Source organism: Mesoplodon bidens (genome assembly GCF_964165515.1).
Source record: "Mesoplodon bidens genome assembly, chromosome: 14".
Lineage (NCBI taxonomy): Eukaryota > Metazoa > Chordata > Mammalia > Artiodactyla > Ziphiidae > Mesoplodon > Mesoplodon bidens.
In genome coordinates this window covers 9425553-9994445 of record NC_138170.1, presented here as the reverse complement: position 1 = coordinate 9994445, position 568893 = coordinate 9425553, and the positions used below count along the sequence as shown (strand labels likewise).

Below are 568893 nucleotides of genomic sequence, written 5' to 3'. Positions count from 1 at the left end.
ATAATAACAACGGCTGCCATTTGGGGAGCACATATAATGTACCAGACTCTGAGACGTTTCCCTAACTACGTCATCTCTTTAACCTTCACAGGAAACCTCAGGGGTACCATCATCTTACCATTATCACACCCATTTTACAGATGGGGAAAGGGGGTGTCCTTGCCCACAGTCACAGAGCTGCAAAGTGCTGAGCCAGGCTCCCACCCAAGCCTGCCTGGCTCTAGGGACCTCTAAGCCGCTATCTCCTCTGGCTGCATCTTTCTGCCAGCGAAGGGGCCTGGGCTGTGCCCTGTGGTTCATGGATCCCAGGATTCTGAACGCAGCTTTGTGGGTCTTGGATGGGGTAGGAGGAAAGTTCAGTATCCCCACCCCCACAACCCCTGCAGACACCTCCCGGGGCCCACGTCCAGGAGTCTCGGTTTTAGGCGACACATCAGTGCTGCCTGTTCAAAGCAGAGCAGGGGGAAAGGCGTGGAGCCCTTAAAACAGTACAAACGTGTCCCTCGCAGCCGCGCCTGATTCTCCCGGAGCCCGGGCGCTCACAGACAGAAGTTGTGTACGCAGGATTTTAGTATTTCCTCTCCGGCTCCAGCCCCAATTTGAGGGCCTGTAAAAGCTTGAATGGCGTCCAGTGCGGCGTGGTTTGCCTAAGCTCGGCTCCCGGCACGGAGTCAGAGCAGCCCACACAGGGATGGGGCGCCCGCAGGAGGCCCTGGGGGGCAGAGGGCGCCCATGCCCACGCCCGGGCCGCCTAGCCTACCCCCAGCAACCCCTCACCCCCAGCCTGGGGCACTGATGGGGGGAGGCGAGGGCCGGACCGCGTGACCCCGTGCTCCCCCCTGGCCTGGAGGAAGAAAGGGTGAGCTGGGAACCTCTTTCACTTCATAGGAGGTGGCGGGGGGCTCCCCCGTGACTGGGGGGACTGGTCCAGCCTGCACCGCGGGAGGTGGGAGGCTTGTCCAGTCCCCGCTTTTAAACCTGCCCCCGGCATCTCTGCCACTGTCTGAAATCACTCAGTCTCCTTCCCTAACTGGCTGTGCGAGACTACACAGCTCATTCGCCCTCTCCGGGCCTCAATTCCCTCACCTGTACAAAGGGGCTGATGCGGCTCTATCTCAGGCCGCAGCCCCAGCCCCAGCTCCAGCATCTTGGGGTCCGAGGAGCCTGTGAGCCGTCTGCGCTGTAGACAAGGTGCTCTCTGAGGCAGGGAGGACTGGCCCCCTCCTGCGGGGGCTGTGACCCCGCACAGCCAGGCAATAAGGGGAAGAATGTGTCTCAGGACCAGGAAGGGACACCCCCGGACCCCCATGCTCGGGGGACTGGTCACAGGCCTTCCAGGGGTCACTCACACCCTGAGCACAGCAACCTTTGTGGACACAGCCCAGGTCGCCTAGGTCTCCACGCATGGAGGTGTTCAGCCTGCCCTCCACAATCACTGCTCTGCAATTCCCTCGTGTGCATTTGTCTTTGAGGCTCTTAACCAGGGACTTTTGCAGAGGAAAGTTTTTCATTTTAATGAGGCCCAGTTTCTCCATTTTTCCTTTTGTGGATGAGGCCTGGGTTTAGATCTCAAAGATTTTTCTCCTATGCTTTTTCAAGTTTTATAGTTTTGTGTTGAAGCCCATTTACGGCTACAATCCATTTTGAGTTGATTTTTGTCTAAGGCATGGGGTTAAGCTGAGGTTCATTCCTTTGTCTGTGGATAACCAATGGCTAAAGGGATTATGAGAGCCGTTTTGACCATACCCAGTTTCTGCCTTAGAGTGCCACTTTTAGATAAAGTAAAGGAAGCCTGGAGAAACTAGACGACTTTCCCCAAATTACTATGTTCATCACGAGTGCTGCTTTCCCACTCTCACTTTTCCGGGCACATGGTGGGAATCACTCCTCGGGCGTCCCTCTATGGTTGGGTGGGTCCTCGCCAGTGAGTTGTGAGTAGAAATTACATGAGTCTCTCCCAAATCAGAGCATTTAAATGCCATTTCAAGACCCTCCAGATCTTTCCTTTCCCTTTGTCCCGGCAACCAGCAAGTTCAAAATGGTGACCCTCCATTAGCCTGCATTCCAGAGGGTGGAGAAAGGGAACAGAGCCCGCAGCGGACTCATGATGGACATTTAGAATGAACAAGATATGAACTTTGGGTTTAAACCATTACACTTTTCAGGCCATTTGTTACCGCAGCATGACTCAGCCTCTCCTGACTGATACAGCCACCAAGTTGGACTGAGGGCCCCTCACTCCCCTCACTATGGACTTGCCAGGAGAGGAGACCAACCATAGAGTTATATGGACAATACAGCCCCTACAGCGTATTGCTGCTAGTGCTTTCTGCTACTAGGACACCAGGCTCCAAGCAGCAGCTGTCCCCAGGCCCCTTGCACCCACTCACTCAGCTCAGAAAAGGCCCACAGGGAATTCAGCAATGGTGCTGTAGCACCAATCACTACCCCAGACACAGGGGCTGGATCTACTTCTAGTGGCCCCTGTAAGGGTGTGTAGGGATAAACTGCGACCCACTGAGGTGAGTGTCTGGAATGGACACTCCTGTGGGGAGACACAGTGGGTTTCACAGCATTAAGTCCAGAAGCTTCTGCTTTCCTGATAAAAGGGGATGGATTCAGCTGGCGTGGCTCCTTTCTTTTCATCTTTTTGTCTCTGTTTTCTTTTGAATGTGGGCATGATACCTGGAGTTGTACCAACCATCGAAGACCATGAAGAAAAGGCCAAAGAAACCCTCCTACACTGTTGGTGGGAATGTAAATTGGTGCAACCACTATGGAGAACAGTATGTAGTCTGTCATACAGAGTGAAGTACGTCAGAAAGAGAAAAACAAATACCATATGCTAACACATATATATGGAATATAAATTTTTTTAAAATGTTTCTGAAGAACCTAGGGGCTGGACAGGAATAAAGACGCAGACGTAGAGAATGGACTTGAGGACACGGGGAGGGGGAAGTGTAAGCTGGGACGAAGTGAGAGAGTGGCATGGACATATATACACTACCAAATGTAAAATAGGTAGCTAGTGGGAAGCAGCTGCATAGCACAGGGAGATCAGCTCGGTGCTTTGTGTCCACCTAGAAGGGTGAGATAGGGAGGGTAGGAGGGAGACACAAGAGGGAGGGGATACGGGGATATATGTATATGTAGAGCTGATTCACTTTGTTATAAAGCAGAAACTAACACACCATTGTAAAGCAATTATACTCCAATAAAGATGTTAAAAATAAATAAATAAAATAATAGAACTACCATATGATCCAACAATCCTACTCCTGGGCATATATCCAGAAAAGATGAAAACTCTAACTTGAAAAGATACATGTACCCCAATGTTCATAGCAGCGCTATTTACAATAGCCAAGACATGGAAGCAACCCAAGTGTCCATCAACCAATGAATGGATAAAGAAGATGGGGCATATACATGCAGTGGAGTATTACTCAGCCATAAAAAAGAATGAAATATTGCCATTTACAGCAATATGGATGGACCTAGAGATTATCATACTAAGTGAAGTAAGTCAGACAGAGACAAGTACCACATGATATCACGTATATGTGAAATCTAAAAAAAACGATACAGATGAACTTATTTACAAAACAGAAACAGATTCACAGGTGTAGAAAAGAAACTTATGGCTACCAAAGGGGAAAGGGGGCAGGGAGTGATAAACTGAGAATTTGGAATTAACAGATACACTCTGATGTACATAAAATAGATAAACAACAAGGACCTGCTCTATAGCACAGGGAACTACATTCCGTATCTTGTAATAGCCTATAAAGGAAAACAATCTGAAATATATATATATATATATATATGTATATTTAAGTGAATCACTTTGCTGTACACCTGAAGCATTGTAAATCAACTATACTTCAGTTAAATAAATAAACAAGAAAAGGCCAAAGGAAATCTCGGAGTCGTTGAGCTACAACAACAATGTTGATAACGGCCTCCTCTTGATTTCTTGTTAGGAGAAAAAGACTCCCCTGTGTGTTTAAACTTCTACAACCAGGCTTCCTGCTACTTGCAGCCAAATACTTTCCTCACTGGTACAGTTCCTAGCAGGGGGGTTGGAAGAAAGGACTTTTTCTGGTCATCAACACCTGTGCTTCTCCTCTTTCCTCACCCGGGGTTGTATGGCCCCAGATCCATCCTGTCCCCAGAAGCTGTCCCTGATCCATTCTGACCGCAGCCGGAAGTAAGATTTAAGAGCCCCACGTCCGGGCTCTGCAGCGGGAGCTTTTTGCACCGTTCGCATCAACTCCAGAGTTATCTCCCCAAAACACAAACCTGAACATGGCACTGCTCTGCCCCCAGATCCTACCACCTTCTCTCGGACCCTAAGACTGACATTCAGGTTCCCTTCCCAGGCCCTCAAGGCCCTTCCCACCCCGGATTCAGCTTACCTTTGCAGCTTTAAATCCCTGCCTCCTCACCAGGCACCATCCCCTTCCTGAGCCACCACCTGTGTCACCCCACATCCACCGTGGGTGGATGTGCTGTGACCCTCCTTGGCATTCTTTGTCCACACCTTTATTATAGCAAGTGCACTTCACCTTGTAATTACTTGTTTGCAAATCTTTCCTTCCAGAGGTCGTCCGCTCTGGGGACAAGGGTCAATCCTTATTCTATTTGTACGTGCTTTAGCTTCCAGAATGGCTAGTACTCAAAACACAGCCTGTTGAATAAATAAACCAGTGCTTTGGTTATACTTTGGATGTTAACTGTGAGCTTTCTCTTTGGGTCCTATATGGAGCCACTCTTCAGGTAACCTGTGAATTCCCCATTATAAGGAAAGGACCTGCTTAGTTTCCTATTAAGCAATATTTATTGAGCACCTACCATGTGCTTGTATCAGTTAGTTATTAGCACGATCATGCTGTATACCAAACACCCACAAATCCCTGAGGCATATAATCATAAGCCCTTATTTGCCACTTGTTTTTGTGTTGGCTGGGGGTATCTAAAGTTGCTATTACAAACCCCATTTTTCAGATGAGGAGACCAGAGGTGTAGAGAGGTAAAGTAACAGTCTAAGTTTGCACAGTTGATAAGCAACAGAGCCAGAAGGAAAACCTCGGGAGCCTGGCTCACATCTGGATTCTTAACCATTACGTTGCACTGCCTCTCTGCTATAGACTGAATGCTTGTACCCCTCCCTCCCCAAATTTAATTGTTGAAACCTAATCCCCAGTGTGATGGTATTTGGAGGTGGGGGCTTTGGGAGGTGATTAGGTCATGAGAGTGGGGCTCTCGTGAATGGGATTAGTGTCCTTATAAAAGAGGCCCAGAGAGCTCCTTAGTCCCTTCTGCCATGTGAGAACACAGGGAAAAGACGGACATCCATGAACCAGTAAGCCGGCTCTCACCAGACAGTGAATCTGCTGGTTTCTTGATCTTGAAAGTCTCAGCTTCTAGAACTGTGAGAAATACATTTCTGTTGTTTGTAATCTACCCAGTTTGTGGTATCTTGTTGTAGCAGCCCCAACAGACTAAGACGCTCTCCATCTTTGAAAGCATCCCACCTCTATGCATAAACAGTTTGCTCATTTTAAAAATCACTACCTAAGGACTTCCCTGGTGGCACAGTGGTTAAGAATCCGCCTGCCAGTGCAGGGGACACAGGTTCGATTCCTGGTCTGGGAAGATCCCACATACCGTGGAGCAACTAAGTCCATGCACCACAACTACTGAGCCTGCGTGCTGCAGCTACTGAAGCCTGTGAGCCTAGAGCCCGTGCTCCACAACAAGAGAAGCCACCGAAATGAGAAGCCCAAGCACCGCAACGAAGAGTAGCCCCTGCTTGCCGCAACTAGAGAAAAGCCCGCGTGTAGCAAAAACAAAACAAAACAAAAAAAACACAACCTAATATTTCAGTGAAAGGATGGCAATATATCATAAGTACTTAGTCAGTCCCTACTGATGCGCATTTAAATTGTTTCCAAACTTTTGCTGTTACAAACAACGCTACATGAATAATTTGTGCCCAAGTCACTCAGCATTGGTGAAGTGTATCTGCAGGGAAAATTCCTAGATGTGGAATTGCTGAGCCAAAATTATGTGCCTTTATAATTTTGAATGATATCACTTAATTGCCTGCCAGCAGTCTATGGACTGTCAATTTCCCCACACCCTTTCCCACATGGTGTGTTAGCAAGCCTTTTGATCTTTAATAGCACGATGAATGAAAAATACTATCTCAGTGTTGTTTTAATTTCCATGGTTTTCATTATGAGTAAGGTTGAAAAAATTATAATGTTACCTCATGAGGTTATTGTGAAGATGAAGTGAATTAAGACAATTAATAGGTATCAAGTTCTTAGGATAGTACCCAGTACACGGTAAGCACTTAATAAACGTTCATCACTATTAATATTATATACTGCGGGGGTGAGGAGAAGGGCGAGACACAGAGCAGTACGTATAATATGCTGTTATTTGTGAAAAAAAGTATATTATTTGTGAAAAAAGAATATATATGCATATATATACATGCACACACATTCACACATATATATGTATGTGTATATATCTATATATGTACTTGCAGGTATATATAACTTTTCTCAGAAAAGATATACAAAAGTAGAGAATGGACTTCAGGATACGGGAAGGGGGAAGGGTAAACTGGGACGAAGTGAGGGATTGGCATGGACATATATACACTACCAAATGTAAAATAGATAGCTAGTGGGAAGCAGCTGCATAGCACAGGGAGATCAGCTAGGTGCTCTGGGACCACCTAGAGGGGTGGGATAGGGAGGGTGGGAGGGAGACGCAAGACGGAGGGGATATGGGGATATATGTATATGTATAGCTGATTCACTTTGTTATACAGCAGAAACTAACACACCATTGGAAAGCAATTATACTCCAATAAAGATGTAAAAAAAAATGTAGTAAATATTGATGCCTCTAATAGAGGAACTGGGTGTTGGCGACAGCAGTGAGAAGAGATTCTTTCCTGCATTCTCTTTGTATCGCATAATATTTGAACCATGTGCATGAAACATTTATTCTCAGAAAACGCTGCCGTTGCTGGCACTTCCTGTAGGAAGGCTGCACACGTAAGGAGAAGGCTCCCAACCCCTTAGCTTTAGCCGTAAGTCCCCAGGTGATACAACGCATTTTGCCACCTTCCCACCCTTGCCTCTTGAGGGCGCCAGACTCAGCCCTAATTGTAGCTCCAAAGAAGGCTGGCTTTGCCACAAGCTGAGGGATGGGAAGAGCTGTTCATTCTTCCCCATGTGTCCATGCTCTCCAAACCCCATCATTCCATCCAACCCCCTCAAGGCAGCAGGAAGAAGCACGATGCAAGAAGGGAGCCTGAAGCATTTGCTGCCTTCAAGACGCCTGACGAAGTAATAGAAGAATTCCTCAACTTCGGTGCCCTCATCCAGTCTCAGTGATGCCACTGACCTCCTGGGCAGGCAAGAGCCATCACCTCCCTAGGCCTGAGTTTCCTCAGAGTGAAAAAGGGTTACTGACACCCAGCCTACATCATGGACTTTAGGTTAAATCAAACAAGCAATGTGAAGCCACACTGAAAAACCAAAGCATGATGTTAGGCAGGCTTACAGAACCTGGGAGGGGAGTGTAACAGTGAGTGTCCCCCATCTGTCACCAAAGAGAGAGGCCACTCCACAGGGCATCTTTTCCCAAAACAGACTCCAGCCTCAGAGCCCTCTTCTCATCCAAGAGAACAGAATGAAACACCTTGCCCAGACGCTGTCAGAGGTCAGATGCCATGTCAAGGATAAAGAGAACAAGGATGTAGGAAAGAGAAAAGTTGATTCCAGGTTTAATAAATGTCTGCGGGAATTTGGCAGAATGTATTGGAAACATCAATCCTTGATGAAAATCTGTTGATTAAAAACAATCCTCAGCCATAAGAAGGAATGAAACTCCGATACATGCTACAACATAAATGAACCTTGAAGACATTAGGCTAAGTGAAATAAGCCAGACACGAAGGATAAATAATGTCTGATCCCACATATATAAGGAATCTAGAATAGGCAAAGTCATGGAGACAGGCAGTAGAATAGAGTTACCTGGGGCTGGGGAAGGGGGAAATTGGGAGTTACTGTTCATGGGTTCTGAGTTTCCATTTGCGGTGATAAAAAAAATTCTGGAGATGGATGGTGGTGATGGTACACTGTGAATGTATTTAATGCTACTGAATTGTATGCTTAGAAATCGTTAAAATGGTAAATTTTTGCTAATCCACAAATAAATAATCTCCCTCCAAAAAGAGGGACAAAAATCCCTTAATGCTCAAAGTGAACTTTGTGCCATCATCTTAGCAGGTAATAAGACTAATTTGAAAATAAGGGCCCAGAAACAAGACAACACCCGGTCCCAAGACCAGCAGTGTCAGGCTGGCATGAAATGAAGGGTGTGGAGGGTGTGGACGGTGGAAGGGGGCAGCGGGGCTTCACAGGAGAGGAGCCCACCCTGTCCAAGCCGGTGTCATCCCCCCGCCACACTCCTCAGGGTTCCTTCTGGTCATTAGTGAGGAGCCTCTGGGCAGTGACACCAGAATGCACTGTGGAGTATTTCTAGTCACATAGATTTGAGTCTGTGTTTGTATAAGCCGTGTCGTAAAATGCATTCTCATGTCACAACGTGAGGTCATTCACACTAAAACGAATCCTTTTGTTGAATTCGTATCGTCCTGAGTTTAAACAAAAGGAAGGACCCTTCAGCTGATGCCCTGGATCAGGGGAACCTTACCAAGCTATAAAAATTCAGACTCTGCTGTTCTGAGTGGGGAAATCAGGAACGCCCCAGGCCCAACCCTCTTAATAGAATTCTGTCCAAGTGAGGCTTGGTTCATGGGTCATGTGTGACCCATGACTGTCATCAGGGAGAAACGACATTCTTAAACAGCCTATGAGAAGATGGAAGGCACCCACCTCAGCTCTGCTGCTATCTCTGTTCCTGAGGCGGGCAGAGACCGAAGAGAAGGTAGGTTGGGGCGTGGAGGCAGCTCAGGGGGAAGAGAAGAGGAGTCCAAGACCACCCAAGTGGGTCTCTGAGGCTGGGGAGGGGGGTCGCTCCGGTTTGCTGAGCTAGCTCTCTGTGCAGGCAGGGGGAGTGACCATCACGCTGGGGCTTCTTGCCCCTGGGGAAAGCCGAACCACCTATAGCACCCACCAGCCTCGCCTGCCAAGATCTGACTGACCCCTTCAGGGCATGGCCACCCAGGGGTCTTATCAAGGAGAGAAGCACATGTCAAGCTACTAAGCAAAAGCTCACTTTGCAGAGAGTCTTCGTTAGGATAAAATTTGGCTGCTGTGACCGAGATCCAAAGCTTCCCAGATTGTATTCCCACTCTGGCACACAGGGAAAATGACAACAATTATATAGCTCCACTGACCCAGGGATGGCTCTAGGCAATCAGTAGCTTCACACACCTGTAACCCACACACCAGGGAAGCCCAACATTGGTGGGGAAGCTCTGACCTTATTAATACAGATGTTTACTTCCCTGTCAGATAGAAGAGTGAGTCATTATGGTGATTTTGCTCTATGAAGCTATCAAGGGCCCACACCCTGTCTATGTTGTTGCTCCTCCATCCTTAGCATGTTGCCCTCATCTGAAAGATCCAGGATGGCACACCCACACCCACCTTCCATACAGAGAGAGGGCGAAGGGGAAACAAAGGCCCACCCATCCTCTTAAGAGCATGTGTTATCTGTGGCCGCATAACAAATTACCCCAGAACTTAGTTACTTCAAGCAATATACATTTATTATCTCAGTTTCAGCAAGTCGGGAGTTCAGAAGTTGCAGTCAAGATGTCAGCAGGACTGTGATCATCTGAATGCCAGCTAGACTGAGGCTTGAGGATTTGCTTCCAAAATGTCTCCGTCATGTGGCTGTTGGCAAGAAGCCTCAGGTCCTTGCCACGTGGGCCACTCCACAGGGGCTTCTTGATTGTCCTCATGACATGGCAATTGGCTTCCCCATCGTGCTTATTACAAGAGAAAGCAAGGAGGAAGCCAACTGCATCCTTGCCCTAACCTTGCACATCACACACAATGACTTCTGCCATATTCTGTCCATTAGAAGCAAGTCACTAATTCAAAAAGATACCTGCACCCCAATGTTCATAGCAGCATTATTTACAATTGCCAAGGAAGCAACTGGAAGCAACCAATTGTCTTTGGAAGCAACCCAAGTGTCCATCAACAGATGAGTGGGTAAAGAAGATGTGACGTACATATACAGTGAAATACCACTCAGCCATAAAAAAGAACAAAATATTGCCATTTGCATGCAGCAACATGGATGGACTTGGAGGGCATGATGCTAATGTGGCATAAGTCAGATATAGGAAGACATAAATATTGCATGACATCACTTATATGTGGAATCTAAAAAATACAACAAACTAGTGAGTATAACAAAAAAGCAGACTCAAAGATATAGAGAATAAACTAGTGGTTACCAGTGGGGAGAGGGGTGGGGGAGGGGCAATATGGGGTGGGAGAAAATAGGGTTATTATGGGATTATATGAAATCAAGTGTGTGAAACTTTTGAAAATTGTAAAGCACTATAGAATTTAAAGAATCTTTCATTCAATTTAAAAAATTCAGGAAAAAAAAAGCAAGTCACTAAGCACAGCATAAACCTAAGCAGAGGGGAATTAGATTTCACCTTAATGAAAGGAGTGTCAAAGAATTTATGAACATGTGTAAAACCACCACAGGACACATCCAAAAAATTGTACATATTCCTCTTCTGCTCACCCCGCATTGGCTAGAACTCAGTCACATGACCAAACACAGTCCAGGAGGAGCTGGGATGTATTGTCTTTGTGGTAGCGGCTGGACACCCAGTGGGTGGTCTGTTACTATGGGAGGGAAATGGAGCATGAGTAAAGTTTCTGCCTCCAAACCAGCAAAAATGCAGATATGCCAGGTGAAAAAAGGACCCTGTGGAATATCATTTACATTCTAGGCAAGGGAAACCATGTTTCTCATCATTGGCATCCTTGAAAATGCTCGTGACATATGGACGAGTGAAAAACGCAGGTTGAGTAACAGCATGATGCCATTTAAGACAATTGATATACGCAGATCTCAATGGGTGCGGAGGCTGCGAGGTGACTGGAAGGATGTTTGCCAGCACAATAATTGTGCTTATCTCCAGGTGGCTGAATTACTGGCAGTTTTTTCATACATTTCTGTCATTTTTCTATATCATTTACTACTTTTCCCCCAAATAGAAAAAGACATAAACGATATTTCTTCCTATCCTTTCTAATCAACCTACCTCCCCAAGCTGGTCTAAAAAGACTGTCGGTGAGGAATTCCTGGGTGTCCTGCCATGAGTCTTGCCGGAGAATCTGTCATTTCAGAGGCAAGCCAAGCACAGGGCAGCAGGAGGGGAAGGGCCAGGGGTCTGGTTAGACAGTGAGATGTGCCAGTGGACATAGTACCAGGGCACGAAATCACAGCTGAGCCCATGAGATCAGTGGTGGGAGGCATGCCGTGAGAACAAAAGTCAGAACAGGGAGTCAGAGCAAAAGTGGGAGCAGCCAAGGTGTGGTGCCCGAGGGGGTGTGCCAGGGTCTGGGCAAAGTCACAGTCTAAGCATCCAGGCTGAAGACAGTGTTCCCAGTTCCAATGAGCCCTAGGGAACAAGAGGAAAAGAGATTTCAGAAACCGATGCTTGGTATTAGTGATGAGAGCCAATGCAGGTTGAAAAGACCCCTGGAACCTCAGCCAGGGCACTTCTGGGGAGATGCAGCTAACTGGCAGCCCCAATGCAACCAGGAGGCTGCCGGGGAGAGGCCTCTGTGGGGCTGGTGCTGAGCGCACTGCCTCCCGCCTGGGCAAGGATGGGTGGATGGGTTTAATCTTGCCTGCCAGCTCTGATCTATGACTAGTAGCTCCCTGTACTCCTGGGTTGGGAAAGGTTCTAAGGGTGAGTCTGGGCTTAGGAGGAACCACTGAAGTGATTGATCGGTGATGTCTGCCAAGGCCCAGAGGAGAGAGTAGGCCAGGTGCCATGATTCCAACAGCTTATCCTTCTCCGCTGGGGATTCAGCACCACGCCCTCTTCCCCCGCTTGCCTGTCTCCCATAGTAGGGAAAAATTATCCATAATCCCCCCCTTTTCACTTTGGCTGATTCACTGCTAGAGTTTCTATATACAGAGAGCCTTTTTATGTAGCTGTCATCAAAAAGTACATCCTAATTATAAATGTTTTTTCCACTTGGCAATACAACACAAAGATTTTCCTATGACTTTTTTTAATATCTTTTTTTTTAAACTAACACAAGTACATTGTAGAAGAGACAAAGAACCAACAAGAAAAAAACCTTAAAACATCTTTAATTCCAAAATGCACAGGGGGTCCCAGAGCATGACAGGAAGTGGCAAACCAGGAAGATGTTCACTCTAGACCAATCACTCCAGAATCTCCATAAGTATCAGAATTGTACGGGATTTTCTTTTAAGAAATCAGGATTCCTTCTACAAACTCATGAGAAAACGTAAACCTCTCCCCCCAACAGCAACAACAAAAAAGGGGAGCAAAGACTATAAAAGAGACAATTCGTAGAAATAAAAATTCATGACGTCAATAAATAAGAAGCACGTTCTTCCCTAATCAGTCAGGAAAATGAAAATTAAACAATGAGATGGGGCTCCCCTGGTGGCGCAGTGGTTGAGAGTCCGCCTGCCGATGCAGGGGACACGGGTTCGTGCCCCAGTCCGGGAGGATCCCACATGCCGCAGAGCGGCTGGGCCCGTGAGCCATGGACGCTGAGCCTGCGCGTCCAGAGCCCGTGCTCCGCAACGGGAGAGGCCACAACAGTGAGAGGCCCGCGTACAGCAAAGAAAAAAAAAAAAAAGCAATGAGATGCCTTCCCCCTCCTCCAGCACGCTGACATCACACATTCAAGAGCGAGAACATCCAGCACAAGCAGGGCAATGGGCATGAATTGCTACAGCCTCTTGGGAAAGTAATCTAGAGTTGATTATGAAAATTAAAAATAAATCTATATGTACATGTTTTAGAACAACCTCACTTCCAGGATCTCCTCTACAGAAGTCAAAATCCCAGAACATGAAGATACATGTACTAGGACATCTACTGAAACACCCACCTATTTGTTCAACAAACATTTGTTGATTAACTACCATGTACCAGGCACTAGGAATACAATGAATAAAACAAACACACATCCCCGATCCCGTGGAGCTTATCTTGCAGAGGGAGGAATCAACTTAAAAACCAGATACATTTAAAAGACATAGCATGGAGAAAAATACAACAGGGAAGAAAGACGGAGAGAATGCTAGGGGAAGTGGAGTATGCGGGGTGGGGGCGGGGAAGAGGGTTGCACTCTGAAACAGAGTGATCACGAAAGGCCTCACTGAGAAGGTGGCATCTGATCAAAGAACTGAGGAAGGGGAGGGAACAAGTCATGGGGACATTCAGGACTGGAGCATTCCAGGTGGGGGAACGGCCGATGCAAAGGCCAAGGGGCAGACTGGGTCTGGTGTGTCCAAGAACCAGATAGAGGTACAGGTGGTACAGGCTTTGGAGGCCACTGCAAGGACTTGGTTTTACTCTGAGAGGGATCTAGCCGTCTCTAGGATGCAGATAGGAATTTGGAAGTCAGCAGCCTACAAAGGGCATGCAGCCCTGAGGGAGAGAGGAGGGGGAGATTGTGGGAACTGAGGACCGGGCCGCAGGGCATCCCAACAAGCAAAGGAGGCTGAGGACGAGCAACCAGAGAGGTAGGGAGCAGCCCAGGGAGACTGGGCTCCATTTCAGGGAGGGCAGATGGGCTGCGTCCAATGCGCTGGCTGACAGGTCAAGTCTGATGAGGACTAAGGACCAACATCCTGAAGGAGACGGGCTGGTCCAGCCCTGACGGAGGACTTCAGTCACTGAGGGTGGGCCCTTGTACAAGCCCCCCAGGAAGGGAAGGGCAAAGAACAGTGAGAGCAGAGGGGATCAGAAGGCAGCAGCTGAGCAGCCTGATGAGGGGCTGCGGGGGCAGCTGGCCGGCTCCAGAGAACAATGGAGTGCCCTGTGTCCTTGAGCTCCGAGAAGGGCGCCTCTCACCCAGGGCCGGGAGGAAAGCGGATCCCCGCGTTAATTAAGTCCCATCAACAGCAGGTCGGTGCTTGCCAAGCTGCAGGGCGGGGCCTGATCCAGGTCCTGCCTCTAAGGAAGCATCCAGGCCGCCAGGACAGGCACTGGCTCCTCGGAAAAGTGCTCATGCCTGGAGGAGGAAATGAGTCCCTGACCGAGAGCCCGGCCAGAGGAAGGCCACAGCCCTGGGAGGAGCCCGGGTGCCTGGGGAGAGGCCAGGCCAGCGGAGGCCAGTCCTGAGTGAGAAAAGCAGATGGAATGAAATGCCTCTTCCTTCCTGCTGTGGGTGATGCCTGGTGGGGCAGGGCAGGCTGAAAAGGGTGAATTTAAAATAGAAATGAGACAGATTTTTAACTCAGCCTGGTGCCGAGTGATATTTTCTGGAGAGAGAGAACCATATCGCTGGAAGAGGCTTCAGTCGTCATGTCCTCAAACCACATATTTTACAAATGGAGAAACTGAGGCTCGGAGAGGGGAGGCATTTGCCCTGGGTCACACAGCCAGTGAGCAGCAGGGCTGAGAACCAGCATCAGGGCCCCTGGCACCTGTGACAAACTGCAGGCCAGGGGGTGCCTGGGAAATGTGGCTGCCACCTGAATCCATGCACTGAGGAAAGGAGCCTGGGGAGGGGAAAGCAGGAGACATCAGAAGCCAATGGGCAGAGGAGGGAGCAGGGAGCAGGGAGCGGGCTCTGTGAGCGGGGAAGACCCTGGGAACAGCCTGGCCCAGGCGGGAGAGGGGGCTAGAGACCTGTGAGAAGGTGGGTCTCAGTGGGCTCAGGACCTAGAGGGAGGGGCACACAGGCCCTGGGAGGGACGAACACCCTGCACCTCGGCCTGTGGGCACGTCCATTTCACTTCAATCCTCTGAATACCTTCAGGCTGGAGAAGCTCAAGTACTCCCGGGGCTCCACTCCCTGTGTGTTCCGTCTGGCGTCCGCTCCTTATTTATTTCATGCTGAGGACACTCATCCTGTTTAAGACTTTCTCCCTTGCCTGAATCTCTGCTGGGCTCTGCAGGACAACCTGGGCTGAAGAGGGATGGGCAGGACCCTCTGGGCTCACCCTGAAGCCCCTCACCAGGGCAAGGAAACCCCAGGAGCCCTCCCAGCCCAGGCCAGCAGTGCTGTACGTCGAGGCCACAGGGCCTAGGACTGTCCTGCAATGTGTAGACGGACAGACCTACTCTCTTTCCTCCAGGAGCCCACAACCAAGCCAGAAACATAGATGGAGAGGCAAGCAACAGTGCCAGAAGGGGGAAAAGTGGGTGTCCTGAGAGGCCCGAGGCCTGTGGGGTTTGGACGAAGGTTACAGGACCTTTCGTTGAGGCGGCAGGTGTGGAGTCTGGGGGTCTGGGGAGGTGAGCTGTACCCGGAGGAGAAGGACGACCACGTGTTTATTTGTGATTTCTCTGAAGATGCTCTGTTGGTGTTTGTTGAACAACTCTGGAAGGTATCTGCTCCTTCAAATAATTCTCTGGTTCAAAAGGTAATCCCTCAGGAGAAATACAGCTGTTCTAGCAAGACGGAGGAAGAACCTCAGGCTCCGGGTGGTGGGAGAGCCCATGTGGGGAGCTGTAATCTGAGCCTTGAACTCAGGAATGCAGGCAGGACAAGGCAGTGTGGAACCCAGGATGGAAATCAGCTGCGAGGGACCTTGGAGGTCACAGAGCCACTGTCTACTTGTCTACTCAAGACGGTCACATGGGGAGTTGAAGGTCTGGACCCCAGGTTCCCAGAGGACCGCGCGTTCTCCCCCAGTCACAAGGGGCTTGGCTCCGGGTGTTTCCTCCCTTGCGTTTCCCAGATCCCTGAGCTTGGGAGAAGAATGCACAGCAGAAGGCCCTCTGGAGCGGGGTGAGCCCAGAGGGCAGGCACTTTGCCCCAGCAGGTCTGCCCGTGGGAAGTGCTGACTCCCAGTGCCCGTGGGAAGGGCCGGGAGGGGCAGTGGTTCAGAATAGTCTGTCCAGCTCCCTGAGGAGCAGGACAGGGTGCACCTGTGAGGCTGCCAGAAGGGGGCTGGGGCCTCCCTCGGGCTTGGCTCTGGTCCAGTCCTGTCATCAGAGCCAAGGGAGGCCGCCCTGACAGATGTCACCAGCACGGAGCTGTCAGTCATCCCAGCAGGTCTCCTCAGCACAGCCACCATCCTGTGAGGGTTGGAGGACAGGGCTCTTCCTGGCTTTCCCCCAGAGCGGATCACGGATCACCCCTCCCGGGTCCTTCCCAGACAGCTTCACCTCTTGGGGCTTTAGCCTCTGCCTTCAGTTTCGAGACTGAGCCGATCAGAGCGCCTCTGGCAGTGCCTGGGGCAGCCACGTGGGTAAGGAAATCCTGGCCTATCCAAAATCCCCATTAACCAGCAGTCCCCAAACTGTGTTCCATGGACCTCCCCACATGGTGTCCAGCGAGAGATTGGGGCATGAAACAAAGAATAAATGCCCTGCATCAACAGATGAATGGGTAAACCAAACGTAGCGCACACATACAACGGAACATTATTCAGCCATGAAAAAAGAATGAAGTTCTGATACACGCTTCAGCATGGATAGACCTTGAAAATCTTAGGCTTAGTGAAATAAGCCAGACACAGAAGGACAAATATCGTATGATTCCACTTATATGAGGTACTAAGAATAGGCAAATTCATAGAGACGGAAAGCAGAATTGAGTTTACCAGGGGTGTAGTGGGAGAGGTGGGAAAGGGGGAGTTATTGTTGAATGGGTACAGAGTTTTTGTTGGGGATGATGAAACAGTTTGGGATATAGATAGTGGTGATGGTTACACAACATTGTGACTATATTTAATGCCACAGAATTGTGTACTTAAATGATTTAAATGATAAATATTATGTTATACATTTTACCACGATAAAAAAATTTTTTTAAAGAGTAAGTGCTCAAACAACTTTGGGAGACACTGTGTCCTCAAATTTAAATGGAGGGTCAGTACAGGGGTAGGGGATTAAATTTTTTTTTAGTAAAAAATTTTTTGAATTTAAAAATTTTTATTAAATAATTTTTAATTAAATATATATTTTTTAAATGTTGTTATGGGATTATATGAAATCATGTGTGTAAAACCTTTGAAAATTGTAAAGCACTATAGAATTTAAAGACTCTTTCACTCAATAAAAAATAAATTTAAATGGGTTTTCCTTGTGCAGGACTTTTCAGAGCCTTTATGAAGGAGAAATATTAGCTATGGTTCCCGGTGGAGAGGATCACTGAACACTTTGTTCTTAGAAAGCCTATTCATCTTTTTTTTTTTTTTTTTTTTTTTTTTTTGCAGTATGTGAGCCTCTCACTGTTGTGGCCTCTCCCGTTGCGGAGCACAGGCTCCGGATGCGCAGGCCCAACGGCCATGGCTCACGGGCCCAGCCGCTCCGCGGCATGAGGGATCTTCCCGGACCGGGGCACGAACCCGTGTCGCCTGCATCGGCAGGCGGATTCTCAACCACTGCGTCACCAGGGAAGCCCATCTTTTTTTTTTTTAATTTATTTTTGGCTGCGTTGGGTCTTCGTTGCTGTGTGTGGGCTTTCTCTAGTTGCGGCGAGCGGGGGCTACTCTTTGTTGCGGTGCATGGGCTTCTCATTGTGGTGCCTTCTCTTGTTGCAGAGCACGGGCTCTAGGATCACGGGCTTCAGTAGTTGCAGCACGTGGGCTCAGGAGTTGTTGCGCACGGGCTTAGTTGCTCCGCGGCATGTGGGATCTTCCCGGACCAGGGATGGAACCCATGTCCCCTGCATTGGTAGATGGGTTCTTAACCCCTGCCCCACCAGGGAAGTCCCCTATTAATCTTAAAGCTGCCCCCGAAGTTACAACATTTGACTTCCTAGGTTGCCTGTCACACCTGAAGGAGGCACTAAAATCTTTGTCAAACCCTTTGTCCTGATTTTTATTTAGAAAATAAAGCATAGCATAGCTATCCCAAAGCGTACCCGAAGCTTGATTTTTTTGTTCTATTTTCTTCTCCAAAAATAGAAATTTATTTCCTGGGACTTGGAAGGGTTTTGAGTTCTTTATTAAAAAAAAAAAAAAGTGTGTGAGTTGCATGCATATGTGTGCCTGCAAGAGGAAAATGCTCTAGAAACTTCTGGTTGTGGGGATGGAAATGAAATCCCGGAGGAGGAACGCATGTTGTCTGTGGGCCAGATGGCTTTGAATGTGGTTTGGGGTATGGGCTTGGCATGGGGCTAAGGTCAGGGCCCTGCTTGCCTCTTGGGGGAGGGGGGCAGGCTCTGTCCTGTCCCGTCCTCCCCATGGTATCACCAGTCAGCTGCCCTTGGTTATAGGAGAGCCTGGGGAAAGGAATGTGCATCTCTCCAGGTCACGCATCTCTCCTCCCAGAGGCAAGACCCTGGATGCCTGCTCAGCTGAGTGTGGGTGAGAGGCCTGGCCAGCTGTCATATGTGCTTGTGACCTTTCCACTGGGCATCATATTTTATAGTCTCCTGTGTTCAGGCTGGGATTTGGTGGTGACCTGGGGTTGGGTAGGGAGATGTTAAATTGAAGAAAAAAGACTGGATTCAAGCCCCAGCTGTGGGACAACTCCGGTGAGTCACAGCCCAGAAATGTAGTGTCAGAGAGTGAAGCCAGAGGGGAAAATATTTATAACTGCCGGAAACATGATGAACCTGTCAAAAATACATGAAATCAGCTAAATAAATTGGGAAGAAAAAGGCAAGGTCTTCTTTGGTTTTCTGTGAGTGTAAACATCTTAAAAAATCATCAGGAAGGAGAAAAATAATTCCTCTCTACACAACTGCCTTGTGTGAGTGATGTTTTGGGGAAATCAAGGGAAAGTGGCTGTGTTCCCTTGAACTAAAGCAGAGTAAAGAGAAGGGATCAGCCATAGGAGGCGAATGAGAGAGAGATAATTAGATCAAAGCAGAGATAACCATGGGGATGTAAGCCCCTCAAGAATCCTCAGAGATCTGGGGCAATGCTGGCTTCTCAATGAAGGTGGGGCGGCGAAGTGATGTTCTGATTAATATATATGAACAGGAAAGACGAGTCCTTAGGATAGGAGGACATGCACCCAGGCCATTGCTGTTGGGTTAAGCAGGGCTTCTCTGCCTGTCCAGGTTCTGGGATTGAGAAACCTAGATTTCCCCTAGGGAACCAGGGGTCTGGGTGGATGCAATACAGAGGAAAGTTAGATTAAACAGGAACTGTTTCCATTGCAGTAAACATAAGGGTCCAGAAAGAATCTTGTTTTGTGGGCAGCCAGAGGAAAGGGAACTGAGACATGAGTAAGAAAGAAGGGCTGTTAACACCTGGGGATAGGATTCAGCCAGCATCCTTAGATGCCCAAACTGGGGGTCACTGAGTCTGGGGAGGCATTGGAGTCACTGGAGGAGGGGATGTGACCATCCGTGACAGGTCCTATAGGTAGCTAAGGAGACTGGACTTTGCCTGGAGACGGTGGGCCCAGGGCAGGAACTTCAGGAACCACCTCCATCAGCAGGAGGGAGGGGCAGCAGGGGACAGATCAGAAAGCGGGAGGCCAGCCAGGAGGTGGCCGCATAGCCCCATGGGCATAAGGAAGGTGACCTCCTAACATATCCTCAGTCACATCAACCTGATGGTGCCCCAGGAGGCTGGTCTGAGGGTGTCCCCACCTACCACTTACTCCAGGATGGCCCTGAGACCAAGATGGCCAAGAGAGCACATCTCTTCAATGGATTAATAGTGACTGCCTGAAGCACTGTCCTGAACTCAGGCAGCTTCAGGGACCAGGGAGAAAAAGAGCCACCATTGATTAGAGATGTCTGAGGAGGGGCATGAGGGTGGGGCAGCGTTCATTCATTCATCCACACACCTTCACTAAATGTTTATTCAGCACCTACTGCATGCCAGGTGCAGGTGCTATGAAGCTCTCCTCTTTGCAGGAGCACAGTTCTCAAAGGCTCAGCCACAGAAAGAGCAAAAAGCCCCAAGCCTGGGCTCCACTCTGCTCTGGACATTCTCCCTTTGAGCCTCTTTGAAGCCTTGGCAAAGGCCTGTGTTCGAGTCTCTCAGGGTCTTGAATAAATTAGCTGCTTGGTAGTTATTTGCGGAAGGAAGAAAATACATGCGTGACTTACCATATTTTTCATTTTTATCCATTCATTCAACAAAGAAACCAATATATACATTTTGCAAGGCCTTTTCAAGGATTTGGAGATGTATTTGATCTAATCTTTGCCCTCTAGGAATTCATAGCGCCATCTGGAGATTAGACACATGCCCGCATAGCCGTAACACAAAGTCATTATTTATAAATCCAAGTTCCTTGGAGTGCCTGGCTTCAGGGAGGCAGACATAGCTTGTCTGGGGTCCAGGGGACCAGAGGGGACCCGTGGGAAGGTGAGGACCCTGGGGCAAAGGGCGAAGCCAGCCGCCCCCTCGTCTCCACCCCTCGCCTGGGCAGGGTCTCCTCCATGCCTCCCTGTCCTCCTGGAGCCTGGAAACAGAAAGCAGCTGTGCAGGTGGCAGAGAGACAGAGGGAGAATGGCAACACAAATCCGCTTGGAGATGGCTGAGTCTGGCTTTGAGAAGGCCAGGCTATTTGTCAGCCGGGCTGCTGGCAACAGTCCCTTTTAGCCCAGGAAGCAGCGTGGAAGGTGGGAGGCAATTGCAACCCCTGCTCCAGCCCCCTAGCAGGACTGCCCTGGCTGCCTTACAGTACGACTCAGCCTAATTAAGCGGTACCCAGGTCTCTGCCCTGTATCCCGGGCACAAAGGAGCCCTGTCTGCACCTCAGTTCCCTACACGGTCCCTGCTCACGGCTCTGCTACGCAGTTCCCAGCCCCTGAGACCTGCTGGCTCCTGCTTCTCTCACTGGCTTGGAAGAAAGGGGAGATGGGCGGGAGGGATCAGGAAAAGAAATAGGACAGCACAGGACAAGGTGAGGTGGAGGGGGGCGGGGGAAGGAGGAGGTCCAGGACAGCGCGGTGGGCCACGGGGCCGGAAGGACAGTGTGGGGACACAGAATCCACCGGGGCCCTGGCCACGCTGTGAGACGAAAAAGGGGCCCAGGGACGCGTGGAAGGCCCTTCCCAGAATTTACACCTCTCTTCTGGCATTGTCCGAGGCCGGAACCAGGAAGCAGCGGGCGGCCTGTGTGCATGGAGTTTTTGAAGTCTTGGAAGGCTCAGCCTTGAGCTGGGGAGATCTCCGACTCGCAGAGCCTTTCTTTGTGGTTTTGTCCTTTGGAGAGCAGGAAGCAAGCATGCTGCAGGAACCAGGCATGCACCACAGGTGCAGACACGTGTGTACACATGTGGCCTCCAACATGGACACCCTCCCTCTGTGGCTGGTGGCTGATGAGCCATCCCCGGCATGTGGAGCCAGGACCCAGAGCAAACAACGGAGCACAGAGGGTGTGTGTGCAAACAAATCTGCAGGGGCCCTGTGACCACACCCTCGGCTGGACCAGGACAGGCGCTGTCAAGGCCCCATGAGGGTGGCTCTTCATAACTTTTATTTTGGTGAGGGCCTTCTTGCATGGTTGCTTACACAAACTGTTGAGAAGGCTGACGATGAAATCTGAATCCATGTGAAATGGATTTCCCTTCCCTGGGAATGTACACAGTGGGTATCTGGGTGTGCATATGCACACAAGAAGGAGTGTGTGTGTGTACATGTGTGCACAAGAACACAAGCTGCTGTATTGGGAGAGAAGCTGGACAAGGAAAGAAAAGCCTGGACTTTCAATCCCTCATATACACACATACCTGTGTGCGTACATTCATGCTGTCGTCTGACGGTATCACAATTATTAGCTTGTCTATTTGTATACGCGCGCGCGCGCACACACACACACACACACACACACACACATCCCTGTACGTTTTTGGCACAGTCTGTATCCCATATCAGTGATTCTAAGTCACTTTTTTGTCAGAGATCTCAGCCCACTTCAACCAGTAGCTCTCAACCTTGCCTGCACATTGGAATCACTTGGGGAGCTTTTAAAAATCCCAAATGCCCAGACCACACTCCAGACCAACATAGCAGAATTTCTAGAGATGGAACTTTGGTATTAATACTTTATGTCGGTATTTTTAAATCTCCTCAGGTGATTCCAATGCCTTTCGAGGGCTGAATACTTCTCTGCATAGGAAGTCCTTCTTCCTTTCTTCTGCTCAGAAAACTTCTATTCAACCTTCACGACCCACCTCACATAGCTCCTTTCTAGGAAAGCCCTTCATGATACCTCCCCAGGGAGAGTTACCTTTTTCTTTCCCGAAACTTCCAACAACACCTTAGTCATCCAACTGTATCACAGTTATTTGCTTGTCTATCTGTCCGTCCCACCTTCTGTTCAGAACTCTGAGCTCCGTGAAGACGCTGAGTGAGATCCATCTCTCTATTCCTGATACCCAGCTTAGAGTCTGCTATGCAGCTGGTGATCAATAGATGCTTCAGAACGGAAGGGAAGTACATAAAGAAGGCCATGAGCAGGAGAGGGGTGGGGGGTAGAGACCATCATGGTTTCTGGGTAGAAAGGCCACGGGTCTGCTCCCTTGTCAGCAGGATGGGGGTATCTCCCCAAACCGTAAGTAACAGGGTCCTCTTAGGTCAACAAGTATGATGCAGGTTGGTCCACATTTCCTGCTTCCCTTGGAAATGCCACCAGTGTGACTCAGAGGCTCAGAGGGACACCAGAGTGAGTCTGTCATCTGTGCCTAGAGGCCTGGGGTGACTGACCACCTCCCCCCCACCCCGCCCCACTCCAAGCCCACTCTGCGCCCACTCTGCATGGCCTGTTTCCAGGGCGCTGTTGCTCTGAGGAGCTCCATGAGCAGCCTGTGGCCCCTGCCTCTGCCCCAGGTCCAGGGCCAGCCCACATAGCTCGGTCCTTGGCCAGAGTCGTGTCTGGGAAACACCGGTGCCAGAAGAGGTGCAGACACTGCAGCCCCAGCCCAGGAGCCCGGGAGTAGACAAGAGAGGGTGACACTGGCCGGAACCATGGGACAGGTGTGTAGTCTGCAAGGGCACAGCCTCCTTCCCTCATCACCTCCCCTCTCCTTGGGCAGCCCTGCCCCTCCTACACAGCCCTCTGCCCTGACAGTCCTTTCCTTGTTCTTCTCTTATTAACCCTCCCCCATCCCCACTGAACCATTATGGCCCCGTCTTAGGCCAAGGCCACACAAAGACTCCGGGCACGAGCTGGCCTACGGGGCTGGAGAGGCGCTAAGAGCACAGCCAGTGGAGTGAGGCCGCCCTGATGTGAGAACTGTTTCCGTCACTGCCTGGCCCTGTCTCCTCCCCTCCTCAGGGTCCTCATCTGTACAATGGGATTAAAAATTCAGTCCCCACCTTATAAACTCACAGTATGGAGTAAATGAGGCACGAAGCCGAGAACGCTCCTCACATGTTCCTGACCTGGCCTCCCGGTCACTAGTCCAGGCCGAGGCCATGGCGAGGGCCCCACCCCCTTACACGCACACACACACACACACACACACTGCTCACTTCCTGAAGGGTTCTCAACCTCTCCCTCCCCTCACAACCCTCTCCAACTGACCGGCCAAAGTCCTGGTCACCCCCAGAGTCCATCAACACAAGCAAGTGTTTTCTTTACATGTTGGGGCTTTTACTTCAATTTGAAGCAGATGGTTGAGCACAGATGTGAACAGCTTTGGCCTTGTGAGCACAAGGAAGGAACGGGCCTTGACTTTGAACATGCCCACCTCCCCACATACTGGCCCATTCCCCTGGTCCCTTCCTCCCCTCTGCCCCCCCTGCACAACCATCACAGCCCGCCGGCCCCCAGGCAGGGCGCCATCTTGTGTGCCCAGTCAGGAGGGCGGGCCCCTGGCAAGGAGTGGCTGGCTGGACCGGCTGGGGGTCACCTTGGGGCAAGTCCCTGGGGTGAGATGTGGGTGGTCAATATTGCCCCCCACCCTCCCATTCACTTCTCATGATGCTTAGGGCCCAAGAAGGAGCCTGGGCCCAGGGAACGTGGGAAAATCAGGGTCAGAGGCCTGGGCAGCCAACGGGAAGGTGAGGCGGGCCGGGATCTCAGGTCTCACTCCCCACAGGCGCCCCCAGCCTCCCTATCACAGCCGCCCTATCACAGATAAGCCAGAAGGCTTATCTGCGTCCAGCCAGCTCGGGGCCCAGCTGTAGAAAGGGAGTTCCGGGTCAGAGGGTCAAGCGCTTCCAACAGTCACCAAACGTCCATCTTTTCCACGAGCTCCTAGCGGAACTGCTGACTCGTCTTTGGCGTGAGATGGGACCTGGGCAACGGGAGGAGTAAACATCACAGAGCAACAGTGTGGCTTTTCACTAGGGGGTCTTCTCACCCCATTTTGTTCAGTGTCTCTGTCGAATCTTTGGCAATGAATTTCTGCAGCCAGACGGTGGGCCTCAGGCCCGGGCAAGGGGAAGGCTTTGCTCTCCCCGTCCCACCAGGCAGAGAGCAAAGTGCAAAGTCACTGTGGAGTGGTTGCGGGGGTGGGGGGCAGAGGGCGAGGTGGGGGAGAGGGCGAGAGGGGGGCAGGCAAGCTCCTGTCCTGAGAGGTGGTGGTCTGAGCATCCGGTGGCAACTTAGAGAGGACGACAAGGCTGGACTTGGCGAGCTCACCTTCTCCTCAAGCTGGACTGGAAAGAGGGCCCACAGCAGCGTCCTTGGACAAGCCCATGGCCGGTCACTCCTGAAAGAAACAACCAATGGGAGGACAGGGATACATTAGGAGGCTGGGATTAACATATACACACGACTCTATCTAAAATAGATAATCAACAAGGACCTACTGTAGAGCACGGGGAACTCTACTCAATACTCTGTCATAACCTATACGGGAAAAGAATCTGAAAAAGAATAGATATCTGTATAGATATATTATATATAGATATAAAACTGAATCACTTTGCTTTATACGTGAAACTAACACAACAATGTAAATCAAACATACTCCCATATAAAAAAATAAACTAGGGCTTCCCTGGTGGCGCAGTGGTGGAGAGTCCGCCTGCCGATGCAGGGGACGCGGGTTCGTGCCCCGGTCCGGGAAGATCCCACATGCCACGGAGCGGCTGGGCCCGTGAGCCATGGCCGCTGAGCCTGCGCGTCCGGAGCCTGTGCTCCGCAACGGGAGAGGCCACAACAGTGAGAGGCCCGCATACCACAAAAAAAAAAAAGGACAGTGTCCTCAGCTGTAGCAGAAATGAAGTCTGACCTGGAAATGCTAACACAGAAAACAGATGAGCACGGTTCTAGTCTATTTGGATCGGGAGAGTACAGGGGACACAGAGAGAGGGGAGCCCAGAGTCTACAGTGTTCCTTCCAACGTGGAGCCTGGGATGCTGTGAGAACCCAGGTGTTCTGGGGCAAATTGGGAAAGCCCTAGGCTGGACTGTCTTTCAGCTCCTTGCAGTCCTGACCTTCGGAAACTTCACTCTGGCAGCTGAACTTGGTGTTGCTCATGAGAAAACTGACCAGAGGGCGTGATTTGCTACAGGAAGGGACCGGAGATGCGAAAAGGTCCTGGGGCTGCCGGGGCTTTAGCTTTGGGGGAGGTCAGAGCTGGTGGGGAGGCTCTTCAGGGGCTCCCAGTCCACCCAGAACACGCAGGAGAATAACAGCCATCCATTAACTGGGCACAGCACAGCCCTAATACCGCAGTTCCAAATCCTTCTCTCCTGTTTCCTGCAACAACCCTGAACAAACAGCTAAGCACTTAGTTTTGAAGCAAAACATCTGTCAGGCACCTCTGACATGCCAGGGAGCTTCTCACGTCCCCAGCTCAGAGGTAAGTGCGACGAGTTGGCAGCGGCACGATTTGAATCCAGATCGGCAGTGTTTATTCTACCACAAAGAGCCTGCTCCTGCTGAAAGGGAGGCTCGGGGAGCCGGGCTGCAGCCAAACCACGAGGCTGGAGGGGCTGCTAACCACAGGCCCTGGTGAGCCTCAGGCCTGGGCGGCACTGGGCAGGCAGCCAAGGTGCGAGGCCGGGGCAAGGCTGGAAGTGGGGTCCAGGGAGGGCGAGGGAGCCCAGCCAGGAGGAGGGAGTGTCCTCCAGCTAACAGAGGCTAAGAAGGGGAAAAGGAAAAGTGAGAGGAGGTAACATCTTGATGTGGTGAATCCAGGCTCACATTCTCTGAGCCCATGGTGCGTGGCTGGCCCCAGCAGGAATCTGCTTTTTGTTACCGAGTCTGAGGAGGAGGATTAAGAAGCGGAAAGGAAACCCGTGGGGATGGCACTGGGTCTGTGGTCCACGGGGTGATTTACAGCCGCGTCATCCCGGCGCTGGCTGCCTGGGCGGGCCCTGCCGAGGACTGGCCCGGAGTTCCTCCCTTGTTCAGTCTGCCTGCGGTCAGGGAAGGCACGGAAGGCTGGGGCAGCTGAAGCCATCCCACTGGCTGCCCTGTAAAGGCGGCCGCCTGGCCGGGCCCAGCCCCAAGCCCTCAGTCGGCTCTCAGACTCCACTGAAGCCATGGCTGCCACCCAAGAGCGAGGGAGACAGGGGTTCCTCTCGCCAAGGCTGACCTGCAGTTCTCAACCCCACCCTTTCCCTAACGTCTACACTGGACCTGTGTTCCCACCACCCACCTTGGTCCAGGAATGCCAGCACATGCATCATCCGTCCAAGGAAGCCTTATGTCAACTGGAGCGTGACGGGAAGAACACTGGGAGGCCTTAGGTGCCACGATCTTTTTTGCAATTAATCAACTGTGTGACCTTGGGGAACTGACTCTCCCTCTCTGTGCTTTAACTCCTGCACCTGTACGGCAAGTACATGTACATGGATTAGCACTGCCCAAAGGGTGCTCTTCAGAATACTAGCCAGGTGAGGTATATCCCATGAGTTTGGGAAACATCACAGACCTTGGCCCTACTTTGGAAAGTCACTGTGTATATGAACATATTAAAGTCTCTGGAAAGTCCTACAGTAAAGAAATTCGTGTGGCTTTACTTACCCAGTGTTTTCCCAACCCATTAGACTGTGTGACTGCAACTGCATTGTGAGCAGTAGAAATTCACTCTGCTCTTCCCGTTATTTCAGGCTGCACAAGGGCATTTCAGAGGGGCCGGGGGAAAGTCTCAGGAAAGTCTGTGAACCTCAGTAGGGGCAATGGGCCCAATCTCTCAGGATCCCAACCCCAGTGAAGGCAGTCAGTTGGTCCAGCCTCAGTCAGGTTTCTTCCCCTAGACCAATCTGGTGTGGCTGAGAGACAGGAGACAAACCTACCTATGCCATCCCTTCAGAAGAGGTGGGGTATGTGTGTGTGTGTGTGTGCACGCGTGTATGTAGGTGTAGGTGTGGACGTGTATGTGTGTGCACGCACACATGCAAGCATAACTGCAAATACAGGGGAGAGGGGTGGACATACTCCCCACTGTGACAAGCACACCACAGACCCCCTTCTCATGTAACTCTTGGCAACATCCTGCTTGGGTCCATGTGAGAAGCACAGCTTGAAAGGGCCTCTTGCGTCCCCTCTGGCTCTGGCCTTTTGTGGGTGGTGTTCCCACTGCGGCCAAGGCTCTGATTATGGCTGGGTAAGGCTCTCACCGTCCTGAGGAGCCCCCTGCAGCATGACCCCTCCACACAAAAGATGCCCTTTAAACCCAGGTCTTGCTGCTCACTAATGTAAACTTTAAAAATGACTAGACAAGACGTCTCCCAGGTCCCTTTCAGCAGGTCTGAGGTGCTGAGTCCGACTGAAGTGATTTGGTCAGGGTGACACAGTGTCTGGGTTGATCACATTCAGAAATCATCTTTTTTTCTTTTTTGGCCACAGCATGGCATTCAGGATCTTAGTTCCCCAACCAGGGATCAAACCGCGCCCTCGGCAGTGAAAGTGCAGTCCTAACCACTGGACCGCCAGGGAATTCCCAGGAATCATCTTTTTTTTTTTTTTTGCGGTACGCAGGCCTCTCACTGTTGTGGCCTCTCCCGTTGCGGAGCACAGGCTCCAGACGCGCAGGCTCAGCGGCCATGGCTCACAGGCCCAGCCGCTCCGTGGCATGCGGGATCTTCCTGGACCGGGGCACGAACCCGTGTCCCCTGCATCAGCAGGAGGACCCTCAACCACCGCGCCATCTGGGAAGCCCCAGAAATCATCTTTTTATCTGCTCACTCATTTGTGGTCAGAATGCCAGCTCCACAATGGCAGGGACATGGTCGTTTTGTTCGCTGCTATAGCCCCAGAGCGTAGAACAGTCTGGACACACAGTAGCATCTCAATAAGTATTTGTTATTTGTTGGACGTGTGAATAAATATTTCCAGTTACCAGGCATTTTATTTACTGTAGCATTTAAGTACCACCAGATATGTTTCCTATTTCAAATGTAACACTGAGCATTTTTGTTAACTGTGCCTATGCTTTAGGGGAACTTTTGGTAATTGTTGTGAACCCAGGAACAATGTTGTATCTTTCTGCTTTTGTTCACTTCCAGTTTTTAAATTTCTAATTATACCTCCTCTGCTTACTAAGTTTGTCCCTGGCTTTAAGTGGATTGGTTTCCTCTCGTCATCACTTCTGTGCGCTGCAGGGTAATTTTATCACTTTGGGGGCATTTAAAAAAAGCGATTATTTCTGCCTATAAGTTATTTTACCTTTTAAGTTCATTTTCAGTCACTTCACCTATTTAACTTTTTTTTTTTTTTTTTTGGTGGTACGCGGGCCTCTCACTGTTGTGGCCTCTCCCGTTGCAGAGCACAGGCTCCGGACGCGCAGGCTCAGCGGCCATGGCTCACGGGCCCAGCCACTCCGCGGCATGTGGGATCTTCCCGGACCGGGGCATGAACCCATGCCCCCTGCATCGGCAGGTGGACTCTCAACCACTGCGCCACCAGGGAAGCCCTATTTAACCATTTTTGACTGTTTTCAAATCATACATCTTTCTGTATTTAAGCAATCTGTATACAGCCTTCTATGTGTAGAAAAAGACATCAAATGGGATTGAAATCCTGAGTTTTTTGTTTTTTATGGTTTGTCCTAAAAGGAGCAGTCAGATTGAAATGTTACTTTAAAACTAAACTATAAAAGACAAGCAGTGAGGGCATGGGAGAAGTCTTTTTCAAGACCCACACTATCAGGCATTATTCTACCTTTCACTTTTACGTACACCAATATATGGGCTAGAAAGAGTTTGGTTCTAAATGCTGACCACTAGGGTTCATCTTGGCCCCAAAGTCAGCGGGACTCTGGGGCCCTGGGTAGGCTGGTTGATCTCTCAAAGCCTCAGTTTACTCATCTTTAAAATGAGCACAGGGGAGGGATAAACTGTGAGATCGGGATTGACATATACACCTATTATATATAAAATAGGTAACTAATAAGGACCTACTGTATAGCACAGGGAACCCTACTCAATCCTCTGTAATGACCTATATGAGAAAAGAATCTGAAAAAAAGCGGCTATATGTATATGTATAACTGATTCACTTTTCCGTACACCTGAAACTAACACAACATTGCGAATCAATTATACTCCAGTAAAAATTAAAAAAATAAAATTAAAAATATAAAATGAGCACAGTAATAGTATCCACTTTCTAGCTCAGTTGCAAAGAATCAATGGGACAAGAGAGCCACATTCCCAGCAGGGCCTGGTACACAGTGTAAGCATCAGCGCCCATTCCTGCAAAGAGCTGGGTCCTTGGTGTGATTCACTGGTGTTTGAAAACATAAAATGGCATCATAGGCTGAAAAGTCTCAAAAGAAGTAACCAGAAATAGTCATATGGAACCAACTGTCATCTTGGCCAATCGGCTTTAGACGAATTCTTTTTTAAAAATAAGCACAACTTTTAAATTACTTAAGTCACATCCATGACGAATGAATAACCAAAGTGTGGTATATTCATACAATGGAATATTATTCAGCCATAAAAAGGAATGAAGTTCTGACACATGACAGAACTTGGATGAACCTTGAAAACAGTGAAAGGAGCCAGACACAAAAGCCCACGTATTACATGATTCCATTCACATGAAATGTCCAGAACAGGGAAATCCACAGATTAGTGGTTGCCTAGGGCTGGGAGGGAGAAGGAGACTGCTAAAGCATATGGGGTTTCTTTGGGGGTTGATGAAAATGCTCTAAAACTGGCTGGGGTGATGGCCACATTTTAGTGAAAAAACTAAAAAAATCATTGAATTGTACACTTTAAGTGGGTAAACTGTAATCTCAATAAAAACGTTAAAGTTTTTGGGGCTTCCCTGGTGGCGCAATGGTTAAGAATCCGCCTGCCAACGCAGGGGACTGGGGTTCGAGCCCTAGTCCGGGAAGATCCCACATGTGGCGGAGCAACTAAGCCCGTGCACCACGCTACTGACCCTGTGTGCCACAACTACTGAAGCCCGCGCACCTAGAGCCCGTGCTCCACAACAAGAGAAGCCACCGCAATGAGAAGCCCGCGCACCGCAACGAAGAGTCGTCCCCACTCGCCACAACTAGAGAAAGCCCGCGCACAGCAACGAAGACCCAATGCAGCCATAAATAAATAAATAAATTTACAATAAAAAAACTGTTAAAATTTTTGTAAACGCATAAGTAGTATTTGTTAATTATAGAAAAGTCAGAAAAAACACAGAAGAGTGAACAGAAGAAAACCATTTAAATCACCTCCATCTCCCTGATGAGAGAAACCATGATAGTGCTGGGTGATTGCTGTTCCACATACTTTTCCTTTTTTTTTTCCTAGTTGATATACAATGCTGTGTTGGTTTCAACTGTAGAGCAAAGTGATTCCATTATATATATATACATATATATGTACATATATATATTCTTTTTAGATTCTTTTCGATTATAGGTTATTAGAAGACATTGAATATAGTTCCCTGTGCTATATACAGTAGGTCCTCACTGTTTATCTCTTTTATATATAGTAGTGCATATCTGTTAATTCCAAACTCCTAATTTATCCCTTCCCACCCTTTTCCCCTTCAGTAACCATAAGTTTGTTTTCTATGCCTTTGAGTCTGTTTTTGTTGTGTAAATAAATTCGTTTGTATCATTTTTAAGATTCTACCAATAAGTGATATCATATGGTATTTGTCTTTCTCTGTCTGACTTGCTTCACTTAGTATGATCATCTCTAGGTCCATCCATCCACATCCTTTTCCTATGCGTAGGCAGACCTTTGTTGGATTTCATGGGAGTGAAATCAGCTTGTGCAAACTGCACGGCAAGCTGATGTTTGTGTTTTCTCCAACACTCCAGCCCATACATCTTTGCATCTGGCAGATCTGCTTCCACATCTCCGAGGGCCAGGCTCTGCTGAGGTTATTCTGGGCACAAGCATAGGCCTGGGCTTCTGGCCTCCAAACTTCCCAGGGAACTGGAAGCAGGTATGGACCAGCCCACCCCCAGCGCCTCCCGCCTCGCCTGGCCTGGGCGCCACGGGTGACAGGCAGGAAATTTATGAGCAGTTGGAGCTGGCTGCTCTTTGCTGAGGGCGGGAACATAAGTGTGAATCAACGACCACACTGTGTCCAGGCTGGGAGGGCTCTCAAGGTGCCAGGATCTAAGAGTTGCAAAGTTATAGCCAGAGCCCCTTGTGAGCCAGGAGAATACGCCTGGGGACCATGAACTGGGGGAAACATTCATTTGGTCATCAAAGATTTATTGAGTTCCTCCTTTCAGCTCTGTGACAGGCATCAGGGTTAGAGGCCCTGCCCTGCAGCAGCTTACAGTCTAACCCCAGGGCAAAGCAGAAACCACCAAAATGCTATCCTGGTAAATGCCGTCGAGCCACCTCTTCCCCCTGCCCACCCCGTGTCCTTCCAGGCCACCCATCAGAGAAGTGAATACGATTGCCAGGGGCTCCCGGCTACAGGGTGCAGATTGCTTCCTGTGATGCTAGGAGGACGTCCTGCCCTGCCGGCCCAGGTCAGGAGCAATGGTGGCTCCAGCAGTCTAAAGCGCTCGCTGACTGAGGCCAACATTTATGTTCAGACCTCAGGGTCAGTCAAGGACATGCAGAAGAACTTTCCTACTGTAGGAAACAACCACTGAGTAACACTGGGGACCTCTCCTGTGCTAAGATGCTGGAGCTGGAGCTGGGACCCAGGCACCCGGGCCAGCACTAAGAGAGCACCGTCCAGTCCCGGGCGTCCCCCGTGTTCCAGTACAGCCTTGCTCGGAGTTACTTCCGCCCACGGGAACGGAGGCTCCAGGAGGGCAGGGTTCTGCTGGCTGTGTCCCTGCTGTGTCCCCAGTCCAGGACAATGGGGGCTCCAGTCCAGCTGCCTGCCCCGAGACCCACCTCACTGCAGTCTGGGGAAATGTGTTTCCCCTCTGAAGCCTCCAAGCACTTCATACCGACTCCTCCTATACCCCTCTGTGCTCGAGTTAGGGTTGGTGCAACTGCCGTCACCCACTTGCTCACCCCACACAGCTCCACCACGAGCTCCTGAGAGAGGGGGCCAGGTCATCCTCGGCTCCCTGTCCCCCCAGGCCTGGGGACAGAAGTCAGTGAATTGGCTGAGGGCAGCCTCGTCCGGAGCCCAACACACTCCTTTGCATGTGCGGTTGTACAGTCCTTGGGAGGTGCTGTCGCTGCTTCCATTTTGCAGATGGGGAAATGGAGGCCCTAGGTCACATGCTAGGATGCAGCAGAGCAAGGCAGACCCCCCAGTCCCTAGAGGATTCGGCTTCTTCACTGGCAATCGGCACTAGAAAGTCCTCAAGCCGTCCCCCCAGCTGCCACCTCTCTTGGTGCTAAGAACATCTCAGCCTTCATCCCCTGGGGCCTAAGGGAAGGTGGGAGGCCCCGTGCTCGCAGAGCCGGGCCAGAGCTCAGAGGGAGAACCCGCGCCTGCAGGGGACGGGCAGGGAGACCCCAGGCGCCGCCGGGCCGACCCTCCTCGGGCTGCAGGCGGACAATCTCTGCTTCTCTCTCCGTGCTCCAGCCGCGTCTCTGTGCCAGCTCCCTCTTGGCCCCCCCTCTGCTTCTCTCTCCACGTCTGTCAGCCTATCTGCCTTTCTTGGTCCCCACCTCACCCCACCCACAGTACAGGGCACGGCAAGGGCCGAGCTGGCCTGGGTGAGGCCTGAGGCCCAGCTGCTGCAGCTTCCCATCTGGCTGCTGTTGTCCAGCCAGTTCCACTTCTCTGCACGCTGCCCGTCCAGACCCCAGAAGCTCAAGGAGCTCCTGCCCTCGCCCCATAGCCAGAGAAGGCACCCGGGCCGGAGGGCAGCCGACAGCTGGGCAGACAGGTGGCCCAGCCAGGTGAGGAAGGCCCTGCTCCCTGGAAGGGTCCCTCGGGCCCCGACTCATGACCCTCACACACGCGCCCCCCCCCCGCCAACACTACACATATACACACACCCCCAACCACAGTGTCGGGGGTCCCCGGGGCCCCCATCGTGCTTCTGCATATCTCTGTGCCTCCCCTCTCCCCAATCCTTTTTTTTTTAAATTTAATTTATTTTGGCTGCCTCGGGTCTTAGTTGTGGCACACAGGATCTTCGCTGCAGCATGCGGGAACTTCAGTTGCAGCATGCGAACTCTTAGTTGTGGCCCGTGGGATCTAGCTCCCTGACCAGGGATCGAACCTAGGCCCCCTGCATTGGGAGCGCAGAGCCTTAGCCACTGGACCACCAGGGAAGTCCCGCCCCTCCCCTCCCCAATCCTTATAGCAAAGCGACAGTAGGAGTGATGGGGCACCAGCCAGACAAGCCAATTCATGCTAAGGTGCTGGCCCACAAGCCTTTGCAAAGCCCACAGCATGTCTTCAGGAGACCCCCAGGAAGAGTCTAGCTGTGGATATTTCAGGATCAGTGGGGGCAATAATGGGGTGGCTGGGAGAGGCCACGAGGCCCCTGGACAGCCCAAAAAACCAAATGATTTCTGAAAAAAGTGTGCAAACCCCTCCTCTGGCCCCTCCCATCGTCCCTAAGCCCCTCATAGCTAGATTCTGGAGCTACCGTGGGATTCGGGAAAGGGTAGGACATCTCTGGTCAGGGCTCTTTACTCACCACCACCCTGACCGTCAGTGACACCACAAAAGTACTGGGAAGAGAAACGGATCTTTCACCCACACACACACTTAAGCGCATGTACATACACTCCCTGACGTACAGCACCCTCACTGACGCAGTGCGGCGTAGTGGTTAAATATGCCGGCTATGGCATCAGACAGCCTCTGGTGAATCCTGACTTCCCCATTCCACCAGCCGTGGGACTCTGATCAGTTACTTAACCTCTCTGTGCTCGGTTTCTCCACCTATAAAATGGCAATAGTAGTCTACTGTCTGAGGTTGAAGAGAAGATTAAAGATCACAAAGGCTGAGAAGCCAAGCACTCAGGGTTAGGCAGCCACGTGTCAGTACACACACGTGTGTATGTATGTGTGTGGGGGGGTCTCCCCCCCATTTGCACGTCAGCTCATCAAGGCAGGAACTGTGTCTCCTCATCAGGTGGCCGGGGCCCCACTGGGGACACGGCAGAGAGGAGCTAGCTGCCCATGAGATGATGTGGAAGACAGCTAGAAACGCCTCACTTGCTTGGGCTTTCACGCTTCCATTCATTCGGCAAACATGTACTGAGTGTTCAGACTGTGCCTGGCTCCATTCGGAGCATGGGGGGGCCCCCCGCAGTGAGCAAACTAGACGAGGACCCCGACCCCCCCCAGCGCTGCCCCCGCAGAAGAACGAGCCCCTGAGCAGGAGCGAGTTTCCCTAGAGAAAGGAAGCCGTGTGTTTTCTGTGCCCAAACAGCTTGGACAGGTCCCAGTTCCCAATAATTGATGCACTTCCCTGCATTCTCCGTCAGACGCTACTGGATGTACTTCAGCTTCCTCTTGACAACTCAAGGTCAAGCCCGGGAACGTCAGTCTACAGAAGACTCCCCAGGTCCTTGAGGCTTCTGGGGCCCTTTACCCCGACACTAAATGGCTCCAAGCCTCTTGGCTCTTCTGAGCCCCTGGTGTTGCTTTTCCTGTTCTCTGTTTCTTCCCACGCCAGCAGGCCACTGGCTGTGATTCTGGGGGCTGTCACTGCACCTGCTCCACGAGCTGGTCTCCTGGTGGTTTCTGCTCAGCTGCTCTGACCTGAGCCTGCAGGGAGTCAGGCTTGTAAGAACTGTGCGCAGAGCTGAGCACAGTGGGCTCCGAAGAAGGTCCTGCAGGGCTCTCCTGTGAGCTTTCCTGCCTGGCCTTTGTGTCGTTCAGCCTGAGTTCCAAAGGGTGGGGCCTTTGTTTTGTTCTCCAAAGTGACCCAGCACCTAAAACAATGCCTGGCACATAGTAAACACTCAAAACTGTTTATTCTTAAATAAATGTACAGCGTCCTTCAAGCTTAATTCATCTTTTTCTGCTTCTGTTGAATAAATGAAGCACCACTGCGTGTATACGTGGAGGGGGTGGGTGCCCAAGTGGATCCTGACCCCTGGGGGAGAGGGGAAGTTCTGAAACCCTTGAAGACCTCCGGGCACCTCCCCAGTGCCAGACACTCAGTCCACCATGGGGGAGGCCCTCCATCTGATCCTGGCAGACAGTGCCTACGGATGCCCCAACAAACCTGCACGCACACACACACACACACACACACACACACAGAGCAGAAGGACAGACTCGGTGTGTGCTGCCTGGCAACAGAGTCAAGTCCACCCAGTCTAAGTCCCTGGGTGGGGAGGGGACACTCGAGGTCCCTCTGCCAACCTTCCGGATGGACAGCAGTGTCCTCCAGGAGCCCCGGTGACTGCGTAGTGCATCCAGTTGATGTGGCCCTTTCATGGCCATCATTTCCTTGAACCCTCCTCACCCACGGACATTTCTATCCATGTCTCATGAGGAAAGCGAAGCCTGGAGAAGGCAAGTGCCCGAGCTGACAGAGCTCATGAGTGGCTGCGCTGAGACAGACCCGCGTCACTGCTAGACCCCCTCACCTCGGGAGAACAGAGAGCAGTGATGGTCTAGATTCAGGAGCACTTGTTTCACGGGGCTGGATGAGCCTAGGTCCTGCCTGGCGCCACCCAGCTGTGTGGCACTGAGTGACTTCACCCCCCTGGGTCCCAGCCTCCTCATCTAGCTCCCATGGTTAGTGATGTGGATCTCAGGAGGTCACTGCAAAACTCAGGAGGATAAGAGGCATGAGCAGGCTCTGCAAACTGAAAAGCACTGTGCAGAGGGGCCAGGTCACCAGGGGCCTGGCCTAGTCACCGAGGGTCTCTGAACCCCAGTGCTGTGAACTGAAAACAGGGTTACTGGCCCTCACTTTGCAGGGCTGGGGGGAGGAGTCGGTAAGCTCGCAGAGGTGGGGTTCTGACACTGTGGTTGAGGTTATGACATTGGTCAGCCCCGCTGGGAAGAAAACCACTCGGTCAAAAATCAGGCTCAACTTTCCAGGGATGAGCCACGTGGCTGTTTACCCTGCTGTCCTCCCGGATGAGAGGCCCCAATGTCCTCCTCAGTTTCAGGGAGAGCATCCCTTCTTCCAGGGCAGGTAGGGGATGTCTGGACAGGACTGACTGAACTGGTGAGGAGAAACGCTCTTCCCGGCATGGCCCTGCCCTGCCTTGGATGTAGCGTGTGGATGAAGTGCTCGGTGCTGTGGCAGCCACTGTGCAGTCATGAGGTAAAGACCAAGAAAGAAGCCCGAAGCTTTAGCATCACCAGAGCCTTGGAGCCAGGGAACAGTCTCCTCACTTCACCTTTCCTAACTGTAAGAAACAGGAGCCCTGTTAGTTTAAGCTGCTGCTAGAGGGGTTTCTGTGATCTGGAATGCAAAGCTTTCTGCACTGATTCAAGGCAACAAAAGCCCAAACGCCCAAACTCCCCAAACAGGAGCCTGGGGGAGCCCCGGGGCACTTCCCTGTCTGTGTCCTAAAGCCCCTAGTTCACTCTTCCCTAGAGTCTTTGCCTTCAGCTCAGGAATATTCAGCCCCAGCGTGCGTGGATTTTCGTGGAAGGAATGCTGTGCACTGTTTGGCAGCTTCCTCTGTGCCAGGAGCTGGGACACAAAGATGAAAGGGCTGACAGTCTAGCTAGAGAGGTGTACTGAACACACACTGTGTGATATAATGTAATGTAGTATAGAGTTTTAATATCACATAATTTATCAGGTAACATATCACCTAAAAATATAATATAATGACATAAAATGAGCTCTAAGATCTCACATAATAGAGTATCACATACTATATCATGACTTCATACTGTATCATAGGATGCTCTCCTGAATTAGACTCCACACACCCCTATGGTAAGGGCAGGGAGGTGGCCATGCTATGGGGCCCTGAGGTGGAGGCTGGGGTAGGGGTCAGGGAGGGCTTCCAGGAGGAGCTAAGCCTTCCAGAATGAGCAGGACTTAGCCAGACAGACAGGGTACAAGGGCATTCCAGGCAGAAGGGACGGCATGAGCACAGAGGCCAAAAATAGCCCCTCTGGGCGAGGAGTTCCGCGTTGATGGAGTGTAAACTGGGACACCGGGAGTGACCGGCTGGAGCCAGGTCACTTGCGGGGAGGGGCAGGTGCCCTGTCAGGGAGTCTGGCCTCTACCCTTGGCCTGTGGAGAGCCCCTGAGGGGTCCTGAGCAGGGGGAGTGAGGCAGTCAGACCTGGCTTTCAGCAGAGCTGCTGGGAGGGGCTCAGGTGGGTATGAACTGAGCCAGGGAGCAGCTGCGCGGCAGGGCCAGGCCCCAGGTGGCCGTGAAGTCTGGGCAGAGAACTAAGCACCGTGAAGGCAGCAAAGGCTCCCTGCTTCACCCTCTAGAAACATTTATACTAGGAGGTCAAGAAGGCAGGGATTTACACCTTCCCCTAGAACCAGCCTCCGGTCTGCAGGGGCAGGTAGAAAAAGACGACCAGGGCCTGCTGGTGCCCCCTGTGCCAGGCGATCCACTGTGCCAGGGGCAGGGCCTCAAGGCTGGGCAGTGGGCAGGACAGGCCTGGTCACTCCAGTGGGAGGGCAGCCCTGCCCTCCATTCTCCTCCCACTGCTCCTCTGGAAGCCCCAGGGCTGGAAAGCAAGTTCTGGTCACTGGTCGGACCGCACATCATCACCAGGGGCCTGGGGCCAGAGGCCACTCCTCCTTCCCCAGGCCCTCCTCACCTTTGGCTCCACGGGGACCAACTTCTCAGGCAGGAGACACGGGAGGGAGGACAGGGTTCACAAAACAGCGTCACATCCTTTGAGCCACTGACCCCTGGATAGGTGGGCAGTCAGGCTGGCGTCTCCCGGATACGACACTTGAGCAAGGCCACCCAGTTACGCAGCCCCCTGGGCAGAGACGAGAGCAGCTTCAGAGTCCAGACTGGGTAGCTGCCCACCAAGGCCTTAGCAGGGAGGGGGGATCTCGGCCCATGCCCAGCCCTGCAGACGGGGAGATTAATGGCCCTGAAATTGTGATAAACTTATATATATTTTGTCCTGCCAGAGCTGCCACCTCTCCAACCGAAAGTGGGAAGAGAGGAGAAAGGAGTGAAGTATGGCCCCTGAGTGAAGCGCAGATGAAACGCCCTCCAAAGCCCGAGCCTCCGCTTGTGAGGACCGGCCACCCGTAGCGATGTGGACGACAGGCTTTTTCCACTGCTGGGGTGAGGGGGAGCCGAGCTTCTGGGTCTCACGGGACAGCGTTGGGGCAGGCAGTGAAAAAGCGGTGCCGGAACTGAGAAAGGAAAGGGGAAGCCCCCAGTCCCCTGCTCCTGCCCCGTGACTCCCCCATGAGGTCACGCCCATCTGACACCTGGGAGGTGTCCCTCTCCCCACCTCCACCTGGCAGCCCTGGGCCTGACTCTCAGCTCCCCCTCAGGGGTCCAGGAGCGGGTGAGGAAGGTGGCCAGGCCTCGCCCTCCCCTCCCCACCGCCGCCAATGCTGGCCTCCCAGCTGCCAGCCCTGCCCCAGCACACCCCAAGGGCCCCACTCAGGCCACCCGGTGACTGCTCCCAGGAGGTGCCCAGATTCCAGGCAGACATCTCCCAGAAGTTTCTGGCGGTGGCGGCGGTTCTTAAAAAAGGCTTCCTGTCATACTGCAATCAGCTGAGGCGCCAAGCGCTGAGCGTCTCATTAATGCCACTGCTGTCCCAGAGCGTCTCCGCGTTGCCTTCTGATGTGTTGACGGCAGTCTCTGCACCCTCTCTGCCCCCGACCCTTCCTCGGGTTGACGACTTTCTGCTGCCCTGCCCACACTGTGCCCTCCCGGGCACCTTCTTTCTGCCCCGTCTCCTCCAGCCCGGGTTTTATGAAAAGAGTCACTTCTAACCATCTCCCATTTGAAGAGCTTTGAGAAGGAAAAACAGTTTGACAGCGTCCAGGATACCTAATTAGGTGGCCTTCAGGCACCTTAGAGGAGGAAGAAAAGTCACAACTGGTGCAAGAAAGGGAAGAAACACCATTAAAAGAAAACAAGGGGAAACCAAATAAAGAGCAGAGATAAAGAGCCGGGAGAAAACAGCGGCGCCGGAGAAACACGGATTCCAGCCGCCAACTTTTACGGCGTCCAGCCCTGTTATTCATAAGCGGGTTTCCTCTCTCACAAAGGACCTTTTGCACGGTTTTCCCTGCTGCCTTCAAACCAGCTGCTTGTGCTGTTGTATCCTGAGAGATGATGAGGCTCTGAAAGGGTTTTTTGGGAACAGATGGCCAGGGGAGAGCTGGGGAATGTGCCAGCAGAGCGCTGGGCGGGCTGCCAGGGCCTGCGGTGACTGAGTGCTTGGGCTTCCAGCTCGCGTGCTTTCCCTGCCCTCTGCCCTCCGTGGCGCCAGCAGGCCTTCCCAGCGAGCGCTCGGAACATCTGGAGTCTGGGGCTGCCAGGAGGGGGGGCCGCGGCGGCCGGGCGGGGGACCCTCTGTTCCAGCGGAGCTCCCAGGGCCTCGCCACCAGGCCCGCCTTGTGGAACAGCTAATCAAAACCACAGCGCCCGAATGGGAACCAGGCGCGCTCCCAGCTGCAGCCAGAGGCCGCCAGGGCGACTTAACCCCGTGTCAGGCCTCGCTGGCGGCGGCACTGGGGGCGGGGGGCTGCTGACACCCCCCCACCACCGGCCCGGCCCACCCCTTGCCACCCCCAGCGGTCTGTGGGCTCCCCGCGGCTCAATGGAGCCTGCAAGCGCCGCAGCCCGGCTGCTTACATAAGAGCTGCTGCTCCTGACAAGGCCCTGCGCCCGCATTTGCTGGGGGTCCCCGGGCGCAGGCCACCCTGCTGGGCGGTATGTGAGCTCCAGGGCCCGGGCGCAGCTGAAGAGCTCGGAGTTTGGAAGCGAAGAGACACGTGCTCAAAGCAGCTCCACCACTGCCTTGCTGCATGGCCTTGGGCAAGCTACCGCCCTCCTCTTGGCCTCAGTTTCCCCTCCGTGCAATGGGGAAGTGGCGCTAACTTGTGGGGTTAGCGTAAAGGGTAGAGATAAAGTATGGGAGGTGCTCGGCACGCAGTGGGCACTCCCCACTCGGTCAGCGCGATTGTTGGTGAGAGTCTGTTTATTAGCATTATTACCATGTACAGCCACACGTTATGCATGTTCTTTGGTATGAATCTGTGAACTTTGAAAGCCCAGGGATTTCTGGGCTGGCTAGGTGCTTGCCCCCCTTTGATGCAGGGCCAGGGGGTTTGCCCCGAATGCTGGACAAACAGGAGTCTCCCATTCAGAATTATTTGCCCTTATCTGCCTTTTGTCTGGTCATTCATCCACTCCAGGCACTGCCCTTTCCTGAGATGATCCTTCCTGGGATCCCATATGAAGTTGTTACCTTGCGGCTGTAAATTCATGAGATTTCCCTTCTGGCACTGAGAAAAGGCCAGCCCTTTCTCCTACTGGATCTCCTTTAATCCTTCCAGCAAGGTGGCGAGGAAGGTTTATAAGCTCACACTTTACACACGAGAGAACAGGGGATCAGAGAAGTTAGGTAACACACCCGAGGTCACATGAGTAGGAAGTACCAGTGCCATGATTCGAACCCAGGTCTCCAGCGCCAAAGCCTACCCTTCCCCTACTTCATGGTCTCGCCAAGGGTCTCCCTGTTGTATGTGCCTTAAAGTTAAACGACAGCACCAGAGAGAACTGAAAGGAACTGTATGTAGGGTTCTCTCAACTCAACACCCACCTATAGCATCCTGGACCACCGAGCCTCTGAAGGGGTTTCTAGCAGGACACCCTGGCTCGAAGAGGTGCCCTGGAGGTTAGGGCATCAGCGGGGACTTTTCACGTCTCTGACTTTCTGAGCATGAGAGGTCGGTTCTTTCTCACTGTCCGAGACCCCAAGTTTTCATTCATACACAGCATGGTGGGGAGAAGGGTGGGGTCTGTGAGTGCGTGTCAGGGGTGAGAGGAGGAGGAGGAGGTGAAGACAGTGTGAAAGGAGAGGGGAAAGCAGCGCCCCAGTGTCTCCCCCACCTCGGGACCACCCGGGGGACAGCAGAGGGCCAAGTTCTGCGTTCCAAGGAAGCCAGCTCCAAGCTAACCTGGGGGGCTCCCCAGTCCACGACCCCTCCATCCCAGTCCCTGCCAGCCGTGTGGACTAACGGTGTCAACTGAGAGAGGAGAAACGGCAGCTGAGAGAACACTCCGTGTTAGAACAAACAGCTGGCGACAAACGTCTATGTAATCGGAATGCCAGAAAAAATAAATTGCATCCATTTTTATGACGAGAAGGGAATCTGATGGTGGTTTCCCACCCACCCCCCTGCTTTCCCAGCATAGACGGACTCCATGGGCTTTGAAAGCACATGGTATTTAACTCAGTAACATGGCTTGGAGGATGTGGAAACAGGACCTCCTCTCACCACCCCATTTCCATGCGGGGGGCAGGACAGGGAAGTGGTAGGAGGCCCGGGCACCTCTCCTACTGGCCAGTTCCTCGGGCCTCTGAGCCTCAGATTCATTGTTCCTGGGACAACATCAGGATCCACCTTGAAGGGGTGGTGGGAGGAGTCAACGGGGTGATATGTCAGAAGTACTAAGCACCCAGCACCACGCCTGGCGTGGGATCCAGGCTCTAAGAACGTCAGGTAGTATCAGTATTCTCCCGGTGCACTGCACTGGGGTCCCAACAGTCTCTGTGAGCACCTTTCAGATCTGTGTGAAATGCCCGTGATGGGCAGAGGGGATGGGAGAGTAAAACCCTTGTCATTTAGACAGAAAAAGGAGCTGAGGTGACCTCCGTTCGGAAAGTCTGACCAGAAGGGGCCTTAGAAATCACTTCCGGGGTCCACTCACCTTACAGAAGTGGAGACCAAAGCCCCAGTGGGGGTGACTGTGTACGTGGCAGGTGGGGACAGAGACAGGACGGTGTCCCTCAACGGGGACTCTGGGGACGCAGGAGACCCTGCCCACGAGGGGCTGGATCCAGCCAGAGCAGGTGCTGGAGACGCTGCCTCACATACTCTGGGGCTCCGGAACAGACCACAGAAAGAGCAGGTGCCACCAGGTCCTGTCCGAGGCCTGGTTTCAGCCACCCAGACAGAACCCTCTCGGCTCCCACTGACCCCGCAACCCAAAACCAATGTGCTACCTCAGCTGGCCCCCAGCACCAAAAATACAGAAGTCTGCACCCAAGATGCTCTTCCCAACAGGAGTCCGGCTACCCTCGAACCTGCCATCGCCACGAAAAGCCTCCCCTACCCAGAAAGCAGCAGGAAGAGAGAAGACGCGGTCGACCTATGCCAGCCGCGGTGCCTCCTCTGGCACTGGACCACCCACAGGGTGAGAAGCAGCCTCTGGCCTTGCAGAGCCAGCCTTCCCTGCCCAGTTGGCACACGCGGCTACAGTCACAGCCCCGGGGTCACCAATCGGTGCCCAGGTGTCTGGTAGGGCCCTTAGCTCAGGGCACCATAATGCACTTATCTCTCTCCACCACCGCCCCGCCAACCGGGGGCCTGTGAGAAACCTGGGGGCAGGAACTTACTGGCCATTTATCGCCAGGGCTTAAGCTATGCCATCAGCGGTAGTAGCTGCTGCCGCTGTTATTATTATTGTTAATTATTCTTCACTGGAAGGCAGTGCCCTAGACTGTGGGAAACTGGTCCTCTCCTATCGCACAGGCCCGGCAATGCCCCCCCTGCCCAGGTGTGGAACGGCTCTGCTGCTCTTCCTTCTCTCCGCCTCAGAAGCTCCCAGGAGTTGCTGCTTTAAAAACAGGAGCTGCGGAAACATGGCCCAGAGCCAGGTGCTTAATGTGCATTATCTCGGGCTGCAGCCGGAGCTCGAGCTGAGATCTGCAGAGCCCTTCCACTCCTCCCACCTGTCTCTCTGCTTGGCAGCCTCCGACGGGCCTCTCTGCACAACCAGGGCTTCCAAACGGACCCTGGATCCTCAAGATCACTTCCTGTGAGGCCCAGATATAGAGGACTCACCCCTCAAGGGATATGGGTCCCCACCCCCAGCAAGGAAGGGCTGAGATGGGCAAAAGGATGTGCCTGGGGCCTAGAGGGTAAGTAAGGATCACTTTAAATCCCATTCTTAACACAGGTCTGGAGGGACAAGGCAGCTCATCAGTGGACACTGAGTACAATCTGTCAAGGCGGCGTTCTGGAAAAGGGTCGCCCAGCCTCTGGGGCACATGAACTGTGAGAGAGCCACGCTCTGTGGGACGGCTCAGATCGCCATCAGTGGCGTTGGTCATGATCACTTATGGAGGACTTCCTTTCAGCTGGTCACTGACATCAGCATATTTTCTAGTTTCTTCCTTTCTTAATCCTTCATTAGAAATGTAAGCCTGGCTCACTCCCATCCCCAAACCCTCAGGCTGCCCTGAATGGCTGCAGGGGAGGGGCAATAGGGCCTTGATTTGAGCCTCACACCCACCTGCCCTGTCTACAGGGACTAGGGAGGGTCAGGCCCGCGCCATCGCAAATACCCATCACAGTGCCCACGTGCTGAGGATGGGATTCCCCAACACGGAGCTCACTGCCGGTGCTCGATAAACACTGAATGAATGAATGCATGAACAAATGAAGGAATGCGTCTCCAGGGACACCAGCTCCCTTGGTTCTGGTTAACAAAATGATGGCCTATCCCAGGCCCTCAGGGCCACTGGGCGGGTCACTGAAGGCCATCCCCGAGGGCACCCTGAAACTCACCTACCTGCATGGTGACAGATGCAGGAAGGCACACACACCAGGAGTGGGGTGCTGCTGTGACCTGCCCATCTACCAGGGCAGTTACAGGGCCCAAAAGGCCTCCGATGTCCCAGCAGCCCCAAGACCCTGTCCCATCCCTCCCTCTAAGTCCTCTGGGCAATGGTGGTTGTCCAGGCATGGTCCTCGGGAGATGGCAGCCTCAGGACGGCCCGCTCGGCAGGAGGGGCTGCAGGATGCAAGGGGCCCCTCGCCCTTCGGAGGCGAGGCAGGACCTCGGCTTGTGGAGTCAGACTAGAAAGGGCCTTGGGAATCTCTGATGCGTCCACCATCCCCGTTTATTGAGGGGAAAACCGAGGCAAGAAGAGGTCAAAAATGGGTCCAGGGGCTTCCCTGGTGGCGCAGTCGTTGGGAGTCCGCCTGCCAATGCAGGGGACACGGGTTCGTGCCCCGGTCCGGGAAGATCCCACATGCTGCAGAGCGGCTGGGCCTGTGCATCCGGAGCCTGTGCTCCACAACGGGAGAGGCTGCAACCGTGAGAGGCCCGCGTACCGCAAAAAAAAAAAGAAGAAAAAAAAGAAATGGGTCCAAAATGATACAGCTAGTAGGTGGTGAGCCAGGCCTTGAACTCAGGGCTCTTTGATGCTCTTACCCACAATCTAACACCTCAGTCTCCCAATCTGGACAATGGGGAGGCTGGACCAGAGAGTCTCTAAGGTGTCTTAGATTTGATGTGATCTCAGGGGAAGCCAAACGCTCGTCTCTGCTGGGCATCGTCACCCCACCACCCCCCTTCTTCCGTCACCTCCCAAGCATCTAGTTTCCTCCCCAGCCCAGGGCACTTGCTCCAATCAAAGAACAGGGAAGGAGGGGGGCCCAGCACTCTGGCCTTTGGTGGCTGACGGGAGGACTTGGGGAGGGGGCGATGGGGGCAGAGATGGGGGAAATGGCGCCTGCCCACCCTGCCCATCCACACCTCCGGCCGACCACCGCCGAATGCCAGGGGAAGTTCACCGGGAGTTTACAGCCTCCTTTGTCACAGAGCGCTGCATGGAGCCATCAATCAGGCCCTTAATTTACCCGCGTCACTCTCCAGAGGAAAGCCGCCCTGCGAGCAGCCAGTGGCGCTTCCTCTCTCACCCACTTGATGAAGATTTCATCTAATTGGTCCACATTAAATCACTCCCAGGGTCTCAACGTGCCATCACCGCAGCAGCGGCAGTGGCTGGCGGTGGGGACAGGCCGGGGGCCCTCCCTGCTGGGGGCAGGAGAGTCCACAGAGGGCCTCCCTGGCTGGAAGCCTCTAGAAGGGGCCCCTGGGAAACCTGGAGAACCCAGAGAGGGGCCTCCTTGAAAAGGGGGGCCGGGGGAGGAATGTCAGGGATGCGGGGAGGGGCCGGCCAGGAAGGAAGGAGGAGGTGATAGGAAGGAATGAAAGGAGGAAGCCAGAGTCACTGAGCTCCCCCCCAACCCCGCTCCCCACCCCTGGATGCCCAGGGGAGTCAGGCATCTCTAACCACCTCTACCCTCTTCATGGATGCACACGGGGTCCCACCCTCTGTCTCTCTCCCTCTGGCCTCGTGGGCACAGAGATCCAGAGGGTTGCCACAAGCCGTGCTCTGCACAGCCTGGCAATGACCCCCAAGTGGAAATGCTGGAAGCCTAGGCCATCTGGGAAGCATAGCTGTGCCCGACACCTTTCCTCCTGCCCATATTTCTCCACACACATCAGGCTTTGTACAGGCTGCTCCCTTTGCCTCAGATATTGTTCCTGCTTCATCTGCCCGGTGACCTCCTGGGTGTCCAGCTCAAACACCTGTTACACAAAGATGACCTTTCAAACTCCCTTGGGCAGGAGAGGTCCCTTCTCTGCCTGGCCTTCCCCTACCCCAGCACAGGCCTCCGGGGCCACTTTTACTACCCTCTTCTGCCCTTATCCACAGGCAAGAGGGTCTCTGAGCATCCTGTGAGCTGCAGGGGTGCTGCGACCATATGTTTATCCTTTTTATACCCCAGCCCGGCAAGCGTGGCACATGGCTGGGGCTCAGTAAATCTCTTCAGAATGAATGAATGAATGAATGAGTATCACGTGCCTTAATGCGTGGCCTCAGGTAACCCACAGGCCAAGTCACATTACCAAAACACACCGAAGGGCTCTCTTGGGCTGTTACCAGTTCAGGAGATCTCACCCTGATATGACATCAATCAGGGCTCGCATGGGGGATTCATCCTAAGAGCGTGTAAGGCCAGAAAGAGCTTCAGAGATGAGCTGTCCTCCTCATTGAAGTGATGGACAAACGCAGGCCCAGGGTGACTGTCCCAGGTACCCAGCAGCCCCATTACCAGGAGTCGAGTCACACACAATCCCAGGGGCCTGAGGAGCCCTGAAGCTGGCGCGAACCCCAGCAAAGCTCCTAAAGGCCGAGCTCACCGGTCCCTCTGGAAGCCTGGGGGAGTGAGGGGCTCCCCAAGTTCCTGTCCCCACCTCTCTGTCTTCCCAGGAGGCTGCTGCCTGCGTGGCTGGCACGTACCTTGCGTTTCTTGGCACGGCCCTCGGCCTGCAGGGTGCGGGTGCAGCGCTGCACACACTCGGAGAAGCTGAGGTTGCTATGGTCGGCGCTGTAGTCGAGGTCGGCCAGCCGCGCCAGGGACAGGATGTAGTTACAGGCGATCCTCAGGATGGCCAGCTTGGACAGCTTCTGCCCATATGAGTAACATGGCACCTGGAGGGTGAGAAGGCGTCAGGAGGGGCTGCCAGGGTCTCTGCTGAGAACGGCCCGGGGGCACCTCAGCCAGGCAGGTGTAGGGCCCCTCACACTGACATCTGCACCGCCAGACAGGGGACTGCGGGGCGGCAGAGGTGGCCCATCTAATCCCTCAACCCGGATTTTATTCCCTGTTCTAAGCACCCGCTGTTTCCACACTCACAACCTTGGGAGGCATCCACATTCCCATGTCACAGGGGAAGAAACCGAGACTTAGCTCTTGCCCGAACGTCGGTGAGCACGAAGCACAGTAAGTTCCCCCAGGACAGAGCTCCACCCACCTCCCTCCCTGAGAAGGAATGTCTCAGAGAGAACCGATGTTTTTTAGCTCTGAGGGTCTATTTATGCATTCAGTGGCACTTGTCTTGCTGGGCACTTGGGGTCCAACAACAAATAATAACTCGGGCCTGCCATCAGAGAAGTTACACTCAAGACAGATGTTATAACGTCAGAGCAGAGTTAGGTGCCCGGGACTGTGGGAACAGACCAGAAGCAAAGTGGCAGTGCTCTGCTGGGGGGCCCACACATGATTGGCTTTCTTTTGCTTTTCTCTTTTTCTTTCTGCCCTCTGGACCTGGGGCGCTGCTGGGCATTGCAACAGGACAGCCCCAGCCAGACTTGACAGCCTTGACATTCATCACCAACTAGACACTCACTGATGACACAGGAATTTGTATGGGTGAAGCAATGGCATCTCTAACGTTGTCCACCAGTGCTCCTGCTGCTTGAGCAAAAGCTACAAAGACTGCAGCAGAGTGCTGTGTCGTAACACGGAGACCTCGCCACAAAGTCCACCTGACAGGTGCTAACCAACAGAGCTGCTCTGATGCGTCATTCACCTAAACGGCCCAGACGTGCACTGCAACCAAGGCTGCGGTATCCTCCTCTCTATGGCTCTCCAGGATCTACGTGCAGCATCCATCCCCGCCACGGCTACCTGGTACTAACCCTCAGCCCACAGAGAGTGGGGCGCCTTGCAGGGACCACTCAACAAGTATGCCGGGCACTGTTCTGGACCAGTGGTTCTCAACCAGGGACAATGTTGTCCCTAAGGGGCAGCTGGCCATGTCTGCAGACATTCTTGACGGTCACCACTGGGGAGCAGGTGGGGGGGGGGGCTACTGGCCAGTAGTGGGCAGAGGCCAGGGATGCTGCTAAACGTCCTACAATGCTCAGGATCCTACGATGCCTCCACCACAAAGAATGACCCAGCCCAAAACGTCAGCAGCGCTGTGGTCGAGAAAGCATAATCAAGAGAGCCGCTTCAGGGGCTTCCCTGGTGGCGCAGTGGTTGAGAGTCCGCCTGCCGATGCAGGGGACACGGGTTCGTGCCCCGGTCCGGGAAGATCCCACATGCCGTGGAGTGGCTGGGCCCGTGAGCCATGGCCGCTGAGCCTGCGTGTCTGGAGCCCGTGCTCTGCAACGGGAGAGGCCACAACAGTTGAGAGGCCCGTGTATCGTGTATCGCAAAAAAAAAAACACCAAAAAACAGAGCCGCTTCAGATGAGGACCCTAAACGCGTCGACATCTTGATCTCACGTTAAAGCTCACCTCGTCCAGGAGCTTCCCCTGACCTCCCACCCAGCCCAACCCCGGGGACTAGGGCTGCCTCCCCTTGATGGTGCTCTAATAGCCCGCCATCTGTCCTTAACTCTTGATTACCGTGACTCATTTAATGGTCAGTCTCTGTGTGAGCTGTCAGGGGAAGGCCTCTGTATGCAGAGCCTAGCCCAGGTCCTGCCCATCACCGGCCTCCAAAGGGTTTGTTGACTGAGGGAATGAATGAACAGATGAATGCTCTCCCTCCATATCTATCAGGTGACTCCAGAAGGTTTAGAACTGGGTTCAAAAACCGTCCTCTCTCTCTCTCTCTCTCTTTTTTTTTTTTTTGGCCACACCGCTCAGCTTGTAGGATCTTAGTTCCCGGACCTGAGATTGAACCCACGCCCCCTATAGTGGAAGCGTGGAGTCCTAAGCACTGGACCGCCAGGGAATTCCCAAAATTCTCTGAGGATAAAGATTTAGTTATTTGGTGCAGGGGTGAAGCTCGTACACCTTTGGGTCACCTGGGCTAACTCCTGGCTCTAGCTACAAACCCTGGGCAAGAGACAACAACCGTTCTGAGCCTTGGTGTCTTTGTCATATTGCTAACAGGACTGACCACACAGCGTGGTAAGGACTAAAGGAGATGGCATATGCGCTGCACACAGTAAGGCCTGATACAAGTCAGTGACATTAGTACGGTGGGTGTTGCAGAGGGTCTCTAAAGAGGGGCTCCAGAGAGGGTGAGAAGCAGGAGATCTGGAGCCAGGACATAGTGCCTGCTCATGCCCCACCCCGTGGGGGTCCTGAGACCATAGGCCCGAGGTGAGGTTTGCCTTCACCTCTCAAAATCCTCCAGCAGCCAAGGAGGTGCCCTTCACCAGGCCAGGAAACGCAGGGAGGGGCAGGGAGGTGACACAGGGACCACCAACTCCTGTGCATTCCCCTTCCCCTCCCAGCCCTGGCCACAGCTCCAAACCCATCTGAGAAAAGCCTGAGGAACAATGCACTTTGCCTGTTCTCATCCGGAGTCCAGTGAATCCTGCTTTATCAGCCTGAACAAATGAACAAGGTCTGTGGCACAGAAAGGTTCCCTGGGGCAGGGGCATGGGTCTCAGGAACCATCCTAGCACCTCTGCCTCCCCTGCACCCAGGGAGGGAGTGCCTGCCTGGTGGAGGCTCTGGACACTGGGCACAGCTCTGTGACACAGGGCCGAGTGTGTTGCTACCCAGAGGCCATGCTGGGAGTTACCCAGCTCTTTGAGCCCTGGGCCCTGAGCAGCTGGGCTTCCCTGCCAGCGGGGAGCAGGGATCTTGGAAGGGATCTGCACATGGGGATCCAGGGTCATTGCGGGACCACAGAGCAACAGATGAGGTCAAGGCCGACCTAGGGGCTCCCGTGCCAAGTTCTGAGCCAGTTTTGCCCCAGATTTGTCACTCTGTCCCACTGCTTGTGTCCAAGTCCAGGTCTAACAAGAAAACCACCTATTGAGGGGGCTTCCCTGGTGGCGCAGTGGTTAAGAATCCACCTGCCAATGCAGGGGACACGGGTTTGAGCCCTGGTCCGGGAAGATCCCACTTGCCGCGGAGCAACTAAGCCCGTGCGCCACAGCTACTGAAGCCTGCACGCCTGGAGCCCATGCTCCACAGCGGGAGAAGCCGCCGCAATGAGAGGCCCCCGCTCGCCGCAACTAGAGAAAGCCCTACGTCGCGCTGCAACGAAGACCCAACGCAGCCAAAAATAAATAAATAAATAAAATAAATTGAGAAGCAACTGTGAAGTTTAAAAAAAAAAAAATCTATTGAGCTCTGGTTGTTTACCTGGCACCGTGGTCACTATTTACAGGTAGTTTCAGCCCACTGAAACTTTCCCCCAAATAAAGATTGTTACCCCATCTGCACATGAGGAAACAGAGAGGTGACATATTGGGCCCCGGGTCACTCAGCTAAGACCCGGTTGGAGCCAGAAGCTCGTGTGTTTATCGCCCAAGGAAGGCGGGCTCTGCAAACTCCCACCACCAGCGGTGGGGATCCTGGTGCCCACGGCCCAGGATGCAGCAGCTGGGCCCCCGAAAGCCCAGCTCAGAGGCACCCTGGCCTAAGAGGATCTGATTCTAGGAGGTCAAGGTAAGGCAGAAAGAGCTGGTCTGAATCCCAAACAGCGGGGTGACTTTGGACAGGCAGCTTCACCTCTCTGAGCCTCAGTTTTCTTATCTGGAGAGTGGGAATAATGCCTGGGTACCCTGGATGACTGCTGGAACCAGGTCACCCCCTTGCTGTTTCTTGTGATCTACTAAGGCCAGGCAGAGGGCTGGGTGTTGTGAATATAATTCATCTTTAAACAGCGCCATGAGGTAGAAATGACGATTTCCACTTTACAGAGAAGCATTTGATGCCCAGGGAGTGTAAGAACTTCCTGTATCTCTCAGCTGATGAAAGATGAGCTGGGTTTTGAACTCACACCTTAGCTGGGCTCTTTCCAATCCGCCAGAAGCAACGGCTTGGGGGTATGGATGAGCATCTATAGCCTATGGTGGGGAGGTGGGCAGCCCACCCTTCTGAGCAGGGGATGGAGAGTTCTGGACTCCATGGGACCCCAGCCTTGGTGCATTACCTGTCTGAGCATCCACAGCGAGGCCCAGAGCCCAGCCATCCCAACACCTGCCGGAGACCACACAGCAGTCATCTGCTCAGCCTGGGCAGAGGACAGAAGCCACAGGAGGCAGCAGGGCCGCTCGGCTCCAGCTCCTGACAGGCAGCCACACTTCCTGTAAAGTAAAAGCACCTGCCTCACGCTCGCCCCACAAGAATTGTTACGCTTCAAAGAAGCAGGTGCAGTATGGGGATGTTTCACCAGGTCCCACGTGCCCCTAAAAGATTCCATCCCACCTACCCCAAGCTGGACCCTCTCCTGGCTCCAGCAAGCGGGAAAAAGCAGGAAGGGCACCGGCCTGGGATTCTGAGGACCTACCTCTACTCCGGGCCATCCACGTGACCTTAGGTCCACAACCTTAGGGGACCTCAGTTTCCTCACCAATAAAATGGGCATCAGAATACCTGCTACCTCAGAATGGAACCGCCATGGGCAGATATAAGGAGGCGCTACAGAGAAGCAAAGCCAGGAACCAACCAGCCAGTGCAGGGGAGGCCTGGAAGCCCTCCACCCTCTTGCCTCTGTGCCAACTCCTACCCACCCTTCAGACCCAGCCCAAGACGCCCACCGGGACTCCTGGACCCACAGAGCTCCAACATCACTGCATCCCCGGCACACAGCCCAGCACCTGATCCCATTTGAAATTTTTCTCCAATCGGCTCGTGTCAGTGAGCGTTGGCTCCCTGGGGTGAAGCCACTCTACACAGAGCTGGTTCAAGGTCCTTGTCAAGTTCTATTTAAACAAAATCCCAACCTGCTACACAGCAACGAGGCTGGACCCTGAGAACCTGGGTCTGAGTAGTTAAGAGCCGTGGCCCAGGGCCAGACAGGACAAATCCTGGTCCCTCACTCCCCCTCTGTAAGCATCCCCATCTGTGAAATGGGAAGGCAGCACGACAACAGGGCCAGGTAAGGCACTTCACCCCGTGCAGTGAGGCTCAACAAGCTGCTGTCCTGGTGACTGTGGATGCGAGGGGGCAGGAGAGAGGCCTCTGTCACCCCTCTCCCATCTGGATGCAAGCAGGTCCGTCCCCCATTCCCTGAGGAGGGGGGTACAGGGTGCAGTGGGGCCATGGGCCCCTGGCATCCTATGGGGTCTGAGATTGAGGGAGGTGCTGGGCTGGGGGTGCCATCCTCATGCCCCCTCCTGGGCCATCCTGAGTTCACTTGTTGAGGATTCCCTGGGACACTCCAGGCGCAGCAGGGGAGGGGGCCACTGGTTTGAACACATCAGCAGGTCCTGAGGGCTCCTCCTTGCTGCCCCAGGCCTCTGCCTGGCTAGGCTGCCATTCCTCCATCAATGCTGAGGGGCTTTATGCTTCCCGGGGAGAGAGTAAATCTGCACAAATCTGCACACACACCCGATGCCCCGAGGGTGAGCACAGCCTGTGAACCAGAAGGTTCTGCGGGGGAGGCCGAGGCCCACAGCTCTGGCCCCTCCCCTCACCCGCCCAGCAAGGCCAGGCTTTCCCTTGGACCCTCTCCCACCCGGCCCGGAGCAGCCCTGCACATGGGCCAGGCCCAGCTATGCACACATGGCCTTCACGTGAGGCGGCGGGGAGGGCCCCGAGCAGCTGGGCTGGTGGCATGTGCTGCGGCCGGACCATCTGCCCCGCATACACACCCCCAGGCCCCGCTGCCGGGGGTCTCCCTCTCCCCCACCTGCACTTCTCATGGCCAAGCGGCCCCCCACCCCATTCCCTTCCTGGTTGAGAGCGTGATGGGTTGGACAACACAGAAGACTGTCTGGCTTCCCCCTGCTGGGGATGGACAGCTCCGGGGTGGTCACCAGGCTGAAGAACGGGGCCGTCAGGAGCCCGGGCCCTGGAGCGACTCGCTGACTCCGATTCGAATCCAGGCTCTGCAATGCCAGCGGCACACAGCCACGCAGGCACCGGGAGGGAGGGCGCCGGCACCCTGAAGCCTACTGAATGGCAGGCCGGGGAGGCATGCAGGGCAAAACCCAGGAGGCCTCATGCGGTGGCCAAAGGCTGCGAGACCTCCACCAACTTACAGAAGTTCCCTGAACCTCGGCCTCACCGTCCGTGAAACAGGGGTGGGAATGAGGGCGGGGGGATGGGGGTGGGAACAATACCTACTTCACTAAATGAACTAATACGCATAACACGCTTAGCACACGACCCAGTACAAAGGAAGCATCTGATAAATGGCAGTTTCTATGATTATTATTAAAATGACTACAGAATTCTTATTTCTACATCTGTCGAGGCCTTTGCCCAGCACTGAGGCCGTTGCAGACGTTCGAGAAACGTCCATTCCTCCTACGGCCCCCATTCCTTTCTTCATTCGCTCTCTGCAGAGAAGCGCTGTATGAGGTAAGCATTGTCACCATTTTCCAACTTTAGCAACTGAGGCTCAGAGAGGGAAAGTGACTTGTCCACGGTCACACAGAACGCATACGGCAGAGGTATAACTCAAACTCCGGCCTCCGGACTCCCCGCCCAGTGCTCTTTTCACCGTACCAGGAAGCTGCTCAGAGAAATGAAGCCCCAGACCAGAGCCACAATCCCAGAACTGACCTCGGTGCTGCAACAGCCATGGCCTCATTTCAGGAGAAACCATCCTTTTTCCTCACCCTCCTCTCCCAGGGACCATTTCAGACAGTCAAGCCTAAGCCTAGATCCAGAGTCACAGCCTGCCTGGATAGGGGCACACACACACAGACGCACACGAGTGTGTGTGTGTATTCACGTGCGCACTGTCTACAGGTGGGATACTGAGGTCCAGAGGAGGAAGAAGCGCCTCTGAGACACAGGACTTTCCCCATCGGATGGGGGCTGTGATGTGGACATGGTGAGTGTGCCCTAGCGATATTTCCTTCCCTCGCAGACAATAGACCGGTGCCCACCAGCAGCCTTTTTGGGGAAAGGACAGATGGACTGGGCAAGGGGGGCAACAAACCAGAGCAGGCGCTTCTGATCACACATTTGTGTGTGCTCTTGGCCACGAGTACTGATCGTGTGTACAGGTACAGCTGTGTGTACCTGTGTGTGTGTGTGTGCGTGTGCGCGCGCTTTCTCCCTGAATTTGTCCCTCTTATATAGAACTTCCGCACAAGAAGGACAGAAGTGAAAGGAAACCACGATTATCAATCTCATCTCAAAGAGTCAGCCATGTGTACACCCACCTTCCGACTTAACAACACTGCAAGTGCAGGGCCCACAGCGCTGATACAGCTGACATTGTGAGAAGCATTTGGCCAGGCGGGCATTCCAGAAACTTCTGTCACCTTCCCTAACCCACTAGGTGATCTTGGAAGCGTTTCCTTCCTTCTTTCTCCAGGCCCCAGTTTTCCATTCCATTAAATGGAAAGCTAATTCAACCGACAGGGATGTTAAGATCAAATAAGATGGAATTTGTTACTGAAAGAAGTTAAAGCCACTGGACAAATGAGATGTAGTTGAACACACAGAGACCGTGAATACTTTCTCGGAACTGAAAGAGGCAGCTGGAGGAGTAAAAAGGACACTGAACTGTCAGTTAAAGGACCGAGGTGCCAGCCCTGACCTTCCTCTCACCAGCTGTGATGCTCTGGGCACGTGGCCTCCCCAGTCTGAGAGGGGTTGCCCTAGCTGCAAGGTGAGCAGGTGGACAGTCATCTCTCTGCCATCTCATCCTTCCAGCCTGGGCGGTAGGTAGCAGGATGCCCTCCAGGCTGCCACCCTCTGACACAGAGCCATTGCCTGAGGGTGAAACTGAATTCTCCACTGGGCCCACTGCCCAAGGTCCCAACTGTCTATGACAGTTATCTGACTCCTCCATTCCACTCCACCTCACTGACCAATCATCTTACTCGAGCCCAAATGTGACACTTTGGCTCAAAAGTCATAGAAACTCTTTTCCCCAGGAGTTTAATTCCCTTCCCATGGATGGACCCAGGCACCTTCCCTGCCCCACCCACAGGAGGAAGAGGAGAGAGTGTGATCCAAAAAGAAGATCATGTTTTCTGAAATCCTTTGTTGTTGGCTAAAGCCCAGAGAGGGTGAGTAACTTTCCTGAAGTCACACAGTAAGTCAGCTGCAGAGCAAGCAAAAATCCTGACCATTCAAACCAGTCACATCCACCCCCCCAACCCTTCCCCATGCCCTGTGTGGGGTGGGGGCAGGGGGCACTTACCACACTCCTCTTAGATCTCCGCTCTGTGAAAATGAGCAGCCTAGAATCCCGGGGCAGTCTCAATCTTGTCTAAGTGGAATTGTAAGACTGCCACTCCCCACTATGGGTAATTCTTGGACAAATATTCTTTCCCATCGGCCCCAGAAGACAGTGTCTGGTGAGGACAGCCCCCACCTGTCCCAAACTAAGAAGCCCCTAACCCACCCCAGAACTAGGTTCTGAAGATTCCCCGAACCAATCAGTCCCCTCAGCAGACCTGCCTGCTTCAACATGCGGCGGGTGGCGGTGGGCAGCAGTGGAGGGGATCTCCTGGGAAGGCCCTCTCCAGCCAATTCCTGAGGCCGCCCCTGCAGAGGGGACTCAGGCTTGTACCCTGGGTCCTGAAGGACACCAGGAGCGAGGGGTGCAGAGCGCAGAAGCAACCTGAGTTCAGGGGCATCCCTGCTGGGAGGTGGAGGCTGAGGAGGGGCTGACAGGTTCCCGCGGAATGCGGGACCCTTATGTTCTGGCAAAACCAGGACCACCCCTCCGCAGCATTCCGGGCCTCCAAGACCACGCCAAACTGCCGGAAGGGTAAGGGTCTTCCCCCTTTCCCCGCCGGAGACAGATTCCCACATTGCCCCTCTCCACTCCCCACCGCGCCCAAGGGACCCCGGGAGACAAATATTCGCTGCCATAAACGTGAACTATGAGGGGTGAAGTCAGACGCGCAGACAGGGTCACCCCAGGGGGGATGGGGGTGGCTGTAACCAGGGCGTGCCCGAGCCAGAGGTCTCGAACCCTCACCCCCACTTTGCAGACTAAGAGCCGTACCAACGCTGTGGCAAAGGTCACTGCCCCAGGAGGACCCAAAGCTGTCTGGGCCCTGGGGCCGACCGGGCGGGGACAACTTGCCGCATACCCACGCCCTCATCCTCCCTAAAGTCCCCCAGCCACTCACCCACCCACTCCCGCAGTCACACCCGGGCGCAGTGAGGGTGTGTGGCTGGGAGCCGGTACCTGCTTCCTGAGCGCCTCGAAGGCTGCGCTGATGGTGTGCACCCTCGTCCGCTCCCTGGCGTTCGCCAGGAGCCTCCGGGTCTGCTGCAGGGCTTTGATCTCGGAGGAGGCGGCTGTAGCTTCGCCCGGCCGTTTCCTAGGCGACGCGGAGGAATCCGGGTGGTTATTGTAAATTACGTGTGAAATTGACGAGTAAGAACTTTCCCCAGGGCGCGTGGTGGGGGCCGGGCGCACTGAGGGCTCCGGGGGAGCAGGGGCCGCCGACGGCGTGGGGCGTGCTGGCGGTGCGCACAGCAAGATGCGGGGACGTAGGCCGGGCTCCCGGAAAGGCTGTGCCTCGGGACCCCCAGGTACCTGGCCCTGGGGCGCTGGAGGCGGCGGCGGTGGCGGCGGCGTGGGGAGTCCCGGCCCCACTGCGCCCAGGGCGAAGCCGCGTTTCCGCGCGTCCAAGACCTCCGGAGCCCGGGCGCCCCCGCGCTCCCCGGCCGTGTCCGCGCCCCCACCTGAGGGAACGGCCGGCGCCACCCGGGCTGGCACCGGGGCCGGGACCGGCTGCAGCCGCTGGGTCCTGTCCCGCAGCCCGTCGGTGGCGGCGGCGCCGTGCTCGGGCGCTTCCAAGTCCAATCGGAAAGTTTTATAGCCGTTCGCGCGCCGCGCCGGCTCCTTGCCTTTCCTCTTGAGCTTCTTGAGGCCGTTCAGCTCCTTCACGCACACGGTCTTCCACGGCCCGTCCTCGAGAACCGGGATGTGCTTCATGGCGCGGGCAGCGCGCAAGGCAGGGGCGTGGGGCTGCCCGGGAAGCGCGCCCGCCGCGCTCGCTCTACACGCTGCGCGCCGGCTCTGCCCGGGCGGCCGCGGCGCTCAGCGCCTCGGAGTCTCCAGCTCTCCCCCTGCTCGTTCCCTCCCTCCCTCCCTCCCTTTCTCCCCCTCGTCCGGGGCAGCTGCGCCGCCGGCTCCGCGAAGCCGCCGGGCTGTCCGTTCCCGGAGCGCTCAGAGTGTCATCTGAAGTCGCTGCCGCCGTGCCAGCATTTCTGGAGAACGCCCGCTGCGCTCCATCTGTGTTTGTTTAGCCTCAGTTTACACAGAAGCCCAATTCGCGAGATCAGTCAGCGCCGCCGCCCGGAGAGGAGGCAGCTCCCGCCGCAGCCTCCCCAGCCCCGGCCGCTCGAGCCGCGAGCGCCTTTAAAGAAACAGGAAGCATTTTTCAAAACAGCTGGGCTGCCGGCCGCCTCCTTTGTCCGCGTCCTCTCCACCTCCCCCCACCCCCATCCCTTCTGCCCAGAACCTGGTCCTCTGACTCTCCCTCCCCGCCCCCTCCTCAAGTCCGGGGCGCTTCTCTTTCCCCAGAGGACAGTCCGCTCCCGAGCACGTGCCTTCTGGGCCCTTCGGCCCTTCCCCACATCACAGCCGGGCCTTGTCTCCCTGGCCTTGCTGACCTCTCGGTGACGCAGCGTCGCCTTCCGCACCCAGCACCTCCGCGTCCAGCCCTCCACCCCAGCTTGCCAATCGAGAAAGAAACAGAATGGCGACTTCTCCTGGGGGGCGGGTGTGGGGGGTAGGTCGACGAGGGAAGGGAAAGGCTCTGGGGTTGCCCGAGACCCCCACTCCCCCTGCACCGCAGCCCCATCCGCTCGGGTCACTTGCTGGAGCAAAGAGACCAGGAGCAGGAGGGCTAAGCGCCAGGCAAACTGAGGCTCTGAAAAGGAACGGGCTTTCCCATGGTCACGCAGCGAGTTAAAGAGGCCGAGCAGCGTGGAAGCTTTGGGTTTAGACGCGGCATCTGGGAGAATCTCAAGTCACCTCACCGCAGGTTGCCCGCTACGTTGCTGTGGGGAATTCAGCCCCAGGCACGTAGCGGGTACCAGTCAAATGGAAGCTTTGGTTATTCTTATCATTAATAACAGAGGCAAAATAGCTTCTAGAGGCAGACTTCCTGGGTTCCAGTGCCAGCTCTTTCACAGACTGAGTGTCGTTGGGCGAGTCACGGAACCTCTCTGTGCCTCCCTTGCCTCGTCTATAGAATGGAAGTAACAATTGTACCTTCTTCCCGAGGTGCTGTGAAGACTAATTGAGCATATATGTGCAAAGCGTTCAGAGCTGCCTGGCACAAAGTGAGAGCTTTGCAGGTGCCCACTGTTATTGGCAGGGGACAGAGGTCGACTGCGCAGACCTTCGGTCCCAGTGCCATCCCACTGGAGATTCTGGGGGAAAATAAAGGGCAAACTCGTGGGCCCTCACCTGAGCGCACCTCCCGGAGGCTGCCCTGAGGACCAGCACACGGTCCTTCACTCTTCGCAGGTCCTTTCTCTGCGGTAGTAAGTTCCTCCTTGGTGGTGGTTGCTTTAAGCAGTTTGAGAGAAGATGGACCCTTGACCCTGGCCTTGGGCTCTGACCTCTGCAGCCACTGGAATCTTTGTCTTTCTGGTTTCAGTCCTTCACTCCCATCCCCAGACCCACCATACCCGGTGGGGTTGTTCTTGTGAAAATGCAGGGTGTATCAGAGTGCCTTCTCTCCTCTAGGGGAGAATGCCCTGGAGGTGGGAGGAGGCAGATGACATGGTGACCTGTGCCATACAGTGTCCTGTGAGGTAGGATGGGGGTCCAGGCAGAAGGTTCAGGGGCAAGAGCATAGATTGGACTTGGCTTTTCAACTCTCAAGCTCCATGACCCTGAGCAAGACAGTTCATCCCACTGGGGTTCTGAATCTGTCCTTGAGGATGATATTTCTGTCCAGCCAACCTCTCAAGATAGTTGGGGAAATAAAAAGAGATCACAGATGTAAAAGGGCTTTGACATAAGACTTCAAACATCCCTTCACACGTCGACATTCACACAGGGACACACGCAGAGGCATGCAGTTTTCTGACTATGGTAAATGCAAAACCTCATTTTTTCCACCGGGATGGGTCCCGGCATCATAAAATGTGTGCTTCCTGAGGTACCCCCTTCCCTGGGCACCCAGCATCTTCCCATACCTTATCTCTCTCCTGAAGACCAAGGGTAAGCCCCAGAGAGGAGTCCCCATTCTCCTTCTGTTTCCCCCACCAGCCCGGGACCCTCTGAAGAGAACACTCTTCTCACTCTTTGATGCCTGGCTCCAGTCTCCCCTCCTCCTGTAAGCCTTGGCTGGTCAGCCTCCTGTCACTCTTGCTGGCCTCTGCATGTGGTCACTCACAAGAATTGTTGCAACTTGTCCTCCACTGAGGTCCTGCCTGAACCCCTGGGTTTGTGAGCTCCCGAAAAGCCACTGTTTCCTTCCTCCCTGTCTTCCAGCAAACTTTTGCTGAAGGCTTCATGCCCTTGACATTCTCCAGATCCCAAGCAGAAGCTGAGACCCCAGCCTACCCACTCCTCAAGCACCCAGCCAGTTGGTGGCAGAGGTGGGGGGAAAGCCAAGACCCCCTCTCCAGAGCTGCTGAGGTCCTCTCTGAGCCTCAGTTTCCCCCTCTGTAAAATGGAGATCGTAATATTGTCTTACTGGGCTGGCAGGAGGATTAAGTGAGGCTGCAAGTACAGCACTGAGCCTGGTACGTAAGTGGAATGACGGTGGCCTTATGCCTCCTGGGTTAGCACAGCTGCCCAGGCGCCTTGCATCCCAGCTTTTCCCCCCAGGCTCGGGGTGCACTTGCAGGCTGGGGTGTCCGTGGCTAGTTAGGGCGTGCAGAAGTCTCTTGGCAGGACTGAAAATTGTCCCTCAAGAGGCCAGGCTGTGCTCCAGGAAAATCACGTGTCTTGGTTGAATAGCGAAGGCTCCACTCATGCTGATCCTGAGCCTGTCACCAACTCTTCCAAAACAGAGGAGAAGGTCACTGAGATCCCAAGGGGTGGGAGGAAGAGAAGGGAGTGGATAGGAGTGGCCATCTGCACTGGGTGGAGGGAGAAGGAGACTCAGACCCAGCCAGTCTCCCAGGACACGCTCCTTCCCCTTCGCCATGCTGCCTCTCCCGCTGGTCAAGTTGCGGGGCCCAGGGGTTGGCATCAGGCTAGCCTGGTGCTTTGCCACTTACCAGCTGTGTGGCCTTGAGCAGCCCCTTCACCTCTCTGAGCTGCAGTTTGTTATCTGGGCGTTATCTCCTTAGTCATAAGATGGAATGCCATGTACTGGAACAGGAGGGCCCAAGTGATGTGAACGGTCCCTGTTATTGTGATTCTCAGCCCACCAGGTGGCAGACCTTCGAAGTCCAGGCTAACTGCCCAAGGTCCCCCAGCCTAAGGGCAAACCAGCCACCCAGGGCTCCCTTCCCTCAGCCTCCTGGAGAAGTGGAGGGAGACCAGCTTGCCAGCACCCCCTGGTGGTATGACACTGTCTGGACTACACACAACATAGCCGTCTCCCCACAAGGATTTAGAGCCAGGAGTGGTAGCCCTGCAATGACAGCAATTTGGATTTTGTGAATTCATAGAATTTCCAGGATAAAAGGCTCTCCAGGCTGCCGGTGGTCTCACCCCCTGTTTGGAATAGGGCAACACGGACATCCAAAGAAAACCTATGCCCTACATTAAAAACATCCCCCACGGGGCTTCCCTGGTGGCACAGTGGTTGAGAGTCCGCCTGCCGATGCAGGGGATGCGGGTTCGTGCCCCGGTCCGGGAAGATCCCACATGCCGCGGAGTGGCTGGGCCCGTGAGCCATGGCCACTGAGTCTGCGCGTCCGGAGCCTGTGCTCTGCAACGGGAGAGGCCACAACAGTGAGAGGCCTGCCTACCGCAAAAAAAAAAAAAAAAAAAAAAAAAAATCCCCCACTGAATCAAGTGTTTGACGTTACTCTGGGCTAGCATGATCGTGCCACTGGGAGGTTCCATATCCCCTGTATGGCCGGTCCAGGGAATAGGAATGAAACTAGAAAGGGAAGTGAAGGCAAGAGCTTAGGGCTTAGGCCACTGGGAACAAATGTTAGAAAGCCAGGCAGCAGAACTCACCACCACACAGGGAGTGACTACAGGCTCTATTTCACTAAATCCTTATAACAACCCAGGGAAGTAAACCCATTCTACAGATAAGGAAACTGAGGCTCCTAGACCAAAAAACAAAACAAACCATAAACTTGCCAATGGAAAGGAAATAACAGAAGTAGGATTTGAACCCAGGCCAATGGACCCAAAAACTTAAGCTTTGAACCACTGTGTTTTGCTGCCTCCTGAGACCTCAGTGAGAAGCACCTGGGGAGGTGAGCCACTGGGCCACCTTCTCTGGAAGACTGGCTGTCCCTGCATGTGCCACCAGCCTGGGCGAGCTTCTTGCTCTCCTCTTCTCAAGGGAAGCCACTGTCCTCCTTTGGACCAGCTCAGTGACCCTCCAGCTCCTTCCAGGTCAGGGTCAGATGGCAGGGGCAGTGCCTCTGGACATTTGATGGTCTCAGGCATATGGATCCCAGGTCTTATCCAGGTACCTAGCATTGCTGGGTGGAACCTGCCCAGCAATTCCTTAATGCATATGCACCACCCATGGGTGAGGACAGGATAGCTCTGCAGGGTGACATCTCAAGATTGCCATCTTCTTGGCCAAATGGGACGGAACCTTGGATACTTCCTACATGGAACACTACATTCCTGAATCCGGAGTTCCTATTTCTGGCTGTCTAGATTGTTCCAAAGTGGGTGTGTCATCCATTCGAGAAAGGGAGGAAGAACAGAAATTAGACTGCCAGAAGGCAACAGAACGCAAGTGATCAGTGCCTTCCAGAGTTGTGCTCATAGCCACCCTGGATAGGACCACCCAAGGGAGTGGGCAGAAAGTAGAATGCAGTCAGCCTGGTGGCCCCCAAGCTTCCTCCCTACCTTTCAGTCGCAGAGTCTGCACTGCCACCATTAACCAGCAGGATGCTGGGTCCAGAAGACAGAAACGAGACATCCAGGCAGAAAGCTGTCCCAGACTCACTCTCCAGTCTTCCTTCCTACCTCTCCCTATCCAAGTGACCATCCCCGCTGTGGGAAATTCAGAGAGTCTTTGGGGCTGGGAAAGGGGCTGGATAAGGAAGGCCCTCAGCAGCCCCCCTCTGGGGCTCCCTCTCTGGGATGGGCCAGGGTGCACCTTCTCAGCCCTGAGCACGTGCTCTGTGGTTAATGGAGCAGTTTCCCCTGCACAGGCAGAGCCCGTGGGGTGCACTTAGTCCTGGCTCCTGTGGTCAGGGAGGAAACAGGAGGATTGGCTCAGGAGAGGAGGGGTTCAACAAGCCCCAGAAGGAGGCTGGCACAACAGGCTGGCAGGTGCCAGGTTCCCACACAGTTGGCCAGATGTCCTTTGAAACCCAGGACACATCATGTCATTCCTCCGCTCAAAACCTCTCCGTGACTTCCTATTTTTCTCAGATGTGTTAGGTGCTGCCAGCAATCCTCTCCCCCCGCAAGCTTGGAGACAGGGGTCTGTTCCTCCACCCCGGGAACCCGCACTGCCTTGGCTAACGGAGGCCTGAGGCAGTGGAAGTGACACCGTGCCTTTAAGGGCACTGGCTGTTTCAGCTTCCTGCCAGTGGGAGCCCTGAGACACTGTGTGAGCAGTCCAGGTTACTCTGCTGGAGAGAGAGGCCTCGTGGGGAGCACCGTGGTGCCTGACCTGTGAGTGAGGAAGGCACCTGGACACCTGGCCCAGGGGAGCCTTCAGACGCCTCCAGCCCCAACCTCTATCTGGCTACAGTCACACGGGAAAACCTAAGCGAGGACCGCCCCGCTGAGCCCGGTCAACCCCCAGAACCATGGGAATGAATCCTGAATTGTTGTGTTAAGCCACTACATTTTGGCGTGGTTTGGTATGCAAGCAATAGAGGACTGGAACATTCGAGCAGGAGCCACGGTTGGCGTCTGGTCCATCCCCTCGGTCCTCCCCCCCCCCACCCGCCCCATCCCTCTGCTCTCACCGCACTGGGCTTCTTGCTACTCCTTGAACTTACCCAGCAAGCTCCCTCCCGCCTCAGGGTCTTTGCACTGGCTGTTCCTCCAGCCTGGAATGCCAGGTAGCCCAGGTAGACTCGTGGCTTCCTCCCTCACCCCCTTCTGGTGTTTCTATGTCACCTTCTCAGTGAGGTTGTCCCTGGGCACCCCCTATACCCTCCTCTTCAATATCTCTCCCTCTTCCCTGCTTTAATTTTTCAAGTACTTACCATTATCTGACATATTATCTGTAGGTGTATAACTGGGTTTTTTGTTTATTTGTCTCCCCCACTAGAATGTCAGCTCCATGAGGGCAGGGGTTTTTACCTGCCTTGTTCACCGCTCTATCCCAGGATCTAGAACAATCTTGGCATACACTAGGCACTCAATAAATATTTACTGAATGAATGAAGGCTCACTGCTCAGTTTGGACCAGGTCTTACTCAGCTAGTCAACCAGCTGCTTTAACAGAAGAAACCAGTGGATCCAGAGTTGATCATGTCCCAGGGACAGCTGCTCTGACCACCGGGAACTGGTGGTTCGTCCAATTCACTCTCTTTTCTCTGGTTTCGTGTCTCCTGGCCTGATAAACAAAGTGGGGGACCATGGGTGCAAATCAACAGTCATTCATTCACTTGACAAACCTTGGGCCGAGCCAGGCCTCACGATGGGACTGGGTCACAGAGATGAGGTGTGTGCCATCAGGAGCTCAAGTGATTCCCATCTCCAACCTGGTCCACCTGTGACAATTCAACACACATTTGTAGACACCTACTGAGGCTGTCTACACCTACAGCACAAAGACAGCTACTGAGGGATACAGCAGTGAACAGAGCAAAAACCCCTGCCTCACGGAGCTAACATCTGGGGACAGGGCACGAGGTATCCACCTCAAGGCATTCCAGGTCCAGTAGAGAAATAATACAAATCTGTTAAGTAGGCGTAAACACAGCACGAAGTGATCCACTCTGTAAGGAAAGCTGTGGGAATTCCGAGCACGGCAGAACTGCTCTGGAAGACTTCCCGAAAGAAGAGGCATTTGAACCAGGCTGGAAGGTCAATGAGATCTTGCCGGGCAGACCACTTGCCTGACAAATGCCCATGGCTCACTCCCTTACCTCCACCCAGCCTCCTGCTATGTCACCTCCTCGTTAAGGCCTCCCCTCACTACCCACTTACAACTGGAACGACCACCAGCCCTTTTCTCCTTGTCACACACTTACGCATCACGTTTATGGTCTGCGTTGCCACCCAAAGGAGATAGAAAGTGGCAGGAAGGAGCGGCGCCTGCTTCCTTACGCAGCCTAGAGAAGGTTTGTCCCAGTGGCTGGTAACATGGCAGGGGAGAGAGGGGATGGTCACGTGGCACCGCCCTGACTGTCGGGGATTCGCTAAGAAGTGAGGGGATATCTAAGCCTCAAGGAGACTTCCTCAAGAAAGCAACACAGCAAGCCAGGCTGTGCTGGGCGAGCACACCCCCAGGAGGACACGAGGGCTGCCCGAAGCAGCTGAGTCTCCAGGCTCTCTGCTTCCTCTGACCAGCATCTGACCTGGCCCTGCCCTCTCTGGTCCTCCTCCCTCCCCGACACCTCGCTGCCCCCCAGATTCCTTCATTCCCACGGCCTCTGATGGGGAAAGTCCAGAGTCTTCTGCGGCTTCTTCTCTGTTCCTCCTCTATGCGCTATGGGCTCTGTTTCAGCAAAACGACATTATGCATCATAACTCCGTGTTGGTAATGTGAATTTTATCACCTTTGTAGTTTTGTTTATTAATTTATTAACTTATTTCCATTTATGGTTACATAAGAATTAAAAGCATAAGTGTATAACTATGTCTTAGGGCTCTGTGACAGTGTGTCACCTTTCGAGACAGGAGCACACATTACCCAGGTTCAAGAAATTCTGGGCATGGGGCTTCCCTGGTGGTGCAGTGGTTGAGAGTCCGCCTGCCGATGCAGGGGACACGGGTTCGTGCCCCGGTCCGGGAAGATCCCACATGCCGCGGAGCGCCTGGGCCCGTGAGCCATGGCCGCTGAGCCTGCGCGTCCGGAGCCTGTGCTCCGCAACGGGAGAGGCCACAGCAGTGAGAGGCCTGCCTACCGCAAAAAAAAAAAAAAAGAAAAGAAATTCTGGGCAGGACATTATCAGAGTTGTTCTGCAGCTTTGACTTTCTGGTCTGGGAGTCGAAAGATACATTCTCTTCCCAGGACCAACTACGTACCCTTCCCTTGGGCACCTGCTTCCCCTGTCCCCTGCCCCCTGCAAGCCTCACTTTCTTTTCTTTTCTTTTTTGGCCACGCAGCGTGGCATGTGGGATCCTAGTTCCTGACCAGGGATCGAAACTGCGCCCCCTGCATTGGAAGCGCGGAGTCTTAACCACTAGACCACCAGGGAAGTCCCAAGCCTCGGTTTCTTCATCTATAAAATGGGAATAGTGAGAAGGTGATGGCACCTACCTACCCCGAGATCTTCCCATCCCCAGCATCTTAGCATTTGTCTTAAGCCTCTTCCAAACCCAGAGCACAATGGGGGAAAATGAAACATTCACTCGCTAGAGAGAAAACTCTCCTGCAGGCCTAACCCCCATTGCAGGCAAGAGAAGCGCTGTCACGAAGCCATCAATCCCACTGGAACACTGAAGCTGGATCAGCCAGGGGTCGGGCGGGGAGCGAGCCAGAGGCCCATTAGTGCTTTCCTCATCAGGACCTAGTTGTCAACAGCCTAACAAGACCTGGCTTAAGCCAGTGATCTCCCGGGAGCTGTTACCAGTCCTCAGGGGCGTGCTCTGTGGCTAGATGTGAAACCAGTGTATGATAAGTTCTTCTTCTTCTTCTTCTTCTTTTTTAGGAAAACAACATTAAATTCCCCAAGGAGCACATTCCTTCATTGTGAAGTATTCCCTACCCATCTCCCCCATTCCCTCAGAAAAGAAAGGAAACCAAAAAGGCTTGGCTACTTCTTCTGTACAGGCTCCTTCAAAAACTATTTTTACAGCTCTCTAGAAAAGTCCCCTCTGATGGCGGCAGCCGGAGCACATGAGGGGGCAGGATGGAGCTGACGCAATGCACATTTATTAGCAGCGTGGAAAATTAAAAAGGTACTGGCTCGTCCACGGCCCAGCTCAAGGGCAGCCCCACAGACCTGGGAAGCCCCAGTGACAGCTGTTGATCTGGTGGTCTCCAGGCTGAGTCCTCAGACGCCTAATCAGTTGCAATCCTAGATGGGCACAGCTGGAGGGAGGCTTGGAGACCATCTAGTGCCCGGAGGCCAAATACTTTTTTTTTCTCTCTCCTTTTTTAAAAAATTTTAGTTTCTTTTTATACAGCAGGTTCTTATTAGTTATCTATTTTATACATATTAGTGTATATAGGTCAATCCCAATCTCCCAAAGGACAAATGCTTTTTATCATGCATGCCAAATCTAATTGATTGGCAGGGGCTGCTTGAAGCCCTGTGTTGAAAAGGATTCTGAGGCTGGATCTGGGTCCCATGGGAATGAGTGCTGTAATTGATTAGCAATGTCTGCCATGGATGAAAGAGGAAGAGGGCAGTATTCGTGCCAGGTGTTGACCGCTCCTGGTCTAGTCCAGCCTTCCCATTTTATTGATGGGGGAGACTGAGTCCCAAAGCCCATTGTTTGTAAGGTCTTCCCCAGCCTTCTTGCGGGCTGGCTGTTGTTGGTAAGTGGCAGGGAGCCTAAATATCTCTGAGGTCCAAAGATGTCAGATCCAAAGACTGTCTCTGAAAAACCAAAACAATGATTGGGTTTGGTTAATACAGTCCTGTTTCCTGGAAATAACTGGTAAAATCAGTCATCTCATGGGATTAAGTCAGTTCAACCAATGAAGATGATCTGGCAGGCCCAGGTGACCCCGACACCAGTGTTTACCTAACACTAATGGTTAGATGGTCAAAAAGAATCAATGGGTGAGACTCACCAACTATTTGGCCTCAGGACAATAAAATCCCCAAATGGCCAGTGGAGTCGCTCTAATCAAATGGACAAGTATCCATCTGGTCCCTCCCCGATGAGCTTGGGTCTAACCATCCTGTCCATTACTTCACTCCCTCGCCCCTATCTTCTCCTCCCTGCCAAGCCTGGCTTATTTCCTTCTCCTCTCCCAAGTCTGGGAGAGACCCTGCAATAGACTCTGCTTTCTCTGACCAAGAATCCTTCTGAAGTGGGTCAGACACCCACCCTCCCACCAAAACCTGTATATCAACTCTGCATCTTAGATTCTCTCCTCCCGTCTATGACAGCTCAGGGAACATACAAACCACCCCTCAGGGGACAGACTAGCTTGACTTCACTGAGAAGTACTGGTACCCCTGGGTCCCCCGACTCCAGCTCTTGGGTCATGCTCGTTGCCCTGGATAAAACCATTCTCTCTGGTCCACCTGGGTTTCATGCACTACTCAGAGTAGCAGATAACTTCTGAAGACCCCTGAAGGGGGCAGTCCCACGGTGAACATTTGGGGTGGGAAAGAACTTGGCGTGTGACGGGGGGATGCTGAGGAGTGCGGGAGGGGACACAGGTCATTGATAAGGTGAGCCAGGCTGTTGGAGAGGCCTGGCTTGCTAGGCACCCTGGCGGGACTGCCAGCCGTCACCTCCTGGGAATGGTGAGACAAAGCAAGTTCCTCTTGGATCTCCCAGCGCTTGTCACACTGCCCTCTGGAAAGTCTACCTTGGCATCTTAGATGCCCAACTCAAATTGAACAGTTCTTTTTCCAGGGACAAAAAAATAGAAAAACAAAAACAGGCCCTTACTCAGAGAACTTGGCTAAGTGGGAAAAGACCCTCAGCGGTGGGGAAAAGTCATGCTTTCACGTAGGACAGCTCTGAGCTGACCCCGCCTGACCATGTACAAGCTAGGAGCTTGGCCAAGTTCCCTAATTGCTCTGGGCCTCAGTTTCCTCCTTTGCAATGTCAGATAGAAAGATCCATGACCCTCATGGGTTGTTGGGAGGATAAGGGATCGTCATTGTAAAGGGCTCGGCACAGGCTTGGCCCGTGGAGCTACTAACGGTCTCCTGAGCACCTCTCCTTCCCTTTCAACACAACACATACGGCCCCTGACTTTCCATGGTTCAACTTAAGATTTGTCGATTTTATGACGGTGCGAAAGTGATACACATTCAGTAGAAACTGTTCTTGGAATTTTGCATTTTGTGCTTTTCCTGTACACGCGGTACATACTCTCTTGAGACGCTGGGCAGCCGCAGCCGCAGCTCCCAGCCAGCCCCGCGATCACACCAACGCACAACCATTCTGTACCCAGACAACTTCTGTTTTTCACTTTCAGTCCAGGATTCCATACATTACATAAGATAGACAATACTCTATTATAAAATAGGTTTTGTGTTTGCCAGAATAGGTTTGTGTAGGCTAATGGAGTGTGCTCAGCACGTTTAAGGTAGGCTAGGCTAGGCTGTGAAGTTTAGTAGGTTGGCTGTATTAAATGCATTTTCGACTTAACAGCACTTTCAGCTTCTGATGGGTGTATTAGGACGTAACCCCATTGTAAGCAGAGGAAGAGCTGTACTTCTTGCTTCAGGGCTGGGACTCTACCACACCTCCTCCAGGAAGCCTACCCTGAACACCCTCAGCCATTCATGCAGCCTGCTCGGGGGAACTTCCAGGCTGGCCTGACTGTGTCCTGTCCTGGGAGCCTTGTTTCTCCAAAGAGCCTACGGGTCACCGGGGGCCAGGGTGGTCTGCACCGCCCCTTGCTCCTGAGAGCCCCCAGCTTTAGGCAGAGAACACAATGGGTGCTGGATAAAGTAGCCACACAGATCCTGGCATCCTCTTCCCTCCCCCCACCCACCTAATCTCGCTGGTTCCCCTGATTTTCCAAACCTCTGTCTAGTTTCTTCCTAATGATTCTGTCTCCACGTCTCCAGGGCTCTGTTTGCATGAGGAAAAGAAGTCTACACACACACACAGAGCTCAGAAAGCATTCAGTTGCTCCCGGGCGGGCTGCCAGCGATTGAGTGACCTGCAGCTTCCCCCCCAAATCACATTCCACTGGCACGGATCTTGCCCCGCCTGACGCCAGCCTCCGAACTCGCCCCCAGAGCAAACATTTCCAGTTGGCAGCCCGGCCTTGTTTTTCTGAGGCCCTGATTCAGGCTCCCTTGTAGAAAACAGAAAACAAAATGCAAGGGACCAAAAAGGAATTCAAATCAAATGTGAACGGAGGGGGGGTGAGGTGGGGAAGCATTTGCTCCAAGGCACAGGGAAGAATAGGAGCTTGGGGATGTGCAAAGATTTTCTAAGAAGCAAACGCACATGCTCACAAGCCCTCCTTCCCTGCTGGCTTGGAGGCTGGTATCAATTCATTCAGGCCATTGCCTCCTGCTAAAAGACTTACTCTGTTCTCATTCACAGCTGCGCCGGGAGGACGGGGGTGGGGGACGGGAGGCTGCGGATCTGAAAGGAGAGGGTGGTCTGTGTTACAGGACTGGTGTTTGTTCTAAAGGGGAAATTAAAGGAAGAAAAATAAACACGGCCAGCCGGATTTTCACGCCAGCGCGTGTGGCGTCAGGGCGAGGAGGGGTGCGTGTGTGCATGTGCTGGCGTGTTTGCCTTCTCCAAATAAGAGCCGCTCAGTGGAAAGATGTCATAACCCAGGCTCGGGTGCTGGGGGACAGGCCAGCCAGGGAGGGCTGAGGCTGGCGCCCAAGTTTACCCTTGGGGTCAGGCAAAGGCCAGGTGTCAGGATGGGGGCGCTCAGCCAGGACCCATTCGTCAGGGCTGGGCGTGTGGGGACCAGACTTGGAAGGTCAGCCCCAAACTGGGCACTCGGTCCCTGGGGAAGAGGTGGGCTGAGGAGCGTAACTAGGGAGGGATGGACTCGGGCCTGGAATCCGGGTGCTCATCTCAGTGGGAGAGGACCACGAAGCAGGCAGGGAGGGATGGGAGAGGCCCAAGGGACAGGAAGGGGCTAGGTGGGGTGGTAGGGTAGGAAAGGGGATGGTGAGGATGCTTAGCGGACTCCAGAGTGAGCGTAGCCTGGCCACGATCTGGCTCAGCCACAGAGCCAGTGAGCAGGGCTGCAAACAACCCCCTGCCCAGGGACAAGGGTCCCGTGAGGGAACTGGGGAGGAAAGAGGCATCCCAGGCCTGAGGGCGTCTCAGGGCCTGGGCTGGGATATAGGCTCCCGGGTCCGGCAGAGCCCGAGAAGTGTGGTCGAGAGCCAGGGGCCCTGAGTGAGCGGGCTGTCCCATGGGACGCTGTGAGAGGCGGTGAGGGCTGGCGGCTCAGAGCTCACGCTGGGACCCATGGGGCTGTGTCCCTGCTCCATAGTGCCAGCTTTCCCACACGGGGAAGGGCCTGGCTTCTTAAAGGCTTCACCTGGCAGTAACGAAGAGGTCCCAGGGTGAGGGGCCCCGTGAAGTTTGCAGAGGCTGTAAGTGCTCAGCTGTGACACTCCAGGGCTGCCGGAGCAGGAAGTCACACAGCCAGTAGGAGAGACCCAGGAACCGTGGTCCCGTGTCCCCCAGAAAATGTAGCAGGACAACCGTGTTTGAATCCCCTGGGGTGCAGAATAAATGTACATCTCTGACATTCTTTCCACCTGCTGGACCAGACCTCATCTGACTGGGCTACCGAGGAGCTGCACTCCGGAAGGCCAGCCCAGGGGGTTCTCCTGCCCTCCACGATGGTTCCAAGATCTTTCCCCTCCAGCCCTTCTTCTCTGGCTGTACCCCTACCTGCTCAGACTCCAGGAACCATAGGACTCACCACTTTTCCTCTATCACAATCTGTGAGGAAAGTAGTTAACAAACCTTTCCCAAGGTTACTCTGACTCCGATTCAGGACATTTGTAACCTCAAAGAAATGAGTCTCTAATGGTGGAAATTCAGGCCTGGAAAAAGCCAGAGGCAGGTTTGGAGAGTACATGGGAAGCCTTTCAACTAATCCTTAACTTCACTGTATCATTGGGATGCCCCACAGGTAGCTTTTTGAAAACTTTTTTCCCTTTATTTATCACTTCTCAGAAGAGTGAGTTAGTTTTCTCTAAGCAGCCTCCAAATGTTTTTTTATTATCATCATATTTTAATTCACGGACTTTAAAAAATATTTGACGTGGGACTTCCCTGGTGGCGCAGTGGTTGAGAGTCCACCTGCCAATGCAGGGGACACGGGTTCGTGCCCTGGTCCGGGAAGGTCCCACGTACCGCGGAGCGGCTGGGCCCGTGAGCCATGGCCGCTGAGCCTGCGTGTCTGGAGCCTGTGCTCCGCGACGGGAGAGGCCACAACAGTGAGAGGCCCGCGTACCGCAAAAAAAAAAAAAAAAAAAAATATATATATATATATATATATATATATATATATATATATAGTTGATGTGTTTCAATTCATTGCAGGGTTTTCGTTTGTTCAGTTTTGTATTTGATGCTCAAATGATCCCATTTTACCCAGGAGGAGATCCTTCAGTCTGGCATCTGAGTCCTTTTGACACGACCTCAGTGGTGTTTGACAGCTGTCTTACCTTCTAATAAAAGATGCTCTGGGCTTATCTTATATAATTGTTGCTCTGGACCTGGAAACAGCCCATTCTCCAAGAAGTCCTGGTTCCTTTCAGTGAGAAAAGATGCTTAGAGACCACAATTTGGTCACTATATGTGCTCAATCAAAAACAGCTTATTCTCTTTCAATCTCTCAATCTTCTCCAAGTGGGACTTGAGTCTGGGCCCAAGGGCATCTGAAGGATACCACACCCTGCCCCATTAAGTATGTCTTTCCTCCTTGGAGGTAAGCTCTCTACCCACCTGAGGCAGCTTCCCCCTCCCCTTATCTTCTCCTCAAAGATTAACCTTGGTCCCCCAGGCTGGCCCATCAGCCCCAAAGCCCACCTCACCATCTTTCTTGGACATATACTATAATGTGAGGAGCATAGATACGAAAATCAGACCTCAAGGGAGTTGCCACAGTTTCTATGCCATAGTTCCTTCATCTGCAAAGTGAGGTCAAAAAGTATTTTAAATGAGAGAATTCAGGCAAAGTTCTTGGCGCAGTGCTTGGCACATAGTAAGAACTAGAAAACTTCATAGATATGGCATTCCCTGCCAGGGGAGCCTACGAAGTCTTCATGTGCAAGTAGAGTTTCTCCGAAGCCTTCTCTGACATTCCCGAGGCAGGAGGGCCTGTAGATCCCCACCTTGTTATAAAACAGAGACACAAAGATGGTTTGTACTGGTTTTAGGCTTTCTTTCTTTGGCTGCACCTCACTGCTTGTAGGATTTTAGTTCCCTGACCAGGGATCGAACCGGGGCCCTCGGCAATGAGAGTGCGGAGTCCTAACCACTGGACTGCCAGAGAGTTCCCAACGTTTTGCTTTTGAGGAAGGGAGTCCCCAAGTGGGAGAGGAGCATTCAAAGGAAATACGAAGTCCCAGGAGGGAGATCTTAATTTGCAAGAAACAAACAAATGTACGTGTGGAGGATGATGGGCATTGCAAGGCACGTGTGGGACAAAAAGGGCGATGGGGATGTTATGTGAATACAATCCACAGTATGGCAGGGCCTCGTGAAATCTGGACCTGTGGGATCTGAGGCTGCTCTAGGGACCAGCTCCCCTCTCTGTGGACATCAATAAGGCTGGTCACAAATACTCAAAATTTTCCTCTTTCCATGCATACAGTAGCATCACATGACTCTTCTACCTTTAAAATTAGGCACAGCCATGAGATTTGCTTTAGCCAATGAATTGTAAGCAGAAGGGGCATGTGTCACCTCTGGACAGAAGCCTTAAGAGCTGACATGTCATTGGCTGAATTTCCTTCCCCCACCTCTGCAATCGTGGAAACCCGGGTCAAAGTGGAGCCTCTGTTGGCCTGAGTTCTCACACAACGACAGTGAGCAGAGCCTTCCCTGCTCACCGGTGATGGACAAGTCGTGTATGGTCAGGAAAAAACTCTTGTTGGGTTAAGCCACTGAGATTTGGGGGATGTTTGTTCCCACGGCAGCATCTAGCCTATCCTGACTAACTGTTCTCCATCTCTTTCTCTGTAGCTCACTCCCTCTGTCAGGGAGTCGGTTATTCCTTCCATGGACTCTAGGATAATTCTTCTCTCCTTGTAGCCTCACCTGCCCCTCATTTCTGCTCCCTGCATAACTTTTACTAGCTTAACGTTCTCCCATGGCCCTGTCTCTGCTCCGTGGCCCTGCCTGGAACCACTTCCTTCTTCAAGACATCTCAGTTCAGAGAGACAAAGAAAGACTCTGATTGCCCCAGCTCGCCTCCTCATGCCAGGCCACACGTGGGTTGTTGCCCAGTGTCTAGACTGGCTCTGTGGGCTAGATACCAATTCCTGGTCCAAATAACTGTGGAGGAAGGAGACAAGTGGGGTAGGCGGTACCACATGATACAAATCATAGCACCTACCTGAGGATTCGGGTGGGACATGACTATCTGGATGAGACTAGGAGAGGGCAGGCACCAGATGGGGGGCAGGGGAGGGAGGAGAAAGGAGGAGTATTTGCTTTTTAGCATTAAATCATGTTAACCCTCCATCTACAAGATACTCAACATCTGGCTGAAACAAGAACATTCGACGGAACATCTGGATACTTACTCTGCACAGTGTGAAACAGCTGGATCCTTGGCAGCATCTGTGTGAGTAACCAATGTGGGGTCTTCTCTGTGTGTTTAACATCACATTTGGGCTTTCCTTTGCCTGTAACAGAAAACCAGACTCAAACTGGTTTAAATGTTTTAAAGGGAAATTCTTAGCTCAGTGGGCTGAAAAGTTCTGAAAGGAGGCTGGCTTTAGGTAGGTGTTAATCTAGCAGCTGAACAATATTACCAAGGACCCAGTTTCTTGTATCCTGCTAACAGCTTTATCCCCAAACTGACTCCCCTCAGAGGTCCCAAAAAAGCTACCAGAAGTCCCATGATTACATTTACCTTATTCAGTCACAAGAGTGGAATCACATCTGACCCAGCATCCCTAGCAAAAGGCTTGACATCTACTCTGATTGGACAGGAGGGGGTCACATGCTACAACTGATCCTGTCACCTTGACCTAAGGGTACTGGAATGTGCTGACAGGCTTAGTCACATGCTCCACCCTTGGACCCTGAGAAGGAACCAGCTTCTTCAGAACCCCAGGACACCCAAGTACAAGCTGGAGAATGTTGGGAAGGGGAAAGGGGCATGGAGGTTTACATACTGCTAGACACAAGGTTGGGACTAAGGTGAGGCCAGTGAGGAAGCCAGGGCACAGAGTCTAAGGAGGCACTCATTTTCACGGTTGGGTACCTCACTTGCTTTGCCCTAGTGCCAGCTCTGGCTGCACAACGAATTACCCCAAAGCTTGGTGGCTTCAAACAATAAACATTTATTATCTCATGGTTTCTGTGGGAAAGTCAGGAGTTTGAGAGTGGCTTAGCTGGAGGGCTCTGGTTTGGGGTTTCTCAAACCCCAAAGTTTGAGAAGATGTTGGCCGGGACTGCAGTCATCTGAAGACTTGACTGGGACTGGAAGATCCACTTCCAGCATGGCTCCCTCACATGGTTGTTGGTAGAAGGTCTCAGTTCCTCCCCACATGGACTTCTTTGTAGGGCTGCTGGAGTGCTCTCATGGCATTATGGCTGGCCTCCCCAGGGCAAGTGATCCAAGAGAGAACAAAGCACAACCTCCACTGCCTTTTATATCTAGTCTCGCAATTCACACACCATCACTTTTGCCATTTTCTGTTCATTAGAAATGAGTCACCAGGTCCAGCCCCTGCTCAAGGGGAGGGGAATATGATGCCACTTTTTGAAGGAAAGATTGTCAAAGAATTTGTAGACATATTTAAAGACACCATGTGAGGCAATAAGATGACTGGGTCACTAAAGATACCCTGAATTATTGCTCCCTTACTTCACATTATCTAAGGCCGAGATGACACATGCTTTATCTCCTGTTTCAACTTTGATTGACAATGACTGTCAAAGAAAGAGAGCTATAAGTGATTAGTAATGTCTGCCCTAAGCCTAACCAAGAGCCATGGCTCCCTAAAACATGGTGCCCTATTTCTTTGACAACAGAACTTGTCTGTTGAGAATCCAGGTGCAGTGTACTCAGAGAAGGTGGGCCCCAGATGATGAATCATGATTGGCCTAAACCAACCATCCCATGGGAAAGGGTAATCCCATTCCCCCTTGCCAGTATTTGATTGGGGGACAGAGATGTAAACCAGTCTGGCCAAAAGAAGGGGAATTCTGATGGAGAGGTTCTGGGAAATGTTATCCTTTCAGATACAATGACACTGGTGAGGAAAATACTTCCTTTGAAAGCAATTTTAGGAGGACATAATGCTTGGAAGTCCAGCTGCCATCTTACAACCAAACAGAAAAGCTATGAGAATTTCTGGGAAATGGAATCAGAGCCCAGACATCACAGAGCTCTTGAATTAACCGATCCTGGAGCTACCCTCCTCTGGACTTCTTGTTTTGGGGAGATAATAAGTGCTCTTATTGAATATTTTGGTTGAGTTTACTGTTACTTGTGATCCAGAGCAATCTAGTTGATAATGTGAGATGGTCCCATGTTTTATGTACCTTCACGTACCTTGAGGAAAACTGGACAAGTGCCTTCCTTACATCCTGAAAGAGTCTGACTCAGTATGACTTATCACATCCTTCCTCATGACTGCCAGGTACACTCCAGAGCCTCTTCTTGGCTAAGTGGGAAAGCAAAACCCTACACTTCATTTTCTTTCCTTTTATTAGATGCAGACCTTCCGCAGAGACCTCACTGAAGTAGCCCCAGCCCACTTCAGGTCTGGGCCCCAAAAACAGGTTCATCAGTCTTTGAGAAGGGGAAGGGCTCCTAGCCCCCAAGGAACTTGCCTATGACAAACCCCTAGACCTGGCCACCCTGGGGTGGAGCCAGGTGTGCTGGGAGGTCAGGTTTAGCCACGAGCACAAGCTGTTCCAAAGGGTTTTACCCTCCTTCCCCTCCTCTTTATTTTCCTGCCCCTGTATCCCCAGTTTCCTTCTTTCTCATTCCTTCTACTCTGGAGACGTGGATGCTCAGAACAAAGACGACGATTCCCGGCTTCTCTTTCAGCTAGATGTAGCTCTGGCGACTACATTCTGGCCAGTGAGCTGTCAGGGGAAGCGACGTGTGCAAAGCCCACTTGGGTCCCTAAAGCGAGGGGCGTGCCCTTCCCCCACCCCTTCCTCCATGCTGCAGCTTGGAATTGTTAGGAATGGTGGAAAAAGGACGCAAGCCAAGGGCTTCCCTGGTGGCTCAGTGGTTGAGAGTCCGCCTGCCGATGCAGGGGACGCAGGTTCGTGCCCCGGTCCGGGAAGATCCCACATGCCGCAGAGCAGCTGGGCCCGTGAGCCATGGCCGCTGAGCTTGTGCGTCCAGAGCCTGTGCTCCGCAATGGGAGAGGCCACAACAGTGAGAGGCCCGCGTACCGCAAAAAAAAAAAAAAAAAAAAAAAGAACGCAAGCCTTGGTTTTCACTCTAGCCCTGGACTACCTACCTACAGCTGTATGTAAGAAAAACTGCCATCTTGGTTAAGCTTCTGTTACTGTAGCCCTTCCTCGCCCTCTCCTCCCTCTCTGTGTCTTCTCTCCTCTCACATCTTTCTCTTCCTTCTCCCTTTCCCTCCTGATCTTCAGATCCCCTCACCTTCCCTTCCTCTCTTCTCTCCAACCCACTGGCCCCTTCCAAACAGCAGGCGGCAGGAGCAGGTGGCCAAGGGCCCAGATGGCTCTCTTGCTCCCCAGTGCCTGTGAACCCGGTCCTGTCCTGAGGGTCCTGACCAGCTGGGGGTTTGTTCCAGCCCCGAGGTGTCTCCCACTGTGTCCGGCTCTGTGCTCAACCTGGCCTGCTCCCGGGAGGGGCAGAGACAACCAGGGCACCAGCCCCAGGCAGCCCATCCTGTGGCCCAATGCCCAGTGCCCAGTTCCAGTCTCATGATTCCACGGTGACCGCTGTGATGCCTAGGACTGGACGCTTGCCTGGGCTGTAGACCATCTGGCTGTGCCCTCTGGCTTCCCCAGAAGGGAAGGCTCTTGATGTTGGGGAAGCCAAAGCCAGCCTGAGCTGGGGGGCTGATTGCTTCTAACTCCTATTCTCCAGCCCCAGGTCTGAACTCTGCACAAGTGGGTGATGGTGGCAGGAGAAGGGGGGTAACAAGGGCGCTCTCTCCCCAAGGGCACCCCCAAACCACCAGGACCTCCGCCTCCTAGTCCTGCCTTCTGAGCTCCAGTGCCAGCCTCCTGTCCCCGCTCAGCCCTCACAGGCAACAGATGGTGCCTTGAAGACAAGCCCTGGGTCCGGGCCGGGCGCGGATGTCAGCTGTGGCAGGGCTCCCCTTTCACCCTCCGGCAGGCGGCTGGGGCAACCCCCGCTCTTCACCTGGCTCAGCCCGGCTTAGCAGAGCTAGCAGGGCTGAGGCCAAAGAAGCCACATGCAGAGCGTTAGTGGCCCTTTGGGAGTGGAGGCCTGGGCTGCGGGAGGAGAGGTGGCCGAGGCCCCAGGTGGGTAGGAGGGCAGAGAGCAGCCAAAACGAGCCTCGCCCACAGCCGGGGATGTGAGTGCGGGGCCTCCGCTGGGCTCAGGTCACAGGAAGCGGAGGAAGGGCTTCCGTTTGCCTCTGGGCTGCTCCTGGCGATGGTCTGGACACCCAGAAGGCCCCTCCCTGTGCCACCCCTTGGTTCCAGATCCCCACCCGCCAAGCCAAGCTCCTTGATCTGAGCCAGCCCTGGACAAGGGGCAAGGTTGGCAATGACTTCACCTGGCCGCTCCCAGATCGGTTACCGTCAGCGCAATGTCCTGACGGCGTGATGTCACGTCAGGATTCTCGAAACACTTTCCATCTGGAGTCAACACCATCCTCGCAGCTGCTCTGAGGGCCGCACCCCACTGCCAGCCACGGGATGGAATCAAGTGTCCTGGTGGAAGCCAAGCTTAGGGCAGGCTTAGGGAGAACAAAGTCAAGGCGGGAGCTGCTGAGGGAACAGGGAGGCCCTTGTGGGGCTCAAGTGCAGAAGCTCTGAGCCCACGGGGAGCAGGGAGAGGCCCACAGAGGTCACAGCTGGGCCGAGAGCCCTGAGGCAGGGGCTCAAGGGGGACATCAGGGACCAAAGAAAGTTAAGTGAATGTAAATGGAGCCTCTCTCTCTGGCTCTGGCTCTCTGTCTCTCCGTCTCTCACAGACACACACCATCCTCTCTGCTTCATACCCCCAAGCCTCTGAGCTTTGTGCACGTTGTTCTCTTGCCAAGAGCGCCCTCCCTCCACCTGGCGAATTTCTTTCCTCCTTCAGAGCGCAGCTCACATGTCACCTCGTCAGGGACGCATCTCCGCACACTGACCCCCTCTGCCCCCCATCACCCGGCAGGTTCGAGACCCCTCCTCTGAGCTCCTCAGACACACTGAGCTCACCGGGCAGGGCTGGCAGATGGGTTCACAGCCTATCTGCCCACTTCCTCCTCTGACGAGGGGCACCCCGAGGGCACGTCGAGGCAGCCTGGTGGAGCTCAGGCGTGACTTGGGCCTCCATAGACACGCGGTCACCAGGGCCTGCCCTTGGAGGGCTTATGGACAGGCATGAGGACACGCTGGTGAGTCACTCGATTGCCCCATGCTGAGCACACAGCTGGGGCTCAAACAAAGAGTTACCGACTGAATGCATTTACATAGGCCTTTGTCCTACACCCACCCACAACTCACAGGTCTCTCCCTTTCCCTTCAGTGTCTTGGAGTTATTTGGGGATTGGCCTTCAGTGTGGGGAAAAGATGCCGCAAAAGCAGTCCAGTTTTGTTGGGACAAACAAACGAAGTCAAAGCTGCCCAGGTGTTTCCCACACCACAGAAGCCCCGAGGAGAAGAGGGAGGCCTGGGGGCCGAACACCAGAGAACCTCGTGGAAGGCCCGTTCGCCACTCACTAGCCACATGGGGCTAAGCCTCAGTCAGAGCCTCAGTTTCCTCCTTGGTCCAATGAGAATATCTGTGGTAATAATATTCCCAGTGTTGTTAAAAGAAACTAATGAGGGAACGTGTGACCAAAAAATGTAACACATTAATGTCACAAACTTTCATTCAGCCCCAGCTCCCACTTTTTTTTTTAATTAATTAATTTATTTATTTATATGCCTACAGGATCTTAGTTCCCTAACCAGGGATTGAACCCACGCCCCCAGCAGTGGAAGCACAGAGTCTTAACCACTGGACTCCCAGGGAAGTTCCCAACTCTCACTTCTTTAATTTCTAGTTCTAGAAAACCGGTGGAGTAGGAATCCATTAATGCCCTAGAGAAGACAACACAGGGAATTTCCTGGCAGTTTAGTGGTTAGGACTCCATGCTTTCACTGCCGAGGGCCCGGGTTCAATCCCTAGTCAGGGAACTAAGATCCTACAAGCTGAGTGGCCAAAAAAAAAAAAAAAAAAAAAAGAGAGAGAGAGAGAGACTATATAAAGGTAGAAAGACTGATCCATATTAATTATTAAATATTACTAAATATTTATTGATGAGATTATACTTTAGAACGAATTCTCACTCCAAAAGTCTAAAATTTTAAATGTATTAAGGGTGACCCTTATTTAACCAGAATGGCTTGGTTAACTGAACTCCAGCCCCTGGGCTGGTCCAAGCTCTTCTGCCATCCCTGGGGATGAAGGACTGTCGCTGCCATTGTAAACAAAGGGTGGCAGGAGAGGCTGGGTCTCTTCCCAGCTGGCTTTGCGGGGTCCTGGAGCCCAGTGACCTTGACCACGGACCCTATAACCACCTCCCAACTACCCTCCTCCACCCTCCCCCACCAGCTTCCTGAGCCCGGGTTAGGTCTGCTTCAACTGTCCCAACTCACACCCTCATGCAGGACTTAATAGATGCAAACTTTATGATTTCTACAACACTTGACATTCTCATCGCATCTAATATTTTTCAACCTGGGACCCCTTACCCTTCTGGACCAGCATTCTCAGCCTCTTTCTCTGCTTCTACTCACGGGAAAGATGACTCCTACAGACGGACACACTCCCTTGGGTTACCTCTGAGCTAAATCCCTAAGATATAATTCCACCCCTCTTTCTCCCACTTTGTGCTGACGCCGTATCTCACGTGTATATGTATTATTGCAGTTTACACAGTGTACCTTGGTTATTTATTTCTGTGACAGTGTCCCCTGGGGGTAAGACCTGTTTGATGGGGTGTTTTTAAAATCCCAGCACCCAGCCCAGCATCACACATGCTGTCTGCAGGAAGTGTGTGTCCCTGAAGCCTTCTCCTCACCGGCCAAGATAGAACCTGTTTGAGGAAGATGGAAAAAGTGCTCTGTGAGCAGGATTGTGAAATGACAGGGATGACGTGAGGGGCTTTCGAAACCCTGGGAAGGAGCACCCACGTGAACTACAGCCCCTGGCTATTCTTGGCCACAGGCAGTTCAGGTTTTGAGTCAGGACAGCTGCCCAGAGCCTGCAGTCAACCGGGGACATGGCCGTCCTGGCCCGTGCAGGCCTCTGCTGCCCTCTGGTGGCCCCCAGGGCCTCAGCTGAGCAGGGTCTCCAAGGCCTCCAGCTTCTGCTCTCTGGGAGACTTCTCAACCCCAATGGAGAAGACGGAGATGTTTCACTGGACCCCCCCCACTTCACAGCTGTCTGGGAAATGCCTCTTTGCAACATGGTACCAGGCACAGCGAAGAATAGAGCCTTAGGTGTTTTTCAACTCAGAGCTTTGCAGTTTAACTCATGGTGTGATCTTCAGTGGCCTCCTTCACCTATCGGGGGCAGTTTTCTCATCTGTAAAATGGGAATGATAATACAGATCCTACCTTATGTGGGTTTTGTGCAGAGTAAAGAAAATAATCCATGAAAACCGTTTAGCACAGTACCTGGCACACAGTAAAGACCCACGGCAGTAACTATTGCTATTATTATAACAGAGAACCTTGGTGGTGCTCTTGTCTCATTTCTCTACTCTCTCTGTCTTCCCCTTTCTCCATGAGACCTTCTCTCCAGTAGTCTGTCTCCCCCAGCCCGCCTCCTGCCTGCTACCATCTCCCAGTGCTGGCAAAGAATCTGCAGCCAAGGAAATAATTAGGATGCCCATGGTGGCCTAGACATCTGCAAGAACAAAATATGATGACAAGTGAAATGCACCAGGCCTGGCTCAGGGACTCCTGGCTTGGCTGGAGAAACTGAACAGAACTGCCACGCTCCCCCCAGCCCACCCAGGTCCGCCTACTCAGGGAAATAGGGCCAGGTGCCAGTGTTTTGTGCCTTGGATGGTCTGGAAGCCCCAAACCTGGCCAATCTGGGGAGGTGGGGGTGAGGTGCTCGGTGGAAGGAGAATGAAGTCAATTTAGGAAAAGATGAATTTTTCTGCACCACCTCCTCCACTGTTTTCCCTGTTCTTTGTACTTTTCCTCATTAAAAAATTTTAACTTATTGGGCTTCCCTGGTGGGGCAGTGGTTAAGAATCCACCTGCCAGTGAAGGGGACGCGGGTTCGAGCCCTGGTCCAGGAAATCCCACATGCTGCGGAGCAACTAAGCCCGTGAGCCACAACTACTGAACCTGCGTTCTAGAGCCCGTGAGCCACAACTACTGAAGCCTGCACGCCTAGAGCCTGTGCTCTGCAACAAGAGAAGCCACCGCAATGAGAAGCCCGCGCACTGCAACGAAGAGTAGCCCCGCTCACCACAACTAGAGAAAGCCCACGTGCAGCAACAAAGACCCAACGCAGCCAAAGATAAATAAATAAAATAAATAAATTTATTTTAAAACATTTTAATGTACTGCAATAATGCCATTAAACATGTTATTGTAGAAATTTTGGAATATACAGGAAAGTATTGAGAAGAAAATCAAAAGCACCTATAATACATTCACATATTCGGCGGATATTTGTAAGAAGCGACAAGATCCTGGGAATGGAAAGGTGAATAAGAGACCGCGTCTCAACCCTCCCAGAAATCACGCTTAGGTAAGGCAATCCCATCATCCTGAGACAACCAACTACAGTAAGTCCCCTACATATGAACGAGTTCCGTTCCAAGTGCACATTCGTAAGTCCAACAAAGTTAGCCTAGGTACCCAATTAACACAATCGGCTATATAGTACTGTACTGTAATAGGTTTATAATACTTTTCACACAAATAATACATTTTTAAAAACCCACAAAAAATAAAGAAAACATTTAAAATCTTACAGTACCTTGAAAAGTACGGTAGTACAGTACAACAGCTGGCATACATACAGGGCTGGCATTGAGTGAACAGGCAAGAGAAGTTACTGACTGGAGGAGGGAGAGGAGGTGGGAGATGGTAGAGCTGAAGGATCATCAGCAAGAGGAGACGGAGGGCAAGCTGCAATGTCACTCACGCCTGACGTGATTGGACAGGCGAACACACATTCGCGTCTTTGAAAGTTCACAACTTGAAGGTTCGTATGTAGGGGACTTACTGTACTTATAATAGTCTGATGTGCTTCCTCAAGTCTTTTTCCTAAATATATGTAAATATATATCTAGTTATTTTAAACAACACAGAGATCATACTGTCTATATCTATACATACTATCTATCAAAAAAGTTCTGGCATGAATTAATAGCTGTGTAGTCCAATGTGTAAGTGTAATATAATCTAACCAATCTCAGTTTGTCAGTTATTAGCTCCTTTCCAATTTTTTTTTGTGGCAATTCTAAATAACACTATGTGAAAAGTTGTTTTAGTTAATTCTTCTGACCTGCTCTATTTCTCTAGGGTATTTTCGTAGGAAAGGAATCATTGGATCAAATGGAATAAATGTTAGAAACAAAAAAAACAAAGAAACACTGAATTGGTTGTAAAGTAATATGTGCATTTTGAAAAATAATTGACTAAATACAGAAAAATACAAAGAAGAAAATAATGCTCACCTGTAATTCCATACCTGCAGGTAATCTCTGCTAATATTCTTGAGACGTATTCTTCCAGATTTGTAACTGTATATAAAGGTTTTTAAATCCAGTCTGACAGAATTCATCTGGTAGCTAGAGTAGTACATTTTTCTATGCACATATACATAATATTTTTTCCAGAATAGAATTTTACTGTAAATATTTTGATTCTGTACTGTAATCTTTCGGTGATATATTATGAGTTACTTTCCATTTGCATAAATACGTTTCTACCACATTATTTTTAACCGCTGCATGGTCGTATACTATGATTTATTATAGTTGTATACTATGATTTATTAAATTAGTCCTCTATTTTTAGACATCTAGGTTATATAAATTTTCTGCTATTAGAAAACATGTGATAAATACTCTTACCTGTGCATTTTCATGTGTTTTTAAGATTTTAAAAGACTACTTGTCCCTATAGTTCTCTAGTTATCTGTTTCAAGGGAAAAAAACATACCTACTGACTATTCCATGTGGATATTATATTTTTTGAAGTTTTCCTCTATTTCCTGCATTGACTTTATTTCCCTTTGTAAGCCTGTTCTGCTTTTGTTTGCCTTGCTGTTTCTTTCTTATTCATACAGAGCATTTCCTCAATCATTAGCTGATCTTTGGCTGTTCATGTGTAAAAGGGTGATAGTAAAAAGCTGATTGGGGCTTCCCTGGTGGCGCAGTGGTTGGGAGTCCGCCTACCGAGGCAGGGGACACGGGTTCGTGCCCCGGTCCGGGAAGATCCCACATGCCGCGGAGCGGCTGGGCCCGTGAGCCATGGCCGCTGAGCCTGCGCGTCCGGAGCCTGTGCTCCGCAACGGGAGAGGCCACAGCAGTGAGAGGCCCGCGTACCGCCAAAAAAAAAAAAAAGCTGATTGGAAGCTTCCAGGTTAAGAGACCAGGTTGAGCACACACACACAATATTCCTCCTGAACCCCACCACCGTTATAGTAAAGAGATTAAAGGGGGCGGGAGAGAGAGACATCAAAAAGCATAGAAAACAGGAGACAGGACCATGGCAGCCAAACTTTGGAAGCTGGAAAACAGATGGGTAAGGAGGGATTGATCGAACAGAGCACAGGAGGAGCTGATGCCAGAGGTGGGGAAAGCTAGGAACCACTGCATCTCTGCTATGAGATTTTCAAGAGACCAGGAGATGGCAGCCCCCAGAAACTCTCGGATGGAGGGCTCAGGGGCCTGAACTGAGGAGGATAAGGGGGAAACTGTGTGAGAGGCAGCTGCTCCTTCCTTCCCTGCCCTGCAACACTGGGCAGCTCCTTTCCCTACCCGTTCAAGCCCGAAAGTGTCTTCTCTGGAAACGGGGATACTGAGGGTCTCAGGCCAGACAGAGGTCACTGGCACAGGCGAGGATGTGAGCTGCAGGAGAGAAAAAAGTGGGTTTGCTGTGTGCTGAAAGCTGAGGCCCCTTGGCTCTCCTTCCCCACCGGCCCCGAGAACAGCCCAGCTAGACCTTTACCTCCAGGCGGGAGATTTGAGAAAACTTCTCCAGGGAATCTGAGATCCCACAAGGAAAGACCTAAAGCCCTTCTCACACACACACACACACACACACACACACACACACACACACAGAACAGTAAACAGCCCAGGAACAGACAGTATATGTGTGTGTCAAGAGAGGACTATTACTAATGTTAATATAGTAACATCTTTGGAGAGATGAGAAAAGGTACTGTATCCATCAAATATTCTATCAATAGGAATAGGATGCTTTTTTTTTTCAAAGTGCATTAAGAGAATTTTAAAAAGCTTTTAAAGGTGAAAATTGATAGCAGCATTGAAAAACTCAACAGAAAGAAAAAAACTGAGGAAATTTCCCAGAAGTAGAACAAAAAGAGAAAATTGGAGAACCCAGAACAGGAAGTCCAACATCCAAATCACTCTGAGTTCCAGAAGGAGAGATCAGGAAAAAACAAAAGGAAGGAACCAATAAAGAAACAAATTAAGAAAATTACTCAGAACTAAAGGATGTACATTTCCAGATTGAAAGGGCTGGTATATACCCAGACAAACAGATTAAAATGGACCTACACCAAAGTATACTGTTGGGACACTTGAGAGTATGGGGGAATGAGAGGAGATCTGACAAGAGTCAGAGAGAAAAAACAAAACGTGTGAAAAAGGATCAGAACCAGAATGGCTTCTGACTGCTTCATAGCTACCTTAAAAGCAAGAATGCATTGAAGCAATTTTACAAGGAAAATTATTTCCAATCTAGATATTTAAACCTCGAAAAAATCTCAGTGAAGTAGGGAGAGGAAAAAAGACATTTTCAGACATGCAAAGTCCCAAAAAATTTACCTAGAATACGGCCTTTCTCCAAAAGCTACTGGAGGATATGCTGGACCACAGCAAGGAAGTCCAGAAGGAAGGAGGCAGGAAACCAGGAAACAAGGCAGGAAGAGGAAGGCATCCAGGATGACTAGAAGGGAGAGCGGGGAGGGAGCTGGGCACTTGATGTGGAGGGTGATGGGCACCAACGGGCACAGTGAAGGCTGCCATCCCCAAGGTGCCCGCTTCCTTACACCATCTGAGGACAGAAATATGCCCAGGGCGTCTGGCCCAGGCTCCGCTGCTCATCTGGACTTGGCTGATGAAGAAAGGTCCTGTTCTCCACTCCAGGAGGGAGGTTCAGCTTCGCCACACACGTGTTCTGCTCTGACCTGCTCCTGAGAGCGGGGGATGTGAGCGGCTGTCCTCTGACCGCATCTCGGCTGGAGATCCAGCCTGGTCCACACGAAGGCCCAGCCAAATCCCCCGCTCTGTGGTGGCCCTGATCTTTCAAGGTCCACTCGTGACCTCACCCAGTGACTTCTGCAAAGGGTCTCTGGGAAACTCCCAGGGAGGCTGAAGACAGACTTTGTTCAGCTTCTCCTCTCCTAGGAGCTTGTGTCCAATGGTGCAAACTGCCCTTTCCTCACACAGAGAGCTTTGAGCTTGTCACTCTGCGATTCATAACTAAATAATACTCTGCTTAGATAGGAAGAGATTTACTGGGGGTAAAACTATAGAGAAAGCAAGAGGATGATCAAGACAAAGGTCCAGATAGTGTTACAGGGTGAGGGGATGGGATGCCACACCAAGGGGACCAGGGGTCTCTCAGGTACCGGGTAATGTTCTATCCTTCTACCTGCTGCTGGGTCCCTGGTGGACTGGTGGTGCATCTTATTGTCACTCTTTTTTTTTTTTTTTTTTTTTGGGCTGAGCGGCTTGCGGAATCTCAGTTCCCCAACCAGAAATTGAACCCAGGCCATGGCAGTGAGAGCCTGGAATCCTAACCACAAGGCCACCAGGGAACTCTTGAAACTGTACCTATACATTTTATGCTCTCCTCTGTGTATATGACATGTCACAATTTTACCAATTTAAAGCCGGCTGGAAGCTCTGTGTAGGGCAGCAGAGCTTGTAGACTCCACATTTCATTCCAGGGTTATTCAGCAGGACTCAGGCACTTCCTTCATTAATTTAATCGTCCCGTTTTCAAGTTCCTGCCTCGCCCCTGCCTCTGCTGTGCCCGGTGTCCTCAAGTCCAGTATGCCTTGGCTCAGTTTCTCCAGAGAAGAAATGCCTTGCCTTCTGCTGGCGTCAGTACAGGGGTCTGCAGGATCAAATACAGACTTTTAGCCAATCCACTTGTATTCAGCCCTACCCCTGACCCAACCCTACTTTTCACATTTAGAAAACCCAGGGCCCCTGATCCCTGAACTAGTCAGCAGCTCTATGGAGTGAACCAGCTTGCTTTTTTTTTTTAATTGACGTATAATTGACATATAATAATGTGTAAGTTTAAGGTGCACAAACGTTAAGGTGATACACCTATATTGCAATATGGTTACCTCCTGCGGTGTTAGCTAACACCTCTAGTACCTTACAAAAGTATATTTCTTTTCTGTGGTGGAAACAACTATGATCTAGTGTCCTAGCAACTCTGAAGTTTATAATACAGTGTTGTTGACTCTAATCACTATTCTGTGCAATAGAATTCATCTGTTCTTCCTCTGAAGGCAGTTGGGTGTTTGCACTCCCCCATCACCGAGTTTTGTTTCATCCGTCAACACCGCATCTTCTGAACCTGTTGACATCTCTCACCTATGTTGTCTTTGCCTGTCTTCTCTTTGGCCGGCTGCTCAGCCTTCCCCAACCTCATGGCAACAGAGTTCCCAGGCTCATCCCCGCACTCTCCTATTTGTCTAGAACTGTTCCCGAGGTAAGCCCGTCTCTCCCAAGGTATTCATCTGTCCCCGTGGGCACCTGATACAAGCTGAGTCCATCAGATTCTCCTTCCAAGAATTTGGAATACTGACCTGAGTGGCAAAGACTGGGGCTCCTTGGAAGTAACTGTATTTTAGCAGCTCTCTAGAGCAAGCAGTGATACCCAAAGTATTGTCTCAGGCCAGAGGAGGTCTGTCCATTGTTCTCAGGCCTCAACAAGGTAAGCACAGACATTGAGTAAGCATTGAAAAACTTTTATGGCAATTTAACAAAGTAACTTCATGTTTGTTAAACCCAAGAATTTAAAACAGGGTTAGGGGGCTTCCCCGGTGGTGCAGTGGTTGAGAGTCCGCCTGCCGATGCAGGGGACACAGGTTCGTGTCCCGGTCCGGGAGGATCCCACATGCCGCGGGGCAGCTGGGCCTATGAGTTATGGCCGCTGGGCCTGCGCGTACGGAGCCTGTGCTCCGCAAGCGGAGAGGCCACAACAGTGAGAGGCCCACGTATAGCAAAAAATAAATTAAAAGATAAAAAGGGGTTAGTATTATGTATATCTTTGAAATTTTCATTTTTCTAGTCATTTGCTTTTATTGCGTTTTCAAAAGCATTGGAATGTAATGTTTGGAATTTTGAAAAACCTGATCCTTCAACCACAGAGAGTTTGAGCAACTCTTTTCTAAAAGGAAAGTTTGCAAACCCATTGCTGGCCGTCCTGGATCTGGCTTTATCTGGCCCTGCCTGAGGTCAAGTGCTCCAGCTCTGCCCAGAAGCCGTGAACCACTCCCAGTCTTACCAGTAAATTACCTATCAACTTAAGCTAACCAGAGGCAATTCTGATATTTGCTGCAAAAAGAGATTGTAATTAGTACAATCATTATCCCACTCTGCAGATATGAAAAACAAGGCTCAGAGATGTTAAATAACTCACCCACAGGCCCCAAACTAGTAGCTAGCAGGAGCTAGGATTCCAACTGAAGTCAGCCTGCTTCCAAGACTCAGCTTTTCCACTGCTGCCCTGAAACTTTGAAAGAGCCACACGGAGTCAGATACCTTTGGTATTGGTGAGAGATGGGGAAGCAGGAGTCCTATATATCATTGGTGAAAATGTCGGCTGGTTAAAAGATAAAAAATTTTGGAAGGGAATCCTGACAACCCCTATGAGAATTTTAAATGCCCATACTCTTTAATTTTTGAAGGAATTTATCCTACATACATACTTGCACATGTGTGCAAAGGCGCCCGATCTAGGATAATCATTACAGGTTTGTTTTTCTAGCACAAAATTGGAAACAATCAATTTAATAGAGAACCAGTTAAAATAAATTATTGTACATTCATACAATAAAGTAATGCGGCCATTAAATACAATAAGGCAACTATATTTGTACTGAGATCGAACAATCACCAAGCAATATTAAGTAGAAACAAACAAGTACTATACAGAACAGTATATATAGAATACACTCATTTTGTTAAAAAAAAATAGAGAGAGAGAGAGGCAGGGGACATATACATGTTCCCACATGCACTAAAAATTTCTGAAATGATACATAAGGAACTGGTAATAAGTTTTGACTTTGGGAAGGTGACCCAGGAGACTGGGTTTGGGGTGGGACTGAGACTTACATTTCCACATACATCCTTCTCTACCTTTAAAATTTTTTAAAACTAAATTCTTTGAGCTGTTAGCTCTGTGACTTGGGTTCATTCCAGGGGTCCCTGTCTCTGGGAGCAGTGGCCAGGATATACTTCACTCCCCGTTGAGTTGGCACCTTCTGGGGTCAGGACATCTGCTCCCTGGGTTGGCCCAGGGCTCTCAGGTACCCCAAGCTCTGAAAGGGCAACGGCCTATCTGGACAGGCAATGGTTCTGCGTGGGAGTGCAGGGTGGCCTGAGACAAAATGCTTTCGGCAATTCTTTCCCCTGGCAGCTCTTTCCCCTGGTTTTTATGTAAATGGTAAGGCAAACATCAACTTAGACGTGGAACATTTGGATACAACATGATTTAGGGAGCAGCTATTATTTTTACCACCCATATCAATTCATCCTTCTGGAATTTGTACGTTAACTTCCCTCTGGGATCAACCTCCTCTCCCATGGAATTTCTGGGGTCATGGACCCCACCCTTAAGCAGGGAATGAGCAGCACAGCCCAAGCTGGGACAGTCAGAGCCCTGAATTCCCCGGCTCTGGGATTAGTTCAGGCAAAAAAAGAAACATGACCCAATGCAAGCAGTGGTGATCCTCCCGAGATTCCTGGGCAAGAAACACACACTCTTCCTACCTGCACCAAGGAAGCAGGGCTCAAGCTGAGGCTGCCATCTTGCCCTCCTGGGCCCAAAACTTGTTTCAGGGCTTCCCTGGTGGTGCAGTGGTTTAGAGTCTGCCTGCCGATGCAGGGGACACGGGTTCGTGCCCCGGTCCGGGAAGATCCCGCATGCCACGGAGCGGCTGGGCCCGTGAGCCATGGCCGCTGAGCCTGCGTGTCCGGAGCCTGTGCTCCTCAACGGGAGAGGACACGACAGTGAGAGGCCCGCGTGCCGCAAAAAAAAAAACAAACAAAAAACAAACAAACTTGTTTCACACCCAGTGTACTCCTTAGCAAACGGGACCACCAACCACGCAGATGCTTAAACCATGAACCTGGGAATCATCTAACCTCGTCCCTCAGCTCCACAATGCTCTACACAGAACTCATCAGTAAGACCTGTTACTTTTACTTCCAAAACATATCTTGAATTTATTCACCTTCTCCATCTTCACTCTCATGGCCTGTGATGGTCATCAGTGTGGTCCAGCTTTTCTCCTCCTGGGGATATGGGAGGATGGCACTTTCCCACCCCATTTGAAGTTGGCCATGCCTGTATGACTTACTTAGCCAATAACATGGAAAGGATGTCACTTCTGGTGGGGAATTTTAAGAGCCAGTACACTTCCTTCCTCCTGCCATGGGGATTGTGGAAATTGTGTAGAGATGGGGACCCTGTCAACCTGAGGCCCTGAGTCATAAATACGAGCAGAGCCCATCTGCTGACTCGCAAAAAAACTGGAAATAAATATTTGTTCTGTTAAGCCATTGAGGTTAGGATCTGTTTGTTACTGCAGTGCAACCTAGCCCATCCTGTCTGATGTACTATCTCGTCCAAGTCGCCCAAACTCCTGCCGTAGCCTCCTACTCTACCCTTCTCTCCTTCCACACAGCAGAGTAACCTCTTTACGACTTAAGTCAGATCCCATCACACCTTCCTTAAAACCTTTTGGCAGCTTCCCATTGTACTTGGAAGAAAATCCGCACTCCTTCCTACAGCCACAGGATTTGATCCCTGCCTGTCTCTCTGACCCGGTCTCCCACCCTGTCTTCCTCATTCATTACATCCAGTCCCCCTCGACTCCTTGCTGTCTCTAAGGCAGGGAGCCCTATCCTGCCCCAGAGCTTTCACAGATTGCCGTTCCCTCTGCCTGGAATCCTTTCCCACACTATTCACATAGCTGACTCCTTCTCATCCTTCAAGCCTCAGCTTAAATGACACATCCTCAGGGAGGCTTCTACCCTGTTTGTTCATTTCCTTGTTAGCTTTTACCAAAAGTTGGAATTACATTTGTTTTTCACATGTATTTACTTGTTTATTCACTAAGTTGTAAGCTCTGTGGGGGCCGTGTTAGCTCTCAATACATATTTGTTGAGCAGAGGAATGAGTGAGAAGGAATTGCAAAGGCTAATGCATACGCCAATCTAAGGCTGTGGTGGTCGTGGAGCTAGTAAATACCAGGCTGACCAATTCAGCCTGCCCTACAGGGTGGCTTCTTTCAGGTGACAGGGGCCAAACCTCGCAAGTTCTTCTATTCCCCTCAGGAGCTAAAGTGCCTCTGAGATACGGGGGCTTCTTCAGAGGGCCCAGCTTGGGCTCTGTCTTCCCTGTCAGCTATAACAGCTCACCCAGTGACAGCCCAGCCGGGAGCAGGTCCAGCTGGGGCTGAGGAGCGGGCAGCCAGTCCCAGCAGGGAAGCAGCCAGCTGCTGCCATCACAGACAGCATTGGCCTGGCCAGCTCTCTAGAAATTGCCAAGGTCAAGGTCGGGTGCTTCCATCCCCTAGAGATGGAGAAATCTGGGGACAGGTCAGTCCAGTCCAGTATTTCCTTCCACCCCACTACTGGGATCACTGACCCTGGTCTGGAGCTCCCCGATTTCCAGCCACCCAACCCATAGGCCCCTCCATGCATCACTGCTTTCAAAGGACCCTCAGGCCTCCAAACCCCTCTCCTCCCAACACACTTCTGAGTTGGACTGGGCGGGCCGTATCCTGTGTCAAAGACAAGGACACTGTGGCTCAGGAGGTCAAGGGTCTCTTCCCACTCAGCATGTGAGTTGACCAATGAACTGGATGCCAACGTAGAGCCCCATCCCAGAGTCAGTGCCTTATCCCAGTGGAACCTTCCTCACGAGCGACATGCTTGGCAGGGTCCATAGCCTCTGCCCTGGCATTGATCACATCTAAGTGTCACTTGCTCTCGGGGACCCTTTGCCCTGTGAACTCTGACCTCGTTCCCTGGTGTTGGGAGCAATTTAGCCTCTTCAGTTGCTGCCTCGGCTGATTTCCCTGGAACCCAGCTCTTCCCTGCCTGAATCCATGGTGGTCATTTTCACGTCGGGCCTTGGATACGCTCCCTGCTGGTCCAGCTCACTCACCAGACCTCACAGATGGCCTGACCAAGCAAACCACTGTCCTCACACCCACAGAACACCCCTCATCCTCCAACAAGGAAGGCTGAGGCCCTGGGGGGTCCAGCCACAATCTTCATCAGCCACTTGTGGCAAGCAGGGCTCCAGATTCCCTTCTCTTAGAGGTTCCCACAGGCCTGGGAGGAAGGAACGGGGAGGTACCGCAGGGAGACCAGAAGGCTGGTCTGGAGCAGATGCAGGCAGGGGAGACCAGAAGGCTGGTCTGGAGCAGATACAGGCAGGGAGACCAGAAGGCTGGTCTGGAGCAGATGCAGGCAGGGGAGCTGCCCGAGGAGCCTGGGCAAGGCCGGGGACGGGGGAGGGTGGGGAGGAGCCCACAGAGGGGCTGGCTCTTCCCTTTGAATAGGGCAGGACAAGGTGGGCACCTGGGAGAGTTCTGCTAATCAGATTACAGCAGGCAGAGGAGACTCAGGAAGTAGGAGAGAATGAAAGCTTGGATTTTTTTTTTTTTTTTTTTTGCGAAATACAACATTTGTTTTTAAAGGACATTCAATAGGTCCAAGTGAAAGCTGGCAGAATGTCCTTTGGAACCTGAACAACCTGTACCTGTGAGCACACCAGGGTACCCTGTGCAGAGGCCCAGCAAGTGCACTGCACAACCCTAGGGCCCCCTTCACATGGCACGGATGATGAACCTGAATACTTACTACAGTCCTCTGGCAGGTGGCAGGCAGGTGTCTTAAGGAAGGAAAGAAGGCGGTCTTTTCTGATCCTCTAGGGCTAGTGGCAGGGCTTCAAGTAAGTACTTCCAGGAGGCTTGAAATGAACTTCTCCTCTTCAGAAGTTAAAATCTCTCTAGTGTAAACATGCCTACTCTACTCATTTGCATGACAGCCCTTTCTTCCTGGAGTATGCAAAGGTGGCAATTAATTAGCATCCATTCTTAATTACAGAGGCCCAAATTCAGGAAGACAGATTTTTTCTTACATGCTTTGAGGTCGTGGGGGTCGAGTAGGGAGCGTATTCAACAACTTTGTGCCGTCAATAGCTCCAGTAATTCCTAGGCCTTATTTTAGGCAATACTTGAATTTGGGAATTATATGACAATTCACAGTTTGCATGCCTTCACATGGAGAGTGTTCACAAACTTTTCTGGAGTTGTTTTCCTAATTTATTTGTGTATTTATTTATTTTTGGCTGCCTTGGGTCTTCGTTGCTGCGTGCGCCTTTCTCTAGTTGTGTCAAGCGGGGGTTCCTGTTCGTTGCGGTGCGCAGGCTTCTCATTGCAGTGGCTTCTCTTGTTGCGGAGCACGGGCTCTAGAGCGCAGGCTCAGTAGTTGTGGTGCACGGGCATAATTGCTCCACGGCATGTGGCATCTTCCCGGACCAGGGCTCGAACTTGTGTCCCCTGCATTGGCAGGCGGATTCTTAACCACTTCTCCACTGGGGAAGTCCCTGGAGTTATTTTCTTCACTGGCTGCCCTCAGGAATCTTTATTCCCGATGTCCACACATTCTAAACCAGCATCCCTATTTCTCCAATTTAATGGAGCATTGACTACTCAGACCCAATTCACATTTAACACCACAGGTCATTAACAGACACGCTCTAAAAAGAGTGTTCTCAGAGTCATGAATACACTTGTGTGCTCTGAGAATCACCAAAAGAAGACCTAGCAGGCAATGTTTCCCCAACAAAGATAAGGGTCTCCAATGACCTGAAGAGATGCTTTCCGCATAGACCAGACATCAAAGCATTAAATGAAGGCATGACCAAGGAAGAATTGTGGGCAGAGGCCAGTTGTCTACAGGCTGTCACCGGGGAGCCCTGTGTCACCAACCACAGTGACCATCCACTTATTTCCTGAGCAACAGTTTCTGATCGACATGAAGACCTCTCTCTGGATATTTCATGAAGATAACATTTGGCAAGTAACTAGCAAATAGGATTGTTTGCTTTCTTTATACTATGTAAGAGGGAACATCCCCCCGGTGACCCAGCCCTCAGTGGCAGCTCCCCAAGGGCTTGTCCATTGGGAAGTCCAATGTTGACCCCAATGTGTCACCTCACCACCTGGGCTGGAAGCTGGTTCCCACAGTCCCCTTCCTCATGTGCTTCCAGGTTAGACTTTGTCAATGAGGGAATCTTGCCCTGGACTTAGAATGCAGGACTGAAGCAGAAGCCATTTTTCTCAGAGGCTTGGTCAGATGCAAGTGCATCACAGAACTTCAGGAGCTCCCACTTCCTGCCACTTTCTCCCCTCACACTCCAGGGCTGCAAGCTGAGGTCCCCAAGACGCAGAACGGCTTCTGTTTTCCCAATGGCCTGACTGATGCCATGGCCCTCAAGATCTCTCTGCTCTCTGGCTCAACGATCAGCTTCACGCAGGCCCTCTGCTGACTCCCTTCCCACCCCTGCTCAGCACTGACCCACGCAGAGAGCTCGGAGTCCTTCCTCAAGTTCCCAGGGCCTCTGTGTGTGCAGCGAGCCTCACAGGACGCTTAGAGTTTACTTCACATCAGCACCAATGGTATGATGAAATGTCAGACACCATGATTCTTATAAGTTGCTCCATCTCTTTTTTCCACCCCTATGCAGTTTCAGGCCTGCTTCGTGAGCACTGTTAAAACAGAAGTCACCAACTCTAGGTTGTAAGCTTCAACAGACTGAAGAGCTGCCAGACACCTTGAAGCTTCCACCTTTCCTTTCTCCAACCTCTATCAATAGAAAGGATGAGTATACAGCGTGATTTTCCCGCCGCCCCAGCCTCATCCTCCCTTAGAAGGAAAATGTTGCTATACTTCCTATTCCTTTCATTCATTTTCTCCTACTGCACTAGAGTTCGTCCTCAAAATTGGATATTACTGACTCTGAAAGATTATATTTTAGGTTGGTGTGTGTATTTGCTATAATTGCTGTGTAACAAATTACCCCCAAACTTAGCTGCTTAAAACTTTTATTATCTCACCGTTTCTGTGGGTCAGGAGTTAGGAGTGGCTTAGTTGGATGGTTCTGCCTCATGGATTCCCAGGAGGTGGCAGATAAAATGTCAGTCAGGACCCCAGTCACCTGAGAGCTTGCCTGGAGCCAGAGGGTCTGCTTCCAAGATGGCACCCGCACAAAGCTGTTGGCAGGAGGCTTCAGATCTTCAACATATAGCCTTTTCATAAGGCTGCTTGAGTGTCTTCATGGGCATGTCAGCTAACTTTCCCCAGAGCGAGTGATCCAAGAGATAGAGCTTTCACGATCTAGTCTCAAAAGTCACTAACCATCAGTTCCTCCATATTCTGTTCATTCGAAATGAGTTACTAAGTCAGCCCACACTCAAAGGGAAGGGAATTAAGCTTCACTTTTTTTTTTAACATCTTTATTGGAGTATAATTGCTTCACAATGGTGTGCTGGTTTCTGCTTTATAACAAAGTGAATCAGTTCTACATATACATATGTTCCCATATCTCCTCCCTCTTGCGTCTCCCTCCCTCCCACCCTCCCTATCCCACCCCTCTAGGTGGTCACAAAGCACCAAGCTGATCTCTCTGTGCTATGCAGCTTCCTCCCACTAGCTATCTATTTTACATTTGGTAGCGTATATATGTCTAAGCTTCACTTTTTAAAGAGCAGAATTTCAAGGAATTTGTGGGCATATCTTAAAACCACCAAAGTGTGAAAAGAATACAAGCATAAGGCGTTAAAATACCTATGTTCTAATTTTATATCTAAATGCTAAAGGACTTGGACACGTCCCTTCATCTCTCTAGATCTAGTTCCCCAAAATGAGAAGACTGACTTCAATGACCACTAAGGTTTTGTCTCCGGTTAGTCCGTGACTCAGTGCTCCAGCGCTCAAGACCCTAGGCCTTGAACCCAGACCTCAGGCAACCTCCTCCTCCCCTGCCCCGCCTCTCTCTTGCTGCAAGCTCTTGGCCCCAGGTGGAGCCTCCACTCATCGGCACCCAGTCCGAGTTCATCAGCATTTCTGGGTGGTACCCAGGCATCAGTAGGTTTCACGGCTCCCCAGTGGTTCCAGCGTGCCGCCATGATTACGGAGCACCCCTCTAGCTCTCAGTGGGAACCCCTACATAGGTATCTTTTCAACAAATCAAATAACATTGCATGTGACAAATCACTGATTTGTCTTTTTCCTTTGGTGTACATGTACTTTGAGAGATCTTACACTGCCCAGAGTACAGGTATTCAATGTGCGGTTAATTACTCTTGGGGTCTGATTTTTCTAAGAGAACATTTTACTCCATGTTACCTCAGAGAGCTACTTACAAAAGTTGAGAAAATTAAAGAAGTTTTGTTCAGGGCCAGGATAGAACTTCTTATAGAAGTTTTCCCTGCTCAGGGTTTCTCATCGTGGTACTGCTTCTGTGGGAAAATTGATCCAATTTTTATCTTTTTGACTTACACCACCTTTTCCTAGAATATAAACTGCTATAAGTTTAAACAATGCCTGCCTTTTTTTTTTTTTTTTTTTTTTTTTTTTTTTTTTGCTTGTGTATGTGCACGTGTGAGAAAAGTCAACATTCTCCAAGACGGCAGAGCCCGGCGCTGGGCTTTTCTGACCCTGAATTAGTATCTTTCCCACGTGTACTCCACCTCAGTTAGTCACTGGGCCAGCTTGCCCAGGCCTGAGGGGTTCCTTGGGATGCAGGACTTTCAGTGTGAAAACTGAGAAAGTTCCAGAAAACTAAGACAGTCAGCCCCCCTACAAGTGTTGGGGTCTTTAAGCACTGTCTCTATCTTTCAATCGTTCTAGAAGCTTCTCACGGACAGGATGTTTTACAGCCTCCTGAGCGTGGTGAATGCCCGCTGACTGCCTGAACACCTAGTGGAGAAGGAATCAGAGCTGCCTTGTTAAGTGGCAGGGCAGGGGCAGGGGCTTCGCTCACAGAAACAGGGGTATCCATAGCACCCCTCTGCACCATGAGGCTCTTAGATGTCAGCTGGTAGAGCCCAAGGCCTAGGAAATGGAGCGAGCTGACTTCTATCAGCCATCTCCAAATACCTGGGTGCCTATCATGGAGGAAAGGAGCGTGACCTGTTGTCTGTCCGAGACCACTGAATGACACCCCTGGGTGCACGTGGGAAACACAGAGGGGACTCAGCAACCTGCCTCCCAGAGATTCTGATTGCCTTGGTCTGGGGTGGGACCCAGATTTGCACACACATGTACGTTTCTTGACCTTTCCCCTTTCTGGGCAGGAAATGTCTCCCCTGGCTATAAAACAATTTGTGTCTTCTAAACTTCTCTACTTCCCTCTCTGAGGTTACCTTGAGCAAACATGACCTCGATAAATCAGACCCTTCTGCTGTATCAGTGGCAATCAGGTTATAGATTCTCTTCCTAGGAGGTTCTAACACAACAAGTTCAAACCACTCTTAATATCCTGAGATAAAAAACCATAATGGAAAAGAATATTTGCACTAAAAGAACGTCTCTATGCGTATAACTGAGTCACTGTGCTGTACAGCAGAGATGGGCTCAGCGCTGTACATCAACTCCCCTTCAATTAAACAAAATATATTTTTTAAAAAGTTCACACCACTCTTCACCATCTGTGAACACATTGTCCGGGTCACGGATGTGGAAGCGTGTCCTGGATTCCGCTGCCCTCCCGGCTCTCTCCTAGGCTTCTCCTCACCTGGAGCCCCAGCGTCAAGAGGTTTTCTTGGCCCCCGGCCTCCTGGTCCCATTCCCCCCCTTGTTTCTGTCATTTCAGGGATGCAAGAATTTCCCCCACACACACCTAAGCCCAAGTGGAGGCTCCCGCGCTATCCTTGTGGACGTGCCTCACCTGGCAAGCCCATTAGACGGCGGTGAATCCTGGCCAGACTGGGCCGATCACTCACTCTCTCTCTCTCTCTCTCTCTCTCTCTCTCTCTCTCTCTCTCTCGCTCTCACATCTAGGGCTCAGCCCTAGGGCCTCTGGTCAGATGTCTCTGGAAGGTTACAAATCTCAAGACCTGTGGTTACCATGTAGGGAAAGACCATTTGAGGCCACGAGCAACAATGGTCCAACTGGGAGACCAAGTCTGCGGATGAATAACCAAGACAGGTGACCAGGCAGCCCGGGTGCAGGGGGCTGAGACAGTGACTTAGCGCCCACTCTGTTCCACAAGGTTCCCGGTGCCTGTTCTCATCCTCCCGCTACCCTCAGGTCCTGCGGGATCCTTGCCCTAACCTCCTCTTTAGCTGAGCCAGCTTCACAGATGTCTGTCGCTTGCCACCCCACAACCCCTGGGAGAGTCACCGACGTCCACTGCCCCCCACAGGTCCCTTCTTGGAACATAAATCTGGGCCTTTCCTGCTCCAACAAGATCCCCTGAGCCCGTTATTTTCTGGCTCGCTTTCAACTCCGAAGAGGGCCTGCACCCCGTTCCCCGTGGGTCTGCTCCCCGGGAGTTAGAGGAGAGGCGGCCTCCTAGCTGTGGCTTCTGCACAGCCCCGGGGTCCTCGCCCACATCTCCGCTTCCTGGAGCTCAGGCCTCGCCCCCCTCATCCTCCTCCCCCAGAGACATTTTAGAGCACATTTCGGTGGAACACTTGAAAAGAGTAAACAGTGGTTTCCGCGCATTCCTGTCAGGCTTTGTTTCTCCAGACTGAAGAGTCTTGAATCCAAGGGCTGCCCACTCCCCACGCAGCATTCCCTGACTCTGGCCTGAACCTTTGCAGGTGGGCTGAGGACTGCTCAGGTCGCCCATTATTAGGCTTTCAGCGCCCACGTCCATCGTCCCCTCTCAAACCCTCTCTGGCCCTGGAGTGAGAATCCAAGTCCAGCAACAGGGAAGGGCACTCAGCACTCAGGCCCGGGCAGCCCTGACCACTGCACCGCCCTGCCTTGTCCTGGCCGCAGCCCCAGATGGCCCCCCTGGACCTCATCCTCAGCAATGCCTCGGCTTTGTCCCAACCCTGTTAGGGCCCAGGGACCTGGCTTCTCCTCTTCTGGGATGTGGTGTGGGCCTCAGGGGAGACGGAGAACAATGCTGGGCCCTTATCAACAGCTAATCCCATCCTGGCTGGCTCCTGGACTTCCCTTCTCAGAAATGCCAACTCTTATTTTAACACATGGCGTGTTCCCTTCTGAGTCACCTCAGCCCTAATTGTGTGCGGCCAGAGCAGTGACAGTCCCTCCCTAACGCACACCTCGGCCAAGCTCTTCTGCTAGAGCGCAGGGCAAACACCTTCGAGTCCGTCCGGAACGGGCCTGGCTTCCTTCTGCTGTCACGAGCTCCTGGCGCCACACAATGCAGGAGCTGGAAGAGACCCTAGAAATCACCAGATCCCACCCCCTCATTTACAGCTAAGTTAACCAAAGCCCAGAGAGGGCAGGACTCTACTCAAGGTCACACAGCAAGGTCAGGATTCCTGGTCCAGACCCTTGCTTTCTATGTATGTTACTTCTCAGAGGACATGACGTGGGGAGAGAAAAACTGGGGGGAGTTTGTGGCTGTTCAGGTTTGTTCCTATTTAGGTTTCCATCCTGCACTTGCCCAGAAGGGGTGCTTGTCCCACCTCAGGGGTCAGCACTGGGGCTTCACTCAGCAGCAGGAAGTCTCAGGCACCCCAAGTATCAGAAAGGACTTTGACAAGAAGGGGGCGTATCAGGAACCCCCATGAATCAGAACGTCCAAGCATCCTGACTGTGGTACTTAACAGGAGAAAGTGCTAAGTGGCCGGGTAAACGGCTAATAATACAAGAGTTGGTGTCATGGGGAAGTCCACGCACCAGCCCTTGGCAGGAACATCCACAGCCCTGGCAAATGAGAGCAGGTCCAGGACGACCTCCCAGAGGCCCTGCCGGTGCTTTACCATCACTGATCCCGTTCTGTTCTGAGACTCAGTGAGAAGGAGTTCTATCAAAGCCAAAAGGGGTTGGGGGTTAACGCCCAGTTACCTTGCATTCAGCCCTGCACCCCCTTTTAACGCATCAGCATGTGGGCTCTGGAGGCGCTCTGCCTGGGTTCAGATCCTGGATCCACCAGCGACTAGCTGTGCATGAAAGAGAAAAGGACCCTGGTCAAGTCTGTCACCCTCTCCCTAAAGTGTGTATAGTAATAGACCCTTCCTCCCAGGGTAGGTTTAAGCATTAAAGCATTTGGATCACTGCCTGGCATGTGATCGCTTAGCTATCATCATCATTATTATTATTTTAAGCCTCAGCAGATATGATCTCTTTGCTTTAGCCCCCTTACGTGTGTCACCCAAGGGCCAGTATTGTGAAAGCAAGAAATGTAAGTCCTGGGAGATCTCTCTGGCGGTCCTATGGGTAAGACTCCACGATTCCACCGCAGACGGCATGGGTTCGATCCCTGCTTGGGCTACTAAGATCCTGCTGCGTGCAGCTCTGGGGATGTCTGTGAAACATAGGAACATAAACCAGAAGCTCTAGTCAGAACATTCCAAAACTGGAATAGAGGATTTGGTCAGTCTGATGTGTGTTCTACAATTCAGCTAAAACCTCTAAGGAACATATACGTGTGTCTTGCTCAATATGTGCCCCTAGACTTCCCTTCTTTCTACTTCTGTGTTGTGATAAACGTAGAGGTTTTTCTCTGACAGGTGAAAAGGCCGAAGACCAAAGAGTTTGGGCTCTGGCCTGGGGGAGGTTTCAAATTTTGGATAATCAGCAACCTGACACATTTTGCAATACCCTTTTTTTTTAAACTGCAGTATAGTTGATTTACAATGTTGTGTTAATTTCTGCTTGTCAGAAAGGTGATTCAGTTATACACATATATACATTTTTTAATATTCTTTTCCATTATGGTTTATCACAGGACAGTGAATATAGTTCCCTGTGCTGTAGAGTAGGACCTTGCTGTTTATCCATTCTATCTATAATAGTTTGTGTAATGCCTTTCTAAAAGCATTTTTTACCTATGTATATTTCATTACAAACTTGTTTTTAATTTTTTTATTTTTCATTCTGAAATAATTTTAGACGTAAGAAACATTGCAAAAACAGTAGAAAAAAATTTCTGAGTCCGCTTCACCTAGCTTTCCCAAATGGTAACATCTTCTATAACCTCAGCATAATTATCAAGACCAGGATATGAACACTGATACGACACTACTAACTTATCTCCAGACGTTATTCCAACTTTGTCAATTGCCCCACTGGGATTCTGCCCAGGATCCAATACAGCCTCACACACAGCAGTGAGTGGTCATGTCCCCTCCATCTCCTCCAGTCGGGAACAGTTCCCTCAAGCTTTGTCTTTCCTGAGCATAACACTTTGGAAGAGCAGTGGCCAGTTGTTTTGTAGAATGTTCCTCACTCTGGGCGTGCCAGGTGCTTTCCCATGATTAGACTGAGGTTCCGCATTTTGGGCACAAACACCACAGAGGAGATGTTGTGTCCTTCTCAGCACATCACACCAGGAGCCACGTGAAGCTGATACGTCTCATTCCTGCTAATAGGAACTTTCACCCCTTGGATATGGTGGTGCCTATCAGATTTATCCACTGGAAATTTCCTCTCTTTCCCTTTGTAATTTATAAGTATTTTGTGGGGACATATCTTGAGACTATGAATGTAAGTCTGGTTTCTCATCATAATTTCCCCCACTAATTTTAACATTCATCGATGATTCTTTGTTATTTTTAGTTTTTAATTTTTTATTGAAGTATAGTTGATTTACAATGTTGTGTTAGTTTCAGGTGTACCGCACAGTGAAAATATATATGTATGTGTGTATATATATATATATATATATATATATATATATATATATATATATTCTTTTTCAGCTTCTTTTCCCTTATAGGTTATTACAAAATATTGAATATAGTTTCCTATGCTATACAGTAGGTCCTTGTTGGTTATCTATTTTATATATAGAAGTGCGAACATGTTAATCCCATCCTCCTAAATGATCCCTCCCCCGCTTCCCCTTCAGTCATCATAAGTCTGTTTTCTACGTCTGTGGGTCTGTTCGTCAACGATTCCTGTCTGCAACAGTTACTGTGTTGTCGGCCAAATGGTGATGTCCTATGTCCATCATTCCTTCTGCGTTTATTCATTGGAACTCTTTTGTAAGGAAGAGCTTTCTCTTCTTCTTCATTTATTTATTTATGCAATTATTTGTATCGATGTGGAGTCATGGATATTTGCTTTATTCTAGGAGTTATAATATATTACTATCATTATTTCGTTACTAAAATCGTCTCCGATTTGGCCATTGGGGGTCCCTTCAGTGTGGCCCCTATGTCCTTTAGTCATAGCCTCATCATTTCTGAGCACTTTTTCTAGCACAGCAAAATCTTCCAAGGTCATTTTTATTTTCCCTGCTCCAGCCCTAGAATCAGCCATTTCCTCAAGGAGCCCTGAATTTTTTTTTTTCTCATTAGTGGATGGTACTTGGAAACTAAGCTCTAGAGGCCAGTATATGCATAGCTACTGGGGTATCATTATTGTTAGTCCCTTCCAGAGGACAAACCTAGGGAATATACGTCTGTATGCAACACACACATACATATGCACCTACATCTATTTCTATTTCTATATCTAACCATCTATGTGTGTAAAAGCATGACTTCACACCAATTCCCCTGATTCCAATCCAACACCACAGGGTGCATTCTAACCCTCCCCCTTTCCATTTTTGTTACTCCTCTTTCAACAGTAAAAGACCTGGTTCTCACTATTTACTTATTTTCTTAATCATGGAATACACTTGAAATATTTTCAGGATTTGTGATGCCTTTTCTTTTTTTTTTTTTGCGGTACGCGGGCCTCTCACTGTTGTGGCCTCTCCCGTTGCGGAGCGCAGGCTCCGGACGCCCAGGCTCAGCGGCCACGGCTCACGGGCCCAGCCGCTCCACGGCATGTGGGATCTTCCCGGACCGGGGCACGAACTTGCGTCCCCTGCATCAGCAGGCGGACTCTCAACCACTGCGCCACCAGGGAAGCCCGCCTTTTTTTTAAGTTTGTGTGATTTTAGTAAAATAATGAAATGCTAGTGCTACACTGTTACTGTTACAGGTGAGGCAAGACAGCCCAGTGTTTAATTGGGTGGACTCTGGAAGCAAGCAGTCATTAAATGTTTCCAAATCTCACCTTCCTTACATATAAAACAGGGATAATAGCAATATCTAGTTCATAGGATTGTGGTGAGAATAACAGAGATAATGCATGTAAAGTGCTCAGCGCATAGGAAATCCTGGATAAACAGCACACATTTTTATTAGCTATTTATTAGGAAATAGAGGAAATTTTTCTATTGGAATCTAATTGTTTTTATGAAAAGTTGACCCAGAATAGTTAGAGTTAATATGCGGAAAATAAGAAAGAGGTTGGGAGCTTTGAGGCTTGCGCAAAATTTTTTCATAGAGTTGTGATGAAACTGTTAATTTTTGTCCAGCAGGTGGCAGCACTTGTGCCTTCGCCTTTGAGTGGGTTCCTAATGCGTCTAGATAATAGTGTCATCATAGCAGATCACCCAAGAGTGCTGGAGACAGGACGCAACTTCCGGATTAATATACTCATACGAGGGCTTCCCTGGTGGCGCAGTGGTTGGGAGTCCGCCTGCCGATGCAGGGGACAAGGGTTCGTGCCCCGGTCCGGGAAGATCCCACATGCTGTGGAGCGGCTGGGGCCGTGAGCCACGGCCGCTGAGCCTGCGCGTCCGGAGCCTGTGCTCCGCAACGGGAGAGGCCACAACAGTGAGAGGCCCGCGTACCGCAAAAAACAACAACAACAACAAGAAATATATATATATATATATATATACTCATACGAACCACAACAAAGAAAAGGAAAAAAAGCCCACATCTAAGCAAGTCTGGGAAAGGAATTCAAGCAAGGCCGCCCAAACCCTGCCCAGGCCACAGGGCATCTGCTCCCTAGGTGGGCACAGCTCAGGTCCTCCAGTCTCGGACATCATCCCTGGGTGAGACTGGGGGTGGAGACCAAGCTGGACCAGACTTATTGAAGGTCCCAGCAAGGAGCTGGAGCAGTTCTCAGGGCCCTTTCATACTCTAGGGTCCCCAGAGACTTACAAAGGGCCGTGAATCCTCGTGTGCACCCTCACTGCCTCGGGTTACAGGTTAGAGTCTCCCTTTGAGGCAAGAAACAGAGACCCAGTCGACATGGTTAAAGAAGAGTTGAAGGAAGAGGATGGGGCCCCACGGGGGAATCCTGAGGCAATCCAACCACAGATCAAGACATTGGACTTCCTTGGTGGCACAGTGGTTAAGAATCCTCCTGCCAGATGGAAGCAACCTAAGTGTCCATCATCGGATGAATGGATAAAGAAGATGTGGCACATATATACAATGGAATATTACTCAGCCATAAAAAGAAATGAAATTGAGCTATTTGTAATGAGGTGGATAGACCTAGAGTCTGTCATACAGAGTGAAGTAAGTCAGAAAGAGAAAGACAAATACTGTATGCTAACACATATATATGGAATTTAAGAAAAAAAAATGTCATGAAGAACATAGGGGTAAGACAGGAATAAAGACAGAGACCTACTAGAGAATGGACTTGAGGATATGGGGAGGGGGAAGGGTAAGCTGTGACAAAGTGAAAGAGCGGCATGGACATATATACACTACCAAACGTAAGGTAGATAGCTAGTGGGAAGCAGCCGCATAGCACAGGGAGATCAGCTCGGTGCTTTGTGACAGCCTGGAGGGGTGGGATAGGGAGGGTGGGAGGGAGACGCAAAAGGGAGGGGATATGGAAACATATGTATATGTATAACTGATTAAATTTGTTATTAAAAAAAAAAAAAAAAAAAAGAATCCTCCTGCCAATGCAGGGGACATGGGTTCGAGCCCTGGTCTGGGAAGATCCTACATGCCTTGGAGTAACAAAGCCTGTGCACCACAACTACTGAGCCCACACGACACAACTACTGAAGCCCACATGCTCTAGAGCCCATGCTCCGCAACGAGAGAAACCACCGCAATGAGACGCCCACACACCACAACGAAGAGTAGCCCCCGCTCACTGCACCTAGAGAAAGCCCGCACACACAGCAACAAAGACCCAATGCAGCCAAAAATAAATAAATTTTTTTTTTAAAAAAGACATTGCCTCAGGAAATCAAAGTGGCTACACAGAGTCGCTGTCTCCCTTCACCACCTTAGGGCTACCAGTCCTGCTCCCTGGAGTGGCAGGAGAGGGCAAGAGGTGGCCTGGGCTCTAATCCCAGATCTGCCACCTCCTAGACGTAGGCCTTGACCAAGGTATTTACCCTTTCTGAACTTTAATTTCCCCATCTGGAAATTCCATACGGCTTTGGAGTTTTCATGAGGACTGCGTGAGGTTATACTATAAAGTACTTAGAACTGAGCTGGGCATAAAGAAAATGCTCAACAAAACTTAGCTTTTATTTTTATTACCACAAATATTATTATTGTTATTTTATTTTCAAAATGAAAATAAGATGAAGAGAAATCATGAGCTGCTTCATTATGCTTTCTGGCCCCCCTGTTTGCAACCATTAGAGCTGCCCAAGACTGTAGCTTTCAGCAGCCTCCTCCCTCCCCATGTGTTAATTCTAATTCTAGATCGAGGCCTCTGACTGGCCCAGCGCATCTCTGTGCGCCAGGCCATAGGCTAGGCTCCACCCCTATGGACATCTCCTTGGTCCAATCAGACTAGGCCGGTGGGGATGGAGGTCGAAAGGCCACTGAGGGCACCCAGCACCTTGGAAAGACATTCCTTCCAAAAGGTGGACAGCCAGAAATAGACCGGTAAAGTCAACCCACACGTAAAACATTTTTCAAAGATATGCACATGCTGTTGTGAACAAATTATAAATGTATTTAAAGGGGTCATTGAACATAGTAACTTTCTTAATTATTCATATTATTAATAATAGCATTATATGTATATATTATTATATTAATATTTCATAGTAATATATATTAATGATCATCATTAACTGTCTCAATCAATATAACTTAAGGTTCAAACTGTACCATGTTTGTCTCCATAAAATGTCTTGACGGTAAAGTGTCTTCATCCTCAAAAACTGGGGTTACAACCCCTCAATACTACATTGGGCTGCTTCAGGTCCACCTTCAAAGTAGCTGACTGAACCTTGAATCTCTGGACCAGCCCGCACTCCTAGCTGGTCCCCTCACCTGGGGCTGCACAGAGGCGCTGGGGTCCCACTGGCCTGGGACCCAGGCCCCTCCCCACCCTAGGTCTCTGCCCTTGAGCATGCAGCCTGCATCCTGTGATTTTTAAGAGCACCTATAGGTGCTCCCCAGAGCATCCTCCCCACTCCCAAAAAACCATGTCCTTGGGTGGGAATGGCCTGGGCAGTAGGGGAGGGGCATTCAACAACGCTTCTGAGGACACCGTGATTCTCTGGTCCTCAGCAGGACGCTAAGGAGGGATTGTAGCATCTAAAACAGAAACAGAAGGCAGGCGTGTGGGATGAGTCTTGTGCCTCAGGATAGGAGCCCACCTCCAGGCTCCAGGTTCCAGGGATGGGGCCGCTGCCCAGCTGCTGGAACAGGGGCTGGGTCTGCAGCAAGGCAAGTTGACGACTCCAACTTGTCCCTGGGGGTACAGCCTGCAGAGGAGAATTATCTCATTAACTATGGACAACTGCAATTCTGATCACCTCATCCTCTGCCTAAAATGTTTCACCGGCTCCCCAGCACCTTCCAGGTAACTCCCAACCTCTCAGCACATCTTACACCATGCTAGGCACACACATGAGTTATCTTAACAGAACATTGCAAGTATTTTTGGTCCCATGTCAGATAAGGAAACCAAAAAGGCAAAGCGGCAGCCAAGATCAACTTCATCTGAAAGAAACCCACGCCCGTCTGGGCCCCTGGTCTGTGCCCACAGGCAATACTCTGGAAGTCTGTTGAGTAAACGCCAAGGTTCTCAGCCTGAGTGTATGGGAAAGCACATCTTTTTTTTTTTTTTTGGTACACGGGCCTCTCACTGTTGTGGCCTCTCCCGTTGCGGAGTACAGGCTCCGGACGCGCAGGCCCAGCGGCCACGGCTCACGGGCCCAGCCGCTCCGCGGCATGTGGGATCTTCCCGGACCGGGGCACGAACCCGTGTCCCCTGCATCGGCAGGCGGACTCTCAACCACTGCGCCACCAGGGAAGCCCGGGAAAGCACATGTTACTTTGGGTCAGGCAAGCCCCTAGAACCAGGAATCCACAGTTCCTGATTCCCATCAGAGAAATGTCCTCATATTCTGAAGTACCTCAGAGACAGGGCTTCCCATCATTACAAGCTGGGTTGGATGTTTGACGCTGTTTGGCCACACAGCATCTCTTCCTTCTTCCTAGTGATCACTCTAATCTCCTCTGGAGAATGCTTTGACAGCTTCTGTGTCCAGTCTTGGTGGACAGTAATCCATCCAGGAATCCACCCTCCACTTCATAAGCCAAAAGAGTCACCCAAGTCTCCTGGTGCCAGACTTCCCTCTTACCATCTTAGAACAGCCAACGGCAAGCATCGGATCTAAGCTTGGCCAGCTGAACTTGCTTTCCTAGGAATCTGGCTTTGAAACAAGAGACACAAAGACAGAGGAATGGTGGAAGTTCATTCATCCCAGTGACTGCACCTGGGCCAGACTGAAGTGCCATCCCTGCTGCTTCCAAGACCCTCTGAGCTGCCTGGCTCCTGTCCAAGCTCTGTTCTAGGTCTTCCCTTCCACCCTGAGGCATCCATGGACATCTAATCACTTCCCTTTTCTTACTTTAGCCTGAGTCAGTTTCTGTTGCTTGCCATCAGTGAACCTGGTGATACACCAGCTCATGCTAAGGAAGAAAGAATTCCCCATTTCCCTACCACCTTTGGGATCCAAAGGCCAAATGTGACCCTTCTACTGCTGGGTAATGAACTTCCTGAGATTCTTGACCAAAAAAGGAAAGAAGTTTATAAAATTTGCTAGCCCTAACCATCCACCAACTGGCAACTTCTGATCAGAACATAGTAAACCTGAGTTCACTTGACAAATTAGGTCACCTGGATGAAAAGGGAAGGGGGTTGGAATTTCAAGTGTTTATGCAACTCACAGGAAAAGCCCAGTGATTGCCTACTCTCTATTGCAACATTCCCCAGATTTGTGATGGGAACATAGCAGGGTCAAGCTCCCTGCATCATAGGATGGAGGAAACGGTCAACAGGGTCAATTTCTTTGTTTCCCTGTCCCTAACCCTTTCCAGTTGTATGCAGAGCATTCTGGTCCTGCAGTACCTCAGGGACACGTGCCTAGGTTATTTACTATGATGGACATTTATCCCACTTTCTACACAGGGTGGCTGGGAACAGGCAAGAGTAGGCGTGTGCAGTGTAGACTGTGGTGGGCTGTGGGCATAGTACTAGGCAGGAAGCATGAAGTGTGCAGCTTGGTCACAAGCAACTGGCCCTCAGAAATGTCTAATTGTCCACACGCCAGGAGGGGAGCCATCTCTTCTGGACAAACTCAAGTTAATGAACTCTCAGATCTTGGGGTGGCTAACGGAATGTTTCTTTTTTTTTCTCTCTCTCTCTTCAGGATGATCCTTTATTCATTTACAGTGGGAAATAGATGGGTCAGGAGGACAGCTGGCTGTACAGTAGATCTGTGCAGGCTCTCTCTGTAGCCACGCCCCGTGAGAAGAGCCAAATTTTATTGTCTTTCTTTTCCTTTTTTTAAATTTATTTTTTATTGAAGTATAGTTGATTTACTATGTTTTGTAAATTTCTGCTGTACAGTAAAGTGACTCAGTTATACACATGTATACATTCTTTTTTATATTTTTTCCCTTATCGTTTATCCCAGGAGATTGAATATAGCTCCCTATTCTATACAGTAGGACCTTGTTGTTTACCCACCCTATATGTAATAGTTTGAATCTACTCACCCCAAACTGCCTGTCCATCTTTCTCCCACCTCACTAAGGAGCCAAATTTTAATCAGAGAATGTGGTGCCACTGGCGTCAGAACAAGAGGAACCAAGGACCACGAGGCAGACGTCCTCACCCCTGCCCCAGGCCAGGGCAGCTTGGTCAACGGCTGGCTTTTTGTGTTTTCTTTATTTTTTCCCCGTGGATGGCAGCTCTCAAGGGTGTGGAGACACTGACCCCTCTTTGAGGACTTGATAGGAGCCATGGACCCACTATCCAGAAAACCCCACAGAACACACAGTTTTGTGTTCAGTGTGGTGGATCTGAGACAACGCCATGTGTCCAACTCCATGTCGCTTTCCCCTGGGCACACGGGCACATGACGTCCCCCAGCCCTCCCGCGGTTAAGTGGGACAGTGTGATGGAACCCTGGCCCATGAACTGGAGGCAGAAGTGAAGGTCACTCCCAGGCCTGACCCCCAACTCTCCCCTCCCCATCTCCCCCTCTTTCTCTCTGTGCCCTGCTGGCCAGATGCAGAGGATCCAGGGGAGGACCCCGAGCCCTGGGGGACAGAACAGGCAGAGGGAGGGGCCTGGCTTCCTGAGTGGCTGCGAGGACCAGAGCCTCACCTCCTGAACCAGCCTGCTCTGTGCTGTGAGAAGGAAGCAGGGGCCATGCGAAGCCCCCATGACAGCAGTTAGACACCCTGACCGACTCCCCCAGAGGCAGCCATCCGCAGACCCCGCCCCCTGCAGCTCGGGCCGCGCTGAGTGTGCCCCGCGCGGCTCCTCTGTTTAACACTCACTAAACTACAAACACCCCCTGTCCCACCTTCTTGGGCGGAATACAAGTCATGGGGTCCCCATCTTTGTCCCACGTTTACACACCGCACTCTTGGTCATACCAGCCAGGGCTTGAGGCCAACAGAAAGTGCCCGAGTCCTCTTGTGACCTTGAGGGAGTCACTGGGCCACCCTGAGTCCATCGGTGCCGATTCCCACCCTGCCCGGGCCCGTGAGCTTCCGCTGGAGAGGGCGCCCCAGGACTCAGCCACGCTGGTGGCCACGAGCCAGCGCCCGACTCCCTGCTCTCGCCCCTCACGTCTGCCCCTCAGGGGTGGTGAGCTTGTCCTTGAGTGTGCGCTGCCTGGGCGGGGGGGGGCCTGACCTGGCAGCTGCAGAGGTTTCTTCCTCCTGAACAAGCTGTGCCCCTTGGCTCAGACTCCTGGGGCACTTCGGCTTTTTTTCTTTGGTTCATGTAAATGCTCTTCTGACTAATGCCAGCCATGTTCTCATAGAACCAGAGGAGTTTTCTGGAGGAAAGGATAAGGGGATGGGGGCGGGGTAGGTGGCCTTGGAGGGTTCCCAGTCTGCCCCTCCGGTGCTTGCCCTGGGTCAAGAGGCAGGCAGGAAGCTCTTAAGAGCAATTGCTCAAGAGCAGAGGAGGGCTGAGAGGCCTGGGGTAGAGACGGGAGTTGGGGGGAGTCACCCTGGCTGCCCCAGTCCTGCCTCAGTTTCCCTTCCATAACCCAGAGAGATGGGACCCGATGGGAAGGCTCAAGAGCCCCCTGGTTAGAGGGAGTCCAGGCCCATGGGGGATAGGATGTGGCTGTGCAGGGGTTCCCAGGGGAGCAGGACGGGCATCGGGCAGGAGCCGGGGGGTTGGGGGGGGCGTGCAGCTGGCAGGAGTGTCACTGCTGGGAAGAGGAGGGGATCAAAGCCAAGCACCTGGAGGGCCCCGCAGGGCAAAGGCAAACACTGAGGTCACGGCTGCTCCCACAGGGCTCGGCTCCCGTGCCCCAGCCCCCAGCTATAAGGGCCCCACCCCAGGCAGGGTGTCCAGGCTGTGGAGAAGACATGGCCAACGCGCACCTGCTGCCGTGGCTGTTCCTGCTGCCTGCGCTCTGTGGGCCGGGCACTGGTGAGTCTCCGCAGCCTCTCCCCACCCCACTCGTCACCCCGGGGCCAGGTGTGGAGGGGGCATCACGACCTCCTCCACCACTTACTGAGCCCTGGCCCTGTCCCACGCGTTATCCTCAGTCTGTACCTTGGCCTCGTTTTAAAGATGAGGGTTTTTTTGGTTTTTTTCTTCTTTGCGTTACCTGGGCCTCTCAGTGCTGTGGCCTCTCCTGTTGCGGAGCACAGGCTCCAGACGCACAGGCTCAGCGGCCATGGCTCACGGGCCCAGCCGCTCCACAGCATGTGGGATCTTCCCGGACCGGGGCACGAACCCACGTCCCCTGCATCGGCAGGCGGACTCTCAACCACTGCGCCACCAGGGAAGCCCGATGAGGGGGTTTTGACTCAGAGAAACTCCAGGGCTTGTCCAAGGTCGCACAGCGGGCAGGTACTATAGCAGGTAGAACCCAGAGCCGTCCGACTCCAGCATGTTTAACGGTCATGTGTCCCAGTAAAATTGGGTTTGGAGGTTGGGTGAGGCCAGGGTGCCAGGTGTGGCTTGGATCCCAAGGTTGCTCTGGCCCCAAACAGCAGCTGTCGGGACCACCTCATCCCTGGCCTGCGCCCAGGGCCCTGAGTTCTGGTGCCAAAGCCTGGAGCAAGCATTGCAGTGCAGAGCCCTAGGACACTGCCTGCAGGAAGTCTGGGGACACGTGGAAGCTGTGAGTACCACCCAAGGATGCACCGAGACCGAAGGTCTTGGAATAGAGGGTCCTGGGTAGGCTCTGGATGGGCCTGAGGGATTGGAGGCCCTGTAGGGGATGGGATGGGATGGGATGGGTTGGGATGGGATGGGGGGAAGGGATGGAATTGATGGGATGGGTTGGGATGGGATGGGATGGGGTGGGTTGGGATGGGATGGGGGGAAGGGATGGAATTGATGGGATGGGTTGGGATGGGATGGGTTGGGATGGGATGGGATAGGATGGGATGGGATGAGATGGGGTGGGATGGGATAGGATGGGATGGGATGGGATGGGATAGGTTGGGATGGGATGGGATGGGATCATGGGCAGTCGCCTGTGTCTTGGAGCACCCTGTCAGCCTCAGCCACCTGAGCTGGGAGCATGGCCTCCACTCACATGCCCCAAATTGGGGCCCTCTTCCTCAGCATGACCTGTGCCAGGAATGTGAGAACATCACCCACATTCTCACCAAGATGGTCACGGAGGTCATTTCCCAGGTAATGAGGCCCAGACCCTGGACTGAAGCTTGGGGATTAAGAGATAGGGAAGAGGTTAGCCCCTAAAAGGAGCCATCTCCAGCTCGGGGGTGATGCCTGGGTTTCCCTGGGGGACTCTAGGCACCTCCTGGCTGGGAGAGGGCTCTGAAAGTGAGCTCAGTAGCACAGCCAGAGACGGCCTTTCCTCAGGGGAGCAGCCACACCTGTGCCCAAGTATGTGGCTCATTAGCACCCTCCCAACTCCAGGGCCCTGGGTGAAGGTGGCCAGTCAGGTGGGCGATGGCCCCGTGTCCAGGGGCTCAGGCGGGGCAGACCTCAGAGAGGCCAGGCTGACGGTTCCCTCTCCCGCCTGCCTCCCAGAGCATGATACGGGAATTCCTGGAGCACGAGTGCGACGTCTTCCCGCTGAAGCTGCTGGGGCCCCAGTGCCACGACATGCTGGACACCTACTTGCCACTGGTCATCCACCACTTCCAGAGCCAGATGGTGAGGCCCTCCCGCCTCGCCTCCACCCTGCCTCTTGCACAGCTTTCATGCCCACCCTGTCCCTGAGTTACCCCCGCACGTGGCAGCCCACCCCCTGCCCACACGGGGTGCAGGAAACTCAGTGCCCCTCGGCCTGTACCCAGGTGACAGCGCCTCCCACTCAGCTGTACACGGTGGGCCTGCATGCTCTCAGGCGCCGGCACACACCCTCACACCCTTCGCACAGGCAAACACTCGGTCACACACTCACTGCGCACAGTCTCACGTGACACCTACACCGTCTCCACGCTCACACGACAAACACACTCTCACGTACTTACGCTCACTCATTCTCACAAACATCCACACTCACACTCGTTCACACACATTCCCAGGCACGTGCCCCAAAGTCCCCACTTGACCCCCTCTCTGCCTTTGGTCTCCTCTCCCACCCCGACAGAGTCCTAAACCACAGCCCCAAACCAGCCTGCTTCCCCCATTCCAGGCCTAAAGGCAGTTACCTGGTGCCTGAGTCCTTGAGCCAGACTGGAGGGGGAGTGTGGTCCCCTCCCCCGCCCCAATCACCTTCTCACCCTGCGTTGTGCCCTAGAACCCGAAGGCTGCCTGCGAGCAATTGGGCCTGTGCAAATGCAGGCATCCAGAGCCAGGGCAGGAGCCAGAGCCGTCAGGCCCCCTGCAGGACAAGCTGGTCCTCTCTGTGCTGCCTGGGGCCCTCCGGGCGAGGCCCGGGCCGCAGACACAGGTGAGATGGAGATCCAGGGAGCGAGGGCCATGGCTGAGGCCCTGCATCACTTGGCCTGGGAGGGGCAGCGTTGGGAAGGGGACCAGCAGCTCCAGGCAGGGCCTCCTGCAGGACCAGGAGGCGGGGACCCGGAAGGGGAGGAGAGTCGGGCGCGGCAGAGCCCTGAGGAGCCTTCTGTCCAGCTTGCCTCCAGCGTGCTTCTCTCCCCCAGGGTCTCTCCGAGCAGCGGCTCCCCCTTCCCACCTGCTGGATCTGCAGGACTCTGATGAAGCGGATCCAAGCTATGATTCCCAAGGTGAGACATCTGGGGCCACGAGGCCACCCACACCTCCGCTTCCCCCCACCCCTCCTCATACACCCACCGGGGGCCAGCTGGCTGCATTGACCCCACCCAAGGGACCCTGGCACTCAGGCTGGGCCTGGTAGGTACCAGGCCTAGAGCCTGTTCAACGACTGTGGGGGATTTCTTGGCGGTCCAGTGGTTAGGACTTGGCACTTTCACTGCCGTGACGCCGGTTCAATCCCTGGTCTGGGAAACTAACCTCCCTCAAGCCACGGGGGAGAAAAAAACAAACAGAAATAAAACCACTGTGAAGCCCCGACCGTGTGCCAGGTAGTATGCCAGGTGTCAAAGTACAGAAAAGAATCTCAGTCGTCTTTGTAGAAAAGGTTCTTTCATTTTACAAAAGGAGAATTTCCGCAGGTGGACACTCCATCCCTGCCTGCCCCAAACTTGGGGTCTTCCAGACCTGTAGTGACCATCACCCAACGGCCCTGCCCTGAAATGGGGCCCAAGTGAGGAGAGGCCCTGCCCTGTCGGCCCTTCCAGAGGAGGGCCTGCACGGCCACCTGGTCACTGAGGGCGTCCCCACCCTCCTGAGTTTGCACTGCGGTGGGAGAGATTTTTTTCAGGTAATGGTTAGTTCAGAGCAGAGAGTTAAAACAGATGAGGGGAGGAACAGTGATGGGGGAGGAGATTTAGGATGGTCATCAGGGGGCGTCTCTGAGGAGGTGATGGCTAAGCTGAGGCCTGGAGGATGACAAGGACCGACAGGCAAAGGGCCTCGAGCAGAACGAGCTTGGTCAGCTGTGTGGCTGCCTCAGGTGGGCTCAGGGACAGTGGTCGGCGGGCCCGGGAGAAACACCGGAGCCGAGTGAAGGAACGCTGGGCCTTCTTCTGAACGCAGTTCACAGCTGTGGACGGGTTTCAGGCACGGGGAGGCCATGACTGCATTTACACTTCAGCAAGATCGAGCTCCTGCGGTTTGAAAAATGAATTGGGCGGATGGGAGTGAAAAATGAGAGGCAGGAGCTGATTGCAGAAATGGGGGGGTGGAGCTAGGAGGGGGACTGGGGACGTGTCTGGGACGGGGGCTCTGCAGGACTCGGCGATGGATGGGACCTGGGGAGTGGGGACGAGAGAGGAATCAGCAATGACGCTATGGACTTTGGCTTGAGCAGTGGGTTCTCTGGAAGGCCCCCAGCTGAGGTGAGTAGATCTGAGAAGTAAGAGGTCTGGGCAGAAAAATCATGAGCTCTCTCCTGGCCGTGCTGAGTTCAAGACGCCTGTGCAATATGCAAGAGGAGGTGACAAGTAGGCAGCCGGATCCCCCAGCCAGGTCCAGAGACATCAGTCTGAGAGTCGAGGCTACAGACAAGATTTAAATCCAAGGGAACGGCTGGGATCATCCAGGGACGTGGTGTGGACCAGGTCGAGGAGAAGGAGGCCCGGTCCAAGGAAAGGGAAACACCAGAGAAAGAACCTGAGGAGGGACAGCCAGGGAGGTGGGGACACCACGGCATGAGGGTCACAGAGGCTGAGAGAAGAAAACATTTCAGCAAGGAGGAAGAAGTCATCGGGCCCCAGAGCTGCTGAGAGATCGACAACACATGTCCAGGGGGATGCTGGTGACCTTGAGAACTGTTTTGGAGGAGTTATGGGGACCAAAGTGTAGCATTAAGTATTGACAACTCTTTCATGAAGTTTTTCTGGGAAGGGGAGGGGAGATGGGTGAGGCTCTTTTTAAAAAATATTTAGTTAGTTAGTTACTTAGTTACTTAGTTACTTAATTAGTTAGTTATTTGGCTGCTCTGGGTCTTAGTTGCGGCTCGCGGGATCTTCGTTGCCGCATGCAGGATCTTCGTTGCGGTATGCAGGAAATTTAGTTGTGGCATGCGGACTCTTAGTTGCAGCATGTGGGATCTAGTTCCCTGACCAGAGATGGAACCCAGGCCCCCTGCATTGGGAGCACAGAGCCTTAGTCACTGGGCCACCAGGGAAGTCCTGGAGTGAGGCTTTTTAATGGGAGAAGCTATTTTAGCGTGTTCACATGCTAAGAGACCAATGGGCAGGAGGGAAGAGCAATGAGGCAGGACAGAGAGGGGGATGCGGAGGTGAAGCACGTGTGCAGGTGGGGGCGGGGTGGACCCAATGCACAAGGAGATGGGCCAGCTTTTGACAGAGCAGGGATACCTCGTCATAGCAGGAGGGGAGGCCGAGTGTGGGATCTGATGGGTACATTTGGTGAGATGTGCCATTTGGAATGTGTCACATCCCAGAGAAGTACACGTCCCTCTGGCCTACTCCTTCCTCGGCCTTTCTGGTGCTGGGGGACAGCAGAGGGTTGCAAGCAGGAGCAGGGCCCAGGCCAGCCTGCCGCATATAGGTTCTTTTTTTCTTAATTGAAGTATAGTTGATGTATAGTATTATATGTTACAGGTGTACAATACAGTGATTCACAAAACTTTAAAAGGTTATATGCCATTTATAGTTATTGTAAGATATTGGCTATATTCCCTGAGATGTGCAATATGTCCTTGTAGCTTATTTCATGCATGTAAGTTCTCGGCTGAATGAATAAGGGAGAGGAGGGATGAGCGTGCCTGCCGCCCCTCTCCTTGCCCCTCAGCTGGCAGGTTGTGTTTGGAATCAAGGGTGAGGTGGGGAAACTCCTGGCTTCCCCCAGGGACTCCTGAAACCGCAGGCTCTGGAGCAGAGAGAGGAGCGGGGAAGCACAGCACAGCCGGGTCGGGAGGGAGAAGACTCAGGTCTGGTTCTCCCACTGCCCCAGGCTGCCATGTGGCCTTGGCCATGCCCACCTCTCTGGGCAACTCTGGAATTTCAGCAATTCCAGACTCTTTGAAGTCAAAGGTGGGTCCATGGCCTGATTCTTGCACCAGCTCAGTGATTCTGGGCAAGTCCCCTGGACTCTGTGATGCTCAGGGTCCTCATCTGTAAACGGCATAATAATTCTCCAAGGGAACAAGGTAAGGTCTACAAAGTACCCAGCTAGTGCTGGGCACTGACTAGGTCTTTCAAGAGAAGGTCCGACCCTGCCTTCTCTCGGCCCCCGCCCCAGGGTACTCTGGCCAGTACTGTGGCCCACGTGTGCCACTTGGTACCCTTGGTGGTGGGCGGCATCTGCCAGTGCCTGTCCAAGCACTATGTTGTCATCCTGCTAAACACACTGTTGGACCGCGTGCTGCCCCACCTGGTCTGCGGCCTCATCCTCCAGTGCTCCAGCGAGGACGGCGCTGGTCCAGGTGAGCCTGCAGTCCCAGCCCCTGCCCATCGCCCACTCTCAGCCCTCCCCACCCTGGCGCTGCACGACCCTCTCCCTCCCAGGTGCCCCTGCACTGCGCCAGTGAGGACAGGAACTGAATACTCCGCAGGGCATCCTTGACTGTTTTTTCTCTCTAGCCCTCACCGCTCTGGGGTCCCTGCCAGGAGAATGGCTACCGCAAGACACTGAGTGCCAGCTCTGCATGTCTGTGACCACCCAGGCGGGGAAGAGCAGTGAGCAGGCCATGCCACAGGCAATGCGCCAGGCCTGCCTGGGCTCCTGGCTGGATAGGCAAAAGGTGAGGGGCAGGCACATCAGGGGCTGCCGGTGGTGGAGGGTTGAGCCCAGGAAAGGCTTCCCAGCCAGAGATACACTGAGATGATACTTCCCCCGCTCTTAAGGAGCTCAGACAGGCAGACAGGACGTGGGTCAAACAGTGGTGGCGCTGTAACTTAGGGCAAAACCCGCTGAGGTCAGGAGTTGTCTCTGGACAAAGGGCGTGGGCTCTGGAGGACCAGCAGGCCTCCCTCATGGACCAGATGAGTAATGCCAGGGCTGGCTGGAGCCCAAGAGGGCCTGGCCGTCTCTCCAGGGTCCCAGTCCTGTCCCAGCACCAACCCTCCTTCCGGTGTGACTCAGTGGGGACCAACCCCCCTGCAGGAGAGGGCTGGGCCTGAAGTCCTGGAGTCCCGGTACTCAGAGCGGGCGACAAGCCCGCTGACTCCCGTCCCAGGAGTCTGCTTTCCACATGGTACTCCCTACGGCCCATCACGTCAGGTCTCCAAGACCAGATGAGCTTTAGGATTCTTCCAGAACTGAAATTTAGGGGGAGGGGGAAAAGGGCGATGAGATTCTGCCCCTGTGCCTCCACCTCCAATGGCCCTGGCTTTCCTGGTAGAAACCCCCATTTCAGCCCACGGCGGCTTGTTCAGTCTTACAGCCATAGCTGCTCAGTGGGGACCGAGGGCTGGACCTACACGAGGTCCGGGGAAGCCCTGGAGTGATCCATCTAAGTGGGGAGGCCTGGACAGCCAGGCAGGAGAGCCCTGCCCTGGGCCCACCCCACCCTGTGTCCGTCTCCTTCCTCAGTGTCAGCAGTTCGTGGAGCAGCACGCACCCCAGCTGCAGACCCTAGTGGCCGGGGGCTGGGATGCCCGCACCGCCTGCCAGGTACACCCACCCTTCCCAGCTGATCCCAGGACTTTCCTCAGCTCCCAGGACCCCCACCCTCTCTGGTCCACGATCCTCAAGGGCCCCATTCCCCCGGGTGCAGGGCAGCCTCAGGAGCGCAGGCCCCCAACTGGGACACGCCCTCGCATGTTTTACTATAGAAAAGGCAGTCTCAGAGAAGTCAAGAGAAAGCCACAAAAGAATGAAAAAGAGGAGCATGGGAAGGGAGAGTGTGGTTTGATGTGCATTCTGGGACGGGGGGCATTCACTGAGCAGTGTGTGCTTGATGGGAGGGTAGCAAGTGAGAGCCTTGGGGCAAGCATCCCACCTCCTCCAGCTCTAAACCCAGAAGGCCTGTGGCTCAGGGAGTGGCCCAAGGAGTCCACGAGGTCACATCCAGAGCTCCCACCAGGTGGCAGTTGGAATGAGAGTCCCCCCTTCCAGGAGGAGGTTCCCTAACATCCTCAGGGCTGGGAATGGGGGGGTGCAAGGCCTCAGGCCCTAATGCTGTCCCTGTGGCAGGCCCTGGGGATGTGCATGACCCCGCTGAGTCCTCTCCAGTGTGTCCACAGACCCCACTTCTGATGAGAACTCAACGCCATGCCAGGTGAGTCCAGGCCCCCAGCTGACGGGAGTGTGGGCAGGTCCTCCTCCCATCAGGAGGGGAGCCTCTCTGTCCCCAAGCGGGAAAAGACAGCCACTGACTCTGGCTGCTCCATCCTCCTCCTCACAGGCCAAACTCGAGGCTCCGGAGGGACCCTGGCTGCACCGTCCCCGGAAGGACCTCTCTCGACCCTACTCACTCCTCTGCCCTGAATCCCTGTGGCGCTCAGCGCCAGGCCCAGCTCCCTCGCCCCGGCCCAGCCCTCAGGGGAGCTTCCGTGCCTGCCTGAGGCTTCCCCCGAACAGCTCACCCTCTGCACTCTTCAGTCTTGGATGTGTTTAGACCAAGGCCAGCCTTTCCTGAAACTCAGGGGAAATCAGACTTTGCTGCCCGAAGATGACACCCCCTCAGAGGCCAGGAACTCCGCCATCACCTGTCTCCCCACTCCTGAGACACATCCCTCTCTCCCTCCCTGTCATTCGGTCAGAGGTCGCACCTTAGGACGGAGGGGTGGGTCAGATGCAGCCTCTGTGCCAGGTGCCTCCGGGCAGGGAAATGCCCCTGAGAGCAAACTTGGTCAACGTTACCATTCTCCCCAGAGCAAGACCCCAACACAAAGGTCATTTATTCATTTCTTCGCTCATTTTTTTAAAATGCAGTGAGTGCCTGTGGCCAGGCCACATTCTAGGGGCAAGGGCCAGAGCTGTGAATAAAAGAGTGAGCCCACTGCCCTCTTGGAGCTTACACCCCAGGGCCAGCCTCTTCCATCTGCAGGTCAGGGGGAAGCCCGGCCTGCTCCCCAAATCCTCAGCCTGGTCTATTCTATCTCTAACCACAGCCTGAAACCAGAGCCACTTCTGTCCACTCTGGGTGTGAGGCACAGCCAAGGCTGCATCTCCTGGAGGGGGTCTGCAGAGGGGGTTTCCAGGCCGGGGCCACCTTCACACACTACCTGAGCCAGCCTCACTCTCACAGGGTAGAGATCTCCCCAGGGCTGGGCCGAGGGGATCTGGTTGTGGGCCCCCAGCGCTTCTCCAAGTCCTGGCTGCAAGAGCACAGCAAGGGAAAAGCTGGGCCCTGACTCACTCCGATCTCCACGTGCACAAGATCCTAGCTTTTCTAATTATTCTGCTAACACTTTCACAAAATTCAAGATTCAGAAGAATAAAAAATGGGAACATAAAGTACCAGAAAAGATAAGACATGTGAAATCCTTTAACTTTCTTTAAACATCAGGAAATCCCTGGCGTGGTCAAAGGTGAGCACAGCAGTGCTCAAGCCTGGTGGAAGGTGACTGGGCATTTTCAATATTTGAACGTTTTCCTGCTTAAGAGCTGTTGTTGCTTTTTGTAAGGTTGAACTCCCAATTTTTGTTTGAAATGCCAGGGTGACTCGATTCCTGCTGTGATTTATCTCCTCAAAGCTCACTTGGGGCTGGTCATGCTGGGGATCAGTTCCCATGTAATGCAGCAACCATAAGGATGCTAACAAAGTGCCATCTCCTTGTCCTAAAAGACGCGGCCCTTTAAGATGCTGCAGAACCTGCAGCCTCACCCTGAAGGTGGCCGGGCGGCGGGGGGGGGGGGGTCTGCCCCACCCTCCTTCATGATGGAGAAATACACACCTACGTCACCTCTCCCTCCTGTAACTGCTTCCAGGCTGGCCCCACCTGTTACCCTCCCCCCTCCCAAAGAGCCCACCCACTGTGATGAAGTGAGGGTTGTTAGGGTACCCCAAACCCAAAATACACACACACACACACACACACACACAAAACACCAAATTAATTAACCTTTAGCATTAAAGACCTAAATGCCTGGAAGTGTCCCTTCACTTAATAAAAGAACTTTTATTATATTTCCTATTATAAATGAAATACACGTTTATTGTAGAAAATTCAGAAATTGCAGACCAAAAAATAGTTGAAATCACCCACAATCCTACCAATCCCAGGAGAGAGCTATAGTGGATGTAGACTTTGACCCTGAACTACAGACTGTTTCAATCCATTTGCCCACCCTTTGGCTCCACCCTGAATGGCTCCACCACTGAAGAGCTTTTTTTTTTTTTTTTTTTGCGGTACGCGGGCCTCTCACTGTTGTGGCCTCTCCCATTGTGGAGCACAGGCTCCTGACATGCAAGCTCAGCGGCCATGGCTCACGGGCCCAGCCGCTCTGCGGCAGGTGGGATCTTCCCGGACCGGGGCACGAACCCGTGTCCCCTGCATCGGCAGGCGGACTCTCAACCACTGCGCCACCAGGGAAACCCAGGAAGAGCTTTTTATACAACCTGCGCTTGGGGTAGGGAAGATTGACACAAACCCTTGGCCTCTGAATTTGAACTGTTAAGTAAATCTTTTTGTAAATCTATACCAGACTATTGTCTTGAAAGCCATTATTTCAATTACAAGACTAAGGTCCCTGAGAGAAGAGAGTGTTTTAAATTTTGAAAAAAGCTTGGTTGGGAAGATGAGCGACAGCCTGGAGGACGGGAGGCATTAACAGTTTATCCCAAAAGCACGTGTGGGAATGAGCTCCTGATAAAGGAAGAGGAGGCTTCACTCAAAAGGTCAGGAGTTGGGCTTCCCTGGTGGCGCAGTGGTTGAGAGTCCGCCTGCCGATGCAGGAGACACGGGTTCGTGCCCCGGTCCGGGAAGATCCCACATGCCGCGGAGCGGCTGGGCCTGTGAGCCATGGCCGCTGAGCCTGCGCGTCCAGAGTCTGTGCTCCGCAATGGGAGAGGCCACAACAGTGAGAGGCCCGCATACCCCCCCCCAAAAAAAAAGGTCAGGAGTCAACCAGCTATGGGAGGAGAGAAGTGGCTACAGCTGAGACTCAGGGTGGGGGTCCCTGAGACATTCCCAGCACCCTGCACCCCAGAGGAAAGAAAGAAGGAAAAGCCCCAAGAGGGGTTAGTGTCCCACAGCAGTAGAGGGGCTCGTTCTTCAGTTGCCGGGGTGCAGCCTGAGGAGGACACATCAGAAAGAGTGAAGAGAATGGCCTCAGGGAGGCGCCTGGGCAGACAGGCCTGGAGGCTGCCTCAGGGGAGCCCACCCACATGATGCAGGAGAGCAAGCACACCTCACAGCCCAGAGGCCATCAGGATGGGCTCTGGACAAGATGGTGGGCCCACAAGAACCCATGGTTGGCGACAAAGCAGTGACAGTTTCATGGACCTTGAGAGGATGAGAAGTCAGACATGTGTAGCCAACACAAGACGGTGAAGATCAGGTAAGATGAGTGACGCTTGGGTGGAGACCTGGAGTGCCCAGGAGAGCACAGTCACCAACATCTCTCCTCACAACAGGGTAATGTGTAAATCAATCCCAGGGTAAGGGAAGGAGGGTTCAGGTGTTAGTTGCCCAAGATGGGCCAGCTGTGCGTTAAATAAGGGACTGAGTGTTTTTCTAATGGCAATATTAAGTATGGGGGGCTTATGAGCCAAAATGAGTTCAGTTATAGACAAATACAATTATATTTATGTCCTGCAATTAATGACTGAAGTTTTAAATCCAATACACAATCAATATAACATTTATAACATATATAACATTATTCCAAACCTTCCTCTGCACATGTACAAAAAATGGGAATGCCCTATACATGCTGTTTTGTAAACTGCTTTGTTCATTTAAAATAATCTTTCCTATAAAATAGATAAACAACAAGAACCTACTGTATAGCACAGGGAACTATACTCAATATCTTGTAATAACCTATAATGGAAAAGAAACTGAATTCTTATGTATATATATAAATAACTATATATATTTATATATGTAAGTAACTATATATATTTATATATATAAATAACTATATTTATATATGTATATAACTGAATCACTTTGCTATACACCTGAAACTAACACATTGTAAATCAACTATACATCAATCAAGGAAAGTAAAAAATTAAAAAATATTTTTTTAACTTTTCCATGTCAATAAATATAGATACCTATCATCACTGCTAATTGCTGCATGCTTTTTTTCTTGATAAAAACTCTTTACTTTTTTTTTTAAAGATTGACTGATGGATTGATTGATTTTGGCTGCACTGGGTCCGAGTTGCGGCACGTGGGATCTTTTAGTTGCAGCATGCAGACGCCTAGTTGCGTCACGTGAACTCTTAGTTGCAGCATGCGTGTGAGATCTAGTTCCCCGACCAGGGATCGAACCTAGGCCCCCTGCACTGGGAGCGTGGAGTCTTACCCACTGACAACCAGGGAAGTCCCAAAACTCTTTACTTTTTAAAACAACTATTATCAACAATGTTGTGAAGAATAAAAATCCTGGCAGTAACATCTTTGCTTACTAGTCTGATTATTTCCTTAGAATCAATTCTAAGACATGAAATTTTGGGGACAAAAACCATGTACATCTTTACTTCTAACATAGTCTGTATTATCAAACTGGCCCTTTACCAGCCGTACCAATTTCTATCTCAGTAGTAAACAAGTGCCTCTTTTTCACTCTCTCCAACCCTGGATATTAGCAATCTTTCAAACCTTTGCTGAACTATAAAATAACCTCCGGTTATTCTAATTTGCATTTCTTTGGTTACTAAGTAAACTTTTTTTAACATGTTTATTGGTCATTTATATTTCATCTTTCGTGAAATGCCTATTTGGGGTTTTTGCCTGATTTTCTGCTGGGGTGTTCTTTTTATTGTCTTACCAGTAAAAATATATCAGGCATATTTATTTATTTACTGTCCTATATGGTGCAGATTTTCCCCTAGCATAAGTCTCTCAAATTTAGGATGTCTTCCACATATCTATCTTTTCCTTTGTGACATCCAGTTAAGAAAGCATAAATTTCACTTCTTTCCCATCTGTGATTCAGACTGGCCAGAGCCTGAGGCCTCCAAAGAGGAAGCATATGCTGGAATCACAGCTATAAAGACACGTGGGCCAGGCCCCCAGCTCAGAGAGCAATGGTGGAAGCCACCCACATGTCACCCACAGAGGACCTCAAGCTACACAGACAGGACATGACAGTCAGCCTGAGCAGTGGTCCCCAAACTTTCAGGCAACTGCATCTATCGTCAACACCTTGGGAGGGTGTAAGGAGACAAAATCATCTCTGCAAAAGAAGGATACAGAGAACACAGACTCAGCACTATGCCATTTGCTTAACAAACATTATTAGTCACTGACTCCTAAGTGTCAAGCATTTCCCTAGGGCTGGGCACAAAAGAAACAGTTGCTGTCTGCCCTTTTGGAACTTAGAATCTAGTTGAGAAGATGGACATTAATCAGAGAATCACAGAAAAACATGGCATACTTCAGGTGGGGTAAGTGCCATCAATTAGACCAATGCATGGTACTGACTGAGCAGATACGAGAGTCAGAGAGGTGAAACAAGAGCAGGTAAAAGAAAAAGAGCAGCCCAACAACAGGAAGTGGATGGCACAAAGGCCTGGCGCCTTGTGGCATATCTGAGAAACAGAAGAAAAGCCAGTGAGTCTGGGAATCAGGATCAGGAGAAACATCCCGAGAGGTGAGACTAGAGAGGCTAATTTCAGGCTTTATTCTAAGAGCCAATGAAGGGTCTTAAGCGGGAGATCAGGGTGTGAGGGAGAAATGATTTGGTTAGATTTGTGCCTTAAAAGATTACTCTGGGGCTTCCCTGGTGGCGCAGTGGTTGGGAGTCCGCCTGCCGATGCAGGGGATACGGGTTCGTGCCCCGGTCCGGGAAGATCCCACCTGCCGCAGAGTGGCTGGGCCGGTGAGCCATGGCCGCTGAGCTTGCTAGTCCGGAGCCTGTGCTCCGCAGCGGGAGAGGCCACAACGGTGGGAGGCCTGCGTACTGCAAAAAAAAAAAAGATTACTCTGGATGGGACTTCCTTGGTGGTCCACTGGTTAACACTCTGCCCTCCCGCATCCCATCAGGAAGCTTGCACAATCCTCTTAGATAGCCTCATCCACCAGCAAGAACTACAGTTCTGCAGCCTGTGGAAGGAAAACCACATTCACAGAAAGACAGACAAAATGAAAAGGCGGAGGACTTTGTACCAGATGAAGGAACAAGAAAAAACCCCAGAAAAACAACTAAATGAAGTGGAGATAGGCAACCTTCCAGAAAAAAAATCAGAATAATGATAGTGAAGATGATCCAGGACCTCGGAAAAAGAATGGAGGCAAAGATTGAGAAGATGCAAGAAATGTTTAACAAAGACCTAGAAGGATTAAAGAACAAACACCCAGAAGAATTAAAGAACAAACAAACAGAGATGAACAATACAATAACTGAAATGAAAACTACACTAGAAGGAACCAATAGCAGAATAACTGAGGCAGAAGAACGGATAAGTGACCCAGAAGACAGAATGGTGGAATTCACTGCCACAGAACAGAATAAAGAAAAAAGAATGAAAAGAATGAAGACAGCCTAAGAGACCTCTGGGACAACATTAAACGCAACAACATTTGCATTATAAGGGTCCCAGAAGGAGAAGAGAGAAAGGACCCAAGAAAATATTTGAAGAGATTATAGCTGAAAACTTCCCTAACATGGGAAAGGAAATAGCCACCCAAGTCCAGGAAGCGCAGAGAGTCCCAGGCAGGATAAACCAAAGGAGAGACACGCCAGACACACAGTAATAAAACTGACAAAAATTAAAGACAAAGAAAAATTATTGAAAGCAGCAAGGGAAAAATGACAAATAACATACAAGGGAACTTCCATAAGGCTAACAGCTGATTTCTCAGCAGAAACTCTACAAGCCAGAAGGGAGTGGCACGATATATTTAAAGTGATGAAAGGGAAGAGCCTACAACCAAGATTACTCTACCCGGCAAGGATCTCATTCAGATTCGATGGAGAAATCAAAAGTTTTACAGACAGGCAAAAGCTAAGAGAATTCAGTACCACCAAACCAGCTCTACAACAAATGCTAAAGGAACTTCCCTAAGTGGGAAACACAAGAGAAGAAAAGGACCTACAAAAACAAAACCATAACAATTAAGAAAATGGTCATAGGAACATACATATTGATAATTACCTTAAACGGGAATGGATTAAATGCTCCAACCAAAAGACACAGGCGGGCTGAACAGATACAAAAACAAGACCCACATATATGCTGTCTACAAGAGACCCACTTCAGACCTAGGGACACACACAGACTGAAAGTGAGGGGATGGAGATATTCCATGCAAATGGAAATCAAAAGAAAGCTGGAGTTGCAATACTCATAGCAGATAAAATAGACTTTATTTTTTTTAATTTTTTTTATTTTTTTGAGGTACGCGGGCCTCTCACTGCCGTGGCCTCTCCTGTTGCGGAGCAGACTCCAGACGCGCAGGCTCAGTGGCCATGGCTCACGGGCCTAGCCGCTCCGCGGCAGGTGGGATCTTCCCAGACCAGGGCGCAAACCCGTGTCCCCTGCATCAGCAGGCGGACTCTCAACCACTGAGCCACCAGGGAAGCCCAAAATAGACTTTAAAATAAAGAATGTTACAAGAGACAAGGAAGGACACTACATAATGATCAAGGGATCAATCCAAGAAGAAGATATAACAATTATAAATATATATGCACCCAACATAGGAGCGCCTCAGTACACAAGGCAACTGCTAACAGCTATAAAAGAGGAAGTGGACAGTAACACAATAATAGTGGGGGAACTTAACAGCTCACTTACATCAATGGACAGACAGAAAATTAATAAGGAAACACAAGCTTTAAATGACACAATAGACCACAGAGATTTAACTGATATTTATAGGACATTCCATCCAAAAACAGCAGATTACACTTTCTTCTCAAGTGCGCACAGAACATTTTCCAAGATAGATCACACCTTGGGTCACATATCAAGGCTCAGTAAACTTAAGAAAACTGAAATCATATCAAGCATCTTTTCTGACCACAACACTATGAGATTAGAAATCAATTACAGGGAAAAAAATGTAAAAAACACACACATGGAGGCTAAACATTACATTACTAAATAACCAAGAGATCACTGAAGAAATCAAAAAATACCTAGAGACAAATGACAATGAAAACACGACGATCCAAAACCTATGGGATGCAGCAAAAGCAGGTCTAAGAGGGAAGTTTATAGCAATACAAGCCTACCTCAAGAAACAAGAAAAACCTCGAATAAACAATCTAACCTTACACCTAAATGAACTAGAGAAAGAAGAACAAAAAAACCCCAAGGTTAGTAGAAGGAAAGAAATCATAAAGACTAGAGCAGAAATAAATGAAATGGAAACAAAGAAAACATAGCAAAGATCAATAAATACTAAAAGCTGGTTCTTTGAGAAGATAAACAAAATTGATAAACCTTTAGCCAGACTCCTCAAGAAAAAGAGGAAGAGGACTCAAATCAATAAAATTAGAAATGAAAAAGGAGAAGTTACAACAGACACCACAGAAATACAGAGCATAAGACACTACTACAGGCAACTCTATGCCAATAAAATGGACAACCTGGAAGAAATGGACAAATTCTTAGAAAGGTACAACCTTCCAAGACTGAAAGAGAAAGAAATAGAAAATATGAACAGACCAATCACAGAGTAATGAAATTGAAACTGTGATTAAAAATCTTCCAACAGGGCTTCCCTGGTGGCACAGTGGTTGAGAGTCCGCCTGCCGATGCAGGAGACACAGGTTCGTGCCCCGGTCTGGGAAGATCCCACATGCTGCAGAGCAGCTGGGTCCATGAGCCATGGCCGCTGAGCCTGTGCGTCCGGGGCCTGTGCTCCGCAACGGGAGAGGCCACAACAGTGAGAGGCCTGCGTACCACAAAATAAAATAAAATAAAAGATTACTCTGGCTAAAGTGTGAATGAATTGGGGGGAGGGAACAAGGGAATGTGGGGATAAACTGTCAGTAGTGTAGACTAGAATGATCGTGGCAGAGGGCCTGTGCAGAAGTCACATGGGTCTTGGAGAGTGACTTCAGACAATCATAAACTTAGATGTTGACTCCGATGGAAGCTGTTGTCCCAGTCGTAGCATTTTTACTGATACAGCACAGCCTCTGGCCTTTTGTATGCCTCGTTCTCCATGCCAATTTAGAAAGGTCACCAGAAGTCGTTTGCTTTCACCTGGCAGGGCCAACAGTGTACCTTCACATTTTTGCATGAAGACAACGTCAGTTCTTTCACTCTCTACTGTCAACAGTCCACAGCCATCTTGATCATCTTGACATTCCACAACACATAACAGTAGTCCTCTATATTGATGCCACTGGATGTCATCAATGTCCAATAAGCAGGAAGTACCAAGTATTTTAAATGTCTTAGTAAGATATACACAAACGAGAGGGTGGGAGTTAACCCCAATACAATTCAGGGACCAGTCACCTCAGTGAAGTTTCTCGGGGTCAACGGTTGAAAGTATGTCAAAGCATCACCACCAAGTTGCTGTACCTCATGTCACCACACACACACACACACAGAGGCAGGATAATGTTTAGTAGGCTTTTTTGACTTTTGAAGACAACATAGATCACATTTGAGCGTGCTATTTTTAACCTATCTAGAGAGTCACTTACAGCTGTATAACTACTAGTTTCATGGAGACCAGAATAAGAGAAGATTCTGCAGCGAGTTTAGGTTGCACAACGGACTGTTCTACTACTTGGGCCTTATGATCCAGGTGAGCCAACGATATTTCGAAGTGACCAGGGCAAACAGGAATGCTGTATGGAGCCTCCAGCAAGAACCAGTGGGAGAATCACAGTGCCGAACTCCAGGATTTTGGAGCAAGGCTATGCCCTCTTCTGCAAATACCTATTCTCCTTTTGAGAAACAGCTTCTGCCTAGCTATAGGGCCATGGCAGGATCAGAGCACCTAACAGTGGGACATCAGGTGATCATGCAGCCTGACCCTCCTCTCATGAACTGGTTGTCGTCTGACACCTTGCCATGTTGGGCAGGTACAGCTGCAACCTACCACTAAATGGAATGCCAAGCTCAGGCAGGTCCAAAAGGCACAAGTTACCATGAGCAGATTCCTTTGACACAACTCCTGTTGCATTGCCTCCTGGGGTGTTCCTTCAGACCAGCTGACCAAAAAAGACGAAACTCAAGCCCAGTTTATAGATGGATTTGTGTAATATGCTGGCACAACCAGAGTGGAGAGTTGCACTTCATCCCCACTCAGGGTGACACTGAAAGACAGAAGTAAAGGGAAATCCTCTAGTGGTCATGGCTTCAAGCAGTATATTTGGCTGTTCACCATTTGGAGTGTGAGATGGCCAGAACTACAGATCCAGACTAACTCAGGGGCAGTTGCCAATGATCTGGCTGGATGGTTAGGGATTCAGAAGGAACAGGATTGTAACACTAGTGAAAAAGAGGTCTGGGGAAGAGGTGTATGGGTGGACAACTTGAGTAAGACTATACTATGAAAATAGCTGTGTTCCATGTGAATGCCCACCAAAAGGTACCCACCACATTAGAGACCCTTAATAGTCAGGGCAAATGACATGCTCTGTGGATGTAGTAGGCAGCTTCTTCCTCCAGCCTCCCCCAGCACTTGCTCAATGAGCTCATGAGCCACGGTGGCAGGGATGGAGGTTATGCATGGGCTCAACAACAGACTTCCCCTGACCCGAGTAGGACTTCTGCTGAGTTATCTAATTTGCCAATGTAGGGATTTACACTGAGTCCCCAGTATGGACACTATACCTTGTGGGGATTGGCCAGCCACCTAGTTCCAGGTGGATTACTTTCTTCTATTATGGAAGGAGCATAGATCCAACTTCAGAGGACTAGAAACGTGTTCTGGATATGGATCTGCCTTCCCTGCCCACAAGGTTTCTACCAGCACCACCATCCAGGGACTCTCAGAATGCTTTATCAATCACGATGACATTCCACACAGCATTGCATCTGATCAAGGAATTCTTCACAGCAAAGCAAGTGCAGCAGTGGGCTCATGCCCATAGGATTAACTGGACTTACCATGTACACACACCATCATCTGGAAGTGGGTAGCCTAACTGAAAGGTGGAATGGCTTACTGAAAACACAGTTACAGGGAAGCCCCTGGCAGTCCAGTGGTTAGGACTCGGTGCTTTCACTGCCGAGGGCCTGGGTTCGATCCCTGGTCAGGGACCTAAGATCCCGCAAGCCACGCGGCACAGCCAATTATAAATAAATAAGCACATGTCTTAAAACAAACAAAAGAACAGTTGCAGTACCACTTGGTGCTCTTGTTTTACAGGATGTAGTACATGCTTTGAATCAGAGACCATTGTATGGTGCTCTCTTCAAAATATATGGGTCTAGAAAACAGGTGGATGTCAGAGTGACTCCCCTATTACTAAGAGATTTCTCGCGGAATTTTTGCTTCCTGTCCCAGCAATTTTAAGCCCTGCTGGTTTGGAGATTTTAGTTCCCAAAGAAGGAGGAATGCTTCCACCAAAGGACACAACAATGGTTCCGCTAAACTGTAAGATGAGACGCGGCCACCTGGACATTTGGGGCTCCTATGCCAGTGAACTAGCAGGTGTGGAGGGCAGCATGGCGGAGGAGTGTCACCTACTACACGTGGCTGAGTGACTGACCCTGATTACCAAAGGCCAGTTGGGTTGCTTCTACACAACAGAGGCAAGTAGGTCCAACAGCAAAGGTTAATGAAAAACCACAGCAGCCAAAAAAGGGGGCGTGGGGGCAGGATGATTAAGGAGCCAGGGTCTTAAAGAGACTGAAGGTCTGGGTCACTGTACCCGGTAAAGAACCCTGAATAGCTGTGGTTTGAGCTGAGGGCAGAGAACATAGGGAGGGGTAGGGAAGTGGAAGAAACAAGCACAGGTATCAGTCACAGTATGGTGACCAGTTACAGAAATGAGGACCCTAAGTAGCTTTGCTCATATTTTCTATTTGCCTGTTACATGCACATGATAATTTGTCTATGCTAACCATTTTTTCTTCTTCCCATTTTTAGGTTGACTTGTTGGAAGTTACCCTTGCAACCTAGTCTTTTTAGGTAACATAGTATTCAGTGTGGCTATGACTGGATTTGAGGAGTAATACATATAACTGTCAGTGGATACATGACTCTTGGGACTGCATCTCATTTTGAGAAAGGTTGAAAACTTGTTCTCTCATAGGAAGGGTGGCTGTTTCTGTCAGGCATAAGGAGTTGTCTTCTTCGTTGTGGTGGCTGCTGTATGGGAGTCTGTGTGTGTGAAAGAGCGCACAGGGCACGGGACTTCCCTGGCGGTCCAGCGGTTAAGACTTCACCTTCCAATGCAGGGGGTGCGGGTTCCATCCCTGGTCGGCGGAGCTGAGATCCCACATGCCTCTTGGCCAAAACACCAAAACATAAAACAAAAGCAATATTGTAACAAATTCAAAAGACTTAAAAAAAAAAAAAGAGCACACAGGGGAGGTGAGTCATCAAAGGGGTGGACTGGGCAGGTTGTCAATTTAGTGCCCCTCAGCTCCAAATTCACCCCTTCTGCCTGTCCTCTGAATGGATTGGAGCCCTTTAGATTTTTCCTGCCAGCTGCCACTGAGGCTCGGCAGAAGAGGGTGCTGGAGACACACCACAGGGAGAAAGGGCTTTGCTTCCCGGTTCCCGTGGGCTCCCTTGAAGGCAACGTGTGCAGCTTTCTCAGCATCAGGCTCTTGCCGTGCCCGAAGACTCTGCAGTGCACAGCCTCCAGCAGCAGCCAGCAGCTTCACCAGGCACCTCCCTCCTCCCCAGGCAGTTTGGTAGCAGAGTGAGAAGCCTCCCTGTGAACAGCTTTCCTTAGTGCAGTAGGGAGCAGATTTCTGACGGGTTCCAGCGGGACAGATTTTCAGCAAGGTCTAGACTACAGTCTTGGACACCCCAAAGAGCAGTGGCTGCTCCTTCCGTCTGCTATTCTTACATTCTCTTATTACTAGCCATTTCCTCATTACTCCAGCCCCATTATAGCTATTAATTCCTGAAGTTAAACTTCCCCCGATCATATTTTTGTATGGTTTCTCTCTCCTGACTGGACCTGGATTAAGCTGGCACTAGCGTAGACTAGACAGTGGCAGAGAACAAAAGGAAGTGGGAAGATTCAAAAGACACAAAGTAAAAGACAGGACTTGGTAATAGATTAGACAAGGGAAGCAGGGGTGAGGGGAAGATGACACCTGGAAAACTATCCAGCCTACGTAACTAGATGAATAGGGGAACCCTTCATCTACACAGAAACTTCCAGAAAGGGGTGACGATTGAGGAGAAAACTCACAAGCTCAGTTTTGAACAATGTTGAGCTTGAGTTGACTTTAAGGGACCCAAAACGTATCGAGTGGGCAGCTGGCTCTAAAGTTCAAGAATTTAGAGGAGTCTGGGATTAAGACTGGAGTCATCTCCCTTAAACTGGTACGTAAAGCCACAGGCATAGTTGAAATGGCCTAAGGAAAAAGTCAACAGTGAGAAGAGAGTGCCTGGCACTGAGTCGTGAGGGATCCCAACACTTTTTTTTTTTTTTTTTTTTTGCGGTACGCGGGCCTCCCACCGTTGTGGCCTCTCCCGTTGCGGAGCACAGGCTCCGGACGCGCAGGATCGGCGGCCATGGCTCACGGGCCAAGCCGCTCCGCGGCACGTGGGATCTTCCCAGACTGGGGCACGAACCCGTGTCCCCTGCATCAGCAGGCAGACTCTCAACCACTGCGCCACCAGGGAAGCCCGGGATCCCAACTCTTAATGGCTGGAGAGAGGAAGATGAGCCCGTAAAGGAATGCTGAAGCTGTAACAGAGGCAGAGGAAAATAAGGACAGTACAGTCGGCCCCCCACATCTGCAGGTTTTGTAGCCACAGATTCAATCAACCTCAGATTGAAAATATTCCGGGAAAAAAATTCCAGAAAATTCCAAAAAGCAAAACTTGAATTTGCCACATGCCTGGCGACTACTTACATAGCATTTACATTGTATTAGGCATCGTAAGTAATCTAGAGATGATTTAAAGTATACGCGAGGATGTGCGTAGGTGACATGCAAACGCTGTGCCATCTTATATAAGGGACTTGAGCCTCCTCAGAATTTGGTGTCCACGGGGGTCCTGGAACCAACCCCCCGAGGATACCGAGGGATGACTGTATTGTGTCCCAGAAGCAAAGGGTGGCATCCAGAGGTGCATGGCTCCTACCTCCCATTAAGAGAACTTGCTTCAGCTGACCGACGGCCACCAACGGCTGTATCTTCAGATCTCCCACATCTTCAGGTCTGCCACAGTGCCCAGGCCAAGGTCACCCTTCCTCCAGGCAGCTCCTAATCAATGAGCTTGCCGAAAACCACTTCTGCTCGATTCTTCCGTGCTCCAGGCTTCCCACCGGCCTGGCTGAGAGGTTCTCAGAATTGCACTGCAGTCAGATGCTCTTCCTACCTCCTTCCCTCCCTCTTTCCTCACACAGCCCTGCACGCAGGTTGAAACCACCCATCTCCAGACTTCTAGTTAAGCCCAGTAATAATTTATCTCTTTCAGTCAGACATTTTGTTACTTAGAGATAAATGCATCCTAAACCGACACACCACCCACAGGCTGACAGGAAGAGACAAGCATGATGTCCACCAGATAACAGACTATAGGGTAGACAGTTTGCGAGGATTTTTTTTTTTTTAAATCCTCCCCTTAGGCAGAAGCCTAAGGGAAGGATATGAAACAAGAGGCTGGTTTAAAAACAGGAAAATATTTAATCCATCCCAAAACACAAAGAAATGAAGGAAAACTATCTACCTATGATGGAAGAAGGGTGTTACTGGTTTCAAGCTCTAATTCCTATAATCTTGAGGCTTTGATGCTTAGAAGAAAACTATCTTGTCCTTCAGCTACTCCCAGCTATTCAGAAATAAATTACATACATCTGTAAAAGAGTCCTGGCCTTCAAGAAGGGAGATAGACAGGAAGGAGAAAGGAGCATCCATCTACAATAAATTGATCAAAGACCAGCTGAGTGGCAGCACAGAGCCATCCTAGGCAGAAGCACCGGGATGCTCTAGTGTGAACCAGGGCACATAAAACCTGGGCTGGCTCAGGGGCTGGGCCATCAGCCTGTGCTCAGTATTCGCATTTCCATCTTCAGCCAAAGCCCCGGGGAGCAAAGCTCTAGATGCCTCCTTCAAGCCCCCTGCTGGTTGGTTTCATCATTATCTCGCCTCTTCCAAATCTGTAAGAAATGAATACAATAGATATTTAGGAGCTGGCATTCAATCCACAAATATTTATCAAGTATCTAAATCTGCGCTAGGCAATGGACAAACTATCACCCCACGTGCGTATTTGCTAAGTCCCCTGAAACTAACTCATAATGCTTCAGAAAATTCCTTCACTCAGCTGTCACTTTTCTACCCATCCTTCTCTTCCCATTCCAAACTCCTTTTCTAAAAAGTGACTCATAGGCAGACCTGCAACGTGAGACAGTCACCAAGGAAAGTTAGCTCTGGAACGAGCAGCGTCTCCCTCCTTTTTTACAAAGCTGTAGCATCTTCTTAGCGTCAGTCCTCCTTCTCTGCAGGTGCCAGGACAGTTAGAGACAGAAGACAGAGACACTCTACTCCATGACCTCCCAAGCCACTGGAGAGGACAGTTAAACTAGTCCAGCTGGTGCTCCACGAAGACAGGAGACGGTGCGGTGGGGTCACGAAGAGCGCTGACTTTGCCCGGGGGACTGGGGAAGCTTCAGAGACAACTCCTAGCTGGCGGCCCGGATGGCTCTGGGCTCTTCCTCCTTGAAACCAGACCACACACTCGCGAAACTAACCTGGCTCACCGTAAGCAGAACCTCCTTGCTCACTCGTCACTCTTCCATGCTTCTCCACCCTTCTCTTCCCTGAAGATCACTCCTGGGCTTTAAGGGCCATACAATCTGGTCCCACCACGCTCCCCGGTGCACGTCAAAAGGCACCCAACCTGACTCAATCCCATTCCGTGCCTTCGCCCACATCACTGCTCGCACTGGACCCACACTCCATCTCCTCCGTGCTCGTGGAGTCTGCGGCCAACCCACCTGAATGTAAGCCTCCGACAGCGTGATCATCTGCGGAAGGATGTCAGTCACCTGGAGGTCTTGTAATTCATACCATTTGCCTGTCCCCTGCAGAGAGTACCAAGGGCTGGGTTAGTCTGTTCTCTGAAACTGAAAGGGTATAAGAGGGAAGGGATCACAGCTGAAGGCTAGAAAAATCAGAATAGTCACTAGACCGTCACCCAGCAAGAGCTGTACGTAAAAGGGTGCATGGCCTCTGCTGGGCATCATTCAATTTGAAGACTTTCTGGGGTGTTCATCTTGGCAAACTCAATTCCTGCTGAGGACTCCTTGAAAGACAATGGAGTCTCAAACACTGTACGCCTTTTAAGGACAATAAAGAGAAAGAAGAGGAAACCCCCTACTCCTCACCTAAGATGTCTCCCTGCTGCTCAGAAGTGACGCAACGGACACACTGACTCAGGAGGTGCAGTGTTAACCAAAAGTGGACACTCCCACCCCCGTCCCAGAGGACACAGCAAGTTAGTCAAGAAAAAGTGTCCTTGGTGGACACTGTCCACCATACTAACCTGTTTCCTTTGGCCTAAAACAACAGTGCTGCAAATACAGCAAAATCTACCTTACTTCATGCTTCCATAAACAAGGGGGAAAAGAGGTTTCTGGATTATGGCAGAAGCACTTCTGGAAACTCACCAGCCTCACCCATCCCAACTTCTAAGAAATGCCAAAGACAGATACACTGCAGATATTCTGGATATTCCAGTAGTGCAGAACAGGAAACACAACAAAAGCTCAGGATCACATAATCAAGTCCCTATTCCTGGTAAAACCAAATATCTAGGTTCAAATCCCAATCCTACTGACTTCAGATAAATTATTCAAAGTCTGAGCCTACGTCCCTCACTCGTAAAAGGACGGTATTAACACCTGTCTTGAAAGTGTGTTTTAAGGATATAAACGAGATGAACATCCATGAGCACGTGGCATACTGTCTAGCTAGCACACAGGAAAGCGCTTGATAGACAGAGCTGGTTATTAAATCCACTGCCCCAGAAGACTAATCAAATTAGAACAATCTGTGCTAGTAATCTGTGTGATACCAAATATATCGTAAGCGCATTTCAGCCATTTTCAGCAAATTCACAAAATTTTTTTAGCTGAAAGGGAACCTACACACCAGTGCTTTGCAAACTTTCATACCAATCAGAGGGTCTTGTTAACATGTAGACTGTGATTCAGGAAGTGTGGGAGGGGTCTGAGATTCTGCGATTTGTAACAAGTTCTTATATGATGTCAGTGCTGCTGGTCCAAGGATTCCACTTTAGGTGGTAAGGCTCTAGCCTAGGACAGTGCTTCTCAACCTTGGCTGCACACTGGAAATCTCCTGGGAACTTTAAAACATCATGATGCCTGCTTCCCACCTCCAGATAATCTAATGCAGTCTTAACGGACACTTTGCGCCAGAAAATTCTTTGCTGCGCAGGCAGCCTGTGCACTGTAAGATATTTAGCAGCATTCCTGGCCTCCGCCCAGTTGCAAACCAACAGGCACAAGTTACGTTGTTCTTGCGTAAGCGGCCTGGGGTGGCCCAGGTGTCAGGAGTCTACAATCTGCGCACAGGGGAGTGCCACGTGCAGGCAAAATTGAGAACCGTTGCCTTAAACTGCCCACTGTCAGCTCCACTACTTGCAGAGTCCCAAAGTCAAGGATAAGAAAGAGCAAACTGAAAGGAGCGCCCTCTGAAATGCCAAAGGACCACCACCTGCTCCTGCCACTGCCACCATGAGAAGTCAGCCCCACTCACATGATGGAGCACGTGAATCCGGTAGGAGCCCTCAGAGGGCTTGCCGTCGTGTACAATGTTGGCGATGAGGTCGTAGGTGGTGTTCTTGTGCACCGCCTGTACTTCTTCAGACAAGTACTCCCTCAGGTCCACATTTCTGAGGACGATGACAATAAAGTGAGGATCAGACAAAGCCTACTAGGTTAGCCCTGTAGAGGTTAACTGTCTTACCCAAATGCACCATGAAGCTCTGGAACCCTATTTCAGGACCCTGGATCTAGGTGGGCTTGAAGAGCCATGGGAGCCCAGGTTTGTGGAAATTCATATAATCTGCCATAAAAATGAGTCAAGCTGGAAAGACTGGCTCTATGGGAAAAGCACACTTTAAAAGCATGCTCAGGACAGGGAGATCAGCTCAGTGCTTTGTGACCACCTAGAAGGGTGGGATAGGGAGGAGATATGCGGATATACGTACGCGTATAGCTCATTCACTTTGTTGTAAGGCAGAAACTAACACACCACTGTAAAGCAACTATACTCCAATAAAGATGTTAAAAAAATAAATGAATAAAAAGTAAAAAATAAAAGCATGCTAAGGGACTTCTCTGGCGGTCCAGTGGGTAAGACTCCACGCTCCCAATGCAGGGGGCCTGGGTTCGAGCCCTGGTTGGGGAGCTAGATCCTGCATGCATGCTGCAGCTAAGAGCTCGCATGCCGCAACAAAGATCCCATGTGCCGCAATTAAGACTCGGTGCAGCCAAAATAAACAAATAAACCAATCAATAAATAACAAAATTTTAAAAAAATCTAAAACAAAAGCATGCCTAGCAGTCAAACGTGCAGGGCCTGGAGTCACTCAGATCTGATCTGGAACCGGGGCTCTGCCACCCCAGAGCAGGTGACATAACCTAGGGCTCCTCTGTGAGAGTGAGTGCCACCTTCTCCCCTGAGATGAGGACACGTGTAACCGCCCCACCCTCTGCCCTATCTGGGAATCAGCTGCAGCGGCAGCGTCAAGGGGACACCTGGTCTCTGGCCTTAGGCTACGAAAGTCTGATCACATGATCATGTGGGTTGTCACTGGATATAATCACTGTAACAATTTCAATATGGCAAACCAGGCAGATCAATCTGCCTTATTTTTTTCTTTGATCTTCTGGAACCTTGCTTCTTTATTGGTTTTTCTTTTAGTTAAATAAGCAAAAGGTTACAAGTAACAAAAATCCACCCTCGGTAGCTTAAGCACAAAACGGGTATTTATTCAAGGGTTTCAGACTAGGAAATGCAGCTGAAACCAAGCACTGGAGAGGCAGCAAGATCCGAGAGCTACCTGCCCTCTTTTCTGCTTTGACATCAGCTTTACTCTTTTCCCACCCAGCTTTCTTTCCTTTATGGAAACCACACTGGCTACTCCACAGCTTCCAAATTTCTCAGTTCTGGTTGCCAAAAGAAACTACTGACTAGGTTCCTTCAACTGGGACTTAGAAATATAAAATTTATTTTTAATACCTGAACATTCATTTTTTAAAATATAGAGAAGCATTCTTGATGTACTTAGAATAAAACCTTCTTTTGTGTTTTATTTGTTGAATTCTGTCAGTTGAAGTATATACATGTACACCGGTTATTACGAAGTCAAGAGCTGTAATAAATGCTTACTGTGAAGACTACGATGACAATTACTAAGATCTTTAGAATAGCTAAATAGGGAAGTAGCTTGACAGTTAGCATGACTATTAAGAGAATGCTAACTACACTGTTTTCAGGAAAAATAAAACCTTCTGTAGCCTACAAATATTTATAAAAATTTAAATACAATGTAGAATAAGAGAGATTATACCCTATTTCTAATCTCTGTAGAACTGTCTGATGTGCTACCACTGAAAACACAAAGCACAGAAATGTCATCTGGAAGGATTTACAATAAATGCTAATAGCGGTCACATCCCGTGGTCACTTCCAGGTATGCATCTCCTTTTGAATTTTAGACTGTGAATATATTACCCCTCCAAAAATACAAAAAGTTTTCAATGCAAACCATGTATTAATAAACAACTTTGTTCTAACTATATTATGTAACTTTCTACGTGTTCATGATAGCTACTTATTTCTGCAGACTGACAGTGTCCCATATAGATCAAAGAGTCACTGTTGCTCTTTATCGGGTGTTTTGTTTTGTTTTGGCCACGCAGCTTGCGGGATGCTGGCTCCCCCGCCAGGGGTCAAACCCGGGCCCCGGCAGTGAAAGCGCTGAGTCCTAACCACTGGACCACCACGGAATTCCCTAAACAGTCACTGGTAAAAGAAAATTTAGATACGAGTCCGAGGAAACCCATGTGAGCTCTAGAAATGCCTCCCGGCTGCCAAAAACTGACTTCTTGTATGGTCTTCTCAGCTTTAACAACAGCTGTTCAGACTTCTCTGAATGAGTCCTAGAGAAATCTTCAGAAGTATTTATACTCAAGTTTCCATGACTGAAACGAAACTCTTGAAGTGACAAAAGGGAATAAATACCTTAAATCATTTTGTTTTAGAAAACAGTCAACGGAGCAAACCATACTCATCCGCCAATCAGAACAGTCCAACTTTGAGACCACCTAACTAGCTGGAAGTGAAACTTGAAACCTGTGCTCCAGCAAACCTATCTCCAAATGAGCAGAGGGTCCCTAATCCCTGCAAGTCTGCTCAATCTCTGGTAAAAAGAAGATGTGTTATGAATAAAACACAGGAGAAGAATTAGGTCTGATAAGGGTCCTCTTCAAGAAGCGGGGACCTTGGCTAACCTAGAACCATATTAGTCTAAAAGTAATGACAGTGCACAAAGTAATTAAAGTACAGGTTTCCAGAATCAGTCACCCAGTTTGATGTTCTCTAAAAGGCTGACTGGTTGAGAAGTAACCTTTTTCTCAACTTCTCCAAAGCTTTCTGGAAGACAAACTACTGAAGTCACAGTTACCAAAAATCCAAATGCAACTGGCGGCAAAATAAACATACTACAGGTCCAATATAAAAGAAACTGCCGGGGCTTCCCTGGTGGCGCAGTGGTTGAGAGTCCGCCTGCCGATGCAGGGGACACGGGTTCGTGCCCCGGTCCGGGAAGATCCCACATGCCGTGGAGCGGCTGGGCCCGTGAGCCATGGCCGCTGAGCCTGCACGTCCGGAGCCTGTGCTCCGCAACAGGAGAGGCCACAACAGTGAGAGGCCCACGTACCACACACACACACAAAAAAAAAACTGCCGGAGTAAGGAAATTTCTGTGGTGACTGGGCAGGAACTACCACCAACACATAGTCCTTCTCTGGAGCTGCCCTGGAGTCAAGGGCACTCCTTCCTTCCAGGAACAAACTGGTGACTGTGGCAATTCACAGAAGCCCAGTTCTGAACTAAAACCCTGATACACAGACTTTCAAGGAAAGCCCCTCTGTGGTCCTACGCAAGTTGGCAGAGAGCTGGCCTTCATGTCCCCTGATTTCATTCTACTTGTCACACAAACACGATACTAGAGAAGAACAGGATGAAAAGTGCGTGAAAAGAGAAAAAGAAGTTCTCCTGTAATCCTAACTACAAAGGTTTTCTCTCCTCAACCCCCACTGTTCTCATAGTCCTGGTGATGATGGAACCAGAAACAATAAAATGTTACACCTGGAAGGACCCCTAGAGCTCATCTAGTCCAAGCTTCTCATTTAATCCAGGAGAGAATATGCAAGTGACCTGCCCAAGGCCACATGGCTAGGACGGCACAGAACTCTGAGTTCTTTAATTTGAGTTGCTACCCTCTTAAACACTACACAGAATTAAGAACCGGTACTGGGACTTTGCTGGTGGAGCAATGGTTAAGAATCCGCCTGCCAATGCAGGGGACACAGGTTCGATCCCTGGTCCAGGAAGATTCCACATGCTGCGGAGCAACTAAGCCCAAGCACCACAACTACCGAAGCCTGCGCGCCTAGAGCCCATGCTCCACAACAAGAGAAGCCACCGCAATGAGAAGCCTGCAACGGCAAAGAAGAGTAGCCCCCGCTCGCTGCAACTGGAGAAAGCCTGTGCACAGCAACAAAGACCCAACGCAGCCACAAATAAATAAATAAACAAAATAAATGTATTAAAAAACAAAAAATAACCAGTACTATTTTCAAAGGAGAACACTGGCAGTCCTGGAGCAGTCTGGGCATCTAGAAAATGGAGGTAATGGAGGTAGAAAGACAAGAGAAGAAGATGAACATTTGCCCCTTACAGCTCCCAGCTACTTTCTAAGGTTTAAAAACACCACACTCCTGAGCTATTACAGCACGGTACTCCTATCATCCATCCATCCAAATCGTTCTCAGTAAGAAACCACCTTAAGGCGCCGCTCTTACCTTATCTAAACGCCCACACACAGACCCACATTTCTTCCTGCCAGCCCTGCCACCAGGCTTCTCCGTGTTCTCAGAGAGATCACCTTCAGAGTGTGAAAAACCATGTCTCCTGAGAACTGGAAACCAACCGTCTACCTCCAAAAGGGTCTTGCAGGAGCCTTTTGCAACTCCTCCAAATTTCCCATTAGAACACTCATAAATGTTTGCAAAAAGACAACTGCATGGTCAATTAAAAATAAGACTATACATCAAAATGTGTAACTTCCTCATCAAGAGGGAGAAACTGAACACATTTCAGACTTTATCCTCTAGGGAAGAAATAAGGTAGTAGGGCCCCAAGAAAGCAAGACAAATCTAGAGTCATCCCCACTGTCCATCCTTAACTACAGCATACAAGATGCAATGACCAGAAAACAGATGGACAGACTAAGTGCTCAGGATTATCTTCAAAGCCAAGAGAATCCTACCTGTCCTACCCTACTTTTACCAACCGTTTTTCCCTTTACTGAAAGACTACAATTCCCAGCAAGCAACAGGAGAGAAGATAAAAGAGGAACTGCCTGCAGGGAAACATCCACCTTTGAGGCCCCTGAAATATCTCTATCCTTCCAATAAACACCCTTAACTTATGTAGTGTAGGTAGGTGCCTTGCAATCTCCAACTAAGACAGTCCAAAACTAAGAGTGGCACAAAGATATAAAGAGAAATTCAAGCTCATGCCCCCTAAGAGGACGTGAAGCAGGGGAACACCCACGTAATAGGGAAGTTGACAATAGTCGGATTCTTCTCCACAAAGAAGTTGTTCTTAGTGAATCTCTTAATGCAAAAGATTAAATACGGAGGCAGCTTGGTGAGCTGGAAGCGCTTCAGAAAGTTCTCCTTGTAAGTCTTATATTCCTAGAGAGAGAAAAGAAAATTATCAAATTAGAGCAGGGACATGAGTTTTGTTTTGGCTTGTTTGGGGTTAATATAATTTTGCCTTACATGTAGAATTCAGAAGACACCTGATCCCAGAAACCACCTACAAGGCTGAGGAACAGCTGTTTAGCTACGGCTAAAATCCCTCAACTGTGGGCTGCATTTCAGCCAGCACACAATCATACTGTTGAAGTCCAACCACAGTATGGATATTCCTTTCTATAAGGAAAACAAAAATGTCAAGTGAAAAAGAGGATTTGTTAAAAGCTCAGAATTTAAAAACCATGAGAGTCTCACTTAATTCAAAATAAAGAAGAGCTTCCTGACCACTAGACGCGTGCACCGTGAACAGGCACTTAGGAGGCAGCGAGGAGCCCCTCATCACCGAGGGTTTTCCAGCAGAGCTGTCAACTGACATCCCACGTTCCTTCCTCCTCAAAGGCCCCGAGACTGGTGGGTCAAGTGCAATCTGTTGGGCAACACTTACTGAGGCCTCACTCAGCACGTTTGAGGGGATGGAGTGGTGGGGGCCCAGGACATTCTCCTCAGCCCAAGAGGCTTAAAAGCTAGTGAACATATATTTACTTTTCCTTAACACAAACACAATGTACTACAGTAAAAACTAAGAGATAGGGGCTTCCCTGGTGGCGCAGTGGTTGAGAGTCCGCCTGCCAATGCAGGGGACACGGGTTCGAGCCCTGGTCCAGGAAGATCCCACGTGCCGCGGAGCGACTAGGCCCGTGCGCCACAACTACTGAGTCTGCGCTCTAGAGCCCGCGCTCCGCAATACGAGAAGCCACCGCAATGCGAAGCCCGCGCAACGCAACAAAGAGTGGCCCCCGCTCTCCACAACTAGGGAAAGCCCACGCACAGCAACGAAGACCCAATGCAGCCCAAAATAAATAAATTTTAAAAAAAAACAACTAAGAGATAGGAATGAAAGACTAATCATAATCAGAGAGGAAAGACCATCACTCTCTGGAGTGTCACATCTCAAGAAAAGACAACAACAGATCAATATTTCTATGAACATGGACGCCAAAATCCTCAACAAAATACTAGCGAACCAATTCCAACATAAACAACAACAAAGAATTATACACCAACTATACATGACCAAGTATGGTTTATCCAGGAATACAAAGGTAGCTTAACATCCAAAAATCAATTAATGTAATGTACCATTTCATATTAATAGAATAAATAAGGCAATAAATAGGAATAACCGAAAACCATACAATCATCTCATTAGACACAAAAAAGCATTTGACAAAATCCAACACCTTATCATGAGAAAAACACTCAGTAAACTACAGATAGAAAGAACTTCCTCAACCTGATAAAGGCTATCTATGAAAAATCCACAGCTCACATCATACTTACTGGTGAAAGCCTGGATGCGCTCCCTTAAGATCAGGTACGACATAAGGATGTCTGCATTTACCACTTCTATTCAACACTGTACTAGAGGTTCCAGCCAGAGCAATCAGGCAATAAAACGTAAATAAGTAAATAAGAAGCATCCAGATCGGAAAGGAAGAAATAAAACTATCTCTGTTTGCAGATAACATGATCTTGTATGTGGAAAATCCTAAGAAATCCACTTTAAAAGTCCGGCAAGGTTGCAGGCTACAAAATCAATATACGACAATCAACTGTATTTCTACACACATGCAATTAACAATCCAAAACTAAACTTAAGAAGACAACTCCATTTATAATGGCATCAAAAAGAATAAAATATTTAGGAATAAACTTAAAAGAAGTTCAAAACATACTCTGAAAACTATAAAACATTGTTGAAAGAAATTAAAGATAAATAAATAGAAAAACATCCCATGTTTATGAATGGGACTTCCCTGGTGGCACGGTGGTTGGGAATCCGCCTGTCAATGCAGGGGAACACGGGTTCAAGCCCTGGTCCGGGGGGATCCCACGTGCCGCGGAGCAACTGGGCCCGTGAGCCACAGCTACTGAGCCTGCGCTCTAGAGCCCACGAGCTACAACGACTGAAGCCCCCGGTGCCTAGGGCCCGTGCTCTGCAGCAAGAGAAGCCACCGCAACAACAAGCAGCTCCTGCTCTCCGCAACTAGAGAAAGCCCACACACAGCAACGAAGACCCAATGCAGCCAAAAATATAAATAAATAAATAAATTTATTTAAAAATAATAAATAAAATAATATAAAATGTTATCGCTATACCCAAGGTCATCTAGCTTTAAAAAATTAAAAAAAAAAAAATAAAGATAAATAAATAGAAAAACATCCCATGTTTATGAATCAGAAGACTTCCATCATTAAGATGGCAATAATTGCCAAACTAATCTACAGATTCAACACAACCCCTGTCAGAATACCAGCTAGCTTCTTTGTAGAAATCCACAAGCTGATCCTCAAATTTGAATGTGCAAGGAATTGCAAGGAACCCAAAACAGCCAGAACTATCTTGAAAAAGAACAAAGTCAGAGGATTCACAGTTTCTGATTTCAAAACTAACTACAAAGCCGTAATAACCAAGACTGTGGTCTTAACATATACGTCAATGGAATAAAATTGAGAGTCCGGAAATAAACCCATGTGTCTATGGTCAAATGATTTTTCAACAAGGGTGCCAAGACCATTCAATGCGAAAAGAATAGTCTTTTCAACAAATAGTACTAGGACAACTAGACGGTCAGTCATATGCAAAAGAATAAAGTTGGACCTTGTACTTTATACCATATACTAAACTTTCCTTAAAATGAATTAAAGGCCTGAAATGTAAGAGCTAAAACTACAAAAGTCTTAGATGAAAACACGAGAGTAAATCTTCATGACCTGGGATTTAACAATGGATTCTTACATATGACAACAAAAGCACACACTATAAACGAAAAACTAGACAGTATTTCAACAAAATTAAAACTTTTATGCCTCAAATGATACTATCAAGAGGGTGAAAATGCAAGCCACAGAATGGGAGAAAATATTTGCAAATCATACATTTGATAAGGGCCTGGTATCTAGATTATAGACAGAATTCTTACAACTCAATAATAATAAATAGATAAATAACCTAATTTTTAAAATGCACGAAGGATCTAAATAAACATTTCTCCAAAGATGATATGCAAATGTCCAATGAGCACATGAAAAAATGGTTAACATCATTAGCCATCAGGGAAATACAAATCCAAACCATAATGAGATACCACTTCACACGTACTAGGATGCCTATAATCTAGAAGATGAACAATAACAAACATTGGTGAAGATGTAGAGAAACTGGAACACTCATACACTGGGGGTAGGAATATAACATAGTGCAGCCACTTTGGAAGACAGTCTGGCAGTTCTTCAAATGGCTAACCTTAAGAGTTACCATATGACTCAGCAATGCCACTCCCCAATACCCACCCAAGAGAAGTGAAAACATGTCCACACAAAACCCTGTAGACTGGTATTTATAGTAGCGTTATTCATAACACCAGAAAGGTGAAAACAACTCCAAATGTCCATCAGCTGATGAATGAATAAACAAAACGTGGTGTATTCATACAATGGGATATTATCTGGCTGCAAAAAGGAATGAAGTACTGATAGATGCTACCACGTGAACGAACCCTGAAAACGCTTTATACTAAGTGAAAGAAGCACATCACAAAAGACCACATATTGTATGAAATGTCCAGAAGAGGCGAATCTACAGAGGCAGAAAGTAGATTAGCAGTTGTCTGGGGCTGGGGGAGACAAGAGGGTTGGAATGACAACTAAAGGGCGATAAAAAACATCGATGATGAAAATGTTCCAAAGCTGACTCTGGTGGTGGTTGCAAAGATCTGTGAATGTAGGAAAAAAACCACTGAACTGTAAACTTTAAATAGCTTAATTATATGGTGCTGCGAATTGTATCTCCATAGAACTGCTACTTTTTAAAAAACTAAGTTCCCTTGCCACATGATGAGTAACCTCACAGCGCTGGAGAAATAAAAACTTTCCAGCTCTAGCACACATGCCACAGCCACACCTTCTCTTAAGTAAATTTCTGATCATCTAAGGGTATAATATAAGCACTATTGGAAAAAATGTCTTTTTGGTCATATGAAGTAACTCATCTCTGCGTGACTGAAATAAAATACTGTGCTAAAAGCAAAGAAAAATTTTTAATCAAGTAAATGCCAAGAGATTTCACTGCCCACATCTGTGTCTATGAACTAGCTGACATCAAGAAGCACTATTTTTAGTTATCTCAGAGTCGTGAAGGATAGACAGATTTAACACCTAAATGATGTCACAGCCTAACTTGAAAAGGTTTCTCTGGAATTTATGAGAAAATACTGAGGGGAAGGATTTCACCCTGGACATCAGTACCATATTCACACAGCAAGGTTTTAGCTAAGCTCGCATTACAAGAGCCCTTAATATTAACCAATTTTATTGGTTTCAAAGTTTTGTTTGTATAAAAGTTTGTTATCATTTAATACGTGCTTAAAAGCTGTAGGTATAAAAAGCTTATACCAACATTGATGTTTATACTAATTTAAGTAGTATTATAATAACAATAAATTTAAATCAATACTGAGGGTCCACGGGAATCTTAATATTACTTGAATTTGAACAAACAGTAATAATAAGGACCAGGTGGCATAGCTGAAAAAGTCAGATGAAAAAATCCCCAGCTCTGTCATTTAAAACCAATATAAACCAAAACCAAATAAAATAAACTGAACTAGATGAGCCCCAAGGTCTTTTGCCTCCCCAAAATAAAATGAGCCTAAGAAACAGGCTAGATATTTTAGGTTACCTATCTCTATGCGTGTGCGTGTGCGTGTGCATATGCATGTGTGAGAGAGAGCGAGAGAAGGGGATGGGGGTGGGGGGGAGAAATGGGCATTTACTATCTGAAAACCAATGAACCTTAGCTAAAAAAGAGAGCAGAAAGGGTTTGGAATGAGGCATCAAGTTAAAAAAAAAAGAACCAAAGTTAAAAAGTTCAAAAGAATCAAAAAGGATTAAATTTGTCTAGGATGAAGAAGGGAATTAAACCAAGACGGTTAACTCAGCAGATAAAAGGAAACCTTTAACTTGATGCAGAGCAATGGTAGAACAAGAATAAATTGTTTCATTGTATTTGTACCTTAATTCTGTTTTTTTTTCCACTTTAATACTGATGTCATGTGTTTTAAAAGGCGGGAGTTTTTCGTACTTTTGTGAGTTCCTACTATCCTAAATACCCACTTCCTTTCTCCATACTACCCAGAGGCACTGTAACTCAAGTTAAGAGTTGGGGGTGAAACATCAGGAAGTCTGGGAGGCTCAATAAACACAATATACTTTAAAATAAACGCATTACATACACGTGGCAATTTCCGAGTATAAAAAGAAAAATGTCAAGAGAGAGAACGGGGTATCAGCAGGGCAGGTGTGCTAATGGCCTACCTTCTCAGTGATGCCGTTGAACTTGGCCAAGATGTTGAAGAGCGGCACCTGGGGGATAATGAGCTGCTCCTTCTCGTCCTTGTAGAGGGGGGCGGTAGGAAGGTCCAGCGTCAGGTACATGAACGTGGACTCCACCATCGTCTCTTGGTACTCGTCATTGTGGAGCAGCTGCTCTTTTTCTTCTGCTGGCTAGCAATGAGGGAGAAGCAAAAGGAGGGAGGGAGTGTGAGCGGAGTGGAGAACACCACAGATGGAAAGAAACGATGTTTCTGTTACATTTACCTCATTTAATATTGAAGTGAACCAAGAGGGGTGCCCAAGAGACTGGGCAGTTTCACGTGCAGTTGTACCTGTTTAGATTAATGCAAAAACCGTGCTTCCATCTTCAGAGAGATTTTATTTAAATACTAGACTCCTTTAAAAGTTTTTAGATGATCTAGAAAGCTTATCTGAGCTTTCTGGAAAAAACACGCCAGCACCCCCCAGTGGCCAGAACACTGAAATCAGTCATCCCTCGGTAGCTATGGTTGGTTCCAGGAGCTGCCTTGGATACCAAAATCCACGGATGCTCAAGTCCTATAGTTGGCCCTCCATATCCACAGACTCCGCATCCTCGGATTCAACCAACTGCTAAACGTAAACGTAGTCGTTTTATGTATTAAAAAAAAAAATCCATGTACAAGTGAACCAGTGCAGTTCAAACCTGTGTTGTTCAAAGGTCAACTGTTCTATCCAACCACTACCTCCCAAACTTAAGCACGCTGGTGCAACAGGAACCTAGGGGAAGTGCCACTTGGCAGGTGTACTGTAGAACCTCTTCCTGGAGCAAAAGGCTGTACCAGCTTATCTAAGCATCTGTCCACCCTAAATCCCCTCAGGCGATATAAATCGGTCCAAAACTCGGTTCAAGCCACTCACCAAATCAGGATGAGGAAGCTTTTTAGTGAAGATCCTCATGGACCCCTGGAAAACATCAGTCACAATAGCTGTACAAACGGAAATCAAAATGCAAATTCTGTCAGTTTGGAAAGCATTTCCAAAATACAGTCTTAACTCCTAAATTTCTGAAATAAACAAGCATCTTCCAGCATAAGACCCAAAGCCCTCACTAAGCACAGAAGAACCTTTGTACCATATACCACTAAATTATACCTTTGTAAGTATTTGCGTAAATAATTATTTTATGTCTATCTTCTTCCCAAGAGAGATGGGGCGCACAGGCTGAAGATACCTGAAGAGGTGACAGGGCTGTGTGACAGGAAAAGAACGAGGCCACAATCCCACACGAAGAAACCAACACCGTCAGAACCCAGGAAGAAGAAAACCGCATTTGGTCTCCAAAATTATTCACCTGGTTCAGCGGTCTCTAAGCTAAGAGTTATTTTTGGCATTCATGAAAAATGTCTAGCTACTGCTAAGCCCACCTGGATGCTAAGAAACACAGGGACTCAAGGTCTGAGAATGAACAGAGCGGCCAGCCTCATTTCGCCAAGTACACGCTCAGGGCGAGGCACGAGCTTTTAGTCTGTTTCATTACAAGCCAGGCAATCCGCCCACCAAGCCCTCACTCTGGCACCACTAGCATGTCTACAGCATGCTGCCCAGCCCCCCAGCTTGAAACTGGGTCAGGACTTCTAGAGCACAATCATATACCCATTTCCACTTATTTAAAATGCCATTAGATATAACCATATTCTAATAAAGAAAAATGGAGAGGAAACCATTCAGGAACAAGATTTAGCCCATATATACAGAGACACTACCCTAACACAAAAAGATAAACAGGTAAGAAGAAAAGGATGGGAAGCTGCAAAGTGTTTTTGAAAAAAGAAGCAACAAAACAAAAAAGTGCTCCCTTTCACAAAATAACATGACTTACTCTTTTTTTTCTTCTTTGTGCCCCCCAGAGCTGAGTGTAGAGCATTCAAAAACCAGGAGAGAAAGTCGACTCCATCCCCTGGAAAAGAAAGAAAGATGGTATGTCAAGGCTGGGAGACAGTACGATAGTCCAAACCACGGGCAGGCTGGCATTTCTGTGTTTTCTCCTTCCTCTCCGGCCACGCCATCCCGTCCCCTGGGCATCCTCCTCTACCTGGCCACTACACGCTGGCGCTCCTGAAGGACAAACTCTCGGTCTTCTGATCTTTACTCTCCCCCTTGGTCTCTGGTTCAACCGAAATCTTCGATTATCACCTCTATTCCAAACCCGAGTCTCATCACCCATCAAGAGCCATCACTGGGAGTTCCCCGGTAGTCTAGGGCAGGGGTCCCCAACCCCTGGGCCAAGGACCGCTGTCCGGAACCGGGCCGCACGGCAGGAGGTGAGCGGCGGGCGAGCGAGGGAAGCTTCATCTGCCGCTCCCCATCGCTCCCAGTACAGCCTGAACCCTCCCCCACCACCTTCCCACCCCTCGCCCGGGGACAAACTGTCTTCCACGAAACCTTCCCTGGTGCCAAAAAGCTTGCGGACTGCTGGTCTAGTGGTTAGGACTTGACGCTTTCACTGCTGAGGCCCAGGTTCAATCCCTGGTCGGGTAACTGAGCTCCCGCAAGCCATGAGGCATGGCCAAATATTTAAAAAAAAAAAAAAATTAATTTAAATAAAAATTTAAAAAGCCATTACTGAACTTCCCTTCTAAGTCACTCCTCAGCCAGAATGTTCTCAAAACAAAAACGTGAAGGCATATCTTTACTTCAAAGTGTTCACGGACTCCCCACTGTTACCAGGATGTAATCCAGCCTCCTTATAGTGGCATATAAACCCAACACCTGGTCCACCTCGGCTCTCATCATTGGATCCAAGGGTCCAGCCACATGCAGTCTTCTCTCTGCACCAGGCAGCTCCATGCTCCTGTCCGGTGTCCTCTCTACCTGGAATGCCCAACCCCAGCCTGTCTCCCCGCTACCTAAACCTTAGGTGTCTCTTCCTTCACTCTGACCCCAGCCCACCTCCCGTGTGCTCGACGGGCGTCCTTACTCTGTGCTCCTCTCATAGCATGCTGTGCTTCCTCTATCACAACACTTAACATCCTGTAAGCATCTTTCTACGTCACTATTTTCCCCACTAGAATAGGAGCTCCTGGAAGAAACAACTGTGTTTCTTATCCTGGTAGCATGAAAACCTACTAGCACCATGAGTGAACGGTGAATCAACTGACCTGGATGCTAGAGAATATCATATCAGATACAGGTATTAAGAGCTACTCATGTGGCAATAACTAATTGAGTTTAGAGAGATAAAAATACTCAAAATAAAATATTCTAGTCTGCAACATGGCAAAATGAGAACCAAAAGTGGCAGGCGCTTAATAAGGGTTGGTGCCTTTCCCAGCCTCCTGGTTTTCCTGAGTCGTAGAGTTTAGTTCACCAAAGCAGACAGACTTTCTATCCAGCTGAAATCGCTCGGGACTCTGGGCAGGGCAGGCTGAGGAAGGAAGAGTGAAGAACCTAACCACACTATGCACTGGACACTCGCTCCGGCTACTGTAAGGTTCACAGCAAAGTGGAAGTAAATGTGCTCATCAAACTAGTTGTGTTGCCCTAAAGTCAGAAAACATGAATTACTCCTTCCTTACCTTGCTTGGTGATCTGAAAAGTCTTCTTGCTGCAAAGGACGACAGCTTGAAGCATCTCATGGGGAGAGACATGTGCCTTGAAATTTCGAGGGTTCCAGAGCTTTCTCATCAGCTCTCCAAAACGCTGGACCAACAAGAACATGATATCCCCAGGAGGACGCTTGATGTTCTTATAATTGTCTTCTTCCAGGAAGTAGTTTCGGAGAGGAGGAACGTTAGACAGAGCCTGGAAATCAGACAAACACTCCAATTAATCCACAGCCTTTCTTCAGGACCCCTGGGAGCCAAGCTCGACCACCTAAAGTTCTTCTAATAGAACTGTGCCTGTGATGCCTTAAAGAATCAGAAGCAAATGCACTCCCAGAGAATCCCCCCCAGACTTCACATTAGAGAAACATCCTTTATAGTGAGTTTTATAGAAAGTTCAGTTCTGCAGACACTCTGCTAACGTGGGTATAACAAAGGAGTTTTAAAATAAAGGTATTCGGGCTTCCCTGGCGGCGCAGTGGTTGAGAGTCCGCCTGCCGATGCAGGGGACACGGGTTCGTGCCCCGGTCCGGGAAGATCCCACATGCCGCAGAGCGGCTGGGCCCGTGAGCCATGGCCGCTGAGCCTGCACGTCCGGAGCCTGTGCTCCGCAACGGGAGAGGCCACAACAGTGAGAGGCCCGCGTACAGAAAAAAAAAAAAAAAAAGGTATTCAAATCCCTATCTGCTGACCAACTTAATTAAAAATTTCCTTTGTTTACTCTAATTAGACCTATGACTATGTCTGGATTCACAGGAACTAAAGGCTAGAAATCCAGATACTCCTTCTTCACCATGTATTTGGCTGGGGCAGAGAGAACTATCTGGAGACCACAGTTCCGCCATCTCTCAACTGTACATTAAATGAAAAACATCTTAGTAAAACCCGGTGTCTTCCCCAAATGTGGTATTGAGAGGGTGGTAATAAAATGATACAGGGACTTCCCTGGTCCAGTGGTTAAGACTCTGCACTTCCACTGCAGGGGGCACAGGTTTGACCCCTGGTTGGGAAACTAAGATCCCGCATGTTGTGTGGCACGGCCAAAAAAAAAAAAAGAAAACAAAACAAAACAAAACGATACAACTGTATATAAAAATGAATGTACTCTGTTATGATGGAAAATAGTTAAAAGGTTTAAGAGAAGAAAAATTAATTTTATCTCATTAAGCAAAAAGATAAAGACCTGCCACTAAAGACACAGACCTACTAGAGAATGGACTTGAGGATATGGGGAGGGGAAGGGTAAGCTGTGATGTTAGTTCAAGAAAAACAAATGCTTATTAGTGTGAGTTATGAAACTGGGAAGGAGACCACAACTACTGGGCCCGCGTGCCACAACTACTGAAACCCGCGCACCACAACTACTGAAGCCCGCACGCCTAGAGCCCGTGCTCTGCAACAAGAGAAGCCACCACAATGAGAAGCCCACGCACCACAACGAAGAGTAGCCCCCGCTCACCGCAACTAGAGAAAGTCCGCACACAGCAACCAAGACCCAATGCAGCCAAAAATCAATAAATAAAATTCATTAAAAAAAAAAATGGGAAAAGTTTTTTTCAATGGTAACAGTGACAATGCAAGATGAAGAACACCCTTTTGGGAACCCTCCTACACTGCTGGTAGGAATGTAAATTGGTGCAGTCACTATGGAGAACAGTATGGCGGTTCCTTAAAAAGCTAAAAATAGAGCTACTGTATGATCCAGCAATCCCACTCCTAAGCATATATCCGGAGATAACTATAATTCGAAAAAACACATGTACCCCAATATTCATAGAAGCACTATTTACAACAGCCAAGACATGGAAACAAGCTAAATGTCCATCAACAGATGAGCGGATAAAGAAGATGTGATACATATACACACACACACACACATACACACACTGGAATGTTACTCAGCCACAAAAAGAATGAGATAATGCCTTTTACAGAAACATGGATGGACCCAAAGATTATCACACTAAGCCGGAAAGAGAAAGACAAATACCGTATGATATCACTTACATGTGAAATCTAAAACATGACACAAATGAACTTATCCATGAAACAGAAACAGACTCACTGACATAGAAAACTTATGGTTACCAAAGGGAAAAGGGGGGGGAGGGGATAAATTAGGAGTTTGGAATTAGCAGATACAAACCACTACATATAAAATAGATAAATAAGGTCCTACTGTATAGCACAGGGAACTATATTCAATATCCTGTAATAAACCATGATGGAAAAGAGTATGAAAAAGAATATATATATATGTATGCATAACCGAATCACTTTGCTGTATACCAGAAACTAACACAACACTGTAAATCAACTATACTTCAATTTAAAAAAAAAGAAAAAGAAAAATACCCTTTTGTGTTGCTGGTGGGTTTGTAAATTGCTACAAACCCCCTACAGCCTAGAATCTAGGCCCAAGGTGCATTAATACAAGAAGAGAAGGTTAAATAAATTAAATTCAACAAAATGGACTGACATGTAAACATTAAGGATGCTGCACAAGAACATTTATTGATTTCATAATATGCTTTTAAGTTAAAATACATACAAAGATACATATACATACTACATTACTTTATAGATAAAAAATACAAGTATTTTTCAAGTCTAGAAAAGAAATATAACAAAATGTAACTGTCACAAGAAGTGCAAGACTATATATATATATATAGAAGAATACCCACTGCAACACTGGTAACAGAAATAAAAATGTGAGACAAGTGAAACTTTATGTATCAATTGGGAAATAACAAAATAAACCATAATATTGCCACATGACAGGATATAATGCATTTGTGTACATGCCTTTAGAATAAAGTTCTGGAGGTCTCTCTATACTGCTAACTACCCCAGGACAGAGTACTAGGGAAAGGAATGAAGCTTTTATTTTATACTTTCTATATCTGCCCCCTACGCAAGTGCTTGTTTATAGTTCTTTTTAACCAATTTTTTTTTGAGTGAAGTAGGATGATTATTTATTTTCTCATGCTTAGCAACGTTTTCTACTTTTTCTACAATATGCGCATATTACTTGTGTAATTTTTTTAAAAAGCAAAACAATTGCAAACAGGACAACTTTGGCTTTCTGCCTTTCCCACTGCAGGACTTCAGCACAGGGGCAGGACAGAGACATCACAGAGCCAGCACAATGCACATCTGCACCATGAAAAGAAAAAGCATCATCTAGCTCACGTGTCTCTTACTTGGTACTGCAGGCCCCGTGCAGCTCCACCCCCCATTCCCTGGAAGCTCCAGAGGCTGGAACAGGCCCACCATTTGGCGGCAGCCCCTCAAGCAGACAGGAATGTCCTGCTTGGTACAGAACAAACACCCAAGAAGAGTCCTTGGCAAGACTCGGGGTGTGAGGACCACCTGACTGCACTCCACCAGAAGGCAGCTGTTTCTCAGCCAAGCTTCACAGTGTTCCCGGGTTACCCCCTCCCTCATGGTTCCCACCTCCAACCTACCTGAAGGACGGCATTGGCGTAGTCGTTGGCCTTTATGTTATTCAGGCCCACGATACCAGGCAGGTAAGTGGTGCCATCATATGCCCGGGACAACTTGGCTTGCTTGTCCAAGTTAGCGATCTGCTGCTTTGTGAAAGTGGGCTTCAACACATACTGCAAAGCAAAAGAAAATCCTAGGCTGTTTTAGGGCAGTCTACAGAGTTCACAAGATATATCCGCAACAGCAATTTCTGCCAAAAGAAAAGATACTTTGGTCGTGAACGTCTCATCACCCACCCAAAGGGCTCCCGACAGTAGGTCTAAGGACTGAGGTAACATGGAATGGGCCCGGCTCCACATTGCTCATCTAGAAGGTGATCTCTGTGTTTAACCCAAAGTCACTGAATCCCAGGCCTGTCCTCAGACCGCAGGTCCGGGCAAACCCATGACAAACAACAGGGAGAAGCTGCAGGACACTCAAGTCTGCAGGAGGCAGGAGTCTGTGTCCCAGGTGGGACCTCACACAGAGCCAGCGCATGGGCCCGGTGCAGGAACAGGAGTGTCACCTCCTATCTGTGCAGGACAGATCTCAGGACTCCCTGTGGCTGGAGGGGCAGGATCAGAACCTTCCCTGTCCTAGACCTATGAGGGTCATCATGTCACACACTGGTCAGAGGTCGCCACTCACTCACTTTGAAAGCTTGAATTCCTTTCAGTTTCTCCATCTGTAAATACTGTCCTTAACCACTTTAACTTCAACTTTAATAGACTGTTATAAAACTTATGGAAGTGGAGTAAGTAGTGTTTCAAATACTCCGAAAACCAAGCTTTCCTTAATAAATAGAGCATTCAACTCTATTGAACATGCAGCCACTGCTGAAAAGGAAAGCAATAATCAACAGTTCCAACAGTAATCAAAGCCCAAGAGGACTTTCCATACTCCCCACTTAAGTGCAGTGACTCTTGGCACAGGTCACAAACCAGAGCCCACAGATGGACATGCTGGCCATTCTGGCAGCATCGTGTCAAAAGTAGCCGGAAGCTGGTGTACCTCTTGGCATCCACTGTCCTACAGCAGGCCCAATTCACATCCCTACTCCAAAATATGGAGGGATAATTTATTTCACAAAAATGCTTTCACCCTAATTGAAAAGTAGCAGTATTTCTTCAGTCCTAACCCTCAACGTTAAAAGCAGAAACGAGAGCTAGGCTGTAGACCACGGGCCAAAATTATGGATGGTGACCTCCTTGCTCTGTTTCCCTGGTTCCTCCCAAGGCGAAAGGAGCCCCTCGAAGCCCAAGGGACTGAGACTCTTCCCTGACCTTGGGTGGGGCAGATCCTCAGGAGCCCTGGGGTGGCTCCCAGGATAACTAGTTCCAAAGCAACCCGCTTGGACACGCACCGTGATATCCTCCAGCGAGGAATCGATGATCTCATAGTTGTCTGGCAGGCAGTAAAACTTGAGGGTGTGGAGGTTGAGGAAGACGTGGTGACTAAACTGGACACTGTGGATGTAGGCGTGAGACTTCAAACCCCGGCCTGGAGGGAAGAGAGAGAGGCTATGAGAGGAGGGCAGGCTCCACGGCACACAGATGAGGGGTAACTGTCCTTTCATTATTTTGTACCAGAACACGCTAGTATCAGCAAATACAAAGTACTATGCCATCCACGGAAGGAATCTCCCACATGAACTCCTCTCATCACGAAAATTAGCAAGAAAGGATAGCGCATTATCTTTATTCCCTAGATGGCACGAGACATGAGGGAACTAATTTCATATACATGAACATAGAAAATATGTGTGGGTGTATTTGTGCGTGTGTGTGTGTCTGTGTGTGTGTATATATGCATGTGTTTAGGTATATGAGCTAGTTTCATGTATTAGAAACTAGGAATATCCATGTATATATTACATACAGTACATGTACGTACATGCATACACAGATTTGCACATACACACGTACGTATCTGTGACAGTCCATCATCACTTAGTCCTGAGTTTTCAACTGTCCACATTCACGACAATCCTGTACCTACATACTTTTGTTCACGTTGCCACTCCTTTCTAGAGCACCTCACCCTTAACCTATTCAAACTCTATGTCCTGCACACAGAGTACAGGTTCCACCTCCTCCATAACTCTACACAAACACTCCAGCTAACAATGATCTTTGCATATTTCAACTCCTATCATCCTTATTTATACTCAGCGCCACACAGTCCAGCAGTAATCTTTATGGTCTTAAGAGAGTTTGCTGATTGTTTTACATGTTAACCTTGACAGTTTATAAGATCCTAATTAGAGCAAAGAATGTAGTTTATAATTCTTTTGAATCCTCCACTATACTGTGTACAAAGCATTTGCTTGCTCTGAATGAACTGAAATAATAAATTTCCAGAAAAGAACAGAATGTAAAAGTCCTTAGAGTAAAAGGATTCTCAGAAAAAGACATAAGTATAGAAAACATCAGAGATTCAAATACCCAGAGTCTCTGATACTTCCTTCATAGTCTCTCATATGGCTAGTTCTTTCTCCCTTTCCCATGTATTCAGGTTCTGACCAATAAGAGAACCTCCCGTGGATTTTCTAAGAGTATTCCAACTTCTTGGGAACAGAGATAGGGCTTATTAGACATGACTCCTAACAGCAGCTTACTTAAAAAAAAAAAAATCCCCGAATAGAACTGTGGCTAGTGCTGAAAATGTGATGCAAAACATTTATTTACCCTGAAAGTACTTGCCACACACCAGACAGGCATATGCATTGATATGCGAGAGGGAGATGGAACACAGTTTCTCAAAGTCAAAGTCCAGCACACTCCTAAGAGAACCAAAACAAAACAGAAACAATTAATAGGGATGGTTGCCTAGGTGAGCACCTGAGCGAAGCAGTGTCCCTGGCTCCCTGTTCTGCAGTCACACAGCCGCCTTCACAGAACAGTTCAACAATCACATACAAACCGTGGGGAACAGTAAAGCTTCCTTACTTAGGCATTTAATATAGCACCGCCACCCACCAAGCCCCAAAGCAGTGCAAAGGTATCTCCACCAACGACCCTCTTTCTTTTGAGTATTCACAACCAGTTGAGAATCTTCCATTACTTTCTCTGGAGGAAAAGCCACAAGTAGGACTAAAGTAACAGGGCCCCAACAGCATTCCAAATTAAAAGACATTAAAGGAAGGACATAAAAAGAGTGAATAAACCCTTTCATAAAAGAAAATTTTATTTTTGTCCATAAAAATAAATGGGAAGCCTGAAGAACTTTAGGGGAATACCGACAAACAGATCCATCTATTCAAGTGCAAAGTAATGGTATATGAGTACTGGGCGGGTTAAGTGATAAAAGAAAATTTACCTCCACTGAATTCACAGGTGGCAAGGGGATTCATTCTCAAGCATTAACTCTAATTAATTGGTAATGGTCCCAGGAAAGCTGCACTGTCAGTTAAAGGGGCCACTAGCCACACACGGCTATTGGTGTTTAAAAGTAAAATAATTAAAATTAAAAATTCAGTTCCTCAAGCCACATTTCAAGTGCTCAATATCCACAAGTAGCTTGTCCCTACCACAATGGACAGCCCTTAAAGAGTAATTCCATTGTTGCAAAAAAAGCCTCTTAGACAGTGCCACCCTAGGGCATAAATGAAAAACCATCCTAAAATGCATCTGGGATCAAAGAGTACCAAGATAGGGTAAACACCTCTGCTTCAGGATATATTTTTGTCTGATTTTCCTCTGCTGAACCCCAGGCACCTACAGTAGTACCTAGCACACAGTCAGTGCTCAATAATATTTAAGCTTGCTCTTGTCATTGACACCACATTTCCCTTTATTTCCTCATACAAATTAAAAGGAGCTAAAAGCTCTTTCTGCATATGCCCACCCTAAAACAACATGCTCTCTGACACTTTAAATTGAAGGGCAAAGATTCAAAAACAAGGCAAGAAGCACAGTTTTCTGGGCAGAAAGCTTTAAAAGAGGTAAAGTTTTGGAACTTTTTTTTTTTTTTTTTTTTGCGGTACGCGGGCCTCTCACTGTTGTGGCCTCTCCCGCTGCGGAGCACAGGCTCCGGACGCGCAGGCTCAGCGGCCATGGCTCACGGGCCCAGCCGCTCTGCGGCATGTGGGATCTTCCCGGACCGGGGCACGAACCCGCATCCCCTGCGTAGGCAGGCGGACTCTCAACCACTGCGCCCCCAGGGGAGCCCGGGAAGGTATTTCTAACGTACAGTCCAAAGAACTTTCTGCAGAGACTCCACCGTTCTTTTGCTGCCCTGGGCATTCCTGTGCTACCGACCTGTTAATGGTATCCAGGTAGGGGCAGTGGCGGCTCCTCCGATCCTCAGAATCCATGCGGCCATTCTTTGCTGAAAGGAAAAGCATCCAAAGCTCTGAAAATGGGAAACCCATACTCAGGGTCAACTACCAGTACAAACAAACACAGAAATGGGAAAAATTAATCAGGATGAGCTCCTGTACAGGTAGCCTGACAACACCAAAAAAGCCCACTTAACGGAACAGGCCACAAACTGAGAGAATATACTTGAAACACAGATAACCAACAAAGGAACTGCGTGCGCTTACATGAAGAAATCTGGTGAAGAGATTAAAACAAAAAAAAAGACAACCCAAAAGAAAATGAGGAAGACAGCCCTCAAACGTATGAAAAAAGGCTGGGAATTCCCTGGCCATCCAATGGTTAGGACCCTGTGCTTCCACTGCAGGGGGCTGGGGTTCGTCCCTGGTTGGGGAACTAAGATCCTGCAAGCTTCACAGCATGGCCAAAAAAAAAAAGAAAGAAAGAAAGGAAAAGAAAAGATGCTGAACCTCACCAGTAATCAAGAACATGCAAATTTCCTTGCACAATGAATGATATACCACTTCACACCTACCAGAGAGGAAAAGATAAAATCAGGCAATTCCAAGTGTTGGCAAATATGAGGAACAATGAGAATGCTCATGCAACTGCTGGTGGGAGTATAAACTGTTACAACCTCTGAGAAAATAGTACAGCAAGATCAAAGCTGAAAATACACAGACCGTTTGGCCCAGCAATCTCTCTTCTATTTATATACCCTAGAGAACTTTTGCACATGCGCCATCAGGAATGCTTTACTAAAGAATATATATAGCAGCAATATTTGAAAGAGACCAAACTGGAAACAACCCAAATGTCTACAACATATACAAATGGGAGGAATACATTTTGGCATATCATCAATAGAACACTGTGCTGCCGTGAACATCTACCCGGATAAACCTCAACAATATGGCTAACCAAAAAAAAAGACAACATATAGCATGATTCCATTTATAACAAATACAAAATGAAATACAGTTCTACTTGGGGACGTATATGTGAGGTGAAACTGTAAATGATAAAATAATAAAAGTAGAAATGATTAGAAAAAATTCAGTGATTACCCAAGCAAGCAAGGAAAGCAGATGCAACTGGGAAGGGGCCTATGGGAGCTTCTACGGTACTGGTTAAGTACCACTTCTTAAGCTGAACAGCGTCGGGAGGCAACTCTCCATGGGTCTCTCAAACTTCTGCACATATTAGGACCAGAGGCACGGACTACCTCCAGACTATCTTGTCAAAGTTGTTTGTATAGTGAAGTTTGTTTCTATAGCTTTGGAAGTAGGAGACAGTGTGTCCCTACAGAGCAAAGGGGAGGCAAGCTCACAGCCTATTATAGAAGATTTGGGTTCTCTAAGCTCAGTTCTTGTCCTGTGAGGCCACGCACTGTGTGTACGGGTTCTCATCGTGTTGCGCTGTGGGAACTGACTCAGGGAAGTGACAATGCTATATTCTGGCTACTGTTATTGTTGCAATAAGCTGTCTCAAGCCCAATAGCTCCATGACTTCCATCAGCATCCGTGAAACCATGGCAGGCTAACTTGGTAGCGTACAAAAAGGGTAAAATCTCAGACCCTTCACAATTCTTGACAAGTGGTAGATTTAAGGATACATAGCCACACTCTTCTTTAAACTATACATGTGCATGACATTTAGCTCATCTTAGTATCTATAATCTATTTCATGAAAAAAATAAAAGGGAAAAGAAAAAAACGGCAGTAACCTCAACTGGGATCCCAGTGTGTCCCAGAGAAAACAATCTCCTTACCACAACTATACAAAATATCTAAGAAACAATTTCTCTTCCAAAGAAAGGGAAACGTGAGGCTGACAGAATATTTAAGTAAAGGAAATCAAAGAATACCCTGAAATTATTAACTAGATTATTCAAAGAACATTTATCAAGCACTTTCCACGAGCAAGGTGCTATTCTGGACCCTGAGCGTAATATAAAAACATGTCAAACACAGGACCCTGAACTACAAATTTAAGAGTTAGCATAAGAGTATAATCTTATATAGACAACCAGGTGCAGAGACAGAATTATAAAATCCTGGAGAATGAAGACCGCCCCCCCCACCAATGAACACTGCCCCTAACATGTAGCCCTGTGATATGTTCACCTGCTAACTCACCAGAAAACAAGTACATAGGAACATGTTCAAAGCAGAAGTTCCAAGTTCAGAGAAGGAAAAGATGTAATTGAGGTAAACAGGAAAAGCTTCAGAAGTGATAGAAACCTACTTAATGGTGGGTAAGATATCAACAAGTTGGAAAAGAGTGTACACACTACAGAGTACCGTGGCTTGGCCAAGAAGTCTCCAGAAATTACTAAGAGAAGCAGAATGAGTCCAGCAGAACGAGGCAGAGGGTACAGTCATGGATGGGAACTGACAGACTCCCTGGCTTATTAGGGCTCTCAAAGGTCATGGGTTCCAGGACTCCTTCCGTTAACCTAGAGAGGGACAGACACGCGAAAATCACTTTCCCAAACCACCGTGACTCAGTCTCAGAGGCAGGACTAGAATCCATACCTCCTGCCTGCTACAACCCTGGATAACAGGACAGTGTGGTCCAAGTGCACAGCGTTCAGGCTCTCCGCTCAGAAATTACGGCAGGACTCATTCCTCAGGTATTTTGTAAAAAACTAAAAAGAAGGAACATCTGTAAAACAATTAGCACAGCGCCTGGCCCGCATTAGACATCCGATAAAGGAAAGCTACCTGTTCTTATTACTGTTAGAAATGCTATAGCTACGATCCTGATCAAGACGAGTACTATCCTCATTAAAACGGAGTCGGGTCGCCAGTGGAGTGTGACTTCCCCGTGGGGAGACAAGGTTGGAAAAAGAAAAAGAAGAACGCGAAAGTGGAACCCGCGCCCGGCCCCGCGCACCTCGCACCTCCCGCTCAGGCTCCGAGTCCTCGTCGGCCTCGCGCTCCCGCTTCACCCGCACCGCCGGGACCACAGGCGCCAGGGCCTCGCGCGCGCTCGCCGGCTCGACCTCCCGCTTCACGCGCACCGGACTGCCCCGGAAGCTGGGAGCCTCGGTCTCCCGCTCCCGATCTCGCTCCCGTCTGACACGAGCCGAGCTGCTCCGCGACTCGGACTCGCGCTTCCCGCGGGTGGAACCACGAGACTCCCGCTTGGACCGGCCGGACATCGCCACTACCGGCCGAGTCGCCCGGCGCAGACTCCAGGGAAGACCGAGCACGCGGCAAGCGGCCAATCAGAAACGGAGCTGCTATCAAGCCCAAGGTTTTCTACGAGTCGCCGATGGGGACAAATCACGCCGCAGAGAACTTCTGGGAAGTACTACGCCTCGGGGGGGGGGGGGGCGGGTCTTTGCGGATGCGCGCGCGCCTGAGACCGATAGGCGGGCCTACTGCCACTTTACTCATTATTACCAGCTTAAAGAGGCAGGAACCTTTCACTGGCTGCGGATATTCTGGATAAAAAAAGTTGTCATTGGGCCCCAGGTGTCTTCAAGATACTCTGTGTCCCCAAACCAGAATTGGCAGGTCGTCTTCAGTCTCCGCGCCTCGGAGACCGACGGCCCCGCACAGAACTAGGCGACATCCCCAAGTCATCGCCTTCGTGGAGCAATACGACGGCTCTAATTCCACATTTAGAGGATTGTTCTTGGTATCACAGAAAAATGCAAACGACGAGCAGAAGGAGACTAGTGACGCTAATAAAGCTCAAGCTTCAGGGTCTGTGACTTTCACGACCCCTTCCACAACCCTGAACTATTCAATACTTTGTACAGTTCTACTGAGGTGTGATTGACGTACAATAAAATTCACGTTTCAAGTGTGCAATTTGCTGAATACTGATAGAGGTATGTATACACTCTGAAACCACCACCACGATCAAGATAATGAACCTAACCACCATCCACCAAAAGTGTTCCCCTGCCCCGACCATTGATCTGCTTTCTGTCGCTAGAGATCAGTGTCACTTTCTAGAGTCTTATATAAATGGAAGCACCCAGAGAGTCCTCTTTTTATCCCCGGCCTCTTTCACTCGGCGTATTTGTTTTGAGATTCATCCAAGTTGTTGAGTGCTCCTTCCTTTTGATTGCTCAGCGGCATCCCACTGTGTGGATGTACCAGTCTGTCCCTGTTCTAATCACGGATTCCTACTTTTGTCTCTTTTTAAAGAGGATTCAAAAATGGCACAGGCTCAGACGCCTGAAAGGCCCTGGGTCCTCCCACGCCGAGAATTAAGACATCGGTCCGGTGGGCGCCGAGACGAGCTGGGCAGCGGGAAAGTCCGCAGAGCTCTGGTGCTGGGCGGGCTGGAAGGAGCGTCCCCGCCGGCGGCGGCGCGGAGCCCCGGGCGGGCCGCGGGCTGGGCTGGGCGGCCGGGGCGCCGCTGTGTGCCCTGCCCTGGCACTCGCCTCCTCACGATCTCTCTGAAGGTAGGTGATCTCAGTGCCCCCATTTACAAATGAGTAAACTGAGACACATTGGGGCTCAACAGTCAGCCAAGGTCACGCAGCTGGTGATGGAGTTTCACAGCATCCAAGCACAGGAAAAAGGACGAGAAGGCTCCACACCGAACGCTGAATGGTGTGATGGGTGCTTTGTGTTTTTCTGGATTTTCTGATGTAGCAGCGCTAAGCCTAAATCCTGGTTTCCTACTGATAATGTCCCAATGAAAGAAAAGCCCCGCCCGGGAGTGGAAGTTGCGCATGCCCCATTGCCCCCCCGCCCCGCCCCGCCCCGCCCCGCCGCGCCCGCTCCAGGAACTCCGCGCGCTGGGACATTCGGCCCGGCTGGCCGTTTCCCGACCGACGTCAAGGCGCAGGTTCGAAAGTCGAGCAAGGAGGGGCGCGGAGCTCTCGGGGCAGTAGGGTGGCAGTTGGGGCCATTGAGGAGACGGCGGCGGCGGCGGTGGCCACGGCTCCGCGCACAGGGCCTCCAGATGGAAGCGGCGCCGGGGCCCGGGCCCGGGCTCTGCTGCAAGCCTGGCGGGCGGCTGGACATGAGCCACGGCTTCGTGCACCACATCCGACGGAACCAGCTCGCCCGGTACCGCCCCGCCCCGCGCCACGGCTGCCAGCCCCAGCCTGGCCTGGCCCGGCCGTCCCTGACTCCCGCTCGGCTCCCCGCAGGGACGACTACGACAAGAAGGTGAAGCAGGCGGCCAAGGAGAAGGCGAGGAGGCGGCACACGCCCGCGCCCACTCGGCCCCGAAAGCCCGACCTGCAGGTGTACCTGCCGCGACATCGAGGTGAGGCCGCACGCCCCGCGCGCTCTTCTTTTCTGTCTGGGAAAAAACTATGTCCTATCTCCCAAGGCTCATTTCATTTCCAACGTCTATCTCGACGCTCCCCAATCGCGGCTCAGTGATTCTGCCCGCAGCACAGGGAGGGCTCAAGGCCCGCAGTTAAGCATCACTAGTACCGAACGTCCCTGAGAGTCGGCAAGTTGTCCGCCGCTTTGCCCCCAGCGTACTATATTTTCGCACTCCCACCAGCTAACACGAAAAAAGTTTGGCGCAGCTCTAAGAGACGAGGACATCATTGTGGAATGAAGCCCAAACCCAGTTAATGGGCTTTTCCCCAGCTTACTTGCGATCTAGAGATTACAATAGTTAACGTACGATGCTAAATTTGCTGAGCTTCCCTTATGAGTGTTTTTAGAGTTTATGTGCAGTCATTCATTTAGCTTTCAGAGGACCCGGTAAGATGGGAACTGTTATCATTTCTGTTTCGCAGTCAGGGAAATGGGCAGAGAGAGGTTTCGTAAGTTGTTGGAGATCTCAGAGAAGTAAATGGCAGAGCCTGGATTTGAACCCAGGCAGAACCCTATTCACCTTTCCACTACCTTCCAACCGTGTAGACAGATGTGCACTGTATACCGACTGGGTGGTAGGACTGTGCTGGTCCTGGGGCAGGGATACAAAGGTGAATAAAATTCCTGATAGGCGGCTGATTTCACACACACACACACACACACACACACACACACACACGTACATTCTGGGTCCATGAGAAGATTGGGGCTTTACAATATGTTTTCCTGTATCATCTCTGGGCAGGGGTTCCAGCAGCCTTCCTCCCTTCCCTCTCACTCTGGTTCATCCTTCCAGATGGCTCTACCCACCCAGGCAGCCCAGGCTGTGAGGAGTCTGGTGAAAGCAGCAGTAGTGGCAGCTCTGAGCCAGAGCCCCCTGGCCATCAGCTCTTCTGCTTAGAATATGAGGCGGACAGCGGAGACGTCACTTCAGTTATCGTGTATCAGGTATGCCCGATGGAAACAGCTGCAGCCTGAAGGTCCTGGGCCGTGATGGAAATCACTGCCAGACCTGGAGCCACTGTTTTCCTCAGGGCCCGTGGGAAGTGTTTGTTGCACATGGACAGCACAGACTGCTGGGCGATGCTTTTGAGCACAAGTCACTCCCGTCACACAGTGATTCTCAGCAGGCAACAGGGAGGGCTCGTGGCCCCCAGTTGAGAGTCCCTGTTACAGGGGACACCTGGGAAATGACAGGCACTTGCCAGAAGTTGTGAGTCAAACAGAGTTCTGTGAGAGTGTTGTCTAGGGACGGGGCAGGTCGCCTTTTCAGAAGAGGCCAGGCCCTGAGCTTCCTGACTCTTCCTCCACGTAGGATGATGATCCAGGAAGGGTGAGCGAGGAGGTGTCCGCACACACGCCTCTGGAGCCACCCATGCGAGAGGCCCTCAAGTTGCGCGTACAGGAGGAGATTGCAAAGCGCCAGGACCGACACTGACCAGACTGGAGTCGCTGTCCAGGGAGCCGCCCCTAGTTTGGGGGTGCCAGGACCAGTCTGAGCTGATCTTGAGGACCGGCCCCCCCGCCCCAGAACTGCCACATCCACAGGAAAAGGGTGTCACAGGGACTACGCCTGGCCACCTCCCTTGTAGCCATTCTTTCTCGAATATTGGCCCATTTGACCAGCCTAATGTTCTGGACGTTTTTGAGAATTTTGTATGGTTAGCTTGGTGTTCTGGAAGCAGAGATTTCGGGGAGAGATGAGGCTTATGAGACCTTCTGCCAACATGCTGCTTTCTCACCAAGGTCACGTGCCCCAGGGCATCTGCCCACGCTGCTCTGCCCAGCTCCTTAAGCCCCGTTTGTTATTTTATGGTTCCTTTCTTCTGTGTTTCTGTTCACTTCCATCCGTGCTTTCCTAGATCATCTTTTCGGCTCTGTTCCTTTGTTCTTTTCTTTCCTTCATCTTTTTTGTCTCCCAATCCATCAGTTCCACCCCGCCCCCCACCTCCCAGTGTGACTGCTCACCTAGGGATGCTCAGGACTTCGGAGATGGGGTTCTGGGGTCTACCTTTCTGACAAGCTCTCCCAGTAATTCTGATACCAGTCGAGGGAGATGATCCTCTTTGACGCCTACTTGTGAGCATGTCTTCCTCCCCCTTCCGTGGTTTTTGCAGGTTTCTCCCATGCTCCACCGCTTCACACGGTCTAGGTAAGGAGATGTAGAAAGATGATGCCAGGACTAAACTGTGAGGATTTCTTGCAGCAAAACCTGCCGGGGTTTGGACTACAGAATTCCAGCTTCCAGCCTCATCCCTAGCTGTGAACAGACCATCCTCTGCTCAGGCTAAAAGGGAATTATCAAAACAAGCCTGAAACTGTGTTTCCAAATGTGATTTAACAGCCTTGACTGTACATACAAAGGGAAATTCAACATTAGCAATAATTACCTGTTGCAAGCCCTAGTTAGGAAAAAGAAAAAAAAAGCCTGAAGAGAGCCCTGGAGGGAGCGAAACGAGCCTCTTTCATCTGCGCTTCCCCTGCTCTGTGTTTTCTCCTTTCCTACCTCCCAAGAGAATAGAGTATATAAAGCTCCCAATAGATCCTGAGAATAAAGATCCCAGGAATATCACTGCTTTCACCTAAGTGAACATTTTTCCTAATGCAGGGTTGGGCCACAGTCTGAGAAATCCACAAGCAATCGCACGCACTGCAGTTCCAAGCCACTTCAGTTTTCCAGCAAATGGGCCTAACCTCAGTGACTTGAAGTATGGGGTTTAAGTGAGCCCGTGAGCACTGAGACTTCTTCAAACCAAAGCCCCCTGCCCCAGAGGTTTTTCCTCATCAGGGTCTCAAGATCAGTCTGGCTGGTCCCTCTCAGCAGCTTTTCTCTTAAAGGACACCTGAGAGCACTTTTGGTTCATGCCCTACACCCCTGCAAATCTACCCTCTCTGAAATGGGGCAAGGCAGCTACTTCGGCTCCATCATTAAAATGCAGCAAGTCCCAGCTCGCGGGGAAGGTGAGTGAGGTGGGTAAATGAGAAGGGCCTGGCTGTGAAGGCAGCCAGGGACCAGCACGCTCCTGAGCCCCAGGGCTGGCCCAAGGTTCAGTGCCTTAAACTGGCCAGTCCTGGGCTCAGTTCTGCTTTCAAAGGAGAAAGTCTGTCCTCATTCAGCCAGGCTGCAAGTGCCTTTCGACTTTTAACTCTAACTACCCTCCAGAGCCCCCCGGGTCAAGGAGACTATGCCGTACTCTATCCCCAATCTTCCTGCAGCTCAGAGCACCAGTCATTTTAGTCTTCCAGCTCTTCAGCTGATCTTCTGACTTGGACATAGGATTTCACTGGAACTTTTAGGCTTCCTAGTCTGGAAATAATTTGAGGTTTGTCTTCTCACGGCTGGATGGCCCGTTTCCTGGATTTATTATAGAATTTAGAAACAAGTCCAGAAGAGGAGGTTGGGGGCATGGCACCTGAAAGTTTAGCCTCCAATCCTGTGAGAATTGTGCACCTATCCTGTCCTGTGTGTTTGTCGTGTAATCCTAACAGTCTCAGGTAAGAGAATGATGGTAATATCTTGCTTGTAAGCTTTTTCTTGAGGCCCTTTGCTTTTATCAAGTGCATATCAAATATTTTCCACCCAAGAAAACATTCTAATTTGTAGCTAATTTGTGCCACGAGGCTATATAAAGCGCTAAGCCTGGTACTTAAGTGAGGCATTGCCCTTCAGAGCAGGCCTGTCGGTGGTGGTGGTGCCATCCCTCCAGGTGTGCCTGAGATGCTTCTCTGGTGATGGCCCTCAGCCCACTGACAGCCTGACGGCTCCGCTCGTTGCTTCTGGCACACCTCATCCCGGTCCAAGGTAGTACTACCCAGTGTGGTTACCGGACTTGCCTCGATGTCTTCCAGCTGTTTTCAACTATCAGTGCTTTGCCCTCAAGGAGCATGTTCCAGAGCATTTCCCAGAGGCTCTAGAGATGTCCCACAGAGGACTGTCCTGTGCTGTTTGGTGCAGTGTCAACAGCATTAGACTAGCTGGGGCTTTCCGGCAGACTGCTTCAGAATCAACACTCATTTAACTAGGTATGTTCTCAGCCGCCTTAAAAAACAAAGTCTCGTAGCCTGACAAGCGTATCTCACGTTCATCCAAAATGAAGTGGTCTTCACTTACTAAGGCTGAGCCTTGGATTTTAAGGCTTTGTGTTTCCTGGGCCACAGTGGGTGGTGACTAATAGAAGGAAGCTGGGGCCTGCAGGGGCTTTGGGCTGTGCGAGAGTAAACACTAAAACTTGAGTTCCAGCCAGCTGGCAAGTGTGGAAGTCTTTGAAGAAGGTAATGCAAGAAGGGAAAAGGAGAATGCAAAGCTTTTTGTACTGAGTGAGAGTAGGAGCCCGGCCAGCCAGTAGGACCAACGTGGGCGATAAGAAATGCTTGTTCCTGGACTTCCCTGGCAGTCCAGTGGTTAAGACTCAGCGCTTCCAATGCAGGGGACGTGGGTTTGATTGCTGGTCGGGGAACTAATATGCCACATGGCTCACGACGTGGCCAAAAAAAAAAATGCTTCTCCCTGTGGATGAGCCTGTGAAAGGGACATTCCGTCTCCATTGTTCCACTCTGAGGGGCACTGTCATCTAGAGATGAGCCCACGAAACTGGAAGAAACCCTTTGGGGTGGTGGGTATCCAGTTTGCTGTGCATCTGGCAGGATTTGTGGATGGTAGGGTAGGGATCCCCCAGCTGGTCACAAATATAAATGAGGCGTATAGAAAGAAAACGAAGGACAGATAACTTTCCTACCTCTGAGCCTTCTTTGGGAAGAAGAACCATGGAATGGAGACAATTATCTGAAACATTTTAAGCTCCCTCCTTCCTTGAACTCCTGTGCCTGAGGAATCAAATGACCAAACCACCCCAGATTTCCCCAGGAGGTGGAGTGATGCCAGAAGGGAAGAGAGTGAATGGCCCCGCTGCCTTCCCAGAGCCACCAGAATGAGACTGGTTGCACTGGCTGTGTCGTTAAGTGTGTAAAAAGCTATACATTCTCTTTTCTCATTTCCAACGTTTCTGCGTATGGATGAATAAAGTGACGTGGAAATTATTTGAAAATCCTGGAAGGAAGGTACTTTTCCAATACAGTATTTTTTTCAACCAATAAACTTACTATTTTTATAGCACTGTTTTTGCCAAGAGTTGTGAAATCACTTGTGTACATAAGGAAGTGAAGATTACATGCTGCCCTAAAGTCATTCAGCAGCACAGAATCAGCACTCGAAATCTCATCTCTTGTTCTGCCTGTTTTAGGAACTGTCCTGGTTGGAGCATAACAAGTAGACTCACGTGGCATTAGAGCTGGAAGGGCCTTTTAAAGACATCTGGTCCTACTTTTTACCTGATACACAACTCCTTCCTACGGACTACCCATGAAGAGCCCTTCTGTCTTGGGCTAATTCTCTATTTTAGGGATGACTCCGATTGTCATGTTAAACCAAAATCTGCCTCCTTGTCAAGGCTCTGGAGTGCTTGCCTTACCCCTACTTTAGGATAGAACGGCCAGTTTAGAACCTGAGTAGCTCTCTCAGGCCTTCCCCGTGATCGTGGTTGGAGAGGAACTGAAACCCAGCTCAACAGGTGATAGTAAATGTTGACTAAGAATCGCAAAGTGGGCTTCCCTGGTGGCACAGTGGTTGAGAGTCCGCCTGCCGATTCAGGGGACACGGGTTCGTGCCCCGGTCTGGGAAGATCCCACGTGCCGTGGAGTGGCTGGGCCCGTGAGCCATGACCGCTGAGCCTGCGCGTCCGGAGCCTGTGCTCCACGACAGGAGAGGCCACAACAGTGAGAGGCCCGCGTACCGCAAAAAAAAAAAAAAAAAAGAGAAAAAAAAGAATTGCAAAGCTTCCAGGGGCCTTCTCTGGTGGTCCAGTGGTTAAGACTTTGCCTTCCAATGCAGGGGGTGCAGGTTCCATTCCTGGTCAGGGATCTAAGATCCCACATGCTTCCCCGCCAAAAAACCAAAGCATAAAAACCAGAAGCAATATTGTAACAAATTCAATAAAGACTTTAAAAATGGTCCACGTCAAAAAAAGAAAATACTAAAAAAAAATTGCAAAGCTTCCAAAGCAGTAGGAAATGCTGAGCGTTCACGGCACCATTGAGCAGATGAGAAAAAGGTGCCTGCTCCAAGGAGAACACCCCTGGGCAGGAAGTTGGTGCTTCTTGGTAAATTAGAAAGAGGCACTCCCTTGTCCTGGGGCACAGCATGGCCAGCAGATGGACTGGATTTTACACCCCGCTGGTCCTTCAGCCAGGTATTCTTGTACAGTGATCGCTGTGCACTGCCATGCTTCTTGACCCTGATTTAACTACTTGTGCTGATGCAATTTGGAAGAGGGCCCTCCAACAGGTTTCCTGTTTCCATTTTTACCTTCCACTGGGTCCAGAAAGGTTTCTCCTCCCTCAAGCTGTCGTCCAGTTAGTTTATCTTCTCCATTTCCCCCATGGTACAGGGCCCTGTTTCTGCCTATTACATTTGCTTCACCAGTGCTGCCGAACTTAAGCTCCCTGGTTCCCAGCAGCCTGGGCCCACGCTCCCTTCAGGTAAAGGTCTGTCAGCCCCAGTGTTGTCTCTCAAGGGCTCCAACAGATGCTGGGCTGCCGTTTAGAGTGCCAGGTACACTTCCGGTGTGTGAAAGGAAGATTTTCTGCCCTTTTAATTTAATCATGAAAAGAATGTCTAGGAGGGCACCCTTGGCCTGTTAAGTGTGGACGAAGAATGTCTCCCGCCATATTAGGAAAAAAGATGTGACCATCAAGCCTGCAGCCATCCCCAGCTGTGCACCCTGAGGGGATTCAGGGTGGAGAAAAGCAGGATACTGGCCCTAGATAGTTAAGGTGCATATCAAAGGAATGATTTCAATGAGCCCAGACTCTTAGCAAAGTGCTAATTCATTAACTTGAGGTGTCTGTTTACTGGTCTTTAGCTAAGCTTTTGATACTACAAATACCTGGGTTTTGCAAAAACTCCCATCCTGGCTTCTCCCCTGCTTCTTTGGAGCAGTCCCTCAGAGGTATCCGAGAGGCTGCCTCCAGGGCTTGAGTCCTCAGAAAGTCTACCGAATAAAACAATTCTCAACTTTTAGGTTGTGCATTTTTTTCATTCAACATAAATTTTGGTGAAGCTGTTGGGTAATTTATCCTCACGGTATCCTGTTTGCTTTTTCCCAGATTGCTCTGGGTCTCCTGCCTTCCTCTCTCTTGCCTCCCAACACCTGGCCAAGTGTGTCTACTTAGAATGGATATTGTTTCAAGTGAGTGTTCAGCAGTCAGGAAACACATTTTGGACACTGACTTCTGGACAGTACACTGTGTACTTGTACCCTTGAAAATAAAATGTATCTGATGAAAGTAGCCCTCCTCCAGAGTTTGCTGAGCCGAGGGAAGCAAAAGCCAAATCCAGAGCGCTAGAGTTTCCTAAGGAACAGCCAAGGCTTTGCGCTTGCTTCTCTGCAGACCCGCCTCGCCTTGGACAGCGGCAGGCACGGGGCGCCACATGGAGGGAGGCTACCCGAAGTCACTGTCGGCCAGTCCAGGTGCAAAATGTGCGCGGCGGCTGAGGGAGGCTTCCACCAGCCACGTGCGCAGTGACAATCACACGTTCAGCGGGAAGGCGGTGCACACCAGGAGCTCCCCGCCTCCCGAAGCTTTCCCCGCAGGAGTAGGGTAGACGGGGCTTTCCTTTTGGCATCGGTGTCAGAGCCTCCGCTGGGGTCCCACGCCACCGCCCTCGGCGTCCAGGTCCCCAGAAGTCGGGGCACCGCCCACCCCTCCAGCGTGACTCGGGCGCGGGGGCTCGGGAGTTGTAGTTTCCGGCTGGGCGCGAGCGCCAGGGCTGGGGCGGCGCGGACTCCACGTCCCGGCGGGCGGCGCGGCTCGGCCCGGGGCGCCGGGGGAGGGGCTGCTCGGCCCTTTAAACCATTCAGGGCAGCTCCGAGGGCCGCAGCCGGGGACGGCGCCACGCGGGGGCCGAGCAGGCGCGGCGGCGGCGGCGGCGGGGCGCTCCGGGGAGGTGCGTACTGGGCCCCTTCGTCCCCCGGACCTGCGGAGGCGCGGGTCCCCGGATCGCGGGGCCTCGCGGACCGTGGGCTCAGGGCGCCCACGCGGGCGGGAGCGGGCCGGGCTGAGCTTCCCGCGTGAACCCGCCCCTTCCCCGCTGCGCTGATGGTCAGGTGGCTGCCTGCCCCCGGCCGCCTGTCCACCCAGCCCCGGATCCCCTCCCAGGCTTTCCTTGGCGTGGCCCCCTGAACTGTCCTGACTCCAGCCCCTCTCCCAGCCCGGGACCCTCAGGCCAGGGAGAGTGGCTCCCTTTCCAGATGTTAGGGCCCCGCGGCGTTTCTGAACATCTGGGTGGAACGCGGAGGCCCCCTGTGGATGCCGGAGGGCGTCCACGTTGCGGCGGGGGCTCAGCCCGAAGTGTGGGCGCGCAGAGCCGCAGCGGGAGCCCTGCATCTGGTGTTGACCACCTTCCTCTCCCCCACACCGGCTTTGGCCAGTCACTAGACCCTGGACTTTGACCTGTCTCTCTCCACCAGGCCCGGGCAGCTGATGGTTTTGGCGAAGTACTTTAAGGTAGCTGGGCCCACGCCCTCTTCCCCACCTACCTCTTGTCCTCCCCCCACACCACCACCACCCTGGCTCCCCTCCCTCATGACCGCCTGGATCCTCCTTCCTGTCAGCCTGTCAGCATTCTCCATCACTGGCCTATGGACTGTGTGAGTAAAGAGGGGGATGGGGGAAGCAACTAGGGGACAAAATGGACCCAGGCTGAGGAGGGACAGCACCCAACAGGAGCCTGATGGCACACACAAAGTCCCTTGTCCTGTTGCAGGCTCCAGGGTGGTACCCAGGGCCACTCTGGCTGTCTGCAAAGCCTGGCCTGGTGCCTGGGCACATAGCCCCTTGGGACAAGCTGGCACCGCTGCTGTCCAGCAGGGTAGCCCCGACAGACACACTTCTAGGCAGGGCAACTTCCAGAGGTCCTCTAGTTTGGGACTAGGCTGTGGGTTCTAGAGTGGCATCAAGCCCCAGGGCCACCCCAATTTGAGTCCCCGGAAAGGACAATGAGGCTGAATGGGGGCAGAATCAAAGGAAAAGAGTCAGTGGGAGAAGGCTGGGTGCACCATGGGGCAGGGTGACAGTTGTGCTCCCGCAGGTATGCCATGGCCGTGATGAACCACCACGTGTGCCCCGTGGAGAACTGGTATGGCGCACTCTGCAGACAGCCTCACTCTAAAGCTCCCTTCATCTCTGTTCCCTCTGGGGCCGGGGCTGCCTCGAGCCAGATGGAGACACTGGGCCTCACTGCTCTTCTCTGACACTGGCAGCGCCTGCCCCTCCCCAGGCATGGCTTCGTGCCCACCTACCTGCTTCCCACTGTCATTTGCCCCTTTGGCTTCTGTCTCAGGGGGGCCCTGGGAAGTGGGCTCTCCTGCCCCTGCCAAGGGAGGTCTGGGAGGGTGGTCTCCGAGAGGCCTGAGGCTACAGGCCGAGGGCCTGGGGGAACCCCTTTCCCCCAGGCTACTCTCTGTCCTGCCTGCCAGGTCCTACAACGAATCCTGCTCTCCTGACCCCACTGAGCAAGGGGGCCCCAAGACCTGCTGCACCCTGGACGATGTCCCCCTCATCAGGTAAGGCCTAGAAACCGCGCAGGTCACAGAGACCCAAGGCCCTGCTAGACTCCCAACTAAGCACCCCCAGCAAAAGGCCTGTCCTTGGGTCTCAGGAATAATAATCCCATGAAGAGCACTTAATTCCAATATTACTTACCAATTACTATGTACCGGACCCTGTGCTGAATACTTTACATGCGTAGCGGCATTTAATTCTCCTAGCACTAAGGCAGCTGTTGTTTTCACCATTGTATAGGCAAGGAAAGTGAGAGCTATGTCATCCATCCAGGTCCCTCAGCTAGTAAGTGGAGGCGCCTGGATTGAAGTTCAAGCTCTCTGTTTGCCCAGCCCAAGTTCTGGCTTAAGGGAAGCGAGACCCCCTGCAGGCCTTGACCGTCTCAGGGAGTCCAAGAGCCTCGGGGTCTGCCCAGCAATCCCGGGCACCGCCTACCCCAGCACGCACACCAGCTCTGCCTTGGGGGGAGGTGCGGCCAGCCTAGGGCCAAATGTTGGTGAGGGACCCCGGCCCTTCTCATCCGTCAGGCTTGCCGGCTAAGGAACAGGCACAGATAAGGTGAGGGAGAGCCGGCGGGCCAGAATGGGGCTTCCGGTGCCCCTAACCCCCCTCACTGTCCTCGCCCCCTCCTCGCAGCAAGTGCGGCACGTACCCCCCCGAGAGCTGCCTCTTCAGCCTCATTGGCAACGTGGGTGCTTTCATGGGTGAGTTGTGCCCTCGGCCCGACCACCAACCCGCTCAGTCCCGCCCGCCCTCACACCCGCTCCCCACAGAGGCCCAGGAAGCCCTGGCCTCGCGCCGCCTACCCCGCCACAGGCTAAGGCCAGCGGGGTCACTTCTCTTCCGTTCCTTGAAGGCCCAAGGCTGACTTGCACACGGCCACGCTGGTAGGGCACACCACCCACCTGTCCGTTCCCTTCCTGCCCTCAGAGTATCTGGGGGAAGCTGGTGCGCTCGCTGGGCTGGGCCAGGGCCAGCGCCGGCCCCACCTGTGCTCTCCTCCCCCAGTGGCCCTGATCTGCCTCCTGCGCTACGGGCAGCTCCTGGAGCACAGCCGCCATTCCTGGGTCAACACCACCACGCTCATCACAGGCTGCACCAACGCTGCGGGCCTGGTGGTGGTGGGCAACTTCCAGGTGCGCCCGCCTGCCCACCTCTTGCGCTTCCCCAAAGGGGGCCAGGCTTTCGGCAGGGGCCCTCAGTTTCCTGAGGGTTGACCCAAGCTGTGGGTCTGCCCCTCAAGGTTGGGGGTGAGAAGAACAGGGCCCGGGAGGGGAAAAGCCCGGGAGGAGGGGACGGAGGCGGGTGGAGGGGCGCTGCGTCACGGGTCAGCCCCTCTCTCCGGGCCCAGGTGGATCACGCCAAGTCTCTGCACTACGTCGGAACCGGCGTGGCCTTCACTGCCGGGCTGCTCTTTGTCTGCCTGCACTGTGCCCTCTCCTACCACGGGGCCACTGCCCCCCAGGACCTGGCTGTGGCCTACCTGCGGATTGTGCTGGCAGCCATCGCCTTTGTCTCTCTGATCCTCAGTATCCTTCCAGGACAGGGCGGCCAGGAGCGCCTCCTGTAGGCCAGGCCCTCTCCCGCCCAAGACGGGGACCCGCCCCACCCAGGGTGGTCTTCCGGCCCCCTCTCCTAGGAGGGGAGGCCTGGTCCTCGGCCCGGCGGCCCCAGCCTCGCCGCACGTCCGGGGAGGCAGAAAGGGTGTCGCCAGGCTGCCGCCCGTCCCACTGAACGTTTCCTTAGCCCCATCCCAGGCGGGGTCTTCTTCATCCACGAGAGCTCTCAGCTGCAGCACGGGGCGGCCCTGTGCGAGTGGGTGTTTGTCATCGACATCCTCATCTTCTACGGCACCTTCAGCTATGAGTTCGGGGCGGTCTCCTCGGAGACACTGGTGGCCGCACTGCAGCCTGCCCCCGGCCGGGCCTGCAAGTCCGGGAGCAGCAGCACCTCCACACACCTCAACTGTGCCCCTGAGAGCGTCGCCATGATCTGAGGTCCGGGGAGGGTGGCTGGCCCGGCCTCCGCAGCTCCCCACCCGGTATCTCCTTTGCATTTATTTTGTACCAAAAAACGATTTTGAGAAAGTATTCTATTGGGACCGAGGCTTCCTCGCTCCTGGAGGAGTGGCCATCCCACACCCACCCGTGCCATACAGGAGCGGGCCCGGGCAGCTGCCCAAGCTGCACACGGCCTGCTCCCTACACCGCAGTGTTATTTTTATGTTTTAAAGGTCACGTGTCCTCATTCACCCAGCCAGCCCTTCAGGTGCCTTCTACTCCCCCAGTGCCACTGGGGTTTCCTGCTGCAGGAATTGGGGGCTGGGAACAGCGAGAGGGACAGCCGTCTGGGGGCGGGGGTGGGCACTCCTTTAGTCTGTGGGAAGGCCCACTTCTGGGCCCACTGAGCTGCACTGGGATTCTTCACCCTTTCTTTAGGGCAAATAACACAGCAGAACCACGTGGGTATTTTAGTACTTTTTTTTATATATATATCTATTAAAAGAATTTAATTTGCATGTTTGTAGTCTGTTCTGGAGAGTCGGAGAGGGCCTGATCCTGGCTTTCCCTAGGCAAAGGATGGGAGAAAGCCTCTGCGCCCAGGGAGGGTCCTGAGTGCCTACTGCTGTTTGAGAGCAGGACTGCCAAAAACAAAGGATGCCAAGTGCTACCCAAATACCCCGCAAGGGCTTGAAGCCCTTTCTGGGCCTTGAAACGGTCTGAAGAGCCGACTCGATCCTTTCACACTTCCTGTCCTGCTCAGAGTCTGGTTTGAAGCTCGATTCCACACTAAGGGGTATGGGGAAGGGAGGATACAGAGAATAACTTGAAAATGTCTGTCAGAAGCCCCTGGGATTCTAAGGTTGACTACAGATTGCAGGGGGAGGGAGAGAGATGATGGGCTAGTTTTTCTTCACCATTTTTAAGTAACTACTGGCTGCCAGACCCTGACATATTTTGCTTTCCAACCACAGACACAGAGGCCCAAGCCCTGGCTGGTCCGGTTGGTGGCCAAGTTCCTGACCTGGGCCCTACTGCCCTGAGGCCAGCAGGCTTGGCAGAGAGGGATACACAGCCTTGTACCTTCTACGGTTCAGGACCACCTTCCCCCATAGCAGTAGAGGCCCACTGGAGGGTACAGGGTCCCTGCCCAGGCCTGTGAGCAGTGGAGCGGCAGGATGGGTAAAGAAGCTTTTAATGAGAATTCGAGGCAGAAGAGGAAGGTGTTGTGGAGGAGGACTGGCGTGCCGTCCCAGCCACCTCATGTGTACATGGCTCCGTGGAGGTTCTCGAGTCGGTGCTTCTGCTGCTGCTTGCGAGCCTGAAGGAAAGAGGGCACGCTGGGCAGGGGCCGTACCCCAAGGCCTGTGGGTGAACGGACAGAGCAGCCACCGTGGGGCTGGCTCGCTGTTTTCAGGCCCTGGGCACCTGCGATGCCAAGGCTCTTGCCCCTCGCTAAAATCACTGGGAAGGCCGCCAGGGTCAGGGACCATGAGGCCTCCTCAGGCCTGCTGAGGTGGGGAACGAGAGCATCAAGGACGGACTCAGGGAGCCCCGTTACCACCCACTCCACTTACCCAGCCCCCTACCTTATCTCGTCTATACTCTTCATAAGTGTCATCATCAGTGGGCAGCTCGTGGCGGCACAGGGGGCAGGAATTTGTCTGGGAAAAGCAGTGCAGTGTACGAGCCCACGTCTGGTCTTGATAAGCTAAAAACCGTCTCCAGCTCCCAAATCCCACCCCTATCCCTCTCCCGTCTCTGATCCCCCCAGTAGTCCATAAACAGAAAGTGGCTTGAGAACTGGGCCCAGGGCAGGGTGAGGGCTGGGAAAAAGGAAGCAGTACCTTGCTCAGCCAGGGCAGAATGCAGTTGGAGTGGAAGAGGTGACGGCAAGGCATCTCAATGGCAGTCTCCTCCTCCTCAAATTCCAAAAGACACACGGGGCACTTGAGCTCTTGAGGAGGGAGTGCTAATCAGGAGAGCTGCTATAGGTCCTACCTCCCAGCTCCCATTCCTGAAGGACACTTCTTGCCCCAACCTGGCCTGGAAAACTGAAGGGCCAGACCATAGTCTGGCTTCCAGAGGGGGTGGGTCTGGCAGACCTGACCCAAATAGTGGAAAGAATTAGTGTTCTCACCAGGCTGAGAGCCCCTGATGACTGTCCTGGGGAGGTTCTCAACTGCAGTCTTGGCAGCAGGTGGAGGCAGGTGGTGATCCCAATCTACTACCAACCCCAAGTCTTCGAAGTCCATCCTATTAAAAAGGGACCTGGGAAGAAGAATCCAAGGTCAGAACCAAAGAAAAATCATACTTTCGGGGCTTCCCTGATGGTGCAGTGCTTAAGAATCCACCTGCCAATGCAGGGGACACGGGTTTGATCCCTGGTCCAGGAAGATCCCACATGCTAAGCCCGTGCACCACAACTACTGAGCCCGCGCTCTAGAGCCCACGAGCGCAACTACTGAGCCTGTGCACCACAACTACTGAAGCCCGTGCGCTCTAGAGCCCGCGTGCCGCAACTAGTAAGCCCACGTGCCACAACTACTGAGCCCGCGTGCTGCAACTACTGAAGCCCTTGCGCCTAGAGCCCATGCTCCGCAACAAGAGATGCCACCGCAATGAGAAGCCCGCGCACCGCAACGAAGAGTAGCCCCCACTTGCTGCAACTAGAGAACGCCCGTGTGAAGCAACGAAGACCCAGCATAGCCAAAACACACACACAAAAAAAACCCCCATACTTTCTCATTACCCCCGCAGTCCACTAGGCATTAACAGATAAATACTCTGCCCAGCTACTAGTACTAATAGCTACCCCTCAGTAGTGGTCACTACCTAAAAAGCACAGCGGGAAATGGCTTACGGCTGCCATCAGACAACCCCAAGCACGCAGGCTGTTTATTCCCATTTTACACATGAGGCAACAGCTCAGAGAAGTTACCCAGGCCACGCAGGAATGACCTGGTAGAGCCAGATTCCAAGTGGCAGTGTGGCTTCCATGCCTGGAGTTCCTAACGAATATGTCTACTCACAGCCACACGGCCCCTACCCCGCCCCCATGACCCGCCTACTCCAGTACCTTCTAGAACCCACTGCCCTCCGGCCCCGACTCCCCCGACTCTCCAGCTCGTCTTTTCCAGAACCCCTTTGCCCGGGCCCCTCCAAGGACGATCCAAATTATCGACCTCCCCCGAATCTCACTGTGGAACTAACTCTCCAGATTATTTATCCGTCCTCCTCTGAATCTACTGCCCCCAGATAATCCGCCTTCTCCGGCCAGCTTCAGCCCAGAAACCTGCTGCGTGAGCCCTACCTCCCAGCCCCACGCACCCACCTTGCGAGCTCCAGCAGCATGTTGGTTCGGGCATCCTGCTCGGGGTGCAACGGCTCGCAGTCGTGTTCATCAAAATAAGACGCCATGGCAGCGGGCCTGCCACAGCCCTCAGACCCCGCTACACCTCAGCCTCGCGGTGCTGGCCAATAAACTGGCGAGTTGAGGGAGTGTGACCAATCATAGCATCCGAAAGGCGGGCACAGTGGCTCTTCCGCCTGAGGGAAAGCGGAAGTATTAATTTTATCACCTTTCATTGGCTCGATTAAGTCAGGTGACCAAAGGCTGAAACCAATGGCAGGGGCCGGGGCTGGTCAGAAAACTTCCGTCTTGCAGTCCCAGCCTAGGGTAGGTTCGTGGGAGTGACGTGTGGATCGCGTCCCTAGAGCCTTGAAAAACCAAGGGTCTGGGCTGTAGGGGTCCAACATCCGCTCTGCGGCTCAGAGAGTCTCGGCAGGACAGATGTCAGGGGTCTGTGAGAGAGAGAGGGAGGCCCTGGCCCAGGGATCACGGTTCTGCGAGCCTAGGGAGCCCTGGTGTCAGGGTGCTTCCCGCTGCTCTGTCGCGGCCTCGCCGGGCACTTCTGCACTCTAGTTTGTTCAGGACTTTCACGACTCCCGCAAAACAAACAAAAATTCCCTGCTCATTTCTTCTGTGTTAGGCCCAATAATAAAGGTTGGGGCAGCCTCCCCAACCGAGAGGAGGACGATCCCTGAAGGGGAATCTGGGGCCTTACCAGCTCATGGAACTATCTGTGTGACCTTTAGCCCATTGCTCAACTTCTCCCCCAGCTTCTGTAAAACCAGTGGCTTGAATTAAACAAGTGGTTTGCATCCCTGGCTACCCATGAATCTCCTGGAGAGAGAAGAGGAGGGGTTGCAGCTTTAGGGAGAAAAACAAAAAAAAACTTGTCTGATACTCAGCCTCAAAGATTCTGATTTAACTGATCTAGGCCTGGGAGTGGTATTTTTTTAATAAGCTCTACCGGTGATTCTGACGTGAGGCAAGGTTGAGAATGACTGCACTAAATGATTTGGATGATAGCTACCATTTAGTTGGCATCTAGAACCATTACATTGAGAGATATTGTACATAGGGTATAAATACTCTTCACGGTCATCCTGGGAACTAGTATCATTATCCCTTGTTACATATGTAAAACCCAAGTCCACATTCACAGGGCCTCTTAGTGGTGTTTCACACCTAATTGCAGCACCGGGTGCTTGCCTCCATCTTCCCCAGGAAAGGCAGATAGATGGTGGTGAGCCTAGCGAAAGTAACACGCTCTGTGCGGGTACGGCTCCGCACAACTCGATGGTTTGCTCTTGTTTCTCCGTCAGTAGCCCTCACTCCACCTAACAAGGAACTGTTTCTGTTGCACCCTGAATTCCCCTTCCCACCCACTCTTGAGTTTGACATGCAGTTAAGGAGTTCAGGCAGTGGCTGCCCTGTTTCCCAGGTCTTGGTAGGGCCTTTCCTTCTTCCCTGGCCTTTACCCAACGATCTTACTTGGTGCCCTGAAGGCACTGCCTCCCTGGCCCTTTGAAAAGCCCCAATTCTTTCCCACAGGGCAAACTTTGTGACTCTTCATTACAGCACCATAGAAGGAAGCCTTTTCCCTTTCCTGCCACCTACCCCACCTGTGATCTGGTGTAAAGCTTGAGGGAGAAGTTGCAGCAGAGGTGCTCAAAGGGAAAAGTCTCTCTGAAGGTGAGAACCTTGTGATATAAAGATCTGCAAGTGCTTTCCTCTTTGTCATCCTATCTGGAGTCCCAGGGGTCCTCTGAACATCCCGAAAAATAACAGATTTCATTCTCAGGGAAACAGACTTGGAGGGCACTGGTTGAAGGGTCTGGCTTGGGGGCTGCTGCGTCTTTACACATGCACCCCAGAAGGATCTGTCTGTAGGGTTGGATCAAGTTGAGAAGGGAGAAGGGCCACCTCCCAAGGCTGAAGTCCTTTGGGACTTTCTGTTTTCCAAGCAGCCCCAGGGGTGGAGGCAGATCAGGATGAACCAATGTGAAGACCTTCAAACACACACATACACACATACACCAGTTTTTAACCCAACAGCAGCTTTTAACCCAACAGCAGCTTTTACTAAGCTCCATGTGGGGCTGCCCTGGCATGGCCAGCGCAGCAGGTTGCCCTCAAGGCCAGTCTCTGGTGTGATAGGAAGGAACAACGGTGCACAAACTGGTGCTGCCCCTCCACGCTCACTGGGGTGGCTCAGAAGGGAGCAAACTCCAGGGTTCTCTGAAGACCAGAACCGACCAGTGTGGCTATTCGGCCTCTTTTCCAGGCCCAGCTGTGTCATTCCCCAGTCCCTGAGGCAGCGCCTGCATCCTGGGCCTGTGGGGCACTGCTGCCCTTGCTGCTTTGTGGGAGAAACATGGCCAACAACACAATCAGGAGGATGAGCAGACCACCGCCTACTACCAGCCCCAAGTAGATCCGGCAACGGACATTCTCCCAGCGCTTCTTCTGGGCCAGAGTCTTGGTTGTCTTGCTGAAGGCGGAGCTCTGTGGACACCCCCAGACACAGGGTAGGAGTTAGTGGTTTCCCCAGAGCCCTGGACCAGCTCCTTCCAACCCAGCCCTGACAAGGCCTAGACTCCTCCCGCAGCCTCCCCATCCTGTCAGCTCCCTTTCTCTACGCAGCCTGCCCTGGGACCCTCCCAGCCTGACTCCTGGTCTCCCACACTGGTGTAGCCCTTGACTCACAGACCTACAGGCTCACCCCCAGTTAACAATGCCAGTCTTCAACCTTTAGGAAGATCCACAGCTTCAAACCAAGGCCTTCATACTTCATAAGACCTCCCACCCATTGCATAGCTAGGCTAGGGATGCTTCAAGAAACCCACAGTCCCCACACTGGCCCTTGGGTGAGCCTCAGGCCCTACCAACGGCCAGCCGGGAGACCCTGAGCACAGCCTGAGAGCTCCCTCTGAGGGCCCCTCCTAGCCTCTCCCTCCCGCTCCCTGCTGCTCCAGGCCTCACACCATGTCCAGGAGTTGGTCTGAACGCTGTTCCAGCTCCGCCAGCTTCCCGTCGCGCTCCAGGACCTTGTCGAAGTTGTTGAGCATGATTTCTGTCACCTCGTCCGCCTGCCGCTGGCACCGCTCCAACTCTTTCCCTGCCTGGACACCAAGCCCAAGGTCAGGGCTACATGAGGCCCCCGCCTGGCCCTCATCTGGTCCTGAGACTTAGAGGCCTCCTGGCCCCACTGCGCGCATGCGCGCGCGCGCGCGCGTGTGTGTGTGTGTGTGTGTGTGCGTGTGCGTGCGCACTTGCACAGTGTATGAGTAAGGGGAACAGCGCCTTTCATGTAAGGGTCTGATATGTGCGAAAGGAAGGGCTGGCCTCTTGGGTGTGTACGGCTCACCTCTGGCTCCTCCCCTTGCCCATCAAGGCAGGTCCTAGGTCAGCCTTGACTTCCAGCATCTCAGCTTCCTCTAAGATGCCTGAGGATGGGACCTTCCCAGGACCCACCGTCCCACAAAGCAGACACTTGGCTCACCTGCTCTAGGATGGCCTCAACCGACTGTGCACCTGCCCTGTGGCTTCCCACTGGCCTAAGGAGGCAGCAAAGGACACAGAACCAAGCTACTTGGCCAGAGCCAGACAGGAAGGAGATCCAGCCCACTGAGCTAGAGAGATAATTTTGGATCACCACACGTTATAGCCTCTGCCTAACCCCACAGACACACACACACACACACACACACACACACACACACACACACACACACACACACACACACACACAAACTGAGATCAGATCTCACTCCCCTCCCTCCTCCAGCCTCTGACTGGTCAGGCCAGTTCTGCCTCCTGGCCTGACCCTGCTCCCACATCAATGCTCAAAGTCGATTCGCTGTCTGCCTGGGAGCCTCGGCCTTCCTGGCCTCTGGCCTCCAGCTTTCCAGCTAGCCAGGATCTTCACTGGGATTCAACCCACACAGGAGAGACCAGCCCTTGGAGTTCCCAGCCTGGGCAGCAGCCTCACCTGACAAAAGAACCCAGCTCATTTCAGAGGACTGGGAAGGGAGATGCAGGGTCCAAGCTGGGGGAGAGGCCAGGAAGAGGAAGAACACGTGGATCACAAGCAAGCAAGAAACTGGGCTTTGGATACATGCAACTGGGAGAGACCCAGGGCAGGAGGCCCTGGTAAGAGCTGGAGGTCCAGGGACATGTCGGGAGATGAATCCCAGAGGATTAACAAACCACAGGAACCCCCTCCCCCAGCCCTGTCCCCCAGAGCCCTACCCTGTTCTCATCTCCTCCCCACAGAGCATGGGCCAAGCTCCCTTTCCTGCCAGACTATATTGCCCATTGTCTGCGGCAGACATTTTGGCACTTGACTGAATTCCACTTAAAACCAGAGAAAGGGAAGGGATCTGGTGGTCACAGAGGGCCACCTCCTACTCAGCCAAGAATCCCCGTTCAGGATCCCTGCAGCTGCCTTGCATGTAACCTCCAAGCATTCCCAGTATATGAATCCTATCTCCCCAACTGGACCACAAGCTCCCAGGGGGAGGGCAGGGGCCAGTACCCTGCCTTTGTCTGCCACTAGCCTGGAGGCCCAGGAGGCCAGCACAATGCTGACCATCCGCAAGGACTCAATGAGTGAGCCAACCGCATTATAACTTATCCAAATGCAACTGTCATTCTCAAGTTTGTTATCCCAGCGTGTTTATCTAGCCCAGCAGGAGTTTCGAGGGGCCGGCATCTGAAACCCAAGTAGGTCAATATTTACTCATGAGCTAGAAAAGCAACCCATTTCGAAAGGGGGCTGGCAAACCACAACAGAGCGGTACACTCATGGGCTGGGGGAAGGAGTAGCTGGGGAACAAGGAAGCATTATGAAGAAAGCAGGGAAGGTGTACTCATCTCCTGAGTCTTCCCGAGTCAACCACCATCACCACTCGTATTATGATTAAATTATTCAACACGTCTCCATTACTTGGAGTCTCTCACATTCAAATAGTCCAAGGCCAAAACCTGGGAATGGACCAAGATTCAAAAATGAGAATCACTGCTAGAGGTTGGTGGGATGTTACATCTCATTTTTTCTAATCTAAGTGCTACAGCTGTTGTCATCTTATTCTCCAACATGGGGTGATGTCGGGTCACATTCTTCAGGAGAGCTGGCTGTGCCTCCCACTGCAAGCTGTAGCCTCCTTCCCCCACTGCGAAGCCAGGCCTGTCCGGAGCCCAGATGGGCCCAGGCCTAAAAGAACACATTCGCTCCAGGGAACACAGAGGCCTGAGGCTCAAGTCTCTAGCCCTCCTTGGCCCCCCTCAACCAGAGGAAAAAGGACACTGTATGCACAGGTCTCTGCTGGCACGGTGATTCAAATAAAGAACTGCGAGGTGTGGAAGGAGGTAAGAGACCGGAGGACGGCCACGCTGCATCCGGCCACATAGAATTCAGCATAGTGCCTGGCACACCGTGGACGCGTGGAAAATATTTTCTGAATGAGTTGGGCCGGTTCTTGAAAAGATCGCTATAGGCTGGGGGAAAGAGGCGTGTCTGATACAGTTAGAGAAGAGTAATGAGTTTACCCCATGAGATACAAAGAGCGAGTGTTGAGCCGCCCACAGACAGGTGATTCCTGAGAACCGAGATAGACTGGTGGTGGGGGGGGCATGTGGTGGAGACTACTGCCACGGGCAAACAGAGACACACTCTGGACAGTGACGGATCTGGCAGAGGGTGAAAGTCAAGATGAGGAAGCTCCCGTGCAGGGAGGGATGCATCAAGCGCTTGTGTAGGTTTCTGAGCCTGGAGGGGCTTCAGGAGACTTTCTCTGTTGGTGGTAGACTGGCATGAAAGAAAGTGAGATAACTCAGGCCAGAGGCCACCAGGAGGCATGTAGAAATGCTATCAGCAAGGGTATGTGGAGAGGTCCCCAGGCCGGGGGGCCGGGAGGAACGGAGGGCAAGAGAGGAAGGGTGGGTGAGGGAAGAAGGGAGGGTGAGAGGCACTTCCGAGCTTGGGTAGGGGCAGCATTGTTGGCAGACGGAGGATGGTAGTTACACAGGAAATCGACAGACTGTTACCCGGTGTGCGGAATATCCCTCCTTCAATTCTCAAATGTCTCCTCGGGTTTTTCCAGGCCAAATACAGCTGGTTCCTCTGAAAAGAAAGCTCTTAAAAACCTCCCCGTCCAAACTCTCCTGTCTCCCCTCCTTCCTGATTAGTGCCCACGAAGCCCTATCCCAGCTGTCACTGTTGTCATCTTCAGAGGGACCCGGGCAGCGACCTGGTGTATCACCTCCTTCCTGGGTCAGCGCTCGCCTGAGCTCAGAGCCTAAGAGCCGGGCTCTGCGTTACAGCCCTGGGTTCCTTCAAATCCTGCCTCTGCCACTCACCCACCAGCTGAGTGACTAAAGACTGGGGATATGACCTTTCTGACCCCTCCGCTTCCTCATCTATAAAGTGGTGACAATAATATCTCCCATAACATTAGCTAAGGCATGTGGCATGTTATAAATAAAGTGCTTAGCACAAGTCCTGACACATACTAAATGCTCAATAAATAATAGCTATTATTGCGGTAGCTCAAGTTTCCCTAGGTTTTTTTTTTCGCTGTCAAATCCCAGGAACCACACCTGTGGTCAGTAAAACCTCTTAACTATTTTTACAAAATACACAGCCAAGCAAGCCCTTCCCTGTTGCCACCTTGTGCACTTAATCGTTTCTAACCTAAATATAAAACTTGACATGGGCCTTTGATAACCTATATCTATTTTATTTCCACCAGGCGCTGCAGGCTGTTGAGAAGGTTTTACCTCTTGACAGTAATAATAGCTCCCACTCAATGAGCACATGTTCTGAGCTGAGAACTGTGCTGCTAGAGCTTTGTTCACTTTCTCTCATTTAAGCCTCACAACAATCCACTGAGGAAAGTACTCTCATCCCAGTTTTATACGAAACTGAGGCTCGGAGGGCTTAAATCACCCACCCAAGGTCACAGAGCCAGTGAGCAGAAGGTCTGGGAGTTGAACAAACTTAGTCTCCGAGGATCACGTTCTTAACCCCGGTGTGAAACTGGATGCGGGTAAAGGGAGGTCAAATGCTTTCGCTGGCTGGCTAAAGACTCACCAAGTTTGACGCTGCCAACTCAACTTGTGTGCCTATGAGGGAGGCCTGTGGCTCAAAAGCCAAATTCTCTGCACAGAGCATGAGTGAGGACCATCTACAAGATGAGTGAATTCATTACCCATTCAGTTTCTATCTTTCCCATCACTATTTTGTTCCTACTCTATCCCCTATACCAGTCACCAGGACTGGCACGAAGGAAATGCCCAAGAAACACCTGTTAACTGAATGAATCAGAAAAGAGGAGAAAAGAAGGAAAAGCAAGAAGGACCAGGTAGGGAAGGCGGATGGGAAGAAGGAAGGGAAAGTGCTGGGGGTGGACAAAGGGGCAGGAATAAGAGAAAAAACAGAGGGAAGGGGCTAGGAGATGGCTGGGGGAGAGAGATCAAACCCCAGGCTCAGATCCACTATTTGCCTCAGATGAACCTGTGAGAGTCCCAGAGTTTCCCAGTCACCCCCAGTAAATTATCACAGCCTCAGCCTTCATTTCAAGTTTCCTCTTCTCACCAAGGGCTAAGGGCCAGCCGCAAGCCCATCCTAACCCTGCCTGATTCCTTGCTCTGCACGCTGGGAAGTGGGCTCTGGGCTCCGTCCCATTCCCTGGGCCTCCCTCAGTTTCCTGGCCTGGCCTTAGAGCTCAGTGCTACCTTCCTGCCCCGCTTCCTCTTCCTGCCTCCAGTTCCCTGGAGACGAGGCCATCCAGGCATCTCGACCCCCAGCCAGGCCACATCCACATCCATCACACCTCTGCTGCCTTCTCCATGGCGGAATCTTTTCTCTTTTTTATGGCAGTATCTTTTTTTTTTCTTTTTCCTTTTGGCCTTGCCATGTGGGATCTTAGTTCCCTGACCAAGGATCGAACCTGTGCCCCCTGCACTGGGAGGGCAGAGTTTTAACCACTGGATCCCCAGGAAAGTCCCTCCATGGCAGACTCTTAAAGCACCAAGCCTGCTTCCTGCCTGGCACAACTTCCCAGGAGTTCCAGGGGAGGGGAGAAGCAACTGGCACCAACTGCTCCTGACACCTTTGCCTTGGAAATGACAAGTGGGGACAGAGGCCAGAGTCTACAGCAGGAGTGGGGGATGACTCAACTCAAGAATGGTACGGCTTAGAAGGGAGTCAGGCTATGCCACACTCTGATAACTTCAGTGGAACTTTTATAGTAAACATCTTACTTTCTCTGTCTCCAGGGGAAGGAGTTTGCCCTCCAACACCCTGCCACAGGATCGGCTCAGGTTTCCAACCCCTGGGCCAGACTTGTGTCCTCACAGCTCCAGGAAGGGCTGAAGAGGTCACATTACCCACCACTTCTCAGGAGCAGGTTCTGAGGGCCAGGCAGGTCTCTGCCATTGTATCTCCTCTAACCTCCTAAGGACCCAGCAAGGCGGGTATCGCTGACCCCACTTCACGATGCGGGAAAAGAGGCTCAGGGAAGCTAAGTGACTTGCGCTGGGTCACAGAGCGGGTAAGTGGCCACCACCGGGATCTCAGCCCGGAGTCTGACTCCGAAGCCGGTGCTCGTAACCGCTTGGCCCCGGCAAGTGGGAAGCCGGAGTCCCGCTCACTCGGCGCTGGGCAGCCGGGACCCTCGCACGCCGCCCTTTCCCTCCCGCGATGCGCGCGACGAGCCGAGGGTCCGGCCCCGGTCCTGCTTCCGGGCGCCGTCCCGAAGGACGCCCCCGCCCTTGGACTTCGGACTCCCGCCTCGCACCCCCCACGCTCGCCCTCTGCCCCGGCCCCGGGCCCTCACCATCGCCGCCGCCGCTGCCTCGCCGCTCCGGCTTCTCTGCCCGAGCGGCCGCAGTGCCAGGGATCTGGGAGGAAGCGGAGGGCGGGGCGGGGCCTGCCTGGCGGGGGCGGGGGGCGAGCCTTCTGGGAGCGGCGACCGAAACCAAGTCAAATCAGTCAAATCGGAAGCGGCCGGCGATGGCTCCTGGGATACCGGTTCGGCACCTCTCCCCGGGCCGCCGGCGCCCGGCTCGGGATGACTCCCCGGCCTGGTGAAGTGGGGCCTCCGCCCAATCGGCCTGGTGCCTGGTCTACAGCTCGGGACCCCAGCCTATGAAATGGTCCCAGTGGAGTGGGCTCTGGAACGGGCTCAGGGAATCCTCTCTGGAACTGCATGCCAGCTCAGGTAGACCGGGTTGATCTGGGGAGGAATCATTTATTCATTCAACAAGCACCTGTAGGAGCGCCATCGTCCTGCACTGTGCTAGGCGCAGGAAACGCAGTGAACTGCATGCCAGCTCAGGTAGACCGGGTTGATCTGGGGAGGAATCATTTATTCATTCAACAAGCACCTGTAGGAGCGCCATTGTCCTGCACTGTGCTAGGCGCAGGAAACGCAGTGAACAGCCGCACAGGGTCTTTGCCACCTTGGTGAGTGCAACTCACCCATAACCAAAAACCGACCACGCCAAAGTTCTGAAACTAAATAAAGTTTATTCACAATAAATATCATGAGTGCACTACCTGCCACTGGAGGGTACATTTTAAAACGGTCAATTGTATGTTTTGCGAATTTCACCTCAATTAAAAGGGAAAACAGGGCTTCCCTGGTGGCGCAGTGGTTGAGAGTCCGCCTGCCAATGCAGGGGACACGGGTTCGTGCCCCGGTCCGGGAAGATCCCACATGCCGCGGAGCGGCTGGGCCCATGAGCCATGGCCGCTGAGCCTGCGTGTCCGGAGCCTGTGCTCCGCAACGGGAGAGGCCACAACAGTGAGAGGCCCGCGTACCGCAAAAAAAAAAAAAAAAGAGAAAACAGACCCCCATGGAGAAGGTGCTAGCTCTAGGTTTTTCTTTCTTTCCCCTTCACCACGTGGGCAAGTGCAGCCCTGTCCTGATATGACCCCCTTCCTCAGCTGGAGGATGAGGGAGGCTGGTGTGTCTAACCTGTCCAGAGCCTTCCTGAGCTGAATCTATCTATCCTCAGCCTGCCCTTTCACTGCTGCAGAGAAGCCACCAGCCACCTGTTCTCTATCTCACCCCATACCATCCCAGCATCTCAAAGGTGGCCCCTCTTGAGGAAGGGGGTTGGGGCCTTCCCTCTCCCACATTAAGCCCCATGTGAGCACAGACCCCACCCCCAGCCTGGACAGACTAGGTCCCAATCACCCCAGTTGCTTGGACCTCAAGTCCAGGAGTGGACTGAGAAGAGAGAGGATGGACAGGGTCCTGACAAAGTCTGCCCCCAGGGTCTCTTCTGTGCCTTCCTCCCTTCCTAGTTTGCAGGGTATGATTCTATTTTTTTTTTGTTGTTTTTGGGGGGCTGCACTGTGCGGCATGTGGGATCCTAATTCCCCAACCAGGGATCAAACCCACGCCCCCTGCATTGGAAGTGTGGAGTCTTAACCACTGGACTGCCAGGGAAGTCCCCGGAGCATGATTCTAGAACCTGACTTGGCAGTACTAGTCCCCAGTCCTGTTTCCCAACCCCGCCCCTTCCAGACTCCCTCCCCAAATCAGGTTCTTTTCAATTCTGGAAAGCCTATGGGGGAGATAGGGACAGAGATGACGTGAACCCTTCCCCCAAACCAAGGCGCACTGGGCACTGGGAAGAGTGACAATGATGGTGGAACCTGGTGGAGAGCAGGGAGGCCCAAGACAGAGAGGCCCATTGTCCACGGAGGGGAAGGAAGGCCATAGGCCCTGTCCTGTGACACTGACTGTGCCCAGCCACGAGACACGGGTGAGAGATGCTCACCCGCTCAGGACAGCTGAGACCCAGAGGCCCTGCTGAGTTCCAGAAGGACAGGAGCAGACAAAAGCAAACAGAACTCGCAGACTCACAAGAGAAGGAAAAGCAGCTCAGTTCCTCTAACCCCCTCACCCTAAGACTACAACAGGGCCACCAAAGAGAAATGGCAATGATGGGAGGGGTGGGAGGCCCTTAACCAGATTCCTAAATGCTCTGCCCAGGTAGGCTTCATGTCTCAGCTAACACTTCCAGCAGAAAACTAATCAAGGAAATGGTAAGACCCAGAGGGGACACTTAAGAGTCTTACATACTGGGCTTCCCTGGTGGCGCAGTGGTTGAGAGTCCGCCTGCCGATGCAGGGGACATGGGTTCGAGCCCTGGTCCTGGAAGATCCCACATGCGGCAGAGCGGCTGGGCCCGTGAGCCATGGCCGCTGGGCCTGCACGTCCGGAGCCTGTGCTCCGCAACGGGAGAGGCCGCAGCAGTGAGAGGCCCGCGTACCGAGAAAAAAAAAAAAAAGAGTCTTACATACTACCCTAAAATGCTGGGAAGGTTTTGAATTTTCCATACGCCAAGACCTCCAGAAAATTCCTGTTCTTGAGACCAGTGACAATGATGGAACAAGGGGAGATAAAGAAAGACAGCGAGTTTCCATCTTTCTTCTCCAAACATATGCTCTCCACCCCTCCAACAGCTTGGGCCTCCAATGGGAGGATCTCTGCCAGAGGGCGTCCTTGGGGAGAAAAGAAATGGAAGGGCCAAAGGCAAAATGGAAAGGGAGAAAGTACCTCACATGCATAGGGATACTGAAAGGTCTTTATTGCCCACTGGCCACCCTCAGTTCCATCAGTTTCCCAGCCATGTGCTGGCCCTTCTGGGTCTCTCCAACCAACTCTGAGGACCCCTGAAACACAGCCACAGTCCAGCTTTCTCTTTCTGGGGACCAAGGTGCTCCCTGGGGCAGACAGTGTGGTAGAGGGGCCCCAGAATGAGGGTTGGGAGGATGGAGCAGCATTCCCTGTGGAGAAGGACAGGAGAGAGGGCCCCACTTGGCACCCACTATGGAAGGCTGCCCCCGAAGAAGAGGGCAGGGTGGGAGGGGTTCCCTAAGTTACTTAAGGGATGGCACCCGTGGCAAAGAGCACGATGAAGAGGACGATGATAAAAACAATCACGCAGATGAGGACGATCATCTTCACGTTCTTCCACCAGAACTTCCGAGCCACCTTCTGCGATGTGGTCTTGAAGTGCTCGGACTGTTGGGAATAAGGCAGAATCACCCAGTGCCTCCTGCCACTGGGATGAGCACACCGAGACCCACACGCCATACATCTAAACATTGAAGTGCTACGTTGAGGTAACAGACTGCTAAATAAAGTAGTTAGTTCTGTGCTCCTACCTTGACAGATGTACCTTCACAACCATCTGGTGAACCAATTCAAATTTAGAATTCTTGGGCTCCCTCTGGTCCCCTGCCTGCCCCCTTCTCTTCTTACCCCCACACGGCCACGCACCCTGAGGGGCCACTGACGCATGCTCACACCCAGGGTTGTGACACTGGCAGCACAACCCACCCTTGGGAGGGCAGACACTGGGGCTGAGGGGTGCAGGCTCCAGGTGGACACATCCCCCTGCTTCCATAACTTCTGGCCACATGAGGACCGCTGAAGCTGGAGGAGGGGCCAGAGCAGTCCAGGGGTTGGAACTGAGGGAAAATGCTCTTCCTCTCCCAACTTGAATTGCAGAAATTGTTTCCCTGGGCCATGCTTCCCAGCTTGGGCTGTGGAAAGAAACACTAAGTCCCAGGGAGTCAAATGAGCTATGCTCAAGATTACACACAGGACTCAGAAAGCCATGGCCAGTCTCTCCCCGTGGACATGGAATCTTAGTCTCCAGCCCTCTGTTGAACTTTAGAGTTACTCCCTCCCTGAGCAGCTGGCTTCAGCCTCTGGCTAGAGGAGGAAGAGAAGAATGACATCTAGCAAGATGTGTGGGAGATATTATTCCAGCCTTCAGCCAGCAGAGGATCCTGGGATCAAAGACTTTTACTCCTCTTCCCAGCTTCTTTTTAAAGCTGGCTCAGCAAGACTCTAACAGTTTTCCACCCCCTGCCTAATAACTCCTGGGGAAGGCCAAAGGCCCTAAGAGGATTTTCTGGAGCCAGTATTTTTGTTCTGGGGAGGCCAGGTCCAAATGATTGTCAAGGGCAGCCTTCAAAGGGAAAGTCGATTTCATAGGGGAGAAGCCTAAGACAGCACAGGCTGACTGAGCCATCTATCTGTCTCACAAAAGGTCTCCATGGGTCCACCCCCGCATCCCCAGCCCCAGTCCTTGAGCCCATTCCCTGGACCCCAGTACCAATCAGTGGAATAGAGCAGAATCAGAAGTGGGGATTCAGCTCACATCAATTCCCAACACAGGTAAAAAGGCAGGCTTCCCTCCGGATCATTCTGCCACCAAGACCACCAAGCCTCAAGCCCCCACTAATCCTCCTTCCCCCTCTTCCCCTGGCCCCCACTGGGCTCCCCATCATCTCACTGTGGCTTCCAGATCCTCTGTCTTGTTACGGAGATGGTCCAAGTTTTCTCCCCGGGCCAGGATCCGCTCCACATTCTGAGTCATAATATTCTTGACTCCCTCCACTTCACTCTGCAGGTTTCGCACACGGTCATCTCCTCCACCACCACTCGCCTCCTCCTGGCAAGCCACACAGGGGTTAATTAGGCCGAGTGCTGGAGGGACTGAGACGCAGCCTCAGAGGCCAGAGGAGGGGGAGGCCTAAGGTGGACTTCAGTTTTTGTAATGCTTGAACTGTTTGCAAAGAGAATGTTTTCCTGTAGTACTTGTGTCATCAAAAACAAATGCAAAAAAAAAAAAAAAAGTGCTCTTTGGGGCTTCCCTGGTGGCGCAGTGGTTGAGAGTCCGCCTGCCGTTGCAGGGGACACGGGTTCGTGCCCGGATCCGGGAGGATCCCACGTGCCGCAGAGCGACTGGGCCCGTGAGCCATGGCCGCTGAGCCTGCACGTCTGGAGCCTGTGCTCCGCAACGGGAGAGGCCACAACAGTGAGAGGCCCGTGTACTGCAAACAAACAAACAAACAAACAAAACACAAATGCATTTTTAAGCCCCAGATGGTGAGAGCCATGCTAGGAGACAGACTGGATCCAACTTCTTTGTGGGTTCTCAGGGCACGTGAGAGGACAAGAAACACACCCCCAAAGCCCTCTCCACTGCTTCCTTGTTCCTCAGAGAGGGTCAGAGGAGACTGCTGAGCCAGCACCTCACAAGGCACAGCCCCACCATTAACCTGTGAATTCCCAGATCCCACCGGTCCTCATTAAAAATGCCTGTCTGTGCCCCTCCCCCCGCAGACCACCCTCCCCTAGCCTAACCCGCCCTCTCTTCAAGACAGCAGCTGGAGAGCTGCTCCGGCCTCCTGGGCAGCCTGAGCCACGGCAACCAGGCTCCAAGTCCCTCACAAGGCCCCATGAGAGACAGCCGTTGGGCCACAAACTTCTGCTTTCCCCACCACTAAGCACCTCGCGCAGGCACCACGCCATTGCCTGCTTAGGCGAGTATGAAACATACAAACAGCAGCCTGGGTGTTGGGGGAAATGGAGGGCAAGTCCTCCCTGGCCGATGCCTCATCCTCAGGCTTTCTGATAAGGTTTTTGAACAGGAAGGGGAAAACACTACTAAGCTCCTCCCTCCCTGACCCACTAGACTTCCAGACCCAAGCCAGGGGCGTGGTCCAAACTAGATGATCACAGAGAACCAATTTCTGACTTTTTTTTTTTTTTTTTTTACAAACCCTCAGCTCTCTTCCTCATGTTTATGGAGACGGGGGAGATTCCCTGGACTCGACGGAGAGACAAATTCTTTGGGTTTCTGTACAGGGATAAAGTGAGAGGCGGAGCGGGATTCCTGCCGCTGGGCTGGAATCTGCGCTGGGAACGGCAGAGGCACTGCCCAGGAATGTCACGACACCCGAAGGCCGGAGGGCTGGAGGAGGAGATGAATTAGGATCTCCCACTCCCACCGAAGCTCCACTCCAGGCCAGCTCAGGGCTCAGGGGAGGGAGGGGGCAGAGAAGAGCAGGAACGCCCGCCCAGGCAGCTCAGACCTATTTGCAGCCCAGCTGTCAAAGAAGAGAGGTCACAGTCAGCGCGGGCCCAGCCCTCAGATTTTGCCACCAGCTTTCCTTTGCTGATCCCCAGGCCCCAGCCCCCACTGGCTGCTCGTGAAATCAGCCCCTTCTTAGTTTCCCGCTCTCTCACCATGTTTCCGAGCGGCTCGGGCCTGTCGGCAGCAGGACGCTCGCCTAGTCTGTTTCCTCTCGGGCAGCCGTCGGTTCACTTCCTGCTTGTCCAACTTTCAGCCTGCCCCCGCCCACCTCGCATCCCAAGCCTCTCCGGCCACACCTCGCGCAGGTTCCCCAGGTAGGCGGGCACTCTCCACCTCCCTCCCAAGTCTCCTGGGACACCGGGGCTTAGGCTTAAAGCGGCAGGGCTCCCCGGCACCACATTTCTTCTAACTTGTCAGGAACAAGAAAAGTAAGATCAAGCAGTCCTCCTAGGTTTCCTGATATAGAAAGGGCAGCCGTCTCCTTTATTTTTATTTTTAGTATTATTATTTTTTGGCTGCACCACGAGGCATGCCGGGGATCTTAGTTCCCTGACCAGGGAAGGAACCCGTGGCCCCTGCAGTGGAAGCGCAGAGACTTAACCACTAGACCGCCAGGGAAGTCCCCCATCTCCTTTGTTTTATGTTCTGAGTATCTCATCCCCAATTCTTAGAGACTGAAATCAACCCTAAGCACCCTGCCAGACCTTGTTCACATGGAAACAGAACGCAGATATGAACATTTCTTGCTGGACAACCCTTGTTCCCATGTCTGTTTTAGTGCAGAAAGCATTGAAACCCCCAAAGTCTGGAATGCTGTAATCCCGAGCCGGTGTCGGACAGCTGCACACCCTGAGTGGACCTCTTCACCTGCCTGGGTTTTGCAAGTGCGGATGCTTACCTCCTAGGGTGGTGCTGAGGAGTAAAAGGGTAGCACATGCCATGTGCCTAGTACCGTGCCTGGATCGAAGGGCTGCCCGCTGCTCAAACCAGGGGATGATGGCTCACCAACCCTCCTTCCCTTCCAGAGTTCAACAGTCCTGCACGTCCCTTCCGAGGCCACCATGTCGGTGGGTGAGCCCCGTCAGAAACGGTCATGCGACTGCCCTAGGGACAAGAGAGACGGCCCAGGGCAAAGGATTTTTCCACCCACCTGGCTCCAGGCCAGAGAAAATCCACTTTTCCTGGACAGTGTTTATGGAGATAAAAGAACAATAACAGGGATGCGCAGAAAGGAACAAACATTCCTGTCCCATCGCAGAAGAAGTAAGGGTTCCAAGAGGGAAATGGCAGCTTCTCTGACAAAGGCTTTTTTTTTTTTTTTGCGGTACGCGGGCCTCTCACTGTTGTGGCCTCTCCCGTTGCAGAGCACAGGCCCGCGTCCCCTGCATCGGCAGGCGGACTCTCAACCACTGTGCCACCAGGGAAGCCCTGACAAATACTTTTTTAAAGAGTCTAATACATTTTGGACTTCTGTAACATTTGGAGACCCTTTATTCTCATTTATAATGAAATCTTAGTCCCAATTAGATAAGATTATTATCTTTTTCAGACCTGAATGTGGGGGACAGGATCAGCCTGCTTTCACAGAGAATGTGGCTGCCCCACTCCTCACCGTCCTTAGAAAGGCGACAATGCAGCCAAGCGGAGGTGGCTCAGAATCCTTGATCTATACTTTCACTGTTCAATACAGTAGCCACTGACCACAAATGGCTGTGGAATATTTGATATGTGGCTAGTCTAAACTGAGATGAGATGTAAGAGTAAAACACACAGCAGATCTCAAAGACTTATGATGAGAGAAAGACTATAAATATCTCTTTGGTAATTTTATATATTGATGACATGCTGGAAGAAGGTTTTGGATCTTTTTTTTCCCTTTTTAAAAAAATCTGTAACGTGCTTTATTTTATTTATTTATTTATTTTGGCCACACGGCATGCAGGATCTTAGTTGCCCACCAGGGATCGAATCTGTGCCCCCTGCCGTGGAAGTGCGGAGCCCTAATCGCTGGACTGCCAGGGAATTCCCAAGTGCCTTATTTTTTTATTGAGTTATAGTTGATGTACAATATTATATAAGTTACAGGTGTACACTATGGTGATTCACAATTTTTAAAGGTTATACTCCATTTACAGCTATTATAAAATACTGGCTATATTCCCTGGGTTGCATGATATATCCTTTTAGCTTATTTTATACATAGTAGCTTGCACCTCTTAATCCCCTACCCCTAAATTGCCACTCCCCCTCGCCTCCCCACTGGTAACCACTAGCTTGTCCTCTATATCTCTGAGTCTGCTTTTTTGTTATATTCAGTAGTTTGTTGTATTTTTTAGATTCCACATGTAAGTGATATCATACAGCAGGGGTCCCCAACCTTTTTGGCACCAGGGATGGGTTTCGTGGAAGACAATTTTTCCACGGACGGGGGTGGGGGGGTGGGAGGGATGGTTCAGGCGGTAATGCAAGCGGTGGGGAGCGGTGGGGAGCGGTGGAGAGCGGTGGGGAGCAGCAGATGAAGCTTCACTCACTTGTCTGCCGCTTACCTCCTGCTGTGCAGCCCGGGTCCTAACAGGATGTGGACTGGTACCAGTCCGAGGACCGGGGCTTGGGGACCCCTGTCATACAGTATTTGTCTTCCTCTGTCTGACTTATTTCACTAAGCATAATACCCTTGAGGTCCACTCATGTTGTTGCAAAAGGCAAAATTTCACTCTATTTTATGGCTGAGTAGTATTCCATTGTATATATATACCACATCTTCTTTATCCATTGGACTGTTGATAGACACTTAGGATATATTGTTAAATAAAAAATATTGATAAAATTAATTTCACCTGTTTCTTTTCTTTTCTTTTTTTTTTTTTTTTTTTTTTTAATAGTACGCGGGCCTCTCACTGTTGTGGCCTCTCCCGTTGCGGAGGACAGGCTCCGGACGCGCAGGCTCAGCGGTCATGGCTCATGGGCCCAGCCGCTCCACAGCATGTGGGATCTTCCCGGACCGGGGCATGAACCCGTGTCCCCTGCATGGGCAGGTGGACTCTCAACCATTGCGCCACCAGGGAAGCCCCTTTTTTCTCTTGTAATTTGGCTAATAGAAAATTTTAATTACCAACGTGGCTCAAATTACATTTCTATTAGATATGCTGATCTGTACCTTAATATTTATGTGACGTTGGACAGATTTATGTAACATCTCTAAGCCTCAGTTACCTCCATTGTCTATGCCTGGTACTTTAAAAACCCTCAGGAAATGGTGGCTTTTGTGATTACTATTACTAAGAATTCCAGATGCTAAGTGAATTGGTGGTTAAGGGAACATGAGGGGTGCCAAGAAACAAAGGGCCAGAGTAGGAAGTTTGTGGGGAGCAGGAGGAAATGACAGAGGATTCCCAGGGAGGGAAGGAGAGTTACAACAGTTGAGGAGTTACTGGGGTCTGGTACGCCACTGCAAGCCTTGGACATACACTGGTGTCCCTGAGGGAGATGACCCTTGGCCTAGACCCAGCAACCATCAGGGAGATTCCGAAGTGCCCACAGTTGGGCCTGTGACCTGTCTGTCCTCATCCTCACCATACAGAATTGCCACAGGCTTGGCCTCACCTGTACAAAGATTACAATGTTACCCTTTGTCAGAAGACCATCTGGGAGTTCCCTGTTGGCCTAGTGGTTAGGATTCATGGCCCAGGTTCAAACCCTGGTCAGGGAACGGAGATCACACAAGCCGCAAGGTATGGCCAAAAAAAGAAGAAAATGATGAAGGGAAAAAGACCATCTGGCTAACACCCTCACAAGGTGAGACATTCAGTAAGGCACCGAACAATACTCTGTGAGCAGAAATGGTGCTGTGGTTAGGGAACAAGAGAACAGAATTCACTGATTCCTTCACAGTCGAGGAAGGCTCCATCCCAGGAGAAGGGGCGTGTCAGTCACTTTGTAAGGAAAAGATGCTACATGGTAGGCGTTGCAACCAAAGAAGCAACTGGGGTGTGATGAAGAGTGTTCTCAGTCCCTGCGTGATCAGAAGATTTGGGCATCAGCTCTATGGCTCCCTGGTTGTGCTGTCTTAGGCAAGGTTCCCTCTGGGAGTTTTGGTTTCCTCATCTGCGAAATGGGAATAAGAATGAAAGCTATTTTGCGGGGTTATTATCAGGGTTGAATGGTATGGGTATATATTTCTATATTTCTGCTAAAGCACATTACAAATGAAAAAGGAGACTAATAGAGCAAATGGAATGAGAAAATCGGGGAAGAGGAACATGAACAGCTTGCAAAGCAACCAGGTAAACTCTGTGGTACACTGGCGTATATCCCAGTCTCATTTATGGCCCAAGGGGGCAGTTGACTCCTGTAGGTCTCAGGGAAAAGGCTAGCGAACAAGAAGAAAGCACGTTCAGGAGGCTCAGTTGGAATTGCTCCCTGAAAGATCATAAAGCTCTACCCGGGCTTCCCTGGTGGCGCAGTGGTTGAGAGTCCGCCTGCCGATGCAGGGGACACGGGTTCGTGCCCCGGTCGGGGAAGATCCCACATACCGCGGAGCGGCTGGGCCCATGAGCCATGGCCGCTGAGCCTGCGCATCCGGAGCCTGTGCCCCAATGGGAGAGGTCACAACAGTGAGAGGCCCGCGTACCGCAAAAAAAAAAAAAAAGCTCTCCCCACTGCCAAGGCCTCTTTTGTCTCCAAAACCCTCTTTATAGACTGTTACACCACTGGCCACCCCATCTGTGACACAGTCACCCCCATCTCTCCCAGTGTGCTCTTCCTTTCTGACCGTGACCTTAGAACCCGAAGGTTCTGCCCTTGGCCATCTTTTGACTCCGCACTCTCTCCTAGAGCAATCGTTCTCTATGGGGTTGAGTTTGCCCTCCAGGGGATATTTGACAATGTTTGGAGATAGTTTTGTTGGACACGACTGGTGGCGGGAGGTGTGCTACTGGCATCTAGTGGGTAGAGGCCAAGGATGCTAAACTTCCTACAATGCCAAGGACAGCCCCTCCCCCCACCTCACCCATCCCCCCAACGACAAAGAACATGCAGACCAAATGTCAATACTGCCGAGGTTGAGAAACCCTGCTCTCCCTCTGCAAGTGCAATCAATGCCTTTACAGTTTCAACAGCCATTTATGGAGGATCCCCAAATCTGTACATCTCTGTCAATTGCCACTGCGTCCTCTCCAATACCCTGGTCAGTCCACAGACACATCCGACAGCCAACCCAAACCCTTTATCTTTTCCCCATGTTTCTCCTCCTGGATCGTACTCCCATTCTATCAGTGTCCCAAGTTAGGAACCCCTAAGCCATCCTACACACACAGCGGGACATCACTAAGTCTTGGTCATGTCTCTCAAATCCACCCCCTCCATTCCATATCAGCTTGTGCTTCCTAGGTAATGCCGGGCATTATCTCTTCTCGGAACAATTCCAGCCACCTCCAAACTGACCTTTCTTTTCCCATCCATTCCTCCTGGGGTTACTTGTTATCTTCCTAAAACACTGATCTGAGTATGTTGCACCTCCAGGGTAGAGCCCAAACTCCTTAGCTTGGCATTCCAAGATTGCTGTCAACCTGCTTTTTGAAGCTTATCTCTCATGAGACTCACCTCCCAGCCCCCCAGTCATACTAAATTACCTGCCCTTCCCATAACACACCATCCCCTTTTATACCTTTGCTCAAGTGGACTTGTCTCATGATGAGTGAATATCCTCCTTCATTCATCACTGCCTATGGCAAGTCTATTCATATTTGAGACATTGCTTTCATGAAGTCTTCCAGATTTCCCCACTGAAGTTAACGTCTTCCTCTTCTGATCGCCATCACATTGTATCTTTTATAGAGCCTATAATATGCTTTGCCATTAACTACATACACATTTGACTCCTCTGAGACTCTAAGCTCTGTGAAGGCAGGGGCTGTGTTTTTACTTTGGTACCCCTTGCAGAAAATAACATATATCCTGCACATAGTAGGCACTCACTAAATGTTTAGGGTATTGAACTGAGACATCTGAAAGAGGGCTTCTTTCTCCACAGTGTAGACAGAAAGACAATTTTTATTAGAAGAGAACCATGAAGAAATTCCTTTTGTAAATTTTGGACTATTTTATGGATAAATGAATGTCTGATGCCATGAGTCTCTGTATATTGGTCCTGAAAGGATAAACTGGAAATCAACACCTTGAACAAAAACAAGTTCAAATCATGGGATGGAAAGGTGAAGAGTTAGCACAGCTCATTTACTAGCTGAAGTTCTCTTAACACAGAATGCTCGTAGTTCACCCAAGACTGTTGAGAACTTCTGATTTCCCTCTCTCCTCTCAAAATTTTACTCATCCTTTAAGGCCCAAGTTTTCAAAAAAACTTTCCTGATTTCTCCAGTCATAATTCATTTCTTCCTCAGTGCTCCTGTAGCACTTTGAACCTCACTTAATACTTATGACTTCCTATATTCTATTATTATTTTATTATTTCTATACATTTTTTTTTTTTTTTTTTGCGGTAGGCGGGCCTCTCACTGCTGTGGCCCCTCCCCCTGCAGAGCACAGGCTCCGGACGCGCAGGCTCAGCAGCCATGGCTCACGGGCCCAGCCACTCTGCGGCATGTGGGATCTTCCCAGACCGGGGCACGAACCCGTGTCCCCTGCATCGGCAGGCGGACTCTCAACCACTGCGCCACCAGGGAAGCCCAATACATTTTTATGATTATACTTCTATAGGACAGAGGCCACAACTTAATCATTTCTGTTTCCTCCTCTGTAACTTGTCCAGTTCTTGGCACATAACAGACCATCAACACTGAACTTAATGCAACCATCTAATTTCGAGTGATCCAACCCACACTGTACTCATTTGGACTGGGATTTGACAGTGGATTAAGAGATCCATCCCCTAAATAGATCTATGGCTTCCAAAGTGACTTGGCCCCCCCTTGCCTATTAGGATGACCTAAAAGTGGGCCAGACCCTCAACAGCAGGAACACTCGTTAGCCCGGCGATTCCACCTGCCAAACACAACTTGTGCCCAATCATCTCTACTTTTACACCTACCCCTGCCGCTTTTTCCCTTTAGGTTAGTGGTTCTCAGCACACGGTCCATGAACCCCTCGAGTCTTTAGGGACAAAACTACTATAATAATACTGAGATGTTATTTGCCTTTTAAACTGTGTTGACATTTGCACTGATGATGCAAAAAGCAACGGTGGCAAAACTGCTGGCAACTTAGCAGGAGTGAGACATTGGCACCAAATTGTAGTAGTGGTCATTGCATTCCTTCCTGCCATGCGTTTGCATTTTATCACTGAATATTCCATCACGTGGATGCGCTAACCCATTCACCTACTGAAGGACATTTTGGTTGCTTTCAAGTTCGGGCAGTTATAAATAATGCTGCTGTACATCCACGTGCAGATTTTGTGTGGGCATCAGTTTTCAACTCATTTGGGTAAATAACCAAGGAGCACAACTGCTGGATCATATGGTAAGAGTATGTGGAGTCTTGTACGAAACTGCCAAAACTGTCTTCCAATGTGGCTGTACCATTTTGCAGTCCCACAAGTAATGGAAGCAGAGTTCTTGTTGCTCCACATCCTTGCCAGCGTTTGTTGTTGTCAGTGCCTTGGATTTCAACTATTCTAATAGTATCTCACTGCTGTTTTATTTTACTGTATTGTATTTTTTGGCCATGCCAAGCGGCTTTCGGGATCTTAGTTCCCCAACCAGGGACTCAACCCGGGCCACAGCAATGAATGCGCCTAGTCCTAACCACTGGATTGTCAGGGAATTCCCAAATTTGCAATTTCCTAATAATATAAGATGTTGAGTATCTTTGCTTTTGTCTTTTTTTTCTTTTTAAACAAAGTACCATTTTACTTGAAAGGACATTGGACAAACTATGGTTATTCAAACTGGCGCATTTAGCAAATATTTTCTCAAAAATGAAAGGAGCCGGTTCGTTCAAGGAAAACAATAAATAGTATTTGTTGCCAATGGTAAATTTGAGCTTTCAAGCGAAAATTAAAATTTTGAAAACTTGTATCTGCCACTGTGAGCCTGGCAGCTTCCCAACGTTTAAGACGCTCTACATTTAAAAGAGCTGTGTAACTCAGTGAACCAATGTTTTCCAAATGACCGTGCATATTTTACAAAATCATGCGTGAGTAAAAGGTCCATTCAAAGTGCAAGATATACCAGTGATTTTAATGTAATAGAGCATAAAGTTCATTATATGATTTCCAATTTCACATCGGACTAACCTTTAAAAAACGACTACTTGTAAGTTTTGGTGTGGTACAAAAGAATATCCACAGTTATCTAAACAGGCTATTAAAATGCTTCTCTTTTTTCCAGCTGAGTATCGGTAAGGCCAGGTTTCCTTCACATACTTCAATCAACACCATTTCACAACAGATGGAATGCAGAAGCAGATATGAGAATCCAGCTTTCTTCAATGAAGCCAAACATTAAAGAGATTTGCATGTAAAATAATACTATTCTCATGTATTTTCTTGGTGTGGAAAATGTACTTTTCTCTTAAAAAGGTTATTTATATAAACATGTAATGGGTTTATTACTTTTTTCTTTAGCGAATCAATAAATATTTTAAACATTTCTCAGTGTAAATTTCCAATACGGTAAATACGGGAAAATATAACCCTTTATAAACAAAAGCTCTTTAGGGTTCTCCATAACGTGTGTAGCAGTGTAGAGGGGTTCTGAGACTAAAAAATGTGAGACCCCCTGGTCTAAGATGCCTTCCTCTGATCCTGCTGGTCAATCCCAGTGCAGAGAATTAGATGTTACAATGCTGTTCACGACTCACCTCTCTAAGACTTTCCTTGATCGACCACTCTATTCATTGCCCCTACTCTGCATACCCTCTGCAGCTATGTTGTTCCGGTTTCCCCTGCTGCTTTCAAACCTCTGGTTCATGGCAGGTACTGGAAGAGAGAATAAAGAAACTTGCACACAGTCTCTAGACCGGGGCAGCCCTTCCAGGTGCGTCCTAATTCGGCGGGAACCTCTCTGGGAAGACTCTGACATTTGCGCCCGCGCTGCTCACGTCTGGAGAGGCCTAATGGGAGCGGGGAGTGACCCAGGGAAGCTGCGGGCTCTCGGAGTCTTCTTAGGTTGAAAGCGCGGAGAGGGATCGGGAGGCCTCAGGGAAGACACTGGTCATTCGGCGGAAGAGAGGCAGGTCGATGACATCTTCGCTCCTCCTGGGTCACCGGGGAAGGCGGGGCCTGACCACGCCCCTTCGCGGCCGCTTCGCCCCGCCCCAAGGCTCCTCGCTCCGCCCTCTGCCGCCAAGCAGGGAGCCCGGCGCGGCCGACTAGGGCTCTTCACGACAGTCCCGGCACTTTCCGGTCGGCCTCGCGGGTGCTGATGTGTCTGGGAGGCGGGACTTAGGGGAGTTTTCCCTCGCTACGCCACCCACTCGCACGCTGTCGCTGTGGCCGACGTACCTCCCCGAGGCCATGGCGGTGTCTGCTGGGTCTGCGCGGTCCCCGCCCGACTCAGGTAGGGTCAGAGCCCCGCCTTGTGGCGGATAGAGAGGGGCGCGGGTTTCAGAGGAGTGGGGGCCGGAGGACTTCCCTGGGGGACCTGGGGAAGGGAGCTTCCGATGGGAAGGAGCCATAGAGAGAGATTGCAGTCTTCGGCTTCGGGGTGGTGATGACATTCAGGACGCTTTGCGGCTAGGGGACTGCTGTCTGAGAAAGGTTCTGGGGCATTGGGGGATCCTGGAGGAGGGGCTGCACTGCAGGGATGTTTCGGGTAGTCAGAGATCAGTGGGAGAATCCAGGTAGGCAGAAACCCTGGGCCTGTGATTTCTGTGATTTGGGGAGGAGCCTATTTTAAAGCATCTCCCTTCCCATACGCGCACCCACAACTTTCTCCATTTATCGGTTACAGATAAAGTACAGAAAGATAAGGCTGGACAGACCTCAAGGCGCCATCAGGGCAGCCGAATGGGGAAGCTCTTGGGTTTTGAGTGGACAGATGTGTCCAGCTGGGGGAAGCTGGTGACCCTGCTGAATAGACCAACGGATCCTGCAAGCCTGGCAGTCTTCCGTTTTCTCTTTGGTAAGTCCAGTTTCTGGGAGGGGCCAGCGTGGTTGGGGGTGGGAAAATGACAATCGTCCCTTGTCCATTTCTTGGATACTTACTTGCTTAGTGGACTTACCTTCCTTTTCCTAAGAGCTGAAGTTACTGATATCCTGGAAGAGGTCGTTGTGACCCAGTTTTGTCTCCGATTAGGGTTTGGAGCCCAGAAATGCTTTGATCTGAGGCTATAGGAAATATAGAGGTAGAGGAACAGGATCCCATTTTATTTGTGGCATGAAGTTGCCCAGTAAGTATGCTAAGGGCTGGAGTTTAGAGAAGTGGCAGGGGTGACAGGGCAGACATTTAGGCTGTGACTCCCTAATCCAGATCTTTCTGACTCATAGGCCACGGCATGTATGTTTGGAATGGGTTACAGATATGCTGAGATATTACTCCCCTTAACCCAGTGCTTCTCAACGGGGAGTGAGTTTGCTCTCCAGGGGACATTTGGCAATGTCTGTAGACATTTGTATTTGTCCCATCTTGGGGGTGGGAGGGAAGGGGAATAGGTGGTTACTGGCATCTACACAGAAGCCAGGGATGCTGCTGCATGACCTATGAACCACACGATAGCCCTCCCAGGAAATAATTAACCAGGCCAAACTGAATAGTCCTGGGGTTGAGAAATCTGGAGATGCCTTCCTGGCCTGAGTACCCCTTCTGTTACCCCAGTGTGCTGGCCAGATACTGCCCTGCCAGGTGTGCCAGGAAGTAAAAGAGGTTGAGGAGCACCACCCCAGAGCACTTTCTGTAGCCAGTAGGGCAGACCTTTACACATATTACTATCAAAACCTGAACAGGGGCTTCCCTGGTGGCGCAGTGGTTGAGAGTCCGCCTGCGAATGCAGGGGACACGGGTTCGTGCCCTGGTCCGGGAAGATCCCACATGCCGCGGAGCGGCTGGGCCCGTGAGCCGTGGCACCTGAGCCTGCGCATCCAGAGCCTGTGCTCCGCAACGGGAGAGGCCACAACAGTGAGAGGCCCGCGTACCGCAAAAGAAAAAAACAACAAAAAACAAACCCGAACAGCTTTGATCGCATCTTGTACACTTCTTTCATTTAATCTTCTCTGAAACCCCGCAAAATATTATGAGCCCCCTTTCACAAATGGCGAATTGGCTCAGTGAGGTGCAGTGGCTGTCTGAGATCACACACCTGGCATAATGCCTAGCACAGAGTAGGCGCTCCGTGATTATTGTTGAATGAATTCTTTCCGGGGTTGGGAAAGAAGTCTGACCCTGGAGCTGGTTGTGCTCGACTGTATTCCAGCGTGTTCCACGGCTCGCTTTGCTAAGGCCTAACGGCCCCCTCCCCCTCTGCCTTCTCAGGGCTGATGATGGTGCTGGACATTCCCCAGGAGCGGGGGCTCAGCTCCCTGGACCGAAGATACCTGGATGGGCTGGAGGTGTGCCGCTTCCCGTTGCTGGACGCCCTGCAGCCACTGCCACTGGACTGGATGTATCTGGTCTACACCATCATGTTTCTGGGTGAGGGAAACTGTAGGAGAGATGGGAGTGTTGACTGGCCTACCCAAAACCCAGAAATGCAAAGCATGCTGGTGAATGACCAAGGTCTTGCGTTTCTTATTTCGCTTCCTCTGGGACTTATAATTTCATCCTGCTGACCTGTGTGTCATCTGAGCTGTGACCCCGTAACTCTGTTTCAAATGTTGAAATAACATTTAATTGAAATGTATTTTCACCTGGTTGTAAAATGTCTGATGACCTTTCCTAATCCTACCCACAGCCTGTCCCGGGGAGCTGGGCCTGTAGTGCCCCTCTGACCTCTTAATCCTCTCCCCCACAAATCCCAGGGGCACTGGGCATGATGCTGGGCCTGTGCTACCGGATAAGCTGTGTGTTATTCCTGCTGCCCTACTGGTATGTGTTTCTTCTGGACAAGACATCGTGGAACAACCACTCCTATCTGTATGGCTTGTTGGCCTTTCAGCTGACGTTCGTGGATGCAAACCGCTACTGGTATGAGTCTGGGGAGGAGAGGGAGGGGTTGGCGGCGTCAGGATGGTTACCAGAGACAGGGGCCCGGTGAGGTCCTAGAATTTGTCCCAGCAAACGTATTTTCAGCCATGCGTTGCAGAGTGTGGTTACAGGGCGACACTTTGATTTGGATGGATTTGGGAGAGGGAAGGGTCCGTGAGGTGGGGGCTCTTGGGGTGACAAAAAAGCAAAATGGCTCCATTCGCACCCCTTCACGCTTTCCCTATCTCCCCAGGTGCCTTGATCTATCCACTTCCTGTAGTCCTCTTAGAGAGAAGAAGAGAAGACTAAAGCCACACATAGCTGTTCTCAGATACTACAAGGGCGGTCATGTGGAAGAGGGAGCAGACTTTCTGTGTGTGTGAGCCCCGAGGGGCAGAGTTAGAGCCAAGCGTAGAAGTTGCTGTGGGGCAGTCATGTCAGAAGGAGCGGGCCCACCAGGGCTGCTGAGCAGTGCTGTCCCGGGAGGAGGTAGCCCTCCTCGCCCTCTGGCTCAGGTGACCGTCTCTCAGGGGAGATGGAGAAGGGATTTGGAGACAGGGTGGCAGCGCAGATGACCTTTAAGGATTCTCCCATTATTAAGTGAAAAGCGAGTGTGAGCTGTCAGTAACATGAGTATAGGGGGAAAAAAATCTCAGTATTGGATTTGTTGGTGATTTATCAGTCATTAATTAAACTTCTTTCATCAGCACACACGTGCAGATACCCCTTTTGTAAACCTTTACATTCATTCAGAGTGGCCGGCTGTCATCACAAAGGGGCACTTTTGACAGAATACTCCTGAAAAGTCTCATCTTTATGACTCTTACACAGTTTGAAAAAATATCCATCACTTACTGAAGGCTTTCCATGTGCCAGGCACTATGCTAAACACTTTTAATTTTTCCACATTATAACCCCATGAGGTCCATAGTGCTGTTCCCATTTTATAGATGAAGAAACTAAGGCTTAGAGAAGTAAAGGACTTGCCTAGGGTCACATAGCATGTAAGAGGCGTAAGTGAGACTCCAGGTCTCCTTAACTACAGACTCCCACGCTCTTGACCACAAGTGTAAGCTGCCCCTTTCCTGGCTTCTCTGCTCATTCCGTGTCTTCCTGAAAACCTACTTTGCTTCTGCCTCCCCAGAATACATCTAATCTTAGTAGCTGGTTTTATCAGTTCTTAGCCTAGGTAAGCTGTTAGCAGGTACCCTCTGGCACTAGATCCTAGCATCCAGGTCTATGAAGTGTCAGTTTGTCTTGGAAATTGAAACTTCTTTTTAAATGCACTCTATATATTTTCACATACCTTTAGCTTTTCAAACGTTGCCTCAAATTCGTTCTTTTTCATATTCAGCCATATTCTAGCACTGTCGTCTTGTTCCCAATCTGTTTCTTTAGGAGAAACTAATTTGCTAACTAAACGAATGGTAAACACTGAACTTTCTGTTGTTATAACTCACTAGTAATATTTCTGTTATGACTTAAAATAGTCGTTGGTGCAGTATGCTCATATAATTCTAAAGGACCTCAGAACAGCCCAGAGGACCAGAGAAGGTGTGGGAGACGTCCTGGGATAGAGAGAGCATTACACTTAGAAAGCATTTCTGCCAGCCCCAGGGTAGAAATGGGACTGGACTAAGAAGCTGTCCTCCATCCTTCTGCCCGTCGCTGCAGGTCCGTGGACGGCCTGTTGAATGCCCGGAAGCGGAACGCCCACGTGCCCCTTTGGAACTATGTTGTGCTGCGTGGCCAGGTACGGGATTTCGGGAGAGGGGGAGGTGTTCTCAACAGCCATTGTCAGCACGGCCGTCCCACTGCCAGACTGCGCTCTGTTCTGCCTCCCTGGCTCTTCTCTTTTTCCCCTTTTGCTGGAAAGCTGGGCTGGCTTCCCCCTTGTTTCCAACCCCCTGATTGATCTCTGGGGTCTCTCACCTTGTTGTAGAAGGAGTCGAGCTTTGTTCCCGCTGGATTAGAATCCTCGTGAGGAAAGAGTAACATTAGGCCTTTCCTTGGTGCCTGGTACTGTGCCTGGCATCTGTAGGGTGTCGGATGAGTGAATATATGAGACGAGTGAATAGAAGAACAGATCTAGTCTCCCTTGGGCCCTGAACTGGCATCAGAACTGATTGGTGACTGTCTGTAGGGGACAGGGTTCTGACTTTGTCTGATCATTCGTTTTGTGTCTGCAGATCTTCATCGTGTACTTCATTGCGGGCGTGAAAAAGCTGGACGCAGACTGGGTGGAAGGCTACTCCATGGACTACCTGTCCCGGCACTGGCTCTTCAGTCCCTTCAAGTGAGCGGCAGGGCAGAGGCCTCATGTGGCCCAGGTGCAGGGGCGGGGCTTGCCTCCCTCAGGTCTGCGGTCACGGCTGCTCTTCCCACTTTGCCCGAATTTGCACGTGTTTCCCTGTGTCCCCTCATCTCCCTGCTCAGCGGAAGGCAGAGTTGATGGTCTCAGAAGATCTAGGCCTTGCTGCCCCTGGGAGACTACAGTGTGGGCGGAAGCAAAGGGAAAAGCAGTAAAGGAAAGGAAAGCGCCAGTGCCGGGTGGCTTGGTGAGTGAGGCGGTGGCCGGGGTGGTGCCTCTGCCCTCGGGCGACCGCCCCAGCCTCTCGCCGGGACTCCTCGGCCAGCGTGCAGAGCAGATGGACGGTCGGCGCCCCTTGCCCCGCCAACACCGTTCTTGGCAGCTCCTTCCAAACAGCGCTGTTCCTCTCTGGTCTCACTCCTCCTCCCGTTTCTTCTTTCCTCTTGTTTTCCTTCATTCTTTTCCCTCTTTCCTGTCATCTCCCAGTTCCTAAAGTTTGACACCGTGAGGGCGTTAGCCAAGCGTTCCCCTATTAAAGATTCTTCTCATGTATAACCTCCACGGAGAACCTGCCCGCCACAGCACACACTGCCCAGTCAAACTGTGCCCTCGGAGATGCACTCTTGCTTGTTACGGAGGGTATGTTGAGAAAAGATGGCCGCCTAACGTATGTGGAGGTGAAGAGGGGCTGGAGAACCCTAGCAGAGGACGTCTTTGTGCGGAGTTCCTCCACCCACCTGCGGGGCTGGACCCTGCAGCGAGGACGGGGTGGCAGGGGTACGCCTGCTGTGAGCGCGCCGTGAGGGCCGGTGCCTGACCTGCGGCCCTGGTGTCCGCAGATGCGTGCTGTCGGAGAAGATGACTAGTCTGCTGGTGGTGCACTGGTGCGGACTGCTGCTCGACCTCTCGGCCGGCTTCCTGCTCTGTTTCGATGCCTCAAGATGCGTTGGCCTCCTCTTCGTGTCCTACTTCCACTGCATGAATTCCCAGCTCTTCAACATTGGTCAGTTCCCGTAGTCTGGTGGGAAATAGGAACCCACAGGTGTGCAGGGGAGGGACGAGCCAGCGGCATGTGTGGCAGTGGGAGGTGGTGACAGGGACGGGCGCCGAGCCGAGCCGGATGCGGTCTCTGTGAGATGGAAACAAACAGGGAGGCGGCTGGCGGCTTCCGGGCTCAGCAGGTGCGTCGTGTCGTAAGTTTCTCCGGGGAGAAGTCGACTGGAGGCGAGAACTTCTTTCCTCACCAGCGGAGTACCTGGGAAAGGCTGCCCAGGGGAAGGGGGTTGAGGCGATTACCCACGTTTGCCTCCGGCCAACCTCGCGACGTGCTGGTTTTCTCGCTGCTTCTCTAGGTATGTTCCCCTACGTCATGCTGGCCAGCAGCCCTCTCTTCTGCTCTCCCGAGTGGCCGCGGAAGCTGGTGGCTCGCTGCCCGAAAAGGCTGCAAGACCTGCTGCCCCTCGGGACTGCCCCCCAGCCCAGTGCTTCCTGCGTGTATAAGAGGAGCCGGGCCAAAGGTGGTCAGAAGCCAGGGCTGCGCCATCGGCTGGGCGCCACCTTCACCCTACTCTACCTCCTGGAGCAGCTCTTCCTGCCCTATTCCCACTTCCTCACCCAGGTACGTGTGCGCTGGGGCTTAACCTTGGATAGCGGTGGAGGCGACGGCAGCCGGGACAGAGCGGGGCTGGTCTTGCAGACCTCGCTCGGCGGAGGACGGTGTCAGCGTGAGGACCATCGAGCTGACTGCCGCTGCCCTGCCCCCTCAGGGCTATAACAACTGGACAAACGGGCTGTACGGCTATTCCTGGGACATGATGGTGCACTCCCGCTCCCACCAGCACGTGAAGATCACCTACCGTGATAGCCGCACCGGCGAGCTGGGCTACCTCAACCCTGGGGTGAGATGCCTGATGCTGACGATTTCCTGGCCTTCAGAGCCCCCCTTGAGCTTTGGGGTCTGGTGTGGTCGTAAACACAATTATGAAGTAAAACACATTTGGGCCCACTCTGCCCTTTCTCTGGAGCCCCGTGGAGCGCCTCTTTGGTGGGGGTTGAAATAGGGCGATGTCGTTCACTTCCCTGAACTGAGATGAGATTTAGGAAAGGTGGTGAGTACCACTAGCCCCGCAATGAGAAATTCTTCCAGCGAGTTTTGTGGGGTTTTGTTGTTGTTGCGGTTTCTCTGTCAGAACTGGCAGCAGGCAGGGGTCTCTCTGTGCCGTTGGCATTGCATGACCTGTCCGGAGGCTCCAAAACAATGAGGTGGGACTAACGTGGGGGTTTGGGGCAGGTATTCACACAGAGCCGGCGTTGGAAGGATCATGCGGACATGCTGAAGCAATATGCCACTTGCCTGAGCCGCCTGCTTCCCAAGTACAATGTCACTGAGCCCCAGATCTACTTTGATATTTGGGTCTCCATCAATGACCGCTTCCAGCAGAGGTGGGCAAGGGGAGCAGAGAAGGGGGAGAAATGAAGTCTAGCTCTTTCTGCCAAGATGAATAGCCCACGCTCCCCAGTGTTGTCTTGCTTGAAAGGCTGTCCTCTGGTGCATGTCCCTGTTGACCTGGTTGTGGGCATAGCTGATTGCTTCCAGCAGGGGGCACCATCATCCTGAAGAAAAGGTAACACACTTATTCTTTTAGAAGCTGTTATCACAGCTCTTGTCAGGTGGCCACTAACTCCCACTCTTCCCAGTGCTCCAGAATCTCTTTCCCCTCCTCTCTCTGTCCCAAACTGGCAGTAACATGCTGACGTAGGCCATTTCTTCTTTCTGAAAAACCCTCTTTCCTCTATCTGGGGACAGTGATGAAAAGAACAGAACCGGAGATGCCAGTGCATAGGTGGCTGTGGCCTCCTTAGAACATGGTTTTCTTTCCTAAGGATTTTTGACCCTCGTGTGGACATCGTGCAGGCTACCTGGTCCCCCTTCCAGCGTACACCTTGGCTGCAGCCGCTACTGATGGACCTGTCTCCCTGGAGAACCAAATTACAGGAAATCAAGAGCAGCCTGGACAACCACACCGAAGTGGTCTTCATCGCGGATTTCCCTGGTACGGAGGAGAGCAAGGAGGCTGTGCTATCTCCGTCCTGGCTTCGTTGGCCAGGGATATGGCGTGTGATGGAGTGGGGAGGGGCCTCTCCTGGTGGGAGGAAGGTTTTTGAAACCCGAGGTGGGGGGTGGTGGTGAAGGTGTGATTTCTCTGTTCCGGCTGGGGGTGAGTTCACTCCACCATGGGGTGGGTTGGGGAACTCTTGCCCCTGGCAGGGCTGCACCTGGAGAACTTTGTGAGCGAAGACCTGGGCAACACTAGCATCCAGCTGCTGCAGGGGGAGGTGACTGTGGAGCTGGTGGCAGAACAGAAGAACCAGACTCTTCAAGAGGGGGAAAAAATGCAGGTATTCTGCTTGAATTAACAATGGTAGAGGGACCACCACTTCCCTGGTGGTCCAGTGGTTAAGGATCCACCTTTCAAAGCAGGGGACGTGGGTACGATCCCTGGTTGGGGAACTAAGATCCCACAGGCTGTGGGGCAACTAAGCCCGCCCGCGCCACAACTAGAGAGCCCACGTGCCGCAACTACTGAGCCCATGCACCCTGGAGCCCGTGCGCCACAACTAGAGAGAGGCCTGTGTGCCACAATGAAGGTCCCTCATGCTGCAGCTAAGACCCGATGCAGCCAAATAAATAAATGTTAGAAAAACAAAACAAAAACGACAGAAAAAAACAATGGTAGAAAAGTTTAGAGGAGTAGGGTTGATTTATTACAGACTCAAGATACTTTAACATAACACTAACGCGGTGGGAGCTCAAAAAGCAAGGGCCCCGGGGTGGGGGGGTGCTGTGAATAGCCTCATTCAGGGTTCTAGAGGTCAGTTCCTTTGGACTCCAAAACACAAGAAAAAAGATGTGTGGGGCCAGGTACAGTGTAGGGAGGCCATAGGCTGCCTAGGGAAAGCTAGAGGGTGAAAGAGATCTGCCTCTTCCCTCTTTTCAGTTGCCGGCTGGTGAGTACCACAAGGTGTATACAGTGTCGTCCAGTCCTTCCTGCTACATGTACATCTATGTCAACACTACAGAGCTTGCACTGGAGCAAGACCTGGCACACCTGCAAGAATTGAAGGAGAAGGTGGAGAATGGAAGTGGTGAGTATATGAAGATTTGGGCTGAGATAGCGGCTTTACGAGAAGTCAGGGTTGTGAGTGAGGATCTAGCCATTAAAGAATGAACTTGAAGCGTCTAGCCTGGGGAAAGGGGAGTTCTAGGAGAGAGAATGCTCTCTCTGTCTCAGTGATTCCTCTTTTTGCCCTCTTTCGGGCAGAAACAGAGCCTCTGCCTCCAGAGCTGCAACCTCTGCTGGAAGGGGAAGTCAAAGGGGGCCCTGAGCCAACACCGCTGGTTCAGACCTTTCTTAGACGCCAGCAAAGGCTCCAGGAGATCGAACGCCGGCGAAATGCCCCTTTCCACGAGCGACTCCTCCGCTTCTTGCTGCGGAAGCTCTATGTCTTTCGCCGCAGGTAAGTTTTACCCACAGCAGTACGTGTCCTTGCCATCAGATATTTGCAGGCTGAGTAACTTTTCTCTGGTGAGGGTAACAGTAGGGACTGTTCCCAGGAAAGGACAATCCGGTGCTAAATTCCTCCCTTTTGTCCTCTCCATTCTCCTCTCCCTGGTGTCTGATGGCCGCTGTCTTGTTCTGCCTCAGCTTTTCTCCAGCCTCCCTGTGGGTTATTCCTACCCCACTCCGGAGTCCTCTACCAGACTGTATAAGGAGTGGGGTGCCCTTCCAACTGGGATGTTAGGGTGCTTGGGGGGAGAGTCTCATTTGTGCCTGGGTGAGGGGGTAGGGCCAGGTGTCCCCTAAGGGCTTTGGCAGGAATGCCTGTGTGGAAACAGGAGTTTGCATTGCTGGCTTCTTCCCTCTTTTTCAGCTTTCTGATGACTTGTATCTCACTTCGAAATCTGGTATTAGGCCGCCCTTCCCTGGAGCAGCTGGCCCAAGAGGTGACTTTTGCGAACTTGCGACCCTTTGAGCCAGTTGGAGAGCCGAGTTCTTCAAACACAGATTCTTCAAATCCTAATCCTTCTGAGCCAAATGCTGACGCTGTCCACTCAGAGTTCTGAGGGAGGCCAGATGTTGGGTACAGATGTAGGAGCAGCCAGTCACAAGACGCTTACCTATGCAGTGGACATCTGAAAAAATGACTTCAGATTTTTTTTATATTTTTCTTCCTTATCCATAGCTCTGATAAATTCAGAGATGATAGATTAGAGGAAGCAAGGAAGTAAAGCAAGGATAAGATTTATCAATCCAAGGTTGAGGGGCTTGGGGAGTTAAAAAAAACAACGTGAAAATGTCTGTAGGATGAAAGGGTAAGGATCAGGTTTAAAGTGACTGGCTCCTTGGTGAAAGAGATTTAATGTTCCATGATGAAAATAATAGCTGGCTGTTCTCAAGTGCTTGCCATATGCTAGGCACTGTGTGAAGCACTGTGCCAGCATTATTACATTTAGTCCTTAACGGCCATAAGCCCTATTTTATGGTTGGGGAAACTGAGGCTGAGAGGTAATACAATTTGCTCATAAGACATATACCTAATAAGGGATGGACTGATGGTTTGAACCTCAAGTCTGTTTGACTTAAAAGGTCCTGCACCCTGATGCTTGTAATTTTCAGAATCCCTGACAATAATTCTGAAAAAACGTCGCTTAAAACTTGTCCAGTTATAAAGTATGATTAGGATGGTGATCAGGTTTCAAAGGCACAGAGAATAATTTTCTCTTCACTGCAATTTTGGTTCCTTCTTTCTTCCTGTTATTTATACAGCCAGTACGTTTTTCAGTAGCAGTCACGAGCATAGTTAGAAGAGCACAGAGTTAAACTAATAACGAAATTTAGGTGATTAGTAGTGGTATTTATCTACAAATAAGCTTAGTATTTAGCATTATTCTAGCCTTTAGTGAGCAGGAGGTGATGTAAAGTAAGATTTAACCAAACGTGGTGAGGGATCAGGGAATGTTTACAGTCACTTTGTAGACTTCGGGTGTAGAAAGTTTGGATGTGATTTAGGAGGATCCTCAATTCTGTGAAAATTCAAAGGCCTGGTCCTGGGCTAGGAAGTTAGAATCCATAGAGTAATTAAAGAGAAAAAGACAAAACAGACTGAAAAACAGGCCCTGCTTGGGAGCTCATGGTCTTCCAGGCAGAGACCGTCAGCAGACGGGCAGTCCCAGTAACCTTGATAAAGGATCGCATCTGTTTTCAGGCTTCTCTTCTCTTCCCAGCTCCACCCCACCCAGCCTCAGCGTTCTTTCCTAGGCAGCTGCCTTTTCACTGTACACACTTGGGATGATTATGTCTTCTCCATGGTTTCCAGTGTTGCTGCTGCTTAGGTTTCTTTCCTGTGCCCTAGACCTGTATACCTAGCTAGCTCCAGCTGGATATCCTACAGAGCTTTCAAACTCTGTCATAAACAGAACTTGCATTCATCCCCAATTCAGACTTGCGTCTCCTTTATTAGTGAACGGCAACTGTTTTTTTTTTTTTTTTTTTTTTTTTTAACCAAACCATCATCTGTGAGTCATCAGCCTTGACTCTTCCCTTTTCCTCACATTTCTGAAGATTTCAAGTCCCATTAACTCTACCTCTTACTTCTTGGACCTATTGAATTCATCTCTACCACCTCTGTTCTTTCAGCCTTTATACTGGAATCCAGTTAGGGGTAGACCAGAGCAGGGCTGCCATGTAGTTGTGCAGGTTGGGCCTGAATAAGGGCACCCAGCTGTGGCCAGGTGGGGCCTGGCAGGTCCCTCTGATTCATACAAGGCGTTTTGTGGGTCAGTGATGGCTGTGCCACAGGGCATCTTGCACCGATGTGGGGGAAACACTGGTTTTCAGTCCTTTTGCAGATCTCAGCGACACGATACACCTTGGCACCATGTCCTTCCCCGCAGCTGCTGCCCACACCCTCCTTTTTACTTGGTTCAAAACAAAACAACTCTTCTTCACTTCAGAAGGAAACTCCTGCAAAAAGTATCTTTCTTAATACAGGCAAGGATGCTGCTTTCCTCCAACCTGTCTCATTTTCCAAATGAAAAGGTTGGGGTGGGATGAAGAAAGGTGCTAGTCTCATACTGGTTAAGAAAAGCTGTTCACTGGTGAAAACCTGGGTTATCCAGGTTTCAGTATTCAGGCCCTGGTAATCAATGTCCTTCTCACCGGAAGGCTTTGCATCCTACCCGAGCATTTAGGTCTTCGGTCGCTGACCAGTGTCACCCCCCTTGAAACTCTGTAGAAAAGTATGATTTTCAACTTAAACATGAAATAGGACATTTCCTTCTATTAACACTTCATGCTTTTGATTCTCAGCTGTAGTCACCTTCACCCCTTGCCGTTTCATGCCTTTGCTTCTACTTTCCTCCCTCAGCTGGTTAATCCCCACCTCCACCCCGGGGCTAGGCAGAGGACAAGCCACCTTGAAGGTCACTCTCTTTAGTCTGCAAGCTCCCTGAGAGCAGAGGTCACCCTAGTAAATATTGAACCGAACCTCAAAGCAGTTCTCTCTGGTGTCACTTCACCAGCCTACAGGCATGTACTCCTCTTCCTCCCCCGATTTGGTCAAGATGGTTAACTTATCTTCAGATAGCAATGCAGTGGCATCCAAAGACTTCTTGAAACTTTTTCTGGAGTTTTTCAATGTCATGCAAAGTTGAACTTCTCAAGTTTCAGAGCAGGTCAGAAGATTTAACCTTGCCTTCCCTCCCAAATATGTTTCTGAACTTCTAAGCCTCCAGGCAACCAGGTATAAGCATTCCTTGGGCCTCAGGTCTGCAACAGCAGAGCACAGTGAAGTGTTTGAACCACTTGATCTCATACCTGCTGGTATGAACATGTGCCAAGTGGCTGCTAGGCTCAAGGAAGGATGGTCCAAGCTCTGGCTGGTGAACCTTCTACAATTTTAGAATAAGCCTTTGGGAACTTGTTTAAATCTCATTTCGGCTCATTCATTGTATGAGATATATTGGAAACTAGTCCCTCTCACCACTGTTTAAAAACCCTTTTCAAACTAGTATGTACTGAACATGTAACTTGCAGCCTTTAACACCTCTTTATATAAATGGGAAACTTAAGGCATTAAATAAACTTTCTACATTTTCAAAAAGATGAAAATTGGTTTAAGTTTTCTAGAGTGAACATGATCACTCCTTCCACATTACACTCACATTAATGGTTTTTATGCCCTTAACCTTAGATAATTTAAAACACTGCTGATGGTATAGAACTGGCTGCTGTAGTAAGGAGCTGTGAATTTTGCCCAGTGCACTGGCCAGAAAAGGCAGTGCTGGACCAACTGAGATCAAACCTTGAACTGCCTTAGTGCAAGGGATATGATTTACAAACCGTTTAAATGCCTGCAGTCAGGATTGAAGTGATTTCCCTAAACCATGGGTGGGATTACAATTACTCAGGGTTAAAAAGTATGTTCAATTCATATTCATACCAAAACACTTTAAAAGAATAATGGACACAGGTTAAGGTAGAACCTAGCATTTTATTTAGATCTTCATTAAACTGTTGGAATTGAGAACCAGACATACGTAATAAACCTCCAAAAATAGATGCTGAAAGGCACTTTCTGCTTAGGGCAAGCAGTCATGGAATAAGCATGTAAACAAGCTGGCTTCTCTGTACCACACCAGCCAAGTCAGCTTTCTCCATGGCCAGCTGCACCAGCTCTGCCCTCCCTTCTGTTAACACCAGCCAGAACCCCTGTAGGTCTAACCCAAGGTTTTTCTGTAGGACACCTTGGCCTACCTGGGAATGCTGGAAACATGTTAAAGGAATCATGGTGTTGAAGGAAAAAAAAAAAAAAAAAAAAAAAAACTTTTAAAAGCTGCCATCTGAGGTGATGGCTTCTCTGTACTTACGCCATACCCCAGAATACAATAAATAAGCAATCAGAAAATGTTCAAGTATGAAGGGATTTCCTCCTCCCCGCCAAAAGCACTGCTCTCTGAAGGAAGCTGGTTTCTCTGTAGCTACACCAGCTGTTCACAGAAAGCTCATTGGACCTGGTTTTGAAAACAAAACAAAGTTAAAACCCTGGGAGGACTTATTGTGCAGTGTGGAGTGCTCATTCTTTCTTATAAAGAAAACAAAAAGTTATCTGGTACCAAAGTGTGCAACCTACAGACCCTCAGGTACAGCCCTGTGACTTCTTTGTATGACATCACAAGGGTGCCAAGTGCCTGTTTTTCTAGAGCTAGGAGTTGGTGGTTTGGCTAGTGCTGAAACCATGCATAGGATTGATTTACTAAATAAAAACCTTATTACGTACGTCCTCCAAAAGACAGCTGGAAAGTGGAGAGATTTTGATTTGGTGCTGTTTAAGAGATGGCAATTAAGAGCATAAGCACCAGGGAGATGGTTTAATGGTAACTGCCTTTTTTTTTTTTTTTTCCTTTCTCATGTCAGGCTAGAGCTCCAGACTGGAACTTGCGTTACATGCAAGAATGATTGGATAGAGAACACTCCCTGACAAAAGAGCTACATAATTAGAAATGGATCAAGTTAAAGGGGGGGATATAAGGGAAGGCTTCACATTCATAATAGAGCTCAAGACATTACAAATTCATGCTGACAGGGCTGTGGCATTGCCAGACAGAGGCGATAATGGAACTACAAGTACTTTACGTGCACATTACAAGGACATTTTCAGCATTTGGTGGGAAAGTCAATGCAATTAGGATTTTAGAAGGTTGGGTGATAGGGCACAAAGGTTCAATTTCAAAGCATTGTTTACTACAGTGCTGTTGGTTTGTTTCTAGGCAGTTACATGGATCACCTATGCTCACTAAATTCATTATATTGGTGAACAAAACACCTAGGGACAAAATAGCAAGCCCGACTTACAGTCCCCCCCACAAGCTAAAATTCATGTCATTGACTAGAGTGACTGCAACGGATCAGGAGCTGAGAGAGGACAGGAGAATTTAGGAAGAAGGCCCTTTCCCTCAGAGCTCGAAGGCTTCTCTGTAGCCTACGCCAACAAGTCTGGGGAAAAAAGGCTAACACTTTCAGTATTTAAGCTTTTTGGGCACTTCCCATGGGAAGCTGTCCCTACCAAAGTGGCCATAGGCTGCAGTCCTCTGATAAATTGGCTTCTTCAGATCCAGATCCCTGGAATATACAAGTCCGTAACTTAATATGTAGCATTCAATTCAAATAAAGCAAAACAATCAGCAAGACTCATTTTCAAGACTTCTGGCAAATGAGTTCAGTTCTCTGGGGTATGCTAGGAAAGAAGTTTGTGGCAAAAGTGTTTGTTACTTCCCTGGTGTCCAAACTCCTTGCACAGTCCTTATTAGTAACTATAGTTCTTGTTTTTCCGTCCCTGGCTCAACAAATATGAAAACTTGTCATTATTCTGAGACATTTCAAGTGTCAAAAGCTCATCTAAAATCACGGAATACTTACCAAGGTCCCAGGCCCACACCCTACCATGGTTATTTTCTTTGTAACAGCCATGCCCATTCATCTGTACTAAAATTTCTTTTAAGTAAACATCCCTTAGGTAACAGGAGCACAAAGCCTACATCAAAAGTGGAGAACTTTCTAGGGTGGTTAGTCTAAGCCATGCAGCACTGTAATTAGTTTTCCTAATAATTTAAGCCTTTACTGACGGCGATGTAAAGATGACATCAACACATTCTAGGAATTACCATGTTTCCCCACTCCAGTCTTCCTTCACGCCTTCACTTTCTCAGATTTGAATGTATCAAGGATATATACATACACACCCACACCCTCAATGTTTTTCACTAGCAATAGTCTTTACCATCTTTACCTGACAATGACCCCAGGGCGGAGGTCAAAATTCTTCTTCACAATCTCTAATAGCTCTCTCTCACTCTTCTGAGAGGTGCCATAATGGAAAATGGAGATAGACAATGGATGAGATACTCCAATAGCATAAGAGACCTAAAAGAATTTAAATGTCGTAAGAGTCAGTGATCAAAAGACCCACATACTTGTGTAATACACTGGTATCAAAAAAAGACAAGTAGATAACTGCTAAATGCCCTCCCGCTTACATGCCTTTAGTCAACCCAGTTATATAGAAGTATATACCTGAACAAGAACCCTTCTGCACAGACCTCCTTTAACAAGGGATTTTGCCACCCAACGAGCAGCATAAGCAGCTGAACGGTCCACCTTGGTATAATCCTTTCCTGAAAAGGCACCTCCTCCATGAGCTCCCCAACCACCGTAAGTGTCCACAATGATTTTCCGGCCAGTCAAACCAGCATCACCCTGAAATTATAGGATTTAAGTTACTTTATGCCTAATCCTTTCCAGTGGTTCTAGATCAGGCTTGTTAAATGGTTATTCAATATCACTTGGCAAGTATCCTCGGAAGAGGCACACATAGGCTTCAAAAACCCTAGGGAAAAGGTGGAAGTAGCCAAGTTTTAGCAAGTAACAGAAGATCCAAAAAAGCAACTGAATTGACATTGTAAGACCTTACCTGAGGCCCACCAATAACAAATCTGCCACTTGGCTGTAGATGATAAATTGTATCCTCATCAAGATACTTTGCAGGTACAACGGCTTTGATGACTTTCTCCTTTAGGGCATCCCTCATCTCATCTAGACAAACTTCTTCATCATGCTGAACAGATATAACAATTGTGTGGACTCTGATGGGAAGCACAGCACCTCGGTCCTGCATATACTGCACAGTCACCTTGAAAGCGAAACAGATCATCAGAACATCAGTCTATTAAACAATAGCTTTGTTCCTGATTCTCTACCCTACATTACAATACAGAGAACAAACCATATTCTTCTCTTAGCTTTAATCAAAACACCTTACTGAAGTCCTGTGCCAATGTAATGTGTGTAGTTTTGACACTCATCACTTACTTGAGTTTTAGAATCTGGGCGTAACCAAGGCAAAGTGCCATTCCGGCGTAGTTCAGCCAGTTTGGCATTGAGCTTGTGTGCTAAGACAATGGTTAAAGGCATACATTCCTCTGTTTCATCAGTGGCATAACCAAACATCAAACCCTAAAAAAGGAAAAGTTACCAATGCAATCAATCCAAGCTTTAGAATTTAATGTTAGAAGAGATGCAAATAGATGTCTACCAAGATACCTGGTCTCCTGCACCAATGTCTTCCTCATTCCGATCAAGATGAACACCTTGAGCTATATCTGGTGACTGCTGCTCCAAGGCCACTAGCACGTTACAAGTCTTGTAGTCAAACCCTGTAGACAAAACCATGTTTTTCTGGTTTGTTTTTAAAGGGCCACAGCAATACTTTGTATTTACGACAAAGTAAATTTGTCATTTTAAAATTACCTGGAATTCTAAATGCTGCTAGAGAAATCAAATATACCTAAAACTTAGTACTTTTAAAGAACAGGGCTGGAACAAAAACACTAAAAATATACAAGTAGAATTAAATATTCCCAGGAACACTCTAGAAGATATAGCTAAAGAGGACTGAAAAAAAATACCTGGAAAAATGAGGTTAGAAAGCCCAGTCATTAAAACACACCTTTGGAAGAATCATCATATCCAATGTGTTTAATGGTTTCACGAACCACTTTCTGGTAGTCAACAGCAGCTCTGGACGTAATTTCCCCAGCAAGAAGGATCATTCCAGTTTTAGCAACAGTTTCTAGTAAAAGAGAGGTTCAGTCAAACATCACTTTTATGAAGTAATTTTCATGCTATCTTTTCATCAGGTGATAAGTGTTCTGAACCTACCACAAGCCACTTTGGCATCAGGGTCCTGCTGAAGGTGGGCATCAAGAACAGCATCACTAATCTGGTCACAAATCTTATCTGGGGAAGAAAAAAATTCCTGGCTTAATTTCTTTAATTCACTGATAATGTCATGTATGTCATGCCCCCTTCCCCTCTAACTACAGCTGGGAAGATCTTTGTGTTTTCTTTTAAAAAAACGGTGGCAGGAATTCCCTGGCAGTCCAGTGGTTAGGACTTCGTGCTTCCACTGCAGGGGGCATGGGTTCAATCCTTGGTCAGGGAAGTAAGATCTTGAAGGGCGCTTGGCAGGGCACCCTCCCCCCAGCAAAATCGTGGCAAAACCTATATAGCATAAAATTTACCAATTTAACCATTTTCAAGTGTACATTTTCAGCGACATTCCAAGTATGGAGATCTTAACTGCCATACTGCTTTCGCAGAAACCATTTCCCTGAAGAATAAATGCTGGATATAGTGCTACATGTTTCCTAACTTGACACCTTGGTCTTCATATAGCTGTACCACAGATCACCAATTCAGATAAGCCAGCAGAACACCCAGCATGTTTAATACATTTAAGCTCATTGCAGTATATGCACTTTACACCTTTACAAGGACTTCAGTCCCATCTTTAAAGTATTTCAGACATTTTGCCAGGTTCCCAGGCAAAAACAATTCCTATTGTTAAACAGGATAGCCACATAATGGAGGTTGATTAAATGGAAGTAAGTAGAAACTGTTTTTATCTTCCATCCAAAAGCAAAGCAAGGAACATTTACCTTCACAGCATTAATTTTCAAAGACAATGGTACTTACATTTTATCCCCCGAATTTAAATTTTTCATTATAAATCTAACCAACCAGAAAGGTGAACCGTTTATCAATTTCTCCCTGATTCTACGGCACGCCAGTCAGGGCAGGGAGAAATAATGTCAGAGTTAAATGATGAAAGCAACGACACTTCATGAACAAAGGGAATAAAACGGCACCATTTGATTTTGTGTTAAGGGTAGTCCAGGAACAAGAGCCGAACAGACTGGAAAATCCCCAAATGTATTCTGAATCCTTGCTATCTTCCCCTCACTGTACTGCCCTCTATTAAAAATCAGGAGAACAGAAAAAAACCCCGAATATCACTTTCCTAAATTTTCTATAACCATCCAAAAAAAAACTTAAGCAAAATGTGTGCCGCCGTCCAGTCAGAGGCCCAGGACAATCTAAACATTTACAAATGCCTGCGGCTTTAAGTTAATAAAAGGCGGTTCAAATACACAGTGCAGTTCTCAGCGCTGGGGGAAAACAAACAAAACCACCCACACCACACCTGACCTTCACTCATCAGGATCTCGGGGTTTGTCCTCTCCTCTACCACTAGGTTGCTCGTGGGATTTCATCATAGGCACAGTAAGCTCGCTAGAGGGAAATGGATCCTTAGGCCAACAGACGAGACATCTGTCATTGTGGTCATCCCAAGAAAGGGCTGGACCCGTCTAGTAGAACAACGATCTTCACTAGGTGAGGTTTTCAGGCTGGGATCGAAAGTTCCTTGAAATAGCTTCATTCGTTCACGTGTACATTGATCGCCATAATGGCGGACCGGTGGACAAAGCCCGGAGGATGATATACGGAGTAAAAACCTTGCCTAACAGTCAGCCCCAACGCAACGGCGCCATACACTTAATTCATGCTTCCTATCCTTTTCACGCACGATCCAAATAAGGAATGCCTCCTCCGACAAGCACTATATTTAGTTGGAGGCTGTCACCTTGACGCGAGGCCATATACCGGCTAAGGGCATTTCGTATTCTTCAGTGTAGCCAAAGGATTAACGGGAAGCGCGAAGGCCCGGTGGCCCGGGCCACGCTCTGCAAACCAGCCGGCTCCCTCGCCCAGAAGCCACATGCGGCAAACACGTGGTTGAGACTGCAATGCGGGGCGCGCGCTCTCGCGGGCCGGACGCGAGCACGCGAGGCGGGCCGCCCACTCGAGGTGGCTCGAGCCGCAGGGCGGGGAGAAGGAAATAGTGCCCTCCCCGGCTAGAACACGAGCGGCCACGGCCCCCGCCCTTCTCGTTTTCTGGAATCTTCCGCATGCCGGGGCGCGCGGCCGGATGGGAGGGGAGGAGAGAGGAAGGGGGGGCGACGGCCACGCGCTCGGCAGCGGCGGCGCCACGAGGAAGGCGCGCGGCCGTCGCTCTTTCCTCCAGCAGCCGGGAGAGGGCCACCGGCTTGGGCACCGCGGCCGGCGGATCCTGCCGGCCAGTCCTGACCCCGCGCCCCGCCCCTCGCTTCGCTCCAGGCCCCGTCACCTCACCTGGGTGGCCTTCCCCCACGGACTCAGAGGTGAAGAGGAACGTGCCCTCCTCGATGAATGCGTCGTGGAAGCCGTTGAGCTGCCCGTTCATGGTGGTGGCGGTGAGTGAAAGTGGCGCTGAGCAGAAAAAGCGGCGAGCCGACAAGTGCAAAACGCGCGAGCAAAAGACCGCGTTCTTAGCAGCTCGAGCGGGCGGCGCGGAGCAAACGAGGCGGCGGGCAGCGCGGCCTACTATTTATACACGGCGCCCGCGCGCGCCCGGCCCGGGCCCCGCCCCTCGGCGCCGCGCGCCAATGCGCCACTCGCGCGGGGACGGAGGAGGGGAAGGGGCGGGGCACCGAGGGGAGCTCGACCGAACCACTCTGCCAGGCAGGGGGAAGGGAGCGGAGGTAACGCGCCCCTCTCGCGAATATTCGCCATCTTAAGCACTAATAAGGGGTGAGGGGAAAGGCAATATACTGGGTCGTTGTATGCTTCCGTGTTCGACGTGGGAGGAAGAGAGACAAGGGCTCTATGGGCCTGCTCCCCTGTGCTGTGACAATGGCACCTCCCTTCCGACCGTTGGCCGGGCTACCAGGCCGCCAGGTCGCGTCCCCCAGCGGGGGCCGCGGGAATCGTCGGGGGTTTTGTCCTCTGGCCCTCCCCGAGGGTCTTTCCGGCTGCGCGCCCTGGGGATGCCCGGGTGACAGGGAGCCAGTGGCCCACAGCCACGTGAAAGTGGCCATCTTGGCTGGTCAGCGTACGATCCTTCGCACGGCCTTGTGCATCCTCGCCCTGAGCGCAGCTGGCGGCTGGCAGTCCTGCGGGGGGCCGTCTAGTTGCTGGCAATTTCTTGGTTAATGGTTCTGTGTTGAAAATGGCCGAAAAGCGGAATAAAGAGAGTTCTGTCATCGATTTCAACGGTTGCCGTCCCCCTTCCGCCTCCAGCGCTACAGTTTCTGAGCGAGGCTCTTACTCTTTGTGGACACTACGGTGGAGGCCGCGCTCGGCCCCTTGGCTCCAGCCTTTTCTCCAAGAAAGGAGGCTGCTCACAAGGCTCACCTTGCACTTGCTGACTTTACTATCTTGGAGGAGGAAAAAAGTCGATGTTTAGAGTATGATTTCAGTCTTCTGTTCAAGAGACTGTTGAATATTGGGGTGGGGGGAGCCCCGTTTACGCCCTTGTATGTGATTCAGCAGATCTCTTGACAAGGTGATGGTCTGTTTCCTGAAGCTTTCACTTTAAAATGTCCACCTGCGTTTGTGCCAGTTTTGCCCATTTAAAGGAATTATAGGGAGAGAAGGGAAAAGAACAAAACCAAACTTGAGCCAACGAGGAGCCGGGGGTCGGGGACCGATTTCATGGCTCTCCGTTTGGAAGGAGCCCACAAGTGGCGGGTGGGCCGGTGTCACTTCCGTCCCGCACAGGGGCTTCGGACTTGGTGCAGGGCCGGGGCCGGGGGCTGCTGCTGTCGCGGTGGCCCCGAGCGCATGAACTTAGGGTTTACTGATGTTATTAGGAGACCGCCTGCTCCTAGGATAGGATGCACGTTACCCTGGGGAGATGAATGAGACCCCTCGCAGCAGCCTCCAGCTGCTTACCGCTCAGAGAATTAGGTGAATTCGGAAGAACAATCCTCTCCGCGGCTTGCGGGAGGAAAGGTGGGTTTGCTGATTGGGAAACAATGGGAGCACTTGGGCTGTGCTTGGGGCTTTGACAAAGAGCGTTAAAAAAGGGCCCATCCCTAGACTTTATGACCACATCCATGGTCCTTCAAAGCAGGGAACAAGAAAAGGCTAAATCACAAAAGAGACAATATAGATGTTTATATTTGTTTCTGTTTTTCAAACTAACTTAATGGAAAAATAACTAAGACGTTAATCATTTCTTGTTTGTTTTAGAGTAGTTCACTTTTTTTTTTAAGCAGAAAGCCAATTTGTTAACTTACACCGTGGAATAAAATTCCCAACTGAAACAAATTGCATGTGTAGGCTGCTCAGTGCGTTATCTTCCAGCAGAAAAATCTATAGGGGAAGCTAGAATATAAAGTTATTAATATGAAGGCAGAACAAGGAGATTAAATTCAATGATTAGGTCACTAAACCCTGATACCCCCATGCTAACAACTCCACAGTGGGGTTGTTCCTGCCGAGGAGATTAGAATCAGCTGTTCATACTTGCTTACCGACTCATTCTTGTTCTTAGCATATGTAATTTAATGGTTAAGGGTAGGGCTTTTGGAGTCAAGCCTCTGCCACTTATTAACAGTGTTGAGCAAACAACTAACCCTCTCGACACCTCAGGGTCCTCAGTCTGTAAAATTGGGGTAATAATCATACTCTCATAGGATTGCACCAAGAATTAAACAAAATCATGCAAGCGAAGTCTTTAGCACAGTATCTAGCACGTAATAGTTAGCTGTAAAAAATAACCCTTCAGTGGCTTCCAATTGCTGTTAGAATAAAGACCAAAATCCCTACATACCCTTAAAGGCCTCAGTGTGATTTGGCTGCTACTCCTTTAACCTCATCTTGTGCCACTTTCTCCTTTTTGTCTTCTACTTTGCATTCTTTTAACTATTAACAGTTAAATTTCTTAATTGATTATGCTCAAAACAAGGCACATTTTCATTGATTTATATTTTTCACATTGTCCCTTCCTCCCACAAATATTTACAAGCATTTCTGTCAAGCAGACCCAGTATTGGTGCCATGACAGTCTTGGTCTCTGCCCACCCATAGCTCTAAATGAGGGGAGATGCCTGGCTAATTCCTCCCCATCCTTCCCACCCAGCTCAGCTGCCACTTCCTGGATGTAGCCTTCAGCTGCCCCTTTCTGGATGAAATCTTCACCTACCCAGATTTCTCACAGGGTCCTGTGTTTTCCTACATGGCACTCAGTGCTCTTTGAAATACAGATTTGGTGATTATTTGATGAATGTGTCAACTCCCAATTAGATTTGTAAGCTCCATGACAATAAGAAGGTGGTCCGTTTTGCTCAGACTTTGTTGCTGAGAGCCTGACACACAGAAGGTGCTTAAGAATGTTTGTTGGAGGAGAGGGAGAGAGAAGAGAGGGAGAAAGGGAAAGAGACACAAGGAAAGGATGAGTAAATATAAGGGATGGTGCAAAGAAATGGAGAAATGAGAAACCCTGGGGATCATGTAAAATCAACGAAAAGAGCCACCGCTTTGTTTTGGTCACCAGCGTTATAATTTATAACCCTGAGAGCTCTTCACTAACAGGGAAGCTCATCGTCATCCTGTTCTGAGAGGAATGAGATATCTGATTCCAAACATTAGTGCCCTAAGGCTGAAATAAACTAGGAGGAGTTATTGGTTTATTTCATATTTAACATGAATGAGATTTGTTGAATGTGAAATGTTGCAAAACACATAGAAAAAATCGAATCGCCTAAAGCCTCCAGATCTCAACCCAAAGAACGTCCATGAAAGAGGCAAGGTTGGTATTGGATAAACTGGTGTGTGGGACTCAGCAAATATGATGACTCCAGGCCTTATCCATCTGCCAGTCAAGGAGAGAGTACCAGTAAGTAAGAGAAAGCATTTGCAGCACAAGAAGCTGTTGATTTGGCAGGAAAACAGAGGGAGATGACACTAGGTATATCAAAAAGCAATAGTAAAGTGTGGAGATGTTGAGAAGAGAGCTCCTAAGCTTTCCAGACTACCTTCTATGTGATGACAGGCCAAGAAGAAAGAAATCTAGGCCAGATGTCTCCAAAATTGTGCCAGTTCTTTAGGGCCAAAGCTCAGACGTGGCCTCAGAAGCAAACTAGCTCTAGTGGGTTCTGAAACAAGTACTATGTGGATCCCCTCGGTGTTAGGCTTCTTGTAATCTGTTTTTGTTTCTCTGTTTTTCTCTCCTGATAATCAGATCTTTTAACAATCCCAGTAGGTAGAGAAGGATGGAGGAATGCATAGGGTACAATGAAGAAGACACTGAAGGAGACAACAATATAATGATGACGACATCTATAATTTATCGTGACAGGCACTTTTCTAATATCTATGCCTCACAGCAATTCCAGTGAGGCATATATTATTTCTCTTCCTATTTTATACATGAAGAAACTAACATGTAATTCTCCCAGGTCACACACCAAATCAGTAGTGGACTTGAGCTTGGATCTGAGCTCTTGTTCCTTGCTACAAGTCATAGGATAGATACTTCACACTCCCTGAGGTAATTAACCATAAAATTTGGTTTGTATCCTTCCATACCTTTTTCTATAAACATGCATGCGCACGCACACACACACACGTTTATCTGAAACATGGATTTTTCTCTTAACAATTTTCATGGCCATATCTCCAGGACACTATATAGAGATAGAAATCATTCTGCTTTTTTTTCTCTTTTAAAAAAATTCTGGTAAAATAAACGTAATATTTACCATTTTAAAGTATACAGTTCTGTGACATTAAGAACATTCACATTATTCTGCAAAATCATTCTTTTTAATAACAGTAAAACATACTATATTGTGACTCCACCATACAATTCATTCAACTGTTGCCTTACTGGTTGATATTCAAGTTGTTTCTCATTTTTGCCGTACACACAATGCTGATGAAGGTAACATCTTTGTACGTATACTTTTGTGAAGCAGTGTTTTTATTTTTGTGGAACAGATGTCTCAAAGTGGGATTGCTGCGACAAAGGATATGTACATTTTTACGTTAGTAGTTACAGTCAGATTACTTTCCAAATGGCTGTCAAAACTTCACGTGAGAAGTATGAGAAGGGTAGGAGAATATCTAGAAGCCACAAAGGAAAAGACTGATAGACTTAACTACATGAAAATGAAAAATTACTGTGCAAGTAAAATCCAAAGACAAACAATAGAAGAAAACATTTGCGATGCATATGACAGACAAAGGCTTAGTACCAACTGATAGGAAAATGACAAACAGCCCATGAAAACTAGGAAAAAGAGTATAAGTGAGTAATTCACCCAGGAGGCAATGCAAACATACAAAAAGATATTACTTAACCTCATTGATAGGGAAATTAATTAATTCATTTGTATAATGAGTTTGGGAAAAACAAGACGTGTGGAGGAGGGGAGGGTCGAAGGAGGGATCTAAATACCAGGAAGCTCCGTCTCTAGCTCCCCCATTAGTCTGGCCTTTAGTGGAGCTTTCGTTTTTCTGATGATTGATCCTTATGTGGCTTTTGATTTTTTGTTGTTTTGGGGCATTTAACTCAGAAAGCGTTAAAGACATTTAGTAAAATTGCTCTAACAAAATCCCTTCCCTAACTATTTACTTATTTATATAAACAAGGTTGCTCAGTGCTTATACCTATAAAAATGAAAAATAGATCAGTAATGAACCCTGTCTCTTTCTAGCAATAAGTAATATTCTTTCATGGATTTTAAACTAGTATACAGGGCCTCCCTGGTGGCGCAGTGGTTGAGAGTCCGCCTGCCGATGCAGGGGACACGGGTTCGTGCCCCAGTCTGGGAAGATCCCACATACCGTGGAGCGGCTGGGCCCGTGAGCCATGGCCGCTGAGCCTGCGCGTCCGGAGCCTGTGCTCCGCAACGGGAGAGGCCACAACAGTGAGAGGCCCGCGTACCACAAAAAAAAAAAAAAAAAAATGTAAACTAGTATACATACACACGTGTGTGTTTATGTTTTTCGTTTTTTGATTGATAATTATAAAAAATTAGAATATATTTATTTTGATCAGTCATTTACTGATTATTAGTAAGTCAAGCCAAAGGAAATTTTGCTAACTCTTAGAGACTTATAGTTATAATAAACATTTTCTGATATATGTATTTCAATTTATATGCATATTTTGGTACAGAATAGGTGATAGGGTGATCAATAAAAGACTTTCAAGGGCTTCCCTGGTGGTGCAGTGGTTGAGAGTCTGCCTGCCGATGCAGGGGACACGGGTTCGTGCCCCGGTCCGGGAAGATCCCACATGCTGTGGAGCGGCTAGGCCCATGAGCCATGGCCGCTGAGCCCGTGCGTCTGGAGCCCGTGCTCCACAACGGGAGAGGCCACAACAGTGAGAGGCCCGCGTACCACAAAAAACAAAACAAAACATTGAAACAATTTTCATCTTGTCTTTATAAAAATTATTACATATGTGTAAGTACAAATGTATGTGTGTGTATATATATATATATACATTTATATATATATAAAATATGTTTGGGTTCATAGAATAAATACTGGGAGTCTAAGCACCAAACTTTATAGCAGCTACTTCTGTGGGGTGAGATTTACACTTTTCCTGTATTCACTCCTGTGTTATTTAAAATTGTAAAAATTTGCAACACTTATTTCTGTAAGCTAAAAATAATATTAACAGCAACAACAAGAGTGAGTTACCTCTAGGGTGTGGAGTGTGGTGGAGGAACCTGCTTCAGTCCAGTCAGCCTAGCCTCCCCAGGTAGAGTAGGCATTTTCTATGGCACAGCTCTTATGGGAAGGTCCCAAATAGCAGACAACCTGCTTCTGAGGTGTCAGCGCCACTGCAGAGCCCTCTTTGACAAGGACAGCCCCCCACCATGCTCCATTAATTGATCCTTCGAAGTCATTTGTCCCTAGGGAGACCACCGAATTTTAATTTTTTTAAATATACAAACTTTACAAAATAGACTGCGCTCTCTTATTCTCTCTCCCTCTCTCCCCCGTAACCACCCCGCCCCCCCACACACACCCTGGATACTGCCCACAGTCCCAGCCTAAGTTACAGTGTTCTGATAAATCCTATTCCAGAGATATTGCCCTAGGCATTCCTTTGGATTGAGAATCGGAGATTGGACTAAATTCATGACTCTGGCTGGGCCTTGAGAACCATCTCTCACAAACCACGCCTTGTAGACATGGCCTGGTGTGTACAGACTCTGCCCTCTTTTTGGACTCTTGCCCACTGCTGCCACCAATGACACTGCCAGGCTCTGACCCTCTCCCCTTAGCCTCCTGCCATGCTTCCTCCTGACGTTCCCTCAGACACACTTGGGAGCACATAAACCGGAGCGAGTTGGTGTTGAAGACTTGTATAACTCTCAGCTTTTGCTCTTGTTCTAAGCAACCAAATCACAAAAGACAGTGTCTAATAGTAAGTGGATCCCATGTAGGTTTTCCTCTTGGGAGCTGAGCATGAATACAGCTATCCCTTCCTCTTTACAGTTATTTTTTAAGCTTATTTAAAAAAAAAAAAAAAATATATATATATATATATATATATAAAAGTAACAAAGCACATTAAGCAAAGTTTGGAGGAATAGGATTGAGAGTCCAGAAATAAACCCATACATCTATGGTCAGTTGACTTTCTTTTTTTAAAATATTTATTTATTTATCTATTTGGTTGCATGGGGTCTTAGTAGCGGCCGGCGGGCTCCTTAGTTGCAGCTCAACAGCTCCTTAGTTGCAGCATGTGAACTCTTAGTTGTGGCATGCACGTGGGATCTAGTTCCTTGACCAGGGATCGAATGCGGGCCCGCTGCACTGGGAGCGTGGGGTCTTATCTACTGGGCTACCAGGGAAGTCCCCATATGGTCAATTGATTTTCAAAAAGGTGCCAAGATCATTCAAGGGGGAAAGAATAGTCTTTTCAACAAATGGTGCTGGGACAACTGGATAGCCACATGCAAATGAATGAAACTGGGCCCCTACCTCACACCCTATAGAAAAATTAATTCAAAATAGAGCAAAGATATATATGTAAGAGTTAAATCTACACAACTCCTAAAAGAAAACATAGGAGTAAATCTACATTGTCTTGGACTAGGCAATGGTTTCTTTTTTTTTTAATTAATTAATTTATTTATTTATTTTTGGCTGTGTTTGGTCTTCGTTGCTGCACTGGGGCTTTCTCTAGTTGCAGCGAGTGGGGGCTCTCTTTGTTGTGGTGCACGGGCTTCTCATTGTGGTGGCTTCTCTTGTTGTGAAGCATGGGCTTTAGGCACGTGGGCTTCCGTAATTGTGGCACCTGGGCTCAGTAGTTGTGGCTCACAGGCTCTAGAGCGCAGGCTCAGTAGTTGGGGCGCACGGGCTTAGTTGCTCCACGGCATGTGGGATCTTCCCTGACCAGGGCTTGAACCTGTGTCCCTTGCATTAGCAGGCAGATTCTTAACCACTGCACCACCAGGGAAGTCCCTAGGCGATGGTTTCTTATATACGACACCAAAAACACAAGCAGCCAAAGTAAAAATAGATAAATTAGATTTCATCAAAATTAAAAACTTTTCTGCATTAAAGGAAACTGTCAACAAAGTGAAAAGACAACCCACAGAGTGGGAGAAAATATTTACAAATCATATATCTGACAAGGGTCTAGTATCCAGGATATACAAAGAACTCTTACCCCTCAACAGTAAAAAAACAAGAAATCTAACTTTTAAATGGGCGAAGGATTTGAATAAACATTTCTCCAAAGAAGATCACAAATGTCCAATATGCACATGAAAATATGGTCTAAATCATTAGTCATTAGAAATGCAAATCAAATGCAAATCAAAACAGTGAGATACCACTTCATGCCCAGTAGCATGGCTATAATAAAAGAGACATAATAACAAGTGTTGAGAATGATGTGGAGAAATTAGAACACTCATATATTGCTGGTGAAAATGTAAAACGGTGCAGATACTACAGGTTGGTAGTTTCTCAAAAATTTAAACATAGGATGATCGTATGACCCAGCAATTCCACTCCTAGATATATACCCAAGAGAGCTGAAACATATGTTCACACAAAAACTAGTACATGAATGTTCATAGCAGTTTTTTCATAATAGCTAAAAGGTGGAAACAAACCAAATGTCTATCAATAATAAATAGAATGTGGTATATCCATACAATAGAATATTATTTGGCCATAAAAAAGAATGAAATATTGATACATGCTTTAGTGTGGACAAACCTTGAAAACATTATGCTGAGTGAAAGAAGCCAGTCACAAAGGATCACATATTATGATTTTATTTATATGAAATGTTCAGAATAGGAAAATCTATAGAGTCAGAAAGTAGATTAATGGTATCCAGGACCTGAGAGGAAAAGGGAATGGAAATGATTTGCTAATAGATATGTAGCTTCTTTTTGGGGTGATGCTTGCATAGGAAGTAAGGTGTGGTCAGCTGAGTGGGCCAAGCATCACTGGACAGAAAACTCCAGGAGTAGATCCTTACTTAAACTTTCAGGGACCACTCAGTCTTCGATTGTTTGAGGCTCCTATTTGGGCAAAGTTGAAATTCATGGAGTTCTATCAATCTATTAACTTCCCTGGGAGAGACAATGGTTCACACACCCAGACTCAAACTAACCACCAAATAGGCAGAGGATGTGAACAATCTACAAGAAACACAAATAGCGAATAGATATGTAATAGACATGTATTCAACCTCACTCATAGTTAAAGAAATGCATCGCAAAACAATGAGATTCCATCTGTCATCCATCAGATTGGTAAACAAAAGTTTGGTAATGCCCAGTGTTCACAAGATTATGGGGAAATAGGCACCCTCATACGCTATTCCTGGGAGCATAAACAGATTCAGCTCTCCTGGAGGGCAATTCAGCAATGTCTGTCAACATTTTGAATGCCTATTCTCAGTGACTTAGAAATTCTACTGCTAGAAATTTGCCCTAGGAATATACTGGCAAAATTATGCCAAAATTACGTGCAAGGATGTTCACTGCAACATTGTCGGTAATAACAAAAAAACTGGAAAGCACCTAGACATCCATCAGCAGGGGATAAGTTAAATACATCCACGTAATGGAAAAGCATGCAGTCATTAAAATATGAGGTAGACCTGTATATACTGGCATGGAAAGATCTTCTAGATGTGTTTTGTTTAAAAAAATAAACCAGTGTGCACAGCAGTATGATCTCATTTGTGTTAAATTAAAATATAGATATATGCAGACTTTTTCTTTCAGGAAGGGTACATAAGAAGTGGTGGTAACTTTTGGAGAATGGTTCTGGGGGTTGGCAGGAGGAAAAGATAACTTCTGCCTTTTATTTGATGCTTTTCTATACTATTTGTTTTTTTTAATACTATGTGAATATAAGACTTTTAAAATAATAAATATTTTAAAAACGGACAAGGAACGTGGAGGGATAAAGAAGAAGGAGAGAGGGATCCCTTAGTTGGGAGATTATGGTTTGTCCTGACACAGGACTGTCTTGTTTAAGCTGCATTAATGAAAGCATTGTGACCGATCATTTGGGTTTTAAGAAGGTCACCAGGGCAGAGGGCTGGAGGATGGAGGGGAGATAAGAGACTAGAGTCAGGGGGACTGGTCAAAGGTTTTTGCAACAGAGCGGGGCCCAAACTGAGAAAGTGATGGCGGGGGTGGAGACACTGCCCCAGACAGGAGAGTTATTAAAAAGGGAGACTGATGGTCTTTTTTTTTTTTAATATTTATTTATTTTGGCTGCCCTGGGTCTTAGTTGCAGCACTAAGGGCTTTAGTTGCAGTATGCAGGTTTCTTAGTTGCGGCATATGGACTCTTAGCTGCGGCATGCAAACTTTTTCATTGTGGCATGCACGCAGGATCTAGTCCTCCGGCCAGGGATTGAACCTAGGCCCCTGCATTGGGAGCGTGGAGTTTTACCCACTGGACCACGGGGGAAGTCCTGGAGATTGATGGTCTTGATGCCTGATTGGATAAGGAGGATGAGGGGGCCCAGGCATCTGCTTTGGGCAACTGAGTGGATGGTGATGCTGTCCAAGGAAACACTCAGAAGGAAGGGGAGGGATAGAGATGGAAGAGGGTGGGAAAGAAAATAATGAGTTCAGTTGTGAACATGCTGAGTTGATGAACTTGTTGAATTTGATCATGTTGAGTAGACATATAGGGATGGAGCTCAGAGAATTCTGAGTTGGAGATGGAACACATCAGATCGACGACCCGTAGTAGTTGAAACTTAGGATTTGGGTAGACCAAAAAAAAGGCCGGTTCAAAGCGGGACTCTAGAGCTCACCTGTCCTTAAGTGTTGGGTGGAGGAAGAGGAACCCTCAGTGAGGCTGAGGCACGATCAGAGCTGTGAGAGGAAAACAGGAGGGGGTGGGGTCGCACACAACCCATGTTCTCTGCTCCTGGCCAGACACAATGGCTGATTTTTTTTTTTCCTTGCGGTACGCGGGCCTCTCACTCTTGTGGCCTCTCCCGTTGCGGAGCACAGGCTCCGGACGTGCAGGCTCAGCGGCCATGGTTCACGGGCCCAGCCGCTCCGTGGCATGTGGGATCTTCCCAGACCAGGGCGCGAACCCGTGTCTCCTGCATCGGCAGGCGGACTCTCAACCACGGCGCCACCAGGGAAGCCCACAATGGCTGATTTTTTTAAGGTACCCTGGACTTTCTGTTTATGCTCTTGAAAAGGCCACCCACCAGTGAGAAGGGCCCCACTCCAAGTTCACGGTTTGTAGCTCTGCTGGGCTCTCCCTGTACCACCCATCAAATTATTTCTACTTATCCTTGGTTGGCTCTGGCTCTCATTCCCCAGTTATTCTAAACTGTCACCATGTTCATGTCTCACATTTCACTTCCACTCTCATCTTTGTGGCCTATCTTGCCTTTCTACTTCAGGGAGCAAACGAGGCCCTCAGGGGTGAGTGCCTTTGACGTCTCAGCCCTCTCTCTGTAAGTGTATCTAAAACAAGATTTACCTTCTTTCCTAGTATTCAGTCTCAGAGAATGATGTTCAGCTCCTGTTTAGTTCTACAGTCCCGCCAGGAGGTCTCACTGACCCTGTTCCATCCCTGAGCCTCAGCTGCTTGCTCCTTCTTCTGTCTGTATGGCTGTAACACACATTGTATATTTCTCTATCACCACATTTACCTTGTGGAACCAAAGTTATCTCACTCTCTGTCTCCTCCAATTAACTTGATCCTATGCATGATATTTTCCCCCATTAACCTCTTATTAATACGTAACATTCGGGCTTCCCTGGTGGCGCAGTGGTTGAGGGTCCGCCTGCCGATGCAGGGGACACGGGTTCGTGCCCCAGTCCGGGAAGATCCCACATGCCACGGAGTGGCTGGGCCCGTGAGCCATGGCCGCTGACCCGGTGTGTCCGGAGCCTGTGCTCTGCAACGGGAGAGGCCACAACAGTGAGAGGCCCGTGTACCGCAAAAAAAAAAAAAAAAAAAAAAAAAAAAAAAAAAAAATATATATATATATATATATGTAACATTCAAGCAGAAAAAATGCACATATTGTAAATGTATAGCTCACAGAGTTTTCACAAACTGAATATGCTCATGCACTTAGCCCCCAGATACAGAAACTAAGTATTATAGCAATAATGTGTTCTCTTACATGCTCCATCTCCCTCCTCAGGGGAACCACTGTCCAGTCTTTTAGCAGCATAGAATAGCTTCAGCTGTTTTTGTAAATTAAAATATAAACCCAAAATAGTATTTACTGTTTTGTGCCTGGCGTTTTTGATCATCACATCTGTGAAAGTCATCCATATTGTTGCATGCAGTTGTAGATAGTTCATTTTCATTGCCATGTAATATTCTATTGTGTGAATAGACCACGATTTATTAATCCATTCAAGTATGATGATAAGTAGCCCCATTTGGGGCAATTGCAAATAACAGGCACTATGTTCTATTTATTTTCGAATCTCCAGCGTTTCACGCATGCTTAGCGTAATGATTTGTGTACGAACAGGTAAGAGAATTTAAGGAGTACTTTTCCACTATATTCTTGGATGGTCAGGTAATACCTGAGATATTCGATTCAAGCCTGGGTACCATGTTTAAAATGTTTTAAGGGGCCATTGATAATTCTAATTGTCTATTGAGGGCAACCATGGTGGTGTGTCTGGAAGCCATGCTGTATCAGATCTGCTGGAAGGAACTGAAGATGTTTATTGTGGAAACGAGAACAAAGAGGATCAGACGTGGACCTGGTTGCTTTTATTTTATTTTTTATTTTTATTTATTTTTTACAGCATTATTATTTTTTCAATTTATTTATTTATTTATTTATTTTTGGCTGCGTTGGGTCTTCATTGCTGTGCACGGGCTTTCTCTAGTTGTGGCGAGCGTCGGCTACTCTTCGTTGCAGTGCGCGGGATTCTCATTGCAGTGGCCTCTCTTGTTGCGGAGCATGGGCTCTAGGCGCACGGGCTCAGTAGTTGTGGCTCGCGGGCTCTAGAGCGCAGGCTCAGTAGTTGTGGTGCACAAGCTTAGTTGCTCCACGGCATGTCGGATCTTCCCGGACCAGGGCTCAAACCCATGTCCCCTGCATTGGCAGGCGGATTCTTAACCACTGTGCCACCAGAGAAGTCCCCTGGTTGCTTTTAAAGACAGCACTGGGCCAGTGGCTAAATATTTGGGAAAGGCAGCTTTCTGCTCAATAATAATCATGATAGTGGCTTGTATTTAGAGAGCAGTTACCATATATCAGGCCCTGACACATGCTGAGGACTTGCTATCCATTAGTTCAATACAAGAATGGCTTTCCAGGGCTTCCCTGGTGGTGCAGTGGTTAAGAATTCGCCTGCCAATGCAGGGGGACGTGGGTTCGAGCCCTGGTCTGGGAAGATCCCACACGCTATGGAGCAACTAAGCCTGTGCGCCACAGCTACTGAGCGTGCGCTCTAGAGCCCGTGAGCCACAACTACTGAGCCCATGTGCCACAATTGCTGAAGCCCACCTGTGCACGTGCAGCAATGAAGACCCAAAATAAATTAATTAAATAACATTTTTTTTAAAGTTATCCAAAAGATAAGCTTTAAAAAAAAAAAAGGCTTTTTAAAGGATGAGACTTGAGCATGAGCTGCCTGGTGAAACTGTGATCACTTCATGGCTGCAGACACTAGCGATCGCTGAGCCCTGGGAGGTTATATTTATAGGCTCGTGGTTTATCTGAAAAGCCCTCCTCTGACTTGGCTCCCTGCCTTATTCCCCTCCTTCTTCCTAGAACTGTCCTTCCTGAGAGCAGCCTCCTGCAGCACCACCCTGGGTCCCATCACAGCAAACAAATTATTAGGTGTTTCTGTCAGGAGCTTCCTTCCACTCCAGGCCCACCTCGCCTGGCTGGGACCATCTCCTACCCACCCCAGGATGTGTCTCCTTCCAATGACTCAAAACTTTCACCTGGGGGCTTCCCTGGTGGCACAGTGGTTAAGAATCCGCCTGCCAATGTAGGAGACACAGGTTCGAGCCCTGGTCAGGGAAGATCCCACATGCTGTGGAGCAACTGGGCCTGTGTACCACAACTGCTAAGCCTGCACTCTAGAGCCCACAAGCCACAGCTACTGAGCCCGCATGCCACAACTGCTGAAGCCTGCGCACCTAGAGCCCGTGCTCTGCAACAAGGGAAGCCACCACAATGAGAAGCCCACTCACTGCAATGAAGAATAGCCCCCGCTCACCGCAACTAAAGCCCGCACGTGCAGCAATGAAGACCCAATGCAGCCAAAAATAAATAAATTAAATAAATTAATTTTAAAAAACCAAAAACTTTTCACCTGCTTGGATGATGACTCTGGCCAGGGCTGTGGCCACGACAGGCCTGACCCTCCAGGCAGCCAAGGGTCATTTTGAGTTATCCTAAAGTTTGTTTGTTTATTTGTTTGAGACAAAAAGAGTGAGGTAGGAGCAATGAAATTTAGAAAGTACCTGGAAAAAAAAAAAAAAAGCTGCGGAAATCCTTTTTCTAGATGTATCCATCCAGTTTAGGCCTCAGAAAGAAGAAAAGCACAGGCAAATAAATCTGATTGGCTGAATGCAAAAGGTGTTTGTCAGGGGAAGCAAAACGCTGTCATCCGCGCAGGATAAGCTATGCGGCTGGCCCTGGGACAAGATGCTTTATCTCACCAGTGGCGCCTGAGGCTGAGGCTTGGCAACTGCAGAATCACCAAAAAGACAGTGGCCTGAGTTAGACAAGCAGGCCTTGTGAAGTGCTGGCGAGCTGAGTCCCCACCCCTCTCTGCCCTCCCTCTCGCTTTCTCTGCTCTGTTTCCTTCCCGGGCACCCTCCTCTCTCCTCACTCCTATTTCTTCTGAATGCTTTATTATTTTTTTTCTTGGAAAGGGGCTAGCGAGAGTCCAAGATTTAGGAAGCTGAACAACATTCGGGCAGATCCCAGAAGGCTCGCTCTCCCCCACGTCCACAGCCATAATTCATATCTTCTATTTCTCCTCTTCTGCCAGACAAAGCCAAACACACACTAACAGTGTTAACACGATAAATATCAGCAGTCCTGACCTTTCTCTCTGGGTCCTGGAGTCGCCCTGACTCCCAAGCTCCGACTTGCCTGTGCTTAAAGTGGATTAGCACTTCCCCTAGGCTGCAGGGCCCTGCACTTGGGCTTGATGGGAATCAAAATAGAGATTACCTTATTTGACTTAAAAAAATTTCCACTTGAAAGATAGAATCCCCCAGAGAAATACACTGGGGCTTACACATACACAATTTTAAATTGGATTTTAAAAATAGTTTGCCAGCTGTTTGCTAGGTCGTGCCTTAGGTCTCATCCTTCATTGATGTTGGGTCCATTTGGGAAATAAGGCCAGGAGGGGACAGAGAGACTGGCCAGGCGGCAGGAGCCTGGATGCCTGGGGACGTTCCCAGGAGCCCTGGCAGTTGTTGCCATGGGCCTTTGGAAACCCTTGGAGCCCTGGCACCAAGGGCTTTGTCTCACCCAGGGAAACTGACGGAGCGCAGACCACCTCCCCTGGACCTCATCTCATTCCCGCACTGCTTCTTCTAGGCCAAGTCCCGAGAAAAAACAGGTGAAAGAGGACTGCTCTCAGCTGGAAGGCTCTTTCACACTTTTTGTGGCTCAATACTTATTTTAGCTCCTTGTACCACCTTCAAGTGATACATACACCGGCCCTGCCCAGAATTCTCACCACCCCCTCCTCTGTTTCTGCTTTTCCTCTCTCTGGCCTCGGCCAGAATGTCACTTTCTCAGGGAAGCATGCGGGGCAGCAGAGGGCGGTGCTGAAGAACACCAGTGCGCAGGGGGGTTTAAACCTTGGCTCAGCACTTGCTAGCTGTGTGACCTTGGGCTGGTCATTTAACCCTTCTGCGACTCAGTTTCCTCATCTGCAAAAAAACGGGGCTAATGATAGCACCTAACCTCACTAGGGTTGTTGTGAGGACTCAGCGGGTTCATATATGCTGTATAGAATATGTAAAGTGCCTAGAACATGGCCTAGCATGAAATAGCATCTGCTTTTATTACCCTCCAAAGCACATCTCCCCAGGCTCAGCTGCCTGCCGCCGCCCTGTCTCCCCCGCCTCCTGTACTTCCGTGCAGCACTCGTTTACCGCTATTGCTTAATTATCTGTCTTCTCCACGAGGGCAGGAAGCATGTCTTGCCGCTGGCCAGTCCTCATAACCTAAACCCTGCCTAGCTTATGACATACTCAAGAAATGTGTTGGGGTTTTTTTTTTTTTTGAGTTATTCTATAGCTCCTTTTTTCTTTACGATTTCACAATTTCAACACTGAATCCTTTTTATTTATTTGTATTTTGACAATAACAATTTCATCCCTACATGAAGCTGCTTTCCACTGTTCATCATACTGTCTACCTCTTATCAAACTGGCTAGTTTAAACTCTCATGCAAAAAATATCTTCTTACCATAGACTTTACTATCTGCATTATTATGTTTTTCTTTAAAAAATTTTAAAAAATGTAATACAGTTTTTCACGGTTACTTTCCATTTACAGTTATTACAAAATATTGGCTCCACTCCCCGTGTTGTACAATACATCCTTGAGCCTGTCTTACACCCAGTCGTTTGTGCCTCCCACTACAGTAATAAATGAAAAATAAAAAAGAAGAAATGCTAAAACACAAATATGATCCAGAAGACAGAGAAACTTGGGGCTCTTGGGTCATTTTTCTCCACCTACATTTGCTCCATATACGTACTTGGCCTCTCCATTTTTTTTGTCTGACTGTTAAACAAAGATAGAGTTGATGAGTTCTGAGTTCCGGGATGATGAGGATAAGGCTTTGTAATCACGTCTTTTGCAGGAGACTTCTACCCCTATCTTGTTTTTCAAAATCGAATTCAATATTAAATGCATATAATAGATCATATGAGAAAGTGTAAAAAGTGAGCACCCAACTACCTACAACCCAGTTTAAGATATGTTACAACCCACACCATTGAAGGCCCCTTGTGTACTTCTTCCCATCCCTGCCCCCTCCTAAATTTTTGTTGCTTATCCTCTTGCATTTCTTTGTAATTTTACCCTAAAATACTCATCTTTGAACAATCTGCTGGTTTTGCACGCTTTTTTTTTTTTTTTGCGGTACGCGGGCCTCTCACTGCTGTGGTCTCTCCCGTTGCGGAGCACAGGCTCCGGATGCGCAGGCTCAGCGGCCATGGCTCACGGGCCCAGCCGCTCCGCGGCATGTGGGATCCTCCTGGACCGGGGCACGAACCCGTGTCCCCTGCATCGGCAGGCGGACTGTCAACCACTGCACCACCAGGGAAGCCTGGTTTTGCATGCTTTTGAACTTTATATAAACTAAATTATACAGTAGGTATTCTTTGATTTGCTTTTCTCACCACTCCATGCGATATTTGTGACATTCCTGTATGCTGTGGCCTGTAGCTGTATAATACTCTGCTATGTGAATGCTCTGCCATTTTTCTTCTCCATTTGCCTCTCAATGGATGTTTGGATTGTTTGCAACTTTTTTGCTGTTGCTGGCAGTGCTGCTGTGAACATTCTTGCATGTGACTCCTGGGGCCCACCATCAAGAGTTTCTCTGGGGTTATTTCTGGGACTTAAGGTTTATACATTTTCAACTTGTCTAGATAATGCTAAATTGATTTTCCAGAGGGATTCCAGCTTCCCATCTGGTCCCAAGTCTCAGTCCCTGCTCTGTTCATCCTCAGGTTCTAGCAGACCTGTTGGAAAGGGGCTTTGAGACAGGGCCAGAGAGAAGCCTGTCAGCTTGCACTGCAGTGACCCCCACTTCTGGGCGCAGGCGGTGACAACCTTGCCTGGGCAACCTGGAAAATCTCCCCTTGTGGCTTGGGTGGGGTCTGGCTCACAAGCACCACTCAGAGCTGCACAGACAGGAGCAAAGTCTGTTGACCCAAAGCCAAAAAGTCCAGTGAAAACCAAACAAATGTCTGGAAACAACATTCCGACTAATCCATTTCTTTTCAAGATAACAAAAGTTTTAATATTTCTTTGATTAAGTGAAAGTGGTATTAAAAAACATTAATTTCCTGTTACAGCTTACCTTTGAATTCATTGTTTTAAAATTCCAAAGTGTCTTGAGTGTAGTAGGTTTTCAACAAATATGGACTTTTCTTTGGGGCATTCGCTGCCTTGGTCAGCAGGATTATTCAGGCATCTAGCTGCCAAAGCCCAAAATGGAAATGCTTTCTCCTGTTTTCTGCAACTCTCTTCAATGATTTTATGTTGCCTGTTTAATAATAATTTAAAAGAAAGATGTAACGGCGAAACCTGATGAATCCCCAAGGCCTGTTGTGACTTCCTCCTGGAAACCCTTACATGTCTGGCCACTGTCAGCTTAACAGGGTGCCCCGGCCCAGCTTCTCTGTCTACGAAGGAGCTCAAAGTTTGTTGGTCACTCAAACCCCCTTTTGAGAAGGTACATTGATCCTGCAAGAAAATGATCCTGGGGGCAGTTTGTAAGCAAAATCTGTTGTTAAAGGCAAGAAGCTATAGAAATAAGCCAGTATTGCGTGTAAACCGAGTTATGCCTAGCTTGGGCTGACTGGTCACTCTGATTCACTAATACATTCTTTTTCTCCCGTCACATGTGGTCACAAACTCTTGCCAATTTGTCTTTTATAATGTTTCTCCTGCCCCTCCCATCATCGTGTTTGGTCCTTTTTCACCTCGTGCCTGAACCATAAGAGACTGAAATCATCTCCCTCCCTGAGTTCCTCCTCACCTAACCCACCACCTCTGGATTCATCTTTAAAAAATAAAAACCAGACGGCAGCAGCAAAACCCATACACAACAACTGTTTCCCCCATGATACCTTGCTTTTTGGCCTCCAAACTCATTGGCTTCCATGGAGTAAAATCCAGACCCTTCAGCCAAGGCATGCAAAGCTCTCCCCAAACTCCTTGGGCCTCCGTGGCCATCTCTGCTGAAGCCTGCACAAACATACCCCCAAAGCAGCACAGCTTCAGGGCTCAGGACCCCTGCAGCCAGCCACAGACCGGGGGTTCTGAGCCCCTGCTCCATGACGGCCCTACCTTCAGAGTTGTCATTCCCTCTGCCCCACCCGCTTCTCCAGTGCACCCCGCACACCAGGTTCATCAGACACAGCCAGCCTGTGGCAGCCTCTGCAGCCTCTCCTGGGGCTTCTCCCTGCCCAGAACCCAGCCCTCAGCTTGGGTCTCCCAGGTCCCACCCATCCTCTGGGGCCCCACCTCCTCCAAATCTTCCCTGACTCCCTTCATTTGACCATCGCCCCCTCCTCTAGACTTCTGTCGTGACCCAGAACGTATAGCTGATTCCATACAGACCACCCAACTGGATTGGAAGCCCCCAGTGGGCAGGAGTTATGACATTTGTGTACACCAGTGCCTTTCATGTATTCTGTGCCAATATATGTTGCATTTCAACATACGACGGTGAAGATGACAATGCAGGGGAAAAACAAAAACCAAATAAAAGGCTAATTCCCTCTTTCTCTATTTCAAATTAGACCCTCCCTCCCCCTCCTTCAAAATCTGCAAAAAAACACTCAGCATAACTTCTTTATCATGTCACGTATTTAAAAAAAGGAAGCAACATTCTAGGGAATAGAGAAGTTGAAAAAGCAAATACATTTCTTTCAATGACTCAAATAGCCTAGGAAAGATAAATAAACAACTTGGACCCGAGACAAAATGTTGTTGGCTACTGAGGGAGCTTATCCAGGTGCTTCTGGGTCTAAGCTGAGCCAAAGCCTGGGCGGGATAGTGAATAAGCCTTCACTGCTGAGCTGGGTCTGCAGGGTGAGTTGACAATAAGGGAAAGCGGCTCACAAAAACCAAAAAGAGGGCCAAGTTGAACCTCAGTGTTCACCTCTGAAATACCAAAGGGTTAATATTGTGTGGGAACAGTTGTTTTTTTTTTTTTTTTTTTTTTAAACACTCACATACTCTGTAACTAGAGTGTGACAAGCACGAGAAGTGTGGTTGTAAATCCACAGGGCCTTGGGTGGAGACCCCCCATCTGATTTGGGACTTTCAGAGCTGTGAGTGTCACCTCACAGTAGTGTAAGCTTCTTGTTTTGCAGGGTAAATAAACTTCATTTAAAGGGAAAACAAATATTCTGGGAGGGGCCTGTCTTCGTTAGGAGGTAGAACCACTTATCCTAAGTCACGAGTTATATTGCAAATATTTTAGGTTTCTTTAACGGAGCGGGGGGGGGGGGGATCTTTTTTCTGCAGTCTTGCATCACTTCCTCCTGCCCATCTCTGCCAAACCCATCTTTCTAAAAAATGCACTTTCACCTTTGGACTCTTTGCTCACAACCGTGTGGTGGCTTTCTGTTTCCTAATGCATGAATGTAAATATTATCTTATCGTGCCTGGCCCTGAGGCCCCAGCAGTCTGGCCCCTTCCTAAAGCTGTTTCCCCCTCCCCACAGCCAGCCTCCTCCCTGCTGGGTGCCCGTGCTTCACCCCTGCACCTGGGTTCCACCGGAGGCCCAGCTCCTCCTTGCAGCTGATGGAGATGTTCCAGTGCGCAGGGAGCTTGGAGCTTCCTGTGAAGAACACAGGAAAGATTTTCTGCAGGTTATACTTAGTTCCCTAGATAAAGGGTAAAATCCTCGAGGGCAAGGACCGGTCTTTTCCGCCGCTGAGCCCAACTTCTATGTCTGGACTACAGCCAGCCCAGGGTGGCTCTTCCATGCTAGTTAGTCAGGACATCTGGCCCTCATCTGTCTTGTCCCCTCACTTCCTTCCCCCAAGACCTACACCATCCCCCTCTGAGTCTCAAATCAGGGCAGCCCTAGTGCCCCTACTTATCTTAATCAGATGAGAATAATCAGAGATGACGTATTTAAAGAAGCCTTAGGCGAGCAATTACCAATAGCTCAATTTCATTTACAAGGGACTTTCACTGTTATCTCATACAGAAGAAGAGGAGACAACTATTACCCCCCATTTACAGATCTGATGAAAACAGAGGGATTAAACGCTCTGTTTGAGGTCACACGTATAGGATGTGTCAGAAGTGGCATTTAAAGTCAGGACATGTTTTACAACACAGAAACGGGCTCACAGACTTCAAAAACAAACTGATGGTTACCAAAGGGGAAAGGTGGCAGAGAGGGATAAATTAGGAGTTTGGGATTAACATACACAGGCTACTATATATAAAATAGATAATCAACAAGAACCTACTGTATAGCACAGGGAACTCTACTCAATATTCTGTAATAACCTATATGGGAAAAGAATCTTAAAAAGAGTGGATATATGTATAACTAAATCACTTTGCTGTACACCTGAAACTAACATAACACTGTAAATAAATTAAACTCCAACATAAAATAAAAATTAAATTACAGTTTTTAAAAATAAAAAAAATAAATTCGGGACATGTCTTTTAAGTCTGTCGATGTCTTTTTCCGATAGCAGGTTGACTCTTGGTAGCTAGTGGTGATAATAAAGCTATTTTTATTTATGAAAAAGGAAAGATATGTCAATATTTATGTTTAGATTTTTTTCCTAGTTATTACTACCTTGAAGGGTAAATTCTAATTATTACTACCTTGAAGGGTACAAAATATGGAAAATGTTTTTGTCTTATCTGTCTTATCTTCCTGAATTCGGGATTTTAGGATTATTATTGGCCATCTAATGTGCTTATGTTTATCACAGTAAAAACCAGTTAACCTTTTGGGTATTTAATAAAAACCCATGTATATTTTAGAAAAACTACCCAAAGTGTCGTATATTGGTAGCAATATATTGACATATAAAAGATAACATGTTATTTTTAGGCATTCCTGGAATTGTGAAACTTAGATAGCATATTTATTTTTAAAACGTGTTTATTTAGTGCTTTATATGCATTATAAACCTAATGAAAACTCTGGAACAAGTGTGTAAGAACTGGCATCTTAATCTCCATTTTATTTTATTTTTATTTTTTAAAGTAAATTTACTTATTTACTTATTTATATTTTGCTGCATTGGGTTTTTGTTGCTGCGCACAGGCTTTCTCTAGTTGCAGCGAGTGGGGGCTTCTCTTCGTGGCGGAGCACGGGCTCTGGGCGTGCGGGCTTCAGTAGTTGTGGCACGTGGGCTCAGTAGTTGTGGCTCATGGGCTCTAGAGTGCAGCCTCAGTAGTTGTGGTGCACAGGCTTAGTTGCTCCGCGACATGTGGGATCTTCCCAGACCAGGGCTCAAACCCGTGTCCCCTGAATTGGCAGGCGGATTCTTAACCCCTGCGCCACCAGGGAAGTCCTATCTCCATTTTAAAGATGATGAAACCAAGGCCTAAGTTGGTGTGACCAGGGCCACCCAGCTCATTCATGGCCATGTCAGTCAGGGTCCCAGCAGGAGGAAGAGGACACACTCTAACTGGATCTTTTCAGCAGAATTCAATAAAGGAACTCTTTACAAAAGCAGGAAGAATGCAAGGGACATTGTGGAGTTTTGGGGAGCTACCTAGTCCTGTGAAAGAGAGAGGAGGGCGCAGTCACCAGAACCTGGAGAGAGACACCTTCAGGGGGAAGAGACGGCAGCCTGCGGCCACCTAGGAAGGAGTCGGGGGAACTAACAACCAACCTCTCTCTCCTCCTAGAGATCCCCGTTGGCCTTACTTAGGCCAGAAGACAACGGAGCCTGTTGATATCTATACAGGTCAGTCTCCCGGGGCACAGGGCAGGGCAGAGGCCAGTAGGGCATGGCTCTAGGGTGGGTTAAGCAAGCAGAAGATAACCAGCACAGAGATGAATCATGGTTAAGCCTCAGACTTCCTGTCTCCTATTTCTTCCTATGCTCTTTCCATAACACAGTGGCTGAGACACACTGGGTCTTAGCAGAGAATTCCAGAGGCCACCCTTAGGGCCACAGTATCCCTCAGCGTTAAACTTTAGCTTCCTAAAAACTTTACTGTGAGTATTAGCCTCTACATGAGGACAAACAATCCAATGGGACCTGCAAATCAGACAGAGTCAGGAAGCTGGTGTGCAGACCAGGCCAAGATGGCAGCAAGGCTGGCAGGTGGAGAAAGCCTACGCTGAAGTCATCACTGGTTCTTGGCCATCACGTCTTGGCAGAGATGCCCCAGAGCCTTTGATGCAGCTACAGTGGGCATTAGCTACAAGGCTGGCAAAGTTTCAAGAAGAAAAGAGTCTACTACCTTTTGCACCTGGCAATTAAAATATCTTTTTTTTTTTTTTTTTTTTTTTGCGGTACGCGGGCCTCTCACTGTTGTGGCCTCTCCCGTTGCGGAGCACAGGCTCCGGATGCGCAGGCTCAGCGGCCATGGCTCACGGGCCCAGCCGCTCCGTGGCATATGGGATCCTCCCAGACCGGGGCACGAACCCGTATCCCCTGCATCGGCAGGCGGACTCTCAACCACTGCGCCACCAGGGAGGCCCAATTAAAATATCTTGAAAGAAAGATTTCATCTTACAGCATTGTCTATAACAATATAATTTGCACTTGGTTACTCTGGCTTTATTTTTATGTAGTGCCCCTGGCATGAAACTCCAGGTTTTATGAAAAGAAATTATCTTGGGGGCGTTGGAGCATTCTGCTTTGGATGAGTTCTTTATTCACCTATTCATTCTCATAAGAGAATTTAATGACAGTGACCTCTTCCAAACCCCGGAGCTACGAGAGCCGCGTAATGAGAAATGCAAAACCCAGTGTTCTCATAGATCACAAACTCACCCACAAGTCATGGAGAAAGAATTCTCAGCTCCTGTCCTAGCAGACTTGTTTCCAGAGAGATGAAGTTATGGTTACATGCAGCTCTATGGTCTGAGTGATCATGTTCCCCAAAGAAGTGTAACTGCTAGAGCCTATAGTGACTTTGCTCTGAGTTTAATAAAGCCAAGTCACTCCTCCCACCTCTCACCCAAATAAGATCCTATGCTCTTGCATTGTCCCCCAGGACTGAGGCATATTTTTCCCAGTTCCACTGTTAAGCAGTTTCCCTAGTACCACTGGAATCAACCAAAGAGGCACAAAGGTAAACCCATGGATTCTCATGGCAATGGCTTTGGCACAGTGGCCTCCTGGCCGTTTCCGCCTCAGAGCTTTTCACTTGCTGATCCCTCTTTTTGGACTACGCTTACCCCAGATTTCTTCATGGGGTGAGAATATACACAGAAGGGGAATTGCTGGATCAAATGATAATTCTATGTTTAATGTTTTAAGGAGTTGCCCTACTGTTTTCCACAGTGGCTGCACAATTTTACATTTTCACCAGCCCACCTAACCTACTTTTACTTATGTATCTTGTGTAGTGTCCCTACTCTTTTTTAATATTTATTAAAATTTTATTAATTTATTAATTTTTATTAATTAATTAATTAATTAATATTTATATTAAAAATATTTAAATATTTAAATATTTAAAATAAAAATATTTATATTAAAATATATTTTTAATATTTATTTACTTTTATTTAGGCTGTGCTGGGTCTTTGTTGCGGCATGCAGGATCTTTAGTTGCAGCATCCGTACTTCTTAGTTGTGGCACGCGCACTCTTAGTTGCGGCATGCGGGATCTAGTTCCCCGACCAGGGATGGAACCCGGGCCCTTACCCACTGGACCACCAGGCAAGTCCCTGTAGTGTTCCTACTCTTACGTGAATGTAAATTTTGCAAGAGGAGAGATTTGCTTCCCAAGTGTCTAGAACCTTGCTTGGCACCTGGTAGTGGGTGATCAGCCAGTATTTGTTTAATGAATGCAACTGTTTCGGTGCCTCTGACCTCATTTGCATCATCCTGAACCCCTTAATGCCAGCTTCATGCTGTTGGAGCCGTTCTCAGCCCACCTCCTCAGAGGCTCCCCGCCTCCTCCAGGCGTGCCTCTTGCAACACTCCTTCCTTTCTGCTTTGTATTCTGGTTATCGGTGAACTTGCCCCATCTCTCCCTCTGAATCCCAAGCTCCTTAATGTTAGGGAGCACTCTTTGTTTATTGTCGTGCCTCTGCCATCTCTCTGGCCCAGGGAATCTATGCTCAACCCACACTCGTTAGAGGGACGTTCTGAATACCTGAGCGACACTGGGGGCTGGGCTTGGGCACTCCAGAGCTCTCTAAAACCAGTCCCCCCCCAAGAATCCCAGGTTATGTGGCCTTTGCACACGCCTCTGAGCCTGGCCCCCCTGGGTCTGATGAGGGCATTGGACCAATGACTTCTTGGGTTCCTCTTAGATATTAGGTGTGCTGTGGAGCCACCTCTTTGACAGAAAGAGCATGGTCCTCATCTCTGAGAGCCCACAGTCTGATATGAATAAAATAAATGTGTCAGAAGAGGTTAAGGACTCAAAGGAAGCCTGTGCCCAGAGCTGTCCTTGCCTGGATGGACGGTGTACCCAGCCTCTCCCTCTCCCGGTCATACTCCCCGCTTGCTGGGGCTTCAGAGCACAAAACACCAGGAACCTCAAGGGGAATGCATGTACTTCCCATTCTGGTGGAGAGAAAAAAGATCTTTACAGCTCACGTGATTTCATTGGTTATTTTAAGCTGTTTATTTTTTCTGTCCCATCCTCAGGGAATAAACATTTGCAGGCAAAACTTGGACTTTGGCGTCTTCCCCCCTTTGCTTAGCTATTTGTGTATAAATATGACTTGAGTAAAATCTCGAGAGGACTGCCAATCCTGCCTACCCGGCTCCCATTCCCTTTTATTTCGTAAGAAATATTTAATGAGTCTGTACCCAAGATTGGAATGTTTCAATGACACTTAACGCCCCCCACGTACTTAAAAAAAACTCTTTTCAAATGCATAAACAATGCAGTAACAATAGTTACAGATTATTAAACAAATCACTCATAATCCAACAACCCTGACAAAATGCTTTTTATTTTTACTGATTACCTTCCAGTTTTACCCTTATGAGTACATAGTTTACACTGTGGTAATCAGACCGTATAATACCACCTCGCCTGCTACATTTTCCTTTTAACATCTGTAAACAAATAACACATTTCAACAAATGTATGATTCTTAAATATTACCATTTGGTAAATCCAGGTCAGATCTGTCACTGATTGATTGCCGAGTGAGTGGGTACTGGGCTGTCTAGGATACAGAAAGATAGAAATTGTCCCTGCCCTCAAGGAGTTTACAGTCTCACGGAGAGATAAGACATGGCTACAGGAAACAATCTCGGACAGCGATAATTACATGGAAAGGTGTGTGCGCAGTACAGATGACAATGCACTCGTGGTAAGCAGGTGTTTCTGTGTGGTGGAGAGTTTCTCAAGGGTTGGGGACCTGAGAGAAGCCTGCCTCCCCTTGAAGGTGAGAGGGTGATGTGATGAGCAGTTCTAAAGAGGCAGAGAGAAGGGAGGGGAGGGTTCAGATGAGGATGAATGCTTGAAGGGGCTGAATACAGGGGACATACCGTTCAGATAATACAGCTCGAAGGGGGCATACAGTTCAGATAATACAGCTCGAAGGGGCTGAATACAGGGACATACAGTTCAGATAATACAGCTCGAAGGGGACATACAGTTCAGATAATACAGCTCGAAGGGGACATACAGTTCAGATAATACAGCTCGAAGGGGACATACAGTTCAGATAATACAGCTCGAAGGGGACATACAGTTCAGATAATACAGCTCGAAGGGGACATACAGTTCAGATAATACAGCTCGAAGGGGACATACAGTTCAGATAATACAGCTCGAAGGGGACATACCGTTCAGATAATATAGCTCGAAGGGGACATACCGTTCAGATAATACAGCTCGAAGGGGCTGAATACAGGGACATACCGTTCAGTTGAAGGGGACATACCGTTCAGATAATACAGCTCGAAGGGGACATACCGTTCAGATAATACAGCTCGAAGGGGACATACCGTTCAGATAATACAGCTTGAAGGGGCTGAATACAGGGACATACAGTTAGTTTGGGAACCACTGGAGCAATTAACCCCACAGGTAGAGAAGGTGACTTTGTTGCGGAATGGTAGGACCAAAGACACGAAGATGCTGAGAATGAGAAAGAGAGTTGGAGTTTCCCGAAAGGGGGACGGAACACAAAGTCGATGTGACGGGGATGCCGGAGGGGGATACGGGGGAATCAGTGTTGTTGACTCAGTGGTCTAGCGGGAGTGCAGGTGCTTGCTGCTGCTGTTGTTTTGTTTTTGAGATAAATGGCATCTATCTATGTAGATGTAGCCAGTAGATCTGGGGAGATTTAAAATACTGGGGAGCAGGAGGTGGAAGGAAAGCAGGCCCTGGGCCTTGGGGAGGGATGGCACGCCAGGAATCCCAAGTAAACACGCAGGTCAAAGCAGGACCTCTCTCCTCTGGTTAATTGCTCCATCCCTGCCTAGAGCAGAGCCTGGCACTGAGGGAGTCCTTATAAGTACAGTATTTGTTGAATGAGAGCTGAATCAAGTCTAGTTTTGCAAAATTTCTGTACAAAGTCCAGCAAATCTCAATTCCTCCTCCAGGCCTCAGTGTCAGCTCGCTATGAAGGAGTTATTTTTTTTCCAAGTGCGCCTCATGGCCCTTTTGGGCCGGGTCAGGCCGGGAAGCCACATGAGTCTCACTAATCCTGAGCCTTGCTGAGGCCTGTAACGATTGGCACTGGGGGACAATGACTTAAGATCCCAGTTAGTCATCCTGGCAGCTGCTTCCTGCCTCCCTTTCCTCGTTGCCTTCTGTTTGGGCCTTTCTTGGGTGGGAAGAGGATATTGCCCAGACTCACCAATTATTACCACTGGAAGGCAGCTTACCCAGCGGCACATGCGCCCCTGTCATCAGACAGATGAACTGAGTCAGGCCCAGAAGGGAGTGGGGCTGATTCAAACCCAGGGCTGTCTGGAATCAGCTCACAGGCCAGCCTCATCCACGCAAAAATTTAACAAATATCACTGAGCATGTGCTACGTGTCAGGCGCTGCTTCAGTGCTGGAGATACAGCAGTGAGCAAACAGACAAAACTGCGGAGGTGGGGAGAACAATCATCAACCAGATAACTAAGGTGGACGGTGAGTGGAGCCAGGGCAAAAGCAAGGGGGTGGGGAATGGGGCTCGCAATTGTAGGGAGGTGGTCAAGGAAGGCCTCGGCAAGAAAATGACATCAGAGCAAAGCACTGAGGAAGCAGGAGGGAGCATGGGGCTCTCTGGGTGAAGAGTAGTGCAAAGGCCCTGTGGTAGGAGTGGGCCTGGCATGTTCCAGGAACAGTGAAGAGTGATGTGAGGGGAGAGTAAGAGGAAATGAGGCCTGAGGGGTGGTAACGGGGGCAAGGTGCACATGGTCTCAGAGCCCCCATGTGAGGCCTTGGGCTTTTATTCTTCCCACTCACTGCCCGTTGTCTAATTCATGACCCAACATTTTCCTGTTGACTCTCAGGGGCGCTGGGATGTCTGTGGGCAGAGGGGAGAATGGGGCAGCCAACAGGGCTCTTGAAAGCACATGGCAGTGGCGTGGGCAGCTGCCTGGGCCACCTGTACTGAGCCCGCCTCCGCGTTCCTGCTCCAGAAGTCTTTCCAACTGACGGGACAGAGTGGCATCCCATTTCAGGATGAGGAGAACGAGCACAGATGCAAAGCAAAGCCAAATCAATTGAGTACGTAGAATCTTTAAAATTTCGGAGGGCTTCCCTTGTGGCGCAGTGGTTGAGGGTCTGCCTGCCGATGCAGGGGACACGGGTTCATGCCCCAGTCCGGGAAAATCCCACATGCCGCAGAGTGGCTGGGCCCGTGAGCCATGGCCGCTGAGGCTGCGCATCCAGAGCCTGCGCTCCACAACGGGAGAGGCCACAACAGTGAGAGGCCCGCGTACCGCAAAAAAAAAAAAAAAAAAAAAAAATATCGGAGAAGAGTGGGGCTTCCCTGGTGGTCCAGTGGTTAAGACTCTGAGCTCCCAAGGCAGGGGGCCCAGGTTCGATCCCTGGTCAGGGAACTAGATCCCTCATGCTGCAACTAAGAGCCCACGTGCTGCAACTAAAGATCCCGCATGCGGCAACTAAGACCCAGGGCAGCCAAATAAATAAATAAATATTTAAAATAAATAAATAAATAAAATGTCGGAGGGGAATGAGTTCATAGCTGAAGCCAGTGCAAAGGGCTGAGTCAGACTCCAGCAGCGCCCATGCCTTTGGCTGAGTGAAGAATAGAACAAGTATTGATGTAGACGTGCCTGGCAAACACTGATGCCCAATGGCAACCATTTTATTAGCTCGGGCTTCTAATCTCTAGTGTCCCATGGTTCCTGCCAGTGCTCCATGCCCACATGAATGAGGCTCCTGATCCAACTGGTTTGCCAGGGACCAGTGTGGATGCCAGGCCCCGGGTGGGCAGCTGAGGCAGTTGGTTGATTAGCACAGTAGGTTTAGAGCAAACTCCTGCCTGCCAGGGATCCCACCTCCCAGAAGAAGCTGTTACACACCCCAGGGCAGAGCCAGGTGGGCACATCTGTTTCCCTGAGCATCTCACTCCCTCCTGGTGACCAGGTCCTTTGCTCTGTGATGACCTGAGAAAGGTCTGGGTAGAGCTGGAATCAAGGGTCAGAGCACTGTAGAGTTCAGTCAAGCTGGTCTTGAACCCTGGCTCTGGCTATAATTCTCATCTATGTTCCCCACCCCTCCCCCAGGAGGGTCCTGTTCAAGAGTCAAGGCCAACTCAATTCCACAGTTTTTTTTCTTTTCCAGCTGCCAGGCATTTTATCTGAGGCAGGGAATATTAAGATTGATAAGGCATGAACCTTCCCTTCAGAGATTTGAATCTATTGTGTATGTGTGGAGTACACACATGTGTGTATATGCACATTAACTCACACATGCTTGTGGGAGGCTGCCTGAGATATTAGTAGGAAGAATCCTGAACTTGAGTGAGATGGCTTTGTCCCAAGTCCCCGGGGGCCTTTGGGTGTACCACTTGTCTTCTTGAAGTCTTGGATTCCATTGCTGTTCAGCAGGGATAATAATGAAGCTTGCCCTGTCTGCATTAGCGGGCTTGTTGGGAGGACCAGAGGGGCAATGCTCATAAATGGGAAAGTACTCAACACACACACAGGATTGTGTACTCATGAACGTTCATACCATGTATGTGAACACAGAAATGCACAGTTATCTGCATGAGCCAAAAAGAACAGCCTAAAATCAAAGGAGGGGCACCAACAGTAGCAGGAGAAGAAACCTGAGGAAGATGCAGGATGTCATTCCAAATGCATTTCCATATGTGGGCACATTGGTTGATGTAGGGCTGTGTGTTGCCCAAACCCTTGAAGGCCCGGCCCTCCAGAGTCCCCCTAGCTCTCTAGCAGAGCAAGAATGTCCCTCCTCAGTCTGAGGAGGCTGCATCCTCCCCAGGTCGAGGCCATCATTATCGTCAGCTACAGCCATTATTGAGCACATACTAAGGGTGAGGCGTTGAGGCTACGAGGAGAACTAACATTTAGGAAGTACCCAATACCAGATGCACAACACAATGCAAACATTTTGCAATCATTATCTCACTTCATTGTTGACCATAGCTCTGCAAGATAGGTATTGCTATCTTCATTTTATGGAATAATAATAATAAATACTATTATTAAATGCTTACAAAGTGTTTAACATGTATTAATGCACTTAATCCCCACGAGAGCCTTGTGAGGTAAGTACTATTATTATTATTATTATTATTTTTTTTTTTTTGTGGTACGCGGGCCTCTCACTGTTGTGGCCTCTCCCGTTGTGGAGCACAGGCTCCGGACGCGCATGCTCAGTGGCCATGGCTCACAGGCCCAGCCGCTCCGCGGCATGTGGGATTTTCCCAGACCAGGGCACGAACCCGTGTGCCCTGCACCGGCAGGCGGACTCTCAACCACTGCGCCACCAGGGAAGCCCAGTACTATTATTATTTATCCCCACTTTTTGGAGGAGGAAACTGAGACAAACTGAGGTTAAGTAACTTTTCCAAGGTCACACAACTGGTATGTGGTTGTGCCCAACTGCCTTTTCCTGCTCAGATTACTCTCTTGCCTTTCCTAATCTCTGTGCTATATCACAGGGAACTACATTTCCCAGGCTCCCTTGCTCTCCAATTTCCAGGTTGATTCAGCCAATGGCAAGCACTAATGGAAGCTTGGAAAAAGGGAGGAGGAGAGAAGCCAGAGTATTTTTCCCTATCCCTCTCTCTGCTTCCTGTGGTGTCTCTGGCAACAGCTGTGTCTCCCGTGGCTCCTGTATCTGCTCCGCAGACCCTTGCTCCATGGTCCCAACTCCCATCAGGCAATCTTATGGGGTTCTAGATTCCATCACATGGCTCCCACTCTATGCTTTAGCAATAGTACCTCCTCCTCCTGTTGCACCTCCAGTAGAGTAGCTTCCTATTTTTGCATTAAGCTACTTAGTCCTTCCATATCATGTCACCAATTCCTTGTATTAAGTCCCTTCTGCTTAAAAGACCTAGAAGACTTTCCATTTGCCTGGGTGGACCTTGCTGATATCTAGAAAAAAATGACTGTAGAGTCCATAGACTTAATCTTTTCAGATGAGAAAACTGACTCAGACTTACTTCAGGTTGTAAAACCAATGAACTATTAAAAAAAAAGAGCCAAGAAAAGATGGGAAAAGAAAGAAAATAAGAGGCTGTCCTTTTAGATATCAAAACATACCTCGAAGCTATAGTAATAAAAACAATGTGTGCAGACATAGAATTAGTGGAACAAAACACTGGGACAGAATACAATCCAGAAACAGCTATGGGAAAAAAAGAATATTTTACTTGTTAAAGGAGACATTTCAAATAAATGAGGAAATGCTGCTGGAGGGATTAATTCACCCATAAATTTGAGAAAAGACCCCCAAATAAATTCCAGATGGATTGAGGAGCTAAACCATATGGAAGTACAAGAACTAAATACAGGAGAACTTTTTTTTTTTTTTAATCTTGAGATTAGGAAAGCTCTTCCCAAACAAGAATGAAAATACAAAAACCATAAAAGGATAAAGCTGACAGGCTTACAATTTATATAACAGTTTAAAATATAAAATTTTGGTGTGGAAAAGAACTCAGGGCTTTAAATAAGTTCTTGCCTAACTGGCTTTGTTTGGAATCTCCGAAATGCTCTGAAAATGGGAAGGGAAGCTGGGACTCAATTTCTTGGGTGCTCTTCCTGTTCTTGAATGGGAGGAATTGTACATTTCTATCCAGCACTTCATCCAGCTCGAGACACAAGGAGCCTCCTCACAAAGGTGGGGCGATCCTGCCTGCTCCCTCATGGGCAACTTTCACTGAGTCCTTAAACTGCAAAAAAAGACATAAGCTGAAGCCAAAGGTATTTGGAAAGTGGAGAGGAAGAGGGCAGAAATTCTGTACTCTTTTTTTTTTTTTGCGGTACGCGGGCCTCTCACTGTTGTGGCCTCTCCCGTTGCGGAGCACAGGCTCCGGACGCGTAGGCTCAGCGGCCATGGCTCACGGGCCCAGCCGCTCTGCAGCATGTGGGATCTTCCCGGACTGGGGCACGAACCCATGTCCCCCACATCGGCAGGCGGACTCTTAACCACTGCGCCACCAGGGAAGCCCTGTACTCTTTTTAAGGAAAGTTATCCACGTGGGCTACTTATTCGCTCATGAGTGTTTGGGAGAGGGCTAGACGGACAGAACAGAGAAGGTTCTGAATAACTGATTAGTGGGCATCCACAGCAGGTGGGCGAGGAGACATCACCTAGAGCAGGAGCACAGCTAAACGGAGCACTTAATCCTTAATTAGTTTATATTAAAAAGTGTGATGCTTTTCTTTGTACAGAAAACTTTATTTTCTTCCTGTGGTGTAAACTGGGTCTCTAAATGGTTTAGATTATTGTGTTTCTAGTTTATCATTTTCCACATGATTTTTTTCTGAATTAGAGTTTTTCTTTATATTATGTACATACATACAGCAACAAGTAAAATAAGTTCAAATATTAGAAGTTTCTGGTTCAACTGTTAGTTGGACATTTTACCCTGACTCAGACCACTGGAGAGAATCCAATGAAAATCACAGGAGACTCACAAGGTTTTTGTGAGAATGATATCAGTGAAAACACTGCCAACTTAGACCGAAAGGGACAGGAGATTGTACAAACTGAAAAAAGGCCATTGGACCCCAAAATTCTACTGGCAGAAAAAGGCTAAGAAACTACTCAGCTGCAAACCCATGGGCTACCCTTCATGAAAAGAAAGGGTCAGAGAACAGAACCAAGAACTCAGAGGGCATAGCCAAGAACCACAGAGAATTACTCCTAGTCCTTGAAACCTAGTTAAGTAAGTTCCACCATTTGCCTGCCGGATTTTGGAATTGCTATGACCCTTCGTGTGACTACTTTGTGGCTCCCGTTTTCCCCATTTTTGAAGAGACATGTCTACAGTGTTTATCCTATGCCTGTTCCACTAGTGTGTATATTCGTGCTGAGGTAGATATTGTGTCTAGTTTCACAGGTGCACAGATTGAGAGGAAGTACATTCAAGGAACTATACCTGGAGCCTGATCCACACCTGGTCCTCATTTAAATGATGACATTTTGGATTTTGAACTGTTGCTGTAATGGGATGTGACTTTTGAGGACCTCCTGAGGGAGTGAATGTATTTTACACATGAGAGGGGATGTGAGTCATTGGGTTCAGAGGGCAGACTGTGGTAGGCAGCTTCTAAGAAGGTTCTCAAAGACCCCGACCTTCTGGTTTTCATGCTCTGTGTAACCTTTCCCCTTGAGTGGACCTAGTGTCTTTTTTTGTTTTTGCTTTTTTGTTCTGTTTTGGTTTTAATTTTTTTTTCTTTTCTTTTTTATTTATTTATTATTATTATTTTTTAATTTATTTTTGGCTGCGTTGGGCCTTCGTTGCTGCACATGGGCTTTCTCTAGTTGCAGCGAGCAGGGGCTACTCTTCGTTGCAGTGCCCGGGCTTCTCATTGCAGTGGCTTCTCTTGTTGCGGAGCACGGGCTCTAGGCGGGTGGGCTTCAGTAGTTGTGTTTCACGGGCTCTAGAGCGCAGGCTCAGTAGTTGTGGTGCACGGGCTTAGTTGCTCGGCGGCATGTGGGATCTTCCTGGACCAGGGCTCGAACCCGTGTCCCCTGCATTGGTAGGTGGATTCTTAAACACTGTGCCACCAGGGAAGCCCTGGACCGAGTGTCTTGATTCTAGTGAACAGAATATTGGCATATCACTGTGAGATAATGAATGTTTGTGTGTGTGTGTGGGGGGGATACAATATACATGACATAAAATTTACCATGTTAACCCTTTTTAAGTGTGCAGTTCATTGACATTAAGTACATTCATATTGTTGTGCAATCAACAGCATCATGCATATTCAGAACTCTTTTCATCTTCCCAAACCGAAACTCCAGACCCATCAAATACTAACTCCTCATTCTCTCATCCAGCCCCTGGCAACCACCATTCTACTTTCTGTCTCTATGAATTTGACTACTCGAGCTCTCGCATTTATGTGGAATCATACCCTCTTTGTCCTTTTGTGACTTATTTCACTTAGCACAGTGTCTTCAAGTTTCATTCATGCTGTAACATGTGTCAGAATTTCCTTCCTCTTTAAGGCTGAATACTAGTCCACGGTATGTATAGACCACGTCTTGTCTACCCATTCATCCACTGGTGGACACTTAAGCTGCATCCACTTTGTGGCTACTGTGAATAATGCTGCTGTGCACATGGATGTACGGATACCTCTTTCAATCTATGCTTTCAGTTCTGTCTAGAAATGTCTGTTCTTTTAAACCACTAACTTTTGGGGTAATTTCTTACATAGCAATAGATAACTAATAGAGGAGCAGATTTGAGAGGTATCACAAACAGAAACTTCTTTTTTCCCCAACACTTAATTAGGGAAATGTATTTATTATGAACATTTCCAATGTACAGAAAAGTTGAAAGAACTTTTCAATAAACATGCATATATCACCACCTAGGTTAAACTGTTAATAGTTTGCTGTATTTTCTTTATAAATTAGGTTAAATCATGCAATTGCTGTTTTCATAGGTTAAAAATGACATAATAGGGCTTCTCTGGTGGCGCAGTGGTTGAGAGTCCGCTTGCCGATGCAGGGGACACGGGTTCGTGCCCCGGTCTGGGAAGATCCCACATGCCGCGGAGCGGCTGGGCCCGTGAGCCATGGCCGCTGAGCCTGCGCGTCCGGAGCCTGTGCTCCGCAATGGGAGAGGCCACAACAGTAAGAGGCCCACATACCACAAAAAAACAAACAAACAAACAAAAAAAAATGACATAATATTGGCAAATGTCATATTGTTCAATCTTATATTGTTCTATATTCTTCTGAACCATTTGAAAACGTGTTGCAGACTTCATGATATTTCACCTCTCAGGACTTAAGCATCTCCTAAAAATCAGTATATTCTCCCCCATAAATAAACACCATTATTGGGACTTCCTGGTGGTGCAGTGGTTAAGAATCCGCCTGCCGATTTAGGGGACTGGGGTTCGAGCCCTGGTCTGGGAAGGTCCCACATGCCGCAGAGCAACTAAGCCCGTGCGCCACAACTACTGAGCCTGCGCTCTAGAGCCCATGAGCCACAACTACTGAAGCCCACGCGCCTAGAGCCCGTGCTCCGCAACAAGAGAAGCCACCGCAATAAGAAGCCTGTGCACCGCAACGAAGGGTAGCCCCCGCTCGCCGCAGCTAGAAAAAGCCCGCGCACAGCAACGAACACCCAACGCAGCCAAAAATAAATAAATAAATAAATAATAAATAATAAACACCATTATCACATCAAAGAAAATTAACCTAATATCACTTAAGAAAATTCCTTAATAAAATTTAATATATATATTCCATATTCAGATTTCTCTAGTGGTTCCTAAGATGTATTCTGTAGCTGAATTTTGGAACCAAAATATACAATTCATATATTACATTTGGTTATTATGTCCCTTTGGTCTCACACATGTTACTTCTAAAAGGATTCTCAGCCCTCTGTCCATGGTCTTCAGGGTATCTCTAAGAGTCCTGAGAGTTAATACTCAATTGTGTCTGTGTGTGTACACACATGCTGTGTGTGTCAGAGGATAGATTAGGTTTTCTAAGTGATGGTACACCAAAGGTTGAGAATTTGTGATGTAAAAGCGGCAGATGATTGACTTGAAGAGGGAGAAAAGCCAAACACCATGACTGAGCAGCAGTACACCAGGAGGCTGGTTTTGGGGAGAATGACATGGCTTTAGACAAATAACAATCTCTTTGTTCATCTCTAATTTGTGAATAATAATATTGGTCCATCTACCTCAATAGGAGGTGCATGTGAAAACACTTTGCACATCAGAAATGGCTCAGAGATCATCAAAAGCTATGCAATGTTAGTTACTAAAACTACAGAGAATTCGAGTTTTCTGAAACCTTTGCACCCTGACCTCTACCCATGTTGTGGTGAGGAGGGAATGTGTGCCCCCTTAGGCTGGTGTTTTGCAGTTCCCTGCCTAGGCGTGGATGACAGATCCGGGAGAGGGTCTGGGCTCTCTCTTGATTGGGGTAATACCTGCCGTTCATACATCAGTTGCTCTTGCATTGTCTGGCTGAGGGTTTGCCTGGCAGCTTGGCGAGACTCCTGCCTAGAAATAGATGGAGTGGGAATAGGACAGGACTTGTTACTTAACTCCCAGTGGAGCCCTTTCTCAGAGACTTAACTTGCCTCTCTCAACATAGGTAGCTTGTACAAGTTGCTTCGATACCCTTTCTGTAGGTAAAGATAATCTTATTTTTCTATGCTTCTTCCAGATGCCTTGGACTATTGAGTATTTATAAGGGAATTTGTGCCCAGGCCAAGCTGGATGTGGGGAGGGGGCTGGAGTCAGGACCCAGGCTTCCTTGGCCAACTATTTCAAGCAAATAAGGTAAAAATGAGGAATGCTGGGTGGCCCATGAAAACTGGAGCCTTAGCCCAATAAAGGTTGCAGTTGAGGAGAAAAAGCTATAAAACCATAATGATCTCTATTTTAATGAAAACACCCTCTTTATTGATAATAAGCTTAGGAAGATTTAGCTGGGAAAGTTCCTAACAATACTTCCTCCAAGTTCTATGCCAGCCTTTGTTCTCAAATTGCCAGGTGTGAATTTCTCAGTGTAAGATCTTTACGAAACACGGCAAGTTTAAACACAGCCATTGTCCTACTGCTCACCTCTGAATTCTGTGTTATGTTCTCAAAATGGTTAAGATTTTTGAGAAGGTGTTAATTAATCTTTCAATAGATTTCTGTTTAACTGCTAGAAACTTGACCGAGCTATGTGATCCTTATAAAACCTTAGACGATTTGGGAGCCAGTAAGAAGATGAAGTCTAACAGATGTGGTTTTGGATTAGCTGCTGACCTATAATAGTTGGTAAGCTATTTAACATCTCTAAGCCTTGGTGTCCATACTTGTAAAAGGGGGACTCAACATTGATTCAACAAACACATTTTGAATGTTGACCATGTGTCAGGCACTGTTCTAGGCACCAGGGATCCAAGGGGAAACATGGCAGATATGCTCCCTGCTCTCCTTGACCTGACCATGGGATGTGGATACTGAACAAAAGATGATATAATTACATAGTTCATTCCAATGGCGATCATAGCAACTACCTCAGCAGATGTTGTGAGGATTAAAAGAGTAAGGCAGGGGCTTCCCTGGTGGCGCAGGGGTTGAGAGTCCGCCTGCCGATGCAGGGGACGCAGGTTCGTGCCCCGGTCCGGGAGGATCCCACATGCCGCGGAGCGGCTGGGCCCGTGAGCCATGGCCGCTGAGCCTGCGCGTCCGGAGCCTGTGCTCTGCAACAGGAGAGGCCACAACAGTGAGAGGCCCGCATACCGCAAAAAAAAAGAAGAGCCATCACGTGACTTAGGTGTGTGTCCCTTAGAGCAAATGGAAAGGCAAACATTCCTCCTAGTGTTGGGGGCATGGTCTTCCCCACTTAAGGAAAGAAGCCGAACTTGCTGCTAATTGCTGTCAGGAAGAAGAGTTTTAGTATTAACATTAACTAGACCCACAGCCTAACCCTGGGAGTGGAGGGTGTGGACACAGAATTTTGCAAAAGGTCTCTGAATCCTGATGCGCACCAAGCATCGTCCATAGAATGAAAACATATTTTGGCCACATATGGACATTACTATAATTGTACATGCTGATGTGATTCATGCAATATAGATTCCTTTCAATGAATTAGTGGTCTTACTAGCATTTTTTCATTACATATTTTCTCAATCAAATCTTCTCCTTCCTCTTCCTGGCTTAAACCCTTTAACAGCTCCTCATTGCTCAGGGTAAATTCCACATTCCCTGCCCAGCACTGCAAGACTCTGCTGACCTCTCTTGGCAACTGCTCAACCCCCACCCCTGTCTATTCACCAAGCTCCAACATGAAAGCTGTTCTGGGCCATGGCTTAGAGCCTTCGGGGCTCAACTCAACACTTGTTCTGGCATGAATAGATACAGCTCCTGAGTTGGGAAAGATATGGACCCTTCCTGCAGGCATCGTGCCATCTGAGGTGGCTCTGGGTCCACTCGGGCACTGGGTCAAGCAGGCCTCACAGTGGGTCAGTCAGTACTCCCCTAGACCCTCTCTCCTCCAGGACTCCTGTTCCACTCTCTCTTCCCATTTCCCTCTGGGAGTCAACAAGGCTCAGTTGGAGGTGAGGTCCCCTTAGCTTCTTCCTCTGTACTGTTGCACCAGTCCTCCAAAGAAGGACCCAAGCCATTTTCCAATGAAAGCCATTTTCCTTTCAAGGGTTTCAAAAATACACAATTTTGGAAGTCACAAAACTTCTTGATGTCAGTTTTCCATGAACTCTCTCTTCAATGTTTATATGGAACCCAAGCTCCATAATGCCTTGTGCCTTCACACTCTGTGCATGTGAATTATTCAAATCCCTGGAGAGAGAGTCACTGATAAAAAATGGGGCGGGGAGAGCACATTTTACTCCTCTCTCCACTCTTAAAACCCTCCAGGGCTTCCCTGGTGGCGCAGTGGTTGAGGGTCCGCCTGCCGATGCAGGGGACACGGGTTCGTGCCCCGGTCCGGGAAGACCCCACATGCCGCGGAGCGGCTGGGCCTGTGAGCCATGGCCGCTGAGCCTGCGTGTCCGGAGCCTGTGCTCCGCAGCGGGAGAGGCCACAACAGTGAGAGGCCTGCATACCACACACAAAAAAAGATGAGCAACGACCAGAAAGACATGCATAATTAAAGCAATTTCCAGTTAAACAAGCTGTGTTTATAGCCCCCCTACCCAAAACCCTACTAAAATGATAGTAAAGGAATATAAAAAGGCCTAACCCCCACAGGGGTCAGGAGACATAGGAGAGGAGAGATTTCAACAAGTTTTTGAAAGACAGAGATGGAGTAGTGAGAGGCAACTAAATTAGCAAACTGGAGGAAAACATTGTTTAAAGTGTATGCTGACTCCATGAAGGCATCAGATACTGTGTAAAGTGGGCATGAGACATAGGGTGAAAACAGCTGAATGTTATATCAAAGGCCCCTTCCTCCACCTCTTAAAGCAAGGTGACTACCAGACCAAGCAGGAAATTGTAGATTCAGTCTACAGAAACTAAATCTGAAAGGTGTTGCTGATGTCATGTAGAATTAGAAACAAGGGGATTAAGAATAAGTCAGCTGGGCTTCCCTGGTGGCGCAGTGGTTGGGATTCTGCCTGCCAATGCAGGGGACACGGGTTCGATCCCTGGTCTGGGAGGATCCCACATGCCGTGGAGCAACTGAGCCTGTGCGCTACAACTACTGAGCCCGTGAGCCACAACTACTGAAGCCTGCATGCCTAGAGCCCGTGCCCCGCAACAAGAGAAGCCACCGCAATGAGAAGCCCACACACCACAACAAAGAGTAGCCCACGCTCGCTGCAACTAGAGAAAGCCCACGTGCAGCAGCGAAGACCCAACACAGCCAAAAATTTTAAAAAATTTAAAAAAAAGAATAAGTCAGCCTTATTGTATGATCCAGCAATTCCACTCCTAGGTGTATACCCAAGAGAATTAAAAACATATGTCCAGGGGAGGGAAGGGATGAATTGGGAGACTGGGATTGACAAATACACGCTACTATATATCAAATAGATAACTAATAAGGACCTACGATATAGCACAGGGAACTCTTCTCAGTACTCTGTAATGATTTATATGGGAAAAGAATCTAAAAAAGAGTGTATAAGGACTTCCCTGGTGGTCCAGTGGTTATGACTCTGTGCTTCCACTGCAGAGGGCGCAGTTTCGATCCCTGGTTGGTGAACTAAGATACCGCATTCTGCAAGGCGCGGCCAAAAAATGGAAATAAAATAAAAAAGAGTGGCTATATGTATAACTGATACACTTTGCTGTACAACAGAAACTAACACATTGTAAATCAACTGTACTCTAATAAAAATTAAAAAAAAACATATGTCCACACAAAAACTTGTACACAAATGTTCATAGCAATGTTTTCATAATACCCAGAAGGTGGAAACAACCCAAATGTCCATCAGCCAATGAATGGATAAACTAAATGTGGTATTAATACAATGAAATATTATTTGGCCATAAAAGGGTATATGCTACAATGTGGGGGAACCTTGAAAACATTATGCTAAGTGAAACTGGCCAGTCACAAAGGGCTACTTATTATATAATTCCACTTTTACAAAATGTCCAGAATAAGCATATCTATAGAGACAAAGTAGATTAGAGGTTGCCAGGAGCTAGGGGGACAGAAGAATGCGGGTGATTGCTAATTGATATGGGGTTTCTTTTTGGGGTAATGAAAATAGATAGTGGTGGTTGCACAACTCTGTGAATATACTAAAGACCACTGAGTTATACAGTCTTGAAGTACAGAGTTATACTTTTAAAGGGTAGATTTAATGGCAAGTGAATTATATCTCAATAAAAAAGAGAGAGTGAGAACCTATAAAATCCTCCACAACTTTAACTTTAAATCTAGAGAGTCAAAATAAAAGATTTTAACTTATACATCAGTTTGATTACAATAGTAAATTACTCGAAACAATAGAAATGTCTACCAATAGAGATTGGGTTAAAAAATATGATATATCATGCCAATAGAATGCAATGTAACTACTTAAATAATGTGGGAGAAATATATTTAATGCCATAAAAACATTTTTGTGATATATGACATGAAGAAAACAGATTGCAAAATAGTATGTATATTGTCATCTCATTTTGTAAGGAAAAATTGTGTATGAATCTGTCTGGCAGTATAAATATCACAACGTTAAAAATGGGGCCAAAAAAAAGAATCAAGTTTGTCTCCTGAATAGTGGAACCGCTCCAGTCCCCTTCCCTTACTCTGCTCATAGATCTTAAGTGGCCCTCACATCCCCTCAAAGGAGAGACACGTAAGCAAAAAGCAGACGAAAAACATACATCAGAAGGGGATTACTCATAAGTCAGAAAGAGAAAGACAAATACCATATGATATCTTATATGTGGAATCTAAAGTGACACAAATGAACCTATCCACGATATAGAAACAGACTCACAGACATAGGAAACAGACTTGTGCTTGCCAAGGGGGAGGAGGGATGGGGAAGGGATGGACTTGGGAGTTTGGGGTTAGTACAATAGATGCAAACTATTATATATAGAATGGATAAAAAACAAGGTCCTACTGTATTGCACAGGGAACTATATTCAATATCCTGGGATAAACCAGAATGGGAAAGAATATCAAAAAGAATGTATATATGTGTATAACTGAGTCACTTTGCTGTACAGTGGAAATAAACACAACATTGTAAATCAGCTATACTTCAATTAAAAATAAATAAATACATTTTAAAAAAGGAAAAAAGGGAGATTACTTCAGGAAACAGAGTCCAATGAATAATTCTCCATGACCTCAAAGAATGTGAGATGAAATAGTTTCTCTTTGACAAGAGAGCTCAAGGAAAGATGCAAGAGTGCAAGGAAGAGATTCTAAGGGGACAGAGGAGATGCAAAGCAGGCTGGCCTAGTTTTGAAAGAAAGGATGAGGGGGGCTTCCCTGGTGGCGCAATGGTTGAGAGTCCGCCTGCCGATGCAGGGGACACAGGTTCGTGCCCCAGTCCGGGAAGATCCCATGTGCCGTGGAGCGGCTGGGCCCGTGAACCATGGCCGCTGAGCCTGCGCGTCCGGAGCCTGTGCTCCGCAGCGGGAGAGGCCACAACAGTGAGAGGCCTGCGTACCACAAAAAAAAAAAAAAAAAAGGATGAAGAAGAAAAAAAAAACCCAGCAACATCACAGGGATAACTATCATATTAGGAGCAATAAAAACTGGAGTAAATAGAACTGAAATGGTTTTCTGAATGAATACAATTGAGAACACAAATGAAAACAAAATGAAACAGAGAAAAGCCTTGTAAGAATATTTAGAGAATATTTAGAAGAATATTTAATATTTAGATTATTAAAATGGAAGACATGTACAAAGAAGTCAAATATAGATACAAAGGTTAAAATTAAAAAGACACACATTCCTAAGGTAGAAAACACAGTAAATAGAATAGAAAAGGTATTCACAGATGTTATAGAAGAAAAATTTCCTGAAATAAGGATTTGAATCTACAGATTAAAAGGACAGACCATATCCTAGGAAAAAACTGAGTCAGATGGATCATAACAAGGATTGCTCGTTTTTCCTCCAGTATGCATTCTCCCTTCTTCCATAATTGTAGAATGGTCATCGAGAATTAAGACTATAGTTCCCAGTATTCCTTGCAGTTAGATCGGGTCATATGACCAAGTTCTGTCCAATGGGATGTGAGCAGAAGATTAATATTTGCACTTCTGGGTATATCCTTAAAGGAAAGGATATTCCCTTATCTCTTTTTCCCTTTCTGTTGGCTAGAATATTCATCTTGGTGTATGTGGACAAGGACAACACCCTAGGAATGGTACAGCACCAAAACAGAAAGAGCCTGAACTCCTGGCAGTTTCATTAAAGCATTGCTGCTGTATCAGTGTAAATCATTAAATGAGAAACAAGGACAGTCTCTCTTAAAGCCACTGTTATTTTGGGTTTCTGTCTGAATTTATATCCTAAATAATACACTGATTAAGGTATATATTGATGAAGTTGCTGAAGTTCAGAGATAAAGTATCTTAAGAGTGTCCAAGTAGAAGAAGCAAGTCATGTGCAAAGAGTAAGATCAGTATCCTTAGGCTTCCCCCAAAGCAACCCTCAAAGTCAGAAGACAGGGCTTCCCTGGTGGCGCAGTGGTTGAGAGTCCGCCTGCCGATGCAGGAGACACGGGTTCGTGCCCCGGTCCGGGAAGATCCCACGTACCGCGGAGCGGCTGGGCCCGTGAGCCATGGCCGCTGAGCCTGCGCGTCCGGAGCCTGTGCTCCGCGATGGGAGGGGCCACAACAGTGAGAGGCCCACGTACAGCAAAAAAAAAAAAAAAAAAGTCAGAAGACAAAGGAGCAATGTCTCGAAAGATGTGAGGGAAAGAAGGACACAAGAATTTTTACCCAATTTGCCCTTTAAGTATAAAGACACAGGCCCTTTGAAGCATGCAAGAATCCATGAGACCGATATGAAAAAAAGACTACTTGATGACAAAATGAAGGGTTGACTCCAAAAATAGAAATGGAAAAGTCATGGTAAAAGAACAATAATAAGGACCAGATCCACTTAAATACAGAACCAATCAAACAGCTTTGGGAATTGTGGTAAAAGGATGGGATGTAAATATCATTCATCTTTCCTATGTGAAAATGGTACAACCAAAAAAATAAGAAGGAGGAGGCAAGGGGAGAAGAAATGGGAGAAAATATGTGTGTTGATTTCCTCATGTGGTCTTGGCTGGAAGTCAATTAATATTGTCTAAAATTGAAATGTTGTTTTTAAAAATGACTCAAAAATCTTAGTGTTGTCATTTTTTAAGAAAAAGGACTATTTTTAGGAAGCTGTATATCTTGGTGTCAAGAAATATTTTCTGAAGTTCAAGAATTCCTTCAAGTTTTTTCTCCTGATAAGCATCATGCTTTGTTTAAAAGAAAAATGTGATCCCATTTTTTGTAATGCTATTGTGGGTATTTCCATTCTCCGTAAAACTATTTCTGTTTCTCACCTACACACAAAAAAAACAAACACATACTTTCTTTCATTCTCATTCTTATCCATATGTTTGTATCCAGAAACATCTGGAAGGATGGTCCCTAACTGTCAGTAGCAAATTGTCTCTGAGTGATGGAATTGGGATCAAAATTTTTTTTTGTTTTACTTTTCTTCTTCCAAGTTTTGCATGCTTCAAGTTTTTATAATACAGTTAAAGTTCAATAATCAAGCATAGATCAAACTTAGAAAATGTCAGTTATTAGATCTTCTGGATTATGAGGTTTTCTGGGTGTCAGTCTGTTGCCATTCCAAGGTATCATTTCACAAATATATTTGTAATGTACTTCATTAATCTGTTTTTGCCTTAAGCATATCATGATTTAAGTAACCCATATACTAAAATAGTACATTCTAGTTCAATTATAAATATAATTGGCTATTAATGGCTGAATGGAATTCAACTGGATGAATTTGCTTGGCAAATTCTCTATGGTAAGACAAGAAGGTCACTTCTAATTTTCTGGTAATATAAACAGTTTGCTTACATCCTAAATTATTTCTTTGAGTTAGATTTCTAGAAGAATCAGTGGGTCAAGGAAATGTATATTCCCAAGGTGTTTTATATTTATTGCCAAGTTGCTGTCCAGAAAGGCCTGGCTAGTTACACATTCCCACCCACAGTTCCGAAAGAAAGTTTTCCCTCCCCACACCCTCATTATCACAGAAAGTTATTCCAGGCCAGATGAACTTTGAACTTTCCTCTCAGGTGCCTGGAGGAAACTTCTGCACTAGCTAAAGATGTAGATTATTATATATGTCCCTAGAGACTGGCTGCCGGGGGTGTGGTGTGGTGGGGTGGGGGTGGGGTTGGGCATTGGACCTTCTAAAGAACCCTCGGTGCAGCCCAGCGTCCAGGTGACTACCCTGTAATGGACAGGTCTAACCCTGATTCCCCTGTTTGTTTGCCATTCATCAATGATTTTCTCTAGACTCTGCTTCTCAAAGTTGCCTCCTCATGATGCCTGTGTGTTCCTAACCCCACATTGTATTTAAATTGCTCGGTTAATTTGTACCCCTCCCTGCAAGACATGAGTTCCATGAGGGCAGGAACTCTTGCCCACTTGTGAATTCCCAGCACAGATAAGAGTACCAGGCATGTGGTAGCATCTTGTTTTTTAAGGAAGGTAGAAGAGACTGAGAATCAGAAGCTCCTGAGGGGTTAACTAGACACCTGAGACTCCTCTGGTTGTCTCTGCTTTTTCCTCATTCTCCACATCCAACCTGCGATAAGTCAACTTTGGCCTCTCTAAACCATTCCCCCCTTCCCATCCCCATGTGCTCTTCTGACTAGTTCAGACCCTTAATGCAGATCACTTGAACAATTAGCTTGCCCCTTAGTCGGTCACTTTGCTTCCCGTGTCCCCCACCCCACCCCACTTTTGGTTCATTATTTTTCTCATTCCATTGTTTTTTTGAACATAGGATCTGATCCCGTGATATCCCTGCTTATAAAACTCCAGGGCTTCCTATTCCCTTCAGAATGACCAACCTTCATTCTATGGAGTTTTGGGGACCTGTTTTCACCTTATTTTGGCCTTATCTTCTATCAGGACTCTGACAACACTATTTTAAAGACATACAAGAAGAATCAAAACTACCCCCCAGAGAATCCATCTGTTTTAATGTTTCTCTTTGTGCATGCTCCTTCCTGCACACGGAATGTTTTCTCTTTGCTCTGTATTTCTATTCTGTTTAAGGGCCGGCTCAACTGTTACCTTCTCTATGAATCTTCCCTGTCTCTGTAGACAGAGCTCATTGCTACCTCATTTCTCTTCCCACATTTCTTTGTTTACATGTTTAGAAAATGTTTTTTTCTAATGGTATAATATTCAGTTGATTATTAGGGTCTTCCCCAAATCTGTGAGTTCCTTAAGGACAAGGACTGCATCGTCTTCATCTTTAGTTCTTTGGGCCGGAAGCACCTTCCACGTAATGAGTGTTTGTAGCAGAAATTGCAAGGTGCCTACCTCAGCATTCCTTCACGATCCAGCTGAAACACTTTCCCATATTCCTTTGTAGCTGAGTGTGTTCATGTCATTAAGTTCAGCACATTAAAATGTAAGTGGAAGTATTATATGAAGTTTCCTGGAATTCTCCTTAAAATAGAAAGGAAATACCCTTCTTTTCGTCTTTACTTCTACCTGGAATGTGGTAGCTGTAGCTTGAACAGCCATATTGAACAATAAGGGATCTTGGGCCCTTGATGACCAGAAAGGCACCAGACTAACCCTGGTTTCCCAACTTCAGACTTCCTTTACCCTCAAAAAAAACACCAAAAACTTTTATTAGCTTTTTTTCTGTTATATGCACCCAGATATAATCCAGAATTATTCAGTAGTGAATAAATATTTTTTGAATATGGAGTAACTCCAAAATTATGTGATTTCTATTTTGTCCCAACAAACTTGGAACAAAATTTAGCACTTCATTACATCAATTTATCATCACAGGTCCTTTGTATTTCTGATGTATCTGTGGGGAGGAAGGTGAACTCTGCGTCTTACTCTTCTGCCATCTTGAAGCTCCTCCCATCATCACAGGTCCTTTGAAACAGTCATTTCTCTGACCTTTTTACTTGAGTTTTGGTCTGTAGTTTTTAATTGTCTTTGCCTGTAGTTTATTAATTTTGTAAAGTTGATTCCAATTTGTCTAAGATGTAGGTGAGATAAAACTTATAAATAAATCAACTTGCAAGTTGAAGTGTGGACAATTCACGCTGAAAGTCCAAGATGGGGGAGCAGGGGAATTTCCTGGTGGTCCAGTGGTTAGGACTCCTTGCTTTCACTGCTGTGGCCTGTGTTCAATCCCTGGTCGGGGAACTAAGATCCCGCTAGGCATGTGGAGCCACCAAAACAAAACAAACAAACAAAAAACAAGATCAGGGAGCAGTAGAATCACACCTAAATACAAGAAACTCAAAGTTCCTTTCTCCCCCAGCCCCTCCCCCAGGAATTTCCTGGCAGGTTCCCTCCATTAATTGTTTCCCAACCTGTTTCACTGTGATACAATATAGACTAGGGCACACAGCCCCAAAGGAAATTTAGTTTTGGTGAATGGGTGTGACAGATACTGGTAGGAAAGCTGAGTAGGGGAGAGAGGAGGTGAAGGAAGTTGACTGTTTGTTTGTTTGTTTTTAATATTTATTCATTTATTTAGGTTGCTCCGAGTCTTAGTTGTGGCAGGCAGGATCTTTGTTGTGGCACACGAGATCTTTTAGTTGCGGCATGCGGGCTTCTTAGTTGCGGCATGCATGCGGGATCTAGTTCCCCAACCAGGGATTGAGCCCGGGCCCCTTTGCATTGGGAGCTCGGAGTCTTACCCACTGGACCACCAGGGAAGTCCCTAAAGTTGACTGTTAAAAGGTGTACAGAATCAAAGAAGAGGAGCTTGTTATAGGAATGGGGAGCTTGAGGCCCAATGATGGGAAGTGACTAGCCAGAGGTCACATGGCTAACAGTTTAGCTCTGATTTTTTCAGTTTCAAGCAACAGAAGAGAACTCTGACGACCTTAAGCAAAAGTAGAGAATTCAATAGAATCGATTGGTGTTGCTCTTGGAACCCATGAAAGAGTTCTAGGCACTGTGTATTGATGTCTCACTATGGAGGGCGAGAACTGACTGCCACCCTTCCCCCCTTCACCCTAACCTCTCAATCATCCCAATAGAATAGGTTCCCTTTACTGCACAATTCTATTACCCCCAGAGTCACTAAATGTCTTGTTTTTCATTTGCTTGGTTTTCAGTGTAGTTATTGCTAATTCAGTCCCAAACTCCTGACTCCTACCAGAGTGGTATAAATCTCCCAGTGTGTTCATATGTAATGGGTGTTCCATCAGTTTCACCCTCTTGAAGAAATTTCTCCTAGTGCCTATGACTTGATCCAGTCTGTATGGGCTGGCTGCTCTTTCAGTCTGCTGTATAGGATGGTCTTGGGGCCTCATTTGGCCATCATCCTGGGGACGTCTTGATTGCACACATATTTAAGAGTGGGGCACAGAAAAGCTAACTGGAAGCCTCATGTGCATAATGGAGGGCAGGTCAACTGGCGACTTCACTGTAGAGTGATCTGGTGAGGCCAATTCATTGGGACACCTCTGACAGTACGCATAGGTCTTTCTTGGCTTGGTCAGATTTCCCAGAAAAGTTTCTCCCAGTCTCTTGCCCGGAGGGAATTAGCCTGATTGTCAGCTCTCGTTGCAAAATTGGGGAGAGGGACTTCCCTGGCGGTCCAGTGGTTAAGACTCTGTGCTTCCACTGCAGGGGACGTGGGTTCTATCCTGGTCAGGGAACTAAGATACCACATGCCGCATGGCCAGGCCAAAAGAAAAAAGAAAAATGGTGGAGGAGAGATGGTCTCCTCATTTAGTATGTAGAATGTCCCTCCTTAAACCTCCTGTCTCCCATATGACACCTATGCCCTCAACGGTGACTGAGGTCTCCCAGTCCAGAAAACCTGTTGTACCCTTTCCTAGTGGAAGTCTTAGTATCTTCTGCTGGGGTAGGAGGAGGGACGGGAACTCACTAAGGACTGTTGGGGGAGGGTTGGTGGTCTGATTGCTTCTTAAATAGACATTTAATCAGTCCTCCTGTTTTTAAGACCACTTTTAAGACCACCTTATTTTGAGTGAGTGGTACCTGGCGCCTCCAATCTCAGGCTTTTTGGGGATTGTCTCTTGGTTTTTCCCACAGCCAGTTTGGGACTCAGCTTCCTCAGGTCCTGTGATTCAGTTATCATTCAACCATCTGCTCTCCAGCTTCCAAAATTCTGTTGCTATGTCTCCTCTCATGTTCCCTGTGTCCTTGTTCCTTTACACCTTTTTACAAATTCCTCCACTGCCATTTTAGTGGATTTCAGGAGGGAAATATTAATTGATTTCTGCCGACTTTTGGTTGTTTTAAATTTATGTAAAGAAATACATTTGATTCTCTCAAACCTTAGCTCAAAAACCCTGGGGAAGTGAGCATCAGTCAGGTGCCCCTTCTAGACCAATTAGTTTTGCCGAGGAGAGCAGGGCACCGCGATTGGCCTGGGAGTAGACCCGTGTCCCGACCAGGACCAATAATGTGGCAGGAGGCGGAGTCATGGTTTACTAACATGGCAACTCCCGTAGTCATGGAGATGGGCAAGGGCAGTCCCTAAGAAAGGGGCTCGAGACACATAGTTCTTTAGGATCTACTTACAGATAGAAGATAGCAGGTTGAAATCTGGGGATCTTTCTATTTCCCCCATCTTGTTGGTCAGTCATGAAGGCAGAAGTCAGAGGGAGAGGACAGGAGAGAAAAAGCCCCTCACATCTCCTGAGGTAAGAGCTGAGTGTCCACAGGAAACTTGTGATTCTCTGCTGCTGCTGGATTAGATGAGGGAGAAGTTAGTTTATGCACACAAGCTGGAGCAGGCAGAGGGGCACAGGGGAGGTCTCTCAAAGCGCACTGAAAAGGAAGGCCAAGGGAGAAACACTGACTTGAGTAAGAAGGCCAAGATGCATTATTTGTCCCCCACCCCTTGTGCCTGAACCTGGTTCTCTCTTACACACTAACTGTGCAACACCAGTCCCTGCAAAGTGGTCATCAAGACTTTCTGGAAGTCTTTCCGGGTGGCTCATAAAGACTTAGGAATACACGGGCTCCTCTCTGGCATTAGGACTGTCCTGAGTCCCCCAGCAGATATCTTCTGGGACTACTAGGTTCTGGGAGATGCTGGCGCTTTGTGATGCTAACACAGCAAAATGTTCTATTGCAGGATAAGGAAAAACCTAGTTCATCCCCACTGTGTTACATTCACTGGAGGGCCCTAAAGCCACTTATGGACACAAATTTGAAAAATAAAAAGTTTTTTCTATTTTTGTATTTCTAGTCTGAGACACACTGTGCCCCTCTCCTCCCTTGACCAGAGTTTTTTTTTAGTGGGCCAAGATGGTCATGCGTTAGTAACTTAGTTGTATTTTGGGATGAGACTTTTCCCAGAAGTCTGCTCAATCACTCAGGCAAATGAGCTGCCAGAGACACTCATGCATATCCAAGTCCCAGTTTATGCTCCAAATTATGTTATCCCAGTCTCAACATGTTCAATGTGTTTTTGGTGTGTGTTGATTAACGTTAGGGAAAACCAACTAAGGGGGAAACCGGCTCTGCATCTCTGACTCCTCTGTGATTAGAAGTGGATGAGGCTCACTACATGTGTGTTTAAGGACAGTCCTTTAAAAGCTAGGACTAAGGGGCTTCCCTGATGGCGCAGTGGTTAAGAATCCACCAGCCAATGCAGGGGACACGGGGTCAAGCCCTGGTCTGGGAAGATCCCACATGCCGAAGAGCAACTAAGCCCGTGCACCACAGCTACTGAGCCTGCGCTCTAGAACACTTGAGCCACAACTACTGAAGCCTGCATGCCTGGAGCCCATGCTCCACCATAAGAGAAGCCACCGCAATGAGAAGCCCACACACCGCAACGAAGAGTAGCCCCCACTCGCTGCAACTAGAGAAAGCCCGTGGGCAGCAATGAAAACCCAACACAGCCAAAAATAAATTAAAAAAAAAAATAGGACTAGGACTCCTTTTAGTTGCAGTAACAGACTACCCAACTAGTGGGGCTTAACCCAGGGGTGAGCAAACTATGGTCTGCAGGCCAAATCTAGACTTCACCTGTTTTTGTAGAGTGCAAGAGCTAAGAATGGTTTTTAAATTTCTTAATTATTGAGCAAAAGTCAAAAGAAGAGTAAGACTTTGTGACATGTTAAGATTTTATGAAATCCAAATTTCAGTGTCCCTAATAAAGTCTTATTGGAACACATCCATGCTCATTCCTTTACATGTTGTCTATCACTGTGTTCATGCTATAACAGTCAAGTTGAGTTGTTGTGAGAGACAATGTATGGGCTGCAAAGCTTAAAATATTTATTATCTGGCTCTCAAAGAGTATGCTTATTTCTGGCTTAACCAGAAAAAATATCTGTTATTTATACAAGAAATCGGAACATAGGCATTTCCAAGATTTAGTTCAGTAGTTCCACAAAGTCCAGGTGCTGAGTTGGTATCTCTAAAATTGTCATGGTCTTCTCCTCATAGTCACAGGGTGACTCCATTAGCTCCAAGCATCACATAAGATATCATATCCAAAGGCAGGAAACAAGGGAACAAAGGGGAGGCAGAGAAGGGCTTCATTAGCATGCTTCTTTAAATTTATCAGAGAATTTTTCCCAAATTCCCCTAAAAAGGCTTCCTCTCAATCTCATTGGCCAGCACTAAGTCATTAGGTCACATGAACTCCCAGCTGCAATGGAAGTGGGGAAGGCCACTGTATAGCTATGAGTGACTCCCACGTACTTGAATTATGGCTATGGCCAAGTGGTGGATTAGAGACAGTGGTGTGACAGCCAGTTGTGCACATCTCTTTCCTACTCTGCGTTTTGAAGTTGGTTGAAATTGACCATGGTGGGAGTATTTACACCACAGAAACTGGCAAACACTGTAAATCAAGCAGTTTTATCAGCACATCACTGACTAGGGATGTTTTTTATTTTGCTTATGCTTTTGTAAGTTTTCTACAATGAACATGAAGTTTATAATCAGGAAAAAAAAGTTTGCTTTTAAAACAAAACAGGCCTTACGTTATACGATATTAAAAAAATTAACTGAAAATGGATGAAAGACCTAAATGTAAAAGCTGAAACTATAAGACTCTTAGAAGAAAATATAGGGTAAAAGCTTCATGATGTTGGATTTGATAATGATTGCTTAGATGTAACAGCAAATACACAGACAACAAAAGTAAAATATATATAAATTAGACTACACCAAAATTTAAAATTTCTGTGTATTAAAGACACAGTCAACAGAATGAAAAGGCAACCCATGGAATGGGAGAAAATATGTGCAAATCAGATATCTGATAAAGGGTTAATATCCAGTATATAAAGAACTACAGAGAAGCAAGAAGAATGACAATCTTGCAGCCTGTGGAACAAAAACCACATTCACAGAAAGATAGACAAGATGAGAAGGCAGAGGGCTATGTACCACATGAAGGAACAAGATAAAACCCGAGAAAAACAACTAAATGCAGTGGAGATAGGCAACCTTCCAGAAAAAGAATTCAGAATAATGAGAGTGAAGATGATCCAGGGCCTCGGAAAAAGAATGGAGACAAAGACAGAGAAGATGCAAGAAATGTTTAACAAAGACCTGGAAGAATTAAAGAACAAACAAACAGAGATGAACAATACAATAACTGAAACGAAAAATACACTAGAAGGAATCAATAGCAGAATAACTGAGGCAGAAGAATGGATAAGTGACCTGGAAGACAGAATGGTGGAATTCACTGCTGTGAAACAGAATAAAGAAAGAAGAATGAAAAGAATGAAGACAGGGCTTCGCTGGTGGCGCAGTGGTTGAGAGTCCGCCTGCTGATGCAGGGGACGTGGGTTCGTGCCCCGGTCTGGGAGGATCCCACATACCGCGGAGCGGCCGGCCCATGAGCCATGGCCACTGGGACTGCGCATCCAGAGCCTGTGCTCCACAGCGGGAGAGGCCACAGTGGTGAGAGGCCCGCGTATCACAAAAAAAAAAAAAAAAAAAAAAAAAGAATGAAGACAGCCTAAGAGACCTCTGGGACAACATTAAATGCAACAACATTCACATTATAGGGGTCCCAGAAGGGGAAGAGAGAGAGAAAGGACCCAAGAAAATATTTGAAGAGATTATAGTTGAAAACTTCCCTAACATGGGAAGGAAATAGCCATCCAAGTCCAGGAAGCGCAGAGAGTCCCATACAGGATAAACCCAAGGAGAAACACGCCGAGACACGTAGTAATCAAATTGGCAAAAATTAAAGACAAAGAAAAATTATGAAAAGCAGCAAGGGAAAAACAACAAATAACATACAAGGGAACTCCCATAAGGTTAACAGCTGATTTCTCAGCAGAAACTCTACAAGCCAGAAGGGAGTGGCATGATATACTTAAAGTGATGAAAGGGAAGAATCTGCAACCGAGATTACTCTACCTGGCAAGGATCTCATTCAGATTTGATGGAGAAATCAAAAGCTTTACAGACAAGCAAAAGCTAAGAGAATTCAGCACCACCAAACCAGCTCTACAACAAATGCTAAAGGAACTTCTCTAAGTGGGAAACACAAGAGAAGAAAAGGACCTACAAAAACAAACCCAAAACAATTAAGAAAATGGTCATAGGAACATACATATCGCTTATTACCCTAAACGTGAATGGATTAAATGCTCCAACCAAAAGACACAGGCTTGCTGAATGGATATAAAAACAAGACCCATATATATCCTGTCTACAGGAGACCCACTTCAGGCCTAGGGACACATACAGACTGAAAGTGAGGGAATGGCAAAGGATATTCCATGCAAATGGAAATCAAAAGAAAGCTGGAGTAGCAAAACTCATAGCAGATAAAATAGACTTTAAAATAAAGAATGTTACAAGAGACAAGGAAGGACACTACATAATGATCAGGGGATCAATCCAAGAAGAAGATATACCAATTATAAATATATATGCACCCAACATAGGAGCACCTCAATACATAAGGCAACTGCTAACAGCTATAAAAGAGGAAATCGACAGTAACACAATAATAGAGGGGGACTTTAACACCCCACTTACACCAATGGACAGATCATCCAAAATGAAACTAAATAAGGAAACAGAAGCTTTAAATGACACAATAGACCAGATAGATTTAATTGATATTTATAGGACATTCCATCCAAAAACAGCAGATTACACTTTCTTCTCAAGTGCACACAGAACATTTTCCAAGATAGATCACATCTTGGGTCACAAATCAAGCCTCAGTAAATTTAAGAAAATTGGAATCGTATCAAGCATCTTTTGTGACCACAACGCTATGAGATTGGAAATGAATTACAGGGAAAAAACGTAAAAAACACAAACATGTGGAGGCTAAACAATACCTTACTAAATAACCAAGAGATCACTGAAGAAATCAAAGAGGAAATCAAAAAATACCTAGAGACAAATGACAATGAAAACACAACGATCCAAAACCTATGGGATGCAGCAAAAGCAGTTCTAAGAGGGAAGTCTATAGCTATACAAGCCTACCTCAAGAAACAAGAAAAATCTCAAATAAACAATCTAACCTTACACCTGAAGGAACTAGAGAAAGAAGAACAAACAAAACCCAAATTTAGCAGAAAGAAAGAAATCATAAAGATCAGAGCAGAAATAAATGAAATAGAAACAAAGAAAACAATAGCAAAGATCAATAAAACTAAAAGCTGGTTCTTTGAGAAGATAAACAAAATTGATACACCATTAGCCAGACTCATCAAGGAAAAGAGGGAGAGGACTCAAATCAATAAAATTAGAAATGAAAAAGGAGAAGTTACAACAGACACCGCAGAAATACAAAGCATCCTAAGAGACTACTACAACCAACTCTATGCCAATAAAATTCACAGCCTGGAAGAAATGGACAAATTCTTAGAAAGGTATAACCTTCCAAGACTGAACGAGGAAGAAATAGAATATATGAACAGACCAATCACAGGTAATGAAATTGAAACTGTGATTAAAAATCTTCCAACAAAGAAAAGTCCAGGACCAGATGGCTTCACAGGTGAATTCTATCAAACATTTAGAGAAGAGCTAACACCTATGCTTCTCAAACGCTTCCAAAAAATTGTGGAGGAAGGAACACTCCCAAACTCATTCTGTGAGGCCACCATCACCCTGATACCAAAACCAGACAAAGACACTACAAAAAAAGAAAATTACAGACCAATATCACTGATGAATATAGATACAAAAATCCTCAACAAAATACTAGCAAACAGAATCCAACAACACATTAAAAGGATCATACACCATGATCAAGTGGGATTTATCCCAGGGATGCAAGGATTCTTCAATATACGCAAATCAATCAATGTGATACACCATATTAACAAATTGAAGAAGAAAAACCATATGATCATCTCAGTAGATGCAGAAAAAGCTTTTGACAAAATTCAACACCCATTTATGATAAAAACTCTCCAGAAAGTGGGCATAGAGGGAACATACTTCAACATAATAAAGGCCATATATGACAAACCCACAGGAAACATCATTCTCAATGGTGAAAACATGAAAGCATTTCCTCTAAGATCACAAACAAGACAAGGATGTCCACTCTTGCCACTATTATTCAACATAGTTTTGGAAGTCCTAACCACGGCAATCAGAGAAGAAAAAGAAAGAAAATCAATACAAATTAGAAAAGAAGAAGTAAAGCTGTCACTGTTTGCAGATGACATGATACTATACGTAGAGAATCCTAAAGATGCCACCAGAAAACTTCGAGAGCTAATCAATGAATTTGATAAAGTTGCAGGATACAAAATTAATGCACAGAAATCTCTTCCATTCCTATACACTAATGATGAGAAATCTGAAAGAGAAATTAAGGAAACACTCCCATTTCCCATTGCAACAAAAAGAATAAAATACCTAGGAATAAACCTACCTAGGGAGACAAAAGACCTGTATGCAGAAAACTATAAGACACTGATGAAAGAAATTAAAGATGATACCAACAGATGGAGAGATATACCATGTTCTTGGATTGGAAGAATCACTATTGTGAAAATGACTATGCTACCCAAAGCAACCTACAGATTCAATGCAACCCCTATCAAATTACCAATGGCATTTTTTACAGAACTAGAACAAAAAATCTTAAAATTTGTATGGAGACACAAAAGACCCCGAATAGCCAAAGCAGTTTTGAGGGAAAAAAACAGCTGGAGGAATCAGACTCCCTGACTTCAGGCTATACTATAAAGCTACAGTAATCAAGACAATATGGTACTGGCACAAAAACAGAAACATAGATCAATGGAACAAGATAGAATGCCCAGAGATAAGCCCACGCACCTATGGTCAAGTAATCTATGACAAAGGAGGCAAGGATATACAATGGAGAATAGACAGTCTCTTCAATAAGTGGTGCTGGGGAAACTGGACAGCTACATGTAAAAGAATGAAATTAGAACACTCCCTAAGACCATACACAAAAATAAACTGAAAATGGATTAAAGACCTAAATGTAAGACTGGACACTATAAAACTCTTAGAGGAAAACATAGGAAGAACACTCTATGACGTAAATCACAGCAAGATCCTTTTTGGTCCACCTCCTAGAGTAATGGAAATAAAAACAAAAATAAACAAATGGGGCCTGATGAAACTTCAAAGCTTTTGCACAGCAAAGGAAACCATAAACAAGACCAAAAGACAACCCTCAGAATGGGAGAAAATATTTGCAAACGAATCAATGGACAAAGGATTAATCTCCAAAATATATAAACAGCTCATGCAGCTCAATTTAAAAAAAACAAACAACCCAATCCAAAAATGGGCAGAAGACCTAAATAGACATTTCTCCAAAGAAGACATACAGATGGCCAACAGGCACATGAAAAGCTGCTCAGTATCACTAATTATTAGAGAAACGGAAATCAAAACTACAATGAGATATCACCTCACACCAGTTAGCATGGGCATCATCAGAAAATCTACAAACAACAAATGCTGGAGAGGGTGTGGAGAAAAGGGAACCCTCTTGCACTGTTGGTGGGAATGTAAACTGATACAGCCACTATGGAGAACAGTATTGAGGTTCCTTAAGAAACTAAAAATAGAATTACCATATGACCCAGCAATCCCACTACTGGGCATATACCCAGAGAAAACCATAATTCAAAAAGACACATGCACCCCAATGTTCATTGCATCACTATTTACAATAGCCAGGTCATGGAAGCAACCTAAATGCCCATCGACAGACGAATGGATAAAGAAGTTTTGGTACATATGTACAATGGAATAGTACTCAGCCATAAAAAGGAACGATATTGGGTCATTTGTAGAGACGTGGATGGATCTGGAGACTGTCATACAGAGTGAAGTAAGTCAGAAAGAGAAAAACAAATATTGTATATTAACGCATATATGTGGAACCTAGAAAAATAGTACAGATGAACATTTGCAGGGCAGAAAATGAGACACAGATGTACAGAACAAACGTATGGACACCAAGCGGGGAAAGCAGCGGGGGGTGGGGTGGTGGTGTGATGAATTGGGCGATTGGGATTGACATGTATACACTGATGTGTATAAAATTGATTACTAATCAGAACCTGCTGTATAAACAAATAAATAAAATTAAATTCAAAAATTAAAAAAAACCCCAAAACTACAATTTGACAAACAAAAAAATAGAACGAACAACTCTATTAAAAAATGGACCTGCGGGCCTCCCTGGTGGTGCAGTGGTTGAGAGTCCGCCTGCCGATGCAGGGGATACGGGTTTGTGCCCCGGTCCGGGAGGATCCCATATGCTGCGGGGCGGCTGGGCCCGTGAGCCATGGCCGCTGAGCCTGCGCATCCGGAGCCTGTGCACCGCAACGGGAGAGGCCACAACAGTGAGAGGCCCGCGTACCGCAAAAAAAAAAAAAAAAGGACCTGGGACTTGAATAAACCATTTCTCAAAGGCGATATACAAATGACCAATAAACACATGAAAAGATGCTCAATATCACTGGGGATGTGATTAGGGAAATGCAGACGGAAACCACAGTGAGATACCACTTCATAGCCGTTAGGATGGCTACTATTAAAACAAAACAAAACAGGAATTCCCTGGTGGTCCAGTGGTTAGGGCTCCGCACTTTCACTGTCGATTTCCCACGTTTGATCTCTGGTCAGGGAACTAAGATCCCACATGCCTCGCGGTATGGCCAAAAATAAATAAGTAAATAAATATTAAAATTAAATAAAACAAAACAAAGTAAGTGTCGTTGAGGGTGTGGAGAAATTGGAATCCCTGTAATGCTGTTGATGGGAATATAAAATAGTGCATCCACTATAAAAAGCAGTATGTGGTTCCTCAAATTATTTAAAATAGAATTAGCATATGATACAGCAATTCCACTTCTGGGTATATATCCAAAAAAATTGAAAGCAGAGTCTGGAAGAGATATCTGTGCATCCATGTTCATAGCAGCATTGTTCACAATAGTCAAAAGGTGGAAGCAACCCAAGTGTCTGCTGATGGATGAATGGATAAACAAAATATGATGTGTACAGGCATGCAATGGAATATTACTCAGCCTTACAATGGAAGGAAATTCTGACACATGCTATGAATGTGTCACATGGATGAATCCTGGAGACATTACGCTAAGTGACATAAGCCAGTCACACAAGTGTATGATTCCATTTATATGAGGTTCCTGGAGTAGTCAAATTCATAGAGACAGAGAAGAATGGTGGTTGCCAGGGACTGGGGGGAGGGGAGAAAGGGGAGCTGTTGTTCAATGGGTACTGAATGTCAGTTTTGCAAGATGAAAAGAGTTCTGGAAATTAGTTGCATAACAGTGTGAATGCACTTAACACTACGGAAGTGTACACTTTAAAAATGGCTAAGTAAATTTTATGTTACCTGTATTTCACTACAATTAAAAATAAATTTTTTTTTCTGGAGACAGTGTCTAGAGGCATTTAGAAGGGTCTGGCATTTGACATATAGGCTATCCTACAAAACTATTACTCCTGGTAATAGAATTGTTTACCTTTATACCAAGAAGGTTAGGAAAGCACCAAATCTGCAAGTGGCATGTGCCCAGGCTGACTTCGAGAAGTTCGTGCTGTGAGACCTAAACTTCTTATGAGGTTGCCTAAAATGAAAAAGTAGGTCAGCAGGGCTTACGGTGTTTTCAAGTCTGACAGGATCAAGCATGCTTTCCTCACCGAGGAGCAGAAAACTGGGGAAGTGTTGAAGGACAGAACACAAGCACAGTTAGTAAGCTAAATGTTTGGTTTGGTTTGGTTTGGGTTGGGTTTTTTTTTTTTTTGCGGTACGCGGGCCTTTCACTGTTGTGGCCTCTCCCGTTGCGGAGCACAGGCTCCGGACACGCAGGCTCAGCGGCCATGGCTCACGGGCCCAGCCGCTCTGTGGCAGGTGGGATCTTCCCGGACCGGGGCACAAACCCGTGTCCCCTGCATCGGCAGGCGGACTCTCAACCACTGCGCCACCAGGGAAGCCCAGTAAGCTAAATTTTAAAAAGTAAAGCTCTTTCGAATAATTTTTTTTAATTTAAGGATAATTTAAGGTTGAGGTGGGAGGTGGAGTTAAAGGAAAAATATTCTGAGTCCAGGTGAATCCAGACTCTAAGACAGATTGACTTGAGAAGCAGCTGAAGACATCAGCTGGTAACTCAGGCTGGACAGCAAAGCCCCCTGAAGGCCAGGAGCTGGACTTCTGACTCTTCGGGTTACAAACAGCAGCAAAGACTGTCCTGCCTACTTCGAATTAGGGAGATCCTGTATCACACAATAAAGAATGCCAGGTTAGAATTACCAAATTATGGTATATTTTAAATGTTCACCTGTAACTAATACTTTAACATAAAAGATACAATAAAATATAATTGTATGATTCACAGAATTTTAATGAAATATGAATCCATTGTGCAGCAAGGCCAGTCAGTAAACCACACATTTAAATCTGATAAATGTCTTTTTGTTTCATTTCTCTCAGGGCCTCTCTGTGACTGTATATATAATCCTGTTTGGAAATAACATCAAGTGTTTAAATTTGAGACCCATTATGAAAGTGAGGCCCAGCCTAGCTGCCCTCCTGGCCAGGCGCCCTACACCCCACCCCATGATAGGCCAGCAAGGAAGCCACTGGGGATCTGAGGATCTGGCTAGAGTGATTCCTTCTCCTGAGAATTATTATTATTATTATTATTATTATTATTATTATTATTATTTGGCCACGTCATGAGGCTTGTGGGATCTTAGTTCCCTGACCAGGGAGCGAACCCGTGCCCCCTACACTTGGAGCATGGAATCCTAACCACTGGAGCGCCAGGGAATTCCCTCTTGAGAATTATTTTTGCTTCATGGCTGGACAGAGACGTTTCCAGACGCCTAATCCTCAGTCTTCTGCTCTTTTCTCTCTACACAGATTCAGCCATTGCATCTATGTGGTTGCCTCCAAAGCCCCCAGCCCCGCCTGGCCCTTCTGGTGACTCTAGAGCCACACATCCACCTGCCTGAGGGAAAGTTCCACGTTGCTGTTAGACCAATGCTGGCCCCAAAGTTCAGCGCTCCACACTGACCTCATCGTTCTTCCAGGCTTGGACCTAGGATCTATTTTCCACTCCTGCCTCTCCCTTGGCACAGTTAGTCCCCACAGCGGAGTCACCCGCTGCTGCTAATGGCTTTCATACTCACGTCGTAAATGGCTGTGAGACGCAGTGGGTACGTGACCTGTCACACAGACCAGACAGAATGGATCCCCACCCGGAATAGGCTGGCGTCGGTACAGAAGTCCATTACAAACATCAAAAGTGGTGTGTGGTGCTTCCCTGGTGGCGCAGTGGTTAAGAACCCTCCTGCCAATGCAGGGGACACGGGTTCGATCCCTGGTCCGGGAAGATCCCACGTGCCGCGGAGCGACTAAGCCCGTGCACCACAACTACTGAGCCTGTGCTCTAGAGCCCACGAGCCACAACTGCTGGAGCCCGTGCGCCTAGAGCCCGTGCTCTACACCAAGAGAAGCCACCGCAATGAGAAGCCCGTGCACCTCAACCAAGAGTAGCCCCCGCTCGCCTCAATGAGAAGCCCGTGCACCTCAACCAAGAGTAGCCCCCGCTCGCCTCAACTAGAGAAAGCCTGTGCGCAGCCACGAAGACCCAATGCAGCCAAAAATAAATAATAAATAAATAAAAGTAGTGTGTGACGGGGCAGGGGACAAGGGGATGAGGGCAGGGGAGATGGGAGGAGGCAGAGATGTGGTCAAGGTCTATGTCAGATCACCAGGGTAAGAGGGGTGAACCAGCAGGGCAAGCGTAAGAATTGAAGTCATGAGCCAAGAGCAGACCTGGGAGCTGAGTTGACGGGGCTCATAGGACAGAGCATGGGAGCTCTCACTGGCTTATACGGATGGAGTTCGCTTCGGGGGGTCAGAGGTAGGTTCCCCTTGGAGAGGCCCAGGCCTGCAGTTTCTCAGCTGTGTTGTGGCCCTGGGCTCGTGGAACCATGTACACCCATCAATTCCCTCCTTTCTATCCTCCCGACCACACCCCAGCTCAGAGGGATTCCTTACTTGCCTGAAAGTTGGGAACGATCTGATCTCTCTGCCTGGCATCAGACCATTATGCATTGCAGCCTCTGGAGAAGGAGCAACCAACATCCACTGCACACCTGCTGAGGCCTTTTGTGTATTTTATCACATTCATCCTGGCAGCAAGACATGATGGTGACATCTGACATTTGTTCCATACCTCTGGTTTGTGTTTTATTTTCACAAACACTAACTCATCTGACCCTGTGACAACCCAGTGAAGTGGTCAGAGTCCTATTTGGTGGATGAGAAAACTGGAGCCAGAGGGATTAAACTGACGACCCAAAGGCACCCAGGTCCTTGTTACTCAAAGTATAGTCCATCAGGGCTTCCCTGGTGGCGTAGTGGTTGAGAATCCGCCTGCCAATGCAGTGGACACGGGTTCGTGCCCCAGTCCGGGAAGATCCCACATGCCGCGGAGCGGCTGGGCCCGTGAGCCATGGCCGCTGAGCCTGCGCGTCCGGAGGCTGTGCTCCGCAACGGGAGAGGCCACAGCAGTGAGAGGCCCACGTACCGCAAAAAAAAAAAAAAAAAAGTATAGTCCATCAGTATCACCTGAGGGCTTGTTAGAAACACAGGATCTTGGGCCCACCCAGGCCACCAAACCAGAATCAGCATTTTAACAGGAACCACTCCCGCCTGACCCGCCAGGGATTCGCTGGCCTGAGCGGCTGTTGGAGGAGAAACCAGCCTTACGTGGCTAAGTCAACTCCAGTCAACAATGTTTGACACGAATACCCGAAGGTTACATGCAACTCTCTGGGTCAGTCTTGGCCACCGGCTGGGAGTGAAATTGACCAAGTCGGGGATTGGATGGTGGGGGAAGAGGGGGAGAGGGAAGTCAAGCCGAGGGGCGTTGGTGGAGGTTCTGCTGGGTGCCCGTGGCTGTGGTTCCAGGCACCCATGGCGAGGAGGCCCCAGAGCTGAGTGCAGCTGGGGAGCGAGACACAGGAGCCCATCAGAGAAGACTGCAGCCCAGCACACAGGGGTGAGCTAAGCGGTGTGGCCGGACAGTCAGTGCTGGAGAAAGTGCTGGTCCATCGGGAGTGGAGGGTCTTCCTGAGCAGAGGCAGAGGAAGGCAGGAGGAGGCAAGTGGGCCTGGCGTGGGGTGGGCCCTTCAGACCAGGTGAGGGAGTGCAGGTTCAGCCTGGTGGGCGGTGTCTTTGGAGGGTCTTGGCCTGAGGGTGTCTTGCTCACTTCTGCACCGTCTGTCACCCTCGCCAGTCTCCCCTTCTCAGGGAAACTTCTGCGCTTACCATCCCTCTTAGGGCCTTGCAGCTGGTAGGACTGCTCCCTGCCAGTTCTGAGCATCCGAATTTACATCCATCAGGCCCCCTTCTCTTCTTCTGAGTCTCGAGAAAACCAACACTTTTTACCCAGTCACTCAGCCACTCACCTTGGGAGTGATCCCTGACTCCTCCCTTTCTTATGACGTCCACATTCAGTTCGATTGCCACTGCTCTGAATTATCTCTGATAAGAACCCTTTATCCAAGAAGATGTGGCACATATATACAATGGAATATTGCTCAGCCATAAAAAGAAACGAAATTGAGTTATTTGTAGTGAGGTGGATGGGCCTAGAGTCTGTCATACAGAGTGAAGTGAGTCAGAAAGAGAAGAACAAAATACCGTATGCTAACACATATATATGGAATCTAAAAAAAAAAAAAAAAAAAAAAGGTTCTGAAGAACCTAGGGGCAGGACAGGAATAAAGACACAGACGTAGAGAATGGACTTGAGGACACGGGGAGGGGGAAGGGTAAGCTGGGACGAAGTGAGAGAGTGGCATGGACATATCTACACTACCAAATGTAAAATAGATAGCTAGTGGGAAACAGCCGCATAGCACAGGGAGATCAGCTCGGTGCTTTGTGACCACCTAGAGGGGTGGGATAGGGAGGGTGGGAGGGAGACACAAGAGGGAGGGGATATAGGGATATATGTATACGTATAGCTGATTCACTTTGTTATACAGCAGCAACTAACACACCATTGTAAAGCAATTATACTCCAATAAGGATGTTTAAAAGAAAAAAAAAGAAAGAAGCCTTTATCCGTAAAGGGTTTCTTTACCTCCAGTGTCCCCACTCCACACACAGGAGTCTTGGAGGTTTCCTTTGATGAGCCCAAATTCTGCAGCCTCAGCTACTGTTCATAGGTCTCCACACCTTCCTCCCACCTGACTCTACCTCTCACTTTCCCCAGGGTTCCTGTGGAGACAGCCACTGGCCTGGGGAGACCACCTGTCTTTGTGTCTTCTATCCAAAGCCTGCCTCTCTTTCTATGCCTATGACGTGCCTTCACTTCTTTTATGTTGGGCTTAGAACCAGGGATTTGTGATGAGTGGCCCCAATGTTAATGATGATTTCTGTCATGCACAAATGTCCTAGAAAAGACTGGAAAAAAGTAGCAACATAGCAACCACGTGGTCTCTGGATTCTGGATAATTGGTACCTTTTTTTTTCTACTTTTAAAAAATATTTTCTAGGCTGGGCATGTATTATGCTATAATTATACAAAGAACATAAACTTTATTACATTTTCGAAAGAATGGATTGAAGCTAGGGAAAGGCTGAAGGGCAGGATACTGTTCAGGAAGGCGGTGGTTGGATGAATCCGGGTGATTGGCCTTGGTAGAAAGTTCAGTAGTTACATGTTGTGGTTAATTCAGACTTGGACTCCAGACCCAGCCTTGCTCCACCCCCTACTCTGTGACCCTGGGCAAATTATTTAACCCTCTGAGTCTCTACATTTGCTAGTTGACCTTGGGCAACTAATTTACCCTCTCTAAGCTTGATTCATTCAGTACTCTAATAACTGTGGAACTCTTGTGCCGGGCACTGTTCTAGATGCTGGAGTCTGGCAGTACACAGTTCAAATTCTCCTCCTTCATGGAATTTTGTATTCTAGAGGAGAGAGGCGGGTAATAAACAACCAAGAAATACGTAATATTTTATTTTTATATGTGTGCACACACACACACACACACACGATATGCCAGGTGATGATAAGTGCTATAAAAAAAATACAAAAAGGAGGGATCTAAAGTGTGGACTGTGGGAAAGTTGGCCATCTTAATTCAGGTGGTCCGGGAGGGCTCACTGAAGAGGTGACATCTGAGAAGAGACCAGAAGGAAATGAGAGAGCCAGCTCTGTGAGTGCTGCGGCGAGAGAACTCCGGGCCAAAAGGACAGCAGTGCACAGGCCTCAGGGCAGGAGCAGGCTGGGGGGTCTGAGGAGCAGCAAGAAGGCCAGCGTGGCACGAGCAGAGAGGGGGAGGGGCAGTGAGCCAGATGACGTGGAGCCTGGTAGGCCGTGGTCAAGACATCAGTGGGTAGGAATATGGCAGCAGGGGCAAGTGGATGTATTTTGGAGGTACAGCCAGGGGGATTTACTGATATATTGACTGTGGAGTTTGAGTAAAAGAAACACATCAAGGGGGCTTCCTTGGTGGCGCAGTGGTTAAGAATCTGCCTGCCAATGCAGGGGACACAGGTTCGAGCCCTAGTCTGGGAAGATCCCACATGCCGCGGAGCAACTAAGCCCGTGCGCCACAACTAGTGAGCCCGCACACCTGGAGCCTGTGCTCCGCAACAGGAGAGGCCGCGACAGTGAGAGGCCCGCGCACCGCGATGAAGAGTGGCCCCCGCTTGCCACAACTAGAGAAAGCCCTCGCACAGAAACGAAGACCCAACACAGCCAAAAAAAAAATCAATCAATCAATCAATCAATCAATTAAAAAAAAAGAAACACATCAAGTCTTAAACTGGTTTTGGTCTGAGCACAAGAAGAATGAAGGTGCCATGTAGCCATTTTCTGAGCTAGAGAAGGCTGTGGCAGGAGCAGGTTTGGTGGGGAATAAAGGTTTGGTTTTGGAGATTATGTTGGCCACGTCTGTCATGGTCATGTCTATGACGTCCAGGTCAAGGTCTTGAGTAGGCAGTTGGGTGTTCAAGCCTAGAGTTCAAGGGACAGGCCAGGGCTAAAGATATAAATTTAGGAGCTGTCAGCATAGAGAGATGAACCTTAAATCTCTGGATGAGGTCATCTGGGTGTGAATAAGGACAGAGATGGGTAGAAGAACTGAGTACTGGGCCCTCCAATGTTTAGATGTCAGGAAGGTGAACAGGAACCAGAAAAATATACAAAGAAGGGGCCAGTGATACAGATGGGAAACCACGAAAGCGTGAAGACCCAGAGGCCAAGTGAGAGCCTGTTCACTAGCCGTGAACCCTTGTGATGCTGTTGCTCATATTTTTTGTTTTGTTTTGTTTTGGGCCACACTGCACGGCTTGCGGGGATCTCAGTTCCCCGACCAGGGATTGAACCCAGATCACGGTAGTGAAAGCCCGGAATCCTAACCACTAGGCCACCCGGGAACTCCTGCTGTTGCTCATATTATTGACAAAGGCCTACTATATACGTGGGTGATTCTACTAGCACCTTGTAAACAGTTTCTCGGAGGAGTGGTGTCATTATGGCTAGGCGAAAGAAAGGTCATCATTTTTTCTTTTTTTTTTGCGGTACGCGGGCCTCTCACTGTTGTGGCCTGTCCCGTTGCGGAGCACAGGATCTGGACGCGCAGGCTCAGTGGCCATGGCTCACGGGCCCAGCCGCTCTGTGGCACGTGGGATCTTCCCAGACCGAGGCACGAACCTGTGTCCCCTGCATTGGCAGGCGGACTCTCAACCACTGCGCCACCAGGGAAGCCCAGGCCACCATTATTAATGGTCAGTGGTTGAACACACCAATTCCATTCCATTTAATTCAACAGTCATCCCGTACTCCCAGCCAGGTTCCCCCAGACCTCCCACAGCCATTGTGATGGAAATCCAGAGAGAGGGAGGCACTGGAGGGTGGTGGGGAACAGGCTTGGCGGGAGACCATGGCTGGATTTCCAGGAAGGCAGCTGGGACCTGAGAGCCCACGCTAGAGCTTTGGTCCCTGGGGAGCCTGGTGAGAATCAGGTGAGATCTGGGCCCAGACCAAGTACCCTGGCCCATCAGGATGGTGACGCCTTGAGTTAGAATGAGGACGCAGGAAGGGAGCCAGTTCTCAGAGCAGACGAGTCCTTTTGTGAGTACCTTGATGTGTAGGTAGAGCCTCCAGATTCCTCCTCTGTGACCCCTGACCTGCCGTACCTGGATTCACCATTTCCTCGCCCATGGTTAGGAATCCCCTCTCTGATTCCAGCCCCCTTACCTCCACCTATCTCCCGCCAGCAGCACGGCCTTCCAGTCAAGTCAGCAGCCCCTCTGGTCCACGGGCCTCTCTGCCACCCCCCGTCCCAGGAGTCCCTCACTCCGCGGGTGTCCTCACATCCACCCTAGAGCTGAGCCTGAGTTCACAGAATAGCCGTGGCAGATACTGTCTGTTCTCTGAAATAAATAAAGTCTCCCCTTGTTCCTGCTGCATCACTAAACAGGCACAGCTCACAGCCACTGTCCCTTCTCTTACCCTGCTTTCTGAGCACTGAATCCCTCTGGGCACTCTGTGACCTTTAGAGAGAGACCTGCTTTACCAAAGTGAGCCTTTACATGAAAGACACATGGGAGGATGGACCAGGGCTCATTCCAGAGAAAGCCCAAGGATCACAGGGGTGGGGTGAGGAGGAATTGGGAGAGGTGATCACAAAGGAAGCCACCTGTCTCCGGCAGGAGAAATGTGCGCTGCGTTTCACGGATTTGTCCTCCAGTTGTAATCTGTAACACTCTGTACAGTTCATGGGCAAGGAGCAGAACATTTTGTCTCAGGATGATTCCACCCCTGGGGAGCCAGCCCACGGCCTTGGCCTTGTGAGCAGGGGCATTCACTGAGCCAACTGTGTAAGAGAACAGTCATAAGGCCCGGGGCCTGTGGGGCAGGGCGTGTGGCGGGCAGGGATGTGTGTGTGTCCAGGTGCAGACTTCATGGCCTTGGGGTGCCCCTGCAGGAACAGCACACCCTCTGCCTCTCTCACTTGATTCAGGTGACACTGTTGGCTGCTGCTGAGAGCACGCAGGGCCCAGCTCGGAGTCCAGCTTGGAGGGCAGAAGAAGAGTTTTTGCCCCTGCCCTTGGGACGTCCATGGTCTAGTTGTGACGATGAGACATTCAGGTACTCAAGGTTGCTTGCAAGACAAAGGGAAGATGTTAGGGAGGTGGGGGGATGGTAGAGGAAAACTGGGGTGCCCCGGATTTGCTGCCTGACCTTGAGTCTCCCGAGCATCTGGGCCCTTCAGCTTCCCTCCCTAAGAAACAAGGCCAAGGCCGTCTTCCCTTCTTCCCCTCTGCCTTGGGCATCCACGAGGTACGGGTGGAGGGTGGGGAAGGAGAGACAGAGTTGAACCGTGAGTCCCTGTGGAAGTTTCTCTCTGGTCACCTCCCGTCTTGTTCTCAAGGACTGTTCAAAGCAAAGGAGTTGACATACTCTGTAATGACCTATCTGGGAACTGAATCTATAAAACAGTGGAGGGGGCTTCCCTGGTGGTCCTGTGGGTAGGACTCGATGCTTTCACTGCCATGGCCCAGGTTCAATCCCTGGTCAGGGAACGAAGATCCCACAAGCCAAAAAAATAAATAAAATAAAAAGGAATACATATATGTATAACTGATTCACTTTGCCATACAGCAGAAACTAACACAACATTGTATACAACAACTATACTCCAATAAAAATTAGTTTAAAAAAAACCAAAAAAACAAGGGAATTGATCCTTCCTCCTCTCAAGCAGAAAAGTTCAGCAAGATGTGGCCTTGCAGGGTGAGCTCTGATAATCAAATATCCAATGGGTAATCTAGCCTATATCTCCAGAAAGATACATAAGGAACTGGTAACAGTGCTTTTCTTCTGGGGAGAACAAGGCAGCTGAGTAAAAGGGGTGGGAGGGACACTTGTTCTTCTCTGGATTATACCCCTCTATGCCGTTTTTTTTTTTTTTTTTTTTTTTTTTTTGCGGTACGCGGGCCTCTCACTGTTGTGGCCTCTCCCGTTACGGAGCACAGGCTCCGGACACGCAGGCTCGGCGGCCGTGGCTCACGGGCCCAGCCGCTCCGCGGCATGTGGGATCTTCCCGGACCGGGGCACGAACCCGTGTCCCCTGCATTGGCAGGCGGACCCCCAGCCACTGAGCCACCAGGGAAGCCCTTTGCCATTTTAATGTAATACCAAGTGATTGTAATATCTAATAAAAGATAAATATACTTCAGACTTGAAAGTGACTGTCGTGGTTCCAGGAATTGGCTCAAGGTTGGCACAGACCCAGGAGCTGGCTTTGCGTGTCGTTTTCTCCTTTAGCTCCCCCTTCTCTGCCCACGAGGGGTGGGTGAAGGGATGGGAGAGCAGACAGATGGAGAGCCCTGCAGGCCAGGCCTCAGGTGGCCCCTGGAGCCGGGTGTGTCTCATCACTGAGGCCTTCCACCGAGAAGGGCACACCTCCTCCCTCTTCCCCTCTGGCTTCATCACAGACAGATCTGAGTCCGGGAGAGACAGGTGCGGTTGCCACAGGCTGTGTCCTCCAGCACAGGACACTGTGTGCTCACCGCCCGCCAACCGGGCAGCCTGAGTGCGCCGGCCTCAGAAGTTGTGTCAGCAACAAGCGCTACCCGGAGGGTGGGGAGGGTCATGAAGATGCGTGTGTGTGGCCACCCAGGGAGGTCAGGCATGGCTGAGGGGAGAGGGCAGGGAAGGTAGGAGGGAGCAGATGACGAGGACAGCTTCATCCAACCCTGGCATCAGCAGGGAAGCCGGAGATGGCCACGGCCACTGCTCCTGGGCCAAACCTGCAGGGCCTGGTCCAGCATCCCCAGCCCAGCAGGTGCCCGAGGTCAGCATGGCCGGTGAGCCTCGGTCTGAGTGAGCAGCTGAGGCACAGGAGCTGCAACTCCTGTGCTGCCCTCCCCGCAGATCTCAGAGCCTCCCGGGAGGTCTCCAGGCCCTTCCCAGGCAAGCCTGGCCCCAGCGTGCCTCCACCCCAGACCCACAAGCCCTGCTCTCCCAGCCTCCCCCATCTGCTCTTCCTTTCCCTGAAAATAGTCCGTCTGTCTAAACTGGGTCTTCCGTGACAAGCAAGGCTGCTTCCTGCTCTGGGGCACGCCTGGGTGACAGGACCCAGGCAGCACAAGGATGTGGGGGGACCCTGTGGGCGTGACTCCAGGCTCTGCCACATAACCCTCTAGGCCTCAGCTTCTTCATCTCAGGCCTTCCTACGTCACAGCATCATCAGCAGGATCCCCCGAGGCACTGATTCATCCTGAAAGCACTTTGTAAAACGAGGCCTACGTGTCATCCGTTATTACGTGCTAGGTTATTGCACATCAGGTTGTTATCACCACGCTCGTAGCAAATGGGTGCTCATCCTAAATGGATGCTGAATGAAGCCTCATCCTGAGCTGATGAGGCCTCGAGGGTCCCTGAGAGGGTGACAGGGCCCCGGCGTTCCTCCCGTGGGCCTGGGCACTGAAAGTGAGAGGTGACGGCAGGAGGGGGAAAGTCCACCCTTCTAAAGGGATAAGGGACTTCCCTGGCGGTCCAGTGGTTAAGGCTCCGCGCTTCCACTACAGGCGACAGGGGTTCGATCCCTGGTGGGGGAAGTTCCACATGCCACGTGGTGCGGCCACGAAGAGAACCAAAAAAAACCCCAAACCCATAAACGGATCAGAAGGTCTGGAGACAAAGTGGGCTACATGGACAGCGCCTGAGGGCCAAGGGGTGCCCAGGCCCTCTCTTCCCACTGGGCAGGTCCATGGGAGGGCTCCCGCTCCCAGCGTTGTTCACAGGTCGCCCGTGCAGGAGAGCAGGGCTGACTCAGAAATGCTTAGCGCTACCCTAGCCCCAGGCAGGGCCTGCTCCCAGATCCTTAGGTGGCCCTGCTGTGCTTGCGGAAGAAGGGAGCTGGAGACCTAGGAGGGCCAGAGCGGAGGGGAACGAACGGGTGTGTTTTCTAGGGGTGGGGGTGGGGCACAGGAGGCTCCACGTGCCAGGAACAGGCTGAGCTCACTCACCCCTGGCCTTGCATCAGCTGCAGAGCTGGCAGCCAGGCCCTGGGAGTTAGGCAGGAGGCTCCCAGGAGCCTCCTGACCTTGCCTTTTGCTCTCAGGGAGAGGGTGACAAGGAGGAACAGGCAGCCTGGGTCTCCTCAGGCCCTCCACTTCCAGGTCACCCAGCTGTCCCAGCTCCCAGCTTCCCGGGCCAAGAACGGCCCATGTGATCAAGGGCGGGCACAGCTCAGGGCCCCAGGGGCTCACCCTGCCTGCCCAAGGTCTCCTTGCTGGAAGCCTTCCTAGAGTTGGTGGCATCTCCCAAGTAGATTTGGGGACTTTGGGGCTGGTTCCTCTCTGGCCTCTGACATCACCACGTTAAAAATGACCCTCTACCAACAGCAGCAGGTGCTACAGACAAGGGCAGGATATCTGTATTTCAGTGTGGCCTTCCACCTCGCACTTGATTTATTCATGATTCCTCTCGGGTTGAACGAGACAGGAATTTCACAGAGGGACTCCTGGCTCTGTTGTTCCCCACAGGCCCAGCCCCAGTGTTTGGGATTGAAAGCACCTGTGACAGCTGCTGCGCCTCTTCTGTCCCTGGATTCTCTTGGGGTGCAAAAGTGTACTGGGGGGCGGGGTGGGGGTGGAGTCTGTGTTGTTTTGGCCACACCACCTGGCTTGTGGGATCTTAGCTCCCCCGACCAGGGATTGAACCTGTGCTCCCTGCAGGGAAAGCACAGAGTCCTACCCACTGGACCGCCAGGGAAGTCCCAGGAGTCTGTTCTAAATGTAAGTGCAATGACATCTCCCCTTCATCTCCCCGATTCCCAGAGCTCCTCAAGAAGGGCCTGTGGAGTTTAGGGGTCCTCTGGAGGGTCCCCATCAGCCCTCCTCACTCTCCAGCTCTCTTACCAGCCTCCTGCTCCAAGCCCATCTGGGGCTGACGTCTGGGGTGTCCAGAGAGCTGAGCTGAGGGCTGTGCGCAAAGGAAAGGGGACTTGTCAAGGGGCCGGAGCAGAGTGACAGGCCAGAGCAGGAACATAAGGGCTTGTGGGGGACCTAGATCAGCCCTAACTTAGCGCTTCTGGCCTCCTGTGGACTTGGTTTCTAAGTCTCTCTCCCTCAGTTCCTTTCCATCTCCGGGCCTTATCCCCAGCTGAGGTGGCGCTAGAGAAAAAAAATGTACGTGCCTGCCCCTGCCACCCCCCATCCCCCCAATCACAGGCCCCTCTCCCCTCCCTGGGCCTTAATCTCCTCATCTACAGCATGAGGACACAGGACAAGACGGCTCCCCAGCTCAGGTGTCGTAGGCGTCTATGACATCAGCCTTCAGCCAGAACTTGGTCTGCTTCCGTGTTTTCCCCCTGCTCAGCCCCTGCATTGGTGCTTGTTCGTGAGTTTTTGCTCCTCAGCAATGAGCTTCTGTCCTTCTAACTTCCAGGTCTGCTTGGAGGCTGGGCTTGATCCCCTCATTATCTCGGGACAAACGTTCGGCTCTTCGAGACCCACGTCTGCCTTTTATAAACTGTATCTCCTGCGTTATCATTTAGTCGAGTGCACTGCAGCCTGGGCGCTTCTCCCCAAGGGGCACAAGCAGAGCTCAGCGGGACGGCGAACCTTGTGGGGCTGAGCAGGGAGGGGCTGGTGGGGAGCTGCGCGGGGGGAGATAGAGAGGAGTGGGGAGGCAGGCCAGGCGGTGACAGAGACACCATCCCAGGCAGTGTGTACATGGCCCCGGGCCCTGGAGAGCTCGGATGACTGGACAGGCCCTTGGAGGTTACCTAGGCCAACCACCCTGTTTCTCCCGCCCCATTTTAAAGATGAGGCCCAGCAGAATCTAGTGAACTGAAAGAAAATATAATTTAATCCCCCAAAGAAGGAGGAACTTGGTTTCTCTTTAAAGGATGGTCCATTAAATGGAATCATTTTGCTTCGGGAAGAGCTCACTTCTCAGGTGGTGTTTTTCTCCTTTTGTGTCACTGACTGGTGACATCCACACTGTGGTCCATGGCTCGGACTCGGACACTATGTTCCTGAAATCCTTCTGCTCCCAACGCCCCTCTCTCCCCTTAACTAGATTTGCACAGTAAAGAAACATCTGGGACAACTGAGATTAAAAGCACTTCAAAAATGACCTCAGTGGGAATTCCCTGGCGGTCCAGTGGTTAGGACTTGCTTCCACTGCAGGGGGTCCAAGTTTGATCCCTGGTCAGGGAACTAAGATCCCGCGAGCAGCACAGTGTAGCGAAAATAAACAAACAAACAAATAAATAAATAAGGAGTTTTTGTTTTTTTTTAAATGACCTCAGTATCCCCATAGGTGGTCACTAAAGCCATAAGGGCAGTAGAATCACAGACACTCAGAGTGGTGAGGGCAGGAACTCTGCCAGGGAGCCCTGGGCCGGGTCAAGGATGTCCTCCCTGATACCACCACAGGTAGGTAGGTAGGTAGGTAGCCGGCTGTCTCCTGTCATATCCTTGGCACATGAGGAGAAATCTGGGAGTATTATTCTGGGAAGACAGTGAGTGTGCTGGGCCCTACCCTAGTGGAGAGGTATGATCCTTAGAGGCTGGGAGTGAAAGTGGGGAGGGAGAGTCCGTCAGTAGGTGTGGAGAAGGAAAGGGATGCTAGTGTGGTGTCTGGCACATAGTATGCACTTGTCAATGGTGAGCGGAACGTGTGGTATAGTTTATGGTGGATCTAGAGCCAGCCAGACCAGGCTGAATTCTGGTTTGACCACTAACTGCTCTGTGCTTCACACAAATCCCTTGATGTCCCAAACTTTAAGGACACAAGTGTCTATAACAGGCAGGAGTCTTCTTTGCAAATATCAGAAGCCATACCCCCACTAGCTTAAACCAAAAAGGAAATTTCTAGCTCACACAGCCGGGAGGGGCACTGCAGCAAAAGCCGGGACCTTGGGACAGGACCCAACATCTCCAAGACAATTTTTCTCCTTGTCGTTGCCTGACTTCTGCAGACAGGCTCTGTCCACATGTCAGGGAAGATGGCCATTTGCTGCCCAGTTCAGGTTTGGAAAGAGGGCTTCTCTCTCTCAGCATCAGTATCTTCATCTCAGAGAAGGCTTTGATTGGTCCTGCTTTGGTCCCAGCCAGACCTAGGTCACAGGCCTGGTCCTATGGTGGGGGAAGTGGGTGGTGTTACCAGGAGGAGGGGGGTAGGAAAGCCAGGTGGGCAGAGAGAACAATAATCATAGTATCAACAATGCCTAAAGGTCACATGTGTATGTATATGTGTGTGTGTTGGGGAAACTAGAGTTAGGGGAGCCCCTGAAGATGGAGCATGAAGGCAGAACCACAATCAGGCTTGGCCTATTCACAGTCAGGACTGTTATTAGGTACCAGTCATTCAGCTCTACTACACGTTAGGCTCTGTGTTAGGCTAAGTATATGTCATATATATATGCATAGTATTTCTTATTCTCACAACAACCCTAAGAAGTAGGTATGATTAGCCCCGTTTTAAAAGTGAGGAGACCAAGGTTATGGTCACGTGGGCAGTGAGTGACTGAGCCGGATTCAAAGTTGGGACTTTGGCCCCCAGATCCCATGTTTTTGCCCAGGGATCAGACTACCTCTTATTTGTTTTTATTTATTTATTTATTTATTTATTTTTGGCCACACCACGCAGCTTGTGGGACCTTAATTCCTTAACCAGGGATCGAACTTGGGCCCTGGCAGTGAAAGCACCAGGTACTGGACCACCAGGGAATTCCCAGATGGCCTCTTTAGCAACCAAAGTGAAAAGCTTGCTGGCCGGTTGCATAGAGCGCATTCCGAGCCCCACAGGTGTGGTCTTGTCTGGGGGTGGCCACATTTTCAGGCCCTTCCCAGCTGTACACCTTCTTTTTTTTTTTTTTTTTTTTTTTTTTTTGCGGTACGCGGGCCTCTCACTGTTGTGGCCTCTCCCGCTGCAGAGCACAGGCTCCGGACGCACAGGCTCAGCAGCCATGGCTCACGGGCCCAGCCGCTCCGCGGCATGTGGGATCTTCCCAGACCGGGGCACGAACCCACGTCCCCTGCATCGGCAGGCGGACTCTCAACCACTGCGCCACCAGGGAAGCCCTGTACACCTTCTTGGCTTCTGCCTGCCCTATAGGCCCTTCCAGGCCATTGGAGACAGCAAAGCACTCTGGGTAATCCATGAGTTTCTTCACCAAATGGCATTTCTCCAAGGCTTGATCCCCCAGTCGGTGACCCTGCTTAGAATTGTCTAGAGTCTAGCCTGCTGGGTGAGGGGAAATGGAAAAGGGGGTGTTTGGAGGGTGATTGGCATGGTGAAAAACAAGAGGTATCATCTCTCTCTGGATCACAGAAATATCTGCAGCTCCTAACTCTTCTCCCTGCCTCTGTGTTGCCCTCTCACCCACTCAGCACTTCACACCTAGAGCGATCCTCCCCAAATACCATCCCTCCTGCACCCACTCCGGCTCAGAGCCTCAATGGCTCCCCTGTGCTCACCCTCATAACGGAGGCCTCCTGGTGTCCTCTGGACCCAGCCCCCCTCCACCAACTTCTCCAGCTTTCTCTCTTACCACTGTCCCTCACACTCAGGAAGGCAAGAGACAACAACAGTATAGCCGTGACTATGTGTGGCTCTTTGAATTTAAATTAATTGAAAATTAATGACATTATTGTTAAAAATTCAGTTCCTTGGTCACACTAGTCACATTTCAAGCGCTCTTGTAGCTAATGGCTACTGTACTGAACAATGCAGATATAGAATGCTCCTATCGTCACAGAACGTTCTATTGGAAAGCACTGGGTTAGATTTTTCTCTTACAAAGGAAGCCCTGATCAAGGAACACTATGAATTTTAGAGGGATCCAGGGTAGACTTGACCTATTCAGTGACTCTTTGAAGAAATATTTGGCACCTACTGTATTCCAGGCCCTGGATACACAATAGTGGGCAGTTGTAGCAGTTGGTCCTTTGGAGTGAAAAAGCAATTGCTCTCAGATGTGTTAAGTGCCTGAGCCCAGGCTGGGGCAGCCGGGAAGGCTTCCTGGAGAAGGGGACATGTAAGCACAGACCTGCAGTCTGAGGAGGCACTAGTGAGGCTGAGTTGCTCTCCAGACCATGTTCTTTTTGGCCCTCTGGGTCCCTTATCACAGACTGTCCCCACTGCCTGGACTACTCCTCTCTTTTTTCCCCAGGGAGGGAAGGAAAGAGACTAGTCCCCTTAAAGTCAGTCCCCCAGCTGGGACTAAGCAGAGTCCCTGTTGAGCCACTAACTCCAGAGCTCTGTGCTGTGGCCTGTACTTCACCTCCCACAGGCCACGTGGCTTCAGGGCTAGGTAAATTCAGGACGCGGTAAAAACAGGCTCTAGGGTGGAGGGCTCCTCCAGAGAAGTCCAACCTGCACGTCTGCTGGGGGATGCAGGAGTCTGACTGTATGCATTACCAAACTCAGGTTCTGCGGCTCGCCGCTCAAAAGCCAACAATTTGAGAGGCAAGCGTCAGTAGAAAGGAAAGGTACTTTAATCAGAAAAGCCAGCAATCTGGGGAGAAGGTGGATTCATGTCCAGAGACCAACTCTAAAGATTCTGCTCAGCCATGACAGTTTTTAACGGGAAACATGAGGGGGAAGAATCTCAGTGACTCATCGAGGCAGGAGGCTGGGTTCTGCATCATTCTCCACTGAGTGCAGACTGGCTGACTCTTCAGGTGTGATCTTGCCTGCGTGATCTGCCTGCAGGATTGCTAAGGGGCAATTGCGGAGAGACAGTCATTTTTTTTTTTTTTGTGGTACGCGGGCCTCCCACTGTTGTGGCCTCTCCCATTGCGGAGCACAGGCTCCGGACACGCAGGCTCAGCGGCCATGGCTCACGGGCCCAGCCGCTCCGCGGCACGTGGGATCCTCCCAGACCAGAGCTCAAACCCGTGTCCCCTGCACCGGCAGGCGGACCCTCAACCACTGCGCCACCAGGGAAGCCCGACAGTCATTTTTTAACTGCTTAATTCTTTATTCTTTTAATTTCGAAAGAGAATCAACAAGTTAGACAAGGCATGGCGTGCATTCAGGAGAGATCAGAAGTTCGTTTCAATTGCTTAGTGATCTCATACCTACAATTAGGTTCTTTCAAGGTTAGAGGGGAACAGAAATGGGCAAACAGGAAAGGGGCGAAAGAGGTACTTTCAATTCCCCTCTGTCAAATATCACTCCATTTCTATGGGACTACGGGCGACGGTCGATCTTCTGTAACTTCTTCACGCTGACAGGGGGCACAGTATTCTCAAAATGGAAGATGTCAGCCTGGGTCTGTAGCATCTCTTTGCTGACAATTTTACTTGCCCGCTTACATATACGGGCAGAGCAAGCTACAATCATTTTGACGCCCACAAAGATATAGATTTTTATGAGCAATAATGTTAATCCTGGGCTTCCCAGGTGGCGCAATGGTTGAGAGTCCGCCTGCCGATGCAGGGGACACGGGTTCGTGCCCCGGTCCGGGAAGATCCCACATGCCGCGGAGCGGCTGGGCCTGTGAGCCATGGCCGCTGAGCCTGCGTGTCCGGAGCCTGTGCTCCGCAACGGGAGAGGCCACAACAGCGAGAGGCCCGTGTACCACAGACACAGACACAGACACACACACACACACACACACACACACACACACAAATAATAATAATGTTAATCCTGTTCTCTTCAGGCCAGTTCTTGGAATTGTACTAGCCATAGATTCAGTACTGCTCAAGGTGGAGCAGCTTATGTCATAGCTACAATATGGTCATCATACAGTTAGCATTCTTCCTCTGGTGGCAGTTACATTATCTGTAAAACAACTCAGGAATGTGCATCCAACACTGAGTCTATAACACTATTGTCCTAATCATTAACTGCTTGGTTGAGTACTGGGTTGCGGGGAGAACTGCAGGGTTCTAATCAATTCCATATGTACCCTGAGGCCCCCCCCAAGGTGGCCCCCCACATTCTCCAGCCCTGAGTTCCTACCTGAGTCAGCCTGGGGAAAGTGTAGAGTGGCCACTCCCATCCACCGCCTAGAGGGAGCCAGGGCTGGCTAACCCGAGCAGAGGGAGGCTGTCTTGGGGCCCTATCCCCCTGCTCTGGTAGAGCCCCCTGCTAATCCCCTCCCCACATACGGTGCACAGCAGTGCCCACCCTCACCCCGCCCTGTGCCAGCTGCCCACCCTGCTCTTCCTCCTGGTGCCCTGCTGTGTGAACACTGAAAGTGGCAGTTCGTTGACTGGAATTCACATACATATTCATTTGGGAAAGAGGGGCCAGCGTGCAGCCCATCAGGCCCTGCACTGTCCTCCCCTTCCACATGGACCGCTTCACTCAAGCTTCCCAGCCATAGCATAACTGGTAGGGACGATTATCTTCACCTCTGTTACACAGGAATTAAGGTCGGGAGAGGGTAATTTGCCAGAGCCGGCAGTGGTGAAGGCAACCATCAACGCTCTCAGCCCAGCCTGGACCCCACAGCGTCCACCCAGCCTCGTGTTTGCATTTCACCGCTTGCCCTCGGGGCCACCCCTCCCTCACCACCTCCCCGGGGCTCCCTTGCTCCCACCCCGGCGCCCAGGGCCTCGGGAGGATCGGGAGCCTCCCCGCCCGGCCTGGGAGCGCAGGGTCTGTCGGGGCAGAGCCGGGACCCCGGCCAGGGGCAGGAGTCCGAACCCTCCGTGCCAGCCCGAGCGCCGGCAGCCGCTGAGCCGCCCTTTGTTTCGCGACTTCTGCGGAGTCACGGTCACATGCGCTTCCGGCACGGGGTGTTCCGGGCGCCGCGCCAGGGCCCGGGGACGCCCCCGCCCCTCGGCCCAGCCCGCGCGGGGCCGCCCTCCTCCGCTCTCCCGCCTGCCCCGCCCGCCCCGCCCGCCCGCGGGCCAGCGGCCCATCTGCGAGACCCCAGCCCTGGCGCCTCCCTCCCCGGCCGCGCCGGCCGCTCAGCTGTGCTCCGGTGGCCTCTCGTCTTCTCTGAATTCCGCGTGGAGCCTTCCATAGCGGCCTGGCGCGTTCAGTACCCAGATATTAACGGGGCTCCGCCCGTCTCCCCTACTCCAGACAACACCAAGGGCGCAAAATCGGGCGCCTCTCTCCCCGGTGGATCGCTGTGCAGTAAATGGGTGGTGGTCAGGTAGCGAACTCCATTCTTGTCGTTTCATGGGGTGGCCGTGCAGCACCAAGCCTCTCTCCTCCCCCACCCCGACTCCCACAGACAGAAGGAAACAAGACTGAGCCACCCGGGGCGGCCGCCACAGACCATCTAAGGGTCAAGGCCCCAGTCAGGGGCAGAAATGGGGGCTGGCTCCTGTGTCCTGGCCTGGCCACCACTGCTCCGGCGCTCCCGGGCCCAGGCTGGGCCCTGGGGCACTTGCGAAGCTTGGCGCCTCATGGAGGCCATCTCTGCTTCACTCAACAGAATTCAACAATTCAGTCAACAAATATTTATTGAAAGCAAACTATGTTCAGGGCGACCAAGTTCCTTCCAGATGCCAGCCCCGTGTTAAGCCTCCTCCCAAATGTGAGAGGATTCTCTTCGTGTAGAAGCAGTGCCCTTACTATCCCCCTGAGGCTCAGCTTCCCAGAGGAGGCCTTCATTCAGAGCAGCTTGGGAGGCCATGCCTGGGGGCCGGGAATGGAGGCCCTGCCTGTCCCCTGCTTCCCAGTCTTGGAGGTGCAGCAGGGAGTGGCAGTGCCAGGCTCTGGGTGAGCATGGGGTGGGATCTTAGGGACCCTTTCCGTCTCTGGGCGACCCTTCCCAATGCCTCTCAGGGAGGCCTGCAGGGACTGGGGCACGGGATGGGGGAGCGGGGGCTGGCGGGGTGGAGACCTGGGAGAGGAGAGGGAGACAGCCCGAGGAGCAAACTACGGAACCGGAGGCCGGGGTGCGCGTGCGCCGTGGCGTCAGGGCTTGGTGGGGAAGCGCAGGCAGGTGAGCTGCCGGCTGCCGCTGTGTCTGTCCACGAGCGGTAGGGGGTGCTGCAGGTAGTGCTGGACCATGGCGGCCACGGAGAAGAGCTGGGCGGGGAAGCAGGGCCTCAGTGAGCCTCGTGCAGGGAGAAACTTCCTGAGGGAGCTGGGGGGCTCTGGCGAGGGAGCTTGTTGACATTTCTCTAAATATTTTCCTTCCTGTTTGCCCCACGAAGCCCCACTGCATGTTGCTGCCCAATTCCAGGCCTTTCCTGTGATGGCACCCGTGCGCATGTTGTTGGCCAGACTCCTATTTCCCAGGCCAGGTGAAATAACTCTGAGGCCTCTGCCCGGGTCCGTCCGTGTGGGGAGCTGAGTGGTGACTGTCTCCAGTTTGCAGCCTAGCAAGTGCTGGGTGCAAAGTTGAGTCCCTGGTACGGACACGAATCTGGACTACCTGGGCCCTGCCCTCCTCCCAGCTGGGTTCATACAAACGCCCCCACCTGGGCCCCATGCAGACGGGACCCTTCACGAGGGAGTGTCTCCCCCAGAGCAGACTGGGCCTCTTAAAGTGCCGGCTTCTGGGAAGGAGTTCTGGGCGCTGGCCACCGAGATTTCCACCCACTCCAGAAAAAGACAAAAATGGAGGGTCTTCCCCAGGGCAGTGTTCCCGGCTGGGCCCAGGGGCTGCTCTGCTGTGCCTTGCCCTTTAGCCCCCTACCTCTTCCAGTACCCACCTCCTCGTGGCTCCTGCCTTCCTGGCCCAGGGCGTAGTGGCGCCCGCCATCCAGCCGGCGGATGGGGATGTTGAAGACCCGGCCGTGGAGAAGTACTGCCAGGGTAAAGGGCTGGGAACCGCGAGGGCCTGCGCTGGGGCGCACGGTGTAGGCCCCGTCCTGGGGAGGAGAGCCCGTCCGTCACCCTCACCCTCCAGCTACAGCCCTGACTCCGCCCCCTGCCCGGCTGCTCCTGCCCGCTCAGCCAGCCTCAGCCCCTGGGCAGAAACGGTCTCCCGAGAAGGCGCAGGGGGGCTGAGGTGCCCCACCTTTTGGCGCCGGAGCAGGGCGCTCTCAACAGCATGGCGGTCACAGTTCCCTGAGTACCAAGGCTGGCCCAGCGGATCGCCTTCCTGCACATACACACACAGCGGCTCAGCGATGTGCCAGGGCACCGGATCCGGGGTGGGAAGCAGAGAACCCCCGGGTTGCAGTTATTCGCGCTCACGGCCACTCGAGCCGAACAAAGATGTGTCCGCGCCGGGAGCTGCACACACGTGTTCAGTGGTGGACACCCACCCGAGAGGGCTTCTGGGTGGGGACTGGGGCTCTGCCCCCATGGGCCTCCCCCACCAGCCCTCTCCCAGCCCCTCCTCACCTCGGCAGCCGAGGCGTTCTGGGTGGCGGCTACAGGGCAGAGAGAGGCTATCCTTCCTGCCGGAAGCAGCAGATTATAGCCCTAGGGCTGAGAGGGGATTAGGCCAAGGAGGCTTCGGGGCCCAGCTGCGAAGGTTGGGGAGGTCACAGAGGGTGTGCAAAGGCCTGAAGCCCAAAGCGGGACACCCAGTGCTTCACTCCCCCGCCCCAGGGCTCTGGTAGGACCCACCGGCTAGGCCACGTGTGACCTCCAAGTGAGGAGTGATTTTAAGGTACAGGTTGGGAGCTTCCTGATTCGGTGCAGACCCTGGAGAATGCCCAGGGGGTCCTCTGAGACCTGCTCTCCGCTGGAGGCAGACCTGCAGGGACCCCCTCAGCGAAGCGGGGTGCGGGGGGCTGGGAGGCAGGCTAAGGCCCGCATGGGAGGCCCTGCCGGAGGGCTTGGGTTCATGCGGACAATGGCGGTACTCACCTTTAGAGGTGGCATTAGACGCTCCCTGGCACACAGGATGTTGGGTCAGAAGAGCTTGGCCCTGCAGGCCTGCTCCTTTGGGCAGGAAGTCCTACCCTGAGCCTCCCTCTCTCCCTCCCAGCTCAGCCCACCACCAGCCCAAACCCCCAGCCTCTTACATTCCGAGCTTCCTGGGGGGCTGTGGGGGGCCTGTGGGGAGCGAATTGGGGAACAGAGCTCAGGGGCTTTACCTCCTTCAAAAGAATAAGTCCAGTGACCCGATCCCGGAGATCCCAGGGTCGGGGCTGGGAAGCCTGCGTAGGCCCTTCAGGCCCCCAGCACACACCTGCGGCACTCACCTGGGCCCCACTGATGTCCTTGGTAGAGGGACTGGGAGCCTCAGGACTTGGGAGCTCAGAGTCTGAGGCAAGGCCGGGACTAAAACAGAGAGGGCAGGCTGAGCTGAGCACCAAGCGGGGAAATCCGGGTGACCGGGGCGGGGCAGGGGACAGCTGCGGGGTCTCTGCTTCTCTGCAGCCTGACTTTTGGGGAGTCCTTCCAACCAGGCAGAGCGCTGTCCTGGCTGCAACTGCTGGGAAGCCGCCCCCCCAACCAAGCCCTTGCTCTAAGGGGGTCGCCTCCTTGGCAGGCACCGTGTGGGGCAGCCCAGACCAGAGGAGATGGAGCCAGGAGACTGCATCGTGCTGCTGGTAGCAGAGGGCCTCAGGGCAGGACAGGGCCTCAGGGCAGGATGGGGCGGGGCGGACGGAGGGAGGGAGGGGTTCACCTGGACTGGACTCACAATCTAGGTAAATGTCCTCCTCGGGCTTCTTTGCTGGGCCCGGCACCTAGGGTAGGAAGGGGCGTATGGGACCCAGGGTTTGACCAGTGAGTGGGTGGGAGGGCGAAGCCATCACCTGGGGGAGCTACTGGCACCTAACCCCCCCTCCCCCCGCCGCCCACAAGGTGGACCTGGAATGATTGAAAGCGCTCCTTTGCCCGGAAGGGGGCGCGCATGAGCACCTCCCCCGTCCTGTGCTCAGAGAGCGTGAGCACCCAAGAGGAGCTCTGGGCGAGGCCCTCCCCAGAAGGACACTGGCTGACGCCCTGCCAGGGCCTGTGGCAGAGGGGGAGAGGCTCGGCTCCAGGCCGTTTCCCTGGATTTAGGGATATTTCCTGGCCCTCCCAGCTCACCCATCACCACCACCACCACCAACAACAACTTCCTAGTCAGAATCCTAGAGTGAGGGGCCACTCACCGCCCGGTCTGGTGCACCCAGCTCTGGGAGGAAAAGGAGAGACCCACCAGCCAGCAGCAGCAGGGAGAAAGAAATTCAGTGAAACTTAGGCTGGAAGAGTGGTGTATCCTTGGAACTTCTCTGAGGGGATCCTCAGAGCCAGCTTTGAAGTCCCAGGAGAAAGCCATCCTCACCCCCCCCCATCGCCTTACTTCACACCCCCGGGGTGCCCCCCGCCTGACCCAGAGACCTCAGCAGGTGCAGAAGGGGCCCCGGAGTCAGGGACTCTGAGACCTCAGGCAAAGCATTACGTGTCTCAGTCTCCTCCCGAACTGCCTGCCTCAGGGGGACATTGGCAGGTAAAAATGAGGAGCAGCTGTGGCGGATGCAGCGCCCGGACAAAGCATGAGATGAATGTAAGGCCAGCTCAACTTGCCCCCGGCCCCGACCTCGTGGAGGTCAGGAGTCCCCTTCTCGGGGTGGGGAGTAGGTGGGCCTCGGAAGGAGAGAACATCCCCATTACCTCGCCTCCCAAAGGGCCAGCTCTGCTTTGTGGCCTCCGGCGGGCTCCACGCTGCCTTGGGCTGTGGGCACAATGCGGTGGCGTGAGGGAAAATCGGGTGGGGGGCTATGGAGGGGAGCTGCGTCCTTGGGAGGGCAAGGCTGGCTGGGGTGGGAGGCAAAGGGACTACATATGTCTGTGCAGCTTGAAAAACACTGCAACACAAGCGTTAATGTGCAAAGGAGGCGACTCTCCTCCTTGCTTCTATTCTGTGGCTCTTTCTTTGGTGTGAATCTCTCCCAGTTTTTCTTTTTATTCCAATAAAATATATGATGAAAGTGGTAGCTCTCAAAGCCCACAAACGGGATCCTGGCGGGGATGAGAGCTGGCAGCGACTGGCAGCTGAGGGAGGGATTTCTTCCCTCTGGAGGCAGGGAGGGCTGCACAGGCTTTAGGGTCCGGGAGGGGCAGCGGAGCTTCAACCCCCCCCCTCACCCCCACCCACCCCCGCTCCCCTCTCCTGGCTCAGGCGAGAAGGGTGAGTCTGGGGTGATGCTGATGGGGAGGGTGCGAGGACCAGGCCAGGCAGGTGGGAGGAGCGACTGACTGTTCACGGGGCTCTGGCTTCTGACGCAGCTAATTTTTCAGGGGCCTCTTGAATGCAGACGTGGGGGAATCTTGCAAATGAGATGCCTCTTAGATTTACTCACTGGGAAATGGTAGCCTGGGGTGGGGCAGGTGGGGAGGCTGTTCATCATCTCGGGCTGGGGCTGGGGCGGCGGTGGTGGCGGTGGCGGTGATGGTGACATGGGAGGGCCCAGGGGGCCAGAGTGATCTGGAAAAGACCCCTGAGCATTGTGACCCGGTGGGCTCCTCCCACGTAGGTGACAAATTTCCTCCTGCCCCCCACCCAGCCTCTGTTCCCTCCTCCCTCCCTCACTCCCCTCTGTGCTCTCTGGCTCCCCGACAGCCCCGTCTCCATGGCGACTGGAGGCGGCCAGCTTCCCTGCCCCCACCTGGCCGAGCCTGGGAGCTGTCGGGGTGCGATGCCAGCAGCAGCCGGGGCTCTCCTGGCATCCCTACCCTTGCTCCGAGATGTGCTAGGATCTCAGAGGGGGAACGCCAGGCCCCAGGGACCCTGTCAGGCCTCCTGCTTTCCCACTGTTGCCTTGGTTACGCTGCCCCTCCAGGCTCCTCTCCCTTCCCACTCACCCCCCTTCCCTTCTCCCCTCCCTCCCTTCCTCCCTCCCTCCATCCCTCTCTCTCTGCCCAGCCAAGAGGCCTCAGTGACTGCCAGCTGAGGCCTCCCCTCGCTGCCCCAGGCCAGACAGAGGGAGACGAGGCAAGGCCTGGGCCCTCTTCCCTTGTGGGGACCCTGCCGTCCTGCCTGACCACCCAACCTCCCTGCCTCAACTTCCCAGCCCTCACCCAAGTACAAAGAGTCCTCCTGAGTGCCAGGAAGGTGGGCGGGGGCTAGGTGTCAGAGCCTCACAGGGGGGCAGCTCATATTTATCCTCCTCTTCTTGCTCCTCCTCCTGGGCCTCTGGGAAGGGATGCTGAGCACAGGGAAGACGGAAGAGATGCAGGAGCCGTGGTGGCCGCTGCCTCCCCCGACCCCCCACCCCGGGCTCCGCAGCTGAACTTACCTTGCGTCTCCAGGTCCCTGGGGCAGACAGAGGAGACGGGCAGGGGTCATCTTTTCTCCAAGCAGGGGAGTCTGGATGGGAGACTGGTGAGACTGTCCTCAGCTCCTCGTGGCCCAGTCCCTCTCTAGCACAATGACTTACTCTCTCTCCAAAATATAATAACCCATCTGCACTCTTACAGTGGCCTCAAAGGAACCATTCATGGTGGGCCTTTCTAACACTGCAGCAAGACCAGTGAGGCGTTTTGGAGATAAGGGGGTCTCACAGCCTGTTCCACCTATGCCAGTCCCCTACCCCATGCGTCCCTAATTCTGACCGAGACAGGCGGAAGAGCTAGGCCCCAGTGACTTAGCAGCATCAGACTACAATGGGCAGGAGGTGTCCAGAGTCCTCAGGGGAGACTCGACTTGCAGGGGCTCCTACGCATCTGGGGGTTGGTCCCTTACCTGCACATCTTGGGAGTGGAAGGTGTGGCCCCAACCTGCAATCAGACTCCAGTCAGCTCTGCCCAAGGGGCCCTGCGTTTGTGTCAGCCAGACCATGCACAACCCTGGGACATGCACATCCATGACGGTATGAATGGTGTCCCCTGGAGTTGTGTGATGGCAGCCTGGTACCAGGGCAGCAGGAGGAGGAGTCTGGGGGCAGAGCTAGTGCCTGTGGGAAGCTGGCAGTGGGGGAGCCCTAGTGTTCCCAGGGGGTGGAGGTGCATGAATGGTCTCACTGGGCATGGAGGGCCCAGGTGGACCCAGCACCGCTCTAAGGATGCCTGTGCCCAGGAAAGGGACAGCGAGGTGGAAACAAGAGAGGGGGGCAGAGGAAAGAGAGGAGCCCAAGGACTCACCTGGCCTTGCTCCTGCTGAGCTTGTCCTAGAAAGAGTCAGGGAGGAGCAGAAGGGGGTGATCAGTTCAGGTGGGATGTCTCTCCCCGCCCGGAGTCCTGGGCCCCAGGGGTGGGCAGGTCTGTGCACCTGGGGCTGCCCCCAGAACCAAGTCTCACCATGGCCAAGGTAAAGGAGCTATGCCTCCCCAGGGTCCAGGTTCTGCCACAAATGGCCTGGGGACAGGGGCCCTATTGTTCTCATCATTTGCATCGTGCAAGCACCAGGAAGGTGGGCCTGCTGTGGCCTCCGGCCCCAGACCAACTTCGTCCATGCCACTCCCAGGGCCCAGCCCTAGCTCCCCCACCACTGCACCCCACAGCTGCAGCTCCTGCCCCCTGCCCCATGGGAGGAAGAGCTCCCTCCTCAATGCCCAGGCCCGCAAGGCTGGACCAAGGGCCCAAAAGCTTCCTGGTCAATGTCGCCTCCTCCCAGAGACTCAGACTCTACTCTGGATCCGCCAGACCAAGCCCTTTCCCAGTTCACAGAAGACAGGGTATTAATGGCAGATCCAATTAAAAACAGGAGACCCTCCCCGCAGACACTTTTCTTAAATCCCTTGTGACTGCTGTCATTTGCTGGTGAGGGATGATCAATGATCAAGGGGATGGAGGTCAGTGAAAAGCTCAGAAATACACACTTAATATTATTGAGTGTGACAGCTTCCTTTCTTGGTGGATGTAGTTATTCGTTCAGTAGGTAGTTATGGAGCATCCACTATGCGCCAGGCACCGTTCCAGGTGCCGAAGGTGCTGTAGGAAAGTTAAACAGGCAGGCATTACACATGAATTTCCTCACTGGATTCTCACAATAGCTTCATGATGCAGGTCCTAATTTTATCCTTGCTTTGCAGATGAGGAGAATGAGTGTATTAGTCAGCTCGGGCTGCCATCACAGAGTACCACAGGCTGGGTGGCTTAAACAACAGAAATGTATTTTCTCACTGCTCTGGAGGCTAGAAGTCCAAAATCAAGGTGCTGTCAGGGCTGGTTTCTGGCGAGAGCTCTCTTGCTGGCTTGCAGATGGTCAGCTTCTTGCTGTGTCCTCATATGGCCTTTCTTCTGCGCATGCAGGGAGAGAGAGAGTTCTGGAGAGAGAGAGACTTCTGATCTCTTCCTCTAAGGACACCAGTCCTATTGAATCAGGGCCCCCCCTTATGACTTCATGTAACCTTAATTACCTTCCTAAAGGCCCCATCTCCAAATATAGTCACACTGGGGGCTAGGGCTTCAACATATGACTTTGGAAGGAGACACAATTCAGTCCAGAGCACTGAGACTCTGAGAAATGGAGTGACTTTCCCAAGGTCATACAATTAGTAAGTGTTGGAGGTGGAATTCAATCCAAGGTTTGCACAACCCACAGCCTGTGCACTAACCACTGAGCATCCTGTACCTCATCTAGGATTGGGTCCTGACCCTCCTCTCCTGTGATGGAATTAGAAACATCAGTAACCACTGGTTTCCTTAGGGAGCCCATAACTTCCCCGTGCTCTGTTACCCGAGTGAATTTTGGAACTCTGACTTCTGAGAAGTGTTGAGGCAAAAAGAAAGGGTAGGGCCTGGTGTCTGACTCTGTTTAGACCAGGGAATGAGGGAACACAGAAGAGGATCATGAATATAAGATCCTTCTAGGACACTGTAACTTTCCTGTGGTTATCATTTTGGTGATGTCCTGGCTGTTGGCACAGAGGAGAAATGAAGGCCATGAACTTGTATCTTTGGAGGCCATGGGGCTGGGGGAACTGGGGAGAGAATCCAGGGTTGGAGCTGGCCACAGACTTCAAAGGCCACATGATTCCTGAGACCTGTAGGCAAATGGACACTTAAGAAGCTATGAACTCAGCCATAAAAAAAAAAAGAAAGAATGCCATTTACAGCAACGTGGATGGACCTAGAGATGATCATGCTAAGTGAAGTAAGTCAGACAGAGAAAGACAAATATCGTATAATGTCACTTCTATGTGGAATCTAAAAAATAGTACAAATTGGGAGTTCCCTGGCGGCCTAGTGGTTAGGATTCCAGGCTTTCACTGCTGTGGCCTGGGTTCAATCGTGGCATGGCCAAAAACAGAAACAGAAAAAAAATTTTAAGTAAATAAATAAAAATTAAAAATAGTACAAATGAACTTATTTACAAAACAGAAACAGAGTCACAGACATAGAAAACAAACTTACGATTACCAAAAGGGAAAGAGGGGAGTGGGATAAATTGGGAGTATGGGATTAACATATACACACGACCATATATAAGAGAAACAACAAGGATTCACTGTATGGCACAAGGAACTATATTCAATCTCTTGTAATGAACTATAATGGAAAAGAATCCCCAAAAAACTATATATATATATATATATATATATATATACACACACACACACACACACACACACACACACACACTTACATACATACATACACACACAAATATATGGCCAAATCACTTTGTTGTACACCTGAAACTAACACAATATTGTAAATCAACTATATTTCAATAAAAAAGAAGCTATGGGGACTTTCCTGGTGGCAAAATGGTTAAGAATCCACCTGCCAGTGCAGGGAACACGGGTTCGAGCCCTGGTCCGGGAAGATCCCACATGCCGCGGAGCAACTAAGCCCGTGCGCCACAGCTACTGAGCCTGTGCTCTAGAGCTGTGAGCCACAACTACTGAGCCCGCGTGTCACAACTACTGAAGCCCATGCACCTAGAGCCCGTGCTCCGCAACGAGAAGCCACCGCAATGAGAAGCCCGCGCACCACAACGAAGAGTAGCCCCCGCTCGCAGCAACTAGAGAAAGACCGCGCACAGCAACGAAGACCCAATACAGCCAAAAATAAATAAATTTATTTAAAAAAAAAGAAAAGAAGCTATGAAAAGTCATTGGGGTGGCTTAAGGGGGGCCCATTCGGTGTCATGGGAAAAACTCTGCAAAGAAAAACAAAGAAGGAATCCAGGCTTGGAGTCAGGGACAAGCGTCTCCTCCCGACCTCCACTCCCCAGCTGACCTTTGTTCCACATTTGGACCATAAGGCAGGGGGCAACTTCTCTCGCCAAGGGGACCTGCTGTCAAAGTCAGCAAGATGCTCTAGACACCACCCCGCTGCAAACTCCAAACTGAGTGGGTTTCCCAGTCCAGACTACCCTTGCCTCAGCCACCTCCTCCTTCCGTTCAGGGCTTTGCATAGGCAAATGCCAGGGTCTGGGTGAGGGAAAGAGCCCCAGGCAGAGGGTGGAATCCATGCCTTCTGGGTGGGGGCACTGGCCTGGGCAGAGCAGGGAGAAGGGGATGGAAGGAGGCTGCCTCGCAGCTTTGTGTCACCGCAGCCAGCCCTGTAGCACCGTGCTTCCTGCTGATGGCACAGGGAGATTTGGACAACCTCTTTCTCCATCTTTGGCACAGGACTGTTTTCTGTACAGTCATAGCTATTCCCTCGGGATGAATTCCTAGAAATGGAATTGCTGGAAACTTACATTTCAAAGGTTCCAATGCCCCACTGTCTGGCAGCACCTGAGTGCCAGTTTTATGGTCCTTCCATAGCACACGGTGATTCTCCACATTTTCCAGATCTCAGCTGCTGATGTCCAGTAAGAACAGGCCATCGTTTTCAGGCCCAACAGAGTCTAAACCCACCCTAAGAAAACAAACAGCTCTCTGGAGCAGTGTTCCCCCACTTGCATGATCACAAGAATCAACTGGAGGGCTTGTTAAAAGTCTTAGACTCCCAGCCCTTCCCTGAGACCTTAAGAATGGGCTGTTCCAGGAGGGAAGCGGGAATCTATATTACTTTAAACAAGCATCCTAGATCAATCTTATCATCAGTCAAGTTCGAGAAACGCTGCTCTAAGGGAAACATTCTGAGAAGATGTGACTCCTAGGACATCTTTAGAATCACACTCAGCCTTTAGCTCACGGGGAGCATGGGGGTGGCCAGCAGAGAAGAAACATGACACAGACCCTCCCCTCCAGGGGACCCTCCGAGTGATGGAGAGGCCCCAGGAGACATCCAGTCTCTCTGTGCTACAGTCACCCCCTCTGTAAGTGGGGGTGGGAACAAGGCACTCCTTGTGGTGGAGGCACTTCTGTTGAATGAGATGAAACACATGAAACACACAGCACATGTGCAGTAAATATCAGCTCTTCCTGAGTAGGTGGTGCCACGGTCCATGGAGTTGTTGCCAGCAGACAGGGAAGGTGGCCAAGGCTGGCTGGGGTCCCCGGTGTGAGCGACGTGGGAAGCATTGTGAACAGGAGGGGGTGATTTCTGAGGACCTGATGGAGGACAGGTAAGCAGGCTGTGGCCAGAGGTCTCAGAGGTGAGAGAGTGCAGGCTGCGGAGCAGGGGATGCTGAGGTGTGGTGGCTGGACCCCTAGAGGCTGAAGGTCTGCCATTCCCACTGGCTGTGGAGCACTTCCTGCGTTTGGGGTCACTTCCACCGTATGAATCCTTGCCTCCATTCACAGAAGCCAGATGAGGCCTTCCCAGCCTCCCTTATGGCTGGGGTGCAGGCATTCTGCCAGTCAGATGCCCCCACGCTGGGCTTTGTATCCAAAGCAGGCACCAAGAGGCATCCATCCGGGACTTCCCTCGTGGCGCAGTGGTTAAGAATCCGCCTGCCAACGCAGGGGACACAGGTCCGATCCCTGGTTCGGGAAGATCCCACGTGCCGCAGAGCAAATAAGCCCGTGCGCCACAACTACTGAGCCCGCGTGCCACAACTACTGAAGCCCACGCGCCTAGAGCCCGCGCTCCGCAACAAGGGAAGCCACCGCAATGAGAAGCCTGCGCACCGCAACGAAGAGTGGCCCCCGCTTGCCGCAACTAGGGAAAGCCCGTGCGTAGCCACAGAGACCCAAAGCAGCCCAAAATAAAATAAAATAATTTATTTGACAAAAATGATGAGGAGACTCTGTCTCAAGAGGCATCCACCCTAGGGGGCAGGTGACAGCTGTACCCTGTTCCCATAGGCCGGGGAGGCTGACATCCCAGGGGTACCACCCAGGGCCAGGATCACTGGTGTTGGCCCAGAGGTGCCTCCACTAGGCCAGCTTGGCTGAGGCCTTTGGGACATTGTTCCTGGCTGGTTCTCTGGTTCTCCTGGAGATGTGGCGAGCTACAGAATAGTTTTAACAAATTATTTTCCTGCCTAAACTAGCTGAGGTTGGTTTCTCTTACTTTCAGTGAAGAAATCTAACTTAGAGGCACAGCATCAGTGGGATCACCACATGGATACCAAGAAGCCCAAACTGTGAGGCCAGGTACAGGTGTCTCATGGGAAAGTGGGACCAGGTAGAAATGAGTATCATAGCTGTACGTTTCTATACTCTTGGGCCTTTTATAGGACAAGCATTAATTAATTGTATAATTTAAAAAAATCAGTCAGTACAGATTAAAAGATAAAAAGGAGAAGGAAAGAAGAGAAAGAAGGAGGGATGACCTGGATGTCAACCATGAGGAAGCACCAAGAGGACAGCCTAGGAGAAGGTGGGGCCCTGGGAGTGGGGGTCAGGGCCAAGGGGAGTTCCGGGGTGCGGGGCTGGGGCCACCACAGGACAGCCAGGTCCCCTAAGCCAGGGAAGTAGGGGGAAAAGTGGGGAAAAAAAAAGAAAGAAGCATGCTGTTAAGACAAGGATTCTTCTCCGGGGAGAATGGGAATCCATCAGGGTAAGTGGCAGGGGTGGGGTAGGAAGAGGGAAGGAGAACTTTCTGACCATGACTTAGGGCCTCAGAGGATGGGGAGGGGAGAGCAGGTCCTGCGAGGGGTGAGGGAGACTGAATGAGTCCTCAGGCTCTTTTGACCTGAGCAAGTAGTCAAGTCAGAGGCCCAAGAAGCTCCTAGGGAGGGGCCTGAGGCCAACTGAACAAGTCTGTGATGGGTTAAAGTTAATGTCGGGGACCATCTTGAAGGAGGGTGGTTGACAGGAGGGAGAGAAGGGGTCCTCCAGTGCTGAGGAGCGGAGGGCAATGTTGGGGCTGCTTTAGCACAAGCTGGCAGAGGTCCCTTCTCCTCCCCGCCCACCGCCGCTGCCCTCCCAGGCCTGCTGACTCAGCTTACTCTGGTGGCAGCTGTGACACGTGACGGAGGGCTGAAGGATGGACGACACACAGACCAGCCTCCTAAGAGGGGTCTCTGGCCCCTGTCCCCCCCTGGTGCACCATCATGGATTGCTGCAGCTTCAGCGGTTTGTGACAGACTCTGCTTCCATCTCTCTGAAAGCAGATACAAAACTTGGTGTGTTCTTCTGGGGGGCAGTGCACTAGATTTCTACAGATTCGCCAAGGGTTAGGGTCGGGGCTGAGGCTGGTTTTCCCTGGCCTCTAGGGTAAAGTGCACAAGCCGGCACTGCCCTGGTCCCCTCTGCCCCTGCTGCGGTGCTCCACCACCCTGCTGTGCTCCTTCTCTGTCCCACACGCCCGGCCCTTCCCCGTTTGGGAACTTCTGCTCACAACAGATTTGCTCATGATGCAGCTCTGCCTGGAATCCTTGCGTGGCCCTCCCCAACATGGCTCCTTGAATGGAGACAAAGGCTGCTTGTTGCCTGGTAAGATCAGCCCTACCTACCTCTCCAGCCCCGGCCCTTCCATTTTCTCCCCACAGACTCACTCACACTCACCTTCTCTTTGTGGTTCCACCGTGACTAGGCCCAGGTGGCCCATTCTGCACTCTGTTGACTTAAGGAAATTTCAGGTGGAAGGAATTTAGATATTTATTGTCCTTACAGAATATGACAGGGAGAAAGCACTCTGAAATATAGCAAAACACGGAAATTCCCTGGTGGTCCAGTGGTTAGGACTCTGCACTCTCATTGCTGAGGGCCTGGCTTCAATCCCTGGTTGGGGAACTCAAATCCTACAAGCCACGTGATGCAGCCAAAAAAAAAAAAAAAGAAAAGTATAGCAAAACACAGTAAAAAAAAAAAAAAAAAGAGAGAGAGAAGAAAGAAAAAAGGACTCTTATATGTATGTTATACTTTAAGAATTTTAACCAACCCCCCCCAAAGTCCACTCTTAACGACTCTGCAACTGGCAATCTTCACAGATGGTGCAAGCACCTTGTCCCCCCCAGACCCCAGCCCTCTCCCTCCACCTCAACTCCTTATCTTGCAGATCACCAGAGCTCCTTTAGGTGTCTTTAAACTTGAGGCATTAGCCCACTGCTGAGATTCTGCCCTTGGGAGAACCCAACAGGTGTCCCAGTAGCAGGAAGCCTGGGTAAGATGGGGGCAGGATGGCTGCAAACACTTATAATAGTACCTGGCTCTGTTCATCTCTTTCTAGTCTCAAACAGTCTCCTTACCTGGGGGCTGTGCACTTGCCTTTCTTCTGCAGGAACACTCCCGCCCCTTGCCTCCCTCTTCCTTCAGGCCACAGCTGAAGTCACCCTCAGCAGGGGTCCCAGACCACAGGGCAGTCTGTCCGCGACACACTCTCTGGGCTCCCACCGTAATTAAATCTATGGATACATTTCAGGGCTAGACTGTGGACTCCCACTCAGCTGTAAGAGCTCTCAATGGGTAGCAACTGTGTCTGTCCAGTTCACTGCCAAACCCCAAGTGCCCGGCCCACAGCTTGGCACAGAACAGGCTCTCAAAAAATATTTGCTGTAGCTGCACATTCAAACCTCACTCATTCTTCACCGCCTGCTCAAAGACCCCGCCTCCTGCCAAACAGCCTCTGTCTCTCTCCTCTGAAAGGCCCTTGGCTTGCTCCTTTCCTGCCACTGGACGCTAACCCCCGTGCCTAGGCTGAGCATAGTGTCCTGAGGCCCTTTCCCTGTTTATCTGCTTCTCTAAATGCAAATGGTTACCAAGGACTCTTCTCTGGGAAGAGTCACTCACTTTACTGGATCCTTTCCTCTATCTACCTTAATGAGTGGAGGGGGGGGCATCTATTCTTCCCCCCCACTCTCCCTGCACTCCACCACCCCCACCCCACCCCCGCCTTGGCCATATGTTGTATGGCCCTGCTTAGGCTTCTTCCTTCTTCAGCTCAGATCTGGAGAGCCAGGCATCTCCTGTTGCCGTTGCTTCCTTGTTCTTTTCTCTCAGGACGGATGAGCAGAAAGAATATGGACAACTGGCCTGCCTTCTACCTTCCCCCTAGGAGAGACCTGGCGCTGGCACTCACGGATGTGTCTTCATCTGCACGTACTTCCTTGATAGGTGTGGAGAGCCCTGAGATCACCCTCCCCACCTTTACCAACGGAAAAGCTGAGACCAGAGCGGAGATGGATGCTGGGCCTTGGGCCAGAGCCATCTAATTATGTCCACAAGACCAAAGCCCTCAGTGCCTCCCACCCCGTCCTCCCTGCCGCTCTACGGACCTGAGCGGTTGTTCCACTGCAGAGGGCGGCCCCTGGTGGTGAGAGAAAGCGTGGTGGCCTGTCCCTCACCCCCTAGACTGGCTGCCAGAGGAAAGGGTGTGGCCTGCAGGACCACCGACAAGGGCTTCATCCAGTTGTTGGTGCAAGAAAAAATCAGCAGAAATCTGTGAAGTCCTACACAAATGCAAGGTTAGAAAAATATGTACAAACATTATTCAAAACCTTAAAGATAACTTCAACTATAATTCCACTATAGGTGGAAGGTGTTACTAAAACAATGAATTTGTTTATGGTTTTTAAATGCCAGGTTTTTTTAAATAAATTTATTTATTTATTTTTGGCTGTGTTGAGTCTTCGTTTCTGTGCGAGGGCTTTCTCCAGTTGCGGCGAGCGGGGGCCACTCTTCATCGCGGTGCGCGGGCCTCTCACTGTCACGGCCTCTCCTGTTGCGGAGCACAGGCTCCAGACGCACAGGCTCAGTAGTTGTGGCACACGGGCTTAGTTGCTCCGCGGCATGTGGGATCTTCCCAGACCAGGGCTCGAACCCGTGTCCCCTGCATTGGCAGGCAGACTCCGAACCACTGCGCCACCAGGGAAGCCCCCTTAAATGCCAGTTTAAACAAACTTTTATTGAAAGCATTCATGCGCTAAGGCTATCTCTGCCAAAAGGGGAATCTTGCGGTTGCCTCAGAATGTGTAACCAGTATAGGTGCACGTACTTTCAAGTATAGAATATGTATGTTCCTGAGTCGCTCCCAAGGCCCTGAGGGGAAAAGAACCCAACTTTTGGTGCACCTTACCCTCAGACACATTTTCTATCATGACTTCATAACACCGCCCTGTTACTTTAACTGCACCCTGCTGGCTGGATCTTCAGGAAGCAGGGATAGGCATTAAATGGCTTTGGCATATCCTTGGGCAAGTCACACAGGCTCTTACTGATTCAAGAGTCTGGTGCTAAGTCCTGGAATGCAGGAGAGAATGGGCTCTTATAAAGAGTGCACTGATGGGGCAAGGGCTGTCTCCAAGTTTCTATGGTAACTATCTCTCGTCTCTAGGGGCAGAGGGGCTACTTAACAAAAAGCTGGTTGTCTCGTTACTGAACCCAGGTTTGGCTGCTCCCTATTCAGAAGCCAATAATTTGCGAGGCAAGTGTCAGTAGAAAGGAAAGGCGCTTTAACCAGAAGAGTGGGCAATCTGGGGAGAAAGTAGACTCGTGTCCAGAGACCAACTCCAAAGATTCTGCTCAGCCATGACAGTTTTTAACGGGAAACATGAGGGGGAAGAACCTCAGTGACTCATCGAGGCAGGAGGCTGGGTTCTGCATCATTCTCCACTGAGTGCAGACTGGCTGACTCTTCAGGTGTGATCTTGCCTGCGTGATCTGCCTGCAGGATTGCTAAAGGGGCAATTGCAGAGAGAGAGTTAGTCATTTTTTAACTGCTTAATTCTTTATTCTTACTTCTTTTTATCTAGGAAAAGACTCAACAGGTTAGAGCATAAGTCAGGAGTTCGTTTCAATTGCTCAGTGAACTCACTCCTGTAATTAGGTTCTTTTAAGGAACAGAAATGGGCAAACAGGAAAGGGGCAAAATTGCTTTGTCTTTTTTTTAAATTTTTAATTTAATATTGGAGTATAGCTGATTAGCAATGTTGTATTAATCTTAGGTACAGCAAAGTGATTCAGTTATACATATACATGTATCTGTTCCTTTTCAAATTCTTTTGCTATTTAGATTATTACAGACTATAGAGCAGAGTTCCCTGTGCTCTACAGTAGGTCCTTGTTGGTTATCTATTTTATATATACCAGTGTGTACACGTCAATTCCAATCTCCCAATCTATACCAGTGTGTACATGTCAATCCCAATCTCCCAATCTATCCCCCCCAACCACCCTTCCCCACTGTTTTCAGTCTTAACAGAAATCCTTGGAAAACCAAGCCTTTGAGAACTTCCCAGGCAGCAATGGACATCCTTAGCGACCACCTAACCAGTACATATGACCCCTACTCCAGTTACCAAAGGGAATCTGGGCGTTCTACTTTGAATATCCTTTCTCGAGTTGTTTCTAATTTTTCCAAGATTAAATTTAGGAATATGTCTAGGAAGCAGCTGGTCTCCACCCAACTACAGAAGAATAAACTCTCACTGACATTACGGGGTCGTGGCTACACCGTCATAAACTAAGTATTTTCCTACCTACCTTGATGATCAGGGTCACAGCAGTATATGGCCAGATCAGAAAGTGTAAACTCTGAAAATGGGGTTGGAGACAGAAAGTCCAATGTGTTGCTGGCCACTGTGGTGTCACTGCTCCCGATACAGGTGTAACCTGAATCCTCACTTGGGAGCCAGAAATCAGCTGAGAAGAGGCTTCAGGAGAGAGACTGCCCTGGCCCCGGAAGGTGGGTGAAGTGGGGCCTCGGCACTGCTCATCCCACCAGACAGGCTGGACCCTTGAGCTCCTGACTGGCACTGAAGGGCTTGGGTAAGTCCCTGCTGTAGTGTCTCAGTGGATACTTACGCGACCCGGGAAGTTAGGACAAGAGTTCTGGCGCTTGACGCTGAGGTGTGAGCACTTTGAGAGCGAGCATACTGAATGAGAGTGCCCTGCTTATTACTTCCTGTCAGCCCCTCACTGTTATCTGGCTCTGCCATATAAAGCTGATGCCTGGGCGCAGGAAGCTGAGAGCGGTCAGACAGCGTGGACCGAACATCCTGACGTATACCCCAGAACTCGAAGGACCCTGGCCTTCCCTGGGCTTCTCCAGGAGACCTGCAGGCCACACAGAGACCCCAACAGGCTTAGTCCTGCCTCAAGGTCCGGGCTGCTCCTCGCTCCAGGAAAAGGGAGTTCGCTCCAGGCGACGGAGGAGAGGGTCAAGGAGGCAGACTCTGCGTCCCTCCAAGGCAGCTGGCCCAAGCGTCCACCGGCCATCCCCTTCCCCGGCAGTCCCAGCCTGGTAGGGAGGGCGGGGCTCTGGATCGCTGAGAAGGGCTCGGGCCGGCGACCCCACGGTGGAGCAGTGTGTGCGTGGGCGGGGAGCCAGGCTGCGGGGAGGGAAGGCACGAGGGCCCACGGCAGGGGAGCCCACACCCCCGCACTGGTAAGCCCACCTCGCCAGACGCTGGCTTCCGGTCGTGAGCGCCACCCTCCCCGAGGCCCCGCCCCGCACCCACTGCCTGCTGGGATCTGTAGTTCGTGGGGGAGGGACAAACGCGGCCGGTGTGCGCGTTTGTGTCTGTGTGTTTGTGTGTCTGTGAGTGTGTTTCGAGGTCCGCTGTGGCGTCTCTGTCCTCCTGATCTCTCCCCCGAGGGCCCACTGGTCCCGGGCTTGGCGCAGGGATCGCAGGTCACCGCTCCCGAGGTCCCGCCCCGCGGCCCACTCTTGCTGGGATTTGTAGTTCGGGCCTGGGTGGGGCCGAAGGTCGGGGGTCCCACCTGGGCCCGGCGTGGTACCATCCTTACTCCTGCTTTTTCCCGCGTGCCCTGGATCTGGACAGTAGACATGGCGCGGTGTCGCAACTCCAGCCGAGCTCCCCCTGGCCCTTCCCCCGGTCCGCCGCCCCCGCGATGTGTATGCCGGCGCCTGGAGGACAAGACGCTAGATGCTAAACTGAGGCACGAAGATGGGCGCGCTCTGGCCGGGTAGGAAGGTGGGGAAAGCCAGAGTGAGGACTTGGCCTGGGAGGCCCAGCCCAGGCCTGCTGGGCAAGGCTGGACTAGGCGACAGTCCAGGGCCCTTTCAGTTCTTAAGAGGCTGCGATCAATGGTGTCTCAAAATGATGACTAGACCCGCCCAGGACTGGCTGGACACATTAGAAGTAATTACCCTATAGAGCTGACAGGTAACTTTTTTTTTTTTGCGGCACGCGGGCCTCTCACTGTTGTGGCCTCTCCCGCCGCGGAGCACAGGCTCCGGACGCGCAGGCTCGGCGGCCATGGCTCACAGGCACAGCCGCTCCACGGCATGCGGGATCCTCGCGGACCGGGGCACGAACCCGTGTCCCCTGCATCGGCAGGCGGACTCCCAACCACTGCGCCACCAGGGAAGCCCGCAGATAACATTTTTATTTGTCAAATTTAGCAACCCTACAGAAGGAGGCCAGGGAGGGAAGAGGACTCTTCTGACCACGAAAACCAAGAAATGGGGCGACACTGGCTCACGGGTTTCCTTTGAGGATCAAGTTGGGGGGTGGGGGCTGTGTGTGGAGGGGGTGTTTTGTAAACGGTAAAGCCCCGGGCATGGGTGAGGTGTTATGTGAACTCTGAAGCACTGGAGAAAAGGTGCTGGGCCTTCAGGAGCCACACTTTAAAGGGGAAGTTACACTTACTGTAGTTAAGTAAGCTGTCCCATTAGGAGAAGCTGGGTCGTAGGTCCGTGGAACCTCTCTATACAATTTTTTAAAGTGGGGTGCAAATGGGTCGAGCCAGGCCTTAACCATTTATAGGTTAAAGAGCCCTTTCATTTGTTGACAGCCTTACTGAATGTGCAATTCAGTGTTTTTTAGTATATTCTCAGTTGTGCAGTTGTCACCACAAACTAATTTGAGAACATTTTCATCACCCCCAAAAGAAACCTGTCCTGATTAGCAGTCACCCCCTAAAGTCCTCATCCCCTCGGACCCTAGGCAACCACTAATCTACATCCTGTTTCTACAGATTTGCCTATTCTGGACATTTCATATAAATGAAATCATATGGTATGTGGTCTTTTGTGTCTGGCTTCTTTCACTTAGCACAGTATTTTAAAAATTCAGGTTGTAGCATGTATCAGTACTCTGTACTATTTTTATAAATAAAACTTTTTTTTTTTAATTTTAAATCCCAGATTTAAGGATGAGCAGGGGTAGCCCCTTATGTGTGAAGGACTCAGAGCTGGCACTAGCGTTCAACGCCGAGAGCAGGATGGGCCTTGGGAGAGGAGGAGGGAGAGCAGTGATGTGCAGTGATAGTTGGGGGGGAGGCCGGGGGTCCTACCACCTTGCTCTGCATTTACTAAGGGAGTCCCGGAGCACGTTATTTTGACCCCACTTGGCCTCCATTTTCTCATCTGTAAAATGAGGACAATAAGAGGATCTACTTTAGAGGGCAAATGGGAGGATTAAATGAGAAAATCATATGAAGGACAGTGCCTGGCATAGAGTGCCAACACTCAAAAGAGTGTTGGCTCTCATCATGAACGTACAATGGCGTGAGGACCAATGTGACCCTGGCCTTGAGGGGGTAAACATGTCCTCTTGCGTCCTCCCTGGGGACCAGTCTCTCCTGCCCCAGTCTCTCGGTACCCTCCCCGCCACCACAGTGCTCCACCAGAGCTTCTCCTGGCCCGCTCATTCATGCTGTACTGGACAGTCCTGTTTTCCCAACAGGTCACCAAGGAATTCTGGGGTGTCACCGTCCAGGATGCCTCTGAGCACCCAGCAGTGATTGAAAAGAAACTTTCTAATCATGAGCTTTATTCAGAAAATATGGCCATCCAGACCGCCAGCTCTTCCTCAGAGAAGCTGAAATGATCTAGAAAAATTCACTGCAGATCAAATTTAAAGCCTAGCAGTGGGCTCTCCTGGTGGAGCAGTGGTTAAGAATCCGCCTGCCAATGCAGGGGACATGGATTCGAGTCGTGGTCTGGGAAGATCCCACATGCCGCAGAGCAACAAAGCCCATGCGCCACAACTACTGAGCCTGTGCTCTAGAGCCCGCGAGCCACAACTACTGAAGCCCGCACACCTAGAGCCCATGCTCCACAACAAGAGAAGCCACCGCAATGAGAAGCCCTTGCACTGCAACAAAGAGCAGCCCCTGCTTGCCGCAACTAGAGAAAGCCTGCGCACAGCTACGAAGACCCAATGGAGCCAAAAATAAATAAAATAAATTCATTAAAAAAAAAAAAAGACTAGCAGCATCCTGAGGTAGTGCCTTCAAAGGAATATTCTGGGGGAGCTGTGATATTGGAATTTTCAGGTATTGCAACAGATCCTTGCCATCCTGCCACTGTCCCGCCCCGCCCAGGCTGAGGAAATGCAACAGGTCAGCCTGATCTGCCCCTCTGGATTGGAGTCAGAGGAGCCAGAAGGGACTCCTCATCTAGTGCTGCATTTTACAGATGGGAAGCAGGCTCAGAGAGGGCCATATGGCAGGGTAGTTAGAGAAGCCAGGTTGGGAACTCACTTAGGGAGAATCCTTTGCAATTTCAGGAAATTCTTAGCCCCAGAAATCAGTCCATAGCCTGGGTCTATGGGCACAGAACCAGAAAGCTGGCCATCTTGGGCGGCTGCAGACCTTGGCCAGAGCCCAAGTAGCCAAAGCCTGGAAGTCAGACTCCGATGCCTTCCTCTCCTGGTTTATTTCAGCCAGATGTTTGTTTTAGAAGTAGGAGTTTATTAATAATAATGGTAATGGCAGCCGGCACGTGTCTAGGCCTTTATTCTTTTCAAAGAGGCTCCCATAGGTCATCTCATTGGATCCGCACAATCCCTCAATGTAGGAGGGCTGGGGTAATTGTCTTTGCTTCACACGTGAGGAACCTGTGGTTCAGAAGGTTTAAGTGACTTTCACAAGGTGACAGAGGCTAGGGCATTGCTAGAATTTGAGGATTTTGCTCTCTGTTAATTAAGTAAAAATATATATATATATATTTTTTGGAGTGTCTCTTACCTGCTGAATGCTCTGCTGGGTGCTGGGGTCACAAGGATGACCTGATATGGTCCCTGGGCTGGAGGAGCTAACAGTGTGATGGGGAAGGCACACATGGCAGAGGAGAGAAAAGGGTGGTGAGGGAACTTTCTGGGGTGGTAGAAGTGTTTTATATCTTGGTAGGGATGTGGGTTGTATGGGTGTTTGCATATGTGAAGACTCATTCAAATGCACACTTACGATTTGTGATTTTCACTGTAAATTTTACTTTAAAAATGCAGAAAATGGAAATGCTCTGCCTAGCATAGCATAGCATACACTATGCCTAGAAGGGCCTTGGTGGGGCTCAGCTGTCCAGAAGCGGGCCAGGTGTTGACAAGGTGGCCCATGGATATAATTCCATCTTTGCTTCCAGGGTATGGATGAAATGTTTTCCCACGGAGTCTGAAGACTCAGATGGCCCAGTGGCCTGATGCCCAGAGCACCCAGGGAGGACTAAGGAGGAAGTCAGGGATTACTGCACGTTTCGAGGAGGGATATTTAGGCTGAGTCTGTAGGTGACCAGTTGGTCAGAGGAGGGTGGACACGTGGGGCAGTTTCTAAGCATTACTCAGGAATGGAGTGTAGTCGCTCAGTGTTGCCCAGATGGAAAGGGGTAGAACCAGGCTTTGAATTGCTTACCTTACCCCAGGCCCCATCAGTGGGCCTTGGAGAAAGTCATGCTGGTTGGAATTTTCCAAGCTGCTTCCCAAGAAAGGAAAAGTCCTCTTACCACTGCATCAAGGGGCCAGGTCCTAATCCTGATGCCTCTTGTCAGCTGACATTTGCCGGGGTTTGCCTGCTGTGCAGGGCTCTCTCCATTCAGAAGCAAAAATGGAAGTGGGGACCACTTGCTGTCCTGCTCACTTCCGGAAGGCCTAGCCTCTGGGCGCAGACACTGGCTGGCCTGTTTTCCTCTGAATAAAGACAAGAAGGGTGGGACTTTCCTGGTGGTGCAGTGGTTAAGAATCTGCCTGCCCGAGGTATACCATGTTCTTGAACTGGAAGAATCAACATTGTGAAAATGACTCTACTACCCAAAGCAATCTACAGATTCAATGCAATCCCTATCCAACTACCACTGGCATTTTTCACAGAACTAGAACAAAAAATTTCACAATTTGTATGGAAACACAAAAGACCCCGAATAGCCAAAGCAATCTGGAGAACGAAAAACAGAGCTGGAGGAATCAGGCTCCCTGACTTCAGACTATACTACAAATAATCTACAGACTATACTACAGTAATCAAGACAGTATGGTACTGGCACAAAAACAGAAAGATAGATCAATGGAACAGGATAGAAAGCCCAGAGATAAACCAATGCACATATGGTCACCTTATCTTTGATAAAGGAGGCAGGAATGTACAGTGGAGAAAGTACAGCCTCTTCAATAAGTGGTGCTGGGAAAACTGGACAGGGACATGTAAAAGTATGAGATTAGATCACTCCCTAACACCATACACAAAAATAAGCTCAAAATGGATTAAGACCTATATGTAAGGCCAGACACTATCAAACTCTTAGAGGAAAACAGAGGCAGAACACTCTATGACATAAATCACAGCAAGATCCTTTTGGACCTACCTCCTAGAAAAATGGAAATAAAAACAAAAATAAACGAATGGGACCTAATGAAACTTCAAAGCTTTTGCACAGCAAAGGAAACCATAAACAAGACCAAAAGACAACCCTCAGAATGGGAGAAAATGTTTGCAAATGAAGCAACTGACAAAGGATTAATCTCCAAAATTTATAAGCAGCTCATGCAGCTCAATATTAAAAAAACAAACAACCCACTCCAAAAATGGGCAGAAGACCTAAATAGACATTTCTCCAAAGAGGATATACAGATTGCCAACAAACACATGAAAGAATGCTCAACATCATTAATCATTAGAGAAATGCAAATCAAAACTACAATGAGATATCATCTCACACCAGTCAGAATGGCATCATCAAAAAATCTAGAAACAATAAATGCTGGAGAGGGTGTGGAGAAAAGGGAACAGTCTTGCACTGCTGGTGGGAATGTGAATTGGTACAGCCACTATGGAGAACAGTATGAAGGTTCCTTAAAAAACTACAAATAGAACTACCATATGACCCAGCAATCCCACTACTGGGCATATACCCTGAGAAAACAATAATTCAAAAAGAGTCATGTACCAAAATGTTCATTGCAGCTCTATTTACAATAGCCTGGAGCTGGAAACAACCTAAGTGTCCATCATCGGATGAATGGATAAAGAAGATGTGGCACATATATACAATGGAATATTACACAGCCATAAAAAGAAACGAAACTGAGCTATTTGTTATGAGGTGGATAGACCTAGAGTCTGTCATACAGAGTGAAGTAAGAAAGAGAAAGACAAATACCGTATGCTAACACATATATATGGAATTTAAGGAAAAAAAGTGTCATGAAGAACCTAGGGGTAAAACAGGAATAAAGACACAGACCTACTTGAGAATGGACTTGAGGATATGGGGAGGGGGAAGGGTAAGCTGTGACAAAGCAAGAGAGTGGCATGGACATATATACACTACGAAACGTAAGGTAGATAGCTAGTGGGAAGCAGCCGCATAGCACAGGGAGATCAGATCGGTGCTTTGTGACTGCCTGGAGGGGTGGGATAGGGAGGGTGGGAGGGAGGGAGACGCAAGAGGGAAGGGATACGGAACAGATGTATATGTATAACTGATTCACTTTGTTATAAAGCAGAAACTGACACACCATTGTGAAGCAATTATACTCCAATAAAGTTGTAAAAAAAAAAAAGAAAAAAAAAAAAAAGAATCCGCCTGCCAATGCAGGGGACATGGGTTTGATCCCTGGTCTGGGAAGATCCCACATGCCGCGGAGCAACTAAGCCCGTGTGCCACAACTAGTGAAGCCCATGCGCCTAGAGCCCATGCTCCGCAACAAGAGAAGCCACTGCAATGAGAAGCATGTGCACCGCAAGGAAGAGTAGCCCCTGCTCACCACAGCTATGGCTCACCACAACTAGACAAAGCCGGCGTGCAGCAACGAAGACCCAATGCAGCCAAAAAAAATTAAAAATAAAGATTAAAAAAAAAAAAAAAAAACGACGAGAAGGGTGAGGAGTTCCAGTTCTAGCACCGGCTTTGAGGCCAGACCACCCTAGATTAGAATCCTGGCTCTGCTACTGAACTAGCAGTGGGACCCTGGACAAGTTACCTACCCTCTCTGAGCCTCCGGGAGACTTCATCTATTAAGCGGCATAGTGACAAATAGTTGTGAAGACTGAACGAGGTCACGTTTAAAGCATTTGAGTACATAGTAAGCACTCAAGGAAGAGTAGCTGTTACAGCTTAATCCCGGCCAAAAATCTTAACAGTTGAGCGGGTTGTGAGCACTGCCTTGCTCTCGCCAAGTTTTCCCAGAGTACTGTTGTTAGTTTCCCGAATACCCGCCCCACTTCTAGGTTCGTTTCAGAGCCGAGTCTCCCCCATGGCGGGGGTGGCGGGGTAGGGGGGAGCGGGAGACGACTATTGCGAGGGGCGGGCTCAGCAGCGCCCCCAGCCAGCTCAGGCCCCTCCCTCTGATTCACCCTGGGCGGCTTTTAGTCGCTCACGTCGGGGGCGGGGGCGGGGGCGGGGAGGGCAGGGCAGGGCAGGGCGGCAGAGACAGTGGCCGGAGCAAGCCAGCAGGGCGCAGGCAGGCAAGTAGCGCTTGGGGTCTGACCACCCGGCGCCTGGGCTCCCCCTGTAGGGGTCGGAGGGGCGCAGCTGGTCGCGGGCCCCCTGCCCTGCGCGCCCGGCTCCCCCTTCTTCTCCTAGGGGCGCAGCCGCGTGTCTAGTCAGGTCTCCTCGCTTCCCGTAGGGAGGGGCGGGAGGGGGTGAGCCAGTGCTAAAGCAATGCTTTATTTTCCTCCATTTGGGACAAGTTGAGCGTACCTGCTGGGGAGACCGGAGAGGGAGGAAAAATGAGTCTGTTAAAAAACAACTTTTAGAGTCCGGTTACCAGATAATGTAATTAACAACGTTAGTTACTGTTAGAGTTCAAGGCGCTAGGGAGTCCTAGACTCTTTTAACTGACCTGCTCTTTTGTTTCGCTGTTAGTTTGCGAACGTCTCCCCCCCACCCCCGCACCCACCCCGTGGTGATGGGGCCACCTTTTTAGCCAGGTGAGGCTCCAGTGTGGAGAGAGAACAGGGACTCCCATTCATCCTTGCTCGTGCCCTGCGGAGTCCAGAGCCCTAGAGCCACCCGGGTTTTGCACCAGTGCAGACCAGAGTCGAAGAACCTCGCTGGGGCCGGGTGGGGGCGGGGCGAGGAGAGGTGATCTGGGGTTTAACTTTCCATCCCTTCCCTCTGCTAAACCGTGAAGCGAGAGGCAAGGGGCATTGCTTCGGGAGGTGCTGGGGTCCCATGGTACATTCTGTGTTGGCAAGAGAAAGCCATGTAGGTTTATTGAGCGTGTAGAATTTGCTCCTTATTTATACCATTTCATTTAATCTGCACTTTTGTCTTCATGCCCCTCTTACAGTTAGGACACAGGGAGGCTCCAGGAAGTTAAGTCACGTGCAGGAGGAAGCAGAGCCAGTAAGTAGCCAAACTATCCAACTCCTTCCATTCCGCCACGTGACCCGCCCAGCCTCTGGCTCTCGTGAGGACAAGACCCTCTTTTTAAGGCCATGGAGACTCTCAGGTGCCAGCTAGCGTTTGTGTTCTTTGAAGAAGACATTCAACTTATCTTGTTCTGGTCCAGAAATTCTGACACATGCATTGACTGGGTTCCACTGCTGCCCCCGGGGTGGGGCCTGACCCTGAAGGCTGAGCCTTATGTCTAACTAGCCTGTTGATCAACCCTGGGCCAGGCCTGGCCTGCGTCCAGGACAGGTGGGCCAGAGTTCTGGACTCGGCTGCATCCTCTTGCACGGATTCCGCAGGGCGTGGAAGCTTCCCTTGCTCTGTCTTGTGCTCCCTGTGTGATCAGAGGCAAGTCGCTTGTGCTCTCAGGGCCTCCATATCCTCGTCTGGAAAGCGGACGAGCGAGTTGGACCAGACTAGCTCCAGGGCCTTATGATGTGATGGAGGCAAGATGGCCCCTGGGTTGAGCCAGAACCAGGCTTATTTTTATTGCTGTCCCTCAGAGCACCCTGGGCAGAGACTGTGTGACAGTCAACATCTGGTGAATGAGAAGCTGAGCAAGGGTAGATTTGAGAGGCATCCAGCATGCGGGACACAGCAAAGAATGTTTTCCTGGCCTCAGCCACTCCCAGGGTACTGAGCTTTAACAGCAACAAAAAAAATCAAATGTGTGCATTCAGGCAAGGAGAAAGGCAAGTCGAGAAGGAGGAAAAAGTGGTGCGGAGCCAGTGACCCTACCCAGGAAATGTGACTAACCCAGCAGAGGCTGGGGCCAGGCAGACGTGCCTGCCTCAAGCTGGTGAGTGGGGAGCGTAGGCAGTCTTGGCTTTCCTGTGGTTTCCCTCGCAGGTCCCAGACTCAGAGCTGCCAGCCCTGGCTTGCAGCCGGTGGAGGCCACTGTGATGGGGCTCCAAGCTGGCGTGGGCCTCCACCTCCCTATGGGGGTCTCTGAGGAGCCAGCCTGGCCGCACTCCTTGCCAGCCCCCAATGTCGATCTCCTCCATCAGGGACCGCCTGCCCGCCCAGCACAGTCTACCCTTCCCTGCGGAGGACAGGGCCTCGGCACCAGCTGGGGAAGGAGCCCAGGGGTGGGGTCGATGGGTGGGAATATCAGGAGGTAGCAGAGGGAAGGGAGAGCCTGCGGTGTGGGGTGGGGGGCTGGCTGGAAGGAAGCAGAGCCTGAAAAGCAGAAGTGGGAGGAAGTGGAGCTGCACAGAGAGGTGAAAGTGGAGGGAGGCTGAGGGAGGCTCGGCGTGGGGTGGGCTGGCCGGGACCCTCTTAGGTGGGCAGGCGAGGGCAGAAACAGAGGCTCACGTTTCTGGAAGCCGCTTTGTCCAGGATGGGTGTGCCCCACCTGCCGTCCTTTCCAGTCACTGGAGCCTCAGCTGCCCAGGCAACGGGTGGATTGGGCTCAGCATACGGTAAGGAACTCCTGGGCTGGGGCTTGTCCTGGCTTGTGGTGCCCAGCCTCCTGACAGAGGCCACCACACTGAGTGACCGGACACCTGAAGGTCCTCAGCCAGCCTGGAGGTGCATTCAGATTTGAGGATACTTGTTCCTAAGACAGGATGGTGGCGTGATGGTAGATAGGTGGGCTGGAATGTCTGGGGGTGGTGGGCAGGCCTCACATTTGAATTTAAACTGTGTGGCACGGTCCATTTTTTTTTCTGACCAGGATCGAAGCCGTGCCCCGTGCAGTGGAAGCGTGGAGTCTTAACCACCGGTGGCACGGTCCATTATTTTGCAAATTCAAGAAAACCCCAGCCCACGGTCCAGCCAGCTGCCTGGGGTAGGGTAAGGGTGGGTGAGGGAGGCGAAGGTGGAGCCAGAAAAGGGTAGGAGTCCTGCTTGGTGTCAAGGGAGAGAGCACTGGCCAAGGAGTTTCCAGGCGAGGCCTCTGGACCCAGCAGCTCCTGCAGATTTCCAGGTTCCAGGCTGGGAGGAGCTGGTGTCATTTCAAGTGCTGACACTCACCCCTTACTCTTTCTAGGGGAGAAGGGTAGGGGCTGTTGCATTTCACACCTAAGGGCAAACCGGGACTGTGTGGTGAAGGGACCTGTTGGGAATCAGTGAACTCGGGATCTGAGGAGGGCACAGATAGCGGGGAGGACCTGTCATCCTGACAGCTGGCAAGCACTGCCGCAAAGGTCTGCATAACTGACCCCCCACTTCACAGTGTGTCCTCAAAGGCCGGCTCCTTCCTGATTCAGGACCTTGGGACAGCCAGCACGGCAAACATCCTACCCCTAGCCTCTGCTTTCTGCCTCCAGGGCTGCTCCTGCCTGTTGATTTCCTGTGCTATCTCTTTTTTTTAAAAATTATTTTCTTGGCTGTGTTGGGTCTTCGTTGCAGCGCACAGGCTTTCTCTAGTTGCGGTGAGCGGGGGCTACTCTTCGTTGCGGTGCGCGGACTTCTCATTGCAGTGGCTGCTCTTGTTGGGGAGCATGGGCTCTAGGCACGCGGGCTTCAGTAGTTGTGGCACGTGAGCTCAGTAGTTGTGGCTCGCAGGCTCTAGAGCTCAGGCTCAGTAGTTGTGGTGCACCGGCTTAGCGGCTCCACGGCATGTGGGATCTTCCTGGGCCAGGGCTCAAACCCGTGTCCCCTGCATTAGCAGGCGGATTCTTAACCACTGCGCCACCAGGGAAGCCCTCCTGTGCTACCTCTTAGGCTCCATCTGGTCTAATAACTGGAGAAAGTACAGTTAATCAAATACATTCTCTGAGCGCTTGTAGGGTACCAGGCACAGTGTGAGGGTCCAGCTCGATCCAAAGAGGCAAAATATGGCTCCTCCTCAAAAGGCCTTTATAGTCTAGTTGGGGAGATGGCCAGGCCCATAACTCAGCACACTGTGGCAGAGTGGGAAAAAGTAAAGGCTATAACGTAAGAGGTACGGAAGCAGCTGCCTTTTGAGGTGGTGAGTTCCCCATCACTGGAAGTGTTGGAGAAGAAGATGGTGAGGGATGTAGGGATTTCTGCACTGTGCGTGTTTAGGTACGTGTTGGGGGGCAGACGTGGAGTAGGATTAACTAAGTATTAAGGCTCCTTCTAATGCCAACATCTGTGATTCTGTGACATTCCCCACGTAGGGGAAGTTTGTCTGCGGTCCCTTGCATGTGATGGCTTCCTGCTTCACCACCCCCATCAGCTAGACCTTGAGACTCGCATGAGTTGTTCTTTATTTCTGTGCCCCTCCGCCCTCATTTTGCCCAGTGCCAAGCTCCCAATATAGACCCTGAATGGAATTGAATAGACCCTGTTGTGGGCTGCTGAAGGAATGCAGGAGTACCGGGCATGTCCCCTGCTCTGGTTGAGTTGTCAGGTCATGCTCCAAGACAGCCTGTAAGCAGGAAATGAAGGGTGTGCTCCTAGGTGAGAGGGCTGGGAGAACTCCCAGAGAAGGCCGAGGCCACCCAGTGTTCTAGAGCCTCCTCAGATGGCTGCGGCTTGAAATGGGCCCGGAGGGGTGGTGGGGCTTGGATGGACGTGAGGTGGAGCTTCATACTGAGGAAGCTGAGGGGCTGTAGGCTTGGGCAGAGGACCTGGAGGGAGAGGAGTGACAGGCCGATGGCAGTGGGCGCTTGCAGGGGAGAGCTATGAGCAGAAGGCTGGCGGGTAGCTTTACAGAGTCATCTGGAACTTCTCCAACACTGATATCCGGGCTCCACCCTGGAGAGTCTGGTTTTTATTTTTAAGGAATCAATTTTATTTATTTATTTATTTTTGGCTGCGTTGGGTCTTCGTTGCTGCGCGGGCTTTTCTCTAGTTGCGGCGAGCGGGGGCCGCTGCGGTGCAGCATGTGGGATCTTCCCAGACCAGGGCTCGAACCCTTGTCCCCTGCATTGGCAGGCAGATTCTTAACCACTGCGCCACCAGGGAAGTCCCGAGAGTCTGGTGTTAACTGGCCTTGGCATTGGGATTTTTTTTTTTTTTTTTTTTTGCATTACGCGGGCCTCTCACTGTTGTGGCCTCTCCCGCTGCGGATCACAGGCTCCGGACCCGCAGGATCAGCGGCCATGGCTCACGGGCCCAGCCGCTCGGCGGCACGTGGGATCTTCCCGGACCGGGGCACGAACCCGCGTCCCCTGCATCGGCAGGCGGACTCTCAACCACTGCGCCACCAGGGAAGCCCGGCATTGGGATTTTTTAAAAGCCCCCAGATGACTCTGATGTGTGGGCAGGTGTGAGATGCTGGTCTGCACAGAGCTAACTGGCAGCATAAGAACATAGTTCAACATGCAGATGCCCATCCTCACTCCAGACCCGTGGAATCAAAATCTTCAGGCCTGGGCCTCGATGTTTTTATAAGACACCAAGGTAATTCTAACCGGCGGCCGGGCTGGAAAGCCAAAGTGATGAGGGCCAGGCAGCCAACCCCTCTCACCAAAACACTGCACTGGTTCTCGGAGGCCTGTAGCCCCGCACGTGGGCTGCCTGCTTCTGAGTTATGGCCTGAGCTGTGAGGTCGGGACACAGAACAAAAAAATATGGGAACCCCCTGGCAGTCCAGTGGTTAGGACCCCACGCCTCCACTGCAGGGGTGCGGGTTCGATCGGTGGATGGGGAACTAAGATCCTGTATGCCGTGTGACACGGCCAAAAAAAAAAAACAGTAGACAGCTGACAGTTGGCCCACTTGTTCACGCCATCTCTCTCCACAAGCTCTCCCCACTGGCTGGGCCTTGCGGGTGGCCACGTCACCACTTCGGGCCTGAGTCGCAGGCTGAGCTGTCCGTTACAGAGGATGTGGGCACAGCATGTGACCCTATGTGGGATGGAGAACCATTAAAGGTTCCCTCCCCCAAGCCTCCCCCTCACTGCCTCCCCTCTACCTTGGGGAAGTGTGGTTCCAAAAAATGCCTTCAGCTATGTTTAAGTTAGGAAGGAAAAGGAAAGTCAGTTTCACCTGGTGTTTTACACCCACGGCCACTGCTCCTGTTTCCCCCTCTGTTTCCTACTCAGACTCAACATCCTCTGCTCTCCCGTCCATCCCCCAAAGATTGCCCTTTGCCCTTCCTGCTTCCCCAGCCCCCAAGAGTCTCCTAATGGTGCCTTTTAACCCTGAAGTTCTCCAGGTCCTTCCCTTGCACCACTGGGGCTCCTTGTTAGCTGCACAGCATGAACTGGGCGGCAGTGCTTGCTGGCGTGGGCTCTGCATTTGCAGCCAAAGAAAGAAACCCTCTAGTCATGGGAACGTGGGAAAGAGAGTGAGTGAGGCTATGGCTACTACACTTGTGAAATTTTTAAAAAGATAGTATTTTTTTTTAAATGCTTGCCTTTAGCACTTTGTTTTTTCCCTAAATAACTTCTGTCCAAAAAAGCTTGCTCTTACTGACCTACAGAATAAAGATGATATTCATCATCCTGGCATTTGAGGGGAGCTGGGCATACAGAAGTGATACCTGAGACACAGACGTAGAGAACAAACGTATGGACACCAAGGGGGAAGGGGGGTGGTGGGATAAATTGGGAGATTGGGATTGACATATATACACTATTGATACTATGTATAAAATAGATAACTAATGAGAACCGACTGTGTAGCACAGGGAACTCTACTCAATACTCTGTGGTAACGTAAATGGGAAGGAAATCCAAGAAAGAGGGGATATGTGTATATGAATAGCTGATTCACTTTCCTGTACAGTAGTTACTAACACAACATTGTAAAGCAACTATATGCCAGTACAAATTAAAAAAAAAAAAAAAGTGGTAGCTGATGCCTGGGAATGGGGGAAATTCCCTAGGGAGGGAGTTTAGTATTAGATTTTTTTTTTTTTTTTTTGTGGTACGCGGGCCTCTTACTGTTGTGGCCTCTCCTTTTGCGGAGCACAGGCTCCGGACGCTCAGGCTCACTGGCCATGGCTCACGGGCCTAGCCGCTCCACGGCACGTGGGATCTTCCTGGACCGGGGCATGAACCCGTGTCCCCTGCATCGGCAGGCGGACTCTCAACCACTGCGCCACCAGGGAAGCCCTTTCTGAGATTTTTTTGTTTGCTTTTGGTAGATGCCTTTTATCAGGTTAAGGAAGTTCCCTTCTATTCCTAGTTTGCTAAAAGCTTTTGTTTTAACTCAAAAATGGGTATAGGATTTTTCTAAATAATTTTTCTGTATCTACTGAGATGATATTATGTTTGTTTATATGGCTTGTTAATAGGGTGGATTACATTGATTTTCAGATGTTAAACCAACTTTGCATTCCTGGAGTAAACCCTATTTAGTCATGATGTTTTATCTTTTTATATATTTCTGAACTCCATATGCTAAAATTTTGTTAATATTTTTTTCCGGTGTTCATGAGGGATCTTGGTCTAATTTTCTTTTCTATAATATATTTATCTGGTTTTGTTATATCAGGAAAATGGTGGCAGCATGGGATGAGTTGGGAAGTGCTCTCTTGTTTTCTAGAAGAGTTTGTGTAGAATTGGTATTATGCCTTCCTTAAGTTTTTGGTAGAATTTATCTGGACTTGGAATTTTTTGAAGGCGGGGGAGTTTTTAAGTACAATTTCAATTTCCTTAATGGATATTAGAACTCTTCAGGTAATCTATTTCTTCTTGAGTGAACTTGCATAATTTGTGTTCTTCAAGGACTTTGCCCATTTTGTGTAAGTTGTTAAATGTATTGGCATAAAGTTTGTAATATTCTCTTTATCCTTTTAATACTTGTAGAATCTGTAGTGATGGTCATCTCTTTTGTTTCTGTATTGGAAATTTGCATCTTTTCTTAATCAGTTTGTCTAAAGGGTCATCAATTTTATTGATTTGTCCAAAAACCAGCTTCATTGGTTTTCTCTATTGTTTTGGTTTTTGGTTTATTGATTTTAAGTCATTGACTTTAGACTTTTCAAATATAAGCAGTTATTGCTTAGAGAGATGTATCCCAGACTCATGCAATGCCCAGAGTTAGGAGTCTGGAAGCAGAAGAGGTCACAGCAAGGGGAAGACACCGGCCCAGGGCCAGGGACTCCTAGTGCTTTTCACTATGACTGTGTGATTTGGGACTTAGACTCTCTGAGCCTGAGTTTCTTTGCCCGCATAATGGAGCCAGGGATAATCTCCTCTTGAGCTCTTGGAGATGAATTAGTTGAGTATGAAAGCACTTGGCCACCCGGAAGGACCTCCCCAGACCCATGTGAAGTCTGGTTGTCATGGCACTTGTAATAATAATGGCTTCTTCTGTCTTTCCAGATCCGGAGACAGCATGTACTCATCCATCCCCCAGAGGTAGGCTATGCACCCCGCTCCCTTCACCCCTCCCCTCTTCCCTTCCAAGGGCTGCCCCTCCTCACCCCCACACCGCAGACCCCAGGCCTGCCCAGGTCTCTATGCTCGTCTCCTGCACCACCTGTAGGCCTCGGCCACCACCAACCCTCCCCCCTCCCGCAGTGGCTCTCCGTTCCCAGCCTCGGTGCAGGATCCCGGCCTGCACGTATGGCGGGTGGAGAAGCTGAAGCCAGTGCCCGTGGCCCCCGAGAACCAGGGCATCTTCTTCTCGGGAGACTCCTACCTAGTGCTGCACAATGGCCCGGAAGAGCTCTCCCACCTGCACCTGTGGATAGGTACGTAAGAGAGGGCTGGGAGGACTGGTGAGGGGACTGGCCCGGGCAGGGGTCGGGGCTGGCAAGGGTCTCACGGGCCGTGCCCCGCCACCTCCCACTCGCCCCAGGCCAGCAGTCGTCCCGGGATGAGCAGGGGGCCTGCGCCGTGCTGGCCGTGCACCTCAACACCCTGCTTGGGGAGCGGCCTGTGCAGCACCGGGAGGTACAGGGCAATGAGTCTGACCTCTTCATGAGCTACTTCCCACGTGGCCTTAAGTACCAGGTTAGAGCCCACCTCCCGTACCCCAACCTGCGGTTGCTCTCAGAGTCGGGACCCCTTCCAGCTGGTCCTTACCCTGCAAAAGTCCCAGACCCACACGGGGCTGGGTCCTCCCCACCTTTCTGCCTGCCTCCCAGTGGGATGGGGTGGGGAGCGCTCGGGCCTCCATTCAGGCTGGCCATCTGGGCTGCAGGAAGGCGGCGTGGAGTCAGCATTTCACAAGACCTCGCCAGGGGCCACCCCAGCTGCCATCAGGAAACTCTACCAGGTGAAGGGCAAGAAGAATATCCGTGCCACCGAGCGGGCGCTGAGCTGGGGCAGCTTCAACACAGGGGACTGCTTCGTCTTGGACCTGGGCCAGGTGGGCAGGCGGGGTTGACTGAGCACCCACCTGTGTTGGCACTGTGTGTGCGCGCGTGTGTGTGTGTGTGTGTGTGTGTGTGTTTTGGCTGTGTCTTGAGGCTTCTGGGATCTTAGTTCCCCAACCAGGATTGAACCCGGGGCCACAGCAGTGAAAGTGCTGAGTCCTAACCACTGGACCACCAGGGAACTCCCTGGCATTGTGCTTTTTTTTTTTTTTTCTTAAGCGGAGGTCTTCTTAGAAGCCCATATGATTTAAATTTATTTATTTATTTATTTATGGCTGTGTTGGGTCTTCGTTTCTGTGCGAGGGCTTTCTCTAGTTGTGGCAAACGGGGGCCATTCTTCATCGCGGTGCGCGGGCCTCTCACTATTGTGGCCTCTCTTGTTGCGGAGCACAGGCTCCAGATGCGCAGGCTCAGTAGTTGTGGCTCACGGGCCTAGTTGCTCTACGGCATGTGGGATCCTCCCAGACCAGGGCTCGAACCCGTGTCCCCTGCATTGGCAGGCAGATTCTCAACCACTGCGCCACCAGGGAAGCCCCGGCATTGTGTTTTAAAAGGTCAGGGACCAGGAGGTCAGGGCAAAGGGAGAGGGGCTGAGAAGCTATAAGCCCATTCCAAGTGGGGTCGCTGCAGCCATTACAAGACATCCCTGTATTTCTTAGGACAGAAACCTCCCTCTGCTCTCTGGCCATTGCCTCTAACACTGGAGCCTACTCTCTCCTTCTCCTGGAGCCTTTGTAGCTCCGAGTTAAGCCGCCTCCCAGCCCATGCGTTAATCACCTCACTCATCCCTTCCCTCCGTGAATCTATGTGTCTGCTCTGAGCCAGCACGGGGACCACAAATTGCTCACCCAGGGCAGGCAGCCAAGACGGGCCTGTAACTGGCTGTAACCATGGCAGGAGGTGATGAGGGCCCTCTTAGGGGCAGTGGCCTGTGCTGGGGGAGCTGGGGGCAGGGAGAGGCCTTCTAGCCCGAGCCCAAGCCATTGTCCCAGGGAGGCGCCATTTGACTGGACCCTCACGGAGGGGAAATGCCCTTCCAGGCGAAGATGATGGGTAAGCCGAGGCACTGAGACAGATAAGGGTGCAGACATGCATGTCAACAGGAGGGAAGGATGTAGCCTGACCGGGACCCAGGGTGGGAACAGGAGCAGTGAGAGTGGAAATTTCTAAGGAGCTGAGATCCAGGGCAGGAGGAGATTGATTCTCTCAGGGTCTGGACCGCATCTGTCGTGCTAAAGATTTGGGACAGGAAGAGCAACCCAGATGCTGTCTGGGAGGAGGACTGGAAACAGTGAGATGGAGGCAGGGGACCCGCTCAGGAGGGGTGATGAGGGCCGTGCCTGGCGGGGGTGCAGAGGTGTGTGAGATCCTGGGCCCAGGGATGTCATTCACCCATTCACTCATTCAATAAGTGTTTATTCTAGGCCTAAGGATGTGCCCGTTTCTGTCTTGGCACTGGGCATACAGCAGTGGGCCAAGCCAAGCCAAACAAAACAAAACACTCATGCCCTAAGGAGGGTTACCTTCTAGTCGGGGAAGATAGATTATAAACAAGATAAAGATGTTTCAGTATATGACACAAATAACGTGGAGAAAGATGCGGAAGCGGGGCAGAGAATCGCTCTTGCCCAAGACTGTCATTCCCGTCCCCAGAGAGGCCTGGGTTCCCCTCTGCCTTCTTTTTTTTTTTTGCGGTACGCGGGCCTCTCACTGCTGTGGCCTCTCCCGTTGCGGAGCACAGGCTCCGGACGCGCAGGCTCAGCGGCCATGGCTCACGGGCCCAGCCGCTCCGCGGCATGTGGGCTCTTCCCGGACCGGGGCACGGACCCGTGTCCCCTGCATCGGCAGGCAGACTCTCAACCACTGCGCCACCAGGGAAGCCCCCCTCTGCCTTCTTGATTGTCTTTGATCGTCTTGCCTCAGAGGGCAGTTCTGCAGACCCTGTGAGGGGCAGGATGCAGGCAGTTGGCTCCAACCCGCGCCTCCCCACTTCCCTCCAGAACATCTTCGCCTGGTGTGGTGCAAAGTCCAACATCCTGGAGCGTAACAAGGCGCGGGACCTGGCGCTGGCCATTCGGGACAGCGAGCGGCAGGGCAAGGCCCAGGTGGAGATTGTCAGCGATGGAGAGGAGCCTGTCGACATGATCCAGGTTGAGAGATGCGGGGAGGGCAGCTCTGCTTGGAAGCCACCGAGAGAGGCAGCGATCAGCTGGGGGCACGAGGGTGCTGGCTGGAGGGCTGTGAGGGCGTCTGCGGTGCTGCTCAGGGCTTGGCTAACTCATCAGGTGCCTTGGTGGGATTCAGAGTCAAGTACCCCTCGGGACGGAGGGACTGGTGGCCGGGCAGGAGGACCTAGCCCTCCCCACCTCTGCCTGGCGCCCTTGTGCAGACAGAGTTTGTCCCACTGGGGCGGTGGCCCTGGGTGTGATGGGTTGAGTGCCCAGGAATCCCTGGAGACGTGGCCTGCTCTGACCCCTGCAGGTCCTGGGCCCCAAGCCCGCTCTGAAGGAGGGCAACCCTGAGGAAGACCTCACAGCTGACCGGACAAACGCCCAGGCTGCGGCTCTGTATAAGGTGGGCGCCCCAGGCCTGCCCTAGGACCAGAGTGGGTACGAGCCTGGTGCTTGTGGGGCTGGAAGGAGAGGAGAAAGCAGTGGGAGGTTGGGCCAGGCACCAGGGTGGTTTATCCAGGGCTTGGAGTGAGGGTAAGATGGGAAGTGAACGGATGCTGGAGGAGATGAATGCCACTTCGCTTCTGGCCCATTCCTGGAGAAGGAGGTTTGAAACAAGCCCACGCTGAGCTTTCCTTTGTGGGATTCTTTACCGTCACGCGTTAATTTGGAGTCTACTTAATTTCCATGGATTCTGGGGCTCTGTGAGGCGGTGACTGAGCCTGAAGTAGGGCTGGGGGTCGCCCAGGATTTGCCTGTTGTGCTTCCTCCACCTCCAGTCGGTCTGCTGCTTGGCCTGGGGTGGTGGGTGGAGCCGCAGCTGGAGAGGCAGCTGCTCCTTGGTGGAGATCAGGGCTTTGTGCTGCGGGGAGGAGGTGACACGGCACTGCCCATCCTCCCCCAGGTCTCTGATGCCACTGGACAGATGAGCCTGACCAAGGTGGCCGACTCCAGCCCCTTTGCCCTCGAGTTGCTGGTACCCGACGACTGCTTTGTGCTGGACAACGGGCTCTGCAGCAAGATCTACATCTGGAAGGGTACGTGTGGCTTCTGCACCCCAGCCTGAGACCCCTGCAGCCACTGACCGGGCAAGGCTTCCTGTGGGAGGCCTCGGCCGACCCAGAGACGGCTGACTCAGGAAGCCTCCGCGGCTGTGGGTTTTCTCAGGGTTTCCTGTGCCCAGCCCGTTAATTCCAGGCAAGGGTTCTGCACCTTTAGCCTGCCTCCGAATCACCCGAGGGCCTGTTAACACCCATAGCTGGACCCCACCCCTGAGATTCTGATTCACGAGGTCTGTAGTAGAGCCTGAGAATTTGCACATCTAACCAGTTCCCAGGCCTTGCTGCTGGTCCAGGGGCTGCGTGTTGAGGGCCACTGTCACAGAGCTCTCCTAGGCCTTTGGCTGCTGGGACCCCTGACCCTGCCATGCTGCCCTGGGGTGTGAGAGATCGATTTTAGATATGAAATCACGCAGCGGGTAGCGAGCTGGTAGAACTTGTTTTTCCAAGAGATCGGGTTGGCTGGGAATGAAACACTTGTTGTGTGGACGCCTGTTTGCTAGATCCACCTCTGAAAATGTAACAAACCTCTGAGTCTCTGAGCGGTCCCGGGAGCCTCCTTACTTCTCTGTGCTTGTCTTTTTTCTTGAACGTGTCTCACCTCCCTGCCCACATCATAAACCTCTTGAAAGCAGGAATGGTCTCTAGTGTCCTGACGAGACAGCATGTGCTCAATAAACATTTGTGGGGTCGACCAAGGCCAAGAGAAATTCCCAGCCAGGAGGGAGGAGAAACGTTAGGTGTTCTAACTTGGCAGCTACTAGGCAGTAACACTCTTGCCTCAGGGCAGGGCCAGGAGTGACAAACAGCAGGGCGGCTTTCTAAGAAGTAGGGCGGTTGGGTGGGGGAGCATTGTGCTTCTGGGGCTGCCTTTTCCCTCCTGCCTCGGGGTACCTTCCCACAGGACCAGTGGAGTGGGCGTGGTGATTCCCACGGGCGTGTATTTAACCCCAAGCAAAGAACCAAGACACCGGGACTTCCCTGGTGGTCCCGTGGCTAAGACTCCGCGCTCCCAATGCAGGGGACCCAGGTTCACTCCCTGGTCAGGGAACTAGATCCTGCGCGTCGCAACTACAGAGCCCGCACGCGGCGACGAAGATATCCAGCGTAGCCAAACAAATGCATATTTAAAAAAAAAAAAAAAGAACCAAGAAACCAGTGGAGAAATAGGAAACTTGGGAGCCGGGAAGAGACGTATTTCGTAATCACAAAGGAAGGATACAGCCCATTAATTTCAGACACGTTGTCGCTAACTAGATTTTCATAGCCTGGCTGGAGAGCCAGCCACAGTTCACAGCATTGTTTCTCTGGAAAAGCGCCTCCCGCTGGAGCGCAGTTTGGTTAAAGGGACTGCCTGCAGGCAGGAAGAGAGGACGCTGGTCTCCCTTTTCATCGGCTCTTAGTTGGCATAACTATTAGGCCGACGCTAGCATCTGGCTTTATGGGAGTAAAATCACAGTCAGTCACATCCTTCTTTTTGTCCAATTGCATTTTGCAAAAAAAACCAGTTGATAACAGTTCAGTTGACAGACTCAAAAGGCGAGGGGCCCTGGAGTGGAGAGAGGGGCCTGAGAGTCTGATGCCAGGGAAACATTAGCTCTCCCTGAATACCCCTAGGGCCCTGGCCCTAGCAGAAGGCTTTGATGATTGGAGCAGGCAGAGGGCAGTTTTCATCTGGAGCTGCCAGGTTGGGAGGGGCTAACCTCCCACCTCCAAAGAGCCCCCTGAGTGTTCTTAGCGCCTCCTGGTCCATTTATTTTAAAAGGAGCCACCTATTCTCTGAACCCCCTTAAGTCTCCTCGAGAGAAGTGGGATGTGGGCTAGACGGGGTACCTTCTCTTTTACAAAATCTCCTGGGAGTTCACTGGCAGTCCAGTGGTTAGGATTCTGGACTTCCACTGCTGGGGGCCCTAGTTCGATCCCTGGCTGGGGAACTAAGATCCTGCAAGCCTCGCGGAGCGGCCAAGAAATAAAAAAATAAAAAAGTCTCCTCCCTATGATCCAGGTCGCAAAGCTAACGAGAAGGAACGGCAGGCGGCCCTGCAAGTGGCTGAGGACTTCATCGCCCGCATGCGGTATGCCCCAAACACTCAGGTGAGGAGCCTCCCTTCCCCCCAGCGCCCTCCTCCGGGGGCTCTTCCCTGGCCTCCTGCCTCTCAGACTGGACAAGAAGGGCGGGAAAGCCCGGGGCACAGTCAGAAGCAGTCAGGCCTCCCTCCCAGAGCCACCCAGTGGGAAAGCCCTTCTTAATCCTTCCAAGTTTTACAATACATGATATTTTCTAAGAGGATGTTTGGACAGTGCTCCCCTGGGAGCCCAGCAAGTCGGGCGCGCCTCTGGAGCTTGTGCACCTCCTCTGGGCCGAGGTCCCTAGCTGGTTCTGCCCCTCTCATCCCAGCACGTCGACACCACAGGTCAACCTGAAGGGAGCTGATAAGGCTCATGTATAATTGGTGCATCTGTGAAACTGCACCTGAGTCCTTGAAGCAATCTGTTTTCTCAGCCCGTGTCCCTGTAATCTTTCTCGTCTCTTGGCTTATCTGGAGGAGCATCCCTGGCCTGCATGGCATATGGACTCGGGCCTGGTGCCCATCACCCTCCTGCCTGGCTCCGGCCCTCCCCGACAGAGGCAGAGGTGGCAAACCTTGTGAGCCAGACTCCTCCCCTGCTGATCCCACAGGTGGAGATTCTGCCCCAGGGCCGTGAGAGTCCCATCTTCAAGCAATTCTTCAAGGACTGGAAATGAGGGTGGGCGTCTCCCTGCCCCCACCTGCTGCCCGCTTGCTTCTCCTTCAGCTTCCTGGTCAGTGCCGAGGTGCCCCCGCGGATGATCAATAAAGGAGACCAGTGCTCTCTGCCTGCACTGCCTGCCTTGGGCTAATTCTTCCTGCCCCACCCAGTCATACTGGGCGGAGTAGGACCCAGGGGACAATTCCACAACCCGTGAGAGGCCAGAACTAGCCTTGCATGATGAGGCAAGGGGGCCAGGAGTCCCAGTGGGCCTGGCAGGCACTGCTGTGAACCCAATAGGGAGGTGGCACAGGGCCAGGGCTCAGGATCACTTTCAGCCCGAGGTTCGGTTCAGTCTCACATTCCCGACTGGGAGAAGGTTGTGGCGGCGGGTAGGGGCTGCATCTCCATTCCAGCCAGTATTTCCTCAGGTGCCCCAATAATCCACTGCAAGGCAGCTAATGATGTGTGATCACCAACAAGAGCACAGCTCTACACCTCTGTGCGGGAGGCTGGCTTGTCACGTCGTGGCATCGGGTATTCGGCTGATGAGCTCAGGGCCACGTGGGGCCGTGGGAAAAGCACCAGACTAGCGTCCGAGGGTCATGGGTTCTGGTTCTCACCTGCCTCTGTTTGAGCCTGGGCACGTTGCTTTTCCTCATCTAGGCCCTAGTTCATTCTCTTGTGTAACAGGGTAGTGGCTGGAAAAGCAAAGAGGCTAGGTAGCTAAATAGGCAGAGAAGGGAGTAGCCTCAAAGCAGTCCCACCCTGGGGGACATGACCTGGCGGGGGGTGGGGGGCGGGTATGAGCAAGGCGGGAGCTGCGTTAAGCCCAGGCGAGAAGGACCGGAGTCCACGAGGCCTGGCAGGGTTGCAGCTGTCCTGACCCACTCTCACCCCGGGCCCTCAGGGCTATGTGGCTTCTGAGCTCTGACATGCTGGATCTTCCGTCCCAAACAAATTCTGATCAAGTTCATCTCAGTGATTTTTGTGCTGAGAAGCATAGAAAAAATCAGCTCCCTGTGTATCCCCCTGCTCTTTTCTCCACACAGAGATATCCCGGGAGTCCACTGGACAGCCTCTGCAAAGAGCATGTGCCAGGAATGACTTTTTTTTTTTTTTTTTTTTTTGGCGGTACGCGGGCCTCTCACTGTTGTGGCCTCTCCCGTTGCGGAGCACAGGCTCCGGACACGCAGGCTCAGCGGCCACGGCTCACGGGCCCAGCCGCTCCGCGGCCTGTGGGATCTTCCCGGGCCGGGGCACGAACCCGTGTCCCCCGCATCGGCAGGCGGACTCTCAACTGCGCCACCAGGGAAGCCCAGGGATGGCTTTTAAAAGGGGAAAGAGTAAGGGCTGTACCAAATCCATGGTTCTGACCTTTTTAGGGTTGTGAAGCATTTTAAGTCTCTCATGAAAGGCCTGGGAAGGCCTTTCCCAAGAAAAATGCACAGATTTAAGATTTCCGCATCTACTTTCAGAGCATGTAAGACGTGCCCCCACCAATCCATCAACAGAACCGCAACTCAACCCCTGGACTGTTACTGCGAATGTTCCCGGGTCCGAAGTCGTCTGGAGAGCATCCCACCAAGAGTGATGTGGGACAGGCTTCTGCAGAGGCCATTGGCCTCCCCTCCAGCTAGAGGCCCACGAGTGCTGGTCCCTACTGTGCTGTGGGCCAAGCACTCACGGTCGAGGTCTGCTGAGCTGGCCTCACGGTCTGAGCGAGGGAAAGGAATCTGCAGGAAAGGAGCCGTTGAACTTGACATTCCGAAGTGGAGGCTGGGCTGCGTTCTAACCCCACCAGGCCCAGTAATCTTGCTGCCATCTCTGCTGGTCAGCTAAGCACCTCATCAGGACGAAGGAGGTAGACAGAGGATTAGGTTAGGTCAAAGACGACACAAGGCAAACAGCAGGGTCCATTACCGGCCCCGCCCTTGAGGCATCCTGCTGACAGGAGTCCCTTCCATACCTGGGTGGCCGTCTGTCGTCTCCACCTCTGTGATGGGCCTCCCCCTGCATGGGGCAGACTTGGAGAGGCCTGCGGGGCTGGACAGTTGTCTTCCGTGACTCCACTTGAGGGAGGTCAAAGGACGGGCGAGCAGCCTAGTGGGGCCCTCACCTGCCCCGTTCCCCAGCGCCAAAGCCCTGGAGGCCCTTTTGTGAGTGGAGCGAAACAGCTAGCTTCCCCAGAAGCAAATATAGGACAAACACCAGCCAACTTTAACAAGAGCCAGGGCCGCCTTGCCCACTGGTTAGAGCGTGCAGAGTCTCCGGGTCTGTAAGTGCAGCAGGGTGAGGCTGGACAGTGTGTGAACTTGGCGGGAGCGTGGCCAGGGCACAGCAACCTCTCCTGGGCCCATGACCAGCACCAGAGACAACCAGGACGTCACCCGGCCGAGTGCCTGGCTCTAAAGGGGTCCCTGGGATAACAGGGCCACAGGAAGGCACAAAGCTTGTGTGGAAGGAAAACACTTGAGGCTCTTAACCCAGAATTCTTTTATTTAAAAACTGCTGGTACGTGAATTTCCTCCTTCCTTCGCCCAGGCCAGAGAACCGTCCCCGACGGGACCTGCACAGCCTCCACGGGGGTAGCCCAGCTGGTGGGCGGTTAGGATGCTGGCAGCAGACACCTAGCCCAGTGCCTGGTTCTGTGTCACAAGCAGTGGGGAGGAGGGAGGGGGAGGGGTGAGGGTGGGATACGTGCAAGGCCAGAGACCCCAGGGGATGGAGAGGAAGGCAGGCCCATGTGCACTCTCTGGTTCATGCTACCCCCCGTCAGCTGCTGCCAGCGCTACCATCTCCCTTCACATTCTAACGACTCAGCCCATGTCTGGTCCCTGTCCCGTGGACCCCTGAGGCCTGAAAGCCCCGCTACCGGGGAGTCAGAATTCCGGCACCTCTCCTCAGGAAGGCCTTTGATGGAGGGCTGTGTGGAACATCCAGATGGGGTCTCCCACATCATAATCTGTCACTGAAATTACCTGGAACCCCACTCTGGAAGCTGTAGCCCAACTAAGGTTATGGCAAAGTTTTCCTTGCTCTGAAGGCAGGTCTGTGGGGAGTGGGTCAGATTTAACAGCCCCTCATGTCTCATGCAGGTGAGGGTCCTTGGCTCCGCCAACAGACTTCCTACATGCCTTCCGCTAGGACCGCAAGGGGCAGAAAGGTGCCAGGGTACACCCTCCGAAAGCCCCTTCAAGGCTTTTGATCCGGCGGCGGCTCACTGGGCTTGGTCAGATCAGCCAGGTGCCTTCAGAGGAGTGTGGTGGCAGGTCACACACTCCTGTGAAAGTGAGATCCTTGGAGGGAGGGGCTTGTGGCCCAGCACACTTCCGCGCCCCCAACAGGGAGGCCTGTCCCTTGGACACTCCAGCCAAGTAGATCTCCAGGGTCTTCAGCAGCCGTCTGGGGCTCTTCTTGGCCAACGCCTCCAAGTCTGGAACAGAGAGGGTTGGGGAGAAGAAGGCTTGTGGGGGCTGCGGAACGCACAGCCCAGAGGCTCTGGAGAGGAGGGTGAAGGAGTCGTCTAAGACGGAGAGCTCACCAGAGGGGGAGACCCAGGAACCAGATTCGGCCACAGGGACCACACACTCCACCCTGTCCAGGACAGTCTCAACTTTGAAGAGCCAGTCCAACTGTTGGGCCCAGCTTTTGATTCAGAAAATACAGTCATCCGACGTACAGGGCCGGAAAGGGAGGAGAGCGGCAGGCTCCCGAGGGTGGGATGGGAGGCCCGGGGAAGCTGGAACTTGAGAAGCTGCGAATGGGGTGTGGGGGGAAAGGAAGGCACCCCAAACCAGTCCAGCCACCACCCTGGGGTCCCTGAGCCCGGGGACGCCAGGAGTGCAGGAGCTAGGCCTCCCCAGAATAGCGAGCACACCTCTGAGGACAAAGCCCGAGTCAGAGATGGTCTTGTGCTGCGTCCTCCAGACGTGCGCGAGGCGGAGGAAAGCGGCGGCGTAGAAGCTGTTCACCACCGGGATCACCTTCTGCTGCCGGTTACACTCCCTGCAGGACGGGGGAGGTCACCTGCTCAGCAGTGGACAGAGGCCGACACCTGGGGGCCCTCCCGCCCCGTCCCCAAGGAGCCTTCACATCTGAGGTCAGGGCTGGGGAGGAGAGATGGGCTGCGAGGCTGGTGCACAGGGATCTGTCCAGGTACCCTGGAACCAGCAGGTGAGGGAGAGAGCTGGGAGGATGAGGCACGGGGGTTGGGGGTGGGAGGGAACCGGGCTCTGCTGGCTGGGGAGGGCGGGGTGACCAGCGTGGGGACTCACCTGGAGAGACAGCCCTCCCTTAAGGCCTGGATCGTGATGCGGGTGATGTTCACGGACATCAGACAGAAAGGGAATTGCTGGAACGGAGCGGGCACTGGGTCAGCGGCAATCCAGGCCCTCACCTTCTGTGCTTCCCGTCCCCACAACCCAACCTGGCCCGCGGGAGGTAACCATCACAGCCAGAGGCAAGCGGCTGGTATTACTGATGCTTACATTTAATTTTCACAATAATCTTCCCATTTTACAGAGGAGGAAACTGAGGGTCAGTGACCTTAAATAACTTTCCTAAGGTGTTGGAACCAAGATTCCTACTGAGGTCGATTCACTCTGAAGCTGGTGCACAAACCCCTGTGCTAGTTCTCCAGCCTCTTCAACATGCGATCCATCAGCTCTCCTTGGCCTTCACCAGGCCCGCCCCGTGCACTGCCTGTGGACCACATCACCCCCTGGGGTCGGATGGACACAAGAGGAGTGAGGCTCAGTTATCTAACCCATTCTATATGTTCTTAAAACCTCTTCTCCCCTTCTCTGGGCTTCTGGTTATTTGCTCATAAGCTCTTCACCCAAAAGCAGACAGAGGAGGTACAAGTAGGTAGAAAGTCAGCCTTGACTTAGGGTGCACCCCATCTCTTAGTAACACAGAGGCCTGAGAACGGGCTGTGCAGGTCCCACTCCCGAGCAGGGCAGACTGGGTCCAGCAGGGCTGCTTTACCAGGAAGGGCCTCCAAATTCCCTATAGCGTCCACCTGAATGCTTTCTTTTTGGAGGCGCCAGTTCCTTCCTATTCTTTAACAACAAAAACCCAAGCAAATGAAAAGAGGCTTTCCCCAGGGGATTTGCAAATACTGCATGTTAGTTTCCGCTGTTGAACCGACACCAGGACATCGGCTGATAGGGACACACAGACCAGTGCGTTCCTTAGCTTAGAACAAGAGCCAGAGTCTATTTATCCCATCTGCTTCCCTTGAGAAGAAAAATCCGTTACATTGTGATGTAGAACTATGCTGTCCAGCACTATAGCAACTAGCCAGGTGTAGCTATTTAAATTTTAATTGAAAATGAAGTAAAATTAGAAATTCAACCCCTTAGTCACACTAGCCGTATTTCAAGTGCTCAATAGCCACTCTTGCTTAAGAGCTGCTACATTGGACAGTGCAGATAGAGAATATTTCCTTCATTGCAAAAAGTTCTAGTGGCCAGCACTGAACTGTAGAAGGTCTTCTGGCTCCACAAGGATTTTTCTCAGGGCCTTCCACGACACCTGGATTCCAGACCTTGGCCTGGCCACCTGCCAGCTGTGTATACTTAGGAAGGCCACCCGAACTCTGTGAGACTCGGCTCTCCCATCTCTCAAAACCAAAAAGGAAATAAATTTTAAGTGCTGTGCAGAAAAGAGTGAACACATCTGAAGAACCTAGGGGCAGGACAGGAATAAAGACGCAGACATAGAGAATGGACTTGAGGACACGGGGAGGCGGAAGGTTAAGTTGGGACGAAGTGAGAGAGTGGCATGGACATATATACACTAAGAAATGTGAAATAGATAGCTAGTGGGAAGCAGCCGCATAGCACAGGGAGATCAGCTCGGTGCTTTGTGACCAGAGGGGTGGGATAGGGAGGGTGGGAGGGAGACGCAAGAGGGAGGAGATATGGGGACATATGTATATGTATAGCTGATTCACCTTGTTATAAGCAGAAACTAACACACCATTGTAAAGCATTTATACTCCAATAAAGATGTTAAAAAAAAAAAGTGAACACAGCAGGCCTGAGATTGCCATCCTTAGAAAGGCCTGCTTATAAGGCTGGCATCTGGGAACTTGGATTTTGAGAGGCTTCCCACCATTCCCTCAGGCTGACTATTGTACCCAAACTGTGCAAACCATATGGTTTATGCTGAACACCTGCCTTCGCTCTGATTCTGGAATCTTGGTACGTGCTAGACAGATGGTGCCTGTGTGACCAGCCCCCAGTAAAAACCTTGGATACTGAATCTCTGATGAGCCCCCTGGTTGGCAACATTCCACGTGTTACGCAATTGGATGCTGGAGGAATGAAGTGCGTCCCGTGTGCCTCTACCGGCAGAGGACTCCTGGAAGCCCGCGCCTGGTTCCCAATGGATGCTGTCCATGCACTTCTTCCCTTTGCTGATTTTGCTTTTGCTGCAGTAAATCACAGCTGAGGGTACAACTATACACCAAATCCTGGGAGTCCTCCCAGTGGTCCTGGGGACCCCCACACAAGGGCCATGCTGAGTGGAGTCAATTCGCTAATCCTTACAAAAACTCTCCAGGGTAGCTTTTATTATCCCCAGTCTACATTTTCTATTATCCCACAACCTACCTCACAGAGCTGCTCTAAGGAGTAATTTAGATCACGTATGCAAAATGCTCAGTGCAGCACTGGCCTGAGGCGGTGCTAACAAACGTTCATAATTATTATCTGTGCCTCAGTGGGTAGCTGAGGTCAGCAGCAATGCATCTCTACCTTCGGGTATTGCCTATTTAATTATCATAATATTTGTATAATATCATCCCTTCCCTTGCTTTCTTTCAGTCTAAAAATAAATACGGGAACAAGAACATGGTAGCAACATAATTAACAGAGGATCCGAACTTACTGTTCATTCATTCTCAGGAATATTTTTATAAAAGCCTACTTACTAAAAAGCAGTGAAAAACTGGAATTCAGATAGAAGTATCTCCTTTCCTTCAGCAGTTCCCTTGGACCTGAAAGTGTGGCTTTGAGCTAAAATACCACATTGAGGCTGTGTTTAGGGAATTGACTAAAAAGACAGCAGAGGAAATCAGACGTGGACACTTCTGAGCTTCCATTTAAAATTTCATTTCTCTTCACACCTCACAGTTGGGCTTAAACACCTTTGAACACTGAAGCAAGAAAACCAGACTGTCTTTTGCAGCTGCTGCCGACATGGCCCCATCCCTGGAGGTTCCAATTCAGTAGTTCTGCGGAGGGAGGGGCCTGGGCACCTGCATCCCCCCAGGTGAGTCTGAGGTGGGCTGCTGCCTGAGAACCCCGCTGTAAGGAGCCCACTGCTGGGCGAGCTGTCTGGTGATGGGGGTCCTCGCCCCAGCTTCACCACTTACTAGTGGCCCAATTTTGTATATGCCCAGGAGTGAGATGGCTGGGTCATATGGTAATTCTATTTTTAGTTTTTTAAGGAACCTCCATAGTGTTCTCCATAGTGGCTGTATCAATTTACATTCCCACCAACAGTGCAAGAGGGTTCCTTTTTCTCCACACCCTCTCCAGCATTCATTGTTTGTAGATTTTCTCATGATGCCCATTCTAACTGGTGTGAGGTGATACCTCATTGTAGTTTTGATTTGCATTTCCCTAATAATTGGTGATGTTGAGCAGCTTTTCATGTGCCTCTTGGCCATCTGTATGTCTTCTTTGGAGAAATGTCTATTTAGGTCTTCTGCCCATTTTTGGATTGGGTTGTTTTTTTAATATTGAGCTGCATGAGCTGTTTGTTTATATATTTTGGAGATTAATCCTTTGTCCATTGATTCGTTTGCAAATATTTTCTCCCATTCTGAAGGTTGTCTTTTCATCTTGTTTGTAGTTTCCTTTGCTTGGCAAAAGCCGTTAAGTTTCATTAGGTCCCATTTGTTTACTTTTGTTTTTATTTCCATTACTCTAGGAGGTGGTTCGAAATAGATCTTGCTGTGATTTATGTCAGAGAGTGTTCTTTCTATGTTTTCCTCTAAGAGTTTTATAGTGTCCAGTCTTACATTTAGGTCTCTAATCCATTTTGAGTTATTTTTTTTGTGTGTATGGTGTTAGGGTGTGTTCTAATTTCATTCTTTTACATGTAGCTGTCCAGTTTTCCCAGCACCACTTATTGAAGAGACTGTCTTTTCTCCATTGTATATCCTTGCCTCCTTTGTCATAGATTAGTTGACCATAGGTGCGTGCGTTTATCTCTGGGCTTTCTATCCTGTTCCATTGATCTATATTTATGTTTTTCTGCCTGTTCCATATTGTCTTGATTATTGTAGCTTTGTAGTATAGTCTGAAGTCAGGGAGTCTGATTCCTCCAGCTCCGTATTTTTCCCTCAAGACTGCTTTGGCTATTCAGGGTCTTTTGTGCCTCCATATAAACTTTAAGATTTTTTGTTCTAGCTCTGTAAAAAATGCCATTGGTAATTTGATAGAGATTGCACTGAATCTGTAGATTGCTTTGAGTAGTATAGTCTTTTGCACAATATTGATTCTTCCAATCCAAGAACACAGTGTATCTCTCCATCTGTTTGTATCATCTTTAATTTCTTTCATCAGTGTCTTATAGTTTTCTGCATACAGGTCTTTTGTCTCCCTAGGTAGGTTTATTCCTAGGTATTTTATTCTTTTTGTTGCAATGGGAAATGGGAGTGTTTCCTTAATTTCTCTTTCAGATTTCTCATCATTAGTGTATAGGAATGCAAGAGATTTCTGTGCATTCATTTTGCATCCTGCAACTTTACCAAATTCATTGATTAGCTCTTGAAGTTTTCTGGTGGCATCTTTAGGATTCTCTACGTATAGTATCATGTCATCTGCAAACAGTGACAGTTTTACTTCTTCTTTTCCAATTTGTATTTCTTTTTCTTCTCTGATTGCCGTGGCTAGGACTTGCAAAACTATGTCGAATAATAGTGGCGAGCGTGGACATCCTTGTCTTGTTCCTGACCTTAGAGGAAATGCTCTCAGGTTTTCACCATTGAGAATCATGTTTGCTGTGGGTTTGTTGTATATGCCCTTTATTATGTTGAGGTAGGTTCCCTGTATGCCCACTTTCTGGAGAGCTTTTATCATAAATGGGTGTTGAATTTTGTCAAAAGCTTTTTCTGCATCTACTGAGATGATCATATGGTTTTTCTTCTTCAATTTGTTAATATGGTGTATCACACTGATTGATTTACATATATTGAAGAATCTTTGCATCCCTGGGATAAATCCCACTTGATCATGGTGTATGATCCTTTTAATGTGTTGTTGGATTCTGTTTGCTAGTATTTCGTTGAGGATCTTTTCATCTATATTCATCAGCAATATTGGTCTGTAATATCTTCATGTTCCTTCGCCAGGAAATGAAGATTTACAAGGATCATCTCTGCCCTACCTTTTCACAGGCTTGTCACGTTGATGGAATGAAATAACAGACGGAAATTGCAAGGAAAGCTATACAAATTGTTGTCTGTAACTACTGTTGTGAGGGGCTTCCCTTTCTGCCAGCAATCAGCCAGATGCGGCCTGCATCTCGGCATGTCAACTGTAGCACTCCTCCTCCTCAGGACAGCGTGGACCATGCACTTCCATGGAGTCCTGGGTTCCCCCAGCATCTGTAGTTTCTGGCCAATTCCCCTTTAGTAGGATGTACCACAGGTACCTGAGACCTCAGCTCTCTCCTTAGGAAAGAGACAGGACTGGCTGCTGGCAGGTCTGAGTTCCCCAACTGTTACTCTGGTCTCCTACGTGCCTCCTGGAAAACTGTATTTTCAAGATTCATAAGGGCTTGAGGTGAAGTTTTCCTTTCAACTTTGGAGTTACTTAAGAGTTCAAGGAATCATAAAGCCGGAAGGGACCTTAGAATCATTTAGGCCAAATCTCTTATTTCATAAAACAGCAAAGGGAGGCCCAGAGAGGCTAGGTGACTTGCCTCAAATCATAGCTAAGTAATGATACTGCAGATGGAACTAGTATCTAGCTTCCTGACACCTACATCAGCCCTCTTATTTTATTATTTTAAGCTGCTATTCCTTCTTATTGTCTGACACGCATGTTGTGGAGTAAATATAAATCCACAATAAATTCCACAAAGGCCAGCAGGTGAAGGGATGAGAAACAGATTGGTCAAAGTGGTCAGGCTGGTCCGTACCCAGATCAAGTACCCAGGGCTTCCTCTCTTGTCTTGCTCTTCCCTCTGCCTGGGACGTTCCTCCCTCAGATATCCAATGACCTACCCCCTCACCTCAGTCAAGCCTGTCCTTGAAAACGAATGAGGGATGCTGAATTGGCACTAACCCTACACCCTGGCTTCCATATTTCTGCAGGAAGGTCTTACAAGAGAGCCTTCAAAAACCACAGGAAGGGAGGCGCTGAGGTCAGAGATGATTTCTAGGAAATACTCATTAGCTGGGGGACCTCGGGCAAGCCATTTCCCCTCTCTGGGTCTTCATTGTCTCTACAACAAGGGGCTGGCCCAGTGACTGCTAAGATATGCCTCAACCTCTGGGCCTCCTATAACAAAGCAGCGTCGCTACAAGAGACTGCACTGTTTCATAAGCTAACTGGTCCGGTTCTCAAACTTGACCCAGTCATTACCTCCCCACATCATGAAGAGCACAGAATACGCCCACATTCTCAACTCATGGGTCCTGATATACCTCAAGACCAGATACTCACGAAGTCCCCTCTTTCCTCCTCCAGTGTCTCCTGGAAGAGATGGGCGTACATGAAACCGTCAGGTTTAATGGGTACTTTTCCTCAGAGGATAACAGATATGCAGTGAATGAAATGAAAAACTGCTCAGGTGGCAGGAACTGTGTGACTATTTGTTTTGTAGTCAAGAAGTTTTAGATTCAAAATGGATCTATCTTACTTTACAATGGCTGTGTGTATATGTGTGGATGTATGTGTTGTGTGTGTGTGTGCAGGTGCAAGCGCAGATATGATTTTGAAAACACAAGATGGATTTACGTATGCATCTATTATCTATAAGACGTATATAAAATGTATTTTTGCTCACGGAAATCAAAAGTTACTTTGATAACTAACACTCCTTGAATGACTAATGTGCTTAGCACTTTACACAGTTTTTCTCCAACTCAAAATAAGTCTACGGAGTTGGGATTATTTTCTCATGTTACAAAGGAAGAAGCTGAGGTTCTGAGAATTAACTAATATGACCAACAACACAGTTACTGGAACAGTCTGTTTTTGCAGTGCAGGCTGGCCTGACTCCAGCTTGAAGACACAATGATCTGAAGAAAATGCTGCAGGTCTGACCTTCAGCCACTCATTCTCAGCTCCTCTCCCTCAGGCAGCATCACACCCCCGTTCCTGTTCTCTGTGAAGTGCTGCTGGGGCCTGGGCAGGTCTGCTCACCACTGGAGACCATTCCTTTCAGAGTCAGGAGGGAACCAGTGCCACATACATATTTTCCAAGCTCTGGACACTGAGAGGGCCTAGAAACAGTGAGATCTTAATACCAGTGAGAACACCCAGCACTCAGATCTTGGTTTCCAAAGATCATTCTCCAACTTAAAGAACAAGAGCTCTTTGGAGAAGTGGTTGATCTCAGGGCTGGGAATCATTCAGGGAAAATACAAGAGCCTAGAGCATCTTTAGGATCCAGAAAGTAGAAAAGTACTCAAAAAAGGACAGGGCATGCTGAAAAGGGCACAGGTACCACCTGAAAGAGCTCTTAAAATGGTCAACATGGGACCTAGAGGGGTGGGATAGGGAGGGTGGGAGGGAGGGAGATGCAAGAGGGAAGAGATATGGGAACATACGTATATGTATAACTGGTTCACTTTGTTATAAAGCAGAAACTAACACACCATTGTAAAGCAATTATCCTCCAATAAAGATGTAAAAAAAAAAAAGGTCGACATGGGAACAATTTTAGCAACAAAATAAATAATAAAAGTGTTGGGTTATATCCCATAGAGTAAAGTAAAAATCTGAGTCCATGCGGATATAAAAAGTACCTGAATCAATAAAGAGCAAAGGCAATTCTTTCTTACAGAAGAATTCCAATTAATAAATTTAAAAATTAATAAATGTAGGAGGAATGAGGAAAACAAAATCACTATTAGAACCAAGTTTGAGGAAAACCAGGATATTTGCATAGCTTCAAAGTATCTTCCTCCAAGATAGTGATTAATTACAAAGGGAAAAATAGTAACTTTACAGCGTAGAAACCTGGCTGATATCCCTTTAACCATGCGCCCAAGGTTAACTTCACCAGTAATAAGACATGTTGACATGGGTGCTCCTGACATGAGGTACATCACTTCTGTAGTTGTCAAAAACGTATACCCTGGGGCTTCCCTGGTGGCACAGTGGTTAAGAATCCGCCTGCAGGGGACACGGGTTCGAGCCCTGGTCTGGGAAGATCCCACATGCTGCGAAGCAACTAAGCCCGTGCACCACAGCTACTGAGCCTGCGCTCTAGAGCCCGTGCGCCACACCTGCTGAGCCTGCGTGTCACAACTACTGAAGCCTGTGCACCTAGAGCCCGTGCTCCGCAACAAGAGAAGCCACTGCAGTGAGAAGCCCACGCACCACAAGGAAGAGTAGCCCTCACTCGCTGCTACTAGAGAAAGCCCGCGCACAGCAACGAAGACCCAACGCAGCCAAAAATAAATAAATAAATAAATTTATGAAACAAACAAATGCATAACCTCAGTCTAAAATTTATATGGCAGATGGAACCACCCCCACCCTCGCTCTTTCTTTTCCATTTCAGTTGGTGGCCACTCTGTTCTTCCAGCTGCTCAGGCTAAAAATCACCATTGATGCCTCTTTTTCTTACACCTGTACCCAATCCATCCGAAAAATATGCTGGCTCTATTCTCTACAGCCCATACGCTCAAGATTCTATATCCAGAATCTGATCACTTCACAACGCCTCCCCTGAAAATACCCTGGTCCAGATCCCCATCATCTCTAACTTGATTACAAAAGCCCTCACCAGAGACTACTCTCAACCCAACGGCTGGTAGGATCCATTTAAGAATGTAAGTTGGATCGTGTCACTCCAGGCTGTCCAAAACCCTCATTTGGCTCAGAACACAAGCAAACATACTCATCATAGCCTACCGGGCCCGACACCGTCTGGTCCCTGTTGCCCCATAACCTCCTTCCCACTGCCCTCCCTGCCCCTTCTGCTCCCAGCTGGCCTCCCTGCCATTCCTGCACATGCCAGACATACACCTCCTTTGGGACCTTTGCTCTAGCTGCCCCCTCTGTGCGGAATGCTCTTCCTCCAAATACAAGCTTGGCTAACATCCTCACCTCCTTCAAGGCTTGGTTTAAGTCTCATCCTCTCATGAGAGCTCCCCTAATACCCCATAAAACTGTAATCCTCCCACATTCTCCTAACCTTGCCTATTTAGCACTTACCACCTTTAACATACTCTATGATTTATTTATGTATTAGGCTTACTGTCTTGTCCTCTCTGCTAGAAGGATCTTTGTCTGTTTTGCTCACTGATGTTTCCCAAGCACCAAGAACAACAATTAGCACAGGGAATCCTAAATAAACACCTGTTTAGCACATGAATGAATTCCAGGCCGCATGAATCTGGGAGAGATGAATGGCAGGAAACAGGTCAAGTCTGTTTTCTAAAATGGAGGGACCACCACCTTTTACTACAGGGGAAAACCATCAAACCAACCCTAGAGAGCAGGCCCGGACAGAACCTGAGGGCTACAGGAGCCACTTCTGGCCTTTCAGCAAGTCCATGTGTCACCTGACACTTGGAGGCAAACCTTCTTCTCTGGCCAAATAAAGGCTGACCCCCCTTCTGCAGGGTCAGGAGAACCTGCCAATACTGGGAGGGCAGTGAGCTGAGACACTGGTACCACAGTTGTGTCTAGTGCTTTTGTACATTACCTCATTTAATTTTCCCAACTATACAGCTGACGTTTCCATGATTTCCTCTTTATGGATGAGGAAACCAAGGCTCTGAAGAGTTGAGGCACTTGCTTGAGACACACACTCATGACTGCTGGAGCTCAGATTCCAGCCAGGTCAGGGTGACAGGGATGCCCATGCCTGGTTTGCCTCAGCTGTCCTGAGGGCCCTCAGCAACTGGAGATCTACCTGCGAAGCTGTCATGGTTACTCAGGAGAGCCCTGTGCCCAGGTCCTAGCCCCTACAGCCCTCTCTGCTGGCTTCCCACCAAAGCCCCACCTGGATATGGTGACGAGACAGGCGGAAGATCTCCTGGGCCATCAGCAACGTCTTTGAGTCCATCACCAGGTACAGGAGATGCAGGAGGGCAAGGAAGCCTGCTCCTCTCAAGTCTGTGGCTGGATTTGTTCCTAAAACAAAAACCAAGAGGAAATTCAGGGTGCTTAATGAAATCCCTGCTCTGTGAGATTCAATGACTTGGTTACCTTGATCACTGCCCAAGTGGAGAGCCTAGACTTCCCCTGCCTGACTATAACAAGGTGCCCCTCAGCTCTGCCAAGGCAGTCAAAGAAGCGGGGAGCTGGGACTTTTATCCTTCTCTAGTGCTAAGGAGCCCACCACACCCTCTGTGACATCAGTGGAGGCTACATGGGAACAGCAATGAGGCACCCCTGCCCCACCCAGCCAGTGGTATTAGTGGAGGTCAAGTGGGATACCTGGATTTCTATCCCCACCTGGCAGTAATGAGGTGACATCACCCTTCCCCCACTGCCCAGTGTCAGAGGAGGCCTGCTAAAATAGAAGATTTAAAGATGATCAACACTGTCATTACATAATACCCACAATATCTAGGACACAATAAAAAACCACTCATTACACCAAGAACTAGGAAAATCTCAATTTGAATGAGAAAAGACAATCAACAGATAGCAACACTGAGATCACACATATGTTGGAATTACCTGATAAGGAATTTATAGCAGCTGTCCTAGGCAGAATAACGGCACCTCCAGAGATCTCCACGTCCTAATCCCCAGAACCTACAAGTACGTTCTGTTGCACAGCAAGGGGGAATCAAGATTGCAGTTAGAATGAAGGTTGCTAATCAGGATAGGGAGAGTATCCTGGATTATCTGGCTGGGCCCAATGTAGTCAGAAGAATCCTTAAAAGTGAGAGAGGGAGGTAGAAGCACAGAGTCAGAAAAAGAGATGTGAGAGGACAGAATCAGCTCGGAGAGATGCTGTGTTCCTGGCTCTGAAGGAGGAGGAACGTGGGCGGACTCTAGAAGGTGGAAAAGGCACAGAAATAGATTTTCTCCTAGAGCCTCCAAAAAGGAATGCAGCCCTGCTGCTACCTTGATCGTGCCCCAGTGAGACTGTGTCAGACCTCTGAACTACAGAACTAGAAGATAATAAATCTGTGTTGATTTAAGCCACTAAGTTTGTGGTAATTTTCTGCAGCAACAATAGAAAACTACTATAGCAGCTATCATAAAAATGCCTTTGATAAGCAATTACAAACATTTGAAAAAAATGAAAAAACAGAAAGTCTCAGTAAAGAAATATCAGACATAAAGAACCAAACAGAAACTTCAGAACTGAAAAATGTCATACCTAAAATTAAAAACTCACTGGATGGGCTCAACATCAGAATAGAGACCAAAGAGGAAAGAACCAGTGAACTTGAAGATGGAACAATATAAACTGCCCAATCTGATCAATAGAGAGAAAAAACAAAACAAAATAAACAGAGCCTGGAGACCTCTGAGCTATACAGAGATCCCCCTAAAGTGAACAGAGCCTCTGGGACCTGTGGAACAGTAACAGAAGATCTAGCATCTGTGTCATCAGAGTTGTACAAGGGAGGAGAAAGAGCAGGGCTGAAAAAAGTACTCAAAGTAATAATGGCTGAAAATTTACCAAATTTGGCCAAAGACATAAACCTACAGATTCAAGAAGCTGAGCAAACCCTTAATGAGATAAGCCCAAAGAAATATCCACTAAGACATATCATAGTCAAACTCCTGCAAACAAAAGAAAAAAAACAAACAAAAAAGATCTTGAAAGCAGAGAGAGAAACAACTTCTTATCTAACAAGGAGGAATAATTCAAGTAACAGCAGATTTCTCATCAGAAACCATGGAGGCCAAAAGGAAGTAGCACATTTATTTTCAAGTGCTGAAAGAAAAGACCTGTCAACCTGGAATTCTACATTCAGAGAAATTATCCTTCAGGAGTGAAGGGGAAATCAAGACACTCTCAGATGAAGGAAAGCTAAAGAATCTATTGCCAGCAGACCTACTTTAGAAAATGGCTAAAGGAAGTTCCTGAAACAGAAAGGAAGTGATAAAAGAAGGAATCTTAGAATACCAGAACAGAAGAAAGAACAATGGAGAGAGCAAATCTATGGGTAAATACAACAGACCTTGCTTCTCCTCTTGAGTTATTTAAATTAATGGTTGAAACAAAAATCATAACACTGATGTGATTCCCAATGTACACAGAGGGAATATTTAGGACAATTATATTATAGATGAAGGTAGGTAAAGGGACTTAAACACATTGTCAGTACCAACAGAGCACCAATTAATTATGAGTATATAGTTTCCTTTTTAAATTATCTTCCTATTCTATACAAATGTAATTTGATATGATTTTGAAAAAATAGTACAGTCCCAAACCAGGTGAAATCATTTTGTTTCACTCAAAAAAATGAAATAATATAAAAAAAATTTTCATCGATAGTAAAAGAAAAGAATAAAAAGAAAACACTGGATTCCAAATCCTATCACTCCCATGCTTTCTATCTCCCTTAGAGTAAATATTTTACACTGGCCTGCAAGGCCCCGAGTGAACTATTCTCCTTCCCCACGTCAGCCACACTCCTTGCTATTTCTCAGCAAGAGTTACACACATTTCACCTCAGGGCCCTTGCATTTGCTGTACCCTCTTCCTGAAATGCTCTACCCCAGATATCCTGTCTCATGGTGCTGGCATGACAGGAAGAGGACTGTCTCGGTTCTCACGCTAGTCCTGGAATAAGGAGTCAGGGAGAAGATGAACCATTCCTCTCTCTTACCCTGAAAGCCCAGATCTTCCCAGTGGTCTCCATGGAGGGCACAGTCAAACTTGGAGCCGGTCAGCTTCTTATAGATGGTCTGGAGGACTCGGCCATGCATTGGGTCTTGGCTATCCAGGCCACCTGCCCCAAAACACACCCATGCTCTGTTGGATTGGCCCTCACGGGAGGACTGAGTGCTTCCCAGAGAACGGTACAGCCAAGACAGACCTGGCCGGTGCTCCAGACACTCTGCTCTCCCCCCAACATGGTAAATGCAATAGCCCTGGCTTAGTCTCAGCAATTGGGTAGGCAAACTGCTCCCTGCCTGACCACTCACGCAGCGCCTGCCCTGTGGTGGCCCCCATGCACTCACACTGAGCGATTGTCAGGACCAGGTCCCTTTCTTCACGGAGGCCCCGGTGCAGCTTCGGAGGCCCGAAGAGGCAGTGCCGGAGGGCAGCAAGCCCGGTCCTTCGGATCGCTGGCTGGATTCTTTTCTGGGGAGGAAGGTGCAGTCAATAGGCAGAGTGCTGTGTTCATTTGCTTTAATGAACTTACCATCAGCCTCAGTACAGGACTGGTCTTGCAGAAAGGAGTGGTTCTCCCACTAACTGGCTGGCTTCTGGGCCAGGGAAATGGGGCAGAAGCTGTGAAGCATCTGTGAATCTCTGGAGACAGGCTCTTCCAGCTCGTAGGCTCTTTGTAAGTAGAGAGAGATGTCCCCAGGCATAGGCATTATCAGCTGTTCGTCTACATTTGGTCCTCTGGGCTTTTCCAGAAATAGCTATGTCACTGACTACCAAGGAAGCTAGAGGTGGCTGGCTATGGAGGCTGGCATCTCACAGCTGCCAGGCCAAGTTTCCCAGCAGGGCTGCTTCCACCCTTTGTATGTCTGTCTCTGTCTCTCTCTGTAAAGGACATAAATATAAAGTCTAACAGCCCTCTCAACTTCCAAGATAAGACAGTCAGTGGCGGGGGGGACTTCTCTGGTGGTGCAGTGGTTAAGACTGCATGCTTGCAATGCAAGGGGTGCTCGTTCAATCCCTGGTCAGGGAACTAAGATCCTGCATGCCATGTGGCATGGCCAAACAAACAAACAAACAGTCAGTGGGCACTTTTTTGGAGCAGGATACCCCTGAGGGGAGCTGGCGCCTCCTGTCCACACCACAGCAGCAGTGCCTAAACCAGCTCCTGCTGACTTCTCCTTGTTCACAGCCATTGCCGCAGGGCTTAGGATACTCTGATTTCGGCAGCCTCTGGATCTCTGGGTCCTACAAACCAATCTGATTCCTATCTTTTTAGCCTCTCTCCTTGAGCCAGGCTTTAGGTTGAAGATCTGAAATCACAGTTCTCTAAACTTACTACTGGTCACTCAGGATTCCCCAGAAAGCTTGTCAGCTTTTACTCTCCTTAATATTCTTTCTTTTTCCAACCCCACATTTTTTTTTTTTTTTGGGGGTACGCGGGCCTCTCACTGTTGTGGCCTCTCCCGTTGCGGAGCACAGGCTCCGGACGCACAGACTCAGCGGCCATGGCTCACGGGCCCAGTCGCTCTGCGGCATGTGGGATCTTCCCGGACCGGGGCACGAACCCGTGTCCCCCGCATCGGCAGGCGGACTTTCAACCACTGCGCCACCAGGGAAGCCCCCCACATATTTTTTAAATTCCCAAATAACTTCTTGTTCCTCTAGGGGATGGAAGATTTTCCTACGGTGGCAGTGAATTCCTCAGCTCTCTGGACAGGCGGCCCTGCTTCCCCAGGAACTCCCTAGCATCTGATTGCAGACCTCCCCATCCCTAGGAGGGGAGAGCAGGGAGCAGCTCCACGGGCCCCTATAAGACAGGGCCCCTAGAGCTCTGGGGGCACAGTCCCTGAAAGGCCGCCGGGGCCCACATGACATGTGGGTCCTTGGCCACTTGTGATCCTGCACCCCGAGACTTCTTAGTTGAGACAGAGACCTCGCCTGGAAATTCCCATCTTGCTTGCCCAGTGCCCTATCCTGGTGGGGAAGAAACCTGGCTCCTGGGAAGAAAGTGCTTTGCTTGAGACCCCCAAACCTCCCTACTGTCATACCTTGAAGGAAGAGAGGTCCACGGTCTGGAAATGCTGGAGGGCCTCAATGAAAGAGATGAGCTGCCCAGGCTGGTCTGAGCTGGTCCGGCTCCCTGTGGCAAAAGGAAAGACACTCTGGCACTTGTAACAGTAGTCATTCTATCAGCAGACATTTACTGAGGGCCGCTGGTTGCCACCTCTAAGCCCAGCGCTGACTTGCAGCTGTAAACGTCAGACACCTACAGTTACAACCGACCCTCCTCTGTCAAGGGGGTGGCGTTATCTGCTGGGCTGACTCCCTTTCGGACCCAGCTGTGCAGAGGCTGACTAGGCTAAGCCCTGCAATGAGTGGGGATAGCTCTGCAGGGGCCCCTAATGTCCACTCATCTGTGAGCGGGGGTAAGTCACTGCCTGGAGGAGGTACCCATGCAGCAGCATGCTACAGGTTTGTTCAGGGGCCTTTCCTATCTTCTACTTTGCCCCTTCTCATGCCCTGGATACGAATGATCCCCTATCCAGCCTTCGTCACAGGGTACTGACTCATCAGTCCGCAATACAGGTGATGGCTGATACAGTCCACTCTAACATCTCTTCAGGAGCTCAAGTGGGGCTCAGGCTAGATTTGGGTCCCAGTTCTCCCCTCCCACAGCTCCATCCAAACCTCCTGAAAGGCACGAGAGGCAGTTTTTGATGCAGCCCTCAGAGGCTTCCAGCAGGTGGCTTCAGCCCCCATTTCCAGGGACTTCCTTGTACAGTGACCACCCTGCTCGACCGGACACAGGGGTCCTGGCTGCCTGACCTCATCACCCTGCAGAAGCTGACCCTGACAAAGGTCCTCCCTGTCTTCTCTCACGGCCGGCGGCCCTCTCCCCACGGCATTCATCCCCATTCCCTCCAGAGGTCGATGGCATCACCTCTGAATTGGGAAAAGAGATTTTATCCGATGTCACGTATTGAAAACGAGAAGACCCAGGAATTCTGGATCCTAATCCCAGAGGCACAGAACATTAGCCACACAGGTGGATCGTGTGCTTAGCAGCAGTGGGCTGTGAGGAGGCGGCACCATCCCTGCAGTTACCTGTCTCTGGCTGGATACTGTCCACAGCTTCCCATTCTTCTTGGGCTCGGAGCACCTCTGTATTCATAACTGCAATAGTGAGAAAAGGAGACCCTCTGAGATCTAGGTGTGTTCGGATTGCTGCCGTAGCCCCTGGCCTTACCTGCCTGCCTTGGGCCTTGTCGCTACCCTCTGATATGCCAGAGTGAGCTTTCAAAAAGGCAGATCTGACGTCAGCCTGCTGCTCAGAACCCTCCAGGGATTCTCCATAATTCTCAAGATGAAACCCCAACTCTTCACAATTGGGAGACTTCTTACCTCTCTGGCTCTGTCCTAGGGCATCCAGAAGTACCTGAAGTCTCTCAACACCCGCCTTGGGTGCCTTTGCACACCCCGCTCTCCCACCTGCAGTTCCAGCCCCTTCTAGCGCAGTTCCATCTCATCCTTCAGCCAATTCCAGTATCACTCTCACCTGGGTGCCTTCTTTAGCCTCTGTAATCTGCGTTAGGAGCTGCTCCGTGAGAGACCCCGACACCCCATGCTTACCACCTTGTTGCAACTGTCTTGCCCGCTGCACTGGGAGCCACAGGAAGGTAGGGTTCTGAGCGCCTGACACAGGACAGGTGCACAGTGAATGTTTTCGTTGTTGTTGTTTTTTGTTTGTTTGTTTTGTTTTTGGCCATACCTCACAGCATGCGGGATCTTAGTTTCCCATCCAGGGATCAAATCCATGCCCCCTGCAGTGGATGCTTTAAGTCCTAACCACTAGACCGCAGGGAATTCCCCACAATGAATGTGTGATGAGTGAATAAAAGCACAACAAAAGCGGGGGAAACAGAAGAAAGCAGCAGCAGGACAGGCGCTCTACAACCACCACACAGCCCTCTTCTCTACACCACAGCCGCCACTCTCTGGGCCAAACTGATGGCAGCATGGCCCATCACTGGCTTCTCCCATTTGCTACGGAGGACACTGGCCAACAGTGGGCAGGATGGAGAGACCTCTGTTTGACACCCAAGCTCGTGAGCCTTCTAGCCTGGGTGGTGAAAGCAGGTTAGGACAGCTCCCCTCTGCCTTGCAATCCGGGCTGAGGACATTCACGGGACAGTGAACTGTTTTGGAAGTATACTTGCAAATTAAAGAAAAAGCTACCAAAACCTCAAAACACGAAGGGATAATGAGGACAAGGATGCTGCTGGGGAGCTGGAGGGGACAGCTGGGAAGCACAGTGTAGAGCCACACAGCCCGTGAACTTTGCATCTCTGTCCCCCACGAGCTGTACTTCTCCGGGCAGGTTACTTAACCATTTGTAATCACTCTTCCAACCACTGTGAGGATGACGTCACTCTTCAGATTCCAGGGGAGTATGTGGCCCAAAGGCCACTTGCTCAATAAACATCAGCTAGTAGCACTGACGCAGCTGTGGGCTTGGGTCTGGCAGGGATGTGGACGGTGGGAGCAGATAAGATGGGTCTGGGGTCCTGAATCCTGGACCTCTAGGACCTTCAACCTTGCCAGCCCCAGCCCGGGGTAGCAGACTACACCAGGGCTTCCAAACTAGATAACTTCAACAGAATACAGAACATTCAACCTGGGACAGTGAAGAAAATAAAACTTACTTCCAGCATGCTGGACCCTTGGGAGATGAAAAAAGAGGGACAAAGTGGCTAAACAAGAAGAGCGGACCAGCAGCCATGGATCTCCTCACGACGCTGAGAAGAAGCTCCCCACCCTTCACCCCTCATCCACATCCAGCTTCACTGACTTGTCACCCTTCAGATCATTATGAGCAACTCGATCAATCTTTCACCCCACGCACCTTCCCCTACAAACGAGTGGATCAAAGGTTGTGAGCCAGGAGCACAAACCTCACAGGCAAGGGTGTGGGAGCTTACTGTGACAGCAAGGTAGTCAAGAGAAAGTCCAAGGTCTCAAGCAGCAATGCAATCTGGTGCCCAAACTGGAGACAAACATCTAACCCGTGTAAGAGCATCTCTCTCCTTTCTTGGTTCCTTTAGGACTCCCACCTCTGAAGATGATCCTGACATAAATACTATTTTTCCCCTAAACTAACAGAAGAACGAGGAGCCACAACCCAAATCTCCAGGATAACAAAGCCAGCTCACGTTAGCACGGCTCTTTATTGTTTTTCCTTTTGTCAATTGCCTCCTTTATTTAGGCCCTCTTCTACTTATTTTTTTTTAATATATATATATTTTTGCGGTACGTGGGCCTCTCTCTGTTGTGGCCTCTCCTGTTGCGGAGCACAGGCTCCAGATGCGCAAGCTCAGCAGCCATAGCTCACGGGCCTAGCCGCTCCGCGGCATGTGGGATCTTCCCGGACCGGGGTACGAACCCGTGTCCCCTGCATCGGCAGGCGGACTCTCAACCACTGCGCCACCAGGGAAGCCCTCTCTTCTACTTATTCACATAGTAAATGGCACAGCTGATTTAGTCGGCCTATTAGTTTAAATTAGCTGAGAGCAATCTGGGGAGAAGATTGTAGTTGTTTAGTATGATTAAGAATATCTGGGGCTACCCTGGTGGCGCAGTGGTTGAGAGTCCGCCTGCTGATGCAGGTGACATGGGTTCGTGCCCCGGTCCGGGAGGACCCCACACGCCATGGAGTGGCTGGGCCCGTGAGCCGTGGCTGCTGAGCCTGTGCGTCTGGAGCCTGTGCGTCCGGAGCCTGTGCTCCGCAACGGGAGAGGCCACAACAGTGAGAGGCCCGCGTACCGCAAAAAAAAAAAAAAAAGGAGTATCTGGCACGTAAATGCCAGTTGCACTGAAATAGAAAATATTTTAGCATTTAAGGCAACACCTCTAATAAATGTTAGGTTTGTCACCACATGGTAAAGACAAAATTCAATTAAAAGATACTTTACAGACCTCCATATAATTTTTCTACATTGGAATATTTTTAATAGACCCCATATTCTTAGAGATTACATTTTCAGTTTACAGAATTTAAAGATAACAATGCACACCAATGAGCGCTCACTATGATTTACATTCTGTGTGCTAAGCACTTTACATTATCTCATTTAATCCTTACACAATTTCTATCATACAGGTTCTGATATAATCCCTGTTTTATAGATGAGGAAAGTGAGGGTCAGAAAGATTCAGTTACTTGCTCAAGGTCATAGGGCTGATGGGTGAAAGAGGCAGGACTTAAGCCAGAGGTATCTGACTCCAGAACTGGTTCTTCTGAATTGGTGAGTGTGCTTTTCTGTGTAATAAATTAGCAAGTAGAATGAGCTTTAAATATAGTATGGGAAGAGCCATGTCAAGCAGATAAAACAGGATAACTTTTCAAAGGCTTTTCACCCACTCTGTCTCATTTCATTATCACAACATCCCTTTGAGGACAAAGGAGGTACTAATATTTCCACTGTAGACACAGAGATTCTATGATTTGCCCCAAAGGCGCACAGTAAGCTACCGGCAGGGCTTGTGGGGCCAAATTAGAACTCAGGTCTCTAACTTCCCTTGAAAGATGATAACTCTATGAAGTTCCCCAGGAAGGGCTTCCCTGGTGGCACAGTGGTTAAGAATCCACCCGCCAATGCAGGGGACACGGGTTCGATCCCTGGTCCGGGAAGATCCCACATGCCGCGGAGCAACTAAGCCTGTGTGCCACAACTACTGAGGCTGCGCTCTAGAGCCCGCGAGCCACAACTACTGAGCCCGTGAACCACAACTACTGAAGCCCACATGCCTAGAGCCCGTGCTCCGCAACATGAGAAGCCACCGCAATGCGAAGCCCGCGCACCGCAATGAAGAGTGGACCCCGCTCACTGCTACTAGAGAAAGCCCACGCGCAGCAACGAAGACCCAACGCAGCCAAAAATAAATTAAAAAATTTATATATATATTAAAAAAATTCTACAGGAAAAGTAGTGAGAGAAATTCAAATGAGGAAAAGCAGACCCATAGGGAGCTCCGCCTTGAATCCCACGCAGGCTCCGAGGAGGACTTACCAGCCGGCTCCCAGCCATTCGATTCTGCAGTCAGGGCCCGGAGGATACCATGGTTCTTCAACTCTGAAATCTGTAGGGGCAGCTGACCCTTAGTGTGAGGGTGGAGTCCACATCCCTCCACCCACACAAACAAGTCCCACCCGCTGTACCAAGTGTCCTTGAAACTGGAGGCCAGAAGAATCTAGTCTTCCCACATGGGTTGGTTAAAGCCAATCTTAAAGAGAAGCACCCAGAAAATGCCAACTATGACGGAGCAGTTGAGTGACGTGAGGACAAGTATGAATATATGCCCTCCTTGGAGAGCAAACAGACAAAAATCCACTCAACTCAACCGAGACAGAGGTGTGCTTTCCGTATTCCCACTGCACTTTAGGTTCTGCCTCATTGTAACAATTATCTTATTAGATAGAGGTTGTTTTGCATGCCTGTGCCCTCCCCACCCCCCCATCCAAAGTGTGAGCTACTGGAGGGCAGGGTCTGTGCCATCCTGTGTCCCAGTGCCTGGCACCACATAACAGCAAGTACCACAAGCTTCTACCGACAGGAAGCACTGAGGTGTGGGTGATACGTACAGGAATTCCCCTGAAAGCCAGAAGAGCACTGTTGTCCTTGTCACATGGTGGAGGGTACCCAGCAGACACACCTTCAATCTGCAAGACAACCCAAAGTCAGTCTCCTGGGCACGTAGTAGTCCCTCAAAGATGACAGCTTAAACGTCACACGTTTTTCCAATAACACACACACACAAAATGGATGAACTCCCGAGAAGTCAACTACGAGGAATACTGTAAGGGAAAACTCCTGTTTAATCGGTCTTAAGAAAAACCACGAAAAGCTTAATATGAATATAATCTTTAAAAAATTTATTTTTAATATATTTTATTTATTTATTTATTTTTGGCTGTGTTGGGTCTTCACTGCTGTGTGTGGACTTTCTCTACTTATGGCGAGTAGGGTCTACTCTTCATTGTGGTGCACGGGCTTCTCATTGCGGTGGCTTCTCTTGTTGTGGAGCACGGGCTCTAGGCGCGCAGACTTCAGCAGTTGTGGCACGTGGGCTCAGTAGTTGTGGCTCGCGGGCTCTAGAGCGCAGGCTCAGTAGCTGTGGTGCACAGACTTAGCTGCTCCGCAGCATGTGGGATCTTCCCGGACCAGGGATCGAACCCGTGTCCCCTGCATTGGCAGGCAGATTCTTAACCACTGCGCCACCAGGGAATCCCAACGTTAATATAATATTATACAGATTTCCTGGCTCCGTTCAAGGTCTCAGGGCTCTGAGTAAGTAAAGTTGAGTGAAGCAGTTCCCTCACTTTTGGCCTTTCTGCTCAGCCAAACCTTCCCCCTACTGGAGCTTAAAAAACCATCTAACCAACTTTTTGCAACTCATATCACCAATACAGGGCTAATTTTCCTAATATGTTAAAAAAAAAAAACCCTACAAATCAGTAAGGAAAAAAACAAACCCAGTAGAAAAACTGGCACGGATATGGATAGTTTACATAAAAGGAAACACAAATAGTTCTTAAACATGTGAAGAAATGCTCAACCTTACTCATAACAAGAGAAATGTCAAATAAAACTACTCTGGGATAATGTTTTTCACTTATCCTATTATCAAAAAGTGTGGTAACACTGTGCTGGCTAGACGACCAAGAGTTGTAAGACACTGGAGAGTGAATTGGTACCACCTCTCTGGCTTGACAATACCTGATGAAATCACATATGCTGTGCACATTTGGGGCCTGCAATTTCATTCTAGGAATTTATCTAACACATACAGTCATCCATGTACAAATGACATGCTTACAGTGTCATTCATGGTAGTACTGTTTATAAAAACAGAAAGCTAGAAAAACCCTGACTGTCCACTAATGGACTTTTATTATACTTTATATTTTGCCCCCAGTTTTACTGGGATATAACTGACATACAGCACTATATGAGTTTAAGGTGTACAGCATAATGATCTGACTTATATACATCGTGAAATGATGACTACAATAGGTTTAGTGAACATCCATCATCTATAGATACAACATCAACAAATAGAAAAAAAATTTTTTTTTCCTTGTGATGAGAACTCTTAGGATTTACTCTTAATAACTTTCATTTATAATATACAGCAGTGTTATCCTTATCATGTTGTACATTACATTCCTAGTACTTATTTTCTTATAACTGGAAGTTTGTACCTTTTGACCACCTTCATCCAATTCCACCCCCGCCTCTGGTAGCCACAAATCTGATCTCTTTTTCTATGAGTTCCTTTGTTTGTTTTTGTTTTTGATTTTTTTTTATTTTTGGCTGCCTTGGTCTTTGTTGCTGTGTGTGGGATTTCTCTAGTTGTGGTGAGCGAGGGCTGCTCTTCATTGCAGTGTGCGGGCTTCTCACTGTGGTGGCTCCACGTTGCAGAGCACGGTCTCTAGGCACGCAGGCTTCAGTAGTTGTGGCTCGCTGGCTCTAGAGCGCAGGCTCAGTAGTTGTGGTGCACGGGCTTAGTTGCTCCGCGGCATGTGGGATCTTCCCAGACCAGGGATTGAACCCGTGTCCCCTGCATTGGCACGCGGATTCTTAACCACTGCGCCACCAGAGAAGTCCCTATTTGCTTCCGAAGTATAATTGACCTACAACACAATGTTAGTTCCTGCTGCACAACACAGTGATTTGATATTTCTATACATTTCAAAATGATCGCCATGATAAATCTAGTTGTCACCAATGGACTAATTTTAAACAAATTAAAGCATATCCACTCAATGAGATCCTATACAGCCACAAAAAAAGAGTAAGAAAGTGCTTTATGGACAATCTGGAACAATCTTCATGATATATTAAGTGAAAACACAAAGGGCAGAGTATATACACTATTTTACCATTTGAATTTCTAAAAAACACATGAATATATTTGCTTGTCTTTACAGAGACTATTTCCAGAATTATATCCAAGGAAGTAGTAACTTTGCCTCCATCAGGAAAATTGGGTAGCTGGGGACAAGGGTGGAAGGTAGTTTTTTCACTATATGTACATCCTCTGTACTTTTGGATTTGGAACCATCTGCAGAATTATTTTCTCTAAAATAAATAAAAGAAAAAATAATAATTAAAGGAATCATTGCTTATGTCAAGGCCCAAGAATCCCAGATGGTCCTGTTACTCTAATCCCTTCCACATATTTTTGCCAACTAACACTCCTTAAACACAGCTTTGATTTTTTTGATTTCTTTTTGCCTGGGACACAAGAATGGACACCTAAACACACCACAGCTGAGCTAACTCCTCTGTAACTGGCCTCACGATGCCTAAGCACTATTGTCTCCCACTTTGATCCACTGAACATATTTGCTGCAGTTCCTCTCACCTCCAGCCCTTGGGTCATGTGGTTTTCCTCCAGAATCCGCCCCCACCTCCACCTTCTCAGTGTTTTCTGGTCCCTTCAAGATCAGTTCCACCTCCTTGGGGAGGCCGACCTTACCAACTGGGGCTACAATGGTCCCTCACGTCTCTAAGTCCTATAGCCCCTCTGTATGCGGCACAAGGGCCTCTGCAAAAGACCCGTCTCCCCAATCAGACTGCCGCTTTGAGTGCAGGGACTTTCTCATATACTTGTTTTATATTTCTTAGGCCACTTGCACAGCACTAGGCTCAAGATACATTCTCAAAAATATCTGGTAATTCATTGTGCTGAACAGCTCCCTGGAGAAGTCTGTGCGCTCAGGACTCATCGCATCCTTCCTTTCCCTCTCCAATTCAGTCCCCTCTAGTGTCCAAAGATGGATGTTCTCCGGAAGAACAGTTCATCTATCTTAGAACAGTGACAAAAACCTCCCTGGACTCCCAAAGCACAGGCTTTGTCCCCATTCTGGCCACTGAATCCCACAGGCTCCATTTAAGACTATTTCTGGGCAAGGTAGTGAAAAAGGTAAGGAATGCAGGGTAAGCCACCAGGCTTACACAAAGACAGAGCACACTGGGGGACTTCCCTAGTGGTCCGGTGGATAAGACTCTGGGCTCCCAATGCAGGGGGCCTGGGTTCGATCCCTGGTCAGGGAACTAGATCCTGCATGCTGCAACTAAGACCCAGTGCAGCCGAGAAGAAAAAAAAAAAAAGACATAGCACATTGAATCAGGGGTCCTGACGATAATCAGGCCAAAACACGCATTGAAGAGAGAAAGGGCCAGTAAGGTAAACAACCCAAATTGATGAAATGCACATTTCTTGGGGGATTCTGCCTGAAATTCTCTTCCCACCCAAGCAAATCCAGACCAAAATCCCATAGCCCACTTAGAAAATAAGCTGTCAGGAAAGGCAATTGACCCAGAAGTGACTAGAAGCTTCTTCTAGTAGAACAAAGAGAACTACAGTGAGGATTTTTCCTACACATTTCTAAAGCTCCACATCCTCTTGATGTACGCTCTATCTTATTACTATTAACAACATAACCCAAACCAACACCTTCTTTCTCAAACAGAAGTGCTTGCTTACCTGTCCATCTCTTAATTCTTTCTCATTATGGAAAGAGCAAGAGTCTTCATTCATGACTCAAAATCATGTGTTCAAGTGAACTCTGTCCTTGGGCTGAGAAAGGAGTTCAATAAGGTCTGAGATTAGAAGCTCTGGGGAGAGCCCTAGATCCGACTCTTCTACCTTTGCCTTCCTTCTTGGCAATCATTTAGACTAAGAACAAGAAAACAGTCCCTGTGTGCCATCACCAGGGTGTAGGTTTCTGTGAGTCCCAAAAGAAGTCCCTGAGGTCTCTGGAGCATCAGCCCTGAAAAAAAAAAATTAAAGAATAAAACTGGTTTCATCATTCAGTTATGCCTCTGTTAAGAACTGACTTTAGGGCTTCCCTGGTGGCACATTGGTTGAGAGTCCGCCTGCCGATGCAGGGGACACGGGTTTGTGCCCCGGCCCGGGAAGAGCCCACATGCCGCGGAGCGGCTGGGCCCATGAGCCATGGCCGCTGAGCCTGCGCGTCCAGAGCCTGTGCTCCGCAACGGGAGAGGCCACAACAGTGAGAGGCCCGCGTACCGCAAAAAAAAAAAGAAAAAAGAACCGACTTTAAAAATCTTCAAGCAGCTGTAAACATATTCTGAGTAAACAGGCTTCTTTAGCCAAATGCCTGCCTCTTACTCTCTATGTCACTGGATGGAAATAAGGGGTCCCTGCAGGAGTCCGAGGGCTGGACCATCAGTACCCAGGAGGCAGTACCACTGTGAGTGGTGGGGATCTGTTTCTGACGATGAAGTTACTGAGATCTGGGGCAGCATCTCAAAGGGGTGAGGCTGATCTAGAGTGACACGTTGGTGCGTGGTCTTAGCTGAAGTGCTCGGGCTTTGCTCAGGTCTCAGACGCAGGTTGGGCCTAATACCAGATTCGGTTCCTACGACGGTAGAAACTCAAAATGCAACACTGTGCCTACCCTTCCTCAGTGAGCACCAATATTGTACATGTGGCAGCTGCCTAGCCAGTCTGGCTAGCTCTAAGCCCTTCCTCCCGTGAGTCCACCTTAGGAAGAGGGCTGGACAGGCCCACACCTCATCATGGGGGAAGGGGACACCATGGATGTCTGTCACAACAAGAATCTGGATAAGTACGCATATGGCTGGCAGTCATACCTCACAAACTTGGTTGACTTTTGTTTTTTTTTTGGCACGCTGCACGGCTTGCAGGATCTTAGTTCCCTGACCAGGGGTTGAACCCAGGCCTTTGGCAGTGAAAGCGTGAAGTCCTAACCACTGGACCGCCAGGGAATTCCCCAGACTTGGTTGACTAAGGAAGGAGGGTGGCACTGCTCTGAGGTCAGCCCTCCAGAGAATACGATCTGGGTTCCCTACAAACTGGCTGCCAGTAACAAGATGGACTCTTTGTCAGGGGGGCAGGACGCAGTGACTGATTCCTAACACCAAGGGCAGGAACACCTCCCGACTCTAGGGCTAGACATTTGGCTCACTGTAAAGGAGGGCAAGGGCAGTGCTCCTCAGGAACTAGCTCTCTCTGGGGCCTCAGCGTCTGCCTCCCTCTCCTTTCCCTCCTCCTGGACCTCCATGACAGCATATGACCAAACACTCACACACTGGCCAGCCCTGCAAAGGCGACAGGCAGGTATGGCGACAGCAATCTCAGGAAGGCTCTGCTGTTACTGGGCTCGACATGTATCAGGCAGCGTAGATGCATGACCAGCTTTACACGCCTGCGAGTGCATCAGTTCTGGCTGCAGCCCTGCTGGGGGCTTCAATAGGGACAGCTACTATCTGTAACAGAGAAAGAAAAGAGCAGAAACTGTCAAACAAGCACGTACTCGAAGTCACAGAGTCCCTCCTACCACTATTAGGCAAGTTCCTGATGGCTGGGCCTGAAGAAATGGCCTTCCTACAAAGATGGATCCTTTCCAAATTCAGTATTTATGGTGCACCCACTTTACTTTTTTTTTTTTTTTTTGCGGTACGCGGGCCTCTCACTGTTGTGGCCTCTCCCGTTGCGGAGCACAGGCTCCGGACGCGCAGGCTCAGCGGCCACGGCTCACGGGCCCAGCCGCTCCGCGGCATGTGGGATCTTCCTGGACCGGGGCACGAACCCCTGTCCCCTGCATCGGCAGGCGGACTCCCAACCACTGCGCCACCAGGGAAGCCCTACTTTTTTAATTTAAAACATGTTTTAATTGAAGTAGAGTTGACTTTCAATGTCATGTTAGTTTCAGATGTACAGCGCAGTGATTCAATTATATATATAATATATATCTGAATATAGATATTCTTTTTCGGATAGCTTTCCATTATAGGTTATTACAAGATATTGAATATAGTTCCCTGTGCTCTACAGTATGTCCTTGTTTATTTTTATGGTGCACCCACTTTAGGCAATGAGCTACATTAAGGGAAACGATTTTAAGTTTAAGCTTGCTGGAGCTTAAACTCTCTGAATAGGTATTTAATCTAGAAATTGGGTCCACACCTTAAATACAAATGCGCACACAGGTATGGCAGTTCTTTCATCGGCCTTGTCGCTGCGGCCTCCCCGGCCCTTCCAGCCCCGACCAGGCCTCCGCCGCAGGCATCACCATCCCAGGGGGGCGCCGCGGCCAAAACTACTGGCCACTTTGGGGTCACAAATCCCGGTGCTCGCCGGCTGTGATGCGCGTATGTTAAACGAGATCTCAGTCCATCGAGACACCCAGCCAGAGAGGGTGGGGACTCCGGACAGAAACTTTCTCGGTGGGGAAAACAGGAAAGCAACTTGCCTCAGGTCATCCACAAAACCGAGGTCTCCGGTCTGCCAGTAAGGAGTCTCTCTCTGTTGTGCAACTCTCAGCCTTGTCTCGCCCCAGGGCGACCATTTCCGCCCCCCATTCCTTTTCCTCGGACCCCCGGGGCTCGCCGGCTGAGCCCCCTAGTTCCCAGAGCTTTCGCGATTGGGTTCCCGCAACCCCTCAGGGCCTCCTCCGCGCATGCGCACGGCCCTCCTCCGCGCATGCGCACGACCCTCCGCGCCGCCAGAGACGTGGGTACGACGAGCCGCAATGGTCAATCTCCGCCGGAGACTTGGCTTCTGGCCAAAAAGGGCCTGGCTGAGCAGAAGCCAAAGTTGGCTGCGCTTTCTGGGTGCGAGGGTAAGCTAACTGGGCAGAGCCGCGGCCGCAGAGCCTGGGCGCAGTCGGAGCGGACGGGTTCCGACGCCAGCGCGATGTGGCTGTTGTTGCTGCCGCTGGCTGCGCTGCTGCTGGCCGTCTTCGGCAAAGTTTGCAAGGGGTTGTTCTCCGGCAGCTCCCCGAACCCCTTCTCTGAGGATGTCAAGCGGCCACCCGCGCCCCTGGTGACCGACAAGGAGGCCAGGAAGAAGGTTCTCAAGCAAGGTGAGCGGGAGGGACCCCGGCGTCCGAGGCTGCGCCCGGGCATCCTCGCGCGTTAGCGTTCCCCAGATGCAGAGTGATGGGAGGGCTTCTTTGCACGTGGAGGCACCCGCTTTAGAGTCCGCCACTGGCGAGAGTCTTAGTCCCCGCAGGCCCGGGGAATCATGGCCACACGGGCGCGGGCATCGTCCTCGGCGAGCCAAGTTTTTGGAATAGCCACGCTCAGGCCCTGCCACTTAGTATAGCGGTGGCTCACCGGATAAACAAGAGGAGACCTTTCCCCTACTTTGCTTTAAGACCTTAACGTTTTCACTTATCTTCCCCATGGGTTCAGGGACTTGGGAGAGCTGCACAGAAACCTTTATAGGAAATTGCATTTGGCCCATCAAGTGATTTGACTGGTTATGCCTGCTCCCATCTCTTGTGGTTGAAACGAGGCTCAACAGGGTGCCTTAGGCTCAGAGCTGCTCTTCCATTGACCTGCACTGTCATCTTTAAAAAGTATTTGCGAGTTTCTTCTAAGGTTTAAAGAAAGAGTTCTACTGCTTAAAAAAAAAAAAAAAAAGAATAACCTGTAAAAAGAATAATCTGTTGATATCCGAGATCTCTCTCACCTGTTCACTTGTAAATTTTATTATTCTGTGCAACAAGTCTTGCTACACAGCTGGAGACAGTATTGTTCTAAGTGGAAGGCCTATTAGTTTGAACTTCTGAGATCAGAGTTTTAATTGGACTCTGTCACTAATTTGCTGTGAAACCATGAGCAAATCACTCCATTTATCTGGATTGGTCTAAAAATGAGATGACTAGTTTAACTGTTTTTCAACCAGGTTGTGATCTCTTAGTGGGTCATGAAATCAATTTAATGGGTTGCAACTAACATTTTAAATGGCAGTAGAATGGAAAATATCAGAGTGCATAATACATGGTTCTGGTAAGTATTGTGAAACTTCTGTTTCCGGTATTTATATTATATACTAACATGTTCTGGGGTGTGAATATGAAATATATTTTTCACTATAGGTCTTTTCAAAAACATTTGAAAAGTTGAAAGTTTACTGAGTTCCCTAGCAGCTTGAAAAATTCCAAATCTCAGTTCTTCAGGAGTGATTTTTTTAAAAATTAATTGATTAATTAATTAATTTATTTATTTATGACTGTGTTAGGTCTTCGTTGTGGTGCATGGGCTTCTCATTGTGGTGGCTTCTCTTGTGGAGCACGACCTCTAGGTGTGTGGGCTTCAGTAGTTGTGGCACGTGGGCTCAGTAGTTGTGGCACGTGGGCTCAGTAGTTGTGGCACGTAGGCTCTAGAGCGCAGGCTCAGTACTTGTGGTGCACGGGCTTGGTTGCTCCGCAGCGTGTGGGATCTTCCCAGACCAGGGCTTGAACCCGTGTCCTCTGCATTGGCAGGTGGATTCTTAACCCCTTCGCCACCAGGGAAGTCCCTTTAGGGGTGATCATGAAAGAACAGATCTTGTGTAGGAAGTGCCCATACGGCACCACGGGCTGTCCAGTTTTGTCTTCTTTAGGTGCTTCCCCCTCAAACCCACCTCCACGATTTCTCAGAGCAGCTCTGTCCTGCCTCTGCATCAGGATGTTGAAGAACCATCATCCGACTGGGCTGCTCCACTGCTAACTGCAGACCCTGCATTTTCCAAAGATAACCTGCTTGTGAATGGACCGGTCATGAGCCAGCAGCCTGCACTGGCCCCCGTCCCCCTCCTCCTTGTTTTCTTTCTTCCCTAGCTCGCTCTCTGTCTGCACTTAGGTTTCTCAGCCTGTATTGCAGCATTGTTTTGTTCCTATGATAGTTTGTGGATTTTTTACTTTCTTTGCAAGTAGGAATAATCCCCAGCTACACAGTGGCTTTCCTTAAATCAGTTCAGATCAAACCAAATCACTTTGTCTAACCCGCCTGGCTGGTCCTGAATATTTCCCAGGTAAAATGTTAAGACATTTTAGCCAGGAGCTCCTTGCCAAACTGCTCTAGAGTTTTCTGGCGTTGTACAAGCTGGAGAATTCTGCCTTGGTTTCTACATCACTGCTCTTTCACTGCCCCCCCCCCCCGAAGAAGCCCCCACCTCCATCTCCTCCATCTGCTGCAGCTTTCTCAGCCAGCCGAGTGCCAGAGAAGCTGGATGTGGTGGTCATAGGCAGTGGCTTTGGGGGCCTGGCGGCAGCTGCGATCCCAACCAAAGCTGGCAAGCGAGTTCTGGTGCTGGAACAACATACCAAGGCGGGAGGCTGTCGTCATACCTTTGGACAGGATGGCCTTGAATTTGACACAGGTAAGGCTTCTGTGGAAAAGGGCTGGGAGCAGGAGGTTTGGAGCAGCCCTGGTGGGACCATCCTGGGCATTTCTGTGATCTTGGAGGCCGCGTCTTCTCCCTGGGCACCGCTTTCCTTGTCTGACAGCTGTACCCACTGGCAGCTGAACTGGGCAGGGATTTGGTGGTGTCTGCTGCAACTCCCCTCTACAGAAAGGGTGGGTACCCCCTCTGGGCACAGACTCAGCCCTGCAGGACAACCTGCAGGACAACCTGTTTCACCTTGCTTCCTTGTTGGAGTTTTTCCAGGGCTCAATCCCCATATCCCTATGACACTTTGTTTTTCTGTCTCCCAACAGGAATCCATTATATCAGGCGCATGCAGGAGGGCAGCTTTGGCCGTTTTATCTTGGACCAGATCACTGAGGGGCAGTTGGACTGGGCTCCCACGGCCTCTCCCTTTGACATCATGGTACTAGAAGGGCCCAATGGCCGAAAGGAGTTTCCCATGTACAGTGGGGAGAAAGCCTACATACAGGGCCTCAAGGAGAAGTTTCCCCAGGAAGAAGCTGCCATCGACAAGTATATAAGGCTGGTTAAGGTAACACGGACATGCTGAGGACACCCTGCTTATTCCCAGCAAGGCTGACCTTCCTCATTAGCGGAGTGACGGGTAAGGGAGGCAGGAAGGAGGACAGGCTTGTCTGTCTGGAACTCAGCCTCCACTGGAGTTGGCCTCTGTGCCCCGGTGGGCCTTCTGTCTCTGGAGGCTGGGCTCCGCAGCTGCCACTCTCACTCTGGCCTCTGGGGGGCGCTCAGCTCTCCTCCCTGACCACGCTGGCCTCCCTGTGGTCATATCACCACTCTTTTTCACTTCATCTGATTGGGATTATTCAAAAGGAATGTGGGCCGGAAACTAAGAAGCAAAAAAGGACTCACCTGAGGGTAGAATGGGAAAAATTCACAGAGTACGGAGTTTTTTGGTTTTTTGTTTATAAATTTATTTAGTTTTTTATATTTGTCTGCTTTGGGTCTTCATTGCTGCACGCGGGCTTTCTCTAGTTGCGGCGAGTTGGGGCTACTCATTGCGGTGCGCGGGCTTCTCATTGTAGTGGCTTCTCTCATTGCGGAGCACGGGCTCTACGCAAGTGGGCTTCAGTAGTTGTGGCATGAGGGCTCAATAGTTGTGGCTCCCGGGCTTAGTTGCTCCGTGGCATGTGGGATCTTCCCGGACCAGGGATCGAACCCGTGTTCCCTGCACTGGCAGGTGGATTCTTAACCACTTTGCCACCAGGGAAGTCCCGAGTGCAGAGTTTTAAAATCCAAATTCAGCCAAGTTCAGCGGGGGCTAAGTGTTGCTGGCCCTCGGGCTATGCAGGCTGTTGGAAAGGCGAGTCAGGAGGTGAGACCTGTTCCTCCCTGCTCGTTCCCTTCCCCAGGTGGTATCCAGAGGAGTCACTCATGCCATCTTGTTGAAGATCCTCCCGCTGCCCATGGTTCAGGTCCTCAACAAGTATGGGCTGCTCACCCGTTTCTCTCCGTTCCTCCATGCATCCACCCAGAGCCTGGCCGAGGTCCTGCGGGAGCTGCCAGCCTCCCCGGAGCTCCAGGCCGTGCTCAGCTACATCTTTCCCACTTATGGTGGGTACTGGCCTTGGGCCCCAGGCAGCTCCTGGCTCTCAGTCTTGCTTCCTGAGCCTGCTTGGCTGACTGAAATGGAACAGCACACACCCCAGGCCCTCTGGAGCTTATGGAGGAGATGTCTGTCTGCCTCCCTACTGGACACACGGATAAAAATTCCCTTCACCCACGCCCTGGATGACTTTCCTTTCCAACCAACACTGTCCTCCCTGGCAGCATGACAGTTTGCAGGGAGGACATTCCCACTGGCCCCAAGACCTGTATGGTTCCCCGTTCCCCACATTTGGATGGAAACAGGCCCTCTGGCTGCCCTGAGCCCTGGGGATCACTTGGATCCTGGGATGCATAGCCTCAGGCTGTGTGTTTTCCTTTTTTTTTTTTGGCCATGCCTCACGGCTTGCGGGATCTTCGTTCCCCAACCAGGGATTGAGCCCGGGCCCCTGGCAGTGAAAGCACCGAATCCTAACCCACTGGACCGCCAGGGAGTTCCCAGAGGCTGCGTGTTTCCTGATGGGAACCCGTATTCCTTTCTGAACGAAGGTACCGCTGCTTCTCCTGCCTCATCACCCCTTCCTTCTTTCTGTAGGCGTGACCGCCAGCCACACCACCTTTGCCATGCATGCTCTGCTGGTTGACCACTACATAAAAGGGGCCTTTTATCCCCGAGGGGGTTCCAGTGAAATCGCTTTCCACACCATCCCTGTGATTCAGCGGGCCGGGGGTGCTGTCTTGACGAGGGCCCCTGTGCAGAGCATCTTGCTGGACTCAGCTGGGAAAGCCTGCGGTAAGAGCCCTGCGTTGTCTTCACAGTCCCTGGCCGGGGTGGGAGAGACCTGGGGTCTCTGGTTGCAGAGCAAAGAAAGCACTGAGGGCAGAGGTGTAGAAGAACTGACCTCCAAGTGGGGGTTAAAGGCTGGAATCTGCCCCAAGCTGGGGCTGCCCGGGGATAGCGATTGGCCTGGGAGCAAAAAGGACACGGGAAGGATAAAGGGTGGCGTGGTTCCCAGAGGACAGTATTTCATCATTTATTCAATAGATACAAATAGTTGTCTGGTAATCTAGGCCCTCCTGAGGGTAGGGGCTGTGTCTTTTTCATCTTTATGTCTGTAGACTTCAGCACATAATAGAGCCCAGTAACTGTTTGTTCGGTGACTGATGCGGTGAGTACATAACCTGGGTGCTTGTAGGGTGGTGTGGAGGCCGGCAGGATGCCCTGCCTTCAATCTATCAATGGCAGAGTGGGACCCAGACTCTACCCCGGCTCAGGTGTTTGCTGTCACCTGCACAGAGCGTCAAAATCCCACCGTGGATGAACTCTGTGAGGCGAGGCTCTATGCAAGGAAAGACTCTGGTAGACAGAACAGGCCATCCAGGCTGCGGGTGCTTCAGAAGCATCAGCTAAGGGGGCAGAGAGCGGCCTGGGGAAAACAGAGCTGGCGTGACAGTAAATTCACCAGAGGAGTCTTTCAAGGAGGAGGCGGTGAGTGGGTAGCCCAGGGCACGCAAAAATCAAGGGAGAAAAGGCCATCAGTGGTCCCCAAGGGCATGTGTGTAGAAGAGACTGGGAAGTTCCCGGTGGTGAGAGAGGGGTGGCTGTCCGATGTGTGAGACTTTCTCTCATGTTCATGAGCAAGTTCTCCTACCAGCCGTCAGGGGGTCTGTGAACCAAGGTGGGTTTATCAGTTCAATTAAATTCCGTTGCGGTTATATTTATTTGCGTTCTTCACGTGCTAGGTGATAAAAGATAAGTAAATCCTAATCTCTAACTCGAGAAGTTTCCAGTCTCTCAGGGAAGATGACTGCGATATAATTAAAGTGCCACATAGAGGCAGGTGCCAAGGATGGAGGTGACACAGAGGATGGTGGAGCAGGGAAGGCCTCAGAGGGAGGTCATGAAGGGTGAGGGGAAGCCAGCCAGAGGGAGGGGTGGTTATTCCAGGCAGGGGGAACAGAATGTGCAGGGGCACAGAGGTAGGAGAGAGCTGAGTATTTTTAGGCATCTGAAAACGTTAGGTTGAATCATCAGAGACTGCCACGTGTATAGGGTAAAAAAATGGTTGACTATCAGCTATTTCACACAGTCCTACCTAATAGTTAAGTGAGAGTGGCCAGAGATGAGGCCGGACGCACGAAAGGGACCACATCAGGGAAGCCTGAGACAAGACCTTGGAGTTTAAGTAGAGGTTGAGGTGTCTTTGGAGGATTTTACAAAGAGCATGTTGGAACGGGAAGTCTGGCAGAAGAAAGGTCTAGGATGCCAGTGAAGGCCTTCAGCCCGTGGGCTCTTCCGGGGTTCGTGGGAAGGTTGGTGTGTTGCTCAAGAGAAGCACGCCCACGCAGGGTGGGGAGAGAGGTAGGAAGCCAGGGCGGGGACCGTAAGCCAAGAGGGCAGTGCTTCAGGATGGTTCCCTCACTTTGCAGTTTGGCCTGGGGCCTGCCCGCTCGGGGTCAATGTGGGAGAGATCTGGGGGCTGGGGAATAGGGACCTCTCTCATCCTCCTGGAGCTTACAGAACCTCAGCCAAGCTCTTGTGCCTGCAGGTGTCACTGTGAAGAGGGGTCAGGAGCTGGTGAGCATCTCTTGCCCCATCGTGATCTCCAACGCAGGATTATTCAACACCTACGAGTACTTGTTGCCAGAGAAGGCCCGCTGTCTGCCAGGTAAACGACTGGGCTGCATCGCTGTCCTCCAGGTGCCCCAGGCCTGCCCTCTGCCACCAGCTGGCTCAGCCTGGCTGATGCTTCCCCCAGCATTAGCGCTGCCCTTTGACCCTCCATAGGCAGTAAAGGTGAGCACACGGGTTTCTAACATCCATTCCTAGCAGGCCTCTGTTTAGGGGGTGGGATCAACTTCCTTTGTATCACATCCTCCCCAAAGACCCTTTGGTCCTTATCTCTCATTTCATTCTTGGCATATTTACTCCCTTTCCCCTTATCACCTCAACCATGTTTCCCTTTCCTCTTTCAAGTCTCCAGTCCTGGTTGCCCATTTCCAGTTTCCCTAGATCTTAGAGCATCTCTCTGATAGTCGACGATGGTGGGTTGAGTCCTAAAGGAACGTTTCTTGGAGTTTCACTGAGTTTGCCATATGAATTCTGCTTCCTTCCTTAATTTCTCACTTATTTTGCGTGGGGAAGCCTGATCTGACATTGCTGGTAAGGGAAGCTCAGGCTGGCATGGAGAAGAAGGCCTTGATAACAGTGTTGTGGGCCTTATTTTCCTGCCTCTTTAGGAAGCAGCTCCGTATTGGCGCTGAGGCTCCAGGAGTATCCTGTGCTCCCTGAGCCCTGAACTCAAAATGAGCCTCAGTCTAGTCATCTCCGCTGACAGGCCGTGTCCAAAACTAAAAGCCTGTTTTTGTCCTTGCCTTGATCCTCAGCCACTGGGTTGACAGCTCGTCATTCCTAATGTTGATGGCTGGGGAAACAGAGGCACCCAGGTGAATAACTGCCCAAGGCCACCCAGCTGGAGGTGGCCAAGCTGAGAGGAGAAGGCTGGTGTGTCTGACTCCTAAGCCTGGGCTGCTGGCCCGCTCTGGGCTGGGAAGCATGGGGCTTCCAGAGAGAAGGCCTCGCGTGAAGCGGCAGGAGAGCAGGTCGGCCCACAAGGCACAGAGTGGCTGAGCCAAGGTTAGCTGGGACGTCACCATGTGGAAATGTAGCTGCAGCTCCCGATGTGATTGAGGGGAGGAGGCCGCTGGCTGGGAGGGGACCAGCGATCCAGGAGGGTGAGGGAGAGGCGTCTGCATAAAGGCCTCTGGCTGGGGTGGGAGGTGGGGAGTGGGGAGCCGCTCACGATGCGTTTGGGGTGGAAACCCCGGACTTCACCGGTGCCCGGGGAGGCGCGCTGTGGAAGGAGCGCTCCACCCTGGAGGGCGGGCCCAGGGAGGTGGGTTCAGTAGAAAAGCGAGGCCTTGGATTTCCCGGTGGGGGAGAGGGTGGGTGGCCATCATGATTGTCTCTGAGGTACAGGCCATGTGCTCCCGGGAACTGGCCTCCTCGGCCCTTTGCCTCACTTAGCTGGGCCTCGGCCGGCATCTGCGGCCAGCAGGGGCCTCCCCTCTCTCAGGCCGGGTGAGCTGAGTTGGGGGGGGGGGGCAGAGACTGCCCAGGGGCCTTTGGTGCTTCGTGCCTCCCTCTCTCCCAGGACCTCTGAACCCTGACACTGTCCCCTGACGGGCCCAGTGTCCCCCCGGGCCCGCCTTCTCTCCAGGCAGCCATGCCGCAGACTGCGCTGCTGAGCTTGCCTCCCTTCACGGGCGGAAGCAGCTGCCACTGCTCTTACGTATCTCAGCCCTGAAGACAGTCTCAGGTGCCAGCCCCTACCTGCCTGAAGGACCAGCTGCCTGTCTCGAGCGGGAGCTGGATGAATCCCAGTCTGAGAGCATTTCAGACAGTAGCAGCAGTGATGCTTAACTCAGACACCCCAGGTGCTGGGATTCCTTCGTTTCCAGCTGTTTGGGGGTAGACATTCTCACAGTTCTGTCTCCCTCTCAGACATGGGAACGGGATATCTGGTGGCCTTGGGGACAGGCAGTGCTAGTTGGGGTCGGGGGTGGAGGTGGGGTGGTCAGGCAGAGGGAGCCTTTGTGAATAGGAGCGCCTTCCTTAAATTCCAGGGCAGAGCTTTGAGGAGGGTGGTTTGGAGAGGAGGTGTTTTGAGTAGGGAAGGCTAGTGTGACAAAATCAGTAGGGGAGGGCCTTCCCTGGTGGCGCAGTGGTTGAGGGTCCGCCTGCCAATGCAGGGGACGCGGGTTCGTGCCCCGGTCCGGGAGGATCCCACATGCCGCAGAGCAGCTGGGCCCATGAGCCATGGCCGCTGAGCCTGCGCGTCCGGAGCCTGTGCTCTGCAACGGGAGAGGCCACAACAGTGAGAGGCCCGCGTACCGCAAAAAAAAAAAAAAAAAGGGGGGGGGACGATGGGAGGCAGTGAGCGGCTCAGAGAGCCGGGCGTCACTCACTGCTCCTCAAGGCGCTCAGGGCGGAAGTCTGAGGCCGTGGCCTTCACAGGCAGGAGACCAAAGAGCAGGCCCCTGCCGGGTTGAGCTGTCCAAACGTCGGAGGCTGCAGATGCGGTGGGCGGCGTCCGCAGGTCCCCGGGGCAGGGGCGGCAGTCGGTGGCCTTGTTCACGCGGCCCTGCCGGGTCTCCGCAGGTGTGAAGCGGCAGCTGGGGATGGCGCGGCCCGGCTGGAGCCTGTTCTCTGTCTTCATCTGCCTCCGAGGCACCGAGAAGGACCTGGGGCTGCCATCTACCAACGACTACGTTTATTCTGACACAGACATGGACACGGCGTAAGGCGTGGGTGTGCGTGTGTGGGGAGGGTGTCCTCCCGATGCTGGGGGAGAAGCAGCAGGATGCAGGATGGGAGGAAATGGGCAAGAATCCACTCCCGAAGCGCTTTTCCCTACCTAGGCTGTGCCTTGGCCTCCTCCCTTCGGGGGTCCCTGAGGGTGACCTGCCCTCGGGGTGGTGCTGGTGGCTGCGGGGAACAAGGCCGCGACCGACAGCCCCTGTCTTCCCCCAGGATGGAGCACTACCTCTCTCTGCCTGCGGACAAGGCTGTAGAGCATGTGCCTGTTCTCTTCATTGCCTTCCCGTCGGCCAAGGACCCGTCGTGGGAGGACCGGTTTTCAGGTGGGGCTTGAGGTTCTGGGGCGGGGGCTTGGGCGGGGCAGGGGCGGCAGTAGTGACCCGGCCCTGCGTCCCCAGGCCGCTCCACAGGGGTCGTGCTGGTGCCCACCTCCTATGAGTGGTTCGAGGAGTGGCGGGATGAGCCCCAGGGAAAGCGGAGCAGCGGCTACGAGACCCTCAAGAGCTCCTTTGTTGAAGCCTGTCGGTCATCCTGAAGCTGTTCCCACAGCTGGAGGGGAAGGTAGGAGGGCAGACTCCTGTGGCTGCTGCATCTCTACCCTTTCTTTGGGGCAGGGGAACCAGGCCCGGGCTGACTGAGCTCCAGGAAAGGATAGGGAGCCCGTGCCGGCAGGCAGCTCGTGCAGGGGCAGGAAAGGAGGTGAGGGTCTCACAAGGTCCCACTCCCACTCTTCAGCTGCCTCTTTTGCCCCCTCAGGTGGACAGTGTGACTGGAGGGTCCCCGTTGACCAGTCCGTTCTACCTGGCAGCTCCCCGGGGGGCCTGCTACGGGGCTGACCATGACCTGGGCCGCCTGCATCCTGGGGCGATGGCCTCCATGAGGGCCCAGAGCCCCATCCCCAACCTCTACCTGACAGGTACACTGACTGCCGCATTTTGCCAGGACCTGAGACCCCGGGCTCCCCTGTCACCCAGAGTCCTCCATTCTTGTCCTCAGATCCTGCTGCCCCCGGCAGCCTCCCACACCCTGAGCTGGGCTGCCTCGGCAGCTGTGGACCCTGGTCCTGGTCCTGGTCTGAAGCCACCTCTGGGTGGCCCTGGCCCAGGGGCCCTTGCCCATCCCTGTCCCCCACTTGGGGGGCGGGCAGCAGTGCCCAGGGGCCTCTGCTTTTGTCTCCTAGGCCAGGATGTCTTCACCTGTGGGTTGATGGGAGCCCTGCAAGGGGCCCTGCTGTGCAGCAGCGCCATCCTGAAGCGGAACCTGTACTCAGATCTTCAGAAGCTTGGCTCAAGGGTCCAGGCACAGAAGAAGAATTAGTTTGGTCAGGGATGAGTCAGAACTTTGGCCAGTGGTCTGGCACAGCCCCTGACTTACCCATGTCTTTCTGCATTAGCTCCTCGATCACGTAAAGCACTCTTGTTTTTGATTCCTGAATAAGAGGTCTGACACACAAGTGTAGCATAGATGGTGTTTTTTTTTTTTTTTGGCTGTGCTGCATGGCATGTGGGATCTTACCCCGACCAGGGATTGAAGTCCATGCCCTCTGCAGTGGGAGTGCAGAGTCTTAACCACTGGACCATCAGGGAAGTCCCTAGATGGTGGTTCTTAAACTGAAGCTCTTCCAGCCAGGCAGGTGATCTTCCATACCTTTTATAACGTGCTGTCTCTACGAAAGGCCCAGCGTGGGCTACCGACTTGGGTGACTTTAATGGTTCATCAAGCAGCGCTCTGCATCCCACACCCACACCTCCTAACTCTGAGCCATCAAACCAAATATTCTTTTGTCAGGTGGCTAGAACCCTTGAGAGTGTGGGTCGGCTGAAGCAGGGTGGTCCCACTGGCCAGAGGCTTCTCTTCCCGTTCCCCCTTAGTGCCTCTCCGTGGGAGTTCTACGCAGTGGAGAGAGGGTGCCTGATGAGCATGATTTGGGTTGTAGTTCCATAGGTTCAGAGGCTCCAGATCTCATTTTTCTGGTTCCACTGGCTTTCAGCGGGTGGGGAAACGCCTGTGATAGGGTCCATGCAGGCGTGGGGGCAGGGGGCTGACAGGACGCATTAGTTAGCGAGGTGTATGTTACAGAAGCACATCCAGTGCGCACGCAGCCAGGGCCTAGGCTCGTCTTCCTTATGATCGGGGTTAAATTGGGTTCTCACCATGTCAGCACCAAGATACCCTCCCAGACCTCAGGGCCTGAGCCTCAAGACTTAGCTTCCTAAAATACACAGCGAGACGGGGGCGTTCGCCGTGAGGGCAGAGGCCTGGAAAGACAACTTCACTGGGGTTGATGCAGGTGGAGAGCTTTCAAGCCAAGGGTACAGCAAAGGACAGGCCCTGAGAGGTAACGAGTGTATTATGACAAGAAGCCCAGCTACTCCCAACCTAGGACAAGGGCTGCCTGGTGAGGAGGAGGAGCGAGGTTGGCAGGCAGTCAATCAGAACATGGAAAATTACAGACCGTGTGCAAAGCCTGGGAATGCGTTTCCACTGTATTGGTACTTACATGGGGATCGGGTGGGAAGGTGAGTGAAGGCTAAAGGTTAAAAAAAAAAATGACCTTCCACTTACGTTAGGCCTTATTTTAATCAATTTCAATACAGTACTAATTTATTAAGAGGGGCATTAAGAGGTACAATATAATCAATAATACTGAAATAACTTTGTATGGTGACAGATGGTTACCAGACTTACTGTGATCAATTTGTAATGTATACAAATGTCGAATCACTATGTTGTATACCTGAAACTAATATAATGTTGTATATCGACTGTGCTTTTAAAAAAAAAGGAGAAAAATTAAATTTAATGATTTTAGAGCTTTAACATTTGAGATTTATTTTGGTTTCTGTGCAGAGACACACAACTACGTGGTGATGGCATTCATAAAAGCTAGGTAAAACATTATATATGGAAAAATACTTGTCATTAGACCAAATAGGCTTTTTTTTTAAAAAAAATCTTTATTTATTTATTTGGCTGTGCCGGGTCTTAGTTGCAGCATGCAGGATCTTCACTGCCTCGTGTGGGATCTTTGTTGCGGCATGCTGGATCTTTTTAGTTGTGGCACGTGGGAACTTCAGTTGCAGCATGCGAACCCTTAGTTGCGGCATGTGGGATCTAGTTCCCTAACCAGGGATCGAACCCAGGCCCCCTGCATTGGTAGCGCGGAGCCTTAGCCACTGGACCACCAGGGAAGTCCCCAAATAAGCTTTAAAGAAATAAAATTAAGTGATTATCGTTAAGTTACAAGGTGTAAATACAAAACATTGCAAAACAGTAGTATCCTGCTAATTGGGTAAACAAAAAAAGAAGGGAAACAATTTCAACAATCAACCATTTATTGAACATGTTAGACTTCTGAATTAAAGGGATATCGACAAGTGTGAGGAAACTGACTTTGTTGGCAGCTTGAAACACTATACAGCTCAGACCCAATGCCTTTACAGAGGAGTTTCTAGATTGGGGTATTTAGGAAATTCACACGTGACTTAAGAAACTGAGGTGAGATTGAGCCTTGGTTCTGGATGTACAGTTCAATTAAACTTGAGAATCTCTTCTCAGGATTCTTTCTTAAGCAAGGCAATGCCAAACGCCGCTGTCCCAGCAAGAGTTTTTAGAGAACAGCTGGCAGATGTACAGGGTCTGGTGTACGGCACACACTCTTCCCTGTTCAGATGACTCAGAACACGTGCAAAGCGTGCTAGCTTTCATCACACGGGCAGCATTACATAAGTTACCCTGCAAAAATGAGGGGCAGGCTTTTGAATTAAATGACATGAAATGGGAGAAGAAAATGAGAATCATTATCGGGAATTTTAGAGGTTTAGAGTTCTGTCACCAGAAGTTTCACTGAAAGCCATTATGTGAAAAGAAATGTCAGTGTGTACACAGCTAGTTGTCAGGTCTTTCTGAGTTATCTTAGCCCTTCTAGGTAGACTAGCCTTCCACTCCCACAGAGTCCGGAGGTGGACTCTTCAAATAATCCTGAAGCACAGATTCCTCCAAATAGAAACCACCCTGCGACCAAAAACGGGGGCCAGGAAAGGAAGCACAGAGCCGTCTGGATAGGACACCTCTCATGCCTGCCCCCCCGCCCCCGCCACAGCTGGAGAGATCCTCCCCTCCCCCACCAGTCCACCCTCCTCTGCACAATCTCTAGGAAAACATGCTTCAAAGAGTCTATCTTCAAAAAGACAACCACCCAGAAAACAACTTTTCCTTTGTTGTGGGAGATTTCTTTCAGCACAATTTCTGAAGTGAAACTTAAATTCTATTGTAATCTTTCACACAAGAAACCACACTTCTCAGAGGCTCAAAAAGGGAAGCTACACAGACTCTACAATACTTATGCGTCCACTTGGTGCCAACCCACTTGGTGCCTGAAACCAACCTTCCTTTCTGCTCTCCTCCTTACTAGCAATATCCATCAATGAGGGACAGCAGCCAGTAGCCAGAAAGAGCCGTGTGAGAGACCTCAGTTAAGTCACAGCCAGATGCCCTGAACAAAGAACATGTCTGCTTTGCAAGAAGAAACTGAACTCAAGTCCCCGGGGACTGTCCCGTGTTAGGCAGATACGCAGATGGCGCCCTGGGTGCTCCTGGAAGGAGCTTCATTTGCTTGGGGAGACCAGACAGAGATGGCAGATACCGGCTGCCCTGTTTTGCTCAAGTTCCAAAACGTGTGAGTGGCGTTACCAGGAGCTATTACAGCAAAATGGAAAGAGCCAATCACGCGGGGCGGGGGAGTCAGGAAGGTGCATGGGCAAACGTGAGCTGCGCCCCGAGGAAACAGGTTTTGGGGAGGCGAGGGAAAGGAGAAGGTGGGGGGACGTGCCCTAACTGGACAACAGCCACCGGAAGCCAGGGACTGGAGGACGCAGCCAGGACGAAAAGGCAGAGAGGCCGGGACGGGCCCGACAACAGGGACCTTTGGCTCAGCGAGGATGCAGGGAAAGACAAGCAGGACAGTGCCGGCCTGTGGAGCCCTGAGCGCCAGAGTCCACGAACGTGATTCTCGAAGCCACGAGACAGATGCTTCAGATCACGGCAAGTACCCTGGAAAGATCACTCTGGTCTCCGCATACACAAAAAATGGACAGGAGGCCAATTAAGGTGGCTCTTGGGGAAAAAAAAAATCTAGGAGAGACGTGGAATGGGTGGCGGTGTGGGGCGGGGAAACAAGGAAAATGGAAAGACTGTAGCTGGAGATGGTTCTCTAAACATGGATAGGACTTTGGTGACAAGACATAAAAACGGCACAAGTCTGCAGCTTGGAGTTGAGATGATTAGAGATCGGGCAGTTGAGAGGGGCAGCTTAATGGGTAGAAGAGAGAAATTGCGTTTCAGTGACAACAGGATGACCAAGCTGAAATATTCAGCACACGGCAGGACGGGGCTCTTTGGGAACTAGGCCAAGGATACAAACTTGGGAGTCACTCACTCAGAGGCTAAAGAATGGACGAGTTTCTAGGGAGACAAAGGAAAAGACAAAGACCTGTCTTTGAGGGCCTTCTCCTCCACCAGCACAGGATAAGACAAAGGAGTTCTCAGAAGCCAGGACAGAGAGACCAAAAGAGGGGAAGTTCGATTTGATGGTCTAAGTGTCCAATTCTGTCAGGGACAAGACTAAGCTTTGAGAACAAGCCACTGCATTTGGTGATCTGAACCTCTGGGAAAACATTATTAGCAGGAAGACAAGGACCGAAGGGACTTTGTAAAGGTTATGAGGAAGATGAATGGCAAGGGAATGGAAGCTGGACCACAAACAGGACGGATGGGAGCAGGGGAATCTGGGCAGGCACGAAGATGGAAGGAAAGGGGCTGGTGGGGACCGGAGGAAAGAGAAAACATTAGAGGGGAGGAAGGAAGGCAGGGAAAGGGGAGACGGAAAAGGGGATAGGTAACCATGGTCTTAGGGGATGATGCCAAGAAGAGTCCTCATTCCTTACCTCTACAGAGGTTACCTGCAGAGAATGAAAATCTCCACTCAAGGTCACGGGCTGTTTTAAGCGAGGTGGAAGATCCCATGGCTAACAGGATGGCCCCTTCCTCCGCCAGACGCCAGACGTCAACGGCCTACAAGTCATCCTATTCCTCTCACTTCCCACATGCTTTGCATTTCCCTGAGATCAGCTATTCTCCTTCAGTTTTGTTTTGTTTTGTTTCCCAGAAACAACTCCTTTAGGCTCTTGATAATAGGGTAGCACAACTAGAACAGATTTAAATAAAACAATAATCTGATCCAAAACACTACCCTCAGTTACCTCAGGGGAACTCTCTGAGTTTCCTTCTTTCTTTCCTTTTTTAATAGTTATTCATTTATTTGGCTGCACTGGGTCTTAGTTGCAGAACGCGGGATCTAGTTCCCTGACCAGGGGTCGAACCCGAGCCCCCTGCATTGGGAGCACGGAGTCTTAACCACTGGACCACCAGGGAAGTCCCCTGAGTTTCTTAAATTTTAATAACCCCTGACATGCGACAGAAGAGAATTTTTACTAATTAGCCTTGGCGTTTTATATCAGATAAGAGGACCATTAACTAGATTTAGGTAAAGGAGGGAGTACAGTCAGTTTGTAAATATAAGTCTATTTTAGGCAACAAAGGCGAAAGAGAGTTTGTGGGAAACCTGTTTCATAAAAGCCCTTCGAAATATTTAGCCCCAAACCAAACAGTCCATGCTTTCTTGCCCAAAGCATGAACTCTCCTTACTTCAAAAAGTTTCTGTAATGATGGTGAGTAGGGATGAACACAATGTTTCAATAATCGTAACTGTGATTTTGAAAACATCTGTGATGGGCACAGTGGCTTTACAGCTTTCCTCCCAGAACCCCCAAGTTCAGTTTTCTGCTCAGTACAACTAAATGGAAGTGGCTTCACGTCGTCTTAAATAATATGAAAATGTCAGAAGAACGTGAAGAGCTTGCACGAGGCAGGTTGGACTCGCAGGCAATAAAGCATGTTTTTCAGCTGCTGTTTGGGTTTGCTGCTGAAGCCTTTGAAGAGAATCGTGTTCAAAGGAGCCCTCTGCCCATCAGCATTCACCACCTTCTACATCTTTTGTAGGGCACATCCCGCCAAAGGGAGAGGCCTTGGTAGAAACGGACCACGACCTGTAGTTTTCTCCTAGGTCCGCGAAGGTACGGAGTAGCGAGTGCAATGCTGTTTTCAAGGGCTGACTTTACGACAGGGCCAAGACCCGAGGGAGGGCAGTCAGCAGCAGTCACCTGCCCAGGGCTGAGATCTCCCTTTGGTCACAGCTGGGTGCGCCCACATGCTTCCCTACTCACACTCCGGGGGACAGGCTGGCAGACACCAGCATAAATAACGGGAACACAGGAGGACAAGTTCGCCAAAGTGCAGGCGCAAAACCCAAAGCAATCCCCGCTGCCTCTGCCAGCCCCGACTTGCCACCAAACCCTAGAGGAGGGGGTGTGTCTCTTAGGTCACAGTAGTTTTCTCTTCATTTTTCTTGATTTAGAAACAAATCAGCAGGGAGGACAAGGTTCTCAAGAACAGAAAAATCAAATCTGAAACAAGAGCAACACAATCTATTGGTAACATTCATCTTTTTCCAGAGGAATATACCTCACTGCTATGATTTTGGGGTGGGAGGTGGGGGGAAGATCTTACAGGAGTTGCAGTTCAGGAGAAAAATTCAAAATTAAGACAAACTGACCCTCCACCATACAAACAGCAACTGATAAAATAAAAGCACATAAGATTATTTTAAAAGTCAGTTTGAAATAAAACATACACTAGGAAGATACATACTTGGTGGAGGGCATATGGGAATCTTGGGCGTCTACTTTGCACCATCCTATATTGTTCTGAATTGTCTACATGCACATTTTTTTTTAATCAGAAAAAAATTATAACAAAGGGGAAAAGAAATCCTTAAAGTCAATTATCTGGGAAGGTTCTAGGCCAGAGTTATATTGTGCAGCTGACCTACTGGGCTAGCTAACAAAGAGATTCTAAGCTGTGTGGCTTATTTTGTTAACTGGTATGCGGACTGTGTTCCCTGGGGGAAGTCGGGCACCAACTGCTCTTTACCAATGTCCTGGCTGTGGCTGCACAGAGGGAGGGAGGGTGCATGCTGGCAGCAAGGCAGTGTGTCCCCATGCAGGCAGGCTGCCTCTGGGGTGGAAGGAGGACTTTGCTTTCTGGCAGAGGCCTGGGCTAGCCGCACTCAGGAAGTCTATTTGCAGGGCTGATCTAGGGAGCTGGAAGCTCCCAGATCCTACATTTCTGGATTTGTTTGCTTTCAGGGCGTGTAGTCTAGTGCTTTACGACCCGGAGTCTGGTTCCAGCAGCCTGTGGTGTCACCTGGAAACTCCCTAGAAATGAAGAAGCATAGGCTCACCCCATACAGAGTTTGCTTTTTTTTTAATCGCAATTCCTAGGGTGAGTCATATGCTTATGAAAATTTGTGAAGTGCTGACAGAGTGTGAAAAGTACAGGCCGGGAGCCAAGGCAGTTGCCCTCAGGCCTTGATTTTGCCAGGAACTTGTAGTGGGAACTCAGGGGAAAAAAATCATAATGTTTCTGGGCCTGAGCTTCCTCATCTGTTGAAGGAAGAAGCTGTTGCGGAGGCCTTGAGAATCTCTTCTAGCTCGAACATCGCAGACATGTGCATATGGATGTCTGTATGTTGCGGTCTGAAAAGGGCGGGGCAATGGCAACGGCACCCCCAGCATCAGCGGCTGCTGCCGCCACGCCAAACACAAGCCCCCCGCTGGGCCCATGTGACACTGCACATCCCTTACCTTTTGGTCCAAACGCTGGTAGTCACCGGCCTTTGGCCGCCGTGTAACTTTGGATCTTTTTCCTTCCAGGACGAAAGCAATAATCTGGGCAAAGGAACAAGACAGAGATTAACAAGTGACACTCTAATGCCGTATTTCAGTCTCTGAAATCAGAGGTAATCACCTGGTGGCCCATTTATCAATGACCCTGACAGTAAAAAGGGCAGGACATCCACAAAAAGGCCCTATTAACAATCATGAGGAGGACAGGGCCTAGTTACATCAGAATCCTTTATACTGCTAAACAGGAAATGGCAGATGCAGGAGGGCTCTTCTGGGCTCTGGCGTGTGGTGGTCTATAGGATTTACTCAAGAGCACCTGGTGAAAAGAACCGCCAACTCCTCCCCAACTCAGCCTCCTCCAGGCTGACCCATCCGCCCTCCTTTTATTTTAATATTAAGCAATAATTAATTTGCAGATAAGATAATTATCTTATCTGCAAATGTACTCTTTCAAATGTACTCTCATTTCATACCTAAGGTTAACGCTCCACGAGGAGCACTTGGATGTAGAATAAGGAATGTACCACTTTGGTTTTTTTTTTTTGTGGCCGTGTTGCGAGGCATGCAGGATCGTAGTTCCCTGACCAGGGATCAAACCAGTACCCCCTTCAGTGAAAGTGCGGCGCCTTAAGCACTGGACTGCCAGGGAATTCCCAGGAATACACCACTTTTACTAAATGTCTTCCCTCATTTCTCACAGCCCTTAGGCCTTAAGGCTATCATGAACTGAATCCTTCAATTTTAACCAGCCTACAGAAACTACTAAATTCTTAGGGCTCAAGAAGAAATGAAATCATTTTGGGAAAAGAAGCTGAAAATGAATATATACACATATAACTGAATCACTCTGCGGTACACCTGAAACTAACACGACATTGTTAATCAACTACACTTCAATTTAAAAAAAAAAGGAATGCAATCATTTTGTCCTTAGAGTGGTTACTAAGCAACACAACAAACCCTGCTGAAGTAAAAGATGACTGTATCCATGCAATCTCTGGCCTTTCCTCTAATCAGAAACTCAACTGACTGCAGAATATAGTCCCTGGGCTCTCTGCTGTTGGTGTTGAAGGCTATGTAACCATTCTTTCTGCAACTGCACATGGAAAACAAAAGCTTGGGAAAGGAGGCTAGAAATAATAAGACAGGAAGCACTGTCTTTTTGAGAGGAGAAACAGGAAGATAAGGGCTCTAACTACTTACAGACTGTCAGGTACTCAGGTCCTCTCAGGCTGTGATGGATTGTAAGTTCCAAGATTACGGGAGGAGACCCTAATTTGGGTCAGAGCAATAATAACGTCTTAAACTTGGCACCTGACGCAACAGCAGAAGGCACTCAGAGGAAACAGACATGAAAATATATGATTTCTAAAAGAAGAATAAAGAACCCTAGCAGGATCTCAGAAAAAACTGAACTTTGTTTTTAAATTCCTAGTGCTTACAGGCAGATGAGTGATGGATACCCACACACCAAGCTTTCAGGGTGGAGGAAATCCCATCCCTCCTCTTTTTTTTTTTTTTTTTTTTTTGCGGTACGCGGGCCTCTCACTGTTGTGGCCTCTCCCGTTGCGGAGCACAGGCTCCGGACGCGCAGGCTCAGCGGCCGTGGCTCACGGGCCCAGCCGCTCCGCGGCATGTGGGATCTTCCCGGACCGGGGCACGAACCCGTGTCCCCTGCATCGGCAGGCGGACTCTCACCCACTGCGCCACCAGCGAAGCCCCCACCCCTCCTCTTAAAGCAACTCTTGACTTACCTTCCGCTTGTTGTGGTAGGCAATATAGAGGCCAGCAACGAGAATGGCTGCCGTCACCAGATACGCAAAGAAGTGGCTGCTCTCTGCACTGGAACTTCCAAGATTATCCTTATGAAGGTCATCCTTCTCCCTACTCCAGGGATTCAAAACGGGGCTTTCACGGTTCTCACTGGAGGCAGGGCCAGGCGTTTCTTTCTCGTCTTTGGGTGGTGCACCCTCTTCAAGCTCTGTGTCCCCTTCCTCGGTCTCCTTGGGCTCCTCATCTTCAGGTGGTTCTAAAGACTGACCTTCTCCCTCCTGCTGGGTAGAAGGGTCAGACTCTAGCAATACTTTTCCCCCAGATTCATTTCTGGAAGGCTGCAGAGCTTTGTCAGTTACTGTGTTGTTTACATCAGGCTTGTTATCAGAAGAGGGGCTGGAGACCGACTGGGTGGACTGGTGTCTGGAGGAATTGCCAAGGCTGTCATTCTTGTGGTGCCGCTCGGGTACCGAATTGCCAAGGACGGCTTTCGTGGTACTCTGATTCAGAGAGGGTCTGTCACTGTGTTCTTGCTCAAGCTGTGTGCTCGAGATGAGCTGCCTGGAGTCTCTTGTAGAAGCCGGACTTGCCCCTGAGGAGCCTAGCGCCGAAACGGACTGCATGGAGCCTGAAACAGAGAAACCGTCTGGCTGAAGAGAGGCAGGCGGAGAGAAAGGAATCCTCAGAACGCTGCAACGGCAGAGGAACGGGGTGATGGCGAGCGGAGGGGTGGCGAGGGTCGGGCAGGGAAGAAGTGAGGTCAGGTGGCGACCGGCCACGGTGAGTATGGTGGGCCTGGCGGCGAGACTGGGATTAGTGGAGGCGGGTCGAGGAGTGTTGGTAGTGGTGGTGGTGGTGGTGGGGGGGGGTCTTACCCGCTGCTGCGAAGCTCAGCAAGGCGAACACAACCCGTACCCTCATCCTGCACAGACCGCGCGCTTCCGCCCTCTACTGCTCTCGCGAGATCAGCACGCGGGCTCAGCGCTCATGCCCCACCCCTTCCTGCGTGCGTCTTCGGCAGCCATACCCGGGCGAGGGGCGGGGCTTGGGAAAAGGCCCGGTTGTGTGTGGTTCAGCCAGCCGTTCTCTCCGGGATGTGACTTCTTTTCTTGGTGTTGGGGTCGTATTGTCCCCTGTGGAAGGCGTATCCACCTTTTTTCTGGTTTCTTTGCTACATAGCAGCCGCTACAGACCGTTACTCCCCCTTTTCTTCTTTGCCCTCATACTTAGGAGACAATATAGGCCGAGCAGGAGCTCCCCGGCCCGCGGACGATCCCACCGGAGTGACATCGCTGTGGCCCAGCGCCTCTTCGCCCCATCTTCTGCCTACATTTCTACCTTCTCCCTCTCTCGTGGTTCTTTCCCTGCTGTACACAAATGTGTGGAAATCTGGAAACGGAAACCCACCCCATCCCCTTTGTAGCGGGAGCCTTTGCAACCCTGCTCCCCTCTCTCCTGACCCCACGGAAACTGTGCCCTCCGAGGTCGCCAAAGATCTTTTCTAAAAAGTCCATCCTTTATATGTATTCGTATGGCAGATTCACTTTGCTGTACACCTGAGACTGGCACAATATTGTAAATCAATTTCAATTATACCCAATAAAAATTTAAAGAAAGGGATCTTCCCTGGTGACACAGTGGTTAAGAATCCACCTGCCAATGCAGGGGACGCGGGTTCGAGCCCTGGTCCAGGATGATCTCACATGCCGCGGAGCAACTAAGCCCGTGCGCCACAACTACTGAGCCTGCGCTCTAGAGCCCGTGAGCCACAACTACTGAGCCCGCGTTCCGCAACTACTAAAGCCTGCTCACCTAGAGCCCGTGCTCCGCAACAAGAGAAGCCACCGCAATGAGAAGCCCGTGCCCCACAACGAAGAGTAGCACCCACTCGCCGCAACGAGAGAGAGACCACGCGAAGCAACGAAGACCCAACGCAGCCAAAAATAAATAAATAATAAATTAATTTATAAAAAGAAAAAAGAAAATGGCGGGGGATGAGCCTGGAGCAGAGCCTCCAGCCAGATTAAGTATTAAATGATCTAGGCTGCCATTAACACGAGTTGAAATGTAATCCTACCAAAAAGGATTACAGCTGCCAGGAGATACAACACTCTTCTGCAGTCTGAGTACAGTATTTGGGTTATGTGGCACGCAGTTCTAGTCAGGTGAATTTCTGAAGAATTTTAAGGGCTAGTATATGATGTAAATATGTTTTTCAGGAACAAGTACTTTGTTTTGCTATTTTAAAACCTTTTAGTCCAGTGGTTAGGACTCGGCGCTTTCACTGCGGTGGCTGGGGTTCGATCCCTGGTTGGGGAACTAAGATTCCACAAGCCAAGGGGCGCAGCCAACAAACAAACAAACAAACAAACAAACAAAAACCCTTTAATATGCTTCTCAATGTTTTTCTGTTGTCATAAAATCTCTCACGCACACCCTCATTACTAAGGAGAGAATAAGAATCAGAGAGAAGTGAGAAATCTTTTACAAATTAGTTCAGAACAGTGACTCTGGCTTAAGGAAGTGAATTGGTAAATGAATGTTTCTAAAATTCTCTCCACCTCCCCTAAATAAATACTTGACTAACATTAAAGGATTTGGCTTAGGACAAATGGTTACTAGACTTATCGTGGTGTATTTTGTAATGTATGCAAATGTCAAATCACTATGTAGTCTACCTGAAACTAACAATATTGTCCATGAACCATATTTCAATTTTTAAAAAAGGATATTGGCTTGATGCACTCGTGTGTGTGTTTGTGTGCACTTGTGTTTGTGCATGTAGGTAGGGGAATGGCAAATTATTAAGCCTGATCTTGTGTCCATATTAATAAGCAGGAGAGAAAATAAGGGTCCAAACCATGCAGAGTTTGTGGGCTATGTCCAGGGTTTTATATTTTATCTTAACATTAACGAGAATCCATTAAAGCTGTTTAAGTAGGGGAAAGATAGAGTTGGGAATTATTATTATTTTTAGCTGCGTTGGGTCTTTGTAGGTGCGGGCTTTCTCTAGTTGTAGTGAGCAGGGGCTACTCTTCGTTGCGGTGTGCGGGCTTCTCATTGCGGTGGCTTCTCTTGTTGTGGAGCATGGGCTCTTGGCGCACGGGCTTCAGTAGTTGTGGCATGCGGGCTCAGTAGTTGCGGCAGGTGGGCCCTAGAGCGCGTGGGTTTCAGTAGTTGTAGCTCGTGGGCTCTAGAGTGCAGGCTCAGTAGTTGTGGCGCAGGGGCTTAGTTGCTTTGCGGCATGTGGGATACTCCCAGACCAGGGCTTAAACCTGTGTCCCCTGCATTGGCAGGCGGAATCTTAACCACTGTGCCACCAGGGAAGTCCCCAGAGTTGGGAATTTTTGAAGATTAGTCTGGTCGTAGGGTGAAGAATCTACTCTTGGGGTGGTGAGAAGAGAAGAGTGGATTTAGAAGTTAATCAGGTAGGAGGCTGTTGCAATAGTCCTAGTAGAACTAGCATAGGGACAGTGAGAATGGAGGGAAGTGGTTGGACTCAAGATAAATTTGGGAGGTAAGACCAACAGACTGGATATAGGATGTAGGCCTGGCTTACGTGAGGCACAAATTTACTGTGGAGATGGCTTGGATATAGGATATAGGCCTGGCTTATGTGAGGTACAAATCTATTGTGGCACCTATTTCAGGTGTGTGGTTTTTCTCCAGGAAGTGCTGCTACCTAGAATAGGAGTAGAGAAGGCAGATTTTAGCACTAACTCCTAACTCACACCAATTTTGGTTTAAGGGAATGGTAGGGTGCAATTTGAATAAATCTTATATTTCCTTGTACTTCTTCGTGATAAAAATACTCAACAAATTCAGAAAAGAAGGGAACTTCCTCAACCTGAAGGGGGCATGTACAGAAACCTCACAACTAACAATTATAGTTAATGGTGAAAGACTAGATGCTTTCCTCCTGAGATAAGGAACCATGTCTGCTCCCACCACTTCTACTCAACTTTGTACTGTAAGTAGCCAAGACAATTCAGCAAGAAAACAAAATAAGAAGCATCCAGATTGAAAAGGAAGAAGTAAAACTATCTCTATTTTCAGATAACATGATCTTGTATAAAGATAATCCTGAGGATTTTCTAAAAATTTATTAGGACAAGTTCAGTAAGGATGTGAGATGTGAGATCAATATATAAAAATCAATTATATTTCTATACACTTGCAACAGACAATCTAAAAATGAAATTAAGAAAAATTCCATTTACAGTAGTACCAAAAATAATAAAATAAAATTTAAGAATAAATTTAACAAAATAAATGCAAAACGTACACCCTGAAACAATAAAGTATTATTAAAAAAAACTAAAGAAGCCCTAAATAAATGGAAATACATCCCATATTCATGGATTGGAAGACATAATTGTTAGAATGTCTATGCTCCCCAAATTGATCTACCAACACAATCCCAGGTGGCTTCTTTGCAGAAATTTACAAGCTGATACTAAAATTTATATGAAAATGCAAGAGACCCAGAATAGCCAATACAGGTTTGAAAAAGAAGAACAAAATCAGAGGACTCTCCTTTCCCAATTGTAAAACTTATTACAAAATTACAGTAATTAGGACAGTGTGGTACAGGCATAAAGATATATGGATGAATGGAATAGAATTGAGTCAGGAAATAAACCTATATATTTATGGTCAGTTGATTTTTGACAAGGGTGCTGACTGTTCAACGGGGGCAAGAATAGTCTTTTCAACAAATGGTGCTGGGATAACTGGCTAATAAGTATATGAATGCTTGTTCAACGTCATTAGTATTAGTTGGGTAAATGCAAATCAAAATCACAGTGAGACATACTCCACACCTACTAGGATGGCTATGATAAAAAAACAGAAAATAGGAAAATGCATCAGGGAAATGCAAATCAAAACCACAATGAGATATCACCTCACACCTGCCATAATGGCTATCATCAAAAAACACACAAATGTGTGGAGATGAATGTGTGGAATGAATGTGGAGAAAAGGGAACCCTCGTACACTGTTGGTAGGAATGTAAATTTGTGCAGTCACTGTGGAAAACAGTATGGAGGCTTTTCAAAAAACTAAAAATAGAACTACCATATTGACCCAGCAATTCCATTCCTGGGTGTATATCTGAAAAAAAACATAAACGCTAATTCAAAAAGATACATGCACCCCAATGTTCATAGCAGCATTATTTACAATCGCCAAGATGTGGAAGCAACCTGAATGTCCATCAACAGATGAGTGGGTTAAGAAGATGTGGTGTATATATACAATGGAAAACTACTCAGACATAAAAAAACACACAAAATTTTGTCTTTTGCAGCAATGTGGATGGAATTGGAGGGCATTATGCTAAGTGAAATAAGTCAGACAGATAAAGACAAATACTGAATGACATCACTTATATGTGGAATCTAAAAAATACAACAAACTAGTGAATATAACAAAAAAGAAGCAGACTCAAACAGATATAGAGAACAAACTAGTGGTTACCAGTGGGACAGTGGGTGGTACAAACTACTGGGTGTAAGATAGGCTAAAGGACATAATGTACAACATGGGGAATATAGCCAGTATTTTGTAATAACTGTAAATAGAGTGTAACCTTTAAAACCTGTATTTTAAAAACAGAAAATAATATGTTGGTGAGGATGTGGAGAAATTGGAGCCCTCAAACATTGCTGATTGGAATGAAAAATGTTGCAGCTGCTATGAAAAAGAGTTTGGCAATTCCTCAAAATGTTAAACATAGAATTACCAATATGACCCAGCAATCCCACTTCTACATATAAACCCCGAAGAATTGAAAACAGGGACTCAAATGTTATATTTGTATGTGAAAGTTCACAGCAACATTATTCACAATAGCCAAAATATGGAAACAACCCATGTGTTCATCAATAGATGAATAAACAAAATGTAGTTTATACATACAATGGACTATTATTCAGCCATAAAAAGGAATGAAGTTCTGATATCAATACAAGCTACAATATGGATGAACCTGGAAAACATTATGCTAAGTGAAATAAACCAGACATGAAAGGACAAGTATTGTATGATTCTACTTATATGAGGTACCTAAAATAGGCAAATTTATAAAGATATAAAGTAGATTGCAGGTTCTTAAAGTCTTGGGGGAGGGAGGAATGGGGAGTTAATATTTAATAGGTATGGAGTTTCTGTTTGGGATGATGAAATGGTTCTGGAAGTTGTTAGTGGTTATGGTTGCACAACATTGTGAATGTACTTAATGCCACTAGATTGTCCACTTATATATATATATATATATATATATATATATATTTTATATTTACCACAATTTAAAAAGCTGTATGTCTGAGTAGGGTAAAAAAATCTGGCAAGTACTCAAAAAAAGGTAAAGGAAGACAAGGCTTAAAAAAAATGAAGTTCTAATACATTACAACATGAATGCACCTTGAAAACATTATGCCAAGTTAAATAAGCCAGGTACAAAAGGACAAATGTTTTATGATTCCATTTATATGGAATATTTAGAATAGGCGAATTCATTGACAGAGAAAGTAGAGTAGAGGTTACTAGGAGCTGAGGGGAGGGGAATGGGGGAGTTATTGCTTAATGGTTATAGAGACTCTGTTTGGGGTGATGAAAAGTTTTGGAAACAGTGGTGATGGTTGCACAACACTGAAGGTAATTAAAGCCACTGAATTGTACACCTAAAAATGGTTAAAGTGGTGAATTTTGTTATTTATCTATTTTACCATCATAAAAAAAAAAGGGAATGATGTGCTGATACAGGTTACAACATGGATGAATCTTGAAAATACTCTGCTGAAAGAGGTCAGTGGGAAAGGACCACATAGTGTATGATTCCATTTAAACGAAACGTCCAGAACAGACAAATCCGGAGATAAAAAGTAGACTCATGGACGTAGAAAATGGACTTGAGGACACGGGGAGGAGGAAGGGTAAGCTGGGACGAAGTGAGAGAGCGGCATGGACATATATACACTACTAAATGTGAAATAGCTAGCTAGTGGGAAGCAGCTGCCTAGCACAGGGAGATCATCTCGGTGCTTCGTGACCACCTAGAGGGGTGGGATAGGGAGGGAGACGCCAGAGGGAAGAGATATAGGGATATATGTATATGTATAGCTGATTCACTTTGTTATACAGCAGAAACTAACACAATGTTGTAAAGCAATTACACTCCAATAAAGATGATAAAAAAAAAAAAAGTAGCTTCATGGTTGTTTAGGGCTGGAGGTGGGGATGGGGGTGTGAGAAGGAGGAAGTGGAGGGTAAGTTCTAAACAGTATGGGGATTTTTTTGAAGTAATGAAAATGTTCTGAAGTCCAGTGTGATGATGGGTACACAACTTTGAACAGTCAAAACCATTGAATTGTACACTTCATGTGTTGCGCTGTTTTTTGTTTTTTTTTTTGGTCTGCGCTGGGTCTTCGTTGCTGCACGCAGGCTTTCTCTAGTTGCGGCAAGCGGGGGTTACTCTTTGTTGTGGTGCGCACGCTTCTCACTGCAGTGGCTTCTCTTGTTGTGGAGCACTGTCTCTAGGAGCGCGGGCTTCAGTAGTTGTGGCACGCGCACTCAGTAGTTGTGGCTCGCGGGCTCTAGAGCGCAGGCTCAGTAGTTGTGGCGCACAGGCTTAGTTGCTCCGCAACATGTGGGATCTTCCTGGATCAGGGACTGAACCCGTGTCCCCTGCATTAGCAGGCGGATTCTTAACCACTGTGCCACCAGGGGAGTCCCGAACTGTACACTTTAAATGGGTGAATTGTACACTTTAAGTGGGTGAATTGTATGTTATGTGAATTATACCTCAATAACACCTAACAACAAAAAAAAATTAATTGCAGTGCTAGATACATGCAAAGCAATCCAAGGATACCTCTCCTATCTTGGCAATTACAAGAAGACAAACGAAAATAAAAAGATTCATCCCTTTGTATCTCAGTTATCTATACTGACTGGTCTGTGCACATTCAAGGCTGGAAACTGGGCTGAATTTTTCTGGTCATGTCAGACGTGATTTATATCCCCTTCCAATAAGCAGCATTCCTCCTTTGCATGTCTGCAAAAATCTCACACAGGGCTTGGTGTGAAGAAGGGGGCTTGATTCAAGAAAAGGACTAAAATACTCAGAAAAGGTCTTGCAACTGCAATTTTATTTTCTTTTGTGAAAATAAACAACTGGGAGTTTAAATCGCTCCAAAAAACCCCATAAAAATGAAAAGAAATACACACAGAAGAAGCATGTGAGGTGATGGGGGAGGGAGGAGGGTCTTTAGAGCTTTGGCAGATTGTGCTAGCACGGACCCGGGTGACAGGAGCCAGACCTCGGAGCCAGGTCCTGTCTGCCACTCTGGGGCTGTGAGGGGACATCTCGACTGGTAAGGGGGTGGTACACAGGCTTCTTCGCTGAGGAAGTGGCAGGCACCTTGAGTCCCTTTAAATGCGGGGAAGAACCACTGCAGAGGACCTCTTCCCCCACCAAAAGCTGGAGACTGGGGCATCAGGGCCACTGAGGGCAAAGGGATGCTGGTGGAGACAAACGAGGCCGAGGAATAGGGAATGTCCAGGAATGGGATGTAGATGAAGAGGCTGCGGGCTAGAAATGGCAGCCGCGGCCAACATGCAGGCTGGGTGGGGGAAGCCAGGGTGCTGGGGGGTGACGGGAAGAGGGAGGATGGCAGAGAGTCCAGGAGGTAGAGACAGAGGTGCCTTCTGCCCAGGTCCACCCACCGCTGCACATACAGGAAGAATAACACACTACTTTTCAGTTCTCGTTTTTTTAAAGATTTTTGTTTTGTTTTGTTTTGTTTTTTAAAAAAGCCTTAAGATCAGCTACTGGTTACATCTACAAAATGTAAAGTGCTGCGGTTACCAGTCACTTTACGGAACAGTCCAGAGTGGTCAAATATTGACCAATAAAGTTTCCTTTTTTTTCCTTCTTCTTCTTCTTCTGCATCATTACTACTCGATGAGTCATGTGACAGCCTGCATAGGTCAGTGGGCAGCTTAGTGGGCAGACTTGGTGACCAAGGAAAGAGGCTGGGCCTGGAGCACGGGGAGGGCCTGGTGGGCATGGAGCGTGGCTGGGAAGGAAGGAGGGGACGTCAGCAGAGCTGTGGGCACGGACCCCAGGGGGACGGGCCGGGACAGGACGGGGGGCTGGCTGCCCATCTGGCCAGAGGAGGTGGTGGCAGCCTTCGCTGACAGGAAGGTAGCCGAGTGGAGAGCCAGCTGGGCCCGGGTCTCTGGCTTGGTGGTGAGGGAGAGGGGCTGGGCTTGCTCCGAGTGGGTGGCAGCCGGGGCAGCCGGGGAGGCCAAGGCCGTGGAGGGTGTGGCCGGCGAGTCCAGCATGCTGCCGTGGGAGGAGGCAGGGCTGTCACAGGGCTTCTCAGGGGGCAGGTACTGGACACATGGCTTCTTGCTTTTGGAGGCCAGAGCGCCTAGGGAAAGAAAAAAACCACACGAAAGAGTTAGCAGCTAGGAGTGTGGGGGGAGGCGGAGGTTGCCGAGGAAGCCCAGCTGTACACATCAACTCCGGAAACAAGAATGCATACAGGGAGGCAAGTGAGAACCTGAAATGACGGCTATGGCTTTCAAGACACCTAGAGCACAGACAACGGGCAACGCCCAAATGCCAAAGACCCATTCAGTACCTGCCTGGAAGGAAAATAGCTCAGCCTATCACATTGTCATCTTCCTGCTGAAATCTCATCATTCTGGGGATGGATCTCCACTCAATTTGCTTTAAGATCTTTGGTTTATGGTGCCGCCAGAGATAGTATAGCACCTGCTAAGCAACGTGGTATACAGTGGATTTTGCATCATATACATAGTTAACTTACATGTACTCCTATGGAGATGAATATGCAAATTATACAGATATTAGAAAGGTAGGAAAGGAGATGAAAAGACAAGCAAGGTGATAAAAAGCACTTTAGGGGACTTCCCTGGCAGTCCAGGGGTCAGGACTTGGCGCTTTCACTGCTGTGGCCCTGGGTTTGATCCCTGGTCAGGGAACTAAGATCCTACAAGCTGGGTGGTACAGCTCTCCCCCGCCCCCCACCTCCTGGAGTGAGCATGAGATGGGAGGCTTGACTGAAATACTGGTCATAGAGTGAGAATCTCTCTGCTGGGTGTGATTCTGGTGTAACAAGATACAGTATTTGGGCTTCCCTGGTGGCGCAGTGGTTGGGAGTCCACCTGCCGATGCAGGGGATGCAGGTTCGTGCCCCGGTCCGGGAAGATCCCACATGCCTCGGAGCAGCTGGGCCCGTGAGCCATGGCCGCTGAGCCTGCGCGTCCGGAGCCTGTGCTCCGCAACGGGAGAGGCCACAACAGTGAGAGGCCCGCGTACCGCAAAAAAAAAAAAAAAAAAAAAAAAAAAGATACAGTATATATTTGTGGCACAAAGGGGCTCCCCCAATCCAAGTGAACAATTATTTCTGATATTCGACCAAACAAACATTGGAGGAAAACCTGATTCTATTGGATTCACCGATAGGTGATATGTCAATCCCTAATGGGTTGCCTTCCTAAGGGAATTTCAAGGATCATTTTAGCGACATTCAGTTTTTACCTTATGCATTGATTTTAGAACCTAACCCTCAAATAAGACACAACTCAACTGAATTGAAAAGAGTCTTCCAAGTGACAAAGTGCTGGACCATTTAACAAGCAGAGCGACTGGAAAAATCCCTTCACTTCTTCGAGCCTCTTAAGAGATCATCTCCAAAAAGGGGATAATAATAACACCCCCCCAAGTGTACATAAGGCTGAGGCCTTGAAAATGGCAGCTGTCATAATACGGCATTGTCACCGTGTCCATCAGAGACCCGGGTACAAAGTGCCGGCGGGTGTAGCTGGGACAGTGGGAAAAAGAAGTAAAGATGCAGGGCCCTCCTGAAGACTCACCGTCTGCCTCCTGGACTTGCTGCTGGGACTGGGTCTGGGACAGCTGCTTTTCTCGCTTCCTCTTCTTTTTCTTACCCTGAAAGATACAGCCAAAGGAAGAGGTCACCAGGGACAGAATAACCGGCTTTTCTGGGGGACTCCCAGCTATGAAGCGGGGAGACAGGGTATTTCCTGTACTGGGCACCCAGATCACACTCCCCGCAGCAGCCTCACCAGGTGGCACAGTGAACCTTCCTGGAACACCGCTTCCCTCCCCCACTGGATCCCTCCCCTCCAGCTCTGCTGTCCTGGCTGTCTCGGAAGGCCTCATTCTTTTCCTGCCCTTCAGGCTCATTTTTCCATTTCTCTCCCTAGAACAGTGTAAGCCTCCTGATCTTTTCTGAGGGGTCCCAGGTCTCACTGAAAATCTAATGCAGCTGGGAATTCCCCAGCTGTCCAGTGGTTAGGACCCTGTGCTTTCACTGCCGAGGGTGTGGGTTCAATTGGGGAAAAAAAACCCAAATAACCCCCCCAAAACTAACGTAGCTATGCAGCCTTTTAGCACAAAAAAAGCAAGTAACAACATACATACAAAAACCTTCCCAGTTTCAGGGAGTCATCAGAAACGCAGGCAGCGGCTTACGCATTGGTCTCTGAGCCCCAGGTTGGGAACCCTTGGCTAGAGACACTGACCACAGGGCTAGCACACAGCCCCCACTGCACCCTGAATTATGGAATTAAAGGCTGAGTCCACTTCCAATGGGACAGGCACAAATTTGAGTCTGTCCCCAGGATACCAAACCATGGCCCTGTTGCCCTCCTGAGAACTAAAATGTCTTCCTTTTTTCTAGAGAAATACAGATTTCTCCCTGGCCTCCCTGGAAGCTGACTCCATTGACAGGGTCCTCTATCCATGGAGTCAGCTTCCTTTTCCCCTCTTCCTCCCACAGAGGCTGCTCCCGGTGTCTGATGGGCACATACGTAGTTGTCCCGGGCCGACCAGGTCGGGTAGAGCTGCGAGTGAAGCTGCCGCTCCTTCCGGGCCAGTTCATAGTACTTGGCCTGTTCTTCTCGGGACAGGTTGTGCCACTGTGGGAGAGAGGACCAGCGTTGACAGAGCGGTGAGCGTGCGGGACGCTGAGCCGCACAGCCCGGAGCACGAGGGCAGGCCTTACCTTTCTCCCCAGGATCTGGTTAATGGCTGCACTCTCCTTCAGGGTGCACTCGGCCACCACCTTGGCCCTCATCTCCTTCATATATAACATGAAGGCATTCAGAGGCTTCTTCACGTGGGGTTTCTTTTCTTCCTCTTTTTTCACTGTGACGGGTGATTTCCTGGGAAGTCAGAAGGCTGTAGGTTAGCTGGTATCAGCTGTCATCTGTCTAGGAGGCTAAGGGCTGTCTGCCTCTGGGGAGGGGAGGTGCTGTTGCTTGGATCATAATGCAAGTTGCCCAGGGTTGCTTTCAGAGCCTGAGCACCTAGTTCCCAGCCTCTGACAGACCTCCGGCCATATTCCAGGAAAGGACAACCTCCTGACCAAGGAGCAGAGGGTGGTGGTGAGAGCTGGGATGCACTGGCCGCAGGTGAGAAAGAGGAGGGGGGCAGGGCTCTTTGGGCAGAAACGGAGAGAGGAGGTCTCCTCGGCTCTGAGGCACCGACTTTGGCTTTCCTGCTATCGTTATGGCACAGTGGACAAAGCACAGGCCTTGGTGCTGGGCACAGCCCTGCCACCGGTCAGCCATGTGACCTTGAGAATATTCTCCTTTCCGGGGCCTTACAATTTTCGAGTGTATGGGGGGCGGGGTGGGAGAGGGAGAAGGAAGCTAAAAGTTCTCTCAGGTTCTCTTTCGGCCTCAACGTCCTGGCTGTAAAACTTTCCTTAATGTGAGAAGAGACGCACGGTGTCTCTGAGAGGATGGGAACTCCAGGGGTCAAAGGGAACAATTCCCAAGGGAGAGGGTGTAGCTGAGGAAGCTGCCGGGCTGCCAGCTGAATGTCCCCAAGAAAGCAACCAATGGCACTCGCTGCTCAGAGACTGGCCACCCCCTATCAGGCGGCCTGTTACTCACGCGATCACAGCCGGGCTCAGGCTGGGGGGCGCCGGTTCCTGCTTGACGATGGGGGAGACGATAGCGGGGTGGGGGATCCCTGAGGTGGGCAGACCAGGATGGGCCGGAGCCACCATGTGAGGGGAGAACCGACTGGAAACCAGGCTAGGTACCAGGTGGAGACAAAGACAACAGAGGATTCAGGCAGAATGCTTGCCACCCACAGAGGGTGTGGCGGGCCCCCAGTCCTGAGGGTGGAGGCGTGTAAACACCTCTGCTGTGGCAGCGTTGGAGCAACGGAAGGCCACGCACTGACCTCGACAGAACCGGTTTGGGAAACACCCAACAAACCTCCCTTCCCCCACAAGCGCGCAGGTTTCCTATAACTAGTGCCGAAAGCAGGTAGGATGAAAAACACAAAAGAAGATGCAGCGGGTCTGAGGCCAGAGTACACAGGGGGGAAAGAAAGGCTTAGGCTGTGGGCTGCACTTCTTTTGTCATTGGCGGTAGATCGGCCACTGAGACAGAGATCCCCTTTCACTGGTCCCCTCTCCTGACATCATTGCAGGAACAATGGATCTCCCAGCCTCTGGCTTCAGAGTGACGTACTCAAGATGCTTCAGTGCCACAAAGCCCAGCCCAGCCCATGAGGGGACGTGCAGGAGGGTTGAGTGCGAGGGCTTTGAAATGCTTCTCTTAGAGAGATGGGGCAAGAGTGAGCTGAGCCTACGGTCTCCATCCCCACCTTATCAGAGAGGCGGGAGGAAAGGTGAGCGCCTGCCTCCTCGCTTACTGCCAAGAGAAGGCTGTGTCACGGTCAGAAATGGCAGGGACGCTGGTAGACAACCATTCCCTGCACTGCCACTTCCTGCTCACAGCTCCAGTCCCAGGACTCACCTGGACATTGAGGCATTCATGGCGAGCGCAGGGTAGGGGTGCCGGAAGCCACCGGGAGGAAGGGAGTACATGGGCTGTCCTTGCCTATAAGGGCCAGGAGTAAGGAAATTTTGTCAGCAAACTGGCTAAAATGGGAATGTTCAGGACAGGGAAGGAGAGGCAGTTGGGAAGAAAGGATGGTAAGTAAAGGCAGGAAGTAGGAAGGAAGAGCTGGGGGGACACTGCCCTGGGGAGAGCAGGGAGGTCTGAGTCCTGGGCTTTGGTGAGAGGGCTCCACGTGGCGGGGTGGGGCATCTGTATATGGACCACCAGGACCGGCTGGAGGTACAGAAGTTAGAACTCGGCATAAGGAAGGAGGGAGGGTAAGAAAGGCTGTAAGTTTCCTTACTGTGGGACGAGCCAGCCGAGGGGATGGGGGATTTGCCCGACAGCTCCGGGAGACAGTGGGTAATACGGAGACAACTCAGATGGGTGAGGGGGCCGGGGGATTCCTGCTTCCAAAGAGAGATGTGTCAGACAATTCCTTGGCCCTATATTAACACCTTAAAATAATATAGGTTCCTTGACCTATATTCCCAGGTGCCCTGGAGCTTGGAAGGCCCTTTCTTTTATTATCCCTGCCCTCTGTCACCAGTAACTTCCAGCTGCTCGTATAGGAGTCGTCCAAGACACAGGCAGGAAATTTTGGACTGAGAGACCCAAGATATCCCCAGAGTCATCAGCTAGAAAAGCTGCCTCATTCATGGAAATATAAACTTTGGATCTCGGTTCCACATTTGTCCTCCTTATTATCTGTAACTTGTAGTAGCTGTGATTTCTCTAAAGAGGAGCTCCAAAAATGCTTTGACCCATGGAAACTCTGTGGGAATTTTATGAACACTATGGCTCCCTCTGGGATGGAGTTTGGGTGAGCAAGTTAAAAACGACAAGTCAACTCAGTCTACTGCTTTATAGCTATACTTATGTCTGGCTAGACTGTTTAGTTCCATATGTTCAGTTTAGGGCATAGGTTTTGGTTTAAGGAGGCACAGCCTGCAGCCGGCTAGACTTCAAAGTCAAGGAGAAAGGAGATTTTCCCCCCCTTCCAGGTCATTCCAACCTTAAAGTTTTAAGAGATTCTGAAGTAAAAGAAGCAGTGGTAGAGCAACACCAAATGCTCGCTGTGGAGCCAGGCCCTGTGCATCATCTCATTTAATCTCCTTTCATCCTCGCAATGACCCAGTGATGCAGAAGGGACACGTAAGGCACTGATGAGCGAACTGAAAAGGCTAAACGTAGTGGGCAGGGTTAGAGACAACTGAGATTTGGAGACATGGTTTGAACCCAGGTCTGTCCGATTCCAGGGCTGAAATACTCCCCAAGAAGAAAAGCCCGCCCCCACTGGAGCTGTGGAGCTGGTCCAGCCTGAGCAGCCGCTGACTCACCTGTCTTTGGATCGATCTCTGGGGAGAGGTGTGTGGGAGGGGAGCCAGGGGAGAAGTGGTCGTTGCTGTAGGTGATGAGGGGCGTCAACGGATGCATGTGGTGCGGGTGCTGAACAACAGGAACTTTATTAGACTGAAAGACAGAGAGAAAAAGACTAGGGACAGTTGCCAAGGAGATGGAGAGTACGGGCAGACCTCAGAGATACTGCAGGTTCCGTTTACTGCTTTATTTGCAGTAAAGCAAATCACACACACTTCTTGGATTCCCGGTGCATACATCTATTTTTTTTTGAAAAAGAAATTTTTTCTTTTTTGGGGCTGTGCCGCGCGGCCTGTGGGATCTTAGTTCCCTGACCAGGGATGGAACCCGCACCCCCTGCAGTGCAAGAGCGGAGTCTTAACCACTGGACCGCCAGGGAAGTCCCTCCCAGGGCGTATAAAAATTATGTTTACACTATACTGTAGTCTGTTAAGTGTGCAATGGCATTATGTCTAAAAAAATATGCACATACCCTAATTAAAAATACTTTATTGTCAAAAGGTGCTAACTATCATCTGAGCCTTTAGTGACTTGTAATCTTTTTGCAATAGTGACATCAAAGATCAGTGATCACAGATCAGCATAACAAATATAATAATAATGAATACATTTGAAATATTGCGAGAATTACTGAAATGTCACCCAGAGACACAAAGTGAGCGAAGGCTGTTGGAAAAATGATGCCGACAGACTTGCTGGATGCAAGATTGCTATAAACCTTCAATTCATAAAAAATGCAACATCTGCGAAGCACAGTAAGGTACAATAAAACAAGATATGCTTGTAAAACCTGGGGTTATGTACTTGGTTGAATAGGTACCAGGTATTTTCCATGCAACATCCCATTCAGCCCTTGAAGAGTACTTGAGAGAAAGCAGCGGTCTATACAGCAGAGAAAGAACCAACAGAACTAGAGAAGGGATTACATCCACCCTCCTACGTACCCTCTTCAAAACAGCCCACCATTACTCACTTCATGTGTACTGTTAAATGCTACAGGCTGCTGAATTATGAACCGTGCTCTGTGTAATCTCAGTGACTTTAGAACACACGCTTTCCTTTTCAGTTTTTTTTTTTTTTTTTTTTTTCTTTTTGGCTGCATCGTGCAGCGTGAGGGATCTTAGTACCCCGACCAGGGATCAAACCCATGACCCTTGCAACGGAAGCGCGGAGTCTTAACCACTGGACCGCCAGGGAAGTCCCTCAACACATGCTTTCCAAATGAACTTCCTAGAAAGGGTAGCTCATGGGTTCTGAGACTGGTAACAGAGCAGTGAGGGAATTGTCACCATCAGACCTCATGTAACCAGTTGTCATGTTCAGGGTGTACAGACACCACCAAGAGCACTTAAAACAGTTCTCCCTGGAAAGTCTCAAACACTCTGCTGACCTAATTATCACATTTCATTTACAATACCAGAGAGTGTAAGGAGTACATTTTACTGTTTACACATCTTTAACTGTTAAGGAAGCAAAAACACGGGCATATCACCGACATATCCTGCTTCAGAAATGTTAAAAAAGGGAGAAACCTGTGTGTCCTGGAATTAGTAAACTGAGTTATTTTTTAATTGTTTTGACATAATCTGACTTAACAATAAAGATTTTTATTATAAAAATGGCTATTGTCCTTATTATAACATAGCAAAAAAGCTATGATTATCTTCATCTGAGGAATGAGGAAACTGAGTGGGGAAAGATTAAGTGACTTAGCCTGAGCCACAGGGCTAGTAAGCGGTAGAACTGGATTCCTATCAGCCCTTTATGGCTCTAACAAGCCAGGGTGTCTTCTCTTGCACTACCTGGCACCTCAACAGCCTAATCAAAACATCTGTCAGAGAAAGGACTGACACACACTTTTTCGGATAATAAGGTAAATGAGTTACAAGTGGAGGAAGAGATTTATTTAAAAAGAGATTCGTAAAACGGATGATGATTTGGTGGCATCTCAGGGGCCAGAATTCCAAACTTCTGTCTTCCCAGTTGAATGTTCGTTTCATAGATTCCTGAGCCCTTCTGGCTTTTACTCAGGGCCCCTTGGGTGCTCGTCATGCAAGCAACTATATGTACATCTCCTAGGCATTCGTGTGCTGACCGTAATCTTGCTCCATTTTCAGTAGGCTAAGCAGAGATGAGAGGCAGAGTCCTGGAGCAAGGCCTAGAACCCAGGGGCCCAGCTCTCAGACTCACAGGAGTGAGACCAAGAATGCAGATGGTTCATAACCAAAACCACTAGGTGGCGCTGGCACACGGCTGGACCCTGCTGGTACCTCACCTTGAACAACTTCCTATCACCACCCTCAGTGGGCTCATTTGATGTTGCACAATAAATTCTAAAATTCGTTTCTTCTTACTGTTTTCACCTGTTCCCTCACTGGCTTTTGAAGAGGTCTCCACGTACATGAACATAGCGCACAAATAAGAGTTAAAAAAATTATTTTAAGGTCAGATTTCTCGGATCCTGATGCAACTCAATGATGCACTGAGGTTTCCTGGAAACAGCTTTGTCTAAAGGGCGATTTTTAGTATCATAAAAGGAATAGAATTATTACTAAAGTGACAGTAAATGATAAAAAGAATTACACAGAATGATTACAATTTTTTAAAAACACATAAATTCTATGATTTAAAAAAAAGACTAGAGGCAGTTCCCTGGTGGTCCAGTGGTTAGGACTCAGTGCTTCACTACCATGGGCTGGGGTTCAACCCCTGGTTGGGGAACTAAGATCCCATCCCACCAGCAGTGCAGCGCAGTGGAAGAACAAACAAACAAAAAGACTAGAAGCACACCAAAATGTAAACAGTAAGTATATTTGAGTGGTGGGACTACAGGTGGTTTTGTTTTTCTGATTTTCCAACTTAATTATTACCTACTTAAAACTATACTTACGATGAACACAAATTTCCTGAGAAAGAAATACAAACTATATTACAAAACATTTAGAAAACACAATCACACACACACACACAAAAACAAACCAAAAAAACTCCAGAATCACACTAGCCTAACCCAGTCACTATTATAATTTTGGCATATCTCCATTCATTTAGACTTCGTGTACATCTGTTTTTCATTTATATCATTTATAGCCATCTTTTTCTAAATTTAAAAATTCAGCTTTATTGAGGTATAATTGACAAATAAGATTGTTATATATTTAATGTGTACTATGTGATGATTGGATATATGTACATAGAGCCATCTTAAAATACTTAATAGTATTATGAATCCTGACTGGCCATGTGCTGTTGAGTTTGGCTTCATCAGAAACTGACAAACAGGACTAAAGGTCTGGAAGGCTCGGGTTCAAGATGGCAGAGTAGAAGGACGTGTGCTCACTGCCTCTTGAGAGAGCACAGGAATCACAACGAACTGCTGAACAATCATTGACAGGAAGACACTGGAACTCACCAGAAAAGATACCCCACATCCAAAGACAAAGGAGAAGCTGCAATGAGACGGTAGGAGGGGTGCAATCACAAAAAAATCAAATCTCATAACTGCTGGGTGGGTGACTCACAAACTGGAGAACACTTATACCACAGCAGTCCACCCACTGGAGTGAGGGTTCTGAGCCCCACGTCAGGCTTCCCAACCTGGGGGTCTGGCAACGGGAGGAGGAATTCCTAGAGAAACAGACTTTGAAGGCTAGTGGGATTTGATTGCAGGACTTCGACAGGACTGGGGGAAAAAGAGACTCCACTCTTGCAGGGCACACACAAAACAGTGTGCACATTGGGACCCAGGGGAAGGAGCAGTGACCCCAGGGGAGACTGAACCAGACCTACCTGCTAGTGTTGGAGGGTCTCCTGTAGAGGCGGGGAATGGCTGTGGCTCACCGTAGGGACAAGGACACTGGCACACTGGCGGCAGAAGTTCTGGGAAGTACTCCTTCGCATAAGACCTCCCGGAGTCTGCCATTAGCCTCACCAAAGAGCCTGTAGGCTCCAGTGCTGGGTCGCCTCAGGTCAAACAACCAACAGGGAGGAAACTCAGCCCCACCCATCAGCAGACAAGCAGATTAAAGTTTTACTGAGCTCTGCCCACCAGAGCAACACCCAGCTCTACCCACCACCAGTCCCTCCCATCAGGAAGCTTGTACAGGCCTCTTAGATAGCCTCATCCACCAGAGGGCAGACAGCAGAAGCAAGAAGAACTACAGTCCTGCAGCCTGTGGAAGAAAAACCACATTCACAGAAAGACAGACAAGATGAAAAGGCAGAGAGAGGGCTATGTACCAGATGAAGGAACAAGATAAAACCTCAGAAAAACAACTAAATGAAGTGGAGATAGGCAACCTTCCAGAAAAAGAATTCAGAATAATGATAGTGAAGATGATCCAGGACCTCGGAAAAAGAATGGAGGCAAAGATCGAGAAGATGCAAGAAATGTTTAACAAAGACCTAGAAGAATTAAAGAACAAACAAACAGAGATGAACAATACAATAACTGAAGTGAAAAATACACTAGAAGGAATCAATAGCAGAAAACTGAGGCCTAAGAACGGATAAGTGACCCGGAAGACAGAATGGTGGAATTCACTGCTGTGGAACAGAATAAAGAAAAAAGAATCAAAAGAAATGAAGACAGCCTAAGAGACCTCTGGGACAACATTAAACGCGACAACATTTGCATTATAGGGGTCCCAGAAGGAGAAGAGAGAAAGGACCCGAGAAAATATTTGAAGATATTACAGTCAAAAACTTCCCTAACATGGGAAAGGAAATACCCACCCAAGTCCAGGAAGCGCAGAGAGTCCCATATAGGATAAACCCAAGGAGAAACATGCTGAGACACATAGTAATCAAATTGCCAAAATTAAAGGCAAAGAAAAATTATTGAAAGCAGCAAGGGAAAAATGACAAATAACATACAAGGGAACTCCCATAAGGTTAACAGCTGATTTCTCAGCAGAAAGTCTACAAGCCAGAAGGGAGTGGCATGATATACTTAAAGTGATGAAAGGGAAGAACCTACAACCAAGATGACTCTACGCGGCAAGGATCTCATTCAGATTCGATGGAGAAATCAAAAGCTTTACAGACAAGCAAAAGCTAAGAGAATTCAGCACCACCAAACCAGCTCTACAACAAATGCTAAAGGAACTTCTCTAAGTGGGAAACACAAGAGAAGAAAAGGACCTCCAAAAACAAACCCATAACAATTAAGAAAATGGTCATTGGAACATACATGTCGATAATTACCCTAAACGTGAATGGATTAAATGCTCCAACCAAAAGAAACAGGCTTGCTGAATGGATACAAAAACAAGACCCATATATATGCTGTCTACAAGAGACCCACTTCAGACCTAGGGACACATTCAGACTGAAAGTGAGGGAATGGCAAAAGGTATTCCATGCAAATGGAAATCAAAAGAAAGCTGGAGTAGCAATACTCATAGCAGATAAAATAGACTTTAAAATAAAGAATGGTACAAGAGACAAGGAAGGACACTACATAATGATCAGGGGATCAATCCAAGAAGAAGATATACCAATTATAAATATATATGCACCCAACATAGGAGCACCTCAATACATAAGGCAACTGCTAACAGCTATAAAAGAGGAAATCGACAGTAACACAATAATAGTGGGGGACTTTAACACCCCACTTACACTACTGGACAGATCATCCAAAATGAAACTAAATAAGGAAACAGAAGCTTTAAATGACACAACAGACCAGATAGATTTAATTGATATTTATAGGACATTCCATCCCAAAACAGCAGATTACACTTTCTTCTCAAGTGCGCACGGAACATTCTCCAAGATAGATCACATCTTGGGTCACAAATCAAACCTCAGTAAATTTAAGAAAATTGAAATCGTATCAAGCATCTTTTCTTACCACAACGTTATGAGATTAGAAATGAATTACAGGGAAAAAACGTAAAAAACACAAACACGTGGAGGCTAAACAATACGTTACTAAATAACCAAGAGATCACTGAAGAAATCAAAGAGGAAATCAAAAAATACCTAGAGACAAATGACAATGAAAACACAATGATCCAAAACCTATGGGATGCAGCAAATGCAGTTCTAAGAGGGAAGTTTATAGCTATACAAGCCTACCTCAAGAAACAAGAAAAATCTCAAATAAACAGTCTAACCTTACACTTAAAGGAACTAGAGAAAGAAGAACGAACAAAACTCAAAGTTAGCAGAAGGAAAGAAATCATAAAGATCAGAGCAGAAAATAATGAAATAGAAACAAAGAAAACAATAGCAAAGATCAATAAAACTAAAAGCTGGTTCTTTGAGAAGATAAACAAAATTGTACACCATTAGCCAGACTCATCAAGAAAAAGAGGGAGAGGACTCAAATCAATAAAATTAGAAATGAAAAAGGAGAAGTTACAACAGACACCGCAGAAATACAAACCATACTAAGAGACTACTACAACCAACTCTATGCCAATAAAATGCACAACCTGGAAGAAATGGACAAATTCTTAGAAAGGTATAACCTTCCAAGACTGAACCAGGAAGAAATAGAATATATGAACAGACCAATCACAGGTAATGAAATTGAAACTGTGATTAAAAATCTTCCAACAAAGAAAAGTCCAGGACCAGATGGCTTCACAGGTGAATTCTATCAAACATTTAGAGAAGAGCTAACACCTATGCTTCTCAAACGCTTCCAAAAAGTTGTGGAGGAAGGAACACTCCCAAACTCATTCTGTGAGGCCACCATCACCCTGATACCAAAACCAGACAAAGACACTACAAAAAAAGAAAATTACAGACCAATATCACTGTTGAATATAGATGCAAATATCCTCAACAAAATACTAGCAAACAGAATCCAACAACACATTAAAAGGATCATACACCATGATCAAGTGGGGTTCATCTGAGGCATGGAAGGATTCTTCAATATATGCAAATCAATCAATGTGATACACCATATTAACAAATTGAAGAAGAAAAACCATATGATCATCTCAATAGATGCAGAAAAAGCTTTCAACAAAATTCAACACCCATTTATGATAAAAACTCTCCAGAAAGTGGGCATACAGGGAACCTACCTCAACATAATGAAGGTTTGTCATATATGACAAACCCACAGCAAACATCATTCTCAATGGTGAAAACCTGAAAGCATTTCCTCTAAGATCAGGAACAAGACAAGGATGTCCACTCTCGCCACTATTATTCAACACAGTTTTGGAAGTCCTAGCCACGGCAATCAGAGAAGAAAAAGAAAAGGAATACAAATTGGAAAAGAAGAAGGAAAGTTGTCACTGTTTGCAGATGACATGATACTATACATAGAGAATCCTAAAGATGCCACCAGAAAACTTCGAGAGCTAATCAATGAATTTGATAAAGTTGCAGGATACAAAATTAATGCACAGGGCTTCCCTGGTGGCGCAGTGGTTGAGAATCCGCCTGCCAATGCAGGGGACGCGGGTTCGAGCCCTGGTCTGGGAAGATCCCACATGCTGCGGAGCAACTAGGCCCGTGAGCCACAACTACTGAGCCTGCGCGTCTGGAGCCTGTGCTCCGCAACAAGAGAGGCCGCGATAGTGAGAGGCCCGCGCACCGCGATGAGGAGTGGCCCCCACTTGCCGCAGCTAGAGAAAGCCCTCGCACAGAAATGAAGAGCCAACACAGCCATAAATAAATAAATAAATAAATAAATAAAATTAAAAAAAAAAATTAATGCACAGAAATCTTTTGCATTCCTATACACTAATGATAAGAAATCTGAAAGAGAAATTAAGGAAACACTCCCATTTCCCATTGCAACAAAAAGAATAAAATACCTAGGAATAAACCTACCTAGGGAGACAAAAGACCTGTATGCAGAAAACTATAAGACACTGATGAAAGAAATTAAAGATGATACCAACAGATGGAGAGATATACCATGTTCTTGGATTGGAAGAATCACTATTGTGAAAATGACTATGCTACCCAAAGCAACCTACAGATTCAATGCAACCCCTATCAAATTACCAATGGCATTTTTTACAGAACTAGAACAAAAAATCTTAAAATTTGTATGGAGACACAAAAGACCCCGAATAGCCAAAGCAGTTTTGAGGGAAAAAAACAGAGCTGGAGGAATTAGACTCCCTGACTTCAGGCTATACTATAAAGCTACAGTAATCAAGACAATATGGTACTGGCACAAAAACAGAAACATAGATCAATGGAACAAGATAGAATGCCCAGAGATAAGCCCAAGCACCTATGGTCAAGTAATCTGTGACAGAGGAGGCAAGGATATACAATGGAGAACAGACAGTCTCTTCAATAAGTGGTGCTGGGAAAACTGGACAGCTACATGTAAAAGAATGAAATTAGAACACTCCCTAAGACCATACACAAAAATAAACTGAAAATGGATTAGAGACCTAAATGTAACACCGGACACTATAAAACTCTTAGAGGAAAACATAGGAAGAACCCTCTTTGACATAAATCACAGCAAGATCTTTTTTGATCCACCTCCTAGAGTAATGGAAATAAAAACAAAAATAAACAAATGGGGCCTAATGAAACTTCAAAGCTTTTGCACAGCAAAGGAAACCATAAACAAGACCAAAAGACAACCCTCAGAATGGGAGAAAATATTTGCAAACGAATCAATGGACAAAGGATTAATCTCCAAAATATATAAACAGCTCATGCAGCTCAATATTAAAAAAACAAACAACCCAATCCAAAAATGGGCAGAAGACCTAAATAGACATTTCTCCAAAGAAGACATACAGATGGCCAACAGGCACATGAAAAGCCGCTCAACATCACTAATTATTAGAGAAATGCAAATCAAAACTACGATGACATACCACCTCATACCAGTTAGAATGGGCATCATCAGAAAATCTACACACAACAAATGCTGGAGAGGGTGTGGAGAAAAGGGAACCCTCTTGCACTGTTGGTGGGAATGTAAACTGATACAGCCACTATGGAGAACAGTATGGAGGTTCCTTAAGAAACTAAAAATAGAATTACCATATGACCCAGCAATCCCACTACTGGGCATATACCCAGAGAAAACCATAATTCAAAAAGACACATGCACCCCAATGTTCATTGCATCACTATTTACAATAGCCAGGTCATGGAAGCAAGCTCTATGCCCATCGACAGACGAATGGATAAAGAAGTTTTGGTACATACGTACAATGGAATATTATTCAGCCATAAAAAGGAATGAAATTGGGTCATTTGTAGAGTCGTGGATGGACCTAGTGACTGTCATACAGAGTGAAGTAAGTCAGAAATAGAAAAACAAATATCGTATATTAATGCATATATGTGGAACCTAGAAATATGGTACAGATGAACCGGTTTGTAGGGCAGAAATTGAGACACAGATGTAGAGAACAAATGTATGGACACCAACGGGGGAAAGCGGCAGGGGGTGGGGGAGGTGGTGTGATGAACTGGGAGATCGGGATTGACATGTATACACTGATGTGTATAAAATGGATAACTAATGAGAACCTACTGTATAAAAAAATAAAATAAAATTCAAAAATTCAAAAAAAATAAAAGAAAAAACAAGGGAATGGGTGTTGGGAAGATAGATGAAATAAACACAGAAAAATACTGATGGTTGTATGGGTACATGGGATTTCTTTGTACTGTCTTGTTTTGTATATGGTTGAAAATTTTTGCAGTAAAATTAAAAAAGAAAAAGAAAAAGAAAAAGAAACTGACAAACAGCACCGAATGGGTGGCAGAGTTAAGTACAAAGCAGGGAAATGTGAGTTTTATTTGAAAACGCAGGTCTCCTCACTTTAACACTCCATGAGTTATTATTATTGGTTCCCATTAGGTGGCATCATTTTCCAAAAAATGGACTGGAAGGTGGTGGGTTCGCAGAAAGAAAAAGGAAGGCAGACTTTTCCTTGGTCAGGCTGGGAAGATGAGGCCTCTGGGACTGATTAGCAAAAATCACTCTCCTTAGGGCTGACTCAGGGAAAGCTCTCCTAGGAGGCTACCATCCCAAGAAAAGTTCCTGCTTTTTTTTGCTCCTTTGCTGTCCCCAGGGGCAGGATGCTCACAACATAAACCTCGGCCAAGGGCAGGAACGTTGAGAACCGCCACACACTTCTCAGTGGACAGCCTGCTCTGTAGTGCAAAGAGCACGCCCAACCCAGGGTACAGGTGTTCCCTGGGCAAGGTAGCCGAGTCCAGTTTTATCCAAAGAAGAGCATCTCAGAGCCACCTTGGACCTGAATCCTTCCAGCCCATCACGCAGACCCACCCCTTTCCCAGCTCAAGTGTTTCTTGTCTGGTTTGGTCTGTTTCTAGGGTTGGTCCAAGCCAAAGTTCTCCTTGAAACTCCTGGTCCTGAGGAAGCAATTCATCCTCTCTTCTACTGTTCATGACTTTCTTCCAAGTTCTAAGTAAAGCCCACGTTCCACCGTAGATGGACCAGCCACCTCTCCACAAACCGTCCTTCCATGAGGCCCTGCCACTCTCCACCACCTGACACAGACCACCCAACAGGCTGCCCAGAAAAGATCCTCAGAGGTGCACTGGGTTGCTAAATGTACCTGACTTTATATGTTTAAGAAATATGCTCGGGGCTTCCCTGGTGGCACAGTGGTTGAAAATCCGCCTGCCGATGCAGGGGACACGGGTTCGAGCCCTGGTCTGGGAAGATCCCACATGCCGCGGAGCAACTGGGCCCGTGAGCCACAACTACTGAGCCTGCGCGTCTGGAGCCTGTGCTCCGCAACAAGAGAGGCCGCGACAGTGAGAGGCCCGTGCACCGCGATGAACAGTGGCCCCCGCTTGCTGCAACTAGAGAAAGCCCGCGCACAGAAACAAAGACCCAACACAGCCAAAAATAAAAAAATAAATTAATTTAAAAAAAAAAGAAAAAAAAGAAATGTGCTCTATCCACAATCAATCGTCTGTTTAGTGATTGAGAAAACCTTCTCTTTGAGTGGGTCAGACTGTTTTCAAGAGATTATGTGCTCAAATGCAGGACTTGGGGGGAAAAGGAAACTGGTTTGTTCCTAAAATACCAGTCCAGTCACAGCGGTGTATTTATAATCTAAGCAGGGGCAAAGAGGAACTTAATTAAAGTTGAGGGAAAAAACTCCCAATTCTCTCTGTGTGCACACACACACCACTCTCTAACAAATACCACTTTAAAGGCGAAATGTAAGCTCTTTGCCAATTCTGTCATCGTATCCTATCAAAGAAAGGAAATCTGAACATATGTCCCCTATACAGAATTTTCAAGAGAAATGGAAATTCACACTTTTATTTATTGGGTAAATGTTTGTGGAGACTGTCTACACAGCAGGGACCGATTTGGGCAGTCGAAGGGCTGGAGGCCAACAAGCAGAGGTGGAAGGAACCTGGGTCTCTGACGACATGGCTGGATTGCTGATCTAATTGGTCCGGCAGAAAATACGGATCACAGGTATTTATGTTGCATCAACTATGTGCCAGGCACAGTTCTAGGTCTCGTGAATGCACTAGAGAATCTTGTCTTTTTAGACAAAAATACCTATCCTTGTGGTAGGTACATTCTAATTGGACAGACAGACAATAAGCCAAATAAATAAATAACTAAAATATTAGATAGCGATAAATGTTAAGGAGAAAAACCAAGTCAGGGACGGCAGAAAAGAAGCGAGGCAGGTGTGGGTTATAAGGTACACACGCTGACCAGGGAAGGCCTCAATGAGAAAATGACTTTTGAATGAATACACAAAGGCAGTGGAGTGAGATGTGTGGGCATGAGAGGGAAGGGTGTTTTGGCAGAAGGCACCCAGCGCATTGGCTCCAAGGTGGGCAGCATGCTCCGCATGTTTGAGGAACTCCCAGGAAGCCAGTGGACTGGAGCATAGAGAAGAAAATGACGGGATGAGAGTCTATATTAACGGACTAATAAATATTCTCTGAGCTCCTCACAGGCGGCAAGCAGTAAGCTGAAGGCTCTGAAAGATGTGAAGATAAATCCAGGGTCTCTGTAGGGGAGCAGCAGAGAGAAAATGCTGCAAGGAATTAGAATGTGCTTTAGGTCCTTCTTGGAAGCAGTGGTACATTTCTGAGGTGTTTGCAAATTGGACTGGGCACAAAATTCTTGGTATAAATCTTTCCTTATCAAGACTCTCCCTTTTCTACTGTTTGCTGGCATTGAAGGCAGCAAAAGAGAATCCTGAGTTTACCTTTATTTTTGTTACTTTGACACTGGCCTTTTCCTTCCTGCATAGATGCTTGTAGGAAAAAACCCCAACAAATTAAACCCTTACAATTTAGACTGTTGCCAGGATGTGTCTAGGTAAATGTCAACTTTCATTTACTTTGTAGAATTCAGGTGAGCGCTTTCAAGCTATACACTTGAGTTTTTGTTTGTATTTATTTATTTACTTGTTTTTTATTTTGGGGCCATGCCGTGCAGCATGTGGGCTCTTAGTTCTCCGACCGGGGATGGAACCCATGCCCGCTGCAGTGGAAGCACGGAGTCTTAACCACTGGACCGCCAGGGAAGTCCCTAGCTTTTGTTTCTAAAGCCCAGTCTCACTTTCTTATTGCCCACTGCCGTTTTTATTGGTTGTGTGGTCTCTTCCTCAGGGACACTATTTGTAGACTGGTTCTTAGTTTCTCTCCTCTATCATCATCTTTTTCATCTGTGTCATCAGTGCACAGACTTGACTTGCCACGATGTCCATTCTGCTTTTCACTAAGAGTAATGAGCTGGGAGACCCAAGTAAGGTTTCCCAAAAGCTAAGTCTCAGTAGCAGAAACTAGTAAAGGAATGACGGAGGTCAATAATCTTCAATGCCTGCCATGAATCGTGGGTGCAAGTTCGATGAGAAACAGGGCATTTATGTAACTTCAAAGCCTCTCCCTACGGAGCGCTTATTAATTACAAAGGGAAAGAATAACCTCACAGAGGAAACACGCGTCAGACACCACCTTAATCAAACGATCAAAGCCAACACCACCGACTTTGGGACAAATGGACAATAAATAAATGAGGACAAATGGACAATAAATAAATGAGAACAAATGGACATCGGACTCCCGATGTGATGCACGGAGAGGCGCACATCAGTGCGGTGGTGTTCCTGCCAAAAAAGCACAACCTGAATCTAACCATGAGGAAACCTCAGACAAACCGAATGGAGGGACATTCTACAAAACAGCTGGTCTGTACTTCTCCAAAGATGTCAAGGTCAGGAAAGAGGAAGGCTAAGGAACTCTGCGAGATTAAAGGAGACTAAAGGACTGGCAACGAAATGTAACCTGCGACCCTGGGTTGAACTGTGGACCAAGAAACACATGCAGCTTAACAGGCATTACTGGGACATTTACTGAAATTTGAATATATATTGTGGGTCAGGTAATATGAAATGTTAATTTCTTGATTTTGCTAACTGTACTGTGGTCATTGTAAGATACTGTCTTTCTTCTTAAGAAATACATCTGAAGTATTTAGGGGTAAAGGGGCACAATGTTTCCAACTTACTGGCAAACTGTTAAGAAAAACTCAATATACTGCATGTGTCTGTGTGTGTGTGAGAGAGAGAGAGAGAGGGAGAGGGAGAGAGAGAGGGAGAGGGAGGGAGTGCAGGGTGGGCAAGGGATGGGGCAAAATCTCTGGATCTAGATAAAAAGTATATGGGATAGCTAGTGGGAAGCAGCCGCATAGCACAGGGAGATCAGCTCGGTGCTTTGTGACCACCTAGAGGGGTGGGATAGAGAGGGTGGGAGGGAGGGAGACGCAAGAGGGAAGAGATATGGGAACATAGGTATATGTATAACTGATTCACTTTGTTATAAAGCAGAAACTAACACACCATTGTAAAGCAATTATACTCCAATAAAGATGTAAAATAAATAAATAAATAAAAATACATTAAAAAAAGTTTCCTATTAAAATAAATTTGGTATTTTAAAAGTGAGTCAATTAAAAGAAATAAAAATACAAAAAAAAAGGTATATGGGAGTTCATTGTATTATTCTTGCAATTTTTCTGAAAGTTTAAACTTATATCCAAAAAAAAAGTGAATACTATATAGTAGGAATTGAAATCAGCACTGGAGGTAGAATGGAGCAGCAACAGGCTATATGATGAGTTTTGGGGTCTGCACGGGTATATTTATAAGATGGAGAAACTATACAATTTAAAAAGGGAAACTTCGATGAATGTTTTTAATCAAGAACTGGCATGCTGAGAGAAGTCAGGCTTCTCAGCGCTCAGCTCAGCTATTTCTTCGGAGCAGTGAGACAGTCACCCTTTAGGAGGGCTTCCAGGCCCTGCCTTCCATTAGCCATTGGATGCAAAGCAATGCGCCTTGCTTCTGAGCGTGGCCCAAAGCTTAGTGCTAAAACAGGGTGTTCACTATGGTTAAAAGAAGCATTCAGTCATCATCTAGAAAGCAAGTTACAGGTGTGCACACACACAGAAAAGAGACTGAAATAAAATGCTTGTGGGTGGTGGGAGTACAGGTCTTTTTCTGTGTACTTTTGCATTTTCCCAGGTGTTCTACAGACACATGCATTACTTTTCTGGTTTCAAAAATGATTTAATTAGGGACTTCCCTGATGGTTCAGTGGTTAAGACTCCATGCTTCCAACACAGGGGGCACAGGTTCGATCCTTGGTCGGGGAATTAAGATCTCACATGCCACACGGTGTGGCCAAAAAATTAAAAAAAAAAAAAGATTTAATTAAAAATCCTGAACAAGAAGAGGAATTGGACTCAGGGGCAGAGAGGGGTTCAGAAGTGGGCATCTACCTTTCCCCAGATCACCGATTCTCCAACCATTCACAAATGCTTCCTGAGTACCTATGCTGTGCCAAGCATCATGACAGGTGCTAGGTAAACAGATGTGAACAAAAGAGTTGAGAGTCCTATCTTTGGGTCGGTTATACTCTGGAAGTGCGTATATTTGTTTTGTGTGGTTGGGCACAGCGATCTGGGGAGAGGGTGGAGGGAGTGACAGGGACCAGGCACGTGGGCCACGGTGAGGGATCAGGGTAACAGTCTACACGCAGGGATACTTAGTTTTTAGAGCTTGTTTCGAAGGCATAAAAATTCAAGTGGTAATAACATGTAATTCCATCCCCACCCTGGCCCAGTTACGGCTTATTTATACACATTTCCCTGACAGGCTTCGACATGACTCACTACATCTCTCCGAGCAGGCAGGCTGTTTCCTCCATTTGCCCTTCTCCCAGGGCCAAACTCGTCTTCAAATATTTTGCTCATGATTCCAAAAGGAATTTCATAATCAAGTGTTTTCATTTTTCTAATAAAAAAAGCCAGCGTCCAAACCTCCGACTACTTCCGGTAACCTGCTTCTCTGCTTACGCCTGCAGCCTACAGAATCCGGCATCGAATAAACTGGGATGATCTCTGGGCCCTCCTTCCCTTTTGCCTCTGATATGCGCTGAGGGCAGTGATTCTCAATTCTGGCTGCCCCTTAGAATCTTCCAGGGAGCTTAGAAAAGTAAGATACCAGCCCCACCCCAGACCAGTTAAATCATATCCTTGAGAGAGCAGATGCTAAATTCTACAGGCTTATTGCCTCCATTACCTCTGCAATGTGTCTATTTGATCTGGCACCTAATAATTCGAGCCTTCATCACCTCTTAGTCTGCTAAATGAATAGTATTTTTTTTTTTTTTAATTTTTTGCGGTACGCGGGCCTCTCACTGTTGCGGCCTCTCCCCTTGCGGAGCACAGGCTCCGGACGCGCAGGCTCAGCGGCCATGGCTCACGGGCCCAGCTGCTCCGCGGCATGTGGGATCTTCCTAGACCGGGGCATGAACCCGTGTCCCCTGGCTCGGCAGGCAGACTCTCAACCACTGCGCCACCAGGGAAGCCCTAAATGAGCAGTATTTTAATTGTTCCTTCCTTCTCTTCATCAAAGCAGTGCTACTGGTGGTGGTGGTGGGGATAGTAGCAAGCTAGCCACCACTGAGTCTTATTCTGTGCAAGTTACAATTCTAAACTCATTACAGTGCGTGGCCTCATTTTCACACAACTCTGAGGTCAAGTCCTCTTCTAATTCCTGTTTTATAGATGAGGAAACCAAGGCAAAGAGAGATGAGGTAATTTCCTGCAGCTGCACAAGTAGGAAGAGGTGGAGCTGGGATTCAAGCCCACTTTATTAAACAACCTCCAACACACGGGCATCTCAGGTTTGGCTCCTACATACACGTACACACGTGTATCTCAGAAGTTAGAATGAGAAGCCCTGACTTGAAAATGGAAAATGGTGGTCTTCTCCCAGTTTACAGAATTTCAGGTTAATGTTAAGGTTTTTCTCCCATGAATGTTCTTTAATTTTTGAAGCCTGTTTCTGTTTATCTACATTAGAGTGCAGAGTATAATAATATACAACTTACTAGAAAAGTATCTATTTTGCTATCTACCATGTAATGTGTCCACTGTTCCCGGTTTTCCACTCTCAGACAAAACATGAGCCCCTGATCCAAAGCAGTCCTGAGATCATATCCGTAGAACACACATCTGCAGTAGCTGTAGGTTTGCCTGGCAGTGGGGACTATGGGTAGAGAACCTTGTTAAGAGCTTAGGGATGTCATATATTTTCATGCCATTTACACTGAGATAATAAGTGAGGATGAGTAGCTGATTTATTTAAGGAAAAGAATCCAGAAGGAAAATGGAAGCTTAGAGAGGGCAAAAAAAACCCTTGATAATGTCTATTAATACAGTCTCCCAGAACCAATGAAAGAATTATAGGAAGCAGAGGGTTGAGAAAAAGTTGGACAAATGACTAGCCTAGGCATTAGATGGCAAATGGATCGGGGATGGGGGTGGGAGGTCTAACTCTTGTGTGAAGTTGGGCGGTGAACATTAGAAGGGAAATAAGATGATGCATCACAGGAGGAGGAGGGCCATACACAGGCTTTTTATTTCATTTTTCAGAGCTGTGCAACAGGGAGGATGGGAAACTCAAAGAGTCCATGTGTTAATTTGAAAGAGAATTCACTTCCTCTAAATGTAAATGAAGATTTTAGAAGATACATGGACAGTATGTGAAGGATCCTGGCTGGGGGATGCCACAGGATGGGTGGGGTGTCAGCGAAGATTTGAAACAGAGACAGCTGTGCTGGGAGGGGACAAGCCAACTTTGTGGCGGGGTCGGGGGGGGGGGGGGGTTGGGATGCCATGTCCTCCACAAGGACTGACCACTAGAGGGCACCTGTACCTCGCGCTCGGCCATCCCGAGCTGTTCTGGAATCTGGAGGGCCACAGGCCCAACGGGCTACTCAGGACTTGGTGACTGGCCACAGACCTCTCAGGGCAGCCTGCACAGGATGGCTGGCCCTGCTGATCACTGGTTTCTCCTAGAGATTGTGAGACAGCAATCCCCACCTGTCTCCCCAGTGGATGGCTGTGACAATCACCTCAGGACGACACGTGACATTGCTTTGTGAACTACCGAGGGCTCTGCCACTGTAAGCTGGTCTCATGATTCCTGGAAATCATACGGGCTCATTGGGCCATTATGTATCTCTCTACGTATACCTTCCTTCTCCTCAACTAGGCTCTAAGCTTTTAACGACAAAGGACTGAGAATATCTTAAGATGTCCTGAAGGAGGTGAAATACTATGTCTGGATTTGCTTGAAAACAACCCATTGTGGCTGAAGGGAACCACTGACATTTTCCCTACTAAAGTTTTAGAAGTATCATGTATTCCCAAGTCTCCCTGTCTGTAAAATGGATGAGTCACACCAGCTGGGGTTCCTTCTAACTGGACCCTCTGTATTTCTGAGATCCACTGCACAGGGGACAATATCCGTTAGCTTGTGGGGCACGTGGGTTGCCCCAAGCTCTTAAGAAAGTCCAGGAAAAGGGGATGCAGGGTCCCGGCTGGGAACATCTCCTATCCTAACGATTTCAGTCTGTTGCAAGCCCAGGTGAGGAGACCCGTCAGATCCCATTGCTCTTCCTCCCAGGACGCTCCAGACCTTCCTTTGTGGCTGTGCTGCCTCGGACCTTGGCAGGAAGCCTCAGTTGCCCCTCGGGATTTTTGTTTGCCTATGTTTTGATTTAATTCTTTTCTCTAACATCCTTTACAGAAGAGCCTCTTCAACTGTTGCCATGCAGCTCTGCAGGAGAATCGGGGGCTGCTGACCGAGCTCCAGCGGGAGAGAAAGGAGAGAATGGAGAACGCCGCTGCTCAGGTGGAGGGGCGGCAGGGGAGGACCGGGGTCACCAGCCAGGGGCAGGGCTGGCGTTTCCGATCGCACAACATCCCGGGTGGTGTGAGCGCGTGCCGAGGGGGCAGTGATGGGGGCGTGCACAGGCAACACCCTAACTGCTGTGCCCCTGACCGTTCGGCTCACACGCTTGGGGCAATACTTGCTAGAACTGCGGGAAGGTGGAGGCAGGGACATAGGACAAGTCAGCGAGAGTGTCCCTTCCACGCTTTAAGGAGAAACGGACTTACCAAGTGTGCTGGGGACGGTGACCTGGTATCCTTGACCGTGGCGCTGGCGGGGACATCGAGGAGGGGCCATTTCATCTGCAGGTACTGCACAGGGGACAGAAAACAATGCAGCTGGTGAGTGGGGGCCTCTCATGCACCCCAAGGGAGCAGGGAGGCGCTCTGTGGTGGGGGGCACGGCCGTGGCTTATTTTACCTGCACGCTCCTTACTGTGTCAATGGCCAGAGATCAGAAGAGTGTAGAGCATACATTGACAACCACTACTGCCATCAGCCCCTCCGTCATTCTGGGGTAAAAACATGAGAGCAGGGCTTCCCTGGTGGCGCAGTGGTTGGGAGTCCGCCTCCTGATGCAGGGGACACGGGTTCGTGCCCCGGTCCGGGAAGATCCCACATGCCGCAGAGCGGCTGGGCCCGTGAGCCATGGCCGCTGAGCCCGCGCGTCCGGAGCCTGTGCTCCGCAACGGGAGAGGCCACGACAGTGAGAGGCCCGCGTACCGCAAAAAACATAAATAACTAAATAACTAAATAACCATAGGCTTTAAAAAATAAATAAATAAATGACAGCACAACGGACCAAAGTATTCAAAGACCCTGTTGCTGAGGGTCTTTAGTAGCGGGACAAGCAAGGCTCATCAAGGGACCCAGGGCTCCCAGATGGTCATCCTGCCTGTTCATTTCCATCTCTTACAGCATCACACACAACACTCCCCAGGAAATAAACAGCCTCTCCAGAACTATCTGGTGAATGAATGAATAAAAACCATCTGCCTGACACTTCCAGGGTCACGAGTAATATCTGTCCATATTCAAGGATGTGGATCTTTACTTCGTTGTAGTGTTTCTCGATCTTGAAAAGATTTTCCAGTACCCTACCCTCTCCCATGTATGACTGCAAAAAAACCAAACCAAACGATAAATCCCCAACACACACACACACACACACACACACACACACACACACACACACACATTGTCTTTAAACGAAAAGCCTCTCCTCAACCCCAGCATGGCAGAGTCTTGGGCAAGAGTCTGGGAGAGAACGGGTGGAGAGGCAGTGACGGGCTCTGGAGTTGAGCGTTCGTGGGTTCAGGTTCTCAGTCTGCCAATTATGCTGTGTGACCCTGGATAAGTGTCTTAACACCTCTGAGCCTCAGTTTCTTCATCCATAAAGCAAGGCGATGATCACTAACGTTACACGTTGTTAGAAGGATTAGGGACAATGCCTAGTATTGAACACGGTGCTGTGCACGTGGAAGACATTTGATAAATGGCAGCTATTATTTTCCTAAGCAAACCATTAGTCTTTGCCAGGAGCAAAATACACATGTTGTCTGAGTGTCAACACTGATCTGGTGCTTCTGGGCAGCAGACCAGCCATGCAGCCTCTTTGTAGAATTCTTGAGGCCACTTTGAAAATTCGAGCTCTAATAGAATGTGGTGGCTCCAGGAAGAGTTTCCCAAGGAGACAGAAAGAAGTCTTTGAATCATCCCTTGCTCTGGTCATTCAGTTTCAGGGGAGGGGGAGAAAACTCATGATTTGGCCTTGAGCTCTGAGCACAGGTCAGGAATGGAGGCTGGGCAGTGCCCCTTTGCCCTCCACCATCAACCACAAAAACTGACTGAGAGGGCAGGGGCTGGGCTTTCCAAAAGGTATCCACCGGCAGGAATAATAACCCAAGGACACATCTGCCAAGGGCCAGCGAGCGGCAGAGACGGCAGCTGGGATGGGCCAAGGATGCCTGGCCATGGGAGGTGGGAATGGATAAGGACGGTTCCCCCCCGGGACCCTCTGGTGCCCGCCCCTCCCCCCAGTTGAATGTCATCTCTACGCCTGTGCTTTGCTGATCCTATCAGCTTCCTTCCTTCACACCCTCACTCACCTATTTCCCTTCCCAGGAGCCTACACTTCCTAGATGAACTAACCGCGATTTAAATGCCTTTGGCAAGTTAACAGCACTGGACAAACATCGGTCTAGTGAGTTAAGCTCATTTCCTTAGGGAACAACAACATTTGTGCTACGCTGGCAGTTTTCAAAGCAGACTTACACACGTAAACCAGTTGAATCTCCACAGCGGCCCTGCTACGACAAGTCAGGGTGACTGTCCTAATTTTCAGACAAGCTAATGGAGGTAAATTCAGGGTAAATGACTTGCCCACGTTATGAGGCGCTGGAGCTGAGGTCTCTTGACTTCAAATCCCACACTCTTCACCACAACATGAGTCATAAAGCTTTTCATGACACTGTCCCCTTGAACATTTCACTGCTCCCCACAGCCTCTGCTCTGATGGCCTTTTCTCTCTCCTTTTCTGTCTCGCACAGGGTTGGCCACCCAGAAGCTGAATGAATACATACACGGCCATGTTCTCCTGTTGGGACACTTGAGGTGGCTGGAGCTTACTTATCCTTGAGTAAGTAACCATCACACTCGTTTCTCTACAACCAATATCAGGTGCTCAAGAGAAGTGTCCCAAATTTACCTCTCGCCACATGAAACACAAAAGAAGTGTTCCTAAAATCCATCAACTCTACCAGCCTCTGATTCCCTATTTAGAGTCACAAAGATCCACACTGAACACTTCTTCACTCTTGTAGCTTACCAGGAATGTTTCTTAGGCCATGTCACGGTGGCCCAAAGAAATCGATCTGAATCCCGGTTTGGGACAGTGCTGCAGTTTTGGGTCTTTAAGGATACTATCCGCTGACCTTATGGGCTGTTAGACATAGCAGGCTTGTAGGGTGCTTGCACAGAGTTTCTCAACCGTGGCACTACTGACATTTTGGGCTAGAGAATTCTTCGTCATGGGGCTGTCCTGTGCATTTTAGGATGTTTACCAGCATCCCTGGCTTTACCTACTAGAATCCAGGGATGCTGCTAAACATCCCTGCCAGTAGCTCCCACTCTCCGGCCCAGTTGTGATTAGCAAAAATGTCTCCAGACTTTGCTAAATATCTCCTGGAGGGCAAAACTGCCCCCCAGTGAGAACCACTGCTCTAGTGGTTGATGAGCTGGTACCCACTATACTATAAGATGCATGAGGGTCCATGTGCCTTGGTACTGGGGCGATCAATGTACAAACATACATATAAACACATACACACACGCATAATAAGGGTTTTTAGTAGTAGCTACTATTTATGGTTGTCTATCATGTACTTGGTGGTTACATACCCCCCAAGACGTCTGGGCTTCTGATGGGAGGAAACCACGGTGGCCTCTTCTCCGCTTAAGGTCCACTCTTTTTTTAAAAATTGAAGTATAGTTGATTTACAATGTCAGTTTCTGGTGCACAGCAAAGTGATTTAGTTCTACATGTATATGCATATTCTTTTTCTTTACAGGTTATTACAAGATATTGAATATAGTTCCCTGTGCTATACAGTAGGACCTTGTTTATCTATTTTATATACGGTAGTTTGTACCTGCTAATCGCAAACTCTTAAGTGAGCCCTCTCCCACCCCGTTTCCCCTTTGGTAACCATAAATTTGTTTCCTGTGTCTGTGAGTCTGTTTCTGTTTTGTAAATAAGTTCATTTGTATCATATTTTAGATTTCTACATGTGATATCATATGATATTTGTCTTTCTCTGACTTACTTCACTTCGTATGATCGTCTCTAGGTCCATCCATGTTGCTGCAAATGGCATTATTTCATTCTTTTTTAATGGCTGAGTAATATTCCATTGTATATATGTACCACACCCTCTTTATCCATTCCTCTGTCAATGTACCTTTAGGTTGCTTCCATGTCTTGGCTATTGTAAATAGTGCTGCTATGAACATAGGGGTGCATGTATCTTTTCAAATTACAGTTTTCTCCAGATGCATGCTCAGGACCGGGATTGCTGGATCATATGGTAACTCTATTTTTAGTTTTTAGTTTTTTTTTTTAAAGAACCTCCATACTGTTTCCCATAGTGGCCGCACCAATTTACATTTCTACCAACAGCGTAGGAGGGTTCCCTCTTCTCTACCTACATAGGGGCCACTCTCACTCACTAATTTTAATGAAACCTGGAGGCTTGGAGGGTGGGTGAAAATGTTTAGCCCCGTCCACTGCTGAAGTCTGGCTCCTTACCGATAAGACAGGCGTGGAGAGGCGGTTCTGGGAATAGTGTGCGTCTTCCCAGGATCCTTCCTGCTCCAGTCGGTGACGGGGGCTGGGGGCTGTGCCTGGGTTCAGACAGGGCTTCATTCCGAGTCATAGGGAAGTGGACGGTTGTCACTTCCCCCTTTCCACTTTTCTGCTTTTTTTTTTAAGATTTTGAAACCGGTGGTGGGAGTAGGGGATGGGAGAAGACCTGTAAGAGTTGGAGTCCCTGCAGCTTAGTCATGGAAGGCCTCTGGATTGTAATTCTGAGGAAAGGAGCATTCTAAAGGGACAGCTGAGCTTCCCAGAACCATGAGCTGGGGCCGAAGGCGGCAGCAACCCCGCTCAGACTCCTTCCCAGACTCCTTCCCGGAAATCTGGGGGTGGCTGTGCCGGTCTGAATTCCTAGGTCAGGCTCAGCCCAGTGTTCAGCTGAAAGAAACCTCTCTTGGCTGTGATTCTCATGTGCGGCCAGCCCCACAGGGCTAATCACTCATTGGTGGGTAGCATGTTCTTGTGGTTTAAGAGATGTGTGGCTAAGCCTAGATTCTCTGCGCAGTCATGGCATGTGGGCAAATTAAAACTGCTGGTTTCTCCAAGCCCAGGCTAGGCTCCATCCAACTGGCCACAACTGGCTCCTGACCAGTCTCTCATGGCCAGACTTCAGCACCTCCCTCCTGGGGGATGCGCACCGTGATGGAACGCATGGCACCCGTGTGGCATCAATGCGCTGACGGCCAAGCAACAGCAACAGCCACCATTTATGGGATAAGCGCTCTCTTCTGATTCTCAACAGACAGAAAGAAAAAGCTAAACCCAAATGGTGAGGACTGTTAACCCTCAATTTACAAATGCTGCTGTGTGCGGTGACTCTCTGAGACAGGCCAGACAGGCAGTTTTCCAATCTTACTGAATCTGGGAAACTCTTTTTGTGGGACTGGAGTTCCGTGGAATGCACTTGGGGAAGTCCCTTTTTTTTTTTTTTTTTTTTGGCAACGCCGCGGGGCCTGTGGGATCTTAGTTCCCCGACCAGGGATCGAACCCACGTCCCTTGCAATGGAAGCTCAGAGTCTTAACCACTGGACCACCGGGGAAGTCCCCTCTACTTTTTTTTTTACAGTTGATTTACAATGTCATGTTAGTTTCAGGTGTAGAGCATAGTGATTCAGTCATACATACATATATATGGGAAGTTCTGCTATTGTGGTTCACAGTTAAGTATAGTGAGGCTGTGGTTTAGAACCTGTGTTTACCTTGTTAAGGAAGGACGATTCTGTTCCTTTTTTTTTTTTTTTTTTTGCGGTACGCGGGCCTCTCACTGCTGTGGCCTCTCCCGTTGTGGAGCACAGGCTCCAGACGCGCAGGCTCACCGGCCATGGCTCACGGGCCCAGCCACTCCGCGGCACACGGGATCCTCCCGGACCGGGGCACGAACCCGTGCCCCCTGCATCGGCAGGCGGACTCCCAACCGCTGCGCCACCAGGGAAGCCCCTGTTCCTATTTTTAAATCGTTTTCCCTGGGACAGTTGTTGAATGCTCTTAGAATCCACCAAAATGGTGGTTTCTCTTATTTGACTCAGACATGAGATGGATACATAAGTAATAGATCTCCTTACACTGAAGCACCCTCGTATTCCCCAGGTAAACCCTATTCGGTCACGGTGGCTTGTTCGTTCTCGTATATACTGTGGAATGCTAAACATGAGTGTTTTAAGATTCATACTTCTACATTCCGAGGAGTGAACAAGTTTTCTTTCTTTTTTTGGTGACGTCTTTATCAAATGTTGCTGTCAGTGTTATTTGGGCTTTATCATGTATACGGGTGCTGCCGCTCTTTTTCTTAATGTTCTGGGTCCCTTTTGGCCTCTTGGGCCCCTCTCCAGTACCCTCCTTGGGGATATCCCTTGGCCAGGTGGGCTGTTTCTGCTCAACTTGGGCCTAGGGAAGGGTCCCTCTGCAGCGTCTGTCACTGGAGAGCCAGAGCCCTCTTCTTGCAGGGAGGTGGGGCACTGGGCCCACAGAATCCCGCTTAGCTTGGAGACTGTGCAGCAGATTAATTGCAGCTGTGCCCTGGAATTTCCCCAACATACAAATCTTCATGATGTAAAACAGCTGGGAGGAAATCCCAGCATGCCCTGTCCAGAGGCAGAACTGCCAATGAGCTCTGGAGATTAACCCTCCGCCTCCTAGAAGGTAGGGACGGCCCCTCCCCCAGCCAGGCCCCCCAGTTCCAAGCTTGCTCTGGTGGAGACAGGAGCCTCCAGGACTCTTGGGAACGCCCACATTCTCCCCACTCACACGTTCTCACAGAAAACCCTTTAAGCAGGGCCCGGGCAAGAGGGGAAGCAAAGCCTCATGTTACAGACTCAATCGCAGTGTTCCCGGAGGGGGGTGCCCTACAGCTGGAAGTCAGGAAGCAAGTCAGCTCCAAAAGATGCCCAGGTGAGAAGACCCCACTCCACAGAATCCCTTCTACTTCTCCTTGGTGGGAGGGACAGGCCTGGTGCACACAGAAAGGGCCTCTTTCTCTACCTTTCCTGTCTTGCAGTTTTTCTGCTTCAGAGCAGAAGCTTACCCCTTTAGGTGACCAGTCTTTCCTGCCTCTCTGGTCCCCAGTGGTGAATGGAGATTCTGGGACCCCATGAATAGAGGAAAGGCCTTCCCAGGATTCCCTCCCAGGAGATGGTATGGTGCAGCAGCCACCCAGGAGCACAGGCTAGAAACCCAACCCCGTGGGCAGATGGCCGTCCACCCCACAGCGACGGGGACATCGTGCAAAATGCTCTCCACTTCCTTTTAAAGATGATCTTTAACATCAAGAATCGTATTATAGGGGCTTCCCTGGTGGCACAGTGGTTGAGAGTCCGCCTGCCGATGCAGGGGACACGGGTTCGTGCCCCGGTCCGGGAAGATCCCACATGCCGCGGAGCAGCTGGGCCCGTGAGCCATGACCACTGAGCCTGCGCGTCCGGAGCCTGTTCTCCGCAACAGGAGGGGCCACAACAGTGAGAGGCCCGTGTACCGCAAAAAAAAAAAAAAGAAAAAAAAAAAGAAAAAAAAAGAATCGTATTATAAATGAAAAAATGTGAACAATCTATCAGTTTTTCCTTACTTTCCGTTCTGCCAGAATTGGGGATGAAATTGTTCTTTGGGACAATTGCAGTGGTTTCCCAGACCCTAGAAGAGTTCAGACTTCTAAAAACCAACCTACCAGATCTCTTCCCTACTGAAAATCCTTTCTTGGTTGGTTGCTGGGTCAGGGGATACTCACCAGCAATCTAGGGCCAACGTATCCTTCTGGCTCCAACCCTCACCATCCCCACACCCCCTCACACCAGCTGCACTAAAGTTCTTTTCTTTTTTTAAAAATTAATTAATTAATTTTTGGCTGCATCGGGTCTTTGTTGCGGTGCGCGGGCTTCTCATTGCAGTGGCTTCTCTCGTTGCAGAGCACAGGGTCTAGGCGCACAGGCTCCAGCAGTTGTGGCTCATGGGCTCTAGAGCGCAGGCTCAGTAGTTGTGGCACACAGGCTTAGTTGCTCCGTGGCATGTGGGTTCTTCCCAACCAGGGCTCGAACCCGTGTCCCCTGCACTGGCAGGTGGATTCTTAACCACTGTGCCACCAGGGAGGTCCCTGCACTAAAGTACTTAATGCACTCTCACTGTGCCATATTGCTCGACTGGTTCTTGGCCTGGTGTATCCTTTACTCGTGGGAAACTCTATCCCCTCCTTGCACCAAGGTCACCTTCCCTGACAAGGCTTCTCCAGCTGCACACAACGGCCAGTCACACTCACCTCTGGGCCCCAGCTGTGCTTGGTGTTCCCATGGTACTCAGTATGCTGCTGCTGTTATCCGTTTGCAAATTCTGCCTGTCTTTTTTTTTTTTTGTGGTATGCAGGCCTCTCCCATTGCGGAGCACAGGCTCCGGACACGCAGGCTCAGCGGCCATGGTTCACGGGCCCAGCTGCTCCACAGCATGTGGGATCTTCCCGGGCCGGGGCACGAACCCGTGTCCCCTGCATCGGCAGGTGGACTCCCAACCACTGCGCCGCCAGGGAAGCCCCTGCCTGTCTTTTGAACCGTCAGTTCCTCAACGGTCACGTCCGCATCCTCAATTCCTTGCCCAGAAGCCAACATTCAGGATGCCTCCAGACCCTGTCCCACCTGGAGCTTAAGCATGTTATCAATTTCATAAGCCCCAGTTTCCACATCTGTAACATGGTTCATCCAGCCTCTTCCTGAATCCTTTCGAGACAATGAGACACACATAATGGAGCCCCTTTCACTCTTAAGCGATTCGTTCTCACTTCAATTGGCTTAGTATTGCCACAAATTTGTAAATGCAGCCTGCAGCCTATGACACCCAACGCTGCCTGTTCCTGGAGGCTTCTTAAAGTCCTCTATCTTCTATCAAAATGGACATAAGTTGATCTAAATTTGAAACGTACCAACATTGAGTAATGAACTCATTTGTGAGGAGACAGAACAGCTTTCCCAAGTGGGAACAACGTTTAGTTTTCAGAAGTCACTGAGGAAGATAAAATGAAAGTATTAGAAGAACTGGTTCCCAAACGATGGGTTAGACACAAATCCAGGAGCAAAAGCATAAAAAACAAGGTTTACACCCTTATCCCTTATTTCCTTTTTCTAAAGATGAGTAGTTTCTGCATTTGCTTAGTTTTATGAATGGCACTAACCCCCAAGTACAATCACCTTCTTTGTTTTGCTCAAGTGTAGAAGGCTGGGTTCCTTTTTCTTCTTCTTTTTAAAAATATTTATTTATTTATGTATTGGCTGCGCTGGGTCTTAGTTGTGACATGTGAAATCTAGTTCCCTGACCAGGGATTGAAGCCGGGCCCCCTGCACTGGGAGCATGGAGTCTTAACCACTGGACCACCAGGGAAGTTCCCCGGGTTCCTTCTTGAGGTTTTGTTGATAGGTGAGTTGTTACAGATAAATCCAATTAATAAATCCACAAAGCACTATAGTAAGTGACTATGCAATTTAATACAGCAGACACAATTTTCCTTGGAGAAGTTATTTAGAACCACACTTTGGTAGTGTTTTAAACCAATGAAGTGACTTTTGTCTGTCTAGCACCTGTCACAGCAACTTAGTCAACAAATATTTTTGGAGCCCCTCTGTGCACTGGCAGCAGAGGGGCTCCAAGGTTATTCCACGACTGAAGAGTAAACTCAAAAATAAGACTGGGCTGGGGACTTCCCTGGTGGTCCAGTGGTTAAGACTCCGTGCTTCCACTGCTGGGGACGCGGGTTCCATCCCTGGTCCGGGAACCAAGATCCTACATGCTGCATGGCACGGCCAAAAAAAAAAAAAAAAAAAGAAAAAAAAAAGAAAGAAAAAAAAAGAGTGGGATGGCTGGGTTTCAGTTTCCCCATAAACACCCATCTCCTCCCCAATAATTCCCCTTCTTTCTTGGATGGCCTCAAACTACTCTCTTCCCCTCCCAATTCAGAGAATCTGGCCATTTTGCCTCCCAGATTTGATGAAAGGGCTCTTTTTAAAATTGGCTCCCCCCCAGAGGCCAATTTCTAGTGGTGGAAGACAGAGCACAGAGGTGACACAGCAGGGTTCCAGGCTCTTCCTAACTTCTCGGGACTAGATCATCTCACCTTTAAAATGGGACTATCAGGCTTCCCTGGTGGCGCAGTGGTCGAGAGTCCGCCTGCCGATGCAGGGGACACGGGGTCGTGCCCTGGTCCAGGAGGATCCCTCATGCCGCGGAGCGGCTGGGCCCGTGAGCCATGGCCGCTGAGCCTGCGCGTCCGGAGCCTGTGCTCCGCAACGGGAGAGGCCACAACAGTGAGAGGCCCGCGTACCGCAAAAAAAAAAAAAAAAAAAAAAAAGGTAAAATGGGGCTATTTTACTTCATCAGCCTGAAGGCCAGGACCTGGACCAGCCAGCCTCCTATGGAAGAAAAATCAAATGCAGCTGTTTGTCTAAAGCACAGTGGATGCCTGGGAGTGGAGCCTGGGTTGAGGTGCTCAACAGATACAGAACCAGGAGTCCTAGCTGATCCCCACTTCCGAGCTGTGTACCTGAGGACGTTACCTGACCTTTCAGAGCCTCTGCTTTCTCACCTGTAACATGGGAATAAAGGGTTCTTCCTTTTTTTTTTGCGGTACGCGGGCCTCTCACCATTGTGGCCTCTCCCGTCGCGGAGCACAGGCTCTGGACGCGCAGGCTCAGCAGCCATGGCTCACGGGCCCAGCCGCTCCACGGCATGTGGGATCTTCCCGGACCGGGGCACGAACCCGTGTCCCCTGCATCGGCAGGTGGACTCTCAACCACTGCGCCACCAGGGAAGCCCTGAATAAAGGGTTTTTCAAAACAAAAAGATAAGCTCTGCTTTGCAGCATTTGCTGGGATTCATGGTGTAAATATTCCCACCGTGGCTGATTGCAAGCTCCCGCAGTGAGCCGCCGATGGCAATGTTGGGAAGAGATGCTTCTAAGTGGCTGGGGCAACACCAATGACTGTAGGTGAGATCTGAGGGGGCCTCAGATCTGCTCCGACTTGCTGGGACTGCTGGCTGTGCTCACAGATGGCTGGAGGCTGACACATGTGGTCTTGAGGGAGAGCTGGACACTTGGCCGAGCATGGCTTCCTGGCCGCTGTGTGCTCCTCTCAGAAGGAGCAGGGGACCTCTGCCCCCAGAGCTCTGGGTACAGCTGCTCTGTGCTAAAGGGACTTCTGGGGCAGAGACCTGGGCTTTCCAGAAAAGTCAAAGTTAAACAAACTGCTTTTGGGTCCTTCACTTTCCAAGCCTGGAGCTACAGGCCTCCTGAGTCCTATGTAGCCTCTTGCAGTGGCTTTGAACTTGGGTCTGCTGGGCCCAGGTAGTTTCTGTGCTCACTGCCCGACACACCACAGAGAAGCTTCTTCACAGGAACTGGCCTTGGATGCTGGGCCCTCCTTCCCGGGACGGACCCCTGCCTGACCAGTCCTCCTCTGCCCTCCGGCTCCAGCCTTGTCGTGGCCACGTCTGGCGTATACTGACGGTACACCCCTGCTATCACGTACGATCACCTGTCCTGGCCCCGCTGTGGCCTCTGCCCTTGCACCACGTGTGCACCTAGAGCTGACCCCACACCAGTACAGAGGGAGCTGCCTCATTCTGCTAACGGCCTCACAGTCACCGCAGCATGGAGGTACCACAATCTACTAAGCAGTCCCATGACCGTAGACGTACAGGTGCTTCCCAGTCTTTTGCCGCCATGAATAGCCTCATCACTTTGCTCATGTCTGAGTATAATTGTAGGACCCACCTCCAGTTGTGAGGGGACTGCTAGGTCAAAGGCATGTACATTTAGCTTTTTGAGAAGTATTACCGAAGACCTCCCAGTCTACACTGCTCGCTACCAGCAGCACACGAGACAGCTCATCTCCCCAAGCCCTTGCCCACACAGTGTTACTCAACTTAACGATCTTGACCAGATGGGCAGGTGGAAAGCCGTAGCTCACTGTAGCTTCAATTCACATTTCTCTTGTTGTAAGTGAGGCTGGGAATTGTCACACGTACAGGTACTGGGTTGAAGGACGGAAAAAAGATGTGTAGCCAAAAGGGCTTACAGTCTATGGGGGCGGCAGGGGAAGGGTGGGCGTGAGTGAGAGGGGTCGCTGGGGCTCCTCCTAATTACAGAGGACTGTGCAGCCTCTACTGCATTTGGCCTTCACTCGGGCAGATGTGATAGGAGGCGAGGGCACGGTCTCTGGGGCGCGCACGCGCGCGGAGGGAGAGGGGAGCCCAGGAAGTCACTGCTGCTTCCACTTCCCACCACCGTCCCACCCGTCTCTGTGACTGCAAGGCCCTTGATGCCTCGAGAAAGAAAATAAAGGCAACTGGCCTTTTACCTGCCAAATCCTATAGGCGTCTCTGGGGAAACACATTTCCTGCCCGGAAGCCCTCTCCCGCCTTGGCTCCTGTGGTTCCAGGTTCTGTGTGGCCTCTGGTTGGTCTACATTTATTGACCTGCGTAAACGTCTCGGACCCACTCTTCAGTGAGAAAAGCCAGTTACGGCGGAACCCGGAAGGACAGTCACCAAGATGTTCTCACTGGGTTTTAGCATTTGGGGCAATTCTCTTACTTCCTTCTTTGCGCTCTTCTTATTCATTTGACATTTTTACAATGACTGTATAGCCTACTACCGCAACAGTGAGCAAAACTATTAAAATAACAGCAACCCTAGGTGAGTTCGTTTCATCCCCCCAACCTGTGCCTTCAGTTTTCCCAAGTAGAAACCTCAAAGTCTACCACCTTCATGTCTTCAGCTGCCTCCCCTACCTCCTGTTGGCCACCAAGTTCCATGGATCCTGGGCATCTTTCTAGATTCTAGGGATTCAGGTCCTCCCTCTTCACAGCTGGGCCACCGCAGCACCTGCAGCTGGTCTCCTGGCTCCTGTTCAGTGTCTGCTCCACACTATCCCGGAGGCACCTGGGGGGAGCAACCCAGTTCGAAGGGGGCGGGGGTGGGCTGCAGGTCGTTTGGCCTCAGACTGACAAAATGTCTGTTGTCCATATCAAAGAACAGCGTGGTGAATGGAGATGAAGGGATCCCATTCCTCTTCCTCAGTGTCACCACTGCTTCTGTCTCTCTCCCCATCTCTTCCCGTCCACCCTTTACTGGCTCCCAGAAACATCTTTCTAAAACACAAGACTACCCTATTTAAAGCTATCAGGTGGCTTCCCATTCTTACAGAACTGCCTACTTAGACTTATAAAACTGACCAAGAGGCAGTGAAAGCTCTGTACAGAACAGTCCATAAATGTTTAATGGGTACCTCCTCTATCAGGTGGCGATTTATGTGCATGATATGCCACAGGGGAGATTTTTTAAAAGCCGTATAAACAACTGGAATATAAGTCAGCAGGTGACAGGTTCAGAGAAGAGAGGGATTGAAATGGGCAGGATTCTCATGGAAAGACCGGAAGACTTCACAAAGGAGGTGGCATCTGAGCTGGGTGGGTCACACAGGGAGAATACGCTTCTGTAGTCATTTAGTTGCTCAAAAAAATTTTTAATAATTAATTAATCATGGCTACGCTGGGTCTTAGTTACAGCATGCAGACTTCTTAGTTGCGGCATGCGGACTCTTAGTTGTGGCATGTGGGATCTAGTTTCCCGACCAGGGATCGAACCCGGGCCCCCTGCATTGGGAATGCAGAGTCTTACCCACTGGACCACCAGGGAAGTCCCTGTAGTCATTTACTTTTGAAGGCCCTTTAATTACCTCATTTGATCTTACTGACCCCTAAATATGGATAAAGCAGATATTATCATCCTCATTTTAAAGATGGGGAAACTGAGCCTGCTGGAAGCTCTTGGATTTACACAAGGTCATGAACTAGTTGATGGTCCAGTTGGCACGGGAATATGGGGCTTTGGACTTTTATGGTATAACTGAGAGGGTACGAGGGCATGCTCTCTGTCTTCTAGAAGCTTCAGTTTCATCCTGGAATCTTGGGATAGCAAATACCAGGCATGGGTACTGCCACACTCCCCTGGTGGACCCATGGCAGACACTGCTAATAGATCATGGCACTTCTCCCAATTAACGTTGGGTTAAGACCTCAGAATTCTCAACCCAGTACACCAGGCAGCCACTAATAGTTGGCTAAAATTGATCTGTGAGGTGTAGGCTATTTATTCTGATTTAAGCCTGAAGTAGATACAGATACTCCGCCTGGCGAAAAGGAGAGGTGAGACCAGGCCTCAGGAACATTTCCCTCCTGGCTGGGCACATAAGGAACTACGTTCCTAGACAGAGGGGAAGGAGCCATAGAGAATGTGACTGAATAGCAAAACCTGTAATGACCGCAAAGCCCATTGACCAAAAGCAGGCCTGGGAATTCTGAAGTTTATGGATTTCCCCTGTGGGAGGAGAAGCTGGAAGGCATCCCAGGTATTGAGGAGAAAGGAAGCAGGATCTGTGGATAATCAATGGGGAACAGGAAGCACTTATCTGGGGCCAGTAAAGCACACAACACAAAAGAACAGCCAGGCGGCCTGGAGCTGCCTCCCCGTGCATGGAGCTCCGAGGGCCTCTCTCCAGAAGCCCTCTCCGTGGCTCCCGCAGGCCCAGCAGTGGCCAAAGTCAACAACTCCTGGGCACCAGGAAATGGGAAATGTCTGAGGAGGTCCCTCAATAGGTGGGCAGTTCTGGGAGAGATCTTGGACCCCACTGGCGAGACAGGATGCTGAGAATAAGGCCACACTAGCCATCTCTACACAGGGCTGTCATTCCTGATAACGGGGCCCGAAGTCCAGGTCCCTGCATCCGATGCTGCTGTGTATGCAAATTTGTGTGCACGAGTGGGTTAGTCACGCAGAGGGACCAAAAACGATTCTACATTCATATGGAAGAGAGGCTGCCGGAAATTAGGATAGGATAGTGGAAGGGCTGAGAAAGTAATGCTTATGGTGGGTATATTGTATGTTGATACCTTATATGCATTATCACACCAAGCTCATGCCTCCTCCTCACTTCATTTTCAAAATTTATTTATTTAATTTTTAAATTTCTTTTTTCTTTTTGGCCACTCCATGTGGCATGCAAGATCTTACTTCCCTGACCAGGGATCGAACCTGTGCCCCCTGCAGTGGAAGCGTGCAGTTTTAACCACTGGACCACCAGAGAAGTCCCCACCTCACTTCATGAAAGGGTATTGTACCTCATTGCCAATTCCCATCTCAATTCTATTAAATAACATCTCCTATTTTTAGTATTAAAGTGAATACTTTAGTAGGCATTAGCATATATATGTGTGTGTGTGTGTGTGTGTGTGTGTGTATATATATATATATATATATATATATGGAAAACTGCTTTCTTGGACACTGTTGCTTTCAATAAAGTTCCATTTTAAAAAGTAGAAATAAAGTGAGTCAATTTAAAGAAAAATGTTAAGTAGATGCCATAGGTGCTATATGGCAAAGATTATGTACTATGTACATAAGGGACATCTGAGGAACACTGCTGTGGAATCACGTGTTTCGTATGGTCGTCCAGAGGCTACAGCAAATTACAGGCAGCATCCCTAGGAACTGGGAGAGGTCTGCAGACATAAGCCCAAAGTCAGCATGTCCCAAGACACACCATTATTTTCTTCCCAAATGCTTCTCACCCAGATCCACCATCCCCTTGTGCACTCCCAGGTCAAAACCTCAGAAATCTTTCCCTCCACCCTCTCCCTCACTGCTGGCTGCGTCCTGTCCATGGGCTGCCCCGGTATTTTTTTCATCTCTACCACCCCTGACCTTGCAATGGCTTCCTAGTTCCTTCTGCAAGTCATGCACACATCCTGCTGCCCCACTGACTTCCCTGCTCATAGCCAGGCTCGCGGATCCCCCCTCATCTCCCCTGGAGCTTCTTGGGCTCAGGAACCACTTACTCGTGCCTTGGGTTGCCACAGCCCTTGGCATAGCACGTCATCTGAGAGCTGCTTGATGACTACTAGGGCAGGGTGTTTCAGAGTCAACAGAATCAGATACACAAGCGCTTCTACCCTCTAGGTGTTGCTTCCCAGCCAGTTCTAGGTGGAAAAGCATCTAAAGGTCAAAGGCAATCAGTGGCTAGGCTCCTGCGGTTGTTACCAGAGACCCTACCCTTGCTGGCCTAGGGCAAGAGCAGTGATATCCACAGCCTTCTAGGCAGGCAGTGGATAGAGCCAGTGGGACCATCTACTGGTAGTGGGTGGTCTACGAGCCGACAAAGACTCCATTTACTTAATACAATAAGACTGATCAAATAAAAAAAATTCACTGATATCATATCTGCTTCTAAGTATTTTAACCTTTCGCCATATAGTTTATATATTGATCACAAAAAATAACCTGGCATATCTTCTGTAGGGCTGGTGGTGGGGGATGATGACACCAGGCTTGTGCTGCTTAGCACTACTGTGGAACACAGCATTTCTGGAATTTATATTCTGTCTGATATTACCATTTAGGTAAGCAGGTAAGTAGGTGCAAAAGCCAAGGATAGCAAACTGTCTGCATAGAAGAGTAAACAGATGTCTTTAAAGATAACATTTACTGGGACTTCCCTGGTGGTGCAGTGGTTAAGAATCCACCTGCCAATGCAGGGGACACGGGTTCGAGCCCTGGCCCGGGAAGATCTCATATGCCGCGGAGCAACGAAGCCCGTGCGCCACAACTACTGAGCCTGCACTCTAGAGCCCACGAGCCACAACTACTGAGCCCACGCGCCTAGAGCCCATGTTCTGCAACAAGAGAAGCCACTGCAGTAAGCCCGCGCACTGCAATGAAGAGTAGCCCCGCTCGCCGCAACTAGAGAAAGCCCATGCGCAGCAATGAAGACCCAAGGCGGCCAAAAATAAACAAATAAATAAATTTAATAATAAAAAAATAACATTTACCGATCAGTTACCTTATACCAAGCACTGTACCACACTATTGTATTTCCATGTGTTATTTCATTTAATCCTCATAGCCTTGTGGCACACGGGATCTTAGTTCCCCTGGCACACGGGATCTTAGTTCCCCGACCAGGGATCGAACCCATGCCCCATGCCATGGAAGCACGGAGTCTTAACTGCTAGACTGCCAGGGAAGTCCCGTAGCCTTATAAATTGATGCTATTATTGTTCCCATTTAACAGAGGAATGGAACAGAGAGGTTAAGTAACTTGCCCAAGCCCTGTTCATCCCAAAGGCCACACTCTTAACCCTTTCATTATACTAGTGTTGGAAGAGAAATAAACCACACCACTCCTCCAGTCCATCCTGGCATTTCTCAGATAAGGGCACTCAGGCCACTGGCAGAGCTGGGATTAGAACAACCTAGGCATCCTGGCGCCCAGTTGCAGAAGAGCTAGTATGGATCAGGTTATTTTTTTCAACCAACATATAACTTACATGGGAAAATATAAAAATAATTGGAAGGGGATGAAATATTACTCTAAGCAAAGCAATATTATGAATGCCAATCAGCAGAAGTCATATAACACACAACAAAGGAATGATTGTATTATTCAAGATTTTGTTTTGGAGAATCCAGAAGACTTTTTGAGTGTGGCCATAGCTCCACACTGCCCCCTGGTGGTTCCCATGCACACATTGGGAGCAGGCCAGGCCAAGGACTAGCCTGAACAAAGACTTTGGATCAGGATAGATGCCATGTGTACTGAAAACCACATCAGGGAAAGGCCTCAGAAATCCCAGAGGCAGTAAAGATCCTTTGGTCTAGGTACTTACCCAAACAGTTAAGGGAAATCTCTGGGCTCCACTTCCATTTGTATGCAGAATTTGGGGTCAAGAAGTTATGAACTCAGTAATGAGTTAAATACTTTCAGTCTGTCATATTGGCTAAGGCTTTCCCCCTCTTTAGTTACCATGGGCACTTTTTCATACCCTGTTGGTGGGAAAGTAAATTAGTAAAGCTTTCTTGTGCAATTTGCAGGTATGTATCAAGTCGTCCAAAGGCTTACCACCCCTAGGAATGTATCCTAAGGAAATAATTAAGGATGTGAGCAAAATATAGCTCAAGAATGCTCACTGAAGAGCTGTTTATATAATAGCTGAAAGATATTCAGTAATTTATGCTACAAATATGATATCCTAACTTATGAAGTAGGTGAATATTTATAGACGTGGAAAAGTGTGTATACTGTTAAAATGAAAAAGCAGGATACCAAATATGTATAGCATCCCACTTTTGAAAAAAAGTCTTCATATATGTTTTTTTTTTTTTTTTTTTTTTTGTGGTATGCAGGCCTCTCACTGCTGTGGCCTCTCCCGTTGCGGAGCACAGGCTCCGGACGTGCAGGCTCAGTGGCCATGGCTCACGGGCCCAGCCGCTCCGCGGCACGTGGGATCTTCCCAGACCGGGGCACGAACCCGTGTCCCCTGCATCGGCAGGCAGACTCTCAACCACTGCGCCACCAGGGAAGCCCTTCATATATGTTTTGAAGAGAGGTCTGGAAGGATACACACATCAGGAGGTGAGCTGAACTTATCTCTGGATGACAAGATTATGGGTGTTTTAATTTTCTTCTTTTGGCTACACATATATTGCTTTTAAAGTATAAAAACAAATATAGGCAATGGGAATAGCTTTTTTTTTTTTTTTGCGGTATGCGGGCCTCTCACTGTTGTGGCCCTCCCGTTGTGGAGCACAGGCTCCGGACGCACAGGCTCAGCGGCCATGGCTCACGGGCCCAGCCGCTCTGCGGCATGTGGGATCTTCCCGAACCAGGGCATGAACCCGCGCATCGGCAGGCAGACTCTCAACCACTGCGCCACCAGGGAAGCCCGGGAATCGCTTTTTAATTAGAAGTTTTAAAGACAGATAAAACTGATCAGGGAAAAAAAAATCATTAAAGTCTATATTCAAATCTCCAGTCTCTCATTTCTGAATTTCTAAGGGCTATTTTTCCTCGAGTGGTGTCCTACCCCTGACAACTCCCCTCTACCGTCGCCACTAGGGCCTGAAAAGGGGTGATATCAGCCCCTTGAAAATCTCTACTTGTCTCTGGGCAAGATGCACTGGGCCAGCAGTGACCACCAGCGGCTCTCAGCCCCACTCCACAGGCAGTGCCCTTTGACACGCTTCCTCCAGCTGTTTTCCTTCCCCAGCTGAACACAGATGGGTGCCCCAAAGGGGGCAAGGTTTGGGTACCATTTCGACCAGAGGGGAAGGGCTGTGGAGATAACCGTCTACAGGAGCTCAGACCTCCCTGGGACTTGCCTGGAGGAGCTTGAAAACATTGATTCCTGTCTCCCCTCCCTATCATGTTCTAGGGTAGGACTAGAGTATTCTTATTTCTTTTTTAAAGCTCCCCAGGTGATGCTAAAGTACTCTCAAGAGCTTTCTTCAGCTGCTAAGAACCCCTTCCCCTAAGAACTTTCAACAGTTTCTACCCACTGGGCTTCTCGTTCAAAGATGACCTCCGTGGATCTGATCCTGTCCCTTTGACACTATTCTTATCCCCCAGAGCAAGCATTCACCCACCTACCCTTTAAACACTTTTTTTTTTTTTGGCGGTACGCGGGCCTCTCACTGTTGTGGCCTCTCCCGTTGCGGAGCACAGGCTCCGGACGCACAGGCTCAGCGGCCATGGCTCACGGGCCCAGCCGCTCCGCAGAATGTGGGATCTTCCTGGACCGGGGCACGAACCCGTGTCCCCTGCATCGGCAGGCGGACTCTCAACACTGCGCCACCAGGGAAGCCCCTTTAAACATTTTTAAGTGTTTCTTATTGTATGCCAGGTCCCATGTCTCGCCCCTGCTTAAATGCTTACTCAGAACACGGTCTTTATTACAGAGAAACCATTACATGGATAAAGTTCAAAGTGGAAGTGTCTGGGAAATATGGAGAATCCACAACCTGAAAGCATCCTTTGCAGAGTCTCACAAATTAACCATCAGGAGGTTAGACAGGAAATGCCTGCACCGTGATTCCTGCTGATGTCACTGGGCAAATTCACCATCACAACCAGTATCCCTTTAACATTCCTACTGGCGTCAGCACAAGACATGCCTTACTTCTGGGTTGGGAGAGGGGCCGCAGCGCATTCCCTGACCTCTCCAACCAAATTGAGGGCTTGGTCTTTATGGAATTTCAAGCATCTGGGCTAGGCTAGTTAGGTTGGGGAAGGGGGGTACATTTCAGAGGACGGAAGTCCTAAAAATATTTCTTGAACCTCGTGTCATTTCCCGAGTGACCCAGGAACACACCTACTCTAGGCATAGCCTGGGCATGAGGCTGCTTACGGAACTGAACTTTCATAGGCAGCTGTTTGGGGAGCGGGGCTGGGAGGTGATCAGGCCTTGTTCAGGGCCCGCATCCGATGATCCCAAGATTCCACATTTCTGCCACTTCCTTCCTGAGGCCCTGGTTCCCATCCACTGAGCCTGAAAGGCGATCCCTGAAATAAGTGACAATTCCATCTCCATGTCCCGGGATCCGTGATGCACACAGAGCCAGACTGGCTAAGTGCGGCCCATCTGAACACTTTTGGTAAGTCACTGGCCAAATTCTCTACTTGATCCACCTTTATTTTCTATGTTACATTCGTAGATGTCCCACACTTCTTATTAATTCCTTGAGGCCAGGGATACTCAAATACATGCTAAATTAAACTCAAGTCATGCTTTGAATGGGTCATTAATTTCTTCCTTCTCAATTTCCATTTTTCTCCCCAAAGAAGGAAAATCAGAGCAGTTGGCCAGTGTCCCACGATTGGGTGGGCCCCTGTGTTGCTGCCCTCTCTCCCTTATTTTATAGTCTTTGGGGGAATTCCCTGGCGGTCCAGTGGTTAGGACTTGGCGCTTTCACTGCCATGGGCCCACGTTCAATCCCTGGTTGGGGAACTAAGATCCCACAAGCCATAGGACATGGCCAACAAAGAAAAAATTGTATATATGTAATAGTCTTTTTATAAAAACCCCAAAACACCCAACGTTGTCCCTTCCACTCCCAATGCCTCATCCCACTGCCATCTGGCTGCCATGTCACTGACACGGTTCCTGGAAGGTTACCACTGACCCTCTAACTACAAATTCAATGTCATCTTCCAGTTCTCCTCCCTAAGAAGGCCCTCAGCTTCTGGGACCCCCCTTTCGGCTGGTTCTCCACTTCTCCTTAGTGTCGGGTCTACCCCTCGAAGGCTGTGTTCTCAATCCTCCTGGCTGCGTAAGCCCGTCCACCCGCAGGCTGGTCAGGACCCAGTGGTGGGCACGACCTGTGGCTGCCCCAACCTCACTTCTCATTCCCAACAGCCTCCTCTGCATCTTGACACAGGCAGCTTGATCCCACACAGACTCAGCGAAACCCAGCCCTGATCCAGTTTCCTAACGTCCCTCACACATCTTTTTAAAGCAAAGGGGAACATTTTAACAATCACACCAGGGGTGATGGTTAGTTTAGAGGTCAACTTGACCGGACCATGGAGTGCCCAGATATTTGGTCAGCATTATGCTGTGCGTTTCTGTGAGGGTGTTTTGGGGTGAGATGATTACATTTGAATCGGTAGACTGAGTGAAGCAGATTACCCTCTATAAGGTAGGTGGGCCCCCGTCCAATCAGTTAAAGGCTTGAGTAGAATAAACAGACTGACCTTCTCCTGAACGAGAGAATGTTTCCTGCCTGATGACCTTTGAACTGGGACATCAGCTTTTTTTCTGCCTTTGGACTCAGACAGAAACATCAGCTCTTCCTGGGCCTTGAGCCTGTCAGCCTTCAGATGGAAACTACATCATTGGCGCTCCTGGTTCTCAGGTCTTTACCCTGCAGTGCTTGGGACTTGCCAGCCTCTATACTTGCGTACACACACACACACACACACACACACACACACACACCCTATTGGTTCTGTTTCTCTGGAGAACCCTAACACATCAGACAACAGATAAGAACCAGGACGCAAGGTCACTCTGACTACTTTACACACCTGGGGACAGTCTTTTCTCCTTCCCTCACCCTTACATCTGACGGAGGACCAAGTCCTGTCCTTCTAACTCTGGACGGTCTCTCAAATCATTCCCTTTGCTCTGTTCTCCTCCTTACTGCCCTGGACCTCTGCAAAGACTCCCCACTGACCTCCTGCCTGTAGCCCTTCCTCGGGCCAGCCCATCCATCATGCTACTGATTGCCTCACTGCCTTGCCGAGAGCTCTGTGTTGCTTGCAGAATAAAACCTGCCTGCTCAATGGGCATCAAGACCCTAGCCCACCCTTCCCACTGACAGACACCTGCCCCCAACCTCCAGCAACAGCCTCCACCCATGCTCTAGCCACCCCGCCTTACTCTGTTCTCCGAGTGCTTCACTGTCATGCCCTCGTGCTTTTGGCAAAAATCTGCCATGCTTTGCCAGGGGCTGGACCAAGGCACTCCTGAGGGACCTCAGCCCCCCCCAGTTGCATCCAGAGGATGTGTAGCCATCACAAGGTACGTGACACAGAGCAACTGAGACCCTTGTTATAGGGCAGACAGGCTTGCTAGTGACCTCCTGTTATTTCTGGAATTCCAAGTTTGGGGTGAGGACAGGGTATATTTGAAGCCACAGCAGTAACAAATACCTAGCATTATTCTCCAGTTCCCCACCCTCAGGAGTAATACTCCCTCGGTCCCTGAGTCATAATCCCAAGGGAACCTGCTAGAAGGCAGTATTAGGCATCAGCTCTAGGGACCACACCCTTGCTCTCGAATTGCTTTTGGGGTTCCCAAGAGACCCTGAGGTTGCCGGGTACCCCCATGTGTATAATGGCTCATTCTTCTGCAGTTTATTCTCATTCTCTTTTGGCAGTACTCTCTCCGGAGTCTTCAAACCTGGCTCTCTAACAAGTCCTTGATGAAACTGCCTGAACGACCCACATCTGTACTGCGCCCTTGAGGCACCGTTTCTTCCGAGTCACATCCCTGAGGCCTGCAGACCACTTTCTCCCTTACTTCACTGGGATCGTCAGAGGCTCCAGGGAACCGAGAGATTTCCTCCCGAGAGAGGAGGCCCCGAGCTCACAGCATATTCTTTGTAGCTACGACAACACCTACTTCTACTTGCCCTGATCGCTTAGGTTGGCTTTAGGTCACAGCTAATGCACATCTTCCTGTCCTTACAAACTCTGTCAAGACACGTGGGTGCTGGTGGAATCAGAGACGGCGCCCACTTCACAACGTCCTCTCCACGCGGTCAGGGAGGTGTCCCTGGGCCCGAGCTCACGTGCTTCATAATCCCAAACCCACTGAAAATGTCCTTCCCTTTAACGCCTGCATAGAGCGTGGCCACGGGAGTGGGAATCCAGAGGTCTGGCCTGTGTGATGCATCTCAGTAGAAACCAAATGCCTTCCTATACAGGCTTGTGGGCCTTCGGGTATTCTAGTTAACTTTTATGGTGGGTTTGAGGGGATTAAATAATTCTACTAATATTATTCAAAGTAAATTTTACAGCTTTGGCTTTGGAATATACCCCCCCACACACACATACACACACACCAGCAATAATCCCTTAAGGAGTCAAGAACCAGAACAATGCTCTTGAGTACACAGTCAACTACACAGTACTACAAACCACAGAGATACTAATTAGAAATGGCAGAAAGGTTATTGGCAAGAAGGAACTCAGAAGACGTATACAGGGCTCGTCCCAAGAAGATTCGATGATCGAGGGTGAGCAAATGCTTAGTAATTGTAATGAAACCCCCAAATCCCAACAGAACTACTTCTACATCTAGAGTTGAGGACTGCTACTTTGGGTTTTTTGTTTGTTTGTTGTTTTTTTTAAAGAAGATGTTGGGGGTAGGAGTTTATTAATTAATTTATTTATTTTTGGCCGTGTTGGGTCTTTGTTTCTGTGCGAGGGCTTTCCCTAGTTGTGGCAAGCGGGGGCCACTCTTCATCGCGGTGCGCGGGCCTCTCACTATCACGGCCTCTCTTGCTGCGGAGCACAGGCTCCAGACGCGCAGGCTCAGTAGTTGTGGCTCACGGGCCTAGTTGCTCCGCGGCATGTGGGATCCTCCCAGACCAGGGCTCGAACCCGTGTCCCCTGCATCGGCAGGCAGACTCTCAACCACTGCGCCACCAGGGAAGCCCGGGGGTTTTACCACTTAGATGTACCTCTAACTATGGTACAGGTCACAGCATGATATTCAACACATCTTTGTCAAATGACCACTGAAACATCTTTCAACAGGTGTTGACAAATGGCCAGGCCCGTCACATACAATGTTTCTTTAAATGATGAATCAGAAACATGGATATCTCTTCTTCAGTTTAAATTCTGGCCTCCCTACCTGTAAAACAACGGTGGTAACACTGTCTACTGCACACGGCTATACTGAGGATTAAATGAGGGAATACACATCAAGTGCTAGTGCCTTGTAAGCACTCAATAGCCATTAGCCACTAGCATCGTTTCTTCTTGTTGGTGTTACTGTAACACTTTGGACAGAGCAGTGTCTGCCTTAGTAAATAAGGGTGAGTTTGCACGGCTTGTCCCCAGGGACGTCTTTTTTTTTTGGCTGCATGGCATGTGGGATCCGAGTTCCCCGACCTGGGGTCGAATCCAGGTCCTGGGCGGTGAGAGCGCGGAGTCCTAACCACTGGACTGCCAGGGGATTCCTGGGGATGTCTTAGTTTCAGGCGCTTCAATGTGCAGTCCAGGAAATGGAGAAGCCGGATAATCCTGTAGTTTGGGGCAGGCCCCGGGAGGTCTGCTGGGGGTGCGCCATCCCTCTCTGAAGCCCCTCCCTCACACGTGCACAATGTCTGGTGACCTGGCCTATGCCCAGGAACACCCAGCCAACCCGCCCTCCCTTCTTTTCCCGGCATTTCACAGCTCTCCACCAGCATTTATTGTCCATTGTTCAGAAAAAAATGAATCAAGCCATGACTTGAGGCTTGAATTCAACTTAAAAAATTGTGTGGTTCTAAAGGTCTCCATCCAAGTTTTTCCCAAAAGACTATTCTCCGAGGAAAGAAAGACAACGAAATGGCTATATCTCAAAAATGTTCAGGCTCCATTATCCCACGGCTCTCCTTACCCCTTGAGACACAATTTTCAATAGTAAACTGGGCTGAAGTTTGAGGGCAAGGCCTGGAGAAGCTGTTTAATTCCTACCACCAAAGACAAACTCCGATTCTTTCACAATTCTCCCTCAGGCTGGCCCTCTGCTTTATAGAGCCAAACCACTGACAGAATAAATGAATGCAAAAAATTTGCCTTACAGCAGCGAATGCTAAGATTTTCTACAGATACAAATTCCCAAGCAAACCCACCCCAAAGATAATAAAAACGAGGGTTGGGTTGATTGGGCTTGTTAAAGGCTGGCTGCCTGATTTTCTTTAGGGTCTGAATATGTTTACATGGGGTGGGAGGAGCTTACTGACACAGCAGTTTGAGAAAATCAACACTAATTAGTCTGCAGCGAGCTCACCTCTCATTCCACAAATACTTGCTGTGCACCTACCGGGCTCAAGCGCTCTGTGCGGTGATATGGGGACAGAAAGACTGTGGCTTGGGATGGCCTCAGCCCAATAGGGAAGACAGGTCTTGTGCCCTGAGTGATAAACGTGAGTGGGTAGTGCAGGCAAAGAGGTGGGATTTGACCTAGACTTTGAAGAACGGAGAGTCTGGGTTGCCACTTGGACAATTTACCCAGAGCGGGGGGTGGGGGGGGGCGCGACGCGGGGGCACTCTATTCCAGAACTAGTGTATTAATAAATATGCAAACGTTCTGAATGGAAAGGATCTGGGACAATGTTTTCTTAAGGACAACTATGGAGGGGGCCTCAGAGGTCAGTGGCTGTGACTGGGGAAAAGGGGGCACCCAGGCAGACCCACCCCTAAGATCAGCAGGGCCCATGACAAGAGTGTAGAGGAAAGCCCATGTGCTGACACATTTAAAACTTAAAACTCAAGCTAACAAACTGTTAAATATATCCTATCCTCCTGCCCTGACAAATATGCCTTCCTAATTGTTACGAGAAGGCTAGGTTCAAATTTAGAATTCCTGGACTTCTGAGTTCTGGACCAGAATGTGGTGGTGGAAGAGCCTGACCCAGGGCCCCTCCTTTCTCTTCTACCCCCAGTTCCATCCTGTACCATAAGGTTTCAGGACCACACAGGGGAACACCCAGACACCTCAGCCCCAGGCAAGCAAGCAGTCCCCTGGCCCCCCCAATGTAGGGGTGTGCACACCATACTCAGGGCACACCCAGGAGAAGGGAACTGAGGAAGAGACCGGAGCAGGCCCTGGACTCAGGACACCCCCTAGTTCCTGGGCCCACGGATGCTCTACACTGGGGGAAAGACAGGGGACGCTAGCGGCAGAGTGGGCCCCCTAAAGTGGGGGGCCCAAGGCTGGGGCCCCTCCTGCTCAGCCTAAGGGTGACACTGAATATAGGGAAGAATTTGATTTGCGGGACGATGAGGCACAGTGTCCTGTGGTTTTGGCTACGATGATGCTAGAGGCTAACCTTTATCCCAGATAATGAATACAACAACATTGGTTTTCACCTAATCCTCTCACAAGCCTACGAGTTCAGTATTGTTTTTATTCCCTTTTCACATATGAGGAGGCTGAGATTAGAGAGATTTTGATTTTACCAAGGCCACACAGCTAGGGATGACAGAGCCAGGATTCGAATGTTAGACTGAGTCTCGTGGCCTAAAAATACCGAGGAAGATCATTTCCCGATCCTGAATCACGGAATCAGAGACAGGGGAACCATGAAGTCCATTACGGATGAATCCTCCCAGTGTGGATCTGCTGGTGGGCAGTGCAGAAGAAGAATCTAGGGTTCTGCCTGCTGGACCATCATCCCCTCTGTGCACTGGGCACAGGCTCCCCAGGGGTGGGGGAAGCCACCTGGGGCCAGCAGGTGGCCAGGGCTACCCAGCAGGCATGTCCTGTCCAGGGCCATCTCTGTGGCCCTCTGTGAGCTGGGAAGGTGACTCAGTCCAAGCAGGCCCCTGGGAGTTCTTCCTAAAATTGCTGCTTTGATGTTTTCTCCAAATCCTGAGAGCAAAGTGGCGGACTGCGGTGGGGAAGCCCCCGAATCTGGCTGCTGTGCAACTTCATTCTGTCTGCAAACGTCGGTGTGGGAGCTCAGACATCCACAGTACTCCGGGCGCTTGGATGCCCACGCGCTGGGCCCAGAACCCTTGTCCCCCCCTTCCCTGCAGCTGTGCCAGCCAGGCGAAGCCTTGCAGGTTGGGAAGGAGGATTTCTTTCTTTCTTTCTTTTTTCAAAATTGATCTTTAAAAGCTTTTTAAACGGAGGTATACATTTTATATAGGGAAGTGCCTGAAACCTGTGTGTAGCTCAATGTATTTTTAATATGTAAGCACCACCCAGACCAAGATAGAGAATGTTTTAAAAGTTGATTGTAGGGGGCTTCCCTGGTGGCGCGGTGGTTGAGAGTCTGCCTGCCGATGCAGGGAATACGGGTTCGTGCCCCGGTCCGGGAGGATCCCACGTGCCGCGGAGCGGCTGGGCCCCTGAGCCATGGCCGCTGAGCCTGCGCGTCCGGAGCCTGTGCTCCGCAACGGGAGAGGCCACAACAGTGAGAGGCCCGCGTACCACAAAAAAAAAAAAAAAAAAAAAAAAGTTGATTGTAGGGACCTCCCTGGTGGTCCAGTGGTTAAGACTTTGCCGTCCAACACAGGGGGTGCGGGTTCGATCCCTGGTCGGGGAGCTAAGATCCCACATGCCTCGCATCCAAAAAACCAAAACATAAAAAACAGAAGCAAGGGCTTCCCTGGTGGCACAGTGGTTAAGAATCCGCCTGCCAATGCAGAGGACACGGGTTCAAGCCCTGGTCTGGGAAGATCCCACATGCCGCGGAGCAACTAAGCCCGCGCGCCACGACTACTGAGCCTGCGCTCTAGAACCCACAAGCCACAGCTACTGAGCCCACGCGCCTAGAGCCCGTGCTCCGCAACAAGAGAAGCCACTGCAATGAGCAGCCCACCACCGCAACGAGTAGCCCCCGCTCGCCACAACTAGAGAAAGCCCACGCGCAGCAACGAAGACCCAATGCAGCCATAAATAAATAAATGTTAAATAAAAAAAAACCAGAAGCAATATTGTAACAAACTCAATAAAGACTTTAAAAATGGTCCACATCAAAAAAAAAGAGAAAAAATCTGGAAAATAACTAAATAAATAAAGATGAGGAAATTGGGGGGGTGCGGGGGAGGTCAGGTGATTTGCCCAAGTCCACATTTTAAAAAAAATTGATTGTAAATTGCAGAAGTGAGCACACGAACACATTCTCCTTGTAAAGCATTTACACACGACATGTAAGCTGACCCCCCTCTGGCCACCGCCTCACAGCATTCCCCTCCACACACAAGGCCCCACTGTTATAATTCAGTGTGTCCGGAAGCAGGGGCTTCCCTCTCAGCATTCCCAGGCCTTTAGGCAGCAAAGCAGCCTGGCCAAACAGGTTTGGGGTCTTTCTCCTACAACATTCTCTTCTGCCCACCCCACCCCCCATGCAATTCCTGCAACAGAGAGCCTGTGATTCCCCCACTGAGGAGAGCACAGCTGCCTCCCCGAGCTCCTTCCTGCGGTGTCGGGGGGCGGTGAGGGCTGCAGGGACCTCTCCCCATCCTCCTGTCTTAAAGCAGTCTAACCAGTACCCCTCTGAAGCTTCGCTGCTGCAAACAAAGAGCGGCCCCCGGGGGCCTGGGCTGCTGGGCCTACACAAGGTAGAGGGGACTGGGGGGGACGCCAGCCCCTGAGAGGTGGAGGCACGTCTAAGCCAGAAACTGCCCGAACTGGTTACATTCCAGCCAGATTAGCACAAGGCCCAGGCCTGCTCCTGAGGCTACCCCTCCCTCCTCTCTGGGACCGTGAATAGGAGGTTTAACTATTTCCCTTCCACTTGGTGTCCAGCTTCACACACACTGACAACACTCCCTGCTGTTTGCACATTAACCTTCCATTTGCCAGGCAGCTTCTCAGGGGCTGTGGATTAACACCCTCCAACCCAGACAATGGCCTCCGGGGAGGGATGCAAGGGGCTTAGACAAGGGCTCAGACAAAGGCTCCGGGGCCCCAGGCCCAGTCAATCACTGCACAGTAACCACTGCCCACTTGGGGTGGGGCTCCTGAGGGCTGGCCGTGCTCCCATAACAAGGTCCTAACTGGGAGCTACCCCCACTCAGTCCGATCTGAATGTACTGGGCTTGTGATGACTGAGTGATTCCCCTAGCAGTACACAGGGGCCCGGGCAGCCTGAAAGGAACCCCCAGCTCCTAGGAGAGTCCTGCAGGGACCAGGGACCAAAGCGCCGGGATGGGGAGCCCTCGGGCAGGCCTGGTTACCCAGCCCACCAAGTTTAGCTTTTCTCCTCTCTCCCGGCAAAACTGGATTCTCAGGGGATACAGCAGCAGGAAGCAGGAGATTCTGGCCCCTGCCCCAAGGCTCTCAGGGAAGGTTGCCTCTTCTCTCATTAAGCCCTGACAGAGGAACCGGTAGACATTACGCCACGTCAATGCCATCTTCTTACTCTCATGTGCAGGTACGCACCCCCATGTGAACTTGGAAAAGAAGCAGGAGGGGAGGGGAGGGAGAGGGGAGAGAACCAGAGTATTAGGTGTAGAAATGGTTCTTAAACGTTCCAGCCTAGTGGCTTCTCAGCTCTGGTGGCCGCAAGATAAAGGCCTGTCCTTAGTATTCAAGAATTCTACTCCAGGTGATTCTCATGCAACCCTGTCCTGAAGCAGTACCTCTGTTCACAGGAATTAGCCTGGGATCTCATTAAATGCAGATTCTGGGGCAACAGGTCTGGGGTCGGGCCTGAGATGTTCCATTTCTAAAGAGCTCCTGAGGGATGCTTGTCTGAGGACCACGCTTTGTGTCCGAGCCACTAAGACTCCCACCACATTCCCCAGAAGACTAAACCCTCTCCACACCTGGAGCAGTTGTCCCAGCTGTGCACAGCGCTGCTGGAGTCCTTCCTTACATGGAGATGACCCCACGACGATCTAAAGTCTCTCTTCTCTTGACCTGGAAGTTCCTGGCCCTCTTGAGAAAAACCACTGGGTTTCCGCTCCTGTTTTCCTCACAGGCCCGTGGCTCCTGGTCTAGGCAAACGAGACCATTTTTTCTTTCTTTCTTTCTTTCGTTGTTTTTTTTTTTGCGGTACGCGGGCCTCTCACTGTTGTGGCTTCTCCTGTTGCGGAGCACAGGCTCCGGACGCGCAGGCTCAGCGGCCATGGCTCACGGGCCCAGCCGCTCTGAGGCATGTGGGATCTTCCCGGACCGGGGCACGAACCCGTGTCCCCTGCATTGGCAGGCGGACTCTCAACCACTGCGCCACCAGGGAAGCCCGAGACCATTTTTCTGACCTTCATCCCGTTAAAAGTACTAACACCAGACAGGGGGTGGGTGAGGGCGGCGTGCAGATTGATGAGACTTCTGGGGGTTGGGGTGTGAATACAGCCACCACGGAAACAGAAACCCTGGGGCAGTGCGCACGCAAGAAATTTAAGGACAGTTAAAAAGCAACAGCCACAATTAATAGGGTTTACAAAGGCAAAACTCATTAGGGTGGGTCAGGGTACCCGGAGTTTACCTTTACTGGGCAAACCCTTTCCTTACAGATAGTACAAATTCATTGCAAACAAGACTGCAACGGGGGATATTTAAAAGGCTGTGAAACAACTTTCGAGCTCCCCAGATGCAGGCGGGGGCACCACTGACCTGCAGTGGACACATGCAGACCCTCGCTCCGGGAGCCCTTTGCCAACCTGGCCCAAGTTCCTGGCGAAGTTCACATGCAATAAACCTGTGCTCCGTTAGAAAGCTTTTTTAATTCAGAAGACTCCCTAATCCACACCGACATCCACCCTGAGACCGAATCAACCCGTGTTTCCAGGCAGTGGGGCCCGGGCCCCTGTGTACTGCTAAGGGAATCACTTCATGGTCATTGCTGCTTACGGTGTGCAGTGGCAACAAGTCTACAAATGATTATCACAAACGAGATGACGTAAGAGCAACCGCAAATAAAGCGCTCATCTGGCCGCCTGGTGTTCTGCAGGGCTTTCTGCCCTCCCACCTGGCTCCAGGCGATGAGCCCTCCGGCGGGCTCTGCACAGCAAGAGGCTGTTCTGAAGGGTAAAATGTCCCAAAGACCCCAGGGTTCCTGCTGCCATTCCCTGCCCCCCTGCAAGGTCACAGACCATCGCAGGGTCTGGCTGCACTAGGATTACATTCTGACTGCACCCCTTATGAGTTGTATTACCTTGGCCTAAAGTTACCCTTTCTGGGCCTCAGTTCCCACTTGTTAAAAAGGTATTAGTAGAATTCAGTGCATAAGGTTGTGTTGAGGTGTAAATGAGTTAAAGTTTAGCAAGCATAGGGTCTGGCTCCTATAATGATCATAAGAAATGGGACTTTATTTTAAGGTGGGCAAGTTGGTCTTGCACCTCTCCTTCTTTGAGGCTCCAAAGCACATCATTCTCTTGAGACACCAACCTTTCTCTGCCTTGAGGTCAGTTCAGCTACTAGTCTTGTTGTCCTGATAGATGGGCAGATAGGAAGTCCAAGGTCACGGTCTTACTCATCTTTAAACCACCCTCGATGCTCAACCCAATGTTTGCAGTCAGTAGGAAGCCGGTGGTTATTTGTTGCACTGATTTTCCAGCATGAACCAGCCAACACAGGACAAAGCATGGACCCCATGACCGGGTGGGTCCAGTGGCAGCACAAACCAGACCTCCCTCCCACCGTAAGCAGGTGTTGTTTCTGTCCTTAGGGACAACGGTGAAACAGGAATTGCACTTCTGCCCTGGTGCCAAATTCTTCATGAAAATGACCACCAACACTATTTTCAAAAAATCAGACAGTAAACATGTCAGCCACACAATGAGTAGGATCATAAACCTCTGTAGTTTCAGAGGCCCCTGATTCTTTTTCAGAAGCGTGAATCCCTAGGGACTTCCCTGGCAGTCCAGTGATTAAGATTCCCCACTTCCACTGCAGGGGGCACGGGTTTGATCCCTGGTCGGGGAACTAAGATCCCACATGCCGCACGGCAGGGCCAAAAAAAAAAAAAAAAATCACGGATCCCTAAAGTTTATATTCAATGTAACAAAGGCTCAGAATGCATCGTTCAATAGTCTCATCGCTCTCCCTACATTATACCTTATTTTGTCATAAGGTCAGGGGCCACCTTCTCCCAGCTTGTGACACACTTTGGTTGGACAGGACCATCTCTTTTGGGGTGGTGTTGGTCTAATTTTAGGCCTTCTGAGAAACTGCTGTGCTGTTTTCCCCAGGCTTAATTTCCTGGAGTAGGCAACAAAGATGAAGTTTTTAGGTTTTCTGAGGTTTTAAAATCAGTAAGTACTTTCGTTTGTTTGAGCTGTCATCTATTGAGCCCGAGAAGTTTCAGCCTGCCCTTTTGGGCCCCAAGAGGGGCAGGACTAGCTCTGAGGAAAGCGCGCCCGTGGAGCTGGATACTAGTGGCAGAGTAGGGGTGGGGTAGGGCTCCCCAGACAGGGCTGGGTAGGCAGAGGCCCAGGGTCCTGGGGGAGCTTGCGGTGCAGGCTGCTCCAGAACCACGGCTTATTCAGATGACACTGTTTGTGTGTAGACACTTCTGGAGCTCTTCCTCAGAAATGGGCTGGAGCAGACAGTTGCTCCATTACACACATATTCTCATGGTCTGCTCGGCCATTCCCTCCCTGGAGCCAGGGACTCCCCAAACCCGCAGGGAAGAGCAGTGCTGGGCAGGGGCCTCTTTTAGAGGGGTCATGCCAAGGGGTCCCACTGAGGCTTGGAGCAGGTATAAGAGCAAGGAGACAGAGTGCACACCCATTTTGTGCAGCCTGCCTGGAGAGCTGTCTGCATGTTATGACAAGGATGTAACTGCCTGTAACCGTGTCTGTGAATTCTCTAGAAGTCCTGCAACTGTGCAGGGGGCAGTCCCTATGGCGGTCAATTCAGGCCCATGGCTATGGCTTCAAGAGAAGAGAGCAAGTGTTTCTCAGCTGAGAACCACTGGAAACCAGAGGTGCAGGTGAAACCTGTTGGGGGTGGGGGTGGAGGGGAGACCCACCCAGGGCTCCCCGTTTCCTTGGGTGATCAGTCACTCTTTTTTTTTTTTTTGCGGTACGCGGGCCTCTCACCGTTGTGGCCTCTCCTGTTGCAGAGCACAGGCTCTGGACACGCAGGCTCAGCGGCCATGGCTTATGGGCCCAGCCGCTCCGCGGCATGTGGGATCCTCCCGGGCTGGGGCACGAACCCATGTCCCCTGCATTGGCAGGCGGACTCTCAACCACTGCGCCACCAGGGAAGCCCAGTCATTCTTTTAGTCCTTTCTGTTACACTACCTCCTTCCCACCCTCTTGTCACTCTCGTCTCCCCGCCCACACACAAACACACACCCCAGAGACACAGCATGTCCAGCAGGGAAGCGTCTAGAACGTCTCTTAACTGCAATCTGAACTAGAATTGGAAACTGTCCGTGAGTTTCAGGGGCAAGCAGACATAGATGTCAGTCACAGGGGACAATCAAGAAGCAGAGATTTGCCAGAGTGATCCTAGAGAAGAAAAGGGGGCACCTAACATGAAGCTGTTGTCTGGTCCCCTCCCCCAGTGCCTCTTACGTCCAGCTGGTCCCTTACCAGGTGCTTAGAGAAGTAAACGGCATCAGGCGGAGGTCAGAGACTTGGGTTTGGTCAACTCTGCCCCATTAGCCGTGTGACCTCAGGCAGGCCCCACCCCTTGCTGGGCACAGCTGCTAGAAAAAGCCTCTATTGAAACAAACAAGTATTAAGCACCCACTGTTTACACTATATGCTGTGCACAATAAAAGGCCGAGGCTTTTTGTTTCTTCCCCCTAAGCCTTCTCTTTGTGTGTGATGAGAATGAGGGCTGGTCATCACTCTGGACAATAATCCTATCCAGATATGGGTCATTAAGCGGGGCCATGACCTACCCACTTGTTACACTAACCTCTTCTTGGTTATTCCAACACATTATTCAGACAGCATGAGAAATTGCTTAATTTTTCTTTCTACTCCTAAATTGTTCAATTAGACCCAAGCCCCAAAAACAAACAAACCATACAAACCTCCTAAATACAAAGTAGGACCTTGGTACTAACATCTGTTTCACTCCCGACACAGGGGCTGGTGGAGCTCTCTCCCCCTATGGTGGCCTCAGGCTATGCTCTCCACATTTGGTCCCTAACTCTTAGCTGCTATTTAGAAACGTGCTAATTACTCCTTTACCACCTTTTTGCTGCTCAGACTGAACGTTAAGTGTCCTCCGGGGCCTCTATTTTCTGCTTTCCCTTTTCTAAGTGGCTCTGAAAGGTCTGTCAAAGGTTATTTATCTGTCCCCCAGATGTGCTGAATTCCCTGCATGCAGGGCTTCCTTCAGAGAGGACAGTACAACCTGGGGGCTTTGAACATACACAAAACACAAAGTAGTGTCATATGAAGTTTGCACATGCTTATTAAAAATCCCACTTTTTTTTTTTTTTGGCCAGGCCACACAGCATGCGAGATCTTAGTTTCCCGATCATGGATTGAACCCGTGCCCCCTGCAGTGGAAGCGTAGAGTCTTAACCAGTGGACTGCCAGGGAAGACCCCCTAAAAATCCCACTTTTGAACTAGTCTATGTTTAAGATCTTATCATTGAGTGTTTTTTAAAAAGGCCAAATTGGGACTTCCTTGGTGGTCCATTGGGTAAGACTCCGCGCTCCCGATGCAGGGGGCCCGGGTTCGATCCCTGGTCGGGGAGCTGGATCCCGCATGAATGCTGCAACTAAGAGTCTGCATGCCGCAACTAAAGATCCCGCATGCTGCACTAAGACCCAGCGCAGACAAAAATAAAAACAAACAAACAAACAAATAAATAAAAAGGCCAAATTACCCATTCCTATGTGTGGTAGGGGGAGAGGCCAGGGATGGCCGCAGCCTTATGGTTTCTGTCTATCACAGACACCTCCCAGCAGTGCAGGAGAGCCAGCTGGCCCTGGATTATCAGCATCTCTTCCAAACACAGTGTTCACTGTCGCCACATTGGTAGCTTAAAATCGGTCATGGTGGGAGTTTTTACACCATGGAAAATGACAAACACTACAAATCAGGGCACCCTCCACCCCCAGAGCCAGTTGTTAAACATCCACCAGCATATCATGCTTGTAACATATCCCTCCCATCATTCATTTAAAAGAAACATTTATTGAGCATACAATCTACTACATTAGACACTGGAACCCAAAGATGCGTTGAATAAGCTAGTACTATAGAAAAAAAGCAATGCGAACGCCACACAAAAACCACAATAATAACAGTTAAGTTAGTTACTGTGTCCAGCGCTGCCCAAAGTCTTTGCATATGCAAACTCACTTAATCCTTAAGACAACAGTGTGGATCAAGAACCACTATCTTATCTTTTCCTTTTCACATATTTGGAAACTGAGCCTCTTCCTCACCCCTGGAGCCCAGGGGTTTTCTACCGTCCTGTGAAAAGGCCTGAGTGTTGCCCAGGTGCAAAAAACTCAGAGAAAGGCTCCACCAGAGCTCAGACTCAAAAGCAAATGATTTTATGGAGGCCTTGTGCCAGGAAGCGTTCTTGGAAGTGACAAAGATTATGTAAGTTCTGAGGAAGGTTCCAGAGACCCCAGGAAAGGCACTGGAGTGACAGTTCAGGCCAGCCTGAGAAGAGGGGTGTTTGCAATACAACAGGCCCCTTGTCACAAAGCCCCCTTCTCCTGGCTCACTTTGTCAAGCCAGGGAAACCCCTTCCAGTTCTGGAGGAGAGAAAAGGAAAAAGGCGCAGCATGCAGTTATGAGAGAACAAACGCGTCCTTGGATCCTCACAGCTGAACAACCGGGGGAAAACCCAAGCCTTAAAGCATCCAGAACCTGGGGGTCGCCAGAGCCAACACCCCGAAGGTCTCTGCTCACCCCTGTAGGGGTAACTGCAAGAAACAGGGCCCCATAGCACCACCGGACAGCAAGGGGCCATATTTTCCAAGCAGTCATGGTGGTGGCGGCAGCTGGTTTTCCTGCTGGGTTCCCAGTTGGAAATTCCGGAGGGAACTGCTTTCTGCCTTTAAGCATCCAAAGAAAGAAACTGCAATTAGCGAATAACAAAAATTACATTTCTTAATGCTACTTCATAAGATGAAAATAGCCATATCCTGCAAACAATCAGACAGTAGGCTGGGCCTTTCCTTAGGATACTAAGGAGAGACAGAAAACCAAATCCACTCCCGCCTTTCCCTGCTTCCTCCTGCCTTGCGGTTTTTGTTTTTTTTTTTGCCTAGGGAATGAGTCAAGTCAGTCAACAACTATTTATGGAGCAACCACAGGATTGCAGAGCTTGGGAGGAGATGTGGGCTGCTGGAAGAAGCCCAGGATAGCTCTCGCTTGAGACAGTAAAAGGAAATGTCAATCCTCAGGCCAGGTCTAAACAGAGCAGTGAAGAACTGACTGCCACCCTGGGTGGGTTTATTCTGGACCAATCATTCCCTTCTGGCTGAGCGGCCTCTGAGATTGTAAGGCCAAATGGGTGGGTCCGCCATGATCATGCACATTTTTGGAAAAATACAAGCACAATGCTCACAATCTTGATGGCTCTGGGGTGGGGATTGGCGGCTGGCTGAGATGCTCTTCTTTCTCCCAACTCCCAGAGGGCCCCACAGCAATCAAAATTAAACAAGTGTTGTCAGATGTTCATGATTTTCTCCTCTGCAAATGTAAGTGTGTATGCGTTAGAGGGGAGAGGCTAGGAAAATCTAGGGCGGATAGAAACAGCCTTCTGGGAGCCTGACCCTCTCGAGTTTGGAAACTGGGTCGCATTTACTTGGCTCTAGAGCCTTGCTACTCAAAGTGCGCTCCTCAGACCAGCATCACCACCACCATCTGCATTATGTTAGAAATGCAGAGTCTCAGGCACCACCTCAGACCTGTGGAAGCAGAATCTGCATGAAATCAACAAGCTCCTCAGGTGATTCCCACGCACGTGCAAGTCTGAAAGGCAACAACCAGATAACCATGCAGCTGTCATTAAACGCCGCAGATCCCCCAAAGTCACATTTGGGGAACACCTGTCCTCCATACTGCAGGGGGCCAGTTAGCAGGCTCCCTAGATTTTCTGTTCACAAAAAGCAAATATCAGGAAAGCCTAAAGATCTGTAACGATATTATGACGACCGATTTAAAAATAAGTCACCTGGAAGGTTCCAGGTCAATTACACATTTGTTTAATCAAGATTGGAATTGGAGCCGAACAGAACTGAACACAGCCCACAAGGCGCCCTCACACTTCTGCATTACACTCGACTAACAGTACCTGCTGGCCTAGATTCTCTTCTTTTTTAAATATCCAAGTATGTTTGAATAACCTGTATGGTTACAATTAGGGTCAGTGCATCTGGGGAAGTCACCGCAAACCCCCGCACATAAATATGGTGATTTTAATAACAAATAACACATTTGGAGACTGGAATATAAGTATGCAGGCAGAGGGAGCCACTGAAGATTGTTAATTTGCATGTTCACAAAGGAATAGAATCCAGCTGCAACATTAACGCTTCATTCTACAGAGCCATAGGATTCACGAACAACCTCACCATTTAAAGCCCATTTTCAACCCCTCATGATTTTGCCTAAAACTCAAATTTAGCTGCTTGAGAAGGAGACTGGATTTTATTTATTTTCTGTGAATCCTGAAACAGTGCCAAAAAAATCCATTTGTTTAAGTTTTGTAAGTTAAATCCAAAAATCTGAATAGATTTGATCAGATTTCTCAAAATACTTGCCTTGGCAAAGAAAGAAAAATGGTCTAATTGGAAGAGATTTCTTCTAATAAGGCACCGGAATTTTAGGACTAGGTTCTAGCTTAGCTGTTGCTTTCTGGCCTCCTAGACTTGTTTTCAGTGTAAAACAAGCCTTTAAGAAGATAAATCTTCTGAAATAGGATGTATAAGAATGAATGTGGGTGTGTAAGGAGGGAGAGGCTATTAATACTAGTGGTCATATTGCTATACTACAGTCATATACGACTTATACTATGATATATGTAATACAGAACATACTATAATAACAACAGGTAGGGTGCGAATTTGGCCATCTTTGGGGAAACAAGGTCCTGGGAGGCTTTGTTTACTTTATCAGTTTATCAAGTTCAATATGGAGTCTATTGAACCACTCACAGCATGTGTACTTGCTCAAATATCAAATATCAGAAAGACAGTAGGGGCCTCCTGGGACTTCCCTGGTGGTCCACTGGTTAAGACTCCATGCTCCCAATGCAGGGGGCCCGGGTTCAATCCCTGGTCAGGGAACTAGATCCTGCACGCTGCAAGTAAGATCCCGCATGCCACAACTAAAATCCTGCGTGCTACAACTAAGACCCGGTGCAGCCAAATAAATAAATAAATAAATATTTAAAAAGAAAAAAGAAAAGAAAGACAGAAGGGGCTTCCTGTCTGGATGTAAACCCAGTGGGGCAAATAAACAGAACTTGGTAAGAGCATAGTCAATTAATTGTCTCAGTTATGAAGGAAATAACTACAAAACCCTCCCACTCAAATGGCATATATCTCATTGAAAGCTGTTGGCATTCATACTTTACAGAGAATGGTGGGTAGCCAAGGCCTATGGTGACAACAGCCATAGGCCAACGCTCTGGTCCTACAAGTGACCAAGCGGGAAGAAGGAAGGTTGTTTTTCATCCCCATACACCAAGCAGATGTGGGTCAAACCCTCCTTGGGGTGCATATATCAGATCATGACTAGACGGCATGATTTCATGAGATAAGAGAAAAGAAATGTCTTGAGAGTTAAATGCTGAGGAGTCCTTAGGATTGCAACTCTGCTGAAGCTTTGGCCCATCTGTTCTTAATAAATGCCAGTGGCAATATCCGTGAATACACTTGTCGGAGGGGCTACTTCCTTTCCTCTTCCCTCTGCCCTGCCAGGCAATGGCCAGATGTGGAAATCAGGAGAACCGGGTGGAAAGTGTGGCCCTGCCAGGGGCAAACCCATCACCTCGATAAGCCTCAGCTCATCGTCTATTAAATAGGAGTGATTCTAGCAGCTGCACTTAATTCTTAGAACTATTTTGAGGATCAAATGAGACAATGGATGTGAGTCCTTAGGTACGTCAATCAGCCAGGAACCCAAGCACCTATGAGATAATCTGGAACATCCGTGGGCGAGGCTGGGAGTGTTGGGGGTGAGCTTCGTTCTTCAATGTCAGAAAAGGCATGTGACAGTCTTCATAGTAACCCCCTTCCCAGGCCCCCAGACAAGCTTGCCTTTAAATTTTAGCACATTTAGAATGCATTAAGCAATTAAATCCAGTTTTGATCTAATTGAGTTTCCTCTGAGGGTAGCTTAAGGTTCCTCTAAGCCTGAGAAGCTTATGAGTAATTGGAAGCTGGAACGCCACCCCACTCACTTGTGTTGAGGAGCCCATCACCAATTTTCTTCTACCACGAGACTTAAGCTCTCTGGAGGCCAGAGCCAAGCCAGCCTCCCTGACTAGTGGCATGCCCGGCTGCCTCTCAGATGGAGACCTTCCTGGGGAAGGCAGGCTGGCCAGTCACTCGAGAACCAGGGCCAGTGCCGCTCTGTCCCCGAGGGGCATGGCTGCCCTCTATCAGAGTCCCTCTGACAAACCCCTCTCAGTGTATGACAGCCTCCCGGGCCTGATCCTGGAGCTCCAAGATTTCCCACTGTGGTTTCTGGTCGCCCATCCGGGGCTCCTTGTTTGCGCTGTCCAGCCGGGAGCCTCTTCAGCTATTCACTCCATCTAAGACGGCAGAGGGAGTGGTGACCGAGGCCCTCGATTCCCAGGAGTCCCCTAGAGCCCATGGTCCTGAGCCAGTCCTGGGCCACAGGCAGCTTCGGTCCTTTTCATTGTGGGAACCCAACACTGACCCACCGGTGACACCAATCTCCCCAGATCAGGGAGTTCAGCACAGATTCCAGGGACTCTCTCAAGGTTCCACGGTGGCCAGGCACGCCTGGCATTTTGGAGAGGAGCCTCCTTTGCCCCAGCATCTGCCTTGATGCCCCATTCTGGAGTCTGTCCTGCTCTCCAGCAGAGTGCCATGTCCACCTTGGGAACTCCATGGCCACCACGTTTTTGAGGACGGTGATGACCTCCATTAGCTCAGCCTTTACCTTACCTGGCCCCTGAGCAGCACGTGACTCCAGTGATCCCTCCCTCTTGCTTCACACACTCCCTTCCTTGGCTCAGGGACCCCGGACCCTCCAGCCTCTCCTCCTAGCTCTTCGGCTGCTCCCCTCAGTTTCCCTTGTCAATTCTTCCTCTTCCCTCCAATCTGTGAAAGCTGCAGTGCCAGGGATCAGCCCTTCACCTTTTTCTCAGCCCTAATCCCCCAGGGATCTCCTGTCTGGGTACCAGCAATGTGCCAATGATTCTAAGGTCTCTCTCTCCCTAATCCAGACCTTTTCCCTGAAATCAGTAACCCTACTGCCCATCAGTATCCTCACTGGGTGTCCCCACAGCAGCTCATATGCAACACGTCCTAAACGGAGCGCTGGGTGATTTCCTCCCCGTATCTGCTCGTCCCACAGTCTTTGCCATTTCAGTTAATGGCACTGCCATCCTTCCTGTCATTTAGGAGATATCCCTGACTCTTTTCTTCTTCTTATACCCTATCAGCAAATGCTGCCGTTTCCCCTTTATTTATTTAAAAAAACTTATTTGGCTGTGTTGGGTCTTAGCTGCGGCATGCGGGATCTTTCATTGCAGTGTGCAGGCGTCTCTCTAGTTGTGGTGCACAGGCTCTAGAGCACACGGACTCAGTACCTGCGGCGCACGGGTTTAGTTGCCCCATGGCACGTGGGATCTTAGTTCCCCAACCAGAAATCGAACCCATGTCCCCTGCATTGGAAGGCAGATTCTTAACCATTGGACCACCAGCGAAGTCCCCCACCTTCAGTCTTTACTGAAAAGTCACCCCCCAGTGAGGCCTTCAATAAATAGTTGTTAAGTGAGTGAATAAACAAATGAACTGGCGGTTTTGCCCTGAACCCGCCCTGAGGGGCCGGGACCCCACAAGTTTGCCTTGTCCCCGTTAGTTCTTTCCCTGGGACTGGAGGCGGAACCCTCTGCCCATGGCATCTCACACCTCTAGGGGGTGCTGTTCCCACTGTGGTCCATGACTGGCAGGGGAGGGGGTCTGTCTCTGAAGGCCAACTCCACTGGCCTGTCCCTCCCTGAGAACGGGGACTGTGCACCTTGTGCGTCCTAACATGTATATTCGGCTCACCTGGTGTGGGGCACGTAGAGTGGGTGGCTCGACGTGCATCTCCGGAATGAATGGGTGAACCACACACCGCCTCACATCTCACGGAACAAGAATCCTGACTCTTTGGCCAGGGAGCTCTCCTTTGCCCACCCCACACCCCTGCCAGCTCCCCTTGGTCTGGCTCCCTCCCTTTCCTGGCTACGCTTCCCACACCTCTTCTGTTTAGACACACACAATGGTTTCACAGGAGAAATGGGTTATACCTCTCTACTCAAACAACTGAGTCCCTGTGAATAACGTGTAAGCACAGCCTCCCCGAGTACAGTCCCCACACCTGCCCCCTTCATCCCTTTCTACTCAAATCTGGCGCAGAGGTGGACACTGTCACAAACGCCTCATCGTAGGATACAAAACGGCCCTTGAGGAACTCAAAACAAAGCGTGGAAGCCCCACGTGAGCTACTGAAAAGCCTCCATTCAGCTTCACCATTCCTGGCAATGAGCTACAAACGCTCAGTCTTCTGTACCCACCTCTGGACGATAGCTGGCCTCAATGTCCCCTCCATCAAAACACGAAGAGAGAGCGAGGGGATCTCAAGCACTTCCTGATCCCAAGGAGGAGCCACCATGATTTATAGAATGAGTTCTTCTGCAATACTATGTCAATTGTACTGGAGCTGAATGTGTACCATTTTGCCCATGTTGACCAAGATACATGAGGTTCAACTAGAAGCCAATTCAAGTTATTTATTTATTTATTTATTTTTGCGGTACGTGGGCCTCTCACTGCTGTGGCCTCTCCCGTTGCAGGGCATAGGCTCCGGACGCACAGGCTCAGCGGCCATGGCTCACGGGCCCAGCCGCTCCGCGGCACGTGGGATCCTCCTGGACCAGGGCACGAACCCGCGTCCCCTGCGTTGGCAGGCGGACTCTCAACCACTGCGCCACCAGGGAAGCCCAAGCTACTTATTTTGAATAACTACTATGTGCTGATACTTGGCTGCACCGAGGTCTGTAAGAACTGTAGGAGGCTTTACCTTGAGAGGTCTGTCATCTAAGTGGAGAAAGAAAAACATGCCCTTTCATTCAAGAGCTTTTAAAAAAAAAAAAGTGCAGCAGCATACCAGGAAAGTCCGAGGCAAAATAGCTGCTTCTAAGAATAGAGAGGCTGAGAAAGAGGGAGATAGAGGTGTCGGGGGGGCGTTCTTGCAGGAGACAGAAAACTATAGAGATTTTCAAAGAGGAGAAATGGCAGGAAGCAAACAGCCCGGGGACAAGGCTTCATGCGTGCCATCCACAGACTGTGACAAGGAGCTCATTCAAGAAGGAGGACACAGGGCTTCCCTGGTGGCGCAGTGGTTGAGAGTCCGCCTGCCGATGCAGGGGACACGGGTTCGTGCCCCGGTCTGGGAAGATCCCACATGCCGCGGAGCGGCTGGGCCCGTGAGCCATGGCCGCTGAGCCTGCGCGTCAGGCTCCGCAACGAGAGAGGCCACAACAGGGAGAGGCCCGCGTATCACAAAAAAAAAAAAAGAAGGAGGTCACAGAGCCGAGTGCAGCTTCTGAGGCCCAGAGACACGGGCTTTGGGTTTGTGTTGTGATAACAGCGTGGTCAGGCTTGGAGGAGAAAGTTAAGCCGACAAAACCTCAAGGACCAAGCGTAGGACCATTCTTTCAGGCATCCTGCAGGAAGAGAAGGGAACGAAATTCTTATGTGTTCACAAATGGACCAGTGTGGATCTGGCCGGCTGTTGGCATTTTACTGGACTTGCGCTTTATGTGACATGGGTTCTATGATGGCAGCTGGCAGCACAGGGCTAGCAGGAATGCCCCAGGGAAGCCAGCAGCCATGAGGTTTCCAAACCTCAAGGTGCCTACGGAAGAACTATGGGATCATAAGTGTCAGAGACGGAAAAGAGCTGTTGGGGGGACTTCCCTATGGTCCAGTTGTTAAGACTCCACGCTTCCACTGCAGGGGACACAGGTTCGATCCCTGGTCAGGGAACAAAGTAACCCCCACACCTTGCGGCATGGCCAAATATATATATATATATATATATATATATATATATATATATATATATATATATATATATATATATAAATTAATTAATTTAAAAAAAAGCAAAAGACCTGCTGGAGGACATCTAAGTCTCCCTCCCTCTGGGGTCTTGCATGTAAATGTTTGGTTTGGTTTGGAGTGATCCAGTTAGTGGAAGATACTCTCATCAGTTTCTTAAAGCTCCATGTTTTTAGAATCTGGGTAATTAAAAAACTTCCCTGGCCATAAAAAAGAAAGAAAGCAAAAAGAAACCTAAAAGGAATATTTATGGGGAAATAGAAACAAACTATTCCTAGACCTATGTAGCTGTCCAGCTTCTAAAGCTTAGGAGAGTCTAGTTAAAATACTAAAAATAAACAGTGGCTGTATTTAACTTCTTTTTTTAAATGTTTCTAAGGGAGCCAATAAAATAAAAATAGACCTGAGGCCTGAATTATCTCACACAAACAAGGACTGCTTAAAAACACATGGAGTCCCCCAGGCCAAAGAATGGGAAGAACACCTACCCTACTGCTTCCCCATCCTCAAGGCACGATCTACGCGTCAGTCAACAAACGGCCCCTGAGGGCTATCATGCAGGAAGCACCGAGAACAGGGCACTCGCAGAGTCAAGTGAGAAAACCCTAGTGTTCCAACTCTGTTCCCACACTGAAAAAGAAAAACCAAAAAAATGCTGAGCTCCAAAAGACATGCTGTGAAAAATGTTGAAAAGGAAGACAAACCCTTTAAATGGGTGACCTTGGGCGTGCCCTTCCCAATCAAGTTAAATGTCACTGCTCTGAGAACTTGTACTTTCTGATTTCCTGATTCTGCAGAATCCAAAGCTAGCCTAACGAATTTAAACCCTCCAGCTTCCTTCCTTTCTCTATTTCCTTAAAAACAAAAACAAAAGCCACAGATTTCATATTGCCATTAAAATACAAGTTAACGAAAAGCATCACACATGTTTACCGATACCATGGTTTAGGGGGAAAAAATACATTTCTCTCTCTCTTTTTTCCTTTTGCTGAAAGATTACCTTTTCAAATTTCAGCAAGGCACTAAATTCTGCCCCCACGTAATTTAGTCCATAAGTATATGCACTATTTTAGGCAATTTATCGTTTTAATTGTCTGTGCGGGTTTCTCCTGTCTCTTGCTAATAAAATGGTGACTGTTAGAATCAGGACGGAAATTCCCACATCAGCCCTCTTAGTCCCACTCCGGTTTTCCCATCCACAACTTCTGCGATGATAGCTTAGTTTATTAAGATCCTAAATCTCCACTGCAGTCCTCAGGCTTCCTCTCCTTTGTATTCGCCACAGCCTTGTGAGGGAGGGACTCATCTCCATTGTGCAGAAGAGGAAAGGGAGGCTCCCAGGCAGTGCGGTGGCCACTCACCACAAGTGGCTTCGGAGCACGTGGAATGATGGTGCAGTACATGTAAAACACGTCAAAAACTCAATATGGAAGAAGAACATAAAGCACCTTGGGAATAACTTTTTATATTGAGTACATGTTGAAATGATAATATTGTTGATAAATTGGGTTAAATAAAATACATCATTAAAATTAATTAATTTGTTTCCTTTTAATTCTTTTTTTTGGCCGCACCGCACAGCGTGCCGAACCTCCCCAACCAGGGATCGAACCCGTGCCCCCTGCAGTGGAAACATGGACTCTTAACCACTGGACCACCAGGGAAGTCCTTTCTTAACTTTTTTCTAAATGTGGTTACTAGACATTTTTAAATTACCCCTAGGGCTCACATTACGTTTTTACTGAGCAGCGTTGCCCTAGAGGGCTTGGTGCAAAGTCATCCACTGGACCAGGGGCAAACCTGGGCTAGATCCATTCTTCCTACTGCGTTTGGGAGGCATACAGTTTCCCAGGGCTTGAGGAATCGGGGAGGGCCTCGTACACAGATGGGAAATGGTCTGCACTGTGCCCAGGAAGGAGGGAACGGATGCCGCCTGTCTGCGTCCAAGGCAGGGCAGGGCTCCAACCCTCACAGCAGCAGTGGGAAGAGGGTACAGGGAACCCGGAGAGGGCGGGCCCTGACCCTCTGCCTGGGAAGGAGCCTGCACAGGGGTGGCAGGGGGACCTCAGCCTGGCGGCTGGGTCCAGCAAAGGAGGTGAGGTGGACGCACCTCCAAACTAGGCACCCGCTATGGACCCAACTCCTGTCCCTGCCTTCCATCCCCCCCCCCTTTTTTTTTGCGGTACGCGGGCCTCTCACAGTTGTGGCCTCTCCCGTTGCAGAGCACAGGCTCCGGACGCGCAGGCTCAGCGGCCACGGCTCACGGGCCCAGCCGCTCCGCGGCATGTGGGATCTTCCCGGACCGGGGCACAAACCTGCGTTCCCTGCATCGGCAGGCGGACTCTCAACCACTGCGCCACCAAGGAAGCCCCTTCCATCCCTTTTTGACACAGCAGCTGGAGAATTATTTAGAAATTTATATTGATGATGAAGTCACAACCCCTACTTAAAATCCTCCAATCAATTCCTCTGCACACGGGGTAAAATCCAATCGCTACACTTTGGCCTGGCCTCTGCCCTCCTCTCTGATTCCGTCTCCCACTTCCCACCCCCGTGGCCTTTTTAACGGTACACCCTCACCTGCATCTCCCTGTCACTCTCATCATCTCAACTTCGATATCTCAACAGCCCTCCTGTCCACCAATCTGAAGGAGCGCCTCAAACCCTACATGCCGCCCGGTTTTAGTTCTCTGCCCAGCACATCATTACTGGTGGTGTTTTATCTGTCTCCCCCAGTAGAATGTGATGCCCCTGAGGGCAGAAAGCCAGCCTGTCTCAGATCCTAGAACAGGGACTGGCTCTAGAAGGCAACCCATAAATTAGCGCTGAATGAAGTAGGAGTGAGTAGCCGCCCCCGGCAGTGCACGATGGCCCAGTTCCTACTATGTACACGTGCAACACACTTGGTAAAATACTGCGTTTAATCCCCCACCCTGGGAGCTGCCATCATCTGCACGTCAGAGGCGATGGAAGAGCCCAGATCAGACAGTGCCTAGTGAGGGCTGCGGTTCAAACCCAGACTTGGCTCCAAAGCCCCGCTCCTCCCTGTTTCTAGCCTTTCTGCTCCAGCCCTCCCCCCAGTACCTGGCCCCAGCCAAGGCGCTAACCCTCCGACCACCGTCAGCGCTCCCGCTGCCTCAGCCCCCTCCTCCTCCTCCGACACCCCCTTGCAGGACACAAAGGGCCAGGACGGGGGTCATTTGTGTGCTGGCCTTTCTTCCGCACAGGTTTATGGACTCTCTGTGAATAGGGCCAATGTCCTACAAAGGAATCTCCACCCCCTGCCCGCTGCCACTGCGCAGAATTGTTCTCGGTGTACGGCAGGAACCCAATCATCATTGGCTGCTGGAACAAGCGACTGAGTCGAGAAGGGGTCCTGACGTTGACCCCGAAAGCGCAGAGCCTGGCACCTGCCACGCCCCCTCCGTCTGGCCTTCCCCCATCACCTTCTTCCCCCATCACTTTCCTCTCGCTCCTTCTCTTTCGGTCAAGTAGGCCCAGACCACTTAGGCTTTTCATCACCTTGCATCACCCCTACTTGTGTCCTCTGTATGCGGAAGAGCCCAGAGTCCCCGTAACCCCCCCTCTTTACGTAACTCCCCCGCTTTACGTAACCCCCCTCTTTACGTAACTCCCCCGCTTTATGTAACCCCCCTCTTTACGCCTCACATTCTTACCCGCCCCTCCCCCACCTGGCTCAGAGTCCTCCCAGGGCCCCCAGGGAGGCCCCTCGATCGGGCACCCTCCCTCCTCCCCCATTATCCGCAGCTCGCCCCTCTCCCCCTGGACTGTTTACACAGCTGCAGAACGAAGGGGACGCTCATTTCTCCCCTCCCCAAACCCAGGGTTAATATATGTATATTTCCGGCTCCCCACAACCTGGGGCAATGGAAATGCTACTCCAGCTCAGTCTCCTGTAAATAGTCCGTCCGCTGATAATGGCTCTTTCTGGGGATTGGAAAAGTGTGCTGAACCGCTTACAGTAAATGATCTCGTGGACGCCCACGCAGGCTGCCTTTCCGCGGCCCGAGACCCGAGCAGCTGTTCTGCGCTGAGTCCCGTAAAATAAGCAACGGAAAGGTAGGCACACCATAGCCCTCCAGGTGACCAGGGGTCCGGCTAGGGACAACTGCAGTGGGCATCCTTGCTTGAGTATCATAGAATCCAAGGCTTGACCAAGTTGCGGGCAAGTTGCAGGAAAAAAGAAAAAGTCCCCACTAGACGAAGTGTCGAAATATCTTAGAATAAACTAAGTAAACTAACGAACTAAAGGCCTGGAAAGCATTTTGGACCTCTCCAATCCTAAGAGGTGCCCCAGATGATTACCTCCTTGACCATACTCCAGGCCAGGCGGGAAACTCAAACCAGACACATCTCGAAAGCACCCCCCATTAACCTCTGTAGTAATGGAGGTCTCCCAGACTAATGTGGATTACATGAGATCAGAGTACAAATAAAAAAAACTCAAGATAGTGACTTGAGGTCTGAGGAATACAATTCCTGTAATTCCTGGAAAGCCATGGAACTTTTGAGACTTCTGTCTCTGAAGAAGGATTCTTACTTTGCATTCTGACTAACTGTCTCCAAGGAACTAGTCTGGGGCTCTTGTTACCTCCTGTGTTCCCACTTCCCCGGGTCTGACTCATTCTCAGAGGAATAAATACATACAACCTCCCCATCCCCATCCCAGGTCTTAGTACTGCAGGAGCCAAAGGTCACTTTCCTCCTCCACTTATGGAATAAAAAGATGCCTTTTCAAGAGATGACCTAACTTGTCTGATGGGGTGGCCCCAGCCAGAAACCTGACAAATCAGCTTTTTCTTGAAATATTCACTTTTACACTCTGGGCTTCAGGGACAAAGCAGCACGTTTACACTATCCCATCCAGAAGCCTCTGCTACAAACCTAGGAGAGGAGCCCCGGGAGTCTGACCTCAGCCAGGGGCCCCTCTGCAGGGAAACCTGAGAATGACAGGCCTGATTCTGTCTGTGATGTCTTCATGGGGTCCAGGACAACCATGACAACCCAAGTCAGCTCAGAGCAGAGGATGGAGCCTGAAAAAAAAAAATCTCCTTGTACTCAGAGTGCCACGGGGACTAAAATACTTGCTGATACAGACAGGGCACAAGCTGCGGAATCACTATAGGGTTGCTAAAGCCATCTTGGCCGATCTGCAAGGTTGTCCTGTGGCCAAGTTTTTATCATCGCCAAAAAGGTGCGTGATTTACCCTTGCACTTGAGATCCTAATGCCTAGGCTAGTGGAGAGCCTCACAGGTACACATCTTCTCACTGACCTTCACAAGGTTCTGGGTTACAGGTAGTGCATCAGTTCTGTGTACAGATGAGGGGATGGGCCCATGGTCACACCACAGTGACTCCAGGGACATGGGTCTGCCCCTTAGGAACTATGCTCCGGGGCATCTCCATAGCGGGAATGACAAACCAATCCTGTCACCAGGGCTGAGTTCTGCTTTGTAGGATAAGGAAAAGGCTTGGGGGAGAACAAGGGAAGACAGACAGAATCTGTAATTAAATTAAACTCATGATATTTAAGTGCTGTGGATTAATATTGGTGTGTTAGTTCAACTTAGTGTGGACCCAGGCCTAAACTAAGGGAAAATGAAAACAACTTTGACAGCCATTTCCTTGCTTTCTTTCTCCACCCAAGAGGCACCAGTGGTTAACAGTATGGTGGCAACAAGTGGGTCAAAGGTCAGCCCCTCAGCCAGAGCTGGTTTCCATGGAGATGGGGCCTATTCATCCAGCACACAGAGCCTCTTCACAGCCACTTACACACAATTGAGCTATTACTGAGAGCCCAGGAGAGCTGTGTCTGGAGCACAGTGCACTAGACAGGGCAGGGTTTAATGGAGCTGATTAAATGGTAGTTGGGGAATTATCCCAGAGCAGGATTTGGGAATGTCCTTCAGAAGCAAGTGAAATCTCCAAGCCTGGTCCCATTCCCAACACCCGTCCCTTGTCCTGGGATAATGCCAGTGTTCATGCACTCCTGCTCACCTCACATTTCTTCCCACGTTTCCAAAGTTGAGGACAAACCCTCGTTCTGAGATTCCCAGACCTTTAGCATCTTCTTCATTTGCTCAGCATCGCTGTATTTTTGTGATTTAGAAAGATATCAACCCAAAGGCAAAGAACAGAAATTTAAGTAGGTGATCCACTTCGAGCATAAAATAAATTCCAGTGGATAGAGAATGTGGTTCAAAACCAGTACCTCTTAGAGGTGAGAAATCCTTGGCATTTGTTTGGGAATTCTTGAAATCCCGTTTTTTTTTCCTGAAAGAATGGGGGCAGCATTCCTTCACAAAATGCACTGCCATCTGTAATTTATCAGACGTAGATTCTACCAAAACTCCCACAGCCTTTCAATAAGAGTGGAACAATAGAGGTGAAAAGTAAAATGACTAAATAAAAAGCCCTATGAAAAAAATTATTCTCTCACACAAAAACTTTAGATGAATGGTTTATATAGAACCATCCAAATCTGGAAACAATCCAAATGTCTTTTGACAGGCGAACGGAACAGCAAATACCGGCTTATCCATACAATGGAATACTACTTAGTAATGAAAAGGAAACACTGATACAGGCAGTGACAAGAATAAAGCTCGCTCAAATGCATTCTACTAAGCGAATGAAGCCAGACTCAGAAGGCTACACGCTTTACGAATCCACTTATATGTCATTCTGGAAAAGGCAAAACCATAGGGATGGAGACCAGATCAGTGGTTCCCAGGATCTGGGAGTGATTACAGGGCAGGTATTGACTACAAGGGGACACCCAGGGGAATCTGGTGGTGGATGGACTTGCTCTATACTGTGACTTTGGTGGTACAATTTGTCAAAATCCATAGAACTCCACAAAGAGTGAATTTTATACTATGTTAAAAAAAAAATCTCTGAATTAAGTCTTTTAGAGAACAAGTAAGGAAACAGTATACTGACTCTCCAGGCCAGGATAAAACAATAAAGAATCTGCTCTGTTCTCCTAAATTAGACCTGCCAAGATCTAAGTGCAGCAAACTCTTTACAATTCCGGTTGCTGTAATCTCTAACAAGGTGACGGTAAAGAGGCAGATATTCAAGAACTGAAGCGTATCTGTGTCTGTTTTTTGAGGTTTGCTCTTCCTGAGTATGATTTGGGCAGAAAAAAATAATAGTGGAGGAGACATTCCTTAATAAGTAGGAGAGAAAATAATGGAAAGAGGATGAAAAGCAAATAGTTATGGTCTGAAGTGGGTTAGTGCCCGTGTGCTGAACGGGGGTGAACAAATTCAAGGTCTTCGTGCAGAGGGTCACTGTGACCTCACAGAGGTCACCCAGCCTTAGAAGATGAGACATACACATGTCTACCCAGATCCCTGGAATGGCACCTTCACCAGGACACTCATATCACTGCAGTGGCCCCAGTGGCCAGGACAATATGGTACCCACATGCATACCACAATATGTATAGTCAGTATTTGTTGGGTAATGAGTAAATCTGAGGTAGGAGCTCAGAGAAGAGAATCTGATTAGAGAGAAAAGGACAAGAAATACATGGAAAAGAACTACCGTATAGCATAGGGAACTCTACTCGATTCTCTGTAATGGCCTATATGGGAAAAGAATCTGAAAAAGAGTGGACATATGTATAAATGACTCACCTTGCTATACACCTGAAACTAACACAACACTGTAAATCAACTATACGCCAGTAAAAATTAAAAAAAAAAAGAAATACATGGAAGATTTACACAGATCATTTAGTCAAGCTGAGTATTAGGAAGTGTGCTGAGAGAGATTTAAAATAACAATTACAGGGCTTCCCTGGTGGCGCAGTGGTTAAGAATCTGCCTGCCAATGCAGGGGACATGGGTTCGAGCCCTGGTCCGGGAAGACCCCACATGCCATGGAGCAACTAAGCCCGTGCGCCACAACTACTGAGCCCATGCACTGCAACTACTGAAGCCCGCGCGCCTAGAGCCTGTGCTCCACAACAAGAGAAGCCACCACAATGAGAAGCCTGTGCACCACAACGAAGAGTAGCCCCCGCTCGCTGCAACTAGAGAAAGCCCATGTGCAGCAACGAAGACCCAACACAGCCAAAAATAAATAAATTAAATAAATTTTAAAAATAAAATAAAATAACAATTACAAAACCAAACACGCAAAAAACAAAAAACACCACATAAAATAAACCCCCAAAAGAGAAGACAGAGGCATACAGAGGCCAGAATGAATGATGGGAGCGTTAACTCTCTAGCCCTGAGCTACTCAGCCCAGACCTGTGCGCCATGCAGGCTGCTGATCTGGAAGGTTCCCTGGGGAGACCTGGAGGGAACACAGTGAAGATCCTAAAGTATCTCAAGAGGGCGAACACTTCCATTGCCTTAAACAACATCCAGGCGCTGTTTACTAACATTAAAACTCACTTCATGGGCTTCCCTGGTGGCGCAGTGGTTGAGAGTCTGCCTGCCGATGCAGGGGACACGGGTTCGTGCTCCGGTCCAGGAGGATTCCACATGCCGCGGAGCGGCTGGGCCCATGAGCCATGGCTGCTGAGCCTGCGCATCCGGAGCCTGTGCTCCGCGACGGGAGAGGCCACGACAGTGAGAGGCCCGCGTACCGCAAAAAAGAAAAACAAAACAAAAAAACACCTCACTTCATCTTCACAACAATCATCTGAGGTGGGAGCTGTTAGTCCCATTTTACAGGTGGGAAAACTGAGGCACAAGGAAGCTATCAAACTAGCCCAGGGTGGGATCTGAATCTACCCTGACCCGCGGGTCTGCACGTATAACCCCTACATTATTGGAAAAATGGGATAAACCCGTGAAGACAGAGGTTCACAGGGATGAAGCCCTACACTCACAGATATCCCACTGCTAAGGGTAGGAGGGGCAATATGGCTGAACTGACAGCCACACATATGACAGTGACTTTGGCGGAGTCAATTCTGCCCCGTGGTGCCCCAAAAAGGAGGCTGCTTCACTGTCTGATGCTCCTCCCCAGTGCCCGGGGAATGGTGTTCTGGTCCAGAGCAGAGCGGCTGCCCAAGGACATTCAAAACTCTATTGTCTGGAGAGAGTCAGTGAAGAGAAGACAACAGACGGCCGTCTTCTGAATGTGAAGGCTGTCACGTGGACAAGGAGGAATTCCGCTTGCTCTGCCCTGCCCCTATCACTGCAGGTGTCCAGGCAGAGGCCAGACAACAAATTGTTGCACCAGATAGCCCTGTGATCTCAGCCCATGATGAATTATTCTCAGATGCAAAGTGATCCTCAGGTCTCCGAGAGCAAGTGAGGAATGGAAAAGCCCCGTTCCAACTCAAAGAAGAAATGTAAACCAGGCTGCTGGGAGGAAGCAGCAGACAGCGAAGAAGAGGTGTCATGTGTGGCTGGGTCGGGGATGCAACCTTGCAGTCCAGGGCATCTAGACACCCCATTTCCCAAGGGCGGGCAACCGGCAGAGCTCATGGCAGGGGCGTTCCTCCTGACGGCTTATCCACCTCGTCCATCAGCAAGTGTCTTTCCTGCATTGTATCGACAGTAGCTGCTGACAAGCTGTCCAGCTTCCTAGCAAATGTGCACAAAGCTTATTACCAGAGAAGCAATCGAAGCTTAGCGCCTGAGAAGCAGAGTTTGTTTGCTACCAAACCTGGAGGTGAAGCTTTGGTTTTCCTTGAGGCCTGAACACCGTAAAAATCTCCAAGAAACTATTTAGAGCATTTAGGAACTGGCGGGACTTCTTATGCCTCAGCAAATTAATCCTCTTTCTGTTTTGTATTATGATGAACAGTTGCTATTATCAAGATGTATTTCCAAAGAAATGGTTGAGAGCTGTCTATGCTTCCTAATGATGACTTTTTCCATCTTAAAATATGTTTTTGGGCTTCCCTGGTGGCGCAGTGGTTGAGAGTCCACCTGCCGATGCACGGGACACGGGTTTGTGCCCCGGTCCGGGAAGATCCCACATGCCGCAGAGCGGCTGGGCCCGTGAGCCATGGCCGCTGAGCCTGCGCGTCCGGAGGCTGTGCTCCACAACGGGAGAGGCCACAACAGTGAGAGGTCCGCGTACCGCAAAAAAAAAAAAAAAAAAAAAAATGTTTTCTACCAATAAGAGCCAAAATTATGCTTGGACAAATCTCTTAAGATAATTTACTGGATTAAATTTGTGTGTTTCAAAGGACTTTCAATACACCCTATAATGTGTTTGGGAACATTTATATGTTCTTCCCCCCAAAATAGAGCATTAATCCCGAGAGAACCAAGATTTCAAAAGGCAAGGGATCTATCCAAGCTTAGACTAAGTTTTGGAAAGTTTAAGACATTTGCTCCTTTATGACAAACTAACAGCAAATTAAAAGGTGATATCCACCTGCATCCTCAGGCTTTTTTTCTGGCGACACAATTAAGTCGACTGTATAGGATGTACGGCCTGGGAAAACCAGTAAAAACAGCAACAACTTGAAGCCATTACATTTTTTTTGTTTTAAAAAGGACTTGTAATACTACTGATTCTGTCCCACGGAATAGGAGTACCATGTAGGGGTGTAGAAGAAATGGGTACTTTACAGTAGCCCCACGTATAAACTGGTTGAGTCCACTGTAAGGAAATTTGGCAACATGATGAAGAGCTTCAAAACGCTTGTAACTTTTCACTCCATGAGCCCAGTCTGGGAATCAACACTAGGGTCATAATCCTACATTTATAAAAATCTTTAGACACAAAAGACATGCACTGGACTCTTGTTTATAAGAGTAAAATACCAGAAAAATCTGAGTTTCTAAAAATAAGGGGAATGGTGTGTCAATTGGAGACAAAGCTCACGGTAAAATATTACGTGAAAAAAGCAAGCCACCAAATTCTACCTCAGTATGAAGACACTGATGTTTGAAAAGAGAAGCAAGTACATAAATTACACACCAGAAGAAAAGGTCTGGCAGAAACTGGACCAACATATTTAAATGGTTATATTTGGATGACAGGACTCAGGGACATTAAAAGAAAATCTTCCCCCAATCTCCAAATTTTCTTTCATAAACATGCTTCTCTCTCCCTTTCTCTCTCTTCGAGCAGCTCTGTTAACACAAGGAAATACTCCCTCTGCATGTGCTTGCCCACCGTGTGGGGTGAATCTTCCCCACCTCCTTTCAAGAACGTACAGCCATATATAAGCACACACGCACGTGTTCCTACCTTTCTGATCCTTCCTTCCATCCTTCCTTTCCTCCTCTTCCTTACCCTCCCCCCTTCTTCCCCCGTCTTCTTCTTATTCTTTTTTTTAAAATTTAAACAGACTTGGTATTATATCACACTTTTCCCAATAGCTCCTCAGTTTCCTTTAAAATAAGGGCCTAATTTCTAAGATTTCTGTTGCCTTGGCAGCCCATTGCAGCCTCTGCTTCGTGGCTCACTCACTACATTCAAACCACTCTGCACTCCTCAGGGACCTCAAGTCAAGATGTGTATCTTGAAGGGGACCCCAACCCACGGCTCCCCAACCTCCCTTCATGGCCCCCTAGGAGGCAGGCTGGACTCCACACTGGCTCTGGCTGCCCTTCCCCAGCATAAGGTCCCTACATGTAAATGGACACTGATTTGTGCCCCCCTCCCGCCACTTGAAATGCGGTCCCTCCGAGTATGGGACCCTAACTTTTTAAATAAGTCAATAAATCTAAACCATTTACCTACTTCTCTGTAGTTTAAAAAAATGTTACTTTCGGATTCCCTGGCGGCGCAGTGGTTGAGAGTCCGCCTGCCAATGCAGGGGACACGGGTTCGAGCCCCGGTCTGGGAGGACCCCACATGCCGCGGAGCAACTGGGCCCGTGAGCCACAACTACTGAGCCTGCGCGTCTGGAGCCTGTGCTCCGCAACAAGAGAGGCCGCGATAGTGAGAGGCCCGCGCACCGCGATGAAGAGTGGCCCCCGCTTGCCCCAACTAGAGAAAGCCCTCGCACAGAAACGAAGACCCAACACAGCCAAAAATAAATAATAAATACATAATAAATAAATAAATAAACGTTACTTTTAGTTATAGAACCAACTACCTATAAATAATACCATTATCCATATTTTTAAAAGTAGAGAAAATAATCGGAAGTACTAATGGACCCATTACCCATACTGAATACTTTAACATTTTCCCATAGTGATCTCAGAGCTCTCCCGACTTAAAAAAAAAAAAAGAAAAGAAACAAAGTGTTATTGATACACAGCTAGAGTACCCAATCTCAGCCATCCATTTCCCCACCCTCCCCAGAAGTAACTATCGTCCAAACGTGCTGTTTATCATGCCTCTGCATATTTCTACACTCATTACGTATATATTTTCACAATTTACAACTCAATTTGGGTGTTTCCCCCAACTTTTTATTTAGAAAAACTCCAAATTTCAGGAAAACTGTAGGAGAAGAACAATGAAAACCCATTTGCCCTTCAACCAGGTTAATCATCGTTAACATGTTCCCAAATTTGCTTTATGTTTACCTTTCTCCCTATACATGTGCACGCGCGCACACACACACACACACACTTTCATTTCACTGAACCATTTGAAAGTCATATGTAGACATCGTGACACCTTACCCTAAGCACCAGGACACTCTCCTGTGTAATCACACTCGCCTGAGAGTTTTAAACCTTCATATAAATGGCACTACATTTTAGGTATCCTTTAGCAGCTTGCTTTTCCCAATCAACATTAGACTTTTGGAATCCATTCGTGTTAATACTCATGTATCTGGTTAACTCACTGTATTCTACCATATGACTGCATTTGTTTATTTAATATATCGATGGCTACATACACTGTTCCAGTTCGTGCTACTGCATACAGTGCAGCAATGATTATTCTTGGTCATGTCCCTTGTGCCATGTGTAGGAGATCTGCTGGGTCATAAGATACAGGCTTCTTCAATTTTACTAGATAGTGCCAAATCACTCCTCAAAGTATTATACTAATTTAAGAATCATTGACTAACCAATATCCTTGCTAACACCTGTACTCCCAGACTTTAATTTCTGCCATCTCTTCATCTTAATTAGCATTTCCCTGACCCTGCTTCTTCTTCTTTTTTTTTTTTTTTTTTTTGCGGTACGCGGGCCTCTCCCTGCTGTGGCCTCTCCCGCTGTGGAGCACAGGCTCCAGGTGCGCAGGCTCAGCGGCCATGGCTCACGGGCACAGTTGCTCCGCGGCATGTGGGATCTTCCCGGACCGGGTCATGAACCCGTGTCCCCTGCATCGGCAGGCGGACTCTCAACCACTGCGCCACCAGGGAAGCCCCCCTGCTTCTTCTTTTAAATGGAAAGTGTAGGACACATTTAACCTCTTCTGAACATTCTATGTCACCATCATGACCCTCCGTTACAAAGCACTTTCCTGCAGTATTACTGCATGTCCTTCCCCTTACCTATATGGTCAGCTGCCACTTTTTTTTTTTAAAAGATGTTGGGGGTAGGAGTTTATTAATTAATTAATTTATTTTTGCTGTGTTGGGTCTTCGTTTCTGTGTGAGGGATTTCTCTAGTTGTGGCAAGCGGGAGCCACTCTTCATCGCGGTGCACGGGCCTCTCACTATCGCGGCCCCTCTTGTTGCGGAGCACAGGCTCCAGACGCGCAGGCTCAGTAGTTGTGGCTCACGGGCCTAGTTGCTCTGCGGCATGTGGGATCCTCCCAGACCAGGGCTCGAACCCGTGTCCCCTGCATTAGCAGGCGGATTCTCAACTACTGCGCCACCAGGGAAGCCCCGGTCAGCTGCCACTTTAATCTGCAGGTGATCAGGCCATCCAGTAACCAAGTGGTGTTCCTAAATCAAGTCAGTAAAATCCTGGATAAAGGTGCAGGGACCCCGCCTACAGATTAAAGAGCAAGAACTCTAGTAAAGGACAATAGGACGAGTTTTTCAGTGGAACAAGGGCCTATTTTAATTAAATAGTTCCTAGTTCTTGATTTGAATATAGATGTTTGAAACCAACCAACGTGTAGTGTCTAGATAAGTAGTATAAACTCTCTACTCTGGGAACTAGTAAAAAATGGACAAGACAGAGGTCAGAAAGCTTACCGTCTCCCCTTAACAGAAAGGTGTGCAGCCCTCCAGCCCGAGTTGCTTAACTGCAGGTGAAAGGAAGCAGCCTCACTTCAATTACTCAGGAGGGGACAGGGAGGAAGAAGAAGAGATGAGCAGAAGGCATGGGATGATGGGAAACACGCTCAGCGGAGAGTCAGACCGGGCTGGTGGTTCCAGCTCATCTTCCTGGTCTATAAAAGGAGATCAACTAGATGGCTTCAAATTTTTGTTCTTTCAACTCAAACATTCAATGGTTCTACATAAAAGCCTTTGAAAAATTCATTTTACTTTGGTCCTAGTCAAAACTGGAGTTCACAGAGCTGATCCTCGGTCATCAAAAACAAAACAAAAAAGATTCTATCTTCATTATTTAAGAAGTTAGAAAAGGGTAGGATGCATTTTAGAATATTCCCATCAAAAATGGCTAAAGTTACTTTTAGCGTTTTGAAAAGCAAGCATTTATTGCCTGGAAAACCAAATTTCTTAAGGGATAAAAGACATATATACATGAAATTTTTTACCCCATAAATACACAGTGAACACCTCTCGGGTACTCTTCTAGGCATGGGGAGAGAAGAACACCATATCTGATCCCAAGGAATTCATGATCTAATGCAGGAGACAAACAAGAAAACACCAGTTTTAATATAAGCTGATTGGTGCTATTTAATTGTAGTATAGGCTGCTGGGGGGAGGGCTGTACAGAAGTCGATCATGATCAAGAATAGGAAGTTCGGGCTTCCCTGGTGGCGCAGTGGTTGAGAGTCCGCCTGTCAATGCAGGGGACACGGGTTCGTGCCCCGGTCCGGGAAGATCCCACCTGCCGTGGAGCGGCTAGGCCCGTGAGCCATGGCTGCTGAGCCTGCGCTCCACAACGGGATAGCCCACAGCAGTGAGAGGCCCACGTACTGCAAAAAAAAAAAAAAAAAAAAAAAAAAAAAAAGAAAGAATAGGAAGTTCGCTGGCTTATCTGGTCCAGTCATTTATGGACATTTACTGCTGAGTGAATATGCCCCTAATGCATCAGCCTGTTCTAAGATGATGTCAGTGTCTGGAAGGCATTAGGGCAGGAGGTGTCTACACCACGAGTCATGCAGTTCACCTACTGAATGAAGAAGATGGTTAGCCTCTGAAGACTTCTGGTGAATCCCCAGCATTCTACAGACAATAGGATCACTAAGAAGAAGGCAACTCTCTCCCCTCCCCGGGAGAGTCACTGGAGTTAAAGCAAGCCAGCGGGAGCCCGGCTACCACTAGAACTGACGCTTTGCGCTCTCCTGCAGAGCTCTGCTCACACACCTCCTTGCCAGGGCCTCCCCTCACTCCTCCGAGCCTGAGCTGCTCCAGGTGACTGTTTTTTTTTTTTTTTTTTTTTTTAAAGAAAGTAGAGTTTATGGGTGGGCGTGGGTAGGGAGGGGGCCGCGCCAAGGCTCTCAGGAGTGCAGGGCCCGCCATGTGTCCAGGGGGCCACGATGAGGGATGTACTTGACCCCACAGCCATCTGGAATGAGCCGCTTTTCTGCCACCATGTTTTCAAATTCATCTGCATTAAACTTAGTAAATCCCCACTTCTTGGAGATGTGGAACTTCTGGCGGCCAGGGAACTTGAACTTGGCCCTGTGCAGGGCCTCAATCACATGTTCCTTGTTCTGCAGCTTGGTGCAGATGGACATTATGACCTGGCCAATGTGGACCGTGGCCACTGTGCCCTGGGGCTTTCCAAAGCACCACGCATACCTGTCTGGAGCCTAGATTGGGGACAGCACGCCAGTCATTAATGTCCACTGGAAAGGGCTGTCTCCAAGGTCCCTTAGGGCAACCCATACAGGCAACAGGCTGCATACACTACCGAGGAGGCTGCTGTTTGCAGCCATTGCGCACCAGGGCCCCATGGGGAAAAGAGCACAGTTGGCTTAACTGGCTGCAAATCCAGGTGACGTTTTACTCTACTTTATCAGTTCTGTAAGGACTGGTTTTCCTGTTTGTCTTCCTGCATTACAAGCTCCCACGGGCTGGGACCCTGTCGGAGTCTACTTGGCAACCCCAGAAGGTGTTCCGTAATTGTTAAATGGATGGACGGATGCATGCACACCAGGCATTCTTCTAAGGCAGGCGGGAAGGGAGGGGGTTGATAATATTGGGCTGATCAGTTTCACAACATGTAAACATTCGCAAAGCAGTAGAAAGCATGGAAAATGTTTGTGGGCTGGTATGTTTGTTTTGATGTGCTTTATTTTCTGAGGCAAAGTGAAGTGGGTGAAATGAACGAAGTTAGCATCACTAACCACCGGCTGAAAGTTGTTTGGAATCCCTCGTTTCCGAAAACTCCGAGCACAGCAGGACGTAAGGCTCCCAGATGGCAAGTGGGTTGTCAGGTCTTCACAGGCAACGGAAACGGGCAAATTGCATTTTGCACAGTCACATACCTTCTCAGCAGATCCCAGCTATGATTTCTGCATCAGTTAAGTAATTCAGGGGCGGGGGCGGGCGTAGATTAAAGGTACCTGGAGCCAGGGTGAGGGGAAGGCTGGGCAGAGAGGGCCCGAACTTGCCCACACTTTGTTAGTCTCCTTTCATCCCTTCTGAATAAAGTCTGCATTCCTTTTCTCAGAGAAGGAAGCCCTACTCCCCACCTAACACAGCGCTGAATGCGATGGACTCGGAGCCCCCCAAGCCAAGCTGTGCAAGGAAGCTGAACCCCGGCCAGTGTTAGCACAGGAGAGAAAGGCAGATTGTCCCCCTGGCCCAGCTCAAATGGTTCATTCTCTTCCTAGGCCTCAAAACCCTAATTTGACCACAAAAACCTGGCCTCTGGTGTTTCTGTTATGAGTATCGGATTCCTTGGGCTGAACTTGGCTGTTCACTGCCTGAACAAATTACATTAACAATACAGAGAAATGTATACAGGGCCTTAAAAACACTGCTGAGCAGGGACCAAAACAAAGACGGTGGTGTCCTAGCAACAAACCTCACCCCCCAGCAGCCTCCGGCCCTGCCAGGGGTTGTAAGCCATCGAGCTCCTCTCTTCTCTGCAAACAATTAGGGACAGAGAAGTCACAATTACATATGGGATTTACAGCCAGAGGAGCAATCTATAAATCAGGGAGCTCCCACCCCCAGCCATTCCCAGCCAGATAATCAGAGCCAGATGTTCACCACAGCTGCTTCAACGTGGGTACACTGCTGTCCAGCTCAGCCCCGTTCCTCCTCTGAGAACCGGCAGAGGCTCCAGCCAGAGAATCCCGCCAAGCCAGAGGGGGCCTCTGTACCCTGTAGCTGGCCCAACTGTATGAAGAGCTGGGTCGTGTGGGAACTGTTTGTGAGAGCCACTGCAGAGGTGCCCGGCGCTCTCACTGGTGAGCACCGTGGCTCCCGGAGCTCCCTGGAACTTTGCATGGTTTGCTGACAGTGGCGACAAAAAACCATCATCATCAGCAGCATTACTATTCATTATCACTTGTGAAGTGCTGAGCACCCCGTGAGTACTTCGTAGGTCCTCCCTCATCGAAGAACACTCTTAAGAGATCAGCCCATTTACAAACCAAGAAACTGAGCCTCAGAGAGGGGCAACATTTTTCTAGAACGCTCCAGCGCTGGTAAGAAGCAGAGTAGCGACTCAAAGCTGGGTCAGCTTGAAACGGATGCCCCAATACCTTCATTAAATTGTGGAGGGGTGGGGACTCTGAATCAGGGTGAGGGGCTGGCAGTTTCCAAATCACTCTTTTGACGGTCAGACTTGGAAGAGACTTGTCATTATTTTATTCCTCCAAAGTGGCTGGCGTTTTAAAGTTCTGGACTGAACCAAGTCAAACTGTTAGGACCTGGGGCCATGGAACAGCAAACTCCAAGTGTGGTAAAAGCTAGGCTATTCAAATATTGCCAAGGTGTTTCTCTCCCCAGGCCTCCTTTTTATGCACGTCTTAATTTTTTAACTTATTTATTAAGAGATACATGCAGTGATATGCACACATCTTAAATGTGCAGCTCAATGAATTTTTACATATGGACAAACCTGTGTCACCACCACCAGATCAAGATATGGAACATTCTAGAACCCATTCTAGAAGTTTCTCACATGTCCCCTCCCAGCCAATATTCCTCTGCCCTCCCCCACAAGGTAGCCACTATTCTAACCTTTATCACCATAGATAGCTTTGCTTGTTTTTGAGCACGTGGAATCACACAGTGTGTCTCTGGTGTAAAGACATGTCTTTTTCACAGTTTTGGTTATTCTCAGGGTCAAACCCGGGCTCCCAATTCAAAACTACCCACAACGAAAACCCGACATTACACAACTAGTCCTGTCCGCTATACCAGCTGTGCAAGACAATTCCATGACACTTGGAATTCCTCTTCCCAGAACCCTGTTTGTGGTGTCTAAGACGCCCTGTCCTCAAGGGGTGGACAAGCCCCTGGCCATTTGTCTTCGAGCACTGCTGGTAACTGAATCTGGTAGTAACAAGCTGTGTTTACCCCACTTGTCACCTTCATCCTTCACCCGCTGACAGCCACCATCTTTCACTCCTCAGGAAGTGCAGGAGGCCAGGGAGGATGTGGCTGGGGGGGCAGGAAGGTCTGGGCTCTGAGTGCCCTCCAGTTCGGGCTGCCCCTCACACCTCTCACCACCCACTGGGGCAAAAGGAGGCCGCCCACTCGCCATCCACGCACATGGGCCCCCTGTAGGGTTGGGCCTTTCACTTAGAAACCTGGGCAGGAAAGCTATGCTGGGGGGGGGGGGAGTGGGGGTGGAGTTGCAAGAAGTTTCCGTGGAGATGATGCAAAAAGGCCAGCACAACAGGAAGGGACTCTAAGCAAAGAGCTGGGAGGGGCAGGATTTTCTTTTCTTGGCTTTCTCCCCACCGTCCTGAAGCGCAGTGCTACTCACCTTAACGCCTTGGCACTGCCCCAATTTCACTTCCCAGGGTGGGTATGTTTAGCTGCTCTGAGCACCTGTTTGTTTCCACGAACGTTTTAAAATTCTCAGCCTGCTGTCATATTACGACACAGGATACTTACTTCCAAAGGATCTAATGCTACCAGCCGGAAGTGGCAGATCCTCAGGAATTCATACTCTCATCCAAGCGTTTATGGCTGACACATAAATGCAGTGGCCTACCTTCCAAATAAAGCTGCGGGGCATGGGATGCCACAGAGGATATTTTTGGGTATAACTTCTAGATGCAAGAAACAATTGAAGAGATAGAAATATGGAATTATAGTATATTCTTTTTTTTTTTTTTTTGGCCACACTGCACGGCTTGCGGGATCTTAGTTCCCTGACCAGGGAGGGAACCTGGGCCCCCAGCAGTGAAAGCGCAGAGTTCTAACCGCTGGACCACCAGGGGATTCCCTTATAGCATATGCTTGAGGGACATATGCCATGTAGGCATATGTCTGAGTATCTGTGATGAGGACTGCTAGAAAATTTCAGAACTTAAAATTGAGATAGACGCAGGCCACTCCCAAGTTCAGCATTTCGAAGCCCAATGCAGTCTTCCGTCACTGCCGCTCAGGTCCACAAAGGAGCTGGGGTCCATCCCCACACCCCTGACCCCCCGGCACGCAGGGAAACAGGAGGTTTCGCATTCAAGGGATTTCCCGGGCTCCCCAGTCTCGGCCCGTACACCTCTCTTCTGCTTCATCACCTACCCCACCAACCTCCAGGACTCCTCCTGGAATCAAACAGACTCTCTTGTCCTGGGAGATGAGTTTTGTCCTGTTCTAGTCCTAGGGGTTTCTAAATTCCAGTCTATTTCCTAACTCAGTAACTGATACGGGAGAGTCTTCTGAGCTTTCCCACGCCTCTCTTGGGACCCCAACAGTGACCCTGAGCACAACAGGCTGAGCGGGGGAGTAGGGTGTGGGGTGGTCCAGAGGAGGAGCGCCCACGCCCAACCTGTGAGTGAGCACGTCCTTCCCCAGGGGTTGAAGGTATGGAGGTGCACCTGGCTCCAAACCTTGTGCAAGGCGCACGGAAGCGGGTGAGAAAACTCTCAGCGGCGATGGAAGCACAGCTGTATGTGTCTGCAGCCACTTAAAGCAGCACGCACGCTCCTACCTCCAAGCCTTTACTCTCGCTGTTCCCCTGCCCGGCATCCTCTCCCCTCTCCCCCAGTTCAGACTCAGTTCAAAAGGGAACTCCTCGGAAGAAACATCAAGACCCCAGACTGCAATGAGCCTTCCTTCCTCGGAAGCACAGGTCAAACACGTGAACGCTTCCCAAAGCCAGGCAGCCCCACGCATGCTCCTTCCAGCTCATGAAAGCTGTAAATAATTGTTGATATGCTCTATCTCTTGTGGTTCCAGGCAGGGAAAGCAATTCCTTAATTAATGTTTATGTTTACATAATGTAATGTAATGTTTATGTTTGAGAGGCTCTCGGTAAATAATAAAGCACTTGGACCCCTGGACACCTAAATTCTTAGAGCTCTCAGGGCCATGCCACCTTTGTCACACCCCCGTGGAAGGAACAGGCCCTAACAGACAAGGGTAAAGCGTTGGGAACAGCCTGGATGAACCCAGCCCTCTGCACTGTCATCTGATGCTCCCTTCGATGGTCTACTGAAAACTCTTCCTCCTCTGGATGAGTCATGGCTGTGTCTCATTAATTTTTTTTTATTATTATTTTTTTTGTGGTATGCGGGCCTCTCACTGTTGTGGCCTCTCCCGTTGCGGAGCACAGGCTCCGGATGCACAGGCTCAGCGGCCATGGCTCACAAGCCCAGCCGCTCCGCGGCATGTGGGATCCTCCCGGACTGGGGCACGAACCCGTGTCCCCTGCATCGGCAGGCGGACTCTCCACCACTGCGCCACCAGGGAAGCCCTGTGTCTCATTATTTACGGTGGGTTTCACCCAGCAAACAGTGATCGTTTTACCTCTCCGTTTCCAATCGTTAGTGTCTCAGCTACTGTGTCAATGCAACCCCTCTCTCCCTTCCCAGCTCTTCACATTTGTTATTTACTCAAACAAGAAAGCCTGTCTATCTCGCCTACCTGGCAATGACCGGGAGGCACCGCTAGAGATGCCTGTCAAGGGGAGAAACCATAGGGCTCAGTGAGAGGCTGCGGCTGTGCGAGGTCCAAGGCCTCCCCCATCAGGGCAGGCAGCTCCCGGGAGAAGCTGGAATGGAGATGGGGACACTCAGTGTGTGTGGAGCAGGGATTAGGGGGGGGGGACCTCTCAGGAGGCAGGGGAGAGGTAGAGCTGAGGTCACTAGAAGGACCCAGCAATGGTCCTATCGCGGGGAGTGTCCCCCACAGAGCCTGACACAGGGCTGGGACCCAAGGAGTACTGCTGAATCAACACTGACTTGTGAAGATTATGTCCTGTCCCCAGGGACACAACCTAGGACAGGTCCTTCTAGATCCTCTCCTTCTCCAGGATTTTAGGTACGTGGAGATCGAAATGCCTTTTTTCTTACCAAGAGACACCTATGTCTCAAATGGGAGATCCCTTCAAAGAAGATAAACAGTTTCCTAACTCATTAGCAATCTCACTGGGACCTCCCTGCTGGTCCAGTGGTTAAGACTCTGTGCTTCCACTGTAGGGGGCATGGGTTTGATTCCTGGTCGGGAACGAAGATCCCTCATGCTGCATAGTGCATCCAAAACAAAACAAAACAAAACACCAAACTCACTGATTTCCCTGTCTGGAACCACCCTAGGTCTGCTAGACTCCCCAGGACTGGACGTATCGGTCACATTTGGGTGGGGGGAAAATCATCTCATAATTTGGAAATGCAATAGTTGCAGCAGTAGGTTTCCGTGCAAAGGTGTTTCTTCCCATCACCCACTCCCTGTGTCAGCCCTCAGTCTCAATGCTGCACCTTTTGCTCCTTGGGATGACCCAGGAATCTGCATTTCAACAAGCAGCCAGGATGATTCTGAAGCGGAGGTCCGTGGACCACACTTTGAGAATCACTGTCCTGAGGGTTCTGCGGGTTTGAAGCCCCTGATCATCCTCCCTGTAGTTCTCTACTCCCTCCTCTGACCCAAGAGGCCCACCTGGACATTCAGGGTTCGAGCAGCTCCCTCTGGGAGCACAGGCAATGAGCAGACCACAGGAGAAGAAGCAGGCTGGCCAGCGACTCCTGGCACTGCGGCCCTCACCCCCACCTATGGAGGATGGATGGGGCTACAGTACATCCAACTAAGCTCTCGTCTCATTCAAGTGCCACTGGCTTCACACGCACCTCTGGTCACAGCCTCAAGCAAAGGAAGGAGAAGGTGTCCCATGGGTTTCTGTGCCTTTGTGGGCCCTACACTGGGGTCCTCCATCACCCTCCTCCTCTGCGCTGCTGCCTGGGGATGTACTTCCTTATTCATGCCTCAGGCCCTTCTCCTGGGTGGCTTGGGAACACACATTCATCTGTCCGACTTGGAGGAAACTCTCCTAACTAGACCACCCTCTTTACCTGTTCACCCTGTGGCACTTTTAGATTAAGAGAAATACTTGACCCTGTTTTTCAATGACTCCTGTAAAATCTACAAAAGATGTGGAGGAAAAAGAACTCAATGACATACAAATGGGGCTGAACCTGCCAAGCCCAGAATATTTTGAAAAATAACCTTTAACTTTTTCGTATTAATTTCATATTGACTCCCAAGGGGAAGATGAAAAAAATTCAGTTTTTTATAATCCATCACTTCCTCAAGATAATAAAAAATGAACCGAAGATAGCAAAAATGCGGCCTATAAACATCTTTTTCTTTTTTTTTTTCTTCCTGGAATTGTCCCTTCCACAAAAAAGGGAGTTCCTAGCATTCCAGAGGCTCTCCCTCCACTGGACCTGGTGTTCAGTCCTCTCTCGGTATCCACAGGGGATTGGTTCCAGGACCCATATCCATGGATGCTCAAGTCCCCCTATATGAAACCGTGTCATATTTGCATATAATCTAGGCACATCCTCCCGTACACTTTAAATCATCTCTAGATTAACTATAATACCTTATACAATGTAAATGCTATGTAAACAGTTGTCACTGTGTGGCAAATTCAAGTTTTGCTTTTTGGAGCTTTCTAGAATTTTTCCCCCTGAATATTTTCAACCTGCAGTTGGTCAAACCTGGGATTCAAAACCCACAGATACGGAGGGCCTGCTATATTTGGCTCCAGATGTGTGGAAAAACTAAAACTGCGTGTGTGACAAGGTAAACACACATCTAGAAATCACTCGGAAAATATGTAATGGTAAGAATTTAGCTTTTCTACCATGAATTAGATACGGCTCGCCCCCTCACTTCCTTCAGGTCCCTGCTCAAACGTCACGTCTGTGAGGACTTTCCTGACACCATCATACAACAGCATCCCGATCTTCACTCTCTCCGCTTCTTTCTCTGCTTTATTTTCCTTTCCTCAATACCTGACACTGTATATTTGTTCACTGTCTCTTTCCCCAACCAGAAGGTGAGCAACTGGAAAGCTGCCATTTTCTTCCCTGCTATATGCCCAGTACCTTGAAAGCGCCTGCCATGTCCGTGTACCCAGTGAAGGACCTCATCCGTCTGCCTGTCAGTCCATCCACCCACCCAAATATCTCTCCATCATTTAGTAAATGCCAACCACAATCTAGACGCCATGACGGGTGTTGTGTAATGGGAGAGAGACAGACGTGAGACAGATGTGGCTTTTGCCCTTGGAGAGAAAGATACCAGGCAGAGGTGTGTCTACAAAATACAAAGCTATGTTTGAGGTAAGTGCCTGAAAAGGATGGGCAAGGTAGGGCAGGACCTACTTACGTTTAGGGGATCAGGGAAGTTCTCCAAAGAAAGGGACGTTGAAGCTGAGCCCTGGAGGCGGAGGGGGTTACCCAGATGAAGAGTGGGGTGAATGGGAAGCACTCAGGAAGACACAGGGTGGGAAGAGCTTGGTGGATGTGAATGAGTGAGAAAGTGACATGAAGAACAAGAAAAAGACCACATCTGGCAGACAGACAGGCGGTCACCTGGAACTGAATCCGTGACAATCGAGCAACGACTCTGTTTTTGCTTTTTTTAAAACAACTATTTTTTTCTTTTTCTTTTTGAAAATATTTATTTATTTATTTGGTTCCGCCGGGTCTTAGTTGCGACATGAAGGATCTAGTTCCCTGACCAGGGATTGAACTGGGGCCCCCTGCACTAGGAGCACAGAGTCCTAACCACTGGACCACCAGGGGAGTCCCAGGCATCGACTTTGTTTACAAGATTTATAAAAGCAGGGAACAGACAACTTGAAATGTCTGTCACACCAGTTATAAAAGAGTACTAATATTAATTACTAAAATATGGGTTGAAATCCTCATTTGTTTCTGCATCAATGAAGGTGCCTCTTAAATGTTTGAGAAAACCTTGGAATGTGGAGTAAATGTAGCTAAACATTTTATGGTGACAGAATACCACCCGTTCACACTGTCGTTCAGAATGATGTTTCTGGCTGGAGAGTGGAGTCTACATTCAGGTTCAGGGGACTGGATTTAAGGTGCAGAGTCTTAAAGGCAAATCCTTAGAAGATTGGATTTTCTTTTTTACTAGAGCAAAATATCTTATAATTTTTTTGTTTCCTGGGGTTTATTTTCTCCTCCTAAAATTACAATACATGCAACAATTTTATGTTGCACAAAATGAAAGAGGATCTCTTCATTGAACTATGAGCTCCTTGAAGGGAGGCATTAACTCTGGATTCCCAGCACCAAGATTAGTGCCTGGCCCAGAAAAGAGCCTTAAAACAAGTTTAAAGAGATGAAAGAGCCTCAGTTTAAAGACTTTGCCTGGTCTGGTTTAGCACAAATCCTGTTCTCAATTCGGTGTCTGCCTCATGCTAGCTGTAGGACTTCAGGCTCTGGAACTGATTTTCCAGAAAATTAAATGAAATGAAGAGCACCCATTTTGAAGCCTGGAACTTGGCAGTCAATCAGTAAGTGGCAGGGATTACTGTTTTGTCCCTAAAATGCAAACAGAACCATGACTGTTCATGTAGCTTTTGCACTGTCATCTTAAGTGTCTATCTGAATCTTAACTTGGCACAAAACCACTAACCCACTGACACATTCTGTGGTCATATAGCCCCCCATAGGGCCAGGGAGGAATGCAACCTGTCTGGTCAAAAACTAATATCAATACAAAAGGTCTCATAAAAGGGCCACTAACAAGGCAAGTCAGTGTGACATGGGTGGGAGAAAGGCCACCAACTTTCCCACAAGCTGGATGCAATCCCAACAAAGAAGTCACCCTTGGGCCACATGCCCTCATTTTCCACCATGGCCTCTGCCCCAAGACCCTCCGGCCAGGGTCCAAGAGCCAAACAGGAGGGAGTTAATGCTCCCCAGGTGGCTGTACATTCACTTGGAACTGTCTTTCTTTGTCAGTAGTAAGAGGTCGACTGCGGACATCATACCAAGAAAAGAAAGCATCCAAGTAGGTGAGTCCTTGATGATTTATCAATCCCAGGATCCAACTAAAGTGGTAACATTTAATTTTTACATAATGTCCACTGTTTTTAAAACCCATTGGAGTTGGGAAAACCACTTGGAAATTATTATATGAAAAAAACTGGGATAAAGGGCGTGAGTTGAGGGCCTTCCCTGGTGGTCCAGTGGTAAAGAATCTGCCTTCCAATGCAGGGGACGTGGGTTCAACCTGGCTGGGGAACAAAGATCCCACATGCCGCGGGTCAACTAAGCCCGTGCGTCACAACTATTGAGCTGGCATGCCTCAACAAGAGAGTCAGCGTGCTGCAAACTACAGAGCCCATGTGCTCTGAAGCCCTCACGCCACAATGAAGAGCCGGCACCGTAATGAAAGATCCTGCACACCTCAACAAAGATCCTGCCAACACAGCCAAAAAAAAAAAAAAAAAAAAGGACGTGAGTTGACACACTCCTGTCTGCTGCCCCCAAACTCTTCTATGAATATATCCATTGCCCCAGGGTGCAGACGCTCACAACAATCTTTCTGGACAGGAATCCATCATTTCAAAGACTCGAAATACTCAACCTTTGGTTGCCAATTGGTCCTACAGATGTGTGGTATCTTTGTTGCAGGAAAACAAAGGGCTTTTAATACACAACTTTCCTGCTGCCCTCAGCTCTATACTGAGACGGAAATGGGGACAGTAAACTACCTTATTTAAGTGGGGGGGGGGGAGTTGTTTGATACTGTTTAAAAAAAATCTTTGTTTTTCAATTTACAAAAGCAATATAATATATATATATATATATTTAAAAAATTTTTATTTATTATTTTAAAACAACATGAAACATGACTCAAATTTAGAAAATGAAAAGTTCTCCCAATCCCATTCATTCCCAGGTAGTTTTCTATGCAAAAGTTAAAGATTTTTTTCTTTGTTATAAAGAAAACCAAAAAAATGAGGTACAAATTCTGCCAATTGAATTAGTTTAAATTTAAACAGTTGTTCAGAGTATGGAAAGTCATCGCCATACTGTTAATGGAAGCGTAATTTCTATTCACATGTCCGTTTACAGAAAGCCTTTTTCTAACAGATGGCATTTTGGCCTAATTTATTAAAATTTAAAATGCACACATACCATTAGACCCAGTAAATCTGCTATTAGTAATCTATCCTAGAGAAAGACTAACTTGTGGGCACACAGAGACATGTATAAGGGTTTTTTTGAATGTTTATCAAAATGGGAATGGTTTCAAGGTAATCTTTACTGTGGAATGCAACAAAGCAGCTAAGAAGAATGAGGTTGACCCATATGTACTGATCTGGAAAGGTCTCTGAGATACACTAAGTGGAAACACTCATACACACACACACACTACTGAGTATGAATAATATGATCCTCTTTGTGTTAAAAAAATATACAAAATAATACATAGTAGTATTACAAAATACTAATACATAGTACAAAATAATAATACAAATAATACATGTACAGTTGGCCTTCCATATCCTTGAGTTCCACATCTATGGATTCAACCAACTGCGAATCAAAAATATTCCGGGGAAAAAATTAATTCCAGAAAGTCCCAGAAAGCAAAACTTGAATTTGCCACAAACCAGCAAATGCTATTTACATAGCATTTACATTGTAGTAGGTATTACAAGTAATTTAGAGATGATTTAAAGTATAGGGGAGGATGCACATAGGTTATATGCAAATACTACAGGCATGCCTTGGTGATATTGTGATTCGGTTCCAGACCCTTTCAATAAATAAAGCAAATATCACAATAAAGCAAGTCACGTGAATTTTTTGGTTTCCTGATGCATATAAAAGCCATGTTTACACTATATTGTAGCCTAGTAAGTGTGAAATAGCATTATGTCTAAAAAACAATGTATATACCTTAATTTAAAAATACTTTATTGCGGCTTCCCTGGTGGCGCAGTGGTTGAGAGTCCACCTGCCGATGCAGGGGACACGGGTTCATGCCCCGGTTCGGGAAGATCCCACGTGCCGCGAAGCGGCTGGGCCTGTGAGCCATGGCCACTGAGCCTGCGTGTCCGGAGCCTGTGCTCCTCAACGGGAGAGGCCACAACAGTGAGAGGGCCGCGTACCGGGAAAAAACAAACAAACAAACAAAAAACTTTATTGCTAAAATTGCTAACCATCATCAGAGCCTTCAGTGGGTTGTAATTCTGTTGTAATAGCAACATCAGAGATCACTGATCACAGACCGCCATAACAGATATAATAATGAGAACGTTTGCAAGCTTGCTAGAATTACCAAAATGTGACACTGAAACACATCTGTTCACAAAGTGAACAAATGCTGTTGGAAAAATGGCGCCAAAAGACTTGCTCAATGCAGGGTTGCCACAAACCTTGCATTTGTAAAAAAAAAAAAACACGATTTGTAAAAAATCTGCAAAGTGCAATACAGCAAAGCACAATAAAATGAGGTATGCCTGTATGCCATTTTATATAAGGGACTTGAGTATCCTCGGACTTTGGTATCCATGACGGGGTATCCGGGAACTAACCTGCTGCAGATACAGAGGGACAACGGTATGTACATGTTCAAACCAGTCGGGGAGGACACACACCAAACAGCTAAGAGTGTGGCGTGTAGGTTAGGCAGGGAGAGAGAAAGGAGAGGTCAAGATATAACGTCACTTCACTTGCATTGTTTGAATGTTCTACTACCATTAGCATATATTCTTCTCTTAAATTTAAAAAGAATGGTGAAACAAACTCTTTCATCCAATTACTATATTTGAATTCAGCATGAGGTTAGAGACCTACCTCCCCCTTCCAAGTCATCCCTCCCTCTATGTGTGCTGGAGCCTGTTTGAGGGCTTTCTTCTGTTCTTTCGGTCCTATTAGCACACCATTATCACTTGCTGCGGCTTTACAGGATGCTTTAACATCTTTCACCAAACTTTTTTAAGTGCCTTTTAATGTTTTAACCTCCTAACATTGTAATCCACTTGGAATTAATTTTCTTTCATGATATAATTTCCCATTTAGTTTGCGTCTGATGTATCCATAATCTGAACTTGCATTTCAGTTACTCTTGACTGTCCAACTACTCAAGGATTAGTATCTTTAAACACATGATACGGAGTTGGCATCCCATCTGTGGTAGGGGCAATGCAGTGTTCCAGTCATTTTAGTTAATCTGGTGTCAAGATGCACATAGTACCTCAGAAAGAAGTGCTATAGCTTTCAAGTGTTAGAAATGCTATTAAAGTTCACGGAACATGGAGACTATAGCCTAACCTTTCATAAGTCAGGAAGGAGTTTAGATCTCTATAGGATCCTAGGGTTACTATTTGCCCCTCCACTGAAATAACTCAGTACCTCAAGCTCCTCGCCATTACAGTACGGAGGCTGGAGCCCCCATATCCCATGGCCTGCTCTATCATTCTAAGATTATCAAACTACCTTGCACAGAAGGAAGCTGTACCCCTCCCTAACTTTTGGGGGTGATAAAAGCTACCCCCTACAATATAGAAAAATTAACTCAAAGTTGACTAAAGACCTCAAATGTAAGAGCTAAAACTACAAAACTCTTAGAAGAGAGCACAGGCATAAATTTTCATGACCTAGGATTAGGCAATGGTTGTTTTTTTGTTTTGTTTTGTTTTTTTAAATAAATTTATTTATTTTTTGGCTGTTTTTGGTCTTTGTTGCTGCACACGGGCTTTCTCTAGTTGCAGAGAGAGGGGGCTACTCTTCGTTGCGTGGGCTTCTCATTGCGGTGGCTCCTCTTGTTGTGGAGCACAGGCTCTAGGCACGCGGGCTCAGTACTTGCGGCTGCACGGGCTTAGTTGCTCTGGGGCATGTGGGATATTCCTGGACCAGGGATCGAACCCATGTCCCCCATGTTGGCAGGTGGATTGTTAACCACTGCACCACCAGGGAAGTCCCTAGGCAATGGTTTTTAAAATAGATATTACATACAAAGCACAAATGACAAAAGAAAAACTAAATCATCAACGTTCAAAACTTCTGTGCCTCAAAGGATACTATCAAGAAAATGAAATGATAACCCAGAGAATGGGAGAAAATATTTGCAAATCATATGCCTAATAAGGATGTAGCATCCAGCATACATAAGAACTCTTATAACTCAACAACAAAAAGACAAATAACCCAATTTTTAAAGATCAAAGATTTGAATAGATATGTCTCTAAAGACATGCCAATGGCCAATAAAAAGATGCTGAACAGCACTAGCCATGAGGAAAATGCAAATCAAAACCATAATGAGATACCACCTCACACTCACTAAGATGGCTATAATCAAAAGGACAGGCAATAACAAGTGTTGACAAGGATGTAGAGCAATTAGAATCCTCATACACTGCTGGTGGCAATGTAAAATGGTGGACCCACAATGGAAGACAGATTGGCAGGTCCTCAAACGTTCAAACAGAGAGTTATCATGTGACCCAGCAATTCCACTCCTAGGTATACACCCAAGATAATTAAAAACATACACACAAAAAATTATACACAAATATAAGTATTCATAATACTGTTCATTAATAGCCAAAAAGTGGAAACAATCCAAATGCCCATCAACTGATGAATGGATAAACAAAATGTGGTATATTCCTCCAGTGGAATATTATTCGGCCATAAAAAAGGAACGTATACCGATTCACACTGCAATATTGAATAAACCTTGAAAACATTATGTTAAGTGAAGGAAGCCAATTACATAAGGCCACATGGTATATGATTCCATTTATACAAAATGTCTGGAATAGGCTGCTCCATGGAGACAGAAAGTAGGCGAGTGGTTGCCAGAGGTTAGAGGGAGGAGGTAAGAGAAAGTGACTACTAACGGCTTAGGGTTTCTTTCTGGAGTGACGAAAATGGCCTGGAATTAGATAGTAGTGATGGTTGCGCAATTCTGTGAACATACTAAAACCATGGAATTGTTTGCTCTAATAAAAGGGCGAATGTTACGGTATGTAACAATAAAATAAAACAGGATTTATTTTCAAGCCATTAAAGGAATGAAAGAAAAAAATTATCTGTACGATATTTCTGGAAATAAGCCTGTATCTTTACATCCAACTGGCATACCCCAAACAATGGTCCCCAATCCCTGCCACCCATTAGTCTCACCCAGGGAACTTTTAAAAACACAGATGCTTGGACCTCCTTCCCAGAGGCTGTGATTTAATTGATCTGGGGTGGGACCTGGGGACTAGTGTTTTTTCAAAAGCTCCCCAGTTAATTCTAATGTGCAGACAGAACTGAGAACTGGCTGCCCTAGAATCTGAGCTTTCAAAAGAGTCCCTGGTGTTGGTTTAGATATCTGTTATTTTATCCTTTCTCATAAACAAGAGACAAACAAAAATTTAAATGGCTCGAGGTTTCTGGTTGTTAGAACTGGGATTTTGTCTTATTGTCTCTTTCACATTAAAAAAAAAAGATCAGTAGGTTGCCATTTTACAGACAGAGAATCTGAAGTACAAAATGGCTAAGACACACACTGAGGTCACCATAGTGAGCTGGAGTGGGGATCAAATTACAGTTGAGTCCTTGGGAACATAACTTACTTCTAGTTACTCCCATTGAACTGTTTAGGAACATCCACTCGGCACAAGTGTTGCTGGCACAGGAAACAGAAAGGCTGGATGGAGCCTCCATCTGGGAACAACACTGCAAAGGCTCAAGTCCACCAACTTCACCTTCGGATTTGGTAAAATGGAGCCAACCCTCTCCCTCCCCTGACAACAAACAGTTTTTCTTACAAGGCTGGGAAGATGAGGCTATTTCACCTCTTCACACTCAGGTAAGCCACCCCCAAGTGTTCATCTACCTAGAACACTGCTTGTCTGATTTTCATTATTTTCCCATAAGCTGGGGAAACCCATGTCAGGTCTGCATTAGTCTCCACGTTCTTCTTGGAGCCCCAAAGCTGTTTCCAATTGGCAACATCACAGCCAGTGCATGTTGTCCATTAGCCTATCTGTGGGAGGTGCTCCAGGCACCCATTCAGCGCCCCCCTGTGGGAAATCCTTCCCCAATCCGAGGACCCACCAGGCCCCTGAGACCAGGAACAAGGGGGCCGCCTCCACCTCTCCTACACTCGAAAGCAACACACACACACACAGGGGCTGTCTGGGCTCTGATTTTGTTGAGGAACCTCTCGATGATTTTCTGTGCCGTTCCCTGGCCCTTCCACCCTGCTTTCTCTCTCACTCAGCTGTTTTGTAAGTTGAATTCTAATCTGGGTTTCTTCACAATGTCACCTTTGACTAAAAGCTAATAAAACCCCAAACGAGAAATGCAGGAGTCATGGAGATGCCACATGACTGTAACCTAAGGTTGCTGGTCAACCTGATTGGGTTTTCAGGCTTGTTCACCATCTGGGGGCTTCAGTCCCGCCACCCGCCTTTGTTCCAATAAAGAAGGTCTTTGTCTTTCCTTGCACTGAACGTGGAGTCCTGCAGACAGCCTTGCAAAGACCCAGGACTACTGCGTGCCCCTCTCCACGCCTGTGACCCCGCCAGTGCTCTGGGCAGAGGTCCCCAGCTCTGCTCGCCCAAGCAGCCACCTCCACAAGAGCCAGCGGGAGGGACCCCCTGCCCCGCTGCAGGCTCCGCTGCCTACCTGTCACCCACCCAGGCAGCACAACTGGGAGGCTGCTCAAACCCACAGGGGAGGAAACCTTTTGGTGAAGGAGCATGCAAATCCTTGACATGAAAACCAGATAAATCAGTGGGAAGGACAAAGGCGTTCTGCTGTGTCCTGACATCCACGGTTATATGGTTGAGAGCTGTCTTCTATCCGCCACATCACCCAGTAATTTATTTCTGATTCTTGTTTTTAACTGCAAAGCGTTGAGAAAAATCTTGATTTCCACAGATAAGGGGTAGCAAATGCTAACAGGCTTTTAGGAGACTGGCTTTGGATCTTAAAATAGTCTTTAGTTAACCGAGTGTTTCTCGGCCTTTCTTTCATTCTTACCTGCCCCCACCATCCCCGCACCTTGGAAGGTATTTTTGCCTCACTGTGCCCTCCCCTCTTCCACGAATCACTGGGCATGTTTATGTACAGTGCCCCTTTGGAGGGTCATGCACCATCACCACAGCTAGATTTTCTTCACCTCCTTGGGGACAATACCTTTCTGGTTTGAGAATGCATGAGGTTCAATGGATCCAAATCTTGAAACAGTGGTAGAAAATTTTTGCTTCAAAGAGTCGTTAAAATAATAGTATTAGAGGGCTTCCCTGGTGGCGCAGTGGTTGAGAGTCCGCCTGCCGATGCAGGGGACACAGGTTCGTGCCCCGGTCCGGGAGGATCCCACATGCCACGGAGCGGCTGGGCCCGTGAGCCATGGCTGCTGAGCTTGCGTGTCCGGAGCCTGTGCTCCGCAACGGGAGAGGCCATAACAGTGAGAGGCCCACGTACCGCAAAAAAAAAAAAAAAACACAAATAATAATAATAATAATATTATTAGAAACAACAATAGAAAATTCTTATGTGATAGTTATTTGTCAGTCACTGTCCTTATTTATTTATTGGCTGCATTGGGTTTTCGTCGCTGCGCGCAGGCTTTCTCTAGTTGCAGCGAGCGGGGGCTACTCTTCGTTGTGGTGCGTGAGCTTCTCATCGTGGTGGCTTCTCTTGTTGCGGAGCACAGGCTTTAGGTGCGCGGGGCTTCAGAAGTTGCGGCACGCGGGCTCAGTAGTTGTGGCTCGCGGGCTCTAGAGTGCAGGCTCAGTAGTTGCGGCGCACGGGCTTAGTTGTTCCACGGCATGTGGGATCTTCCCGGACCAGGGCTCGAACCCGTGTCCCCTGCATTGGCGGGCGGATTCTTAACCACTACGCCACCAGGGAAGCCCTGCCAGACACTGTTCTAAGCACGTATTTTTTTTACTTGTTGAAGCCTTGTAATACCATTACTAGTATCCTCATTTGGGGGGGTGGGGCATGCTGAGCAGCTCGCGGGATCTTAGTTCCCTGACCAGGGGCCCTGGTAATGAGAGTACTGAGTCCTAACCAGTGGACTGCCAGGGAATTCCCTCCTCATTTTAAAAATGAAGAAAATGAGGCACAGAGAGATTAGGTAGCTTGCCCAAGACCACACAGGCGGCACATGGCAGAGCTGAGACTCACGCCCCATCTCCACACCCTGGACCATTAGGGAATGCTGGCTTCCCGCACTACTGAACAACTCTTGTGTCCTTATCACACATATAAAAATCCAGCAAGATGCACCCCAAACGTGCAGTAAGCCTGAAACCATCCATCAGGAGACAGTTCCACAAGGCAACACATCACACATTAGTGAACTGGCCACTGAGCCGTGAAGACACACAAGCCAACCTCACCGACGGCGTGTGTGAGTGTCTGGATAATGGCCAGAGAGCAGACTGTGCGTGCCTGAACACTGAACAACACTGGTGCTGGACTACAAGCTTCCTAACCAAAACCACATTTACAAGAAATTCCAGTACAGACAGAAAGTAGCAGGGGTTTCACCCGTCCCAACATGAGCGCCCCCGGAAGCTCCATCAGTGCACCCGTGGTCTCCAGTATGTTGAAATGTGGGATATTCCATCAGGCATGTTCTATTTTGGTTACTTGTAAAAAGAGAATGAAAAAAAAAAAAAATCAAGTCCAACGTCTGAACAGCGCTCAAAGCACCAGACCCATAGCGAAGAATTTGTCCCAGCCGATGACCCTGCAGGGCTCTTGGTCTGACCGACGGTGCTGCTCGTGCAAGCTGGGATGGTCTCAATCCAGCCTCCTGTGAGGTCCCAGCACCAGCTCCTGCTGTGGCATCTCACCCCTGGCCCCTCTGACCTTCCAATCCCTGTCCCTCAGCCTCACTTCCCACCAAAGACCTGATTCAATCTGAGTCTGGAGGCGGGGACCAGCCGGTGCTGGCTCCTAAGCTCCCCAGGTAATTTCAAAGTGCCGTGGGCTTGAGAGCTACAGTTGTAGTCCTGCTTGTCTCCATTTTCGGAAGTTAACCCTACTCTGAGCAGGATCGCATCTAGCTGGTCCAAGCCCCTCCCGCGCACCTGAAATATTCGCCACTTGTATGTGTGTTCTTACTCTTCAACGCCGTCAGAGAAGGGACTAGTTCTCGACTTTCCACCTGTGCGTGTGCTCCTGTTCATTGCTGCTTTATTCCCATTCATTCACCTCTTATTTAGCAAATGCCTACTAAGTGCCAGCAGCTGGGAAATCAAAACAGATATGTACATAATCACATGCTGCTTCAAACCCCAAGCGTGAGTCCCCGGGACAGCTGGGTTTGGACAATCTGAAGGCAGGCCGGTGAGGCCGGGGAACACTGGGGCTGAGGAAGAGGCAGCGGCCTTCTCCATGGAGGGGCTTGCTTCTCCCCACCCCCCTGTCCTCCAGGAAGGCAGCAGTGAAATCACTGCAGTTAGGGGTGTGTGCCGGGTGGTGAGAATGCCTCACTCACTGTGACTGGGTTTCCTATCTGTCGACTAGGAATCATCCTAACGCCTATTCCAGTGGGGGTGGTGAGGAAATGCAGCTGTCCTCTAGAAGCAGTGGCTCTTGACCTTGCCTACACACTGGAATCACCTGGAGCCTTGTAACGTCCTGATGCCCGAGTCTCACAACCTGGCCTGGCCTGGGCGTCCGAAAGTCACCGTTCCCAGGTGATTTTAACTTACAGCTGGGGTGACAACCACTGCCTGCAGAGCGCTGGCAGAATGCCAGGCCCAAGGGACGTGCTAGAAAAATATGAGCTGTTACCGCTGGTGGTGTCTTCACCACCTCCCCCACCGTCTTTAAAAACGCTCAAGCTCCCAATGAGAAACGTCTCTTAGCCCTTCAACCACCATTCCTGTGCAGATGACCTCTGTGAAAAAACTATAAAAACTGTTTAGCAGCCAGATTCATAGAGACACAAGGTAGGAAAGGAGTTGCCCTGGGGAAGGGGGTTGGGGAGTTACTGTTTAATGGGTGTGGAATTTCAGTGTGGGAAGATAAAGTCCTGGAGATGGATGGTGGTGATGGTTGAATAGCAATATGAATATACTTAACTGAACTGTGCACTTAAGAATGGTTAAGATGAAAAAAAAAATGGTTAAGATGGTAATTTTTTTTTTTTTTTTTTTTTTTTTTTGCGATACGTGGCCTCTCCCGTTGTGGAGCACAGGCTCCGGACGCGCAGGCTCAGCGGCCATGGCTCATGGGCCCAGCCACTCCACGGCATGTGGGATCTTCCCGGACTGGGGCATGAACCCGTGTCCCCTGCATCAGCAGGCAGACTCTCAACCACTGCACCACCAGGGAAGCTCAAGATGGTAATTTTTATGTGATGGGTATTTTACCACAATTTTAAAAACCTGCTTAAAATACTGTTTATTTATATTCACAATGTCTTTCAATGTCCACAGAGTATAAGAAATGTTAACTTGAAAAATAATGAATACATTTATAGTTTTCCATTTCGAAGAACCTACCCGACAGAAATGGCACATCTGTGTAAAGATACATGTACAAGGATGTTCAGTGGGGCAAGTTGCAATAGGGGCAAAAGGCATAAACAACTTAGAAGTTTGTCACCAGGGGAGTGAGTGGTCCAATGAGTCAAGGGCCATCTTGGGAATACTACACGACCATGAAAAAGAACAAGAAGACCTGTCTCTGCGGATGCTGATGTGAATGAATGAATAACATACTATTCAGGGAGACATTTGGCCCCCTGGCATCTAAACTCCCTTCCCCCATTTAGCAATCTCTGCCACCCTTATAAGTCCTGGTAGGAGGCAGGATCCACCTCTCACTCTGAAGGCTGACTATCAACTGTGGCAGTGTCCTCGCCATTCCGGTTTTGTGGCATAATTGTGGCCGTGGCGTCGGCTGCTACCTAGTTTCCACAGTTTCAGTCCACAGCCTTCCCAGCAAGTCTGGGAACCACCCTGATGTCCCTTAAAGAAATTCCTTTTCTGCTGATATCAGTCAGTTGACACCTATTGCTTGTAACTAGAACGCTACTGATAAAAATATTCACTCTGGTTTTTAACTCAAAGACATAGGTCCTATATGTCAATAGATAACAATAGCTAATATTTCTTGGGCACTGAACTATGTGCCAGGCACTGTTTCAAGCTCTTCTCATGTACCAACTCATTTAGTCTTTACCATAACCCTGTCTGTTATTCAGATTTTTAAAATAGGGAAATGGAGGCACAGAAAAGGGGATAAGTAACTTGCCCAGAGTTACAAAGCTTGGAGGTAGTGGAGGGGGTTTGTGAACACAGGAGGTTTGCAGCCAGAGCCCACAATCCCACCGTCATGCAAACAGGATACTGCAAGTACTTTGAAAAAGGACCCGTAGGGAGACAAACTGTCTACACCCCTTACCTCTGGGATCGGACTGGGGAGGCGGGTGCCGCTGAAGGAGGCCTGTGACGCGCTGCCTCTGTTTGGTTTGAATCTTTCGCAACAAGAGCCATCCATGTGCTCCTTTCAGATAAAGCAGCATTTGGAGTGATTAAACTTGAACCAGGGGGTGTGCACTGCTGCTGTGGCGGATTCCTGCTGCCACTAGCCAAGGACTTGAGGATTCAGCCCCAAATCTCATGCCAGCGTTTTTCTGCTCGTTCTCCTGTGATAACCCCCTCCTGGGGTATGTACTAGGATGGGGCACACACCACTGGTTGTGTGACTCACACAAGCCGTTTACCCTGGGCTCCAGGGCACCTGGGGAGCCCGTGTTCTGCACACACTCCTGAAGCTTGACGGTCTTCGAGCGGCATGTGGTCCCAGCCATCCTCACAGGAGCTTCTGACTTATCCATCCCACAGCCCCATCCATCCACCCTGGCTTGCTGTCATGATTTTCACTCCCCAGGGCCCAAATCAGAGCTAGTTCTCCTGGCAGCCCTGCTGTCTTCGAGTCTCTGCCCGCATCATTTCTGAGGGTAGTCCCTCCTTTTTTGGTGGAAAGATGCCACGTTCAGAGACCGTTTCTCCTTCTCAGTTTATTCACCCTCTTCTCTCGTCCCTCAGATGGTCTTCGTCCCCCAGCTCCCGAGGGCCACGGTCCTGGGTGCCCCACTCGCATCCTTTCCCACAAACACCCCCACCAGGGTGAGTGTTTCTAGAAACAATGCCTTGATCACAAGTCTATTCTGCAATAACTCTGACACCCAAGCGCTATTACTTTACATGAGCCCTAACCACAAGAGGGTTATTTTTAACTTTTTTATTTTGAAATAATTTCAGACCTACAGAAAAGTTGCAAGAATGGTAAAAAAAAAAAATAAAAAATAAAAATAAAAATAAAAATAAACTCCCTCCACCTAAATACCCTAAATGTTAACATTCCATTTATCCTTTTCTCTGTCTTTATATGGCTTTTTTCTCTGAGCCACTTGAGACTAAGTTGCACACAAGATACCCCTTTACCTCTAAATACTTCAGTGTACATTTCCTCAAAAAGTCATTTTCTTACATTACCACGTTAATTATTTAATCAGGAAATTAACATTGATACAATACTATCGTCCAATCTACAGACTTTATTCAAATGTTGCCAATTGTCCCAATAATGTCCTTTAGAGCAAGAAAAAAAAAAAAAAAGAAAGAGATAGAACAAACCCATGGTCCAGGATCCAGTCCAACCTGAACAATGCTCAGACTGGACTGGCCAGCTTGGACATGTCACTTTCCTCTCTGGGCTCCACCCTCCCTCACCCATGACAGGATAAAAGGACAGAGAAGCCTTTAGTGACTGCTCTGTATATCAAAGGCGATCAGCCAGTGGGGATCACAGCTTCCCCAGGCAAGGACATATTCATTCCACTGAAAAAAGAAAAGCGAATTTTATTGAGCTATTACTAGGTGTCAGCACTGTACCTGTTTTACGTGCATGATCTCACCTAAGCCCCACCGTTTCCACTGTTATCCCCATTTTGCAGATGAAAAAACTGAGTTTCTAGGGGTTAAGGGCAAGATCTTTTGCTCAAGGTCTTTCAATGCTTAAACTCAGAAATGAGGAGGGAAGAAAACACACCTTGCCATTCGCAATCTGACCCATCTTTTCTAGCCTGAAATAAGTCCCCTAGATTAGAGGGAAGCAGAATCTCTGAACAGAGACCACCAAGGGCAGAGGCCACCAGGCCATGGCGCTGGAACACTCTGGTCAGATGCAGCACAGGAAGAGAGGAAGCGAATTCTGGGACCACAGTGGAAACAAAACTACACCAAGTTCTATGCTGCAAGGCGATTTCTCTTGGTGGCCTGGAGTTGAATTTTGTCCCCTTCCTATGAAGAGCTTTTTCCCTGTGGAGCTGAATATGAAGCCTCGTCCTTTCATGGGAAGTTGGCCACATCCAATGAAGAAAGCATCTTCTAATGCACTAAGTATTAGAGTAATGAGCACACACTATGCCTCCAATGCTGACTAGGAGGGATCCCTTTTCACAGCCAGGTTCCGTGACCCGCCCCAGGCTGAGCTGGCCCTGGACCCAGGTCTGTGAGAACTCACGGAGTGCCTGCGCCTTTCAGGACAAGCTGTCGGGGCCAGATGTTTTAAAGCTGGCATCATGGTAAGCGAACCCACATCCTTCCATTAGCCACGGAGCTAATCTACTCCTTCCTCAGGAAAACAGCCCAGGCACTTGCGCCAGTGGGTCCGTGACCACCTCCCCAGGTGACGTGACACATGGGAAAGCTCTTCGCTTCCCGTCCTCAGCACAGATGCAGCCACCACTCTGGCTGCTGGCAGTCTGGAAAGTGTTTCTATGTTTATGTGCTGCGTTTCCCCAACTAAATTGTGAGGCTCTTAATTCTTCTTAAGATGTCTACTTTTTGAATGTCATGGTCCCAATAAAAGTGTGTGTTTCCTTTTCTTCCTTTTTGATGAGCACTTAAAATGGAGGTAAAAATTATGACAATAACTTGGTTCACTGCATCAGAGTAATGTTTGCAGCAGTCAACACTTTCACCGCTAAGAGCCTGAGCTCTTGTTTCCACTGAAGCTCTGACACTCACCTTGGGAAGCCACTTACTATTTCTGAGCCTCAGTTATTCCTTCTGTAAATGGGAATAATAATCTTAAAATACTTAAAGCACTTATAATGCATACATGTGTGTATATATATATATATATATATTTTTTATTATTATTATTATTATTTTTTTTGCGGTATACGGGCCTCTCACTGTTGTGGCCTCTCCCGTTGCGGAGCACAGGCTACGGACGCGCAGGCTCAGCGGCCACGGCTCACGGGCCCAGCCGCTCCGCGACATGTGGGATCCTCCCGGACCGGGGCACGAACCCGCGTCCCCTGCATCGGCAGGCGGACTCTCAACCACTGCGCCACCAGGGAAGCCCTACATGTATATATTTTACAAATGTGTGGGTGCATACACAACAGCGTAACAGCTTAAATCAAATGAAGTATTATATACAGAGCACTTAGCCCAGTACATTCCCAGTAAATAGAAGATTCTACTGTTTCTTTGCCTACTACTGCAACTGTTTGCAGTTTTCACCAAACAGTTTTGTAAAGCTGGGGAACACTAAGGCTCCCTGGCATTTTGGCCGGTCCTTTTTCGTTCCTGCCGTGTTCTCAGCCTGGTCCTAGGGTGCCTGAGCCTCGGGGAGAGCACAAGCTGGAGCTGAGGCCAGAGGTTTTGACAGTGTCAGCTGCCAAACGGCACAAGCCGCAGGGAGTCAATTAAGTCCAAGCTCCCAAATCCACGTTTACCACTAACCTCTTCCAAGTCAGCCCAAGGAACTGCCCCTACCTGCAAAGGGCCTGAGGCTGACCTCTGCAGAGGCCTCGGGCCACTCCCTGCACAGCCTTTCAAATTCCAGATGCAGGTCCCTAGCAGCCAAAGGGCCCTTCTCTATGGCCATGTCCCACCTTGAAAATGTCCTTTGTCCCTTTAGGGTCTCAAATCTACTGTCCTTGCAAACATGAGGTGAGCCCAGTTCTTCCAGTAGGCTGCCCGCTCCCCAGGGGCACAGCACCCTGCAGCCTCTTCAGAGAACAGCAGTGCACATCTCCAGCATCAGTGTGCCCTGGGCCTAAACGCAAGGAGCACAGCCTCAGTTCACTCTTCAAGCATTTATTGAGGGCCTCCGGTATGTAGGGCTGTGACGATAAAAAATTGCAAGGTCTCCATTCTTAAGCAGGGGATCAGACGGGTGGTACACAAAGATAAAGGCTGAAGGTCAGAGCCAGAGATAAGCTCAAGCAGGCCCGAGCTTGCACATTCCTCCTTCATGGTAAGGTATTCCTCCCCCTCGCTACCACAGCCCCCAAGTGCACAGAATGAATGAGCCCCAAATGGCTGTCCAGCATCACCCCTCTGGGCTCACTCCTGGGCCCCGGGCTCCGCTGAACAATCGGGGGCTCCTGGTGGCAGGCTGAGCCGGTGCGTTCTCATGCGCGGGGCCCACAGCGCCCGTCTCAGCTGACTGTGTCCAGGCGGCCGGGGTCTCCGAGGCGCACGAATGCCCTTGAAGGGGCCCATTCAGGCTGATGGACAGGAACTGAAAACTGCACACACACAAAAGCCACGGGCAGCGGGAGGGCTCCCCAGTGGTTTGCCCACGGGAAGGGGAGCCGTCACACCACAAAGAGCAGCGTGAAGACGTCTCTACGTTTTCAACGGCATCCTCTGGGCGCCGACCGCATACCACCACCACCCCACCTCGACGGCAGCAGAGGATGGCACTACGCAGAGAAGGCAGCGATCGCTGCAGGCAGAAATGAAAATCCAACAAACAACAAATGAACAGAGTAGGCTTTTCTTTACTAGGGAGATGGGGTTCTGGGCCAGGGGGGCTGTAGGGTGCCTCCTCGCGCCTGCCTTTGGTTAAGACTGCATTCCTGACACCCACGGTGACCCTCGAGGACTCTGGCTGACCTCAGATTGTTGAACACGTCCCCAAGAAAAATGATCTCGAAAGGACACGGCCAATATTTAAACGAGGACTGGAGAGACATGGTCCCATTCTTGTGTCACTCACTTGGTGTTTTCCAGGAAAAAAAAAAAAAATCTCGGAACTGACACTTGTATTTTTAAATAGGACCAGGCAGGGGAGAACCACCCACCTGGAATTCTTTTAATTGCTTCAAGGGGAGGGCAGGCTCTGCCAGTCAGAGGGGCAGAGAAGTCTATTTACACGGTTGTACACAAATATTTTAAGCTCATTGTCAGGTGGCTACTTGGGAAAGGATGATTCTCAGCTCCCCAGATCACATCACTTCAGAAACAACCCCCCCAAAAGATAATTAAAGATAATTCCTCCTCATAATGCAATTCTATAATGAGCAATTAAAATTAAATTAGCTTGTCATAATAACAAAGATGGATTGCATTCTTAGGCTTCCTGACCCAGAGTTAGTAATTCACAGGAAGAAGGGAGAAGTCTGGGACTAAGTCGTTTTAGTAAAGGAAACATTAAATGTTCAGACCAATTCAGTGAGCAGATCAAGATAACATGGAGACAGACAGGCACCCTGGCATAATTATTAGATTTCTTTACATTTATTTTATTTTTTAAATGATGGAATAATTCAGACATATTTTTTTTAAAGGACAGAGAAAACATGACAACACTAACAAACCCATCATCCCGAATTCACAAATGTTAACATTTTGTCATACCTGCTTCAGGTACTGTTTTGGTTTTGTTTTTGTTTTTTTAAATATATGTGAACAGGGGCTTCCCTGGCGGCACAGTGGTTAAGAATCCGCCTGCCAATGCAGGGGACACAGGTTCGAGCCCTGGTCCGGGAAGATGCCACATGCCGCGGAGCAACGAAGCCCGTGCGCCCCAACTACTGAGCCTGCGCTCAAGAGCCCGCGAGCCACAACTACTGAAGCCCGCGCGCCTAGAGCCCGTGCTCTGCAGCGAGAGGAGCCACCGCAATGAGAAGCCCGCGCACCCCAACGAAGAGCAGCTCCCGCTCGCTGCAACTAGAGAAAACCCGCGTGCAACAATGAAGACCTAACGCAGCCATAAATAAATAAATAAAATAAATTTATTTTTTAAAAATACATGTGAACGTATTTTATTTATCTTTTATATTTTTATATATGTTCTTTAATTTTTATTTTCGGTCACGCCACGCGGCACGTGGGATCTTAGTTTCCTGACCAGGGATCTAACCCGTGACCCCTGCAGTGGAAGCGCAGAGTCTTAACCACTGGACTGCCAGGGAAGTCCCCTGGGGTTTTTTGTTTTTTGGTTCCGTTAAATAAATTCATTTATTTATTTATTTTTGGCTGTGTTGTGTCTTTGGTGCTGTGCGCAGGGGGTCCCTGGGTTTTTTTTTAAAAGAAATAAAATGTTACGGGACCAGAAGAAGCCCTTTTGCCCTCCTTTTGCAGAGGCAACCACACATCCATATTTTTATTGGTTTGCCATTATTGATGCGACATGAACAGATTTTAATATTGTTGTGTGTTTTTTTAACTTTTTATTTTGAAATAATTACAGATTCACAGGAAATTGAAATGAAATGAAGAGGGAGGTTCCATGCCCTCTTCTCCCAGCCTCCCACAATGTGAACGTCTGGCGTAAATAACTGTAGTACACTATCAGAACCAGGATACTGACATTCGCACAATCCAGAGAGCTTATTCAGATTTTACCACTTTTACAAGCACTCGTGTGTGTGTGTGTGTGTGTGTGTGTGTGTCCATGCAACTTTGTGTAACCAAGCAAGATACTAAACTGTACCATCCCACAAGACTCCCTCATGCTACCCCTTAATAGGGACACCAATCACCTACCCCAACCCTAACCCCTGACAACCACTAAGCTGCTCCCCATCTCTGTAATTTTGTTATTTCAAGAATGTTATATAAACAGAATAGTACAGTATGTAGCTTTTAGAGATCGGCTTTTTCACACAGTGTAATTTCCTTGAAGTTCATCCACCTTGTTGCACATATTGATCATTTGTTCCTTTTATTGCTGAGTAGTGTTCCATGTATGTGTAGATGTACCACGGTTTGTTCAAACATTCACCACTGAAGAACATCTGGGTAGCTTCCAGTTTGTGCTTATTTTGAACAATGGTGCTATGACTATTCATGTATAAGTTTTTTTGTAAACATAAGTGAAAGGCCCTAAAAGACCCCAAATAATTTTGAAAAAGAATAAAGTTATCCTTCTTCTCAATGTTCAGGATTACTATATAACTCCAGTAATTGTGACAGCATGGTACTGGTTGAAGTCTAGACACGTAGATCAGTGGAACAGAACAGAGAACTCACAATTAGCGCCACACAAGTATGCCCAGGTGATTTTTTTTATACTGTGCAATGAACTCAATAGTGAAGGTGTAGCCTTTTCAACAAACAATGCTAGAGCAACTGGACATCCACATGAAAAAAAAATATCAACTTCAATTCCACACTTATACAAAAAGTAACTCAAAATGGATCACAGACTTAAATGTAAAACATAAACTATTAAACTTTTAGAAAAAAGCAGGAAATATGTAGATATCTGAGCTCAGTTATTCATAGAACACCAGGAAGTGCCTCTCACTACCTCTTCTCCTCTGGTTTGTTCCAAATGACTGAAATTCCACTATTAGACAGTCATACCTTTGGCTTAGAGGCTCACCCACAAAATTCCTTTGGGAGATAAGATATGAGCTTTAAATCTTGGGGTGAATCAGGGTATCAAGAACTCTCCAGCTGACAGCTGAGAGGAGCCTCTAAAAGGAATTGAAATGAAAAAGGCACTAGGTGCTTGGAGAATAGAGGAGCATGAAAAGGAGTCAGAGGAAAAGAATAACGTTCTTACAAGTTCCACCTGCTTGACAACACCAAAGTCAGTTCCTCCAAAATCTCTATCTGGTTTGGCATCATTGGCGGCGGTGGTGGTGATGATGGGTTTTCACCAAACTACACCCACCCAACAAGAGCAGATATCCATACGAGGTAACCACCAATGTATATGCAAAGAAAAGGATAGTGTGTATATATAGGTATAAGAGGATGGGGGCTTGTTGATGTTCCCTCATTAGTATAGCATGACTCTGACACAAAACAAAGAATTTACATTCCAAGCAAGATAATGGTATGGAAGACGCATTTATTACCCATCTAGTATTTTCCTTCCCGACTTTATTATTTCTTTATATAGATATGTAATGGAACTACTTAGGCAAATGCCTTTTTGAGGAACTCATTCTTGAAGAATTCTAGTTACAGATCCAGTGAGCATATCACCAACTTCCATTAATTAAATGCTTTTAACTCTAAAACTCTGTTGAAACAAAATTTTCACCTACGCTAATTCAGAAGGCACCATAAAAGCCATAGGGTCATGAAATCATATTTACCAAACGATAAATTTATGTCATATAATCTGGGGAATACGCATATAAAAACAACAGTTAGGGCTTCCCTGGTGGTGCAGTGGTTGAGAGTCCGCCTGCCGAGGCAGGGGACACGGGTTCGTGCCCCGGTCCGGGAAGATCCCACATGCCGCGGAGCGGCTTGGCCCGTGAGCCATGGCCGCTGAGCCTGCGCGTCCGGAGCCTGTGCTCCGCAACGGGAGAGGCCACAACAGTGAGAGGCCCGTGGACCGCAAACAAAACAAAACAAAACAAAACAAAACAACAAGAGTTAGGAAGTGTGGTCCACGAGATCTATAAGGGGCCATTGCTTGCTTATCCCATCCATGTGGGAAGAACGTTCAGAGAGGAAGCATCAGGTCTCAATGGCGCCCCCTGAGGGCCAGGAGGAGCCACAGCCGCTTGCAGCAAGCCCTGAGCTTTAACCTGCCACTCTGGGCCCTGAAACCATTTCCCCTGTATTCTCTCCAGACTAGCAGGTAAACGCTCATCTCCTGGCCAGGCTGCTCAGAGGATATGACCCTCCAGTGAAAATGAGGCAGCCGAACACGAAAACAGACCAGGAAGCAGGGCCTCAACAAACGATGTACAACGAGAGCCTCCAGCTCTGCGGCTCTTCCTTTCCACCAGCTGCTCACAACAGCCCACCATAGGCCATGAGCTGCCACAGCCTTAGTGCTCGTGGCACCTCGGGCTGAGACACAGTCATTCTCTCCCTCAAGGCAGCCTCCGGAGAAAACGCACCAAGCACAGACAGGACAACCCCCTCCAGAGCTGAGGCCAGTCTGAGCCAAGCTAGCTTCTGGGAGGGCCCCGGCTGCCCCGAGGTGAAGTGTGAGGGCCCTGGCATCTGGCTCCTGCTCGGGGCCAGGCAACCTAGTTAGCCCTTCTGTGCCTCAGCTGCCTCGACACACGGATTCACGAGTCAATACGCAGGCCTGGCCCTCGGTACAGGCTGGTCATCGCGATTTCACTTATTATCCTAGAGCACACTTGCCTAAAGCTGATTTCCCAGGCATCTCTTAGTCTCTGCCCAGGCAGGGGCATTCTTAAGGAATGTGAAATTCTTCAGGGCTGTGAAGGATGCTGAAAGCTGGAACAAACTCCAGATGTGAAGTCAGGAAACTGAGACACAGGCAGACCCGTCACTCAACTTGACTGTGACACCTTGGGGCAGGCCCTTGACCTCTCTGAGATGCTGAGAGACTTTGCCTTGCAGAGGTGCTGTGGGGATCAGAAGGGAGCACTCAACGCGAGAGACCACAGACCTTTTCCCCAGAAGCTGGCTCTTAAATTCAACCACTGTCCCTTATATTTTCCACCAAAACCCAATCTGGACATTCGCCACCAAACTTCTAAAACCACCTCCGGGTCACCTTTACCCTGGGAGATCCCACAATCCTCAGCCGGATTCCACTTTCCAGAACACTGGCTCTGCCAGGCCTGGTCCAGCCCCCCTTCCCTGCTTTCAAGGCCTGCTTGGCCCATTCCTTGGGCCCCTCTCCTTTGGGAGGGCATTGGCCCACCCTCAATGCCCATCTGCTGACTGGAAGGCCTTCCCGCCTCATTTTCCCTCTAGCATTACTGAGATACAATTGACATACTGTGTAAGTTTAAGGTGTACAATGTGATGATTTGAGGCACGTATATATTGTGAAACCCTCCCTTGCTTCCATCCACTCAGATCCTGCCTGACCTTCATAGCTTGCCTGAAGACCAGCTCCACAAAAACGGTCCTTCCAGATTTCTAGCCTCCAGAGACATCTCGTTTTTCTTCTAGTCCAATTTCTCTCCCCGAGACATCGTGTGAATGTGGAATCTGACCCACTCCCCGCGAACAGTTCTGGTGCTGTGTAAGGCAGTAGTGCACTGTGCGTTCGAACTGCCACACGGTGCGGAAGTTCTCCTTCCACACCCCGAGTCAAAGATCTCCCCCACTCTGTCTAGCTCCCACGTAGCTCCAGCTCTTCCCCCACCCCCGGCCCCAACCTGCACCCTTTGTCAGTTTTGTTCCTACAACTACAGCCCAACTTTTCACAGCTCATGACGGCCAACCTGCCACATCATCTTCCATCCTCCCCAGGCCAGGGCCTCCCGCAGACCCGTCCCCGATCATCTATTTGTCTAAGGCCTGCTGACACTGCAGCTCCCAGAACTGAGCCAGAAGCTCCAGAAGTGGGTTGAGCAGGACTGAGCTGTTGGGGTCATTCTCTGCCTTGAGCTGGACTCTCTGATTTGACCACTGGACACACACAGCCCTCACTGAGCCTTCACTTGTTTCACCGGCAGACCTCAGAGATATTCTGGGTTTGGTTCTAGACCACTGCAATACATCGAATATTGTAATAAAGCGAGTCACACGCATTGTTTGGTTCCCCAGTGCATACCGAAGTTATGTTTACACTATACCGTAGTCCACTAAGTGTGCAACAGCATTCGGTACGCCCCCCGATTTTAAAATGCTCTATTTATTGCTAAAAAATGCGATCATCGGAGCCTTCAAGTCATCATCTTTTTGCTGGTGGGGGGTCTCTGCCTCCATGTTGGGGGCTGCTGACTGATCAGGGTGGTGGTAGCTGAAGGTTGGGATGGCCGCAGCAATTTCTTAACACAAGACCACAGGAAAGTCTGCCACATTGCTTGACACTTGCTTTGATGAATGATTTCTCTGTAGCACGCAACGTTGTTTGATAGCATTCCACCCACAGTAGAGCTGCTTTCAAAATCAGAGTCCCTCCTCTCCAACCCCGCCGCTGCTTTATCAACCAAGTTTACGTAATATTCTAAAGCCTTTGTTGTCATCTCAACAGTCTTCACGGCGTCTTCACCAGGAGCAGATTCCATCTGAAGAAGCCACTGTCTTTGCTCATCCATGAGAAGCACCTCCTTAGCCATTAAAGTCGTTGCATGAGATTGCAACAATTCAGTCACATCTCCAGGCTCCACGTCTAATTCTAGTTCTCTTGCTATTTTCACCACATCTGCAGTTAGCTCCTCCCCTGATGTCTTGCACCCCTCAAAATCAACCATGAGAGTTAGAATCAACTGCTTCTGCTCGTGTGGATATTCTGACCTCTTCCCATGAATCACGAGTATTCTTACTGGCCTTTAGAATGGTGAATCCTTTCCAGAAGGTTTTCAATTTACTTTGCCCAGGTCCATCAGAGGAATCACTATCTACGGCAGCTATAGCCTTACGAAATGTATTTCTTAAAAAGGAAGACTTGAAAGTTGGAATGACTCCTTGATCCGTGGGCTGCAGAATGGATGTTGTGTTAGCAGGCATGGAAACAACATTAATCCCCTTGTACATCTCCATCAGAGTTCTCGGGTGACTAGGTGCATTGTCATTGAGCAGGAATATTTTGAAAGGACTCTTTCTTTTCAAAGCACTAGGTTTCAACACTGGGCTTAAAATAATCAGCAAACCATGTTGCCAACACATGTGCTGTCATCCAGGCTCTGTGGTTCCATGTATAGAGCACAGGCAGAAGAGATTCAGCATAATTCTTAAGGGCCCAAGGAGTTTTGGAATGGTAACTAAGCATTGGCTTCAACTTAAAGTCAGCAGCTGCATTAGCCCCTAACAACAGGAGAGTCAGAATGTCCTTCGAAGCTTTGAAGCCAGGCATTGACTTCTCCTCTTTAGCTATGAAAGGCCTAGATGGCATCTTCTTCCAATAGAAGGCTGTTTTGTCTATTGAAAATCTGCTGTTTAGTGTAGCCACTTTCATTAATTATCAGTATCTTAGCTACATCTTCTGGATAACTTGCTGAAGCTTCTATATCAGCGCTTGCTGCTTCACCTTGCACTTGTATGTTATAGAGATGGCTTCTTTCCTCAAACCTCATGAACCAACCTCTGCTAGTTGCAAACTTCTCTTCTGCAGCTCCCTCACCTCTCTCAGTCTTCACAGAATTGAAGAGAGTTAGGGCCTTGTTCTGGATTAGGAATATTGTGGCTGGTTTGATCTTCTATGCAGACCACGGAAACTTACTTCACATCAGCAATAAGGCTGTCTCACTTTCTTACCATTCATGTGTTCACTGGAGTAGCAGTTTTAATTTCCTTCAAGAACTTTTCCTTTGGATTCACAACTCGGCTAACTGTTTGGTCTAAGAGGCCTACTTTCCAGCCTACCTCAGCTCTGGACACACCTTCCTCACTAAGCTTCATCATTTCTAGCTTTTGATTTAAAGTGAGAGATGTGTGACTCCTTTTTCCACTTGAACACTTAGAGGCCATTGTAGGGTTATTAACTGGCCTATTGTCAAAACTGTTGTGTCTCAGGGAACAGGAGGGCCCGAGGAGAGGGAGAGAGACGGGGGAACAACCAGTTGGTGGAGCAGTCAGAACACACACATTTGTGGATTAACTTTGCCGTCTCATTATGAGCACGGTTCCTGGTGCCCCAAAATAATTAACAGTAGTAACATCAAAGATCACTGATCGCAGATCACCAGAACAGGTATAATAATAATGAAAAAGTCTGAAATACTGTGAGAATTACCAAAATGAACATGATGCAAATGAACTTATTTACAAAATAGAAACAGACTCACAGACTTAGAGAACGAACTATGGTTACCGGGGGGAATGGTGGTGGGAAGGGATAGTTAGGGAGTTTGGGATTGACATGTACACATGGCTATATTTAAAGTAGATAACCAACAAGGACCTACTGTATAGCATAGGGAACTTTACTCAACATTATGTCACAACCTAAATGGGAAAAGAATTTGAAAAAGAATAGGTACGTGTATATGTATAACTGAAAAAAAATGTATTACAATCCTAGGGGGGGAAAAACACTGAGTTGTATACTTTAAAATGGGGGAATTTTATGATATGTGAATTATATCCCAATAAAGCTGTTATTTAAAAAAAAAGAACCTGCAGTATCTGCAAAGTGCCATAAAATGAGGAATGCCTGTATTTGGGTTGCTCTGGCCTCTACAACTAGATAAGGTCATTGAGGATGGCCTGGAGCCGTGTTCTCTTGAATCCTCCGGCACAGACAGGCATGCAACACCTGCTAATTCACTCTTTGATTTTACCCCAAATCAGGCCTGAACTAAATGACATGCCTATTCACCATGGCTAAGATTCTGACTAAAAAACACCTCCTGCCCTATACAAGCAAGCAGGGGTACAGGCTCTGAGAGTAACCAGGCAACAAAAATGAAGACAAATACCGAGAAGGAACTGGGAACATCCAAAACAAAGCCCACCATGTACAATTTGGCTGCGGTTTGCAGCTTTCTTCCTCAGGCCTGAGCTATAAAGGTTGGACCGGGGATGCCAAGGACCATCCAGCACAGGAACCTGAGTCTCAAATGACTCACATGGTGGGACCAGTTAGACATTCAATAACGAGCTCCATGAAGGTCTTTTCCGCCTTCTTGAAAGGCCCTGGTGCCGTGGTGAGCAAAGGCAAATCTTGGTCGACTTGCTCCACACATGCATTTTGAAATCTAGTGTTCCAGGCAGACACCAGTGCGATCAGGATCCGGACTGCCCTTTTTGACTGTGGCGTAGACAATGCCATCTTATCTTCCTCCTAGGCCCACAAGATGACTCTCTTTCTCAAGCTCTCTTGGAGTGCAGCCTCTGTGACTGACTTCTGACCCCTCTCATCCCTGAGCTCCTGGCTGGATGCAGAAGCTTCAGTGGGGAATTAAGAGGCCCCAGGATGGTGGTTTGCGAAGTGTGGTCCCTGGACCAGCAGCGGCAGCAGCTGGAACTTGTTCGAAATGCAAATTCTCAGGCCCACCACCGTGGGAGTGGGGCTCAGCGATCTGTGTTTTAATAAGCCCTCGGGTGATTCGATACACACTCAAAGTGGGAAACCACTGCTCCAGAAGATGGCGGAGCTCTTCGATGGATAGATCTGGGCTTGCGGGAATAGGAATAAACCTGTATTGTGTTAAGCCATTTGGGGAGTTTTCGCGTCCCAATTAAAACAGTAACAATCCCGGGCTTCAGGTCCGTCTACTCGTTAGGGTCATGTCCCACCTGGGGTTTCCCAATGCCAGAGGCTGGCGGCCAGGAGACTGGGGTTATTTTACCTCGGCTGTGAGAGCCCACACAGGAATCCTTTCTACCCACTCATTCATTCATTCACAGCCTGGTTGGTATGTTAACAATGGGGGAAGCGGAAGTCGCCGCGGGGCCAGGATCAGATAGCTGCTGGTGTTAACACATTCCTGCCGCCCTGCAGCCCTCCTGCCCGCCACAGGCTGCCTGGCACCCCAGGCCGGCACCTGCCTGCTTGTCCGTTAAGGGCGTCCAGAGCCCGCATCTGGGCCCGAGTTCACAGAGAATATCAGGGACCCTGTGCCCGCAGCCCCTGCAAGGCCAGCAGCTGTGGCTGCAGAACAAACCGGGTCCCAGGCTGTCCGGAGAGGCCTGGATGGCCGTCTTTCCATCCGTGACACGCGATTTGAGTCGTGAGGACTGGTCTCTCCTTGCCATCTTTCCCTGTCGTCTCCAGGTGAGATCCCACTTATTCCTCAAGGTCTCCCCCACATCTTGCCTTGTCCGCAAGTCCGCTGGCTCCTCCTTCTCCGGTGTCCTTAGAAGCTTCTATGCCTGACACTCAGTGTGGCCTTCGACGTCACCAAGCCCACCCACGCTGTTTAACTGCTTTATATAAAGCTCTGTGTCTTCCCATTAAAACTCAGTTCTTGAGGATGGGGGTTGTGTTTTGCATGCCTCCCACGTAGCCCTAAACGTGGCCCTGGACACGGAGCACTCATGTCACGCTGGCACTCACCAAATGCCTGCTTCGTGACTGATGAGTGAGATTTGGGGAGAACAGAAACCCCACGTGAGCACCCTGAGGCTGTTGTACATATACCCGCAGGACCAATGAACCTAGGTGTAAGATACAGAGACACAGGGCTTCCCTGGAGGCGCAGTGGTTAAGAATCCACCTGCCAATGCAGGGGACGTGGGTTCGAGCCCTGGTCCAGGAAGATCCCACATGCTGCAGAGCAACTAAGCCCGTGTGCCACAACTACTGAGCCTGTGCTCTAGAGCCCACGAGCCACAACTGTTGAGCCCGCAGGCCTAAAGCCCGTGCTCCACAACAAGAGAAGCCACTGCAATGAGAAGACCGCGCACCGCAACCAAGAGTAGTCCCCGCTCGCCGCAACTAGAAAAAGCCCACGCACAGCCACGAAGGTACAGTGCAGCCAAAAATGAACAAATTAAATAAATAAATTATATAAAAAAAGAAGCTTTTAAAGAAAAAAAAAAGATAGAGAAACAGACGAGGCTTCTTTGCTGGGGCCACACTATGACCCCAGACTTTCTCCTCCAGCTGGCCTCTTGCTCCCCTATGATTATTCAATCATACAAAAGAACCTCAGCTGCCTGAGGTTGGCCTTGCTATACTGAACTCTCTCCCTGCCATCTATTCTTTTTTTCTATGAGCTATTTATTTCCCAGGCCCAGTACAGAAGCACACATACCTCTGCAAGCCTCCCATCCGTCCTCTACCTTCCAAAGCAGGGACTTTCCCTGGGCAATTTTAAAGGATGTGGCTTACTTACTTACACTTAGGTTTTTGGCCACACACCAAACTGGACAAGGAATGCGTTCCCTCCCCCCTCCCCCACCCCAAGTGCATGCTGGCCACTCCTGTTGGGCAGGTCTGCTTACTGGGTGATCCAGCCCTCTCTCAGGTGCCCTCTGCTCCCTGTACCTCTCTCTTTTGCAAGTCTTGTCCCCCCCCACCCCACCACCAAAAGAAGCCCCCAGCCAGGCAGGACCACAGGGCAGGCTGCCTCAGAAATTTATGAAACCTGAAATCATCCTCCTCCTTTTCTCTTCTTCCATCAGGAGAAACAGTCGACTGCCCCAGTTAAGCAGCAGCTATTCCGCATGCCTGCCGAAGGGGAAGGGCTGTGAGAAGCCTTAGCAAGCTGGGGCTGGGGCTGGGGCTGGGGCTGGGATTCGCGTGCTTCAGACCTGCAAGCAAACAGGCAGATTGCTAACTGCTTGCTGTTTGCTGGCTGCACGACGTTGAGCAAATCACGAAGCCTCAAGGCTCCTCAGTTTCCCCACCTGTAACACTGACCTCCTAGGGCTGCTACGGAGATTGCATGAGGGAATAAATACAGACACTTGGACCGGCGCCTGGTGCATAGGAAGTGCTCCTCAGGGACCAGCTCTTACTCTTATTATGGTTATTATTTCCTCAAGCCTCACTTCAGGAGGTCACTAACCTCTGCAGAATATGCAAGGCAAAGAGCAGATACCACTGTGAGCCAGAAGATTAACGCCAAGGGGGAGCTCATGACTACAGAACCTTCTAGAACCTATGACCTCCGTGGAAGAGCATCTGAAAAACTCCACAATTATAATGCTGGGCGGAGTTCAATCCTTTTGATCCCGCACCTAGGAGCTAAGAAGCAACTGACTAAGCTGGCAAGGATGACCTTACATTTAGAAGTCATTTAATAAAACATTAAATTTAAGTCAACACAGTCCAATTTTGCAGATTTCATTATTTTGAAAAAAGTATGTATGTGCATATATATTCATATAGATTTTTTGTGTGTGTGTGGTACGCGGGCCTCTCACTGCTGTGGCCTCTCCCGTTGCGGAGCACAGGCTCCGGACGCGCAGGCTCAGCGGCCATGGCTCACAGGCCCAGCCGCTCCGCGGCATGTGGGATCCTCCCGGACCGGGGCACGAACCCGTGTCCCCTGCATCAGCAGGTGGACTCCCAACCACTGTGCCACCAGGGAAGCCCCAGGACTTCTCTCTTTTAAGGGGACCCAGTGGAGAGGGTTTCAAGGAAGTCTCGTTGAAAGGGGAGCGCATGTGACAGGCTGGCTAGAAAGCTTAGTGGCATCTAGCATGGAGTGCGCAACAAAAATGTGGGACTTCTGTAGCACAATAAGCAGAGGATCTATCCAGGCTGAGGACACAGGGTGAGCAAAGCCTGGGCAGAGTTGATGTAGGTGGTGTGTTTGTTCCAAGAGCGGTAAGGAGTCTGGGGCAGCCACGCTGTAGATGACATGGTGAAAAGGCCGTAGGAGAGATCAGGGCACTTACATAGACAAATGTCAGCACATGGACTCAGCAAACATTTTTCATGCTCCTGCCGTGTAGCAGGCACTGGGGATCCCGTGATGAACATGACAGGCAGGGGTCCCTGCTGTGTGTGGTGGACGTTCTCCTAGGGCTGCTGGGCACACTGGTTGCCTTAGCCCAATACAGACTCCTGGGTCCCTCCCTGAAAGATGCTGATCCAGCAGGTCTGAGCAAGCCCCAAGGTACTGAATATTTTTAAAGCCTCCCACATAATTCTTTTCCTTTTCCACGGTGAAATTTTTTGAGGTATAGTTGCTGTATAATATTTTATAAGTTTCAGGTGTACAACATAGTGATTCACAATTTTTAAAGGTTATACTCCATTTACAGTTATTACAAAATATTGGCTATGTTCCCGGTGCGGTACAATATATCATTGTAGCTTGTTTATTTTATACATAATAGTTTGTATCTCAATCCCCAGCCTTATCTTGCCCCCCTCTTTCCCTCTCCCCACTGGTAACCACTAGTTTGTTCTCTATACCTGTAAGCACCCCACATAATCCTAATACACATTTGTAAAACACCCATCTGGATCCATCTAACTCTCAGAAGGGCCTGAATCTGCTCAACAACATCCCTTCCTGAACCTGAACCCCCCTCCAGAGAAGGAGGGCTTACCACCTCTCATGGAAATGCTGTGCAAACTGTAAAATATCCCATAAAAATGAGCTGTTATTATTATGGATGCTGGGCTATCCGTCCACCTTTGGACAGTCTGATATTTGGGTTGGTCTTCCTTACAAAGAGCCAAATTTGCACACTTCAACTCGGAGGCCCAGCTCTTGTCCCCTCCCTCTCTTCCTCCCCTCCAGAGCTCAGCAAAGCATCTTCTCCTCTGATAAGGTTTAGGACCCATGGCACCCTGACCACCCCTCCACAAGCAACCTCCAGTTGTCTAAGACCCTTTTAAAGTCTGAGTCCCGGCCTTGGCTCAATATTCCCCCAGGTGACCTGATGGGGCAAGAGAACACTCTGGCAGTCCCTCCAAGAGTCCTCCCGGACCCAGACCAGACCACGTTCCCTCTGTGTTAGTTTCCGTTTTCCTCCTTTACAAAGGTGAGACAGATTTGCGGAAGCTCCTGTGTTCTCTATCAAAATGACATAACGGATCCCAAGCATCAGGAACACTGAATTTCTACTTAGAACAAAACTCAAAAGCCCATTTATTGTCTTCAGGGAAGTTTTTCAGGCCTCAGCTCATCTGGGAACCTCATCCAGCAGAGGTGGCTATCAGTGGTCTGGGCCCGCCCTGTAAGGGTCAGCATCTCAGAATGCTCCGAGGGGCTCCAGAATGAGCACCATCAGAACCCAGGCCTCTCCAGCTGTCTTCCCAATGATGGTGGTCTGCACGGAAGGGGGCCTTTCTTAGCCAGGCTCGGAGAAACCTGGTCTTTATGACCCGGCACTTCTCCCTGGCTTTCTCCACTGCTCCATGACATGGGCCCCTCCCTCCCACTTCACCGGTATTCTCCTTCTCCTTTATACTTGAGTCAGAGCAGCAAATCCTCTTGCTGGAGGCTGTCCTCTGGCAAGCCATCAACTTGTCAAACACACTCCTTTCAACAGCTGAAATAGCCAGAAGCTATCGGGATTGTCAAGACCCTCACCAGCATCCATGCTCTTACTCTGGCCGGACAGGACGGGCCAAATAGGAAAACTCTGATGCCAAGGAAATGGGATTTTTCTCATGGGCCATGGGAAGCCATCAAGGGTTTTGCACTCCTAGAGGAGTGGGGAGCAGCCTGGGCTCAGCAGGGTCTAGGATGCCGATATGGCAGTGGTGGCAAGGGCAGGGAGGGAGGGGGGGAAGTGGAGGCTGGCTGCAAACTACTGCAACAGTCTAGGCAAGGCGCGAGAGCAACCTAAGGAGGTGGCGGAGGGCACGGACACAAAGAGGGATCCGGGGGGTTGGGGAGTCCTTGCTGTGAGGACCAAGGGGGAAGGCGATGTGGACAACAGAAGACTCGCCGGGATGGGAATTCCAAGTACACTTGAGAGGGGATGATAACAAGCTGGGTTTGGCCATGAGGCCGAGATGGCTGAGCGCCAGGCAAGCGGACACGCTACTGGCAGAGAGGCCCATGGCTTACACGCTGTGGCCCCAAAGTCAACCAAAAAGAGCACTCTGCTGACCGGAAGCCTTGGGACTCAACACCAGAGTCCCAGCCCTCCATCTTCTCTCTTGCCTCCCTCCCCCATCTCCCCCGACCCAAAGGAGGTCTCCTGACCCTCTCCCCAGTTGGTGCCCCTGTGCCCCTCCTGGCCCATTTGGAGCTGTTCCGGGGCCTTGCTGAGCTGCGTCCTGACCAGAGACATCCTTCACAGGAGAGCGAGAGTCCTGCACACACACGAAGCCATTAAAAATTAACTCCAGAGATCTTCTGAGACCAAAAGAAAGTCAGAGAAAATTGTCTAGAAGAGGAGAGCATTAACCTTTTTCCCTCCTTCAGCATCGAACAACAGTTATGACTCAAGAGAAATGTTGTATTTCTTTCTTTCACGAAAGGATAAATCTTTTTTATGCACTTACCATGGAAAACGCTTAGCTCGTCAAATTTCATGTGCTCGGAGGAGCTAAGGCAACATCGCAGGGGGGCCCTCCCTGCACCAGCTCACTCAGCCCTATTCTAATCCCTGCACGGGGTGGCATGTACATGGAGGGTCTCAGCCTCAGGGCAGGGACGAAGGGGGCTGGCGGCCGGGCCAGGGGGCAGCTCTGGGACTCAGCCAAACTCTCTTGACTACTCTATGCTGCAAGAAAATAAATTATCTTTTAGATAGTGGCTCTCTACCACACCTACCGTGTTGGGTCTCGGGGGGTGAAGAGGCGGGCAGAGGCCCAAATCTGAGACTTGCGCTAGTACAGAGGTTCTCGGAGTTAGGTCCCAGCAGTGGCAGCGTGAGCATCTCGGGAGACCTCGTTAGAAATGCAAATTCTCAGGGCCCCACCCCCGACCTACTGAGTCAGAATCTCTGGGGTGGTGCCCAGCAATGAGCTAACCAGCAGGTGATGCTGATGCACTGGAGAACCGGTACTCTAGCACTCAGGCTGTTTCATTCCAAGGAAAAGCAGAAACTGTTCTGTGCCCAATTGGTAGGAAACAAACTCCAGGTGTTCCCAATTTCATTCGAAAGGTCAACATCATTCTGAGTTCAAGGTGAGTGGCTCTATTGATTTTTTTAACATGGCAGTAAAGGCAACTTACTCTCTTTTGGCTGCTACAGAGCAAAAGAAGACAATGCCTGTAGGACACAGATGGCTTTGGAGGGAATGCAGCTCAACGGGTGTCTGAGTAACAACAGCTCAGCCTGCCAGGACCCTTTCCTTCCCCTGTGGGTGGCCACTTTCTCTCATCTTGGGTTAACCAGCCCCCATCTCCTTCTATCTCCACCCGCTTCTTGTCTGTCTCCTCCACCCAAGCTCCACTCACTCACAACAGACCCCAGCAGGGCTGGCTGAACCTCCACAGTGACCCCTTACTTGAGACACTCAAGACAACAGTGTTTAAAAAATGCAGCCCTGGGCTTCCCTGGTGGCGCAGTGGTTGAGAGTCCGCCTGCTGATGCAGGGGACACCGGTTCGTGCCCCGGTCCGGGAAGATCCCATATGCCGCGGAGCAGCTGGGCCCCTGAGCCATGGCCACTGGGCTTGTGCGTCTGGAGCCTGTGCTCTGCAACGGGAGAGGCCACAACGGTGAGAGGCCCGCGTACCGCAAAAAAAAAAAAAAAAAAAAAAAAAAAAATGCAGCCCTGATCGTCTCTGTCTGTGGCTCTCAAAGCTCAGACAGGACAGGTGGCAACTACAGCTGAGCCAGGGCTTTAGTGAGTCCACGCCGACCTCTGACTTTAGCAACTAACTCAGCTTCGATTTCCCTATCTATAAAATGGACAAATCCCTATCTAGGAAGAGCTCATTAAATGTCAGAGTTTTGAGCCTCAAGAGAGCGAGCCCCCTGGGAAGGTGGATGGAAGCATCTGGATGCTGGGAGTCCAGCACCTACCACTCTGCTACAAGGCTGCCCGTTCTTCCTCAACACCCACCACGGCCCCTTCTGGAACCCTGAGTGCATAGCAGGGGCTCAATAAATGAATTAAGGGGAGAGAGATGAAGCCAAGAGACTTGTGACTATATGACTCAGGGAAAGGTAGAATTGATCAGGGATGGTATTTGCGGGGGAAGGAAATTGCTAAACAAAACAGACTGTGTTTACTACCATGAAAGGAAGCCAAACCAGTAACCAGCTACCATGAAACACAGGAAATTCGGAAAAGTATGTAAAAAGGGCACCGTTTTCTTTCCTCTTCTAAAAGGTTAAGACGGTTCCAAAACTTACTCCTTTCCTCTCTAAAGAGCTCACTGTCCTATGTATGGAGATGTTCCTGGGAGCCCAGCACGTGACCCTACCTCACACCGCATTCCTTCCCCTCCCCTCAAGGTCCCCTGCTTCCTCTCAGGGGCAGGGGCCCACGACATCACTGATCTGCTTTCTAGTCACTGTCACAATTCTGCATCTGTTCCACTGAATGAGGTGCACCCATCCCAATGCTTACTGGAGAGGCAAAATATCCGTGTTCTTTAGTCTTTGTCTTATGATGCCTAGAAGAACTGTGGGGGAAATTATTGCACAGCGAACGAAGAAATCATCAAAACTTTGTATATTGTACTCTGATTATAACTATATAATTGGGGTTCCCCTGTGGCGCAATGGTTGAGAGTCCGCCTGCCGATGCAGGGGACACGGGTTCGTGCCCCGGTCCGGGAAGATCCCACATGCTGCGGAGCGGCTGGGCCCGTGAGCCATGGCCGCTGAGCCTGCGCATCCGGAGCCCGTGCTCTGCAACAGGAGAGGCCACAACAGTGAGAGGCCCGTGGACCGCAAAAAAAAACCAAAAACCAAAAAAAAACTATATAGTTGGATTCATCAGACTAAAGACAAAGGAAATACTCAAATGAAAACAGGTTTGTTAGGTGACGGGATTATCAACCTTTTTCTTTCACACACACACACACACACACACACACACACACACACCCCATATCAGGCGTCCAGGATCCAGTGATCTTCCTTTGGAACAGATAACTTGCAGGAAACCGTATCTAGCAGGATGGTGAGGGATGAGAAAGGCACAGCCCACGTGAGGTCCACTTACCCTGAGACACCACGGCCCAATAGCCGGGGATACAGAGGAGGGTGAGACCTACCCTGGGGGACTCTAGAGTGAGGAATGGAGAAGGTCATAGCTGAATACAAGGACGATATTCCCCTGGAAATGGAGCTGTCCAACAGCGGAAGTAACTGCCAAACCCTTGTCTCCCGACTATGCAGATGTGTGGGGAGGAAGGTAGTGAATAATCATCTACCTGCAGGAACTGGTGGGCTCAGGGACCTCCACATCTCAGATCTCATCACTGTCTGCTTCAAGGTAAACACACAGTCTGAGGAGGATCAGAGCCCCAAACCCAGATCTCCCACGGCCTGGACTGATACACCAGAGCTTCTGATCAGTTGGTGCTTCTTGGCCTCACAGTGGGCTAGAGTATGTCCGAGGCAATTGAGGCAAATTGGTTGGCTCCAGCCTTTTTACTGAACCCAGTACACCCGACAAATATCATCATTTTACACCCTTGCCATGAGGGGGAAAGGTTCAGAGTGCCTCTCACCATGGCAAAGAGGAGGCGGCTTCCTACAAAAGCTGGTAAATATTTCATCAGAAGGAAGTCTGTTTTCATTGGAACTGCCCCATCTAGCTGTCCAGTCTCTAACTCTGATTTTAAGAGATCCATCTGATCATCATTCCTTTTCTTCAGAAACAACAGCTCCCCACCTCCCCACTCCCCCAAAAAAGCTGACCTAAACATGCTTGGTAACAGAGAGACGGGAGATGAGCCAACCAAAATGCAAGCGCAGAGGGTCTGCGCCCAGATAGTCAGAAGTACTTGGTCACACGTCCACAGGCTGGCTCGTGTTACAGCCAACTTTTGTTTACCGGGCCTACAGTGCACTCTCTTCCTGCCCTTCCCAGCTTCCTATTTTAACTTTCTTCTTTCTCTGTTCACTATTATCTCAGCAGACAATGAACACAGGCAACAGAGAGGTAGTGAAAAAACGAAGTTACCCGCTAACGTGGATTACCTGATCCATCTGGAGAACAGAATGGGAGTGGACAAAGAACGGGCAGACCTCGCTGTTATGGATGCGGTTATCTCAAGTCACCCACTGCCCCCCAGGCCTAACTAAATGCTCAAGTCTGTGGCCAGCAGAGAAGGGAACGTGAGTTATCAAAGGTCCTGCCGAACGGTGGCCGGGCAGCAGTTGCTGTCCCGTAGAATTTACACAGATGGGCTTGGTCACCAAGAAAACCCGTGGTTCAAAGTTTTGACCAAAATTCGGGTTACTTTTCAGCTAGTTCAGCCACGCACTTTCAGGAATCAACAATGGGAGGTTAAAACGGGATTCGCAGTGATTTAAACCTGATCCCCCCTCCACGACCATTGTACAGCTGAGCAGGTGCCTCCATTCACCCTTCCACCCTCTCCAGTTACATGGCAAAGGGCTCGAAACTCCCAGACACCCAACCAGCCAGCATTCAGAGAACTCGCTGTGAGCTGCACCTGGGGGGCCCGGGGACAGGACGTTACAAGACACTGTCTGGCCGTGTTGCAGTTTGGTTTGGTTGAGGCCATGAGGCAAGACAACATCAAAGGAAAAAAACATACATAGTAACATGAAAAGATACACTTAAACATAGGTAACAGTTTGAGGTAAACATAGGTAACAGTTTGAGGTATTAATGTCAAAAAGGCCTGCGGAGCTGGCTTAGTGTAATGGTCCTGAGGAGGAGAGGCGGGTTTCACAGGCGCCTGCAGTGGCTGTGAAAGATGTCCAGGATGCCCGGCAGGGGAGGGCACATCTGGGTGAGGTATAGCTGGGGAGGGCACAGCTGGGGAGGGCTGGATGCCCTTGGAGCTGACTGTGGAGAAACCAGGTGGGCAGGAGTGGAGATTGGAGGGAGGGGTTGGGGGGATACTGAGTTCAAATCTGACTCACAGGTCAAAGAAGAGGAACACTTTGATAATCTCACACATCATACACCAGCACAGGAAAGCCACGGAAGCGAGAAAGGTCCACTTTCAGAGTGGACAACAAACCAGCTAGATGAGATGTCTACAGCTTTGCAGATCCTCACACCCACCTGGGAGGTGGGTCACATCACCTCCAATTTAGGAGCAAGGAAACCCCATTAGCATCAAGCCTTTCATGACATTTCAGCGTGGTTCAGTGGTAGCCAAAAAGTAGAAAGATTCCACATGCTCATCAATGGATGAATGGATAAACCGAACATGATATATCCTTACAATGGAATATTATTCAGCCATAAAAAGGAATAAAGTACTGTTGCATGCTACAACACAGATGAACCTTAAGAACATTAGGCTAGGGCTTCCCTGGTGGCGCAGTGGTTGAGAGTCCGCCTGCCGATGCAGGGGACACTGGTTCGTGCCCCGGTCTGGGAAGATCCCACATGCCACGGAGAGGCTGGGCCTGTGAGCCATGGCCGCTGAGCCTGTGCGTCCGGAGCCCGTGCTCCGCAATGGGAGAGGCCACAACGGTGAGAGGCCCGCGTACCGCCCAAAAACAAAAAGAACATTAGGCTAAATTAAAGCAGCAAGATACAAGAGATCATATGTTGCATGACTCCATTTATATGAAACATCCAGAACATAGAGGAAGATATTTGCCAAGGGTTGGGGGGAAGGGAGAATGGAGAGTGACTGCTTATCGGGTGATGAAAAAGGTCCCAAATTTAAGTAGCAGTGATGGTTGCACAGCTCTGTGAATATACTAAAAATCACGGGACTTCCCTAGTGGCGCAGTGGTTAAGAATCCGCCTGCCAATGCAGGCGACACAGGTTTGGGCCCTGGGTATAGGAAGATCCCACATGCCCGGAGCAACTAAGCCCGCAATCCACAACTACTGAGCCCACGTGCTGCAACTGCTGAAGCCCGTGCACCTGGAGCTTGTGCTCCGCAACAAGGGAAGCCACTGCAACGAGAAGCCCACACACCACAGTGAAGAGTAGCCTCCGCTCACCTCAACTAGACAAAGCCCGCGCGCAGCAACGAGGACCCAATGCAGCCAAAAATAAACAAATAAATTTATAAAAAAATAAATAAAATAAAAATAAAACCCACTGAAATGTACCCTTTAAAAGGATGAATTTTATGATACGGAAATTCTGTCTCAGTAAAGCTGTTACTTCAAAAACTAGCTTGGGGCTTCCCTGGTGGCGCAGTGGTTGAGAGTCCGCCTGCCGATGCAGGGGACACGGGTTCGTGCCCCGGTCCGGGAAGATCCCACATGCCGTGGAGCGGCTGGGCCCGTGAGCCATGGCCGCTGGGCCTGCGTGTCTGGAGCCTGTGCTTCGCAACGGGAGAGGGCACAACAGGGAGAGGCCCGTGTACCGCAAAAAAAAAAAAAAAAAAAAAAAAAAAAACTAGCTTGACGGGAGTTTTTCTACCTATATTTGCTATCCCTCTATCTTCTTACACAGGGTATATTTGATTCAACTTAATCTTACTAAGAATTCAAGGTCACTGTTTCAATGATCAATCCATGGGCACCATGTGCTACAATTAAAATAACGTGCCCCCCACCAAAGTGCTTCTCAGTACCCCCGCAGGGTGCTCTTTTTGGGTTTCTGTCTTGGGCCCCCAGTGCTCGCTGTCAGGCTGTCAGCCAAAACCTGGCCGCTGTCAGGATGTCTCCTCTCCCCGCATCTCAGCATCTCAGGGCAGGTCCCTGCTCGTGCGGCTGCTCAGAGCGAATCGTCTCAATCAGGCAACTGGATGAGGCCCCTCTGCTGACACTGAGTAGAAAGAGCTGGGGATATCACCCTGTTGTCTTCGATTTCCTTTGGAAAGGAAGACTTATTAGATGAGTTTAATTTTTCTCTGGAAGCAAGGTCTGTGTGGGGAAAGGAGGCACATGTGGATCTTTGAAAATCCTGTGACCACTTATTCATTTATTGAAAACCATTTATTGAGCACCTACTGTGTGCTCAGCACTGCTCTGGTGCCAAGATACAGCAGCGGATGAGCCCTTGTGGGGCTGACATGCTAGTGAGAGGAGAGGGACGGTGACAGAGGGTGGTGGCGAGTGTCCTGGAGTGAAATAAACCTGGGGAGGGGGAGCAAGAGGGCTGCGGTTTGAAACAGGGTGGCCAGGAAACCAAGGAGGTGACAATTAAACTAAAGTGGGGGGGGGGTGAGCCATGCAGTTATAGGGAAGACTATTCTAGGTGAAGGGGGCACAGAGCAAGTGGGAAGGGCCTGAGACAAGAGAGAGCCCAGAGGGGGACGAGAAGTATGGATGCCACAAGGTCTGTGCGGGGCGGAGCCAGAGGGGTCACGGGAGGTCAGCTCAGGTAGGAAGAATGCCCGCTTCTACCTGGAGTGAGAGAAGGACTGACAATCACCTCACTGCTACCTCAGCATCGGCTCATCACCTCAACATCATTTCCTGGTGTCTGTCTCCAATGCTGTTGGGTACACCAAGCTGGACAGTCAGCTGAGCGTGACACGGGGTAGAAAGCACCACGGGGGCACTTGTGGTGGAGACGTAACTGGAATCTGCCTTCTGGAGGCAACATCAGGAGACATTTCCAACAGGCCTTGCGGGATGGCATGACCCACCTCGTTGGCTAGTCCAGGAGAACTCATGGGAGCAGTGGAGACGGACCAATGGTCTCCCCAGGGTACCACCAGGACCCAAGCAGTAGTAAAGGATGTGTTTCAGAGCAAGAAGTGGGGAGAGTTAGCCCAAGAGGGTAAAAACAGAGCTACTATGTGCCAGAGACCCTCGGCTTGCGTGGTCTCTACCCTTTACAATATCCTGGCAAAGGTGACGTTACAATCCCCATCCTACAGGTGATAAGACAGAGACCCGGAAAGGCCAAGTGACTTGGCCAAAGCTTGGAGGCTAGCAGACGGGAGACGCTCAGCTCCAAGCCCAGGTGGGCCTCATTTTGTGGCCTTCCTCTCAGTCCCATCACAGGGAATTGCTGACCATCAACTATTTCTGAACTGTAAGAAGGGCGGTTTCGGGCTTCCCTGGTGGCGCGGTGGTTGAGAGTCCGCCTGCCGATGCAGGGGACACGGGTTCGTGCCCCGGTCCGGGAGGATCCCACATGCCGCGGAGCGGCTGGGCCCGTGAGCCATGGCCGCTGGGCCTGTGCGTCCGGAGCCTGTGCTCCGCAGGGGGAGAGGCCACAACAGTGAGAGGCCCGCGTAACAAAAAAAAAAAAAAAAAAAAAAAAAGAAAAAAGAAGGGCGGTTTCATACGGCGAGGCCTGCCTCCCGATAGGACCCACGACAGAAGCAGTGAAGGCTCCTAAAGGAGACACAGCTCCTCATTTAAATGTCAGGGCCTGTGAGGCGGGAGCACACCCCACACGGCTTCCGGGCGTCCCTGTCGTCACAATCACCCTAGGAGTCCTCCAGATGCCCAGTTCCGGCCTATCTGAATCAGGACATCCAGGGGCAAAGTCCAGGCAGCTGCACTTTAAAACAGAATCCCAGCTCCCCACGCCCTGCCCCACATCACCCTGACACAATCCTTCCCCCCAAAAGTCTGAAAACCCAACTGCTTCACTATTCTTTTGGTAAACGGAAACAAAACGAACTTCAAGGTGTGCATTTTCTGAACTGTTCCTGGACAGGAAAACCCCAGGGAATTCTCTGTCCACAGGTCGCCTGCATGTCCTCCTGCTGAGGGTCCCGTCAGGGAACGAGACGGTCACACCTACTGTGCGCTGGCTTCCTGGGCAGACAGGAAAAACTAATTTTCCAAATTCCACTCCAGATGAGTTTCCCAGGCGCCATGTTTCTTTCTTGAGATGTGCAGTGCTAAGATCTGTCTGCTCCAGTTAGCAGACAGAGAGGTAAGAAGAATCAGAGAGAACGTTCTCCATTCACGATCAGGGAAGTCTGAACAGCAACAGGAAGGTGGTGGCAAAGTAACCAAGGAGGAGCTACTGGCTATAATTGGAAATTCTGGCGTGTGTTTTTTTTTGCGGTACGCGGGGCTCTCACTGTTGTGGCCTCTCCCGTTGCGGAGCACAGGCTCCGGACGCGCAGGCTCAGCGGCCATGGCTCACGGGCCTAGCCGCTCCGCGCCATGTGGGATCTTCCCGGACCGGGGCACAAACCCGTGTCCCCTGCATCGGCAGGCGGACTCTCAACCACTGCGCCACCAGGGAAGCCCTGGCGTGTTTTTAGAACAGAATTTGGTGGCAGCTGGAACAACCAGCACTCCAAACCAGAAGCAGAGTTATTTGCCCCTCAATGTTTTTAATATCTCAATTTTCTATATGGCTCGATTTCCTTTTTTTTTTTTTTTTTTTTTTCCGGCTGCACCGCACGGCTTGCAGGATGTTAGTTCCCTGACTAGGGATTGAACCCGGACCCCGGCAGTGAAAGCACAGAGTCCTAACCACTGGACCATCAGGGAACTCCCCTATCCTTTTGATAAATATATATGACTTCCACCGCAACAAACTGACTTAATTCTACAGTCAGAGATTGCTTACTTTGTTAAACATGCTAGACTTGATGCTTCTGAAAATGAAGCCCACGTAGGGAACACATGGTCTCCGCCCCAACCCTAAGACCACACAGCAGAACGAAGTCAGTTCCTCTCTCCACACCGAAGGGAAGGTGGTGTGGACATCGCCACTCACTGGGCAGAGGGAGCCATTCCAGAGAGTTAGCAAACTGTTGGTCCTTGGGATCTCATCTCCCTCCCTCTGAAATTCTTATCTTTCAAGTCTACCTTGTCATGCTCTAGACTTGAGTTTGAAGAAAGCAGGTTTCAGCTACATCAACTTTTAACTCCAAGAAAATATTGTTCTTTTGTCCAATTCTGATCTTTCATGGTTATCTCAAAAGGAGTTTAGCTGACTATCTCACACTCAAATAAAACCTAACCATTCCTTAAAATATCCTGATTGCCAGCCCCTTGCATTCCAGGCTAATGACTACTAAAATAGGGAACCAGTAGTTATAAATCCCAGTTTGCTTTGTTAAAGCCTGAAGAATAAGGACCCAGACCAGAGCTCTCAGGCACTTCATGATGGGGACTGGCTCTATCCATTGCACAGCAAACCACTGATGGAACATGTATATGGCCACACGGGGTGCCCAAGGTGGACAAAATATATAGCACAGGCTCCCTGCCCTCTCCCTAGTTAGGAGACAAAGCCTACGTATGGCAACAATTAGGAAACAACACAGTATGCTTTGTCTTATTCACTAAGCACACAGACATAAGTAACATATAGAAGTTCACAATAAAAACATCACTATATCAGGGCTTCCCTGGTGGCGCAGTGGTTGAGAGTCCGCCTGCCGGTGCAGGGGACATGGGTTCGTGCCCCGGTCCGGGAGGATCCCAACATGCCGCAGAGCGGCTGGGCCCGTGAGCCATGGCCGCTGAGCCTGCACATCCGGAGCCTGTGCTCCGCAACGGGAGATGCCCCAACAGTGAGAGGCCCGCGTACCGCAAAAAAAAAAAAAAAAAAAAACCACTATATCAGAAACCAATTGTATTTGATTGTGAGGTACACAGGAGAAAATATGACAGCGGGCTAACCTGGAGTTCAGCTCATCAAAGCCAGTGTTGTTACAAAAGGGGGAGAATGTCACGGGATAAAGTCTAGAAGGGAAGCAGAGACACCCTAAGTGTGGGGAAGGGGCGGGGTTCAGAGACTGTTGAATGACAGGACTGGTTAGAAATAAGGTTGACCCGATGGGGTGAGGTCAGACGTGGAAGGGAAAGGGAGCAACTGCTGCTTTCCTAGAAATGAAGGTACAAGATGATGGTGTTTTGGAAGATGGAACTGACAATACTGGGCAGATGAGCTGAATGTAGGCAGTGGAGGCGGGACATCATCTCAGTCAGATTTCCTTCCTGGGACGGGAGCAACCTTGGTCTCCTGCCCTACGTTTGGTTTCAAAGATTATATTTCCACATGCATCTGAGGCCTTCCTCTGACAACCTGCATGGGGCTGCAGCTCCCGGGTTCCATCTAAACCCCAGCTTTGCCAGTCAGCAGCTGGTGCTTAGGCTGGCAGCACCGAGCCCCCCCACCCAGTTCCCTGGCACTATGCTGGTCCCACCTCCACCTGGGTTCCTGGAGCCCCCTCAGGGCCTGTGTGGGGCCTGCCTGTCTGAACCAGCCTTCCCTCTCCCTCCTTCTCGGCATCTTCCGTCTAGTGTCCCAGCACTTGCTCTCAGGAGGTGGTCTGGCACCATGTACTAGCTGTTACCACCAGGCAGCCCCATGATGCTGGAATCATCCAGTGGGGGTTGTGTCTGCGGGGATGGAGCAGGGTGCCATCTCTTGACCATAAAGGTTAAGTACTTGGCTGAAAACCTTAACCAAAGAAACTGGAAAAACCAGCAAACAAAAAATAAAATAGACACATATGTGCCAATATCCCCAAATGGCTAGCTGAAACCATACACCCAGACACAAGTGAGCCCTGTTATGCTGCATGGTTGGAGAATGGAGTGTTCCACTTAATCAGATGTCCTGTAACTGGGAAGTGCCAAAGATACAATAAACACATGACTGGCTTGGGGAAAAAGTTACCACCTTTGTTTTGAGTGTGCTCTGGAATTTGTATCAAGTATCTTCTCTTCTGCCATGACCTCACGACAGCAATGGCAGCAAAGCAACTAACATTCCCATCCTCCATCTAGAAGCCATGCCCAGCAGAGGAAGTACTCACCACAATCCGTTCAGGGGTTCATGGAAGGATGCCCCTGGGTACCCCCATGCTCACCAAGCTATGATTTTCCCTACAACCCGCACCGTGTCTGCCCAGGCATCTCTCTAGTCTCTCCCTGGCCCCTCATCCCCTGAGGCCTGAACCCCAGGGAGTTGGCTGCTGCCCTCATCCCCTGCCTCTCTCTTGCTTTCCTCCCTCTACCCAGCCCAGAGGAACACTCTGATCCCAGGCCCTGGACACAGGGTGCTGTGTCTACAGCATGCGAGCACTTTCGCCAGCCAAGCCTCCTGCTGTGGGGCTCCGGGTCCAGAATAGACCTTGTAAATGGCGACCACTCCTAGCACTGGAGTCCAAGTGCTACAAGGCCTCTGGACAAGTCAAATCACTACCTCCAGCCCTGAGGCTGATGGATAGTGCTCTGGTTAATGGAACAACTGACAAGTAATTCACTATGCTATGTGCCTCACAACCAAGTTTCAAAAACGTGTTCTGTATCGTGATTGTTGGGGTAGTTACATAAATCTCTACATGGGATAAAACTTCATAGAAGTGCACAAACGCATGCACGCGCGCGCGCGCACACACACACCCCATGAGGGTATGTTAAAAATGGTGAGAACTGGGCTTCCCTGGTGGCGCAGTGGTTGGGAATCCGCCTGCCGATGCAAGGGACACGGGTTCGTGCCCCGGTCCGGGAAGATCCCACGTACCGCGGAGCGGCTGGGCCCGTGAGCCATGGCCGCTGAGCCTGCGCGTCCGGAGCCTGTGCTCCGCAATGGGAGGGGCCGCAGTGGTGAGAGGCCCGCGTACCGCAAAAAAAAAAAAAAGATGGTGAGAACTGAATGAAGTCTGTAATCTAGTTAACAGTAATGTACCAATGTCAATAACCATTGACACTGACGTTGGATGGGAATGGGGTGGGGAGAGGGATAAATTAGGAGTTTGGAATTAACAGACACACTCTACTACACATAAAACAGATTAACAACCAGGACCTACTGTATAGCACAGGAAACTAGATTCAATATCTTGTAATAACCTATAATGGAAAAGAATCTGAAAAAGAATACATATACACATATATATAACTGAATCACACTGTAAATCAACTATACTTCAATAAAATTTTTTTTAAATTAAAAAAAATTAAAAATCCAAAAAAAAGAAACGCAGGAGTGAGCAGCTGATGTATGACCTGCAAAGCCGTGAACCACGCTTCCTGTCTATACCCTCATGACTCCCTCACCACTCACCAATGTTACCGTATGTACATTCCAAAGAAGTACCACCACCAACAGAGGCCCTCCGTCCAGAGAGTTTTCACGCATCCACTCAGACTGATGATTTACACCAGCACCTGACTCCAGCCTTTACCTGGGACAAGGAGGCCCACCCCTCGTAGCTCACCTCTCCTTCCAGCCTCTCAGCTGCTCCTGCCACTGTCAGGAAATATGTCCACCTCTGGGGGAGCCTGAATGTAAACCTTTATCCTCCAAGTGTCCGCAGAACCAAGGGACCAGATGTCAGTCCCTTGGCAAGTTAGTGCTGAAAGCTGAGAAGCAAGCAGCCCTAGGCTTTGCGCTCTGAGCAGTGTGAGGGTGGGAACGGATGTAAAGAAAACACTATACTATTGGTTCTACGCATTAAAAGCTGCAGCGAAGGTGGACAGCGTGGAGAGTAGCGAAAGGTTGAGTGGGATGTCCCTCCAAAAAGATGTGTTGAAGTCCTAACTCCCAGAACCTCAGAATATGACTTTATGTAGAGACAGGATCTTCCCAGAGGGAATCAAGTTAACATGAGGTCACTGGAGTGGGTCCTGACCCAATATGACTGGTATCCTTCTAAAGGAGGGAAATTTAGCCCCAGACACACACAGAGGGAAGAAGATGTGAAGAGACACAGGGAGAAAACAGCATGTAGAAGCCACGGAGAGAAGCCTGGGACAGATCCTTCCCTCACAGACTTGCTCACACCTTGTTTCCAGACTTCTGGTCTCCAGAACTGTGACACAATGCATTTCTGTTGTTTAAGCCAACCAGTTTGTGGCACTTTGGGACAGCAGCCCTAGCAAATTAATATTCAGAGTCAAATATATGGCTTGAGAAAAGGAGGCCCTCATTCAGAGCCCACCATACCCTGTCTTCTTACGTGCCACTCATCAGTTTGAAATTAGATTCTGTTCAGAGTTGGCTTCTGGTCCCTGGGCAGGAGGAATAATCAAGGCCGAGTCTGTCATCAAGAATGACAGGACTGGATGGTGGAGGGGCTTGGGGAATCCAGCGGTCACCGCTGGAGAATTTACCACCAGCCTATGGGCTTTGGGGGGAGCCATCAACTCGCTCAGAGACCTTTTTAATCCTTTCATTCAAACATTCAGTGAGGAGCTCTGGCCTAGAGCAGTGGTTCACAAACTTGGCTGTACGTGGGAAGCCCACGTGGAGCTTTAAGAAAATTCCACCCAAGCATGGGTCCCACCCCAGACCAGCTGAACCAAAATCTCCAGGGGTGGGTGCTGGGCACGAGCATTTGCTAAAAGCTCCCCAGATGATTCTAATGTGCAGCCCGGGTTGAGAGCCTCTGGACCCTATGACCTTTGAAGGCCTTTCCTTCTCGGAGTTCGGGCGAGAGTGCATTCTGTGTTTATCTTAGTGGCTCTCAGGAGCGTGCTGGGGGCTGCCTGGGGCTGGTTTCTCAGGCTCAGCTACAGCCGCCTTTGCTGGGTGTGAGCGGATGAATAATTCTGATGAACAGGGGGACGGTGGCAAAGGGGGGAGGGAGTTTAAAATGCCTTTTGCCGTTTCATGAAAACATGAATTCCATAAGCTTTGGTTACGAAGCTCTTAACGTGCCAGGAACGCAAAGATGAACCAGAAACCAATGCTTAGACCTCCAGAAGCCCAGTCTCACACCAAGCAAGCAGACAGCTGTTAAAGTGAGGAGTACCCCGGCTGAGACACCACCCCCAAAGCAACAGAAGGTGACTCCGGAGATGATCTTAAAGGAGAAACAAGAGTGTCTTCCACGAGGACAAAAGAGCACGGGAAGGCTTGATCCGTGCTGGGCTGAAACCATACTGTTCAGCTAGAAACAGAGGAGATGATACATCTGCAGAGACCAAGAAAACATGAGGACCACTGCTCTGTGAATGAGGGATTTAAGAAGGGGCGGCCTGGTTTGGGTAAGGCACTCCCCACTTTGTTGTTCTCTCACTGTCCACCGGGGCCCGGCTTCTGTCTGTACACACAGAGCAGCCTCCGGACCCCACTGCTGCCCGAGGCAGGGGGTCTCAACATGAGCTGTGCACCAACATTTAAAAGGGAGCTCTTTTTTTTTTTTTTTTTTTTTTGCGGTACGCGGGCCTCTCACTGTTGTGGCCTCTCCCGTTGCGGAGCACAGGCTCCGGACGCGCAGGCTCAGCGGCCATGGCTCACGGGCCCAGCCGCTCCGCGGCATGTGGGATCTTCCCGGACCGGGGCACGAACCCGTGTCCCCTGTATTGGCAGGCGGACTCTCAACCACTGCGCCACCAGGGAAGCCCCTAAAAGGGAGCTCTTAATAATACATGTTCCAGGACCCCCTAACCTAGAGATTCTGGGCACAGGGGCTAAGCACATGAACTTTCAAAAAAACCACAGGTTCCCTAGAATTCTGATGGGTCAGTAATTCTCAGCCTTATGGGCACTCACGGCTCTGATCTCCAAACCTGTTTCTGAGGGCAGTCCCCCAGGCCTGTGGTCCACCACTGGCTTGCCTTGCTGGGTCTGCCTAGTTAGACCCTCGGCCTCGGTCTCCCACATGGGACTGCTCCCCTGGCTCCCACCTGGGAGGCTGACCCAGGAGCCTGAGTTCTCCCTGTAAGGACCTGGCCAGGCCCAGTGCCCCTCCAGCTCTGGCTCCTGCTCTCAGGCCAGGGTCCTGGCACCAACCTGGCCAAGGGGCTGACCCGGAGTGCAACCCCCCTGCCCAAGTGAATCACCACAAACCCTCAGCCCACAGGGTGGAACATCGTTCTCACCTTTTCACACAGGCTGAATCTGCACAAGGGTACAAATCGGGACCTGTTGTATGTCCCATGTGCTTCACACGTTAACCTGGCTTCCCACAAAGACCACGACAACAGGGGTGTGTTCATTCTCTGCACAGTCAACCGTCCAGTCCCAGGAGGCAGGCATCCCAGGAGGTAGGCGGGCAAGGTCTGGGCCAAAGGGAGAGCCTGGAGCTCAGGACACCAGCCCCACGCACCCGGGCACATCTCCCCTCGCCCACAGCTCAGAACCCACCTTAAAGAAAACTACAGCCTTCAGACTGTCCTCTGTTCCCCTCTCACAAGGGCCAATCACTTCAAGTCCTGGCACCGAAAACCAAGCACCCAAATCACATTTTACAGACTTTATTTACCCTAAAAAATATCCCGAGCTCATTCACGCTTCCAAACCACCACAGAACCTGAAAAGTTACCAGGAAATTGGGCAACTGCAACTTATCCTGGAGACTCTGGAGTCAACACTTAATTAAATGAGAAAAACCTCTCTGTGAGTCAAAGCTGTCAGAGTACTCAGAAGGATACGGGCAGGGGAAGCAGAAGTCTTTTCTGAGGGCAAGGTGGTTGGTAAATCCTTAGCTAGAAGGATCCTGGCAAGTTCCCCAAAGCCAGCCCAGTGAGGGCATTCATACGTCTGTGACAGAACACATCTGTGGCCTTAATTCTTCCACACGGGCTTGGGGAGCCCAGACCGACCTTGACGACCACACCCTGTCTTACTCCAATTAAACGGGAATGATTTGTGGGTTCTTGCTACAAATGACTTACAAATGATCTTCTGGAATAAAATTAATCCTCCTAACTCAAAAAAAAAAAAAAAAAAAAGATGTACCAAGACTTCAAAAATAAAAGATGGGCTCAAATCCACTGTCAAGAGTTTCCTGTGCACTTTTTTCCAACTCTTTCTCCCTTGGCAATCTCCAGCTGAGGGTTATTGTTACAGACAGCATTCTTTTAAACTTAGACTTCATCTGTTTCTTCCTATTACACATAATTCGGAAGCCCTGGGCTAAGGGAGGTGTTTTTACGATGAGCAGGAAAACCGGGATGCAGCAGATACAAAATGCTGACGTGCAGACACACGGCTGAGGGTGGGGAGGAAGAGGGCGGGGTTAATGCTGACTTGTCCGTATTGCAGAAGCGCTCAGTAGGTGTCGGGGCTCAGCACAGTCATGATAAAGTGCAAAAGCAAAGGAAGGTGGAAGGCTTTCAGAAGAGTGGACTTCGTTTTCATGCTTCTATCTTACGGCAGTAGGTACCAGTAAAATTTATGGGAAGATACAGTTAATAACATGGACCACAGACCTTTGGGGAGCAAGTCAGAGGACAGAGCAGTGGTGGCCGGGGAAAGAGGTGGGAGGGAGAGCAGGACCACAAAGGGGTCGCGGCACAGAGCTTTTAGGGGTTTGGAACTGTGGTGGTGGAATTACACAAGTCTATTTACATGAATCTATATGTGTTAAAACGTGTAGAACTGTTCTTCTTCTTATTATTATTATTATTTTGCGGTACGCGGGCCTCTCACTGTTGTGGCCTCTCCCGTCGCGGAGCACAGGCTCCGGACGCGCAGGCTAAGCAGCCATGGCTCATGGGCCCAGCCGCTCTGCGGCATGTGGGCTCTTCCCGGACCAGGGCACGAACCCGTGTCCCCTGCATCGGCAGGCGGACTCTCAACCACTGCGCCACCAGGGAAGCCCTGTTATTATTTTTTAATATGAAAAAGAAAACAATCAACAACACAGACTCTAGGTAGAGGAGACAAGTGTTGGCTAGAGATAGGACATGGCAGGTAACACCTTTCCTCCCTCATGTGGCGGTGTCCCCGGGTCCATCTGGGCACGTATGGGTACTCATCAAAGCTCTCCTTGGGACGGCAGGCAGGCTCCAAAACCCAGAAACCAAGTGACCATCACTCAGAGCGCCTAGGGAGGAGTGAGCCGAGACACCAGGGAAGCACCAGAGACGCTCTGGGAGGAAGCTGGCCCCCATCAGTAGCCGATGGAGAAAGTAAGCAGAGAAGGACTTTGAGGGGCAGAGGGAACTGGCCGACGTGGCAGGAGGAGGCTGCCAGAGCAGCACGGCCAGCAGGATACCTGGTCCAGGCCCAGGCCTGCTGTGAGGGGCCTTGGAGAGTAGCCAGATGTCCCACTTCTCCCTAAGCATCCCTTTCATCAAGGTTTCCACAGGCCTTGGGCCAAGAAAGCCTGAATAAGATCTTTAATTTCCTCAGGGCTCTCCCTTCTCTGATGGCAAAGGGCCCAGCCCCAAAACTAGTCAGAGGACAGGCCCTGAGGTGGGAAGCAGTAGGAACAGCCAAACCTGACTCCCTCCACACCCCACAAGATCTCTGAAGTGCAGGCAGCTACCTGTACCCTTCTTGGCCTCCAGGGCTCTGTGCGCAGAGACCATCACTGCAGAATCTCTGCACACGGGCAACGACAGCAAGGTAAAGCGTGAGGAAAAGCCAAAGCGGGGCAGGCATCTGCCCACTGCTTCCTGAGAAACCCCCAGCGGCCGAGCCTTACGAGGGGCAAGGTGTGGCTCTTTGGACCACAAAAGAGGCGCAGACCAGGGTCCTGAGGGTCCGTGGTTGGTCCAGGAGCTCAGGGAATCAGAGCTGCTCCAGGAGAACAGGCTCCAGGGCTGCCTACAGGCCATTCGAAAGGACCATGAGGCCAGTAGACGCTGCAGAGGCTGCAGAAGCACCAGGAAGGGTTTCTGGTCTCGGGCACCAGCCTCTCTCTTGTTCCAGGAATCCCCTTGTCCTGAAGAGACAGCCCGCTGCTATTCATTTACACAGGGCTGAATCCCACCTTCCAGGGCGCTGCAAAGCCCTCCTCCACCACAAAGCCCGATTGTGCTTCCACACCCTCACAGCCAACTCGGGAGACAGAGACTCGCCCAAGGGAAGACAATGTGTCCCAGAGATGGAGATTTAAAGGCGAGGTCCTTCCATAACAGAGATCTTTGTTAGGGTGGAGGGCCACCTTCCAAGGAGAGACAGAAAGGCATGGCGGGGTTTCCGGTGCCAGGAGGCTCTTCGGCAGGTGAGCTGTGGCTATTTGGTTTGGACCATCTCCAAAGAACCAGGTCTCACCGCAGGCCTGACTGAGAGAGAAATGAGCATGCTGTTCTGCTCACATATCCACTTATAGAGAGGCACGATACCATTTCATTAAAGACGGACATGCGAATGAAAGATACATCGAGAGCTGAAAACCCCAGAGTGTTTTTTTCCGCAAGGAGACAGGAAACTGTATCATCTCTCCAAACTACTCCAGCCTGACCTATAAGTGATTTTGGCAATTCAAACGCAGTGATTTTTCCTCAGGACTTGCAATGTGGGCTTCCTCTCTGTCGTCAAACCTCTCTCAGCACAGGGTTTGGGAAGACATTATTTTTACCCAGGTTCTTATCTTCCCACAACAAAACACATCGAAAAAGTGCTGAGACAGCCCTCGGGAAAGTGTGGACCCTGGAGCTCTGGATGGGTTTCAGCTTCACATGGAGTCTGTAGATGGTCTCTTAGACACCAAACCCGGAAGGACAGAGAGGTCCCGGACAGAGGGCAATGGACTGCCTACGTTTTAGAGCACCCATGCCAGAGGGGACAAAGCAGCAAAATGCGTGCTCACTGGTCAGGTCCTGAGGACAGGCTCAGCGAGCCGCTGGGCAGATGTTGTGGCCGCCAGCTCTCTAGCTGCTGCCCACGCAGCCAGAGCTTAAACAGCAGTGCGGCTGGTGCCTCGTTTATACTTTGGATACTTGAGGATCTGAAGTGACCTCCCTAGGAGGTGACTCTGAACCTTCTTCCTTCCCACAGAATGCCTGCTTTCCTCTCGGTCCTCCACACAACATTCGGACAGAGTTCCCCAGCCTCTCTCTATCCCAGAGGGCACCAAGCCCTGCCCACCGTCTGTGCAAATGGTGAGTAATTACCACCAACTGCCTGTCACCTTCTACTAAGCCCCAGGCCTCCCTTGAGCAGGGAAGGAGGGAGAGAGGAGGGGAAGGCGGGAAACCCATCGGGGTCTCTGCAGCCCTGCCCCACCCGGCTCCCCGGGTCCATGCAGACCGATCGACCAGCATTACTCCTGCTCTCCCCCCAGAGGCCTCCAACCCAGTGCTGCGGGCCAGGCAGAGGGCTGTGGGACCTAAACCTCTGTGGGTTCCACAGCTCAGGGCTTCTCAGAGACAACACTCAGGCCTTACGAACCATTTCCAAACTGGAGCCTCAGAATACAACCGCTGGACAGAGCCCCATGGGTCACCCCGCTCAGCATCTCCTCTCTACAGGCCACGTCCCTCAAGCTCACACGAGCCTCCGCGTGGCCCAGTGGGAGGTGGTGCCGGGTGGGAAGAGCCGGGCAAATGTGATCTCTATACCAGTCCCTGCCCCTGCATGGCTGAGCGGCCTCAGGCAAGGATCTTGACCTCTCTGAGGCTTGATTTCCTCCAGAGGAAAGCAGGAATAACCACAGTCCCCACCTGCAGGGTCATTCTGAGGCTTAAACGAGTTAATGTATACAATATTCCTCGGGGACACAGAACACTCAGAGAGGGAGATTGTCACCTCTGCAAAAGGTACTGTTCAGAAAGAAGAGGAATTCAGGTACCAGTCCTGCTATGTTTCTCTCTCTCTCTCTCTCTCTCTCTTTTTTTTTTTTTTTTTGGCCCAGCCTCGCGGCTTGCAGGATCTTAGTTCCTCAACAACGGATGGAACCTGTGCCCACAGCAGTGAAATCACGGAGTGCTAACCACTGAACCACCAGGGAATTCCCCTGCTATGTTTCTCACTGGCTCTGTGAGGTGAGGAACTCTTTGCTTCTCCGGCACCCAGTTTCTTCAACTGTAACTGAAATCCAACCAGTATCTCTAATGTCCCTTCTTAAAAAAAAGTATGTGGGGCTTCCCTGGTGGCGCAGGGGTTGAGAGTCCGCCTGCCGATGCAGGGGACACGGGTTCGTGCCCCGGTCGGGGAGGATCCCACATGCCACGGAGCGGCTGGGCCCGTGAGCCATGGCCGCTGAGCCTGTGCGTCCGGAGCCTGCGCTCCGCAACGGGAGAGGCCACAACAGTGAGAGGCCCGCGTACCGCAAAAAAAAAAAAAAAAAAAGTGTGTGTGTGTATAGACATATACGTACATGCACATATGTGTATATATACATATAATCACATATGTGTGCGTATATTCATATATGCATATGGACACACACATATGCACATGGTTTTATTATTCATGTATGATATGTGTGTTTGTACACCAGGGTTTTTCAACCTCAGCACTACGAACACTCGGGGCAAGATAATTTTTTGTTGTGAGGGACGATCCTGTGCCTTTTAAAATATTTAGCAGCATCCTTGGCCTCTACCCACGAGATGCTCGTAGTATCCCCCTCCCACCAAGTCGTAACAACCAAAAATGTCTCCAGACATTGTCAAATGTCCCCTGGGGGACCAAACCGCCCCCGGTGGAGAACTAGTCATGTGTACACACACACACACACACACACACACACACACACATTAATATGACACGTGCTTTGACAGAGTGAAGAGGTAAGCAGGGTGAGCACAGAGGAACTAAATTTCCGTGTACAGAGCCCTTGCAATGTGCTCATGGAAGCTTTACAGGGATTGAGACTACAAACATACACAGTACGTTTGAGCTTCTTTACATCTGTAAAACAGTTACTGTGCTTGTAAAGACTGCCCGCAGACTTAATTTGGCTTAGACATACAGAGTCCCATTTAGTGCGTAAACTCGCTGGGCCCCAGGACTTCCCAGCTCCAGTCAAGAATGTGCTCGGGAGCTCAGCCTGGGGGTGAAGAATACAGGGGGACCCTGTGTGCTCCCTCCTCGCACACTGGCCTTGAGGAAGAGGAGCCGCCTGGGGCAGCAGGCTGCTGGGGGTCTTGCCCAAGGAAGGAGGGGTTTTTGCCCAATGTGCAATTCCCTTCTCACCGGATGCGTTAGCGGATTCGACTAAACGTCTGTCTGCCCGGTTCAGAAGAACGAGGGGCTTGGTGAACAAACTCGAGGACCCTGACGTGAGACCACAGGTACACACCTACCCGCCTTGCTAATTTAAGTGAAAATGAACAGGAATCATAATGATAGGCGGAGAGGTAAAGTGAAAGAGGCGGAGGTGAATGCCTGCTTTAAAGAGGGGTCTCTGCTTACCCCAGCATTTAAAAACGAGAATCCTGGGACTTCCCTGGTGGTGCAGTGGTTGGGACTCCATGCTCCCAATGCAGGGGGCCCGGGTTCCATCCCTGGTCAGGGAACTAGATCCCACATGCATGCCACAACTAAGAGTTCACATGCCATAACTAAGGAGCCCACCTGCCACAACTAAGGAGCCCATGTGCCACAACTAAGACCCAGCACAACCAAATAAATAAATAAATATTAAAAAAAAAAAAAACGAGAATCCCGAACTCCCTTTCTACTTCATCACGACTTCTGTAACATTTGTTTTTAATTTATCCGAGATCATAATCTTCACTGAGGACCACATGTGAGCCAAACTTGAACTTGAAAACCAAGCTGGGCCTTTTGTTCTACCTGCATTAATGAGTACACAAGGGGGCATCTGATTTCTCCTTCCCCCACCAGTCTCCACACGAGTTCCCATTTATGTAACTAACAACGTGACAGGGGGCTGCAGGCGGTCTGTGGGTACTGGGCCCAGGGACAGGTATCAGGGAAAGAAGGTTCCAATCCCACCTGATTCACCATGTGCCACTGAGTCAAGTTATTTCAAGCACTGAACCTCATATTTATTTATTTATTTTTATTGGAGTATAGTTGCTCTACAATATTGTGTTAGTTTCTACTGTACAGCAAAGTGAATCAGCTACACATACACAGATATCTCCCTCTTTTTTGGATTTCCTTCTCATTTAGGTCACCACAGAGCACTGAGTAGAGTTCCCTGTGCTATACAGTAGGTTCACATAAGTTATCTATTTTATACATAGTATCAGTAGTGTATATATGTCAATCCCAATCTCCCAATTCATCCCACCGCCCTCTCTTTCCCCCTTGGTATCCACACGTTTGTTCTCTACGTCTGTGTCTCTATTTCTGCTTTGTAAATAAGATCGTCTACACCGATTTTTTCAGACTCCACATATATGCATTAATATACGATATTTGTTTTTCTCTTTCTGACTTACTTCACTCTGTATGACAGTCTCTGTGTCCAACCATGTCTCTACAAATGACCCAATCTTCGTTCCTTTTTATGGCTGAGTAATATTCCATTGTATATACGTACCACATCTTCTTTACCCATTCCTCTGTTGATGGACATTTAGGTTGCTTCCATGAGCTGGCTATTGTAAACAGTGCTGCAATGAACCATTGGGGTGCATGTATATTTTCGAATTATGGTTTTCTCTGGGTATATGCCCAGGAGCAGGACTGCTGGGTCATATGGTAGTTCTATTTTTAGTTTTTTAAGGAATCTCCATACTGTTCTCCATAGTGGCTGTATCAATTTACATTCCCACCAACAGTGCAAGAGGGTTCCCTTTTCTCTACACCCTCTCCAGCATTTACTGTCTGTAGACTTTTTGATGATGGCCATTCTGACTGGTGTGAGGTGATACCTCACTGTAGTTTTGATTTGCATTTCTCTAATGATTAGTGATGCTGAGCATCTTTTCATGTGTTTCTTGGCCATCTGTAAGCCTCACCTTTCAATGTATTGACAGTTCCCTGCTAGCTGGATGCACTGCGTACATTCAGTAGCATTATGAAGGTCTACAGAACTCTAGTTATTCACCCTGAAAATGAAGACTGAGCTATGGTTCCCAAAGTGGGTTTGGCAGAGCTCTGGTTCTGCGAGATGCTACTCAGAAATAAAGGGGTCTACATCCCTTCACTCATCCAACAAATATTTGTGGAGGGCCATTCTAATGCTGCCTGATGCTGAGAATCCCATAGAGAACAGAACGGACCCACTCCCTGACTTCTTCAGTGAGGGCAGGCTCCAGAGAAGACAAGTGTGTATCAGGTCATTGTTAAGCCACATATTTACCAGCAAAGAAACATGGTCAAGTACAGGGAGCTGAGCATTTGCAGCAGGGACCACATCTAAGGCTGGGAGCCAGGGAGTATGCAGTGAGATTTATGCACGGGGTGGGGGACGCCAGGTGGAGGGTAGTATTCCAAACACAAGGAAAGCCTTGATCAAATAAGCCCAAGGAATCCTGCGTAATACATTCCTCTCTAAGAGATTCGCAGTGCACACTGGCATGTTAAAGGCCCCAGAAGTCTTGCAGAAATGAAGCAATAGGACTACCTCCTAACATCCCCTGGATGTTACTCTGGGAAATGCTGATAGAGGCACTATTGTTCCCATAGCCTATAAGAAAGTTCAGCATAAAACAAAAGCTCTAGTTTATGTAATTGGAAAACTATCATGTGTCCATTCAGAACAGCCAAAATACCTTGGAGTTGCTAATGTAATTCTAAAGTATTTTCCTTGGCAAAGGCCTAAAAACATATGGTTTCCACAACTGCTAACATACTTCCAGCATCACAGATGAAGGACTGACTGTCCACAGCTACACACCAGTGGGCACTCTGTCTCCAGCACAGAAATCTGCTTCATTTTTAAAAGAATGTACAGCCTGAATACTGGGATTAACTGAGAAAATCTTGATAAAAATAAAAATTAAAATGATCAACCCACCAAAGATCAATGTATCAAAGATTACACCCTGAAAGGTCTCAGAAGTGAAAAATGATTTCCCTTGTTAGCTAAAAATGTCCAGGAGGAAGACAGGTTTTTGCTGTTTATTTTATTATATACGATATATTAAAAAGAGAGAAATGCAATTAACAAATATCCACACAGTACAGATTTTGTGTACAAGGCACTGTGCTGGGGCAATGGTAATCGAAAGGGAAATATGACAGCCAGGATTGCTAAGAATATGGATTCTAGAAAACCAGCAATCCAAAACTGAACATAAGTGCTTGCCCAGGGAATGGTACCATATAGAGACTAGAGACTACATTTCCCAAGGGCTAGGGAGGCCTGAAAACCCAGGACCACCAAAGCTGATAATGAGTTTACCTTAATGAAGTCCTTACTATGTACCAGGCGGTGTTCTTTGTGTCCCTGTACAACTTTACTTTATCTTTGCAACCATGAAGTAGGTCCCAGGAATATAAAAAATATGGCCTCGGCCTCAGCATTCAATGTAAATCTGTTGTTCAGCTGTGGCTTCAGTCTTCAGAAGGCCTGAACTTCTGCATGATGGATGATCACGTGGTCACAGAGGTGACCAACATATCTAATTAGTGTCACAATGTGAGAAATAAGTAAATGAAGCATGTTTGGCTTTGTTGTCATTATCTGAACATGCCCCTTCAAAAACAGGGAAGCATTCCACAGGTAATTTGAGTGGAAACCTCCTTATGAGCTTTTATCTGTTGAAATGCTAACAGTTGGCAGAAGCAGATATGTATATATTTTATTGAAAGAATAAAATATGAGCATGAAAGATGTTAATTTCATAGAAAACAATTCTGATATACAACTACAATTACTAAATCAATAGGAGGATAAATTAACATTATTAAGACTAAAAGTACATTAAAAATAGAGAACATTACATACTTTTAGAACAAAAAAAGTGATTGTTTTAAAATTACAATATGCATATTATATTCTACTTTTAAATCCTACTGATTGCTTGGTATGCTCATACGTTAAACAGAATAAACCTTTAGGAGCTATATATACACGCACCCTTAGCATTCAGACTATGGTCTCTAAACAACGTATTACACTGACAGGAAGCAGAGCTCCTAGAAATGGCTGGTTCCAGGTCTGCAGCAGGAAATCCACAAGATGAACTTGGAACCACACCAGTAACCAGGGAAGCATCAAAGACCACAAGACCACTAGGACTGTGTACGCAAAAAGACTCAGGAGCCATCTTGAAGACGCTCCCACTGGCTAAAGATGGGGCAATCTGAGTTTCAATAAAGATAATAATTGTAAATCGACTGAACTACATACCAAATAGGTTTAAGTCTATGAATTTGTAATGATATTTTAAGAAATAACTTCAGTGGTCACCTTTGGAAACCAACTGAAAACTGGGGAAAGAATCAAATATTTAAATTGCTTTTTCCCCATGATCTAGAGCAGGGGTCAGTAAACTGTTTCAAGGGCCAGATCTTTTCAGCTCTGTGGGCCAATTATGGCCTCACTGGCAACTACTCAATTCAGCCCTTGCAGTGCAAAAGCAGCCACTGACACTATGCAAATGAATGGGCATGGCTGTTTCAATAAAACTGAAATTACAAAAATAAATATTGGGTCAGATTTAGTCTGTGGATCTCAGTTTGCTGACCTCTGATCTAAGGTAACTAATAGTTGATGAGGGGTAGTTTCTTTCTTTCTTTTTTTTAATATTTATTTATTTATTTGGCTGTGCCAGGTCTTAGTTGTGGCACATAGGATCTTTAGCTGAGGCATTCGAAAACTTAGTTGTGACATGTGGAATCTAGTTCCCTGACCAGGGACCAAACCTGGGCCCCCTGCATTGGAAGTGCAGAGTCTTAGCCACTGGACCAACAGGGAAGTCCCGAGGGGTAGTTTCTCTTTTAAAAAATATTACAGCTGATAGATGAAGAAGTAACGATACAAATAGACTATCGCCATTTTGAAACTGCTCAGGAAGCAGTGGATGTGGGTGATGATCATCAGTGGCTGTTAATATCACAGAGAGACAACCAGACCTTAAGTGTCTCACAGTGTAAGGACAACATCTATGAATGAGTCTTGCAAAAATAAGTTGAAAAGTAAAATAAAGTCTATAAAAGTCAATTTACAGAACCAAAAAGATAAAAAATAAAATAAAATAAATTAAAGAAGAGAGAGAGAACCTTGAAGCTTGATCAAGAATCTAAATCCAGCTAATGATTTTCAAGAACTACAGGGGACAGAAAAACATGTTTAAAGAAACCCTGGCGTTGCATTTAACCAAATCCAGACAGACTGTGAGAAACTCCAGTCATCAGATAAAAACCTAAAAATCCTAATTAGGAAGTTCTTTACATCCTACGAAGAACACAGAACAGAATGTCAACTCTGCGACCTCAATATTTCACAAGATTTCAGAATTATATACTGTAATTTCTTGATGAATCATTGATTTATGATTGATGCAGCCACAAAAACTGTGAAGAACAAACTATTATTTTTTAAAAAGGACCAAAAATATCTTGTTCCTTCATCTTATTCAGTATTCACAAATATGCTATAGAGAAGAACAGAAACAATCTAGCAACTCATAGAGCTGAGAAATTGTTCCTGTGTTAAAATGTCAAACTTTAAAAATCCGACCACCATACACACATACACACACACACACAGACTATTACTCAGCCATAAAGAAAAACAAAATTTTGCCATTTGCAGAAACATGGATGGACTTGGAGGGCATTATGTTAAGTGAAATAAGTCAGAGAAAGACAAATACTGTATGATGACACTTATATGTGGAATCTAAAACATACAGCAAACTAGTGAATATAACAAAAAAGCAAACTCACAGATATAGAGAACAAACTAGTGGTTGCCAGCAGGGAAAGGGAAAGGGGGAGGGGCAATATAGGGGTAGGGAATTAGGAGGTACAAAATACTGTGTATAAAATAAGCTACAAGGATATATTATACAACACAGGGAATATAGCCAATATTTTATAATAAGTATAAATGGAGTATAACCTTTAAAAACTGTGAGTTGGTATATTGTACACCTGTAGCTTACATAATATTGTACAGCAACTATACTTCAACCAAAAAATGCAGAAATAAATAAATAAATAAATAAAACAAAAAAAATCTGACCACCAATCTGGCCACTACCACAGTGATAACTGTTTCTGGCAAGATACATCAGTAGATGCTAAAACCAGCAGGCGAAAGTTTGATGAGAAATGGGATATCTACATAGTCTCAAAGTATCTCCCCATAAGACACTTATTAATTACAAAGAAAAAAATAGTAACTCTCTTGGAGAAATATGATAGACCAAATTTTAACCAGGTGATCAAAATTAACACCACCGGGCTTCCCTGGTGGCGCAGTGGTTGAGTCTGCCTGCCGATGCAGGGGACGCGGGTTCGTGCCCCAGTCCGGGAAGATCCCACATGCCGCGGAGCGGCTGGGCCCGTGAGCCATGTCCACTGAGCCTGTGCATCCGGAGCCTGTGCTCCTCAACGGGAGAGGCCACAACAGTGAGAGGCCCGTGTACAGCAAAAAAAAAAAAAAAAAAAAATTACCACCACCTATAATGGGGAAAAACAGATGGCACCGCTTAGGAGAAGCATTGAGAAAGACATCAATGCCGCCTCAATTATGCAGTTTTGTTGCCCAAAATAAACAACCTGAATCTACTTGAAGAAACATCATAAAAAAAAAAAAATGTTCAAGGTCCTACAAAATAAATGGCTTGTATTCTTAAAAAGTCAACACAAAAGACAGATCAAAAAACTGTTCTACGACTTCCCTGGTGGCGCAGTGGTTAAGAACCGGCCTGCCAATGCAGGGGACACGGGTTCAAGCCCTGGGCCAGGAAGATCCCACGTGCCGCGGAGAAACTAAGCCCGTGCGCCACAACCACTGAGCCTGCGCTCTAGAGCCCGCGAGCCACAACTACTGAAGCCCGCGTGCTACAACTACTGAAGCCCGCACGCCTAGAGCCCGTGCTCTGCAACAAGAGAAGCCACCACGATGTGAAGCCCACACGGTGCAACGAAGAGTAGCCCCCGCTCGCCGCAACTAGAGGAAGCCCGTGTGCAGCAACACAGACCCAACGCAGCAATAATAAAATATAAAAGGAATAAATAAATCTTAAAAAAAAAACTGTTCTAGACTGAGGGAGACTAAAGATACATGACAACTAAGTATAGCACAGGTCTTGGGGCCATTCCAGACACCCCCCAGCCCCAGTAAAAATTTTTAATGTTTTTTCTTTTTACTACAAAAGACACTTTGAGGGCTTCCCTGGTGGCACAGTGGCTAAGAAACCACCTGCCAATGCAGGTGACACAGGTTCAAGCCTTTTTCCGGGGAGATCCCACATGCCGTAGAGCAACTAAGCCCGTGCACCCCAACTACTAAGCCTGCGTTCTAGAGACGATGAACCACAACTACTGAGCCCACATGACACAACCACTGAAGCCCACGCGCCTAGAGCCCGCGCTCTGCACCAAGAGAAGCCACCGCAATGAGAAGCCCGTGCACGGCAGCAAAGAGAGACCCCCGCTCGCCACAACTAGAGAAAGGCCGTGCAGCAACGAAGACCCGATGCAGCCAAAAATAAATAAATAAAATAAATAAATTTATTTTAAAAAATGTGTTTAAAAAATTTTTTTGGTCACTAAACATCTTAAGTTGTAATAATACTGTAAATTATTTTGATGACATTTCTGATTTCTTTCTACATCTCAGAGAGTCATCCTACGATATTTAGTTTTAGCCTTGGAAAAATCCTGGTTTTAAAACACAGTCCATTCAGCCAAAATGTACTCAAACACTACCACTCTCCCCATTTTGCCTAAGAGGGCCCCGGGGCACAGGGGTAACAGCCAGACCATGGCTGGGCTAGGGTCCAAGGCCTGACTCACCGTGGCCAAATCCTAGTCCCAGACCCCTTAGCCACATATATCGCTGGTCAGTGGAGTGTGCTTTTCTACCCCTCAAGCCTCGGGCTTCTCTCCACCATTCCTCTCTCCTCTCTTTTGGTACAAGCTCAAAGGAGCAGCTTACTAAGGTGTTCTCCCCATCTCTGGACTTTCTCACCAGCCCCTCCTCTTCCTGCATTAACTTTCCTTAGGAGGGCCTGGGAACATGCCCATGAGGATGATCTCTTTCCCACTCCAAAGCTTCAGACCAGTGCCTCTCTCCCCGACAATCATTTTATTAACAGAAACGCTTAAGCTGTAAAGTAAAGGTACAAAGTGTTTTCGTCTCACGAATCTCTAAGACTCCCACTATACCTCTCCTCTATGTAACCCGCCTGGAAATGTTTAAATAGATGATACGATTAATAAGCAATGACTGTATCTAATTTACAGACAGACTAATATTCACACATGTACAAGCAAGTGGGGCTGGTCAGGAGTGGAAGTAGGCAGTAGACCAAGTCAACAGATGCACATACCAGTATTGCATATTGTGGTATCTAAGGATCCAAGTTTAGTACCTCAAGATGTCAGAAGACAACACAAGGGAAACTGAAGGGGAAAAACATAGATGACATAGAGCTGCACAGCACAGGAAAGCAAAGGAAGATTAAGATCGCAATAAATACCATCTCTGAAACTCTAAAGACACCAACCATTAAGGCTCTGACTCTACCCCAGGCAGAAGCAGTGACTAAACGTTCCTCCTGTTAAAGGGCTGGGAAGGCCACTGAAAAGAATAAATGCAGAGATGTTGCTCATTAGTCATTTTTTATTCTTTGTATCTTGCTCCAAACAGCATTTTCACATTAATTTGGCCGTCCACTTTCAGTAGAGGGGAAATTGCAGCATTGTGATTGGAACGATGGCTTTATGACCTTCTGGAGAAGTGTCTCTGGACCCCTCGCTTGCTCTCTCAGGCTCAGCTTCCTCGTGGATAAAACAGAGATTGTACTATCAGATGTGCTAACCGCTGTAAATGGTGTGACATAGCACCCTGGAACACTGCAGGTGCCTACAAGGCTGTTTTTTTTTAAATACTGATGTTCAAATATTCATGCTGTCAACATTCAACAAATGTCTATGCATCATTTATCATGGGTCAGGTGTTCTAGTTTAATAAAGAAATACTTTGAGATGCACTTTCTCCATAGCATGGCTTTCTGCCAGGGTTGCTGTCCATCCCGCTGAGTAGTGGAGAGGGTAAAGCTCCAGGGGGTGCAGCTGGGCCCTAGACCGGTTTCCATCACTCATAATTGATCTTGGGCAAGCCTACCATCTCCCTGAGCTTGTGTTCCTCACCACTGGGGTGAGCTGGATGGTCCCTTCTAGCTCAGAGGGCTGCAGGGTACCCATGTGGAGTCCTTGCACAAGAAACTCAGGGAGGAACCCCCAATGCACTCCTAGAAGGTACGTCTTATAAATCCAGCTGACTCTAGTGACTCTGGTATAACATTTTTGGAATTTATGGAAACAGTATAGTCCTAAATATCAGAAATCACTACTGCCAACAAATCTGGACTCGTGAATTGATCAGCTTTTCTTTTCTCTTTTTTTTCCCCTTGTTGGTTATTTATTTTAAATATAGTAGTGTGTACATGTCAATCACAAACTCAACTTTTCATACTGCTCATTCCTACTTCTTTTGCTTTTCTTCCTTATCATCAGATCCATCTATTTCTTAATCACAGTTACTATCTCATATTTACATCTTTGTTTTTCCACACAACACACTTTCTATAGATATTCCTACAAATAACGGCCCCATTCATGTTATGAAGTATATAAGACATTTATCTCGCCAAGATTAATGCCTTGTGATACGCAGATCTCCAAGAGGGCTTAGATAGGACCCCCGGCGCCTCCCCAACTTCTATTAACCATACTTGGAAGCCCCTTATTACTCTTCCCACCATGCTACTGTTTTCAGAAAGAGACCACCTGGAAGATAAATTCGGTAAGTGAATAAAAAGGTATCAAATTACCTGATTCCTAATTTCAAACCATCTTACACACACACACACACACACACACACACACACACAGAAAAGGGGTGGTGGTGGGGACTAACACATTCTCTGCAATTCTCTGTGTAAAAATTTAGTATTTATTTCTCTAACAGTCAATTTACTCAGTTACAGGTGATTGGGACTGATTTTTAACTTATAAAGAACTTTAACAAAAGCAACCAATTTATAAAATATTTTATAAAATGCACAATAAGGAAATATTTGCATACTTGGTTCACCAGAGCTTGGTTTGTTAACCAAACTACGTTGTAATCCAAATTGCAGGGGTAGCGAGCAAGCTTGCCCCTCCCACCTCCTTCCACCCTAAAGACACACGTGTATTCTTCCAACCTCACTGATCTCAACAGGAAAAAACAGTCCCCCAGCTCAGAAAAGTTCACGTCTCCGTTAGCAGATAACCACTTTTTCTCTGAAGGAAGGTAACGTGGTGGTAAAATTCCTGGGGCCGCCACCTAAAGGTTATTTGACGCCTGTGGAGCACAGATAGCACTGGACGAAGAACTTCAACCACAGCCGCTCACTCACTTACACAACTGTTTATTTGCGAAGGTACCCTCCCAGGTCCGATTTGTAAAGTTGGAACAAATCTACCTGCCCTCCACCCTGACTGGTAACTCACGTCAGGATTTCTGAACTGGGAGACAAAGGTCAGCTGCCCGTCTCCCAAGAGGGGGAGGAGCTAGTGACATCAGGCATGCGTGGAAAGTCACAAGGGTGAAATGGGAAGACCCAGACTTTGCACTCACAACCAAGTTAAAATCTTTGTGCTGTCGATGACTAGTTGCATGACCCTGAACAAGATACTTGACCTCTACAAGTCTGTCTGCCCAGCAGCAAAATGGGGATAGCAAGTATCTACTTCTTAGGTCAGAAGCAATGACAAATGTTCAGGTTTTAGCAACCATTGCCAAGTGCTTTCCCAATGCGGTGGGCTGTCAACACCCTTCAAGAACAGCAACTAAGCGCACCCACTTCACCGTGCATTTGCCAGCACTGAACAGTCTTCGTAAGACAAAACCTTTGTTAATTTGGTGGCCAAAAAATAGTGCTTATCTGTATTAACACTTCTGACTACCTGGGAGGCTAGTTTCACATAATTAGTAGGTATTCATAGTCTCTTCTTTTGTGAATTTTTTGTTTACACTTATTTTCCACAATTGGGGTGAACACTTGGAGTCTTGTTCCTCCTCTTGAATGGAACAGATTTCTAAACTGCTATAACAGTTTGGAAGTGTATGTGTGACTTCATTTCCTGTCCTGAGGACTCCAGGTAACTGGAGTTATCATCCCTCACTACTTCCACAAAATCTCATGAAAAGGGTCATGTTCAGGAAAACATTTTTATGATTTAATGTTCAAACTTTGAACTTTTCCCGTGAAAAATCTGTAGGCTCTACACATGATGAAAAGGAAAGACTGAGGATTCTGAACCTAAAACCCTTTAGAACCTTAAAGCTACCTGGCAATGGAGGGAAAACTCAGCATCTCAGAAAGAAGCTGCCCAGTGCCCCAGAGCTGTTCCCTGGGCAGCACACACAGTACAGAGGAAAAGGCAAGCCCCCTGCACCCACCCCATGTCCCCTCATCCCCAAATGCCAAGGTTTTGGAAACTGCAATCATTTCGCTGCTCCCTAAATCCAATCCAGTTTGCGAGAAAACAGTAACACATGGGACATATAAAAACCTCCTCTAAAAATACATTATTAGATTAGCCAATACGGGGCAATTCTCTACATGCTTTTTTTTTTTCCAGTCCTTTCCCATCCCCGATAACTTCACACATGCCAACATCTGTCCCTGACTGAAAATGAGTTGTTTTGATCCTCACCTCTACCCCCCCTCCAAGTCAGCCAGCTCCAGACAATAAAAAGAGGAACAGTTTCCCAAGTGTGTCATATCTTTCAATCCATGCACAAACATCTCATTATTCCCATGTGGCTAAAAGGTTCCCAACAAGTTTGGCTTTATAACTGGGTACAGAGGAAGGGCCTGTGGTCTCCCTACTGCCAACAAAACGCCAGCCAACTTGCTCTTGGTTTTTTACTGATGATCCCGAAGTCATCTAGACACCCAACGCACTCCCCCCCAGTTCCTGCACCTCCACCTCCGCACTGTTTTTCCACATCCCCTTCTTCAACGCTTGGGCTCACCTGCAAAGTCAAGAGAACAGTACCTCCTGTTGGTGGATGGAGCTACGGAGCATCCTCCATCTCTGAGGGAAGAAGACTGCCTTCGTCCCGAAGCGCTCAGTCTCATCTCTTCCTCCTCTTGTTCCCCATTGACCCTCCACCCTACCCTGCCGCTGGTATGAACAAGCTCCCACCCCAGCATCCTACATGGACCCTCTCCGGAGCCTGCAGTGCTTCCCATCCCTCGCGTTGCCACAGCCCATCTTCTTAAATGGGTTGTCCAGAGTCTGGTTTTCCAACACCTTCCAGGTTACGGGAGATAGAAAGTGAAATGCGTAAGGCAGGAGGCTGCTCGTATGTGTGGGAGTCTGGTGTGGGTTCTGGCTGAGGAGGGAGGGACGGGCCACACGGCGGGACCAGCCCTGGTTACAGCACCTTGACCCCCGACGGAGAAGCCTGAAGCTAGCATCTCTGCCTACCTACCTTTCTCGTCATCACCTGCCTGGAATACTGCTCTCTGCAGGCACCAGTTGCTTCCTGATAAGTGAATTCCCAAAGCTCCTTCGGAGTCCTCAGGCCTCTTCTCCCCTCTCCCTGTGGCATCGGACACTAAGGAGCACCCCACCCCCTCCCTCCCCTCCAGCTACCGTGCAGTCGCAGCACCTAAGCTCTCCTCCCACCTCGGCAGAGACCCCTTTCCATCCTTCCTCAGTGACTTCTGTGCTCTGAGCACCTCCTTCCTTTCTTCTCCTGCTCCCTCGCATCAGCCTGTTGCTGAAGCTTCAACTATTCCCTCAATATCCCCTCAAACCCAGTGCCTCTCCAACGAGACTGAGCAGCTCCTCTACGTGAGACCCTCTGACAGACCGTGTGGGCTGTTATTGCTAAAATAGTTCAAAAGCGTCTGTCCAGCACTGGGGAGGCAAAGATGGAGGGCCAGGGCCCCACTTGCCAGAAGTCACACCCCACGTCTCCCAGGCTCAGACAACAGGAGTTAACTGTGACATCAGCCCCTCCCTCCCTCCCTCCCATCCATCCACCACCTCTTCCCATGCAAACTCAAGCAACCATGCCAGTCTCCCTCATGCTACCTTTCCTTTCCATTCAGATACTCCTAAGCCCCTTTCACCTCGCCCCTAGCCTCTTGTGAGTCTCCCAAGCATTCTAGCTCCTCCCAGGTCCTCTCCCCACAATCACTATTATCCTTTTAAGCACATGTATGAGTCACATTATTTCCCAGCAGAACTTTGGATGGTACCCTGCTGCTTCTTGAATAAGGGCAGATTCCTTCACTGGCATTCAAGGTCTGGCCCCTTACCCTTCCAGGCAAATGGAAAAACTTGCCTTACCCCAATGGCCCTGAACTCCTAACCCACTCCATGCCTTTGCTCTCCCTGTGCTGGCTTCTACCTTCAGATGTACGTGCAGGACTTCCACTTTTCACTCTAAATACCTTGGTACTGTTTAAATTTTTTATAGCTAACAAAAATTACTTTGAATTAAAGAGTGATGAGTTTCAGGGACCAGTCTAAAACAATTTCCTTTACCTGCCTTCCTTGACCATGCCAGCCCAAGACACTTTTTCTATTCTTTTTATTCTGAAAATTCTTCTCTGAATTTTATTGACTCTTAACGTGGACTTCCTGTTATAGTGGTTTGTACTAACGTTACTTCTTCCTAACTCGATTTTTAGGTCCTTCAGGGCAAAGCTGGGTCTAATTCAGCCTAACTCCCACAGTCCCTTCCTTAGTCATTGCCCAGGATAGGCAATGAAGTCAAGGAGTTATGACTTTTATCTTAAGGATGCCAATCTGAATTTCCCCAGTGTTAGCAAGTAAAAATGGACTCTACGTTGGAATATAGGATCTTTACATTATGGATTTTCCAATGAGTTTATCATTTAAATTCCTTTTTATGCCACAATGTTTTGGGTAACTTTGCACATCACTGTAAAGGCTGGAACACTCTGTATTGAAGGTTAGATGTGTGTGTGTGTGTGTGTGTGTGTGTACATGTGCTGGCCTACTTTTTCAAGATTCCCCAGAAGTAAGATCACTGAAGAATGAGACCAACCTAAACCTTTCCAAAATTGTGACAGAACAAGCAGGTATTCTCTGTCAGATCCACCCACCCAAAGAAAAAGGACTGGCAGGGTTTGAGTCTCTCCACAGAGTTTGTCATCAATTGTCACCCCAGAAATCTAAGTGCCAAAACTTCAGCAACGCAGGCAGGGCCCTCGTAAATGCTCATTCCATGTGAAAAGCCCTCATTAAACCCTGAGTTATATTTAGAGAAAAATAGAACAGAAGTTATATTTAGATGAAATGGCTTAAAAGAACTTTCCCAAAAACAGCATGTTTATACCGATCTTCCAAAAGAAGAGGTTTTATCAATACTTGGCTTTTACATACAACTCCTAAAAACCAGAAAATTTCTCTATACATACACAAAGATTTCTGCTTGGGCTCCTTTGTGTCAGGAAGGAAACAGGAGCACCCAGGAGATCAGCAGGACTGCCCATGGGAAGCAGTGGGATGCGAAGGACTTTAATACAGGCTCATGTTTGAAGGACAGAGTAATTTCCTACAGAAATTTGAGTTGTGATGGTCTGAGAAATCTATGAATAACTTGGTGCTTGAGCTGCACAACGGCAGCTCTAAAATTTATACACTGGACCCCAAACTATAGATTTCCTCAGCAACTCTACCTGGAAGCGCTCTTTTCCAAAATGTCATTAGCACTCACATTGTGGTCACGGTCAAACGCCTATCACTTTGCTGCTCACTCACTGAACCACACGCTGCAGTTTCTTTTTGGCTCTGATTAGTCCAACTATTTTTGACATCCACTTTCTTCTGTGCTGACTTACATTTTCCTAACAAAATTCTAGTCAACAGCACCAAGGTGGTTTAGTGAACTGGTGAAGCCTTTTCATGAATGAATGTATAATTTCGTGTGACTACTGGAAGGAGTGACAAGTGATTTGTGGCCGTTATTCCTCTCTTCACAGGCCACAGGGTCCCCAGAGCTCCAGATGAGAATGAATCACGGCTCGGAGGCTTGGCACACACCCCAGGTTAAGGGGACCTCTTCTCTAAAGAGACTCAGGAAGAGGCCACTTCCCAGCCTCCCAGCCAAACCAGAGTGGAGGGCAAAGGTAATGCATGGGGAGGAGATGGCCAGACTGGAGGACTGGCTGGCCCCCAGTTGTCCCAGAAGGAATTTTGCCAGTGGGTGAGGGTGCTGCAGCCCTGCTGCTATTCCTAGGGTCAATTAATACCCTGAGAACACTCCAGCCAAACCTCACGTTTGCCTCTGGCTTGGTATTTCCAGAAAGTGTTAGGGCATAAGAGAACTAAGGTCACCCAATTTTATATCACTTATAGGCCTTAGAGCAGCAAGGACTAAGGTTGTGAAATTTAGATATGAAACCAAAAAAGACTTAGGCTGCTAAAAGAGAGACCAACCAGATCATATAAGCCACCACCCCCCTCACCCTTCAGCCACGTTCCTCCCCTTCTCCCCCCCATATCTATCTATCAATACATTCCTTTTACCAGGCAGGGACCCCTACAGAGGGCCACTCTGTCTGCACCTATAGTTTGCCTACAGTAAGAATCACACTAATTACATTAATATAATCATCCAGAGGAAAAGCATCATCTCAGTCCTACAGTCCAGACAATCAAGTGCTTAAGTGTTTTCTCCCTTGCTTTCCTAACAGTCATTGACGCCCAAAGATAGAGTCAAATTAGCAGGTTCTACTGAGCTGATCTAACTGCAGGAAACTTCAATAAATTTTGTAACCACGCAGGTCAAAATACAATGACAGACACATAAGGGGCACAGAAACAATGCGGGCATTGAACCTACTTTTCTGCAAGGGCAATTCATCAGGGAGGCAAGATGGCAACAGGAGAGTGAGACAGGACATATTAAGCCCTGTATGAAGGATCAACAGGGAGAGGGTGAGTGTTCTTGGAGGCTCAGAAAGGAGGCTAGTGACATGGGCTCAGGCAGGGAACAACTGCAGGAATGAGCAGGGACCGTAAAAAGCATGCAGAGGGGAAAGGCTGGCTTCCTCAAGGAGGGCTCCAAAAATCCCATGCAGGCCTGGATGCAGTAATCAGGAATAGCCAGTACCAAAAAGAAGCTGCCTTTGGAAGCTCTTAGGCAAAAGAACATGTAAGATGGGAGAAAGAAGGAAGGGTGGTAGAAGATGGTAGAAGAAAGTAGGGGACTGACACAAACAAAATCTGTCCCATTTGGGCTCCTGAGGGGGAGGGGAAGAGCAGCATATGAAGACAGGCAGTCGTTACCATTCAAAGAGGAAGAATCAAAATGCCCTGGTGAGAAAGGGGAAAGGGATAGCTAGCTTGAGTGAAATAGTTAGTCATATTTGGAACACTTCTGGCGACTTTATCTGCACCAGGACATGGATCGGTGCTGACTCACAGAAATGCCAAACTCTTTTTCCCAGACAACTAAAGGTAAAATGGAGAAAAGGGACTCTGATAGTGTAGTGACCTACCTTTTCACACACACAGGTACAGAAACCCTACTAAAACTTTCAGAACTGAGCCACATCTGCGGACACGGAAGAGAATCTGTGAAAACCTGAACAACGTTACGGCAGTTTGTTTTGCTCAACTTTTACTCACACATTTTTCTTTTAACATGAATGAGAAAAAGCAACAGCCAGATGCCCGTATCCAGCTCATATTCAGGACTTACATTCGGGAGTTCCCAGGATGCACCAAGGCAGGGCCAAAGGTGCTGGGTCTTCCCTGCTTGAAAGGAGAGGGCTGTGCGGCTCCACTCTGCGCTCGGTTGGCCAGAGTCCCCAGCCTCCACTCCCACACCCCAACCGGCCGGCAGAGCGGCCCCACTGAACCGGCGGCAGATGTCTCCACTCTCCACCAACCGCTGTACCATGACGGCAGGGATGGTCCATTCAGCACCAGCGTTTCCCAGGCAGCCCTTTAACTATGATTATTATTTAAGGACAACTTGAGCATAAAGTGAGTTTGTCGGGTCAGCTCTTAAGGCGCCAAACACCTTCCACCCCGAATCAAAACAGCACGAACTGGCGGGCACTGGGAAACCGGGCAGGGAGCAAAGAGAACCACTACAGCGTGCGGGCGCCCAAGCAGCAGCGCGCAAGAGCCTGGCGCATAGTAGGCAGGTGTTCACCCAAGATCTGCCATCGGACCTAGCACCTGGGCAGGGGGCCCTCGGCTGGGGTGGCAACTCAGGGGACAAAAAAGCCTGGCCAGCCCGGGCTGTGCCCCTCGCAACGCGGGGGGCGGGAGTTAGAGCCAGGGAGGGGGCGAAGGAATCCGCCCTCATTTGCACGTCGTCTGGGGCCCGGTCAATTTGCTTAATCACGGCTCTAAATGCCAGCGCGCAGCACACAATGCGCGCCCATTAACAGGTTTAAAGTGTCGCAGCGCTCGCTTTAAATGAGAAAAGCCGGCAACAAAGGGCGTAAAAGCCAAGTTCCTCAACTTGAAGAATGCCTCGATTCGCCCTCGAAATCATCTTGGCGAGTTTAAAATCCCGAGCTCTACAGAAAAGTTGAGGCCCCCGCGCGAGGGCTGGGGGTGGGGAGGGGTGTGTGTGAATAACCCGCCACGAATACTGGGTTTCTTAGGAACGAACTCACAGCCGCCCAGCGAAACTGGAGTCGTGGGGCAACGTCGCCAACCCAGCTCCCCCGGCCCCACTGCCCAACTGCCAGGGAAAGCTGACCGATTTCCAGGAAGGAAGCGAGACCCCCCACACACACACACACCCCCGCCCAACCGGCACAAATCCAAGTTTCCCTTTAGTGCGAGCAAAGAATTCTGAAGACCAAGGAGGACCCCAGAAGTGGACCCCAAAGCCGCTCCCCAGCAAAAGGGGAGAATGTAAAGGCACTTTCTTTTCATTGCAGGCACTGCCTAGCGCAGCCTAACCCTCGTCCGCCAGAGTAGTTCAACCCCGTAAGCAAGTTCTGCCCAGGATCCTCACGGGACGGCCCCATCCCCCATCCCCCACCCTGTCGCCGAGCCCGGGGGCACATCTCGCGGGCCCCGGCCGCCCACCCGCCCCGGCGCGGCGGGACGGGCACTCACCGTGCGCGCTCCTCCCGGAGACAGGGGTCCGTTGGGGAGGTACGGGCTGCTCAGGTCCGGGATCATCAGGAACGGGTACCCAGGGTAGGGGGGACCCTTAAAGAACGCGCCGTCCTGGGGCCTTCTCACTGCGGGCAAGACCAAGGAGGGGGTAAGGTCGGGGTCCCCGGGACAGCGCCGCGGCTGGGGACCCGGAGTGGGGACCGGGGACCCGAGCGCCCCCCACGCGCGCCCCAGGACTGCTGAGGCCGACAGGGGCGGAGAGCAGGGCCACGGCCACGGGGGTAAGGGGTACCGAGAACGGCCGGAGATGAGGCGCCGAGCGCCGCGGGGCCGGGAGTGAGGGCTGCCGGGGCCGGCGCTTACCTTCGGCGAAATAGTCCCGCGGCTTCTGGAAAGCGTCCCGGGCGGGCTGCGGACGCCTCTCCGCCTACGGAGGAGACACAAAGGCGAAGGCGGGTGAGCGAGCGCGGGGCTGGGGTCCCCCGGGGGCGGCCGCGAAAGCCTCCTCACCTCCGAGTCCGAGCTGCTGCTCTGGTTCTCCGACTCGTTGACCAGGGACGACTTGACTTCGTCCAGGTCCCGCTGCGCCGAGGCGCTGTCGCTGCTCGGCTCCTGCTCCTCGCCCCCCTCGTCCTGGAAGGGGATCAGCTCGTCGTTGGCCCCGAGGTCGTCCCCTCCGCCGGCCGCCCCGGCGCCCGAGCCGCCGCCGCCGCCGCCTCCCCCGCCGCCGCCGCCGCCGCCGCCGAGCTGGGGCATGGTGGGGCCGCGGGCCGGGGCCGCCGCTCTCGGAGCCCCTCGCCGCCCGCGCCCGGCCCGGCGCCCGCCCCTCCCTCCCTCCCGCTGGCCGGCCCGCTCCGCTCGCCGCCGCGGCGGCCCCAGCAACAAAGTTTGACAGGGCGTGGCCCGGAGGGAAGCTGGGCCGGAGCGGCCGGGCCGGGGCGGGGGCGGCTCGGCTCGGGCCCCACCGGCAGCGCGGAGCCCGGGGCTCCCCAACTCGCTGCCGCCGCCGCCTGCTCCGCCGGGGTGTCCCAGCGCCTGGCCCGCCGGGGAGGGGCGAGCGGGGAAAGGGAGGAGGGACCGGCGCGCGGGCCAGGGGGGCCGGAGGGAGGAGCCCCGCTGCAAGCTGACACCCGCGCGCCTCGCACAACCCGGAGAGCTCCGGCGCGCACACACTCGCATTCACACTCGCCTGCCGCTAGCTCACACCTTCCGGGGCTGCGCCTCCCCGCAGCTCGCACCGCCCTCGCGCCCAGACTCGCCCAGACCCCCTCCCCGCGCCCTACCCTGCACCCCCGCGGCCTTGTCCCCAACCTCCGGCCGACCGCTCGGGTCCCGCCCCCACCCCTAGGCATCCCCTAACTTTCTTCCCGAGAACCCCCAGAACTCCGCACCGGCTCCACACCCCCTCCCACCGGATCCGCGCGCCGGCGGGCGGCACTGCCCCCTGCGGGAAAGCTTCGGACCCACAGACCGGCCGGGGACACTCTCGGTGCCTGGAGACCTCGCAGCGCTGGGTCCCTCCCGGCCTGGTCGCCCTCGCCGGCTGCGTAGGGCACAGGATTGGGGAGATGTATGGCACCCCGGGAATATGCCGGGCGGCCTCCCGCTCCTCTTTCCTGTGGGGTTCCAACGCGCCCCCCGCCCCAGGTCACGTTTTCGACTTTGTTCAGGTGTCCAGAGTCACCCAGGCTGAAATCCCAAAGATCACCTTCGCCCCATAGTTCCGGACTAGGTCCTTAATCGAATAACTCACGGTCTTGGTTTCAGAGAGAATTCGGATTTGGTTCGTTGCGAAGGAAGATTGTCTGCCCAGTGACCTTTGAAGCGTTCACGAAGCTGCCTTGAGAGCCAATGAACGTATGAAAAATGCCCGACCAGCCTCATGCTTAAAGAAATGCCTCCTGTGATAACATTAAAATATCATCTCTCCACCCAGTTCAGAAAGTTTGAAAAAGTGGATCTTGTGTCCTCCATAGTGGGGAACTACTGGTGAGAGCGTCCGTTTTAAAAGCAGACTGGAAGGCAGAATGGGAGTACTTAAAACTATTTTAAACGCGACTGGAAGAGGAGTTTTACCAGCGATGTGTATACATATGGTCAAATTCACAGATACAAGAAAGTTCAAAGCAGCAGGGAGGTTGGTGAAAAAAAGAGTTCTGGGACTTTCTTACGGCGAGAGTCTGCAACAACCAGCTCAGGATCCTAAAATGATTTTGGAGAAACACCCTTAAGTGAAAACGTGTATGGTACTCACTCTTCTTTTTTGTTCTCTAAAAATGACATACCTGTGTTTGCTTCTTCATGGAAAGAAAGTCTGAGAAGACGCACGCCAAATGATTATCAATAAATATTTCTGGGAAGAGGAATAATTGAGAGGAGAGGGACAGTTTTGTTTTCTACTTTCTACATATTTTTTTGTTTACAGCAAGCAGATGTGACTTATCTATGTTTTCACACAATTAGTACATGAATATAGTTTCATAAAACTTCAAACAGTAGAGATGCATCTTGAGAAAAAACTAAAAGTTTCTCTTTCCCCCACCTCCCTCCCACACCTCCCTCCAGTTAATTACTGTTACTAGTTTGATGTACATCCTCCCAGACATCTTAGGCAGTTGTGTACACATGTAAACACATATACAAATATTCAGGTTTACTTTCATGAAAATAGAATTATACTGTTCATATTATTGCATGATATTTCATTTTTACAAGTTTTTGAAAGTCAGAAGG

General features: G+C 49.4%; 16 protein-coding genes across 34 annotated transcripts; 6 read left to right on the top strand and 10 right to left on the bottom strand.

Annotated features, from left to right (window-relative positions):
• Positions 1–23697: 23697 nt before the first annotated feature.
• On the bottom strand, positions 23698–57454 carry ATOH8 (atonal bHLH transcription factor 8). 3 transcript variants are annotated; one of them, XM_081254681.1, is made up of 3 exons: positions 56195–57450; positions 46630–46821; positions 23698–24782 (listed from the first exon to the last, which is right to left on the bottom strand). In XM_081254681.1, the coding sequence occupies exons 1-3, from the start codon at positions 56948–56950 to the stop codon at positions 24777–24779; spliced, it is 954 nt and encodes a 317-aa protein (XP_081110807.1). In that variant the 5' UTR covers positions 56951–57450; the 3' UTR covers positions 23698–24776. The 3 variants fall into 3 exon arrangements, with proteins under 3 accessions (XP_081110807.1, XP_081110806.1, XP_081110808.1); XM_081254680.1 differs by lacking the exon at positions 23698–24782 and adding an exon at positions 42018–45914 and having other exon boundaries at positions 56195–57453; XM_081254682.1 differs by lacking the exon at positions 23698–24782 and having other exon boundaries at positions 46635–46821; positions 56158–57454.
• Positions 57455–110481: 53027 nt separating this feature from the next.
• Positions 110482–120775, top strand: SFTPB (surfactant protein B). 3 transcript variants are annotated; one of them, XM_081254449.1, is made up of 11 exons: positions 110482–110620; positions 111190–111320; positions 111770–111841; positions 112202–112327; positions 112917–113069; positions 113281–113364; positions 116498–116612; positions 116770–116930; positions 117722–117802; positions 118325–118409; positions 118536–120775. In XM_081254449.1, exons 1-10 carry the CDS (start codon positions 110557–110559, stop codon positions 118385–118387), a joined length of 1050 nt encoding a protein of 349 aa, XP_081110575.1. In that variant the 5' UTR covers positions 110482–110556; the 3' UTR covers positions 118388–118409; positions 118536–120775. The 3 variants fall into 3 exon arrangements, with proteins under 3 accessions (XP_081110575.1, XP_081110574.1, XP_081110576.1); XM_081254448.1 differs by having other exon boundaries at positions 116429–116612; XM_081254450.1 differs by having other exon boundaries at positions 110542–110620; positions 111193–111320; positions 116429–116612.
• Positions 120776–133026: 12251 nt separating this feature from the next.
• On the bottom strand, positions 133027–161469 carry USP39 (ubiquitin specific peptidase 39). 4 transcript variants are annotated; one of them, XM_081253540.1, is made up of 13 exons: positions 161124–161466; positions 158166–158235; positions 156594–156688; positions 155270–155406; positions 153888–154040; positions 150391–150616; positions 148695–148772; positions 147734–147801; positions 146816–147004; positions 141234–141376; positions 136143–136278; positions 134360–134446; positions 133027–133519 (listed from the first exon to the last, which is right to left on the bottom strand). In XM_081253540.1, the coding sequence occupies exons 1-13, from the start codon at positions 161389–161391 to the stop codon at positions 133472–133474; spliced, it is 1698 nt and encodes a 565-aa protein (XP_081109666.1). In that variant the 5' UTR covers positions 161392–161466; the 3' UTR covers positions 133027–133471. The 4 variants fall into 4 exon arrangements, with proteins under 4 accessions (XP_081109666.1, XP_081109668.1, XP_081109667.1 ...); XM_081253542.1 differs by having other exon boundaries at positions 161131–161239; XM_081253541.1 differs by lacking the exon at positions 156594–156688 and having other exon boundaries at positions 161131–161469.
• Positions 161470–163054: 1585 nt separating this feature from the next.
• Positions 163055–168644, top strand: LOC308628101 (UPF0561 protein C2orf68 homolog). The gene is made up of 4 exons (XM_081254669.1): positions 163055–163264; positions 163348–163466; positions 164328–164479; positions 164847–168644. The coding sequence occupies exons 1-4, from the start codon at positions 163158–163160 to the stop codon at positions 164967–164969; spliced, it is 501 nt and encodes a 166-aa protein (XP_081110795.1). The 5' UTR covers positions 163055–163157; the 3' UTR covers positions 164970–168644.
• Positions 168645–171266: 2622 nt separating this feature from the next.
• TMEM150A (transmembrane protein 150A) lies at positions 171267–176330 on the top strand. 3 transcript variants are annotated; one of them, XM_081254665.1, is made up of 8 exons: positions 171275–171533; positions 172057–172236; positions 172677–172724; positions 173041–173151; positions 173786–173853; positions 174158–174285; positions 174501–174678; positions 174907–176330. In XM_081254665.1, the coding sequence occupies exons 2-8, from the start codon at positions 172070–172072 to the stop codon at positions 175143–175145; spliced, it is 939 nt and encodes a 312-aa protein (XP_081110791.1). In that variant the 5' UTR covers positions 171275–171533; positions 172057–172069; the 3' UTR covers positions 175146–176330. The 3 variants fall into 3 exon arrangements, with proteins under 3 accessions (XP_081110793.1, XP_081110791.1, XP_081110792.1); XM_081254666.1 differs by having other exon boundaries at positions 171283–171533; positions 173065–173151; positions 174907–176243; XM_081254667.1 differs by lacking the exon at positions 173786–173853 and having other exon boundaries at positions 171267–171533; positions 174907–175148.
• RNF181 (ring finger protein 181) lies at positions 176330–178679 on the bottom strand. 4 transcript variants are annotated; one of them, XM_081254670.1, is made up of 5 exons: positions 178484–178640; positions 177290–177420; positions 176997–177106; positions 176739–176813; positions 176330–176470 (listed from the first exon to the last, which is right to left on the bottom strand). In XM_081254670.1, the coding sequence occupies exons 1-5, from the start codon at positions 178567–178569 to the stop codon at positions 176411–176413; spliced, it is 462 nt and encodes a 153-aa protein (XP_081110796.1). In that variant the 5' UTR covers positions 178570–178640; the 3' UTR covers positions 176330–176410. The 4 variants fall into 4 exon arrangements, with proteins under 4 accessions (XP_081110796.1, XP_081110797.1, XP_081110799.1 ...); XM_081254671.1 differs by lacking the exon at positions 178484–178640 and adding an exon at positions 178091–178141; XM_081254673.1 differs by lacking the exon at positions 178484–178640 and adding an exon at positions 178111–178132.
• A 1878-nt stretch (positions 178680–180557) lies between these two features.
• On the bottom strand, positions 180558–187627 carry VAMP5 (vesicle associated membrane protein 5). The gene is made up of 3 exons (XM_081254675.1): positions 187339–187627; positions 181483–181620; positions 180558–181003 (listed from the first exon to the last, which is right to left on the bottom strand). The coding sequence occupies exons 1-3, from the start codon at positions 187339–187341 to the stop codon at positions 180794–180796; spliced, it is 351 nt and encodes a 116-aa protein (XP_081110801.1). The 5' UTR covers positions 187342–187627; the 3' UTR covers positions 180558–180793.
• A 383-nt stretch (positions 187628–188010) lies between these two features.
• On the bottom strand, positions 188011–193681 carry VAMP8 (vesicle associated membrane protein 8). 2 transcript variants are annotated; one of them, XM_081253848.1, is made up of 3 exons: positions 193564–193681; positions 191825–191983; positions 188011–190542 (listed from the first exon to the last, which is right to left on the bottom strand). In XM_081253848.1, exons 1-3 carry the CDS (start codon positions 193564–193566, stop codon positions 190402–190404), a joined length of 303 nt encoding a protein of 100 aa, XP_081109974.1. In that variant the 5' UTR covers positions 193567–193681; the 3' UTR covers positions 188011–190401. The 2 variants fall into 2 exon arrangements, with proteins under 2 accessions (XP_081109974.1, XP_081109973.1); XM_081253847.1 differs by lacking the exon at positions 193564–193681 and adding an exon at positions 192875–192949.
• A 9120-nt stretch (positions 193682–202801) lies between these two features.
• GGCX (gamma-glutamyl carboxylase) lies at positions 202802–215970 on the top strand. Its single transcript, XM_081254445.1, has 15 exons — positions 202802–202926; positions 203320–203490; positions 204838–204996; positions 205323–205488; positions 207163–207241; positions 207678–207784; positions 208639–208802; positions 209152–209417; positions 209566–209697; positions 210090–210241; positions 210683–210852; positions 211068–211198; positions 211798–211945; positions 212122–212317; positions 212732–215970. The coding sequence occupies exons 1-15, from the start codon at positions 202884–202886 to the stop codon at positions 212922–212924; spliced, it is 2277 nt and encodes a 758-aa protein (XP_081110571.1). The 5' UTR covers positions 202802–202883; the 3' UTR covers positions 212925–215970.
• A 362-nt stretch (positions 215971–216332) lies between these two features.
• MAT2A (methionine adenosyltransferase 2A) lies at positions 216333–223105 on the bottom strand. 2 transcript variants are annotated; one of them, XM_081254446.1, is made up of 10 exons: positions 222889–223105; positions 220576–220653; positions 220364–220486; positions 219958–220070; positions 219727–219870; positions 219329–219547; positions 218932–219114; positions 218648–218781; positions 217925–217980; positions 216333–216872 (listed from the first exon to the last, which is right to left on the bottom strand). In XM_081254446.1, the coding sequence occupies exons 1-10, from the start codon at positions 222977–222979 to the stop codon at positions 216853–216855; spliced, it is 1161 nt and encodes a 386-aa protein (XP_081110572.1). In that variant the 5' UTR covers positions 222980–223105; the 3' UTR covers positions 216333–216852. The 2 variants fall into 2 exon arrangements, with proteins under 2 accessions (XP_081110572.1, XP_081110573.1); XM_081254447.1 differs by having other exon boundaries at positions 216333–217980; positions 222889–223085.
• A 78437-nt stretch (positions 223106–301542) lies between these two features.
• On the bottom strand, positions 301543–320090 carry SH2D6 (SH2 domain containing 6; the record flags this gene model as incomplete). The annotated part of the gene is given in 21 exon segments (XM_081254590.1): positions 301543–302268; positions 302898–303056; positions 303206–303289; positions 303535–303590; positions 303763–303892; positions 304026–304080; positions 304344–304422; positions 304787–304832; positions 305244–305266; positions 305746–305806; positions 306435–306559; positions 307153–307201; positions 307203–307265; positions 307371–307453; positions 307817–307851; positions 308215–308240; positions 309196–309206; positions 316577–316657; positions 319219–319355; positions 319697–319772; positions 319904–320090. Coding segments are annotated over 21 exon segments (1680 nt in total). The 3' UTR covers positions 301543–302154.
• A 6784-nt stretch (positions 320091–326874) lies between these two features.
• Positions 326875–342153, top strand: CAPG (capping actin protein, gelsolin like). Of its 3 annotated transcripts, XM_081254223.1 has the most exons (12): positions 326875–326945; positions 327773–327828; positions 328557–328675; positions 335064–335099; positions 335262–335434; positions 335542–335696; positions 335887–336054; positions 338062–338211; positions 338543–338635; positions 339137–339269; positions 341296–341384; positions 341971–342153. In XM_081254223.1, the coding sequence occupies exons 4-12, from the start codon at positions 335077–335079 to the stop codon at positions 342034–342036; spliced, it is 1050 nt and encodes a 349-aa protein (XP_081110349.1). In that variant the 5' UTR covers positions 326875–326945; positions 327773–327828; positions 328557–328675; positions 335064–335076; the 3' UTR covers positions 342037–342153. The 3 variants fall into 3 exon arrangements, with proteins under 3 accessions (XP_081110349.1, XP_081110348.1, XP_081110347.1); XM_081254222.1 differs by lacking the exon at positions 328557–328675; XM_081254221.1 differs by lacking the exons at positions 326875–326945; positions 327773–327828; positions 328557–328675 and adding an exon at positions 327916–327934.
• Positions 342154–344501: 2348 nt separating this feature from the next.
• ELMOD3 (ELMO domain containing 3) lies at positions 344502–373549 on the bottom strand. 3 transcript variants are annotated; one of them, XM_081254218.1, is made up of 13 exons: positions 373053–373549; positions 372172–372352; positions 370584–370869; positions 366673–366750; positions 366101–366182; positions 362139–362207; positions 361082–361173; positions 359381–359504; positions 359026–359148; positions 356226–356356; positions 346298–346374; positions 345901–346028; positions 344502–345456 (listed from the first exon to the last, which is right to left on the bottom strand). In XM_081254218.1, the coding sequence occupies exons 3-13, from the start codon at positions 370635–370637 to the stop codon at positions 345254–345256; spliced, it is 1161 nt and encodes a 386-aa protein (XP_081110344.1). In that variant the 5' UTR covers positions 370638–370869; positions 372172–372352; positions 373053–373549; the 3' UTR covers positions 344502–345253. The 3 variants fall into 3 exon arrangements, with proteins under 3 accessions (XP_081110344.1, XP_081110346.1, XP_081110345.1); XM_081254220.1 differs by having other exon boundaries at positions 366101–366170; XM_081254219.1 differs by having other exon boundaries at positions 372172–372348; positions 373335–373549.
• A 126-nt stretch (positions 373550–373675) lies between these two features.
• Positions 373676–388656, top strand: RETSAT (retinol saturase). Its single transcript, XM_081254863.1, is given in 12 exon segments — positions 373676–373950; positions 376053–376235; positions 376574–376815; positions 377654–377855; positions 378442–378639; positions 380396–380515; positions 383008–383146; positions 383380–383489; positions 383565–383684; positions 383687–383727; positions 383923–384082; positions 384347–388656. Coding segments are annotated over 12 exon segments (1821 nt in total). The 5' UTR covers positions 373676–373781; the 3' UTR covers positions 384484–388656.
• On the bottom strand, positions 386484–394684 carry TGOLN2 (trans-golgi network protein 2). Its single transcript, XM_081254864.1, has 4 exons — positions 394619–394684; positions 393725–394371; positions 391929–392012; positions 386484–390689 (listed from the first exon to the last, which is right to left on the bottom strand). The coding sequence occupies exons 1-4, from the start codon at positions 394662–394664 to the stop codon at positions 390684–390686; spliced, it is 783 nt and encodes a 260-aa protein (XP_081110990.1). The 5' UTR covers positions 394665–394684; the 3' UTR covers positions 386484–390683.
• A 7194-nt stretch (positions 394685–401878) lies between these two features.
• TCF7L1 (transcription factor 7 like 1) lies at positions 401879–566927 on the bottom strand. Its single transcript, XM_081254021.1, has 12 exons — positions 566671–566927; positions 566524–566587; positions 566158–566285; positions 427484–427567; positions 409005–409137; positions 407969–408071; positions 407581–407664; positions 406705–406848; positions 405810–405969; positions 405616–405723; positions 404656–404731; positions 401879–403184 (listed from the first exon to the last, which is right to left on the bottom strand). The coding sequence occupies exons 1-12, from the start codon at positions 566914–566916 to the stop codon at positions 402751–402753; spliced, it is 1764 nt and encodes a 587-aa protein (XP_081110147.1). The 5' UTR covers positions 566917–566927; the 3' UTR covers positions 401879–402750.
• Positions 566928–568893: the final 1966 nt, after the last annotated feature.

What these genes read in the sequence shown, in the direction of transcription:
- VAMP5 (XM_081254675.1), bottom strand. An exon ending in CAGACCAACTCCTGGACATG is followed by an intron (nt 181,004 to 181,482) that starts GTGTGAGGCCTG and finishes GGGTGTCCACAG; the next exon opens with AGCTCCGCCTTCAGCAAGAC.
- MAT2A (XM_081254447.1), bottom strand. Translation starts at nt 222,979, where the DNA reads ATGAACGGGCAGCTCAACGGCTTCCACGACGCATTCATCGAGGAGGGC. An exon ending in TTGTTATTGGTGGGCCTCAG is followed by an intron (nt 219,115 to 219,328) that starts GTAAGGTCTTAC and finishes CTATAATTTCAG; the next exon opens with GGTGATGCTGGTTTGACTGG. An exon ending in CGCCCTGGGGTCATTGTCAG is followed by an intron (nt 217,981 to 218,647) that starts GTAAAGATGGTA and finishes TGTATATTCCAG; the next exon opens with GGATCTGGATCTGAAGAAGC.
- TGOLN2 (XM_081254864.1), bottom strand. Translation starts at nt 394,664, where the DNA reads ATGAGGGTACGGGTTGTGTTCGCCTTGCTGAGCTTCGCAGCAGCGG. An exon ending in GCTGAGCTTCGCAGCAGCGG is followed by an intron (nt 394,372 to 394,618) that starts GTAAGACCCCCC and finishes TCTCTGTTTCAG; the next exon opens with GCTCCATGCAGTCCGTTTCG. An exon ending in CCTACCACAACAAGCGGAAG is followed by an intron (nt 392,013 to 393,724) that starts GTAAGTCAAGAG and finishes TCCTTTGCCCAG; the next exon opens with ATTATTGCTTTCGTCCTGGA.
- ATOH8 (XM_081254680.1), bottom strand. Translation starts at nt 56,950, where the DNA reads ATGAAGCACATCCCGGTTCTCGAGGACGGGCCGTGGAAGACCGTGTGC. An exon ending in TCGAGGCGCTCAGGAAGCAG is followed by an intron (nt 46,822 to 56,194) that starts GTACCGGCTCCC and finishes CTCACCCTCCAG; the next exon opens with GTGCCATGTTACTCATATGG. An exon ending in GCCGTGCCAAGAAACGCAAG is followed by an intron (nt 45,915 to 46,629) that starts GTACGTGCCAGC and finishes TTTGTGTAACAG; the next exon opens with GTGTTTGAGCTGGACACCCA.
- TMEM150A (XM_081254665.1), top strand. Translation starts at nt 172,070, where the DNA reads ATGGTTTTGGCGAAGTACTTTAAGGTAGCTGGGCCCACGCCCTCTTCC. An exon ending in ATCACTGGCCTATGGACTGT is followed by an intron (nt 172,237 to 172,676) that starts GTGAGTAAAGAG and finishes GTGCTCCCGCAG; the next exon opens with GTATGCCATGGCCGTGATGA. An exon ending in GACGATGTCCCCCTCATCAG is followed by an intron (nt 173,152 to 173,785) that starts GTAAGGCCTAGA and finishes CCCTCCTCGCAG; the next exon opens with CAAGTGCGGCACGTACCCCC.
- CAPG (XM_081254221.1), top strand. An exon ending in CACGTGGCCTTAAGTACCAG is followed by an intron (nt 335,697 to 335,886) that starts GTTAGAGCCCAC and finishes TCTGGGCTGCAG; the next exon opens with GAAGGCGGCGTGGAGTCAGC. An exon ending in AGGCTGCGGCTCTGTATAAG is followed by an intron (nt 338,636 to 339,136) that starts GTGGGCGCCCCA and finishes ATCCTCCCCCAG; the next exon opens with GTCTCTGATGCCACTGGACA.
- SFTPB (XM_081254448.1), top strand. Translation starts at nt 110,557, where the DNA reads ATGGCCAACGCGCACCTGCTGCCGTGGCTGTTCCTGCTGCCTGCGCTC. An exon ending in CGAGGACGGCGCTGGTCCAG is followed by an intron (nt 116,613 to 116,769) that starts GTGAGCCTGCAG and finishes TTTTCTCTCTAG; the next exon opens with CCCTCACCGCTCTGGGGTCC. An exon ending in CCTGGCTGGATAGGCAAAAG is followed by an intron (nt 116,931 to 117,721) that starts GTGAGGGGCAGG and finishes CTCCTTCCTCAG; the next exon opens with TGTCAGCAGTTCGTGGAGCA.
- ELMOD3 (XM_081254218.1), bottom strand. Translation starts at nt 370,637, where the DNA reads ATGAATGAAGACTCTTGCTCTTTCCATAATGAGAAAGAATTAAGAGAT. An exon ending in GAATGGCTGGGAGCCGGCTG is followed by an intron (nt 362,208 to 366,100) that starts GTAAGTCCTCCT and finishes TCACTATTGCAG; the next exon opens with TTATGAATACAGAGGTGCTC. An exon ending in GGAAGATCTGGGCTTTCAGG is followed by an intron (nt 356,357 to 359,025) that starts GTAAGAGAGAGG and finishes TTTTTGTTTTAG; the next exon opens with GAACAAATCCAGCCACAGAC.
- TCF7L1 (XM_081254021.1), bottom strand. Translation starts at nt 566,916, where the DNA reads ATGCCCCAGCTCGGCGGCGGCGGCGGCGGCGGCGGGGGAGGCGGCGGC. An exon ending in GCAGCAGCTCGGACTCGGAG is followed by an intron (nt 566,588 to 566,670) that starts GTGAGGAGGCTT and finishes TCTCCTCCGTAG; the next exon opens with GCGGAGAGGCGTCCGCAGCC. An exon ending in GCAAGTCCAGGAGGCAGACG is followed by an intron (nt 403,185 to 404,655) that starts GTGAGTCTTCAG and finishes TTCTTTCCCTAG; the next exon opens with GCGCTCTGGCCTCCAAAAGC.
- RNF181 (XM_081254670.1), bottom strand. Translation starts at nt 178,569, where the DNA reads ATGGCGTCTTATTTTGATGAACACGACTGCGAGCCGTTGCACCCCGAG. An exon ending in CATCAGGGGCTCTCAGCCTG is followed by an intron (nt 177,107 to 177,289) that starts GTGAGAACACTA and finishes TCCCTCCTCAAG; the next exon opens with AGCTCAAGTGCCCCGTGTGT. An exon ending in AAGAGTATAGACGAGATAAG is followed by an intron (nt 176,471 to 176,738) that starts GTAGGGGGCTGG and finishes TCTTTCCTTCAG; the next exon opens with GCTCGCAAGCAGCAGCAGAA.
- LOC308628101 (XM_081254669.1), top strand. Translation starts at nt 163,158, where the DNA reads ATGGAAGCGGCGCCGGGGCCCGGGCCCGGGCTCTGCTGCAAGCCTGGC. An exon ending in GTACCTGCCGCGACATCGAG is followed by an intron (nt 163,467 to 164,327) that starts GTGAGGCCGCAC and finishes TCATCCTTCCAG; the next exon opens with ATGGCTCTACCCACCCAGGC. An exon ending in CTTCAGTTATCGTGTATCAG is followed by an intron (nt 164,480 to 164,846) that starts GTATGCCCGATG and finishes TCCTCCACGTAG; the next exon opens with GATGATGATCCAGGAAGGGT.
- VAMP8 (XM_081253847.1), bottom strand. Translation starts at nt 192,934, where the DNA reads ATGAGGCATCGGCCAGGGAGGACTTGCCCTCCATTTCCCCCAACACCC. An exon ending in CAACACCCAGGCTGCTGTTT is followed by an intron (nt 191,984 to 192,874) that starts GTATGTTTCATA and finishes GTGGCTTGCCAG; the next exon opens with GAGGAGGCGAGTGGTGGTGG. An exon ending in CAGAGGATCTGGAAGCCACA is followed by an intron (nt 190,543 to 191,824) that starts GTGAGATGATGG and finishes TATTCCCAACAG; the next exon opens with TCCGAGCACTTCAAGACCAC.
- USP39 (XM_081253540.1), bottom strand. Translation starts at nt 161,391, where the DNA reads ATGTCCGGCCGGTCCAAGCGGGAGTCTCGTGGTTCCACCCGCGGGAAG. An exon ending in AGCTTCCTCATCCTGATTTG is followed by an intron (nt 147,005 to 147,733) that starts GTGAGTGGCTTG and finishes CCTCATTGCTAG; the next exon opens with CCAGCAGAAGAAAAAGAGCA. An exon ending in TCAACGGCATCACTGAGAAG is followed by an intron (nt 141,377 to 146,815) that starts GTAGGCCATTAG and finishes TTCTCTCTCTAG; the next exon opens with GAATATAAGACTTACAAGGA.
- GGCX (XM_081254445.1), top strand. Translation starts at nt 202,884, where the DNA reads ATGGCGGTGTCTGCTGGGTCTGCGCGGTCCCCGCCCGACTCAG. An exon ending in TTCCCAGCTCTTCAACATTG is followed by an intron (nt 208,803 to 209,151) that starts GTCAGTTCCCGT and finishes CTGCTTCTCTAG; the next exon opens with GTATGTTCCCCTACGTCATG. An exon ending in AATGACCGCTTCCAGCAGAG is followed by an intron (nt 210,242 to 210,682) that starts GTGGGCAAGGGG and finishes TTCTTTCCTAAG; the next exon opens with GATTTTTGACCCTCGTGTGG.